This window comes from Callorhinus ursinus, unplaced genomic scaffold (genome assembly GCF_003265705.2).
Source record: "Callorhinus ursinus isolate GAN/ISIS: 27379988/994484 unplaced genomic scaffold, GSC_fseal_2.0 scaffold8, whole genome shotgun sequence".
Taxonomy (NCBI): Eukaryota; Metazoa; Chordata; class Mammalia; order Carnivora; family Otariidae; genus Callorhinus; species Callorhinus ursinus.
Genome location: NW_027397070.1, coordinates 12115876 through 12577795, shown reverse-complemented (window position 1 = coordinate 12577795; position 461920 = coordinate 12115876). Strand labels below are relative to the sequence as shown.

Below are 461920 nucleotides of genomic sequence, written 5' to 3'. Positions count from 1 at the left end.
ACACACACACACACACACACACACACACACACACACACACCAAACTAGGAATAGAAGGACACTACCTCAGTATAATAAAAGCCGAATATGAAAAACCCACAGAGGCCATCATACTCAATGGTAAAAGACTGAAAGCTTTTTCTCTAAGATAGGAACAAGGCAATGATGCCTGCATTTACCACTTCTACGCAACACAGTACCAGAAGCCCTCACCAGAGCAAATAGGAGAAAGAATGAAAGAACATCCAAATCAGAAAGAAAGAAATAAAATTATCTCTATTCACAGATACTGTGATCTTATATGTAGAAAACCTTAAAGATTTCACACAAAAAATTGTTAGAATAAATGAATTCAGCAAAACAGCAGGATACAAAATCAACACACAAAAATCAGTTGACTTTCTACATACTAATATTGAACAAATGGAAAAGGAAATTTTAAAACCAGTTCTACTTATAATAGCATCAAAAAGAGTATAGGGCGCCTGGGTGGCTCAGTTGGTTAAGCGACTGCCTTCAGCTCAGGTCACGATCCCAGGTTCCTGGGATCGAGTCCCGCATGGGGCTCCCTGCTCCTCGGGGAGCCTGCTTCTCCCTCTCCCTCTGCCACTCCCCCTGCTAGTGCTCTCTCTCTCTCTGTGTCTGTGTCAAATAAATAAATAAAATCTTTAAAAAAAAAGAGCATAATACCTAAGAATTAACTTACATGAGGAGGTAAAAGACTTATATAAACTAAAAAACATTGCTGAAAATATTAAAGGTATAAATAAATTGAAACATATCCCATGTTCATGAATTAGAAGACAATATTGTTAAAATGTCCACACAACCCAAAACACAAAACATAAGAACTGTCATCCTAATCTTGTGTAAGTGTGTAGTCCAGTGGTATTAATTATGTTCATATTGTTAAGCAATCATCACCACTGTCCCTCTCCAGAACTCTTTTCATCTTGCAAAACTGAAACTCCATCCCCCTTCCCCCAGCCCCTGGCAACCACTGTTCTGCTCTCTGTCCCTGTGATTTTGACTACTCTAGGTACCTCATATAAATGGAGTCATATAGTAGTAAACTTTCTGTGGCTGGCTTATTTCACTCAGCGTAATGTTCTCAAGATTCATCCATGTGTAGCATATGTCAGAATTTTCTTCTTTTTTAAGGAATACCCCACCACGCCAGATTCTTGTGCATGTTGGTTTTGTGGTCATCCAATTCTTTGATGGATTTTCCCTGCTAATTCGGGTAATGAGTCTCCATGAAGTCACACAAGTGGGGGTTCTCGTCAGTGGCCAGTTTGGGCATTTCCAGGAGTGACCGATTCACGCTTCCCAAGTAAAATGCATCCTCCATTGCGTTCGGTCTCACGGTAAGGTTTCTTGTTTCTTATGTTTTGTGTATTTTACCAAAAAAAAAAAATCACGGCTAATTCAGGCCAAATTCAGTATGCACATATGTAGACTTTAGTCTTTATGTCTTTAGGTTTCTACGTAGCTAGTAAATTAAGCAACTAATTTGATTTGCCCTCCCTCTATTACCTCTCACATGCCAGGGGCATGTAATTTACAGGTCAATCTTCCCTAGGAATTCAACAAGTGAGAGTAAAGTTCACTTTATTTAGGCAAGCTGTCTTAAGCATGAGTGTCGAATAAAGGTATTGTCATACCTGCAAATTCCTCCAAAAATTTACATCCCAAGCATTCTTAGGAGACTATTCTATGGCAGCAGTCAGTCCCTAAGTGCTGGTATAAGGTAGCCTGGGTTTTCTCTAATCTCTCCACAGCACTGATTATAAACTCCCAGAGGGAGGGACCATGTTTTATACTTCTATTCCCTGGAGGATTTTGAGGCCTTTTTCATATCATAGTAGAGATTCAATAAGTGTTATCTATTCTAGAGGTGTTACCAATAGTAAGTGAAGCTTCCGTTAGCAGAATGAGGGGAGAAAAGAAGTTACCTGGCACACAGGGATTGTGAGGGCTCATTTCTCCAGCCAGTCACTCAGCAGCAGTCCATTATCTGGTCCCACAGAGTCCATTCAACTTCACCTCTAGTTCGTGCCAACATACACCCTCCCAACTGGAATCTTCTTGGTCTCTTCTTCCAGAAGTGATCATTACTCATATTCTCCATTGTCAAGAAACTTCTTGGGTTGGGCAAAGAGAAAAGCTGTGCCCCACTTCCAAAGAAAGACGGTCTCTGCAGTTCCATTAAGTATCAGTAGGTGGCGGTAGCACTACAAACCAGTTCCAGTTTGAGCTCCGTTTATTGAAAGAATCCATCTCCTTTTGCCATTGAGGTTACAATATTTATTTTTAGTGTGATTTGATGGGCCTTGTCTGTAATTTAACAATATTGGAATCAAATTCTGATACCTAATCACATGGATGTAAGCTCTATTAGATTTCAATTAACATTTCCTCTGATTTGATTATCAAGCTTTAGCCATTCAAATGGCTAATAGAGAAACATTTAGATAATTGCAGCTGTCTGGGGTTATTACATTTGCTATCATTTTCACAGAGTGATTCATGTAAAGACTGGGTCATAAAATTTGTTTTTGTTGGTGGAGACAAGAAACTATGGCTTTTTGGGGTGTGGGGTTTTTTTCATTAGGAGAGAAAGACGAGTATATGGGTGCTTGCCATTTAGTTATTTTCCAAAAAGATGTTGTTGATTCTCCATCCACAATATTGTTTTATTTGGCGAAAGAAAAGAGGCATTAGTCAAGTTTCCTTTTCCTCTCTTTTAATTGAACTGAATTACATTTGAACTGAACAGATCAACCACATCAAAATTTATCTCCTACACAAAGGCCTTCCTGAGTAAATGAAATTGGGGTCTCGCTTCCCACCTAATGCTATTCCTAAATACAAACACTAGAGGTGTTTTACCAAAGTTGCTAGACCACTTGGTGGGGATACTGAGGCATGCTTTAAACATAAATGGAGTCGTTGGCTAAATAACATTAAAGGGCACTTCAGCCCCCACCATCGAAGATTCTAGGATCAACAAAATCATTGTCCTGCCCCAAAGAGCCCTCAGACCCTAGAAGCAGGCCCAGTTGCCTAGGGTCTTGGAGCGGCCCACATGTGGGGCCTGCTCCAGAGAGGTGGGGAACCTCACCTAGAGAAAGTCGCCCCTCTACTCTGTGTGGGCCACTAAGAGCCAATTCAAATCTGGAAAGAAAAAAGCCATTGATGAAAACTCACGTGTTTTTAAAATCCAATACTTCATAATTTTTTACCCACAGATAATTTGATAATGCATAAATATGGCTTCCAAACTATCTTCTGTTCTAGGAAACAAATGGGGTCTCTGAAGATTCAAAACCAAATTGTGAGGGAAGCTTAGAATTCGCTTTTGTTCTGCTGGAAAATACTTCTCATGTACCGACATGAAATCATGAATCCTCATAAACACCCCATCCATTCTCAGAGGCCCAGGACATACCTCTTCAAGGCCAGGCCTGCATCTTTCCAGTCCCATGTATTTGGGCAGGACCCAGCTCCAGGCTCTGCAGACAAAAGCCAGGCACGTCACTGTGCCTCAGATCCAATTCTATCCCAGGTCACATTGTTGTTGTGAGAACATTAAAAAAAATGCAAAACTTTCTTATAACAATGATCCTGCCAGCCTAATAGTTTGCCTTTGATGGTGGCAACTGTTATTTTTAAGATTTCTCTCTTTAAGTTCAGTAATCTGCTAGAAAGACAAACATGCTAGCCTGCCCTTTAATGTGTTAAGGAATCATTTTCTTCCCCAGTACAGGTGGTTGTGGGGTGGGCCAGCCCCAAAAGGCTTCACCCCAAAAAGAGTGCAGGCTGACAAACTAAAGGCCTGAGCCACTGCCCAGGACTCATAGGGGTGGGGTCAGTTTTTCCCAGAAGTGCACACAATGTAACATGTAATCCAGAAAAAATGCAGAAGACATTGCCAGGGCAATTCTCTTGGAATTTAGTGAAGAGATAGGGGGTGGGAGGGTGGATTAGGGAGGGAGAGAATGGCGTAGTGCCCAGATACACATAAAAGGTAACCAAAGAAACATATTTCCTTCTACACTGGTCTTCCCAGACTGGTCCGTATTCAGTTGTTTTGGTAAAACAAGCAGCTGAGCAAACTCAGTAGCCACTAATGAGATCTCAGTACTGGGAGAGCCATAGGTCAAGTTTGGGACCTAGTGTTCCCTCAAAAGTAAATAGTACATTTTAGTACAAGAGAACCAGAGTGATATCTTACGGAAGAATTTCCTAAATGTTAAAAATCAGTACCTAAGATCCCACCATTGATCCGGCACTCTATTATCTCTGACTTCATTTCCTATTACTCTTCCCCTGACTCACGTTACGTCACTCTCACTGAGTTCCTGCTGCTCCTCAAAGGGTGTCCCCACCTCAGCGCCCTTGCCCTCACCGAATACTGCGCAGACCGTTCTTCCCCTCCATACCCACACAACCCACTTTTCCCCTTCCTTCAGAGCTTTCTGTCAATGTTGCCCTTTCACCTTCCCAGCCACCCTCCGTGAAATTTTAACAAGTCCTCTTTTTTTTCTTCTTTATTTTTCTTAGTAATCTCTACACCCAACATGGGCTCGAACCTACAGCCCCAAGATCAAGAGTCACATGCTCTTCAGACTGAGCCAGCCAGGCGCGCCAAAATTTTAACATGTCCTTTTGCCCTGACATTTCTACTTTTTCCCCTGATTTATTTTTCTCTTCATCACTCTCACTAGCATATTATATATTTCACTCATTCATCTAGTATATTTGTGTCTCCTGCACAAGGGACTCTCCCTGAGGGCAGAGTTCTGACCGTATCTCCAATGCCTACAAGAGTGTCTAGAACAGTGTGAGCGCTCAAAACAGTTTTGAATAAAGTTCCATTCCATATTCATACTTTCCACAAAGATACTCTGATTTGCATAAAGAAAATATTCTTTCTAAGCAAATTAATATTATAAGGACAGTTACTTAAAGAATGATTAAGCCAACCCAGGAGACTTAACTGCTTTCTAGACTCCTCAAGCACTTGTTTTTGTTTTTTTTTTTAAGTCTTCATTTACTCATTTGAGAGAGAGAGCGTGAGTGGGGAGGAGAGGGAGAAGATGCTCCCCCGTGAGCAGGGAGCCCCTTGTGGGGCTTGATCCCACGACCCGGGATCATGACCTGAGCCACCCAGGAGCCCCTCCTCAAGCACTTGTAACTATTAGAGATAAAGAAGCATATAGCACAGTGGTTCTCAAAGTGGTCCCAGGCCAGAAGCAATAGAGAACCTGGAACTTATAAGAAGTGCATTCTCAAGCCCCATCCCAGACCTCCTGGATTAAAATCTTGGGGGAAGCAAACCATAAAACAGACTCTTAACTACAGAGAGCAAACTGAGGGTGGCTGGAGGGGAGGCGGGTGGGGGGTGGGCTAAATGGGCGATGGGCATTAAGGAGGGCATTTGCTGTGATGAGCACTGGATGTTGTACGTAACTGATGAATCACTAAATTCTACTCCTGAAACTAATATTACACTATATGTTAACTAACTAGAATTTAAATTAAAACTTCAAACATAAATAAATAAAAATCCTTATTTCATGACACAATCCATGTTTTAAAAGCCCCCCAGGTGACTCGAACGCAAGCTGACATTTGAGAGCCCATCACTGATCTAGAGGAAACCGCTGTGGGCTAAATATCTAGAGATCTGGATTCAAGTCCTGATCTATCTAATTGGGTGCCTCTGGTTCATCCCTTAACCTCATCTACTTCCATCCATTTACTTACAAACTGAAAGAGATGCCACATTTTTATTATAGGCTTTTAATGTACTAATGGTAAATCTTTAACTCACAGCCCTGAAGGACCCCTTAGTTAGCCTTGTCGTTGTATATTTGTAAGTAAGTAAACACCATACCTCAAGTAAAACTTTCTTTTCGTTCAGCCTGGCCTTTTTCTTCTCAGAGTAGCCTGAATTTGTGAGCAATTCACAAAGACACACTTCACACTCTTTACAAGGACAATCTCCTTGTACCCCTCACCTTTCCCAGCTTTTGGGACAAACCTCTCCCCTGGTTTCCCTCTCATTTCTCTGGATGTTCTTTCTCGATTTCCTCTGCTGGCTTCTTAGTCTCAGCTCACTCCTTATATGCTGGTGTTCTCCTGTCTTGGCTCTTGGACCTCTACACACAATTCCTGGCTGGCTTTGTCTTCACCCCGACTTTATTTTTTGAATAAGCTGATGACTTTTAGATATTTCATTCTCTTAGAACTCCCCACATTAAATCACCTGTTTTATATCCAGCAGTCCCTCAAATCAGCACGTCCAAGACAGAACTCACCCTTTCCCCCAATGCACTCCTCCGTCTCTCCACTAGGCAGCCCAGGTCAGCAACTGGGAGCTCCTAGATGCTTCCTCTCTCCTTCCCTCATATCCAGTCAGTCAGCACGACCAGCAGATCCTTGTTCATGGGTCTCTCTTTAGCCAGCTCTCTTCTTCACTTCCCAGTCACTGCCTTTAACTGGTCACCAACTTCATAGCTCACGCACTCCAGCCTGTCTGCCACACTGTCTTCTGAAACACACACTGCTGATAGCCATCACATAAACTCCCGCAGTGGCTTCCAGGGTGCGGTTCCAGCTTCTGCGCTCGGTCACATGGCCACGTGCCATCTCTTTTCTCCCTAACCCTCCCATTTTCCTTTACCACACGCCAAGCTCCACACACGACACCAAGGTGTTTTACACCTCCATGCTTTTGCCACAGACTCAACCCTCTCTTGCATGCCCTCGTAGCCCTCTCTGACTGTTACTTGTCCCTCAAAAGCCATCCTTGACCAACCCTCCCCCCCCCCACTCTGCTGTGGCTTTCCCCGTTCCACACTCCCAGAGCACTTTGTTCTTACCACAAGCATAGCCCTTACCACTCTTTACTAGAACCACTCATTTACCTGTTTCTCTACCAGCCTATAAGCACCTTGAGAACAGGAGCCCTATTTTAATTCCTTTGTACCTCCAGAGCCCAGCACAGTGCCTGGCACAAAATAAGTCCCTACGAAATGCTTGACACATTCATGTTCATATATAGTAGGTTGGGTTTTGGGTTTTTTTGTTTGCTCTTTATTTTTTATTTTTTATTATTATGTTCAATTAGCCAACATATAGTACATCATTAGTTTTTGATGAATGGATAAAGATGTGGTTCATACAATGGAATATTATTTTATTTTTTAAAGATTTTATTTATTTATTTGAGAGAGAGAGTAAACAAGAGAGAGAGAACACAAGCAGGGGGAGGGGTAGAGGCAAAGGGAGAAGCAGACTCCCCGCTGAGCAGGGAGCCCGATACGGGGCTCGATCCCAGGATCAGGACCCTGGGATCATGACCTGAGCCGAAGGCAGATGCTTAACCAATGGAGCCACCCAGGCGCCCCAACACTTTCTTTTCTTTGGAGATTTCTTTCCTCATATTAGCCATTTGTGTCAGTGTTTCACATTACCTTAACCAATCCTTTGACTAAACATAGCTCCAGGCAGTTAGAGACAGACATCTGTGCTTCATCCTGGAGCAGGAACTAAGAAAGTAAATTTACACAGAGGGAAAGTCTCTGATCTGAGGTCTAGGCACCCCTAGATTAAGAGCCCATCTGTAGGAGCTGTGACATTTTGAAAGCACCAAATTCACTGTCACATTGAGCCTTTTCTGTGGGGCAAAAGGGGTGACGGGGGGGGCTGGGTTTTGTCCTCTCTTGTGGGCAGATTTCTTTTGTGAGCTTTTCTTTTGTGGTGCCTGTGGCCACGAAGGAGGCTACCCCAGGAACCTCCACTTATTTTTAGCCTCAGTTCAACACCCTACAGACAGCAACACTCTCACACACCACTGTCAACTTTCAATCTTGCTCTTGCCAGTATGAATCACCCAGGTTGGCCTGACAAACTGAGAGAATTAAAAAAAAAAAAAAAGTGAGAATAAGAAGACTTGCAGTGAAAAAGTCTTGGACAGTGGAAAGTCACAAAGATGCCCTGACATCTAATATGTCTAGCAGGCCCCTCCCCCCATGCTACTTTTATCAAATAATTTCATGTATGTTCATATGTAATGTAATTTGAATGAAATTCTCTGTGATCAGTCTGAGATGTGGAGCCTGCACTGGAAAACCTAAACTCCTCCCCTAGGATCCTCTTTAAGGAAAATATATCTGAGAAATGAATGGTTCTAGATGTTACCTGAGTCAGATAGACTACACTGGGCTATTTCCTGGTCAGGTTAGTGGCTATATGCTTTGTTATGCCAGCTCAAGCTCTCAAGGTATGATATTTGCTGTTGGAAAAGTTGCTGCTTCTGAAAGCCATCGGAAGTCACCCTGAAAGGGCAGCTGCTGGGTCTTCCCAGCGACACCCCCATTGGGTCCAGCCAGCCACGCATCCATGGACCTTCAGCTTTGCAGTCCACTGATGGGAATTCTGAGGATGCATCATCCCACCTGGCAACCTTTCAGTCACCCAGACTGATTCCCATTCAGCCCCCTTCCCTTCATTCTAGGTCCACAAAGGATTTTTGACACAGGGGATACTGTAGGCAAGTGTTCCATTATTCCTCTAAACTAGAGCTGCTGCCCCAGTTTCCTTTTCGATCTCTCGTCCTGGGGAGCCGGACTCAGTAGTAAGCAAGACTCCAGGACCTCACCTATTTCCATACTAAAGGTTTTGAGGAGGACTCTTCCTCCTTACTCTGGGGCCCACTAGAGGTTACTCTCAGGCAGCAAAAAAGGGGAAAAAGAGAAGGGGGAGTCCTATCTAGGTCTATTTATAATTTCCTCACTCCTCTTACAAATGCACTAATCCCCAGACGGGCTGTGTTCTACCGTGGCTCTGGTTTGACTTGCTGTCCTCCTAAGAGCCTTTACTCCACAGTGCTTTCTCCCTTTATAAAGTGGGAATAACACCTTGCTCCCGCCAAGGCAGAAGGGGGACCGGAGGAGTCCTTGAGATGATTTCCAGATAAAGAAGAAAAGTTGATTGGATGAAGAGTAAGGTATTCACAGAGAAGGAGAGTCAAAGAACAGTTACGATAGGGCTGAAGAAAAGAGGCTCCTCATGCCTGGGGCGCCTGGGTGGCTCAGGGTCCTGGGATCAAGCCCCGCATCGGGCTCCCTGCTCAGTGGGAAGCCTGCTTCGCCCTTTGCCCTTCCCCCTGCCCGTGTTCCCTCTCTCGCTGTCTCTCTGTCAAATAAATAAAATCTTAAAAAAAAAAAAAAAAAAAAAGAGGATCCTCATGCCTGAAACAATGGACTGAACAAGGGAGACACAGAAGAAATGAGTGTCTTCCTCCCCGCCCAGCCATGCCCATTCCGTCCCGTGTTCTTAAGTGTCTAACTGGAGTCAAAAGAGGACAGGAGCAGTAGTTAAGCGGTGTGACCACATGTGACCACAAGCCCAACGTGTAAGACAGACGATGAGAATCAGAAGGGTTCAGAAGAGAAGAGAGTTCTCCAGGGAGAGGAGGACATGGAAGGACTCTTGGAAAGGGCAGGCCCTGGCAAGGAAGCAGAAAGACGTTGCTCCTTGGACAGAGTGGGGGAGCAGAGGACGCAACCCAGGGAGACCCAGAGCAGCTGGAGCAGAGGGCTGGTGCTGGGGAGAAATGGGGCATAGGAGCAGCCGAGCTGGGCAGAGTCGGACCCTGGAGGGGTTTCAATGCGGCCTGAGGAATCCCAACTCCATGCTGCCGGGGAGGGTAGGTTTCTAGAGGCTCTGCTACAGGAAATAATGGGATGAAAATGTGTGTTAGAAATAGTAGTGAAAGGGGATGGAATTGTAGAATTACAGAATTGTAACCCTTTTATAGCACTTGAGTTTTTAACCATGTGCACATGCTACGTTTCAACTTAAAAACTAATTTTAATACCCTAGAAAACACAAGGTATAATTTGTGTTGATACCTTTGCAGATGTTTAAAATAGAAACAGTCCAGGGGCACCTGGGTGGCTCAGTCGGTTAAGCGTCTGCCTTCAGCTCGGGTCATGGTCCCAGGGTCCTGGGATCGAGCCCCGCATCGGGCTCCCTGCTCAGTGGGGAGTCTGCTTTGCCCTCTTCCACTGCCCCTGCTCGTGTCCCTTCTCCTGCTTTGTCTCTCTCTGACAAATAAATAAATACAATCTAAAAAATAATAAAATAGAAAGAGCCAAGGAACACTGTAGAGTATGGGGAGCAACAGTCGGAGGGACAGCATGGGGTGAGAGGTTTGCACGCTGACTTCGGCCTTCTGAGTGAGTGGCTGAACCCTTCTGAGCCTCAAATTCCTTTAAAACAGAAATAATACCCACCTACAGACGGGTTGTGAAGATTAAATAGGATAAAGTAGAGCAAGTGCCGAGGCTGGCAAGCTTTCCGTGAATGCATACACAAACTGAGAAGCTCCTGCGCTAACACAGGGCCTTCACGAATGAGCAGGACGGCGAGAACGGAAAGGGGGTGGGCTGGAGTCACTGCGAAAGCAGGATGAACGGAACTGACCAGCCACAGGGCTCTCGGGAGAAGGAACACTCGCAGCTTGCCCTCGGGACCGTAAGAAATGATGCACCATAGTCGCACCTAAATAGCCAGTCTGGGCGGCCGTCTTTAACCCAACTTTTCCTAAAGTCCCCTCAAGAAAAGGTGATTCCTCGGAGAACAGTTGTTCCACAGATGGCCTGAAGATGTCGCTGGAGACAGTACCATCCACATGGGCTTCTCATCTGGGCGTCTGGATTCTGGTGTTAAGGCAAAATTCCACAGGGACTCTCTACCTAACTCCCCTCCCTCCACGCTCCTGACCTCCGTGTGGCCGCCTCTTTCTCTCGTGAATCCTTGTCCTTCCCAGTACCTCCCTGTCCTGATGCCCTGGCCACGTGGGGGTGGATCTGAGTCCTTCAAGGCAGCAGAGCCGAAGTTGTGACTGGGTTATACGTATGCTTCCCTGTTCTCTCTCCATTGTCATGTTCATACAGATTATTTACCAAGACCTATAGCCATGCTGTCCCCCCCCCACACACACACACAGTCCCCTTGCCTCCTGAGTTTCAATCAGTGAATGTCAGGGCACCCCTGTTCCCTGTCCCCCATGCTCTCTAACTTCTCTTCTAAATTGGCCCAATTTTCAAATATTAACAGTTAAACATTTGGTGATGCATTAACCCACCTTGCTTTCTGAAAACAGTAGAGTTCTTGGTAAAAATAATCCCTAAACTTTAGCCTACAAACAGCCCTAGCATATAGGAAATGATGAGCATTCATGAGCCAAGCTGAGGGAATAGGTCACAGTCATGAGACTAGACTCTGACAGCAGAGATCTGGAATAAAGGAAAAACATTCCAGGCCAGTTTTCCCCTTTCTCCCTGATCACAGCTTCTGGCTTGTGACCCTTCTTATTCTGTCTCTCATTTGCTTTCAGTATTTAAAAACCAGCCTAAAAATAACTTTCAGAATCAATGTTTTTATAGGTATCCCCCATGAACAGCCTCAGAGATAAGCCTCTGAGACTCATCTCAATTTCTAATACTTAGCCACGTAATCTGGGGCTCTCCTCCAGAGGGGAGAGGCTCTGGAGGTTTGGGAAAGACATTAACTTATAATTACAAGAAAGGGCTGAGGATCAAGGTTCCTAAATCTTTACTTATAATCTGAAGCACATCTTTTAGCAGCTATGATTCTGTTTACCTCTGTCCTAAACCATTCTCAAGACCTTAGACCACAGAAGGTAAAAACAATGTGCACATATAGTTTCTGGCAGTAGATTTAACTCTGATGCTTAGAGGAATCATGAGCCCCACACCTGATTATGGTGCCCAAGAACAGGGACCTCCTATCATTCATGCCTCGTAGCCTGCGAAGTAACATGTTCTTCTGTGGCACCGCCCTAGCACTGAGCGTCTTCACACCCTGACTAAACTCAGAATGAATTAACGCCCCAGATGAAATAGCAAATAGACTGGCATGCAAAGGAGGCAACGTGCTATGAAGCCTCCGCCCCCCTCCCGCTCCAACTACTCCTCCCTGAACGCAAGAGAACATGAACAACCCTACACACCTATGGATAGTCCTTGGTTACCACCAACAAACAATGGAAAAGGAGAGCCAGGAATTCTGGCCAGAGTGACAAGTGCAGGCCTCCCCCTTCTCTGACGGCAGGTTACCAAACAGGCAGCCTGGGCACGTGGTTGGGGCACCAGCAGAACAGGAATACCTGAACGAGGTGTTTATTGAAAGGAGTTTAAAACAAAACTAACTAACTAACTAACCTAAACAGTCTTTGTGAGAAAAATCAGAACTTCGTCGAATTGGTTATACTTGTTTTACAGTGAAATATTTAAAAGTTCTTTGGGGAGAAAGAACTCTCCTTTCAGGGCTTAGAGCCTCTGCTTGCAATCTTGCCTGCCAGGAGCAAGCCAAACTCCCTGGACAGACACACTTCAGTCCCAGCCTCTAGTTCCACGGAGGAACAGAGACCCTGTAATACCAGGGGTGGGAGTGGGGGGCCAATGATGGGGCCTTCCCCCAAAGCACCAAAAAAACACATCATACCTCAGCTGAAAGAGAGGTCATAAACTCAAAACCTGTGGGCTGTTTGGCCAGAAGATGCAGAAATGCATTTTGTTTGGTTCCCATGTTTTAAAATTTTTACATCAAAGTCCATTTTCTGATTTTTTTTTCAACAGTGGAATAGCAGTATTGAATCTGAAATGCTGCTTGGCAAAAATTGTCTGAGCTGAGTGTGGGACATGCTTTCCAGGTCTAGTCTGTTAGAGATGACACGACTCTCCTTGGACCCAGTCCCATGGCCAGCCTCCCTCAGGTATGAAACCCTCCTGGCCCCTATGGGTAGGTACTTGGGTTTGGGACCCTTTAAAGCTTTGAGCCCCCATTAAAATGCAGAATTTGTAGCAAAAGAAACACATGAAGGCTTTGACAGTGTTATTTGCAGGTCACCACAAATGAAGGTCCTGATGGTCTTTCCTCAGGAAAGATCCAGAGAGAGCTTGGGAGCTGCAGGTTCTGAGAGGGGTGGACGGAAGCAGTTGCTAACTATCATAGGAGGAAAAAAGACCACGCCTGGGATTGAAAGCAGACTATAACAGCAGAATTTCACAGCGGGGCGGTCTGTTAGTGGTGTGTCTGACTTGCTTGCCCTTCAGGACTGTGCCATGGCTCCTTTCTCTTCCGGTCTGGCTACATCAAGCAATGGGTTGCCTTTTTCAGGAGATCGATTTGCTAGGGCTAAGACAATTTGAGTTTAGTCGGCCAGGGCACCTGCCACAGGACACCCTATCGTGATGTTAAGAAAAGCCAAACCTATTGGCCCACGCTCCACGCTGCTAGGCCACTAGGCACTTCCCACACCATGCATTTCCCACCCAGGAGGAGTGTGCAAAGGGCCTGTGATGGTGCTCCTTCCCCCATGGGGGTGCTCCTGCCCAGAGCATCATTGACCATCCTGTCATTCCTTATGGCTATGTCCTGAGCTAAAATAGAAACCCCCTTTGAGGTTAACGTGGTCTTTCGTCTTTTGCATTGAAAAAAGCCAAATGACTTGAGCATCTGCTCACGCTTTCTGACTTCCAAGTATGTTCTTTACCATCCAAGTAGTAACGTTTGTTGATTTAAACCACATAGAGCTCTAGATGAGAAAGAGAACACATGTTGGATCACATTCAAAATGGTCTCCTAGGTTGCAGAAAACCATAAGATACCCCCTTGGGAATTCCCACCACAGGGACAGGTCGTCAAGGCTCAGCATCTCCCCAAATTTCCAAAAGCATGATGACAAATCAGTGAGTGCCTGGGCTTGACTCTTACCACTAGGTGTCACACCACACAACCAGGAATAAAGACTACCAGGTCTTGAAGTCCATCAGGAATGTAAAGGAGGAAAAGGGAGTGCAAGAATGCTATTGAGATACTTTTTATTTATGCACGATTTTCTTCCTTAACGATCATTTTTTTAATTTGCAGCTAAAAATCCTCTTCTAAGCTATATAACTGGGGCATTTAGAGTTCAACATTCTTTCTTTTTTTTTTCAGACATGAATATTCCAGATAGGGGAACATCAACCCTCTATTTTACCTAACGATTGGAGTAGAAAATATTTTGAGTATCCTCTTCAAATTATAGTACATTCAGCCTCATTTCTACAATGAGTATTCAAAAGTGTAAATACTACAACTGCTTTGGCCCCATGATTAATATGTTGGGATAGAAATTAGATAAACTGCCATGGGGTGCCTGGTAAATTTCTCTGCATTTCAGTTTCTTTTTGGAAAGATAGGAATGATACCTATCTTACAAGAGGAGTCCTGACAACGAACAGTGTATTGCAAGAAGTGTGGGAATCCTTCCATGAACCTATAGTGTGATATTTCCAAGAGACATAGTCACCCTTAAGCAGCTATATATGTGTTTGTGGACAAGCAATACAATTTTTAAGCAGCAAAAAAACCTTAAATGACATTAAATCCAATCTTATTATAAAAGCAGGTAGACCTCAGCAAAGTTAACTGATCTCTCCAATTAATACGCAATTAGAGGTGGAGCCCGGAAGTGAGATCTCCTACTTATAGCTGCTATTCTATCCTGCCTCAATAATTGTATACTTTGTACATAATATGCCTACAGAGACAATGGAGTCTATCCTTGGGAAGTTTTCATTGTAACATGTGATCATTACTATCCTGAAGGTTTTATTTCTTGATTTTCGTGCTTTTCCCCCCCTCATATTTTTTATCTTCACTCCCCCCTGACCCAGGTTCCCTCCATTTAGATAGCTGGAGGAGTGGAAGGAGAAGAGATGGCAAACGGTTGGTTGGTTGGTTAGAACATGGCCAGTCAAGGTAAAGATGATTGCAATATAATCACCAGAAATTTCTGCAAAACTATGGAGGCTCCCTGGGGTTCATCCTGAAAAACTCTGACCCAAGTTGCTATATTTTGCCTGGACCAGAAGTAGATGAATTCAATTATATGCTTGCTGGCTAGGAGATGGGGGTGGCGTGGGAACATAAGTTCTATTTCTGCGGGTGAAACCGGAGGATGAGGAGCCTGGGGTGGCTATACACATTGCCTGGAGAGGTCCAACTGCTGCCCTCCCAGGGCGGGAGAGCACGGAGCCAGCAAGGGGGTAATGGTAGGGCTGCTGGGAGCCTCCTTGTAGCATGCTTAGCAACTACTTTCTTAGCCATCCTTAAGGCCCTATCTTGGGTAAGGCACTGCTCAACCTATTCTTCAGCCTCTTCCAAATGCTTCTGCAAAGTCACCCAGCTGGGCACCCAGAAGTAAGCTGAGGATCCATTCTCTGCAGCAGCATGGTGCAAATCAGGGAACATGACCTCAATAATTATTTTGTTCATGCAGGGTAGCTAGCTACAACCTCTACTACAAAGATCAACACCTTGCTTTACTTGAAAAAAAAATGGCCATGTTCAGCATTTTCCCTGAATACAGTCACCAGGACTGTTTATCCCGAGGAAATGATTGAGGGTTCTCCAAGCCTTAGGCTCTTAATGCCAAAGCATTCACAACTTCTCCTGGGCGGGTGGGGGGGGGGGGCGCTACATGTCCCTGCGCGGCAGAGAGCCTGGTATTGGCAGGAAGGCAGAGGCGGCCTGCGACCTTCTAACCGGCCAGTGCGTCCTTCCCCGCAGCAAGAAGTTTGGGGAAGCACATCCCGACGTCCAGCCATCATTTCCACTCCTGTTTTCAAAAGATCAAGAATCGGAAAGGACCGGCCGATCGGCAAACCCCAAGGAGGAACTGCCCAGCAGGTCTGCGTTCACTGGGATCTCAGCAGTCGACGACCCCAAATCGAATCGACCGTGGGAAACCCCAGGGAAAGAAGGCTTCTTGCAGAGGGACGGATTACTGAGTGCAAGCTGCAGGGAAGTACCGGGGGAGGGGACCTTAGTCGGGAGGACTTTCCAGCCACTCAGCGTTCATCAAAAAGTTCCCTGTACATGACCCCAGTGGCTCATCGCAGGGAGTTTCTCTGATGAACCCGGCTCAGGGTTTAGGCTTCTCCCCCACCCCCCCCCCAACCCCCTCCCTCCCGAGCAGAGGACGAGGCCAGTTCTCTTTTCTGGTCTGACTGGCTTGGAAATTCCCCGCGCCTGACCCCGCCCCGGAGAAATCCCCTGCCAGCGTTTATAGGGCGCCGCGGCGGCGCTGGCGAGCCCACAAGAGTCGCAGCCAGCGGTCCTCCCCTCCGTGACACTGCGAGGCAGCGAGCGCGCAGCCCGCGGCCGAGCGCACCTGGGCAGCAGCGCCAGAGCTTTCACCGCGCCATGTTTCAGCCCGCCGAGCACGCCCAGGACTGGGCCATGGACGGTCCCCGGGACGCGCTCAAGAAGGAGCGGCTGCTGGACGACCGCCACGACAGCGGCCTGGACTCCATGAAGGACGAGGACTACGAGCAGTTGGTGAAGGAGCTGCGGGAGATCCGCCTGGAGCCGCAGGAGGCGCCGCGCGGCGCCGAGCCCTGGAAGCAGCAGCTCACCGAGGACGGAGACTCGTAAGTGTCGCGGGGCCGGGTGGCGGGGGCCGGGTGGGGACGCCGGGCCTCCAGCGCGAGGCCCGCGAGGCGGCCGCAGTCCGGGGTTTATGCACCGCCGCCCCCTTCCCTCCCCGGAGACCGTGCAAAAAGCGGAGGGCTGAGCGTGGGGTCGGGGGGATGAGGGTCGGACCCCGGGGCGGCGGTGCAGCAGCTCCGCCTTGCAGCCGCGCACGCCTTCTCCCCCTCCCCCCGCCCCCGGCAGGCCGGGTCCGGGTTCTCTCGGCGGGGGCGGGGCGGCGGTGGGGACGCGAAGTCCCGGCTTTGCAAAGAGGGGCGGGGGGAGCGGGAGTTTCTGCCCCGCTGGCGGGCGCCGCGCGGCCGGGAGGGGAAGTACAGGGCGTTCCGGCCCGGCGGGAGGGCGGGGCGGTCTGACCGGCGCCCGCCGAGGAAGCGGGGGGGGGGGGGGGGCCGGAAAGTCCCTGGGCGCCTGCCAGGAACACTCAGCTCATAATAACCTCGCGGAAAACACCGCGGCCTCGGCCTCCAGAAACCCCGGCCTTGCGCAATCCCCCGCAGCCCGCGCCGCCCTGGGCCCCACGCAATACGCTCACCAAGCCCTCGGGGTTTTTCCCTCTCTTCCCCTTAGGTTCCTGCACTTGGCCATCATCCATGAAGAGAAGGCACTGACCATGGAAGTGATCCGCCAAGTGAAGGGCGACCTGGCCTTCCTCAACTTCCAGAACAACCTGCAGCAGGTGCGCCGGCCTGCCCAGCCCCGTGCCTCTGACCCAGTGATGAAGTTGCATCTAGCACGGTTGCTCCCAATCCTTTGTAAATTAATAATCACTAGTCCTTATCTACCCTGACCTTTTACGTTGGAATCAGCCAACGTCCTAGAGAGGAAAGAAAATTCCATTGATTCGGTGAGGCCTTTCTGAAAGCCCACCTGGGGCCTCCGGGATTTGTCTTGCCCCTTATACCTGTTTCGGAGGAGCAGCACCCATGACTAGGAGATCTCTGGGGTTCACAGGGAGACGGACTCTGAGTTTGGGCCATGGCTTACCCTCTTTCCGTTCCCTCTTCTGTTTGCAGACTCCACTCCACTTGGCTGTGATCACCAACCAACCAGAAATTGCTGAGGCACTTCTGGAAGCTGGCTGTGATCCTGAGCTCCGAGACTTTCGAGGAAATACCCCCCTACACCTTGCCTGTGAGCAAGGCTGCCTGGCTAGTGTGGGAGTCCTGACTCAGACCTGCAGGACCCAGCACCTCTACTCCATCCTCCAGGCCACCAACTACAATGGTACGTCTGCCTGCCCTACCCTGCCCATCAGAAGGCAGGTGACATGGAGAAGGGAGAGGTGGGCCAACTTTAGGAGTCCAGGCAAGGGTGGAAACTCTCAACACTTGGAAGAATGAGAAAATATACATGCAAAAGGCCTATTTGATGCCTTAATAAAGTTCACTCAGAGCCCAGATTGTGGGTTCTCCAAATTCAGAAGCATTTGTTTCCTAAAGAATAGGTGGAAAGTTCTGCGTGAGATCTGAGGGTTGAAACAAGTGGTTATACTTTCTTCATTGTTCTTGTAGGTCACACGTGTCTACACTTAGCCTCTATCCATGGCTACTTGGGCATCGTGGAGCTTTTGGTGTCTTTGGGTGCTGATGTCAACGCTCAGGTGAGTGCTTCATGTCTCCAGATGGAATGCATCAAGGCTGCAAGGCCCTTCTCAATAAGACTTCACGTGCTCTTGTTACAAGCAGAAATTCCAAACTCAGCCATAAACATCTCAAATTCCTTTTGGTTTCAGGAGCCCTGTAATGGCCGAACCGCCCTCCATCTTGCAGTGGACTTGCAGAATTCTGATCTCGTGTCACTCTTGTTGAAGTGTGGGGCTGATGTCAACAGAGTGACCTACCAGGGCTACTCCCCATACCAGCTCACCTGGGGCCGCCCAAGCACGCGGATACAGCAGCAGCTGGGCCAGCTGACCCTCGAAAACCTTCAGCTGCTGCCAGAGAGCGAGGATGAGGAGAGCTACGACACGGAGTCAGAGTTCACAGAGGACGAGGTGAGCCTCAACTTCGTCACTCTGCACAGAGCAATACCCTCCCAGGCCCCTAGAGCCACTCTTTATCCAAAGAGCTCAACATAGTGAAGTTCTCACACTTTAGTGTGCGTGACCAGTAGTACCCCAAAAGTGTGTCTTCATTTTTTGCCCTTTTTAAAGGAGAGGAGAACTAAACAAAAACTCCCTCAGCCCCTGAAGTTAATTTGTATTCGGATTATGGAGAATGGAATGCAAGAATACTTGAGTTATTTCCAGGGACAGCCCTCACCATTATCCCAGCACCTTTGGCAAAGCTCTGGAAGTTTAACATGCCTTTTCTTTTTCTTGTTTTTAGCTGCCCTATGATGACTGTGTGCTTGGAGGCCAGCGCCTGACGTTATGAGCGTCGAAAAGTATCTAAAAGAACATGGACTTGTATATTTGTACAAAAAGAGAGTTTTATTTTTCTAAAAAAAAGAAAAAAAAAAGAAAAAATCAAAAGGGGTTACTTAAGACCACACTTCACACTCCCTGGCCTGAAACATTTACTATGGTGCATCAGCCCTCATTTTGTTATCTTTGTGAACTTTGGAAGGGGGACAAGAAAGATCATTGGAATTCAAAGAAAACCTTTTTCAAACCTCGTCTTTGTGGGGTTTTTGGCAAAGGGACAACATTTTATTGTGCTTTTTGACTGAATCACCATAGATTCCATGGCTGAGTCTAGTGGGCGATGTGTAACGACCAGGTGTGTTACTAAACCTTTCAGGCAGGGATGTGGGGTTAAAAGTCACTACCTGTCAAGGTTTGTGTTACCCTCCTGTAAATGGTGTACATTGTGTATTTTGTTGGTAATTATTTTGGTACTTCTAAGATGTGTATTTATTAAACAGATTTTTACAAACAGAATTCTCCTGATCATTCTCTTTGGGCTGCTGAGGGGCTCCCAATCTGAATCTCCAGGGGAGGTGGAGAGCTGTGTGGGTGCACTTACCACAGCCAGCCACAAAACCCTCTCAGAGAGCAGCTTCTCACACTGTGGACACCAGACTCCCTGCCAGGCTTTGCAGGCAGCCCCAGGGCCCTGTGTGTGGGAGGGGAGGCTGTTGCAAGATGATAGGAAATACCATTCTTAGGCCTGGGGTGGGGGTGGCAGTGAGCTGCTTAGCCTACAGCTGGAAGCCTCCATTGCCATTTGCTTTCATCTCGGTTTAAGCTATACCGGGACCCTTCCAATTTAGGAATCATTTTGGTCAAGAGAAATCTGCTGAAGTCATATTTTGTATTACTGGGAAAGTTCTTTTTTTTAAGATTTTATTTATTTATTTGAGAGAGAGAGAGAGAATGAGAGATAGAGAGCACGAGAGGGAAGAGGGTCAGAGGGAGAAGCAGACTCCCCGGTGAGCAGGGAGCCCGAGGCGGGACTCAATCCCAGGACTCCAGGATCATGACCTGAGCCGAAGGCAGTCGCTTAACCAACTGAGCCACCCAGGCGCCCACTGGGAAAGTTCTTAACTGTAATACTGCATGGGTTAAGGCATGGGCTCAGGACTGGGACTGCATGCACTAACATTTATTAGCAGGTACCCACCTCTGAGCTTTTCTTCATTTATAAACTGGGCTGTTAAGATTGCACAAGACAACGCACGTCTAAAGCATAGCAGAGTGCCAGGCACATGGTGCTAAAAAGAAATGCAAGCTATTGCACAACATCCTGTATTTCATAGGGGAAGAAACAAGTCCAGAAAGAATGTCCTGTCCGGGGTCACCTTGCAGGAGAGGCAGGTAGTTAAATTCCAACCCATTTGCCAGAGTTGGTTAACGTCTTTTAACTGCTTTCCACCTCTAAATCAATCTATTGTTAAGAAGTAGTGTGAATGATAGTAAAAGCTTGAAAAGTCTTTTTCCCAGCTCAATCAGTGTGCTAATTCTACTGAATAATTCTACAAGAAGTCAAGAACTTGTGAAATTGAAGTGCTCTGTATGGATGTTTTCATCCCTAAAATACATTTCTTGCCAAGGTAGAAAGAGGAGTAAAGTTCATGGCATTCTATAAAATACAGAATGGCATATAAATGCAATCCCTGTACTTTGGCTTACACCTAAGAAAATCTTGCCATTACATTATCCCTTTCCGGATCCATAAATGCGGTCAAAGTCAAGTAAATATGATGATCACCTTCCTCTCAAACCAAAAAAGGAGCCAATACTTAGGGGGTCTTTTAATATATGAAGTGTATTACTGTCGACTGGACTAACCTGTCCGCCCTCCTGCAGCCTCAGTCATCTAGAGCTGAGCACAGTGGTGGCCCCTCCACCAGCCTTCTCTTCCCTCAGAGAGCTCCAGGTCCATCACAGAAACTCCTTGTGCATCCCAGAGCACGTCAACACAGGCGCTACGGGATCGCACACAGCAATGTCGACTAGGTTCAGCTCTGTCTGCTGCTGAGTAGAAGAGGTAGGTAACAGGGGTGGTGGGGAATATTCACCCCATATCCAAAAGAACACAGGTTGGAAACTTGGCTTCCAAGTTTGGAATGATGCCCTTAGTATTTCTCAGTCACACGTGCCTCCTCCCCCCCCCCCCCCCCGTAATGGTACTGAATTTGTGCCAAGTTGCTCATCGCCTTTACTCCAGCTCTGTGAGAAGGTTGGAGAAATGGGACAAAGGGATGTAGCCCACTCTTCCTCAGCCTCCTTCATGACTGACTTTTGTGTAGAGTGACACCCTCCATGGTCATGGCAGGGAGGGGCCTCTTCTGACCCATTTGGGCCTAGCCTCCCACATTTCTAGGGTCAGGGTGGATTCCATTGTCTGCATAAATCTCAAGGTTACTGGGCCCAGCTTCTTACTCTCAGGTCCTTCTTCCTGTTCCTCCACCTCCTTTCTTTCTCTTCTTTTTATTTGAAACCTACTTTCTAGCCTTTATGCCATTGGTTGGGTGGCTGGAGCCTGGAGTTCCCTAAAAGAAAAGTTTTAGAACAGAAACATTCTAATCTACAGAGTCTTCGGCAAATTTCTAAGCAAACAAGAACAAAAGTTTTCAAAGAAAACAGTGCAGCAGCCTGAGAGCCTTTGAGGCACGCTGATTCTCTCCAAGAAGCCAAACGTCCTGTCAGGACAGGTAGAAGTAAGGGAGCCTTGGGAAAGAGGGAAGTGACAGGAGGAGGGAAATAAAGAGTCCCATCAGCAACTTCCTTGAATTTAGTTCCTTGATTCCTTCTGCCTGCCTCATCCTCAGGACAAATTTCCTTTATAGGTCACATGTACCCAGTCCCTCCCAGAAAGAAGGGTTTTTCTTTAAAGAGGGAATAAATTCCAGTGTGAGCAACTGGAAAGCCTTCATGTGGGGCCTGGAAATGTGTGAGGCTAGGTGCGGGGCTGGGGGGGGGGCGGGTATTTGCATTGAAACTTCAATAGCTACTGGAAGTGATGAAGTGCTGGACCGTGAGAACTGAGTCAGTGCAATGGGTTCTTCCTTCGCCCCCCTTCCTCCCTATTTTCATCAGCTTGCCCTAGGTGCAGTTGAAGTTTCATTTGGCAAGAAAGGTAAGAGCGGAACTCCAGTCAGAAACATGCCCAAGAAGCATTCCCAACCCTGGTACTTGGACAAGAAGATCCCAGGCTGGTTCCCCATTTTAAGGGACCATTACAGAAACTAAAACCAGATACCCTGTGTGTTTCCATCCTAGAGAAGTGGAACTCTCAGACTCATTCATTCATTCACATTATGAAGCACTATGATTCCTCAGGGCCTGTGCCAGGGACCAGAACCCCCAGGAGGAACCAGCCCAGCCTCTGCCTCAAAGAACTCCTTGCTTAGGTCAGAAAGGGAACCGAACAAGCACACGTAAGACTGGAGGGTAAGATGAAGCAGAGTGTGATGGGAGCTCCGATCAGGGGCCCCCAACACTGAGTGCAGTGAGATGAGATGAGTCTCAACTTTGTCACTCTGCACAAAGCAGTACCCTCCCAGGTCCCTAGAGCTACCCCCCCCTTTTTTTAGAGAGCGAGTGAGCAAGAGAGAGAGAGAGCATGAATGGGGGGAGGGGGCAGAGGGAGAGGGAAAAGCAGACTCCCCGATGAGCAAGGAGCCCAATGCAGGACTCTATCCCAGGACCCTGGGATCATGACCCGAGCTGAAGGCAGATGCTCAACTGACGGAGCCACCCAGGCACCCCTAGAGCTACTCTTTATGAGATTACACCCTTGTTGGCTATTTGCTCCCCCAGACCAGCACTATCTATTCTTACTCCATTTCCCAAGTGACTCATGGTAGCCTTTTGACAAGTGGCAGGGAGCAAAGCTGGACTCGGAACTTATGAGCTGGGATAGGCTATTCATTTTTGCATCTCTCTGTGATCCTGGATTCCAGAGCTGAGCCTAGAATTTACTACCAGCCTTCAGATTGATGGCAGATGATGTGCATGACTGAGGCCAGAGCTTCTCCAACCCAGTGTGTACTCCAACAGCCCGGAGATGGTGCAGAAATGCAGGTTCTGATTCAGTTGGTCCATAGCTGACCTGACACTGCATTTCTAACAAGTTCCTAGACAAGGCTTGTGTTGCTGGTCCAGGGACCACACTCTGCAGAGCATTTTGAAGAAAATGCTATTTATTTAAGGTCAACACTTGCTGGCACCTGCACACACACACACACACACACACACACACACACAAACACACTCCCGCAAACTGGGACAAGCACTTCTGCAGCCACATATGAGGATGATCCAGCATGATCCAGCATGAGTCTTCTGGAAAGTAGGGCAGGATCCAGAGTGCTGTTGGCCAAGGCCAACAAATCTGCCATCAAAACAGGTAAGTGTAATTAGGAAGGAGGCTGACACAATACAAGGCCAAAGGTGTCATCAGCTGAGGTCGAAGAAAGGAACAAAAATTCATGAAGGAAATGCATTTGAAGGATGATTTGCTAATTAAGAAGTTGACAAGTTGGTTTTTTAAATGAGCTTTTTGTACCTTTGCATGGGGTTGGCATGGCATGTGGGAGGGGCCCTGACCAGGCCTCAACCGAGAAGGCCGGGACAGAGAGCTGCTTCCCTATGACAATGCCCCCACTATCCTTATCAGAATATGAGAAGCCTTCACCAGCAGTTGACTAAGCTATATCAGGGAAAACCTTAAGCAAAGAATAACTTCCCTTAAGTGCTGCCATCGTTTCATATTTCCTAATTTTAAAAATTTATTGAATCTATACAAAGCTGTAGTCATCAAAACAGTGTGATACTGGCACAAAAAACAGACACAGAGATCAACAGAACAGAATAGAGAACCCAGAAATAAACCCACAATTATATGGTCAATTAATCTTCAACAAAGGAGGCAAGAATATGCGATGGGAAAAAGACAGTCTCTTCAACTAATGGTGTTGGGAAAACTGGACAGCCACATGCAAAAGAATGAAACTGGACCACTTTCTTACACCATACACAAAAAGAAATTCAAAATGGATTGAAGACCTAAATGTGAGACCTGAAACCATCAAAATCCTAGAAGAGAGCACAGGCAGTAATTTCTCTGACACCGACCATAACAACATCTTTCTAGATACGTCTCCTGAGGCAAGGGAAGCAAAAGCAAAAATCAACTATTGGGACTACATCAAGATAAGAAACTTCTGCACAGCGAAGGAAACAAACAAAACTAAAAGATAGCCTACTGAATGGGAGAAGATATTTGCAAATGACATATCCGATAAAGAGTTAATATCCAAAATATACAAAAAACTTCTACAACTCAAAACCAAAAACCCCCAAATAATCCACTTTATTTTTTTTAAAGATTTTATTTATTTATTTATTTATTTATTTATTTATTTATTTGAGAGAGACATAGAGAGAGGGAGAGCACAAGTAGGGTAGAGGGGCAGAGGGAGAGGGAGAAGCAGGCTCTCCACTGATCAGGGAGCCCAATGCAGGGCTCCATCCCAGGACCTCAGGATCATGACCTGAGCCAAAGGCAGACACTTAACCAACCGAGCCACCCAGGTGCCCCTAAATAATCCACTTTAAAAAAAAAAAAGAGCAGAAGAGGGTCACCTGGGCGGTTCAATCAGTTAAGCCTCTGACTCTTGATTTCGGCTCAGGTCATGATCTCGGGTTCGTTAGCGCAAGCCCCGTATCGGGCTCTGCACTAAGTGTGGAGCCTGCTTAAGATTCTCTCTCTCCCTCTTCCTCTGCCCGCCCCCCTGCAACTTGTGCTCACACTCTCTCTTTAAAAAAAAAAAAATGGGCAGAAGACATGAACAGACATTTCTCCAAAGAAGACATAGAAATGGCCGACAGACACATGAAAAGACACTCAACATCACTCATCATCAGGGAAATGCAAATCAAAACCACAAGAAGATATAAACTCACACCTGTCAGAATGGCTAAAATCAAAAACACAAGAAAGAAATGTTGGTGAGGATGTAGAGAAAAAGGAACTCATGCGCTGTTGGTGGGGATGAAAACTGGCGCAGCCACTGTGGAAGACAGTATGGAGGTTTCTCAAAAAAAATCAAAATAGAATGACCCTATGATCCAGTAATCATACTACTGGGTATTTACCCAAAAAATACAAAAACACTAATTCAAAGGGATACATGCACCCCTCCCTATGTTTATTGCAGCTTTATTTATAATAGACAAATTCTGGAAGCAGCCCAAGTGTCCATCCATAGATGAATGAATAAAGAAGTGGTATATATACACAATGGAATATTATTCAGCCACAAAAAAGAATGAAGTCTTGCCATTTGCAACAACACGGATGGATCTAGAGAGTATAAATGAAATAAGCCAGAGAAAGACAAATACCATATGATTTCACTCATGTGTAGAATTTAAGAAACAAAACAAATGAACAAAGGGAAAAGAGAGAGACAAACCAAAAAACTGACTCTTAACTATCGAGAACAAACTGATGGTTACCAGAGGGGAGGTGGGTAGGGGGATGGGTGAAAAAAGTGAAGGGGATTAAGAGTACACTTATCTTTTTCTTTTTTCTTTTTTTAAAGAATTTATTTTTAAGCAATGTCTATACCCAACATGGGGCTTAAACATTCAACCCCGAGATCAAGAGTTGCGTGCTCCACAGACTGAGCCAGCCAGGTGCCCTGTGAGTCTACTTACCTTGGTGAGCACTGAGTAATATATGGAGTTGTTGACTATTGTACACCTGAAACTAATATAATACTGTATGTTAATTACACTGGCATTAAAGTTTAAAAAATTTATTGAATATAGTCTATATGAAAAACATGCAGCTATTTATTTATTTATTTATGGTGGGGGAGGGTAGGGGCAGAGGGAGGGGGGAAGAGAGAATCTTAAGCAGGCTCCACACCCAGAGCAGAGCCTCATTTGGGGCTCAAACTCATGACCCTGAGATCATGACCTGAGCAGAAATCAAGAATCAGACACTTAACCAACTGAGCCATCCAGGCACCTGGGAAACATTCAACTATTTAAAGGTAAGTTTTTAAGGTCTTTTAAATTGCCAGATCTTCAGTTTGTACAATATTTTTTTCAAAATATTACCTAACTGATCTGATAATATATATCATGGGATAAAATCATAAATTTACTTTTTATTTATTAAATATGTATATAGTGCTTCCTATGTCCCAGACACTACTCTTAAGTGGTTTGCAAACACGAATTCTTATAATCCTCAAGCCACCGTATGAGGTAGGTACTATTATTATTTTCATATTTTTTATAAGGAAACTGAAGCACAGTCAATTACAGAAACTCAGCCCAGGTCACAGGCAGCGGATGGCAATGCCAGGCTTGGGTGGGCTCCATATCCACATTCCCAACCTGTTAGTATAAAGCAGCTTCAAAGTACGCATGGGATTCCTGCTAACTGAAATGACTGCAGCTCATCCATTCTGAATCTGGTTCTTACACAATCATTACTGATATCCTACCAAAATTGGATAAATATTACTAAGGATGGTTTGAATTTCTGACGTGTCTTGTTAAATGAAGAGTGTCTCCTAGAAACTACGTAATAATGCAGAGACTGCAAGACGTAAGATCTTAGGGAACCTCAGTAAACTGAACACTAGTGTGGGACCTGGATTCAGCTCATCTGAATGCTTAGGGTCAAGTTTCAAGTGGTGCTAAATAAAAGGAAGTGAGGCATGTCTCTCCTTCCAGGAGTTTCCAGTCATGTGGTCTATGTTCACTTCTGATTGAGGCTAGGTGTACCCGAAGCCACCACATTAAACATTTTGGTCAGACGTTTTAAAAACTTTGCAGTATTTTAATATTCATCTCCAGGGAAGCCCGAAACAAACAAGCACGTGCAAGTTTTAAGGACTCGTGAATGAGCTTCTTTCAGGTGAAATGTTCTAGTGTTGATTCAGTTTTGAGTTGGGTTTTAAAGTTCTCCTTCCAAACCTTCACACCCCCCATCACTGGGAGGCAACTTGCCAGGGCAGGACCTTGCCACCTGGCCCACAGTGTGTGACCTGCAGGGGTGAGAGGGGATGGGGGTGAGGGGGATGGGCTCCAAAAACTTTTCTGTGTATTTGCACTTAACTCAGTTGTTCTCCACAAAACACGGAGTAAACCTCTGGTTTGAAGGAGAGGCCTAAACCATTGATATGTAAATATCATATAACCTATAAGTTAAATGGAGTAGAAAGCTTTCACCTTTTTGAGGCTAGAACTGGGAATAACTATACCGCCAGCAGATTCACCACAGAAGAGTCTGTCTGGGGTGTATGTGGTAGCTCCCAGGTCTGAAATCCATACGACAGCGATGGGCAAGAGGGGCTGTATGCACAGAGGCCTCCACCCGTGGTCCCCAAAGCATCCCAGTGTGGTAGGGGGCAAGGTCAAATCTCAATGAGAATTTCCAGTTTGGTTTAAGTGGGTCTTTCCTTTTTTTTTTTTTTAAAGATTTCATTTATTTATTTGACAGAGAGAGAGAGCACAAGCAGGCAGACAGAGGGAGAAGCAGACTCCCCGCTAAGCAGGGAACCTGAGCAGGGCAGTCTGATCCCAGGACCCAGGGATCATGACCTGAGCAGAAGGAAGAGGCTTAAAGACTGAGCCACCCAGGCGCCCTTCAGTGGGTCTTTAAATGCAGGGGCTTTATTGCGATTGGCGAAATTTCGTGATAGAGCAGTTTGGAATTGGAAAGAGCAAGGTGAGGTTTTTAAGGAAAGGGGTTTGAAGCATCTGAAGCATGAACTGTCTGTTGATACTTCCTCTAAAGAATTGATGGGTCTTTCAGGAAATTCCTGTAATGAACAATCAAGTTATTTGCCTAGGCAAGAGCAGCTTGGAATAGTAAAGTGACTATAATAAAGATGAAGAATAGTCACATTAATGTAGACACAAAACAAGGGGCAGGAGGGGGTAGATTCATCCCCAGTCTGATTAGTCATTAAGCCTAGAGTAAGGGCCTGAGAAATATGAGGACACATGACAGGCACATTTTGATAAATTATAATGATTAAAAATTCAGGACATAAACCCATGAGCAATGGGGGGTGGTGGGGGTAGGTTAGCAGGGAGTTTGCAGAGGAAACTCTACAAAGGGAGCACGGAGGAAGTGAGGCGCGGATCAAAAAAGCAGTTTACGTGTTCTATGATTTCACCTGTAATTGACAAGCCTTAGCTACAATTTCTGTCCTTAAAAGCATTAATTCACATCACAAATTCACACCGCCAAGGACCGAGGTGAATAATAACAGTAGGCATCCTTTCTCAGACAGTGGCTAGATGCCAGCCATTTTCCATCTGTGATCGCTACAGGGCAGAAGTGGCCTTATGATCCCCATTTTATGGAGATTCAGGGAGGTTTAGCAACTTGTCTGAGGTGACGCAGCCGGGGAAAGTGGCAGCGCTGGGACTGAAACCCTGCCCCTCGGGCCCCCAAGGCCCTTTGTCTCTCTTTCTGGCCCGGGTGAGGCTCCTCCTCTGCTGAAGATGTTTGAAGCTGCTAACCACTGCCATTTTCCACTACGGCTGTCCTTAACCTCGAGTCGCTCTGGCTGCCACACAAACCCGTTTTACTCTGAGACGCCATTTGCTACTGTTTCTATTTTATAAAATTTCCTCATTGGAAAAGTACCTCCCAGGAGTGTTTGAAGGGTAACTGATACAGGGGTGCCTGCATGGCTCAGTCAGAAGAGCAATCGGCTCTTGATCTTGGGAGTCGGGCATCTGAGCCTCACGTTGGGTATGGAGATCACACACGTACATACATTTTACAAACTTGAAAAAAAAAAAAAAAGAAAGGTAACTGATGGAGTTGCTACAAGCGCCCAGGAAACTCAGTTTCCTATAAACTCACTGCACAGCTGTGGGGGCAGTCCTGGCCCCCGGGGCTTCGGTGAGAGGACTCGGCCACAGGCAGAGAGGCTCCAGAATCTCTGGTCCCAGGTCAATGCTCAGAGCAACTGGTAGGAACCCACCTGCAAACGAGAGAGAGAACTCCACCTCCTCTGGGCCTGCTGGGAAACCTGCCCAACGTCATTTGTGATTAAATTTAGATCACATTCAGCTGATTCTCTGAGGGGGCAATGATACGGTGAGCAAGTGCCCATGGGGACTGGGGGAGGCTGCTCCAAGGGACACCCCTGGTGACCATCATGACAGAGGCAGCCTCCAGAGGGACTGCTCAGTTAATAGCATGTGGGGGGTGTCTTTTTATAGGTATAAAGACCTCTTTCCTCCTTCATTTTTTCAAACACTATTAATGCTGCTACAGGAATGAGGGCGCTCTCTTTCCCTGCCTTTCCCACAAGCGGGCCGGTAGAAGGAAAGGGAGGGTCTCCATAATACAAGTTCACTTTCCTCATAATGAGGCAGGCCTACGGGTACGCCAGCCTGGGTCCCACTTTGGGCCCCAATCTGTACCACCGTGTGACGCTGGGCTTCTCAGTTTCTCGTCTGTAAAGGGGTCTGGTACAGCTCTCCTGCAGTTGCCATGATGCTTAACCTTACTGGTAGCGTCTGAGGCTCTGGCAAAGTGCCCCACACATAGCAGAAGCTCCGCAGATCATAGCTCCTGCTATTAGGATTATTCACATTAGTAAGGTTGAGGCATGCAACACCCTCCCTTTGGCATGCCATTCCCGCCAAGTAGCACTCCTTCCTCTGCCTCTCAGGGAAGCCCAGGGCCTGTGGAACCAGATTCTCCAAGGACAAACTGGGGCAAGGAGCTTACCTACAGCCTCCTTGACCTTGTGGCCTCCACCCTCCCCAAGCCCATTTTGGCCTCCAGATGTGGTTCCCTGGTGGGAGGCGCCTATTCAGCCTATACCTGACTCATAGGTTGCCATGGGGCTGGACTAGGAGACTGAAGGTTGTTGTGGGCCCTGGCCCCGGGGGCAAGCCTGCAGGTGAGTAACCTCAGACAGCCCTGGAAAGGCCTGGAAGGTGAAACCTCTGCTCCTGCCATCAGCAGCGGGCCAGGCTGCAGGCTGCTCAGGGGATGAGTCTCAAGAAGCGCAACCTGCTTAGGGAGTGTGACGCACACCCCTCTCCGGGGCCTTGCCAGGAGCCCACAGTTAGGGGAAAGCTGGTCAGGCACACCCTCGGGCCATCCAGGGTCCCCCACCCTGCCTCATTATGAGGAAAGTGAACTTGTATTATGGAGACCCTTCCTTTCCTTCTACCGGCCCGCTTGTAGGAAAGGCAGGGAGAGAGAGCGCCCTCATTCCTGTAGCAGCATTAACTATGTTTGAGAGGCTGAAGGAGGGAGAAGGTCTGTTTACCTACAAAGACGCCTTCCTCCTATTAAGTGAAAGAAAAAAAAGCACCTCACAGAGTAGTTTGTATAATATAATCTTGTCAGTAAGCAAAAAATTATACTAAAATGTTCTGCCCACCAGGATTTTTAGTTTGAGCCAAAGAAACTAATTCTGGATAATTTAGGCAGAAAAGATTTGTGGGAAGGATTTTGGGAGCCCTCAGAATCTCCAGGAGGAGAAGAGCTAGTGAGCTCACCACTGCAGTCTAGGCTGACCCACTGTGGCCCTAATGGTTGACCCAACGTGCTCTCTCATCATTAGCCTCTGATTCAAGGTATGGGCAGAGGGTGTGATTGCTGGAGCCTTCCATCAAGTGCCTGAGAAGGGAGGCTGGGAACGTGAGTGGCTGGCGTTTTTGTTTTAAGTTAGGGCATCTCCCCCAAACAAAGTAAGTGGGTTTGGGTGACAAATTTGAGTGGACAAATGTCCCAAGATGTTAACGGTGGTTATTTCTGGGTTGTTGGATCAAAGGGTGAGGTGTTGTTTTTGTTTTTGTGTAACTTATTATGGAGAATTTCAAACATATACAAATGCAGAAAGAATATTAAAAGGAACTGGCATCTCTGGCTTCAGTTATCAGCTCATGGGCAATTTTGTTTCAGGTATACTTCTATCCACCTCCTTTCCCTATCTTCTTTCGAAGTAATAACACTAGTCATCACATATAACTTCATATAAGGTCATATAAGTTCACTCTTAAATATCTTAGTACTTGGGCGCCTGGGTGGCTCAGCTGGTTGAGCGACTGCCTTCGGCTCAGGTCATGATCCTGGAGTCCCGGGATCGAGTCCCGCCTTGGGCTCCCTGCTCAGCAGGGAGTCTGCTTCTCCCTCTGACCCTCTTCCCTCTCATGCTCTCTATCTCTCATTCTCTCTCTCTCAAATAAATAAATAAAATCTTTAAAAAAAATATCTTAGTACTTATCCCTAAAAGATACCAGGGGCACCTGGGTAGCTTAGTCGGTTAAGTGTCCAACTCTCGGTTTCAGCCCTGGTGGTGATCTCAGGGTCGTGGTATTGATCCGTGTGTCCGGCTCCATGCTCAATGAGGAGTCTGCCTAAGACTCTCTCCCTCTCCCTCTGGCACACTGCCCCCCCATCCCATGCGCACCCTCTCTCTCTCAAATAAATAAATAAACAAATAATAAAAATAAAAGATATGAACTGTATTTTGTCTTTTAATATTTTTTTAAGATAGATTTATTTATTTATTTATTTGACAGAGAGAGACAGTGAGAGAGGGAACACAAGCAGGGGCAGTGGGAGAGGGAGAAGCAGGCTTCCCGCGGAGCAGGGAGCCCCATGCGGGGCTCGATCCCAGGACCCTGGGATCATGACCTGAGCAGAAGGCAGACGCTTAACGACTGAGCCACCCAAGCACCCCTATTTTATTTTAAGATTTTATTTTTAAGTAATCTCTACACCCAGCGTGGGGCTAGAACCAACAATCCTGAGATCAAGAGTTGCATGTTCCACCAACTGAGACAGCCAGGTGCCCCAGATAAGAACTATATATTATTTCATTCATTCATTCATTCATTCATTCATTCATTTGTTCATTTTAAGTAGGCTCCTTGCCCAGTGTGGAGCCCAACATGGGGCTCAAACCCATAACCCTGAGATCAAGACCTGAGCTGAGATCAAGAGTCAGACACTTAACCAAATGAGCCACCCAGGTGCCCTAGAACTATATTTTAAATGTGTAACTTTAATGCCATTATCACACCTAAAAAAAAATTAACAATAATTCAGAGAGATTTTTAAAATTATCTTCTCTGTGTATTTCTCTATTACTTTATCAGGAAAATAATGAAGTTTTCTCATATTTAATTTGTTCTAAAACACATTAACTACAGTTGAGCATTCCTCACAAACCCTGTCTGAGGAGAAAGGCCAGTCAGGGGACCCAGAAGCATAACTCAGGGTGACAGTGGGCATGGTTTGGGCCACAAGTAGCAAAGCCCCCAGAACGAGGACTCTGGAGGCTCACTGAAGTGGTGAGGCCATCAGAAGTCACCCGGCCTCCACCTGAGCTCCTCTCCCTGTGTGTCCTGTCACATGGCAGGATGTTACGTGACAGGATGTCACATGGCAGGAGGGCCTGGCTGTGGTCGCCAAGCTCACAGGTGATAGGCTCCCAGTGGAGACAGGCCAACCCCTCAGTGAATCTTGCTCTTTTCTTATATGCACATTTACATACATCCACACTCTTAGCCCATACATTCATACTTACACACACACCCACACACATATATCCTCCCCCTTGCCCCACATACGCTCCCAGGGAGACAACTCAGACTAGTCTAATTATATCTCAAAAGTGGGGCATGTTTACACCTGTCAAACCCTGAGAGCCTGCACTGAATCTCTGGATGAGTCTAGGCAGGTCGATGACCAGAAGGAGGGCCACTGTGAGCTGGAGGGCAAGCCTCCAGCTGGGTGCCCACCTCACAGGAGGTCTGTGCTGACAGAAAGTTTTGACTTCTTGGTTGGGAGAAGTCGCAGTGCCGACAGCAGTTAGAAGGCCATATGCAGCAGCACCGGACGCAGGGGCGGGTGGAGGCCTGGGCCCCAGCACCCACAGGAGGGAGTCTCGTAGACTACAGCATGACCAAATCCAGCACTCTGCACACCCTACAGGCTCTGGTCCATGTGACTGGGCCCAACAGTGAGCTCTGTGCCTTTGTGGACCTGGGATCAATGTCTGTCTCCTTTTTTCTGGAGTACAAGGCCAACTGCACCCACCCAGCTCATGGGACTGTAATGATGAAGGAAGGAGTCAGAGAAAGGGAGGTCTTTGGGTGGTCCCTCCATGACCTCGGCCAGGGCTGGGGCCTCAGGAAGGACAGGGGTGAACCACAGTGTGGGGAAGGCGGGTTTGCATAGTACTGGTTCAGCTGGAAACTGTAAAGAACCATCAGTGACCACCTGACCCATCCCAGGCCTTTTATAGAGGAAAGCAACAGCCCCCAGGGAGGTTCAGTAACTGCCCCAACCCAAGACAAATTCCTAGGAACACCGAACCAGATCGAGAGAGCCAAATTCTTGCCAGAGTTTGGACCGACAAGAAGGGACAGACTTTCCAGCAGGGGAAGTGCCAAGGTGAGTGTCCACTTGGAGCCCCTCAAGGAGTTCACAGGGCCTCTCTGGTCAGATGGCAGGGGCGGGACCAGATTAAAGGAGGGTATGGATGCCTGGACTTGACCTACAGGCAATAGGGAGTCACAACAAGTTTTTGAGCAAGGCAGTCGCAGGATAAAGGGCTCCAGTAACACTTAGCATCGCTTAGAATGCAGAGTGAGCTGTAAGGGAGACCAGCTGGGAAGCAGCTGCAGTTGCCCAGGAGTGAGAAAACACAGATCTGGATGGAGGTCATGGGGGATGAATTAGGAACAAGATATATTGTGAAGAGAAGAGTGTGGGATACTCTGGCTGACTCCCCATTGCCAACCGTCAGATGAGGGCCTGTCTCAGACTGATGCTTGTGTCCACGAGCCGTAAACCAGCCGCAGCTAATTTTAAGCCAAGGGGAAGTTGATGGAAGCCCCCAAAGAGTGGAGAGCTCACAAAATAGACAAGAGATTGGGAAGACCAGGCTGGGGAAAGTCAGGAATTGAGGGCTCTAGAGAGCCAGAAGAAGGTCATGGCCAGTGCAGCAAGACTGCCGCACCGTGGGTGCACCTGCTTTTGTAAAGGACCTCGAACTACTCACTGTCCTCAGCTCACTTGTTCAGGATCTGAAACCCGAGGCAAGAACATCCACTGGCCAGGTGGAGCCCACATTCCTGTCCTGACTGGGCAGGGAAGGGGTGGAGTGGACAGGATTTGGCTCTCTTTCAAGCTCTTTTGTTGAGGGAGGTAGGGGTGAGGCAATCTCCTCAAAGGAGGTTAGAATGCTCTTAATGGGTGCCGGACACCCCAGAAATGACAACTAGCTTCCACCTGGCCCTTGCTTCCACCTCAGATTCCCCAGGTTGCTGAGATCTCTGACTGCAACTCTTCCTCTCCTGAAGCTACTACCACCCTTGTAAGGGCTGCTCAAATGTCCTGCGTTCCTTAACTTTTGTGCTACATTTGATGTTCCTGCAATGACGAATAGTGCCTGCCCATGGGCAGGTGGGTGAGTGGTGGGTTGACCACTGGGTTTCCAGGACACTACAGGATGGTCCCTGCCTCCTAAGGTAACTTCCTCCCCCAGTTCACCTTCACACAGCCCCAAAGCTAGCCTTCCAGTGCCCCCGAGATGAAGCTAATGTCCTTTGGGGGCTCTTGAGGCCCCCCAGGAGCTTGTCCTGTCTGTGTGGCCTCCCTATCAGCCAAACACACTTGCCACAATCTGTAGGTCCTCGCTTCTGCTGGTCCCTCTGCTGAAAGACCTCCTGTACCCCACCCACCAGCCCCAGGTCTGGCTGGGACTAGCTGACTCCTCTTCAGCCTGCAGAACCCCTTCCCCAATTTCCCTAGCATTCCTAAACCCTCCTCCTTTCATCCTCCCACACTGGTACATATCTCAACCAAAGCATTTCTCCCCCACCCCCTCGAATTATCACATTGTGTGATATTTACTTGCAATAGTTTTCTCCTGTCAGTACGAAAGGGGATTTGACATATAACTTTTAAAAAGTCCTTTTTAACTATCACCCTGTCCTTACTCTCATCTCTGCAGAGGTAGCACTCTCCTGAATTTGCTGCGTAGCCTCCAGATTCATTTTGTTTACTTTCATACACTTATATTTATCCACGACCAGCGCTTAGTACCGGTCTCCGGCAGTGTTGATTTTGCGCTCATTTACGTCCGTGTTGTCACGCTCCAGGCGTCGTTCCGCGCCTTCGTTTCTCCTGCTCAGCGTCATCATGGCGACCGGCACAGTGTGCCAGACCTGTTTCTCTCTCACTGCTTGTGTCGCCCTTGGAAGGCAGGGCCTGTATCTTTGCCACTCTATGTTTCCAGTTAGGTGCTCAGTAAATATTTTTGAATAAATATATGAATATGAAGATGGCTCAAGAGTTACTTTCAGCACTTCTACTGAGGATGTAACGTTAGAGCAGCCGCTTCCTTTCCCATCTTGCCTGTCACCCTCAAATTCTAATTTCTCTTAGGTCTAAATTTTGCTACTGTCTCAGCTCCATGTGGCTTAAAATGTTTTAAATCAAATCTCTCAATCTTTTCTTGTATGATTATTTCTCTTTCAAAGATTTATTTATTTGAGAGCAGGGGGGAGGGGCAGAAGGAGAGGGAGAGAGAGAATCTCAAGCAAACACCACACTGAGCACGGAGCCCGATGCGGGGCTCAATCTCATGACCCTGAGATCATGACCTGAGCCAAAACCAAGGGTCAGACCCTCAGCTGACTGCACCACCGAGGCGCCCCTAATTATTTATCCTTTAAACTTAGAAAGGCCTTTCATCTCCAATGATTATATTATTTATTTTGTTTTGTTTTCCTTTAGATTTTAGGGGAGTTTTTTTGTTCATTTATTTTTTTTAATATCTAACTTCAATCCATCTGGAATTTATTTTGGTGGGGTAGATCTAGGAACAGTTTGGAAATAGGCAAGAAAAGCTATATTTATGCTCTCTGACCCACTTTAGAGGTATACCTCCAAGGAAATAATTCAAAATAAAAGATTTGCAAAGACGTTCATAGCAGCACTATTTATAATAGCAACAGTGTAGAAAGCCCAGATACCTACTTGCAGAAGAGAAGTTAAGCAAACCCTGACATGGAATAGGAGAAAGAAAGGTATGTATGATGAATTTTAAAAAGAATACAAAATGTACCTACTGTATGCTTACACTTACATATAATCGTGCAAGAATAAGACCACAGCCGGGGAAAAAGACACAAGTGGTAGGGTGTGAGTGAATTACTGATTGTGGCTGGGCTAGGGGCGACCCCTGGCTGTTTGTTCCTTTTTTGAAGGTATTCAGAAAGTGGATCTGAAGATGGGAGGGGTGCCCCTGGGTGAATTATTTTCCCTTTGTATTTGTAATATCAGCAACAAAAGATTTATTACATTAACACAGTAGTGCTGACATTTGGAATGGATATGTTTCAAGAACTTTGCTAATCTGCAAATATGTACATAAAGCAACATCCACCTCCTCACCTGCTGAATCATATCTTCACAGAGAGTCCCTGTGTCCTTTGCTTATTTTTGCGTCCTTTGCTTATTTTTGCATCACTAGTTTTATCTTTCCTGCGATGTCCTCCCCACCCCCACAAAGAAAAAGGGTTGAATCCCCCTGCCCCCACCCCACACTTGACAGGAACTACCCAGTAGCCAAGATGAATGGAGGCCATCGAAGCCTGGACAGCTCAGGTGCTGGGTAGACAGCCAGGCTCACTCACCAGTAAGTGATTCTCACTTCAGCCCTGACCTGGAGACACAATTCTAATGCTGTCCTTGCAAAATCACAATCCTAATATCAGGTTTGCTTTAAAAAAATTGAGCCTAAAAATGTCAAATCCGTAACTCTTACTAGTCTTCTGGAAAAGAAGGACGTTGTGGCGAACTGTTACATTGCGGTAGACGGTACCCTCCCAGGAAGCAAGCGTCCTGGAATCCACGTCCTTGTGTAGTCCCTCCCACCCCGCCCTCCCGGCCTTAACCACGTGTCTGGCTTTGGCCAATGGGACTTTAAGGAGGCACGATCCAAGCACAGTCTTGATAAGTGCCTGTGTTTTAAGTCTGTCCTCTTGTTATACTCCCTCTTAGAACCCAGCTGCCATGCTTTAAGGAAGTCCTGGCTAGCCAGTGGGAGTGTGGCGATGCCTGCGAGATGCGACAGCTCGTGGAGAAGGGCAGGGGTGCCCAGTTGAGCACCCTGCTGAATGCAGCCACGGGAGTACACCATGGGTAGAAGAAGCTCCCAGACAACCCACAGGATCGTGAAAAATAATAAATCAAGGGAGTTTTAAGCCACCAAATTTCAGGGTAGTTTGTTAAATGGTAACAGATAACTGAAATACATGGAAATATATATATATACAATAGATCCTGTAGGATGTTAAGTCAGAGTAAAATACAAAAGAAGACACACAGTGATCAAGTCTATGTAAACATGCATGCCTATACTAAAACCAGTCCTAAAAGCCACTTTAAAATTACAGAAAGTATTTGCTGCTCATTAGGCTCATTTTTTTTGAGTTTTGATTTAAATTCCAGTTAGTTAACCTACAGTGTAACATTAGCTTCAGGAGTACAATACAGAGATTCAACACTTCCATACAACACCTGGTGCTCCTCACACGCACGCCTTAATCCCCATCACCTACTTCACCCATCCCTCCACCCACCTCCATTCTGGTAGCCATCAGTTTGTTCTCTGTTTCGTGGTCTGCTTCTCTCTCTCTCCTTTTTTCCCTTTGCTCATTTGTTTTGTTTCTTAAATTCCACATATGTGTGAAATCAATCATATGGTATTTGTGTTTCTTTGACTTATTTTGCTTAACATAATACTGTCTAGCTCTATCCAATGGTAAGATTTCATTCTTTTTAATGGCTGAGTAATAGTCCATTGTGTATATGTATATATATACACATATATACCATTGTTATACACACACGCACACACACACACGTCTTCTTTATCCTTTCATTTTAATGCAATTGCTATCAAAATGCCAGGGGCATTTTTCACAGAGCTAGAACAAACAATCCTAAAATTTGTATGGAACCATAAAAGACCCCAAAGAGCCAAAGCAACCTTGAAAAAGAAAAGCAAAGTTGGAGACATCACAATCCTGGACTTCGACTTATATTACCAAGCTGTAGGGATCAGGACAGTATGGTGCTGGCACAAAAACAGACACATAGATCAATGGAACAGAATAGAAAACCCAGATGTGAACTCATGACTATATGATCAATTAATCTTCAACAAAGCAGGAAAGAATATCCAATGGAAAAAAGACAGTTTCTTCAACAAATGATGTTGGGAAAACTGGACAGCATCATGCAAAAGAATGAAACTAGGCCACTTTCTTACACCATACACAAAAATAAGTTCAAAATGGGGTGCCTGGCTGACTCAGTTGGTGGAACATGAAACTCTTGACCTCAGGGTTGTGAATTTGAGCCCCATGTTGGGTGTAGAGATTACTAAAAAATGTAAACTTAAAAAAAATTAAAAATGGACTATAGATCTAAACGTGAGACCTGAAACCATAACAATCCTAGAAAAGAACACAGGCAGGAACTTCTTTGACATTGGCCATAGCAACTTCTTTCTCGATATGTCTCCTGAGGCAAGGGAAATAAAAGTAAAAATAAACTATTGGGACTACCTTAAAATAAAAAGCTTCTGCACAGCAAAGGAAACAGTCAACAAAACTAAAAGGCAACCTACAGAACAGGAGAAGATATTTGCAAATGACATATCTGATAAAGGATTGGTATCCAAAATATATAGAGAACTTACAAAACTCAACACCCAAAGAACAAATAATCCAATCAAGAAATGGGCAGAAGACATGAACGGACAGTTTTCCAAAGAAGATATCCAGATGGCCAACAGACACATGAAAAGATGCTCAATATCACTCATCATCAGGGATATACAAATCAAAACTACAATGAGATATCACCTCACACCTGTCAGAATGGCTAAACTCAACAACACAAGAAACAACAGGTGTTGGCGAGGATATGGAGAAAGGGCAGCCCTCTTGCACTATTGGAGGGAATGCAAACTGGGGCAGCCACTCTGGAAAACAGTCTGGAGTCTCCTAAAAAAGCTAAAAAAAGAACTACCCTATAATCCAGCAATTGTATTATTAGATATTTACCCAAGGAATACAGAAATACTAATTCAAATACACGCACCTTGGTGTTTACAGCAACATTATCTACAATAGCCAAATTATGGAAATAGCCCAAGTGCTCATTAGGTTATTTTTTAAGTATATGTCTCTTTGAAAGTGCTATAAGGAATTTCAAAAAGTCTATCATGGCTCCTGTTCTCAAGAACTTCCAGTCCTTGAGACAAGTAGTGTCAGGCAGCTCTTGGGAACAACACTTGTGACTCCCAGCCCAGAGAGGGACTGGCTGAATGGAAGAAGCTCTGGGGTCTGCAGAAGGCCAGTATGGCTTCCAGGAGAAGCAACTGACATCCTCTTTTTATGGAAAGGTGGCCCTGAATAAGGAAGAAGTTCCGCTACCAAAGCATTGTGCATGTGTGCATGTGAACGTGTGTGTGCACGTGCACGCAAGCAAAAAGTAATCTGGCCTCAGAACCTCCCCTGACCCTGCCCAGTCCTGAGCTTCTGTGGTCTCAGCAGTCCTGGGCTCTGTCCCCAGGTTCAGGGACCTGTCTGGGTCTCACTGACAAGTCTTGAACTCTCTCAACTCTTCCAGTCAGCTTCAGACCAGACCATGCTGTGGTTGCCATCAGCAAGTGGATGCCATGATGTGAGATGTCAGCTGGGCTGTTCTAAAGTTGACTGAATTCTTGTTGGCTAAAATACACCACATGCGAGGCTTGTGCAAAATTAGGAAAATTATAGCATAGGAAAGGAGGGCATGACATCTGGAAAAGTACTTTGTAAAAATAAACAACTGAAGTAACTTTGTAAAGCAAGTAACCAACAAAACAAAATTTGACCTCCATCCTTCCAATTCCTGGACTAATTAAAGTAAAAGTCCATATACATTTACAAAAAGTCCAAATACATTTATAAGAGCAAATGGATATTAATGAAAAAAATCAGAAACCATTGATCACGCTGTGAAGGAAAGCTTTTTCGGTCATCTGCTTTTGAGGACGATTTCATGTCTTAATTATGGGCAAAAAATCTGTTGGCACTGTTGTTTCTGGTTCGCGAGATGGATTCGTAATTTGACATTTCTCAGTGTTCCAGGAGGACACCCTGGCTACCAGGGCTGAACCAGTCTTTGATGCTCTGCAGAAGCTCATCAGCTCCCTCAGCCATTTCAGACTCAACCATTTCTGAAAAGGTGAGAGTGCTCTTCCTGCCAACCGCAAATCTTGTAACTGAGCCCAGGGCCTTCAGCAAAAAGTTTAGGAATCAGGAAATCCTGGTTCAACCTACTTAGTTAAAAGGAACAAAACTGTTCTTGCGAAACTCCTGGTTCCCTTTGTGAAATGAAGTACTGAGTCACCTGAGATATTCCTGCAATGAGCTTCCTAGATTTCCCAAGATTTTTTACTTCATTTTTCCTTGATTAAGAAATGAGTACAATGAATAGCCTAGTAAGTGTCACAGAAGGTAGAAAGACGCTGGTGGTGACAGCTAGGACTGCTTCAGGATCAGGAAATGGGAAGCCGGACGTGCCTTTCTGTTTGTCGAAGTCTCCATTCACAGAGGCAGGAAGGATTGCGGGGCCCCTGTCCTGGGAAAGGAGTGGACTGGCTATGCGGCGCTGATTTTCCTCCCAAACTGTCTCTTTCAATAACAGCTCCGCATTCTAATTGGAACCTTTTGTTCCAGCCACTCCGTGGACCAAGCCTCTGTGATCTTGATAAGGGGAGGCACCTTTCCTATTTTTTCTGGCTCCTTAGCTCAGCATCTTGGCTTGGTTTCCAGCCTTATTGTTTCAGTCTGTTTGAATAACCAAGCTCTCCGGTGAGGGTTCCATGACCCACCCTCCAGCAGGCAGCATCAGAGGTGGGGCCAGGCTCAGGCTGGACCCATTCCTCATGGGGTCCTTTCCATGCCCACTCGTTGCGTCAGAGGCCTACTGGGCACCCAAGGGTGGGGGCTGGGCAAGGACGTCTCACAGCTCAGAGGTCACGGAACTATTGCAGTCCTTGTGGTGACCTAACGAAGAATAAGCTCCTTGGTCTTGGAACCCACCTTGCCTGAGCAGCCTTGTGACTGCCTGCTCAGAAGACCCCTCAGTGCCCCATCAAGGGCAGGGAGGCCACCACAGAATCACTTGGGGGAAGAGGGGGGCAGCAGACCATAGTGGTTAATGGTGGTCTCCCGGCCTCACCACTTGTCAGCCATGAGGTTAGGAGAACATCATTTAGCCTTTCCGTGCTTCAGTTTTCTCAACTTTCATTTAGGGGTTTTGGTAGTTCCTATCCATAGGGTTGAAAGGAGCAATCCAAATGCCCTGGTAAGTTCTCAAGAATACAACCATTAATATCAGCTGTAAGGTAGTGGGGAGAATAGGAAATCTCTTTATCTGCTCTGCTCCAGATAATAATCCCAGTTAGTTCCTGTCAATCTGGCCCAACCCTCATCCCCACCCCTGCTGGGGCTGTAGAAGGCCTTGTCCCAGCTGGAATGGCCCAGGCATCAACTGTCAGACCTTCTTCAATCTCAGTCCTTGGATTTCTGTGGCTTCTGTCCTCTGATGACTGTTCGCCCAAATTCAACACACACTGCTCCAGTTGGGCATGAAGGGGAAGGTGGACAAGGGTCCAGGAATCTGTGTACTGTGCAGGAGGAAAGAGCACTGACAGTACATGGAAAATGTGGATTGATATAGAAAATGTTCATGTTTACAGTCCACTTTGGGAGATCCTGAGAAACAGCATTTCAGGGAAGGGAACAGTCACTCCAATAGGGGTCATCAGGAAAGGCTTCAGGAGGCAGCATTTACTTTGCTTAATTTGCCAGGATCATCCCTCCTCAACTTCTGCACAACCAGGTTTCAACGAAGCATCTTTGACCCGAGCCTCTGGGGCTGTGGCAACGGGTTTAATAAAACTGCTCAGAAGACAGCTTAGTGCCAGAGGAGAGCAGGGTCGGCCGGAAGGGTGCTGTTCGAGGCTGGGATTCCTGGGTTCTAGCCCAGCTCTGCAAGCCAGGCCGCTTCCTTGTCTGTGCAATTAGGGTGATGAGGAAGTTGGCCAGAAGCTCCCCAACCTCTCTGCTGGCTTGCCAAGTCCAGGGTCCTTTGCACTCCAGTCCCTGCCCCCACCCGAGCCACAGATCTGTGCACCTGGGGAAGAAACCCCAGCTGGATTCAGCTGACTCATGTCACCGTAACAGGATGCCTTTCATATTGCTCTCTAGACCTGGAAAAAACCGAGAGTGCCAAGGGTGGCCCACTATGTGAGCGTTTCCTGTTTCTCCGAAGGCTCACAGGCCATCAGCATCCCGGGAGCAACGCAGGCCAAAAAAGACAGCACCTCCTGAAGTGCGCGTCCCTCCAGGCCTCCCGGGTTCCCAAGGGCTCCGGGCGTGGCTGCGGCGGGAGCGCGGAGCCGTCGACCCTGCCCCCGCCTCGGTGCGGACGGCGACGCGGAAGGAGGGCTGGGTTCGCAGCCTGCAAGCTCCGCTAGGGTCCTACGCGCCGTGCCAAGCGCCGCCCAGGCAGGCGCCCAGGAGGTCTGAGTCAGATCCCTAGATGGTCCGGCTGATCCCTGGCGCAACCAGAGGCTTCGCGTCTGAAGGAATGGGCTCGGCACCTCCGTCTGTCGTTTCCCGGCGGGCCCGGCGGGCCCTCTCCCCCACTGCCCCCTCCCCCCCCCCGGATGTATTCATCCTTCCAGACACCAAGCCCCGTCCGTTCCTTCAAATACACCAAGCTAGGGTCTGCCGGGCTCTGGGTGTCCCCAGCAGAGGGTGGCATTCACGGAGCTCATTTTGACTGGATACGGTAGGAAGAGGACTGGATAAGAGGAGAGGGTCTCAAGTATCCGTTGTGCGCATCCCCGGTGTAACCGCGCCCGCACAGCAAGTAGTTTGTCACCACACCGAGTTGAGTAAAGCGACTGTGGAGAAAGGCGAGAGGCAGGGTGGGTGCCATGGGGGGCGCAGGAGGCTTAGTGCAAGGGTGGGGGGGGCGCAGAAGCCGCCACGACCCCAAAGGGCTGGCTGTGGGGGGAGGGAGAGGGTGGTGAGGCTGAGCCCTGAGAGCCTGCAGAGAGGCCAGGGGATGGGCCCGGCCTCCTCTCCCTCCTAGCCTCCTCTGCGTCCTGCCGCTGCCCGGGGCTGAGCCCAGCCTGCACCGCTGCCTGGACTTGCCACTGTCCCCGCGGGGCAGAGAAGGGGGCGGGCAAGCCAGAGGGACAAGTGTCTGGCACTGCTAGCTAATGTTTAAGTGGCTTTGTTTTGTCTTTGAAGTTTAGAGATAACCCTATAAAATTAGCTGCAACCAGATGTCTCGAGAGTCAAACAGAGTCACCCCCAAAGGACCCGTTTCAGGCTGGATTTGTGTCCTGGGGCCATTCAAGGAGGACAGACTTCCTCTGGTGACCTCTCTTGCAGCACTGCCCAGGCACGTGCTCTACAGCCCAGCAGTCACTGTCACCAGCAAGCTCAGGTCCCCTGTCCAGAAAAGCCCCGGCATCACATGTTCCACCCTAGAGACCACTTAGAAATTCCAGCTGATCAGTCACTGTCCCCTCTCTGGGCCACCCTCTTGCAGAATCCCAGCTGAAGGAAAGCACCAGTGACTGCAAATTACTTAAAAATGAAACTTACGCTTCTTAACCCAACAACGTAAAACAGTAAGAGGAGTTTTATTTTTACAAAATCCAATAAACCACCCACAACTCTACCCAGCAAGCAAAAGCATACCTTTGTTGGTAAGCCGAGGAATGACGAAGCAGACTGGGGACACTTGATCTCGTGTCCAGGGCACAACTTTAGCTGCCAGTCCTGTTTTCTAACAATCTAAAAAGAGTTGATGAAAAGTGACATTTATTGGATACTTCCCAGCTGTGTAAACGTGGACAAGTTTCTTAACCCCTCTGTGCCCCCATCTTTTTATCTGTAAAATGGAAATACTCTTGTCCTCTCTTGGAGTTTTGTGAGGATTAAACGAGTCCATCTCTGTAACGTACATGGATGGGGTCTGGTGCACAGAAAAACGGGAGTTAAGTGTTATCTCGATATCAGCTGTTGTCCCGTGCCAGCCTGGAGCGGCGACACAGTTTCTGTTTGTTTGTTTTTTTTAACACTGCAGGATTCTTATTTTTTTAATATCATTTATCTTGCTGGGACAGCAAGTCGAGTTTATAAAGAAGATGCATTTAGGAGACTAAAGCTTCAGGGCTTCCTCAACACCCAGGACCAGCCAGCCATTAAGTGGAGCCATGGGTCTCCTGATCTTCCTTCCCTGGAGAGAGATGTCTCCAGAACTCTCTCTCAAGGCCCTGCCTTCCCTAGGCTGAATGCCAGGCCGCTGGACCTGCCTCTGTGGCTCTTGGTGGTGGAAAGTGTCCCTGAGTTAGAATTCAGAAGATAGTGTATCAGCTGAGTGACCTTCATCTCTGGGCCTCAGGGCTCCTCTTCCTCAATTAGAGAGAATAATTGCCCTCCCCACCAGGGTGTTTTTTTTTTTTTAAGATTTTATTTATTTATTAGACAGAGAGAGAACAAGCAGGGGGAGCGGCAGGCAGAGGGAGAAGCAGGCTTCCCGCTGAGCAGGGAGCCCAATGCGGGCTCGATCCCAGGACTGATCCCAGGACCCTGGGATCATGATCTGAGCCGAAGGCAGACACTTAACCACTGAGCCACCCAGGCGCCCCCGCAGGGTAGTTTTACAAATGCAGAATAACTATAAATTCTTCCTAAATGTAACATCTTGAGTCTCCACGGGGCTTCCAATCCCAAACTGCACTCTCTAAAGCTCAGCTGGGGGGCGGGGGGTGGTGGTGGGCGGGAGCATTAAAATAAACCAACCTCAATAGGTATACAGAAGCCTCAGGGGAGTTCCTTAGCCACAGACAGTCTTGGTCTACCCTCACACCAGGCTGCTACCGAGAGGAGGCCATTAGCCCACTGAGCCCTTGAAATGCTGGGGGCAGTCGTTCCAGCCCAGGTGGTTCCCACGTGCCAGGAGGAAGTAGGGATCTTGTCCCTGACCAGCCCAGGCTGGAGTCTGGGGGATGCAGGGTGGTCTTCTGGAAAAGGTGGCCCAGGCCTTGGGGCCAGCAGGGCTCAGAGGGAGGGCAGTGGGGGAGGGGAAGTGACTGGGTGTGAAGCAAACCTAAGCAAACCCTTTGCAAACCTAAAGCTCTCAACTGCAGCTGAGGTTAAGGGAAAGTGCCTCGGAAGGTAAGGGGCCCTGTGGACAGAGCATCCTCCAATGGGGGAAATAAAAAATAGAGATAGGGCTCTCCCCATTCCCACCCCAGCTGAGGAATGTCTGCATAAAAAGCCACCCTGAGATTAACATAACAATAAAAAATTTAAAAAAATACAAGTGGTCAACAAGGGAGAAAAGATGCTGGAAAAAAGAAAAAAAACAAAAGCCACCCTGAACTTACACAGAAGCAACCACATAAAATTACAGTGATGGAAGGAGACAGCACGCGTGCAGGGCCGAGCTCCGGCCTGGCGCTTCATAGGGGCACCAGAAATGGGTTCCCCTTGTACGCATGCGCATATGTGCACCACTCCATTTGGCCTCACCACCAGACTTTCTGCAAATGCAAAGTACCTACTATGCCACTATGTACACATGCATACTATGTACAAACTACCTACTATGTGCCAGTTCACGGGACCAGGCTCAAGTGCTGGCCTTGACCTCTGGGAGCTGCCAGTTTGGTGGTTGAGACAGACTTGAGCCCCGGAGACAATTGGGGCCCTAATAGGAGCCCCGGGGGTGGTGCTCCAGGAGACCCGGACCTCCAGGCTGAGGAGACAGCAGGCCCAGCAGGACGGGGCAGGAGCATGGGTTAGGCCGAGGGAAGCCTCTGGGATTTTGTTACATACCTACTTGATTTATTTGGTGCTTCCTGGAGAGGCAGGACCTTGGCCGCCCACTGTGCAGGCCTCTGCACAACGGGGACACAGGAAGCCCAGCGTGGGAGCCCTGTCACGGAAGGAGGTGGCAGTGCAGCCCTTGCCCCAGTGATAGCCCAGGGGGGACTGGAAGAATTGACAACAGAGTCCTATCTTCTGGGTTCCTTGAGAATCCCAACCAGTTACAGTCCTCATGGGGCTGAAGGTCTTCCCAGAGGTAGCGCCTACGACTAACTCCAGGGGCAAGGCCCGAGTGCCATCCATCCCTTCTTCCCTCCCGCCCACCCCCAACTTTAGAAGCAGTCCCCTCCACATCAGGCTTCCTGTAGGGTGGTCCTGGGGTGTCAGATCCGGAGTAGGGAAGGGGAGGGTGGAAAACAGTCCTCTTCAATGGCCTGCCCCTTGGGGGTGGTGTCTCGAGCTAGGCCAACCTTTCACATGGCTCGGAGAAATCAACTCCTCAATTACGGTGATGGGGCTTGTCTCCTCCAGCCGCACATTTGCATGAACGTTGGGGACTGGATGTGGGGGTCGGAGAGGGATAACTCTGAGAGATGAGCCCTGGGGGTTGGAGCCAATTTGAGTTGGGCCTCGAAGCAGGTTTAGAACAAGGAACGCGTATAGAGCACCTACCAAGGGCCAGGCCCTTTGCATGTATTTTCACGTCAATCTCACCACAACTTTGTGAGGTAGGTGTTCCAGACACATGTTATAGATGGGGAAACTGAGATAGAGCAAGTTGAATGTAGTTGCCCAGACTCACACAGCTGTCTGAGGGGATCGGCATCTGGTTCGACTGGGAGCACTGTCTTTTCTGACTGACAGCCCCTCGGCAAGCTTCCGGGGCCAGGGTAGATTCTGGGTGAATGGCTGGGGCTCAAGTAGATGCTGCACCTGAGGAACAGCGTGTGGAAGGCTGGCTCCATGAGCATCGCAGCTCGGTCACAGATGGGCCAGGGATGTGGGTGCCCTGCCAGCCAACGGGGAATGGTGCAAGGGGTTTGCACAGGCCACCCTATTCCTGCAGTGATCAGGACGAACCTGAAGTTAGCGGGGGTCCCCAGGTCTCAGGTTCCAGCGTGGGTGAAGGCTGCTTCCCAGTTGATGCACTTGGAAAAGCCCCTGCCTCTACCATGGGCCACAGAGTGCTGTGTAATTTCCTCTGTGGGTCAGTCCTCCACCAAGGGCTGTGACAGGGCCATGAGTCAGGCCTCAGCCTGTCACGGATAAACCATCACTGCCTGGCTTCCACCCTGCTTGGCGGACACCCGGATGGCTGCCCCTTGCCTCCTCCTATCTCGGCTCTGTCCTGCGGAGGAGAGGTGGGGTTGCTCCAGGGAGGGTCAGGCAGAATAGGGGTGGGTCCCTGCATGTCCAGGGTCAGGAACCGAGGTGCCTGCACCAGCAAGCTGTTTCAACTGGGCCTGATCACACCACTCAACTCCCAAGTAAGAACATTCTCCACCTTCCCCTCAAGCTCAGGAGACCCGCAGGGGAACCTGCTCTTCTCAGAAAAAGGCGCTTAGCTTAGGTAATTTAAAAAAAAAAAAAAAAAAAATCAGTGGTTACTTCAACTGCCTTCAAGGAATTCACCGTGTTCAGACAGGCTTTGAAACTCAACAGCTGGCTTTTAGAAAACAAGAAGGATTATCTTTGGATCGCTTGCTCTGAGCTGCCAGTGGCTCATCCAGAACCCCTGGGTGGGGGGAGGGGGGAGGCACAGGCTGGAGTGCCAGTCATACTTCTGGGCGATTTAAAGCCACGTGCTCTGTGTCACCAAGACTGTGACTCAGCCATGTGCTTGCCAAAGCTCATTCACGGAGGGACAAAACTGCTTGGTAGGCACTTTTCAAAGTGAGGGCCCTTCACCTCCTGGAGGGAACAACATGGGGATACACGGGAAGGGAGCCTTTCTAGCAGCCCAGCGGAGTGGCCCTCGGAGCCAGAGCCGGTGGGTGTTCACTTCTGTTCCCTCAGCCCCCGGCTTTCCATCCACGTCTGTTAGATGACCGAATGCACAACAGAAGAAATGACGTGAAGCTGGCACAAAACCCTAAAGTGCATACTTTGCTGCGCATGTCTTCCCCGTTGTCTTGCTGCTCAGCAGAGAGGAGTGATGCTTGTGTGGTCCCCACAAGGGAGCCTGAAGCTCCACAGAGTGAGCAGACGCCCGGCTGGGAGCAAAGAGGTCCATGCACCCCAAGGACTCACCCTTTCTCTGGGTTCCTCCGAGAAGGTAGGAGTTGGCCCTGAACACCTAGAGGGGATAAGGCCCCTCATATCTGGGCTATTTCAGGAATTATAAAGAGTGTGTGTTGGCTGAGACCATCAGAAGAGTTTTTTATTATTTCGTTCCTTAAAAACAAAAACAAAGCCCTAGTGGGCGCCTGGGGGGCTCAGTTGGTTGAGCGACTGCCTTCGGCTCAGGTCGTGATCCTGGAGTCCCGGGATCGAGTCCCGCATCGGGCTCCCTGCTCGGCGGGGAGTCTGCTTCTCCCTCTGACCCTCTTCCCTCTCATACTCTCTCGCTCTCTCATTCTATCAAATAAATAAATAAAATCTTAAAAAAAAAAAAAAAAGCCCTGGTGACAGGTGCTGAGAGTCCAGGCCAGACCAGCATGGCCAGGCTGGGAGGAGTGGGCAGCCCCCTGTGGGCCTGGTCAAGCTGCCCTGCCGGAGTGGGCAGACAGGCCCTGACCCTGCAGGCGCCATCAGCCATGGCATCTCCTCATGCGTTGAAATCTCCACCTTCAGCTGCACCTGCGAGAGCCGTGTGTCAGGCCGCTGCCAGCTCGCTAGTCCCCACGGCAGAGAGCGACCCGGGCATCTTGGCTGGGGTCGGCTGGGGCCGGCGGGGGGGGTGGGGGGTGGTTGTCTTGCCTTTTCTATCCTTTTCTCTTCCTTTTGCTTTCTTTGCCATCTCCTGACTGATTCTAACTGTCAGCCGGGCTGCTGGAGACCAGAGGCCGGAGAGGATGCCGCGCTAGACAGAGATTCCCGGTGGCGGCGAGGGCCCAGCGGCAAGGACGGGGTGACTAGCGGCGTCTCGGCCCTCCCACGGACCAGCAGGTCCTGCTTGTCTCCCTGGAGACTTGGTTCTCGGGGCCCGCCCAGGAGACACCTGTCAGGGCAAGAGAGGACAGGGGCGGGGGAGAGGCACCAAGATTCGGGTCTCTCAGAGAGAGGACAGCAAGGGCAGGGACAGGTTTATTAGGTCAAGCGCCTTCACGGCCAGAACACCAGAGCTGAGTGGATCAGGAACACAGCCGGCACCGGGGGCTGGACCATGCGAGTTGGCTCTGTGCTTCCTCTGGAAGGATTTGTCACCTGCCGGGGCCTTCCACAGAAGGGCTTCTTCCCGTTCTCTGCACCAATGAAAACTCTCCTGACAAGTAGTCTTCAACAACTGTCGTCTCTAAAAGGAAATTGGGACTGCATTTTCCCACAAGAACTTCAAGGAATTATGATTACTCAGAGCTCCCTCTCGACATTCTTGTGAACATTTGAGAAAGTCCCAGTGTCTCCAGTTGCCCTAAGTGCGGGAAGCCAGAGATGTGCCAACTCACCCACAGCCCAGGGAGCCCTTTCAGGCTCATAGCAACTGCAGAAACCGTCGCATAACTGGAACTGGACTGTTTCTACTGCTGCTGCTGCTGCTGCTTTTTTTTTTTTTTTTTAACTTTGACAATGAAAGGAAATGCAAATAAAAAAGTAATGACTTCCGGTAAAATTATGCTTAGAAGGCGACACCCTATTCCCTGTCCCTCCCAACCCCACAAAAGTCCTCCTCTCCAGAGCTCTCCTCCAGGAGCTAATTTCCCACCACAGTTTTCCAGGATCGCAAAGGGACATGGGACAGTCTAGAAAAGTAATTCTGTGAGACCTCTTACTTCGGGACCAAAGTTTCACTCAGGCCCAGAGATGGATGCAGGGACTCTCCAGGCTAGAGGAGCCTCTGGCCACCAGCCAACTTCCAATGCAAAGTGCACCTCCAATCATGAAAAAGACATGAAGAGTCTTGCCAAACACTAAAGACTGCCAGGAAAGACTGAAGGGCCTGCATTACCCTGCCCCTCTCACTCCACGGAGAGACAGCTTACCTTTGTTACTGACAACCATGGATGATGGGTGTGTAGGGGCTGGATATGTCCAGGGGAGTCTAACCACAGGGCTGCCAGAAAACCCAAAGAAGGCAGCTGATCACATGCATGCTGCAACACTCAGGAGTTTTTCCTCTCGAGGGCCACTGGACAAAGGGGAATTCTGGAAAAAAAAGGTTTCCTAGAATTAGATGTCTGGAGAATGCTGTAGGCGGGTAGACATATGTCTTGTTTCTAAAGAATGATTTGTTTTTCTAAGAAAGAAAAAAAACAAAGAAACAAACCAAGAAACAAAGAAACAAAAAAAAAAGGAAAAGAAAAGAAAGAAGAGAGGGAGGGAAAAAAGAAAGGAAGAAAGAAGTGGGAGGAAGGAAGGAGGGAAGAAGGGAGGGGCAGGGGAAGAAAAGGGAATAGAAATGGAAAGAAGATTTAAAAAAATGTTCTAGAGCTATGCTGTTCAGTATGGTAGTTTCTGTTTGAAATATGGCTGATCAGAATTGAGATGTGCTGTAAGTATAAAATAGACACTGGATTTTAGACTTAGTATGAAGAAAGGCATGTCAAATAGATAACAATTAATAATTGTTATTGGTCGCCTGGGTGGCTCAGTCGCTTAAGCGACTGGCTTCGGCCCAGGTCATGATCCCAGGGTCCTGGGATCGAGTCCTGCACCGGGCTCCTTGCTCCGCGGGGAGTATGCTTCCCCCTCTTCCCTTCCCCCTGCTCGTGCTCTCTCTCATGAATAAATTTTTTTAAAAAACTTTAAAGAAATAATAAGGTCCTTTAAAAAATAATAATTGTCATCAATTACATGTTGAAATGATCACATTCTGGAGATTTGGGATTAAACTAAATATATTAAAATGAATGTCACCTATTTTTTACCCTTTTTTAAGTGTGGCCCCTAGGCCATTTACAGTTACATCTGGGGTGCACTCTATTTCTTTGGCAGCCCTGCTCTGGAGGAGAGTTGCCCTCAGTGGCTCAGGGCAACCCCCCAGTCCTAGCCCCATTTCTAGTTCGCACCAAACTGTAGAGGTCCTCCGCTCCGCCCCTTTCCCTGCCCTGAAAGTCAAGCAGCCCAGATGTGAGATGTCTTGATTCTTCGATTCTCCAGACAAGATCCAAGCAGAGTTTCAAGCAGTCATTTTTGACCTTTTAAAATCCTCTGCTTTGAAGGAAGGGCACACAGGGCCTTTCTTGCACTCGTTTGAGAGAGCCGGAAGGTGGCTCTGTGATAGCCACGGAAACTTTGAATAGGATGGGTGAGCTGTGGGAGATTTGGATTAGGCCTTAGTGGGGACTAAGGCATTGAAAGACACTGTTCAAGTTTGAATCCAGGTTCACCGGTAAATGTTTAGAATGTTTCAAAGTGGCACCCCAGAATATCGCAGCACGGCAACATTAACAAAACATTTCTTCCAAATACATTATATGTTAATTCACTGAATTTAAATTAAATAAATAAACATTTCTTCCAAAAATATGCATTGAGCACCCTCTCTGTGCCCTAAGTACACAAGGCCATGGGGTGGGTGTGGGATGTGGGAGGGAAAGTGTTCAGGTGCCCACAGTCCAGGGGCTCAGTTTCCCAGGTCTCCAGCCCCTGCCTGAGAACTTTTATCAAGTCGTAATTATAGCATACTTGCACGTCTTACTTTATACTTCTTTCTCATAAATGCTCGTAAGCATTTTCCATGTTCCTATGTATTCCTCATAGCCTCTTTTTTTTAGTAATTAACTAAATTCCCTCCTCCAAGGGACTGTATCAATTGTAACCTTCTGTGGGACATTCAGTTTCCAGCTTTGTTCATTTAAATAAGATAGTAGCAGAAGCGCAATTTGCTTTCCTTGCTGTCTTTCCTTTTGGATTTAAATTTCCTTGTAATTAATTCCCAGGAAGGAAAAAAATACCTTGTTTAGGGGTTTGAATTCTTTTCTAGTTCTTGATACATATTGCCAAGGTGCGGTCCAAAAGGCATGTGCGGACTTACATTGCTCACAGCAATGGGGTGCGAGTACTAAGCTTCTGGCAACTTTGCCAGGATTGAGGTGTTACAGCATATACATGTATATATGTGTGCATGTACTTTTACAGCATTTAAATTTGCTAATGTAGATATGTATGTATGTACATAAATATACATATGTATAAATTGGCCAATTGTATTGCAGATTTTTTGAAGCTTGAGATTTTTAAAGCTTTTATGAGCAAAATATTTATAGACAGGTAACACAAGTATATACACATTTTTTCCCCCTGAAAAATACCAAGACACTGTCTTGATCATTTCTGGACTTTGAATGCATTTCTGTTTTTAAATCATTTTGTACAGAAGATTTGTCTCTTTTTCTCCGTTTATTAATTTATTTAATCATTTCTTTATATCAATATGGACTCATTTTATATTTTGGGTTATATTCCAATTAACTGTATTGTTTAAAATCTTCCAGCTCAGGCCACTGGGAACTCTTTCATCTGGCTCCTACAGCCCTTTGACATGTCCCTATCAATGGATTTGTAAGTACCTCCTTACTTTCTAGCACTCCCAGGTACTCCAGGCTCCTCCTCCTCAGTCCTAAAGTCAGACTGTTCTCCAACGAGCTCTGTGATTACATAATGGTTCTAGAAACCAAGATTTGGCTACTCAGTGTGCTTATTGCTATGGGGGTGTCATTCCTCAGGCTCTCACGTGACACAGAAAAGACATATGTGTGTTTACTAGCCTGCATCGGGGCTGGATTCCCATAAGTGAGATTTCTGGATCAGAGTGACTCCACATTAAACACGTTGTTACTGCCTAATCGTCCTCCAAAAAGATTGAAGTGATTTTCACTCTCCCCAGCGGTTCTTAAAAGCACCTGTTTTCCCACAAAATCACCAATATTGAAGAGTAGCAATCCTTAACATCTTTACTAATCTGATGAGTGGAAAATGGAATCTCCCGGTTTGAACTTTTTTTTGAATTGATGTTTCTAGTTTTCTCATTGTTCATCTGTTACTAGACTTTGAATTTCTTATTTTATCTTGTACAGGCATTTGCATCCCTCCTAATAATCATCTAAAATGACTCTTTACAACTCTTTGCTGATCTCACCTTTGAGCTTAGGTCAATTTTGCTGAGAAATCGGAGCTCTTTTGGCAGAGTGACTGCAGCCCAGCTGGGGACAAGAAGACTCATGTTCCATCTCTCCTTGCGGACACCTCCTTATTCATCCTTCCCAGTCCCCCTGAGAGCCCTTCCCGTGCTCCTTCCTCAAGGATGAACTGTTCTAGAACATGTCAGCAATGTCTGCCTGTTGTGGAATTTTGTCACAATTTCCAGGGTGGCTGTGACTCAGCCTGGGTCCCTGAAGTCTGAGGCTGTCCACATGGAGAGCACTCATTCCCTGGCACAAACCCGCCCCACTCAGCCTGAGGCCGGCAGAAGTTCTGGATGCGCCTTCCCCCTGCTGCTCCTCTCTCCTGGTCACCCCTTTAACTCATGATGCTATTATACAAACGGAACATCCACAGACACGAACCATTCAAACTACAAAGTTATCCTGTGAAAATATATGGATATTTGTTTAACCTCTGCACCTCTTTAGAAATATCCACACATAAACATGCATATATTTGCATATAGGTTCTTTTTTTTTTTAATGCAACTGGCAGGCAACTATACACAGTGTTCTTGACCTTGCTTTAATTTTTAATTAACAACGTATTTCCAAGATCTTTCCATATCACCATGGACAGATCTGTTTCATTTTAAATGACATATAGTATTCCATTGATGTGTTATTATTTATCTATCTAGTCCCATATCAATAGACATTTGGGTTGTTTCCTTTTTTTTTTTTTTTTTGCCACTACCAACAATGCTACTGCAAACATCCTTGAACAAACAGCCTTGTGGATCTGTGGGGATATGCTACAGAAAATTCCAAAAATTGGAATTGCTGGTCAAAGAAAATGTGTACTTTAACTCTGATAGATATTGCCACCTTGCTCTCTGAAGGGGCTGTGCCAATTTACCCTCCCAGCAGCAGTCACCGAAAGAGGGTATCCCCTGTCCTCTCTCACCAACATCCAGCTCTGTTACACGCGTAAATCTCCTCCCGTCTGGTCTGATAGGTGAAAATGGCATCTCATTGTAATCTCAATTTGCATTTCTCTCATTACGGCTGAGGGATGCATTTCAAAGGTTAAGAAGTCATCTGTGTTTTTCTATGAACTACTTATATCCTTTATGAACTATCCTATTGGTTGCCAGTCTTTATCTTACTGATTTATAAGAGTTCTTCATATAGGAAGGAAATGAGTACTTTTGTTAGGTATGGTATAGTAATTTCCCCCAGTTTATTGTGTCGTTTGTTTGTAGGATTTTCTTATAGACATATTGCCCTCATAGATTCTGCCTTACAGCAGGTTAGAAATTCAATACACATATTTGGGTGTGCCAGAATTGATTTCTTTAGTATCACATCCTCATTTCTGCATTTCAGTCCCCATTCCTCTAAGGTGGCAGACACTTCGTCTCATCAATTCAGAGATCAGCTGGTCCTTTTTTCAACCTCCCCCCAGAGTTCCTGGGGTGGTCCTGGGTTCAGGTTGGCTTACTCAGTACATGAGGGGACGCTGGAGGCCCTTTGGATCCTCCAGCCCAGCTGTCCATGGGGCGTCTACTGGAATTCCCTGTCTGGTCACTTTGGGCTGTCACTTCGGGCTGTCACTTCTTGTCCACAAGGTCCCTCCATGGCTGTTTTCTCCTCCACACCCTGCACTACCAAGTACACAGGACGCTTTGTGCCACGCACAGTGAAGCAGAGGCCCGTCTCCCTGACACACCACAGCTATTTCTAACCTAGACCTTTGCCACTTCCTCTGGGTTCATCCTGGGAAACTCAGGCAGGGCTCCTTTCTCAGGACCCCGCCAACATCCACATACATTTTTTTTAAAAGATTTTATTTATTTATTTATTTGAGAGAGAGAGAGAGCATGAGAGGGGTCAGGGTCCGAGGGAGAAGCAGACTCCCCGCTGAGCAGGGTGCGGGACTCTATCCCAAGACTCCGGGATCATGACCTGAGCCGAAGGCAGTCGCTCAACCAATTGAGCCACCCAGGCGCCCCACATACATTTCAAGACACCCTCACCTCTGCCCTCTTCCCAAGCCCAGGGACTCTAACTGGTTGGAGAAACTACAAGCCTCGCTAGGCCTTGTCAAAGAGCTCCCATGTCGACTCCTATGTCTTCCATTCCTCTAAAGAGTTGTAACTGTGGAGCTCAGAGGTCAGCAAGACTTTCTTCCTATACTTTTTCTTCTCTTTCTGTTGTCACATCCCTTCCCTGAGACAGTGCACACCGAATGGCCAGAAATGTGTGTGTATGTGTGTGTTTGTGTGTGTGTGGTTCCTGGGGAAGGAGAGGCCAAAGCTTCTCAGGAACCCCAGGAGGAAAGCAGCCAGCCATTAAACCCTGTGAACTTCCCAAGCCTTTCCCAGCAAGTCTCAGCCACCCGCCGCACTGCTGGGGGCCTGTCCTCGCTTAGGCCCCCTCTGATACCGTCTGAGGCTGCGTGCCCCCTTTGCAGGTGGGCGCTGGCCCATCTTGCTATCCTCTGTGGCAGCTAGCCCCACGGGCCCTGCACATCTGGGCACTTAAGATGTATGGCATTGACGCATCTGCTGGTTTTAACAAGCCAGGCTGTCCCTGTCCTTGGTGCTCTCCAAGAAAGTCAGGAAGGTGGGGCATCAATGAAGGGGGTTCTTAGGGTGTCCCCCAAATGGCCTCCTCGGCTTCTGCTTTCTCCTGAAAGCTTTCCTCAGCTGACCCCAAGAAGCCAGGGGAAAAAAAAGATTTCCTCCAGAGAGCACGGCCCGCAGATGAGGCCTCCCCACCCAAGTTTGTCTCCCCTCGCCTCTGTCCCCGCTTTGCTGGCGTTCCTTCAGGCCAGGGGGCTGGAGAGCGTGAAATGACCTCAGCCCCCGGGTCCTCAGGAAGGGATGCTGGAGGCAGGAGTTGGAGAGGAGGTGCCAGTCACCAGTCTTCAACTGAACACAACAGAATTCATCCCTCATGGAGTTTTCATCCTCTCCCTACTGCACCCCTGGTTCCGTCTTTATTTTGCCTCTCGCTAAATAAGAACTCCGCCTCTAAGCCTTCTGTTGGTGAGGACAAGGCGCTTTCTGGGAGGTGCCACATTTCCTAGAAGTGGACACGGCAATATCAGCCAGTGACCTGCACGCTGAGAGCACCGTCCTTGCTCAGGACGCCCTCGCCCTGCTCCTCCTCCTCTCTTTCCCCAAGCAGGGCCGGCTCTCAGGACAGGGCAAACACGCTCTCAGCTAGGCTCCAGTCTTCCAGCCATTTCTAATTGTCCCCTCCAACATCCTCCAGCGACCCAGCCTGCAATCTGACCGAGTTTTGCTGACCCTGTTACTCCACATCTCCCCCCATTACCGCCGGGGCCCACTGGTTCTTTCATGTGAATTCATCTTTCCCTCAGTAGCATCTCTGAGCAGCACCACTCACCGGCAAGCTTATCTCGGGACCAAAGGCCGAGCTCTGGGAAGTGCACTCAGTGATGGAGATTTGGGGTCTGGAGGAGGGCCCGGCCCCCGCTCTGGCATTCACTTCCCTGAGCCTCTTTCTTCATCAGTAAAATGGTGGGGGAAACCAAACAAACAAGCAACAGCACCTACCTCACAGTGTGGCGAGGGCTCCACACGCGTCATGTGCATATTTCTAAAACATGAGCTCTTTGGGGCGCTGGGTTGGCTCAGTCGTTAAGCGTCTGCCATCAGCTCGGGTCATGATCCCAGGGTCCTGCTTCTCCTCCCACTCCCCCTATTTGTGTTCCCTCTCTCTCTGTCAAATATAAATAAATAAATAATAAAAACAAAAACATGTGCTCTTAGTAGTAGTGTAACATGAAAAGCACTTCTCGTAATTGACCCAGCCCCATTTAGCATCCAATAGGCTAGCAGCAGCCAGTCCTCCTAGAGTAGCCGCCTGCACATTCAGCTGGGATTGAATCAAGTCTGGAAACCTGGGGCTGAGCTCCCCACCTCTCCAGATGTCAGTCAGGCCCCCCCGCCACCACCGCCTTGCAGGTGCCATGTGGGTGCTCCCCATGAGCCCATGTTAGGAAGGCAAACCCACCCATGGATGCCACGGGGCCACCGACGTTCTCTTTCTTTACTTTGTGTCATTATGCTTTGTCACATCTGAAACATAGGCTGCCAGGGAGGGTGCTGGGCCCCTAGGCACAGGCTGGGGTCACTGCAGAGCCAGAGGGGAAGGAACAGGTAGTCCCCGGAGAAGGGAAAGCAAGTCAGGAACCCAGAGGCCCGGAAGGCCCTGAAGTCACAGTGCTGGTTGGTCTCCCTTGTAGGGACACGGAGGGGGAGGTGCAGGATAATGGGCCAGGAAAGGAGACAGGAGGTTAGAAGCAAACCATGGCTATCTGTCCAGTAAGAGAGTGAACACACCCTCAGTTTCCATCAATGTGGGAAGGCCCAATTATATAGGGAATATCCATACAAGGGAAGGCTGAACAGAAGGATGAGAACTGCATTATTCACTGATGTGAAACGATATCCAAGATCTATTATTAAGTGAAAAAAGCAAGATGCAAAGTGTACAAAATAAGCTGCCATTCGTGTTTTTATTTATACGTGTTTGCTTGAAGACGTGTACAATGTCTCTGGAGAAATTCACCAAAAAACCATTTCAAGGAGTTCATGTTTAATGGGTCCAGGGTTTCAGTTGGGATAGAGGAGAAAGTTCTGGAGATGGATGGTGGTGATGGTTGCACAACAACGTGAATATATTTAAGGCCACAAAACTGTGGCCTTAAATATGTGACTAAAATGATAAGCCTTATATTATGAATATTTAACCACAATAAAAACACCCCCAAATATTTCAGTGGTTGCCTGTGGGGAGAGCAGGGTGTTCGAGAAAGAGACAGAGAGACAGAGAGAGCGAGAGAGAGGAAGGAGGACTTTTGTACCCATTTAAATCTTTTCAAAAAAATAAGAAAAATTAAAAATAAAAGCAGCAGACTAATAAGGCCCAAAGACAAGCTGAGCCGGGCTGAGGCGGTCCAGGGCTGTGGCTGGTTCATTTACAAAAGGAACTATTTACACAGATGGAAAGGGGGGGGAAGGAGAGGGTAGGGCCGGTGTGGGGTGCAAGCGCTCGGGAGCACACAACAGCACTCACCCTACTTCCTGGAACCCAGAAGGAGAGAATCAGTGGAAGAGGCTGCCTGACCTGGAAGGAAGGTCACAGCCAGCCTGGGGGACCCTGCAGGGAGCGTGTCAGGGAGTTAACCTGACTCTCATCTTTTCCCTCGCTTTCATCTCGCCTGGGCTCCCGGGCAGTCGGAGGGCAAGGGCGCCTGTCAGTGCAGGGCCAGTCACAGGGGTCAGCCTCCTCCGACACCGTGCAGGGGGGCAAAGGGCGCAGAGAGGGTCTGGTGAGACAAAGGGACCATCTCTGAGACCGCTTGCAAGCTGGGGAGCCAGGCTGCTTGGACGCGAGAGTCCAGCTCCACCCCTTCCTACCTGGGTGTGCTTGGGTACCCTGATCCACAAAACAGGTACCAGGGGTACCTCTCCTAGAGGCTGCTAGAATTGCATTTGTTCACATCCTTGTCATGTGCTCAGAAGAGTGCCGTGCACGTGGGAACCCCTGTAGCCCTGTGGCCCTGGGTTGGACGCAAGGGAGCAGGCCGGTCCTGAGAGGCAGGAGGGGAAAGCAGCCGGGAGCGTCCCGCTGAGGCCGGCCCCTGCGAGTCACAGACACCTACTAATCCAGCACCTCTCCCCGCTGTCAGCCCTCTGCTGGGCCGCCGTGTCCACCCTCACGAACCCCTTCGCACACAGGGCGGCTGGGTGGATCTTCTCGCCTTACAGCTGAGGGAAGACTGCAGCCCAGAAAGGGAAGCCCCAGCCCAGGGCCACACAGCTAAGGAGAGTGACTCTCAGCCGGCCTTCACCATGACAGGCTTCCCAGTGGCTAAGCCTTCCTTGAGAAATTCAGAGCCCAAGAAAAGATTCACACACTGCAGTATAAAAGAAAAAAAAAAAAATCAGAATTAAAAATAGCCTTTATTTACAGAAATTCTCTGAGCTTCTCAGCATATATAGAGAGGGCAAATTCTCATTTAAAAATATTATGGGCGGTAGAGAAGAGTCCATTGAAAGTGTCAAAAATGTCAAATTTATTAACTTTAAAATGCAACTTTAAAGAGGATTGCAGGTAATTTTATGAAAAATTAAAAATAATAAGCCCGGGTTGAAAGTAATGCATTTTTTTTCAGAAAAATATCAATGGTATGGTATTTAGAGACAGATTCAGTTAAGAAAGTGATTGAAGCACAAAAGCAAGAGCAATATTAAAGTGATTATAGCACCAAGAATGTTTTTCTTTTGTTGCTTTTAAATATCAGGATAATCAATATAAGTAAGTTTTGTATTTGCTCTAATGTACATGTTATCTTTTAAAATAATTTTATTTTTGAAAAGTTTTTAAATGTATTTTGTAAGTGCTCCAATATAATAAAATCAATTTGTTAGTCAAATGATACTTAAAAAAAATTTTAAAGTCCAAGGCCATGCCACATGTCAGCATCTGGCAATGGACATATGGGTCATCTCCTTGCTCCCTGTCCCTGTACCTTCACAAAATGAAAGACGATTTTCATCCCTATCAGTCTCCATTCATGGTAAATATAAATGCATGAATGAGTGGATGGACAAACGGTAGATCTGAAGGACAAATAGACCAATGAAAACAAGCACTGGTGAGGAGCTTGAGAAGCCAGTTTGGGCTACGCAGGAAAGGCTGTGACACGAGGCTGAAGAGAGGATTTTACCCAAGAGGTGGTACCGTGCCACTGGGGCTTAGGACAGGAAAGTGATGTGACTCGGGCTTTAAGGAGATGTATCTCACCGAGGGGAGCTTAGAGAAGCAACTTGTGTCAGGGTCACCATTTGGGGGCTCAAGGTGACAGCGTCTTTGGGAGGGCCTGGAAAGAAAGGGAAGGAAGCCTGAGAGGTGGTAGAGAGAACTGGCAGTATCTGGTGGGTGCCCGAGCTGGGTGCCCAGGGGAGGGAGGGGTTGGAGAGAAGCTGGCCCCTTCGGCAGCACCTGGGAAGTCAGGCAGCGGGGAGGAAGGCTTTTCTCTCAGTGTTACAGTTACACCACCTGCCTCCCAAGAGCGGGGGTGGTATTGAGACTCATTCTTAAGTCTGAGGCTCGACATCTCCCTCGTGCCTAGAATGGAGGACACCAAGGCCACTATACCACACCTGCTCTGATTCTGCCGCTGTTTCTTTCTGGAAAAAAAAAAAAAGATTTATTTGAGAGAGAGAGAGAGTACACGCACACTTGTCGGGGGGGATGGGCAGAGGGAGAGGGTGAGGAAGAATCTCAAGCAGACTCCACACTGAGCTCAGGGCCCCATGTGGGGCTCCACTTCACGATCCTGAGATCACGACCTGAGCTGAAACCAAGAGTCAGACGCTCAAGCGACTGAGCCACCCAGGCGCCCCTGGCCCTGTTTCTGAGGTGAGGTTCTGACCTCTACTTGAGTGGCTGATGGGAGGCACTGGGTCCTTCATTATAGTCCCCGAGACTTCTCCCAAGCAGGCAGACCCTGGCCAGAACATCCATCCAGACATGCTTGCATATCCCTCAGTGTATTTCCAGGATACCCAGTGGATAATTCTCAACCACCTGAGACCATCTGTCTGTGCTGAATCCTGAGGGGCTGAGACGACACAAGAACAGAAGATTCTAGACGATCTCTCTCTTGCTCTCTCTCTCCAGTCCTGCCTTGAATGTCAAAGTTCAAACTGAACTGGACATAAGGGAGAAGACCAACCATAAGGGAAGTGGCGGCCCCTCCCATTCATGTGCGCAGAAAGGCCTGCTAGTAAGGAGGCCAAAGTGCCACAGACCGGAAGTTTCTGATTCTTGTCTGCAAAGGCCAGTGCTGGGCAGATGGGATCTTTATCAATAAGAATGTAGATCAAGGAGTCAGCGGCCTCTTACAGCGTCACAGGGATGACTTATGATGCCTATGATCCCCAGGCTGCTCCTCACACCTGGGTAAGAGAAGGGGCAGGGGTCGAGTCCCTTGCCCGAAACGGCCTCGGTGGTAAGAAGACCCTCTCTGGAATCAAATGGCCATTCTCAAATCTTCAAATGAAGCTCCCGAGTGATCCCTGCCTGTTCCTGGAGGAGAGGACAGGGCTAGGCAGAGGCTCAGAGACACGTTGGCTCCTCTGGCATTTCCTTCATTCAACACATATTTATGGAGCATCCCCTGGCTCTGCCTGCCTTCCAGAGTTCCAGCAGAGCCTGGAATCACTCCAGGGGCGAGGCTGATGCATTCTCAAATGTCTGCCCGGCCCTCCTTGGCCATAGGAGCCCAGGACCAGCAGCAAGAAGCTGGAAGCCAGGCAGGTTGTGGGGAATGGGGCTGTGGACAGTGGAGGCCTTGGGACATGCACGGGGCAGGGGAGGCCCTTGAAGTCCTGGGCAGCAGGTTCCTCAAAAGCAAAACCACTGGAAACACATCATGTGGGACAGCTGAGGCCCCCGTGGCCAGCCCCCAACAGCCCAGGAGGTTTCTGTTGTCGAAAGCCCCAGCCGGCAGGGGTGGCTGCTGACTGGAGATGCCCAGAGATGCATCTCCTGCCACACCCCTGCACAGTACCCAGGATGGCCGAGGGCAAGGGGCTTAGGGACCAAGGAGGACAAGGAGGCGACTCTGGGGACACAGCCACTCCAAGAGCTCCCCTGCGTTCCAGGACCCAGCCCTGAGCTCAAGCCTCCCCATCTTGGCTCTGTTCCCCTCTTCTGTCCCGGGCTCTGGCCTTTCCGCCAGTGAGGGCAGGCTGGGAGGCTCGACTCCCTGAAGAGCTGCCAACAAGCTACAGAAGGCAGGGCCTTGGCAGGCACAGTGTCGCCTCTGTGGGAGCAGCAGGGCTAATTATATTCAGCTGGCGGCAGCCGTGGCCGGGAGTTTCCCAGCTTGCTTGCCTCGCCCCCTTCTGTGTGGTAAACACTGCGGGGAGGTGGGGGACAAAGGGTGGGGAGGTGTGGGCAGGAGCCCAAGGCAGGCCTTGAAGGGGAGCCAGGTGGGGCAGCCCAGCCAGTGCTGGCTCCAGCCAGGACCTTGACTCAGAATCCCTGGATGCGGAGCTGGCTCACTGCCCCCCACCCCAGGGTCCAGGGGCCTATTTGAGGGGGTCTAAGTTTCACCCAGCTGGAATACGGTCGAACCCACACGGCATGGAATGCTTGGGAAAGGCCCAGAGAAGGAGCCTGGTGGAGAATGTACTGTTGTCCGCCTTTCCTTTTCCTACAAATCTTGGGGACTTTCCTGGGGTCGAGACTGCTGTGTACAACCGTGCAGGTGTGGGCTGAGGCATGAGTGGGGACTAACCCAGATGGTGTTAGGTTGTGTCCATCTGGACAATGGGTCACCTTTTTCCACCTCACACAAAGGCCCCGTGCTGTTCATCAGAGATGAGCCCTGTACACTGGGGTGGCGGCTGGCCTTGGGGCTCTTCCCCAGAGGATGGGGTGCCACTGTCCGGACTGCGAATCTGACCTGGCGCATCAGGTCGTCAGGCAGCCCAGGAGGGGACCTGCATGCAGGTCTGGGGGGGCAGCCTGAGGATCCTCCGGCTGAGAAAGCCCCTTTCCTCCTCCCCACACTGTTTGCTTCCACATCCTTCCCTGCCCGTGTTTGAACTTTTGCCACCATGGCAGAGTCACCTCTAAACCAATCAAGTGTCATCAGCAGTGGTTCACCAGTGAGCCCATGGAAGCGGAGGCCAGGGGCCAGCGTGGCACCTGCACTTGATCTGAAAAACAGAGACCAGGAGACCAAATTACCTGTCAAGGGAGTACATGGGGTCAGGATCAATGATTTAATTTCATATCTATTACATAATTCAGGAGAATGTTCAGATTTACAAAAAGTAATCTCAAAGCCCTATGTACACGGTCAGCAAAACGTTAATTGAACACCTCCTGGTTCTCACTCAGCGCTGTTTCTGAAGACTCAGTAAGGAAGCAAATGCACTACATTGCCACTCATGTTCTAGTAGGTGAGACTGACCAAAACAGCAAGAAAATGCCAAACAAAATAATTGCAAATTGCAATAAGCACTAGGGAGCAAACAGCACGCTCAAGTGGAGAGTGTGAACGTCGATGGTGTGACTGAGCTGGTCTCACCTCACTTCTGAAATAAGATCATAGAACACCCACCCAAATCATTGTCAGGGTAGAACAAGCCCTGCATGACCTCCAGACCACAGAGCTAAATCGAGAACACCCGACCTGCCTGCACATGAGCCCCAAGCTGCCGCTGCTCCCAGAGGAGAGGCCTGCAGGGAGACTTTGCCTGCCGACAGGAGGGCTCACAGATGTGTGGGACGGGACCACAGACATGAGAGCCGTGCCACCTCGCGGGCACCACGGGAGAGGGAGAGATCGGGTCTCTGTCACGGCAGCAGGAAGGATTCACAGAGAAGGTGAGGGAGGTGAGGTTGGTTTTGAAAGATGAATTCGAATTTGCCAGTCTGCAAGGGAAGTGCAGAGGAGGGAACGGGAGGAGGTGGGTGTGCTGGAGTGATGTGCAGTGGGCACCCTGGGGAGAGACGCCTAAAACCTCTCCTGGGGTGGGGTCAGACAGCACCCAAGGAAAGGCCCCATTCCCCACCCCTGGGGTACCTCCCCCTCCCGCCGCCTCTGCGGCTCCCACGGGGCTTTCCCAGGCTGTCGGCCTGGCCAGAGTCCCATGGGGCAAGGTCCAGGCAGGGTTACAGGGCGGGGAACTCTAGGGAGGAACCCCCGGCAGGACAGGCTGCTTCTCCGCAGGCCAAGCACCCATTCCTCTGCAGAGAGCACCAGGATATGGAGAAATGCTGCTTGTCCTGAGTATCGGGCCAGTAACACAGAAATTCGGGGACGGAGGGGCTGCTTGGGAAGAGGAAACAGGCTTTGGATAGAGGTGCCCCTGGTCTGGGTCCGGCCTGAGTATGCGGGGCAATGGTTCTCAAACTTGAGGGTACAAAGGTCGCCTGGGGGGCAGAGGGTCCTATTAGGATGAAGACTCCATGTCCACACTAGAAGCTCAAGGGCCCCCCTCCCCCGTATTTTCAATAACGTTTTTTTCCACCAGAAAAACAGGCTGAACAAAGCAAACATGAGGATTTGGGGTGGCCTCGGTCTGGGACTCCAAACCTGAGATGCATTTTACCTTCCCATAAAGTCCTTGGCCCCCCCCAGTACTCACAGCTGGTGGCGATGTTGTCAGTGGACAAAGATGAATATTCCACAAGAAAGGCTTGAGACCACCAAGCAACAAAGAGAGCTCACGGCGGCTGAGAACCTGGAGGCATCAAGGCATTACTTCTCTGCCCACCCCCACAGCTGTTAGGTAACAAACGCTGCAGGCAGGGGTGAGCATCCTGGTTGGTGGGAAGGTCAGAAGGGGATGGAGAGGCCCAAGGAGGACCTCAGGCAGGGTAAGAGTGCTGCCCTCAACTGGCCACCCTTCTCCAGGGTCAGAGGCTGACGGAGCAGAGGCACGTGGTGCTTGCCTGGGAGCAGATGGGCCTCATTGCACAAACTTTAGGGCCTCAATTAAGATTCTTACTCACCTGCAACCCACTGTGTCCTAAATCCTGAACTGCAGCCCTGCGGTGAGGGGGCAGGGGGGAGGGCGGCGGTTGCCCTTAAGGCCCTTGCTGGGAGGCTAGGCAAAAGGAGGCCTATGTTAGGACTTATAAAATTGTACCAGTATTTCAGGATCCTTTGTGGGAGGCAGAGCTTTTGCCCTGATAATTCTCTCCCCTTCCCAGCCCCAATCCTAGCTCTGGCCTGTGGCTTTTCATCCCATGAGAGCTGCCAAGTGGGGGGTTAAGAGAGGCTGTCCTGCCCGAATAGGAGACAGGCCCCAGAGCCCCAAACTCCTCCCTGGCTTCTGCCTGGTGAGATCCACATCGCTGACCACAATGAATACAGTTAGCAGCCTATACCATCCCACATGAGCAAATTCCACTTTGAAATCATAAGGCGAGGTTATTTTGACTTGTTTCTTATTAGGCCTTATACCTCATTTGGTCTACATCCTAATTTGGAGGGCTCAGTGTGAAAATGGGAAAGTTTTGCCTGCCTTCTTTTTTTTTTTTAAGGTGAATTCTGCATTTTATTTTTTAAATTTTATTGATTTATTTGAGAGAGAGAGAGCATAAGCGGGGAGTGGGAGAAGCTGACCCCTGCTGAGCAGGGAGCCCGATGTGGGGCTCGATCCCAGGACTCTGAGATCACGACCTGAGCTGAAGACAGACACTTAACCAACTGAGCCACCCAGGCGCTCCTGCCTTATTATTCTTAACTGCATGCCATTGTCTGCTCCCTCCCACCTGTCAGTTCCAGGCCATTCCAGAACGCTGAGCCCATTCATACCTATGTCTTCTACGGGCCTCGAGAGAGGCTCTGGGCTCCCTTTTGTAGGTGCCCGATGCTGTGAGACTTGAAGCTGGGAGCTGGGGGAGAACAGGATGAACCATGCTGGCTTTCACAAGACAAGGCTGCCTTGTAACCAGGGAAGACTCCATGGCCTTGGAGTTCCAAACAGACCTGTCTTTGAATCATCATCTACTACCTGTGTGACCTTGAGCAAGTCACTAATCATTCTGAGCCTCAGAATCCCATCTGTCAAAGAGGCATGACAACATCTACCTCTAGGATTGCTCCTGAGATAGTCGGCGGAGGTAGTGTTTACTTTAAGCACCCATCTGAGGGCCTGGTACACAGTAGGTAGTCAGTGGGTATTCCTGCCACCTTGCCTTAATAGGAGCAGGCGCCCCTAGGATTCCATTCCTCTCCTGAGCCATCATGACCAGATCAGGAGAGACAGCAGCAGTAGGAGGAGGGTTGGCTGCTATGACAGGGTCGGGCCCGCAGACAGCCATACAGCCGGCCCTCCTGTGTGTCCCTGCATTAGCCACTAGCCAGGCCTGTGGGACTGACAGGTGTCTGGCCACAGGTCGTCACTTTCTGCTCTGGACAGGGTAACGAGCTTAAATGAAACAGAGATAAAGGCTCACCGTGAACACAAACTTTATACAAACCATTTTTATGTATTAAACAGACAAAAAGGACCTCAGAGCATCTGAGGGTTTTGTGTGGCCTTTCTCTGGCTTGGGCTCTGTTCGCTTAGCAAAGCCAACGTGGCCCTGCTGAGAGTTGCTGACCCCGTGGGGGTGGCCACAGAGGGCACCGAGGGGCGCACGCCTGCCTCATCCTCCTTTCCCAGGTCTCTTGGAGACAGACACTGCAGTTGCCTGAGCAGTCCCAGGAGCACATTTGCATTATTTTGTGGCAACAAGCAAATTTCCTGGAGGGGGTTTTTGGAAAAGCTGGGAGCCTTCCAGAGAGAAAGCTGAAGGAAACAGGAGAGCAGGAGGCCAGAAAGAAACAGGCCTGGGCAGAGGCCGAGGCCGCAGGCAGCCAGGGGGGAATGCAGCTTGGCCTGAGCGCGGGCCTGAGGGATCTCTGGGGTTCTGCACCCCTCCTCCACCCTTCTGAGCCACAGAGGGAGAAGCCAGGTCCTGAGCAGGCCCAGGCACTGCCTCTACCACCCGTGCTGACCTACGGGAAAGCTTGCCCAACGCAGGCCTGTGTCAGTGGCAGGGTGATGATCTAAGGAGGCGCCAACCAGGCTGTAAGATGGAAAATCCCCACAGTGCTCCCGCACGTGAGGCAGCAGGTGGGGATGGGGGCTCGGCGCTCGCGCCCTCACTGTGAGACGGAGGAGGAGCCCAACTGCTGGGGTTGGCAATGGCAGCTGGACAACTTCAAGGAGAAGGGGATGGAGACCCGGCCTTCGACCTTCCCCTTTGTTCTTGCGGCCTGGGAACCGGCCTGACTCTGGGCTTTGTGTTCGTGTGCGCTGGGTGGGACGGGCAGTCCATTAGGACATGAGGAAAGCCAGACCTGTTTTCTGAATATAAAGAAGGTCCGACCATGGTCCAAAATAGGCTGGGAATCTGGGGGGAAAAAAAAAAAGCAGGCCATATCGGTTTAAAGAAATCAAGCAGCATTCTGCAAGCATATCAATCACTATTGAAGGTCAGATGCAGACACTCTGAGGTTCAACAAATCCTGATGGCAATCAGGTGTTGCTCGGCCTTGGGCCTTGAGGAAAAACCCCCATAGGACCCCTGCCGTGTGGTGGCACATTCACAGAGTCAATCATTCAGTCCTTGGTTGGTAAGGCCCCATAAGCAGGAGGAGATGCATGATGCCATAGAGGGCAACATCAAAACGCTCCTGACCAGTGTGCTCTCTCAGTTTCCCCCAAGAAGCCAGGCTAGGGCAGGCTGTTCCAAGGCCCCGGGGGTGCCGGTATTTTCCGTCCAGTCAGTCTCCAGAGCGGGAGCCTCAGGTTCCCTCGAATCCAGGAAGATGAGATGGATCTGTCAGGGGGTGTGTTTCCACTGTTGAGAGGCTGCAGGAGGCCCAGCCGAGGGAAGAAGGAAGGAAGCCATGCAAGCTAGGACTTCCCCACCTCAAGGCCTGCAATCTGGCTCCAGTCACCTGATAATCAAGTTGCTTTGTTAGCTAACCTATAGTTTTCTATAGGTGATAAAGCCATGAGGAGGTTGCAAAACCCTCCCACACGAGCAGGCTTAAGAGGCCATGCTCCTTCCACAAGGATATGAAGAGAAGGTGGAAGAGCCCTGCACGTTCTGTAGGGGCTGGCTCGCTTCAGGACCCCCGAGCGTGGCCCGTGGCCCAAAGCTACAGGGAGGAACTCGGAAGCACAGGAGGATTTCCCGTCCCTCCTCCCCCCCTCTTCTGGCCTCCCAGGGCCCCTCCAGCTCTGCCTCTCCCTCCCTAACTGGCCTTGACTCACACACTCCCTGGGTGAGGCACCTGCCATCTGGCCTCCCTCCATCTGTTTTGCTGTCATCTTCAGGCTGCCCGGGTGAGGATCCCCTGGAAAGGCAGGCTCTGGGTAGACGCCACGAGCCTGGCAGCTCTAATGCTGGGGGCCAGCTAACCCAGGGCCATCAGGGCTCTTGAGGACTGCAGGCCCAAGGGGTGGAGGTGGGAGGAGATCCGAGCCCGGGTTCCCCTCAGAGCTCCAGGAGACTGCTTGGACTCATGCAAACGTCAGAAGCTGCTTGCTTCCTAATGCCATCTTGTGTGTTCTTCTAGTACAAGAAGGCTCTAGCCAGGACAGGACTGGCCCCAAAGGCCAGGGACCCCCATGGGGAAAAGTTACAGCCTGGAGATGGCATGAGCAAGTGAGCAATGGGGTTCCCGGGAAGGAACCTCTTCACCCGGAAAGAAGTGGGAGGTTGGCTCCCAGGCTGAACCATGAGCCCTTGTGCAAGTGACATAGGCCATACCTGCTCAGCTCTGGCTGTGGAGAGAGGCTGTTTAACGGCAAGCTGGCTCCTGCCCTGCCCACCCCACGACTCGGGTGAAAACGTTCTCAGGAAATCATATTTTGGAAGGTCAGGATGCCTTAGAAACTTGAAAGCATTTAAGAGCCATTCTGGAAGAGCTACACTATATCCTGTTGGTAGATAGCACCTACTGTTCTTTTCAGCACTTTAAATGCATGATGTCGTTTATCCTCATGGCATCCGGTCTGAGATGGATCCCATGATTATATCATTTTACAGAAGAGAAAACTGAGGCTGTAAATCACTCAGCTGTGGGTCAAGAATTCAATGAGGCTCTCTGTTGGAGAGTTGAAGTCCCTGGCACTTGAATCTAACAGAGAGAAGTCCCCTTCCCCCACCTCTCTAATCTGCCTCTGTCACCAGGGTCTCCTTGGGGCCCGGTCTGAAATGGAGCAAATGCAGAGCTGAGACTTCGGTGCTGGGTGTGTAGCCATCAGGCGCTGTTGGCCATGTTTTCAGCGGGATCCTCTCCATGCCCAGTTTTGCTCTGTTGTCTGGGGTCGGGTTCCTGTGACCCCCTCCATGGAAAGCACCCCCCTCTAAGGGCATCAGCTCCCCCCCTCACTTTGTGTAAGGGAGGCCTGCTACTGGGGTTTTTCAGAAATGTGAAATCAGCCATGAGCACCTGCAGCTCTTCCTGCTTTAGAAGAAACTGCACAATGCTCTGTTTTACAATGATGTTTTGTTTTTTAAGAACACAGAGAAAAAGAAAAGAAAAAAATCCCAAAAGGGATCTCCACGTAGTTTGTGGTAGGAAAGGAGCGCATTAAGCTCATGACAAATGAGAGTTTCTTAGACGCACCTTCTCACCAATCATGGGCAGGTTGCTGCTGGTCCCAGGGGGGGGTACCCCAACAAAGCCCATCTGGAAGGAGGCCCAGAGGCTGGCTCGGCACAAATGCCTTCATGCCCGATCTGCTTCTGTGAAGGGGCAAGCCCCTACCCTGCTGCATGGAGACAGGATGCGAAGCTGCCACAAATATCTCAGCGATAGCTCGCTTGCAGGAGCTGCACAGCAAGAGAGAAGCGAGGGCCCAAAATCTGAGCCCCTGCAGAGAGTTAGTCCATGTTGCCTTGTTCCTCACTGTGTCCCCAGGCCCGAAGGCTGGCTCTGGCTAGTAGATCGGGCCAAAAATAGTTGCTGATAAATAAGAAGAACGAAGAGAGCTTTCCCTACATTGACAGGAGATGGCGCAATGTCCTGACCCCTGGGCCCCTCTGAAGCATGGTTCTCAGGGGGCTGCTGGGCACAGAGGCACAGAGAAGCTGGTAGGCCTCTCCGAGGCACTCCCATAAGTCTCTGCAGCCATTCTGGTAGGATCGATGAGCTACTTTTTTGGAGGGGGTGTTCCTGTCCCGTTGCGTCCATCCAAGACTTAGAGCTTGACCACTGTCACTTAAGAAATGTCAGCATGGCCAACCTCACAGAAGCTTGTTTGCCTTCCCTCTTGGTGAGAACTCCTATAAAGCTCCCCGAAACATGGGCCCACCAGGCCCCTGGAGGCAGCCCAAGCAGGATGGTGCCAGGTATACTGACCCAGGCAAAGCGAGCCCCGATGGTGGTTATCAGCTCGAGAGCTTGGAGCCGTGGATAACCCAGGTTCTGCCTCTATCCCTGGAAAACCCCTGCTCAACCCGGCACTCTGCGGCTGTTAGCTGGGGCTCCCCCTGATTCATCCCTACTCTGCCCAGGGAAACCAGGTCTTTCCTGTTCTTCTTCTGCTTCTCCTTTTCATCTTCATTCCAGCCCCAAGTGGAGGCTTAATCACTGTAGCTCTGCGTAAAACCATCGTGACAGGGTTCACTCTGAGGTTTGCAGGTCACACTCGTGCAGTAAGGCCAGATGGTGATTTCTGAGCAAGAGCTGTCTAACGCCGACAGGCTTCTTGTGGTGACTTCTCCGAAGGGGCACCAAGACCATCGCCAGAGCTTCTGCAGCCCCAGTTGCCTTCCGGGACGAGGCCACATTCCCTTCTCCCACATGCGTCTTTCCCTGTATTCCCTTCATGTCCCTGTGGCTCTTGAGCCCTGGCCAGGGGAGCCCCAAGATGAGGCGGCTGCAAGCTGGACTGCTGAGGCGGGTTAATTATTGTTAGACATTTGCATTTTTTGTCCCCTTGACTGGCTTCAGGACCCGAGGATGAGGTCCGCAAAGGCACAAAGGACACGAGCCTAAGGCACAGGGTCCCTTCCTGGACACCCCCTTGACTCCCCAGCACACTCGTAGGCTGCCTACTGACCACAGAAGGAGTCAAGAGGAGACGGGCCCCAAATACACTGGCCCATGATCATGCCACCTGCAATATATAAATGTACCACATGAGCGTGACAGCCCGCAGCTGCTTCCTGAGCCGTGGCAGACACCGGGCCTACTGGGGAGCACCTCCAAATACACACGTCCAGAGCAGCATCCCAGGAACCTTTGATTTGAATGACCAAGTTTGGTGGCCAGGCTTGCGTTCTTCAAAAAATTTCCCTGGTGCTTCTGATGTGGAAACCCTGGCTAAGAATGGCTAATTCAGACATTTCAGTTTAACAAAGTTCACTGCTCCCCTTCATGAGATGTGGGCATAGAAAAGTGGTAATACAGAGAATTTGAAACCACACTGAGCTCTTGGTAGAGAGGTCAGTGGGCAAATTGTGCTTTTTGTTAACCCAGGTGGCTCTTGAGTCAGAAGCATGCGCCAGCCCCCGATGCTTCATCCCAAGGCTAAGGCGAGGCAAGTTCCTAGGGCTAGAGGTGAGGTCCGACAGGTAACAGGCGAGCGGGGTGAGATTGGGCACCAGGGAGCTTTGTAGGTTGCTTTCCCCTACGTGTGCTGTGTGTAGCCGAGATGACTTTGCCCAGGAAATGTGAACACACTTCATGCATGCTCAGAGTTTGGGCCATCCGGGGTAGGGCTTGTCTGTGGCCCCGAACTGAGGAAAGCAAGTGCCCCACATAGAGTTTGAACAAGGGGTCTTAACCTGCACATGACTAGCTGAGCAAGGCCCCTCTCTAGGTAATGTTATGTAGGCTGTGTAAACACTTCAAAAAGGGGTAAGACTAGCCAAACCTTCACTTTGGATATTTTATTGGAGAAATTTGGGCCTACTTGTTCATTAAAAAACTGAAAACATTAATCAGGTTTTAAAAATCCATGCTTTCCAGGATAGCTGTTTAGAATTCAGAACTTAATTTTTGCCTGGTTCTATAAATAATACATAATCCATTTTAAAAATGTGGAAAATACCTTGAAGTATAAGAAATGAGAAAAATTATTCATAACCGGTATGGACATTTTGGATTTTTTTCTTGAAATTTTCCCCATGCATTTAAAAAATTAATAGACTTTATTTTTTAGAACAGTTTTAGATTTATAGAAAGATTCAGTGATTGTACTGAGAGTTCCCATATAACCCCCTCTCCAACCACACACATCCTGGTTTTCCCTATTACAAATATCTTGCGTGGTACATTTATTACAATTAATGAACTAATATCAATACATTATTATGAATTGGTCCATGGTTTATATAAAGATTCACCCTCTGTGTTGTACATGTCTACGGGTTTTGACAAAGGCATAATGTCATGTATCTGCCATTACCGTATCAAACAATAGTTGGACCACCCTAAACCTGTCATTGATTGCTACCCTCCTCCACTTTTCCTCACCCCCATTCCAAATTCCCAGTACCATTGATCTTTTTACTGTCTCGATAGTTTTGCCTTTTCCAGAATGTCTTATAGTTGGAATCATACAGTATGTAGTGTTTCCAAATTGGCTTCTTTGAGTTGTGTTTTGGGGGGGGTCAGAGGGGCATGGAGCCCATTGTGGGTGGGGCTTGATCTCACAACCCTGAGATCATGACCTGAGCCGAAACCAAGAGTCGGAGACTTAACCGACTGAGCCACCCAGGTGCCCCTCTTATTGTTGAGTTTTAAGACTTCTTTATGTATTTTGGATCCTAGTTCTTTACCATATGTGAGTGTGCAAATTTTTTCTCCCAGTCTATGGCTTTTCATTCTCTTAAGTGTCTTCACAGAGCAGAAATTTTCAATTGTAGTGATGTTTAGTTTATCAGTTTTTTCTTTCATGAATTATGCTTTTGGTGTTGTATTCAAAAGCTCATTGCCAAACCCAGGGTCTTCTAGGTTTTCTCTTACGTTGTTGTCTAAAAGTTTTATAGTTTGGTGTTTTACATCAAGTCTATGATCCATTTGGAGTTACTTTTTGTGATAGGTGAAGATCTGTGTCTAGATTCATGTTTTGCATGTGAATATCCAGTTGTTACAGCACCATTTATCAAAAAGACTCTTTTTTCTCCATTGAATTGCTGTTATTCCTTTCTTCAAAGATCAATTGATTATATGTATGGGGTTCTATTTCTGGGATTTCCATTCTGTTCTATTAATTGATTTATCTGTTCTTTTACCAATAGCATACTGTCTTGACTACTGTAGGTAGTAAGTCTTGAAGTCAGATAGTATCAGTCTTTGACTCTGTTCTTCTTTGGTATTGTTGGCTATTTTGGGTCTTTTCGCTTCTCCATATAAGCTTTAGAATTAGTTTGTCAATATCCACAAAATTAACTTGCTGGGATTTTTATTGGGATTGTGTGGAATCTATAAGTTGGGAAGAATTGATATCTTGACAATATTGACTCTTCCATTTCCATTTATTTAAATCTTTCCTCAGAATTTTATAGTTATGGATCTAGTACACATTTTGTTAGATTTATGTCTAAGTATTTCATTTTTGGGGATGATAGTGTAAGTGGTAGTGTTGTGGTGTTGTTTTTTGTTTTTGTTTCTTACGGAGGCTCCATGCCCAGTGTGGAGCCCAACAAGAGGCTTGAACTCAAACCCTGAGTTGGAGACCTGAGCTGAAATCAAGAGTTGGACACTTAACCAACTGAGCCTCCCAGGCACCCCTTGTGTTGTGTTTTTAATTTCAAATTCCAATTGTTCATTGCTGGTGTATAGGAAAGCAACTGACTTTTTTTTTTTTGAGAGAGAAAAAATGAGAGAGAGAGAGAGCATGAGAGGAGGGAGGCACAGAGGGAGAAGCAGACTCCCCGCTGAGCAGGAAGCCCGATGCAGGACTCGATCCGGGAACTCCAGGATCATGACCTGAGCCGGAAGGCAGCCGCGTAACCAAGTGAGCCACCCAGGCGCCCAGCAACTGACTTTTGTATGTTAATCCATATCTGCAACCTTCCTATAAACACTTAGTAATTCCAGGAGTTTTTCCTCCCTTCATTGTTTATACTGTTGAGGTCATGGACTTTGTAAACAATCTTATACCCTGTTTTTTTCTCAATTATGTCGTAAGCATTTTTCAATGCCGTTTAAAATTTTTTAAACACTTTTAATGGCAGCAAAATATTTTATGAGGTATGATTAGTTAACACGTTAGTTAACAGATCCATCTTTAACTTCTTCATGTATATTCCTTATTAAAAATACAGAAGAGAGTATAAAGAAAAAAATGAAATGTGCTCATAATTCTACCATAAATAACCAAATTAATTTCCACCAGAAATAACCACAGTTCACATTCTTATTGTTTTCCTTCTACTGTTTTTTTCTGCCAGGAGTTCTCCTTTCTTGGGAAATAGCCTTCTTTGAATATCCGATGAAAGCTATGGGTCTCTCCCAGGAAATTAAGACATGTACCAAATTTTGCCTAGTTCCAGAACTCTAGAGGCCTCTATGGCCCATCCCAAAAATGCCCCACAAGAGGCTGGGACAGGGCTACGCTTAGGGCTACCCTAGGGGATGAGGTATTGGATGGTTACCTGTACCAAGTGCGCAATCCCTTCTTGTACCCTACCCCTACCTGTTTGCCTGCCTCCCAGTGGCACCAGTGTGAGGGCTATCCTTCTCTTCCTCCTACTCATTCTTCTCTGCTGGGGTGGCCTCCTCATCTCTCCTGGGCTATAGGCATTTGACAGCTACCAGCAGATGCAGCTCATGGCTCTCCTGTTGCAGGTGAGCTGGGCCCTCGTCCCCCCCCACTCCGGCCCTGCAACTAACAACAACAACAAAAAGGCTGGGGCCTTTATCAACCTGCTTCAGTTGGCATTGTTTACACCACACTTCCAGGCTGTGTTAGGCCTGCATAGACTGAGCAGGCTTTCCTGACTTTGCAGAAGGCCTGAGGCTTCAGAGAAGCCCCTGAGACAGAGAGAGAAGCAGCGAGGGGGGATATTGTTGGCAGGAGCTGTAACACTTTTTGGGTATAAGAAGTGTCTGCTGTAGGGATCACACTGGATATTTTGTGTCCTATTTCTTACATAATATTTCATTGTAAATGTTTTCCATATCATTAAATATTTGTCAAAACAGGGATTTTTAATGGCTGCACAATATTCCACAATATTGGATGCAATGTCATTTATTGTTGTACGTAAAAATAACTGTAACATAATTCTGCACCTCTAAAAAATGCCCCAGGATAAGTTCTTACAAATAGAATATTTTTGTTGTTGTTCTTTTTTTAAGATTTTATTTATTTATTTATTTGAGAGAGAGAGAGAATCAGAGATAGAGAGCATGAAAGGGAAGAGGGTCCGAGGGAGAAGCAGACTCCCTGCTGAGCAGGGAGCCCGATGCGGGACTCGATCCCAGGACTCCAGGATCCTGACCTGAGCCGAAGGCAGTCGCTTAACCAACTGAACCACCCAGGAGCCCTTTGTTGTTGTTCTTGATGCATATTCCCAAGTTGCTCTCCAGAAAGACTGAATGTTTATCCTTCCATCAGCAGAATGAGTAACTAACTTTTAATATACTATTATCATTCCTTTATGCAACAAAAAATATTTGTGTACTTGAAATGTACCAAGTATATTATGTATTATAGTTTTAATGTAAACATTTTACTAATTTGATAGAAAATATAGTATCTTGTAATTTGCATTTTAAAATTGAGATTTACCATTTTTTCAAGTCTATTGACTAGAACAGTTTCATGACCTGTGCTGTTACTACACTTTTATATCTTGTTGAAATTTTCTTACTATTTGAACTTTGTTTATGGTGGATGTTTTGTTGTTAGTAGAACTTTAAATTTGTATTAGCAAAATATATAGATTTTTTTCCCTTCATGATTTTTAACTATTATTTCTGCTTAGAAAATACTTCACCATCTGGAGATCCTTTTTAACCTAAACTTTGCCCCCCTTTTTCCTTTTTTTCTCTCTTTAAAAGAGTTTTAAAAATGATCTCTAGACACCTGGCTGGTTCAGTCATAGAGTATGTGACTCTTGATCTTGGGGTCATGAGTTCATGCTCCATGTTGAGTGTAGTTTGCTTTAAAAGTGTGTGTGTGTGTGTGTGTGTGTGTGTGTGTGTGTGTGTGTTGTGTGATTTATCTAAGCCACCTGGATTTTATTCTGATGTAAGATGAGGAACATTTTTTTCCAATATAGTCATTCCGTATCCTCACACCCCCAGTTTTCTCATCAACTTGTGGTGCTAATTTTATCATATATTAAATTTTCATATATGTCAAAGTCTGTTTCTGGGCAAGTTTCAAAAAACTTTCCTCTAGCATTTTGACTCAAATTACTTAAAACCTATACATTACTTTGGAAAAAGAATTGACTTTACAATACTCAGTACTCCCATTCAGGAGCAGGATGTCTCTCAGCCAAGTTTTTTAGTTCCATCATATAGGTTATTTCCAGTTAGAATTATTCCTAGGGACTTTAATTTTTTTGTTGCTGATGTGACTACAACTATGTCTGAGAAAGTTACAGTCACACCAGCAGCCAACGACAACAAAATATATTTAGAGAGAATCCTCCCTCTGTTGACCTGGATATATTCTATTATATATATCATATAATTACTTTATAGAGAGGATATATTCTATTTTTGAAGCAGTTATTCTTGGTATACAGTAGTAGTATTTTTTTAGAATTTTGAATCTAGCTACTTTCCTGATGGTGGGGAGGGGAGAACTTGACAAAAGTGACTGTAGGTTTCATCTAATGCCCAGACAAAAGATGTCTTGGGGTCAGAGTTGTGGGTCTGTCATCACTACTTGTGTGATCCTGGACAAATTAATTTATTGAGCTCAGTTTTTTCACTTGCAGTAGGCGACTATTGAGAGTATAGGTCTATGATCCTTTATCGAGACGCCTTAGTGCATTCAATTTGGAATTTGCTGTTTCGGATTTTAGGAAAGTAATATGGTAATATATTACATAACTCTTCCACTGGAGTCTAGTAGCACCCTATAATTAAACATTAACATTTCTGCAGAGATAAAGTAATATAAACAAAGAGTGTAAATGGCCTCACAATAGTTCAGGCCACATTTTGAGGCTAAATGTTTTTTGGGTTTTTTTTTTCCAAGTACCAGTCATATTTTATTGGATATTAATTCTCAATTAGAATATGAAAGGATTCAAGGGTACCAGGCAAAGGTCATGGTCAGGCTAAATGAGTTTTAACAGCTTCCTAAATTTGTGGGCACATGATTAGGGGCCTGAACTCACTTTAACTTTAAACTTAGAACAGTTTAAAGGATATTGTAAGGAAGATAGGGCCTGCCTCAATACAGGCAAATACTTCATTAGGCCATTCTCTTGCCTTCTTTATAGGTGAACAGTCTAAACAGCAAATTATAATTCTCCTTTCTGATAAATCATTTATTGTTTTAGCTGGATTTTCTGAAATGTAAGTAAAATAAACGGAAAAAAACAGTCATTCTGGGATCACATTTGATTTCAGTGGAAGTGCCTAACATGAATTCACCATATTAGCTGTTAAGATTTTCTTCTATTTTGGAAATGCAGTAGAGGGTCAGAACATATTTAACTGTAGCATTTTTTAAGGGAGATACTGAATATTCTTAATGTGATAATTTGGTTGTGGCATAAATCTTGAATCTTAGATTTGGGATCTAATGAAGGAGTCAAGTACCTGGTTTGTTCCCTTATAGCCTAAATGGTTCAAAGCTGTTTCTTCATTGAAGATAGGTACCAAGAGAAGCTGGATGTCTATCCAAATAGCTTCACATTCATGAGTGTCTCAACATATCCCTTTAAATGTCAAATATTCATTTGTATTCGGGTGCCTGGCTGGCTCAGTAACACCATGTGACTCTTGATTTCGGGGTTGTGAGTTCGAGCCCCATGTTGGGTGTAGAGATTACTTAAAAATAAAATCTTTTTTAAAAACCCTAATTCATCTAGATCTTGCATCATGTAGAAACTTATTTTTCTAACAAATGAGGTAATTTTCATTTTCTATCACTAGAAGGTATTTTCCTGCAGAAAAACCAAGTTATTTGCTAATCTCTCATCCATGACTCCAGAATGGTGAAGTCGGTTAAGGCTCCAAGGGTACAGTTGTCTATTCAGGGGAGTAGGCCTGGAGTCTTACAGACCCCACTTTCAAAATGGCAGTAACTTTACAGAGCCTAGTGGATATGGATGGGTAATCCGACCAGCAGCCCCTGAACTGGAAGAACCTTGCTTCCCCTTTAGGACACTTCACAACTAATGACTCAGCTCTGAAGAGGATGTGGTTGAAGTTTCCTGCTTTTAGTGGTCACAAGTTCACATGGCCTTCCCTTTTGTTGGTCTGGTGGCTATAGAAACAGGAGCAATTGACTCCAGGGATTTGTATTAGACCAGCAGCCATATTCACCTGTGTGAGGTGTCCTGGGTCTCACCCAGGACAAATGAGGACATGTAATGTATCAACCTTAGAAATTCCAAGATTTTTGGATCATCTATAACAATTAGTGGTTCAGTCACCAGGGAGTCACTATGGGGATTAAAAAAAGCCTTAATTCAGGGGGTGCCTGGGTGGCTCAGTCAGTTAAGCATCTAACTCTTGGTTTTGGCTCAGGTCATGATCTCATGGGTCTTGAGATCACGCCCACATCAGGCTCTGTGCTCAGAGGGGCTCTGCTTTAACATTCTCTCCCTCTGCACCTCCCCCCACCACATTCTCTAAAATAAATAACTAAATCTTTAAAAACCTTAATTCTATTCATTAATAATTATTCTGAATATACTTTGCCCTTTAACATTGTTTATAGTGGCATCTCTACTATAGGCCAATTCCTTAAAGTCTGCTTTAAATAATTTTAAGGCAGCGTAGAAAATACATATTCTACTTTTCAAGCCCTATTGTTTCTCACTGCAATTTTGCTCTTAAAAATACTGGATCTTACGGAGTACAGATTAAATGTGTATCTCCAAACCTCTGAATAATAATAATGCCAATCTTTTCACTGTAGTTAAAACCTCCAACAGCACTTGGAGTCTAGGTTCAGAAATATCCCATTCGAATGAATGAAGAATTGAAAATAAAGGCCTTGCCTTACATGCCAGCTTACAGTGTGAGCAAGTTTTGAAACCAGAGTTTTTAGTTTGCCATTTATTAGTTAGGCTGTATAACCATAGTTTAAACTTCTGCCTGTTAAGTTCCTGAAGCCAAAGAATCTTGGATCTCCTTCAACAAAATGAGTAAAGCTATAATGTGGAGATGGTGAACATTTAACAGTCTGCATGCACCAAGAGGCTTACTACTTAAAACTAGAGGTGAAATTAAGACAGGATGCGATTATTTTCCAAAAGCACTGTTTTTATTTATACAGAGTCCTAACCACTTCAGCGGCAGGGCAGGAGTGGGAGAGGTTCCTTTTTCAATCCAGGGGCCTCCATAATGTTGGTCTGTTGCTACCAAACACACAGGCAAGTGGCGTCATGGATTTGGTAAACTAACTACAATGTTTAGTCTCTCTCTGCTAGAGCAACAAGGTGAGCATCAATCTCTGCTTCTGAAAGAATCCTAGAAGGCAAGGGGGAAAAACCCACAACCATTTTACTTTTTTGAAAACTTTTTATTATGTAAAATTGCAAACACACATGAAAGAATAGATAGTAATGAATTCCTGTGTACCTAACACCCAACTTCAACAATTATCAATAATTTATAGCTACTATCTTAAAAATCTGTATACCCACCACCCTTCAGATTATTTGGAAAGAATTCCCAAATATTTTATCAACTTCATCTATATACAAAAACATTTACTTCTTTGACATCAGATCAAAAATTAGGTCTTCTAAAAATAAGACCTTTTAGTTGCAGCTATGATAGAAAATAATTATACTAAATATAAAGCTAACTATACATAATGTATTAATGTATTCTATTTTAGCTCCTATGTCAAAATGCCTTTACACTTCGTGTAACTCAAGTTTCTGTCAGCTGAGAGACAAGAAGGCACTTCATGATGACACATGATATTTCCTCCAAAGAAATCAAACGCTCAGCAACCTTTAATGTGACCTATTACTGCTGGACTTGTAGACAGTGAAATTCGTCAAAGTAACATTTTTTAGTGCAGACTGGGGCAATATAAGTAATTTATATAGTAGTTGTTGATGCTTACATTATATATTGTAGCTATTATTTAAGCATACTTACTACCACCAAATTTATAAAGTTCTTCAGAACTTTCTGAAGATACAGGTTCTTTGGTTTCTTACCTATTTAACTAATAGATGGAAGTAAAAATGTTAAAAGCTATCAGAGGGTCTTAGAAAAGAAAAAAGAACTTGCAGGTCCTTTAAGCAGATTTATAAATTGCTCCTGCTAGAATAGTACTGCTAAAATAAAACAAAACATACAACTATTTTCTACAGGAAAAAAAAAAGAGGATTCACAATTTTTTTAATTCTATGAATTTTTCTTATATTGTTCATGTTTAAATCACTTACCTGCAGGCAACAAAGAGTAAATTGGGGAGGGGGGAAGCATAGTAACAAAAAACTCTTCAAGCCCCAGTTAAGCTTAGTTTACCACCTTTTCCCCCACCCCTAACCATGACCAAGTGTCCATGTAACTGTGACCTAAGAGTAGATACAAATAATAGCTAACATGCCTTCCAGCACTTCCTTGCATCTATGGATTTAACTGAAATATTTTTCATAAGCACATCCAGGTTCCTGGTAAGTAAACCACCTCGCAGGGTTCTGGGAGGATTAAGTGAGATGGTATATGTTAAGCACCCAGTACAGATTTGACTCATGGAAGCTATAAGGTTGATTTTCAGGAGTTAGTCACTTAGTAAGAACAGACAAGCATCCAGCATCTGCAATTCAATTAGCTGTATTCAAAATTTGGGGTTTCCAAAGATCTCCAGATAGGGTCTAATGTAGATCAGTATTTCACACTGCTCTTCAAAGCTCCACTTAACTAACCACTAAATAATCAAAGCTCCACCTCAAAAAACTAAATACTACTACTCTGGGAGATGCATTTCTATCGGCCTTAGGCTAAAAAAAGGAAAACACTTATGCCTTACTCCTAACATAGAGAAGGTTATTTTACGTTGCCTCTGATAACAGATATAAAACCACTCTGAAATGAGAAAAGCAGTTATGTCTGTCTTAAAGGGACTTCCAATAAATTTTAAAACAGCTCTCTCAAATATTAAAGGAAAAAACTGTAAATCTAGGTCAAAAAATGCTTTCCCCCCAAGTTGTAGGATAAATGGACCCATACACCTCTACCTTTCTAGGCTGTAATTTACCTCTTGGCAAACTTCTCTAAGCACTTGGCTGAAAATATAACTCACCTGAATTTAGGGTTTTCAACTGTAACTACTCCAACTTCTATTTCTGAAGGTTTGAAATCAATTGATAGAACAGTAGATAGGCATGTAATTGCAGTCTGAAAAAAGTACCAAGATTAAAATTGTATTTTTGAGAGATTCCAAGATTTTCTCATTCCAAGCTTATTCAAAACATGAGTTAACCACCAGCTATTCATTTTTGCTTCATGTTCCAGTGATGCATTTCTATAGCCACGTGTTACTAGCATACTGCTTAATTCTAATATGTTGCCTGCCAATGAGAAGAACTTGCTTATATGAATTCAAGATAAATGAAAGGGGTCCATCAACTGAAACAGGATGATTTACACACAACAGTCTGTTTGCTTGATGACTACTACATGCTGGGGACTATGCTAAGCACTTGGGGTGAGAAGGGGGAGAGGATCAAAATAAACGATACAGTCTTCCTTCAAGGAAAACTTACAGTAAAAAATTTAAGAATGTATTTAAGTGGCTTTGTATCTGATGTAATTAATTACTTATGTAATTATGAACTGCAAGTAAAAAAGACCTTTTAGAAACATTTAAACAGGGCATAGTACCTCCCAGATGAGAACTAGCTTTATATCTCCTGTTAGTATAAATGAGATAATACTGCCAACCAAACATAAAAGTATCAGATAGCATTTTTTTTGTCATTTATCAGAATCATGTTGTTAGTCTTTAGAATGGCTGCATCTCAGCTCCTCCTTCCCAAAATCCACTAAAATTTTTGTTTTTAACCTCTTGGCAGTAAATAAGAGGCTTCCTTAGTCTAAGGTTACTAAATATTTGTATGAGAATTTTAGCTTGTTGTGTCTATTTAAAATGTCCCAATCGTAATGAATAATCCCCTTAAGATCCCTGCATTAAGTGAGCTCTACTTTTGCATCCCAGATAGAATTTCTCTGCCAAGTTATCCTAGGAGCATATATTCTTTTACCCAGATGTTTGTTTCCCTGAGAATTTGGTATGTGGCTGTTTTTCCTTTAGGGCCGTAAGAGTAACTTCACTAAATTTTTTCACTTTTGCTACCAGGAAGGTTAAGCCTAATTTGAGTCACAACCATGCAGGTCTTAGGCCCTAGTTTTGATTCTTATTTTTACTTACATCTTCCCATTTTATACGTGTTTTGTTGAAAGCAGTCTCAAATACATTATGAAATGAGATAGGGAATTAAGTCAATAAAAGCAGTCCTCATTGTTCCCATGTCGGCTGAATGACACCAATTCTACTATGAAGCTGACAAACCTGGTGCATGTGATAAACCCAGGAATAGCCTTTATAAATTGTCAATGATTTTCACTATTCTATATAGCATTAAAAAAAAAAGTCAGCTCCTTTTGGCTAACTTACTTCCACTGTCTGTTCAAATGTCCAATCAAATTTCTTCTTCACTTTTTTTTCAAGGAAGCTGGTTGACTCCGTCTGTTTAACTCCTGCTGCAGTGGCTTTAAACCCACAGTAGTAACCTGCAGGATCACACTTGTACACCTGAGGGCCTTGTTCTTCATCTATACCAATTAAAATCATACCTAAAAAGAAAGACCCTCATTAAATAGCTTATACTTTTGTACAACACAATTTCTTCTCTCTTAGTATTGTCATAAAGCTGTTGTTGGTCATTATTCTGGACATCTATTTTAGGATAGGTATTTTGCTTTAAAAAACTGATGAAATACAGGTTATTACTATGGATAAATTAGGTAACCAAGAAACTTCCATTTCACCAAAGGTTTATCACAGATGTTTTTAAAATTTGAATTATCACAAGTGTAATTTATGATTTTCTAATCCTTGCTACTACCCAAAGCATGTTCCTTTGATCCCTTGAAATATTACCAAATAAATTTGGGAAGCATATTTTTCATATACTTTCTTTTAGAGAATATAATATATAATAGTATGTTAAATATTCTACGTAGGTTGACTTACCTTAGAACTTCAGTAGTTCTTTAATTTATCTGACCATGGAAGATTTTTTCTTTTTTTTAACTTAAGAGCTTAAGGTTCTTAAGAATTTCGGGTTCCAGGGAACTAAAAGTGTATGGAATATGCCTTGGGAATGCCGGCACCAAGTGAAATACAGAGGCTACTTCCTTATCGTCACACTGCCCAACTTTGATACTACTGGTATACACTCCCCAGTAGTCACGAGAAACCAAATTCTAAATTATGTACATATAGCAACTTTATTAAAAATCTAACCATATTGTTATAATGAAATATAATTAAAATAAATACCGCCCCCAAACTTCTTTCTACTCAGCAAAGCAGGTAATAAAGTATTTAAGGAATGACTTAACTCCTGCTTTCTTCTATTTCTAGATCTGAACCTCTTTTATATAAAGGCATGCCTCGTTTTATAGTGTGTTGTGCTTCGCGGATACCTTTTTTTTTTTTTAACAAAGGTCTGTAACCATCCTGTGTTGAGCAAGTCTATTTTTCCAATAGGATTTGCTCACTTTGTGCCTGTGTCACATTTTGGTAATTCCTGGAATATTTCAGACTTTTTCATTATTACTATACGTGTTATGGTGATCTATGATTAGTGATTATGACTTGCTGAAAGCTTAGATATTAGCATCTTTAGCAATAAAGTATTTTATAATTAAGGTATGGTACCTTTTTAAATATAATGCTATTGTGTACTTAATAGATTATACCGTAAACATAATTTTTATATGCACTGGGAAACCAAAAAATTCATCTGACTCACTATATTGTGATATTAGTTTTATTGCAGTGGTCTGTATTGAACCTGCAATATCTCCAAGCTATGCTTGGAGTGTCCTCTCTTTTAAGATTCGGTATTAACCAATTACTTTATTCACTTTTATAGATGTTTTATAGATTCTACTAATGAGGAATTTTCAACTTTATTTGATAAACACTATGACAGTGATCAGGTATCTGTGTTTTATTCAAAGGTTATGTCACCCTGTAATTTTCTTTACATGTTATATTTGATATACACAAAGTACACGGCAACACAAAAGAGGTACCCACTTACTGCTCTGGGGGAACAAACACTTCTCTACTTTGGGTCTTGCAAGATGAACAGGGTTTCATAGGTGATAAGGACATGAAAAGCAATCAAGGCACAAGGAACAACACGTACAAAAGCATTAAGACATGTAAGGTAATGGCGGTGACAAAAGACCCATTATACTACTGGCATGTCAGGTGAGAAAGGAAAGCAGGACGTGCAAGAGGCTGCCTGGGATAAACTATCAGGGGTCTTGCACATCATATTAAGGAGTTTGGAATTTACACTATATCCAATGAGGAATCAGTTTTTCTAGGGAGCAACAATCAAAATTTGATTTAAAAATGATAATTATGTAGCAACATGGAAGAGAGATGAGGAAAGAGTGGGAAGGGAGAGAAGAGACAAATAAATTAGGTGGCAAAGGTAAGAGATGATGAAGAAGGAACAGATATTCTGGTAAGGCTCAATGACTAACCAGATGACCAGGTAAGGTGGAGTGAGCATAGCAAAGAGAAATTGAGGATGAAAGTAGGAAAACAGCAATAATTTCAAGTCTGAAGTACCTGAGGGACATGGAGGAAGGGACTGGGCTAATGCTAATGTGGCAGTGATTGGCTGTATACAGGTAGTAAATGAAAGCATGAACTCGAGGGTGATCTCTGGGTGACCTCACCCAGACAGAACCAAGAGGGAGAGAATGACCACAGAGAAAACCTGGAGAGCAAAAACATTTAAAGGAAAAGCAGAAGAGGATGAGAGTGAGGAAGAGTATCACTGAAGAAACTGAGGGAGCATTCTTATATGAGAGTTCAAAAACAGGGTCAGATATTGAAGAAAAATCATTACATTGATAATTCTCATAAATGACACAACATAGAAACAAATGTGATTTTTGTGTAGTACAGGCTACTGTACTACATTAAATCTAAAATCAGTAAATCTCATCTCTCTCCCAAGAGAATTTTACTTATTTTTTAAAAATGTAATGTAGTCTAAAAATATGAATCACAGGAATATGTGTGTGAGCCTGATTCTTTAGGGTGGTCAAAAAAAAAAAAAAGATCTACATTGTTAAGATGCCTAATATAGGCATTTCCATTGAAAGCGTAATCTGGAATTGCAGTAAAACCCCCAGAACAACAGCCCAATATGACAGTGACTCGGATCTTTCAAATCAGACACCCTTAAAAGAAATATTTTGGTAGAAAGTCTAATAGCATCTAAAGCTTAAAAGATAATGCCTAAAATAACTATTGTGAAACCTACCCTTCATTGCTGATTTATTATAAAGAGTTCCTCATCTTATATAATTTCCAAAAACCACATGTTCAGAACCCAAGTGTTACTGCAATAACTTTATTCATATTCTCTAAAAACACCATGTAATTCATCAATTCTTTGGGAGCCTTCTTAGCATACTTACAACAACCAAGAGGCCTCATTTCAGCATTCTGTGTGTAGACCTGAGAAATATCAGCAATTCTTTTGCACAGCATGTCCACAGGAATCTCATAGCCATACTTGTATTTCCAATTAGCTGCCTCATAGCGTGCCCTCTGTACCTGGGATCTGCTGTCAGCTTAGAGTAATAAACACAAGTTTATTACTTTAGAGGAAAGAGTGAACCTCAAAATCAGACAATTTTCAATTTTCCATATATATATATATATATATTTATATACATATATAAAATCTCCACTATGACTTAAGAAAAGCAGAAGTGGTTCACTATGGCTTTTTCTATCACTAATGAATAGTCAATGACTCAGCAACAAGTACATGACAAAAAAGGAAAACATTTTTAAAAGATGGAGTTCCACACACAGCACTGGACTTTCATCTTGAGCCCTTCATCAGCTGTCAAAACAGTTCCTGCAGGTACCTAATATTCCCAAAAGAACAAGTTTTAAGGAGAGAGAAAAATGTTTCTCTTGATCTTTTCTGTAGGCTTGAATTTTCCCTTGATTTTAGAAAATAGAAACCCAAAGTAATTTTTATAATTCTCATTTACTTCTAACAGTGTCATTATTACCAGGTTTGAAATATACTTGCATCTCCTTAAGCTATTAAATATATATGAAATCAATGTCCATGAGAGGGGTTTCAGCCCAGTTTCCCTGACAGCAGTAGCAACAGAGATCTAATTCTATTATACTTTCAATTTCAAAAACCTCGTAGTACTCTGAATATACTGGTATTAGTCTTGGAAGACTGCAAATCTACTCCTATTATCTGCCAATGAGGCACTAAAGGGAGACTTTTAAAAATTAATACAAAACTCAAAAATAATTTGAAGAAAATAACAAATCTAAGTAGACACCGAGCCAATTACCTGTCATTCCTGTCATCACACAGCCAATGTTTTCAGTTATCTTGAATAAGTGAGTCACTGTGCTGGAATCCAATAATTTGTCCTAATGAACAAAATAAATCAAGATAACTTTTTAAAAACCAGAGGTCTCTGTGCAGGGATAAAAAATACTGTAAAATTATAGCGATAAACTATGCAATAAATGTTTTGTTCATTTTATAGATAAAACCAGTTTTTTAAAAAGGCAGGGAGGAGACTCTGTCTTCCTTTTTTAGATAACAGGTTTCCTGTGGGCAAGAACTATAGCTCACCAAAGCCTGTTTCAAGGTCCCTGAAGACAAAAGACCTAGAATTCCCACTGTGCTTATAATCATAACACAAATCTAAATATATTAACTCTGTCTACTCAGCTAAACCATCCATAGCTACTCAGTAAATACTTGCTGAATGAAACAGGAAAGTAGAAGCAAAGCAAGAATAATGTGAATGTATAGAGGTAGTCATATACCTTTGTACGAACTTGTAAACAATCCTTGCATTATATTCTGTAACAATTGGCTATCTGGGCAGTATTACTTACAGGTACTTTCTTCTGTGTGACAATTACTGCACAGTCTTTCCCTCTGACAGCTACCGATGTAAGGCCACCCTGGTTAATAGCCTTAAAAGCATATTCTGGAAAATAGTGTTTTGAGAAGGTGGAATAAATTATTAGATTCATGCAATGGCATAAAAGCAGTCATTAAAAAGAATGAGCTAGAGCTCTATGAACGAACATGGAATGTTGTCCAAGACATGCAAAGTCAAAATAATAATAATGATAATAATAAATCATAGTTAAACCAACTCCATTTCTTTCCATTTTAGTTTACTGTAATCATTTTCATCAGGATCAAGTACCAAATTTCCAATAAAGACTTAATTTACCATATCAAATCTTCATCAATTACATCTTATCATTTTAAAAGTCTGTTTTGTGGCCATTATTTCTACCAAATCTGGTTTTCCTCGGTCAAATTCAGTCGCTCTAAATTTTCTTCAGATTTACTAGTTCTGTTAATTTTGACCAGTAACTAGTTTGACTATATGCAATTTTAATTACTGTTAGATTATTCTGCATTGTTTTTTTTTCTCCCTACCACGTTGAAATTTTCTGGATTATGGTTTTTCCAATCTTCATGATACCTAAAACAAGGATCCTTGAGTTTGTCTATGACAAACTTCAGCTTGTGCACTTCCAGCTGCTGTCAGACCATTTCCTAGATTAAAAGAGATGAATCAAAGCGGTAGAATGCAAACAAACTACTTTGGCATCATGCAGTATAGCTGATAGTGACTGCCTCTGGAAAGCAGAATTACAGATGAGACTACTCCTTTCTATGCTAAGTATTTCTATAATATTTAAATCTAATTTAAACATATATTTTATAATTATAAAAACAGCAGAAATACATGCTCACTGTAGAAAATATGGGGAATATAGAAGATACTATAAAAGAAAAAAATTACTCGTAACTCCAATCATTATCTACATTTTGACAAACGTTTTAAAAATTCTGTCAAGTATTACTGTGGGCATTGGTCTGAAGCGTGGCCTCATCACCTCTTCAAAAGCCAACTGGTAATGAGGACCAGCTGAAAAAAGATACTACCTATGCCAAAGAATTTCCTTTAATAGGAGGTACAATAAAAACCCCTTATCAAATATTTCTAAATGGCTATATTTTGAAGACAGAAAAGTAGAGTAAAACAACTCTACCCTCTACCGTAAGGGAAATCCTCAAATTTAGCTTAGGTTTAATTAGATTACAATTGCTTATTTTTACCATCCCATTACACCACAAATAACTTCTAAAATACAATGTTTCAAAATGCTTCTCAGTTCTGTTTCTCATATGGCCAAAAAGCTTCTACGAGATCAAAACTCCACAGCTAAAAACTGTAAACTCTAAACAAAACAACTACCTGAAGGCACCAGAAAGTGGCCAAAGGTGGGCAGATTCTGGAGGCGAAGACAATGCTTGGAAGAAGGAAATGGGATGAAGTGAGTTTCCCATTTTCATGGCTTATAGACTGAGTGCAGGCCCTGGTCAGGGCTAAACAGCCATAGTAAATTCAGTCTCTTTGGCATGAAGAACTAGAAAACAGTTTGGGGGTAACTACAGCTGCAGGAAAATAAGGGAAAGAAAGGAGAGAGCCAGAGAGGGAGAGTCCCAACCTATATATGTTACCCAAATCTCTGGGTGATTCCATAACCACACATGCACAAGACAGACTCCAGGCAGCTTAGCTAAGGATAAAAGAAAATGAGATTTGAGTTGCCACCCAAATTAACTGCCTGCTAGAACAAATCAACATTCTTTGGAGGAATAGAGCAGAATCCAAGTCAACAACTTCATTAAATATTAATGGACAAAAGACTCCAATTAAAAGCAGAAACTGGGGGCGCCTGGGTGGCTCAGTCGTTAAGCGTCTGCCTTTGGCTCAGGTCATGATCCCAGGGTCCTGGGATCAAGCCCCTCATCGGGCTCCCTGCTCAGCGGGAAGTCTGTTTCTCCCTCTCCCACTCCCCCTGCTTGTGTTCCTGCTGTCGCTCTCTCTCTCTCTAATAAATAAAAGAATCTTTTAAAAAAAATAAATAAAAATAAAAGCAGAAACTGTCAGAATGGATACAAAGGCAAGACTCAAACATGGTATCTATCACAAACACAGTTTAATAAATGGATGGGAAAAAGAGTACCATATCAACAGTAAGCATCAGGAAGTTGAAGGGACTATATTAATATCAGACAAAGTATAGACTTCAAGGCAATATACCAGATAAACAAGGACATTTCAAAAGTAGAAAAATCCATAAGGAAGATATAACAATCACAAATGCATATGCACCTTATAAGAGTACTTCAAAATACATAAAAGGAAAATGGACAAAATTAAAAAGAGAAATGGCCAAACCCATCCAGTTAAACATTTTAACACCACCACACAAGTGAAATAGACATAGATAGACACACACAAAATAGACAAAAACTATATGGACCACACAATCAAGCGCCTCGACCTCATTGCTATCTGTAGACTACTACTGATGACAACTGAAGAATATACATGCACATGGTATAATACAAATGCACATGGTACCTTTACTAAGACAGAGCATATATTAGAGGCCATAAAACAAGTCTCAATAAATTTTAAAGTACTGAAATCCCTAAATATTTGAAAATTTTAAAACACCTTTCTAAGTAATCCATGAATCAAAGAAATAATTGTAAGAGAAATTTAAAAGTATTTTGAACTGACTGGTAATAATATATCAAAATTTGTGGGATGCAGCTGAAAGAAGGAATTTTATGGCTATGGTAGACAGACCTTGAAGTGGCCTGCTCTCTACAATCCCTGCCTCCTGGTGTTCACACCTTTGTGTAATCCCCTCATTTTAAGTGTGGACAGAACCCATAACTCCTCGCTTCTGACAGTCAAAGTGAATATGGCAAAGGTGATGGGATGTCATTAACCTGATTACATTAGAGAAGACTGCTTTAAAAACAAAAGCAGTAGGTTATCTTCCATAGCATGATAAAATTCCTCCTACCATCATCTTTTTCTAACACAGTTTTGTCTTACAAAGGTAAATGTCTGCCCCAAATATGAGAAATATACAAAAATTTAAAAATAAAAATGTTTAACTAATACAGTTTAATGCTTTTGAGCAAACCCAAACTAATTCCTTCATAAATATAAGTGAAATGTAGGCAGATAGCGCTGGATCTAAAATATTATCAGAGGTAACAATTGTGGCAGTTATAGATATTAAGTGAACTTACAAATTGATTTACCTGTGAAATGAGTCTAATTTCAGTCCTTAACTGTACCTGTATGTGCCTCATTTATCAATAAAACTACATATATATAAAAAAGACTGTCTTGCTGGCAGACTAACTCTAGAGATTCCTCTTACTGGCTTGCTAAGTGGCTGTATGGCAAAGAACCATGGGTATCTTCCAGTGAACAGGCAGCAAGCAGCTGGGGCCCTCAGTTCTATACTGAAAGGAAATGAATTCTGCCAAAATCCTCAGTGAGCTTGAAAGCAGTGTCTTCTCCACTTGAGCCTCCACATAGGAACACAACCTGGACAACAGTATGATTACAGTCTTGTGATATTCTAGGCAGACTACTCCTGACCCACAGAAATTGTTGGAATTAATAAGTGTGTTATTTTTAGCTGCTGTTTGTAGTAATTTCTACCATAGAAAACTAATATGCTAGCCTTGTTTATATTAGAAAAGGTATAAAATCAAGGATCGAAGTTTCTACTTTAAGAAGTTTAGTGAGGGCGCCTGGGTGGCTCAGTTGGTTAAGCGACTGCCTTTGGCTCAGGTCATGATCATGGAGTTCCGGGATCGAGTCCCGCATCGGGCTCCCTGCTCAGCAGGGAGTCTGCTTCTCCCTCTGACCCTGCCCCCTCTCATGTGCTCTCTCTCTCTCATTCTCTCTCTCAAATAAAATAAATAAAATCTTTAAAAAAAAAAGAAGTTTAGTGAAAGGTAAAATAAACCCAGATTTGAAAAAAGTCAACAACAAAGATCAGAAATCAGTAAAATAAACAAAAAAAGGAAGTCAGGAAAGTAAAAATTTGATTCTTTGAACAAAAACAACAAACTTGAAATGGGAAGATTATCCCAGTGGGCCCCAAATGCAATCATATGTATCCTTATACAAGAGATGGAGAGGGAGATTTTACACAGAGAAGGTGCTGTGAAGAGGGAGCAGAGATTTGAAGATGCTGGTCTTGATGAGTAGAGCAATGCAGTCCCAACCCAAGGAATGCTGGTAGCCTCCAGAAGTGGAAGAGGCAAGGAATGTATTCTCCTAAGGTCCTGCCTGACATCTTGATTTTGGTCCAGGGAAACTGATTTTAGACTCCTGGTCCCCAGAACTGTGAGAAAATAAATTTCTTTTTTAAGCCACCAAATCTGGTAATTTGTTACAACAGCCACAGGAAACTAATAAACCCCCCAGCCAGACTAATCAAGAAAATAAGAGAATCCAAAAAAAAAAAAAAAGAGAGAGAGAGAATACAAATTGCTCATACTGGGAATAAGAAAGGGGCTATCATTATAGACATTACAGAAATAAGGCAATATTAAGAACAGCCATTTATATACAGATGATTCTTTTATCTGGGTCACTATCCTTGACCTTGCCTAATTTCAGCACCACATTTCCAAACGCCTGCTGTCTGTTATTACCCAATTGCTCAGAACATGATTTTGGCCTAAGAAATAAGCCATCTATGGCTGTAGAGGGATATCAGTTTGCAACATTTACCAACTCTCCTCTTACGTTATATTTTTCGTTTACAAACCTGATCTTTCCTGTATCTTTGCTTCTTCATGTCCTGCCTCAAGTGCCCTTTCACTCTTAACTCCGCTTAGCCAGCGCTTGTCCTTCCTCCCCAAGCCTCTTCCAGCTCCCATGGATACTTTCTGATTATCCCAGATGGGATCCTTCAACCCCTTCTCTGAATTTCTATAGCACTTCTTATTTCACCGCTAGTTTTAGCATTTAGTAGTGTGTATTTTGCCCCTCCACATTCAGATTGGAGAGTGAAATAAAGTAGGAACCAAGGAAATTTAAAATTACATTTGCAACCAATATATACTAAATTGAAGGTTGGCCATGGGCCCAATCCAGCTTACTCAAAGTTGGTTTAAAATGCAGGGTTTTCTAGGAAGGTTTTACAAGTCAGATAAAATAAAATCAGAACTTAGTTTTTCTCAGGAAAAAAAAACTGGTGTAACACTTGACCCTCATTTTTTAAGATTTATTTATTTGAGAGAGAAAAAGCACACATGCGTGCAGGTACGCACAAGCTGGGAGGAAGGGGCAGAGGCGGGGGGGGGGGAGCAGCAGACTCCCTGATTAGTGCTCATCTCATGACCCTGAGATCTCTGAAGACCTGAGCCAAAACCAAGTCAGACACTCAACCTACTGTGCCACTCAGGCGCCCCAACCCTCATCACCTAGGGCTGACACATGTTTTGCGTTTTTCACAGTTTCCACCACTCCTTGCCATGTATCACCCAGCCTCTTTCATTCATTTACACTACTTATCTGACCTGCTTAAATAATGTAAAAAGATTAAAAAAATAATGCATTAGATAAAAGTCATAAAAGATAGAGCTACCCCCATCACTACATAAATAAAATTTTGTCCCACAAAATAAAAAATATTTTACATATAAAAAATGCTTCTCACTAGAGAATACAACTGTGAATTTGCCAGGATTCATTAAAGGAGTCCTCTACCTCCCTCTCTATGTAGATTAGTGTTGTCAAATAAAATAGTCATCAACCACATGTAGCTAATGAGCGTGTGAAATGTGGCTAATGCAACCGAGGAACTGATTTTTAATTTAAAGTTCTTAGGTAAGAATACCTTTTCATCTCCTACTTCTCTGAACTTCCCTTCTCAGTCTCTTTCACTGCATTTACCTCCTCAGCCAGGTCCTTAAATACTGGTATTCCCCAGGATACTATCATTTCTCCCTATCCCGGGATGATTTTATCCTATATAATCACTACTAACTGTGTCATCTTTAGCTCTGAACCCACACTTGCAAATGACTTTCTCCCACAGGCATTTCTGAAAATTATTCTTCTCTGTATACCTGCTTCTTTACAGTCTTTATCTCAACAGTTTTACTAACCACTCGAGCTACAAACCCAGGTACCATCCTTGACTTCCTCTTCTCTCTCAACAGAGAAATGTTCATTCGTATCTAGGATTTGCTTTAAAATACTCTAACAGAGAGGGGGCAAGCGTATGGGAAAGGGAATAAAGAGAAAACAAGACTGACAAAATGTTCACAACTGATGAAGCTGGGTGATGGGTATAAAAGGGTCATCATACTATTCTATGTACTTTTGTTTTGAATTTTCCATAACCAAAATTTTAAAAATAAAACTCAAGAGTCTCCTCTTCTCCACCCTTTCTCAGTACCTTAGTTCACTCATTAGGGCTTACATGGATTATGGAACAAGTCTCTCCTAATTGGCCTTCCTGTCATCAGTCCCTTTCTACTCTAATTCTACTCAACTCTCCCGCTACCTTACTTAATAGTCTTGTCATTTTTCTTCCAGCTACGTCCAAAACTCAAGCAGCAAAGTCCAAACCCTACCACGGCACCCAGATCTCTTCACAACTTGCTACCATCTGCTCTTCCAGTTGGCTGTTTATGCTCTGCCTATCCTGACTGACCTAGGCACTGATTCCCCCAATTTCTTTAATCAATTCACCTTCTCTGTCGAATCTTTCCTGGCTGTGTCACTTCTTTTTTCTTTCTTTCCTTCTTCTTTTTTTTTTTTTTTTTGAGTAATCTTTATACCCAACATGGAGCTCAAACCCATATCCCCAAGATCAAGAGCCACACGCTCCCCTGACTGATCCAGCCAGGCGCCCCAGGTGTCACTTTCAATAGTAACCTTCCTGTACTGTTATTTTAGTACTCACCATGCTGCACTGTATTTTTCAATAAAATTTTGTATAAATCCCCATAACATTACCACCATAAAATATTTTGTAATAATTTCCAGAAAAATGGAAGCTGCTGGAGTAAAGAATCTCGAGAAAGCATAATAACGAGAGTATCCTCTAAAGAAATACTGATAGGGTAAAAATATGATAGTTTACAGCATAAGTGAGGATGAAGGCCAATTAAGAAAAAAACAGAACAGCATAAGGGGAGCATTTAAAAGCTGTATTTGTTTTTTTAAAGCCAGAATTAAAATGTCAGAAATATTAATTAAACACTACTTCCATCACTAAAGACTGGGGTTTTGGGGTTTTTGGATAAAATTTCAGAAACTTACAAACAAACACTATTACATTAATCTCCATAATCTGTTCTTGAATGTCCAAAATTATGCAAGACAATGATAACTGATAGCCCATTTCCCATTTTAAATGGAATAAGTTATAATGAATTACACTCAATTCCAAGCCTCCAATTTCTTAAATTGTAACTTAAATACACAGTAAAATCCCTATTTTAGGTATATTATATATATATATATATATATTAGGTTGAACCATGAGACAGCCATTTTTATAGGTAAAAAAAAGTCAAACATCAGCAGTTTCATATGGTTCAACCTAACAATAAATCATTAGGTTTGAATGTACATTGCCTCCTTGACCACAAACAAAATGGTAAATAAATCACTGTTTTGTACAGAGACTTCTCTTTCCCAGTAATCTCTTATTCACTTTGTTTCTTTCCTTATACTTTTCCCCAACACTTTCCCAACTTTCCTGGGAGTCATTTGTATAATACTAGGAAAAAATGGGGGCTCAATATAAAAGATACCGAGGCAAAAGTGTTGAGGACAAGCACAATGCGAGACAATGGCTCATAGTATGACCTCCTCAGTGTGACGTTAGCAACAACAGAGATGCACATCCCCTTACGGACACTGGCTTTGCAAGGCCTCTATAGGTAATTCTGAGGTTCTGCCAATTATAAGACTATAACTCAAGATTTTTCCCGCCCATAATTTTGTTTGAAATGCTGTACTAAGTTTTGAAAGATAATGTTTTCCCCCCACATAAACTTAGGCTGGAAAAATAAAAATGAATTGAGAGATCTATACATTCTGTGAAGTTTAGTTATTAAAAAGAACCGGTTGTTCTACTGCGGCAAGGCAGGTATTCTACAGAATATGTCTCTATTTAATTTCAAAGCTGCGTGCTAGAAACTTTTTGTTAAGATTTTTGGAAGCTGTTCATTCTTTGGTCTTCCCCAACCTTGTAACCTAAATGGAAAGTGCATCTAGTTTCATAGTGCCACCTAATATTACCCTCTTTAATACCATGATCTTGGGGCGCCTGGGTGGCTCAGTTGGTTAAGTGTCCGACTCTGGGTTTTGGCTCAGGTCATGATCTCAGGGTTGTAAGATCGAGCCCCACAACAGGCCCTGTGCTCAGCGCAGAGTCTGCTTGAGATTCTCCATCTCTGCCCCGCCCCCTGCTCAGGTGCTCTCTCTCACTCTCAAATAAATAAAATTCTTAAAAAACAAAACAAAAACACCCTGATCTTTAAGCAGGTGGGGTCATTAGAAATTTTGGCACTGGCATGGGAATGGGGGGATGAATATGAGGTTTGAAAACATAGCAGTGCTTGATCTCATTACTTTTTTGTGTAGTTATAATACATATATATTTATGTATAGACACATATTTCATTTCAAATCTAACTCAAAGAGGGCATGAGAAGTCTGGGTTCAGAAATACTACTTTAAAATGAGTATTTTTTTTTTAAAGATTTTTATTTATTTATTTGAGAGAGAGAGAGAATGAGAGGCAGAGAGCACGAGAGGGAAGAGGGTCAGAGGGAGAAGCAGACTCCCTGCTGAGCAGGGAGCCCGATGTGGGACTCGATCCTGGGACTCCAGGATCATGACCTGAGCCGAAGGCAATTGCTTAACCAACTGAGCCACCCAGGCGCCCCAAAATGAGTATTTTTTTTTATAGCAAACGATGCAAACAATAAGTACTCAGTCCATTATCAGCCACTGAGCACTTACTATGTGACAGATACTGTTCTATGTACATTACATCCATTAAGTCATTAAATCCTTAGAGCCCTGTAAGCCCTATTATTTTCATGAAGAAAAGTTCTCATAGTTGGTATGGAGCAGGACTTGAACCTAGGAATCCTAGCTTCGATACCAATGCCAGATTGGTATTTCTAGATTAGAAAACTGTCCTCTCCAGTCTATTTCTACTAGTCCATTTCTTTCCTATTCCTTATCAATATGCTCCCTTAGATGCAAAGAGTTAATGCTCATATCCACCTGGCAGGCAAATTCAAGTGCCATTCCTCTCCCCTCCCGTGCCAGATCTATCCAGCAAAGAATCAGCAAGCAGAAGAGAAAAGCCTGAGAGTAATCAGGTTTACTTTGTCCCACCTGGACCTTAGTTTCCCCACTGATACCCTGGGTAATTTCTGAAGTTAGATTTCAAAGCTAGGGGCTCTGTGTATAGCTCTACAGTTTTTCTACACACACCCACACCCACACACCCTTGAATACATTCATTAAAAGAAATTTTTCCATAGTTACTGAAGAGTACAAATGCACAAATGACAATAAAAAATCTTTCTCTTACTCCCTGGGAGCAAACACTGTCAACAGTTTGTTTATAATTATGGTTAGCATTGTAACTTTAAATTTATACCTTTATTTTTTGATTTATCAATTTTAGATTACATTTATCTTTTGAGTACCAACTATGGAAGATGAGGAGCATACACTCACCTTTCCATTAATCCTTCCTTCCCTGTTATTTCCCCATTTTTGCTATATTATTTTCCCATTATCAAGGTTAACAATTTGCACTCGTAGTTCTTATATGCTTTGTCTCTGGTAGATTCTAAAGTTTATAAACTCAAACAGCATTTACAGTATTATCATAATGTACAATTATTTCACTAGAGAACGAAGCATGGATGGACCATAAAAAAGGAAATATTCCATGTCTACAAAGCTACTAATCTAACAGACCAAAACAAGAGCCAAACAATCAAACAGGCATCTAATAACCTTTACTGATCACTTAATACTGTGCTAAGTACTCTACATATATCTCATTTAGTCCTCAAAACAACCACACAAGAAGGAATTATTAATCCAACTTTGCGAACAGAAACTAAGGCTAACGTTATATATCACTTGCCCAAATTGGCTAGTATGGAGCACGCAGGGATCTTAATCCAGGTATGGCTCCAGTGCCTCAACGCTTCACCAATATACTGCTTGCTCATACTAACTATTCTTTCACTTTCCTTTTCCTAGCAATGTCTAATTAGTGCCCTGATAGCAGAGACAATGTGTTACTCAACAAGGCAGACCTGAAAAGTCATCCTGTCTATATATTAAGTTTGTTTTGGACCACATGTTTTATTCCAAATTTAAAAAAATTATTTAACTGACACTCTATCCAGCCTTTCTACTCACCAAATCTGGGATGCATTAAAAACTATGCTTTATGGCTGGATTTCACAATATGGTATAGAAAAGCAAAGTGTAGATCTGACTTTTCTTGTTTCACATATTAAAAACCACAAAATAGAACATTCAAAGCAGTGACCCAAAAGAGAAAAATTCTTTAAGACTCGGGAAAGAAACTAAAAATGAAATTTTCTTGAGGATACAGTTATCATCTCTCTTGTTTGATCCTATTTTTCAATTGGGGATGAGTTAAAAGGGTTACCGAATTACCCTTGTTTCTTGCTACATTATATATAGTATGTAGCCATATACAGGATAAGTTTCATTCCAAGTTATCTTTAAATCTAATTCTAAAATTTACAGGTGAAGAGAACCTCATTTATATGCCAACTCTCTCCTTATGATTTCCAAGCACAGATGATATTACTGTCCTCCCCAAAGCACTGAGGTGCTAAACTCGGTCAAAAAATCAAAGGACTACGGGGCCAGATATAAATCAGATTCGCCAGATGCTAAATTCTCTATGGCAAGAGGTTAAGGATCCGGGTTATAATTATAATCTAAACGCTGACAGCACTTCCAACAAAATATATTGTTATGTTGAATGAATGATAACTACTTTAGGGTTTATTTCCACTAAAGTTGTTCTTCAGGAAACAGCTAGTTCACAGTACCTCACCTACAATTCAGAACCAGCTTTTAAACTATTTAGAAACATTCAGATGTGGGAAAAGGGGATGCTAGTTTCTCCAGAACTGACAACCACTCACTCAATCTGCCAGTTTTCCAAAGATGTCCTGCACCCTGTAGGTACTTTTAATCTGACCTTTTTATTTTTCTTTTTATTCGTTTGTTTACGTATCTGTCACTCCCTTTCAGCTGTGACCGTAGTACAGGAGAGAGTGTGACATCTCTGCATCCCCTAGGACCAGCACAGCGTCTGGCACATAAAGGTTCTAAATGCCCGTGTGGAACTGACTACGATAAGGAAATGCATGTTGCAAACAAAGGAAAACGGACAGAAGCGTTTCAATGGCAAGGTTAAGGAGCCAATTATCCTTTAGAGAAGTAGAGACGTTGGGCCCACCCAGGCCAAAATATAACACGTGAAGAGGCGTCAGGAAGCGAGAGTCAGGAATTGCAGTCCTACCTTCCTTAACTCTTTATTGTGTCCAGGCGGTGGGGCCGCTCACCCCAAAGAGCCCGAGGCCTTCAGCCATCGGGCTCCCGATCCCTGCCTCCACGCAGGGGTGGGAACACCATGGGACTGTACCCTGCCTCCGCCTTTCTCCCGTCCCAGCTCCGGCCATGCCTCAGCCGCGGACTACACTCCGGCCGCGTCTGGCTGCTCCAGGCCATACCATGACAGAGCAATTCGAGTGGACCAAAAGTAGACTCGGTTCACTCACCTACTTGGTAGAGCCGGCCCTCGGGTGAAAAAATGGTAATGTGGCGGTCAAAACCAGCGCTGGAACCACGGGACATGTCGGCGAACCCACTACTTCAAGCACTGTCTCTGAGCCCCGTAGCTCCCGCACCAGGCGTACAAATCCCCCCGGAAGTTGCAACGACTGCTTCCGGGGCACCGGCCGGCCTCATCCGCTCTTGCGCGCCGAACTCACGACTCTAGCGTCCGTTCAGGCGCGGAGAGAGCTCCGAGGCCCCACCCCTGCTTGGGGTGGAGAAAGCAGAGGGAGGTCTTCGGTGTGCGCTTGCGCCAGCCCCACGTCCGAGCGCTGTGCAGATACCAGGTGAAACTCGGGTTGTGGCGTTCTGCAGCTTTCCTCTGGAATGTGAATTGACCATAGCAAGGATGAAAAGGATTTCTGGGGGCCCAGAGTAGTGATCTGCCTACCCGTGGGACCTAAATGGATGGTGTATTTAAGTCCCTTGTTAGTTTTGGGACGTGTATATCCAGCTTGTGTCTAGATTGCTGGCGTTGTTCCTAATCTATACCCACCCACTTTCCTTCCTACTACAGGGGAAAAATGGGTTGCAGCCGCTGCGGCAGTAACCGTTAATTTTAGGTACAGAAGGGAGCGGGTTCTGGTAGGCACTGGAAAGAGCAGAATTTTCTGTCCAGGCAAGATCCTTTTGGCCACCAACCCCGACAGTTTGTCTTAGAGGTGGAACAGGAAATATAGGAGTAGTGGAGGAATCATGAAGTTAAGTTGCCTTGATTGATTATGAAGAACAAAAAGGAGAGGGCGTATAGCAGGCTGTTGTTTAAACTGATGGGAGTAATTCCAAGCGAACTGGGTAGCTCAGGGAAAACAGCAGGTGGCCTTTCAAATCGTAAAATTGTGCCTATTTTGACTTTTCCCGCAGGCACACTCCTATTTAGCCAATATAAAATGCAAAACATGACGTTAGGCTAGTGTCGCCCCCCCCCCCCATATAGTTTGTGCACTAGGAAAGCCAGTTATTGCCAAGGTTTCTAGCTCTTTAGTGCCTGCTGTAAGTAATACTAAAGTAGGGATTCTTACCTCCTTAATGTATTTTCTCCTAAACTCACTTTGCATTTAAAGGAAAAAGATGTATAAGAACCTCTTAAGGAGTTTCTTAAGCTCCAATTCTCAAGAATGTTTTTTAAAAATAAACTATTTTATTAACCTGAAAAAAAATCCAAAACTGAAACCTGATTTAGAAAATACTAAATGCAGGGGTGCCTGGGTGGCTCAGTCGTTAAGCGTATGCCTTCGGCTCAGGTCATGATCCCAGGGTCCTGGGATCGAGCCCCGCATCGGGCTCCCTGTTCAGTGGGAAGCCTGCTTCCCCCTCTCCCACTCCCCCTGCTAGTGTTCCCTCTCTCGCTGTGTCTCTCTCCGTCAAATAAATAAAATATTAAAAAAAAAACACTAAATGCAAACAGCGTCTCTGGCACACAGGGTACTTTCCAGCTCTGGCTAATTTCCAAGTGTACTGATAAAAGTTGTCCCTTGCTTCTGGTTCAGGTCTCTACCCTCAGGACCAACTCCTCCTGACCTTTTCAGTGCTTTTTCCCCCCCTCACACTCTGAGCAACCTTAGTGTACTGTAATTCCCAAACTGCCTGAATAGTCATAAAGAGTTCTCTGTTAGGCTGCTAAGGAGGGTCAACTCATTTCGTCCCACAGCCCCTCTATATTGATGTCTCCCAAACCTAGGTCTCTAACTGGGCCCTTCTCTGCAGCGAAGTCTCTCTCTCTCTCTCTCTCTCCTTTTCAGATTTATTTGTTTATATGAGACAGAGAGAGAGAATGGGGGGGCAGGGGGAGAGCAGGAATCCCAAGCACACTCCCTGCTGAGGGCAGAGCGGGACTCGGGGCTCCATCCCAGGACCCCGGAAACCCCAGGGATCATGACCTAAGCCAAAATCAAAAGTTGGATGCTCAACCGACTGAGCCACCGAAGCGCCCCATGGAGCACGGTCTTACCTAATTGGCTGTGGGATGTTTTTTACATTGAGACACATGGTACCTTAAAATCCAGTGTGTTAAAACAGCTCATCATCTCTTCTCCCACCAAGCCAGTTCCTGCCCCATGTACCACACTTTACAAGTCCTCAGAGCCAAAACCTTGATGCAGTCTTCAATTCCCCAAAACTTCTTACTCTGTCCCTATATAATCCTGATCATTCTTTATTCTGCTTTTTTTTCTGTTCTGTAATTCGTAATTTTGTTCACTATTTATTGTGCCCCCCACCCCCCACTAAGCTCCATGAGGGCAAAAATCTTTGTGTTGTTCATAGTATAGCTCAGGCAACTTGAATAATGTTGAGCATAAATATTAGTCGAATGAATGAATCCCTTACAGCATAAGGGTTAGAAGTGCATCCTTTTCTATTTAAACCTGAATTTAAATGCCATCTGTGACAGTTACTAGATATGTGACCTTATGCAAACTCCCTAAGTCTGGATTCCCTTATCTATTAAAATTGGGTAAGATTCACTTTATGGAGGCTGCTGTGAGGATTAAATAAGAGAAGGCAAGTGAAGTACTAACAAAGTAACAAAGTACTAACTAGCGCATAACAAGTGCTCATGAGGGGCGCCTGGGTGGCTCAGTCGTTAAGCGTCTGCGTTTGGCTCAGGTCCTGATCCCAGGATCCTGGGATCAGCCCCACATCAAGCTCCCTGCTCAGTGGGAAGCCTGCTTCTCCCTCTCCCACTCCCCCTGCTTGTGTTCCCTCTCTCGCTGTCTCTGTCAAAAAAAAAAAAAAAAAAAGATTGTGAAAGTTCTTTATAAGGAAAGTCACCATTTCAGAGCACTTAGGCATTTGTCATTAAAAAAAAAAGTGCTCATGAAACAGTTGCCCTTATTGTTGCTTTCCTGTCTGTTCAGTTACCAAATCCTGTTGACTATTCCTATGGGATAGGATAGATCTGCTTTTCATTCCCACTGCTACTCTCTGAATTTAGACCTTTTTCCCAGTTTGTCTGATCTGGCACATAGTCTCTTCTTGTTGATCCACACTCTTTGAAAAAATCATCTTTTTCTGGAGCAAGATCTCAATTGGGTTGCTTCTCTGCCTAGATTTCTTTACGCTACTGAATAAAATAGTCTTTTGCTTAGAGTTCAGAGTCTTCTACAAAATGACCTGTACCTGTGTTTTCGGCCTTCTGTTTCTACTTCATCCACTTATTTCTATCTATTATGTTAGAATTTGAGATGTTTCCACCGAGGCAAGTGAATTCCTCTGGGAAATCTTTCAGAAAGCCAAAACCCTTGCCGATTCCACTGCTGAGAGAAATCCCCTGGAAGCAGACTGAATATGTGCCACTGGGTACCAAGCAGCAGCTAACCTACTCACCCAGGTGGACTTCCCCCCCAGGGTGGAGAAGCTTTCGCCAAAGTCGTCAATGCCCTTGCAGCTTTAATACAGGCCTATGGGGGCAGACTTGCTGTGTCTGTGTGGAAAGTTTGATCTTCCTCTCTGTGGGGCCACCAAGTTAGACTTTTTGAAATGACTTTCTGGTTTTTTGAAAAATTTTAGAGATGACTTGACATCTTGTGAGTCTTGGAAAATCTCCTGGGGGGGGCCTCCATTTGGCAAGGCCCACATTCTCCCCTGGGGGTGGAGGTAGGTGGAAGGTTGGGGTTACCCACAAGGCAAAGGTAAAAAGTGGCAGCGTGGATTCCCAGTGACCGACTGCAGACATGCTGAATCACATGGTGTTTAAAAGCAAGATAAGAATTTCGCCCTGAGCTTAAGTTGCTCTGCTGGCAGTTCAGTGAGCCAGGTAATACAAAAATGAAGCTAATCTCTGTTTCCATGCGATATTGGCAGATGCTGAAACACAATGCCCTGTGAGTTAGCCATAAGCACTGGTAATAGGGTACTTTAGGAGAGTCAGGATTTCTTGATGTTAAGGGACCCCAAAGATCAACAGCAGCCAGGACAGAAGTAACAATGTAGCAGCTTGGGTGAACGGCAGGAGGGAGGCAGACCTCTACCCACCTCTCTGGCCACACTTACCAATCAGGTGCTCCTGGGGGTACTGAGGGCAAGAACCTGGCTGTAATTGTAGCTTTACCTATTTGTATCTTCCTCACAACAGTCTCAGTCTTGCAGCTCTTCCTGCACCCCAGTAGCTATGGGTGGCTGCCTGAGAGTTGTCATTCTGGCTGAGTCTCTGAGGAGGAGAAAAATGATTTCTCTATACTTCAGTTCTACAACTTATGGGCAACAGAGGGCAAATGAAGCACCAAATGTGGGGTGGAGTGTGCTTCTGTGACTTACGTGAGGCCCTTGTGAAAGTTCTTCAAATCCTTTACCTGACCAGATTCCAGAAAAGCAACACTCCCCTGCCCCCTTGCCCATAACATTTGGTGTGGTTCTCATCCTCCAATAGCAACAGTGGGGACAAGATGATGTCTATCAACAGAGCAGTCACACAACTGTCATTTCCTTTCTGCTCCAGCCTTTCCTTACCAGTCAATATCGTTCTGTGCCTGGATTCTCTTAGTCATCACCAATAATGAGAATGCTGTCCTTTGATCTGAAAGGGAATTAACCTGCATCAGCCTAACCCAAAGGACATTTAACTAAAATTACCCAGGAACCCTCCCCCCTCCTATAGAGCAAAACCTTTTTTTTTTTTTTAGAGCCAAAACCTTTAGTTTTCAGTTCACCCTTGATTTTTAGCTATAACAACTTCAGTAGTATCCTCTTACAACTTTTGATGTTTCTTTCATTTTCCCACACTCCCCTTAAATGAAGACCAAATGGCTCAACTGATGTCTTGTTTCTGGAAGCCAAAGATCGTGAGAAAAACTGAGCATTCTCACAGGTCTCCCCAGATACTGGAAGCAGCAATGGAAGACCCCAGCTGGCTTGGGCTTAACCGTTGGTGGTTTTTAACATACAACTTCCCCTTAGGCATGATAACACAGGAAGCCCTTCATAGCTTGAGAGAACAGCAAATGTTCCAGTGAAAAATCAGAAGGGGAAGGGAGGGGCCAGAGTCTCAAACATGGTCAGGCTCTGCTCTGAGTGTCAGAAGCACTGAATTACAATCTGAGCCTTGCCACAGACTACCTGATGACCATGAACCTCGGTTTCCCCTCTCAAACAGGTAAGCATGCTGTACCCACCTTAAAGGCATAGAGAAAAAAAAAATTAACCACTGCAGTGAAAATAAGCCACCTAATAGACTTGAACTCAGCTTAGAGCTCTCTTTGTGAAGGGCGGGGGGGGGGGGCACTGGTGAATAAGGACCGGACTGTTGGCTATTGCTTTGATCTCTCCCTAGTACAGAAGGAAACCAAGTACCGCGCCAAACTGCACTGCACTCTGCTATTGTTCAGAAGTGAAAGTCTATTTTCCTAGCTTAGAAAGCAGCCAGTTCTTACCCACCCTGTCCCACACACATGCAGCTTCACCCACGGCTGTGGACGAGGATGGGAACTGTAAGCATCAATCAGTTCATTGATAAGATTTTCATGCCCATCCTCTTGGGGTCTTTATGAATGTTATTTAACTTTATTCACTCTGCTCACCACTCTCACCCTTACCCTCATTCCAGCCCCCTGGTCAGGTGGGGAAAGGTAGGTACAGAAGTTGGCCAGGCACCAAGAGAGTGAGTTAAGAACAGAGAGGAAATAAGACTCAACAGCCTTCCCTTTAGCCTAAAGACACTTCCTCTTCCTTGAGGTTTCCTAATTGACTTCCTCTAATTCCTATTTTCTTACCACAAAATTAAGTCATCTCTGACTTAAGAGAGCCAGGCTCTCTTGGGGTAATGGGGGAGAGAACAAATGAGTGAGATTTCTGATCATTCTAACCAATATCTTCAGTCATTAATTTAGGAACTAGTTCTTAAGAAGCTAATTATTGGTGGGAAAGCAAGAGAGTGCTCCAATCTTATTTTCTCCTTGCTTTGAAATGACATGATGAACCTCAGCTGAGGTCCCCAGACTTCACCCAGAGTGCATTTCGTCCACAGTGGTGAAACAAAGGAAACTTTCAAAAATCAACCAGACAACAGATCTAAAACATTTCCGAGATAGAAAATTCTGGAATGATGTCTTACAGGTGTAGAGAAAATTTCATTCCAGTTATCACAGTGCCATATACATAGTAGATGCCTAATAAATACTGAATTCATTTAAGACATTGGGGGTTTAAATGGTAATGAATACAGAGTGTGGCATTGAGAAATTATTTCCTGAAGATCAGCCAAAGCGTCACACACCAGAGACTATATTCTTGAGTTAGCCAGTTCACACACAAATTACCATGGAGCAAGAGGGGAATTCACTCAAAAGAGAAGTGGGAACTGGACGTGAAAATCAGGAAGACATTTTCAGACAACTTCCCCAAAGTCATTCAGCAAACATGTATTGAGCCCCTTCTATGGGTAAGAAGCTGGGCGGGCTGCTCTGGGAGACACACAGATGAACCAGATGGGGGCCACACCAGAGTTCAGTGGGGAAGATGAAACAAATGAAAGCAACACTACCTACCATGAGGCAGATCATGATACATAAGGTCAAGTCTAACAGAGCACTGTAAATGGGAAATCACCTTGGGCCATAGGGAATGTAAGTCGCCTGCTGGAAGAAGTAGATCTGAGCTCAGCTTAGGAGGACAAGAACTCTGACAGTTGTGTTAGTGGTTAGGAGCAGTGGGAGTGGCACCACGATGCAACATGGAGTGGCATGAAAACAGAAGCAGCAGAAGAAAAAAGAGCCTGTGTTTAGGACATGGCAATGGCCTACCTTGACTAGGACTCACAAATGTTCTAGATTAGGATACAAATGCATGGAGGAGGCCTTGATTGCCTAAGCTAAGGAACTTAGAGGCTCTGGTTGGAAAGCAATGGGGAGACATTGAATGCTTTTGAGTTAGGGAAGCAGCATGATTAGAATTGTGCTCTGGGACTATAAACGTGGTGGCAGTGTTTATGATCAACTATACATGGGGATATCAATCAGGAGGCTATTGCTAATAGTCCAAGTGAAAGTTTCTGAAGTCCCGAACTGGGGTAGCAGTCATGAGAACGGAAGGGAAAGAATATTTGCAAGAGAGTTTTCAATTTCTCTCCACCCATTGTGAAAAGTAATATACTCTTCAAAGCAGTGCTATTTGTAATAGGCAAAAACTGGGAGCTTTTTAAATGCCCATCAGCAGCACAATCAATAATTTGTGGTGCATTCACATTACAAAATATATTTTTTAAAGATTTTATTTATTTATATGATGGAGAGAGACACAGTGAGACGGGGAACACAAGCAGGGGGAGTGGGAGAGGGAGAAGCAGGCTTCCCGCTGAGGAGGGAGCCCAATGTGGGGCTCGATCCCAGGACCCTGGGATCATAACCTGAGCCGAAGGCAGACGCTTAACGACTGAGCCACCCAGGCGCCCCACACTACAAAATATTGTAGAATAACAAAAATGAATGAAATACAATTACATGCAACACTATGGATGGACCTAACCTACGACTGAAAGGAAGAAGCCAGCCACAGAAGAGCACATCCTGAATGATTCCATTTATATAAAGTACAAAATCATGCAAAATGAATCTATACTGTTACAGGATTAGATAGTGGTTAATTTTGTGGGGGCAAGGCAAGAAATGATGGAAGCAGGCATTTGGGTTCTAGTAACAGGCATGATGAACAGACTGTGATAAAACTACAATGTGATTCTTCTTTTCCCACTCTTTCTTGCCTCTACTTGAAAACTGGCAGGTCCCATTACTTCTCTGTTCCTTAGATAATATGCAATGCTATGGTCACTTTAAATAACAAAGGCAGTCTCAATCCAGAAACAGTTCCAGAACAATAAAAATTCCAAACAGCACTGCATCATTTCTAATCTGTCTAGACTCTAATTAAGTCTAATAATTTAATCTGGTTTCAGATTAAAGCCTCCAGTGGAAAGAGGTTGGGAGCATGGTTGGCTTTTCCTCCCTAATCACTCCTGGCTCAAAATTGTCCCTAGCCAAGGTGGAGGATGGCCAGTGGAGGGCTAGGATGGGGAGGGTAGGTCAGAATGGGTGGCTTAATACTTTCTAGGCCTAGCAGATGTTTAAAGCTGGTGTTTCTGGTGAGCCTGGCAGATGGTTACAGCTGATGCTCTTCTCTTGGCCACTCTTCTAGGCCCTTCAGTGGTTCTCTGCTGGGCCCATATATCTTTATATTTTGGCGGCCACTTGCAGCTCCTTCTTCAAGCCCCTGGGCATCCAGAAGTTCCCCTCCAGCCCAAGACAACCCTCTCCCCCTCCCATATCTGGCCCCCATCACACCTTTCAAGGCAGAGCCCTCTCTGGTTCCCTTTCCGATGCCCCTTGTCAGCCCTTCTGTCATCTTCTATATTTGCAGGCAGACTCGGGCCCCATCCACAGAAGCTTCAGTGTTCTCAGACACCAGCACTGCAGGTGCTGGTCACCCATACTGCAGGAGGATCTCCAAGTCCTCCTACTGAGGCATCTTTCTTGGGGTCCTGGGATCAGAGGACACTCAAGGAACTCAGACTGGCAATGGCTCTCTCCAAAGAAACTTCTTTATCTTTTTCCTTCCTCAGACTCTTTTACATCTTTGGCCTGCCTAAGGGGCCAGAGGTTGTGAGGCAGATTCTCCTTTATTCTTTTTGTAAAATCTGCCTGTGGGGTATGTGCCTCACACGCACCTGGGAATCTTAGTATCTACTATATTTGTGCCTCAGTGGAATATGGCACATACATTTAACACTTTCAGACTACGCGGACAAAAGAAGAAAGTAAAAATCATCCACAATTGTAACACCCAGAGATACCTATTAACATTTTAGAATCAAAAAAATGTTATTTCTTTTTTTTAAAGATTTTATTTATTTATTTGAGAGAGAGAGAGAATGAGAGAGAGCACAAGAGGGAAGAGGGTCAGAGGGAGAAGCAGACTCCCCGCTGAGCGGGGACCCCGATGTGGGACTCGATCCCGGGACTCCAGGATCAAGACCTGAGCTGAAGGCAGTTGCTTAACTAATTGAGCCACCCAGGCACCCCAAAAAATGTTATTTCTTTAAGATACTTTTCTCCAAGTGTCTCCTTCCTTCCTTCCTTCCTTCCTTCCTTTCTTCCTTCTTCCCTCCCTTCTTTTCTTCCTTCCTCCCTCCCTATTTAAAAAATGGGATCATATTAGACATACCATTTTGTAGATGCTTTTTGATTTAACCCATGCCAACACACAAAGAATCATTTTAATCACTGTAACATTTAAAATTATACCTACTTCTTCATTCCCTTGTTTTGAGCATTTAGTTATTTACAATGCTATTATTATTATCAATAACATTATTATGGATATCTTCATGTACAAAGCTTTTTTAAAAAAGAACTTTTTCTTTTGGAAACGTAGTTAAGAGTTGACAAGCCCACAACAGATATTTTGAAGGTAGACATCAACACGGTTTCCTAATTGAATAAGTATGCAAGTAAGGGGGAAGGAACAAGAAAAAAATAACAAAGTAAGGCAGGAAGTTGCTCTGTTGGGGTGAAGATGAGTGATTTACAAAGTGGTTGAGTTTGAGAGTCTGTAGGCTACCCAGGTAGAAATGCCTAACTGGGAAGAAACCAGAGGTAGAGATGGCACCTTCCTTTGAGACACTTGTCTATTAAACTAACCCCAGCAAGGCATGGTTTTGTCGGGCTACAAGCCTAACGCTGTTTGCAGTTAATGGGAAAAGAGCCAGTGGAAAGGGATTGACTGAATAGAACAAGGTCTCAAGTCACCAAGAAGGGACAGAATAGGGGCAAATAGAAAAAGTAACCTAGAAAAGAAAAGGGAGAAAGGCTCAGGATAGGAAAGTTATTGGAAAAGGCAAAAATTGCTGAAGAGGCTCATAACAGATGGCTTGTAGATCCTGGTTAAGTCATCTGCTGACAATGAGAATGGTGAGGTGATGACTCAGGACTTAGACTCAGAAGTGTTGCTGTATTATTATTTTAAAGCTAGAGCTCATTTGCTGCTACTTAAAATACTATTCAAAATATGGTCTACAGCATTGCATCACTAGGTACACCAGACCCAAATCAGAATCTGCATTTTAAACAAGATCCCAGATGATCTATGCCCATTAAAGTTTGAGAAGTACTGCTGTAGCCCATCTTCCCCACTTAACAGAAAAGGAAACAGAAGTTCCAGGAGATAAGCTATTTTTCAAGTCAACTTTGCAAAGGTTGAGAGAGCTCCTTCAGGAAATTAATGGGAACTCAATGAAAGATGAAAACAAGAATCTTTAAATGGGAGTGAAGTTCCAGCTATATAGATTTCATGACTTTTTTAGCAATACTGGTGTGTAGGAATGAAGAGGAATGGTTTGGGGCTATGCAAATATGAGGCATATAAGGCACTGCAGGAGATGAAAGGAATGAAAGAATCTGCAGTGTTACTGGCTTTTTCCGTCTGGGCTGCCAACATGCCATCCAGACTGAGGAAGACCTGGAAACTTTGGGGCCACGTGAGCCACGGCCACGGCCATATCGGCAAGCACCGGCAAGCACCGGAAGCACCCAGGAGGCCGGGGTAATGCTGGTGGCATGCATTACCACAGGATCAACTTTGACAAATATCACCCAGGTTACTTTGGAAAAATTGGTATGAGACATTATCACTTAAAGAGGAACCAGAGCTTCTGTCCAACTGTCAACCTTGATAAACTGTGGACCTTGGTCAGTGAGCAGACACGGGTAAATGCTGCCAAAAACAAGACTGGAGCTGCTCCTATCATTGATGTGGTGCGATCGGGCTACTACAAAGTTTTGGGAAAGGGAAAACTCCCAAAACAACCTGTCATCGTGAAGGCCAAATTCTTCAGTAGAAGAGCAGAGGAGAAGATTAACGCAGTCCGGGGCGCCTGAGTTCTAGTAGCTTGAAGCCACGTTGGGGCAGGGGGGTTCATTAGACGCTAACAAGTGCTTTTCAAAAAAAAACAAACAACAACAACAACAACAACAAAACAAAAGTGGGATGGGGAAGAAGGAAAGCAAACCTAAATGGGGACTGACAATTGAGGCCTTTAAAGTAAGGAAGGGATGGGCCTCAGAACACACCAATGAGCTGGTTGTTGGGATGAAGGAGTAGGGCGACTAAAGAGTTGTGGTCAAAATGACAAACTTGAGAGTTTGAAATTCTGAAGCTGGAACACTTTTAAGTAATTTAAAAGGTCCAGGTTGGCCATCTCACAGGGGGCCAATATGACCCAAATTTAAGAGATTAAGAAACGAGACCAAAATATGGGTGGTGTTGGAATCTCTGGGGATAATGGCAGTGGGTGGTAATAAAAAATCTACTGACACTTATAAAGACAAACTGTTCGACACTGATTTCCTCACGTAAACTTCCCTTGGTGTGTCAATGGACAAAAAGAGCCATGTGATTTGCCTTAAAAGATAAAAAGCTCTTTATCTGTGTAAAGCAGCAATCCTTCCTGAGCCTCTCTTCAAAAACTTGGTCTGACTAGAGTTTATTTCTTTAGTAGTTGGGCATTAGAGGGCCTAACCTGGAAAAGACCCATTTCTTCAAAGATTTAACCACGCCTGCCAGAACAAGACTAAATGCCAAAGGACATGACCCTTCATTTGAGCCAATAGATATTATCAGATTGACAGCTTCCTGGAACACAAATTTCCTTCTGAACACAAGGAAGCCTTGAGGAGTTTATGAGTACACAGCACTGCAAGTAGTATTTTATGGTATACAACAACGCCCTAGCTTAAATTGGCTGCCCCTCTTTAGGAATACACATTATTATGATTAGAGTAAACGAAGAAGAAGTGGCAGAAATACAAACAAACTTGTTTTCATTTTCTCTCAGGTGAAAAAAAAATTACAAGAGGTTATAGAGAATGATCCTTTAAAAAATTATATATATGTAACAGGCATATAAATATGTGTGCCTTAATAGCAATAGACAGCTCGGCTTTGGGGCAGAGGATAGAAAAAAAATGCAGCTTTGGATTCTATGATAAGGTCACTGAAAAGACTTAAAAACTATAAGAATAATTTATTTTTTTTAAAGATTTTATTTATTCATTTGAGACAGAGAGATACAGAGAGAGAGAGAGAGCATGAGCAGGGGAGAGGCAGAGGGCGAGGGAGAAGCAGGCTCCCTGCCAAGCCAGGAGCCAGACACGGGGCTCGATCCCAGGACCCTGGGATCATGACCTGAGCCAAAGGCAGATGCTTAACAATCTGAGCCACCCAGGTGCCCCAAGAATAATTTATTTTTAAAGACTTAGTAATAGGGACGCCTGGCTGGCTCAGTTGGTGGAGCATGCATCTTGATCTCAGGGTTAAAAAAAAAAAAAAAAGACTTAGTAATACAGTACATCTTAAGCAACAAGTCTGGGCAGGGGACTTACCTTTGGGAAGACCTGCCATAACCACTTCCAAAGGAACCTATTTCCTGAAGGTGTGGAGGCCCATTCTCTTCTCCCAGGCTGGGTCACCGCTGTGCCTGAGACAGCCAAATGAACAGCAGAATTGTCAGGGAATTCCATTGGCACCTGTTAGGACACTGACATTCTCTGTTCTAATGTAGTCATAGAAAGCAAAAGAAATCTGTTTTAAGAATCGATTTTAAGGGCACCTCGGTGGCTCAGTCGTTAAGCATCTGCCTTTGGCTCAGGTCATGATCCCGGGGTCCTGGGATCGAGTCCCACATCAGGCTCCCTGCTCAGCGGGAAGCCTGCTTCTCCCTCTCCCACTCTCCCTGCTTGTGTTCCCTCTCTCACTGTCTCTCTCTCTCTCTCTGTTAAAAAATAAATGAAATCTTAAAAAAAAAAAAGAATCGATTTTAAGTATTTTGACGTGAACTCAACTTGATAGCAAGTAATGTTCTAGTCCAGCTGAGAGTGACAGGGCAATCTGACCTGGTTTCTTCAAAAATGAATTTATGTCTCTACCATATTAGAAATCAAAGTCCCTAGCAGTGATTTCTCAAGTATTTGCTTTTTGGGGCTGGATTTTAACTAACACCAAAGAGAAGACAGGGGTAATTATTTTTATTTTTTTAAAAGATTTTATTCATTTATTTGACAGATACACAGCCAAGAGAGGAAACACAAGCACGTGGAGTGGGAGAGGGAGAAGCAGGCTTCCTGCTGAGCAGGGAGCCTGATGCGGGGCTCGATCCCAGGATCCTGGGATCATGACCTGAGCCGAAGGCAGACGCTTAACCCATGGAGCCACCTAGGCGCTCCAGGGGTAATTATTTTAATGTGGTTGAAATTTATGTCACATTTCTTTCAGAACCTTCCAAAAACCCTTCATATGACACTACAATTCACAACAAATTATGGTTACCTTAATAACTTAATCCATTTGATAAGAATGTCCTGAGAGTACTCTAGTAGCAACACAAACTATTTTTAGCTGCCATCAGTGAGTAGATAATTGTCTTCCTGTTTATTTCAATTCCCAGTTGAACGCAAGTGGTGTATGTGGGGTCTCTGGAAGCACCCATCAGATCGAATATTGCCAACAAAGAACAAACCTCGGGAGAAAGAGCTTGAGGGAATTTTGAAACACCATGAAATAGACATGATAAGAGAAATTAAAGATTATTTCTCAAGATTTATTGCATTTACTCATTGGTATTCTCTTATGTTTTTTCATCTCACTGTTTTCTATGGCTTTCTCTAAATCTCTAAATGGAAGTCTCTTTGCTTATAGAGTATACATTCAAGCAGACTATTTATCGCTGGCTGGGACAAAGCAGGGAAAAGCTGGTCTTCTTGCCTTTCCTTTCCCACCCAGGTGCCTTTTACTCACCTCTTTGTTCCCCTCCTGTAGGACTGCTGGGCCATTTCGATGCTTCATTCCCCACTACCGCTCACCCTCTCACTTAAGTCTCACCGAGGGTTGTCAGATGTAGCAAATAAAAATACAGGGTGCCCTGTTAAATGTGAATTTCAGATAGACAATATTTTTAGTATAAGTCTGTCCATGCAATACTTGAGACATATTTACACTAAAAGAATGTTATTTATCTGAAATTCAAATTTAACTCATAGTCCTGTACTTTACCTGGGAACCCTTCTCTCACCCTGTGGACTACAGGTGGTTCTAACAGCTGCCTGTCCCTCTTACTGAGAGCTCTATCTGCTCAAGTCCTAGCCTAGAAGAATACCTAAATCTAAACATCACCATTTCATCACACTGCTGTACTTTCCTCATTCCCACAGGGGCACCCTTAGATGTCTTTCACTCTAGGAATTCCAAATTACCGAAGGACAGCTGAAATACCAGATCTGAACTCCATTTAGTTTTGCCCTCAATTACTCTGGTAATAATAATTTTTAGCCAATGAATGTAAGACTCACCATGATGGACCAGAATTCAGGTGCCCATATAACACACTCTTCCTTTCCATTCCTGCTTTACAATGAAACTATTAGGGGAAAAAAAGAAATCTAACGTGAACATACATGATGCATTTTATGGTGCATTAGGACAATTTTTTTAAAAAGTGACAAACCTGTTAAAGGACCAAAGAGCAAGTCATTCCATTGAAGTGCAAACCTGAAGACAAAAATTAATTTAACATGAAGAACAAGGCACCAGAGGTGAGGTAGTGCCAATGTCCTGAGAGAATCGTTAACTCAGCCTTCCCCTTTGAGATCTTCTCGTTCTGGGGTCTAGAGAACAGCAGTAAGGAAAAGAGAGTATAAATCCAGGAGCATGTCAGAGGGAAGCACAAAGCACTTCAGAAGTATTTTTCAGTGGCAAGAGTCAATGCCCTCTCAAAGCCTTCCTTTGTTTCTAGCTGACTTAAAAGATACTGTCAATCCAGAGCACAACTTTCTTTTTTTTGTTTTCTTCAGAGCACAGCTTTTAAAAGAATTCCTCTTCCTGTTGTCTCGTACCTTGCTTGACAGGTAGCTATTTCTTTTCCACTCAGGTTATCAGAACACAAAAGGCAACCTAAGTGTTTGGTACCAGCTGCCTTCCTTCCTTCAGATCTCTGCATTTGTGAGGGTCCTGTGTCAGTGTGATTTACCCTAAACAGTCCTAGAATCCCCCTACTCCTGGACAAAGAACAGATGTACCTCAATTCCTGTCAAGCAGAAATTAGGATTTTTTAAAAAATTTTTATTCTTTAGTTATCTCTACACCTAATGTGGGGCTTGAATTTACCACCCTGAGATCAATTGTCACATCTTCTTCCGACTGAGCCAGCCAGGAGCCCAAGGGTTGGTTTGTTTGATTGATTTAAGATTTATGTATTTGAGAGAGAGCGCAAGTGAGAGGGGCAGGGGAAGAGGGAGAGAGAATCTCAAGCAGACCCCTCGCTGAGCGTGGAGCCCTACGCAGGGCTTCATCTCAGGATCTCAGGATCATGACCTGAGCTGAAACCAAGTCAGAGGCTTAAACAACTGTGCCACCCAGGCGCCCCCCCCCGGGTTTTATTTTTGAATAGTATTAAAGAGTTCAAAAATAAGGTAATTTCCCTACCCAATTTTCTACACTGATAAGCCATTTTGCAAATGTGGGCCCTTTAGAGAGGTACTCCCTTGTTTCTTTGTTCTCATTCTACTCCCTTTCTTTTACGTGGCTAACAAAGTTCCTAAATCTAAATACTGGATGCTCTACCATTCAGTCTGAATTTTTATGAACTACTCTAGCCTAAATCAGTGTACAGAAGAAAGAATATTTGGCTGGGAATCAGAGGTGGGTTACAGTTGAAATGTCTTCCCTAATTAGCTGTGGGATCCACAAAAGCCTTTACATCTTTCTGGGTCTGTCCCTCCTTTATAAAATGCTACTGTTGGACTTTATGTTCTTCAAGGTTCACTCTTACTTTGAAGTTCTAGGATTCCTTTTGTATCCTCCCCCAATTTCCACATGCTCCTTGTGAGGTATTTGCATTAGGTTTTTAGATAAGCTTATTTAACAAATGCTTTTTTCTTTTTAAAAATTTTCTGAAAACTAGGGTAGTTCCTCTAGAAAAAGTTTAATTCACTGAAAGCACAGTTTTCTAAGTATGTGGTTTATGAAATTTAGAAAATAAGCAGATTGGATTTATGAGAACTTTCTGAGCCTCAGCATCTTCAGTATTATCAATTTATTAAACCCCTTCCTGGAGAGCTATTTTGTCTAGGCATGCAGCAGTGTAGGATTCAGTAAATGGATAAGGAGATGAAACATCCCCTCCTGTGTTTTTCCTGGATAGTTTCTCTCTGCATACTACACATCCTACTCATATTTGTGTAGATGGTCTTATGTAAATGAGGTAATTTACTTGTTTATTTCATGTAAATAATTTTTTTTAAAAAGATTTATCTATTTCTGAGAGCTCTAGAGAGCATATGTGCAAGTGAGTGGGGTGGGGGCAGAATCTTCAAGCAGACTCCCTGCTGAGTGAGGAGCCAGACACAGGGCTCAATCCCATGACCCATGCATCATGAGACCCATGATCATGATATCATGACCTGAGCCAAAACCAAGAGCCGGAAGCTTGACTCACTGAGCCACCCGGGCACCCCTAGATGATTATCTTTTTAATGTTAATATTTTTTGATATGTTGTTGTAAATACATCAGTTTCGAGTATTTAGTGTGATAAATTTTGACTAATATACACATACACCTAAGTTAGCATCATCCAGATCAATATATAGAACTTTCTATCACCCTCCAGAAAGTTCTCTTGTGCCCTTGCCTCAGGCAACTACTATTGTGATTTTTATTGCCATAGATTGATTTGGCCTATTCTTTTTTTTTTTTTTTAAAGATTTTATTTATTTATTTGACAGAGAGAGACACAGTGAGAGAGGGAACACAAGCAGGGGGAGCTGGACAGGGAGCCTGATGCAGGGCTCGATCCCAGGACCCTGGGATCATGACCCGAGCCAAAGTCAGCCGCTTAACGACTGAGCCACCCAGGAGCCTCTGGCCTATTCTTGAATATTAAACCATACAGTATGTATGTATGACTAAGTAAAGAACATCAAGTATTGGGACATGGATATTTCCAGCTAAAATCAAGGTCCAGTGAGGTGTATGCTGGCTGGCAAGCAGGTAAAACAGAGGCAAATATGAAAAGTTATGACTTGTTAAACTAAGTCAAACTTGATTAAATGAAAAAAAAATCTGTATCCTTTAAAAAGCTCTCATATACTGAGTGATGGAATTAATAGTGTTCACAAAATACTGAACCAACTTGAAAAAGGCATTGTAGAATGAAGAACAAATGACCACAGCCTAAAGAGAACGAACTGCTCCTTTTCTTCCAACCCAAATCATTGGGTGGTAAGTAAAAGTTGCTAATAAGCTTCTGATATTTTGGCCAGTTTATCACAGAGGACATTAAGTGATTCAGTGTGAGCAGGAGATAATCTGTACAGGATGAGATGATCCTGGAAATGGAGAAGGGGTTTAAAAACAACATGAGCAGCCTAAGCCTAGATGCAGTGATTCTGCTACTGGGGGACCTGGAAGGTGAGGTCAGGAGTAGCAAAATGGATATCAGAAGCGCTTGTTGCCCAAGTAAGTGGAGTAGCCGGCCCGCCAGGAGAAACGTAGGCTTCACTCTGCCTTGAGTTCCCCAAGTCTGGCCAAGTCTCCAAAAACAAATGCAACTGGTTATGAAAAGATTTTATATTTTATTTCATTAAAAAAAGTCAATCTGTTGACATGCAAACCAACCGGACCAAAGAGACAAGAGTGGATCACACAGGAGCACTGCTAAACAAGCATCGACTGAAGTGCTCTGATGCCAACCAGAAGGGCACCCAAACACAAGTTTAGCATGGGGGAGAGTCTTCATGTCTTTCGCTGAAGGCAAAGCCATTTGGTTGGCACTTCATAGGAGTATCTTTCCACTGTGTTTTCATCATATGGTATGTGCCACGAGTCTCCAGTTGTTTGCACCACTGTGTCATAACATGGGATATGCTGTTGAATTAAAAAGGGAACCAAACATTGAGAACAACACTAAGGGGTTGCCTGGCCATTTCCCTTTCTTTTCTGACGACTTCTCAGTTTGCTTCAATATTCTCTCTTACTTAACAATGGATTTTCAGAGAGCAGGTAGCTCTGTGAAGATGAACCCTAGAATTAGGGGTCCCTTTTTGGGGGGTGGGTTCATTTTTAAGGTTAAAGATTCTCTGTATTATTACGTTTATAGGCGATAGAATCTCTTTACTTGCCTTTATCAGCTTTGTATGTGAGAGAAAAATTTCATATATTCAAAAGTAGAGAAATGGTATAATGAACTCCCAGGTACCACCCAGCTTCAACCATTACCAACACATGGCTAATTTTATTTCATCCACACCACTCCCCATGATTATTGTGAAGCAAATCTCAGATATTATATCACTTCTTCTGTAATATTCAATATGTACCTTTAAAAGATAAGATCTATTTTATAAATAAAAGTTCAATACTATTATTACACTTAAGAGTTAATAATTCCTTATCATCAGATATCCACTATTCACATTTCCCCAATTATTACATGTGCATACATGTATTTTACAGTTGATTTCTTTGAACAGGAGTTGAAATTAGGTTATGACACCGTGACTGAATTATCTCTAATTTTATTTTTTTAATTTTATTTTATTATGTTATGTTAATAACCACACATTACATCATTAGTTTTTGATGTAGTGTTCCATGATTCATTGTTTGCTTATAACACCCAGTGCTCCATTCAGTACGTGCCCTCTTTAATACCCATCACCAGGCTAACCCATCTCTTAATTTTAAATAGTGCTTTACTTTTCATCTCTATTCTCGTAATCTTTTGTTGTTGAGAAAACCAAGCCAGTTGTCCTATATCGTTTCCCACAGTCTTGATTTTTTGTATAGATCTGTTGTTTTGTATGTTTTTTGACCATTGGACCATATTTACCATTAACTAGTGTATTTTTCCATAATAACTTGCCTTTGGATTCTCTCCCTTTGCTTTCACACAAGAGACACTCCTTGTATTTGCAGGAATCTAAACTAGAGTCAAAGGAGAACTCAGTGGAGAGCATGCTGCAGAAGTGGATTAACAGGAAAAAGGAGTTGCTTAGCAGAAATACTATGAACCATAAAGGATAAGGAATTTTCAGCTATTGCAAATAAATAGGAAAATAAAAAACATGTATGAAAATAAAAAACAAGTTATAATCCGTGACATAACTGAAGTCACAATTGATGACATCTCAGATGTTTTCACTATGAAAACTTTTGCCCTGGCCGACTTTCTGTTTCCAGGAACTGGTTAATTCCAAATACCAACCTACAGCTGAGAAAAATAAAGCATTTAAAACCTCCAGCTAGTAGCAAAATTCTTTGTGCCACACTCTGTTGACATTATGTAGAGAACAAATAACATACCTGAAAGGTTATTTTTGATCCTGCAACCCTATTAACAATTGCTAGCTGATGTCCCTGCTGCCACTTAAAGAAGAGGCGCTGGGTCTTGGCATCACGTAGACAGGCCTTGTGGTCCCGCATCAGATCTTTTGTGATAAATTTGCAGTGGTTCCCCGAGTGCAGTGTGGCATACAGAAGGAACGGATCATCCTCTGAGCTGAGCCAGGCAGAAGAAAGAATACAATCACACACAGCCCCAAGGAGGCAGAAGATAGCAGTCTTTACCATGCTTTTTACTTCTTATTCCACTTTCCTCAGAGGTGCTCTGCATTCTTTCTTTTTTTTTTTTAAGATCTTATTTATTGAGAAACAGAGAGAGAGAGAACACAAGCTGGGGGAGGGGCAAAGGGAGAGGGACAAGCAGACTCCCCGCTGAGCAGGGCGCCCCACGCAGGAGTCGATCCCAGGACCCTGGGATCATGATCTGAGCTGAACGCAGATGCCTAACCGACTGAGCCACCCTGACGCCCCAGTGCTTTCATTCTTAAGTGACATGATCCCGGTGATACTTATAAACCAACCACCTCCAAGTCTTTTGGTAGTAGACAGCACTATCTAGAATACAAATGGAAAGCTAAGAGGAAGGGAATGCAAATGGTCAACTTGGCTCTGTTGGGTTCTTCCACTAAAATGGAAAATTCTAACAATAATTCCCTCTTCACATTCAAAAGCTGGTTCTCTGTGTGCCCCGGGTGTTGTTCCTGTTGGCCTATCCACCACAGAGCACACCCTTCCCCCCACTCAAACTCGAAAAATGTTCATAATATTAATAGGACAGGATGACACTTCCTTGCAAGCTACCAAAAATAATGGGCTGCCTCAAAGCTAAAATTGGTATCTCAAAGCAGCTTCTGGGAAGTCACCCAGATCTGCAACAGAAGGCATCACCTGCTTTGAGAAGAGCCAGTGACTCAGAGTCTCCAATGGACCCTCAGCTTCAACACTCAGCACTGGAGGAGGTATGCTGTAAGAACAGCAGGGGCCGCCTTGGCTCAGGAGACTCAGACCGCAGCATGGGATAGGTCTTATGCCTTATCCAAATGACCCAAAGTGGGACCATTTGATGTTTATTTTATACTAAACTATTTCAAATGAAATGATAAATGACTGGAATACATCTGCCTTAAAAATCTTCAGGAAAAAGAGAGAGGAAAAGAAAAAAAAAGTAGGGGGCTATATGGAACAAGATGAGAAAAATGATGGTAATCGTTGGAGCTGGGTGACAGTTACATGGGGATTCACTATACTGTTCTCTGCAGTATATGTTTGAAAAGATTTCTTTGGCAAATTAGTGGAACATAGAATTAATGTTAAAAACTTAAACATTCAAATCCAAAGCCTCAGAAGGTCACTTTAAAGTCCCAAACCAAGCATGAGAGCAATTTCCATCAGGCTTTTTGGTTTTACCATCGCATTTCTCCAATTCCTCCACCTAAGGAAAAGAATAGTAATGATGACAGCACTACATACATGCTTTGCATGTACTTGGTGCCCTGCCACAGTTTTATATGTATTATTTACAGGTATTCTCTAATTTAATCTTCACAATACCCCGCTGGGGGTTACATATGAAGACGACACAGAGAAGGGAAACACCTTCCTGGATAGGAGGTGGCAGGCCCACGTTCTGAATCTGGGTAGACTAATGAAAGACTGTGCTCCTCTTGTCTACCCACTGTTGCCTAAAGTGAGTGTGTGCCGAGCGTTATTGTTGTCTTCTACTCTTAGAGACAGAGAAGTAACCCTTCCCGTGAATACATAGAAGGAGTTAGCTAAAGAAAAAAGGGATTGGTTTGGGATCTGAATGAGGGGTTAGGGCCTCCTGCTCCATGCATTGAGAGCCATTTTACCTTTTTAGGAATAGATAATTTGGGGAAAACTGACAAATCCTGAAGCTATCACATTCAACACAACGAAACCTAGACCTGGGGCTGAGGGTACACACATTATCCATGCAAAGTTGGAAATAAACTTTTGTCAGCATAAATCATATGTAAAACTAAGTGTATTTTAAAACTTTACGTGTACTGTTGAGGATCTGTGCCCCTCTGGAGTAGATGCTTTCTTCTTTATGGACACCGTACCATTTTGTCACTGACCTTGTTTTCCATGTTCCTTTGGCTTCCTGAGAAGTTGTCGCTCATAGCAACATTCCCTTTACAGTTTGAATAAAATCCAGGTTCCTCACTTGCCTACCAGAGCCCACAAGGTCTTCTTTACTGTGGTCCCTGCCTTCTCTCTGACCTCAGAACCCAGCACTTTTCTTCTTGCTGCACAGCTCATCAGCACTGGTTTGCTTGCTTTCTTCAAACATGCCAAACACATTCCTGCTTCATAGCTTTTTGAACATTTGCTGTTCCCTCTGCTTGAGATGTTCTTCCATCCACCCTCACATTTTCTCAAATGACTCCTTCCCCTTGTATCTGCCCTCTCCCAGCGGCTATTCCTGACCACCCCACCCGCTACCCTCTGACCTACCCCCTACCTAATCCTTTTTCACCTATTCACTCTGCTTTATTGTTTAGCATTGATCCCTGCCTGGGCTTACATTACCTTTTTATTTGTTTAGCTGTTTATTTTAAGTCCCAAGAAGGTAGGGACTTGGTGAACAATTGTGGTTTCCCAAGAACACAGAAGGTGCTCATATATATGTAATATTTGTTAAATGATCTACGTAGGACCTTATGCATGCATTCTGGGTACTCATCTCACTTCTGACTTTAGCTTCCTCCTATTTCTCCTTTACCCTGATTTCCTCATCTATTTAAATTTACCCTGCTGTAGGAAGTAGATTTTTGTCAGCTGCCTCAAATCTTTTTTTGGGATTCATACGCATGCACTTTAAAAATGGCGAAAATAGGTAACTAGCAAGCAGATGACTTGGGCCGAGTGTAATTCACCTAGTACCTTCAGTACTTACATGTTGTCAGCAAAGAAGCACCTGGCTTGCTTTTGCACCTTTTTCATCTCATCCTTTCTCCACCTCGAGTGCTGTGTTAGCATGTGCTTTCGGCCCAGGACCAGCAGCTGCACATTCTGCTTGGCTAGTTGAGAGACCACATCCAAGAGCTAGAAAACACAAAGCCAGTCCCCAAGAGGGCCAAGGGAAGAATCTCAAGTAAATGGAGTGGTTCTTCCAACTGGTAGTCTCAATGGTAAAACACTCTTTTCTGGTAATGGGTGAAAAAACATTCCTTAAAATAATTTTCCATCTTTGTAAACCTGAAGAAAATGTTTTCTTATTACAAATAAATGTCTACCACCTGCCTACTGGTTAGGCGACATTTCACTGGGTCCGAGGGCGGAGAGAGTTCTAAGCATAGACAAGATGAGTGGTTTTTATTTTTTTTTTTAAGATTTTATTTATTTATTTGACAGAGAGAGAGATTGCGAGAGAGGGAACACAAGCAGGGGGAGTGGGAGAGGGAGAAGCAGGCTCCCCACTGAGCAGGGAGCCCAATGCAGGGCTCGATCCCAGGACCCTGGGATCATGACCCAAGCCCAAGGCAGATGCCTAACGACTGAGCCACCCAGGTGCCCCAAGGAGTTGTTATTAAAGTGTGTTCCACAGAGTCCACTGGGATAGAGAGAGGGAGGTTCAACGAGGATGGGTTTTAGTCCCCACCCTGTTTTAACCCAAACTGCTCAGCTTTTGTATATTTATATATTGGTATTTTGCATATGTTTCCATTTGAATAAAGGGTTCTACTTTTTTTTTTTTTACAGTTTGTATACGACTGGATTAGATAGCATCTTTTCAGCCAACTTTTCCATGTCATGATTCTGCTGAGACTGCTACCTTTCACTGAAATCCTTTTTTCCACTCAAAGATCTGTCAATTTCTATTCTCTAGTCTCCTTTTCAGTGAATTTACTCCCATTTTCTCTACTTCCCACCCATCTTGTGTGCACATGACTGCCTCTCAAAAGTCTGGATTTTTAGCAAATCTAGTACGTTGGTAAGCTTGCCTACATTCAACCTTTCATAAGGAGAAGTCTATAGATTACTTTTATTGACAACTTACTAAACTAAGCTATAAATGGATATTACTAAGTAAAAGTTAATGAAAAATTATATTATATAATACTGTATCAGAAATATAAAAGTTCTTTATAACAGTTGTTGAGCCTATGAAAATCAGGAGTTGAAAGTCACTGAATAAATCATTAATTTTCTTGAGTCTTGGTTGGAAAGGCACTGATTTTATTATTTTTACTTATTTATTTTAAAATATTTTACTTATTTATGTGACAGAGAGAGAGAGTACAGGCAGGGGTAGCAGCAGAGGGAGAGGGAGAAGCAAGCTCCCCACTGAGCAGGGACCCAATATGGGGCTCAATCCCAGGACTCCGGGACCATGACCTGAGCTGAAGGCAGATGCTTAACAGACTTGAGCCACCCAGGCACCCCTAAAAAGGCACTGATTTTAATCTAGCTTCCCTTTACTCATAATTTCTTCCCATGTAGATTTTTAGGATATTTAAAATTCTTTAATCAATAAAACTTCATTTATTTGGTCAGTTGTCAAATATTGCTATGGCACCTGTTATGTATAATATCTGTGTAGACTTTCTAACAGTCTAAGAATGATTTTAGTAAGGGCCAAATTTTTAATATTACTGCTTAATGCTTTGGATTTATATCATCCATCCTACTCTATTACTAATTTTGTTATTTTAGGGAACTGCAGTTGGTTTTATTATCCCTAATTAGTAGTTCTAGAATTAAGACAGAATGGACAAAACTTGCCCACTGAATGTGTGCTAATACATAAGCAGAAAAGTATACCAAGACCACTGTAAGGCCCCTAAACCCAAAGCCTTACAATCAGTAAAATATAATTCTTTCCTTCAAAGCTAGGAATAAAGGCTTCTGTGTTCATTCAACAGTTATTTCCCAGGTCTCACTATGTATAAGGCACATGGTAGGTATCTCAGCCTACAAAATTTTAAAAGACATGGCCCCTGGGGCGCCTGGGTGGCTTAGTCGGTTGAGCATCTGCCTTTGGCTCAGGTCATGATCTCAGGGTCCAGGGATCAAGCCCCATATCAGTTCCCTGCTCAGCAGGAAGTCTGCTTCTCCCTCTCCCTCTGTCTCCGCACCCCCCCTCGCCCTTGCGTGTGCATGCACACTCTCTCTCGCATAAATAAATAAAATCTCCAAAAAAAGGACATGGTCCCTGTCTTTAGTGAGGGAGTGACTATCAACCTAGGAAAATATATATGCTGGCTCTACATTTGTTAGGTGGTTAATAAATATTTTCTGATTAGCTGAAGAATATACTCAATCAAAAAAGTTGCTCATTATTGAAAACTTAAAAAATATAGACCAGAAGAAAGACAAAGAAGAAACCACTCATACCTTGCCACCCAAAGACTGTTAACATGTATTTACCAGTAGTTTTATTCCATACATTTTTATATAATCTTTTAAGCCATCATTTTAAAAGTTAGGCTAGTAATCAAAAGCAAAAATCTACACTGTAAGAAAGTTTGGCTCATCAATTCAAATACCTCAAAAGACATTGAGAGGTGCATCTCCTTCAGAATGCACTTATAACATTCTTTTCTTTTTAAGATTTTATTTATTTATTTGAGAGAGGGAAAGCATGAGCAGGGGGAGGGGGAGGGACATGGGGAGAGATGGAAAAGGACAAGCAGACTCCCGCAGAGCACAGAGCCCAATGCAGGGCTCCACGCAGGGCTGGATCCCAGGACCCTGAGATCATGACCCGAGAGGAAGTCAGACGCTTAACTGTTTAGCCAACTGAGCCACCCAGGCACCCCTATAACATTCCTTTCCTAAAGCTATGCTGAGATTACAGATTATTTTCAGTGAACCCAATTACAAATGTCAACTCAATTCATTAAGAGGAATAACAATTACTTTTAAATTTTCCATATGAGCTGCCAACAAGTTAAAGATACAAAAAAAAAATTCAAACAAAAACACTTTTTGATACTGATGGCTTAAATTTTCATGCAACTGGGAAGACATGACTTAAAGAAAAACACAATTGGGTCTTCAGAGCTATATGCTGGTTTAGATAAACGGCCTTGAGTTTCCTAATATTAAGTTAAAAATGGGGCCCCAGAGAAGAACAGGAAAAGATTAGCTTGAACTGCTCTGGGGCGCCATCTTGTGGCTCAGAGGACTCTAGTAGCAGCAGCTCTCTCTCTGAAACAATGCAAACAAAGGAGAGTAAGTGAAAGACACAGGAAAGAAAGATGTGTATACAGAATAAAGGCACTGGCCTGAAACTCTGTAACAGTCTAGCTATGAGCCAACTTCCTCTGGGGTAAATTCCAGGGCTGGATCCAGTGGGCTGGGTCAGAGTCAGAGGTATACTCAGAACAGTAAAGAAAAAGAAAATTTACCTTAACTCTACGTTAGATCAAAAATAAAACTGGGAGGGATTTCCACTTCTAGGAAGATGGGAGTAGATCTACTTTTTCCTATCTCTGCCACTAAGTACAACTAAAACCCCTAGACGTTACATAAGACAAACACAGAAAGACTTTGAAAGTCTGATGTTTCCAAAAATCAAAATGTTTTCAAACACATTTAAGATATAAAATAATAGCATACGGGTGCCTAGCTGGCTCAGTCGTTGGAGTATGCAACTCTTGATCTTGGGGTTGTAAATTTGAGCTCCATGTTGGGTGTGGAGATTGCTTAAAAATAAAATTAAAAAAAAAGCATAAAATGAGATTTATGCCTATTTTCCACATAAAGCAAAAAAAAAAAAATTCAGAAAATAAAAAAAAAAAAAGAAGACTGTGAAAGGTAGAGAGAAAAAAGCCTGGCTAGGGACCTGGGGGCATGAAGAATAACATGGCAGTGAGTTCTTTTTGCCTCATATATCCTAGACTTGGAGCTAAAGAAGCCGGAAACCCAGAAATGCCAATGGGTACAGACAAAAAGAGCCCAACAAAGGCCTGTTTTCTCTAGCCAAAGGACTACAAAGAGGCCATCTGGCAAGACAGAAAACTTGTTACAATGATGACAGCAGCAGACAGTGATATTGTGTGTGTGTGTGTGTACACACATATATATATATATGTATATGCTATACAAAGAGGTACACTAAAAAACACTATAGATTAAAAAATAAAATAAAAAACCCACCATAGGTACATAAAAGTGGAATTCTATAAAAAGTTCAAGTAGCCCATAGGAAGGCAAGAAAAATAAAACAAACACAAAAATAGAGATGATAGAAAACAAAAAATAAAATGGCAGGCATAATCTTAACATTTCTTTCTTTTTTTTTTTAAGATTTTATTTATTTGACACTGAGAGAGACAGCGAGAGAGGGAACACAAGCAGGGGAAGTGGGAGAGGGAGAAGCAGGCCTCCCGCCGAGCAGGGAGCCCGATGCAGGGCTCGATCCCAGGACCCTGGGACCATAACCTGAGCCGAAGGCAGACGCTTAATGACTGAGCCACTCAGGTGCCCCTAATCTTAACATTTCAATAATAACATGAAACATAAAGGTCTGGGTTTTTTTTAAGATTTTATTTATTTATTTGAGAGAGAGAGAGAGAGCACAAGCAAGGGGAGAGGCAGAGAGAGAGGGAGAAGCAGACTCCCCACTGAGCAGAGAGCCCCGATGTGGGACTCAATCCCAGGACCAGGAGATCATGACCTGAGCTGAAGGCAGACGCCCAACCATCCGAGCCACCCAGGTCCCCCAAAATACAAAGGGCTTTAATACACCAATTAAAAGAGGCTGGCAGATGGGGCACCTGGGTGGCTCAGTTGGTTAAACGTCTGCCTTTGGCTCAGGTCATGATCCCAGAATCCTGGGATCAAGTCCCACATCGGGCTCTCTGTTCAGTAGAGAGCCTGCTCCTCCCTCTTCCTCTTGCTCTGCCTACTTGTGCTTTCTCTCTCTGTCAAATAAACAAATAAATAAAATATTAAAAAAAATAAAAGAGGCTGGTAGAGTGGATTAAAAAACATAACCCAACTATACACTATCTAAAAGAAACTCATTTCAAATATACAAATATAGGCTAGTGGAAAGTTAAAGGATGGAATAAGTTAAATCACACAAACTATTCATCAAAGGAAAGCCAGAGTGGCTACATTAATATTAAATGAAGTAGGGTTCAGAGCAAAGAAAATGACCAGATATGCAGAGAGACATTATGTGATAAAAGGATCAATCCACCAAGAAGACACAGCAATCCTAAATGTGTGTACACCAAACAACAGAGCTGCAAAATGTGTGAAGCAAAAATTGTGAAATAGACAAATCCACAATTACAGTTGGAGACTTCAATCCTCCTCTCTCAACAACTGGGAGAAGACCTAGACAGAAAATCAGCAAGCATATGGAAGAACTCAACAACACCATCCATGTTCATGGATTGGAAGCCTCAAGACAGTAAAAATGTCAATTCTTGAGGCGCTTGGGTGGCTCAATTGTTAAGCATCTGCCTTCGGCTTGGGTCATGGTCCCAGGGTCCTGGGATCGAGCCCCGCATCGGGCTTCCTGTTCAGTGGGAAGCCTTCTTCTCCTTCTCCCATTCCCCCTGCTTGTGTTCCCTCTTCGCTGTGTCTCTCTCTCTGTCAAATAAATAAATAAAATCTTAAAAAAAAAATGTCAATTCTCTCCCAAATTGATATGTGGGTTTTTAATGCAATTCCTACCAAAATCCCAGCAAGATTTTTTGGTAGATATATACAGGATTATAATAAACTTATATGGTAAGGCAAAGGAAGAACAGCTAAAACAATTTTGAAAAAAAATAAATTGGGAAGAATCAGTCTACCTCATCTTAAGCCCTATTATAGAGCTAAAGTAATCTAAATTCTGTGATATTGATAGAGGAATAGGCATATAGATCAACAGAACAGAACAGGTGACCCAGAAATAGACCCACACAAATATGCCAAGGAAAGATAACCTTTTAAACAAATGGTGCTGAAGCAATTGGACATCCATAAGTAAAAAATAAATCTCTATTTAAATCTCATACCTTATATAAAAAATTCAATCAAAATAGACCATGGAATTAAATATTAAACATAAGCTATAAAGCTTTAGGAAAAAACCTAGGAGAAAAATCTTCATGATAGAGCTACACAGAGTTCTTAGACTTGACATCTAAGACATTGTCTATAAAAGAAAAAATTGATAAATTTTTGAAACAAATACTTAGACTTGACATCTAAGACACTGTCTATAAAAAGAAAAATTGATACATTTTTGAAACAAGGAAAAATTGATAAATTTTGAAATTTTTGAAACTTTATGAAAGACCTCTTAAAAAGATGAAAAAGACAAGTTACAGACTAGGAAAAAATACTTGCAAATCACATATTCAACAAAGAAGTGGTTTCTAGAACACATAAAGAATCTCAAAACTCAACAGCTAAAAAAAAGCAAACTATCCAAATAAAACATGAACAAAGTCCTTTTGGGGCACCTGGCTGGCTCAGTTGGTACAGCATGTGACTCTTGATCTTGGGATCATGAGTTCCAGCCCCACCTTGCACCAAAGAAGACATACATGATATACAAGCATATGAAAAGATACCCAACATTACTAGCCATCAGGGAAATGCAAATTATAATCCAATGAGTATCAGAATGGCTAAAATGAAAAATAGTAATAACATCAAATGCTGGTGAGGATATGGAGAAACTGAATCACTCATATATTGCTGGTGGGAATTTAAAATGGTACAGCCACTCTAGGAAACAGTTGGACAGGTTCTTGTAAAACTAAATATGCAACTACCACATGATCAAGTTATTGTATTTCTGTGCATTTATCCGAGAGAAATGAAGACTTATGTTCACATAAAAACTTGTACACACGTTTAATTACTTATGTTTATTCGTAATAGCCAAAATCTGGAAACAATCCAGATGTCCTTCAATAGATGAATAGTTAAACAAACTGGTACATCTAGATCATGGAATACTAAACAACAATAAAAAGGAACAAACTATTGATATTGCAACAAGCTGGATTGATCTCCATAGAATTATGTCTTGTGAAAAAAGCCAGACATAAAGGGTTATGTACTGTGTGATTCCACTTACGTAACATTTCTGAAATGAGAAAATTCTAAAAACTGAGAACAGATTAATGGCACCTGGGGGCTAAGGAGGAGGTGAGGTCAGGCGGGAAGTAGGTATGGCTATAACAGGGCAACAGGAGGGATCCTTGTGGTGATGGAAATTTCTCTATCTTGACTGTATCAAGCTCAATATCCTGGTTGTGATAATATAGATGGGTAAGATGCTACCATTGGAGGAAAGTGGGTAAAAGATACATGGAATCTCTGTGCACTATTTCTTACATCTGCATATGAATCTACGATTATCTCAAAATAAAAAGTAAACAAAAAAGCCAAACCGAAACAAAAAACAAAACCTCTAAAACCAAAACTGGGGCTTCTAAGGACAAAGGGGTGTGACAAATAGCCAATATGTATTGGATGGTCAATACAAGATATAAAAGGCAATCCTCTCCTGAGACTATAAGCAGGAAATAAGTTTAGATGAGAAAGGAAGAATTTTCTTGAGCTCAGGGTAGTCCTGGCCAGGGAAGCTACAATCCACTCTAGACTGCTCTAACCTGGGAAACCATGAGATGGGAAGGACAGTTCTGGGCTTGTCTAAGGAGTCTAGAATCTGAGCCACATAGTAGAACAAACTAAACAGTATGGCTCCTTCTAGAGAATATCTAAAATTCCACACTGATTCCAGAACTTCTCTGGGAACCTCAAGGTTAACCTGAAATTAGATCTCACATACTCCTCACAGTCCCATTGCTCCTTAAGATGTCTAAAGGATAATTTTCCAAAAACCAGAAGAGTAAGGACAAATTTCAGACTAATATTTGATGCAAACATTTTCTGGTTTAGGCGTTCATTCGAACTTGGTTTCTCTCCTGCAGGAACAGATAAAAGGTTTCTTTTTACTTGTAAGTGATACACTTATTTTTGGTATAAAATTGCTGAAAGGTAGTTCCTGAGCTTAGGGTAAAAATACATTTGGCAGGGCTACATGTGTTAGAAATAACTGTGTAGGGATCCTCAAGAAGTAGAAAAGCTACCTGAGAGTGGTAGAGGCCAATGAGGGCAAGAGCTTTTCTGAGTAATCCTAGACAACAAGGGTAACTTCCTTTCCCCATTCTTAACTTTTTACCCCACCGCCTGCAGTCTCTTGCACTTCCTGGCTTGTATGGACCGTAGATCTTAAAAAACTCTTAAGCCTTTGGGATCTGACGTCTACAGAAATTAGTTTTTATGCCAGTTCCTCAGCAAGATAACTACAATCAGTATACCTTATATTAAGAATCCTCATTATCAGACACCTTCTGGAAAAAGTTTTGGAAACAACACAAATGTCCAACAGACAGATAAACAAAATGTGTAAATGCATACAACAGAGTATTATTCAGCCTTAACAAGGAATAAAATTCCGATACATGCTACAACATGGATAAACCTAGAAGACCTTATGCTAACATTGTGAAGACATTAAGCCAGACACGGAAGAATAGATATTATATGATTCCACTTACATGATGTACCTAGAGTAGTCCAATTCATAGAGACAGAAAATATAATGGTTGCAAGGGGTAGGGTTGGGGGATGAGATATTGTTTAATGAGTACAGAGTTTCAGTTTGGGAAAGTGAGAAAGTTCTAGAGATGAATGGTAATGATGGTTGCATGACAATGTGAAGTACTTAATGCTATTGAACTGCATACTTAAAAATGGTTAACACAGTGTCTTATATGTAAGTGATGAATCACTAACTTCTACTCCTGAAACTAATATTACACTGAATGTTAACTAACTGGAACTTAAACGAAAACTAAAAACTATAAAAAAAAATGGTTAACATAAATTTTGCACTATGTATATTTTGCCACAATAAAAGTTTTATGATTGAAATCTAAAAGTATAAACAAACGTAGGTAAAATAGCATAATGAACTGCTGGGTAGCTGTCACCAGCTTCGGTAATTATCAGCCTCTGGCCAATCCAATTTCATCTGTCTCCCAACCCAGATTATTCTCCCTCTCAGATTATTTTGAAACAAATCCCAGACATCATATCATTTCATCTGTAAATATGTCAGAACGTACGTCTAAACATAAGGACCCTTTAAAAAAATAAGCACAATGCCATTATCATATCTAAAAAATTAACAATAATTCCTTAATATCAAATATACAGTGTTCATCTGAGTCATAATTTTTTTTACAGTTTCAAAAAAAAAATCAAGATCTAAAAAAGCTCCATATATTGCAATTGCTTGATTGCAGTTAAAGAAATGTGGCTGTTTGTCTTAGAATTTCCCGCACTTAGATTTCGCTGACTGCATCCCTATGATATCATGTAACGTATTCTCCAGGCCTCTGTTTTTCTTACAAATCGGTAGTTGGATCTAGAGACTCGATCAGAGTCAAGGATTTTTTGGGAGTGCACTTACGTATGTGTGTGCGTGCGCATGTGTGTGCTTAAAATGGCGGCCTGATACAGTGAAAACTCCAGTTCATTCATCAACCATTAATAAGCACTTCTCTTGTCAGCCAATAAGCAGGGAGTACTGGAGATACAGATAGAAAGACACAGTTATCTCTAACCTCCAGGAGTTTGCGGTCAAATGACTATAATATAATTTAATAAGTGCTAAGAGGGAGGACAAAGGATGGGCACTTAAATCACACTGGGGGTGGGGAGAGTGGTCAAGGAGGTCTCCACAGAGGAAGCAACAGCTGAGGTTTCAGATGAATTATCCCGGCAAGGAATGGGAGTTTCCAAGGACAAGGAGTAGATGAGGTATCACAGGAAGGATACAGACTTAGAGGGGAATAAATCTGAGGATGAAACATGAGGAATACTATTTTTTGAAGGGTAGAGTGATGAGAAAATTCTTTAATGTAAACTGAGGAATAGCAAGAGAGATGAAAGAAAAACCAGGAGACGAAAGTCTTTCAGAAAGACTATAAAGAGCATTTCAGGAAGAAAGGAGAGGCTAAGTATCAGTGCTTACAGAGACACCAAAGTGCAGCCTGCAGTTTGGAGGAGTCATTTTGATGACACCACGGGGGCAGGACTGAGATTTCAGTTGGGTTCCTAAACTACATACGGTTACAGTTTGCTTTGTCCAGAGAGACTCTGTCTTACAAGCCTGGTTCTATTTTGCTTACCAAAAATAACAATCAATTCTGCTTTTTCATTTCAGAAACTGTGTCGTGTGTCCTCTTCAAAATTTCCAGCTTCCAGAAGCTTCAATGTGAAGGGAGGAGGTGTTTGATTTTTTTTTTTTAAAGATGGAAGAGACTTGACAACCTTTATATTCTGAGAAAAAGTGAGCAGCAAAGTAGAGGCTGAAGATATGGGCGTAGAGGGGATGATTGTTGGAACCAGTTTTCTGAGAAAGCAGGCAGAGAATCTAGAGAACAGGTGAGAGAGAGAACACCTCTAGCACAGAGATGGATTTGAACAGAGATAAACTGGTTTGACTGTGGTGTGTGGGGGGGGTGTGTGTGTGGTGTATGTGGAAACCCGAGCTCGCTCCTCCCGACAGCTTCTATTTTCTGTGTGCAGCAGGAGGTGAGTCATTGGCTGAGGGACGGCGGTGGTGGGGAGCGGGAGGCCTGAGGGCAGAGGCACCCAGACGATACAACTGGTGTGAGGCAGCAAGTGGGAGCCAGCTGCAGACGCCCGGGGCAAGCCAGTCAGCGCAAGAACCTAGAAAAGGGTGGAAGCCAGGGGTGCCTACAGGCAGCAGCAGTGGGCACAGAGGGGGGATTTTCAGCACTCAGCATCCTGGCTGAGAGGCCGTCGTGAGTAATGATCATCCCTTATCCCACATTCACGTTTGGTCAAAAGGCACTTTCAGGTGGAACCATAATCTAGACCAGCACTCATCTAATACCAGTTTCCGTATTTACTGCTGGAGGTACCATTCCAAATTTACATCAGCAAAGGATCTGTGGTTTGGAGGTCCAGACCTGAGACAGGAATTCCAAGTTCCTATTTTATTTATTTGCTCCGATTGCTTTATTTTTAAAACGTGATATCAGGTACCCTCCCACCCTTCCACTCCCCCGCTATCCTTAACAGTATTATGAACATTTATCTATCAAGTCATCATCAACAAAAATGTAAAATGCCATCACAGCCACATACAATTTCTATATGAAAAGCTCATTGGAGAAAGGATCTCAAAACCATGTGGCTTTCAGGGCACACTCTCTCTGGCAACGTCTACCCCTTCTAATGACTTTTGGAAACAACCAGGTGCCAATTCGATAAGGTGGCCCCGGGAGGCCGCATGTTAATGCTGAAGTATGTTTCCTTCCTCAACCTACCTCTCCACCTTCAGCCCAATCTCTCCCCTTTTAATGTGGAGGAGTGGTGGGGCAATGATGAGGAGAAGCTGTATTTACTGCTCTTAGCCTGACTGAAGGGCAACCCCTCCCCCAATTCTATTCAGCTAGTTAGAGCTCGGTACCCAGTGGATAAGGCACCCAGTGTCATTCCCTGGCATCTTCTGATGCCGGTATTCGATGTGTGAACTGGGAAGTTCAAAGGTTCCTGCACTCAGCTGTGGACAGTTTTCTTTAAAAGATCTGATGTAGAAGGGGGAATTTGATTAAGTAGAAATTGTTCTCATTGAAAATGGTCAGCAGCTGTTACAGGTGCAAACTGTGACCAGATGGGGTGTTTGAGGTGCAAGGCACTGTGCACTTTAAGCTTTTGGAGGCCTCATTTTTCTCAGATAAAACCATGTAAGTGCTCACATCGAGGAAGATGTAAAGTGATTTTGTCTTTGACCTATCTCCTCTTTATGCATGCACACAGCTATAGTTGAGCACCTGAGGTGTGCAAGGAAGCAGATTAATTTTAAATAGAATGTTGAGGGTGCCTGGGTGGCCCAGTTGGTTAATCATCTGCCTTTGGGTCAGGTCATGATGTCAGGGTCCCGGGATCGAGCCCTGCGTCAGGCTCTCTGCTCAATGGGGAGTCTGCCTCTCCCTCTGCCCCTCCCCTGCACTCATGCACGTGTGCGCACTCTCTCTCTAATAAATAAAATCTTTAAAAAAATAAAATATTGATGCTAAAGAGATTATTTTCCATTATTTGTAAGTGGAGAGACTTAAAATTTCATAAAAAAGAAAAGAAATTCTTAAAATAACCACAAACAGCCGGCATATAGTTTTTTTGGACACTAAAGTCAGGAAATACACATTCACTTTTTATGTTATAGTGGAGGGTTCCTATTTGACTCTGGCTGGGTTTTAGGATATGATGGGTTTAAGTCAAAAGCAGACAAGAGAGGGCGCCTGGGTGGCTCAGATGGCTAAGCATCTGCCTTCGGCTCGGGTCATGATCCCGGGGTCCTGGGATCGAGTCCCACATCGGGCTCCCTGCTCCTTGGGAGCCTGCTTCTCCCTCTGCTTCTCTCTCTCTCTCTCTCTCTCTCTCTCTCTCCCCCCTCTGTCTCTCATGAATGGATAAATAAAATCTTGAAAAAATATATTTAAAAAAAAAGCAGACAAGAGAAAGCAAGAAAAGTAAACAAAGATTCTTTGGATCCTTCCCTTTTATGTGCATTAATTAATTTTGACAATTATTCCCCACAAACTACGAGACCAGGAAATCACTTTAGAGACACAATGATCGATGCACTCCATAGAGGCAATGTTCTCACAGACTCAGAAGACTACAAACACAGTATTTATAAATTGACACACTGTGCTCTCCACAAAGTTTGCAGCAGAAAAAACAAGGCATGGCAAGTCATAACTTACACTAGAACAATGGAGTTTTCTACTTGTTTCTGGGTTCCTACCATCTGCAGGTAAGCACATACCCAGTTTCATTCTCTTCTTTGTCTTTGTAACTCTCACTGTTCTCTTGAGCTAAGTTTTGGGAAGAGAATTCCTGCCCTAGAGATAGTCCTCAGGTGACTGCTATTTTTGACATTTTTTTGTGTACCTCTGAAAATGCCACCAAGGAGGAGTGCAGGAAACCCACCAAAGTTGTGGCTCAAGGCTTCTCGTCATATTTTCATTTGCCAACTACTTACTGGTGCTGTCTCAGACTCAATTCTACCTATGAAGCAGTTGCTGCTTACACACACACACACACACACACACACAGAGAGAGAGAGAGAGAAAGAGAGAGATCATTCTTTACTTAAGGAAGATTAATGATGTTTCGTTGCTGGAACTGTTCAAGAGCTATATGCCATGTGAGATATAGATTAACACTTGATGAAAATGGGTGAATTGGAAGAAGATGAAAAAAGGAAATGTTTTAGAGAAGCAGCAGAAGCTGGGGTGAGGAGGGGGAGGGAAACTTCACTGGGTGGTATTCAAGAGCCTGGTGGTGTCCAGAGAGGCGAGGCCGGGACTGAACCAGAGTCCTGCTTCCATCTCTGGGACCATGAACTCTGAACACAGATTTAAAACTCTGATGACTGATTGACTATAAAGTTCTTTAAACCTCTTGGAAGGAAGTATATAGACAAAATACTATCACTTTATTATGATGTCATAAATGATCCCACTACATTACATTAGACTCACCATCTCCTATATCCTGCTTTCGTCAGTCTCTGGTATTTTGGGGAGATTTCAATGATCTCATGTTGTCTTTAGTCAATGAAACAATTCTACTGAGGAAGAGAAATGCCCTTCCTGACTTGGGAACATCCTGTCAAGTGTGGGATGTGTTTCCTCCATACCATGTCTCTCCGATGCCATTAGCACCCACACAGTTGTCCGGCCTTTTAGAGAATGATTAAATTGGCCAAGATGGATTTCCCCATCTAGCTGAGAGTCAGCACTGTCTAGAAGACAGAAGATTTCACTCCTGACTCATAGAATGACTTTTCTCCAAACATTTACATGCATCCTTTGGTCTTTTTAGTTTCTCTGTTAAGATATTTGTGTTTCTTTTATCACGGTGAGGCAGAAAAGGACAGTATTTTGAAGACTGAAAACTAATTTCAGGAAGATTAAATTAAATTACTCTGATGAATTTTCATTTCCACTTTCAAAAATTTACTTAAAATTTCTGCCAGGGTTCTAGACCCAGTTCATGTACAGGGCGTAATCTGCTCACACTGGGAAAGTATGTAAATGCTTTCAGGCTCACAGATACCATTTAATAACTAGAAGAGAAAGAATAAGATGAGGGGACTGTGGAGGCTTGAAAATTTGTGTAGCCTTTCCATGGCTGCACTGATTCACATAGCTTCTGTTTTAGCACAGAGCCACATACAACTGTACACTGTGACTACTGATTTTGTTTTCTGGAACAATCTTGTCAGTTCAAAATAGACAAAAGACCCAGGAACAGAAAAAGACACCTTGGATATCTCCAGTTAATGTTTCAGGGCATCTATACAGCTCTGCAGTGGAAGGGCTTATATAGTAAATGAAACTGAATAGAGACATAAAAGAGACTTTTCCAATTTATACCTAGTATTTGATAGTATAGTAATTAAGAGCAACGAGCTTTGAAGTCAGGCTGCCTGGGTTCAAATTCTGGTTCCACTATGTCAGAACTGTGTGACCTTGGGAAATTTACATTTCCTCTTTGGGCCTCTGTTTCATCACTGGTAGAATGGAGATACAAATTGGGTTATTATGAGGATCAGTGTAGATGCATTTAGCTACAAAGCCCATGGAAAAATACTCAATAAGTACTAGCTATTATTAGACAGTACAGCCTGGATTAGGACATTTAGACCTCCCAAACCTCACTGTATCCACTCCCCCCAAAAAACAAAACAAAACAAAACAAAACAAAACAAAACAAAAAGGAAAGAGAATCAAAACAGAAGAAAAAGAAAGGAAAGAGGTTCTTTTGGTATTGTCACAGACTTGGGTGATTTTTGTGTTAATCTCTCTGTCAACACTTGTTAATAACGAGTAAAATGTAAGCTTTCAGGTTAAGAAGACAAAAGGAACACATGCATCTAATATTAATCCCACATGAGATCCCAGTAAAACTATAATACAGAGCCTTCTAAAATGACAAACCCACAAGAACTTGGAGAACAAGAAGGGAGATAATAGCAATAAAATCTGGAAGCTTTTGGAAAGGAGACGGAGAGGTGGTAACTAACATTGCATATCCAACAAAGTTAGATTTGAAGAGGGGTAAGCTAAGAACCAACTTGATTTCTCAAAATACTCCAGAACTGAAAGCAAAGGAGGCACACTAAATGGAAGTCTATGTCCTACCTCAGGAGAACTGGGTAAAAGCTGTTAAAGAAGCATCAGATTCCTAAATTTGCCCTCCCACCCCACATCCATATTGCTTCTGCTGGGGTCGGGGCAGGAAGTCTGAAGGTTCATTACTGGGATGTGGTAAATCAAAGGATCTCTAGACTGGAGTACCAAGCACATTTGACAGTGTGCGTACTATACTGAAAATAGGGATTACGTGAATATATGCATACTGAAATTAGAATGTAGAGAAACTTAGACCCGTTTCCTTCCTTGGCTCTCAGAAACACTAGCAGTAGTTAAGTCCTTTACCCTGCAGGCAAGATACTGGAAACTCTCCTTTGGGGAATCTGACCAGGCAAAGAAAAAATCCCTAGATATACTGATTGGGAATTCCCCAACAAATGGCCCACCCAGATCACCCTACTGTGAAGTCGACAGCCAATAATCCCACCTACACACTCAGAGCTTCTAATCAGCTCTTTAGATTATGTTTAATCCTAAATAGATAGCAAAGAATTATCACAGGGTGGAGAGCCTGTGAAATGGAAGAGTATAAAACAAGGAAAACTAACAAACAAAAGAGTATAAAGGGAGAAGGCAAAAACCCTACAAAAACCTATCATTAAAATCCTATGAGATAATGGGGTGCCTGAGTGGCTCAGCTGGTTGAACCTGACTCTTGATCTCAGGGTCATGAGATAGAGCCCCCTGTGAGGCGCCCCGTTAAGCAGGGAGTCTGAAATTCTTTCCCTCTGCCTCTCCCCTACATGCGTGTGTGTACGTGCTCTCTCTAAAAATAAATAAATCTTAAAAAAAAATCCCATGAGACCATGCATTCATTATGCTTTTATTTTTTTAAAGGAAGAAAATAAAGAAGGGCTCTTAGGAATTAAAACATGGCTGCTACCATGAGTAAAAAAAAAAAAAAAATCAACAGAAGGGTAGGAAGAGAACACTGAAAAGGCTTCCCAGAAAAGGAGCAAAGAGATAAAAAAATAAATTTAGAGGACCAGCCTGGAAGATCTAACATGTGAATAAGAGAGAGAGAGAGAGAGGTAGAGAGGAAGGAAGGGAGGGAGGGAACGAACAGGGAAAACAGAGAGGAGTCATCAATGAAATAATCAAAGAACATTTCCTAAAACAGAAAGATAGTGAGTTTTTAAATTGTTTTTAGATACTCAGTTTTTCACACCTAGTCCATGGGGCGCCTGGGTGGCTCAGTTGGTTAAGTGTCCACCTTTGGCTCGGGTCATGATCCCAGAGTCCGGGGATGGAGCCCCGTATCACTGGGCTCCCTGCTCAGTGGGGAGCCTGCTTCTCCCTCTCCTCTGCCCCTCCCCCCTGCTTGTGCACGCTCTCTCTCTCTCTCTCTCAAATAAAATCTTTTTTTTTTTAAAGAATGAAATAGTCCATTGCATACCCAACTCAATGAATGGCAAACAGACCATATCAAGCCACACTACTATAAAAGCTTATAACACTGGAGACAAAAAGACAATTCCAAAGACTTCCAGAAAGAAAAAAGCAGATCATATAGAAAAGATCAGGCGACACAATGTCTTCAGATTTCTGCTTTTCCCATAAGCAGCCTGAGGCGATCTCTGAAAATGGTTACTTGACCCAGAAAACCCTACAAAATCATACAAATCAAGAGGTTCAAATCTTCGTGTTCACTTTAAGAACACACATGAAACTGCCCAGGCTATCAAGGGTATGCAGATCTGAAAAGCCACCAAGTATCTGAAGGATGTCACTTTGCAGAAGCCATGTGTGCCATTCCGTCGCAACAATGGTGGAGTTGGTAGGTGTGCCCAGACCAAAGAGTGGGGCTGGATGCAGGGTCGGTGGCCCAAAGAGTGCTGAATTTTTACTGAGAGAGTCATGCTGAACTTGAGGGTTTAGACGTAGATTCTCTGGTCACTGAGCACATCCAGGTAAACAAAGCCCCCAAGATGCGGCATAGAACTTACCCGGTTCATGGTCAGGTTAACCCATACATGAGCTCTCCCTGCCACACTGAGATGCTCCTTCCTGAAAAAGAGCAGAGTGTCCCTAAGCCAGAAGAGGAGGTTGCACAGAAGACAAAGATAGCCCAGAAGAAACCAAAACTTATGTCTCAGGAGTAAATTCTGCATAAAATAAATGCAAATAAAATTTTTTAAAAATGTTTTCAGATTTCCAACACTGGAAACAAAGCACTGTCTTCAAAATTCTGAAGGAATATTATTTCTAACCTAGAAATCTATTTTCAGCCACTCTTTCATATACAAGAATAATACAAAGACACTTTCAGACATGGATGTGTTCCAAAATTTTACTTCCCACGCACCTTTCCTTATGAAGCTCCTGGAGAATGTTTTCCGCCAGACACCAACCCAAGAAAGAGGAAGGCAGGAAATAGGAGAGAGGCAATGGGAAGCGCAGGAGGATGGTGAAGAGAGATTCCAGGATAAGGGCTGTGTATAAGATTCAGAGGGCAATCAATCCAGATTGGAAAGTGACTTGAGAGATGGCCACACTGGGGACAGTCATCACCACGATCCCCACTGCCATGACATCGGCATTTTCATTTGCGCACAGAGTTATACTTGGCTGTCTTACCACAGTCTGGAGTTACTATACTCCCACTTCATGCCCTGCTGCTGATCAGTGAAGACTGCATTTTACTGAAAAGGCAAGAAAATTTTACTTTGATCTACTTCTAAACGCTGGAGGAGATCCACATGAGTTTAGAGGCAGTAAAAACACAGCCTGCTGTGTTTGACCGTATTTCTGTCAAATGTTGTACAACTGATTCATAACTACAACTCTGCCAGATGCCCTCACTGTTGTAAAAACCTCTGTTTCCTAAGACTCGTGCATAACCCTGAACCCTTACTTTCCCAGAAGGGGCTCTTAGAAGCTCTCAGAAAAGCCATGAACCAAAGATTCTGTTCACATTCTCTGGGGAATTGTCATCTAATAGCGACAATACTGCTCTTTCCTCACACACCTAGGGCTGAGCTTGCTACTCAGTTTTTCACACCTAAACAAAGAAAAGCAAGGAAATTATTTACACCATACTCAGGCTGTGGGCATGGGGGAAGAAGAGGTTAGCAGGAGGAAGAAAAATAGGGCACACAGAAAGCCTCTTAATCTGACTGGCAGGTACAGGAGAGTCAGTTTTATTATTACTCTGCACGCTATACATTTAAAGTGTTCTTAATGACATGTTACATACACACCGGAGGCTTTGTAATATGAATCATATGAAGGTCCCAATAGTCTACCATTTTTGAGGTACAAAGAGCAACCTCATATGTTTAAATCTAACAGTTCAGGGGGTGCCTGGGTGGCTTAGTCGGTTAAGCATCTCTTGGTTTCAGCGGGTCATGATCTTGCGGTCCCGGGATCAAGCCCCACGTCAGGCTCCAGCTCAGTGTGGAGTCTGCTTCAGATTCCTTCTCCCTTCCCCTTTGCCCCACCCTGCTCACAAGTGCACGCACTCTCTCTCAAATAAATAAATAAATAAATACACTTGATCTTAGCCAAAGGCCAAGAAGTGATCTCTCAAATAAATAAATAAATAAATAAATAAATAAATAAATAAATAAAATCTTAACAAAACAACAGTTCAGGCTCAGCAATGTACCTGTGCCCTTGATGCAAGTCAAGAGCCTAAGTTTCCCCATTTGCAAAATGCAGAGTGAAAAAATAAAACAGAGAATTTCTTTGATGTAATGAACTCTCATAACTGCAAAACTCTCATATTATGTATGCCCAGCACAATAATTCTTGTCCTCTAAAAAGTTAAAATGTAACACTAATGGGGAAATTCCTTTGTGTTTCCCAGAGAAAAGATCCAGCAAATATTATATTCATATAACTATAGTTTAATGTAACGTAACAACGAGAACTTAGGAACAGTTTTTAGAAATCCCCAAACCCTCACATTTCCCTCACTTTTGCTTTTCTTAGCAGAAATAGGGGCACAGAAACTGGAAATGACAGGAAGCAATAATGGGGATGTGATTTGAAGGAGAGGTGTAAGAGGAGGAATTACATATAAAATGAGACAAGTGCGCTCACTATTCTCTTATCAAGGCGGAGATATGGGTGGACTGAGTTGGTTCTTGATAGAAGAGCTATTATGAGGCTCTTTTTCCAAGTACATAGATTAAAAATTCATGTAAACTAAAAAGAAGAATCTTCTACTTTTCTCCCTTTAGCTATAATTCACTAGGCAATTCTGATGTGTCAGAAGCACTTTAAATGTCTTTATATACATCATCATTTCATCCTCATAGATGTCCTATGATTTTGGTACCATTATTACCACCCTGCTCCTAATGCCCTTTTACAAATGAGGTAACAGAGGCTCAGTAAGGTGAAGGAAATAGCTCATGGTCACAGGTCAGTAAACAGCAGAGCCAGGTTTCAAACCTACGTTAATTCTAACCTCAAACCCATTCTCTGAATCAGTAACCCTCATATTAAATACCTCTTCATTCTAACTCCTTTCTTTTCAAAATGTTCCCTTTGTAATCCTGCCCTTTATTCTATAGCTAACTGTGATTATAATTTTTCCAGTAGCATCTACTGCTCCCTCCTGAGTGAGTTGTGGGAAATCCCTAGGTACTTTTGTTTGAAGACCTAACACTGTATTTCTCATACTAGGGTATACACAAGCAGGATTTGGCAATATATTGGGGGTACCCGGAAGCCCAGAGGACTAACAAGCACATCCTCCTGGACTGACAATTTTACTTCAGGTTTTTTTTTGTTTTGTTTTTTGGTTTTTTTCCTCCTTGTTTTTTATTTGAAAACAAGAGATGCTATGATACCTGCAAATGCAAGATCTACATTGTTTTTTTTTTTAAGATTTTTTTTTTTATTGGTTTATTTGAGAGAGAGAGCATGAGAATGAGAAGGGGGAAGGGCAGACGGGGAGAAGCAGAAGCAGACTCCCTGCTGAGCAGGGAGCCTGATGCAGGCCTCAATCCCAGGACCCTGGGATCATGACCTGAGCCGAAGGCAGTCGCGTAACCAACTGAGCCACCCAGGCGCCCTTAAACAACAGAAACTTATTTCTCACAGTTCTGGAGGTCGGGAAGTCTGAGATCGGGGTGCCAGCATACTCAGGTTCTGGTAACAGCTTTCTTCCTGGCTTGCAGATAGCTGCCTTTTCACTGTGCCCTTGGCATGGCAGAGAGAGAACTCTGTCTCTTTCTCTTCTCATAAACACACTAATCCCATCATGAGGACCCCCCATGATTTCATCTAAACCTAAACATTGGTGGTTAGGGCTTCACATGTGAATCTGGCAGGGGTACACACGAATCGGATCTTCTGTTCTTGTTTTTCATCCACTCAAGGCCTGATCTAACCAACTCATAACACGCTGCCAAGCTGGCATTCAAATGCTGAAAATGTGATCATTCGCTTTGAAAAAATATTGTTTGTTTTCAGGGAAGCAGAACATCTCTGAAAGAAGCACAGGATGTGGATTGAGTGTAGTACTAGAGAGCTGTTAACCTCTGGGCAAGTCACTTAGCCTCTGAGCCAGTTTCCACATATGTGACAAAAACAGGGCGCCTGGGTGGCTCAGTCATTAAGCGTCTGCCTTCGGCTCAGGTCCTGATCCCAGGGTCCTGGGATTGAGCCCCGCATCAGGCTCCCTGCTCAGCGGGAAGGCTCCTTCTCCCTCTCCCACTCCCCCTGCTTGTGTTCCCGCTCTCGCTGTGTCTCTGTCAAATAAATAAATAAATAAAATCTTAAAAAAAAAAGTAAAACAACAAAAATACAATTACTTACTCCAAAAAAATATGTGAGGATAAAATCAGATAATATCTATGAAAGGACTCAGGAAGCTTTAAAAGACTACATATTGTTATTGTTAGGCTGTGAAAGCACAAAAAGGTGGTACATTGATACACAGCTTTGACAGACCCTAAAAGATTAAGATGTTAAGAGAATTAAGTTTTCAGGAAAATAGACTGGACGTATATTTTCAAAGATCCTTTACTTTAATTCCTTGATTTAAGCACATCTATTTCTTCTTAGTTCCACTGTCGTCAGTTCAGTTCAAGATGCCATTAGGTCTCCTGATTGGTCCTTTTTTTAAGACTTTATTTGACAGAGAAAGAGAAAGAGCGAGCACAAGCAGGGGGAGCGGCAGGCAGCGGGAGAAGCAGGCTCCCTGCTGAGCATGGAGCCCAATGTGGGGCTTATCCCAGGACCCTGAAATCATGACCTGAGCCGAAGGCAGACACTTAACTGACTGAGCCACCCAGGCGCCCCGTTTCCTGGTTGGTCTTGCAACCAGGTTTCTAATGGACCACTGCCAGGTTACTTTTCCTGCAACATTGCTTTCTTCTTGTCGTTTTCCTATGCATCCCACTTTCTGGGATTCATCCCAATTTCTGGGATTGGTAGACTATCCTAACCTGGAGGTATGAACAAATCCAGAACTACCTGGTGAGGGGAGGGCTAGATATGCAGGTGTGGAAATTGCAACACAGAACAACATACACAACACAAAAGTGTAGCATTACACTTTTGGGGGAAGATGAGATCACGGACTTTGGAGTCAGATTGGCATTTGAATTCTGGATCTGTTATTTGTATCTATTTATTCTAGGAAATGGTTTAATTGCACCTCAATTTATAAAATGGAAATTTAATTGCTTACTTCATAGGGTTACTTTAGCATAATGTCTAACTTCACGTATGTCTTCGTTTCTGTCCCTTCATATAAAACAGATAGAAAAATAAGATGTTAATAAGAAAAAAATGATTATGTGCTTGTATATTTAGAGTTTTGTTTGTTACACTTAATAAGCAGGTATTATATCTAAAGTTCAAGAAGATAAAAAGGCTACATTGGAAAGGGGAACAACTTAATAACACAGTTCACATCTGTTCCGCAAATACATCTTTTGACATATTCAGCTATCTCCCTGGTTAAAACATCAAATGTAAATCTACGGTTAAGCTGTAAATTAAGCTTGAGACTTACATGGTCATTTCTGCCTGTAGACTAGGATGGATTTGAAAGAAACAAAGCTGGAGATGAGAAAGCAGTCAGGAGGATATGGTAGATATTTAAGCAGATGCTAATAAGGATCTGAAGAGAAGGCTATGGAACAGAGGGAAGGAAGAGAACTGATTTGAGAAATAATTAGAAAGTAAAGTTGCCAAGACTTGGGGAATGACTGGATTTGAGGGTTACGGAGAGGGAGGAGTCACAGATCACTCCCAGGTTTCTATGTTGGCTGGCTGGAAGAACAGTGGTCATCATCTGCAGGAGAAGAGGTTCAGTTGTGGACACACTTAGTTCAAAGTACTTGGCTAGGGTCAAGATGTAGATTTGGAACTTGACAGCACACAAAGTAGATGAGATCAACCAAGGTGGAGCCTGAGACAGAACTTCAGGGAAGATAACATTTCAGGGGGAAAGAGGAGCTGAAAAATAAGAGATGAGAAGGAATGGTCGGAGTGCAAGGAGAAAGATAAGAGGATGGACTCACAGAACTCACAGTTTCAAGACGAAAAAAATAAAGTACCAAATATAAGAGAAAAGGTCAGAATGTTTACATCTCCCCGCAAAATTCGCATGTTGAAATCTAACCCCTCATGTGATATGATCTGGAGGTAGGGGTCTTTGGGAGGTGATGAGGTTCTGGGGGCAGATCCCTCCTGAATGGGATTAGTACCCTTATAAAAGAGGCCAGGGAGATCTCTCTCGCCCTTCTGCCACATGAGGACACAGAGAAGAGATGGCTATCTATGAACACAGAGTCAGGCCCTCCTCAGACACTAAATCTGCAGTGATATGAACTTGATTTCCCAGCATCCAGAACTGTGAGAAATAAATGCTTGCTATTTATAAGTTACCCAGTTTACGGTGTTTTTGTTATAGCAGCTCAAACAGACTAATACAAGGACTAAAATATGTTCACTGGAGTCGACAATTAGGAAATGACTGATGGCCTCAGCAGCATCAGTTTCAATGCAATGATGGGGGCTAAGCCATCCCTTAGGGGTTAGGGAGTAAATGGCTCAGTCTTTTGAGAAGTTTAGATGAGGAAGAGAAGCTAGAGCAAGCTAGCTGTCTATGAGTTACTGATTAAAGCAAAGGAGATCCAGGGGCGCCTGGGTGGTTCAGTTGGTTAAGCGTCTACCTTTGGCCCAGGTTATGATCTCAGGGTTCTGGGATCAAGTCCCTAGTCAGCCTCTGTGCTCAGTGGAGAGTCTGCTTGAGGATTTTTTCTCCCACTCCTTCTGCCCCTCCCTCTGCTTGTGTTTTCTCTCTTTCTCTCTCTCTCTCTCTCTCTCTCTCTCTCTCTCTCTCTCTCAAATAAATAAATAAATAAATCTTAAAAAAAAAAAAGGAGATCTAAAGAATCAAAAAAGCATGACACAAAGAGCCCAGAGTAGTATTTCAAGAAAGACAGAATAAATACATCTGTTACAGAAGAAAGAACATGGAGTTTGGAAGGAAGTGTGTCTAATCCTGTGATTTTACCACCTAGGAGCTATGAGACAAGTTACTTAACCCTTTCTGACCCAGAGTTTCCTCATCCTTAAGAAAGAAATACCACTATCTGTGGAATTGTTGTGAAAATTAAATGAAATCCTGCATATAAAAGTGCCTTACATGGGCACCTTCTGCTTGCTCCACAGAACATACTCAACAAATAGCAGCTCCCATTTCCCCACAGAAGTCACTGGTAACATTGAAGAGCATCATTTCAATTAAGCAGTGAAGATGATGGTAAGTTGCCCCAGGTTAAGGCATTCAGTTATGAAAGACTAAAAATAGGGAACAAGAATTGAAAGAGGAAAAGGATTTGAGAGAGTTAACCTTGTCTGAAGTCCAAAAAGGATGAAGCAAATAAAGTGCCAAGAGGGAAGTGAGGCCAGGGGAGCCCTCGCATCTTAGTAGAATTAGCATATGACCCCAAAATATTTGAGATAGAGATCTCTCATTGGTCTTTGAAAAATGCAATTTGCACCAGAGATGGAACCTGTAGGAGGCTGGACATGGAAAAGATCACAGGGCAAATGAGCCACCTCATGAAGGAGTTTTGATGGAGCTGATACCTGATGCTGTTGATCATTTCAGCAAAGATCTAGGAAACAAAATATTTAGGAAAATTAATTTCCAAAGATTCCAAAGATTTGAATTCAAGCATCCTTGGGCCTGTTAATGAATGTGAAGCACACAGCTAGGGAATTTGTGGGTAGAAAACATTCCTTAATTGCACAATCTCTAAACCTTTCCATCTGATTCTAACTATAATAGATGTGCAAACAAACATACTTCTCAATTTTTCCAACCCTTCAAAGACATATTTCATTCTAATAATGAGTCTTGACATGATAGCTTTCTTAGATAAATTCAAAGTTATTTCATGGGGCACCTGGGTGGCTCAGGCAGTGAAGCAGCTGCCTGCAGCTCAGCTCATGATCTCAGAGTCCTGAGATCGAGCCTCCATCGGGCTCCCTGCTCAGCAGGGAGTCTGCTTCTCCCTCTCTGTCTGCCTGCCGTTCTGCCTGCTTGTGCTCTCTCTCTCTGTGTGTGTCAAATAAATAAATAAAATCTTAAAAAAAATAAGTTCAAAGTTATTTCAGGTGGGGGGGTATGTGTATAAAGTTATCAATATGTCTGATTACAATATCAGTTATCAATATACTGATTACAAGGAAAACCTAAGCTTTAAAGAATTTAGAACTGTGCAGTCACAAGGCAAGATAATGGTATAATGGAATCCAATGCTATTCTTTTTCCAAATCTCTCTTCCTAATAAATATAAGAAATGCAACTTTGTCTTCAAAATACAGGGCACGGACTTCTTACCACCTGCACATTTACTGACCACAAATCAAGGTGGAAGAATCACTGCGTAGAAAAAAAGAAAGAAAAGATTCTGTGATGATTTAAAGGGAAAAGAAAACTAGGAAAAACTTGCCATGTTTCGCTGTACAGAAAGAGAGAGAGGGAGGAAGGGAGGGAGAAAGGAGGAAAGAGAAGGAAGGAAGGAAGGGAGGAAGGAAAGAAGGAAGGAAATAGAGAACTCTTTAAAGGCAAAGAAAAAATCCTCCAATTACTACTGAAGGTGAAGAAAGAAGCTGTAAGTGAATTTTAGAGCAGCTTAACACAGCTAATCTGAGAAAGACAAAGATTGGGTTTCTCCACAAAAATCTTCCACCCCATGGAGATGACTGCAAGCTTTCCTTAAAGGAAAGGGTTGCTCTCTGGCAATGATGGAACATGGCAACTGACTTTATTATAGGAAATTAATTTTGACAAACATCCGAATTAAGCTTAGTAGACAAGGCCACTGTCTGGAGTTGAGCCGGCTGTGCACTGCACAACTCTAGGGCAACATTCACAGGCGAAAATGTGAGAGACACCCTGTGGAGTTATGCACAGCAACAGCCCTGATGATGGGTATGTATTAAAAACAATTTGAGCTCCAAGAGGGCAGGGAGTTTTTTCTGTTCCATTCACAGTATCCCTGGCACAAAGAATGGGGCCTGGTGCTTCAGATGATCAATTAAAATGTGCTGCATGAATGAATACACTAATGAATGAAAGAAAAAGAGAAAACGGAAGTTTGAGAGCAGAGGGGAAGTATATGTTAGAGCAGGATTCCTTACATTTCTTGGAATGTAATTCCCACCTGTTACAAAGGAGGAGAAAGAAGGGAGGACAGAACCAGTTTTGAACTGTCTTGCCAAGTTTTATTTTGCTCTGGCATGGACTATTAAGGGTCAAGCAAAAGTTATATAATAAAGAAGGGTGGAAAGACCATGTTAACATAGATAGGAGATTTTCTTCTTAGTTAACAGGCTAAGTATGTCAAGAAAAGTTCACTCAATTGCTTTCTTTCTATCAAAAGTATCTGCATGTCCATACCCATACAGGGAGGTGGAAGTCGGCAGAAAAGAGAGGACTTTCACTATAATATGAACCCCCCCAAATAAATTCTTGAACACATAAGCAAGTAATAGGAAACACTGCAGAAGTGATCTCTAAATTGTTATATGCTACCATAGCGTTAGCTGTTTTTCTTACCCAAGTAATAGAAACAGAGTTCATAAAGATTAACCAATTAATGTCTACTGACCATACTCTGAACTTCAGCATATACAAAATATGTAACATATTATTCCTTGTGTATACTTGATTTTCATTCTGTTCTATTTATTAGGTTTCAACTAGACCTAAAGTTCTGTGTCCTTAAAACCCTCGACATCATCTTTACATGATCCCATAAATATATATAGAATTTCTAAGGACATGGGCTATAGCTGTTTCTGTGGCATTTCTTTTTTTTTTTAAGATTTATTTATTTATTTTTAGAGAGCATGCGTGTGCATGGGGGAGGGGCAGAGGGAAAGGGAGAGAGAGAGAGTCTTGAGCAGACTCCCCACTGAGCATGGAGCCTGATGTGTGACTTGATCTCATGGCCCTGAGATCATGACCTGAGTGGAAACCAAGAGTCAGATGCTCAACCGACTGAGGCACCCAGGTGCCCCGCTGTGGAGTTGCTTTACACAGTCAGAGCATTTTTTAAAAATTTCAGCTACAAAAGTTGTTTTTTTTTTAAGATTTTATTTATTTATTTGACAGAGAGAGAGAGAGAGCACAAGCAGGCAGAACGGCAGGCAGACAGAGAGGGAGAAGCAGCCTCCCCGCTGAGCAGGGAGCCCGATGTGCGGCTCGATCCCAGGGCCCTGGGATCATGACCTGAGCCGAAGGCAGACGCTTCACTGACTGAGCCACCCAGGCGCCCCCAAAAATTTATTTCAAGAGAGCTGATGCCTCTCTATGTCCTATTATGATTCCTCTGATGACATATCACAAACAGTTCTCACCGAGGAAATCTGTTAAAGTTGCTCTAAATTCTGAGCATTACAAAGGTACTTACTGACCCATATTTTTTCTGTTCACAATTTGTTTTCTGCCATGGTTTTGGCACACACCATCTGTAACTTCCATTAAAACAGAAACCAAACAAAACAAGAACACATAGCTCTTCGCTGTACAAAAAAATCTATAGTTGGCTTCTCTGGGAGGAACCACTCCTACTCACAGCCACCTGATGTTTATCAGGATATACCAGTTGAGAGCTGAGAAAAATAAAGAGTGGGAAGTTCCCTGTAACCAAAACAAAAAATGTTACAGATACTTATGTGATCCTTAGCAACACCTGTCTCTTATCTACTGTCTGTTTAGGAGTTCAGTAAGTTGTAGAACCCACCAGATAAAGGACAACTGGTATATATTCTCTTCATGTGGTAACGTGATATACCAAGTCAATAAAGCTTTATTTTTGTATGGGTAATAAGTCCACATGGTTCAAAATCCAAAAGAAACCAATGGGTATTCACTGAAAAGTGTCCTTCCCACCCTAACCTCTAGCCACCTAGCTCCTCCCCCCAGGGGCAATGAATACTATCTGCCTCTTGGGTAGGCTTCTCAAAAGACATGAACGAGCAAATGTGTGTGCATTTTCTTTCCCCTTTTTTGCACAATTGGTGGCATAACATATACCACTTCTAGGTAGACTCTTAAGCATTTCTCCCACGATGCCCACTATCCCACAGGGATAGGGATTAGGCTTCTTCTGGCATGTTGTGGTTGTTTTGATAGAACAAGAGCAGCTTCCTCAAGTGCTGTGTTGTGAAGGAGTTTGAGGCCAGCAGGCTTAGAAAGTATGTTGTGAATGTTTTTTAATATCTGCGACAGCCATCTATTCCTGTCCTGTGCCTTACTTTATCTGCTACATGCTGCTATTGTAAGAATTACCACACTTTATTATGCTTGGGAAGGGGTGTCTGAAGGTAGGTACCATGCTCTTTTATGTATATAATGCAAGATGCCTACCCAGCCCAGGGCCTAGCAAGTAATAGCATTTAATTATTTATTTAGTAAATTATTAGTACATCATTAGTAAATATTAGTAAAATATTAGTATGTTATTAGTAAATATTTATTATTGAGTGAATCCCACAGCAAAATTCCCAATGTGTGGGGACAATAAGAAAGCTTTTCATATTCCTGAATGAGCTACTTCCCTCCACACAAAGATAGACTTACCAACCTTGGAATTGTAGATGTAGCATGATGGTGTCTTTGAAACATACATGACAGTGTTTTCCCTGTCCCTATCAGAATTTACAGCAAGGCCATCTGGCACTCAACCTGCTTGAGAAAAAATACTTCTACAGAACGTTACATAGGATCCCATGTGCATAATCATCTGGTTTCCAATCACTGCCATCTAAAGAGAAAATGGTTGTATAACATGATTTCTGAAACAAAGGTAAGGTGGGGAAGGAGGTCAGGTGATGGTGAAATAAAACTGAACGGAAACATCATGAGTGAAAAAGAAAGTTTATGATTATTTTTTAAAAATCCAGTGAATGAGAAAAATTAACTAAGAACATTTCAACTGAACCTCACTCATTTAAGACTCTATCTGCTAATCATTCTCAAACTTCCATTTTCCATATAAGTATTGTTATATACAGTACATGTAGGAATCATGGTATTTTTTTTAGGGGGGAAATAACTGAAATGAAAAGCCTGACACACACTACAGGCTAATGTCTTCATGCCCTTTAAATACACGCATTTATCAAAGTTACATGGTACGTTTTCTCTTTATCACATATTTTGAAAGGCAATAATATTTAATGGGCTGGTTGTTATCTTTTAAAAAATAATATTGTAAAGCTAGATCTTATGATTTTAATTCTTTAAATTATATATTATGTAACATTAATAATGAATAAAAAGAATTTATAATTTTGAACTAGAATTTTAAGAAATATTTTTAATATGCCCAAATTCTTATTTATTTCATTTTGCTGTAAGATACAAATTGGGACTTTCCAAGGAGAAGTAAATAGAGTCCCTTTTTTTGAAGTGAAAAGAATCTCTTATTTTTGGCGGGATTCCTCTTTGCTGACCTGTGGGTTAACCTAGAGACAGACAGGATGGAAAAGGAGGAAGAACATCAAAAATGAACAGACTGACTCAGATTTATAGGTGCAAGCTGGAAAAGCCTAAATGAAGTTATCCTAAACCACAGATGATCTTCCTGCTCCCAAGAGAATACTATACCAATATGTTGTATTGTCACAACATAGCTTTTAAGGTAAATAAGTGGAATCCATTAAAACGGTATTTTAGAATTAAAAAGAAGACATTTGATTTTGGAGATAATTGAAGATAACCAATAATATTAAGACAATGAGAATTTTTCTAGGTTGTTTAACCAACAATTGTCAACTGGGTGTTAAATTTCATCTTTCTTCTCAAATCTCATCCTATGAAGGATACGACGTGGGTTTTTTTTTTTTTTATTCTTAAAGATTCTTAAGATTTATTTATTTTAGAGAGAGAGCAAGTGAGAGAGAGTGCACACCCATGTAAGTGGGGGGAGGGGCAGAGGGAGAGAATCTTGAGGCAGACTCCCTGCTGAGGGTGAGCTAGATGTAGGGCTCCATCTCAGGACCCATGAGAGCACGACCTGAGCTGAAACCAGGAGTTGGACACTTAACTGACTGAGCCACCCAGGCACCCTGTGATGTGTTTGATAATAGGAGAAAAAGATGATATTTAGTACTTTTTACCCACCTTTTACCCTCAAGCTCCGAAGTACTACTTTGCTACCTGGTGCTATTTGAACAATGTTGTCTGGATAATAGAATCAGCCCTTCTTCTTTCCCACCTCCCCTCAACTGTAGTTATCAAAACCTAGCCTAAAAATAAAGAATCAATTAAATGCTGATGTCTATCTAAAAGTATTCTCGGATTCCTCCTTAGGTAGGAGTAGTTTTCCTTAGCCTATGAATTTTTTTTAGCTTTTTTCTTAAATACTTCTTAGGGCCCTTATAAATATTCTACATATTAACAATTTGAGTATTTGCAAGATCATAAACTCCTTGACAAGGAGAGAACTGCATCTTGTTCATCTCTGCATCTTCTACAATACCTAGCACTGTGCCTGGCACTGGAAAGGAAGTCAATAAAGATTTAATGAATAATGTATGTTTACATTTGAAAGTGGCTCACAGTAAACCAAATAATTATTTTGAGAAATATCATGGCACAAAGATCAACAACAGAAGGGTCTTTGTTAAATATTTCTTGGTATGGGGTGCCTGGGTGACTCAGTTGGTTAAGCATCTGCCTTCAACTCAGGTCATGATCTCAGGGTCCTGGGATCGAGCCCCATGTGGAGCCCCATGTTGCATCGGCTCCCTGCTTCTCCCACTCCTTCTGCATCCCCCCACTTGTGCTCCTTACCCCCCCAAATAAATAAAATCTTTAAAAAAATATTTCCTGGACAAGGAAAGCTAGAATCTATGGCAACTACAATAAAATATACATACTTAAGCTCATGGTTTTTATAAGAGTAATAATTAGTGTCATTAAGTCACCAGCTGTCTAGTGACAACTTAATGTTATAACTTGTCAGAGCTTTGATTAGGCTACGGGCATGTAATTTTACAAGGAGCAAAAACTTCTAAAGCTCTTTTCTAATAATTAATTTATAGATTAGACAGACTGTACTATTGCCAGGGAGATGCCACAACTACCAAAAAGGAAAGCATAACAAATTTTAACATATACCAAATGGGAAGAAAGGCAGGCATTAGAATCCTTAGCCTTATGTTTACTGATTTAGTTTCTTGGGGCTCCCTTCACTACAGTAGAAAAATGCCCTACCAAGGTATTCAAGTATTCAAGCCCTCCATAGATTTATTCAGAGTTCCTAGTAAGTTTATATATGTGGTAGGTTATACCATATGAAATTAACTACAACAGAGTTTCTTTTAAAACAATTAAGAGCAATATATTCAAAAAAGAACACAGAATCCATGCAGACACATGGAAAGAATTAATTTCTGATACTAGCAAAACCAATATGAAAGATTAGATGTGAACATGGACAGGCAGAAATAATTATCAGGCAAAATTATAATTAAGCTAAAAGAGAAACAGATGAAAGGACATCACTAGTCTAACCCTGGACACAATCAATCAACTTCCCACAATTCCACAACATATCACAACCAACCAAAAAGGAGCTGTGGTCAAAGATAGACAAACAAGAGCTGGATACTAACCATGTAATTTGAAAAGTGGGAAATGAGGAGAGAACCAAGGAGACAATAATTAACAGAGAGGGAACATTATTATAATTAGGCAGCTTTTGGAAAAGTTGTAACTATGAAGGTCAAGGTACTACACATCTGATAAAGTTCTTTTTTTTAAAGATTTTATCCATCCATTTGACAAAGAGAGACACAGTGAGAGAGGGAACACAAGCAGGGGGAGTGGGAGAGGGAGAAGCAGGCCTCCTGTGGAGCAGGGAGCCTGACTCGGGGCTTGATCCCAGGACTCTGGGATCACAGCCTGAGCCAAAGGCAGACGCTCAATGACTGAGCCACCCAGGCGCCCCTGTAATAAAGTTCTTAATTAGTTGTTGTTTTTGTTGTATTAATAATGTTTCATGCTCATTAGGTATTTTCTAAAATAGGTTGTAACATTTTTCTCCATTGGAATTTAGAAAGAAAATAAACTGAAGAGACTGAAATTATGTATGTAGTGTTTCGAGCACTCGTGATTACTCGCTCAAGCCAGATTTCTTGAATTCAAATTCTAGCTCTCGCTTACTAATTCTGCGACCTTAGGGATGTCACCTGACCTCTCTAAGCTTCAGTTTCCTCATCTGAAAAATGGGAACTAATATTAGTTCCTACCTGGTAAGAGGATTTATTTGTTATGAGGATTAAATGATTAGTAGATTAATTTATTGTTTATAAACCACTTTGGAACTGTATCCCAGAGTAAGTGCTATATGAATGTTTGCTAAATAAAATCTGTCCTCAATATTTCAGTTGTTCAGCTGACATAAAAAGTTTGGCCCCCATGACTGAGAAGGTCTCCAGATGTACATATTATGATGACACTAGGTATAACCTAAAGAAAGATTTTCTATTTTTTAAGAAGCCCTGCTTTGACTTTATTGTCTGTTCTTCATCTTCTCCCCTATGATTTCTAACTCTGTTTCTATAATTTTAGTTAAAAGATTATTATCCAGGAAACAGTATACCTCTTGCTCAGGGTTCTTAAGTGTACTGCCTTCAAATCTGCTATGCCTCTAAAGAAATTAAAGGGGACACACACACACACACACACACACACACACACACACACACACACACGTGGGTGGGAGGGATTTATAGAGAGAGGATATAAGAAGATACGTATCACTTCCCTTGCTAGATATATGACAGTACACATTAAAGCTGATGATAGGGTGGGGCCTGAAGTCTCATTAAGGGCCTGAAGTCTCATGTAAAATCAAGACGAGTTCCCACACAGAGGTGCTGGTGTGATAACTAAGGAATAATCTAGTAGAGCCATCCAATAATTCATCAGTGAAAAATCAAGTAGAGGGAGAGCAAAGCTAATGGTCTTATTCCTAATAACAATCTCTAGAACATGGGTAATAAGAAAAGGAAAACTTAGAAGATTAACACAGGAGGCAAGTGTCACTGAGACTCATGACAGTGGAAAGGTATGTTCTATTCTAATGATGCTCTTGTGGTCGACGAACAGTGATGCTTTCCTAATACAGATTACAAAATAGATAGAGACACGATATACAGTAGGAACGGGAAATGTCACCTCTCCCAGCATGGTTTCATTCTGGTAAAAGTAGAGCACCTGATAAGTTGATATCATATTGACAATTTCATTTCTCAGAAAGTAGAGGAAACAACAAAGAGAACTGCTATTCAGGACAAGGAGGAGGAAACTGTAGATGATGTAGGAGTGACAAGAGCTTTAAAAGAAGTGACAGTCCTCACTAGTTTGGACTCTGTAAAAGCAAAGGAAGGAAACCTTCCGCATGGGAGGACCCTAGACCCTAAGAGAGTAAATTTCAAAGTGTTCAGACATAGGGTGGGGTAATTCCAATTAAGAGTTTAGAAACTCTAAAAGGGAATGTAACTTAAGACAAGTGGAAGGTAAGGCTTTAAAAGCAAAACTGTAATATCATTGACTCCAATGAGGAAAAAAGGAGAGAAGCAACTAAAGAAAAGAACAACAACAGGTAGAGATGCATTTATGAAAGGACGAATACAAAAGTGGTGCAGACTCACCACAATAATATCAGGAAAGTTAATGCCCAGGAGGAGGTAAATATTTCTTTTCCTAACCACACGACCTTTTTGTTTCCTCCCCCCTTCTCTTGCAGGTCAGAACTGCTGGTTACATTCTACCTAGGAGTAAGGAGACCAAAGAATTAGAACCTCAGCCTGGGAAAAGAACTTGAGAGTCTAAAATGGGGAAAAGACAGTACCTGCTAGGGACTTGGCAGTATCCAAAATAAGCTATTTTATGGCCAACAGAGTGGTCTGTGGGGACCTTAAAATGGGAACATGCTAGCTTGGACTGAGAGTGGCAGATGATCTACAGAAATTAGGGAGACAGGGTTACCTCCATCAGTGGATCTGGGTGGTGTGCCCATACTTCTCATATTTCTTGTGACTTCTCCCTCAGGTAATTGTTACTTTGAATTTTTTGTTGCTTTTACTGAATATGCCCTTTGTTTTTTGAGTTCTGCTCTGAAGTTCCTCCAAATCTGTAGTACCGTTATATATATGCCCATTTTTAAGGCCATTCTTTCCAAAGACTGGAGTTTGGGCCTAATGAATACTGAATAATGTCTCTAAATATTCCAGCTGTTTCTTGGTGAACATCATTTGTTTCCCTCCATGAATGCCTCTGGTGCTTGTCTTTGGTGAGATTCCCTGATTCTGGCATCCTTTAATCTCTGTTGTTCATATATTCTGGTCTAGTGTCTATTATAATTTGTAAGTTACGGACAAGAAAAAATACATGTTCAAAGTTATATTCAAGTTGGAAATGCTGGACAAAGGACTGAATGAGAAAAGAAGTACAAGACAAGGGAAGTGACTGAAAGAAATAATTACTCCAAATGAGTTTGTTTTTCTAGGCCTGGATGAATTTCATCCCAAGATCCCAAGGAAATTTACACATATAATCATGCAACCATTACTGATTATCTCTAGAGAAGGAAGAATAGAAGTCTGGAAATAAACAAACGTGACTGATTTTCAAAAAGGAAGGAAATATGAATTTTGAATACCAAAACATCAGCTCAGAAAAGGAGCAAGACCCAGGAAGGCCAGAATAGTAACATGACCCAGGTTATGCCACAGAAGTGGTTAATTGGACACTGCCTCTGGGGCCTGCCACTGGACCCTCAGGTGAGCATGCTTGCATGTGCGTGCAGAAAGCACACCACAATCACAGTAGGGTAGGATTCTGACTTCGACTGCTGTTGTTGTGAAATGTCTCAAACCACACCTTTGTCTTTACATCCTCCAGGGTCAAAGTCCCAAGAGGGAAAGTCCACCTGGCTAAGTAAGCATGGATCTCGTGTGTCTGTTTTAGTTATAGGGCTGGGACCAGAATGAGGTGACTAAGACCCTTACGTTGGGCACAAAATTTAAGGGGGCACCAAAAAACTCACTGGACAGGATAAACAGTATTTTAATGCAGTATTTTATAAAATCAAAATTAGTGCACAAAAATCCATAATGAACAAAATATCAAAATTTAAAGAAAGACAGTTCAAAAGTAGTGCCATGCCAAGCCATACTGGTGCCTGAGACAAAAGGGAAAATCAGTAACAGTGATCCTGTTTTTCTTTAAAATTTTGGTATTTTGTTCATCATGAAGTTTTTTTTAAAGCTTATTTATTTAGGGGCGCCTGGGTGGCTCAGTCGTTAAGCATCTGCCTTTGGCTCAGGTCATGATCCCAAGGTCCTGGGATCGAGCCCCGCATCGGGCTCCTTGCTCCGTGGGAAGACTGCTTCTCCCTCTCTCACTCCCCCTGCCTGTGTTCGCTCTCTCGCTGTGTCTTTCTCTGTCAAATAAATAATAAAATAAAAATCTTTTTAAAAAAATAAATAAAGTTTATTTATTTATTTAAGTAATCTCTACACCCAATGTGGGGCTTGAACTCACAACCCTGAGATCAAGAGTTGCATGCTCTTCTGACTGAGCTAGCCAGGCACTGCTGTCGTGGATTTTTTACATTAATTGTGATTTTTAAAATATTGTATTAAAATATTTATCCTTATTAATTACTGAATTTTTTGGGCATCCCCTTAAATGTTGCAGCTGAGGTGAATGCTCATTCTTAGCCCTTGGTGCCAGGGAGCAACAAGAGGTACTGTCTGCAGCCATCTTTGATTTCCTCTATGGGAAGCACGGCTCTAAAACAGGAAGTGAGTATGGATGCTCCTTCTGCCTGGAATGCAAATCTCCCCTGCCTCTCTCCCCTCATCTCTATCACCAGGTCTCAGTTTAGATACCACTTCACTACTGATTTAGGTATTCCTCTGTGCTTCCTTAGCATCTTATACTTAAGCTTACCAAATGCTTACCACACTATTTTGCAATTTATTTGTTACATCCTCCCCCAAACTACAGTCTTAGGTGACACAGATTCTGCAATATTCATCCTTGCATCACTCTAATATGTAACAGAGTGCTGACACATATTAGGCCCTCAATAAATATTTTCTGAATGAATGCATGGAAGTATATCATAGGGGAATAAATGAAAATTAAAAGTGTTGATTCCAGAAAAGAAGACTCAGGGAAATATACGTAGTTGTCCTCATCTATCTGAATGGCTGCCATGAGGAAGAAGGTTGAGACTGTTGTTTCTCAATCTTTTGTCCATTCCCCACCCTCCTGGAGGAAGTTCATTACATTTTCATCACAACTGGCTCACAATGATTATTAAATATTCATTAATCTGGGGGTTTTTTTTTTTTTTTTTTTGAGGGTGGCGGTAGTAGTACAAATGCTGGAAAGGATCTCATACCCCCAGAAGACTGTATCAGAATGATGGGGAAGCAGTACATGTGTTATTCTCCCTCAGCCTGATAATCATGGGACAAGTTTTACTTATCCCATATAGCTTCGTAGGAGAACCCACTGCCAAATATTATCCCAGGAAAGGTTTTGGCTTAACAGAAAGAAGAATTTCTAACCTTTAGAACTGTTCATAAACAAGATGGGTGGAGATGAGAAATGATGAATGTGCCATGACCATGAATCCTGCAGCTCCTTATCAAGGTGTTGCAAAGTGAACCTGGCAGGAAGTAGAGGGAGACTGAGGTGTGATATTGAATAGTGAACCTCAAAAAGATATATCCATGTCCTAATGTCTGGAAGCTGTGAATGTGAACTTGTTTGAGAAAAGGTTCTTTTAAAATGCAATCAAGTTAAGGATCTCCAAAGATGAGATCATCCTGGATTATCCAGCTGAGTTCTATTATCTGATGACTTTATAAGAGACAGAAGGAGAGAGGCCAGGAAACACAGAGAAAGCAGCATGAATATGGAGGTGGGGAATTTAGACAAGTAGATTTGTGAGAACTTCTAAATTGCAGAATCCGTATTTCTAATTATTTCCTACTTAGTGGGAAGAAAAAAAAACAACAGAAAAACAGAGTCCATGTGGAAAGCTAGCACTTAGGAAAGCTTTTCTGCAATGTTTCCAGAAACTATTTACAGAAACTGACACCTCTACTCTTCTGGCAATGAAGAAGAGGACATGTATTTTGATATAATCAAGTTGGCATACAGAAATTACAAATAAATTAACTGGTGATGTTGAAAAGTTCACAATACCAACCCATCTCTAACAAATGCATGAATCTATGTCTAACATGTAGGATGCCATGAGATGGACTCCATTCAAATGTCATGCATGGTCACTTAGGGAATGGTAGCTAATTCAAATTATGCAGGTAAGGGGCACGGCCACTCTTCTGAGTGGCTACCAAACATTTTTCAAGTACTCAGTGTCTAAACAATGTCACATGTAGCCCACTAGCTTTCATAAATGCTGTATGTCCCTTTGTCTCCATAGGCTCACTCACTCTACCCATAACTTGCTATTAATTTACAAAATGGGCTTAAAAAAATCTGTGAGTACTTCATAAGCTTTTAAAGAAATGCAAATACCCACAAAGAATGACATTCCAATTTCACACTTTTTGGATTATTAATTAAAAAGGGGGCTAATACAACTAAGACAAAAGAATAAATCTTAACTATATGTCACCCGTGTTTTTCTTTTACACTTCTAAATTGTTTTCAGAAGACCAAATATTTTAAATAAAAAGGAATATTTTTCTACTTCTAATACAAGTTTTATTTGCTAATCATAAAACCATTTTAATAAACAGCCTAGTGTATGATGCAGTTGGGTTACACACAGATAATTATTAAGTAGCAGATCCAAACCCAGATACCTTTGCTCCTGAGCTCTTACCCAGTCATAGTGTCTCCCACGTTATTATTCTATTAGTGTTAATAGGCTACCCTGAGTTTGTCCACCAGTTTCTAAATTTATTTAGTAGTTCAAAATACTTAATGAAAGTGTACTATGTGAGAATGTGTTGAACTGCTAGGTGAAAAATACAGAGAACTGCAAGGATTCAAGTGACAAGCAGGGAAGAAAAGACAGGTACTATAACATAATATAAACCATTACATGAAGAGTGGCAAGTGCTACAAGACAAACAGAGACAAAATACTATAGGAATTCTAAGGAGAAAGAGATGATTTTTAGCTTGAACTAAGAGTAGAGTGGTGGAATCTGGGAAAATTTTTGAGATATGCCTGTATGACATCTCAGAGTCAGCTCACTAGAGGAGGTAAGCAATGGAATGGTGATGATGATGATATAACATCACCTATTAACAGAGCATTTACAACGTAGTCAACATTTAAAATGCATTTTTAAATTTAATTCTCACTAAAATCCAATGGGTAGGTATTTGTCCTCCTTCTATAGATGAAGTAACCAGAGAGATATAAGGTCACTCAATTAATAAATGATGGCTCTTAAGTAGAGCACGTAATGCCAAAATGTATGCTATGAATAATATGACGGATGCTTCTCGAAAAAGGTAGTAAAGAAAACATGGTTGGGATAGGAATTTACATCTTGGAAGGAGGATAGTTGTCTTTGACAAAGTTTGTCTTTGTCAATTCCAGGATTCTTAACTGGGAGATGATTTTGCCCCCATGACATCTAGCAATGTCTAGAGACATTTTTGGTTTTCACAACTGGGGAAGAGGGTAGGGAGTGCTACAGGTATCTACATGGGTGGAAGCCTGGGACCTGCTAAACACGAACAACAATAACAATGAACAACATAACCCCAAAACAAAGAATTATCTGGCCTAAAATGTCACTAGCGCCACAGTTAAGAAGCCCTGGGCTATGCTATCTGGTCTCAACACTCCTGGTTAAGATAGAACCAGGAATGTTATACTTCAGAGAGTAAGTCAGAAAGAAGGAGATGAAAGGGGCATGAAGTGAGATGAAGAAACTCTGTAGCTTGAAGCTAATTAGAATGAGAAACATTAAAAAAGAAGAGAAAAAAAAGAGGGGGGTACCTGGGTGGCTCAGTCGGTTAAGCGTCAAACTCTCGGTTTGGGCTCAGGTCACTGCCTCAGAGTAGTGGGATGGAGCCCCACCAGGGGATCCAGGCTCAGTGGGGACTCTGCTTGAAGACTCTCTCCCTCTGCCCCACCCCTCACTGGTGTGAATGCTCTCTGTCTCTAAAATAAATAAATACATCTTAAAAAAAAAAAAAGAAAGAAAATGAAATGAAAAAAGAATAGCCACTCACACAGTTTCTGACACGGAAAGAACAAAGAACAGAGAACACAGGAAAGGCAAAGTAAATGAAAGTTTTTCTCAGAATTAAAAGAAGAACACAGGGGAATCCTGAAGGAGGCTACATGGAAGAACTTGAAGTTACACCATTCTACTGAAAACACAGTGACATGCACGTGCACAGAAAGGCCATTTTAACACTCAGTAAATCTAGCAAATTATACCAAGGTATTTTGGTGAGGTTTGTGTGCGTGTCGGGGGGGGACCCAAAACAAAACTAAGGGATGAGGATAGACTGAGAATACCTCTAATATAATTACTATAAGGTCTTTAAAATTTTGTTGTTTTAGGACTAATGAAACAGTTCTGTTTAGGGGCGCCTGGGTGGCTCAGTCGTTAGGCGTCTGCCTTCGGCTCAGGTCATGATCTCGGGGTCCTGGGATCAAGCCCCGCATCAGGCTCCCTGCTCCACGAGAAGCCTGCTTCTCCCTCTCCCATTCCTCCTGCTTGTGTTCCCTCTCTCCCTTTCTCTCTGTCAAATAAATAAATAAAATCTTTAAAAAAAAACAGTTCTGTTTATATATATACATATTTTTAATTTATTTATTTATTAGAGAGAGAGATGCAAGAAAGAGAGAGAGCACAAGAGCAGGGGAGGGGCAAAAGGAAAGGGAGAGTGAGAGAATCTCAAGCAGACTCCTGCTGAGTGTGGAGCCCAATGGGGACCTCGATCTCACAACCGTGAGATCATGATCTGAGCTGAAATCAAGAGTCAGACACCCAACTGACTGAGCCACTCAGGTGCCCCTTGTTCTTTTTATATATTTTTAAAAATGAGTTTTAAAAAATGTAGTAATCTGGGGCGCCTAGGTGGTTCAGTCGGTTAAGTGGCTAACTCTTGGTTTCAGCTCAGGTCATGATCTCAGAGTCCGGGGATTGAGCGCCCCCCCACCCCCACTCCCCCACCCTGGGTCAGGCTCCCAGCTCATGCACTTTCTCTCTTTCTTTCTCTCTAGAATAAATAAACAAATGTTTTAAAAAAAAATGTAGTAATCTACCTCTAAATTAAATTCACCAACCTGGCTTTTTGGACCAAGGTGGCCAAGGTTCATCTGATTTCCTAAGAATGAATTTAGGAAGGAGCAAATTTTCCAAAGAAAGCAAAGAAAAAAAAAAGTAGATTAGGCCACTTAAAAACTCAAAGGTTGGGAAAATATTTGCAACAAATATAAGACGGTCCAATATACTTACTTTATAAAGAATGCATACAAACAAAATAAATATTAAGCCTAACAGAAAAAAAGCATAAACATATAAACTTATAGAAATGACATGAATTAACAAAAGAAATCAAAACTGTTAACAAACATATGAAAACTGTCAGCCTCATTATTTTAAAAAATACAAGTGAAAACAAGATACTCTAGATTCAGTGCAATCCTATATCAAAATCTCAGCTAGCTTTTATGTAGAAATTGACAAGCTGGTCCTAAAATTCCCACGGAAATTCAAGGGACTTACAATAGCCAAAACAATAAAAAAAGAAGTTGGAAGATTCACTTTTTCCAATTTCAAAACTTACAACAAAGCACAGTAATCAAGACTGCGTGGTACTGACATAGGGACAAACCTAGAGATCAGTGGAATAGAATTGAGGGTCCAGAAATAAATTTTCATATTTATGGTCAAGTGATTTATTTAATAAGGGTGCCAAGACAATTCAAGTGTGGAAAGAACAGTCTTTTCAACAAATTGTACCAATCGGATATTTACATGCTCATGAATAAAGTTAAATCATACCTTATACCATAAATAAAAATCAACTGAAATAGATCAAAGATCTAAATATATATATATAGAGAGAACTAAGATATATATATATATATATATATATATATGCACACACACCCCCACACACAAATCAGGAAAAAACTGAATGAGACAAAAAAAGGATAGAAAATACACCAAAATGTTAATACTGAGTGGTGAGATTATGTATATTTAAAAATTTTTTTGAAACATTACTTGCCAGATTTTCTAAAATCAACATTAAAGAAAAGCTTTTAAAAGTATCAATAACATCAAGAATTGGTTTATATTACCTCACCTATATAAATTTAAGGAATTAGATGTTATTTCTCAAAGGCTGGGAGTCTGAAGACAAAAGTAAGCTGAGATTCTCTGTCCAGTTCCTTTCAAGAAAATGCTAAAGCACTCAGAAATACCACAGCACCCTCTTTTGGAAGAAATGTATTATTTTTCACAGGAAGCCTGCTGGAATCATTAAGTTTTTAGACCTGAAATTCTCTCGGATTATTAAGCCTGGTCTCCTCATTTTACAAATAGGAATTTGGGGTTCAAAAAGAAGAGACCACCCAAAATCATAAAGGGAGGTAGCAGCAGAGCTGGGACTTGAGCCCCATATCAGATCCTAACTAGAACTTTTTTTTCTGGTCTTTGCATTCTTTATTAAACACATTTTTTTTTAAGATTTTATTTATTTATTTGACAGAGAGATAGAAAGAGAGCACAAGTAGGCAGAGTGGCAGGCAGAGGGAGAGGGAAAGCAGGATCCCCACTGAGCAGGGAGCCCGATGCGGGGCTCGATCCCAGGAGCCTGGGATCATGACCTGAGACGAAGGCAGATGCTTAATTGACTGAGCCACCCAGGCGCCCCTATTAAACACATTTTTAAGGATTAAAAAAAATAATGATGCTCTTCCAATCTTTGGTAAGTATGAAGGCCTATACTCAAAAAAGCACTCTAGGCACCCAGTTATTTATTTATTTATTTTTTATTTATTTATTTATTTATTTTTATTTGACAGAGAGAGATACAGTGAGAGAGGGAACACAAGCAGGGGGAGTGGGAGAGGGAGAAGCAGGCCTCCCACAGAGCGGAGGGCCCAATGCGGGACTCGATCCCAGGACCCTGGGATCATGACCTGAGCCGAAGGCAGACGCTTAACAACTGAGCCACCCAGGCGCCCCTAGGCACGCAGCTATTTAAAAGTATTATTTTAGAAATTCTTGCCTGTTGCTTGAGACAGATCAGAATAAGAATTTATAAAACCTCACAACCTCTGCATTTGTCTACTAATAATATATCCTTCTAAAAAGAAGCAGCAGTAGATGAGAGAGTAAAATCATTCCATTTAATCCTAAAAAACAAAATCTTAATGAGATAGATTCGATACTAGTTTGGGGCTTCTGAAAAAATCTACTATCATATAACTGACCTAATGTACAGGGATATTATTCTGGAGTAAAGTCCTACAATTTCACTACTTAGGCTGGTTTATGAATGCTTATTCATAAAGGGAAAGAAACAGTATAGAACTCTATTCCAAAAATATAAATAATATAGGGACTGCCATTTCAGCTTTTATCATTCTACTTGTAGATCTGAGCAGTACATCTACTTCCTTGACAGATAGTATTCTTTGAAAGAATACCCTGTGTTTTCCTCTTATTTGAAGGATGACTGACAAAAAGAAACAAATGGACATTTTGACAAGCGACGAATAAAAGAATAATGTATGGCTTTTATCATCAGCAGCATTTTAATAGCCTTTTAAGTATATTGAAGCAGTTGCACTGGGGATATGATACTTATTCTTGGCTGATAGTTATTTGTCTATTGATGAATCTGTAAAGTAAGCATTATTAATTCTTTTGACAAATATTTACTGAGCAGCTCCTGCCTGTAAGGCATAGTTTTAGGTGCTAGGAATATGGCGGTGAATAAAAGAGGCAAGGTCCCTGATCTCATGGAATGTACACCCTTGGGAAGTGGGAAACTGTTAGTAAACAAACAAAAACAAATAAATGAACAAGGTGATTGTAAAATGTGAAGACAATAAAATGGGTACCTAAGGAAAACCTTAAAATTAAGCTTTACAGTGTTGAACACCCACCAAAAATTATTCATCACTTCCACTGTGGCAACCGACCCAATCCTATATAGATTGTCCATTATAACGCAATGTGATGTGGACATGGAGCCCACAGTGACTTGCTCTACTGAAGAAAACTGGAGGAGGTGAACTGCTCTGCTCTTTTTTTCCCCCCCCAGAAGTTTAGTGGGCATATCTCAGTATTCCAGATATTTAAATTAGTTTATTTATCCAGTATCTAAATTAGGCAATGTTTCAGCTATTTCTAGCTAGTCACATGGGTTGATTTTTGAGATAACTCACTTAACAACATGAGCCTCTCGTGAAATTCAGCCACTGGCAGAATACTAGCTCCTCTCGTCCCTTCTGCTGGCTTCCCAGTCTAAGTCTTCTCCATCGCTTAGTCAAGACTCAGAACTAAGAGCTAAATGTTAAAAATAAAAACTACAGATATATCTGAAATCAGATATGCTTTACATAACCTTTGATTTTTCCTCACCCATTTTCTGGATGAAATACACCAACTGAAAGCAAAGAATGAGATGAGCATCTTCATTACCCAAAATTAAATATTTTGTAAGTGAAAAATGAAAGAATATAGATGTCTTCTGACAAATAATTAATGGAAACTCAATTTATACTTTATAAATAGGAACATTGTTCTAGTTATTCAGCCAAAAGCCTTTCTTCTGGTTAAAACTCCCTAACACCTAATCAACTTCTTTTTTTCCATTTGTGAGTGTGAGTGTGTGTGTGTGTGTGTGTGTGTGTGGATGCACTCATGCACATATGTAGTTTTATGAGTTTTAATCAATACCACAATTAGGATACAGAACAATGTCACCATTACTTAATTTTTAATTTTTATAATTCTATGCTGTGAATATTTTAACTCTAACATGTATTTTTTACTTTTATAATTGAAATGTAAAGATCTTATCTGTTTTAGAAAGATTGCTCTAGCAAAAATGGAAGAAGATAAACTGGTACAGTATGAAACTAGAGGGAGGGTGGCAGAAAAGTAATAAAATAAACTAAATATTGCCATAGGGAATGTAATTCAACTCTTAAGTATTGATGCCAAGAAATCAAGAGGAATCAGTAACAGGGTAATGGGGAAACTAAAAAGTTTCTGACAAGGGAACTAAGAATAAAAATGACCTCAACATAAAAAGGTATAATTAGGGCTTCCTATGAAAAATACTACTATTTTTTTAAGAGTTTATTCATTTATTTGAGAGAGTGAGAGAAAGAGCTGGGGGGGGAGCGGAAGGGGGAAGAAAGAGAAGCAGACTCCCATCGAGCAGGGAGTCCGATGTGGGGCTTGATCCCAGAACCCTGGGGTAACGACTGAGCTCAAGGCAGACGCTTAATTAACTGACTGAGCTGCCCAGCCATCCCTAAATGCCACTACTTCTTTTGCATTCATTAGGCAATTGACTGCTAAGTCATTATATTCAGACATTAGACATTTATGAGAAGAAATGTACTCCTGATGTTTGAAAGTCTAGAACTATTCTGTCCAATATGGTAGCCATTAGCTACATATTACTATTGAGCACCTGAAATATAACTAATGAGAATTGAGATGTACTGGATTTCTGTGAAAATTACTCTTTACATAGAATATAAACTATTTCATCAATAATTCAAAAAATATTAATTACATGTTGAGATGATAACATTTTGGACATGCTGGGTTAAATAAGATTTAAAGTTATTGCACCTGTTTCTTTTAATTTTTTTTATGTGGCTACTAGAAGATTTAATCTAACATTATATTTCTGTTGGACAATGCTGATCTAGAAAATTACTCTAGAATGTCACTGGTCTATTCTGTGAAGACCACGCTGTATAGGCTGATAGCACGGTACTGATAAGGCTGGTGATACGGGTTAAGAACTACATGAGTACTCAGAAGTGGTCATGCCTGTGCACGTGAGTCTAACCAGTTTTGGCAGAAATAGAAACACTGATCAAAAGAGAACAGGTATAGATATCTACAATCTACTCTGAAATACATTTAAAAAATCCACATGAATTAAAAGAATAGGTAGAAAAAGAGCTTATAAAACAAGTACGTACGGTAAAATGTTAATGGTAGAATCAGGGAGATGGGTGTGCAGGTGTTCACTGTAAATTCTTTAAACTTTCATGTATTTTAAAAATGTTTCAAAATAAAATGTTGGGGGACCAAAAAAAGGGAAACGGGAAGGTTGTATCAGCCTGGAATAGTATAAGGGTTAAACCGGAGGCTAGGAGGCCTGCTCCAGATACCGCTGGTGTTAAAATGTATACTTTGCAGTTTTTTTGTTGGTGAACAGAACAATGAGCAATTAATGTATTCATAGTAATACTGAAGAAGATAACTTTTTTTTGACTACTGCAGTTCTTGATTTTTGTTATCTGATTTCTGCCTTCAGGAAGTGGGGCTTTTAATAAAGAATTATAAGGTCTCTTATTTTACACTCAAAAACTTTCTTTTGAGAGTAGAGAGTTAAAGGGCCTTGGCAAAAACACTCCAGCATTTATCACATGTGCTGATATAAAGGTATGCACATGCCCACAGGCTCTGGTGTCCGTAGGTAAATGGCTTGACAGTATTCATTTATTCAGCAGTATTATGCTGTTACCCTTAAAGAAAAAAATAGAAAAGAAACACCACCACCTTAGGAAGAGAAACTCAAAAAGAGAAGACTCCACGTGAAAATAATCAACTATCAGGAAACTTTCAGAGTTAAAAATCAACACACTGAATGCAATAAATTCATGTGTTAGAATTTCAACACTGTTGAATGGCAAATGGCAAATGTATAATTGCTACAGAGAAGAAAACTTCTAATCAACCTTCTCAGTGGGCAGCACTAGAATACTGCTAAATAAATAACACAGATTATGCAACCTAAAATAGAAATGGAATGGACCTTGAGAGATAATCTAAGTTAGTTCTTTGGTCTCATAAATGTAAAAACTTAGGGCTTTCACTTTAGAAAGGAGATGAATGAGGCCCAGGGCAGCTCTTTGTCTAACCTAAGGTCATCTAGTCAAAAAACACTGGTGATGGGGATGGTGTACAGTTTTCCTGCCATCTGATATATGACAATGTTGCTAGTCTACAGACTTGTGATAGAGAATAAGACATTGGTTTCAGGTTAGGGGTGAACACTTAGGAATGATCCATCACCTTGACTTACAAAGTTTAAACCTGATGCCAGTTGGTGGGAATATAAAGTTGTATAAAATAGGTATGGGCCTGAACAATGTAGACCCGGCCAATTATTAAATCAGAGGTCCTAACCAGTAAACAGTAAGCTAATGATAGACTCTGAGGTTTCATGTGAGTGCCACTGTCTTCCCCCTAACTCTACAGCTTGGCCTCCTTCTCACTGGGGAGGGAAGGAAGCGAAACACCACTGCCCTCTGTCCTACTCAGGGAATCCACTAACAGTATTCCCTCACTCCTCCCTCTCCCCTCTGATGACCTGAAGGCTTCAGGGATATGAAAAACACTCCTTATTCACCAGAAAGATTGGAGAACCAAACAAAAGGGACACTGTCTGTCCTAAGCACCACTATCACAGCCACCAAACATTCCACAAGTCTAAAAATACACTGTGGGTCAAACATTCACTCAACCTTTTTCATATAGTTGCCACATGCCAGACACTGCATTGGATGTCGAAATTTCTAAAAAGAACAGTCCCTGCTTATCAAGGAGCTTAGATAATTGCAATCATGTGACTGGTTCTATGGCCAGAGATGAGAGCAGGGTGCTCAGAGAGCACACATAAGGGGCCAAGAGCCCAGACACAAGAGGACCACTGGGAGAAGGTAGGGAATGTGGGGAAGGGGTTAGAGAAGACTTCCTGGGGAGGATTTCCAAGCTGAGCCCTGAAGGGCAAGAAGAAATTAGCCAGATTAAAGAAGCTTCATGTACAAAGGCACAAAACTATGGTGATACTACTCAACTGTTTGGTAGACTGTGAACATTTTCTATTTCAAGATCATATCAATACCTAATTAAAATAAACGAATACCATTGATGGCTTTCCTTTCACTGCTGAAGCTGCTTTTCTCTGTTAATAGAGCAGATGTATGGGAAGCTGGCAAGATCCACAGAGAGAGAATATAATACAGTGTCACTAAGCTAAGACTCTGGTGTCGAGAGCCTAGGTTTGAATCTCAATTCTGACATTTACTAGCTGTAAATTTTTCACGGGGAAGTTTCTTGACTTCTCTAACCCTTTGTTTCTACATCTGTAAAATGAAAATACCTTATAAGACTGTCATGAAGGACTAAATGAGATAATGCATGTAAAGTACTCAGAACAGTTCCTGGCACATGTGAAATTCTTCATTTTCTCATTTCTTTCACAAATCTTCTCCCAACATGACTTTCCAGTAACACAACCATGTGACATGAGTATCACCTTTGACAAATGTTAAAGTGGAAGAAAAAAAATTTAAAAGGAGAAAGGTAAGTAAACAGAGTATTACCTAAAAATATAAGCTCTTTCTCTGCAGGAAGTTTTTGTGGTTGCAGATTAAAGGAGATAACAGGTACCATTTGTGAAATACAAAGCTCAAGATAACTATATAAGGTATACATACTTAGTAGTTCAGAATTTAATTAACTAATTCAATAGAAAAACCTTTGGATGTTCTTGCTTGATTTTCAAATTTCTTTCTTTCTTCTTTCTTTCTTTCTTTCTCTTTTTTTGCTTCAACACAGTAACAAAATGATCAATTCTATCAAAAGAACACCCTTATGCTAAAATGTAGACATTATTAGTGGCAAGGTCAAGCAAAATTAGGCTTAAATCTACATTAATATACAATTTCTTTGCTTTTACAGACTAATCTTAAGAAAGTATAAAGAACATTTCACTATCTAAAATTACTTTTAATTTATTCTAAAAGGAATCCAGGATTAAAAAGCAGTAAAAACACTAATTTTGAATATCTGTTACAGCTTCTCATATAACAAGTGAATAGTACTTGATGACTTAGAAAGTTCGGAAGACAGTTATGTTTTAAGGCAAAATTTCCCCAAGCATATTTTGAAGAGTATGTCCTTCAAAATGCTCTGTGAAAAAAGTTGGATAGTCAAACAGTATTTTCCTCTGTTGGAAAACAGCTGAATCTCCTTCCCTCCACACTTGCTGTTTTGGCTTATTCCTCCCTCCACGTTTTGGACCCTGTCATTTTCTTTGTTCTTGAATACACTATCATCCACTCCTTTTCCTTTACACAGTCAGCTTCAACCCCTATCTGGATCTTCTCTCACTTGTCCACTCACCTATTCCCCTTCAGATACTGCCCAGTTCTATCCTCCCTGCTTCCTGTCTCAATCTCCTTTATTCCTTGTGAAATAATGGAAAGAATACATATTGGTCTCTGCCCCTAGTTCCTGGCATGGAGCTCCTAAAAACTCTTGGCATTTCCTGGGTGACAGGAGTATCTCTTGTCCTAATGAGGTGACTCCTGGTGGGCTCCTGGATAGCTTCAGCAGGGGGCTGGTCACCAGAAAGACCAAGCCATGATTAGAAGCATGGAACTTTCAGCCCCAGCACCCCCATCCTCCAGGAAAGGAAGAGGGGCTGGGAATTGAGTTAACGATTGTGCCTACATGATGAAGCCTCCATACAAATCCTAAAGTATGGGATTTGGAGAGCTTCTAGGTTGCTCAATACATCTACATGCCGGGAGGGTGGCACAGCCCAACTCCTCCTGTATGGAAGCTCCTGTCCTAGGGACCTTTCTAGACCTTGCCTTATGTATCTCTTCATCTGGCTGTTCTTCTGTATTCTTTATCATATCCTTTATTATATAATAAAATCAGTAATCACAAGTGTTTCCCTGAGTTCCGAGAGCCATTCTAGCAAATGATGAAACTCAAGGAGGGGTCATGGGAACCTCCAAATTACAGCTGATCAGTCAGAAGTACAGGTGACAACCTGGGACTTGCAACTGGTGTCTGGGGGGGATGCGAAGTCCTGTGGGGCTGAGCCCTTAACCTATGGAGTCTGCACTGACTCCAGTTAGTGTCAAAAAATTTAATTCAATTGTAGGACCAGCTGATATAACAGATAATTGCTTGATGCGTGAAAAACCCACCCATCTGGTGTCAGAAGTTAAGTGTGGAATGCTCTATATGAGTGATAAAAGACACACAGAGTGTGTATTCCTATACAACCCTCAAGCCACTCCATTTGGTTTCTTGTCCCTTCTCTCCACTTCCATAGCTCACTCTACAATCAACCAATCATCTCCTTATCACTATATTTAATGACACTTCCTGATCCTCATTCCCCATGATAGTTGTATAACATTTGACAATATTAATCTCTGCCTGCCTTTTGAGACATTCTCTTCCGTTGGCTGCCATAACATACTTACTCTTCTAGTTTACCCCCAGTCTCTGCAGGCACTCTTCCGCATCCTTTGGCAAGCTTATCCTCTTCTACACAAAGTTATGTATTAACGTGCCTTAAAGCTCGGTCTTAGAACTTCTCCTTCCATAGGATTTCAATTATCACCCACAGGCATTTGAGTTAAAAATGTCTGTCTCCTGCCCAGACCCCTCTTCTGAACTCTAGGGACCAAATATCTATTAGGTATCTCCCTTTGGATACCCCAGAGGCATCAAATTCAACACATTCATGATTTGCCCTCCAAACCTCTTCCAATCTCTCAGTAAAGGGTATCACCTTCCAACCAGTTAAACAAATCCATACCCTGGCATCGTCCTTGATAGCTTTCTCCAATTCACACACCCCCCATCCAGTTCATTACCAACTTCTCTGTTTTATTTCCTAAATATTTGAAGATTCCTCCATTTCTAACTAGCCTCTCTCTCTCTGAATCTATCTTTCTGTGCTTCATTCTGGGTGAGCTTCTCAGTACCAACTTCCAGTTAATAAACTCTTTCATTGCGGCCAGTCTAGAGTTTAACATGTCTACTGAATTATTTCAATGACTATTTTTCATTCAAGAGTTCTAACTGATTCTTTTAAACATCCATCTGGCTCTTGTTTCATTTCTGTCCGTTTTTGTTTCATATTTTCTTGCTTCCCTTAAATGGAATATATTCATTTGAATCTGAGAATGTAAAACATACTTTATTTTTATTTTTTTGAGAGAGAGGGAGAGAGCTCAAGAGAACGAGAGCCCAGGGAGGGGAGGGGCAGATGGAGAGAGAGAGAGAGAGAGAGAACCTTAAGCAGGCTCCACACTTAGCATGGAGCCTGATGCTGGGCTCGATCTTATGACCCAAGATCATGACCTGAGACAAAATCAAGAGTCTGACGCTTAACTGACTGAGCCACCCAGGTGCCCCTAAACATACTTTAAAATATTTGAAACTTCATAGAATTAGTTTGATCTGTAAATGTATGTTTTGTTGGTTTTCTTTCTTAGCATTAAATTTCTTCGCACTTTGGACTTGCAGTTTGTAGATTCATTTTCATTTTAAGTTAAGAGTTTTTGTTTATTCTTTCTCTCTTCTACATTCCCTCGGTTCTTAACTTCTATTATACTGATCCTATCCCTGCCTAAAAGTTTTGGGATTACTAGTCTCCCTAATTCCTGAGTTCTTTGTTGATGGGAATATCACAGATCCTGTCACTGGTGGGTTGTGAGACTATTTCTTTTCTTTTAGATTTTATTTGTTTATTTGACAGAGAGAGAGAGAGAGCACAAGTAGGCAGAGAGGCAGGCAGAGGGAGAGGGAGAAGCAGGCTCTCCGCTGAGCAGGGAACCCTATGTGGGGCTAGATCCCAGGACCCCGGGATCAGGAAGTGAGCCGAAGGCAGCCACTTAACCAACTGAGCCACCCAGGTACCCCGAGACTATTTCTTATGTCTTCATTCCTGGGGCTTGCAACTTGTTATGGGCCATTAACTTTAAATGGTAATTAAAAGGTTTGTTTTGGTTTTTTTTCCCCCTTACCTCAGATTCCTTTGCCATTTTGAGAAGCCTCCCTCTTGCTCCAGCTTTAAACAATAAATCTGACTTTGCCCCATCTCACCTGGCACACTTTTAGTCTTTACTACCCCAAAGGAGTTGAAATCCATGCCTCCCTGTCTATTCTAGGACTCAGAGCTAAGCAGGCCTGTGGTTTCAGCTCTACTCAAGAGTTTATTTATGCTTTGTTTTGTTTTTGAGCTTGGCAGTACCTTTTTGGTTTGCGGTTTCTATAGTTCATCTATCATTGATATGTATTTGGTGCGGACGTGGTACATTGAAGTGTGAATTTACGGAACCACCTTGACTGGAAATCACTGATTCACTTTCCACACTATAGCCAGAATTATAATTATATATAATTATAATTAATATAATTTATATATAAATAAAATTATAATTTTAAAATGAAAACTGGATTATGTCATTTCCCTGCTTTCTATCACTCTTAGGATAAAGACCCAACTCCCTGAAGTCTACAAGGTCTGGACCCTTTCCGCTCCTACCATTCTGACCTCAGTCAGTCTCTCATACTTGCCATTTTTCTGTTACCCAGCCCCCCTAAGGGCCTTTGCACATGCTATTCTCTCTACGCAAAATATTCTTTCCTCCTTCTTTGTTATTTTTCTTTGCATAGTTAACTCCTATTCATCCCTCTGATCTCACTCATTTGCCATGTCTTCAAGGAAACCTTTCCTGATCTCCTTGTCTAGCTCAAGTTCTTTTTCTTCAATGTCTTCCTAGCACCATGTACCTTTTGTTTGTTTGTTTGTTTGTCTATTTGGTACCACTTATCACAACTGCAATTTTACATGTATTTCTAGGATTATTATAACATCAGGCTATAAACTCCATGGAGGCAACGATCATGCCTGTTTTTATTTACCACTGTATCTTCAATCTAGCTGCTGAATGACTGGAAGAAAATTCACAGTATATTTAAGGTGCTCCAAACCAGGGCCACAACCAACATTTTCGACCTCGTCTCCCACTACTACCAAACAAGTAAGCTATGCTCCAGCTACTAGTGGTTGGTCTACTCACTATTCTTCAAGTATGCCTTTATTTTATGCCTCTAAACACTCATGACTCAAACCATTGCGTCTGCTTAGAATACCCTCCCCACTAACTCTGCCTGATGAAGTTTATTTCAAATGCCACCTTGTCCATGAAATCTTTCCTTAACCTCCTTATCTACAACTCATGGAGTTAACATGCCTGTCCCTCCCCCATCTGTATATGCCCTATCACTTCTAGGTTGTGAGTTTTCTCAGGGCAAGCCATATGGCCATTTCCAGAACCACATAACAGTCACTTAATATTTATTAAACTGAATCTGAGCACAGATAGGTAAAATTATCTTTGTTGATTTGTAGAAGATTTTATGAGAAAGTGACTATGCTGTATTTAAACTCCATCAAACAAAATATAGTAAAACAAAACCTTTTTGGCTTTGAGTTATAGAAAACAAATGCTTGGTTATTTTATGTTGTACTGAAATGAAAATCAGAACACATGGAGATGACAAGATGACATATTTTATGGCTCCTAAAGTAGCACAAAGAAATGTAAATAAAACTCTATCAAAGTTCTTTTACTCCTTCTGCTATTAAATCTGAGAATATCCTAATTTCCAAATGGGAGAGCTAGACTGAGAGTTTAAATACTTAGGGGCTCTTGGTGGGGGGCAGGGGTGGAGTGTGGCAGTAAGGCAATAAAGAGAGGGGAGCTGCTCCCTACTAGAGCTAGAAAACATACAGATTACTAGCTGCAGTGACACTCTCATTTTGAGACCATGCCATATCCCAGGGAAAATGCAGAGAGGGCTTTCCTTGAGTTGGCAGGGTCCAGTTAACCAAGGTGGGTTAAAAGAGAGGAAAGAACCCAGATAAGTAATCTTGGGGTGTAAGGGTCAGCAAGCGTAGAACAGAAAACCCAGTGGATATAAAGAAAGAAAGAAATCAAATCTCAGGATAACAGGAAAAGCAGCAGAACAAAGAAACAGTGGGAAAGATTCCCACCTATTCCTTCTATAGCCATACACCAAAACAACTGTATGTCTTTTTGTAAGACATCATGAAGACATCTCTACTTACAATATATTTGTAACTTGGTTAAACAGAAATCTTACACACTAGAAACAACTGTCAGAGAATCCCAAATAATCTTCAAATGCTAAAGGAGACCTTGCAATTACATAAACCAACTGGACAGATGTGCCAATTTCGCTAGCACAGGTACAGGTAAAGAATATTAATGCAAAATAACCAAAAGTTTTGAGTACATCAGGTGTGGGGGAAAAGTCCTTAAGTTCCAAAGCATTTCAAACCACGGATAGGGTAAGTTTTTTTCTTTGCATTTCCACTGACTCTAAAAATAAACCTTTATTATTTTCCACATTATGAAAGAAATGTAAGTTCGTTTTTTAAAAAAATTCTAACACTACACAAATACGTAATATAGAACACCAACGTTCTATATAACCTTTCCCTTTGGAGGTAACTAGTGTTTTATAAGTTGGGTAACAGCCACTTTTTTTTTTTTTGATTACTTGAGACATAGTAATAGGAGAGCTGCTCTGAATAAGTTTATACTGATTATTCCAATTTCTCCTTTGAGCTGTACCTTTCCTACTCCACTGCTAAAGAAACAAAAAAGGAAAAAGAAAAATCCAAAATACACGCTGATCCTCCAAAACAGACAACCCATAAACAAGACTATCCCCTGAAGAAAAATCAAAGGTGACTGGGCAAAACTGCTACACTAAGTAGCAGAACCAAATATTACTTGATACTGAAAATGGAGGAAAAGTCAAAAAAAATACTAACCTTTCTTTTTTATTGTTCTCGATAATCAAAAACGGGGTCAGTATCTTTTCCTTCAAAGGAGACTGAAGCAGCCTACCTAATCATTGATGTTCTTTAGCTTTTAAAAAAGAACGGTGTACAAATGAGGTATACTGTAGTGCCAGAAGGTAAGGAAGTGCTCAAAAAACAGCACAATGATGGGGGTATGCCAAAGAGAAGGGGGCTAACAAAAAGTTTGAAAATGCCAAAGATAGAATAATTTGAACAAAATAAATATTAGATTATAACACAAAGTATAAAATAAAATATCCATGAGTCCATACTGCTATAAGTAAGGATTAAATAAATAAGTAAATAGGGGAGAATACACAAATTTCCCATGTAGAAGAATTTAAAATAATTTATATAAATATCCTGCCTCCAAGGAGGTAGAGCATAACTCGCCCCCTCTTTATGCATGGCTGCACAATGACTTCCTTCCAAAGATTACAGCATGAAAAGCGGGGGGAAAAAAGTAACTTCATGTTGGAGAAACCTGACAAACCCTTCCTCAGCCAGGTGACCAAAGTTAGTATCAATAGGGATAAGTCATGTTGATACTATGTACTTTTTCTATGATGTTATGGGGCTGGTACTTCACCTCTATGGTCTTCCTCCCCAAAACCCATAACCCCAGGCTAATCATGAGAAAAACATCATACCAATCCCAATTGAGGGATATTCTACATAATACCTGCCCAGCAGTCCTCAAAACTGTCAAGGTCTTCAAAATAAAGTCTGAGAAACTCACAGGGAAGAGGAGTCTAATGAGACATGATGACTAAATGTAAGGTGGTATTCTGGGTGAGAGTCTATGACAGATATGATATTTATATGTCATTTTTTTCTCTCTGATCACTCTGTCAGAGTGATAATCAGGTAATGGACATTGAAATGGAATTAAAACAAAATACTGGCAAGTAATTAAGAATTTGGTATACTTAGGATGTTTTTACACCCATGGAACTATGTGGCTTTGCAATTTTCACTTTCAAGTTCTTATTTTGGTAAAAGACTGATATTGATAAAACACTTTATGAATATTTTGCAGGGTTATTTTTGATCCATTTGAAGAGGAAGTGCTGTTTCCACTTATCTTCTAGGCTTAAACCCAGTAAGATTGCCTGCTATCTCTTTCCTAAACTGATGAGAAAATTTTCAAGGTTTTCCTGCCATTCATATCAGAGTACATGTAGATCTTTTTCTGGAGAGGGACATCTATAATAATTGGAATGCTTCAATTTAGACTAATTCTATAACTTTATATACACAAGCACTTTCTAGGCATTTATGATTGACACAAAACTAAGTGAGAAAATGCTCTACTGATTAAATTAAATGTTGAGTTTGCAAGCTTCTTTTTTCACATTAAAGAAATGGTGTTTGCCATAATTACTTAACAAAAACCAAAGGCAATTCTGATACTCCAACCCACCTGAATATCTCTTTAAATCTTAAGAGTGCTTACTACATGGGAAGCATATTAGGGATATATACTTCCTGACCAGATTTTTTAAAAACTGCAATAAATTTATAAATTTTTAAAACAAGGTCTAGTACTGCTATGGATTACTGTGAATCCGAAGGGAAAAATCAGCTTACCCATTTTCTGAAGAGGTCAGTAAGCAAGAGTCCTGCTACCAAGCCTCGGACCAACCTGAGAGAGCATCAGTGATACTGAGTTATTGAGGCCTGTTCTCTCAAGCTCATATACGCTTCATCTACTGTTCCTTTACTGCTGATGCTCACACAATCTATTTGCCTGGTCCTAACAAGGATGTTGTAAAGAGCACTCACAGTGCCCACATGGCCCTGTACTAAAAGGGCCTACAACAGAAATCTCTTTGGTTTAAATATTAGGAATAATGGTACTTTCTCTAAACAATTTGTTTCCATTTGATCTTATGAATTATGTGAATCCCCCATATCAATGACTCTTACAGTGGAAATAACTTCCTTAAAAGGTGCACCAGAATGATGTGTCTTCAAACTTCTCCACTTTCTGATGTATCTTAACTCTCCCCAAACCCATCCCGGCCCCTTTGAGAATCCCTTTAGGTAAAGAGAGTGTTTATAAATGGCAGTGTGGAGTGCTTATGAATGATGTGCAGGAAGATGAAAGGACGAACCCCTGCTCTTTGGCAATCATGTTTCATCTTCAAGTTTGTTGATGGACTTTATAGCCACATTACCACAGCACTTCATCAGTATGAATTTTGTGGACCAAACTCAATCCTCTTATTTTTCCTAAGCTTATAAGCTTATTTGCCCTTTGTGCTCTTACTGTAACTTATTTTAAGTTTATTTTATTTTTTGCAATGCATACATCAGTATAACCATCTTTTATCTATAGAACCAAGCAGGACAGAAACAATCTACAAATGAAGAGAATCTACTTTGGAGTAGGGGGATGAACACTTGAAGGAACTATTATGGGGGCGCCTGGGTGGCTCAATCATTAAGCGTCTGCCTTCGGCTCAGGTCATGATCCCAGGGTCCTGGGATCGAGCCCCACATCGGGTTCCCTGCTCAGCGGGAAGCCTGCTTCTCCCTCTCCCACTCCTCCTGCTTGTGTTCCTGCTCTCGCTTTCTCTCTCTCTGTCAAATAAATAAATAAAATCTTAAAAAAAAACAAAAGGAACTATTATATATTCTTCCTAATAATATCTAGAAAAAAATGTCTAAATGAAATACTGCAGTAAAATTTGAGCTCTGAATTGATCTTAATTGTATTTGAGAGAAAAATCAGCCTTTCAATAGTTAAAAGTCTGAAATAGCAACTATTTGAAAAGGAAAAAGACCTGTTATTTTTAAATAAATATTTTAATACATTAATGACTAATAAAGTATTACCACTGTAATAATCATTAGGGATGAGTAATTTATACAACTTCAAAAACATGTTCAAGTCAATTTACTACTCCTTCTGGAATTGCTGTTTACCTTACAGATTTAGCAGTATATACTTTAAAATTTTGGTTAAAGTGGGTATTATATTTTCATAGGTAGCTCTACTTAGCACACTCCTGAGAAGTATGTTTTAAAATACTGTCATAGAAGCAAGGTATACACAATAATGATTCACAAAGACAATCTCACCACACCTCAGTTATCACACAAACATCAGTGGCACATCGAGAGAAGAATTAACTTGCCATTAAGATTTTGTCAGAGAGAAAACAGATATGGGAGCCTGGCAACGCTGTATTCCTAACAATGCTGTATTAAAACACACAGTCATTTGACTGACTAATGCAATCGGGGAGATTTTGTTTCGAACACTATACAAAGTATACCCTTTTGGGGATATCTGGGAAGAAAGAGATATGAGGCCAAATTCATTATAGCAATTTGCCTGGCTTCATTCATCTTTCTACTTATTCCCTTGATTACTTCACCCAAAACCCACTTATGTGACAGTTGATCATACACTCCATTAGCAGTCAGTCCATGTAAGAATAATTCTGAGTATAGACTATTTCAGCAGTCACATGACAAAACAGAATTCTTACAACATGTCAAGCAGGCAGAGCGGACGGAATTGCACATGGATGAGGGAAGTACCCAGTCAGTCTGGCATTATTTGATCTAGGGTAATGTGACTTCACTGAGTTACCATGTCATGAAAGATGAAGAGTAAGAAAAAAAATTTTGTGTGTGTTTTCAGTAAATTCTGGATTGGCAGTCACTAACACCTCTTTATTTCCCCAAGTCACTTACATCACCTTTGACTAGCCAGATGCAATTATTTTTAAAAATAAGGAGTCAAGATTGGATGTACTTTTTCCTCCCATTTATAGATTAGAGAACTCATATCAGCCCTTCCTAAATCCTAATGAAATCGAACTTAAATGCTGCTACCAGGTTAGCTGCCTTAAGATTCACAGTCCAAGTTTATAGTTTCCACAGCTTTTCTTTTTCTTTTTCTTTTTAAATTTAGGTTTACAAATACATACTAACAATGACTTATTCGGATGATTATTTCAGATGCCCTAGAGAGAAACAAGCAATTCCACTGGTTTGATATTCCATATAATTACTTTTAGTCTCAGGCTTTCCTCAATTAGCACACTCTCTTTGGTTACTTAACATATTTTTTAAATTTTTTTTAAAGATTTTATTTTATTTATTTGAGACAGAGAGAGAGAGAGAGAGCACAAGAAGGGGTAGGGTGAGAGGGAGAAGCAGACTCCCTGCCAAGCAGGGAGCCTGATGCGGGACTCAATCCCAGGACTCTGGGATCATGACCTGAGCTGAAGGCAGTCGCTTAACCGACTGAGCCACCCAGGTGCCCTTAAAATATTTTTTTAAAAGTCATACTCTAGGTACCTAAAAATCGTCAAAATGCTAATATAACTACTTGATAATATAATACTTGTAATATTATAATTACTAAGTATATATAACATATAAATATTATATATAAGTATTATATGTAATACTTATATAATGTAATATAACTACTTGATATATACTACTACTTGGTTATGGAAATATGACAAACTTCTATTCTGAAAGTGGAAGAAGTATATTATTCTTAGGACCAAGTTTCAGTACCTTATTTAGAGTTTCATATAGTCAGTTAAAAAAACAGATTCCCAATCTAAGAATCATTAAGACTTCTAATCATTTTGAGCGTTTGACTGTTAAAAGCTGCTTATTTTTGTTAAGCAGTATGAACACACTTCTGAGAAACTGTTTTTATATAATAGTGGTTCTCAAAATGTGGTCCCCCACAAACCAGCAGCAGCAACATTACCTAAGAACTTTTTAGAAATGTAAATTCTCAGCCCCACCCCAAACCTTCTGAATCAGGAACTCTGGGTGTAGGGCCAGCATCCTGTTTAACAAGCCCTCAAGGTGATTCTGAGGCACACTAAAGTCTGAGAATCAATATTCTAAAATATAGCAGAATCCTTAGTGGTTCAGTTTGTAATACTACATATTTATTTTAAAGTTGCTTATCTTTAAGAACATGTTAGTATTTTCTAAAGAAATATAATGAGTACTTGTAGAAATATATAATTTGGATAAAGTAAAAAGTGCTTTCCTGGATTAAAGTTTTAAGCTAGAAATAACTGGATTAATAACTGTACCTATAACTCCTACCCTTAAAAACACTGAAAGAACCACTTTTTAAATTTATTTATTTTAAAGAGAGAGAGGGAGAACAAGCATAAGAGGGAGGGGCAGAGGGAGGAGGAGAGAGAATCTCAAGCAGACTCCATGCTGAGCATGAAGCCTGACACAGGGCTCAGCTGGATCTCACGACCCTGAGATCGTAATGTGAGCCGAAACCAAGAGTCAGTTGCTTAATTGACTGCGCCACCCAGGCGCCCCAAGAACCACTTTTTAAATTCCACTGGAAGGAAACTATTGTTAACCAGTTGACTAAAATTAAGAAAATATTTAGAAATAATCTTCAATCACTTATTTCCAATCATTAGTAATCAACAAAACTTATGAAAGTAAATGGGAAAAATGACGTTTTCGATTCTAGATTTCAATATAGAAAAAATTACTCAAACACCTTCTCAGAGCAAACATGGGGGTAGTATATGTTCTCTGAAGGCAAGTGGCAGCATGACATCCTAGTTTTGAGACCCAAGGAACAAGACCATTTACCTCTAAAGCCAGCCCTTAAGAGCTAGTCTTTAAGCAGGAGGAACAATTATGTGGACAAAAGTATTTAAAAGTTAAGGAGGTTTAATAAAAATATGTCAATACTTAATCTAACATTTGCCATTGTAAACACAGTAAGGTATTTAAGAGTTTCTTTGCTACTTTAACATTATTAAAACATAATTTCAAGCACAGTTGGTGTTAAATTCCACAATATTTCTATAGTTTGGGCAAAAAAATATGCACACACACAGACACACACACACACACACAAACACCGAGCACAGTTTATTGTATCTTAGGTTCTTTATGGTACTGAAACATCTGTGAGAGGTTATGTAAATCAACAGAAAGAAATAAAATAACTTGGGTCGCAGGAAAAAAAAGAGAACTCACTGCCAAGTAAATGCTACTGCCAAATGACCTTTAATGGCTAATACCCACATTTCCATTTTCCTCTCACTGTAGTAAAACCAACTAAGAGATGGCAATCAAAACAAATTCTGCAGTGTTTCCACCAAACTACTTTCTATTCAACGTCCCAAGCATGCTGTAAGAATGAAAGCATTCAGTGCTGATCTCTGGCCATAATTCTTTAAAATTACATTATAAATTTTCTTTCTGCAGAAGCTATTTTAACCAATTCTCAGTTATCTACAAAAATTGGCAGTAGAGTTTTGAACAGCTAGCAAGATTATCTAAAATGATGTACCTTTTTCCTATACACCTTCTACTAACGGAGCTTATGAACAACTGAAAATCCAAAACGCAAGCTGTAAAAGAAGCGAGGAACAAAGACACTAGGACTGAATTATGGGCAGGAGTGTGGGGGACAGGGAGGCGAGACAATGAGAAAACTCAACATAAGAAGCTTTCCACTTTATAACCTTTTGTTTTTTAGATGAAAGGTTATTAGTATGGTGTCCCTGTCCCCTCAAGGCAATCTCAAATTGTCAATTATTAATGATGAAATGGTGACTCAAAAGAAAAACCCATCTTAAAAATGAAAGTTGTGAAAGTATGTGTAAAGTATGAGTCACTGAGATTTTAGAATTTCTACCTGATCACTTTAGAAAAAATGATCAACCAATGCATCAGTTCTTTCCACATAAAACCATGGTGAAGGAAATTGATATTGGAAAAAAAGAACATAGGCAAAGACAGTTTGCATGGTCATGTTGGTGAAACTTACTTCTAGCCCCTGGGCTAGACTTGACCATTACAACAAGCAAGACATCACCAATCTCTGTGTGGCAGTCACTAGAGCTCTTAAAAAATACTAATTCTCTTTCTCCTTCTGGGCACATGTGGTAGGACTGCCTCCCCTATCTTGCTGAACTCAGGTGTAGCTGCATAGCTTGCATTAGTTGCTAATTATGAGCACAAGTGATATGGTATCATATCTGAGTAGAAGCTTTATGAGTCAATGTGTGCTCTACCACCTTCCCCTTTCCTTCTGTCACAGTGACTGGCACTATTTCAGAAAGGTATTCTGAGTCCCAGAACGAGGATGATGACGATGCAGATGATCCACAATAAACATGTAGCATGAACAAGAAATAATTTGTTTTAAGCCTCTGAAGTTGGGGTTTATTACTGCAGCATAAGCTATTCTGACTAATACTAATACAGTCTTTTATTTTCTCTATATGGTTAATATATTTCCTATTTAATTATTTTACAGAAAAGTTAGCCATTAATTTGGAGACTCAAGTTTAGATTCTAGGCATCCGTTTAAAAAAACGAAGACCCCCAAACTGAAAAAACTAAAAGAGGAAACTGTCAGTTATATTTAAATTAGGAAACTAAATACATCATAAAAAACTACCATGCTGTTGTTCCTACAAAGTTAAGGCCATGGACAACTAAATGCAATCACAAGGTGGTTGGGGTTTTTTTGTTTTGGTTTGGTTTTTTTCTGTTTAAATTTATTGGACTATGTGCCAGGGTACTGCAATAAGTGCTTTTCAAGGATTAGCTCATTTAGTCTTTACATAAGGCATGAAGAAGTTAAATGACTGAGCCCAGATCACAAAGCTAGCAAGTGAACTAGGGTGCAGAAGAGTGAAACGGGCACCTGGGTGGCTCAGTCGTCAAGCGTCTGCCTTCGGCTCAGGTCATGATCCCAGGGTCCTGGGATCAAGCCCCGCATCGGGCTCCCTGCTCAGCGGGAAGCCTGCTTCTCCCTCTCCCACTCCCCTGCTTGTGTCCCCTCTCTCTCACTGTGTCTCTCTCTGTCAAATAAATAAAAATCTTTAAAAAAAAAAAAAAAGGACAGCAGAAACTGTAAAGATAAAACACAGATTAAATATTTACTTAGTAATAACTTTTCATCAAAAAAGTTGTTTTTCAGTAAACAAAAAAATCATTTATTAACCTATACTTTTCCATACCATATTTTTTTTTCAGAATCACAAGTAATATTTAAATATAAACCTTCACATCTAAGTTAAAAGCTCTTCTGAATCATTTCTGGCCATAATAGCTCTGTATATCCTCATGGTGATAGATTACATACCATTCTCCTTAAAACCTGTGTTCTTCATCTTTACTTCTTATATCACTTTTAGGACCAACAGCAAAGACAGATTAAAGAATACTGAGGTATTACCTGTATTTCACATTGATTACTGCTTTTTCTTTCAATGAATTTTGCCATTCTGCCTTTGTCACATGTTGTAAACAATTTTTTCTTATTTACCAAGTAAGTTAACTGACTTGAATGTCTATGGGAAGGTTTTGGCAGACAGAAGTTTGCAACCTGAGTGACAGCTTTTCAAAATGCAAAAATCAGTTATAACAACCTCTCCTTGCTTAAAAATTCTGTACCTCACTATGAAAAATGTGTCAATTACCACTACCTTTTACTGCATTGTTAGAAAACCGTCAGCAAATATTTAAAGTTCAGATTAAGGTTAATATTAAACTGTGTAGAGCTGCCAATACAACTAACTCAACTGAGGTGACAAGTGGATGGATAGACATATGTTATGTACGTATGACTAAATTTGCACATACCCAAGCAATGACAACCACCAATAAGTCTCAACTCCACATGGTGACTGGCCAGTTTCTGCTGACATCATATATAAGACATAAATAATCTGGCTTCAAAAAATTAAAATACAAAACAATGTACATGAAAATTGAGAAAATAAATTCACAAAAGCTTATTTTTAGCTCCTTGACCTCTGTCACTCCTAAACTGTAGTCTCTGAGACCACGATATACAATCGTGGTGCTACTTTCTAAATAATGAAGGTAAAAATGGTCTTTTCTTATCTATGAGCTGACTTACAGAGAATACTGTTAGATAGGTAATAATTAGCCATTAGTGGAAAAAGACCAAGAATTTGTAATGTATTATACAGAGAGTTCATAAATGATCTGTGCATTATTCCATAAAAAAAAAATCCAGAAAATTCTTCACACAAAGATGAAAAGATTAAGGCACACAGAAATAGGATTCCTAATATTTCCTTTATTCATGCTTATAGGTGACTGTAGTAAGAGACAGAAATAAAGAGGACATATCAAGAATATCTTGACAAGTCAAGAATATTACCTTTCTGGACTATTTAATTTTAACAAATGTTTTAAATCTAAAAAATGGCGGTGGGGTGGGGGGAACCTGTCCTGCTCTTTTCACATAACAGATTCACAGCACAAATGTAGCTGAATAGTTGCAGCAATCATGTAATAAGCAACCTTGAAGAAACTTCTATTTGGAGGCTTTGTAGGAGTATAAATTGCACAGTCATTTTGGAAAGTAATTCGGCAATATGTACTGAGACCTTAAAATATCCACACTCTTTGACTTCCATTTCTGAGAATCTATTTTAAAGAAATCATCTGAAAGCTGCACAGAGATCTCCCAAGCATTATTTACCATAGTGAAAAACGGGAAACAATTTAATATGCCCATCAACAGGAAAATGATTAAAGAGTTGTGGTATATCCATAAGATACAAAGTATTATATAGTTATTTTAGAATATTTACCAAGAATGCCTCTTCACTTTTTTCTTTTCCTGATGGTGGTTTGCTTTTTATTTTAAAGTAATACATACTCGTGAAAGAAAATTCGAAAAAAACAAATGAAAAACTAAAATCTTCTCATTCTCTTATACTCTATATCCACCTCCAAAAGTTTATTATTGTTAAGATTTTATGGGTAGTTTCTAGAAAATTTCTGGGTATATACAAACTTATCTAACAAACATTTATATGGATAATCCTTTATTTTGTTTTAACACAAGTCGGGGCACCTGGGTGGCTCAGATGGTTAAGCGTCTGCCTTCGGCTCAGGTCATGATCCCGGGGTCCTGGAATCGAGCCCCGCATCGGGCTCCCTGCTTGGCGGGAAGCCTGCTTCTCCCTCTGCCTCTGCCTCTCTCTCTCTCTGACTCTCATGAATAAATAAATAAAGAATTTAAAAAAAAAAAAACACAAGTGGGGCCATATAAGCTTATTATTCTTCAAATTGCTTCTTGTACTTATTTGGCTATTATTCTATATCAGCACATATAAATCTACCTCATGGGCGCCTGGGTGGCTCAGTTGGTTAAGCGACTGCCTTCGGCTCAGGTCATGATCCCGGAGTCCCAGGATCGAGTCCCGCATCGGGCTCCCTGCTCAGCAGGGAGTCTGCTTCTCCCTCTGACCCTCTTCCCTCTCGTGCTGTCTGGCTCTCATTCTCTCTAATAAATAAATAAAATCTTTTAAAAAAATAAATAAATCTACCTCATTCATTTAAAATAAATGTTTCAAGACTCTTAACTAGGGCGCCTGGGTGGCTCAGTTGGTTAAGCGACTGCCTTCGGCTCAGGTCATGGTCCTGGAGTCCTGGGATCAAGTCCCACATCGGACTCCCTGCTCAGCGGGGAATCTGCTTCTCCCTCTGACCCTCTTCCCTCTCGTGCTCTCTATCTCTCATTCTCTGTCTCTCAAATAAATAAATAAAATCTTTAAATAAATAAAAAAAAAAAGACTCTTAACTATAGAGAACAAACTAATGGTTACCAGAGGGGAGGTGGGTGGGGGGATGGGTGAACGAGGTGAAGGGGACTAAGAGCACACTTACCCTAATGAGCACTGAGTAATGTATAGAATTGTGAATCACTACATTGTACACTTAAAACTAATTTAACACTGTATGTTAACTATACTGGAATTAAAATTAAAAAATAAATAAAATGGATGTTTCAGTACATATCAGGACCTAGCCTGATAAATATTTAGGTGACTAGACTTTTCTGCTTACAAACAATGCTTAACTAACATATTTGGAAATATAACTTCATGTGTTTGTGTCAATGTATCAGTTTTAACATTTTAGGTATTCAAAGTTGTCAAATCACCCACCAAAAATATTGTACTGATACCCTTCTCCCTACCTCTCCAAACCATTCAAAATATTGGATACTACCAACTTTTTAAAATCTGCCAATCCAGAAGAAAATATTTTTATTTGCATATCTATAATCACAAATCACTTTTCTACTGGATGATTCTTTTTCTTATAGGCTTATAAGACACTATGGTAGTGTCAGAAAATTAGCCCTTTGTCACGTGTTGTAAACAATTTTTTCTCTTTGTTACCTTTTTTTTATTTTTTTTAAAAATTTATTTGAGAGAGCGAGAATGAGAGAGAGAGTACATGAGAGGGGGGAGGGCCAGAGGGAGAAGCAGGCTCCTCGCCGAGCAGGGAGCCCGATGCGGGACTCGATCCCGGGACGCCGGGATCATGACCTGAGCCGAAGGCAGTTGCTTAACCAACTGAGCCACCCAGGCGCCCTCTTTGTTGTTATCTTTTAACAATGTTTACAGTAAATTTCTATGTTCTTCCCATTAGGGCTCCTAGGTTTTATATACGTTTTTAAGGTGCTTCCATCTGAAATATTTTAAAAAGTACATGTTTTCTTCTACTCCTTTTATAATTTCATTTTTATTGAGAGCTTTCAACAACTGTAAATTAAAATGTAGATATACAATTATTTACAAAGTTGAAGCTCAACTAGGTAAGAAAATGGAAAAACACTGCAAGGAAATAAAACACTGACAGTGGTTATTGCTGAATGATATGGTTATATATGATATTCTTTATTGTAATTTCCAAATTTTCTATGTACATTACTTTTATAATCAGAAGAAAATAAAATTTCTTAAAATCATCATATTTAAAATTTTTCTTAAGTTTTTGATGATACTAGCTTCATTTCTCAATTATTATTTGAGTACCTTACCCAGATTGAGTCTAATACTGGGGTACAGCTTTGTATTTTCTTTTAACTCTATTGACACAGATGACCTGACAGGAAAAAACTACCAAATAAGGGTCTACTGAAAGCAAGAATTACAGTTCCAGTTAGGAAATTAATCTGAATAGTAATCCCAATAATAGTTACTCCTATTAGGTATTTACAACGTGCCAAACGCTTACATTTATTAACTCATTTATTCTTTTCAACATCTTTGTGAGGTAAGTACTGTTGTTCTCTCCATTTTACACACTGGGAAACTAAGGCACAGAGAGGTTAAATAATTTGCTCAAACCATGAAAGCTCTTAAAAGTAGAGGAGCCAGGACTGGAATTCAAAAAGTCTGGCTCTAGAATCCTTATTCTTTTTATTTATTTTTTTTTCTTTTGAGAGAGAGAGCAAGCAAGCGAGCATGGGGGTGGGTGTGTGGGAGTGGAGAGGCAAAGGGAGAGAGAATCCTAAGCAGTGGGCCCCACAAACAGCGCAGAGCCGGCGCGGGGCTGGATCTCACAACCCTGAGATCATGACCTGAATGGGAATGAAGAGTTGGATGCTCAGGGCCCCTGGGTGGCTCAGTTGGTTAGGCATCTACCTTTGGCTCAGGTCATGATCTCAGGGTCCTGGGATTGAGCCCCGTGTTGGGCTCTCTGCTCGGTGCATGTCTGCTTCTCTCTCTTTCCCTCTGTGATCCCTCTCACTCTCTCAAATAAATAAATACAAAATCTTAAAAAAAAAAAAAGTTGGACGCTTAACTAACTGAACCACCCAGGTACCACTGGAATCCTTATTCTTAACTTCTAAACTAAAATCCTATCTAAAAGATTAACAGAAAAACTGGGAAGCTAGTTCTGACAACTTAGAAAGTGTAGAAGAATAAAACTAAGCCACAAAAGGGCCTGACAATAGATTTATTTAAAAAAAAGAAAAAAGAGAGAGAGAGGTCTATGAGAAATATATCTTTATTTTTTACAAACCCCTAGCTTCAGAGATTTGAGAAAAAACTTGACAAGGAAATTTTTTCCTTCTTTATTCAGATGGTGTCTCTAAGTTGAGCCTCTGAGCTGTGGTTTCCCAAACATAATGTCAGTGCACCGTCACAAGATAATGGTGCTTTTAAGAGCTGAGTAATAACAATTACCTATCACATAAAGCATTGCTAACATTAAATTATTTTAAGAGTAAAAACTAAAAGCAGTGGCAGGTGCCTATGACTTCACTGGTCAATCATTTGTTCTTTGTCTCTTAGTTTGCCAGACTGCTTGGATCTTTCCAAATGTGCAAATTTTTCTCACATAATGCAAGGGGATATACCCACGACATCATTTTCAATGTGTTACTTTCCCCAAAAACGTTCATCCAATTTAGGCCATATATTTCTGGCAAGTCAATTTTTAGTGCTTTGTGTGAAGCTGAAAGTCAAATAAAAGGTAAACAAATACAAAACTTTACTTCTCACAGATTAGAGGTGGAATTTTTAGAATGAGCCCTTCTGATTCTGAGCTCCACTATGCATTAGAGATAGTCATTTTATGCTTCATTTTCTGACTTTGCCCTTGTCAATATTACTGCCTCAAAAATCCCTTCAAGTACCTAAAAGACAAAATATTTTCAACTTGCTTTTTTGCTTTTTAAAAATAAAGGATTGAAAACTAATACCCGACCGCAAAAATGTAGGCACAAACATAAAGGAAAGGCATATAAAGAAATTTCTGTCAATCAACCTTGTGCTTTGTGTACTTGTAAGCTTTTCTGAGTAAAAATGGTCAAATTGGACTAGTAGCATCTCTGAGAAACAGCTTTTAAGTTGGTAGCAATTTTTAGAAATAACACAGATTAACTACAGATGAATGGCCAAAAATTGCCAGCGATAAGAACCATAAACTTGGGGGTGTCTGGGTGGCTCAGTTAAGCATCCCAATCTTGATTTTAGCTCAGGTCATGATCTCAGGGTTGTGGGATTGAGCCCCACGTCGGGCTCTGTGCTCAGTGGGGAGTCTGCTGGAGACTCTCTCCCTCTGCCCCTCCCCCTGCTCTCTCTGTCTCAAATAAATAAATAAATGTCAAAAAAAAAAGGACCATAAGCTTGAAACCCAGGAGCTCTCTACAGTTGAATTTTGATGTTACGACTGTTTTCTAAGGATTTGCTCTATAAAATTCACTTCACTTTTCTAATATTCTAATCTATAAAAAGGGGATTAAAATAATTGCTCACTACTGCTATGAAAATTCATGATATTCCTATTAGAAACTACTAGACATTTATAAACTGATAGAACAAATGATTACCTTATAAAAAAAAGAACTGCTTAGATTCATTTATGAGCATACTATGTTTGGAAAAAACAATATATTAACATCTCTTGAGAGTTTATGTTGATAAATTTCAAGCAGAGGAATGTGACTCACAGGGAAATGTCAGAGTACCCAAAGAAAGAGTTAGAGATATAGAAGAAGGTTACCTAAAAATTATATAAGAAAAAGGCCTGAAATGGCCCTTTATTACGTGGACTTTTTTTTTTAAGAAGGCTCCACACTGGGCACCTGGGTGGCTCAAGTTGGTTAAGCGACTGCCTTCGGCTCAGGTCATGATCCTGGAGTCCCGGGATTGACTCCCGCTTCAGGCTCCCTGCTCAGCGGGGAGTCTGCTTCTCCCTCTGACCCTCTTCCCTCTCGTGCTCTCTCTCACTCTCTCTCTCTCAAATAAAAAAATAAAATCTTTAAAAAAAAAACAACACAGAACTTGAACTCATGACCCTGAGATCAAGACCTGAACTGAAATAGTCAGACGCTTAACCAACTGAGCCATCCAGGCGCCCCTATTACATGGACTTTTTTATCACTCTTGGCCAGCCTAGAAGAGCCACTTACTTGCCAGAGAAGAAAACAGTAACTCTTAGATAAGTAGTTAGTTACTATGACACCTTTAGGAGCTTATTTTTAGAGGAAGGAAAAATGGGGAATTAGAGACCCAAGAAAGATCACAAATAAATTTTACAATAAATATTTCTAGAGATTTAGAATAACAATATAAAACTTGTACTTACAACTTGAGATTCACGAGCTTTAGGAAATGTTTTGGCAACATTGAGCCCATCGATGACAATATCAAAAGGAGGACAGCATTTTACAAAGTTCTGAAATCTCTCGAGTTCCTAAAAATGAAAAGCCAGATAAAATATTAATAAGAACTTCACAAGGGCTTTATTATAAACACATTATGACTTTTATTATTGTTCTGGTAGGGAAAAATATTTATCGCTTAAAAATATACAAACTCAAAAACACTTTCGAAATGAAATCTGAAAAGACCAGACTAAGAGATGCAACTGCATGGAATTATCTGAAATGCTTTATAATCTCATAGCACTTTATGCTTCATAGAGTGCTTCCACATGCTAATTGCATTTGATCCGTAACCAGCTCTCACCTGCTAACTTGACTCACATGGCAGTCATGATGAAAATGAAATGTCAGAATCTCTAACCTGCTCTTAAGCCAAGGAGATTTAAACCTCAGATATGCTAGTCTACCAGTACAACAGTGTTGAAAGAACAAGGCTCTATAATAGTCCCTCTTTGATCATCAAGATGATTTTGTTTACTTCTAGCTATTTTGAAGAGTTGAAATATTCAACAAATATTTGTGGGGCATTTACTATTGTTTCCAGCAGTTACCAAAGAGACAAAACTCTAATGGAGCCTGCATTTTGGTAGGAGACACAAAATAAACCAAATAAATAAGTTAATAAATTATATTAAATGCCAAATGTGATGAGTGCTATGGAGGAAAGAAAAGGAGCGGGAGTTCCATTACTGGTAATGATGGAGTAGTCTGTACTGGACTATCAGATAACATAAATTCTATATGAAAAACAACTATTTGAAGGTACTACATAATGAACAAAAGCAGACAGAAATTCAACGGAATGCAAAATTTGAAAGACCGTATGGCTACCCGACAGTCGAACTGTGTCCCCTCCAACAGCCAGCATCAACATCAGCCCCATGAGAATGAGGAAGACTTCAAGATGACCTCAGCCCCCTTTTAATTACAATGGTAGAATACCCAAGCAAGAGCCACACAGCTGAGTCTAGTCAAACTCAAGAACCATGAGAGATAATAATAAAAATAATAAGTGTTTCTGTTTAAAGCCACTACATCTGGGTGGTTTGTTATCTACCTATGGATAACCAAAAAAGAAAGGAACTGCACCAGGTGAAATGTGCCCATATATGGCTTTTTCCCAAAGGGCACTGTCCAGTTAGTGTGCTTGGCAGACAGAGGTGGCTGGAAATCAAGCAGAAAACTGTAGACTTACTGGTTTGAGAAATCAGAAGACAGCATTTAGGTATGTCAGAGAGCCTGGAAAGTGAGAAAGTAGGTGCTATAAAGGAGGGAACCACAAAAGTCTGCATAATTTTGCCCAAATCCTTGGCTAACTCTTATTTGTGCGTGCATGGAGAAGACTCTGTGGGCCCAGCAAAAAAGCAACAGATGAAAGACTTAAAAGACCTGAGCCGAGATTTCAGTTACTATCCACTACAAAGATGACAGAGTCTGTAGTCAGAGTCTAACCAACTTTAACAGCCTGGCAAAGCAAAAAAATCAATAACCTCTGGAAAAAGATAACAGAATCTTTTGCCTTTGCATTGTGTTCCCCAAAATATCCAATATACAATTAAAAGATTTATAAACAGGGGCACCTGGGTGGCTCAGATAGTTAAGTGTCTGCCTTCAGCTCAAGTCATAATCTCCAAGACCTAGGATCGAGCCTCACAGAGGGCTCCCTGCTTAGCAGGGAGTCTGCTCCTCCCTCTCCCTCTCCCTCTACCCCCCACCCCTGTTCATGTGCTTGAGCTCTCTCTCTCTCAAATGAATAAATAAAATTTAAAAAAAGGATTAATAAACATTAGAAGAAACAGGAAAATATGACCCATGGTCAAGAGAAAAGAAAGTGGACAGAAATCAATCAAGGTCTAGATGCTAGTCAGCAGGCAAGAACTTTAAAGTAGCTCTTCTAAATATATTCAAGAATTTAAAGGAAAATACAATTATAATGAAATCAAAGAAGGGAAAACAGAAAAATGTAAACTATAAAAATGAACATTCTAGAACCCAAAGCACATATGTGAAATAAAATATTCACAAGATGGACATTAACAGCAGATTAGGGATGGCAGAAGTAAGAATCAATGAACATGAATCACAGAGAAATAGAAATTATACAATCTGAAGAAAAAAAGAGAAAAAAAGATAAAGCCTTAGTAACCTACCTGTGCAATAATGTCAAACAGACTAACATATGGGTAATTACAGTCTATAAGAAGAGGATAGTAAAGACAGGGTAGAAAAAAAAACACTTGAATAAAGGCCAAAATTTCCCCCAAATTTGTTGAAAAATGTAACTTACAGACCCAAGAAGCAGAGCAAACACAAAACAGGGTGAACACAAAGAAACACAAAGCAGGATAAATCATAGGTAAATGAAACATGCAGATGTGGTATGTGTAACAACAACAGCACAAATGACAGTAAGTGGTAAATGGAATTCTACTGCTGCTAGGTACCTACATTTTTTTTTTTTTGCTAGGTACCTATATTTTATGTAAAATGGTACAATCTAAACTCTAAGTCAACTAGATTAAGGGTTCATATTGTAACCCCAAGTCACACATTAAAAAATAATGCAGAAAAGGTATAGATAAAAAGTGAACAGAAGAATAAAATGAAACAGTAAAAAAAATTTGTTTTGATTAGCCCAAAAGAACATGAAAGGAAGAACAAGGGGACAAAAAAATTTGGGGGTAAAAAGAAAATAAATTACAAAATAAAATATTTAAATTCAACCCTATCAAAAATGTTGCTTATAACAGATATACCATAAATATGAAGATACGGATAAACTCAAAATAAAAAGTAGGGGGAAAATATCATGTATCAGTGAGCTTAAGAAAGTTGCAGTGACAGGGGCCCCTGGGTGACTCAGTGGGTTAAGCATCTGCCTTTGGCTCAGGTCATGATCCCAGGGTCATGGTCCCGGGATCGAGCCCCACATCAGGCTCTCTGCTCAGTGGGAATTCTGCTTCTCCCTCTCCCTCTGATCCTCCTCCCCGCTTGTGCCCTCGCTCTCTGTGTCTCAAATAAATAAATAAAATCTTTAAAATAAATAAAATTAAAAAGAAAGTTGCAGTGACAACATTAGTGTTAGATAAAATGGATTTCAAGAAAAGGAATATTACAAAAAATAAAAAGGGAGACTTCATAATGACAACAGCAATATAGGAAGTCATATTCATAAATAAGAACAAAGCTTCAAAATATATGAAGCAAAACTTGACTGAAGTTGAAACAGGAACAGTTAAGTCTACATTTATAGATGGTAATTTCAACATTCCCCTCTTCATAACTGATAGAACAAGTAGAAAAAAAATCAGTGAGGATAGAGAAGACATAAACTATACTATTAACCACTTGGACTTGATTGATATCTAAAGAACACTACACCCAACAACAGCAAAATATTTTTTCTTTTCATGTACACATAGAACACAAAATATTGAAATCTGAAAGGTATGTTTGCTGATCACTCACACATACATACACACAACCAGAAGCCAACAGCAGTGGATATCTATAAAAGTCCCAATATTTCTTTTTTTTTAAAGATTTTTATTTTTTAAGTAATCTCTACATCCAATGTGGCACCTAACTCACAACTGTGAGATCAAGAGTTGCATGCTCTTCTGACTGAGCCAGCCAGGCACCCTAAAAGTCCCAATAGTTCTAATAGCCCAGGAGTCAAAAAAGAAATTACACAGGAAATTAGAAAATATTTTCAACAAAGTGATAGTAAATATTAAATATCAAAATTTGTGGGCTGCATTAAGAGCAATAGAGGAAAATATATAGCTTTAAGCCCTTAAATGAAAAAAAAAAGGTCTAAATCATTGATCTAAGTTTTTACCTTAAGCTAGAAAAAGAAAAGCAAATTAAATTTCAAAGAAAATAGAATAATAAAGAGCAGAATCAAAAAAATAGAAAACAGAAAAACCAGAAAGTTAACAAGGGGAAGAGTTGGGGGAAAAAAACCTCAATCCCTATCTCACAACACATTCAAAAATTATTTTGAAATAAATCATAAATCTAAACCTAAACACAAAACTTTGAAAATTCTAGAAGAAAAGAAAATTCTTCACAAGATCAGGATAGGCAGAAATTTCTTGGGCAACATATAAAGTCACCACCAATATTTACACAGCGTGCTTCTTAATATGATGCCTCTGATAAAGATATAACAGCATTTTTGTGATATTCTTCCCCCAAATGCATAGCCTGAATCCAATCACAAAGAAGTATCAGATAAACCGAAACTAAGAGGCATTCTATAAAATAATAGGCTTATAGTTTTTGTGGGTGTTTAAGTCAAAGTCCATAAAGACAGAGAAAACTGAGATTTTTGTTGCAGATTAAAAGAAACCAAAGAGAGTGCCTGGGTGGCTCAGTTGGTTGAGCGACTGCCTTCGGCTCAGGTCATGATCCTGGAGTCCCGAGATCGAGACCCGCATTGGGCTCCCTGCTCAGCAGGGAGTCTGCTTCTCGCTCTGACCTTCTTCCCTCTCATGCTCTCTCTCTACCATTCTCTCCCTCTCAATAAATAAATAAAAATCTTAAAAGAAACCAAAGAAGCATGACAACTAAACAGCAATGTGTGATCCTGAATTGGATATGGGGCAAGGAAAAGTTTATAAAGGACATTTTCGGCACAACTGAAAAACCTGAGTATCAGCTGTAAATTAGATGGTATTATTATATCAGTATTACAAAGATGAACTCCCTATAGGCCAATAAGCACATGAAAAGATACTCAAAATCATTAGTCATTAGGGAAATAAAAATTTATAGCCACTGTGAGGATATCATTATACACCACTAGAATGGTTAAAGACTGACCATTAAAGTATGTGGAGCAACTGGAACTTTCAAACATTGCTGGTAGGAATGTAAAATGGTACAACCTCTCCGGAAAACAACTGGGCAGTTTCTTACAAAGTTAAGCATACATTTATTCTATAACTCAACAATATCCACCTCTAGGTATTCAAAGAGGATAAATGAAAATATATATCCACCCAAAGACTTATATATGAATATTAATAATGGCTTTATTCCTAATTGCCCCAAAGTGGAAACAATTCAACTGTCTATTTACTAGTGAAAGAATGGGGAAAAATGTGGTATATCCAGAAAATGGAATACTATTTATCAAGGAAAAGAAACTGCTGATAGGGGTGCCTGCGTGGCTCAGTTGGTTAAGCGTCCAACTCTTGATTTCAGTTCAGGTCATGATCTCAGGGTCCTGAGATCAAGCCCAACATCAGGCTCTGTGCCGAGCATGGAGCCTGCTTAAGATTCTCTCTCTTCCTCTCCCTCTGCCCCTCCCCCTGCTCACACTCTGTCTCTCAAAAAAGAAAAAAACTGCAAATACACACAAAAATATAGATGAATCTCAAGTATTATGCGAAGTGAAAAAAGGAAGACATAAAGAGTTACTTACCGTATGATTCCATTTATATGAAATTTAGTGCAGAACTATACCAACAGAAAGCAGATAAATGGTTCCAGGGAATGAAGAGAGGGAATTGACTACAATGAAGACAAGGGAACTTTTTGGGGACGATGTCAATGTCTCAAATCTTGATTATGGAGGTTATTACACAACTCTATGTATTTATCAAGACTTACTGAATTGTACACTGGCAAATTTTATTATGTAAGTTATACCTTTATAAAGCTGATTGAAAAACCAAAGAAAGAAAATCCTAATACTAATATATATTTTGTCTTTAAAATAACCATTGATCAAAACATATAATGAACTCATATAACTCAACACCAAAATAACAATCCAATTTAAAAATGGGCAGAGAACCTGAATAAATATTTTTCCAAAGAAGACATCCAGATTGCCAACAGACACATAAAAAGATGCTCAATGTCACTAGTTATCAAGGAATTGCAAATCAAAACCAGTGAGGTATCACCTCACACCTGTCAGAATGGCTGTTATCAAAAAAACAAGAAATAACAAATGCTGGCAAAGATGTGAATAAAAGGGACCACTCATGTTATGTTGGTAGGAATGTAAATTGGTGCAGCCATATGGAAAGGAGTATGAAGGTTCCTCAAAAAATTAAAAATAGAAATATCATGTGATCTAGTAATTCCACTTCTGGGTATTTACCAAAAGAAAACAAACACATGAATTCCAAAAAGATATATGCACCCCTGTTTACTGCAGCATTATTTGCAATAGCCAAGATACGGAAACAACCTAAGTGTCCATCAGTAGATAAACAGATAAGGAAGATGTGGAATGTATTACAATAGAATATTACTCAGCCATTAAAAAAATTAAATCCTGCCATTTGCAACAACACAAATGGACCTAGAGAGTATCATGCTAGATGAAGTAAGTCAGACAGAGAAAGACAAAGACTGTATGATTTCACTTATATGTGGAATCTAAAAAATAAAACAAGTGAGCAAAACAAAACAGAAACAGACTCATACATACAGGGAACAAATTGGTAGTTGCAAATAGGGAGGATAGGAAGATGGATTAAGGTAAAGGATTTTAAGGGGTACAAACTTACAGTTATTTTTTCAAAGATTTTATTTATTTATTTGAGAGAGAGAATGAAAGAGAGAGAGCACAAGAGGGGGGAGGGTCAGAGGGAGAAGCAGACTCCCTGCTGAGCAGGGAGCCTGATGTGGGGCTCGATCCCGGGACTCCAGGATCATGACCTGAGCCGAAGGCAGTCGCTTAATCAACTGAGCCACCCAGGCGCCCCAAACTTACAGTTTTAAAATGACTCACAGGGTTTACATGTAAAGTACAACATAGGGAATATAGTCAATAATATTGTAATAATAATTTTTTTAAAGATTTTATTTATTTATTTGAGAGAGAGAGAGAATGAGAGATAGAGAGCACGAGAGGGAAGAGGGTCAGAGAGAGAAGCAGACTCCCTGCTGAGCAAGGAGCCCGACGTGGGACTCGATCCCGGGACTCCAGGATCATGACCTGAGCCGAAGGCAGTCACTCAACCAACTGAGCCACCCAGGTGCCATGTAATAATAATTTTTATGGTGACAGATGGTAACTACTTATCTCAGGGAGCATTTCATAATGTATAAATGTCGAATCACTATGTTATCCACCTGAAACTACTATAATATTGTATGTCAACTATACTTCAACTAAAAAAAAATAATAAGAAGGGGCCCCTGGGTGGCTCAGTCAGTTAAGCGACTGCCTTCGGCTCAGGTCATGATCCCAGGGTCCTGGGATCGAGCCCCGCATCGGGCTCCCTGCTCAGCGGGAAGCCTGCTTCTCCCTCTGCCTGCCGCTCCCCCTGCTTGTGCTCTCTCTCTCTCTCTGACAAATAAATAAATAAATAAATAAAATATTTTAAATAAATAAATATAAAAATAAAATGAAATAAGCATTGATCCATACGCATGTTTTCATTCTCACTTGACTGCATTAACTTTTCTATCCTTGCCGACTCCAGTTGTACAGGACCATCCTCTTTCCTTTCTACTCAGTAAAACATTTTTTAAAAAATTTCTCTGTTCACAAATATCTCTGAAGAAATGTTTGGAAAGTTCCAATTAAGATCAAAACTAACTAAATATTAGCTGCAATAGGAATACTATTTTTTATACATGGAAATAAAACTATGAAGGAGAATTAAAACAGTTTGTATACAATATGACCATTTCTTGTTTCAGTCTGAATGAACCAAGGGGAAACAAAACAAGCGCATTCAATTTCTAAAATTCAGATTCCACTACTTAACATGGAAAAGATTTCCTACTATTCTTCCAATGTATCAGTCTGGTGTTGCTCTTAGTACTACATTATATTCACCTCAGGAGTATGACAAACTAAGGTGGTTCACTATGATTGGCAAAATGGACATCTGTAAAAGTCAAGAGTTAAACTAGATAACTAATAAAGTCCTCTCCCAGTTCTGATATTCTATGTTATAAGACTTGGAAATCCCTTAAAATCATAGAATGGAAAAGGGTATACTTGTGATGGTTTGTTTGAAAGATGAGTCTCAGGAGCCTCTGTGAAATCATATGATGTGTATTAAAATCCCATCCAAAGATTATCCTCCTGATCCATGTCTAATACACAGAAAAATTCAAGATGTCAGGTTGGATTTTTTCCCCGTTACTAAAGCTCCATTTACTAAATGTTATTAGTTGAGGAGTAATACTTTATTACTTTGTAATACTTCCCATGTGTCCCCAAGATGCCTCACTTTTCTAAACTAAACAAGTTTATGGCATTGCACTTAAAAGCCACTGAGTAGGGGCACCTGGGTGGCTCAGCTGGTTAAGTGTCTGACTATTGATTTCAGCTCAGGTCATGATCTCACTATCATGGGATGGAGCCCAGTGTTGGGCTCTGCACTCAGCAGACTGCTTGTCCCTCTCCCTCCCCACCCACCCTGCACCTGCACACGCTCACCCGGGCACACTCTCTCTCCCTCTCTTTCTCTCTCCCAAATAAATAAATAAATAAATAAATAAATAAATAAATAATAAAATATTTATTTAAGAAGCCACTTAGTAGACCATGCTGATAAAGCATGACAGAAAGAGCTGACCTACTGAGATAGCATACTAACTATGGCATAGGGCAATACAAATCTGCAAGCTTAATTGTTTTAATGGAGGGTAAATTTAAATAATTATTTCTTTCTAGCATTGCTGCTAGATTGTATTTGATTACAGATTGGCTACTGATCTGGGGTATGAAAATCCACCAATCTTTTGATTAACAAAAGAAGTCCTTTTGAAAAAACATTTATTGATATATAATTCACATACCATACAAGTCACTCATTTGAAGTATACAATTCACAGGATATGCAACATTACCACAATCAATAATTTTAGAATATTCTGGCTTTCCTACTAGATACTCCATACTCATTAGCAGTCAATCACCATTTCTCTACCCTACCACATAGCAACCACTAAATTATCTTCTGTTTCTATCAATTCACTTATTCTGGACATTTCATATAAACCAAATTATACAAATATTTGGTCTTTTGTGATTGACTTCTTTCACTCATCATAATGTTTTCAAGGTTTGTTAACACTGTAGCATAAATGAGTATTCCTTTTTATTGCTGAATAATATTCCATTGTATGGATAGACCACATTTTATTGATCCATTCATTAGTTGATGGACACTTGGCTTATTTCCAATTTTAGGCTATTATGACTAATGCTATGAACATATGTGTACAAGTTTTCATGGGAAACTGTCATGTAGTAATAATAACTCTATGTTTAACTTTTCGAGGAACTGCCAGACTATTTTCCAAAGTAGCTGCACCGTTTTACATTTCCAACTGCAATGTTTGAGGCTTCCAATTTCTCCACAGCCTCACCAATACTTGTTATTGTATGTGTTTTTTATTAAAGTCATGCTTGTAGGTGTGAAATGGTACCTCATTGTGGTTTTGATGTACATTTCCCAAATGACTAATGATGTGGAGCTTTTTTCATGTGTTCATTGGCCTAAAGGGAGTTCGTTTTTGTAACATAGAGTTTTATAAATTCAATGTACAGCTCCTTCAATAACAGTCACAACTTCTATCATCTTTACCCATTTTATACTTTTAAATTTAAATCTGAAAAGTGTTACTGCACAGGAATTATAAATACCATGACTTGGTAACTCAAATGCCTACAGGGATCAGGCAGGTGACATAAATAAGTAGAATGGGCCAAGTCTAAGAAAACATAACAGAGCAGGCAAAATGATAAATAGCAAATGGTGTAAGTCTCATTGTCCAAGATTCTACAGAAAGAGATCTTAAAGACTAACAAACTACAGAATGTAGGTCTCTTATAAAGGGAGTAGCCCGGTGCTCAGTCCAGCTAATTGTTGCCCCACAAAATACCCAGGTTTAGGAGTTAAAATTTTTCAAGGAAAATAAAAAATCTAGCATTTTGAAATATTATCAAATAACTTTTAAAAAGAGTAAAATACAAAGATGGATGCTCAAACAAAAAATATATATGGACTCGATTCCACCCGTAGACCACAAGTTTGTAACACATTCACTGGGTCAAGCAATAGATTTTCATTAAGCACCTATTCTGTGCCAGATAATGTTCCCATTCCTAGGAACAGAACTGTGAACAAGTTCATTGAGCTCAAGAAATTTACATATTAGGGGCGCCTGGGTGGCTCAGTTGGTTAAACGTCTGCCTTCAGCTCAGGTCGTGGTCCCGGGGTCCTGGGATCAAGTCCTGCATCGGGCTCCCTGCTCAGCGGGGAGCCTGCTTCTCCCTCTCCCTCTGCTGCTCTGCCTACTTGTGCTCTCTCTCTGATAAATAAATAAATAAACAAACAAACAAATAAATAAATGAAATCTTAAGAAAAAAAGAAAATGTACATATTAGGAGAGTAAACAAGCAATACCAAGATAACAAATAGATATTTAATTTTCGGTACAGAAAAGTGCCTTGATGAAAAATTAATTAGGTTAGGGTGCTAGCATGACTCTTCCTAGCCCCTCTCTAAGATATGGTGAGGAAAAGGTCTTTCTAATGAGGTGACATTCAAACAAAGACTTGAATGAAGTGAAGGAATCGACCATGCTTCCAAGGAAGAGCCTTTTAGGCAGAGGAAAAAACTGCCAAGGCCCTTAGTTAAACATCAAAGAGCTTTGCACGTTTGAGGATTAACAACTGGGCAATCTGAAAGCTCAAAGAATAAGTATAAAGTCTTTATGTATTATGTTTTAAGTTTAAATTTTAAAAAGTCAATTCTTGTTTATTATTACAAAATGGGAAAGAGTAAATAAATTTAAAACAATTCTAAAACAACTAATCAAAAGTCTTAAATTGTCTACCTTATTCAACTTATTAGGAACAAAGAAGCAGAACTGATATTTATTGCTTTGTAGTTGTTACCTAATCACAAATGAGTAGCAAAACGATCCAAATATGTGCAACAAAAGAGAAATAAAAGAATGGAACGGCTTATGCTGTACACATGACACATGAATTCTAGAGGTGACTCCAGCACCTGCCATCAAAGAGCTGACTTCATAATTATAAGTGACTCTCAAAACATACATGGCAGTAAAAATTGACTCTTCTATTTATTACTCCTCCTACATTATGGATGAGAAGGCAAAGAGGTTAAGCAACTGATTTTTCTCAACAGGTGACATTCAAGGAGATGCTAAAACTTCTTTTTCACCTTGCCACTTAGAGTAGATTAAAACTCTTCAATTTTTTGGAATGATGGTCCATGTTTAAGGTGGTTTACTTCTGAGACTTTGATACAAATCTCACCAGGAAATTCAAAACACATCTCTCTCATTGATTTTACTGAGTTAATATCCTACTCTAGAATGGCAGCTAAGGGGAAACAAGACGACAACAATGTATACTCAAAACTTTATATCATAAAAGAAACAGTGAACTTAACATGTTTATTATATCCAATGTACTACAACAATCAGATTATATTTTCCAAAGATCAGAAGAAAGGGAGTATTAAAAAAACTGGCTTTAGTCATAGCGGATATGGAAAAACAGGGGAATACCAGCTATTTTGGTGGCAAGCACTGCTCTTAACATGGGAACCACCATAAACAATCCATCTCTGCATCGAATGGCCAAATTTCTTGTGTGCCTTCTTTATACCATGAGATACAAATAAATCCTAAATAAAAAGAACACTAAAATGACTGTCTTACTGTAGCCAGAGAAAAATGAAATCCATGTGTCTGGAAAACGTCACTGCAATCTAACAACTAGTAGTCTTAGAAAGCTTATACTCATTTAATAGCAAGTTATGTTTTAGAAGATATTTTTCATTTAGTAAATACAGCTATAATTACCATAGTATACTATCTTATTTTTAAATACTTATAATCTTATCTGAATTTTCTGATTCCAGTAAGATGAAAACAAAAACAAAACAAACTTTCCTGCTGTAAGTATCTAAAAAGCTGTATAAAATACAACAAAAATACTTATGCATGGTTGAACTTGTGATAAAGAAAGAAACCTCCGGGTGCCAGAGATGAGGTCAAATCTGAAAATCAGAATGGTAAGGATAAATGTTGATGCTAATGTTGTCTAGGAGAGAAGAAAAGAAATGGGACGGGTATTAGCAAACAGGGGCTTGACTTTTGATACCTCCATGGGAACTGGAGATATAGCAAACCTCCCAAATGAAGGGAGAAATTGCAAGTGAACTCCTGAATAAAAGAGGAACCTTTACAAATAGGAACACTGATATCAAAACACAGTACACCACCTTCTCTATCTCTACCAGGGATCTAAGTAGGGAAAAACAAATCCCTGAACAAAAAACTCCAGGCTTGTGTTTTAAATGGGTTGGAGTACAAATTTAGATGCAAAATTCATAATGCTCCATCAAAAAAGCACACAAAAACTGGTTGTGAACCAGGTGCGCCTGGCTGGCTCAGCTGGTAGAACATGCAACTCTTGACCTTGGGGTCATGAGTTCAAGTCCCACGTTGGGTGTAGAAAAAAAAATAAATAAAAACAAAAAACTGGTTCTGATCCAGTAATATCCCTTGGACACTTGGCAGAAGCTAACAGAAAACCTCTCTGGAGAGATATTATCAACAATCCAGACAATAAAGGAATTCTCACAGAAAGAACAAGTTCCTCTAAAACTGAACTCACCAATTTAAAATCATAAAACACAAGAGTAAACAATCTATCATGTGTGAGTCCTCTGACACAAAAGAAGGATTAAATCCCAAAGAATTCAGGATAAAGGATAATAGAGAAATCTAAGAGGCAATATAAACTAAGTATAAAAAATAAACATAAAAAAAATCAAAACTGTAAGAAAAGAAATAGGCCATGAAAGGATGAAGAAAATAATCTGAAAGAGAAGTTCTAAAATTAAAATTTTAGAATAATGGAAACTAAACAGATGGGAGAAAATCCAAATGTCTGTCAGGTGGTGAATAAACAAACTGTGAGGTATTAATACACTGGAATACACTCAGTAATGAAAAGGAACTACTGATTCATATAAGATAAACTCAAAAATATATTTAAAACTTTATCTAAAAACAAATATACATTATGTTAAGTGAAAGACAAAAAAAATCACAGATTATATGATTCTATTTATATGAAAATTTTAGTAAAGGCAAAACTACAGAGACAGCAACTCAGTGGTTGCTGGGGTTAGGAGCAGGAGCAGGGATTGCTCCCCAAAGGGCATGATGAAAGTTTGTGGGGTGAAAAAAGTATTCTAAAATTGAATCATGGTGATAGCCACACAAGTATATAAATTTACTCAGAATCACTGAACTGTACACTTCAAATGGTGAATTTTGTGGTCTATAAATTATTGAAACAATGGGGAAAAAAACTTGTAAACAAATGGGTAGAGAGAACGGACACATCCGAGGTAAGTAGTGAATTAGAAAACAGATCTAAAAATGTTACCCAGAATGCAATTCAGAGCTACAACAAGATGAAATATATGAAAGAGTAAGAAACATGGAGGAGAGTGAAAGGGTCCCATAAAAGTCTAATAAGAATTTCAGGAGAAGCAATACTTGGAAGATACAAGGGCTGAGAATTATTCAGAAGTGATTCAAGATATGAAACTTCAGATTCAGGAAGCTCAGTGAATCCCAAGCAGGAAAAATAAATACATTCATACATACACATCATAATGAAACAACAGAAGTGAAAAAAATTTTGTGGCAACGACAAGGATAGAGATGATATATGGAACAAAAGTTGAACAGATGGGGCGCCTGGCTAGCTCAACTGGAGGAGCGTGGGACTCTTGAACTCAGGGTCATGAGTTCAAGCCCCACAGTGGGTACAGAGGTTACTTAAATAAATAAAAAAATTTTTAAAAATTGGATGGAAAGCAAATGTCTCAAAATAGAGACCAGAAGATATTGTGATACTATCTTCAAAGTGTTGAGAGAAAATATTAAATTCTATGTAATTAAACTATCATTCAAATAGACATTTACAGACAAAGAATAAAACAGTTTACCACTTTTATCTTGTCACTGAAAGAATGTTATTCAGGAAGATGCCCAACAGGAAGTTCAGGGTTCAGTGAGAATGTTAGGGCTGGAGGTATATATATCTGTGGGTCATTGGTGCACAGGTGCTAGAGAAAACCAGAGTGGGTGAAATGGCCAGAGACAATGGGTAGTGTAGCAAAAGAAGAGGGAGGAAGCCCTCAGAAACAACAAAAACTCAAGGGATGGAGGACATATTTTATTATTGTTTATTTATTATTGAGGACAAACTCAGTTGCATATATGAAGAAAGAGCAATAAGCTTTAAGGAGAGAACTGCAAGAAATACAAAGGGATCTGGCAAAAATAAAATAGAAATGCAAGAAAAAACAAAATCAACAGTAGAATTTAAATCCCCAAAACAGTAAAGATTAGAAGTAATTTACGAGAATCTGGATCTGGTGAAATACAGCACCAACATTGAGAAATTCTACCAGAATGCAGAGGAAAAGAAATAAGAGAGAAACAGAGAAAACAAATTATAGATACGAAGGACAGAGAATAGCCTCATAACCGTGAGGAATAAACCAGAATAAAAAGATGAGAACTAATCATTAAAAAAAAAAAAACTTTCCTAATATTAAAAAAAATCTATGTCTTTAAGGATTCATGAGATTCAAGGAAAACTTAATGAAAAAATTCACCTAGTCCTCACAAAATTTTTAATTGTGACATTAAAGAAAGAAATCCTGTATACATTAAGCCAAATAATAACAGAAAGACTTTTATCCAAGTGCTTTTCATCTATTAACTTTCTCATTCCTAAAAATGGTTAGGAACTTAACAGATTAGGAAACTAAAGCAGAGAGAAGTTAAGCAGGTCACCGAACTAGGAAGCGGTGGATCTGGGATTCAAAACCTAGAAATTCATGCCCTCATGTGCACCACAATAGCTCCGAGCAACAAAAATCAAGCTGGGAACCACAAAAGCCAGAAGACAACAAAACAACTATGTTTGAAGATGGTGGGCCTGAACCCCCGGCCACCTGCCTTGTAACAGTTTTTCCTTCTTTCTGGACAGTACATACTAATCAATTATGGTCTATGCTCTTTTTTTCCAGTTTTACTGAGAAATAACTGCTATCCATGCCTTTATACTTTTAGATGTACAGTATGATGGTTCGATTTACATACATTGTGAAATGATTGCCACACTAGGTTTAATTAACATCATGTCATATAGGTACAATAAAAGGAAAAAAAGTTTTCTCCTTGTGATGAGAACTCTAAAGATCTACTCTCTTAACAACCTTCCCATATATCCTACAGCGGTGTTAGCTACAGTCATCATGCTATACATTACGTACTTAGTACTTATTTATCTTACAACAGGAAGTTTGTATCTTTTGACCATCTTCCTCCAATATCCCCTTCTCACCACCTTCTGCCTCTGGTAACCACAAGTCTTATCTCTTTTTCTTTGAGTTTGGTGGGGTTTTTTTCTTTTCTTTTTTTTTTTTTAAGATTTTATTTATTTATTTGAGAGAGAAAGTGAGAGAGGAAGAGCACAAGAGGGGGTCGGGTCAGAAGGAGAAGCAGACTCCCCGCCAAGCAGGGAGCCCAATGCGAGACTCAATCCCAGAACTCTGGGATCATGACCTGAGCTGAAGGCAGTCGCTTAACCAACTGAGCCACCCAGGCACCCTGGTGGGTTTTCTTTACTTAGATTCCACATATAAGTGAGATCATACAGTATTTGTATTTGTCAGACTTATTTCATTTAGCATAATGCCTTCAAGGTCCATCCATGTTGTCATAAATGGCAAAATGTCCTTTTTTTATGATTGAATATTCCCATTGTATATATATGCCACAACTTCTTTATCCATTTATTCATCAATGGACACTTAGGCTGTTTCCCTGTGTTGGCTACTTGTAAATAAAGCTATGAACATGGGGGTGTAGATATTTTTTGAGTTAGTGTTTTCATTTCCTTTGCATGTAGTCCCAGAACTGGAATTGCTGGATCATATGGTAGTTCTATTTTTAATTTTTTGAGGAACCTCCATATTCCATACTGTTTCCCATAGTGGCTGTGCCAATTTAAAATCCCAACAGTGCACAAGGGTTTCCTTTTCTCCATATCCACTCTAGCGTTTGTTATCTCTTATCTTTTTGACAATGGCCATTCTAACAGGTATGAGGTGATATCTCATTGTGGTTTTAATTTGTATTTCCCTAATGACTAGGGATGCGGAGGATCGTCTCATGTACCTCTTGGCCATTCACATATTTTCTTTGGAAAAATGTCTATTCAGGTCCTTTGTCCACTTTTCATACAATGATAAAAGAAATCTAAGAGAATACAAATAAATGGAAAGGTATCCTGTGTTGATGAATTGGACGAATTAGTATTGTTAAAATGTCAATACTACCAAAAAGCCATCTGTAGATCCAATGCTATGTCTATCAAGTTTCTAAGCATATTTTTAAAATAGAAATAGAAAAAACACTCCTAAAATTTATATGGAACCACAAAGACTCCAAATAACCAAAGAAATCCTGAAAAAGAAGAACAAAGAACAAGGCATTATACTTCCTGGTTTCAAGCTCTAGTAAAAAGCTATAGTAAGGGCGCCTGGGTGGCTCAGTTGGTTAAGTGACTGCCTTCAGCTCAGGTCATGATCCTGGGGTCCTGGGATCGAGTCCCGCATCGGGCTCCCTGCTCAGCGGGGAGTCTGCTTCTCCCTCTGACCCTCTTCCCTCTCGTGCTTTCTCTCTCTCATTCTCTCTCTCTCAAATAAATAAATAAAATCTTAAAAAAAAAAGCTATAGTAATTAAAACCATATGGTGTTGGCATAAAAACAAATAGACCAAAGAAACAGAAGGGGAAGCCCAGAAATAAACCTAAGCATAAACAGTCAACTAATATTTAACAAGGGAGCTAAGAATACTCAATGGAGAAAAGATAGTCTCTTCAATAAATGGTGCTGGGAGGGGTTCATTGGTGGTGGAGTTGGTTAAGCATCAACATTTGGTTTCAGCTAGGTCATGATCTCAGGGTGGTGAGATCACGCCCCTTGTCAGGCTCCATGCTCAGCATGGAGTCTGCTTAAGACTCTCTCTCCCTCTCCCTCTGCCCCTCTTCCCTGCTCACTCTCTAAAATAAATAAATCCTTAAAAAATAAATAAATAAATCATGCTGGGAAAACTGGATATTCACATGTAAAAAAAATGAAACTTGACCCTTATCTTACACCACTCATAAAAATTAACTCAAACTGGATTAAAGGCTTAGATAGAAATCCTAAAACCATGGGGTGCCTGGGTGGCTCAGATGGTTAAGCCTCTGCCTTCGGCTCAGGTCATGATCCCAGGGTCCTGGGATCGAGCCCCACATCTGGCTCCCTACTCAGTGGAGAGCCTGCTTTTCCCTCTCCCTCTGCACCTCCCCCTGCTCATGCTCTCTCTATCTCTCTGTCTCAAATGAATAAATTAAAAAAAAAATCTTAAAATCCTAAAACCATGAAACTCCTAGAAGAAAATAGGAAAAAACTCCTTGACATGGGTATTAATAATAATTTTTTGGAAATCATACTTAAAGCAACAAAATGAAAAACAAGTAGGACTACATCAAACTAAAAAGCTTCTGCACAGCAAAGGAAATCATCGAGAAACTGAAAAGACAACCTATGGAATAGGAAAAAATATTTGCAACCCATATATCTGAAATGGAGTTAATATGCAAAATATATAAGGAATTCATATAACTCAATAGCAAAGCCCCAAATAAGCCAATTTAAAAAGTGGCTTATTTTCTTTTTTCAAAAATTTTAACCACTCAGTGTTCGTTATGACAAGCACAGCCCCCATCCCCCATTTCACCCATCCCCTCCACCTATCTCCCTTCTGGTAACCATCAGTTTCTCTATAGTTAAAAGTCTGTTTCTTGGTTTGTTCCTCTCTTTTGTCCCCCCTTTCCTCATTTGTTTTGTTTCCTAAATTCCACATATGAGTGAAATCATATGGTATTTGTCTTTCTCTGACTTATTTTGCTTAGCATTATACTCTCTAGCTCCATCCATGTCATTGCAAACAGCAAGATTTCATTCCTTTTTATGGATGAATAATATTTCATTGTATTTATATACCACATCTTCTTTATCCATTCATCAATCGGGCTACTTCCATATCTTGGCTATTGTAAATAATGCTGCAATAAGAGGGCATGTATGCCTCTGAATTAGTGTTTTTCTATTCTTCGGGTAAATACCCAGTAGTGTGATAGCTGGATCATAGGGTAGTTTCATTTTTAACTTTTTGAGGAACCTCCATCCTGTTGTCCACAGTGGCTGCACCAGTTTGCATTCAAAAGTGGCCTATGCTGGGGCACCTGGGTGGCTCAGTCATCAAGCATCTGCCTTTGGCTCAGGTCATGATCCTGGGGACCTGGGATCGAGCCCCGCATCGGGCTCCCTGCTCCACGGGAAGCCTGCTTCTCCCTCTCCCACTCCTCCTGCTTGTGTTCCCTCTCTCGCTGTGTCTCTGTCAAATAAATAAAATCTTAAAAAAAAAAAAGTGGCCTATGCTCTTACACAAGGCATGCCAATCAACACTATCGACTACTACAGACAAATGAGATTTTACCTGCACAGAAGTCTAATGAGGTATTTTTCAACTGCAGGTCACAACCCAGTACTGGGTCATAAAATCAATTTAATAGGTGGCAACCAGCATTTTGGGGGGAAAGTAAACAATTAAAATAAAACACAACACATGCAAACAGATTTACAAGTAGATTTTTCTAAAAGACAGAAGCAAGCAGTTTTCAGAAAAAAAAGTACAAGTGGTTTTTAAACCTATGAAAAGACGCTTGACTTACTCATTAAGAAAAATGTAAATTAATTCTATACTGAGATTCCATTTTTCACTTCAGATAGGCAAAAATCAAAATGTTTGATGACACACTGCAACACAAAACTGTGGAGAAACAAGAATTCTCATACCTTGCTGATCAGTGTGTATGTATACCGATAAATTTCCATAGAGGCCAATCAAAACTGATACATTTCCACTGCCCTAACAATACAAACCGATTTGCAGGAATCTATGTTACAGCTGTCTTGGAAGTATGTGAGAAATTACAAATATGTAAGGAGATTCACTGTGGCATTTTTGCAATAGTAAGACTTAATTTAGACAACTGAAATATCCTTTAATAGAAAACTGAATAAGTAAATTATGGTCATTCTGTTAGCTCGGATACAAAGGGAAGTTACTCAAATCTAAGAGGGCTGAAAGCTATCAAAGAGAAGGGAGAGGGAGAAGGGATAAGAGTAGGGAAGGAATGTGTTTTGTTTTGCAGAATCAACAGTTCCAGCCAAGGAGACACTAATTAAGTGTTCTACCTGATAGCCCCTTTCTGTGTCTCACCTGATAGCGCCTTACACATGAGCCAGTTTGAGATGGACTGGAGTAGAGAACCCATGCAGGGGCTCCTGGGAGCTGACCTGAAGTTACCTTTAGCTTATTAGAATACTAAGATCTCCTCCTATGGGCAGAGTTTTCCACCAGTTTTTGAACATACGACGTATAAACTAGCATACTGACATGCTAGGCATGTGCAACTGAACTACAGATTGTCTGTAAACTCCCTGCCCCACCCCCTAATACACTGAATAAAAGCTTCCTGTACTAACCCCACAGGGAGGCAGTGCTTTTAGAGCTATCTCCCTGTCTCCTCACTTGTAACAAGTAATAAAAAGTTCTTCGCAGTCCACATTTACCTTGGGTTGCGTTCAAGGCATGTTCTCTAGCAGCTAAGTATATTTACAAGTAGATTTGTCTACTAAATATCCCAGACAGAATGGTATTTACTCACAAGTTTAAAAGTTGTTTCTTAAATCCTGCATGGGCTTTGAGGAAACAGATCTTATTCTGTTCAAAATAGTTTCGAAATTAAATTTCTAGGCAGAACAAAAAGCTATATTCTTTTTAATCCCACTCTCCTTCCTGTTCCTATCCTATTCTCACCGACTTACAAAGAAGGGCTAAAAGAAAGGCAAAAAGGCAATACATTTTTTTTTAAGGCAATACATTTCTAAATGCAGAGTCTTGCTCCCAAATTAGAAAGGAACAAATCAGGCAAGGAAAGGCGATAAACATGGCTCCCAGAAATGCTGTTAACCACTTTTTTTTTTTTTTTTTTTAAATTCTGCTTTCAGTTAAAGGAGTTCATCCACGCTTACACATTCTGGAAATCCCCTCTGCTTTACAACCAACCAGGAAACAACTCTATAGCACCAATACTGTGCCAAACTTCCCTCCTCCCTTGGAAGCAAATCCACAGAAAATTTAAGTCCTTGCACTAGATGATCCCAAAACAAAACAAAATAAAAATATGCAGAGCTGAAACTCAGTGGAAAAACTTCCCCCAAAAAATCAGAAAGTAAACACTTTTCAAATAAAAGAGAGAAAAGCCTTGAAGAAAAATTTAGCACGATACAGAACTTGAAGCCCTCAAAAAGAATTCCCAGAGAAAAGCAATTATATAGGGTTGTCCAAGGTTCCTTTTAAGAACCTTTATAGATTTTTCATTGTCCACCCTAAAAAAATGATCAAACTCAAAATGTTTCCTTTAACAGTAACTCTGAATACCATATTATTATTATTCTTCTCAGGTACAAGCACAAACCCTCAGAGGAGCTGTGAAGGTACTAAAGGAGCGTGGACTAGCTCTAAGTGTCTGAATTTGCATCTTCTCTGCAGGCCACCTATTACCTTATAAGACTTTGGTCAAGTCAGTTCACTTTTTTGAGCCTCAAGGTTCCTCTGGTATAAAGTGGGTCCACCCACCTACTTCAAAGGGCTATAGTAAGGACTCCATAAAATTAAATGATTTGACTACAAAAAGTCAATACTACAAAAGCATCTAACATGTGCATTAGATGGAGTAATAGTACAAGTTTTAGCAATAGCTTGTCACTATAAAAAAAAAAGGGAGGGATATCAGGAAAATAACTTTCCCCACTCCTGTCTTCACATGGTGGGAGGGTAGATGGATCCCTGTAAGTACCAATAACCTCCTCCATATGTGTAAGAAAAGCATGTCTACACTTCATTTTTTCCCAGGTGTTCTGGTTCAGGGGCCAAACAAACCATTCAGCTCATCCCCTTCAGAAGGGCTCTGGACTGAGACCAGATCCATTACCCTTGCAGGATACATGTACAGAGGATTCATAAATCAAGTGTTCTCCACTAGGACTGCCTGTCGTGCATCCCTGAAAACTACTTTATGCTTTACAATGTGCATATATCTTCTGATTCTGCCCTCCAAACAACGCTGTGAGAAAGAGGAGAGTGTCGACACAAGAGATACACAGGGAAACCAAGTTAATCAATTACATAAAAAACACAGAACCTCTATTTCTGGCTCCTACTTACTTCACTACTTTACTGAGCTGAATAAGCTATTTCTTTGGTTTATAAAGCAGAAACAACACTGTTTCTGCAAAAGCCATCAAAGTTTAAGATTTTTGCACTAGCACTGAGGCAGAATTTGCTATCACCTATACTCATTTTTATTGCTATTTACAAAAGAACATTGGATTGTCTTTCTGTCCTCTTTTAATAAAAAAAATCAAGAATAGAAAAGGGAGAATAGAGAAGGGAAAAATTTCAATTCCTGGAATTCTATTGTCTGAGTAACAATATGAATCTGACTACAGTAAAATAAGCATACAGTAAAGCCTTGTGCATCACAGTAATAAAAAGTAGCCTCCTGAAGCTGCCTACATGGAAGGCAGAAAGGAACTGGGAAGTGGCTTGATTCTGAAAGAAATCCAAAAGGTGAAAGAGTCAAAAGTAAATTGGAGAGGCAAGAATACACAGGCAGACATCTTGGGGATAACCCGGGAACACTCATAAGCTCAAATGACGTGTCTTGTATATCTCATCAGCGGTTTTCCCTTTCATCTCCAACTTATACAAATACTGAATAACTTAAAACAACGTACAACTGGAAGATGAGTCACTCCACCAGTAAGCGACGAGATTAAGGGGAAATTCTATTTTCCCGTGAACTCTGACCGAGTTTGCTTTGCACAGTTTGCATCTGTTTGCATTATCCCTGTTAGCAATGACTGCTAATCCATGTTTGCACACTTTTTCTGCTACCATGAATTAAGCAAGTAATAGCAAGGTAGGTGTTAACCACTCTCCCAGCCTCAAAAAAACATACATCAAACTAATGAGCAGAATTACTAGTAAGTGTAAATGGCATGGGTAATCGAATCCAAAGATCTGAGTGTGAATCCTGACTTCAACAGTGTGGCTGTGGCAAGTTAGTGAACTTCTCTGAGCCTGTTTCCTCATCTGTAGAGTGTATAAAATACTCCTTCCTTCAAAATTATTGTAAAGATTAAGCAATATAATTAAGTACATGGTAGCTCTTCCTAAGAAATATAAGCACTGAAAAAAAAGAAATATAAACACTGGATGATAATGTATAAATAACAATATTTACTGCATGCCTCCTGGATGCCAAGCATCGTGGAGAATACAAAGAAGGGTACCCTGTCCTTCAAAGAGCTTATAATGTGGTTGAAGAGACAGATACCAATGTGAAAACCTAAGCACTAAATGAGAACAGACAGTATAGGGTTAATAGCCAAGGGTGTGCCAGGGTTCTGAAATGCTACAAGTTCCAGAGAAGAAAAGATAAATGCAGACTAGAGAGGCCTTCATGACAGAAAAGGGACTTGAGACAAGCCTTGAAGAAAAAAAAGATTTGGGGACAAGTGTACATTTTAGAGGAGGAGAAAAAGCAGAGGAAGGAAAGGGCAAAGCAAGCCAGAACCAGTGAGCAGTCAGCTCTGGCTGCAGCAGGTGCTCGTAGAGGAGAATGATAAGAGAGATGAGGCTTGAAAAGTGGGTTATGGCCAAAGAAGGAGTTACTTTTAGGGTAGGAATGGGAAACGGCACAAGGTTTTTGGGCAAGGGAATAATGTAATCAAATCAGTGTCCTGAGAAAAAACTGATCTGGCAATAGTGTGAATGAACAATGGGAGGAGAGTGTCGACACAAGACAACCAGTTAGGAGGTTAACATGGAAGCTGAGGTTGAGGAAGGATCTGGTGGAGGGTTGGAAGCAGTGGGAATGGAACAGCAGAGGCCAATAAGAGAAATCCTGCCCAAGAGGATCCGTGACTGATTAGACACAAAGGTTAAGGATCAGAGAGGAGTCAAAAGCAGTTTTATTCTCTTCAGTTTGGGTGGCAAAGAGGAAAGTCACAAAAAGAAACTCAATGGTGTGTGATCAGAAGCTAGAAGGGAAGGAGCGTTTGTGAAGAATTTGATTTGTGACACAGTGAATTTCAGTTCATAATGTCATAATCACATATAAATGTCACATAGGTGATTACACTGATCTAGCATTCGAAAGAACAGTCAGGATTAAAGAAGACAATTTGGGAATCACTGGGACAAAAGAGTACTAAATCTGGGGGGGGGGGTGGAATCCCATCCAGGACTCCATAAAGGCTCTGGGTCTTTTTCCAGGACAAAAATGTATTCCACTGCAGGGAAATGGGTTTTCTCCTCCAGTGAGGAGAAGACATGGAGTCCAGGAGACCCCAATATTCATAAAAGTCCTCTTAAAGAAGGCATCCAGATTGTGGTGTAAGTCTCTGTAAACAGCGGTGTCAGCCGACATATAAAAGATCTGTGATACAATGTGACATAAGATAGGGAGATCCTACCTTGAATGGCCATTGTCAGGGGCTGTTCAACCCCATTAGGGACTCCAGTGACCTAGGCAAAGTCTGTTGAAATACACTGCACCTGTTTTTTCTGTATTTGGCCATTTTAAGATAAATGTTGGTGTCCTGAGCTATAGGAAATTTAATCTAAGTTAACCTAATTTTGCCCTGGATATATGTGTGGTGTCTACCTACAAGTCCAAAACCCATCTGAAACACCGCACACATATTCACACAAAATTTTACTGAAGTTTCTGGGGGCTCAGAAACCCATGGAACAGGGAGCAAGATGGCGGAGGAGTAGGAGACCTGGATTTCGTCTGGTCTCAGGAATTCAGCTGGATAGGGATCAAACCATTCTCAACACTTACGAACTCAACAGGAGACCGAAGAGAAGAATAGCAACAACTCTCTGAACAGAAAAGCGACCATTTACTGGAAGGCAGGACGTGCGGAGAAGTGAATCCGAGGCGATATTCGGGAGGATAGACAGCGGGGGAAGGGGCCCCCATCGACCGCTTCAGGCAAGTGATAGAGCCGCGGAGCACAAATCGGAATTAGAAGTTGGCTCCACTGACGGACGTCGCTCCAGTGGCTAAGCGGGGGGTGGAACACTAGCTGGGACAGTGTGGTCCCAGGACCCTCGGGGTCACAGAAAGACCGGGGGTGCCTGAGTGCGGCAGAGCTCCCAGGTATCGGAGCGGGGAAGCCGGCTGCAGAGACGGAGCCAAGGAGCAACCTCTCAGCTCAGGGTTGCCATAAACTGATCAGCGAAACAGTTGGGCCACTGCTCCTCCAGCAGGGACCCAACAAGCGGCAGATCCGGGGAGACTCCCCTTCCTTCCCCGGGAGGAGCGGCGCAGGAGCGCACCGCAGGGATCTGCTGGGTTTGGAGACTCCACACGGGGTTGGGTGCCAGAGATAGAAACGCTCGGTCACAGGCCGGGTGGACACGGAGTGCAGCCAGAGACCGGGGAGACAGGAGTGACTGACTACTTTTCTCTGGGGGCGCACTGAGGAGTGGGGCCCCGAGTTCTCGGCTCCTCCAGGGCGGAGATTGGGAGGCTGCCATTTTCACTCCTGTCCTCCAAAGCTGTACCTAAAACTTGCAGGGAACAAAAGCTCCCCAGAGCAAACCCGAGCAGATTGCTTAGCCCCGACGGACAAGGGCGGGGCAATTCCGCCTCCAGCAAAGACATTTGGAAACCACGGCAACAGGCCCCTCCCTCAGAAGATCAGCAAGAGCAGCCAGCCAAGACCAAGTTTACCGATCAAGGAAAATGGGAGAACTCCAGCGCTAGGAGAATACGGCACATAGAATTCATGGCTTTTTTACCATGATTCATTAGTCTTTCAAAGGTAATTTTTTTAATTTTTTTTTTTTGCAATTTTTCTTTTCCCTTTTTCAACCAACATCTTATCAATCCCTTTTTTAAAAAAAATTTTATTTTTCATTTTTAGAGTCATATTCTATCCCTTCATAGTAGTTACCCTTATTTTTGGCATATATATATAAGTTGTTCTCTCTTTAAAAATTTTGAGATACAGTTTCTTCTAACATATCAAAATATGCCCTAAATCTCTAGTGTATGGCTTTGTTCTAGTCTCCTGCCTGATCACATTCTCTCCCCCTTTTTTTTCTTTCTTTTTTTTTTAATCCTCTTCTTTCTTTTTTCAAGCACCTTATCAATTCCTTTTTAAAAATTTTTTATAATTTTCATTTTTACAGTCATATTCCATCCCTTCATTGTATCAACTCTTATTTTGTACATATATAGGTCTTTCTTTCTTTAAAATTTTAGGAGGCACTTTCTTCTAACAGACCAAAATACACCCAAAATCTAGTGTGTGGCACTGATCTATGCACCAGCCTGATCATATTTGATCATATTCTATTTTTTTTTCTTTTGTTCTGTTTTTGTTGGTTTTTATCTTTTTCTTTTTTTCTCTCTCTTTCTTTTTTCTTTCTTTCCCTTTCTTTTCCCCTGGTTTCAGGTCTCTTCTGATTTGTTTAGAGTATGTTTTCTGGGGACGTTGTTAATCTGTTAGCATTTTGTTCTCTCATTCATCTGTTCTCCTCTGGACAAAATGACAAGATGAAAAAAAATCACCTCAACAAAAAGAACAAGAGGTAGTACCATCTGCCAGGGACCTACTCAATACGGACATTAGTACGATGTCGGACCTAGAGTTCAGATTCATGATTTTAAAGATACTAGCTGGGCTTGAAAAAAAGCATGTAAGTTATTAGAGAAACCCTTCATGGAGAAATAAAAGAACTAAAATCTAACCAAGTCGACATCACAAAGGCTATTAATGAGATGCAATCAAAAATGGGGGCACTAACTGCTAGGATAAATGAGGCAGAAGAGAGAATTAGCGCTATAGAAGACCAAATGATGGAAAATAAGGAAGCTGAGAAAAAGAGAGATAAACAACTACTGGATCACGAGGGCAGCATTCGAGAGAGAAGCAATACGATAAGACGAAACAACATTAGAATAACTGGGATCGCAGAAGAAGAAAGAGAGAGAGGGGCAGAAGGTATATTGGAGCAAATTATAGCAGAGAACTTCCCTAATGTGGGGAAGGAAACAGGCATCAAAATCCAGGAGGCACAGAGAACCCCCCTCAAAAATCAATAAAAATAGGTCAACACCCCAACATCTAATAGTAAAACTTACGAGTCTCAGAGACAAAGAGAAAATCTTAAAAGCAGCTTGGGAGAAGAGATATGTAACCTATAATGGTAGAAACATTAGATTGGCAACAGAGCTATCCACAAAGTCCTGGCAGGCCAGAAAGGACTGGCATGATATCTTCAGAGCACTAAACGAGAAAAATATGCAGCCAAGAATACTACTGTATCCAGCTAGGCTGTCATTGAAAATTGAAGGAGAGATAAAAAGCTTCCAGGACAAACAAAAACTAAAGGAATTTGCAAACACAAAACCAGCCCTCCAAGAAATATTGAAAGGGGTCCTCTAAGCAAAGAGAGAGCCTAAAAGCAGCACAGACCAGAAAGGAACACAGACAATATACAGTAACAGTCACCTTACAGGCAATACAATGGCACTAAATTCGTATCTTTCAATAGTTACCCTGAATGTAAATGGGCTAAATGCCCCAATCAAAAGACACAGGCTATCAGATTGGATTAAAAAACAAGACCCATCAATATGCTGTCTGCAAGAGACTCATTTTAGACCCAAAGACACCCCCACATTGAAAGTGAGGGGGTGGAAAACCATTTACCATGCTAATGGACACCAAAAGAAAGCTGGGTGGCAATCCTTATATCAGACAAATTAGATTTTAAAACAAAGACTGTAATAAGAGATGAGGAAGGACACTATCCTACTTAAAGGGTCTATCCAACAAGAAGATCTAACAATTGTAAATATCTATGCCCCAAACATGGGAGCAGCCAATTATATAAGGCAATTAATAACAAAAGCAAAGAAACACATCGACAACAATACAATAATAGTGGGGGACTTTAACACCCCCTTGACTGAAACGGACAGATCATCTAAGCAAAAGATCAACAAGGAAATAAAGACTTTAAATGACACACTGGACCAAATGGACTTCACAGACATATTCAGAACATTCCATCCCAAAGCAACGGAATACACATTCTTCTCTAGCGCCCATGGAACATTCTCCAGAATAGATCACATCCTAGGTCACAGATCAGGTCTCAACTGGTACCAAAAGATTGGGATTATTCCCTGCATATTTTCAGACCACAATGCTTTGAAACTAGACCTCAATCACAAGAGGAAAGTCGGAAAGCACTCAAATACATGGAGGCTAAAGAGCATCCTACTAAAGAATGAATGGGTCAACCAGGAAATTAAAGAAGAATTAAAAAAATTCATGGAAACCAATGAAAATGCTAACACAACTGTTCAAAGTCTTTGGGATGCAGCAAAGGCAGTCCTAAGAGGAAAGTACATAGCAATACAAGCCTTTCTCAAGAAACAAGAAAGGTCTCAAAAACACAACCTAACCCTACACCTAAAGGAGCTAGAGAAAAAACAGCAAATAAAGCCTAAACCCAGCAGGAGAAGAGAAATAATAAAGATCAGAGCAGAGATCAATGAAATAAAACACCTAAAGAACAGTAGAACAGATCAACAAAACTAGGAGCGGGTTCTTTGAAAGAATTAACAAGATTGATAAACCCCTGGCCAGACTTATCAAAAAGAAAAGAGAAATGACCTAAATCAACAAAATCATGAATGAAAGAGGAGAGATCACAACCAACACCAAAGAAATACAAACAATTATAATAATATATTATGAGCAACTCTATGCCAGCAAATTAGATAACCTGGAAGAAATGGGTGCATTCCTAGAGATGTATCAACTACCAAAACTGAACCAGGAAGAAATAGAAAACCTGAACAGACCTATAACCACTAAGGAAATTGAAGCAGTCATCAAAAATCTCCCAACAAACAAAAGCCCAGGGCCAGATGGCTTCCCAGGGGAATTCTACCAAACATTTAAAGAAGAATTAATACCTATTCTTCTGAAACTGTTCCAAAAAATAGAAATGGAAGGAAAACTTCCAAACTCATTTTATGAGGCCACCATTACCTTGATCCCAAAACCAGACAAAGACCCCATGAAAAAGGAGAATTACAGACCAACATCCTTGATGAACATGGATGCAAAAATTCTCACCAAAATACTAGCCAATAAGGATCCAACAGTACATTAAAAGGATTATTCACCACGACCAAGTGGGATTTATCCCTGGGCTGCAAGGTTGGTTCAACATCTGCAAATCAATCTACATGATACAATATATTAACAAAAGGAAGAACAAGAGTCATATGATCCTCTCAATAGATGCAGAAAAAGCATTTGACAAAGTACAGCATCCTTTCTTTATCAAAACTCTTCAGAGTATAGGGATAGAGGATACATACCTCAATATCATAAAAGCCATCTATGAAAAACCTACAGTGAATATCATTCTCAATGGGGAAAAGCTGAGAGTTTTCCCCCTAAGGTCAGGAATGCAGCAGGGATGTCCACCATCACCACTGCTATTCAACATGGTATTAGAAGTCCTAGCCACAGCAATCAGACAACAAAAAGAAATCAAAGGCATCCAAATCGGCAAAGAGGAAGTCAAACTCTCACTCTTTGCAGATGATATGATCCTTTATGTGGAAAACCCAAAAGACTCCACCCCAAAACTGCTAGAACTCATACAGGAATTGAGGAAAGTGGCAGGATATAAAATCAATGCACAGAAATCAGTGGCATTCCTATACACCAACAACAAGACAGAAGAGAGACAAATTGAGTCGATCCCATTTACAATTGCACCCAAAACCATAAGATACCTAGGAATAAATCTAACCAAAGAGGCAAAGGATCTGTACTCAGAAAACTATAAAATACTCATGAAAGAAATTGAGGAAGACACAAAGAAATGGAAAAACGTTCCATGCTCATGGATTGGAAGAACAAACATTGTGAAGATGTCAATGCTGCCTAGAGCAATCTACACATTCAATGCAATCCCCATCAAAATACCATCCACTTTTTTCAAAGAAATGGAATAATCCTAAAATTTGTATGGAACCAGAAGAGACCCCAAATAGCCAGAGGAATGTTGAAAAAGAAAAGCAAAGCTGGCGGCATCACAATTCCAGACTTCCAGCTCTATTACAAAGCTGTCATCAAGACAGTATGGTACTGGCACAAAAACAGACACATAGATCAATGGAACAGAATAGAGAGCCCAGAAATGGACCCTCAACTTTATGGTCAACTCATCTTTGACAAAGCAGGAAAGAATGTCCAATGGAAAAAAGACAGTCTCTTCAACAAATGGTGTTGGGAAAACTGGACAGCCACATGCAGAAGAATGAAACTGGACTATTTCCTTACACCACACACAAAAATAGACTCCAAATGGTTGAAAGACCTAAACGTGAGACAGGAGTCCATCAAAATCCTAAAGGAGAACACAGGCAGCAACCTCTTCGACCTCAGCCGCAGCAACTTCTTCCTAGAAACATTGCCAAAGGCAAGGGAAGGAAGGGCAAAAATGAACTATTAGGATTTCATCAAGATAAAATGCTTTTGCACAGCAAAAGAAACAGTCAACAAAACCAAAAGACAACCGACAGAATGGGAGAAAATATTTGCAAATGACATATCAGATAAAGGCCTAGTATCCAAAATCTATAAAGAACTTATCAAACTCAACACCCAAAGAACAAATAATCCAATCAAGAAATGGGCAGAAGACATGAACAGACATTTTTCCAAAGAAGACATCCAAATGGCCAACAGACACATGAAAAAGTGCTCAACATCACTCGGCATCAGGGAAATCCAAATCAAAACCTCAATGAGATACCACCTCACACCAGTCAGAATGGCTAAAATTAACAAGTCAGGAAACGACAGATGTTGGCGGGGATGCAGAGAAAGGGGAACCCTCCTACACTGTTGGTGGGAATGCAAGCTGGTGCAGCCACTCTGGAAAACAGTATGGAGGTTCCTCAAACAGTTGAAAATAGAGCTACCATACGATCCAGCAATTGCACTACTGGGTATTTACCCCAAAGATACAAATGTAGGGACCCGAAGGGGTACATGCACCCCGATGTTTATAGCAGCAACGTCCACAATAGCCAAACTGTGGAAAGAGCCAAGATGTCCATCGACAGAGGAATGGATAAAGAAGATGTGGTATATATACACAATGGAATATTATGCAGCCATCAAAAGGAATGAGATCTTGCCATTTGCAATGACGTGGATGGAACTGGAGGGTGTTATGCTGAGTGAAATAAGCCAATCAGAGAAAGACATGTATCATATGACCTCACTGATATGAGGAATTCTTAATCTCAGGAAACAAACTGAGGGTTGCTGGAGTGGTGGGGGGGGTCGGAGGGATGGGGCAGCTGGGTGATAGACATTGGGGAGGGTATGTGCTATGGTGAGCGCTGTGAATTGTGCAAGACTGTTGAATCACAGATCTGTACCTCTGAAACAAATAATGCAATATATGTTAAGAAAAAAAAAGAAGAAGAAAATAGCAGGAGGGGAAGAATGAAGGGGAGTAAGTGGGAGGGGGAGAGGAACCATGAGAGACGATGGACTCTGAAAAACAAACTGAGGGTTCTAGTGGGGAGGGGGTGGGGGGATGGGTTAGCCTGGTGATGGGTATTAAAGAGGGCACGTTCTGCGTGGAGCACTGGGTATTATGCACAAACAATGAATCATGGAACACTACATCAAAAACTAATGATGTAATGTATGGTGATTAACATAACAGTAAAAAATTTAAAGAAAAAAAAAAAGAAACCCATGGAACAGAACCCCAAAACCACCAGAGGTAATTACAAAACAAGGAGAGGAAGAGTTATGATCCCTTCTACTCCCCCCCAAAACTTACCATCATTCCTTTACTTTATAAGGGTATTCTACTTTAAAAGTTTTATTCTCTGGAGTCCCGGGATCGAGTCCCACATCGGGCTCCCTGCTCAGCAGGGAGTCTCCTTCTGCCTCTGACCCTCCTCCCTCTCATGCTCTCTGTCTCTCATTCTCTCTCTCTCAAATAAATAAAATCTTTAAAAAAATAAAAGTTAAAAAAAATTCTAACACAATAATGCTAAATTAAAAGTAAACACTTTTGGATTTCAATATTAGTTTAGCTTCACTGATAACATAGCTGACAGTCAGGAACAATGAATGCTGTGCTTTGGATTTGATCATTCAGCTCTGCTAGTTCTGGAAGTGATCTGTCAGGTTATTTTGGTACTTTATATAACAATCATTTCCTTACATATATCACAACACTATGTTATACCCCTTAAAATGATACAATGTTATATGTCACGGATCTCAATAAAGTTGGAAAAGTAAAATAAACATTTTAAAGTAATAATCAGTTATTTTCTAATCATCTGGTGTTTCTCTGATTGCACAGAAGCCTGATAGTATAGTATCAGTGAGCAACTTGGGAAGTGGTCACTTCAAAAAGTTCTCCATCCAAAGGTTTGGCCCGTGTTTATTTGCAGTACAGGCCCCCAAATATATTTTGAAAAAAATGAATCACAGTTATTAGGTCATGGGATATTGCCTGCAGAAAAGGTACTAATTTATGATAATGTCTTTCACCTTTCACTTAATGTTTAATAGCTCCTGAGCATTCACTCTACTAATAAGTTCTTTTCACTTCTCAGGGACATTGCACCCAGGCACAGTACCTGATATGGCCTTATCCTATTTTCCTGAAAAATACCCCCTCTCACTTTTCTCATTTTGGGGAATTTGTAGGTTAAATAATCAGTTCAACCCCAAGACAGGCATTTATACTGTATTAATCTGCAAAGGAGATAGAGTATTTTTATTAACATGGCAGAATGCAATTTTTCTCTTTATGGTTTTTCAGTTAGTTTGCAAAGAAGCATACAGTTAATTAAAGCAGTGGTCCATCAAGATGAATGCCCGCCTCTGAGACTACAGAGTCATCTGCTATTTCAAATCATCTGAGCAAATCTACCACTGGCACAAATGCAGTGAATTTATAAACAAAACAAAACAAGTGTTTACATCAGCTGTGTAGGTAGCTCAATCCATAAATATTCCACATTTCCCATTATAAATCTCCAAAAGTACAACCAGCATTCCTAAGTGCAGGAAATCACATTTTACTACCCTGCAGCTGCTCATAGCTCAGGAAAATGCAAAAACAAAGAGGAAATACGCCTGGAGATCTTATTAAGAGTGGAAATCCCCTTACTCCACATCTTCCAATTAGTGCTGCTGAGAACATAAGCTCTCAGGTTCAAATTTCCCTTCATGGAAGGCCCAACCACACCGGAATTAATCTGCAGTTGCCACCTGCACTAAAGACAGGGATAGATGCACACTGGAGCATTCCAGATTGCCACTTTAGCTATAGTTTTCACTACAGAATGGATTAACATGTAACGGATTTTTTTTTAAACTCCAGAACAGACATTAATCTTTCTGCAAAGGAAAGCAGTGTGGTTCATCAGAAATCTCTCTCCTGCTCTTGATCTAAATTTCATCTTTCATGCATTTCCCAAAGGCAAAAAAGAACATTTATCATGTGCAAAAGACATGAAAATTTTCAGTATTTTTAAATATTTGATTAAAGAAGGGTGTTTTCACTTTCTATAGTGACATTTCTAAACTATTTTCACATTTTACAATGAATATTTGGGGGAAAATATAGAAAGATGTTGTTTCTGCATGTAATTCACTAATGATACATTGTTTTATTAATCTCCCTCTTCCTAATTTCTATCCTGAAAGCATCCATGCTTTCATGGCATTCATGCCATTTGTTTATGGCAACTGTTTTAAAAAAATTATTTTTACAATAGAAATGTCAAACATATACAAAGTAGAATAGCATAATAAATTCCAATGAACCCATAAACTAACTTTATCAACTCAGGGCCAATCTTGTTTCCTATGTAACCCTACCCACTCCATCCTCCATTTCCCAGTTATTTTTTTAAGATTTTATTTATTTGAGAGAGAGAGACAGAGATAGCAAGAGAAAGCACAAGCTGGGAGGAAAGGGAGAAGCAGGCTCCCTGCTGAGTAGGGAGCCCCACTCGGGAGTCGATCCCAGGATCCTGAGATCATGACCTGAACTGAAGCAGACGCTTAACCGACTGAGTCACACAGGCACCCCTCCCAGTTATTTTTGAAGCATATCTCAGACATCACATCATTTCATCCTTGAAATTCAGTACATAGCTCTAAAATACAAAGTTTTAAAACATAACTCACTAGCATTATTACACCTAAAAAATAATAAACAATAATTTCCTAATATTTCCAACAAGTGGTGTTCAGATTTCTCTGATTGTTCACATCAGGAATTAAAAGCCTACACAGTCTATACAAATGATTTGATACAGTACATACAAATGATTGATACAGTACAAATTGCTTTTGATTTACAGGTCTCTTTCTGTCTCCTTGCAATTGATTTACTGGAAGATACTGGGTTGTCTCACAGAGTTTCCTATGGACTGGATTTGGTATTGTAGTCTTCAGGTATAACATATCCCCTATATTTCCTATAAATTAGTAGTTGGCTCTAGATGCTTGATCAGATTCAAGTTTGATACTTTCACATACCACATTCTTAACTCTTTTATCTCCTATTTCTTGAAACCTACTGGGAGAAGAACAACTGGCTAAATTTCAACCCAATGCTAAAAAGTAGTACTGAATAATAAGGAGTGTCATGTGCTCTGCTCAAGACTTAACTTTGAATTTCTACCTTTGAAAGGCAGAGAGGTAAAGAGCTTCACCCCGCTGAAAGCTCAACAATGATTTGATGCTCCCTTTCTTCCTTCCCAGACTGACACTGTGCCAGATACAGATTCCGCATTTTTCTTCATCTAAATCACAGCTTCCTCTTCTACTGTGTACTGTTTTCAGGGCTCCACCCTCAGCTCTGCTCCCACTAGGAAAGGAAACGGAGAACAAGAATACAGGAGTCCCCCTTATCTGCGGAGGATTTATTCCAAGACCCCCAGTGAATGCTTGAAACCATGAATAGCACCGAACCCAAATACATTATGTTTTTTCTATACATACATACCTATGATAAAATTTAATATGCAAATTAGGCATAATAAGAGATTAATGACAATAACTAATAACAAAATAGGACAATTATAACAACATACTATATAAAAGTTATGTGAATGTGGTCTCTCTCTCTCAAAATACCTTTCTTGGACCGTACTCACCCTTCTTGTGATAATGTGAGGTGATAAGATGCCGATGTGATGAGATAAAGTGAGGTAAATGACACACATTGTGACGCAATGGTAGGCTACTACTGACCTTCTGACAATACATCAAAAGGAGGATCATCTGCTTCTGAAACATGGCTGACTACAGGTAACTGAAAACGTGGAAAGTGAAACTGAGGATAAGCAGACACTACTGCAATTAACTTTCCAATGGTCACTATAAAGATGATGTTAGGGGCGCCTGGGTGGTGCCGTTGGTTAAGGAGCTGACTCTTGGATTTCGGCTCAAGACATGACCTCTTGATATCAAGCCCTGAATCTGGCTCTGTGCTCAGCCTGGAGTCTGCTTGGGATTCTCTCTCCCTTTCCCTCTGCCCCTCCCGCTGGTGCTCTCTCTCTCTCTAAAATAAATAATTCTAAAAAAAAGATGGTGGTGGCTCAGTTGGTTAAGTGGCTGCCTTCAGCTCAGGCCAGGGTCCTGCTCAGCAGGGAGCCTCTTCTCCCTCTGCCTGCCATTCCCACTGCTTGTGCGCTCTCTCTCTCTCTCTCTCTCTCTCTCTCTGTCAAATAAATAAATAAAATCTTTAAAAAAAAAGATGAGGTTAAATGAGTTAATAATTATAAAGTACACACAATAGTGACTAACATATAATAAGCCTTATATAAATGTATGCTTTCTTTTTTTTCTTTTTTTTTAATATTTTATTTATTTATTCATGAGAGACAGAGGGAGAGAGGGGAGGGGAGAGAGAGAGAGAGAAGCAGAGGGAGAAGCAGGCTCCCAAGGAGCAGGGAGCCCGATGCAGGACTCGATCCCAGGACCCTGGGATCATGACCTGAGCCGAAGGCAGACGCTTAACCATCTGAGCCACCCACGCGTCCAAATGTATGCTTTATTTTTAAAAAAGCATAGTTAAAACTAATTAATAAGCAGACTTTTTTTAAGATTTTATTTATTTATTTGACAGAGAGAGAGCGAGAGCAGGAACACAAGCAGGGAGAGTGGGAGAGGGAGAAGCAGGCTTCCCGCCGAGCAGGGAGCCCGATGTGGGGCTCGATCCCAGGACCCTGGGATCATGACCTGAGCTGAAGGCAGATGCTTAACAACTGAGCCACCCAGGCGCCCCAAGTAAATGTTCCAGATAACTGAGGCATGCTCCATGCTCCTTTAAATACCCAACTTTATTCCATTTTAATTTTTTAAAGTCAAGATAACCCTAGACAGAAATTGTTGTTAGAAATATGTTACATACTTTCCTTTATCAAATGAAGAATACCAAACAATCTTATTAAATTTCTCAGTGACCCGGTATTTCATTATGAACATAGCTAAGTTTAATGAATAGAACTCAGGGGGTGATTCAGTTGGCTGGGCGACTGCCTTTGGCTCAGGTCATGATCCTGGAGTCCAGGGAAAGAGTCCCGCATTGGGCTCCCTGCTCAGCGGAGAGTCTGCTTCTCTCTCTGACCCTCTCCCCTCTCTTGTGCTCTCTCTCTCATTCTCTCTCTCAAAAAGATAAATCTTAAAGAAAAAAAAATGAATATGACTCCTGGGTGGCTCAGTTGGTTAAGCATCTGCCTTCAGCTCACATCATGATCTCAGGGTCCTGGGATCGAGCCCCACATCGGGCTCCCTGCTCAGCGGGAAGCCTGCTTCTCCCTCTCCCTCTGCTGCTCCCCCTGCTTGTGCTCTCTGTCAAATAAGTAAATAAAATATTAAAAAAAAAAAAAAAAAAAGACTGAGTTTCAGCCAGAGTGACATGAAAAGCTCTTGGAGAGTTTTAAGCAGAGAAGTGACATGCTCCGGCAGGGATTTAAAAGGATCACTGGCTGAAGACAAACTTGGGCATTGGGAAACAGGGAAACCAGTTAGGAGGCTACTGCGGTTGCTAGGTCTAGAGATGATGGAGCCTTGGATCAAAATCCTGGTAGTAGTGAAGGTGATGAGAAATGGACAGGAAATGGACAGGATTTTCTGGTAGACCGGAGGTAGGGTATGAAAGAAAGAAAGACGGGAGGCAAGAATGAGTGACATTATTGATATCTGATTAACTAGAAGGAGAAAGTTCTACTTACCGAGAGAAGAAGGTGGTAAGAGGGGCATCTTTACAAAGATCAGAAGTTTAGAGCTATGGAAAATGAAGGAGACCTTTGCCCTTACTCTCAACGTTTCTGCTGCTGCCATTTCACATTGACAGTTTTCTCTTCCCTCAGAAGTAAACAGTCTTCAGTACCAGTGTGTTATTGTTTCTAATCTATCTTAGTCCCCATTCTATTCTCTAGGGAGACATAAATGAAAAGGCAATAAAAACTGATACATTTATTCAACAGTGAAAGAAAAACTGAATCAGAAATCTGAGGCAGCATTTTCTATGGAAAAGAAAACTAAAAGTGGGGTCACTCTGGGTAGTGCATCACTTCCCACACATTATTTCTAAAAATTCATTTATAAAGTGGTTATTTAGAACTCATAATATTTTTCCTGTAAGTACAAATTTATTAGAAATGACTTGGTTTCCATGCCAAACTACATAATGGGGCTACATTATAACAATAGCAGTACCAGCCTGAATTCAAGGGAGAAAATATCACAGGGTGTAAGAGAGACCAGACTTTCTTGCCCTTGGCCTAAGAAAAAGTAAGTTTCTCCTTTGCATACCCCCAACTTGTTCAAATCTCCCACACTAAAGGTGCCTTTATCCTCTGCCTCTAGCACTGTAATCTTCATGAAACCTCCCATTCTACCATTCTCTTCAAGTCTATCAGAAAAAATGTTCTCCATGTTTAAAAATTGGCCACCCAACTCTAAAACAGTGGCAACCAAACACCGACAACCACACACAATTCTCATTCCCTTGTAAAACAAAACTCAGCAAGGCATCAGAAGGAAATGCACTGCTTAAAGATAATTCTAATAAAAACAACATAGCCTGGGTGGCTCAGTTGGTTAAGCGACTGCCTTCGGCTCAGGTCATGATCCTGGAGTCCCGGGATCGAGTCCCACATCGGGCTCCCTGCTCAGCAGGGAGTCTGCTTCTCCCTCTGACCCTCTTTCCTCTCGTGCTCTCTCTCATTCTCTCTCTCAAATAAATAAACAAAATCTTTAAAAAAAAAATAACATGATCCCAGTTGGAAGAATTTCAGCAAGTACTATATAAGAGAAAATGAAAAAGAATACAGAAATAATGGAAATATTTGATATTGAGAAGGCCACTGCAAAGAATCCGCCTACTTTGTATGTTTTCACTCTTCCTGTACTTCTAAACTCATTGATTTTTCTGTAAGTTTCACCATAATTCTTGCACCAACACCCTGGATGATCTAGAGATTCCACGCTTATTTTCCAGTTTTCAATTGTGGAGCTGAAGAAGAGGGAATAGGGAATAACATTAATGATTAATTAAGTATGCATTAGGTAAAATGTTCCTAAGTTAAGGACTATATTCATTAATGGAGTTTTATGAAGACTTCAGAATATACGGATTTAAAACTATACTTAGCATGTAATTACATTCCTTTCTCAGGTTTTTTCTTAAACTACCAAACCCCTCAAGTTTGCCATTCAACACTTTTTTTAAATCTTGGCAGAGGAGGGGGGACACCTCATAGTTCATCTTAGAGATAACCAGAGCTTCAAACCCAGAAAAGATGAGCATGCAGAGTTCTGAAGACTTTAACAAAGGGCTCAGTCAACTCACATCTTTCACGTTTGCAGCTGCCCTTCAAACCAGAATGAGTAACAACACCACCACCAACAGACACCTATGTTAGATCAGTTCTTATACTGACATTCATTTGGGTCACATGTGCTGTCTTAAGTCTGTAGTTAGAGAAACACCAGAAGGTCTCCCTTCTGTCAATTAACTCAAGAGATATCAACAAGCAGAACAAATGGTCTGATTTAAACTTAACCCTAAAAACTCAATTAAATGTACTACAGGTGATTTGCCTTCCTCCAATTTCTTTTTCAGAAAACAGAATCCCAAGTCATTACAGTTTTATTTAAGAAATTCTAAATCACAGGATTATGGGGGACGGCTATTGGGATTAAAGTTTCATTAAGAGTTAAAAAAAGAGTTTCATTAAAAGTTCAAAATGAGAGGACCATGGTAGGCTATTATTTCCCTCTTTAGAACTATCTATTTTGACTGAAATTTTTTATAATTAATAAATATCATTTTTGTGATTAGAACAAAAACACTTCCATTTTGGAAAGTGACAGATGGATGGGGCATCTGGGTGGCTCAGTTGGTTGGGAATCTGCCTTTGGCTCAGGTCATGATCCCAGGGTCCTGGGATCGAGCCCCACATTGGCTCCTTGCTCAGTGGGGAGCCTGCTTCTCCCTCTCCCTCTGCCTGCCACTCTTCCTGCTTGCGCACTCCCTCACTCTCTCTGTCAAATAGATAAATAAAATCTTAAAAAAAAAAAAGGAAAGTGACAGGTGGGGATGAAATAAGTCTCAATAAGAACTAAAAGGGTGGCTAGGTGGTGCAGTTGGTCAAGCATCCGACTCTTTTTTTTTTTAAAGATTTTATTTATTTATTTGAGAGAGAAAGAATGAGAGATAGAGAGCACGAGAGGGAAGAGGGTCAGAGGGAGAAGCAGACTCCCCGCTGAGGGACTCGATCCCGGGCCTCCAGGATCATGACCTGAGCCGAAGGCAGTCGCTTAACCAACTGAGCCACCCAGGCGCCCCCATCTGACTCTTGATTTCAGCTCAGGTCATGATCTGAGAGTCATGGGATGGAGGCCCGTGTGAGGCTCTGCAGTCAGTGGGGGGAGTCTGCCTAAGACCCTCTCCTCCTCTCCCTCTGCCCATCCCACTTGTGCTCTCTTTCTCTAAAATAATTAATTAATTTAAAAAAAAGAACTAAAATAGAAGACAAAAAATAGAAAATATGCTGGACACAAAAAGCTGAGTAGTGGGACTGTTCTCTTTGTTTTAACTTGTTTTGTTAATGTTTGTATAATAAAATTGAGAGAAATAAGTTTTACTTAAACTTTCAAAGAGAGAGAAAAAGGAAACTACATCTATAGCACAGTATTTCTAAAGCAGTGGTTCTCACGCTGTGGTTCAGGAAATCTGTACAGTTATAACCTATTTTTATAATAATAACATGTTATCTCCTTTTTTCACTCTCATTTGCTCACAAGTGTGCAGTGGAGTTTTGATATAATATCAAAGAATAACCACAATTATCTGAAAATGTGAATAAAATCATCTCACCTTTTCTAACTGTGTTTACATCTCTGAGCTTCCATTTTTTCGTATGCTTCAGCCAAAATCACACACAACAGATTGAGTACAGAAACAGTTATAAAATTCAGTTGTCTTCTATTAAGCCATGTAATTAAAGATATTTACAAACATGTAACAATGTCTCTCTTTTTACAGATTGTTTTTGTTTTGGACAACAGTTATTACTGAGGAAATGTTATTTATATTAACATGTAATAGTTTTTATATTGTTATTTCAAAGAAATTAATACATATTTTTAAAGGTTCTTGGTTTTAATTTCTAATCCAGTAATTATCAATAGAAATAATCCCACATAAACAAAAGCTCTTAGGAGTCCTTAATTTTTAAGAATGTAAAAGGGTCTTGGGGCGCCTGGGTGGCTCAGTTGGTTAAGCGTCTGACTTCAGCTCAGGTCATGATCCCAGGATCCTGGGATCGAACCCTGCATTGGGTTCCCTGCTCAGTGGGGAGTCTGCTTCTCCTTCTCTCTCTCTCTCTCTGTCAAATAAATAAATAAAGTCTTAAAAAAAAAAAAAAGAATGTAAAAGGGTCTTGGGGCACCTGGCTGGCTCAGTCAGCGGAGTGTGTGACTCTTCGTATTGGGGTTGTAAGTTCAAGACCCACACTGGGTGTAGAGATTTTTGCTGTTCTGAAGTATTTGTTAGGCTTTAAGAAAAATCACTCTACAAAGGAGTATTTTTTAAGGTACGAGAAACAAGTGAAGTGAATTTATAATTTACAGGACAAATGATTAAGATCAGATTTGCTTCACAATAATCTGAGGGGCAAGGGAAGAACAGGTGGAGGTATAAATGAAGTAAGAATGGCTATGAGTTAATAATCATTGAGCTGGGAGTTTGTTATACTAGTCTCTCCTTTAACATATGTTTGAAATTTTCCCTAATAAAAAGATTAAAGAAAGAATTGAACTCATACCTTAACAGTTGAATTAAAAAAAAAAATCTGACTGTAATGTAATTTATTGCTAAGAACGAAGAAAAATAAGGGGGGAAAATCTTGCTAATATTAAACTAACAGTATCCACATAGCTAAAACGCACTTTTTGATCTTCACTGATGTTCTCTCGATTAGTTTCATATAGTTAAATCAGTAGGACATGCATGCTATTTGGAGTTCTGCTTTGTTCACTTAAAATTCACATATACAGCTCCCCTCTTTATCTGCTATCACTAACCAGACTTCAAAACGGCATAGATATCTTTCAGTTTAGTAGTAAAAGAAGCTTGCCAAATCCTTTAACCTGATTGATCAGGCTATAAAAACCTAGAATAATTTTTACATGTTGTACTATTGCCATCTGCTGGCTGTGATGTCTAAGTACAGTAAACAAAGGTTTAAACCAGAAAAACTAAAATGACTGTGAGGTTTTCTCCCAAAATTATCCTGTAGAAAAGATGCTGCCATACATACATTAGGGCTCCTCAAAACCTCACATTAGACAAGATGGGGTGCGTTCAGGGTGGTATGGTCATAAACCAAAACCTCACATTAAAAGCAGTGGTTCTCGACCCTGGGCTGCATTATAAAATCACCTGGGAGCTTTTGAAAATCCTGATTGTCTGGGCCCCAAAACCAGAGGAATTAAATCAGAATCTCTATTTTATAAAAATGAAAGGCAAGCCACAGACTGAGAGAAGATATTTGCCAAAGACATATCTGACATAGGAGTTTAGCTAGAATACATAAACTGTTACAACTAAATAATAAGAAAGCAACACATTTTTTTTAAGATTTTATTTTTTAAGTAATCTCTACACCCAACAGGGGGCTCAAACCCACAACTCCAAGATCAAGAGTTGCATGCCCCACCGACTGGGCCAGCCAGGCACCCCGAAAGCAACCCAATTTTAACAATGGGCAAAAGATCTAAACAGGCATCTCACCAAAGAAGATACATAGATGGCAATTAAGCACATAAAAAGATGCTCAACATTATCAGACATTAGGAAAATGTAAATTAAGACCATGATGGGATACTACTTCAAACCCATTAGAGTGGCTAAAGGTAAAGAGACTGACCATAGTAAGTGCTGACCAGGATATGGAGCAACTGTAATATTCATATACTGCTGGTAGAAATGTAAAATGGGACATCACTTTGGAAAATGGTTTGGCAGTTTCTTAAAAAGCTACACACACACCCACCATAAGACCCAATCATTTTACTGCTAGATACGTACCCAAGAGAAAGAAAAGTTGTAGTGGGTTAGTATCCCTTCTGAAATTCATGTCCACCCAGAATGTGGCCTTATCTGGATGCAGATGTAATTAGTTAAGATGAGATCGTACTGGAATAAGGTGGGCCTTAAATCTAATGACTGATGTGCTCATGGGAAGAGATGGCATACAGAGAAGAGGCAGAGAGTGAAGAAATATGGCTAACAGCCCAGAAAAACCAAGGATACCAAAAGTTTGGAGCTTGTGAAGCTTTAGGAAAAAAGAAGTAAGGATTCTTTCCTAGAGCCTTCAGAAGGAGCATGGCCATGTCAATACCCTGATTTTGGACTTCTAGCCTCCAAAACTATGAGAAAATAGATGTCTGTTGTTTAAGCCACCAGTTTATAGCAATTTGTTACAGCATCCCTAGTAAATAAACACAGAAGCACAAAGTACAAAGACTTCTATAAGAATGTTCTTATTAACTATATTTTTAATAGCCCCAAACTGGAAATAACCCAAATGTCCATCCATAGGTGAATAAATTTACAAGTTGTGGTATAGCCACCCAATGGAATGTTATTTGGGACTAAAAATGACTGAGACACAAAATATGGATGAAATCTCAAAATTATTGTACTGAATATAAAAAAAAGACAAAAACCACTATATACGGTATAATTCTATGGTGTTTACCTGGGGGTTGGGGGGGTGGAGCAAGAGCGAGGTACAGGAGTCATTACAAAGTGGCATGAAGAAACTTGTGGAGGTGATAGATATATTCATCATATTGACTGTGGTGACAGCTCCACAGGGGTATATATGTGTCAAAACTCATCAAGTTGAAGGGAAGATGGTGGAGATGGAAACTCCAAGAATCTATCTCTCCCACCTAGACAACAATTACACTGACAGAAACTGATGTAACTATTTTGGGACTCTGGAGTCTGTTGAAGGCTTGCAACTTGCAGGGGAGGACTTGGATAAGAAACTGTCCTTAATTTTGTTCAGTTTTACCTCCTAGTGCAGCAACAGCTACCTATGCCTCACCCCACGCCACATGGCAGGCAACCGCCATGATCCTAGAGCAGCTTGCATACCTGTTTGGGAGCCAGACAAAAAGGATCCGTCCTCCAAATAGTGGGGATCTATGCTCTGCTGATTGCTGCTTTCGATCAGAGGTTCAGACAACAAAGCATACTCACAAAGAAAAAGAAAATCTGAATACACCTATATGTCGTAAGGAGATAGAATCAGTAAAAGAAATCTCCCAACAACAACAAAAGCTCTGGACCTGATGGTTCACTGGTGAATTCTACCAAACATTTAAAGAATTAATACCAATCATTCTCAAACTTTTCCAAAAAATTGAAGAGACTACTTCCCAACTCATTCTTTGAGGCCAGTGTTACACTGATACTGAAGCCAGGGAGACACTACAACTACAGACCAAGATGCTCCATGAACATTGATGAAAAAATCCTCAACAAAATTCCAGCAAGCAAAATTCAGCAGTATATTAAAAGGATCACACACCGCATGACTAAGTGGGATCTATTTCTGGAATGCATGGATGGTTCCACATATGAAAATCAATCAGTGCAATAGGTCACATCAACAGAATGAAGGGGAAAAAAAACACATGATCATCTCAATTGAATGCAGAAAAGCATTTGATAAAACCCCCCTTTCATGATTAAAAAAACCGAAAACTAGAAATAGAGGGAAACTATCTCAGTGTAAAAGCCATATATGAAAAACCTACAGCAAACATCATATTCAATGGTGAATGAATGCTTTTCCTCTAAGATTAGGACCAATCTTGCTTTCACCACTTCTATTTTTTTTTAAGATTTTATTTATTTATTTGACAGAGAGAGAGCGAAAGCAGGAACACAAGCAGGGGGAGAGGGAGAGGGAGAAGCAGGCTTCCCTCGGAGCACAGAGCCTGATGTGGGGCTCGATCCCAGGACCCTGGGATCATGACCTGAGCCGAAGGCAGACACTCAATGACTGAGCCACCCACGCGCCCCTCACCACTTCTATTTAAACATATACTGGAAGTTCTAGCCAGAGCAATTTAAGCAAGTAAAAGAAATAAAAAGCACCCAAATTGGAAAGAAAGATAAAATTATCTTTGTTTGCAGATGATTTGATCATATATCCAGAAAATCCTAAAGATTCCACACCAAAAAAAAAAAAAAAGCTGCTAGAATAAATCAATTTAGCAAAGTAGCAAGTTACAAAGTCCACATACAAAATTTGGTTACACTTCTATTAACAATGAACAATCTAAAAAATAAATGACAAAAACAATTCTATTTACAATAGTATCAAAAAGAATGAAATACTTAGGAAGTAACTTAACCAAGGAGGTAAAAAACATTACAAATTACAAAAGATTGCTGAAAGAAATTAAAGATAAATAAATGGAAACACATCCCATATTCATGGATTGGAAGACTTAATATTGTTAAAACATCAATACTACACAAAGCAATCTACAAGTTCAATGCAATCCCTATCAAAATCCAAATGATATGTTTTGCAGAAATAGAAGAACTCATCCTAAATTGATGGAATCTCAAGGGACCCTGAATAACCAAAACAATCTTAAAAAAGAACAAAACTCACACTTCCTGATTTTAAAACTTACAACAAAGCTACAGTAATCAAAACAGTGTAGTACCAGGGGCACCTGGGTGGCTCAATCAGTTAGGGGTCCAACTCTTGATTTTGGCTTGGGTTATGACTCAAGGTCTTGAGAACCAGCCCCGTATCAGACTCCACAGCATGAAGTCTGTTTGTCCCTCTCCCTCTGCTCTTCCCCCTGCTTGAGCTCCCTCTCTCTCTCTCTAGCTCTCTCTCTGTCTCATAAATAAAATCCAACCGCCCCCAAAAAAGTGTAGTACTGGCAGAAAAACAGACATATAGACCAACAGAATAGACACAAACCCAAAACATCTCATGTATGGTCAAATGATTTCTGACAAGGGTGCCAAGACCATTCAATGGGGAAAGGACAGTCTTTTCAACAAATGGTGCTGGGAAAACTAGATACTGACATGCAAAAGAATGAAGTTGGACCCTTACCTAACACCATATACAAACATGAACTCAAATGAATCAAATCAAATATAAGACCTAAAAGAGTAAAACTCTTAGAAGAAAACAGAACAAAAGCTGCATGACATTGAATTTGACAACACTTTTCTTGGATATGACACCAGAGACACATGGTAATAAAAATAAACAAACTGGACTTCCCAATATTTAAAAAGGTTCACACATCAAAAGACACTATCAACAGAGTAAAGAGACAACCCACAGAATGGGAAAAAATATTTGTAAATCGTATTACCTAGTAAGAGACTGATATCCAAAATATATAGAGACCACCTAAAATTCAACAACAAAAAACAAAAACCCAGTTCAAAAATGGGCAAAGGAATGGAATAGACATTTCTCCAAAGATACACAAATGGCCAATAAGCACATGAAAAGATGCTTAACATCACTAACCATTAGGGAAATACAAATCAAAACTATAATGAGATGTTACCTCACACCCATTAGAATAGATACTATTAAAAAAAAACAACAACAGAAAACAGTACGTGTTGGTTAAGGATGTGGAGATATTGGAACCCTTGTGCACTGTTGGTGTGAATGTAAAACAGTGCAGCCACTGTGGAACACAGTTCCTCAAAAAATTAAAGATAGATTTAGCACATGATGCAGCAATAACCCTATATACCCAAAAGAATTGCAAGCAAGGTCTCAAAGAGATATCTGTAGTCCAGGCTCATAAACAGCATTTCACAATAGCTAAAATGTCAAATCAACCCAAGTGTCCACTGACACTTGGATAAATAAAATATGGTATATACATACAATGGCATATTATTCAGCCTTAAAAAGGAAGGAAATTCTGCAAAATGCTATGTGGATAAACCTTGTGAACATTATGGTAAGTGAAATAACCCAGTTAAAAAGGCAAATATGTCCATTTATATAAGATACTTGCAGTAGTCAAAATCATAAAGATAGGAAGTATTGTGGTGGTTGCCAGCAGCTGGGAGGAAGGAGAGAATGGGGATTTACTGTTTAATAGGTATAGTTTCAGTTTTATAAGATGAAAAGAGTTATGGGGATGGATGATGGTGATGGTTACACAACAATGTGAATGTACTTAATATCACTGAACTGTACACTTAAAACCAAAATCTCGAGGGGGTGGAGTGCAGGTATCATTAATTTTTAGGCATCTCCTGTACTATCCTAACCAGCAGCCAAGGTTGAAATCCACTTCATCAGAGTGTGCCATCTCATTTACTTCGTTTTGAACAAAAGAGTTCTATTTGATTAAAACATATAAGCCTGAAATAATTTTTGTAAAGATTTTATTTATTTATTTGAGAGAGACAGAGAGAGAGCATGGGGGGGTGGAGCAGAGGGAGAAGAGGGAGAGAAGCAGACTCTCTGCTGGGCAGGGAGCCTGATGCAGAGCTCATTCCCAGGACCCTGAGATCATGACCTGGGCCAAAGGCAGACATTTAACTTACTGAGCCACCCAAGTGGCCCTAAGCCTGAAATAATTTTGATAATTCTCATTTTAGGTGCTTAGGGAAGTCAGCTCACATCATACTTTTTTTAAAGTAGACAAAGATGTGATATTTACTCCTTGATTTATACCTCACATTCCTAAATTATAAGCAAGATTTAGAAAGCAGTATTGAAGTCCATTCCAGCTACTTGCTCCCAGCACAAAATAATTTAAAATGCTGAACACGATATAGTTTTAATATATAATGCAATGAATGGTGTCATAGACTGAACTTTGACCACCTCAGAATTCATATGTTGAAGTCCTAGCCCCAAGCACTGCAGAATGTGACTGCATTTGGAGATAAAGCCCTTAAAGAAGTGATTAAGGTAAAATGAGGTCATAAGGACGGGCCTTAATCCAATTTGACTGGTGTGCCGGACAGAGATACCTGGGATGCTCAAGCACAGAGGAAGTCCATATGAGGATAAAACAAGAAGGGGGTGATCTGCAAGTCAAAAGAGAAGCCTCAAGAGAAACCAAACCTGCCAACACCTTGATCTGGGACATCTAGCTTCCAGAACTGTGCAAAAATAAATTTCTGTTGTTTAAACCATCCAGTTTGTGATATTCTATTATAGCAGCCCCAACAGATTAATACAAACGGTGAGCAAAAACAAAATAAGAGATGAAAAATCTTTGGGAAATGATACTCTGGAGCTAAACTTTACCCTGGGGTGCATGCCAAACCCTGACAGTTGGACACTGGTTCTGGCCAGGGCCTGGAATGGCTCTTCCTGTCAAATCTTAGCCTCAAAGATTTCACCTGCTCTCTAACCTCAGCCTTCTAGTATTCTTTCCTTTGCTCCCACTAAATCTTTTCTTCTACCCCACACTGAGACTGCTGGTCCCTTGAACTCTCCTAGACAGTGCTCTCTGGCCTTCCCTCCTTCCCCATATAATCTGAGCGCCATAGCAATCATGTTAACCACTCTGTCAGAACGAACGAGTTTCCCTTGCTCCTCATCATACTGTCACACCTCACCAACAAACCCAAAATCTGAGCCAATGCTACATTTTGTCTTCACTACTACTACCATTCCAGGTGAGCCAAGCCCTGTCAGAAAAATATTAAATCATACATTCATGTAAAGTCAAGTCTACAAATTACTGATTCAAATCTCAGCACCCACCCCCTGTCACAATCCTGCCTGGAGTTAGCATCTCCCCAATTCTTTCTTAACAACCATCCCAAACTTTCTTCCCTGTCTCTAGTGTTGAACAGACTCCCATCTGGTGTCAACTAGACTTTCTACTTGACTCCAACCTCTCACCTTGTACCCATTTAACACAGATGTCATTTCCTTCAAACTTCTCTCCCTCCACCGATATATTTATATCTACACCCATCTTCACTTTCTTTTCTACAGTCTCAAATGAGGCCTCTCCTTTCTAACTTCCCACATTTGCGCTCTTTTTGGCAGCCCCTCCTACTTCTGAACCTTGCTCATTCATCATCCATTCTCTCCCCTACCTGTCCTGCTTATTTGACATGTTTACCTTTACTGACACCCTTTCTTCATCACCTAAACATGCACAAGTCTCTCCCACATCCCTACATCCTCCCTTGATTTCTACCATCCTCCAGCCACAACTATCCCATTGCTTCTTATTTTCATCTAAACTTCTCAGAAGTATAGTTTACGCTCAATGTGTGTTCACCGAGTTGCTCTAACTTGGCTGGCTTTGGCCCCCAGTGTACGGCTGAAACTGCTCTTCCTAAAGTTATCAATAACTTCCTAGTTACTTAGTTCTTAAGTAATGCATTCTCTCAAAGCATGCTACAGGACTGAGGACAAAGAGGCCCTCTTCTAGTACCCACTGCTTCTTCAAAGTCACTATGTCTCGGGTGCCTGGGTGGCTCAGTCGGCTAAGCGTCTGCCTTCGGCTCAGGTCATGATCCCGGGGTCCTGGGATCGAGTCCCGCATCGGGCTCCCTGCTCTGTGGGGAGCCTGCTTCTTCCTCTCCTCCCCACTTGTGCTCTCTCACTATCTCTGTCTCTCTCTCGCAAATAAATAAAATCGAAAAAAAAAATTTTTCAAAGTCACTATGTCTCCACTCCTCACCTCATACCAGGGGTCAGCAACTGTTTCTGGAAAGGGCCAGACAGTAAACAGTTTAGGTTTTATGAGCCACGTGGTCTCTTGTATATGTACCCAATTGTGCAAGGGAAAAGCAGCCACCAACAATACATAAATGAATGAGTTTGGCTGTGTTCCAATAAAACTTTATTTATAAAAACACGTAGTGGGCTGGATTTGCTCTGCAGGCCATAGTTTGCTGACTCCTCCTCTTTGCTAGCACCTTGTGTCACCCCAGGCACTTCTACATTTCTCAAGAATTTGCCACCTGACTCAGTTCTTCATCACCAGCCTAAGTAACAAGGCACATTACCTGGCACCTGGGAAGCAATCTGTAAACATGGCTACAATTATTATTTTTAAAAAATTATCATACAGACACTTTCAATAAATTTGTGGACAACCAACTAGCACTTTCGGCTCTGTTTCTTCATCTACTTAACTCTCACACTCTGGACTTTGTCATCACTGCAGAGCACTCTACCTCTGAAATCTAACCTCTAATATACACTGATCAAAATCTCCTGCTTGTCATTCTCACTCCTCTCATGCTCGCTCTTCAACTTCCACGAGCCTCCAATCCACTTTTATCTCTACTGTCTCCTAATCCACGAGCTCCTACCCATCTTTACTTCCTATCAAGCTTGGTCTCACGGTCCCTTCATTGCACTATCCTCTCACCTATACCCTCAACTCCTGTTCTCCAACTGTACCAGACTAGCAAAGTCCTGTACCATCCCATCTATCTGCCCTCTCCATTCCTATACGTGGATGGCCCAGGACTGCTGAAACTGTCTCACAGCTCAATGCCATTACAAACTTATGCTCTGGCCCCAGCTGGGCCTTCAGCATCACCCAGCAATACTTTCCCCAGTCCTCTCACAAATAATCCAAACTTGCAAAGCTTAAAACTCTCCTCAAGGTCCCTTAGGCTTAGGCTAGCATATTCTCTCTCACCTTCAAATGACCGATTTACCTCAGGCTCTTCAGAGAAATTAAGAGATGTGAATATATGTTTTCAAGTCTTTGCTGCACCGACACACTTAACTTGTCCACTATCCTAATTCCTTTCCTCTAGTCCCAGAAAAAGAGTTGCTTCTACTCCAATCCACCAGCAGTGTTCTGGGTCCATCCTTGCCCCTTCTACCTCACTGATACCACAAAAACCAAACCCTGAACAAGCCAACCACATCTATGACTTTCTTTGCTGCTCTTTACCCATGGATACACTGCTTATCCTGAGCTTCCCCATATTCAAAATGGTGATATCTTTGCAAGGTTGTTTTGAGTGTAACAGATCTATAAGTGCCTGACATACGGCAATCATTTCACAAATGGCAGCAATTATTATTATTATGTTAAGTTAATAGCCTGAAGGTGAAAGGCGTGACAAGACATGCAATACAGGATTGGAGACCTTCAGTGGGGAGAAAGGGAAGCATACCTGGAAAGAGAAAATAATTTCCCTTGACCTAAAATGTTCCAGTCTTTCTGTGAATATATCCAGTTGCTCTGTGAATTACAGTAATTAGATATATGACTACTCTTTGCTATTCTCACCATAGTCTGGAGCCTGCAACTCCTCTTAACAGTGTAACACTCTTAAGTCTTTGCCAACAGAGAAAACTAACAAATTTTACCTCCATTAAATGAGAATTAAAGTGATATACATTAAAAAGGAATTATAGCAATGTTTAACCATTGAGAGGTATCAAACAAAAGTATTCAATTTATGATTCCATCGTTGGGACAGAAGCACTTCAAGGTGAGAACCTGGAATATCCTGTGCCAGAAATAAGAGAAGTGCAAAAACTGGGGATAATGGGCGCCTGGGTGGCTCAGTCCATTAAGCATCTGCCTTTGGCTCAGGTTGTGATTACATGGTCCTGTGATCGAGTCCTATATCAGGTTCCCTGCTCAGTGGGGAGCCTGCTTCTCCCTCTGCTTCTCCCTTTGCCTCTCTCTCTCTCATGAATAAATAAATAAAATTTATAAAAAAAAACAAACAACTGATAGGGTAGTGGAGGAAATGTCAAAAAGACACAGGAGCTGGCTTGAAGGGGCTCCCAAAGGATAAATCCGGGATAATTTGAGCATCAAAAAGAATGATGATGGTAATGGACGGATTCTAACACAATTAATCAAAAAAAGAAAAAAAAAGTCCTTATGTCTAGAAAACGTAATTAAAAAAATAAAAAGCAGGAGCTCCAAAAAAAAGAGAGAGAGAGAGAAATCTTTTATAGAATACCAGTTAATAAATGTCGAAGGAATGAAATAACTAGAAAATCAACGCTTTACAACCTCCCAAAGTAGAAACCATCTCCATGATGCGAAAAACACTGGGTGAAGAGTTAACAGGATATCTGCAAGAATGACAGGACATCTGCACTGGCCTCACGTATTACTCCACAGGTTACTTTATTTTTAATTACAAAGATTACCAAGGGAAAATGTACCTTTACAATGGAGATATCTGGCGGTTGCCCTCGTAATCAAGTGATGGAACTTAGCATCAATAGTGAGAATAACCTGACATTATGTGGCTGCTCTGCGGCAATAAGCACACAGCATCACCCACGCAGTGTATACCCAAGAGCTGTTATACTGAATTAATGGAGGAGAAAACAATCAATTAGTGCACAGTCTTACTGCTCAAAATGTCATCTAAAGACCGGAACCACATCATTTGGGAGCTTGTTCAAAATAGACTCTCAGGACCCCCCTCCAGACAACTGAATCATAATTTACATTTTAACCAGATCTTTAAGTGATTCATAGGTACAAAGTTTGAGAAGCCCTGTACAAGACAAAACACCTAGACTTTTCAAAAAAATCAGTCATAAAAATTTAAAAAGGCAGTGTGGGGAGGAGCTGTTCTCAATTTAGAGAGACATAACCGCCAAAAGCGATGAGTACATCTTGATTGAATCCTGGGTCAGAGGGGGAAAAGGTTACAAAATACATTTCAGGGGGACAACTGGGAAAATTTGAATATGTGCCTTTTATTAAATGACACTGAATTAATGTTAAGGTTCTGAAATGTGATAATGGTATTCAATTATAGAATTTTCTTATTCTTAGAAGATATAAGCTGAAATATTTAAGGTCATATGTCTACAACCTACCTTTAAATAGTTCACAAAAACATACAGAGAGAAAGCATAAGTGGCGTACTAACAACTGGTTACTCAAAATGAAGAGTATGTAAGTGTCCATTGTGCTATTCTTTCATTTTTTTCTTTTTATTAAATAAAAAGTTGAAAGGTGGGAAGACTTTTTAGTCCACAACAGAAATGTTTAAGTCTTTGGTAACAAACAGCATGAGCTGTACACAACCTTGCATCTATCTTAACATCTACTTCAGAAAATACACATAAGTGTCCAATAGATGTTTGATGAGAGAAAGGAAATTTATCTGTTCAAATCATATTTCAGCTGGCAGAAATTCCTAAAGCATTAAGAGCTGCTACAACCAGCTGGCTGTCAGGTATATATGGAACTATGGATTGCCACTGGAACTTTTCAAACAGTGAAAGGCACTAGAGTGTGACAGCAAAGGTTTTGGGGTCAGTCAGACCTAGATTTTATAGTGTGGTGTCCTTGGGCAGATTTAATCTCCCAAAGTCTCAATCATTCTATCTGTAAAAGAGAAATAAAATAGTACCATATAGGGTGGTTATAAGGATTAAATAAGATATAAGATAATGAATGTAAAGTACTTAGCATCACTTAATAAGTCTCAACTCTAATTTTATCAATAAAATCAGCTAAAAGTTATTCCATAAAATGAAGCTAATGTTTTTATGGACCATATTTTGACTTTATTTTGAAGATTAAAGGTCTTCATATGATCTAAGGGCATTCTGTGAAAATTTTCAGTCAAGGTAAGAAGGCAGAACAATGTTCACTTCTTGTTTTTATTTGGTACCTTGAAGAAAAAGCATTTACTAAGATAATAAGCGACCTTTCCCCAAGGTAAAAGCATTTTAGTTCTTCAACGTAATCTTAATAAACCAGTATAAAGTACTAAAGATTAGCAAAATGAAGCTATTAAAGATGACTTACAGAATCAAATTCAATACTAAGAAAATCTGGAAAAAAATTTGTTAAGCTACCTTAAACTCTTTTCATCAGAGAAGTTGTAGGTTTTGTTGCTACTGATCAAAATTTTTTAAGAATACATTAGAGATAGGATATTACAAAAGATAGGAATTACAAAACATGAAACCATGTTTTCATGGGAGTTACTGAACACAGTTTTTTGGAAGTACTTAGAGAAAAAAATGAGCACCTATCTCTTTGGCTTAAGTGGACCTATGCCTAGATAAAACAGGACTGACTCCAATAGATGGATGATAGTCTACCCCAATTATTCTGCTAAATTCTAAAGCAGTCTCCTAAAGGTTGGCAACTGTAGCCAGCAGGCCAAATCCAGCACACAGTGTATTTTCATAAATATAGTTTAATGGAACACAGCCATGCTCATTCACTTATGTACTGTATTTTGAGTAGAAAAGTTGCAGCAGAGACCATATGGCCCACAAAGCCTAAAATATTCGTTATTCGGTCTTTTACAGAAAAAAATTGCCAATTCCTATTCTAGACAAGCAATCCACAAAAGGAATAAAACCTGTTCAGGACTCACCTGAGGTGTTGTCTTTTTGTACTGATCACCTCCATCTATCACATCCCTCATGATTTTGCCCTTAAGAAATTCATACTCTTCTGGACTCAGGTGAATAGACTCCATGGTTTTTGCACAGCCCAAACACTGACCGCTGTAATTACAATAGTTTGTGTTAAATGTTTTCCTGGAAAAAAACTTTTTCTAAAATGAATAATCCTAGGACAAGAGGAAATTGAAGAGTAATGAAAAAAAAGAACATTATAATCTTTGTGATCATCACATGCATCCAATTTTTTATAAACCTAACAATAACACACATTAAGTGTGCCAGAAAACCCAAAAAAGTAGATGGTTGGGCACCCAGATAGAGTTTTTAAATTCATTCTCAAAACACAACTGGATCCCAAATCTGTAGAGGAAAATATCTCCGAGGCTTCACACAAGGCTCACACCACTTTATGGGAAAAACATTTCGAGCACTGAAAATTCTCCATATGCAAAACATGGATTTTTTTCTTGGGTACTCTCTTAATTATCCTATCTCTAATGTATTCTTTAAAAATTTTTGATCAATAGCAACAAAACGTACTAAACCCACATCAAGCAAGTTAAAAATTAAATACTGGCCTTTACCTTTCCCCGACTGTTGTGAACTGTCCTTTCCATTGTTCTCCGGGAACACTACAAAAAAAAGATTGCAAAACCAGATCATCAGGAGGTCAGATTCCTACAGAACTGAAAGATAGGCATTTTATTTAGAAACTCAGCAGGCAAGAGCTCTGAAAAGTTCAGGATACTTCCCTAGAATGGTTTAATTAGAAGAGTGGGTGATATACTGTGACAGGGCTAAGGAGATAATGGTACCCTACTGTGGACCTCCTTCTTCCCTTCACTTCTCCTTTGGTCATCCAACCTTCATCTTCACATCTAAATCTGCCTACAGGGGACCCAGTAGCTGACATTAATAGTGTAACCTATAAATCAAATGCAACTCTAACCTTCTCCATAGAGCTACCAGAGATTGTTTCTCCCCAAAGTAATTTCTTCCCTTATACTATCTTCTTATGCACTACTATAAACTGTCAAGTATTATATTCCCAATTAGGTTGTGAATGCCATCATAATAGATCTTATATCACCAAACACCCACAGTGCCTAGCCAAATGGAGGCATTCAAAACTACTTGATTTATTTGCTCAATCAACTTATCCTTTCTTTCCTCTTACATAGACTACTATCAGCTTCTATTGATTCAATTGCCTTCTCTCCTTCCCTAGTTCTTAACTCAAGATCTCATCATCTCTCATTCAAACCTACAATTGCCTCCAAATAGATCTTATTTCCAATCTTAATCCCTCTCCAACCTTTGTGTGTGTGTGTGTTGGCAGTTACCTTTCTAAAACTCTACTCCAAGGTAACAGAGTAAAATCCAAAATCCCTGGCATTCAAGGTTTTCACAACTTAGCCCCTCCAGTAACATTCAATAAATTTGTTAAATAAGATAATTAAGCATGGTTGCTACTTCAAAGATCTGTAAAGAGAATATATAATTGAAATGAGAAAAACAGAAAAGGAGTTAAGTTTTTAGGAAAAGAGCCTGAAACAAATTAGTGGTGAAGAAATAAGTGAATAAAATACTGAAGCAATAGGGGCACCTGGGTGGCTCAGTCGTTAAGAGTCTGCCTTCAGCTCGGGTCATGATCCCAGGGTCCTGGGATCAAGCCCCGCATCGCATCGGGCTCCCTGCTCGGTGGGGAGCCTGCTTCTCCCTCTCCAACTTCCCCTGCTTGTATTCCCTCTCTTGCTATCTGTCTGTCTGTTAAATAAATAAATAAAATCTTAAAAAAAAAAAAAGACTGAAACAATAAATAGGCACAGAGCCACTAACATGAATAAAAGCAAAGAGAAAGCAGAGAGCCTTGGAGAGAGCAGCTGGATGAAGGAAAGATCCAAAATGAACTGGAACAATGAGATTTTCCATTCTTAACACCTGCATATCATGTCTGATCAGGGTCCCCCATCTCCTCTAACAATCCAAGTTAATGAAATGCATAGATTAAACAGACACCAGTCACTAGGCTTCAGAAGAACTTCTTAAATACTAATATGACCCAAAGACAGCTCCAGTTTTCTTGCTATGAACTCCAGCCACAAGTGCTATTTGTAAGTACATGGCGAACACCTCAGAAAAAAACAGATGATCCTTCCACAAAGAAAAAAAAATACATGAAAACATACAAGTGCTTGATAATTTCCCTTTAATGTGATGGAGAATAGAACTTGTTTATGCTACTACTTTTTTTAAAGAGAAAGAAAATTTTGTCTTTTTTTTTAATTTTTAAAAAAAATTTTAAGGATTTTATTTGCCAGAGAGAGAGTGAGAGAGCACAAGCAAGGGAAGTGGAAAGCAGAGGGAGAAGCAGGCTCCCCATTGAGCAAGGAGCCGGATGTGGGACTCAATCCCAGGATCCTGGGATCATGACCTGAGCTGAAGGCAGATGCTTAAAATGAGCCACCCAGGCGTCCCAAAATGTTGTCTTTAAAGGGAAACAAATCTGAGAGAAGGAAAGAAGTATAATCTGAATAGAGTAATTCTCAGCAACAACAAAAAAAGGAGGTGGCTGCTTTTAGGTAGACGTATTAAAATAAAAACGTACATATAAAGAAAGATCAAAATTACCTCTCAAACCATGTTTTTATACTCTGTGCAAATGATTCCTCAGGATACAGTTGATTATTTCTTAGATACAAAAGAATGTCAAGTAGCTTGTTTGAATACTGATCATCTTTTATATTTTTTCCAAAATCAAAAAATGCCTTTAAGGTTTTCATCATAGGAATAAGATCATGACCTAACAATTCCTGATACAAATTCCAAGCTAGGTTTACATCTTGATGAAGGAGGGCTCCCTCTATACAGTCATTGTAGTTCTTTCTTGAAGCGATCATGACTTTTTTGACATCCTCTAACAGCAGCAAGGCCTCTTTCCATCTGTCTGAGTGGACTAATCCCTGGATGAGGAGAGTATACCCTTCAGATTCTAATCTCTTGTATCTGGCTTTCATGATCTCATAGACATCAATAACTTCCGATGTCTGCTTATGAAAGACGCAGAGATACAAATACCTGACCAGCAAATCATAGCCTACAATACCATTGTTTTTTGCAGCTACCCAGGCTAACAGAGATTTGGCCACATCTACAGAGCTATGGGAGTGGGCCATTTGAGAAATGATCCAACTTTCAAATTTAGCCTTTCCTTTGAAATCTTCCTTGAGTTTATCCCACTCTTCTGAATTCAAAGGTTTTGTTGGGAGTTGAATACTGTTCCTCACAGGTGGCAAGGCATGATCTTCCTTATGAGGATTCATCTCTGATCTCTTCTTAGCCGCTCCAGCTGCAAAAAGGTGGGACTCAGAAGAAACTTGCATATTACTGCCTTCACCTCCTTTCCTGAGATATCTGGCCTTGGCAGTCAGCAGATTCACTGCTTTAGTATTTTGTGCAGACACTGTTTTAACAGAAAACCACTTCTGTTGGTTCCGGATGCCATAACAGTCTTTGAGAAAGAGAGAGAGATAAGAGTGTCCTGGGCTTAGGCCAAGGTATGGGTTGCTCTTCCAAAGCTTAGGAAAGCTTCGAACACCAGTGAAACAGAAAGCCATCATCATGCAGTGAGATCAATACCAGATAGACGTTAAAAAAGCCCCTACTTCTGCAACATAATTAAGGAATTGGGAGTGTGGGCGGAGAATCGAAGCACAACTTCTTAAAAGATGATTTTGTTTCTCACAGACAAATCAAGGATCTGCTTTTGAGGCTAATTAATACAACGAAGCCTGCTGAGTTCTCTCCATTAACAACCATCCCGGGACATCCGACCTCGGTCGCAAGTCCCAGAACCCCGGGACAGGGCAGGAATCCTCCGGTGCCTGATATATTCCAATCTGTGAACCTGAGGAAAAAGCACAAGAAGGTCCGTCCAGTTTGCTTCGCGTGGATCACAAATGCCCTTGAAAAAGAGTTAGAATCCCATGGGAGCCTTGCTGAAGGAGAGGCGCAAAGTCGAAAACGGCTACCAAGTGTCCCCAACCCCAGACCTAGGAGCAGCATGGGCAACGACGAAAAGCCAAAATCTGGGAGCCCTGGGCCGGCATAACAATCCTCTCAGGCCGCTAAACGCGTCAGGTGATGATATGAGGGCGGGAGAGGTGGGGAGAGAGCCGAACTGACAATTCAGGTAAGGAAAGAAGGTCCACGAAGGGCAGTGCCGGCCGTGTACCGACCGATCAGAAACGAAGTTCACTCCATTCAACAACTCACCTCAGCACTCACGCTTAAGGCAACCATAAGCACTGCCGAACTACCGCGCCCACAATGCACCGCGAGGGCCCCGGCTACGGGGCGTGGCTGAACCTCGCGGAGGCGTTCCGCCGGGCCTGACGGCGATAAAAAGACAATTTTGAAGCTGTTTGTGGCAAAAGGGGCTGTTGAAAACGTCTGCTATGTTCAGGGAAACTTTAGGGCCTTTAGATATCCGCAGTGAGCAATGAAAAGAAATTGTGAAGCAAAAAAAAAAAAAAAAAATCTCTTCCTCGGGCCGGAAACGCCATAGGTCTCCTGAATCACGTGGTACACACGCGCCAAAGTCCCAAGTTAAAGAAATAAAAACGGGGTCTTCCTTGTCCTGTACCTTTAAGATTGGACTTGGTGAAGTTGGGCGCTGCCTTACAGAGAATCATTTTTCCATCTGTTTCAAGTCGGCTTTCCCCTCTATTAACATGATCGTTGTATTCTCCGCAGTAGCTGTAATGTGTTTTTGCCTGGTTAGCCGACTTCCGCCCAAGTCCAAGATGGCGGTTGAGCGTTCCTGACATTTACGGGGCTGGGCGGTGATTGCAGTCTGAGCTAGTAGGGGGTGGAGCGGTTAGTAAACAGCAAATGCAGAAGCTGCTGCGCGGGAGTCAGCCATGGACTGGAAAGAAATTCTTCGCCGGCGGTTAGCGACGCCCAACACAGGTACCAACAGTGAGTTTGGGAGGGACTGCTCGCGGAGATAGTTCGGCCCTAAACTCCTGGAGGTAGGGGGAGATCGGGAACGAGCAGCTACTGGGAGCCGCACTTTCCGCTTCTATAAAAGCTCTCTTGACAAAGGCGGGGGGACGTGATTTAGGGATACTGAGAGGTTTGACCCACACTTCCCGGGAAAAGGATTGCGGGAATGAAGAGCTTACTTTAGCACTCACTTACGTGGCCTTGACCAAGGCTTTTGAGGGATGATTGAGAACCCCGGTTCCAACAACTCTTCGATCCTACTACAACCTTCGATCCTCCTACAACGCCGTTTTACTAACACACTTTTGACTTCCCTCCTTATCCGTTTTAGATTTAATCATCTATTTTTCCTTATTCTTTTCCTACTCCTTCACACTTGCTTGTTAACCAGCCTGGTTAAAACTCTCTTATTCCACACGTGCCCTCAGGGCAGCCAAAAGTGGCTGGAGAAAAACGGAACCGTGGTAAATGGTCTCACTTTGAATTCATGTCCACTAACCTAAAGTGTTTCAGTTTTTCATTTACACGTATTCCGCGTTTCCCTAGATATTCACTGTCCTGCACTCTAAGGCAATTCTCATCTTCCAGACCTCCAGTTCTCCAGTATGTGCTACCTGTTCCTTATCTTCAGTTAATAAACTTATGTATGTATTTGAGAAAGTCGAAGCAAAGAAAAACCTCGCCTGTTCCCACTTACCATTTCTGTTAGCCCTTTCCCCATCATAGATGCCCATAAACTCTGCCTTTACCATTCAAAATGAACTGTCCATGCTCCTATTTGAGACAGTTCCTCCAGTCCAACAGCAGATCCTGTTCCCTTTCTTTTATTCACTGATTTCACTCTGTTCTTATCTTCTGTCTCATATATCATCAAATTTTTCTTCTCTACTGGATCATTTCCATCAGCTCTGACAAACATGCTGTAATATACTCCATGTAAGAAAAATCATTTCATCTCACATCTCCCTCCAGCTTTTGCTGCATTTTTCTGCACTTCTTGTAGGAAAACTTATCAAAAAAGTCACCTGTACTTGTACTTTCTCCTCTTCTTCACTCCTTTTTTTTTTGCCGTCAAAAAAAGTATTTCTGTTGAAGTAAATTTGCTTTATTTTTTTAAATATTTTTATTTAAATTCATTAATTAACATGTAACGTATTATTGGTTTCAGAGGTGCAGATATGTGATTCATCGGTCTTATAAAATACCCCATGCTCATTACATCACATGCCCTTCTTAATGTCCATCACCCAGTTACCCCATCCCTCCACCCTCCCTCCCCTCAAGCAACCCTCAGTTTGTTTCCTATGATTAAGGGTCTCTTATGGTTTGTCTCCCTCTCTGGTTTCATCTTATTTTATTTTTCCTCTCTTTCCCTATGATCTCCTGTTTTGTTTCTTAAATTCTGCATATGAGTGAGATAAAATTGTCTTTCTCTGATTGACTTATTTCGCTTAGCATAATGCCCTCTCATTCCATCCACGTCATTGCAAATGGCAAGATTTCATTTTTTGATGGCTGTGTAATATTCCATTGTATATATATATACACCATATCTTCTTTATCCATTCATCTGTCAGTGGACATCTGGGCGCTTTCCATAGTTTGGCTATTGTGAACATGGCTGCTATAAACACTGGGGTGCAGGTGCCCCTTCAGATCACTACATTTGTATCTTTGGGGTAAATACCCACTCCATTGCATGCCTATTATGTGTCAGGCACTGTTCTAGGCTATAGCAGTAAACAAAAGAGACAAAAATCTTTGTCCTTGTGGAATTTAAGCTTTAGTGTTGGGAGAGATGATAAATAATAAATAAATCGTTTTGGTTGTACAACTTGTATTTAAGGCTGTTTTCTTCACTGGTGTGCTAGATCCCATGTTTGCTACTCACAGATGTATTCCTGCAGTTGTCCCCTCTCTCCTGCATCAGTTTTTCTTTCTCAGGCATCCCTATCAGTGTATGAACATGGTGATATTTCTCTCACCCTAGAGAACACCTTCCAACATACCTAAAATAATTGTCTTTATGAGTAATTTCCATCAGCTCTGACAAACATGCTGTAATATACTCCATGTAAGAAAAATCATTTCATCTCACATCTCCCTCCAGCTTTTGCTGCATTTTTCTGCACTTCTTGTAGGAAAACTTATCAAAAAAGTCACCTGTACTTGTACTTTCTCCTCTTCTTCACTCCTTTTTTTTTTTGCTGTCAAAAAAAGTATTCTGTTGAAGTAAATTTGCTTTATAAAACTTTGTCTTGGGTGCCTGGGTGGCTCAGTTGGTTGGGCGACTGCCTTCGGCTCGGGTCGTGATCCTGGAGTCCCGGGATCGAGTCCCGCATCGGGCTTCCTGCTCAGCGGGGAGTCGGCCTCTCCCTCTGACCCTCTTCCCTCTCGTGCTTTCTATCTCTCATTCTCTCTCTCTCTCAAATAAATAAATAAAATCTTTAAAAAAAAAAAAAAACTTTGTCTTAACTTCTACCTCTAGCTATGCCTCATTACTCCCTTTACAGCAATGCTTGTTAAAAGAATTGTTGATTAAATCTGTGCTGTCATTACTACTTGTCAAGATCATCAGTGATCTCCATTGTTGTTCCAGTGGTCAGTTTTTAGTCCTCATTTTCCTTGACCTGCTGGCAGTCCCTGCCAGGGATATGATAGTTCACTCTCCCCCTAAACATACTTTCCTCTCTTGGTTTCTGGGAGTTATACTCCCTTAGTTTTCTTCCCACCCCACGAGTCCTCCATTCTCAGTGTTTGTTTTCTTCTCTCCAACAACTTAGCATTGGAGTGCGCAAAGCTAAGTAAGTCCTTGCTCAGCTTCTGTTCTCTTATCTACACTACCCTTCATGGTGAAATTAGCCATTCGTACGGCTTTAAATACTGTGTATTTCCTTTTGTCTCCTAAATCCAAATGCCAGATTCATATATCTAATTGCCTACTTGACATGGCCACTTGGTTCTAATAGGTATTTTAATCTTAACTTGTCCAAAACCAAACTCCTGGTATCCTTTCTAACTTGCTCACTTGTAACTTTCCCCATCTGCTCAGGTCAAAACCTTTGGAGATATCTTCAACTGCTCTTTTTCTCCGATACCCACATGCAGCGTGTCTGCAAATCCTGAGACTAAGAAAATATATCCAGAATATTTGCAGCCACCATGATCCAGGCCACTGCATTAGCCTCCTACTTACTGCTGGTGGCTCTCTCCCTCACCAGAATAAAAGCCAGGGTCTTTCTAATAACCTAATGGCCTTGACTCCCGTTATCTGCCTTCCCTCATCTACTCTTTTCCTCTGGCTCACTCTGCTGCAGGCGCACTGGCTGCCTCTGTCTTCCCGGGTGTCGGCACACTCCTATCTTCAGGCCTTGGTGCTGGCTGTGTCTTTGCCTGGTATGCACTTCCCCGTTTATCTGCATAACCTGCTTCCTTGCCTTCTTCAGTTTGTTTGCTCAGTTTCATCTCAGTGAGGCTTTCCCTGACACTGTTGAAAGCCGTATGTAGGTACGGACACAACACATGTGCACACGTCCACCCATACAGATAATTGTGTGTCCCTAGAATAGTTGAATGAAAAAGAATGAGTGAAATCATCAAAATGACTCCTGGGATTTGGGCTTGGGTGACTGGATGAATACCATTAATTGGGATAGAAATATGGAATTAGAAGAATAGTAAGGTGAGGGATGGGAAGATTATTTTAGGTATGTTGGAGGGTGAGGATGAAAATATTTTGTTTTGAATGTATGAGTTTAGAGTTCAAAAGCATTGTCTGGGTTAGCGACATTTGGGACTCAGAAGTCAAACTACGAAAATTGAAATGCGGAAGAAAGATTAACAAAAAAGAAATGGCCAGAAAATAAGAGAATCAACAGTGTGCCCTAAGGTTAAAAATTAACATGGCACATGTGGCAGAAATGCAGGCATAAGAGAGGTTTAGGGGAACAGCTATAGGGCACGTTGGAAGGAAGTGAGACCAGGATGAGGAAAATAAATCACAGATTTGAAGATTTCAGTGAGGGCTGAAGTGTAGGTATTATGGCAGGTTTTGAATAACCAGAAGGAGAAAAATTTTTTGAGAGTATATTTAAGTTTAGTATATTTAGGAGCAGATAAGATCTGTGGTCTTGCCCTGGAACCGAGTGACAGAGGTGACCCCTCTTCAGAGTTGAGGGGTCACGGTTACTCATAAACATTTATCCTTCCTAGACAATTGCAGGACCTTGAGCGAAGAACACTGTGCGCCAGTTGCTGTGGTCAATAAACAGTGTGGGGGACTGACTGAATGAGACAGCTGTAGGCCAGCGTAGGCGGGCTGGAGGGTAAAAGCAGCCTGAGAGGGAAGGGGTTTCCATTAGGTAGAGGTACAGGGATTGCAAAGCTGAAACTTCATGAGGTCAAGGGCTGCGTCTGTTTTCTCACCACACTAGCTCGAGTCTAGCAGTGTTCTATACATAGTAGGTGCTCAGTAAGTACTTTCGGTGGAATGAATCAAGAGCATGCCCGAAGTCCGTAAGAGAGACAGTGACTTGAGGAAGAGACAAGTATAGTGATAAAAAGGAGTAGAGGGAGCAACTAAGATGTCGTTGAAGATGCAGGGGAGGCTCTTTTGATTCTTGGTGTTTCAAGAAAATTAATATAGATGTTCAGTGTATAAGCACAATTTTGAATGTCTTTTTTGCACTGTAAATACCCCATATAAAAAAATACTGATTTTAAGGGGTGCCTGAGTGGCTCAGTCAGTTTGAGTGTCCAACTCCTGATTTCGGTTCAGGTCATGATCTCAGGGTCGTGAGACTGAGCCCCATGTTGGGTTCCGCACTGGGTGTGGAGCCTGCTTAAGATTCTCTCTCTCTCTCTCTCGCCCCTTTCACCTCTTCTCTCTCACTAAAAAAACAAGTAAAAATATTGATTTTGAAAGTGCTTTTCCCCTTTTAATCTATTTTGTTACCAGAAAAAAAAAGTGAACAAGAATTAAAAGATGAAGAAATGGATTTGTTTACCAAATACTACTCAGAATGGAAAGGGGATAGAAAAAACACAAAGGAATTCTATAAGACCATACCCCGCTTTTATTACAGGGTAAGTGGTATCTAAGCAAATGTCTCAGGGAGTTTATAAATGAAATGTTAACTTTTAAAATGGGATCACAATCTTTTATATAAATGAATAGAGGTTATATTTTAAATTTTATATATTCTTTCATTGTAGTTGATCTCATTGTTTTGGAATTGATAAAATCTCAAGTTTTGATATAAATTGGTATAAGAACACAAAGTTGTTACTTGGCCCCCTTTGAGTTATAGGCTTTTCCTTCCTATTTTTTCTTAAGGATATTAGTAGTGGGTATTCTGTTGGATCGTGTGTCAGGCTTTTTATAAAACTTAGGTTTACTTGGCTGATCACCATTTTTAACTTTGTCTTTTACCCATGTTCTAAGGTGTAATACATTTTGCTCAAGGTTAAACTGAAAAATAGATTAAAATTGAAAACTTGAAGAGTTATACTTATTTTTCCTTGTGCTGAAACCATAAAGAAGTCTTTGAAAGATTATAGAAGACAGGAAGACCTTAAGAAAGCTACTTACAGCTGAAATTGAAGGCTACTGAAAAGAATAAGACCTATTTAGTATTATGTAAAATGTGACCACTATAGAAAAGTTAACTGTGAAATTTTAGCTGAACGTCTGGTAAACTTGCTACCTTCTAAACTCAATTATAACATTATTTACAAAGAAAGTAAACATTGTTTTACTTCCATTTAGGAGCAATGTATTAATATAAGTGAATTATCTAGATAGTTGTAACATTTCTTCAAGTACAAACGTTTTCCAAGTGAACCATTTTTATTGGAAACTTTTCTGTAATACTGTTTCCCAGTCTTTTGAGAATTATATGACTAGGGCCGCCTAGCTGCCCCAGGGTCATTAGAGCGTGTGACTCTTAATCTTGGGGTTGTGAGTTCAAGCCCCATGTTGGGTGTAGAGGTTACCTAAAAATAAAATCTTAAAAAAAAAAAAAGAATTCTATGACTAATCCTTGTTTGTCATGGAAAAGAGAATAAACAGCTGATATTTTCCCATAATATTGCACAGAGATGTAAATATTTCTACATGAATCCTTCTCCATACTTTTGTGTACACGTATGTTTAATACAATGGGATCATTTCATACGTACTTCTCCTGCTTTATGTGTTTCACACTTTCTGAGAGTCCACTACACAACTGAAAATTTTTGATACTCTGGGGGAACAGGAAGGGAATTGATGTTTATTGAGTGCTGATGTACTTCAGAGCACTTTATATTCATGATCTCATTTAATCAGGATTATGAAATAGTATCTTACCCAAAAGCAGCCCTTAGATGTTGACATGACCCCATTTCTGAACCAAGGACCCAACTTTCCTGTACTTCCAGTACCAACCTTTTGCTCTCCCCTGTGGTTCCTGAGGGAATTCTCGTTTCCCCATTTCTGTCTCTTCCTTCTCTCTGTGACCTCTTCTAGATCCCACATGGTTTCCTGTCTGCAGATGTGGATTTGTGGGATGTTCTATTTCTTCTCTCTCTGTCTTCCCACTGCTTTGGAGAAACCACCTACCATCTTTGGTTACCACTTCTCTCCTTGGCTGATTAGCTGGTTGACTAGCCACTGGAGCAGGATCACAGTCTCAGCCCCAGCCTTACCTCCTATGCTTCCTCCTTTTCCATTCCTTTTGATGGGAGGGATGGCATCTTAGTTCTTGGAAATGAAAGAACTAATTTGGACTGTGGTTACTTAGCTACATTTAATGGGGCAGAGATATAGACGACCAAGAAGAAATCCTCGAAGCAAATTGTTTGAGGTTGAGCTGGAATGAGTCATTTTAAAGCCCTGTTTATGGAAATCACCCCAGCAGGCAGACCCTCTGCCTAGGAGGTGGACATAATAGACCCTGGCTTGACAATCTCCAAGAAGTAAGGTCATTCAAGCTCAAAAGGCATACTTTGCTAAGACCATGTATCTTCAGTTAGTCTTATTTAATTCTATGTCAGTCTGAGGTTATAGTGGAAAGAGTACTCTAAGAATATAAAATGAAACTTGGGCTAGACCATTAGTTCTTTGTAGGCAGGGATCTGGCCTTGCTGAACATTGAATTCTCTGTGGATCTCTTTGTTAAATGAACTTTTTAAATGAATGATAACTTGAAGTTAAGCAAAACTGAGATACAAAAAGTAATTTGAAGTAATGCAATAATGTAGAAATTTTATGAGGCCAAATATATTTTACATAATCCAATAATAGTCTAGAATTTAAGTGTAGAAATTAACTCTAGTGTATTTTTAGCTGCCAGCTGAAGATGAAGTCTTACTACAAAAATTAAGAGAGGAATCCAGAGCTGTCTTTCTCCAGAGGAAAAGCAGAGAACTGTTAGATAATGAAGAATTACAGGTAAGAATAGGATTAAAGGTTGCTTTGGATGTTAGCCATTTCTTTATTTGTACTAAAGTCCTACAGGATCTCAGGGTGTCTTAATGGAGCCACTGCTGCAGAGTGGGTGAATGCACAGTCCCTGGAGCAATGATTCCTGCCAAAATAAGCTACAGAACTTGCCTGGGCACCGTCTCCCCAAGATCTTGGTGTCTTTTTTGTTTTGTTTTTAAGTCCCTAGGTGATTCTAATGTGAGGCCAAAGTTGAGAACTACTACTATAGGGTCAAATTTTGGGGGTTCACATCCTAGCCATGCTCTGTGACCTTGGGCAATGGACTTAACATTTCTGTGCTTCAATTCTCATGTTATGTACGTATAACAGTATCTATCTGCATCACATAGTTATATGAATTAAAGAGGTACCATGGGGGGAAGGGTGGGGTAACCGGCTGATGGGTATTAAGGAGGACACGTGATGAGCACTGGGTGTTATATGCAACTAATAAATCGTTGAACACTACGTGAGAAACTAATGATGTACTATATGTTGACTAATTGTACACAATAATTAAAAAAAACCTTAAAAAAATAAAGAAGTACCATATATTGAAAACTTTAAACTTGGGCATTCAATAAACACCAGCTATTTGTACTATGTTATTAGTAATCAAAAGGATAATAGGGAATGAGATTCATCTTAATATTAAATCTCTGCTATCGGACTATCATTTTAATGGAAATAACACATTTAGCTGATGTTAAATTTTGTTTTGTTAACTAACATCTTCATTTCTATACTTCTCCTAAGAACTTATGGTTTTTGCTGGATAAGCACCAGACACCACCTATGATTGGAGAGGAAGCAATGATTAATTATGAAAATTTTTTGAAGGTTGGTGAAAAAGCTGGACCAAAGTGCAAGTAAGTTTAAGTATAATTAACAAAGGAGTATGTTATGTTAAGCATTTTAAATGCCTGAAATAAATGTCAATGAAAATATAAGTCAGTCGTGTGACAGTTTGAATCCATTTCAGTTATTAATGAAATTTTAAAATTGTTTAGTCAAGAAAATTATTGGTATGAAGTTATTAAAAGAAATAATAGTTTATAATAGCGTATTTATATACTATACAACTATATATATAGTACATTTATATACAACAGTATGGGCTTTCATTTTTTTTTTTTTTAAGATTTTTATTTATTTGACAGAGCAAGTGAGAGCAGGAACACAAGCAGGGGGAGTGGGAGAGGGAGAAGCAGGCTTCCCGTGGAGCAGGGAGCCTGATGCGGGGCTCAATCCCAGGACCCTGGGATCATGACCTGAGCCGAAGGCAGACGCTTAACCCATGGAGCCACCCAGGCACCCCTAGGCTTTCATTCTTTTTGGGGTTTTTTAGCCTCTCATTCTTAAGGCAATAAAATTCAAAGATGTATGACTTAATATTTTAAGTTTTAAACTATGGTTCTCACTTTGATTTTTTTCATTTTGATTTTTAATTGTTTGAATTCATGCTGTTTGCTAATTCAGTATGTTTGCTATGTTGGCAGATGATTTTAATCTTTATTTCCTTTCCTTAGGCAGTTTTTCACAGCGAAAGTCTTTGCTAAACTCCTTCATACAGACTCTTATGGAAGAATTTCTATCATGCAGTTCTTCAATTATGTCATGAGAAAAGGTGATTTCATTTTCATTGTGTTTAAACTCCTCTATCGCATCGAGCCCCGCATCAGGCTCCCTGCTCAGTGGGGAGTCTGCTTCTCCCTCTGACCCTCCTCCCTCTCATGCTCTCTGTCTCTCATTCTCTCTCTCTCTCTCAGATAAATAAATAAAAACTTAAAAAAATAATAAAAAATAAATAAATAAAATTCTTAAACTCCTCTATCTGGGAATCAAGGAGGTTTTGGTACATGCTTTTATAGTATTCCATGTGAAACAACTCTCTTAGTAAGTTTGAATAAATAGCATTTCTTTCTTTTCCTTTTTTTTTGTAAAAGGGAGAGCATGCACGAGTCAGGGTTGGGAGGTGGGGGTTGAGACAGAGGGAGAGGGGGAAACCCAAGCAGGCTCCATGCCCAGCAGGGAGCCCAACACACAGCTGGATATCAGGACCCTGAGATCATGACCTGAGCCAGAATCAAGAGTCGATGCTTAACTGACTGAGCCACCCAGGTACCCCTGAATAGCAGAATTTCTTACCTTTTGACCCAGATTTATTTTTTATTATTCCAGTTCTTTCCTGGAGGAATTTACTGGAGCTGAGATTTTCTACCATAAATATGGGTTTATTATTATAAACAAAACAAAACAAAAACATGTATCCTAAAGATACTAGCTAAGAGCTATATATCAGAAGCTGAACCAAGAGTTTTAATGTATAATGATTTAAATTATTTTAAATTCACTGGTAATTCTATTTTACCAATATACAGTTGACCCTTGAAGAACACAGGGGTTGGGGAACTAACCTCCCATGCAGTCAAAAATCTTGAGTATAAGTTTTGACTCCCCAAAAACTGAACTGTTAAAGAGCCCATTGTTCCATAATGATCTGTGAAGTCCTATGTGTACCATCTTTAATATTTAGTCACAGTAATTAACCTCAGTAGAATAAGAATAAATGCACCTTCACTGAAGGCATAACATTACACCCACTGTCCCTTTTTGGTGGAACACCAAGTTTAGTGGGTAAAGAATATTTTCAAGAGCATCAACTTTGTTGCTTTAGGCAGGGTAAGAATTGCTGATACTTGCCATTAATGCTATGGTATATTTTGATACAATTTTGGGGTTACTGAATAAGTAATATGTGTGTGAAGAAGTAGGTTTGTAGAGTTATTAGTTTGTCCCTCTAACCTAGCTGTTTATCTCCTTTTATCCATATATATGCTAAAGGACAGATCTTAAAATTACATTTCATCTTCTTATTTATTGTCAGTTTGGCTTCATCAGACAAGAATAGGACTCAGTTTATATGATGTTGCTGGACAAGGGTACCTTCGGGAATCTGTAAGTATTAACCCACTTCAGTAACTACTGTAGACACCAAAATGTTAATAGTAGTTATCACTGTGTGTTGGGATTACAGGTGATTATTTTGTTTTTGTTTCTCTGCTTTTGTTTGTTTTTACAAATAATGTATTACTAAAAGTCTTTTAAAATGTATATTGACCACAAAAAAATATATATTGGCCACAAAAATTCCTTTTTAGATTCTTTTTTTCCAGCTTTTAAAAATAGCTTTCCAAAGGAGAAAATGAAATTGTAGTGCTTTAACCGGATTAAAAATCATTGAAGAAACAGGAAAACTTTTGGTTATTCATGAGTGTTATAAATGTTAGGGCCAGAAATTTTTCAGGCTGACAAAGATCATTAAGTTTGATAATGTTTTTAATAAGGGAATATAAAATAGGCCATGATTTCCCAAACTCTCAATTCACACCGCCCTTAGTATCTCAGTAATTTTTGCATAGTGCCTCTAAGTCAAAAGAAATCTCTACCAGTTCCATTTATTAGTTAGTTCTAAACAATTTATGAAAGTATTCACTAAGATTATTATTACATTAGCCATTTGAAAAAAATACACATAAGTTGAAAGTAAGTAATATTTTTGCTTCATTCTTAAATTACAAATACTAATGGAATCTGTGCCCATGGAGCACACTGTATGGCCAGTCAAACCTGGCAGTTAGATTGGACAGTCATCCTCACTTCCTGTTCCACACTAACTTTCATGTGATACTTCATCACAGCAACCATCAAGAACCTAGCTTTGCAAAGATTGATGTCATCAAAAAGCATGTATCTCCGTCAGTGTTGAAAATGTGAACTACCTTGAGCTCATAGCTCTAGCTCATAGCTACATCTATTGTGTACTCTCTGGCAGATGTCACTGTCTCCCTGAAATTTTTTTAATATGCTGCTGCACCCCTGTGAGTTAACTGAAGCATTCCGGGGGCACAATTTGGGAGCTGTTGGTTTAGCCTTCACATTGCTGGTGGGAGTATAAAATGGAGTGGGGGTAGGTGGGAAGTTTTCTCCTCCCCACTTGTGCTCTTTCTTGCTATCTCTGTCTCTCTCAAATAAATAAAATCTTTAAAAAAATTAAAAAATAAAAAGATTTTATTTATTTGAGAGAGAGCATGAGCATGAGAGAGCACAAGCAGGGGGAAGGGCAGAGGGAGAAGCAGGCTCCCCGCTGAGCAGGGAGCCCAACACAAGGCTCAATCCCAGGACCCTGAGATCACCACCTGAGTCACTCAGGCACCCCCTTTTTGGTTCCTTTTGAATTTGGAATTATGCAGAATATATTGCTTATTCACAAATGTTAAAATTGAAATAAAAAGCAAAACAATAGAAGTTTTACCACTAACATAGTTATGATTTTATTTTATCATTAATATACTATTAATGCTGAATAATTTTTAGGACTGAAATTCAACATGCCAGTATCTAACAAAGAAACAAGATCAAGACAGTTAACACTTTAACGTTTTGATTTGTTTTGTTCTTTCAGGATTTAGAAAACTACATATTGGAACTTATCCCTACTTTGCCACAATTAGATGGGCTGGAAAAGTCTTTTTACTCCTTCTATGTTTGTACAGCAGTTAGGAAGTTCTTCTTCTTTTTAGACCCTCTAAGAACAGGTAAAAGAAAATCTTAGATATTATAAGGATATTATTCTAAATCTCAATAACTAAAGTCTTGAAAACGTCATTTATTTTTCTACTATGCCATTGCCTTTAATATATAAAGATCTTTTATGATTTATTCGCACCAACTAGAACCAGCTGTGTGACAGTGGACATGTCACCTAACCTCTTAGTTTCTTCATCTCTAAAGTGGTGTATAAACTGGATAACTAATGGCTCCTTCTGGTCCTAAGAAGCCAGTTATTCTGATATGATTTGCTATCCCTGATATGGAATATACTGGGGAGTTGTTCTTGATGAAAGATACAAAGCTTTAAAATATCAATTGTGTGATTACTCTTCTAAAATAATATCTTTATAAAATTGAGTTCCTCTTTTCTTAAAAATGAAATTGTGTTTGTTCTTTAAAGGGAAGATTAAAATTCAAGATATTTTAGCATGCAGCTTCCTAGATGATTTATTGGAGGTAAATATGTTTTTTTAAATACTTAATTATACCACTTGACAGTTACTATTTTCTAATTATATCTCTGTGTTTATTTAGTTAAGGGATGAGGAACTGTCCAAGGAGAGTCAAGAAACTAATTGGTTTTCTGCACCTTCTGCCCTAAGGGTATATGGTATGGTTCCTATCATAATGCTAAAATTTGAATGATCCATTCCTCAGTTAATTAACATTCAAAGGACAGTTTTATACATAGGCTAATTTACCTTAGGAAGAAAGTATTCTAATTACTTTAAGAGCTAGTATTCTAGATTACTAAAATTTACTTGTCATTTTCTTACTCTTTAATAGAACACACAGAATGTAATTTGATCCTTTCTTGTTGACTCAGGAGCATCATTATGGACATCAGTTATTATCTTGCATTGGGATAAAATGCCACTGCTATCAGCGTCCACAGTGGCAAGTGTTCTAGGGACTGTTTGCTTTTTCCTTTAATTTCATTAGTCTGCCACATTATTCTCTTGGGTGGTCTTCTGACTCATTTTGGCATCCTTGTTCTCTGCTTTTCAAGAGCGCTTTTTATTGACCCCATCTCTCTCTAATTTTGAAACCTAGGAAAGTTCTAAAAGGTTGCAAACTGAAAACAAATAATGATGGAAATAGCCCAAACACCATGGCTTTATGCAAAGCTTAAGGGCTGTTGTGATAGAGAGTACAGGGATAGCTGATCTTAAGGCACTACCCTATTATAGTTAGAAAATCCAACTATTAACCAATAAAAAGAATTTTTTGTGTTTATTCTTTTGTCCTCTAATCAGAATTTTATTTTGGTCATAAATGTCTTTTTATCATTTTTCTTCCCAAGGCCAGTATTTGAATCTTGATAAGGATCACAATGGTATGCTCAGTAAAGAAGAACTGTCCCGCTATGGAACAGCAACCATGACCAATGTCTTCTTAGATCGTGTTTTCCAGGAGTGTCTCACATATGATGGAGAAATGGTAGTAGTTTAAATTTCTGATAAGTTTTAAAAATTTAGGCTCCCACAGTTTCCACAAACCCTTTTCTTGATGTGATACAGCATTATTTTTATATCAGTATCTTTAAAAGCCTGAACTAATCAAATTGTGAATTTGGGGGGCTTTAATCTTAAGGTAAATTTGCTTAAAAATATCATGGACTGCGGGCGCCTGGGTGGCTCAGTCGTTAAGCGTCTGCCTTCGGCTCAGGTCATGATCCCAGGGTCCTGGGATGGAGCCTCCCTGCTCTGCAGGAAGCCTGCTTCTCCCTCTCCTGCTCCCCTGTTTGTGTTCCCTCCCTTGCTGTGTCTCTCTCCTGTCAGATAAATAAATAAAATCTTTAAAAAAAAAAAAAATAGGGGCGCCTGGATGGCTCAGTCCTTAAGCATCTGCCTTCGACTCAGGTCATGATCCCAGGGCACTGGGCTCCCTGCTCCGCAGGAAGCCTGCTTCTCCCTCCCCCCACTCCCCCTACTTGGGTTCCCTCTCTCGCTCTCTCTCTGTCAAAAAATAAATTAAAAAAATCTTTAAAAAAAAATAAAAAATCTATTAAAAAATATGGACTCAGGACCAATATAAAATTTTAATATTTTGTTCATTTCATTATCAGTGTATCTTTTTATTGTTTCAAGTTCTATTTAAATTCTGGTTAGTTAACATACAGTATAATATTAAGAATTTAGTGATTCATCACTTTCTACAGTACCCGGTGCTCATCCCAACAAGTGCCTTCCTTAATACCCATCACCCATTTAGCCCATCCCCCCTGCCCACCTCCCCTAAGGAGTATGGATTAGTGGGGGGGGGGGAATCTGAAAAATTGGCAAATCCTATTGATTGTTTCCATATAGATGGTTCGTTCATTAAATTTCCAGATCAGATAGTGTACCACAAATGCCGTGATTTAAATCTTAAGAATCAGGTTGTGTTACTTTCTGTAAGTGGCTATATTAGTAGCTAATGATTAACATGCACCTGTCCTTTTATCACAACAATGCAAAATACTTAAGGAAATTCTAACATTTTAAAAATCACCATCCTTGCTATTAAAAACATGTGTTAAGGATGTGATAAATACCAAACCAATGACGCTTAAGAAATGATCGTATTGTCAGAAGAGAATTGGGGTTTTAGGTTTTATCACTTAGCTTGAATAGCAGTTTTCTAAATAACACCATTTTTAGCCAGCAGTATAGGAAAAGGGGGGAAGGGGGAGAAACTCTGCTTTGTGACTTCTACAGCTGTCTACAGGCGACAGTGAGGGGCTTGTAGTGTACTAATGACTTCTGGTGAAACAGGCTACAACTATGGAGTTAGACCGTGACAAGGCTGCATCTCTTTAGCTCTTTATACTACAGTTTATACAAAGAAGAATTCTTAGGGGCGCCTGGGTGGCTCAGTTGTTAAGCATCTGCTTAACAACTTAACTTCAGCTCCAGTCATGATCCCAGGGTCCTGGGATCGAGCCTCACATCGGGCTCCCTGCTCCGCGGAGAGCCTGCTTCTCCCTCTCCCACTCCCCCTGCTTGTGTTCCCTCTCTCGGTGTGTCTCTCTTTGTCAAATAAATAAAATCTTTAAAAAAAAAAAAAAGAATTCTTCATCTTAGCTTAAAGAAGCTTTCCAAGAATATAAAATTTTTTCTAAGTGGAATCTCCAAAGTGTTTTTACCATGCAAAAAAAGTAATGAGTATCCCTTTTCTGTAGAGAAAGCTTTGTTTTCTTCATGTCTTTCTAGCTTTTATTTGTGCTTTTTTGCCTTTTTTTAGATGCAACAGTTTCAGTTCACTGTATAATTAACCGGTATTAAGATGACTTCTTATTGGAAATCATCTGATTTTAAAATGTTTAAATATTTCAAAATAACTATTTAAATATACTATTCAAATATACTATCTATTCATTCCAGATAAACCTTTTTTTTTCCAAACTGACCACGCTGAAATGAAGATACTAATTTAGCAGCACTGTACAATAGCTTAGTCACTGTCCTGTCCATTTCAGAGGCATAATAAAAGAAAATTACTCCTTAAGACAGCAACTCTCTCATAAGAAAATGATCCATGTCCCCAAAACTGTCCTATACAGATTAACTGCTATGTAGAATTTCTAGAAACCAATATTAAGTATACAAATGGATATCTCATTTCATATTAAAAAATTGCCATTTTTATGAGAGACTCTTGACTCAGAAACAAACGGAGACTTGCGGAAGGGGAGGTGGGTGGGGGGATGGGGTAACTGGGTGATGGGCATTAAGGAGGGCACGTGATGTGATGGGCACTGGGTGTTATATGCAACTGATGAATCATTGAACACTACATCTGAAACTAATGATGTGTACTATATGTTGGCTAATTGAGGGGCACCTGGGTGGCTTAGTTGGTTAAGCATCTGCCTTCAGTCCGGGTCGTGATCCCAGAGTCCTGGGATCAAGACCCACATTGGATTCCTTGCTCAGCGGGGAGCCTGCTTCCTCTGTCCCTCCCCCTGCTCAAGATCTCTCTCTCTCTCTCACTCTGTCTCTCAAATAAATAAAATCTTTAAAAAATACATGTTGGCTAATTGAATTTAAATTAAAAAAATTGCCATCTTTGTAAAATAGCTTCAAATCATTAGATATTCACTTGAAAAGTTAATTCCCAACAAGGCTTCTAATGTCATTTTCTTCTCTCTAGGACTATAAGACCTACCTGGACTTTGTTCTTGCGTTAGAAAATCGAAAAGAACCTGCTGCTCTGCAGTATATTTTCAAATTACTTGATATTGAGAACAAAGGATATCTGAATGTCTTTTCACTTAATTACTTCTTTAGGGTAAGTCTCATTTGTGTAAATGAGTCATTGTTCCTTAAGATACACTATTTGATTTAAATTACCTACTTAGTAACAATTTTATCTAATTGGTGATGTTTAAATATAACAAAAAGGTTTACTAAAAGATTTTATTAATAATATTTTTTTAAGTAGCTCCATGCCTAACATGGAGCCCAACATGGGGCTTGAACTCACAACCCTGAGATTGAAACCTGACCCGAAATCAAGAGCCGGACATTTAATTAACCGACTGAGCCACCCAGACACCCCAATTTACTAACAGATTTTAGAAGAAATCAAGTCTCCTTTTAGTTTTGTTTTTTTCTTTTAAAAAAATATAGACTAAATCAGAGCTGATTTGATTAGTTGTAGGACATCAAAGTGTATAAATATGTGTGAGGGGCTATACTGGCCATTGGAGATACAGACATACATGAGAAATTCTGTGCTTTGGTGATCATAAACTAGTGTGTAAAATCCTTCAGAAGCTTCAGTTAAACAGTTCAGAAAAGGTAGAAGTTTTGTAGGCTTTGCTAGTAGTAGATTCTTTTAAATGCTGTGCTGTAAAAAATAAAAATTATTTTAACAATTTTAAAATTATTGTATGCTGCATTTCAGCATGAAAACAGATTTGCTGAAATGCTTATTTTGTGCCTTAAGTGGTCTCAGAGAATAACATGATGAGTTCTAAGGGAAATTTGATTGTATCTTATCTGATAAGCATTCAGATGCACAAGGTGTAAAAATAGGAATGTCTGCCCTTTTAAGACAAATCATTCCTAAATTTGTTTGAGAGAGAGAGAATGAGAGAAAGCACGAGAAGGAAGAGGGTCAGAGGGAGAAGCGGACTCCCTGCCGAGCAGGGAGCCGGATGTGGGACTCGATCCCGATCCCGGGGCTTCAGGATCATGACCTGAGCCAAAGGCAGTCGCTTAACCAACTGAGCCACCCAGGTGCTCTCATTCCTAAATTTGAATGGTGACTTTTCTATTTGGTGGAATAGTTTTGTACAGTAGTACTTCTGTTACTTTATTTCTATAGCTAGTTTTTAGAAGATTGTGTGATTTTTATATGGTTAAGACAACAGTAAGAAGAAATGGCTTTTTATAAACAATAAAAATGAAATTTTCACCTTTGTCGTAAAACATTTTTCCCCAGAGGCTTTTCCTTTTCCATTTAAAATTCTGTGATACTTTAAAAATAACTATTTGGTTTCTGAGTTTCATAGTATGTAAAATTCAGTTTCAATGTTAAATTCCCTAAAACTTCCATAATGATTTCCTAGGTAGTAATGACTACAAATATTAGGATAAATTACAATCGCAGTATTAGGATACATTTTCCAAAAATTGAATCCGTGGCTAATCTGAGAATATGATACCAACCCATCATAGGGATGCCCCACTTTAGGCAGACCTATTAAATGAAAATTCAGTTTTAGGAAGAGTAAGTATTTTTGGAAATTAAACACACAACCCTTTTTCATAAAGACTTCTTTACAGTACCTTCTCTTAGAATATGAAATTTTGTTTTTAAAATATTTTATACATGCATTTTATCAAAGTACTTAGGCTTGGTTGTATGGGTTAAGGTAAATACTTACTGGTGCTGAGTCCTACAATCCTAAGCTGTTCGTAGAGTCTTTGTACATCAGTATCCCAGTGATAAAGGTCGGCCTAGAGGGTGCACTCTAGATTGTATCTCCAGGTCTACTACTCTAGTGGCTGTGAGTACGCTGATTCTCACCTACTTCAAAGAGATTACCTATGCACACACTGACATCCGTGGCACCACATACAGAGTAGGCACCTGCAACATATTTTTTTTTAATATTTTATTTATTTATTTATTTGAGAGCGAGAATGAAATAGAACATGAGAGGGGGGAGGGTCAGAGGGAGAAGCAGACTCCCTGCTCAGCAGGGAGCCCAATGCAGGACTCGATCCCGGGACTCCAGGATCATGACCTGAGCCGAAGGCAGTCGCTTAACCAACTGAACCACCCAGGCACCCCACCTGCAACATATTTATTTGACTGTTTACCACGAATTTTAAGCTTCACATTTGCTAGTGAATGACTCTTGCCTACAATACTTATTAATCCAACTGGATCACAGTAGTTTCTTCCATTAGTGTTTTTGTTTTATTTTTTTGTTAAAGGTTATAAAAGAGAATTTGAGGGAGGCTTACCTCCATTTTTTTTTTCTGTCAAGTACAAGGCAAAGTATAGGGGGGAGGCAGAGGTGGCAGATTGGGTGTCTTAAAGAATGGTGAAGGTATGAACAGCATTCCTGGAAAATGCAAGGATCAGGCATAGCAGAATAATTGCTAGGTCATGTAAAGGCCCATCTGAGGCTGGAGACCATTCCTGTATAGTAGCAATAATCTGTGGCCTTGTATACTTTTTTTTGGAATTCTCAATAGCAAGGTATAGATCTAGAAAGGTTGATGGTTACACCAATCATTAAGTTTTGCTGACTGGATGTGAAGCAAGGTCAAGGAAGTTGAGAATATTGACAAGAGTGGTTGAAATGATAAACCTTGTGGTCTGATAGGAAAGGCCATGGGACTAGAAAGGGGCCATGGGACAGGAAGGGGGGCTGTGGTATATTTTTTATTTACAGACTTATTCCTACCCCTACAGGCCATACAGGAACTAATGAAAATCCATGGACAAGATCCTGTTTCATTTCAAGATGTCAAGGTTACCTTTTCTTTTCTTTTCTTTAAGTAAGCTCTATGCCCAATGTGGGGCTTTTGAACTCTTGTGACCCTGAGATCAGGAGCCACGTGTTCTGCCAACTCAGCCAGCCAGGCGCCCCTTACCTTTTCTTTTAATATACATGATACCAGTTGGGACGCCTGGGTGGCTCAGTTGGTTAAGAGTTTGACTCTTGGTTTTGGCTCAGGTCATGATATCAGGGTCCTGCGATCGAGCCCACATCGGGCTCTGTGCGGAGTCTGCTTCCCCTCCCTCTCTCCCTCTGCCCCTTCCCCTGCTCATGCACACACACTCTTAAGATAAATCTTTAAAAAAATAATATACATAATACCAGATAATCATCTATATTAAGTGAAATTTTGTATGAAAGAAACATGACTATGAAGTACTGAACCGAATCAAGTATTTGCTGTTATTTATTCTGAACCAATTGAGACCACACTTGGACTAATAATTTATATAGTTTATGATTTTAGCATTGTCAGATTGTATTTTCATTGGAAGCATTCATTCACTTTGATTGAAAATAAAGAGAATCAATATAGCCTGCAGTCCTTTGGCAGCCATTCCACTGTAAAATGATTTTTTAATCTTGGTAACTACAGTTGACCCTTGAACAACACAGGAGTTAGGGGCAATGCCCCTCCCCCATGCAATTGAAAATCTATGTAGAACTTTTGACTCCCCCAAAAACTTAACTACTCATAGCCTACTGTTGACTGGAAGCCTCAATATAAACAGTAACATAGCTAACATATTTTATGTATGTTTTACATACTATATTCTTAAAAATGGAGCTTGAGAAAGTCATCAGAAAAGGAAATGCATTTACAGTATACTGTATTTATCAAAAATATCCATGTCTAAGTGGACTCATTCATTTCAGACCTGTGTTGTTCAAGGGTCAACTGTATTTAGGTTTGGGCATTTTTTAAATCTACTCCTTCAAAGGTCTTACTTGCTTTTGTATTATTAAGGAGCCATCAATCATACAATATGAAAACTAGCACTATTTGAAACACATGCTAATGCTTCATTTTGCAGTCACCAGCTGTGAAAAACCTATAGTACCTAGTACAGATTCAGGTTCAGTTTAAGTAATGTAATGAAAGAACCCGTCCAATTTTAATTAAGTGTAAGATAAAGGGCTATTTTGGTTTAATATAAATGAGACAAATCTGAAACTATTCAACAGGCAACCTAAGAACTAGTAATTTTAAGTTGCCACTAACCTAGAAAAGGAAGTTTCATAAACATACAAGATTAAAAGCTCATACATTTCATTTACCTGAATTGTTTTAATCTTTTTTTTAAAGATTTTATTTATTTATTATTTGACAGAGAGAGATTGAGAGAACGAGTGGGAGGAGGGGCAGAGGGAAAAGCAGACTCCCTGTGGAGCAGGGAGCCCGACGCGGGACTCGATCCCAGGGCCCTGGGATCATGACCTGAGCTGAAGGCAGACAGACGCTTAACCAACTGAGCCACCCAGGCACCCTTAAAGATTTTATTTATTTATCAAGAGAGCATGCATACACAAGCAGGGGGAGGGAGAGGGACAAGCAGACTGCACCAAGCACAGAGCTCGAGCTCACAACCCTGAGATCATGACCTGAGCTGAAATCAAATCGGATGCCCAACCAATTGAGCCTCTCAGGCACCCTGAATTGTTCTAATCTTTTTAAAATGTAATTTGCCTCCTTAAATGCCACTGGATCCTCTGAGTAACTTTACTACAAAAAGATTAGAAAACATGTATCTAATTCCTTGTAAATACTCATACGGTATACCTCATAATATAGAAGTATTTCCATCTATTCTAGTAAATTTTAGCACAATTTCATTGTCATTCTGGATGACTAATTCTTTAAAACTGAACCTCTCCCACCTACCACCCATCTTAGATCCAGAATATAAAAGGTTGACATCTATATTGGAAATGAAGCTTTGTCATTATCTTGGCTTTGGAAGCATGTATGTTTTTACTTGGAGCTGAGTTTGCACTTAAAGCAAGACCTTACATTACCACCAATTAGAAGACAATAGAAAAGTTTAAGATACTTAACACGTATTCAAAGAATACTGCATTAGTTTTGCCACTAACCAGCTATGTAGTTTGGATTAAACTCTGCCACTAACCAGCTATGTAGTTTGGATTAAGCTCAGAGTTTATCCCTCATCTTTTAAGATGAGGGAGAGTGGGGCACCTGGGTGGCTCAGTCACTTAGGCATCTGCCTTCGGCCCAGGTCACATGATCCCAGGATCCTAGGATCAAGTTCCGTGTCCGGCTTCCTGCTCCTGCTCCATAGGGAGTCTGCTTCTCCCGCTCCCTCTGCCTGCTGCTCCCCCTGCTTGTGCTCTCCTCCCCACCCCCGCTCTGTCAAAATAATAAATAAAATCTTAAAAAAAAAAAAGAGGGATAGCTATCACATACCTAAGGAATCTTCCAGTAAAATTCTATGATTGTACATAGACAAAAGGAGGTTGCCTGTGTGTGAACTGGAAAAGAAAAAACTAGAACAAAAATTTTACATAAGCTCAAGTGCCAGCCTTGAATTTCACAGCACTGTATAATAGAAATTTAGTGGATCAGATCCCAGATTTCATTGTGTTTTTCTCTCTCTCGCAGGATGAAATCTTTGACATGGTTAAACCAAAGGATCCTTTGAAAATCTCTCTTCAGGATTTAATCAACAGTAATCAAGGAGACACAGTCACCACCATTCTCATCGATCTGAATGGCTTCTGGACTTATGAGAACAGAGAAGCTCTTGTTGCAAATGACAATGAAAACTCTGCAGACCTTGACGACACATGATCTCTCAAAGACTAGACTGTGTTCATTAAGATAAGCTTGAATGCTGCACGCAAAACCTTTCAAGCACAATCCTTGGAAACAGCCTAAATAAAACACTTTATATGCCTATAGAATACAGCAAATGTTCTGATTATTGGAATCTTGGTTGCAGTAGTTTGGAAGCAGTAGGACCAAATGTTGTTTGAGGAGATACTAAATTCTTGTTCCACTTAGCTCAAATATGGGAAGTGTGATTTGGTAAAGGTAGGAGTCCACTTTAAATCTGTATAATCTTTAGAAATGAAGTTTTCATGGGATATTTTTGACATTAGACATTAAGAATTTAAATATTTGAGGGATAGTTTATATGTGGTCATTTAACCTTGAGTCTTCTAAAGTATTATCTATCATAGATTATAAAATTCCCATTCATTAGAATAGAGCCATTTCATTTCTGGGTTAGAAGTGTTTGGAGATGATGTTTCTTTTTATAGGATGTTTCAGTAAAAAATATTCAAGTTACTATTTCACTTTAATTAAATTTACTGGTATAAAAAAATCTATCTAGCTTTTATTAACTGGTACCAGGGTCACATTTTATAAAATTCCAACTCCACTTTGTTAAGGATTTTTGTTAGAGGTTAATTCAGTGTAAATGTTCTCAATTATACTGTTCTGTTTCGGTTTTTTATGAAAAGAAAGATTAGAAGAGGGTAAAGTATCATGAACTATGATCCAGGGGGAATAGTAATTATAAAAAGGGTCGAAAAGGAAGGAAAGTAAAAGAGGCTTAAAAATAAGACAAAACCATTTAATTCATTTCTGGGAAATTTTATAGTTTGCATAAATAAAGTATAAAGATTTAAGGCACAGTGAATAACTATATAAACATTACAAACTGGCCACTGTTGGACAATTAGAGAAAGTAAAATTTAAGAAACAAAACTTTCATAATCTTCCTTCTACAATCAGAAAAGTTACTAGGTAAGCTTTCAGATCTAGTGCCTCTAGGGAGAAAAGATTCAGATCATCATTAGATATGCATGCCTTCCCTGGAAAACCCAATAAATATCTGAGTTGGAGGTCCTATCTCAATGAAGTTAAAAACAAATTAGAGGGAAGAGGTCGGGCTAGCATGTTTTAGAGCTACTGGTAAACTATAATTTACTGTGACATTAATTACATGATCTGAAGATTAATCCTTTAAGTACTAAATTAAAAGAGTTTACAACCATGACCAAAAATTACCATCACATACCATGCATAACTACCATACCACAAATCCATGTAACTGAAGATTCCAAGTGAAAAATTATCTTTTCCAAATCCTTCAAATTTCATTTGAAGAATTTAGTGGCCAGATGTTCATACTGACAACAGATTTCCATAATAGCTCCACTGTACCTATGAGTTTCTTTGAAGCCATATTTTATATAAAAATATTTAAGATTGACAGTTTAATGCTGTTTAGAACAACGATTAATCTGTGAAAGCTCTTAAGTCTGTGAATAGGCTTTTAAGAGCAGCATTTCTGAAATACTCCATACATTCTTCCTTACCCACATTTAGTTATAAATCAAAATCACACAGATCTCTCATAAGATTATGAGCACATATTTATGAAAATTTTCAAAATTAGTTTCATATTATCCTTCGGTAAGTGTTGCCAATAGCACAGTGGGCTCTAGAGAGCTGACCAAACCCGGGTTAAGTAAACTGTCCACTTTACTGTTGTTAACTTCAAAGAAGAGAATGACTGGTGACTTCACTATGCTACTGTGGCACCTTGTATAATATTCAAAAGTAAGCCTCTGAAGGGTCAAGTCTTCATCTGTCCCTCACCCCACCCTCCTCCCTCCAATTACTTGGCCCACAGGAAACACTCAGGGTCTACTGAGTGACAAAACCAGGATGCCATGTGGATAATCACTAGATGTTACCACTTGAATACAAATACCTTAATAAATACATCCCATAACTAGTGTTTTTAACGTTATGTTCAAAGCTAGTTATTTGAGTAACTGCTGAAAAAGAATGTAAGATTAAGTAACCTGCATTAAAAAATGGAAACCCGTCTTAGACTTGGTGTTATAAACTTAATCAGCTTTTCATAAAATATTCTAAAGGAAAAAAAAATCAAAGTGCTTTTGTCTTGCTCCTTTTATTACACACTCAGTGAACCATCCTTAGTATGAAATTAATGTAATGGTTAGATATATAAATGTAAGACAACATGAGAAGATCTAATAGGGGGAAATTCTCATTTTAATCTGAGATTAGGAAGATCAGCTCCAATTAGTCTTAGTAATTTAACTATTTTTTTCTTACAAACACCAATAACAGACAAGCTTGATAATTTAACGCTTAATTGGCGATTAGGGCTCTAGAATGTCCTTAATTTCTTTAAAGAACATTTTAAAACCAAAGCACTAATGTGACACACAGTAAAAGCATAGTACAAATATCAAATTTCAGATCTGGCTTTTGCTAGCTAGAGCCTAAGAATGAAGAAACATTTTTCCCTTTCCAGATAATAATTTAAAATATAAATAATTGTATTAAGTCCCACTGAATAAAGAATGTGAAAGTTCCTGGTATTATAAAAACCCTAGAGTTTGAAGTTTGATAGTCATTCTATGGTGGGACAGAGACTGGATTTTGTTTGCTTTCCATAATTACTTCACAGTCTCCCTCCATTTCAAAATTGAGATTCACAAATGAACTGGATACCACTGTTTCTGGTTGATCCCTCTGGACAATGGAATCAGCCTGCAGTTTATTCTGCTGGTATTGTCTTTCTGCTTCTTCAGGCATCCTGTTTTCTTCTTCTTCTTCTTCTTCCTAAAAAGAGGAAATAATCAAGAATGATATATATATATATCAAGATGAAATATAAATGCCCAAAAGGAATAGTATTTGTTTCCCACTTTCAACTGCTTGTGCCTCTTTTTTTTTTTTTTTGAACTAAAACATTAGTGTCATGTCTAATTCAGTTTGGTCTAATTAAGACAAGACATACCTCCTTGTCCCCTGTTCCCAAACTAAAATGGAAACTATCATATGACATTTTAAAGAAAGGGAAGTTATTTTTAAAGCATGGTACAGCACTGCTTAGATGAGCCCTGAATTAACTTTGACAAAGGCTGTATCTTTTCAGATCAATTCTAATCTAAATAAAAAATAGCTAAATACTGTATCACTTCAATTATAGGGTGTCAGCCTATTCAGCTAAATGGGGTGTCTATTCACTAAATGGTATAACATGGTTATTGTTCCCCTAAGCAGCTAGTATACAGATAATTTCTAGTGCCAGAACTACTAAATTCATGGAGGAAGTGGCAATTGTACTGGTTCAATGCAGTATGGGTAGTTTGTAGTACAGACTTACAGTACAGGTTACAATAAGTAACCTGTCAAGAAGATTAATTTAGAGCTTGCTTGAGAGAAAACAAGAGAGACACTGAGGAGTCGTTTACAATGGTCCAGATTAGGTAATGAGGCTCTAAACATGGCTGGAAGTGTTAAAAACACTCATCTGTTCAAAAACCGTTTTTGAAACCATGTAACAAATATAAAGTCAGCTGCTTTTTCCAGATTCATGTCCAGCCACTCTCCCGTTGCACTCTGCTCCAGTGACAAAGCACCATTCCTGCCACTGTTCCAAATACACAACTTAGCCTCACGCCTCTACATTCTAGCTTTAGCTGAATTCCCCCTCCATTTGCTTGAAGAATAATAGAAGATTTTAATATTTATTTCATGCTCACCAATATACACTGGGTGCTGTTTTAAGCATTTTATATATCAACTCATTTAATCCTCAGAGCAACCCTGAACATAGATGCCACACTTTTCCTCATTATAAAGATGAAGAAACTGAGGCTTACAAAGGTTAAGTACCTTGCCCAAGGGTTGCAAAGTTAGAAGTGGCAGAGTCAGAATTTGAATTCGGACCCTTTGGTTCTTCAGCCTATGCTCTTAAGAGCTAAACTTTTCTCATTCCTTGAGGCTAATTTCACCCCGACCCTAAGACCTCACTACATTTGCAGACAAAATTGCCTCACCTCTTTGTGCCTTAACACCTGGCACTTACACATTTCTAGTACTTGTAATTTTCTGTGCTTCACTTCTCCTACTACAGTCTACAGGTTCTAAGTACAGAGACTGTCTTATTTCCTCATCTGAAAACTGGAATAATAATCCAAGGAGAGATGTATGAAGATTAAATAAGATAACATCTATAAGGCACCTCACATAACACCCAGCACAATGAAATCTAGCTTAGTCTCACATAAAGATCTTAGGGAAATTTCAATGTTAAAAAATAAGTATATAAATTAAAAGTATCTAAGTTGATTAATTAGTAACTCTAGAATGAAATGCCTACCGTAAGGGAGCTCTCTTTTGGGTGGCTAGAGAGGATATATATGCTCATGACACAACCCATGAAGTCCACAGTAAACCAAACTGAATCAAAAAAATGTAAAAAGGAGACACACCTCCTTTTTCATCCGGTAATACTCATCAATGGCATATTGGTATTTTGGGGTGCTGATGCCCAAAACAGAGGCAATCTTCTCTCCAAGAAAGTCACACACTAAAGATACAAAAGTTAAATGGCAAAAAACAAACAAAAACACACGAAAGTTAAATGGCTTATATAATTCCATAAATATTTCTTGAGCACCTTCTATGTGCAAAGCAATGTAAGAATACAAAAGATTATGAACACTCAATACCTCTCTTCTGTGTATCTTCCTTGATTTCCTCAAGAGGCACTAGTGGCTCCTTCTGGGTTCCCAACAACACTCTGCTCATACCTCCAATTATACATGTATCATCATGTATTATAATTATCTATTACATGTCTACTTTTCAAGAAAAACAGATACTCTTAGAAGGTTGGGCCATCATTAGGCTATGGGGGAGTAATGGCTTGCACTATAACATTCCCTGAGTGCCTGCCTCATGCCAGGCACTGTGAAAGGTTAGACTCAGAGAGGCTGATGAAGGATCCAAAATGTAATCCAGGTCTGAAAGTAAAGCTTCTCCTTACACCACACTGTCTAGTAATATTGAGTGCTCAGTAAATGTTTCTTGAATGAATTACTATTCAAGATTACCTCTAATAAAAAGCAAAAAATGATAGAAGCTATCAGGGAGTTAAAATTGGAAACAGAGGAAAGCTTTATAATTTAAAACCTATATTTAAAGTCAGCATGATTAAGTCCTAAGCTGATAATTCATTTCCTTCAAATCTGACTTCGTTATAGCTCAACTTAAGATACGAAATATTAATGAAATTAAAAATAAATTAATTATATAATACAGGCTCTAGAATAGTCAGAGTAAGAACAGTATCAGTAGGAAACCTTATAACAAAATAGCAAAATAGTTGCTAACAGAGAAGGTTCAAAAACATAAAAATTAATATAAAATAAATTAATAAAGCCATTTTTCAGTTCTTTAAAAAAAACCCACAATTTGAAACTGAAGAATGTTTTAAAGTGAAGTACAAGTTAGATTAATACCTTCCAATGCTAGCTAGCTGCTGAGAACAGAGTGATTAACTCCCTACTCTTTCTCCTTCACTTTGGAAACACCCCATTTGGTAAAGTTCTTGTTCTTGGAGCATATTATAGTAGTTATACAATACTCAAACAGAAAAAGTAATACCTGAAAGGGTTGATGTGGCAGCTCGAAGCATGTAAAACCATAAGTAGGGGCCCCAGGTGAGTTTTGTCTGCAACAAGAAGTCAGGTTAGCAATCTTCATACCTAAACCCATTCTGTATATTTAGGCCAGAATGAAGTAATCAAATATTTGGTTGGCACATAAAATATTGTATAGACAAGTACTACAGACTACAATCCAATTAAACATTTAAAAGCTTTACAGACAGAATTCTACAAAGACATTTTATATTACCCATATAACTACCACCACCCTAAGCCCGTGGAATAACCGAAGAAAGTAGCAGCCACTAAAATGGAGTTGGTAAGTCATAGTCTTATTTTTGAATTGACAATCTAGAGCCTCTGCTCCTGTCCTGCTGCTTTTTTTGTCTTCATTGTTCATAGGCACAACATCAGAGATAGAAAGCAGTAAATACAAAGGGACCTTAAGAAATCATACAGTACAACACACGTACAGTACAGTAAGGAAATTAACATTCAGAGAAAGTAAACAGGATAAGTAAGAGCACATCAAATGAACTTTCAATGACGGGAAAATAAGTGACCAGTAAGTGGCAATGTGAGCTCTTTTGTTTCTTTAAGGATTAAGAAGGGCCTAGGGGCACCTGTGTGACTCAGTCGGTTAAGTGTCTGCCTTCGGCTCAGGTCATGATCCCGGGGTCCTGGGATCAAGTCCCGCATCGGGCTCCCTGCTCGGCGGGGAGCCTGCTTCTCCCTCTCCATCTGCGGGGCTGCGTCTGCCTACTTGTGCTTGCTCTCTCTCTCTCTCTGACAAATAAATAAAATCTTAAAAAAAAAGGATTAAGAAGGACGTAGACCATACAACCCAAGACAAGCTCAGCGTACATTGAGTAAAGAAGGACCAATGGCAGAAGGCAATCTACACTGCACAATTCCATTGTTAATCTTGGTGCTGTCATTCCCATAGAACACTTCTGTGAAGCTTGCCAACACAGACAACAGTTTGCTTCTGTGGATGAAATCAGTAATATAAGCCTGCTTCATTGTACTAATATTTCTGTTTACCAAAAGAAAGTATAGTATAGAACAATCACTCAAATAACAATAATTATTATTGATATTATTTTAATACTGTTCCCAGGAAGGAGAAAAACAATGAAATTATACATAATCTTCTTAGCTAGGATATATATTCATGATTATAAGGTATTAAAACAGCAAACACAAGAATATCTGTAAGTCTAGGTAGATGGGCTAAAGAGAAAAGGGGGAAACACACAACGGTCTTCTCATGAAAAGCAGGTATGCAGATTTCTGTGATAATATTCTTGAAAAGACACAGAAGTGAGTTAGCTCTTTTATCTCTATTTACACAAGAATGAGTGTCCAAGCAAACAAATACATTCAACTAAAAAAATACTGTATATTTATGACTCAATCAAATCTACTGTATCTTCTATATTCAGAGCTGGAAGCATTTCTCTTATGTGGGGGTAAGGGTTATTTTAGGGACTCTGTTTAAGATGCTCTCATCTTAGTGTTCACCTTACAGTTTTTATAGTAAATGGGACAGTGCAGTAGTATAGGGAATGGAACCAGTCTCTATAACACATGATAACGACAGGGCCAAGAAACTACTAAGAAAAGGATTAAGCAGGTTTTTGAAGGAAAGCATATATTTCCCAGTGGACCAATTCTCCTGGGGTTGTTTCTAGAGGGAACAATTGCTAATATCCATGCAGTGACTGACTACCAAAGAGTCAAACCTGCTCCAGGGTTGAGGAATTAGATAAGGATCCCTGAAAAACGTCTATCACTATCACACACAATTACACAGAATGAATGTATGGGGCTCTTGTTTAGACACTGATCTTACTGAATCAAAAGGACAAATGACTCAAGAGCCTACACTGGAACCTTGCCACCACTGCCAGGATCACTACCACCACCACCACCCCAGGAATAAGAAAAATGGGCCAGATCTTGGTCTTCAAGACTTCCAGTTTATGGTGCAAACTCAAGCTGATTCATTTTTTTCTCCAAAAATTTAAGTATCCATCTCTTCCTGAATAATTGAGTATCCACCTCTTCCTTAATAAGAACTATTCAGATTTGCTATCTTTTTTTGTTTTTAAACATTTTTTAAAAGATTTTATTTATTTATTTGACAGAGAGAGACACACCGAGAGAGGGAACACAAGCAGAGGGGGTGGGAGAGGGAGAAGCAGGCTTCCCGCTGAGCAGGGAGCCCGATGCGGGGCTCGATCCCAGGACCCTGGGATCATGACCTGAGCCGAAGGCAGACGCTTAATGACTGAGCCACCCAGACCCCCCAAACATCTTATTTTAGATTACAAAAGTAATGCTTATTTTTTATAGAACACTTAGAAAATGGAGCAAAGTATAAAGAAAATCTAAGTCACCCATTTTTCCACCACCTGTAGATAATTATCACTAATATTTTAGTATATTTTCCCAGTCTTTTCCTGAGCACATATGTTTGGGGTTTTTTTAATATTTTATTTATTTATTCATGAGAGACAGAGAGAGAGACAGGCGGAGGCAGAGGGAGAGGCAGGCTCCCCACTGAGCAGGGAGCCCGATATGGGACTCAGTCCCAGGACCCCAGGATCACGACCCGAGCCAAAGGCAGAGGCCCAACCATCTGAGCCACCCAGGCGCCCTGAGCACGTATGTTTTTACAACATTGTTGTGCTTTCTCTATCCTGCTGTTTTCCCCATTTACAATACTGGTATTTAACAAAAAGGACTGAAATCAGGACCTCAGAGAGATATTTCCACTCCCATCTTCACTGTAGCATTCTTCCTAATAGCCAAGAAGTAGAAACAGCCTAAATGTCCACTGATGAATGAATGGATAAAGAAAATGTGATAATATATATAATGGAAAATCAGCCTTAAAAAAAGGGAATCCTACCATATACAACAACATAGATGAACCTTGAAGACATTATGCTAGTAAAATAAGCCAGTCACAGAAAAACAAATACTGCATGACAGAACATCAATCAGCATTTCTGATCTTGCCCACAAGCCACCTATTCCTGAGCCTAAGTTTCAGGTGAGTGCAGCTGACAGGTGGGAGCTCCCTTCTTCTGTCAGCCCGTTTATGGAATGGAGGCTTTACCATGGGCACAGTGCCACTGAGAATCCCGGGGCACTGACAGCCTCTGTTCATGAGGCAGTGAAAAAAGCCAAAAAGATCTAAGGGTTCCCCACCTTCACCGAGCACTCAGCTCCTAAAGTAGGGCTGTCACTCAGGAATGCAACACTTTCCCTAGCCCCAACTTCAGAGCTCTGGCTAAGAGGTTTTGCCCAGAAAGAAAAGTAGGCCATAAAACAGATAGCTCCTAATCTCTTCCCAAATGAACTGACTTCATTTGCAACAGAGCTGGAAACGTCCAAGCCCAAAGGGTGCTCTTAAAATCCGTGGAGACTGTGGTGAGAGGTAATTGAGAGGAAGTTCTTAGATTCTATGAAGATGCAGGCTAAACTAAAGGCTGAGGTGGGGGCAGGGAGGGAGAAGGCAAGGGCAGTACCCAGAGTTGTTGCAATATATTGTCTAAAATGTACAAAAAATTAAGAGACATACAAAGAAACAGAAATATGCTCTATTCACAGGGAGAAAAGCAGGAAATAGAATCTACCCATGAGTGACTAGATGTTGGATTTAACAGAAAAAAAGTCAAAGTAACTTTTATAAGTATGTTCAAAGAACGAAGGAAACCATAATTAAAGAAATGAAGGTATAACAATGTTGCATTGAATAAAGAATATCAATAAAGAGATAAAAAATATTAACAAGAGGGGCACCTGGGTGGCTCAGTTGATTAAGCATCCAACTTGATTCGGCTCAGGTTCATGAGACAGAGCCCCACGTTGTAGGGCTTCGCAGTCAGCGGGGAGTCTGTTTCTCTCACTCTCTCTCCCTCTACCCCTACCTCCATGCTCTCCCTCTCTCCCTAAAATAAATAAATCTTAAAAAAAAAAATTAACAACAAGAACCAGATGGAAATTCTGGAGTTGAAAAGCACAATAACTGAAATGCAAAATTCAGTAGAAGGGGCTCAAAAGAACAAAAACCAACAGAAATGAAGGGAATAGACAACTCAACAGTAACAGTTGGAGACTTTGATACCCCTTTGTCAATAACGAATAGGACAACTAGGCAGATCAACAAGGAAATAGAAGACTTGAAAAACACTATGAACCAACCAGACCTAACAGACATATACTGAACACAGGACCTAACAACAACAGAATCTACATTCTCCTCAAGTACAAAGAGAACATTCTCAAAGACAGACCACATGCTAGGCCATAAAACAAACTTCAATAGATTTAAAAGGAGAGAAATAATACAAGGATATTCTCCAACCACATGGGGTGAAATTAGAAATCAAGAACAGGAGAATCTGGGTGGCTCAGTCAGTTAAATGTCCAACTCAGCTCAGGTCTTGATCTCAGGGTTGAGTTCAAGCCCCACATTGGGCTCCAAGCTGGGTATGCAGCCTACTTAAAGAAAAGAAAAGAAAAAGAAATCAAGAACATAAAATAAAATATGAAAACTTAACAAATATATGGGAAGTAAATAACATACTCTCAAATAACCAAGAGGTCAAAGAGAAAATACTTTGAGATGAATGAAAATGAAGGTGTAACATACAAATCTTAGGAGATGTAACTAAAACAGTTCTTAAAGGAAAATTCATAGCTAATTAATAAAGAAGAAAGGTAACCTAACTTTCCAACTCAAGACACTGGAAAAAACTGAGCAAACTAGACATAAAGCAAGCAAAAGGAAGGAAATAATAAAGACTAGTGTGAAAAGTAATGAAATGGAGAAAAACACAAGAGAGAAAATCACTGAAACCAAAAGCTGGTTCTTGGAAAAGATCAACAAAATTGATAAAACTTTTGCTAAACTAAACTGATCAAGAAAAAAGAAGGAAGACCCAAATAACTAGAATCAGAAATGAAAAAATAAAAAGGACTATAAAGGAATACTATGAACTGCATGACAACAGATTTGATAACTTATATGAAATAAACAAAACTACCAAAATGGACTTAAAAATAAGACAATTTAGGAATTAAAAAGCTATACACAACGAAAAGCCTAGGCAGCTTCACAGGTGAGATCTACCAAACATTTAAATAAGAATTAATACCAATTCTTCACAAACTCTTCCCAAAAAGTCAACCAACAAAAAATCCAAGAAGAAGGAACAGTTCCTAACTCATTTTATGAGGCCAGTAGTACTCTGGAACCAAAACCAGACAAAGACATCATAAGAAAATTATAGACCTGTATTTTTTATGAATATGGGTGCAAATATTCCCAATAATTACTAGCAAACTAAATCCATCAACATATAAAAAGAATTATATGCCATGATCAAGTGGGTTTTATCCTAGGAACGTAAGGCTAGCTTCACGGCCAAAAATCAATCAATGTCACCATTATCAACAGAATAAAGAACAAGGCAATTTCTCAAATGATTAAATATAGTTAGCATATGACCCGGCAATTCCACTCATAGGTACGTAACCAAGAGAAATTAAAACCTGTATCCAAACGTTCACAGCAGTATTCATAGTAGCCAAAAGGTGGAAATAACCCCAATGTCCATGTACTGACAAATGTGGTATATCAAAAAAAGGAATGAAATTCTGACACATGCTATAACATGAACCTTGAAAACATGCTAAATGAAAGAAACCAGTTACAAAAGATCACCTGTTATATGATTTCATTCTATGAAATGTACATAATAGGGAAATCTATAGACAGAAAGTAGATTTTGATTATCAGGAGCTGGGGAGATGAAGGATAAGGAACGATAACTAAAGGGTACTGAGTTTCTTTCTGAGGTGATGCAAATGTACTAAAACTGACTGTGGTAATGGTTGTGCACATCTATGAATATACTAAAAGCCACATCACTGTAACTTTAAGTCAGTGAATTGTATGCTATGTGAACTGTATCTCAATAAAGCTTGTTAAAAAAGTGTAAATTTTTAGGCAAGTAGTAAGGATGCATTTTTTTCTACACAATGCTTTTACTTTTGAAAGATTTTATTTATTATTTATTTGAGAGAGAGAGAGAAAGTATGTGAGCAGGGGAGGAACAGAGAGAGAGGGACAAGCAGACTGCACACTGAGCGTGGAGCCCAATGCAGGGCTCAATCCCACAACCCAGAGATCATGACCTAAGCCCAAATCAAGAGTCAGTTGACTGAACCATCCAGGCGCCGTATTATGCAATGCTTTTTTTTATCACTTTCTATGTAATAGAGAGCAACTATTGAGACCATGACTTTTAAAAACATACAGAGAGATACAAATGTATACAGACAAATAAGAATTAACCCCTTCAAAGTAATTTAAAAGAAAAATACTTATTCCAACAATTCTCCCAGTACATGAAACACCTCTATATAATATTCTGCATGCATTTAGAAATGCCATCAGAGTATACTGCAAGGTCCTTTGAATATATTCCATAGTAGAGACTCAGGATCTAATATTTTTTTAATAACCAAAATCTATCAAAAGCCAAATCCAGAGGCGCTTGGGTGGCTCAGTCGTTAAGCGTCTGCCTTCGGCTCAGGTCATGATCCCAGGGTCCTGGGATCAAGCCCCACATCGGGATCCCCCCTCGGTGGGAAGCCTGCTTCTCCCTCTCCCACTCCCCCTGCTTGTGTTCCCTCTCTTACTGTGTCTCTCTCTGTCAAATACATAAATAAAATCTTAAAAAAAAAAAAAAACCAAATCTGATGAAATACTAGTAATAACATTTTTTAAATCAAATACACAATAATAATTCTCTATCCTGCTACCCTTCTTCATAGCACTTTACAGTCTGATAATTATAGTATGTGTTTATTCCCTGTCTGCCCACTAGCATACAAGAGCAAAAATTTATGTTGCCCATGGCTGTATCACCAGTGCCTAAAACAGTACCTACTAAGAAAGTCAGTAAATATGGATCAACAAAACTCTCCAAAGACTACTTAGAAGGACAACACTACTTTTTAAGAATGTACAGCTTGTCCTATAATTTTATAGTTACATCATGTATAATTTAGAAATTCTTAAATTTAGCTGATGAGGCACATAAAGTTAAGAACTGTGCACTCCTATCTTCCAATCGAAACTCAGGGCATTGATGTGGAAAAGAACTGACAAAGCCTAAATTTTAGGTGGAAACTACTATGTCAGCATAGTCCTTAGTTCAAAGGGACTGGGATTCAAGCACTCTATGTAGTAAGATAAATCTTAAAGAAACCTACCACACTGACAAAGAACTCTGACACTCAAACTATTTCAGACTACCGAAATGCAGAAATATTTCCATCCATATTTGTAAAAATACTATTTTCTACCAAAATCATACTGCATATTTTTATAATCAAAATATAGTTGATTTAAACCTCAAAAGACCCCTTCCATTTGCTGTTTAAGAGGAAACAAATCAATTTAGAAAACTAGTGACAGTGCCTTCTTAGAGCAGTAGGCAGCGTGTGAGTCTCATAAAAAACTACTGACAAAAGCGTCAGACCTACCGGATCAACAGTAGGCAAAACATCTTTCTTCTCCGGGCCGTCGACTTCATCTTCATCTGTGCTGTATTCTTCCATTGTTTCACCACTTACAAAGTGGATGACTCTCCTCGGGACTTTCTTCTTCTTTCCTATGACTCCCAGTTCTACATTTTCAAAGCCTCTTTCACTATTCATCTAATGATAATAATAAGATAATGAGTTTCAAGGGAGATTAATTTTCTTTCATATGGCAAATTATTGGTTGCTTTATTTTAGGGAAAAAAGAAACATAAACCAATCCTTAATTTTTTTTAAATTAAGACATCATACACACACAAGAGTATAAATAACATAAATGTAGAGTTTAATGAATAATAAAGCAAACATCTACATACTCTCTGCTGAGGGTAAAAAATAGAATTTAACCAAATAAACTTTTTTGAAGTCAGCAGCTAAGAAATCAAGCACCACACTTCAAAACATAGCAATTCCAATGCTATATAATACGCAAAGACAGTCTGGACATCAATTGTTTTAAAGAATAATGTTATTTACAGATTAATGTGTAATATCAAAGGAAAATCAGATAGATGGACCCTATACATATATTAGAGACATAAAATAAAATAACAGTTCTTGGCAGGGAACTCTCCTAAATCCTTGGATGTAGGCTTAGCTACATGTGGACAAAGCAAAACCCATTCAACTTAACTCTGCTTCTCACCTTTTCTCAAAACAGGAGTTCCAAATTAAAATGCCTTTTAAGGCCAAGCAGCACCGAAAGTGAGCAAAACTATATAGGGAAAGGTAGACCCTGTGGAGAAAGCATCCCCAACGAAGACATTTAAACTGAAAAAATGTTTTAAAGCACTGTGCAATCCAAATAAAACTCATTTGTAGATCAAATCTGGAAAACAAGCCATAAGTGTTCTATTGCTGAGCTTTCAGATTTCTTAGTCAATAATGCATAGGTGACAACAGAGTTTTCCTGACAGTAAAAGGATTTTACAAATTTTAGTACAATAGTCTATGGAATTCTAATTACATCCAAATTTCATTCCTAGGGAAATACTAATTTTACCTCAAATATTTACCCATGTTCCCAACTGAGAGTAAATGCATATTATGGGAGAGGACAAAGAGCTTCTCACTGTTATCTTGCCTCAAGTTTTAACTCCTAAGAAAACCTTTATTTCATCTCCTTACTAGAATACTTCAAAAAAGCACAGTACAATTGTGAAGAAAAACCCAGCAGTGGTTACTCCTAGGGATAGGTACTGAGACAGGGGAGGAGGTACAGGTAAGGGAGTAGTCATGGGGGCCTGTTACTCTTTTTTGTATTTTGTTGTTTGGTTTGTTTTGTGGTGAGAATATGTTCATGTATTACGTATATAATTTTAAAACTAAACCAAACAAAATGATACAGGACTACAGGACTGCCACGATTAAAGTCCACATTGGTGGGCTTCTCTAGGATGGTCCAGAGTTCAAAAATTTTGTCCTCTATAAGGATTCTTAACACTTGTGGATATGACCACACAATTTAAACCCATGAATGTTGTTCAACCAGTAAGAAAGAAAGTTCTCTGAACTGCAGTTGCAGAGATGGGATTCTACTGATAAAAATAGTGGACTAGGATTGCCCAGTTATGCAAATATAAGTAACTTCATTTTTGTCGTATTTCCTCTGAATCCTCTAAGTTCCTTCTTAGAAAATATATATGACTCTCTATTCTTCACTTCCCAAAGGTAAGTTTAGTCATTAGCCAGGATGTGAATCCAGGTATATCCAACCTAAAAAACACATGCATTGCTCCACGACACATGAAGACATCACTGACAGCAACTATAACTGCTGTATAGCAAACTGAGATCATGAAAACCTTGACAGCATGGGCTATCTATGTATTAACCTGAAAAAACAAAAGCCACAATTCTCCCTAGCCTGTCTTGAGAGTTCAAACAAATCCCAGCCCTTAACAATGGAAGACCAGCCCATTTATAATGTCCATAAACAAAATGAACAACGAACGGTCCACCACGGGGACACCTGGGTGGCTCAGTCGGTTAAGCGTCTGCCTTTGGCTCAGGTCATGATCCTGGGGTCCTGGGATCGAGCCCCACGTCGGGCTCCCTGCTCAGTGGGGAGCCTGCTTCTCCCTCTGCCTGCCCACTCCCCTTGCTTGTGCTCCCCACCCCATCGCTCTGACAAATAAATAAAATCTTTAAAATTAAAAAGAAAAAAATGACCCATCAAGTTCACCTCGTCCCTAGACATGGTGAGCCATTCCTGCTCTACCTCATTTTTCCCCTTAAAATAAGATTTGGTTTATGGTTGTTCTGACATCAACATTACCTTCTGAACCATTACTCAGGTCTGTGGATCCCTTTACAAGCAAGGGAAAGTCAGAGAAGTTGGGTTAGATCTCCAGTCGTCACACTACCTGAATGGATCTAATGCCAAAGCAACGGGTTCCAGTCAGTGAATAGAGCTGAGACCTTTCAGGGTGCATCACCATGACCTGTTCCACCACCATTAGAGCAGAAGCAGCTTCTCACTGGCTCAATTTTTCCTTCCTTAGACAAAAGCAAAGGAGAAGGGCTATCTCTCATTGGCTCAACTACTTTACCTTCCCTAGACAACTTTAATAAGTCAAAACATTCCAGCTGGATCATAACAGTTAGTATAAACTTAGCTACTATCTCCATTAACTCTCACTCTTGGGTATATTCTTTCCAAAAGATTTTTTTTTAAACCTACAAAGGTGAAGGCTGAAATATGATTATTTTTATCTTTTTTTTAAAAGATTTTCTTTATTTGTCAGAGAGAGAGAGAGAGAGAGAGCACAAGCAGAAGCAGGAGAGGGAGAAGCAGACTCTCTGAGCAGGGAGCCCAGTGTGGGACTCAGTCCCAGAACCCTGGCATCACAACCTAAGCGGAAGGCAGATGCTTAACTGACTGAACCACCCAGGCATCCCTTGATTCATATTTTTCATTCCAATACCAAAGTTAGTTAAGTTTAAACAAAACTTTGAGTAATATTCTCTATACATAATATATAATTAAAAATGGATTTTCTTTGCTCTAATAACATTTCATATAAAGATTTTTACTAAGGAGACTTTTATTTAAGGGCTTTCATTAAAAATTTTAATATTAATTTTTGATATAGTAAAACCCAAGTTTTAGGTTTATCTTCTTAAATGGGAGTAAGCAAACTTTTTCTTAAAAACAAAGGCCAGATGGTAAATAAGTCTAGACTTTGCAGGCTATCCAGCTTCTATCACAACTACTGAACTCTGTGAAAGCAGCCATGGACAACACATAATAATCAGGTATAGCTGTGTTCAAATAAAACTTTATATAAACAGGTGGCTGGTGGGATCTGGCCCATAGGCTATACTTCTGTCAACATCTCATCTTAAGGAACCAAACTGGCAAGTAAAAAAATCTGTGAGAGACAATCGATGGCATGTGATTCTGACCTCTAGGGAATAAAAGAGGGGAAACAGAGAAGGGAGGTATTGATGGATAAAAACCAACCAGAAAATTAATTTGCTGAAAAATTTCCAACAATTATAAATGAAAGTTATTCTCTAAATTTTACAAATGTTTCTTTTTTACAGATAAACAATAAACCTCTTAGTAAGAAAAATTTCACTGTCAATATTACAAATTCCATTTTAACAAATTCCAAAGATCTGAAAAAAAGAGGTTCCTAACACCAGAAAATTAATAGATGCATTGTCAATTCATTTTTTATCAAATTTTATGATTAACCATCAGACTGTAAATCTGTTTTATCTGGTTTCCTGGGGCCTGATTTTAATGGCAATCTTTTTATACACTTTCATAGCACCTAGAACTTCTTTAAAACATGTACTACACATCATGGATTTTATTCTGTATCACCTTTCCCAGCTAGTTAGCTAGCAACATAGAGGAGTAGGCACTCCACAGTGTGTATCCTTCACTGCTATATCCTGTAATCTATAGTTCCTAGTACATCATAAGTTCTTGGTAGCAGAAGTGCTACATAAATGAATGAGTAGTACTGAAATTTTAACTTCTTTAATAATACTGAGGCTCAGATTTTGGTTAAGAGTTTAGTCAGAGAACTTGCCTGATAAAATGTCACAACAGGTACTGTATGGCCTGGTTTAAGGTGAAATTCTAAACACAGAGCCAAGCTCCTATTTCTTACTCCTTTCCCTACACTGCACTTGGAATTTCTCGGTTCTGACAAACTGATGAAGGACAGCAGGCTCTCCTTCCATCCAAGTCCCCGCCTCACTGGCCTCTTTTCTCTTACTATACTCAAAAGCATAGATCTGGGGTTCCCAGAGATGTTTCTGCTTCAGGAATGTGAATGAGAGCAAAAAGGGAAAGTTAGAAAATAGTTTGTATAGTATGAATCCATTTGTGTTTAACACCAAAGAAGAGATTATATATGCACAGGAAATACCAGAATGATTACAACACAAACTTACTTTTGGTGAATGTGAGATACTGGCCATGGGAGTATTCCTATAACTTTCTACTTTCTGCTCAACAGCCTCCCTTACTATTTAGATATCTATTATTTTTTCAACCAAGAATATGAAAATAACATGACTATCACTAAACCAAAAGGAAAAACCTCTCTTCAAACAATACTTAGCTGGTAAATCAATACAGGTATGTTTACTTTGCTATTAGAGCGATTCCAAGCTTGATGCAGTTGTGAAAACAATTACAGTAATAGAAGGAAAAATTAAATGGAAAATACACCCAGGACCGTGGACTTAAAGGTCCAGTTCATCTGTACCTGTCAGCAACAGGTCTCAACTGAAAATGAATCTAATCAATCAGTGTTGCCCCTGAATTCCACTGAATTCCTTCTTGCTGGTTACTTTCCTCCTTAAGTAGGAGAAAAACAAGAAATTCCATATAAACACTAGTATGTGGAAAAGTTTTTGTGCATGCAAACTACATCTTATACTACAAAAGCTATACTCACATTCAGGCACTATTTAGTTCCTTAGGAATCTGTCGTTTCGGAGAATGTCTTACTAACATTTTAGTAGTTAGTCTCAAAAATGAAGCTACTAAAAAGGCTTCATTTTCACTCAAGGTGGGAAGATTTCTACAGAGGAGCAACTCAGGTTTTTTATGGCCCAAACTGTATACTCCTGAGCTAGTTTCAGTTAAAGCAATTTCTTCATTAGTTTTACTTGGCCAAAGATTCTAAACTATTACTTTAGACTACCAAATCCAAAACAAAACAAGCCTCCAAACCTTACCTAACTCTCTAAACTTACCCTATCCAACACAGCAACCACTAGCCACATGTGGCTAATTGCTCCCATAAAATGAGAATAGTTCAAACCGAGATGTGCAGTAGGTGTAACACACACACAGGATTTCTAAGACTCGTACCAAAAAGAGAAATGTAAAATACACTGATTAACTAAAATACATGATTAACTTTCACATTAAGTTCTGAAGTTTTTTGTTAAATTAGATTCAATAAGATATTAATAACATACAATAAAACATGAAAATTTATTTTTATTTTTTTTAATATGGCTACTAGAAAACGTACAATTTACAATGTGGCTCCCATTAGGTTTCTGTTGGGCAGCTCCGAGCCTTGGTTACCACGCGGGTGAAATGGGGATAACGCCCACATCATGCAGAAGTTATTAGGATTAAGTGAAATAAAGCCTGTAAACGCTCAGCACATAGTTGCTATTAGCCTACCAAAGGGCACAAGCCAAGTCAGGCGCTCACATACCGAGAGGCTGAAAAGTGTCTGAAGCCGCCGTCACCTGGCTTCCAATTACTCTAAGGACAGCCTTGCGGGGACACGCCTTCCTTCTCTCGCTCGCAGACCCGAAGCTGGAGCAGCACCCCCGCAAGCCCCACGGTCTGCGGCGCGGCCAGCGGAGGGGCTGCTGAGGGCCGCCCGGCTGTGGGGAGGCGTCCGCCCCTTCCCCCAAGCCGGTGTCTTTGGGCAGAGGTGGGGCTACCGTGAGAAAGAGCCCCGAAACTCATCTCCAGCTGGCGGCCTGCTCGGGGGAAGGCCGGGCAGGCCGAAAGGGCAGCCGGCGGACGAGACAGACACGAGACGGGGCTCTCCTGGCCCCCGCCTCCGCGCCGCCGCCTCCCTCGGCGGCCGCACTTACCTGTCGAGCCGATTCCCTGAACGTCGCGGCGGCCGCAGCTCCCGAGGCTGCAACTGCTTCTCCTCCTTCCGCACGGCTCGCAGGCTCTGGGTCCATCGTCGTCGCCGCCACAGGGCTGCTGGCGCTAGCAAGATAGAACGTAATGGCCGATCAGCCCATTTCCCTCCTCCGCCTCCCCACCCAGGCGCCGACCGAGCCGGGCGTCACCAAGCGGGACTCACCGGCAGCGCCCACCTTGCGCCGCGCCCGGCCACGCCACGGCAGGAGGAGCGGGGCTGCCCTGATGGGTGGGACCGGCCTGAGGGGCGGGGCCCGCTGGCGCCTCGCCCCCCAACTCCGGCTCCTCTGACCGCTGCCTGGGAGGCGCAAAGACTGGCTCGCGTGGGGCGGAGCGAGGCGAGCCTCCTGCGGCACCGCTTCCGGCCCAGCCCACGTCCGCAGCTCTCGGAGCCGCCGCCTGGCACCGCCGGTGACGTCATGCCTCGTACCTGCACCTGGCGGTTGGCTTCGGGTTTTGGGCGCAGCCAGCTACCAGCTGCGTTTTGGGCAGTCACTCTCCCAGACCTTGGTTTCTGCACTTACAAAATGAAACAGCCTCGTAGTGTGCTTCAAAGTCTTGTGAAAATATATTTTAAAAGATGTAAGGCTCTGCTCCATATTCCATTACTAACATGGATGACAGTCTAGCCAAAAATACCCTTGAAATAGCCTCAAAAGTAAATTTTGTTTACACTTCTGAAATGCTTAAGTATAACTGTAGAAAAAAGTTAAATGACATCTGAAGGAGAGTAAAGGGTAGCAGCAGCAATAATCCATTTTGACCAATATGAGGAATATTTTATCTATGTTTTCGGGGCGTGTGTGTGTGTGTGTGTGTGTGTGTGTGTGTGTGTCAGGGGTCATGCCAGACTTTTCCCAGTGTTCACCCAAATTAAAGTCATGATTGCAGGGATTACAGCATTACTCACACTCATTGGACATTTCCAGGTACATGTTCTTTTATTGTAGTTTTAGTATGAAAGTTTTCACACAAGTTATTGTGAATTGTAGAGGTGAAAAATACACTATTTTGGCCACAGGGAGCTTTTTATGAAACTTTAAATTCCATTTGTATGCCAGTCAAAATTCAGAAATACTCCCGAAAGTTATGGCCTGGTACATGTTATTCTACATGGCACCAACAGGTCCAACATTCCTGCAACCTTAAGTATTCCTTTCTCTCTTGTACAGAAATTATTTTTATTCTCTGCTTAATATTTTTGTACACTTTCTATCCTGCATATAACTATAACCTAAAAAACAAACCAAAAACCTTAAAGACAAAGTTGATTATTTGAAAACCATCGACATTTTAATAATTGGTTGGAAATCATAATCCATATTCTGGTAATAAAATCAAGTTAACTTGTTGCTAATGTAAACAAGTTTTAGTAATATGATCTGATGCTGCCTGGTGGTCCAAAACAGTAAAAACAAACTGCAATAAATTGAAAAGGAAAATAAAGAGCCAATTGTTAAAGACCTTATGATTTGGCTTTCATAAACAAGAACAGTTCTACATTACTTGTATTCAAAATCCCTTTCCTCTTTATTGACATTAACAATATTATTAAAAATTTGTGGAGTGTTTATAAATGCATGATTTTATTTTGCAAATTGACAAACATCAAATTACAATTTTCACTGCTGAAGCAGAACTTGTTTTCAAAGTTTACAAGTATATTTGTTAGTTAACTGAAAATTCAAAATGCAAGTCATATCCCAACATGAACTGTAAGTATTTCCCAAGAAGAGTTACTTTTAACACAAATAGTTGAAGAGCAATCTATTACAAATGAAGGACTGGTAGTGACAGAAAAGCATAGAAATTCTAATGGTTTTATTTTGAGCATTTATATTTTTGTCATTATCTCCAGACTGTCATGCCTCAACTAAAAGTGGGCAAAGCAATATGTCAAATCTGTCCTTCATTCACCTTGTAGTATAAGTTGTATTATATCACCATGACAAAAATACATCCAGGTATTAATATAATTTATCCACTTGAAAACATAATTGTTGTCTAAATTTATCACTTAATGGTACATATATCTACCTATTTCTCTGAAAGGCTGGGAAAACAAAGGTGACTAAAATTCGATAACCAGGAACGTCCATCAAATAAAAAAACAAGATTTTCTTACGGTTTTCACAAAGCTACATATCTATTTTATCTTTTTTTTTCTTAAGCAACATATTTTAATAAAAAATGTTTTTAAGGTTACCCATCCCTCAAATAAGGGATCACTGTCAATGATACATAAGAAAAAAATAAGATGGTAAAACTAAAAATGCACTTTAGGTTGATTTTAAGCATAAATTGTTAAATAACAATGGCTCCACTTTTGGAGCCCAATATGACAGGTACTGTGCTAAGGACTTTCCTTGTATTAACTCTGCCTCACAACAGCTCTATAATAGAGGTGCTTTTATAGTTACCAACATTCTACAGATGAGGGGACAAAGGCTCAGAGAGATTAAGAAATTTGCTCATGGACACAGCTGGTAAGCAGCAGAGCAAGGATTCAAACCCAGGCAGTCTGATTCCAGAGCCTATACTCTTAGACACTCTGCTCCTCTGGGAATGAAAATGTCAGACAATGGGCTATTAGGGGCAGAAAATTCCTACACCAAAGGTGAATGTGATATTTGAAAAGATTTGGATACAAATTATCAAAGTGTGTATATTTTTGGAAGTCTATTATGAGATGGCCATTTGTAAGCTTTAAAGCCCTATATTTAAGAAACAAATGAAAATACCAAATGAACATGTTTCATTTGATGCCATGTAAGTACATTTCTTTTAATTGGAATTTGGTCAGATTTTCTTGTCATGGGAATGGACTATTGATATTCAACTAGCAGAATTTTTTATATGGCATTAGTCATAAAATATTACTTTCTTTGTACACTATGCCTAAACACAGCAATCTCAATGTTGAAAGCTAAACATACTAATCTGAAGTCTGTAGAACCGTAGGAGTCTTCTGACAATAATTTTAAAAACTATAATAAAATAAGTATATAAATATTTATAATTGTATAATTTATAATATATAATTTATATTTTTATATTTATTTTTATAAATTTATAATATATAATGTATTATTTAAAATAAATGCCTATTTTATTTTTATAAAAATAAAATTCTTATTTTATAAAAATAAAATACAAAGCTATAATAAGGATTGCCACAATTAAGGATGCCTTTCCATGTAATGTACACAATGACTAACACTGATATACGATATATAGAAAACTTAAGGGAGTAAATCCTAAGTTCTCATCACAAAGAGAAATTTTTTTTCCTTTTTCCTTTTCTTCTTTATATTGTTTCTACATGAGAAGATGGGTGTTAGCTGAACCTATTATGGTAATCATTTCACAATATATGTAAATCAAGCCATCATGCTGTAATCTTAAACTTATGCAGTGATGTATGTCAATTATTTTCAAGAAAACTGGAAAAAAAAGATGTCATTTATGTCAGGGCAAGATCATCCATTATTTAACACAGTAAGAAGGAAACTGCAGAAAATCAAGAGACACACATCAACGGAAGGATTTCGCACTTCCTGTATTTCCTATGAAATGGAGTGTCAAGAAGCTTGACAGATATTTCTTGAACCACTTCTGCCAGAAATGAAATTCTGACCCCCTTAATTGATTTCCCAAAGACAAAAATTATGGGCCCATGAATATATCCAGTAACAACTCTTACTTCTTTTGGGTCACTGAAGAAGAAATTTCTCTTATTCAATAATTAAAATCATAAAAAGCAAGCAAGCATGGTTCCTAACCTGTGCAGATAGGCAGACATTAAATGTTCTCCCTACTTGATGCAGACAGGCAACCGTTCTCTGGAAAGAGGCTCACAAAACTTGACCATGTGTTGCTAAAAACTATACCACAGTCACGGGATATTACTCCCTACTGCTTTCCATAAAAAGGTAAAGCCTTTGTGCCCCAGCGTCAGGGGAGTCTCAGGTCTCAGGTAGGAGATTTTCTTAGCATCAGGCTCATCGGAATTATCCCCGTTACAGGCAGGTACTGCTGTGTAATCAGGGGTATTGGGTATTTGGGTATTATAATCAGGGTAAATTGGGTATTTTGCCATTTAGATCCTACCACTACCAAGAAATGCATTGTTTTGAGGATGCCTGGGTGGCTCAGCTGGTTAAGTGTCTGCCTTTGGCTCAGGTCATGATCTCAGGGTCCTGGAATCAAGTCCTACATCGGGCTCCTTGCTCAGCGGGGAGCCTGCTTCTCCCTCTGTCTGCTCTGCCTGTCGCTCCCCCTGCTTGTGGTCTCTCTCTCTCTGACATGACAAATAAAAAAAATCTTAAAAAAAAAAAGCATTGTTTTAGGCTGAGAGAACCCTGCAAGCCAAGTGAAGCTAAAAAATAAATGCTTTCAAAATGGTAATTTCAAATGGAGAGAGAAGAGTAATGAGAAAACTGTGAACAGTAGCATAGACATTCCAAACTCAAAAGAAGCACAGCACCAGGGGCGCCTGGGTGGCTCAGTCATTAAGCGTCTGCCTTCGGCTCAGGTCATGATCCCAGGGTCCTGGGATCGAGCCCCGCGTCGGGCTCCCTGCTCAGCGGGAAGCCTGCTTCTCCCTCTCCCACTCCCCCTGCTTGTGTTCCCTCTCTCATTGTGTCTCTCTCTGTCAAATAAATAAATAAAATCTTAAAAAAAAAAAAGTATGGCACCAAATTAATATGATCAAAGGAAATGTGCCATAATTACCAGCTTACAAAGTGTATTTTCACTTTTAAAGTATCTGAAAATTACCTCATACTCAATATACCCATATCGCAGTAAGAGGTCAGTAAAGACAGGGCCTAGATTCTTGGGTTAGCAACTACTCAACACTGAGTACAAATACTTACCTACCCCTAAATGCAAAGTGTGGGAAAATAACTATCATAGAAAATTTCACATCACATCAATAACTACTTAACAACAACCCACAGACTATACATCTAGAAACTAAATTTAAAATTAAACCCCCCACATAACAAGATATAAATTTATCATTCCTGTAATTTGTGACTCAAAAGCAAAGAAGATATTAGGTTTGACTTTAATGCAATAGCTTAATGTTGAGAATATGGTAATTGGACTTTAGAACAAAATTTTGAAGATGACAACTACATTTCAAATCCAGTGAATGCAAGCAATGAACATCATCTAGATTTGAGCTGTGATGATGGATTTCTAGTTTTGGATATAACTTATTTGGTTTTATTAATAATTATTTCTAGATTTTAAAGAAGATCAAAACTTATATACATTTTTTTGTTATTTAGCCATAATTCTCACTGACAGTTTTTATTAGAGCTTATCCAAATTCCTTGGTTACTTGTCTCATACAAACTGTAAAATATTTGATTTATTCACATATATAAGCATCAAGTTAAAATTCCTTTGCATTTATTTTAAATGTTTTGTTCCATTTTTTACTCAAATATTTGTATGTATTAAAGCTATATGTAAAAGAAATTCAATGTTATTTTTATATTATGGCTTACTTCTTTTTTTAAAGATTTTATTTCTTTATTTGAGAGAGAGAATGAGATAGAGAGAAAGCATGAGAAGGGGGAGTCAGAGGGAGAAGCAGACTCCCTGCTGAGCAGGGAGCCCGATGCGGGACTCGATCCCGGGACTCCAGGATCATGACCTGAGCCGAAGGCAGTTGCTTAACCAACTGAGCCACCCAAGCTCCCTATGGCTTACTTTTTAAATCCTCTACATTCACTGAAATAAGGTATTGATATTATATTAATTTTACCAAATATGCATGATCACTTTAGTTCTAGTAAATTTCCTGCTTTTGTTGCCTTCTGTATATAAGTATTGACAATATCACATTTCTTTTTAGCTATGGGGCACTATACTTCTCAAGATTAGTACATTACTGCATATCAGACCTAGGAACTCTTCTCATTAAAATATACTGTATTTATTTGAACAAAATAATGATTATGCAACACACTTTAAAATACTTTTACTACATATAAAAAGTATTTAATTTTTTCCAAAAAATTACTCCATAAAATTGCAATGCATTGTGTATACTTACCTTATCTTATATGCCAGCAAATATACTTCCAGAAGAATATCGATATCCATCACATTAAATTGCCCATTAATTTGCCCTTTGTTGGTACTATGTTTGTTGAAATTAATTTCTGAGGTTTTGTTGTATAATTATATAAGCATTGAAAGCTTAGGAATTATACCTAATTTTATGTTGATACATATTTAATTAACATTATAATAAAATTCAGGAAGAATCCAATGTTACACAATACTAGATCTAGCTAGTGGTCTAAGCTGGGACTATAACAGGTATCAAAAAACTTAGCAACCAATTTTAACAATAGTGAAAAATAAAAGGAAATTTGGTCAAATTATTTGATTTTGGTGTATGGTACTTTTGCTGTTAAAACATCAGTACTTTGGGGGCACCTGGGTGGCTCAGTCATTAAGCGTCTGCCTTTGGCACAGGTCATGATCCCAGGGTCCTGGGATCGAGCCCCGCATGGGGGCTCCCCGCTCCGCAAGAAGCCTGCTTCTCCCTCTCCCACTCCCCCTGCTTGTGTTCCCTCTCTCACTGTGTCTCTTTCTGTCAAATAAATAAATAAAATCTTAAAAAAATAAAAAACATCAGTACTTTGACAAAAACTGTGAGGATGGAAGGATAGCTTTTGTAACTAAAGATGTCAGATTGAGGAATTAATGTGGTCAGAATTTTAGACAGCATCTCCGATTCCCTCATCTTACAGAAGAGAAAAAAAAGATATGGAAGCTGAACTAGGAGTTCTGGTGTCCTTTGCCACTGTAATTTTTGGTTCTGAAAAACACAATTTGCACCAGACACAAAAATACTTATAAAACAATGAGCATCAAGTTTGGCTAAGTGTCTCATTTTCTTCTTTGGTCAAAGTGAAAAGTGGTACTCCAAGGATAGAAATCACAAAAATGTTTGCCCAGTAAAGGTGGTATGCATCAATTTAATTAGAAACTAATTTGGAAAACAATATTTTCTCATTAGCAAATTTCTATAGGTGGACCTTATGATGACATTTCTGCAGAACACAAGATACATCATTTATATAGGGTATATGTTCTATAGGGATATGCTAATTTTTAGCTGGTAAAAATAATTTAGAGGGATATAAAATCTTTGCCCAAGTAAACAAGAAAATCTGTGGCATTCCTTATGTCATTACTTTTTAAAGATACTTCAGCCTATAAGACCTTTTTAAAACACCTAAGTTATAAAAATTAATACTATAAAAACTAGCTATTTATTTCACTCTTCTACTATTACAAATCAATCCTTTGCTAAAGATTAATCCATTACAGCTCAAAATACACTACTACACCATATGTATAGTCTTCATGATGTCATTAATCAATAAGTATAATAATTATTCTAGTATTTTTAAATTAATTCCATAATTTATTTAAAAGCCACTTTTCTAAATGAACTGTGTTCATTTTGCTACATTCTAAATGGAATGTGTAGCAATCCAAAGTAACCAACAACCAAATCAACCTCGTCATTGTCTCATTATTTTTAACATGTAATCATGACAGCCTAATATACGCAATTATTTTCTCATTAGGAAGGTCTATATGTTAACTATCACCAAAGTACATCAGTTCCGTCAAGCAGGTTTTTTTGGTGTGTGAGAAACAACAAAATTGGCTTTTCAAAAAAACCCAAATATTGCCATTAAGGCTTCAAATATATGAGGTAAAAAAAAAATGGAAGCTATATACAAAACATCATATTATAAACTAACTAAATTCGCAATTTCCATTTAAATGGTAGGCAAGAGATTTTCTATGGCAAAATTACCGTAATTATTCTAAGTTAAACAAAAATTCCTAATACTAATGGTTAAGTTATTCTACCACATTTCTGCTTAAAGGTATACTTGTAGGGCTAGTTTTGTTCTGTTTTCAAGTAGGCTCCACGCCCAGCATGGAGCCCAACATGGGGCTTGAACTCATGATCCTGAGGATCAAGACCTGAGATCAACAGTCAGATGCTTAACCAACTGAGCCATCCAGGCGCCCTATAGGACTAGTTTTAAGTGACACAGAGCCATTGGTTTTTCTGTCTGCCTTTTAATGTGATCCACTGATAGATTTAAATCATAAAGGAAGTTAACAACCCCTTAATTTATAATGAGTTTCAAGTTTATTTTACAGCACTTTTATTGAGACATCATGTAACTACTGACCAGGACTGTTTACAAATGTAATGCTTGGCCTTTGAGACAATTAAAAACTTTTAAGTACTAAATTTTACATCATGATTTGTTTAACTTAAGAAGTATTATGATGGTGAAAACTAACAGAAGAAAATCTGAAGCAAAAATAAAATGATTTCCACAAAAACTATATATTCCTCCCTTGTATCAAAGGGAGGGAGGGAAGTAGAAAGGAAAAAAGAAGAAAAGGAGAAGGGGGGAAAAGAGAAGAGGAAGAAAAATGGCAAGACAGGCAAGAAAAATACTTCTTTTTTTTTTCCTGTTTGCAAAAAGGAGGGAAACTCTGAGGTCTCAGCAAATAATGTAATCAACAGAGTCAGTTTATATTAAGGCATCTTCTTTACATATTATTGAATCCCATCATGCCTTTCATATTGCCAGCAGCACCCTGTTGAAACTGCCTCATCATTGACTGAAGTCCTGCCATTCCACCTAGAGTAAAAATAAAGTAAAATCAGATCATTATTAAGTGGAACTTGAAACATATATTACTCTTGCCAAATAAATACTTTAACTTCTAAAAAATTTACTGGGATCTGACTACAATTTGGTCATCAGCCTTAAAGAACATACCAATTAAAACTCTGTATTATCACCAGTATCCTGTATAAAACAGAAAAAAAATAACCTACCTCATCAAGTTAGAAGGAATAAATAAGGTAATATATGAAAAGATCTTAGAACAGTACCTGTCACACAGCAGGGAGTCAATAAATCTAAACAAAAGAATTTTTTCTGGTAAGTCCAAGAGAGTCTTGTTGTAAATAGTAACCAATTCTGGGGAGTGGAGGAGTTGTTTCATAGGACTTACGGGAAGAAAAGAATTCACCATTTATTAAACATCTATATGCCCAGAGCTGATAAATGCTTTCATATATATTAGCTCACTTAATTGTCACAATATCCTGATGAGATATTATCTGTGATTTTCAGCTAATTTAAGGAACTCTTCATAGGTCACATAGCAAAAGTATAACTGGGTTTCAAAATCCTTATATAATTTCAAGTCTCATCATTGAAAATACGCAGATTCCAAACTAGGGCAAAAGATCACTGGAACAAACATTAACAGAAGATGAAGTATCTTGTTCAAAAATTACACAGATGGCAGCAGAAAAGGGAATAAAATCTCAATTATATAGCACTATTACAACCATTCAACAGAATTCAGATGGCCATTTCCCTCAAATCATACATCTTTTGAACAGATGTTCATAATATTACAACAGAAGGCTTACTTTTTTTTTTTTTAAGATTTTATCCAGTCACTTGACAGAGAGAGACACAGTAAGAGAGGGAACACAAGCAGGGGGAGTGGGAGAGGGAGAAGCAGGCCTCCCACTGAGCAGGGAGCCCGATGTGGGGCTCGATCCCAGGACCCTGGGACCATAACCCGAGCCGAAGGCAGACGCCCAATGACTGAGCCACCCAGGCGCCCCACAACAGAAGGCTTATTAAAACTCAACCTTTATAAATTAAACTGTGTATTATAAACTGGCAACAACTTTGTATTTACCCATGTGATGAAGAACTCTTGGATCCATCATTTTGGCCATTTGTTGATTCAGTTTTGCCATCTGCGACTGACTCACATTCTTAGACATGTCACCACCTGAAAAAAAAAAGGTTTTGAGTCAATGTAGAATGCAATATAATCAGGGTATCATAGAAAGTTTAATGAATTGAGTAAAATTTTTAAAAATCACCCATAACCTTACCACCCTAACACATTATTCCTATTTGTACATATTCCCTTCTAATCTTTATCTCAATTACATACATATTTTTGAGAAAGTGAAATTCTATATTAAGGGGCATTTAAGGGATTTTTTAAGGGCTATGATTTTTGTTAATACAAAACTGTAACCAGTGATTATTAATAGTAAGCTGTAACAACAATTGTTTTAAAAGTCATACAGGAAAATGCTGAACAAAAACCTGACTTTATAGATAAGGATTCATAGGGAAAGAGCCTGGGCTGCTGGTAAATTAATATGAAAGAATAAGACTGAGAGAACATGAAGATTTGCATATATCTAAGAAGCTGTTAAAAATAATAAAAAGCTTCAGAGAATGGAAAGACAAATAATGCAATTCCATTTACCAATGAATTTCCACACACTTAACTGAAACTCCAAGGTAAAAAAGGAAGCCAATAAAAGTGATGCATTCTGAGGCAGACCAGATAAGAGCACCCTTTAGAGAAAAGCTGCTGTGGAAGCAGAACAGATCATCAATGCAACAACAATAAGTAAGTAGAGTTGCTTCAGACAAAATTATTTCAAAGGAACATTAATTCTGGTACTTCTCAAAAGCATTATGAAAATGCTGGCTAATCTGAATAAAAAATATGCATTAAGAAATATGAATAAAAGATATGTTTTTAGAAACAGGATAAAATCTGTGAAAAATTTTTCATGATAAATACATCTGTGTAAGATGTGAATTCTGTCTGTTGGTAAAGTGTCACAAGTATTGTTTCTGAGGACTTAAAACTCCTAAAAAATATTGAGTTTGGTGTGACAAGAATGTGTGCCACATCCACTGCCCATTTCATCTTGATTGTACCTTTACTGAGCAATCAATCAATGCTTAGATAAATGGATCTACAGTAGTTCTATCAAGAATAGTCAGCTCTCTCTAAAATAAATAAATAAATCTTAAAAAAAAAAAAAAAAAAGGCCTTAAAAAAGTGGCACCAGGGTGGCACAACTGGTTATGCATCCAACTTGGTTTCAGCTCAGGTCATGATCTCAAGGCCATGAGACTGAGCCCCATTTGGGTTCCCCCCGCCCCGCCCCCGCTCAGCTCAGCGTCGAGTCGGCTTGAGATTCTCTCTTCCTTTCCCTCTGCCCCTCCCACTTGTGCTCTCTTCCTCTCTCTCTTTTTTAAATATTTTATTTATTTGAGAGAGAGCAAGAGAGAGGGAGAGAGAGAGAAAGCATGAGCAGGGGGAGAGGTGGATGGAGAGGGAGAAGCAGACTCCCTGCTGAGCAGGGAGCGGATGTGGGGCTTGATCCCAGGGTCCTGGGACCATGACCTGAGCCAAAGGCAGACACTTAACCAAATGAGCCACCCAGGTGCCCCTCTCTTTCTCTCTCTAAAATAAATAAATAAATTACAAAAAAAAAATAGGGTTATTCGGGAAAGATGTTAAACTGACATGTGTTTAATAATCACTATCTGAAATAGCATGTGATGTGAAGAATTATAACCAATCTTAAACATGTTTGTCTAACTTTTCTCCCTGTCACAAAAAAGAAAATAGCATAGGGTCGCCTGGGTGGCTCAACTGGTTAAGCCACAGACTCTTGATTTCAGCTCAGGTCGATTTCAGGGTCATGAGATTGAGCCCCACATCAGGCAGTCACTTGAGATTGTCTCTTTCCCTCTGCTCCTCCCCCCACTCACATGCTCGCATGCTCCCGCGTTCTCGCAAATAAAGAAATAAATAAATAATAAAATCTTAAGAAAAAGAAAATAGCATATAACAAGCAAAGAAAATACGAAAAATGTCAAAGACAAAAGGGATAAAAATTATATCAATACTTATCCTTTTTAGAAAGCTATTCAGTAGTATTGCTTCATCTTTGGAGATTATCTAATCAGTGTATTTTGAAATAATAAATTCACTTTAACAGTGTGTATAATACAGAAAAAAATTTAAGAGAGGGTTAAGACAACTGTGAAAAGTAAACTTATCTTTTTACCTTACACAATACACAGCAAAATAAGTTTCGGATGGGATAAAAAGTTAAAAACCTAAAAAATAAAACCAAAACAAGTAGAAAATGTAGGTGGGTACTGTGGAATCAGCATGGGGAAGGCTTTTCTGAGCATAATAGAAATCAAGAAAATGATAATTAGGCGTGGCTACATTAAAAATGAAAGCTTCCATTCACTAAAAAATACAACTAAAAATAAAAGGTAAATGAAAACTGGGTAAAATATTTGCACACATAAACCAAGGATTTTAAAGTGTTACTACAAAGCAACAGGGGTAGAAAATGAGACAAATAAACAAGGAACCTAAGGGGTGACTCACAAAGGAAATCCAAACTAAAAATGTATGAAGAGATGTTAAACTTGAGTAGTAATCTAAAAAACAGCTACTGAAAGAAACATTTGATAATTAAATTGGAAATCTTTTATTTTTTATTTATTTATTTATTTTTAGATTTTATTTATTTATTTGACAGAGAGAGAGAGATGGAGCGAGAGCAGGAACACAAGCAGGGTGAGTGGGAGAGGGAGAAGCAGGCTTCCTGCCAAGCAGAGAGCCCAATGAGTGGGGCTCAATCCCAGGACCCTGGGATCATGACCTGAGCCAAAGGCAGATGCTTAACGACTGAGCCACCCAGGCGCCCCAGAAATCTTAAATTATTACAAAATTTATTCAGCGAGTACTATGTATCTGATCAAAGCAGACAAAATCCCTGGCTTCCCAGAAGACTGCACAGGAACTGATGTAAGAACTGATACTGATACAGAAGCAGATGAATCAGCCTAAATATCCATTGCACAAAACAAAGATGCAAGCATAACTGGAAGAGTATTCAGTGCTTAAAAGCTGTATTTTGAAGAATATTTGGCAACATAGAAAAATAGTCATGATGTTTCAGAAGAAAGCACTAGTTATAGTCCTATTTGCAGTAGGACCCATAGGATTCTCTGGGGAGAAATGGTAATGGGTGTTTTAAGTTTTTTCCATATACTTTCTTATTCCAAATTTTCTTTAATATGCATTACATCTTCATAAAAATAAAGTCATTATGTTTGTTTTTAATTAGTGTTCATTACCCTGAATCTGAAAACAGAGAAATCACAGATCACATTCAAGAAGTACTTACAACAGAACATGAAATTCAGCAATAAGTTTCCCAATACTGGCAGTACTCCCTGGCTTTAATTTCAGTTTTTCAACTTCTTTCTTTACTTTCACTATGTTAACTAATGAGGAGTCTGTTGCTTTTCTTACCTTTGAAAAGTCCTTTGATACCTCCCATCTTTTTTACCATCTGTGCAAATTTGGTATATTGTGTCAAAAGTTCTTGAACATCTCTTGTTGACACACCTGATCCTCTTGCTACTCTTTGGATTCGTCCAGGTTGCTTACTAAAAACCTTGGCACCATCAGTACTGTCAAGTTCTGTAGACAAGGATTAATTACTTTCATTTACATACAACTAACATTATCAAAACAGTTATATACAAATACCATACACACACACAAATAAAATGGTGAAACCACCACCTGATTTATCAAATGTTATCACCTTCCATGTTTGCATCTGATTTTTAAACATTAAACATGAAATATATTCAAAAGAACATCTATAATATTTGTAAGCTATAAAAACAATAAAAAAATACACATGTACTCACCCCACAGTTTAAGTAAAATAGAACATTCTGAAAACCTTTAAAACCCATGTCCACCTTTTCCATATCTCATATCCAACTGCTCCTCAGAGCATGTACTAAAAGTATAAGGTATATTTCAAAAAAGAAAAGTGCTCACTTTAGCTCTAAATAACTATTAACATTTAAATCATAAATTTAGGCATCTAAGCAACAGAAGTAGGTAGGTTCTATCTATCATCAACGGAATAATGGTAATATTTTCCATATAATTACTACTAGTATTTTAATCCTTTCTGTGACAAAAAGAGTGAGTTAATTTCCTCCAGTGTCTTTATAACTCTTAGAATATGAGGTGCATTTCTTCTGGCTTTCGCTGCATACAATCTCAGGAATGCAATGGACTTTAGTCAAAATTTCTATTACGACGAACCATGAGAGATGATGGACTCTGAAAAACAAACTGAGGGTGCTAGAGGGGAGGAGGGTGGGGGGATGGGTTAGCCTGGTGATGGGTATTAAAGAGGGCACGTTCTGCATGGAACACTGGGTGTTATGCACAAACAATGAATCATGGAACACTACATCAAAAACTAATGATGTAATGTATGGTGATTAACATAAAAATTAAAAAAAATTTTTTTTAATTTCTATTACAACTGTATTCTCTCTACAACATCCCCCAATGAATGGTCATCTAGCCTGTCTTTAAGTCAGTCACTTAAAATAGTTTAAATGTATATGCATATTGTAATACCACACAGTTCAATATGTATGCATACTGTAATACCTAAAGCAACCATTAAGAAAATTATTTTTAAAATACACTCAGAAAAATTATAGGTACTAAATAACCTATAAATAATAATTAATCTATAATAATTATAGAATACTAAATAACATTCAAGTAGCTCACAGGAAAGTTGAAAAGAAAAATCAGAACAAAAATCGCAGGGAACAAATAGAACAAAAAATAAAATGGCAGAACTAAATCCTAATATATCAATAATATATCCGCTAAAAGAGAGTATATGAGAATGTGTTAAGAGAAAAAAAAATAACCCAATTACATGCTGTTGACATAAAACTCACTTTAAATATAACGATATAGGCAGGTTAAAAGTAAAAAGATAGAAAAAGATAAACAAGGCAAACAACGGATTAAAAGAAAGCTACATTAATATTAGACAAAACAGACCAGGGACAAAGGAGGACATTACATACATAATGACAAAAAGGTCAATTCACCAAGAAGACCTAACAATCCTAAATGCGTACTGTACCCAACAAAAGAGCTTACCTGACATAAAACTTACAGAACTAAGAGGAGAAAAGTTAGGCATTTTCAATACCTTCATCTCCATAATCAAAAGAACCACTAGACAGAAAATCAGCAAGGATATAAATCTAGGTTGACCCCAGTTTCTAGCTTGGGTGACTGAGTAGATAGATTATCTATCAGATAGATGGAAGTGTCACTCATCAAGGGAGAAAACTACATTTTGGATCCGTGACTCAGAAAACTTTCAAACCTGTAAATAGAGATGTCTGCCCACCATTTAGTGAGCATCTAGAAAAGAGGTGGTCCAGCTCTTGAGCCAGAAAGCCTGAGTTTGACGCCCAGTCTCTCCATTCTGTAGCTAGCATCCTTGGGCAAATTACTCAACTTTCCTGTATCTCGGTTTCCTAATCTGCAAAAGCCAGATAATAATGGATTTTAACCCCAGAACTGTCCCTTGAGAGTTACTATGATGATTAGATGGGTTAATATATATAAAGTACTCAGGACAGAGTAAATACGCTAGATATGGCTGCAATTATTAATTCCACATACAAAACTTTTTGTGGTGTTGAAGATACAGAGATGAGAAAGACACAATCTTATTTGGGTTACTATGAAAGCCTAGAGCTCAGGAAAGAGGTAGAGATTACAAAAAATAATCGGTCAAGCAGTAGAGAAAGCACAGAAGTGGATGAATTACTCAAAGAAAATGAGCAGAATGAGAGGAAACATTGGCTGAGGACAGAACCTGTAGTATATAGTCACTTTAGGGGCAGGGTGAAAAAGTGACTGAGTTAACAAGAAAGACAAGGGTAAAATTGGGGAGATGGTATAACAGAAGCCAAGAAAAAAGGTGATTAACAACAGCCAATGTTGTAAAGGTAAAGAAAAAGACTAAAAAAAATCCACTAGAACAGCCCAGTACATTACTGGAAATCTTTGTATGATCTATTTCCACGTAGTGGTGGGGACAGAAGTCAGATTTCAGTAGTTTGAGAAAAATACAAACTGTTCTTTCAAGAAGTTTGACTGAAAAGAGAAAAAGAGAGTAAAAAAGCATGAGGGAGAAGTACAGCCCAGAAAATGTGAAATTAAGAGTGTTTATATGCTGATGGGGAAAAAAAGTCAGTAGGTAAGAAGAGACTGGAGATACAGGAAAGTATTTTATTGAGGGTATATTTTCCCTCTTCTTCTGCTTACCCCTCCCCCACTTGTGCACACACACTCTCTCTCCCCCCACCAAAAAAAGACTGAAACCTTGAGAGTTTCAGTGCAAAATCAGTTTGTAAACATTGCTTAAAACTATCTCTCTTACAGATTTCCAATTCATGTTAGCATATGAGAGTTCTGAGGAAACTTACAATAAATAAACTTAATAGTTTTTTTAACCCAGAATTCCCCCAAATTTATTTGACTACAGAACTCTCAAGTGATTTCTATCATCATCATGAAAAACAAGTATTCTTTGGAGAACACTGGAGAGTGTTTGGAGAAACACTGTACTAGACATTTCTATGATGAAATCAATCCAGTAGTCATAACCCTTTGAGTAAGAGCTTTCAAACAGCTACAAATCTACCTAACAATAATCTTCCATTCTAAATTTTTTGCCCATCTTGTCCACAAGAACACAGTGAAACTATCCACTTGCAAATATTCAGAACATTGTCCTCTAGATCAAGTAATCTCCCATCTTACCTTGGTCATTCATACTATCCATTATCGTCATTAATTTCTTTAGCCTTGCCATTGACTCCTGTTCATTTCCTTTGCTCATAAAGTCTGTTCCAAAACCAGGGATCATCCCCTAAAACAAATATATTTAAACATAAAATCAATAATAGCTTGAGATTAAATTGTTCAGAATGTTCACATTTAACTACTGGCTTTAATTTTGACACAAAGGTTTTAAAATTTTTTTTTGCCCAAACAGCAAAAATAATGAAAGCAAATGCATCTATTCTTAAAAATTTTAATGAAAAACAGAAGAAGATAGAAAAAAAACTTTTCAGGATAACTAACCAAGATCTGACTGAAGGGGCCCATTTTCATGATATTTTGAAATTGTTCATACATGTCTCGCAACGTAAACTGACCTGAAATACAATATAAATGGTTCAGATACATTAGAGAACGTACATCTCCATTCAGTAAAATTAATCTTTTCCTTAGTCATGGGTTCATCTTGAAGCACACTCACAAAACATCTAATCAATAAACATTCCTAAGTAGTTACTATGGCAAGATCATAGGATGAATGCGGTGGAGAATATAGAGATACACAGACAGATTCTACCCTAGAGAAGCTTACATTCTCTCAGAGAAGATGGACAAAAACAAATAGACAAAAAACTTGAAAACAAGGCAGACAAACTCTACCCACTAGGATGACTAAAAAAGCCTGACAACACTGAGAGTTAAAGATGTGGAGTAAGCAGAACTCTCATATATTGCCGGTGAGAATGAAAAATGGCAAAAACACTTTAGAAGGTTATTTGGCGTTTCCTAAACAACTTGGCTGTCCATGGACATGAAAACAATAGACTATGGATGAAATACTACTCAGCAATAAAAGAACAAGCTACAGGTACATGCAACTAGATGGATGAATGTCAAAAATTTATGCTGAATCAAAGAAAGTAGGTAGGGGGGAGGACATAACTCTAGGATTTCTACAATATGATGTACTTACTGGTAAGGAGAATGAGCAAACTTTCTAGTTAATGGGAATGTTGTTTCCTGATGGATATGGGTTATTGTGCATTTGTCAAAATTGATGGAATTATATCCTTAGGAACCAAGCATCTCCTCATATGTAAGTTAACTTCAATTAACAACAACAATAACCCAGAGTATTTTCTATTTATGTCCTAAATATATAACTGGAAAAGGTATTTGGGTTTAGTCATTCTGAATTTAAGTGGCAGAGTACAATATTTTATTTATTTATTTTTTAAGATTTTATTTATTTATTTGACAGAGACACAGTAAGAGAGGGGGAGCAGGGGGAGTGGGAGAGGGAGAAGCAGGCTTCCCGCCAAGCAGGGAGCCAGACACAGGGCTCATGACCTGAGTCGAAGGCAGACGCTTAACGACTGAGCCACCCAGGCGCCCCTTAAGTGGCAGTACAATATTTTAAAGGAAATGTTAGAGCAGGTAGCTAGAAATGCAAAATTAAACAGTGGTAGAAAAAGTTAAGGCTGAAATACATATTTGGCCATTATACAGAAGTGACCACTGAAGCCATGATAGTATAAGAAATCCACTGTCATGGAACCCAAGTCAAGAGTTTGAAAACAAAAGAAAGGTAACACATACCAGGAACCAAGGAAAAGAAGAAAGGTTACACTTTTGCCCTTGGTGACCTCAGAAATGAGTAGAATGCTAAGAGCAGAAGCAAAATTCAGACATAAAGAGAGACCGAAGAGTCAAAAAGTAGACCTACTAGGGATACAGTTTAGTGTGGTGGTGAAAGCAGTGGTAGGGCTGTTCAGTGTAGAGGAAGGTGGGGAAAAGAACCCGGCAATGAGGGACAGAATCATTCATTCAACAAATATTTATTAAAGATCTACTAAGTGCCACAAATTGTGCTAGGTACTGTAAACGTAAAAGGTGAGGAACACAGCTATGAAACTTACCGACACCTTCAGCAGGGAAGACAGATATCGAATAACTGTGATGAGTAATACAGAAAGTACAGGGTGCAGTGGAAACATAAAGCACAGAGTTCTAACTCAGTCCAGGGATCAGGTAAAATGTCCCTGAAGTAGGAGAGACTGAAGTATGAGTAGGAGTTAGCCAGTATGGCTGGGGAGAGGAGGGTGGAAGTAGGAAGGAGAGAGGACACCTGGGAGAGGAGGGAGGAAGTAGGAAGGAGAGAGGACACCTGTCTAACAGGCAAAGGCACATTGGTGACAGACAGCAATGTACCTTTGAGAAGCTGAGTGAAATTCAGCATGACTGGCACATGGAACGTTAAGAACAGCATCAAAAATGATATGGAAGACATGGGCCAGATGGTAGTCATTTTTTTTTTTTTTAAGACTTTAATCTCTACACCCAACATGGGCCCTGAACTCACAACTCTGAGATCAAGAGTCGAATGCTCCTCCGACTGAGCCAGCCAGGTGCCCCAATGATAGAGTCTTTTAAAAACATTGTAAGGGCAACGGGAAGCCACTGAAAGATTTTAAGAAAGGCAGTAATTGGATCAGACTTGCATTTTTCAAAGATCATTTGGCTACAGTATAAAAAATAGATCCAAGGGGAAGAGTCCAAGAAACAGGAAGATTGTTAAAATTAGAATAAACAATCTAGGCAAGAGATAAACTTGCATAATTGCAGGAGCTGAAGAAAAGGGAATGGAATGAAGATATTTAGGAGGCAGAATTACTAGGACAAGCTGACTGATGGGAAAAGGAAAGGGCAGAGCGAGGAAGAAATAAGAGAGTCCATGACAACACCCAAGTTTCTGCCTCTGGCAATAAGACTAATTAGCATTCATCGATGATAACAATAGGGTGAGACATTAGGATGGGAAGATACGAATATGCTGAATTTGAAGTATTGATGGACCATCCAAGAATGGTCTAGTAAGCCTATCGGTCTGAAGCTCCAAAGAAAATGGGGCCTAGCATTGATCCCTGAAGAACATCAACATTTAAGAGAGGGATAAAGGCATTGGTAACTGACAAGGTAAGTGAGAAAAAGCAAAGAGGCAGGATAGTACGTGACCATGGAAACTGACAGTAAGATCACTTGGAGAAAACTGGAAATGGTCAATAATAATATACGTTGAAAGCTTCTGATTTTATACACGTATCAGCTGATTTAATCTGCACAACTCTACAAAGAAGAGATTTAGTATTACCTATTTTTTACAGATAAGGAAATTAAGGTTAATTAATTTGAAAAAGTTACACAGCTAAAACCAGATCAGATATAAATTCAGATATGATAGATTTAAGAACCTGAGCTCTTACTCACAATCTATATTCTCTACAGGAGTGATCTTTAATGTGGTATGAAAAAATGTGTGCTTAATCTCATTCTTCTAAATTTCTTTATATTTTATTATATATATAATATATACACACACACATAATTTATAAGTAAACAGATTACAGTGTTCCAACTTACATTTAACCTGTTCTACTTCAAGAAACCCAATGAAAACCTCAATTTTAACCTTAAGGCAATTTGATTACAAGGAAGAAAACAAAAACACTCAATTCTACAACTGTTCACATATCTGAGATTTAAAATGATTTGCGCATAAATCGTGTAGGAAATAAACATTTGACGAATTGAACTTTAATGACAGATTTATCATTTCAAACAAATTAACAGTAACTTTATCAAAAAGAAACCATGGGAAGACATCTGAAAGCAAATGCTTTTGCTTCTCATATACCATGTTTCAACTTCTCTATAAGTGCTTCATTGTCATCCAACTTCAACTCATTGACTTTATCTATCAGTCCTTCAATGTCGCCCATGCCTACAAGACCCCCCCAAAAAAAAAAGAAAAATTAACAATAGTATATGCTGCTTTACATTATACAAAATACATGCACAGAGATAATACTCCTGTGGGATCACAGGTAAGATATTCCATTCCTACCATACTTTTCAGGTGAGAAAACCGAAACTCGAGATGTTAAGTGACAAAGCAGGGACTCCAGCCCAGGGTTTTATTCCCAATTCCATGCTCTCTAACTCTATTACCTGGTACAAAAAGTTTTACTGCCATTCCCCCTGCTATTACCACAACTACATATTTTTGTATTGTGCTCTAAAACTTTTCCAAAGAACTTTCCATCTAATAGCTCATTCTAGCACTCTAACCACAAGAAGCAGAAAAACCATCATCCTTATTTTTTACAGGTGAGGAAGATAAATCATAAAAGGTAATGATTTTCCTGAACTAGTCAATGAGAGGGCGAGATTAAAGTCCTAATCTGTTTTAAATATCCCTGCTGTTTTCTTGGAGATTTTTCTATATCCCCACCACTGCACATACCAAGAAGCTTGCTGATGAAAGGCTGTGTTTTGAAAGGTTCAAAGTCATCTATGTGTTCCCCTGTACCAATGAAAATAATTGGACTTTTTGTGGCAGCAACTCTGCAAAGAAAAAGATAACATGAAATAATCTCAAAAAGGCAAACAAATTTCAAAGCAGATTTCAAAGTAATTAGACAAAGGTACATAGTTCCAAGTTTCTTTTCACTTGTTAAAACAGAACTATTATCAGAAAGATTCCAAAATTCTGTTTCTATTTAAACTTCTTTTATAGACCATATTAGGTCCAATACTGGAATTTATCTTTTCTTTTTAAATTGGAGTATATATTGGAATATATTTTCAATGGTCAATAAGAAAGCCATAAATACACAGACACACACACACACACACACACAAACACATCATATAAGCCCAAGACGTAGGACAATAGCATCAATGACACTTACGCACTGAGCGCACCACCTCCTTTTGCGTGGCCATCAAGTTTTGTCACTATGACGGAGGCTACATCTACTTTATCCTTAAAAGCCTTTGCCTGGGCTTCACAAGCCTGCCCAATGGAGGCATCCATCACATAAACAATGTTATCGGGTTGCTAGAAAATTTAAATAAGAAAGATACATATTTTTACTGCTCTTAAGCAAATTTCATCATTAGAAGCTATAGAAAAATATTTATTATAAGTAATTATTCATAAAATCAATAAATATTTATTGAGGGAGTACTATGAATTAGGCACCATTTAGGTCCTGAGACAAGGAGATAAACAAGAAAATCCTTGTCCTTGTGAGACTTATATTCTAGTCAGAAGAGACAGATAATAAATGGGCAAGTAAACATTTCAGATGTACAATTAAAATGGGATAGAGAATATCAGTTTTGAGGTGTGGGAGACTTCTTTAGGTAGGGCGACCACATGAGGTCTTTCCAGAGATAACATTTGAGATGAGTTCTGAATAAAGAGGAAAAAAGTTATCCAAAGATCTGGGGAATCACATTCCAGGCAAAGGGAATACTAAAAGTAAGTCAGAGGAAAAAAGTTGAAAATTGTGCACTAAAACCAAAATGAGTAAAACAGTTGAGGTTTTTCCCTTAGTTCTGCTCAACTAGGTCAAAATAATGTCATGGCTAAAAAGAAACTTACTAGCATTAACCATTAGCTAAAGAATTACTGCCAACTCCTCAATGGCAAAACATGGGCTCATGGGCAAAATACATTCTACAGATTATCTAGAAACTGCTTCTCTTCTCTAAATCATTTCCATCACAATTTTAAAGAGACTAAATGATCATTAATATTTTTAAATGCTTCATTTTGAAAATCCTTCAAAATTCGTCTAAATTAAATGTCCCAATTTAATGTAAATAATTTACAGAAAGAAAATTCAGTAGAGGGGCACCTGGGTGGCTCAGTCGGTTAAGCGTCTACCTTCAGCTCAGGTCGTGTTCCCAGGGTCCTGGGACTGGGCCCGAGTCAGGCTCCTTGCTCAGCTGGGAGTCTGCTTCTCCCTCTCCTTCTGCCCCTCCCCCTGCTCCTTCTCTCTCTCTCTCTCTCATTTCCTCTCTCTCTCAAATAAATTAAAAAAAAAAAATCTTAAAAAAAAAAAGAGACCGTCCTAGTAACAGAGGCTGAATAAAGCATTTTTTAAAGAAATCAATAGATATTAAAAGTTAATTCTAAATTTTTATTTCTTGTTTTTTCTTATATATACAATAAGATGATTGAGAAAGGAAAATTTTTTTGATACTTACTCATGAAAATTTCATATCTAGTGTAGAGAAGATTAAGTCCTTACCATACAAGATATACATACCGAAAATAGAAATAAATTACTTGGAATCTACCATACAGACAAAAAATGATTTATATGGATCTTAAACTCAATCAGGGGTTGTAATTAAATTAACCAAAATCCTTACAATGTTGTTAAATTGAAAGTTACTTACTATAGCATTAGCAACTTGAAGCATTTCTTCAAACAAAGAGTCTTCCTGTTTATGGCGGCCACTTGTATCAACAATAATAATTTCAAAATTTTCATTTTTGAATTTCTCCACTCCTTCAGAGGCAATGATAACAGGATCCATTTCTGTATAGCTATTTAACAAGGAACAAATGATTTAATAACAACTGCAGAACAAAACTTTCAAATACTAATTTGCAAATGTTAGTGTACCTTTATTCAGAAAAAGTCATAATGATCACAATTTCAATTTAGAAGAAAAAATCTAATAAATATTAAAAACAGCAAACAAAATGATAAAAATTAAAAATAAAGATAGCAAACCACTTCCAGAGCAGCATAAAGCAATATCCAGTTTTCCAATTACAAAATTTTATGTGATTCCGCTGCATGTCTTATCTTGAATGAGTTGTATTTCCCTCAAATACTTTTTATATTTTCTTTACTAAATGAATGTTTCACACATGCTTTCCCATTTAACACCCTTTTGTAAGCATTTTATAAAACCATTTAGTATTTATCTTGCAAAACATGACTTTTAGGCTGTATAACATTCCATCATATGGTTATACTATCATTTATTAAAGAAATGCCCTACTGTTGGTCATTTGAAGTATTTCTAATTTCTTAGTATTAAAAATACAGTCAAAATAAAGAGTCCATAATGTTGTTTCTTTGAATTGTTATGACATACTCCTACAGCTTGAAATGATCTGATAATTTAGGCTTTTGGTTTCTTTTTTGTTGATTTTGATGGGAGTTCCCTGGGCCTCCAAGATTTGGATGTCTGTTTCCTTCCCCAGATTAGGAAAGTTTTCAGCTATTATTACCTCAAATAAATTTTCTGCCCCCCTTTTCTCTCTCTTCTTCTGGGACTCCTACAATATGAATGTTATTACATTTAATGGGTAAGCTTTTGGTTTCTAAAAGGAAAATGTCTTCCATAAAAGTTTAATTTCATTCCTAATATAACCACATTTTCACAATCCTCAAAAATCTTTTCAACTTGAAAATCAAGAAGTGAAATCGCATTTTAATCTGCACTGTTTTCAGAAGTGGCAACTTTTTTTTTTTAAGATTTTATTTATTTATTTGAAAGAGACACAGCGAGAGGGAACACAAGCAGGGGGAGTGGGAGAGGGAGAAGCAGGCTTCCTGCGGAGCAAGGAGCCCAAAGCGGGGCTCGATCCCAGGACCCTGGGATCATGACCTGAGCCAAAGGCAGATGCTTAACGACTGAGCCACCCAGGCGCCCCAGAAGTGGCAACTTTTTATACAGATCAATGCTGTCAAATGAAAAGACGTATGTTAAAATAAGTTTTCCCCCTAAATGAACAATAATAATCAGATAGGAAGGCATTTAATAAGAAAATGTGTGAGATTTAAATGAAGAAAATTACTATAGTTAAGGACATAAATTTTTAAAGCAAAAATGACATAGAAAGTTCTCAAACTGAACAATACAAATATAGTAAAGGTGTCAGTTCTCCACTGAGTTAATTGGTTTCAATGTAGTTCTAACCAAAATTTAAGGAGATTTTGGAACTTAATAAGGAATTTTAAAATTTAATCTAGGAAAATAAGCAGGTGAGACTAGGCAAGAGAACGTTGGTAAAAAAGAGATTAGCATTACCAGATATTTTTAAATATGCTAAAAAACAATTAAAATTTATAAATGTACAAAGAAATATGATCATATACAAGTATACAATGGAATTGCAATGATGTCATAAAAAAGAATTACCTTAAACAGTATATGGTCTATTCCAGAATCATTAAGATCCCATTTTTTTATAAATGTGTTGCTGAAGTACATTTATATAGAAAAGTTGCACAAATTGTAAACTCAGTGGATTTTCACAAAGTAAACACACCCAGATCAAGAAACAACATAACCAGCACCACACTCCCTCCCAGGAGTAACCACAATCTTGTCATAAGATCCCATTTGTAATCAACTCTATAGTGGTCTACTGATATACAGTAAGATGCACTATTTTAAGTGTTCATTTTGATGAGTTTTGACAAATTTACATATAACCATTATCACAACATTATCACAACAATGTAGACTCCATTTCAATTTAAAATTACCTATCTATATCTGTGTTTTCGTTTGTAGTGACACTGAAAAAAGCACAGGTGGATGTGCTAAAAACTGGGAAGTGAAACCGTTTAGTGCTTTCACTTCTTTAAAAATTTTAAGCAATTTAAAAAAAAAAAAAGAACAAATGATAATATAACAAACGGTCCTGTATATACCACCCCCTAAAACAGATGCCAATATGTAAATTTAACAGCAGAGATACAGTTCAAATTCTTCCTCAGTCCCACTCCCTTCAGTCTTCCCAGAGGAAACAATGATCACTAATACTTTACTCCATACATGTATTATGTTTCTTAAATTTACATGAGCAAGGAGAAATTATTTAATAAATGGTATTGAGAATACTGTTTTAAGAGGCTCTGGCTTCGGCCAATAGTTCATTATCAGCTAAATTATTTACAAATTTTGAAGCCTAAGGATACAACTGTTTATTATCACTTGATATTTTCTTATCCCTTGATTTTTAAATCTGTATTAGAAACAGTTCGTATCCTAAAAATAAAATTCCTAACATTATTCTTTAATCTACCTATTAGAAATCATAAAAAAACTAAAAGAAAAAAATTTTAAATAAAGAATATAGGGTAAGCCAAAGTTCATTAGCATTTCTGGCCAGCCAAAAAGTAGAAGGCAATGACTAACAAAACGATATCATTCATTAAATTACCTCAAATTTTAGCTTCTTTTAACTTCCTTTCTAAGAAACCAATTATATTAACAATGTTAAGAAAAATGCTATCACCTGAAAAAGTCCTAAATTCAATCTAGACTTGATTCTTTTCATTAATCATTCTAACATGTATAAACTCCTAATTGAACTACTATATCAAATGAAAGACCACAATGATGAGAATCTCTGTCTGAGATAATTATAAATTATATACTACTTTAGGATGATCAAACACAAACTTTTTAAAATTATGTATTAAAGAAATAGGTAGTATGGAATTCACCAGTGTGTTTAATCAAGGAATGCTTCAGATAGGTCTTAAAAGAAATAATAGGAATAGGGAAGTAAGTGAGAAAACATACAAGGCAGGATGATAAGTACAGGCAGATTATAAACTAAACAATGTCTACTCTGATCTATCAGGCTGGATCAGAAGAGTCATGTTATAATAATAAAAGATAGCAATTTATTAATTATACCCCCCACTTTGTTCCGGGAAGATTTAAACTTCTAAGTAAATATTAAAACGTGACCAGGTAGCATAAAATAAAAACTCAGACAAGATGAGACACACGAGGGAGTTATCGAAATAAAAACCAGAAACCTACCTTCCATAGAATGGAATTCTTGCTTTGGTAGCATTCTGTTTTAGTTGGTCAAAAGCTCCTGTAAGATAAAGAGTTAACGAGTCCTCAAACTTGAAAATAAAAATTACAGAGAACAGTTTTCAAATTTCAACACATTACCTGCTCTGAATGTGTCTGCACATATCAAACAGGTCTTCCAACCTTTCCTCTGGTAATAATATGCTAACTGGGAAAAGAACGTTTAAAAAATACAATATCAATAACTACAAATTATTATACACATAATTTTTTTTGTTTACCCTTGTTATTTAAAGATTAAAGTAAAACTGCCCATATTCTCCTGAAAGTAGTATTATTACATTATTTTAAGTTTTTGTTTGAATTCCAGTTAGTTAACAAATAGTATTACACTAGTTCCAGGGGTACAATATAGTGATTCAACACTTCCATGCATCACCTGGTGCTCATCACAGCAAGTGCCCTTCTTAATCCCTATTTAACCCCTCCCCTACCCACCTCCCCTCTGGTAACCATCAGAGTTTGTTCTCTATAATTAAGAGTCTGTTTCTTGGTTTGTGTCTCTCTCCATCCCCCCCTTTGCTCATTTTGTTTCTTAAATTCCACATATGAGTGAAATCATATGGTGTTTGTCTTCCTCTGACTTATTTCACTTAGCATAATATTCCATCCATGTCGTAGCAAATGGCAAGATTTCATTCTTTTTATGGCTGAATAATATTCCATTGTGTGTCTTTGGTGTCACACACAGGCAGAGCCTGACACGGGGCTCAATCTCATGACCCTGAGATCATGCCCTGAGTGGAAATCCAGAGTCGGACACTCAACTGATTGAGTCACCCAGGTGCCCCTATTATTACATCTTGAATACAGCAAATCTGCTAAAGAGTTTAAATTCTAACTGCCATCCAGTAACATTCAAAGGATATAAAATGATCAAGCAATACATGACCATAGTGAAAAATGTTACTACTATTAATGTTAATTAAGCAAAAACAGTAACATAGCCCTCTAAGAAATAATCTTTTTCTCTTTTTTTTCTAGACTATAACATAATTGAGGCTTGTGAAACAAAATCTGGTAACAAACTTGAGGCACCCAATTCTGGAGAAAGCAATGAATTAAAAATTAGTAGAAGGATATGTAAAATGAAGATCTAGGTTATGTTGGGTGGGACACTATTAAAAGGGAGCCTTGAACCATCGGAGATAAGGTAAACTTTCCATGTTCTCTTCTCCAAAAATCATATCCTCACTTCCTTAAAGTATCGATAGGACAGTCTCTTTGGTAAAAGAAATAGCATAGTTATATAAAAGTCTACCATTCTGACAAAAATCAACCACAAGGGAGACTCTGGGATTCTTTCTTATCGTACAAAAAGCTATTACAAAAACATAATAGATATATTGAGTAACACAAAATTGTAAAGCAACAATACTAGCCTGGCTTTAACATAAAACTTGATTTATACAAACATATCTTCTCCAGGGCTTTTTTTTTAAGACTAAGTATAATTTACCTTTTTTTAATTTTGTTTTATTTATTTATTTGAGAGAGAGAGAGCATGAGAGGGGGAAGGGTCAGAGGGAGAAGCAGACGCCCCACTGAGCGGGGAGCCCTATGCGGGACTCGATCCCGGGACTCCAGGATCATGACCTGAGCTGAAGGCAGTCGCTTAACCAACTGAGCCACCCAGGCGCCCCATGTATAATTTACCTTTGAACATGTTGTTGTTTTACCACTCCCTTGCAATCCAACAAACATGATCACATTCTGTTTTCCTTTAGTGGGTGTCCATGCTTTAACTCCAGGGTCTACAAGCTAGGTACCAAAAATAAAGATAAAATCAGGTTAACATATGCTTACACCCAAAACCCCTCTCTCCACAACTTCTAAATTGTAAAAATAATTTAAAGACATTTTAGTATAAAAGGCAACAATAATCCTACCATTCTAATACAAATTTACTATTTCCCTGAGTACACACATAGTGAAATTTAAGAATATAAAATAATGCATTGCAAAGTCATAAGCAAGCCTATACTCCCAAACCAATGCAGAGAAAGGCTCTCAAGACATTTTTTTTAGAATAAGCAGGAGTGTGAACAGTGAGATCAAGTTTGAGCCAAAGGAGCAATCTACATCAGCACTGCAGAAATATAAAAATATATGTGCAGGCCGCATATGAACTTTTAAATTGCTAGTAGTGACATTAAAGAAAGTGAAAATAAGTGATATTAATTTCAATACTTTATTTAACCCAATATATTAAAATGCTATCATTTCAACATGTAATCTATATTTAAAAATTAATGAGATATTTTATATTCCCTTTTCTCATATGAGGTCTTCAAATTTGGCATCTTTTTCAAACTCAGAGCACATCTCAATGTGGACTAACTACATTACAAGTGCTCAATTACTACATGGGGCTAGTAGCTGCCATATTGGGACAACACTTATCTTCATGTTGAGTTTAAATAAATGCTTATGTATGAGCAAAATTACAAATCATATGTGAAAGATTTTCCAGGTCAGTCAGATGTCAAATCCTCCAATGCCAAACACCTACTGTTCTATGAAGCTTTTATATTTAGAGGGCTAGTAAAAAATAATCACCAATTTCATGAGTCAGTGGGAAATTAAGGTTCATATATGGATAGCCCCCAAACTGATAAGCATGAGGACTTTTTAAAGTTCATTTTAAAAAACAATTCCTTTGCAAGTCAGTTGTTTACAGCTGGAAGCATGTATCTCCATAATTACAGTTAATGCCCTAGATCGGAGACCAGCAAACTCTGTGTGAATAAAGTTTTTATGGAACATCACCAAGCCCATTCATTTACTGTTTTGTGCTACAACAGCAGAGCAGGGTAGCTGTGACAGAAATCATATGGCCCACAGGCCTAAACTATCTAGTCCTTAGGAGAAAGTTTGCAAAGCCCATGTGAGACAATACCATAAAGATCACATAGTCCGTATTATACCTGAATTTCAAGGAAAGCCATGTGGTAACAAAGGAAGGAAAAGAGAACACATTTTGTTATCTCTTTTCCAGGCACAGGCCTAGCCTTAAGGAAACTTCTGAAATAGTCACAATCTATCTTAAACGTAAATCCACTCTCCCTCCTCCTAGATCTTTTCAGACACTCATACTACCCTATATTCACCTCCGGTCTCCATATCTCACAGCAGAAGCACTCAGCTCTCTATGAACCTAAATTTGGAACATATGCATTTTAGTGACTATTTTATAAATCTAACTTCTATTCCTCCTGCGCCCTAGAACAGCAGTACTTTTCAGTGTCAGGACTCCTTTATAATTATAGTAGTTTTTAAGATGAGTTGCAATGTAGAATCTGAAACCATATAAACTTCATACTCCATTACATTAAAATCTGTTATTCTACCTTGCACTTTGAATGTATCTTATGCTGGTGCATGATTTTATAACGTCATATATTAGTCACTGACACATTTCACTACACAACATCAAAAAAAATTATTATATCATTACTGATCTCATCAGAAATGTACTGGGATCCTGTCAAACTCATGGTGGAGATACAAGTTTTTAGTTTTCACTGGAAAGCTCAATTTTACCACTGGCCACAATATTGTTACTTATTCGCCTTATAGTGACAGGCTCACTTTACTTGAAAATCTTAATTCAAGTCTGAATTACCACAGATTATCTGTCTGTTGTTAGTTGACATAAAAATGGTGTTTTATGAAAGCAGCTAGTTCAGCTTGCAATCAAATAATCACACATGTACCTTCCTCAAGCCAACCATCAAATTTCAGTATGCAGCAAAAGAGCTTTCTGTATACTTCCCATTTCATCCCACAAAATCGTACAAAGATGTATATACTCAGGAGTTAAGATTTAATACAACTAATAACTTCTACTGCTCCATCAAGGGCATTCTTAAATAAAAAAGGCTTTTTCCACCCCCTGCAAGTGTGTAGTAGTAAAGAGTACAATGACTACTAGTATAGTTTGGTACTACTGCCTTGATTCATGTTAGGGAATTTTACCCACCATTGCTTTTGCACTACTGCTGCAAATATCAAACAATAAAAAAGGCAAATAATGTCTTAGTATTATTATGAAAAGTTTTGACCTTGCTTTGTATATCACTGCTCCAGACAATAAACTTCTGAGTATAGGGACCAGTCTAAATTATCTCTATCAGCAGCATCTGACCTATTGCCTAGAATAAATTAGGTACTCAATAAATACTTCTTAACAAAGCAGTTAATGCACCAGAATTGCCTACAGATGCCAAACCCTAAAAACAGAAATTTTCACTCACCCTGCACTGACCCCAGGAGACAGATGAAAAGCAAACTGGAAATAACGTGAGGAGTCCTACAAGGAGTTTGGAGATCAGACCTGTGTCTGCCACTAACTAGCTGTCTCATTTTTCTCAACTGCAAACTGAGAAGTAGGACTGGAAAATTCTCTGACCTCTTTTAGGTCTGAATTTCTTTTTTTTATTAATTAGTCTACAAGACTACATGGAATGCTATAACCATCTGAGATACTAGACTTTTGCAAAGTACCAATCCAGCTCTGCTGAAACCAAAGGAGTAAATGAAACTATTCACACAATAAATGGAAAAATACTAGAAGACCACTAGCAGACATCTGTTCCTCTAAAAAAATTTTTTTTAGTTCCTTCCTTTTTTCCCCCTACCATTGGACCCATACATATTTTTTAAAGCTCTAAGATTTTCACCATAATTTTCATGACCATAGCAGCAATATCAGTTCTAAGGCGATACAAGGCAATAGGCTATATTTACTACTTGCAAAATAAAATCTAGGCAAGAGTCAGGATATTTGGTCTTTTCAAAGGGAATTCTGGACACAATGAACAGTTCAGAAAAGAACACTTCTCAAGAGTGACTTTCCATACAAAAGTAGGACCTTCAATAGGCAAAACCTGATATTAAAGAGGATAAACTCAAGAGAGGCCCTTCCATCAATTAATCTGTAGGGAAGTTTTACTTTTTGTAACCTGGCTTTGGGAATTTTTGCAGGAACAGTACTAGCCTTTCATATCTATACTCAGAACTTTGTATTCAGAAAAGTCTATAATAAAAATAGGCCCCTTTAGAAAAGTTAATAATCCTTCAATTAATATTTTTAATAGAGATGAATATTCTATAAAAACGTTAAAAAGTATTCTGAAATAGTATTCCTGTTTGCAGTGCTAATGTATTTTTATCCACTGGACTCTATGGAGAACCACAGCACAGTCCTGATATACTTTTACCTTCACAAGTTCTTTAAATACAGCGTGCTGAATCATTTTTCTTTTGTTAAGACCAGATGCCATCTCTTCAAGATCAATAGCAGACCTTCATGATGATGGTTTTTGTGGGTAGGAGAGAGAAAAGTCAGTTAAGACACTCTGAAAAAAAGTTTCTGCTCCAAAAACATGTAAAAATATTCAATCATTCACATTAATAGTCTTCTGATTAGTATGTATATAATTACTATAGACTCATAAGTCTATATCATAAAGAATTTACCATGAAATATTAGATACAAGACCGTGGTTAGTTTTTCAAGGCTTTCTTTTGAATTCATATCACTGCAAAGTATTAATTTTATTTATTTTAATGTTTTAAAGATTTTATTTATTTATTTGAGAGAGAGAGAATGAGAGATAGAGAGCACGAGAGGTAAGAGGGTCAGAGGGAGAAGCAGACTCCCTGCCGAGCAGGGAGGCCAATGCAGGACTCGAACCCGGGACTCCAGGATCATGACCTGAGCCGAAGGCAGTCGCTTAACCAGGCGCCCAATTTTATTTATTTTTACAGCGTGCATATTTTATACATTTTTACATAGAGCAGAAAATAGGACTGCTTTCTCTAGTTCTAAATGTTTAAATGCCGGTTCTACATTTACTGCCCAGTTTAACAATATGAAAAGGAGAAATGGCCTGAACATGACAAGGGCTAGGATTCAAACAGTTAATTGAGGTGCCTGTATTATTCTATGTGCCCTGCCCCAGTCAGTGCCTCTCCCAAAGAACACAATAACTGAGACAACACACATTACTCCTTCATTCAAATATGGACAGAAAAACCAAAAGGAGAACAAGAACGAATCCAATTCTCCAATAATGAAGGAGGCTGATTAATGTCATCTTAAGCCTGAAGAGGATAAAATGGCACCACTTTTCTATGAAGAACTGTTAAAAGGCTTTTATATTAAAATACTATACTGTGCATGATTGAATCCATCCAAATAAAGGAGTAGTAAAATGGGAAGAAATCCATAATTAAATGAAAGCCACATGTAGTTTATTCTTTGAAACATCATTATGGAAACACACTATCAATGCAATCTTGCAACATATGAGTTCTACTCTTTTCAAATGCTGTATAGCAGAAATGTTTCATGATATAGCAGACTTTTCGAGTTAGTTCTTCATCTCGGTAAACTCAATTTAGTTTGCCTGTTTTTTACCTGATTAATTTAACTTACTTAACATTTTCTCTTAGTTGCTTCACTAGTTTAATATTAACATCTGCTTCCAATAATGCTGTACATACTTCTTTTAGCATAGCATTTAATACCTGCAAATAAATAATACATAAAAATTGAACACTCCCAGTGTGTCATTTCAATCGTATAAAAACAATGGCTGATCAATCATCATATACTACCATAGCTTAATAAAAACAATACTACACTGTAAGAGAAAAAAAAAAGTTTTTCAATTAGCCTCAGAGAGGTAATCTTAGCAAATGTCTAATCATTTTATCAAAATAAGATACTCCATTTAGTTGAAATCTTGCCATTGGCAACGATGTGGATTGAACTAGAGGGTATTATGCTAAGCGAAATAAGTCAATCAGAGAAAGGCAATTATATGATCTCACTGATACGCAGAAGAGACAAAGCAGAAGATCATCAGGGAAGAGGAAAAAATGAAACACGACGAAACCAGAGAGGGAGACAAACCATAAGAGACTCTTAATCTCAGGAAACAAACTGAGGGTTGCTGGAGTGGAGGGGGGTGGGAGGGATGGGGTGGCTGGGTGATGGACACTGGGGAGAGTATGTGTTGTGGTGAGCGGTGGGTGTTGTGTAAGACTGATGAATCACAGACCTTTACCCCTGAAACAAATAATACATTATATGTTAATTAAAAAAAAAAAGAAAGATGGTCAAAAGGTACAAGCTTCCAGTTACAAAAATAAGTCATGGGGATGTAATATATATGCGGTAACTACAGTTTATAATACTCTATTATTTATTTTTGAAGTTTCTGAGAGTAAATCTTAAAAGTTCTCATCAGAAGAAAAAAATTTCTGTAACTATGCATGGTGATGGATGTTAACTAGACTTACTGTGATCATTTACAATATATACAAATATCAAATCATTATGTTGTATACCTGAAACTAATATAATGTTATATATATGTCAATTAAACTTCAGTAAGAAAAGAAAAAGTAAATCATTCGGCACATGGAAAAAAAATTCTATGTAAGTGTAATTAATGTTAATTACTGGTAAGTAAAATGCTGTAATAATTAAAAAAAAAAGATATTCTATTTAGTTTTATTCAACCAAGTAGTAATTATCACAATTTTATTCCTATATTAAAGTAACCATAGTAAAGACAATATGCAAGCCAAAGAAAGTTACTACACAATTGATGTTGCCATTGAACACCTTCTGTTGCTGATACACAACACTTTATATTCACAATATCTGCTTAACTGGACTACCAGGAAGAAAATGCAACAAAAGAAAATGACCTGGTCTGACCTAGCAGTCTTACTATTTCCACTCACAGCAGAGGAAGAAAGTTGAAAAGAAAACTATCCTCCATTAATAACTCACTATCATCACGTATTTGCTGAGTTACAAGGTACTGTGGTTAAAAGGTCATAAACTACAAAGTCTTAAAAAAAAGATGAGGCTTTTGTTGCTCAGGTAAGTAAGTGTTTACACACTAAACTGTAAGCTCCATGAGGGCGGGGATTTTAGTCTGTTTTGTCACTGCTATATCCCTGGTGCCAGCAAAAAGCCTGCAAAAATGTAGGCCCTGGGGCACCTGGCTGGCTCAGTCAGTTACAGCATATGACTCCTGATCTCCGGGTTATAAGTTCAAGCCCCACACTGGGTGTAGAGATTACTCAAAAATAAAATCTTTTTTTTTTTTTTAAGATTTTATTTAGTTGAGAAAAAGAGAGAGAGAGAGCACAAGCCGGGGGAGGGGCAGAGGAGGGAGAAGCAGGCTTCCCACTGAGTAGCGAGCCCGACGACATGGGGCTCGATCCCAGGACCCTGGGATCATGACCTGAGCCAAAGGCAGACACTTAACCAGCTGAGCCACCCAGGCACCCCAAAAATAAAATCTTAAAAAAAAAAATGGGCCATGGAATATTTCTTGAATAATTCCCATCTTCAACTCACTTCATACATCCTACAGAGGCTTATCAGATCTACCTCTCATTAAAGGAGTCTGATAAAAATGGAACTGATCTTTCATTAGAGGGATTTCTTCTTGTTAATTCCCTAGCAACATAGTACTAAGAGCAGAGAAGTTGCCAATTCAAGCAACAGCTGTTACTCTACTTCCCACCAAGCTCTTCTCCCTGGCTTCTTTTTTCTCTACTATAAACATAAACTGCGTAAGGGTTACACAAAGGGGAAAACTGTTTGAACGGCTATTGTTTTATTTATTCTGAATTCCAAAGACTACACAATGATTTAAGTTATGATTTATCATTTAATAATAATTATTAGAAAAAGCCCTGGATGAGGAATTAGAAAAAAGATACTAATCCTGGCTTTTTGGATAAATATGTGGAACTGACTTTCTGTTGCTGTTAACTGAGAGCCTGCACTAGCTAAACTCAAAGATGGCCCCAAAATTATTTAATTCCATTAGCTAATTAAAGTATTGATAGCAAATTCTGCATTAGATTTTTTTTTTCAGTGAGCACTGAGTAGCGTACAGAACTGGTGAATCACTGTATTGTACACCTGAAACTAATAAAGCACTTATATTAACTATTAACTACACTGGATAAATTTTTTTTAAGTTCAAAAAAAAATTTTCTTTTCAAACCTCCAAGTTAGAAAGTACTTTTTTTTTTCTTAGAAAGAGAAGGAGAGAGAGGAGTGGGGAGGGGCAGAGGGAGAGAGAGAATCCCAAGCAGGCCCCATGCCCAGCATAGACCCTAACTTGGGGTTCGATCTCACAAACCCAACATCATGACCTGAGCGGAAATCAAGAGTCACATGCTTAACTGACTGAGCCACCCAGGTGCCCCTAGAAAGTACTTTTTATCTATTATTTCATTTGATCCTTAAAACCATCTTGTAAGGTAAATATTGTTTTCTCATTTTATACATTAAGGAATCTGAAGTTGACTTGCCCAAATTTCTATCACAAGCTACTAAGTAGGTTGCTAAACAAGGTCTTCTAAAACCAAATTCAGTACTCTCCCAATGGTACCACAAAATATAAAGTATACTTGTGGGCTCTCATCTTCTTCAATTGATAAATCATTAAGATACAAGTTTTGGGGGGGAGAAATGACAGAATTTTTTTTTTTTTGGTGGGCAGCAAAGGTTTATTGAGTGATAGCAAAGTGACAGTATAAAGCTCCCGAGGAGGGAGGGGACCTGGGAGGGCTGCCTGAGAAAGAAATATTTTTAACTTAAAACAAGAAAGCCAGGAGAAAGAGTATTTCAGATACCATATAAAGAGTCAGCTTACAAAATCTAAAAAACAAAAACTGAGTGAGGATTTCAGAGAAAATCAAAGTAGACAACATGAAAATACTAGCCTTTTACGAGAACGCTAAATCAAAGTGGAGAGAAAGGTGAGATGCACACGTGCCTCCCCAGGAAGAAAGAAGCAGGACACTGAAGTTTTGGGCCTATGTCTTCAGATCTGAGCCATTTTCAAAACAAACAAATGTCATTTTTACATGTTCGTTAAGATTTGGGGTTTTTTTGTTTCCTTTTTTATAATTCTTTACAGAAAGTTAAATAGTAAGAGGGTCAACTCAATAGAAAACACCATCTAGTATATCCAGTTTTAAATTTTTATCTACAGTTATTAAATCTACAACAAAACAAATATAAACATAGAGATTAGTAATAATTCATCTCCCTGATGCTAGTAATGATGTGCAATCATATATATTTCACACATTATACATACCTCTTCATTGATAATGGTGGCATTGCTCAATGAGCGTAATGCTGATGTTATTTTTCTTCCAAGGTCTGCTAGTACCATCTTGAAGGCTTTAAGATGTGATTACAAGAAAATCTAAGAAGGAAAAACATTAAATAAAAACATTTGAAAAATAATACCAGTTCCCCTAATTGAGGACTTCTAAAGAAGAGTATTTAGTTCAAATTAAAGTAGTGTTTAGATTCTACAACTTCAACTTCCATAGCCTCAACCTGCAGCCTCAATATAGGTATGCCCAAAAGCTAAAGCTACCCCTTGATTATGATGCCTTATGTTTGAATACCTAATTGGAATAGTCTATACAAATCGGCAAATTTAACATATCAGGTAATATGCTTTGAGGAAATGATGATATAATCTCAAATCTGGACACACATGTGAATACGGACATTTTGGACATACATGTGAATATAATAAGAGAAGGAAAAATGTGAAATCTCCACTCAGAACTACTGTTCAATTTACCACATTAAAGGACTCTGTAAACTATCTTGATTCATGCTCTAAGTCAAAGGGAAAAAAAAGGTTTAATTAATAAGACACTTCACTTTTCACACACATTACGTTAGCTCGTCTTATTCTTCTAACACCCAAGGAAAGGGGTATATTACTAACTTTCCTATTTTAAAGCTGTTCTTGATTCCCCAACTCTATAACAAAATAAGCTCAAAGGCCCTTTCCGCAATAAAATGTTACGATTTTATAAAGTATGTAGATGCACCTACTACACCTAAGTCGTTAGACCATGCAAGGACTCATGGGTGGTAAGCAAGCAATAGGACAGGTAGTCCCTGGCCTCAAGTTGCTTATCCACTAACTGGCAAGACAAGACACATGAATGTGCAGCAAAATAAATATTAGGAGAATTCCTTTTGCCTGACTCCCTTCAAACTGGGACATCGGCTTTTTCCTACCTTCAGGCTCAAATGAAACATCAGCTCTTCCTGGGTCGCAAGCCTGCCAGCCTTTGAAATGGAACTACACCACTCACTCAGCAGTCCTGGGTCTCCAACTTGCCAAGCTGGAGGATCTTGGGACTTGTCAGCCTCCGTGATGACATGAGCCAATTCCTTATAATAAAGTTCTTTTTATATATGTGTGTATATATACATACACACACATCCTATTGTTCTGTTTCTGTGGAGACCCTTGACTAATACCAGTAAAGAACTAGTTCAAAGCTAGCAATAAAACTTTATGATCAACTGTCAATGATTATTTCCGTAAAAATTCAAAGGAAGAAAAAACAGGCTCAAGTAGATAGAACAAGCTTTACAGAGAAGCTGGAATATGAATTTGATCCTGAATATAAGTAGAACGTGGACAGGCAGAGAAGAAGACAAAAAGGAACTGGAAGAAGATGATAGGCATGAGCAGAAATGGAGACCTAGAAAAGCTTGGGACATACTATACATTACATATGCATTATGTGTGGACTTAGAGATTATTAAGTATGCATTATTTGGGAGACAGTAAATAAAATATTCTAGTCAGAACAGCGGTTGTAAAGAGCTCTGAAATAGAGGTTGTAAAGAGCTCTGAAACCAAGTTAAGAAGTATCAATTGTCTGGTAGAAGGAAAATCGGCAGAAAAGCTCAGTGTTCCAACTATTTTAGTTAACTCTTCGGAGTTAATCTAATCTAATTTAGCAACCGAGATAATCTAGACTAGATTCCTATAAAGAGAGTATAAGGAGATTAAAAATAAGAGAAACAGAAGGACAAAATTGCTGACTCATTCAACATAGAGAACGAAGAGATGAGGGGAGTCAAAAGAAGCAGGAAAGGAAATGCACTCAAGGACCTATCACTGGCAAAGAGATATTCCAGGTTGAGCTCTAAATTAAACACTACACTTCCACTCAGGTAAAACTAGGTAATTTAGAACCTAAAAAATTACTACCAACACTTGATGGAATTGAAAAAAATGTGCTTACCGTAAACTATTTACATGGTTACTTCACCTGAAAGACCAACTACTTCACAGACAAGATCCAGCACTTTTTATTTATGTTTCTTATCCCATACTCATTATATTAAATTATTATTGCTTAAGTAAATATTCCTGAGGTAAAAAATAAGAGTCAGATGTTTCAGTTCATCTATTTTACCACTGTGTTACCAAGAGTGATACAATCCTAATTATGACACCACAATTTACTTTTTTAGAGATCATGTCATAAACACATCATCCTCCATTTTATTTTTTTTATTTTGTTTAAAGATTTTATTTATTTGACAGAGAGATAGAGAACACAAGTAGGCAGAGAAGCAGGCAGAGGGAGAGGGAGAAGCAGGCTCCCCACAGAGCAGGGAGCCCGATGTGGGACTCGATCCCAGGACCCTGGAATCATGACCTGAGCCGAAGGCAGACGCTTAACCGACTGAGCCACCTAGGTGCCCCTCATCCTCCATTTTAAAAAGCTATATTAGTTAAATCTTAAAAATAAACCTATCTTCCCATGTAGACCGTCTTTTTCTTCCTTTTTTTTTAAGATTTTATTTATTCATTTGAGACAGAGATAGAGAGACAGAGAGCATGAGCAGGGGAAGAGGCAGAGGGAGAGGGAGAAGCAGGCTCCCCACTGAGCAGGGAGCCCAATGTGGGGCTCGATCCCAGGACCCTGGGATCATGACCTGAGCCAAAGGCAGACGCTTAACCATCTGAGCCACCCAGGCTCCCTGTAGACAGATCTTTTAAACTAAAAAAGCTTCTGTGAAGTTTTCTAATACATTTTTCCTCATGTAAGTATTTATTGGCAGCACATTTTTTAATTATTTGCCTGATTATAAAAACTTACATTTCAGTGGAGGAATAATGATATCTAATAATACCTTTTATTTATAAAGTATTATCTGCGCAATTTCTAAGGATGTGTTCTTGAAAACTCTGGTATTAGAATTCTCCTCAAAACCTCAATGACTTCCTATTTCATGCAGAGGTAGTCCTCAAAATGCAAAATGGACTGTAAGACACTCCCAAATACACACACTCCATTTTAATCACATTGACCTCCTTACTGTTGATGCTGCATATTTCTACCTCAGGGCCTTTGTACTGGCTGGCATGATCTCCCCCTGGCTGACAAGGGGAAGACAGCTCCCTGCCTCATCTCCTTCAGATTGATGTCTAGATGCAGTTTCTCAATAAGGCCTTCCCTAATCACTTGTTTAAAATCAGAATTCCCCTTTCCTCTATTTTTTCTCATTGTCCCATTACCAAATAAAATGATTTACTTATATTGTTTGTGGTCTATAATATCCCCCAACTGAAATGTAAGCTGCATGCAGGCAGGGACTTTTGCCTCTTTTGCTCTCTCCTATGAACTCACTGCTTTATGTACCCTCAGAGTTATATATTGAACCCTTATTAAAAATGAACTTTATGAATGAATGTATTAAAGACTTTAGGAATAAAGCAAGACTAGGGAAACCAAAGTCATGAAAGACCTTATAAATATCTCTTTTAAGACCACTAATATACAGCCACTTTGGAAAACAGTGTGGAGGTTCCTCAGAAAGTTGAAAACAGAGCTACTCTATGACCCAGCAATTGCACTACTAGGTATTTACCCCAAAGATACAAATGTAGTGATCCGAAGGGGTCCCTGCACCCCAATGCTTATAGCAGCAATGTCCACAATAGCCAAACTATGGAAAGAGCCCAGATATCCATCGACAGATGAATGGATAAAGAAGATGTGGTATATATATTCAATGGAATATTACGTAGCCATCAAAAAAATGAAATCTTGCCATTTGCAATGATGTGGATGGAACTAGAGGGACTATGCTAAGGGATATAAGTCAATCAGAGAAATACAATTATCATATGATCTCACTGATATGCAGAATTTAAGAAACAAGGCAGAGGATCATGGGGGAAGAGAGGAAAAAATGAAAAAAGACAAAACCAGAGAGGGAGACAAACCATAAGAGACTCTTAACTATAGGAAACAAACTGAGGGTTGCTGGAGGGGAGGGGATTGGGGGAATTGGGTGGCTAGGTGATGGACATTGGGGAGGTTATGTGTTGTGGTGAGTGCTGTGTGTTGTGTGTAAGACTGATGAATCACAGACCTGTACCCCTGAAACAAATAATACATTATACGTTAATAAAAAAATTTGGAAGAGTTAAAAAAAAAAGAAAGACCTCTAATATAAACCAATGAAATCAAAAAAAGTCAATGACCTAAGAAATTGATATTGTACAATTAATATCCATTTGCCATTACTTATGACAACTTTTTAGAATTTCCAACAAGATTCTTTTTTTTAGGATTTTATTTATTTATTTGACAGAGACAGAGAGAGAGCACAAGTAGACACAGCAGCAGGCAGAGGGAGAGGGAGAAGCAGACTCCCCGCTGAGCAGGGAGCCCGATGTGGGGCTCGAACCCAGGACCCTAGGATCATGACCTGAGCCGAAGGCAGCCGGTTAACAGACTGAGCCACCCAAGCACCCCATCCAATAAGATTCTTAAAAATTAACTTCACCTTGATCTAATATGCATACTAAAATACAGAACATCTTTTTTTAATGTTACTAGCTAACCCTGTATCTCAAATTGGAGTAATTTACAATTCAAGCACACTCACTCAAAATTCTCTTGTTCAACTAAAAAGGTTTACAGAAGTAAATCAGTATATACTAGAATTTCATAAAAGAGGAATCTCTACTTAGATGGGGCTGTTGGAAAAGTTTAAGAGTAAATTACTGTATAGTACTTCATAGAGTTTAACATCTATTATCTCATTCCACCCTCACAACAATTTTATGATATAAGCAGGTTAGGGAATGGTGTTCCCTACAAAAAAAAAAAAAAAAAAAAGCAAAATGACTTTCCACAGTCTCAGGTCCTATAGTATGAATGATGCTTTAAAAAACAGGGTTGAATATCCCTGCTGAAAAACTCCAGGACAAATTTTGTTGCTATATTACAAGAGAGGAAATCATATTTTGTTTTTGTTTTTTTTTAATATTTTATTTATTTATTTATTTGAGAGCGAGAATGAGATAGAGACAGCATGAGGGGGGGAGGGTCAGAGGGCGAAGCGGACTCCCTGCTCAGCAGGGAGCCCGATGCGGGACTCGATCCCGGGACTCCAGGATCATGACCTGAGCCGAAGGCAGTAGCTTAACCAACTGAGCCACCCAGGCCGAGGAAATCATATTTTGAAAGCAAAAATGCACACTCCTCTTCATGGAAGAATCATTGCAATGTCCAGAAAAAAACTGATAAAGACCACTGCAATCCGGATGTATAAGGACTGAGCTTTGTCCGAGTCACATGTTCTAACAGGAATCTAAGAGGAGTTGGATAGTGAGGTGATGGAAATAGGCCCAAGTCTAGGGTTCCCTGATAAGGCAAGCACAAGGCCAAGTATTATATTTACCCGCTGCAGTGTGAAGTACTGGAAAGAGCATAGGCTTTGGAGTCTGACAGACTTGGATTCAAATCCCAGCTCTGTTACATACTGGCTGTGTTACTTTGGGTAAATTACTTAATCTCTCTAAGCCTCACTTTCCTCACCTGCAAAATGGAGATAATACCATTATCAAGGTAGTGACCCTGAAGGGATGTTGTGAGGGTTAAATTAGACAGTAAGTATAAAACTGTCTGCAAGCGCCTAGTATATTAACTTCCTTGCTTTCTTGAATGATACCAACTGGCTCTCCCTATAGTGCTATCTGAAGTGTAACTGGAAGTTTTCTTAAACCCTACTTAAGTTCCTGTCCCATTACCTAGGAACAACCCCAGGAATCTTTAGTGCCAGTTACACGTACCTGTAGTTCTACTGTTCAACAGGAGCTGGAGTGTTCAAACAGCCACTTTCCTCTACATAAACAATTATAAATATTCCTGCCAGAACCTTACCTGGTCTGAGATTATATAAATAGATCCTAATGACTGGAGATTTCAAATCCTTTTACAATGAAAATCCCTGTAAAAAAGTTCTTCTAAGCCCTAGTCAGTAACTAATTTATTGGATCAATATTAGACTAAAAAACTAAATTATTTTACATTAGTAGTAGTAAATACCTTTAGAAAATTCAATTCTATATTATATACCTTTCCAGAAGCTATTCAAATAGCCCAAACTAATACTTGCTTTCCTCACTATAATACTAAATATATCTATATATATTTAAATTCTGTATATGTATTCATATTCTAGGGTAACAGATAACCAAGTGGCCTATACGCATCTTATTTGCTAAAATTATTCTATTTGAATAACAATATGTTAATTATGACTTTTAAATTTATGAATACTTTTTCATTCTGAATCTTAGTCCTTCAAAGAAATAATTCATAATAACTTTTTGTGATTACAGGAAGATACACGTTCATTGTAAAAATTCAAACACTACAGAAATACTAAAGGTAGAAAATATAATTCCCCTAATCTTACAGCCTCTTGTCGCCTGGATAACCACCAATAACAATTTGGTATACGTTCCTATAGATTTTCTTTTCTTTGCATATAATTTAGGCAAGTTTTCACAAGGATTACGGTTTGGGGGAGTGAAAAAGGAAGCAGTATGAGGGAAATTATTTTGTAAACACTCTTGCTAATGCTAAAAACATGCTTAAATGCAAAGGCAGAATACATAGCTGCATATATTGTATAATCCAGTTTTGTCTATAAACAAATATCAAAAAATAACATTAGCCTCCAGGGAAATACAGAGCAAAGGCACAACCAGATACTACTTCTCACACACTAGAATGGCTATAGTCAAAAAGACACAACTAGTGTTGTTAAGAATGTGGAGAAATCAGAACCCTCACACACTGCTGGTAAGAATATAAATGGTATAGCCCTTTGGAAATAATTTGGCAATTCCTCAAAATGTTAAACATAGAGTTACTGTATATGACCCATCAATTCCATTCCGAGGTACCTCCAAGAGAAAGTAAGACGCACACATCCACAAATATCCATAAAATGGAATATTTGATAATAAAAAGGAATGAAGCACTGATACATGCTACAACATGGATGAATACTGAAAACATTGTTACATGAAAGAAACCAGTGACAAAAGAGCCACATACTCTGTGATTCCATTTATATGAAATGTCCAGAAGTAAATCTATAGAGACAGAAAGTGGATTAATAGTTGCTTAGGGCTCAGAAGTTGGGGGAAAATGAGGAGTGACTATTAATGAGCACGGAGTTTTTTCATGGAGTGATAAAAATGTTCTAAAATTGATTGTGGTGATGCTTGCACAACTCTGTAAATACACTAAAAACTACTGAATTGTACATTTTAGGTGAACTGTGTGACGTGTGAATATTATTTCAGTAAAACTGTTAGAAAATAATAACATTTGTCATTTCTGGATGATGAACAACTAGTCATCTTTATTTTTTTAATTTACATCTTTTTGTAATTTCCAAATTTTTGGTAATGACTAAGACTATTATTTTTTAAATCAAAGGGAAAATTATTTTTCAAAGTGCTCCTTGTGAGAAATACAGTGATATTATACTGGGGATTGAGATGGAATTGCCACTTGAATTCATTTAGTTATTCATTCATTCAATATCTACCATGTGTTCCAGGAGTCATCCCAGCATGAGAAAAGTGCTAACTCCAAATCAATAAATTACATCAATTTAACACAGACAAGACTCCTCTGTTGACTTCAAAAGATCAATTATACATCATACCACCACTGACTTAACTGCTTTAATTCTGCACCAAAGGTTTTATTTAACTATGCAAGAAGTATCAGGAAATTCTCTCTTCATTAAAATAATCTGTTTCCAAATTTTAAAACTCCTTTTAATATTAAAAAAACAATGCAACATTTCATAGTTTGATAGCAGAAAAGGTATACCAACAATTCAATTAGCAACAAGGGGTAATAACTCAAAAACAATGAGAATCATTTAAGATGCTTTATTGGCTATCAGGTCGATCATAACAAGAATCTTAATGTAAACTGTTACCAAGATTAAAACAAAGTCAAAAGAATTCCTCAGCAATAGTCTGTCCTGAAGTTGAAAAGACCATAGGATGAAAGCATAGACGAGGAGGAATAAGAAGTATATACTATTTTTGTTATTTCAGCTACCTGTACCTATCACCTATCCACTGAAAATTAAATACTCAATCAGAATCTGCAAGGATCGTACCATGAAAAGGTTTTGGGGGAAGTGGCTGGCCTCATCTAACTTCTTGATTAGGAGAGTGAAACAAGGCATCTATATTTTGAAAAACTTCACTGGCTATACTGAAGTGCAACCAGGCTTAAAAATCACTATATGAAACAATACTCCTCAAAGGAAACAAGGGAAAGAAAAATCAGTTCCATGATTTAAAAATTAGAGTCAATGTAGCAAATACACTGAAGGGTGAAAAACTTGAGAGCAAGGAGACAACAGTACTAATCATAGTAATCATACTCCAAAAGTCTGGTGGAGGCATGTTGGCTTGCCCCAGGGAAGCAGAAAGCAGAATGGATCAAGTCAAGCCCAAGCAGAAGCTACAGGACCTAATCACCAAATAGCTGTGGGAAATGAAGGAGAAACAAAAGGCAAAAGTGACTCCACGGTCTCAAACAGTAACCAGATGGCCAGGGATACCATTAACCAATGAAGGGAAGACAAAAAAGAGATGCTGGTTTGAAAGCTAAAGAGTAACCAGAGAAAAGGTTCAAGAGGCTTTAAGGTTTTGTAATGTTGTATTTGTCATGTTCTACTAAAGTGGGATTTTGAGTACATCCACTATAATACTTTGTAATGTCCTACTAAAGTTGGATACTGAGTACATAGGGGTTTGTTTTATTATTGTTTTTAAAATTGAGCATACAAATATCACAAAATTCAGGTAGAAACAAGGAGTCAAAACTCCTATGCATGATATACATAATAATGAAAAAAGTGGAAAAAAGGGAAGCGTAGGTAGTAAATTTGGTTTGGGACCTATTGAAACTAAAGAACTCTATCATTCATGAGACAGAAGTTACAGGGGAAAAAAGAGAAATTAGAGAAGTTTGGAAATGGTTAGCGTACAAAGATAATGCCATGGAAGCCAAGGATGTAGATGAGAATTCTCAAGGACAGCCTGTGAAAGACCATGGGATGGCGAAGAGCCAACAAAAGGAGTCAACTAAAACAGAATAATTAAAATGGATAAAAGCCCTTACCAATTCCTTTCCCTCTCCAAAGGCATACAGAAGAAAATAAATTAAAAAAAAAAAAAAAGCTACCATTTATCTCACTAAATTCCAGTGGCGGGTCCAGAATTTCCAGTTAGGTGGAGTTAGAGGAATAAACTGTTTGAAAGAGGGCCTGAAGACGCTTTTATCAAATTAGAAAATATTAACTGACCACATGAAAACACTAAGAGAAAGAGTTTTGAGGGAAATAATTCCTCTCCCCTTTGGCACCAACACTGCTATATTCTAGGCATTGCATGAAACAGGTCATCTAATCTTTCATCCCCATAATAAGCTTATTAGATAGATGAGAAAACTGAGGCTGGACTGGAATAGCAACTTGCTCAGGGTTACAGATCTTCCAAGGAGTTCTCTCATCTGCATTCCCAGAGCTCTCATAGCTCTTTATACCTTCCTAGAGTTTCTCATTATGCATCTTGCTTTAACGTGCACTTATGTGCCTCTCTCTCACTGTACTGTTAGCTCCCCAATGACAGGGTTTGTGTCATTCACTTCTGTATCCCTACAGATAGGAATAAGTAAATATTCTGTTGAATTAAGCATATGAAAGAACTTGGTGAGAATAGCATCAAGGAAGCCAACAGGGGAAAGAGTTTTTAGAAATGGTCAACAGTGGCAAATGTACAGAGAGAGCCATCAGTATATCCGAATTCATCATTGGCATTGAACTGATATCTCTTATTCATTTATTGAACGCCTACTATACGCAGGACAATGTGTTAAGCACAACGAACACGGAAAAGTAAAATCTGGTACAGACCAAAGGGTTTTCGGAGAAGTAGACACATCTAAATTCTTGATCGGGAGACCAAAGCAGAGTTGGGCCTGTAATTGCCTACACCTTATTTGGCTAGGGTAAATCTGAAAACAACTTAAAAGGGTCACAGTGCATCTTTTAATAAAACTTCTGATGGGGCACACGAGATGAAAAAGGGCCAGTGCACCTCAGTCTCGGTGACGAGAAGCCGGTGGCCAGGGAAGCCGACTCCCTTCGGAGTCTCTGGCCCCCAAGCAGAGCTGAGGCTGCCCCTAGCTGCCAGTCCGTGGTCGGGGGCGGGAAAAAGCAAGATACTTACCGCAAAAAGCACCGCTACCGCTGTGGCCCGAAGGGGCCGGGGATTCTTTCGCGAGGCCCCCGCGCCGTGGGAGGAAACCAAGGAAAGCAGGGATCAGACAGACAGGTGCGACCCCACAGCCCGACTTCCCAAACTATACAAACTAGGGCTCCAGCGCCCAGCACCGCGACGCCAACTCCCACCAGCTGGAAGACCGACAATTGCCACCGAACCTTCCGCCCAATGAGGAAACGTCACCACTCAGCGAAGTCCAGCCTTTCATGAAAAGGATACACTTCCGCTTCCGGGGTACCTGCCGCATTCTTTCAGTGCTTTAACTGCAAAGGTTTATTAAGATGTTCCTTTGCTTCGACTGGCTTTTTGACATTCCGTTTTCTATCTCTCGATCACTGCGACAGCCAAGTGGCAAGATAGGACGCCCTCTAGGGATGTGATCTCAGGAAAGAATTCCGGCCTCGATAAGTTACTTTAAGAAAAAGTGGCTAGTCTGTGCACTGCCAGCTAAGAGGGTAGTGGTGAGAGATGGAGGTGCGATTAGAGAGTAGGGATTCCTCCCCAGGCGCGCGTTGAGAACTCCCAAAAGGGGCGGGGCTTAGGGATTTCGCAGCCCGGGGAGGTGGGTTCCTCGGTGTCGGATCTGGCGTGGAGACCCGTCTCTGCCTGCGCGTGCGCAATGCGAACCTTCCCTTGTGCTGTTTTCTTTCAGCATGGAATTCCGCTCAGCGCGGCGAGCAATCCTACAGCTGCTGCGTACGGTGACTCCCGCGGACCTCCCAGCGCTGCTCGAGTGGATGCGAACAACCCGTAAGCGACCAGAGCCAGACGCAAGTGGTTGGGGCAAGGATATGCTATGGGCGCTGACCTTTGGGACTTAAGACAGGGTGAGGCTGAAAGCCTCCTAGGGGTCGCTGTGCTGGTCCCCGCTCGAGTATAGGACAGATTGGCGGGGGCACACCTCAAACTTCAGCAGCTTGAGTCCAGTTTGAGATTGGGTGCAGGAAGACCTGGCTCTCGGTTGTTTGTGATTGCGCTGCAGACTTCACACAAGCCACTAGAGGCTCCTTGTGCCTAACCCTTTTCAGAAGGACAAGAAAGGGAGGGGGATTTTGCCCCTCTTCTCTCCCCCCATTACTCCCACAAACTTGTGACTACCAGTTAAGATACTACCTGAAAAAGCACTTCGCAAAAGAGTTTCAGGCAGTGGAGCAGGAAGCTTTTACCCTGCAAGCAAAATCACCTGTAGCTAGTGCATTTATTTTCTCAGTTGTAAAGTGGACCATCAATTTGATAGCAGTTTTTCCGGGGTGAGGGAAAGGAGAGAAGGGTGTGGGGATAGGGAAAAGACTCTGATTTTAAACTGTTAATAAAATTAATAATTAAAAGCACAAGTTAGAATCGAGGAAATATGTTGATTAGGTAGACTTGGTGAAGAATGGTTAGATCTGTTTTGGCAAAGTGAGGCCTGGTGAAGCACAAGAAAATAGGATATTCCTTGTTTGGGAGCTTTGCCAAACGAGGCTATGCCTCTGTACCTCTCAACATTGAATCTTATGTTTATTTTCATCCAGACTCATGACTTGAAATATTCCTGTGTGCTAATGATTTCCAAACTTGACTTCTTCCTAGAACTCTCTTTCTTTGTGATATTAGAGTCAATCAGTAGGTTGGGGTATTAGTATTATTACACATTTGGGGAGATCATTTTAGATAAGATGCCAAACTGAAATTAACTTGGACTACTAATAGTGAAATTTAGCCTGGAAAAGTAGAGAAAACCAGACAGGTTAACTTCATACTTATCCACACATAACAAGATTCAGGATAGGAATTGCTGAGTCTCCTGTCTCTTCATTTAAACCTTGTATTGCCAGTTTTATCGATCATATCCCAATTGATTATAAAACGTGCTAATTTCCAGGTTTTTTTCTGCATTCCTCAGCACAACATCTTTTATTCCAAAAACCCTGAGTGCCTACAAAAATGCCACCTACTGCCTGGTTCTGGCAATTGCACAATTACTAAAATACCCTTTCCTTCAAGATTTCAGTTTTGTGGAACCATTTGTAATCTAAATCTCCAGTTTTAGAGGCATCATTTGAGAACTCCATTTTTCAAAATCAGGAAAACTTGCAAGCGTGTTTTGGATGATAATTTTGTAAACAAGAAGACCCACTATCACTGGCTAGAGTACCTTTTTACTCTTTTAAAAAGCTCTTTCTGCTCCTTTCTCCAGCATACGCTGTAGTCAGAGAAGCTCATGCATTTTGTTAAATGATTTAGAAAACAACCTGAGTTTCTGAGAATGTTTATTAACGTGAGTATTTTAAGAAATGAGGGTGTCACTTTGCTTAAAGTGGAGTGTTTTAACATAAATCTTAAAAAGCAACTTATTAGTATACCGTCTGGGGGGTAAAATACCGATAACATAAAATTTACCATTTTAAGTTATTTTTAAGTGTACAGTTCAGTGGCTTTACATACATTTATTTGCATTGTGCAACCATCACCACCATCTATCTCCAGAACTTTCTCATCTTCTCAAGCTGAAACTTAGTATACCTTTTTATGAAGTGGCTCTAAATAGAGAACAAAAGATTCTTCCAATTACTTTCCTAATTAATGTCCTTCTAGGGAAAAAAATTATCTTTTATCTCTAGCATTAAGTCACTTGCATAATATCTTACTTGTCTGATGTTTTCTTAGACCTTTAGTAATTATAAATTCTCCTTGAATTTTTCTGCCATTTAATGGAATAGCAAGGGACAATATTAGGCACTGAGTATGACTTTGGTTTTGAGTTTTGTAGTTTATTAAAACTAAAAAACATTGCAGGTAAAATCACAATAATTTTAGATCTACAAAAGGAAGAATAATATTCTTGATCTCTGAAGGAATAGTGGGATTATGTCGCCAAGACCTGGGGTCATATAGGATCAGGCTGGTGGAACCAGAAGCTTGGACCAGGGCAGAGCCAAGCACATGTCAATGCCTGATAAACTGAAGATGTAGAAGAAATAAAGATTAGGAGCCGAGATTTTTCCTTGGTACAGCATAGGCCAAAGATCTAGGAAACAAAGAACACTAATATAGGAAGGATGAACCAAGTCTGAGGGGCAAAGCACACAAAGATACCCACCCCTCCCCCCAAAAAAATTAAAAGGAGTAAAATACAGCAGGACCTCAGCTGATTGATTCTGATCTTGTAGCAGAGCATCTGTTCTATTTCCTGTATGTAAGTAAAGTGGGCTCTTGATCTAGATTTCAAAGTGTAGGAGAGTGACTGCAACCCATTAAGTGAAGGGAGCTAAGAACCAGAACTACAAGTGGAATCCCCAGTCAGCATATAAAAAAATACATTGGGGGATGCCTGGGTGGCTCAGTTGGTTAAGCCACTGACTCTTGATCTCAGCTTAGGTCTTGATCTCAGGGTCATGGGTTTATGCCCTGCATTGGGCTCCACCCTCGGTGTGGAGCCTACTTAAAAATTAAAAAAAAAAAAAAAAAAATACATTGGAACAGCTCTCTGTTAACAAATGCTTTTCTGAAGCCTCTGAATTTTTCTTGGATATGCAAATACAAATGAGGAAGTCAAACCCATAGCCCATAATAGTTTCTATTAAGAATCAAGTTGCAAAGGAAAGAAAATTAGGGTTTGCTTTAAGAAAATTAACAAAATCATCAAAAATTATTTAATGCTTAAAGAAGGTAGCAGTAGGTGACTAGAAGCTTTTAGAAGCTTCACTGTATTCTGTATTTTAAGTATATCTTCACTGACCAGAATTGGATATGTTTGTGAGATGCGGCTGCAGAGCTGTTAGAAGTTCTTTGAAATTCCTGCAAATCTAAAAAGCCAAGCCCGGTTTCTAGTTACATTTGTTAGACAGCATACTGCCCCAGTTCCATATTGCATTACTACTGAGGAAGTATCAATATAACAAAGATATTCCAGTCTTTATTGAAATCATATGAATCTATGAAAGTTATCAATTACATGTGGTAACAGAAATAGATTGTTTCTTCAAAAACTAAAAAGGTGTACTAAGCAAATTGGTACCTCTTTTCTTTTTAATTGGTATCTCTTAAAATTTTTCTGTTAAAAAGAATTAATACTTTTCTTTAAAGCACTTTTGTACTTTAATATATTGTTGTATATTAAAAATGGGCATGATAAACGAAAAGAATAATATATCATAAACAAGTGAGTTTATCCCAAGAATGTATTGTTGAACATTATAAAATCAATGTAATTCACCATGTTAAGTAAAAAGAAAAACTATGTTATTATCTAAATAGACCAGAAGAAGCTTTTGACAACATCCAACCTCTCTTCCTGATAATAACTCTCGTCAGACTAGAAGGGAACACTCTCAACCTGATAAAGGGCATCTGTGAAAAATCTACAGCTAACCTCAACAGTGAAAGACTGGGTTCTTTTCCCTAAGATCAGAAACAGCAAGGATGTGCACTCATCGCTACTACCCAGCATCATGATATAGCTTCTGGCCTGTACGATATGGCAAGAGAAAGAGGAAGAGGGAGGCATTTCAATTAGGAACAGATGAATAGATAAATAAATTGTGACTTATTTTTATAATGGAATACTACTTGGCAAATAAATGGAAAGAAGTATTTGCACAACAGCATGTATAAATTATACTAAGTGAAAGAAACCATATTTAAAAAGACTGTATATTATATAATTTCACCTATCTAAAAACAGAAAATGCAGACTAACTTGTAGTGACAGAAAATAGGTCTCTGGCAGCTGAGTGAGTAGAGGGGTTAGGGAGGAGGAGGATTACAAATGGGCAGGAGGAAACATCTAGGGGCGACAGATATGTCTACCATCTTGATTGTAAGTGGCAGTTTCATGTCTGTATACGTCATATTTATGTAATTATATACTTTAAATACGTACAGTTTATTGTGTATGAATTCTATTTCTATAAAGCTGTTTTTTGAAAAATGGCCACAAGTTCTTTGACCCTCATTCCATGAGAGGTCTGATCTGTATTGTCTGCCTTTGAGTCTGGGTGGGCTGACAGCTTTGACCAATAGAATATGACAGAAGTGACACCATGTCCGTTTCAGATCCAGGACTTAAGAAACTACTTTCTGTCTCTTGGCATGCTTGGTCTGGGAGAAGCTAACCATCATGTATGCAGTCTGACTACCTTGAGATTATCAAACTGTCAGGAACTCCCAGCTATCCTATGGAGAGCAAGATGCCCAACCAGGCTATAACTGTTATTGCCATCCTAGTCCAGGCACTAGACATGTGAGTGAAGTAGACATCTGAAATGCCTAGTCCAGTCAAGCCTTTCTTACAAATGACATTGCTTGAGCATTCATGTACAGATTTTTGTGTTAACCTAAGTTCTCATTTCTTTGTGATAATATTCACAAATTGCTGGGTCATATGGTAAGTGCATTTTTAGTTTTATGGAAATGCCAAACTGTTTTCCAGAGTGTCTGTAGCATTTTGCATTTATACAAACAATATAAGAGGTAATCCAATTTCTTTGCATCCTCACTTGCATTTGGTATTATCACTATTTTTATTTTAGCCATTCTGTTAATTGTGTAGTGATATATCATTGGGTTTTAATTTCCATTTCCCTCATGATGTTGAACGATTATTGTTTATGTGTTTATTTGCCATTTAAATATTATCTTTTGATGAAATGTCTGTTCATGTCTCTTGCCCATTTTTAATTGTATTTTTTGTATACTGTCATTTTGAGTGTTTTTTATGTATTTTAGATATAAGCCTTTTGTCGTATATGTGGTTTGCAAATATTTTCTCCCAGTCTGTAATTTGTTCATCCTCTTAACAGAGTTTTTAAAAGGAAAAGTTTTTAATATTGATGAGGTCCAAGGTATCCACTTTTCCTTTTTTGATGTCAACTTTAAGAACTTTGTTTAGCTCTAGCTCCCAAAGATTTTTTTATTTTTTCTCTTTAAAAATTTACGACACTATATTAGTGTCAAGTTCTGTGTTGTCTTTTTTTCTAAAAGAACTGTGGTTTTGTCTTTTGCATTTAATTCTTTGGTCCAGGTTAATTTTTGTGTAAGGTGTGAAGTTTAGGTTGAAGTTCATTTTTTCCCCTATAGATGTCCATTTCCTCCAGCACCATTTGTTGAAAAGGCTATTAAAATCAGTTGGGCATTTTTATGTGGATCCATTTCTGAGCCCTCTATTTTATTCTGTTGATTTATGTCTCTCTCCCTGACCAATACCACACTGTCTTGATTACTGTAACTATTATTATTTAAAAGTACTTTCTTTAACTTCCAAGTGTTTGGAGACTTCCAATTTAATTCCATTATGGTCAGAAAAGATATTCTGCATGAATTCAATTCATTTAAAATTTTTAGTATTTGTTTTATGACCCAGGATATGGTTTATCCTGGTGAATGTTCGATGGGTACTTGGAAAAAAAACTGTGTATTCTACTTTGTTTAGTGGAGTGTTTTGTAAATATCTGTTAGAACTTGTTGGTCGATTATATTTTTCAGTTCTATATCTTTGCTGATTTTCTGCCTAGTAGTCTTATCAGTTGCTAAGAGTGGGGCAGTGAAGTCCCCAGTTATAATTGTGGATTTGCCTCTTTCTCCCTTCAGATCTATCAGTTTTTGTTTCATGTATTTTGAAGCTCTTGTTTAATGTATGCACATTTAGGATAACTATATCTTTTTGGTGGATTGATCCTTTAATAATTAAGTAGTGTTCCTTTTTGTCCCTAATAATTTTCTTTGCTTTAAAGTCTAGTTCTCTTATATTAATATAGCCACTCCCATTTTTTAACTAATGTTGGCACAATATATTTTTTCCATCCTTTTACAAAAATTCATTCTTCCTATATCATTGTGTTTGAAGTGAGTTTCTATTGACAACATATAGTTGGGTTGTGTTTTTAAATCTACTTTGCCAATCTCTGTCTTTTAACTGATGTATTTAGTGCATTTACATTGAAAGTAATTATTGCTATATTAGAACTTAAGTCTGGCATCTTATTGTTTGTTTTCTGCTTGTTCCTTCTGTTTCTTAACCTGTTTATCTCTGCTTGCCTTCCTATAGATTACTAGGACAGTTTTAGAATTCTGTTTTTCTGAGTATATCTCTGTATATTTTTGATTGTTCTTTTCTTTGTAGTTACATACATATGCAACTCATCACCATCTACTGGTACAAGGGTTTTATTATCCCTTGAGTGAAGTATTGAAATCTTACTTCCATTTAGATCCCTTTACCCTCCCCCACTTTTTAAATACAATTGTTTTATATCAGATGATTTCATAAATTTTGATTAAACCATCAAATATGTTTTAAGAAACTAATGACAAGAAAGATAGTCTCTCATACTTACTCTGTTTTTACCCACCCTGTTCTTTCCTTTCTGAAGTTCCAAACCTTCTGCTGTTTCTTTTCTGTTGGAGAACTTCTATAGCCATTCTTTAAGGGTAGATCTGCTGGCAACAAATTCTCTTAGTTTTTCCTCATCTGAGGATATCTTTATTTCCCCTTCATTTCTGAAGGACAATTTTATAAGATATAAAATCCACAGCTGGGGCACCTGGGTGGCTCAGTCGTTAAGCGCCTGCCTTCAGCTCGGGTCACGACCCCAGGGTCCTGGGATCGAGCCCCACATCAGGCTCCCTGCTCCGCGGGAAGCCTGCTTCTCCCTCTCCCACTCCCGCTGCTTGTGTTCCCTCTCGCTGTCTCTCTCTGCCAAATAAATAAATAAAATCTTAAAAAATAAAATAAAATAAAATCCATAGCTTACAGTCCTTTTTTTTTCCCCAGAACTTGAAAAATGTACCTCCTTCTGGCTCCCATGGGTCAGATGAATAATTCACTGTTGTTCAAATGGGTATTTGCCTACAGAGAATTAATCTTTTCTCTGATTTTAAGATTTGTTCTTTGTCTTTTATTTTCAGGAGTTTAATTATGACATGTCCTTGTGTGGATTTCTTTGGGTCTATTCTATTTGGAGTTTCTCAGCTTCTTAAAAGCCAAATTTGGGGGGGTTAGCTATATTTCTTTAAATGCTTTTCAGACCCACACTCTTTTTCCCACTTCTGCAACTGTGATACTAATATTAGATCTTTTGTTGTCAACCCATAGATCTCTGAGGCTCTCTTCTTTTATTCAGTCTATTTTCTCTCTGTTGTTCAGATGGAGTAAATTTTATGTCTGTCCTCAAGTTCGGTGGTTCTGTCTTGTCATCTCTACTATTAAGCCCACCCAGCAAGTTTTTTTTATTTTGATTATTGTGTTTTTCAGTTTTGTAATTTGTATTTAATTCTTTATTTATAACTTCCATTTCTTTGCTGAGATTTTTCTATTTTTTTCACTTGTTGAAAGAAAATTCATAATTGCTTATTGAAGCATTTTTGTGATGGCTGCTTAAAATCCTTCTCTGATAATCCAAATTCTGATTCATTTGGATATTGGATATATAATCCAGAGATTGTCAGATTCAAATTATGAATCAAACGATTATTTTCCTGTTCTTTGTATGATAATCGATTTTTCCATTGTATCCTGGATATTTTTGGATATTATGCTAGGATAATTTTGATTGTATCCCAGGTATTTTGGATATTATGCTAAGACTCTTGTTACTATTCAAATTTTCTATCTTAATAGGCAATTGCCATGCTTAGTTTTAACCTATTGGTTCTTTTTTTTTTATTTTTTTATTGTTATGTTAATCACCATATATTACATCATTAGTTTTTGGTGCAGTGTTCCATGATTCATTGTTTGTTCATAACACCCAGTGCTCCATGCAGAACGTGCCCTCCTCAATACCCATCACCAGGCTAACCCATCCCCCTACCCCCTCCCCTCTAGAACCCTCAGTTTGTTTTTCAGAGTCCATCATCTCTCATGGTTCGTCTCCCCCTCTGACATACTCCCCTTTTCTTCCTCTCCTGTTATCTTCTTCTTTTCCTTTTTTCTTAAAATATGTTGCGTTATTTGTTTCAGAAGTACAGATCTGTGATTCAACAGTCTTGCACAATTCACAGCGCTCACCGTAGCACATACCCTCCCCAATGTCTATCACCCAGCCACCACATCCCTCCCACCCCCAACCACTCCAGTAACACTCAGTTTGTTTCCTGAGATTAAGAATTCCTCATATCAGTGAGGTCATGTGATACATGTCTTTCTCTGATTGACTTATTTCACTAAGCATAACACCCTCCAGTTCCATCCACGTCGTTGCAAATGGCAAGATCTCATTCCTTTTGATGGCTGCATAATATTCCATTGTGTATATATACCACATCTTCTTTATCCATTCATCTGTCGATGGGCATCTTGGCTCTTTCCACAGTTTGGCTATTGTGGACATTGCTGCTATAAACATTGGGGTACACGTACCCCTTTGGGTCCCTACATTTGTATCTTTGTGGTAAATACCCAGTAGTGCAATTGCTGGATCGAACGGTAGCTCTAATTTCAACTGTTTGAGGAACCTCCATACTGTTTTCCAGAGTGGTTGCACCAGTTCTTGGCCTAATAACAATTTAGTTTTCAGTGTCCTTGAAGTGCTGTTAACTCTGCTTTGTTCTTTGCCCTTGCTGCAGTTCTTGTTGAATCTATGCTGGTGTCACCTGCATGGGGAAAGACTCTGGGCTACCCAGTCTTGCTGAGCTGCCTTCCACTAGTAGGGGTAGGAGAACAAGCAACTTGGGTCTGTTTTGTTCTCCTCCACTGGGCAGATGGCTAGGAGATGCCAGACCTGGATCTATTTATGCCCTTGGGTAGAGGGCCCGGAGACTGGATAGTCTGCTACCACCCCAGGTGTGGAGGGGGGCTTAGGTTTCCTCAGTAGGTCTCCCATTGTTCTTCCCCCTTTACCATTCTTTGGCAAGAGACAGCAAGCTTTTCTTAATTCTTTTTTTTTCCCCCTGTGCCTGTTAGTGGTTCTGGGATGCAGGTCTCTCTGGTGCCCAGTCTAAGCTACATGGAAGATAAAAAGAAAACCCAGGGAACTCAATGCTGTGACCTTTCTTAAGTCCTAAGACTCCTAGACAGTTTACCTTTTCTTTCTAGCTTTCAGAGTCTTCATAATTGCCTGTTGAATTACTTCCCAGGGTATTTAGTTGTAGTCAGAGGGGAGGAACAGGGGAAAGTGAGGAAAGTTGCCATCTTGTCTGGGACCAGAAGTCCCCTCAATAAATTTTTAAAATTTGAATAGGGACTTGATATGAATGAATAATAGGTAATATATAACCCTGTGTTTAATTATGCACTATAAGTCATTAGAGGTAAGGATATGGGTGAGTTAAAGCTAGAGGTCGAGCCTAAGACCTCATGGAGACAAAATCATTTGGACAGGCCCTTAAAGCAAAAGGCAAGATCATGCAGTTGAAGGGAACAGTATGAACAGGAAGGACTATGGAAAACAACTGGGAAGATTTGCCTGTCTTGAGGAGAAATTATGTCAGGAGGTAATGAGAATAGAAAATAGGATGGGTAGGCACTGCTGATATAGAGGGCCTTAAATATCTAAAGTGAGATTTGCTAGATTGAAAAGTAGAAAAATATCCAAAACTTGTAAGGGAAACAAGTGACATGAAAGTGAGGTTTGGGGCACCTGGCTGGTGCAGTTGGTGGAGCATGTGACTCTTGATCTCGGGGTTGTAAGTTCGAGCCCCATGTTGGTGTGGAGATTACTTGAAAATAAAATCCTAAAAAAAAAAAAAAAAAAGATTTAAGTGAGATTAGTTTGAAATAGATGTACAAGGTATTTTATAGTGGAGGAAAACCAGTATCAAGGAGCTAGTTGTGAGTTTGTCATGGTATCCAAGTGTGAGATCCTGACTGTGGCTATGAGGTGGTTGAAGTGGGAATAAAGAGGAAGTAGGATTTACAAGCGAAAGGGGTAGGACTTGATACCTGACTGGATATAAAAAAGTGAGGTTTGATTCATAGGCCGTCAGGTTTGGTAATTTCTGTTTCCTCACTATTTCTTTAAAAATAACCAGGAAATTTGGAAAGAATTAATTTTGCCCTTTAGAGAAGCTTTTCTTCCTCCATACCCTTCCCACCTACATGTGTAATTTTGAGAAGAACTTTACTGTCAGGCAACTGATTAACACCTTTCTTTAATCTTTTTCCAAGCCTAATACTGTTACCACACATTCTGAAATAGCTATTTCACATGTTAAAAGATGTCAGCCTCACCAGTAATTAAAGAAATGCAAATTAAAACAACAAAGTTTGATTTTATGGTAATATTTAATGCTGCAAGAGTTTAATGAGATCCATATTCTTTTCTCTTAAAGTAAATGTGTATAATCTTTGAGGAAAGAAGTTTGACAATATGTAGCAAGAGTCTTTAAAATGTTTAAGTACTTCTACTTTTAAGCATTAATGATAAGGAAATAATCAGAAATGCAAAGAGACGATGGATGCCAAAATGTCAGTTGCAGTATCCTTAATTTTTCACAATTATAAGTATATCTAAATGTGTATTAGGAGGGGGCACCTGGGTGGCTCAGTCAGTCGTTAAGCATCTGCCTTCGGCTCAGGTCATGATCCCAGGGTCCTGGGATTGAGCCCCGCCTGCTTCTCCCTCTCCCACTCCGCCTGCTTGTGTTCCCTCTCTCGCTGTGTCTCTCTCTGTCAAATAAATAAAATCTTTAAAAAAAAAAAAATGTATTAGGAGAAGCAAATGGTTAAATAAATGCACAATGGTAGAATATTGCACAGCCTTTGGAAATAGTGTTTTAAGGAATTTAACTTTAATATCAGAGTAAATATAATGTTAAGTGAATTCCAGTTTTACATACTTCATTAATATCATATCATATCATGCTTTTTTGACCTGTACAGCCATTATTAGGGTAAAAATGTTTTGCTGCTCTTTTCAGAAGTTATTTGCCAACCACTACAGATAATAAAGCTAATTTTAGCCTTCTTGCACTAAAAATTTCCACAGTGCTTTACATATAGTGCTCAGTGATATTAGCTATAATTATTGAAGATCTCTTAAGAACTTTCTTCCTAGAAAAGCATACATATTTATGTATACAACCAAGCATACAACTTTAGGCCCTTTATGGACCACATAAATCCCATATGCAGAGGATCCTCTGCCTAGAGCCATGGTGAAGAATCGTTGCTATAACTGAAGAAATCTCCTTTTACCCTTGCATGTGGGTGGTTGAATCAGAGTTTGTTGTCCAGGGTTAAGAGGTGCCAATTCTCATTTTCACCTGACATCCTTGGTATTGAGGTAAAATAAATGCAGTCTTCATTTAATACTACCTTTTCTGAATGACTGAATTTAACATACAATTTCTTAGTGTCTCTCATCTTGATGGTGATGCTCACATTAATTGGGATATTGACTCTCAAATAAAACTATTTCGGACAGCTGGAAATCTATTGTGATGGTTCAGAATTTGCAGCCATTCCTATCTGTCATTGTCCCAGCTTCCTCAATCTTTACAAGGCACTCAAGGCCTCCACTGCTACCCTCCCCCCTTCCAAATCTATTAATCACCCAGAGCAGTGGTGCTCAGGGCCCTAGATGCTACAAAGTGATAGGAGAAGAGAATAAAATTAAGGTAGTCATGGATTAGAGAACTTGATTGCTAGTGTTGCTTATGGAGCCACATTTAAAGGGTTCTGTTGAACAAGTCCAGAAGACAGCAAGCAGATGGCAAGGGATACAGCTGTGGCATCCTATGGAGGAGAATTGTGGTCAGAGGTGGGGAGAAGAGAAAACTTCAGTAGTGACAGGAGGACTGTTACTAGCCAGCTACCTACTTTGCCACTTTGGAGAGGCTGTATGGTGTGGTAATTAAGAGTTCAGACTAAGGGGGCGCCTGGCTGGCTCAGTCGGAGGAGCATGCATGCGACTCCTGCTCTCGAGGTTATGAGTTCAAGCCCCACATGGGGTCTTACTTAAAAATAAAACCTTTAAAAAAAAAAAAAAGTTCAGACTAAGGCCTGAATTCAAACCCTGCTCTACCATTTTCTGGCCAATATGACCCGAGGCAAGTAACTTAACCTCCGACCTCAGATTTTTTGTTGCTGTTGTTACAATGGAGAAATGATCATAGTACCACCTATAGGAGTTTTAGGATTAAATGTCCTGTGAAAAGCACTGCACCAAGTCTACCATGCCTGAAGGGTTCATTCAGTAAATGTTGTATAGCATTAAATGTGATGATTCCTCTCGGGCTGAAACTGGAAAAATGAGTTAATGTTATGGAGGGGCAGATTCTGGCTCTGCATGAGGAAGAAAGGCTGGCCTGAATGTGTTCGAGCAAAGACTAAACTATCATATATATATGTATCAGAGATGAGTAGATGGAGGGGCCATTTGGTAATCAGTCATACTCTAAGTTCCCTTCTCACTGGAAGACGTTTTATAAGGCAGACCTACATGAAAACTGTGTTTTATTAACGTGGCTATTTATGTTACAGAATTAAGTCCAAAGAAGTTGGGATAGGAAATATCTTACTTTAACATAATGAGATTTTTATTGGCTTCTCTAGTTATACCATTTACAAATTGAAAAACCTGCTAAGGATCACTCGTGGGAGTGATATTATTAGAATTAAATGTGAGTCATAGAGGCTCCCAGACAGTGTTCTATCTATCTATGGAGGGAAGGAAAGCTAAGTACATGTTAGGTATTAATTAGCACCTTGAGGGGCGCCTGGCTGGCTCAGTTGGAGGAGCATGCATCTCTTGATCTCGGGGTCGTGAGTTTGAGCCCCATGTTGGGTGTAGAGATTATTTAATAAATGTTTAATTAGCACCTTGAGAAAATTCAATTAGATTTTACAAATACAATTAAAAAGGCCAATTTTTTGAAAAACGTATTCACAGATGCTATTTAAGTTCTACCTAAAACAATTTGGAATGAATTTTAATAGTATTTTTGTTTCTCTATAATTTATATTCTACCTCCTTCTAGAAATAATTTGAAGCAACAACTTAGAACATTATGCTAAATCGGGGCGCCTAGGTGTCTCAGTCGTTAAGCGTCTGCCTTCGGCTCAGGTCATGATCCCAGGGTCCTGCATCGGGCTCCCTGCTCAGCGGGAAGCCTGCTTCTCCCTGTCCAGCTCCCCCTGCTTGTGTTCCCTCTCTCGCTGTGTCTCTCTCTGTCAAATAAATAAATCTTAAAAAAAAAAATTATGCTAAATAGGCAAGGGAAAAAAAAGGCCTCAAAGGCCTTCTCACATGAGTTCAGAGAGCCAGATCTTTGTATTCACTACTATTGCTCAATGAGAAGCTATGCAGAGGAAGATCCTTTGGATATAGGGCACAGAGTGGTATAGCTGAAAAGAAGAGTACCTTTATGTAGAAGCAGAAGACCTCCGTTTATTTCCTTGTGCTGCTGTCGGCCTGCTTTGTAACTTTTAATTGTTATTAGTGACATGAAAATAGCATTCTACACCAACGCAAGAATTATTTTTCATTTAAGAGTGAAATCGTGAGGGGCGCCTGGGTGGCTCAGTTGGTTAAGCGACTGCCTTCAGCTCAGGTCATGTTCCTGGAGTCCTGGGATCGAGTTCCGCATCGGGCTCCCTGCTTAGCGAGGAGTCTGTTTCTCCCTCTGACCCTCCCCCCTCTCATGTGCTCTCTCTCTCATTCTCTCTCTCAAATAAATAAATAAAATCTTTAAAAAATAATAAAAAAATAAAAAAGAATGAAATCGTGAGCTTACTTAAAAACTACCACCAAAGATTTGGGGGCAGGGGATATGGAGACAGATGACATTTCCTTCAGGATCTCCTTGTTTTCCTTCTACAGTTATTTTAAAACAGAGTAAGAAACAATACCCTTGGGATGCTGTTATTCTAGCAAAAATTCAATATAAGAAAGTCTTTTAAGAGAAAGGTAAAATATTTTCATTAGTAGCGCTTTCTATTCTACATTTGGCATCCCAGACAGTAGCTAACTTTAGGAATATTTTACTTCCAGATAAGTCACATTCTATTTAAAATTACATATGAGCTGCTTAGAAATAATACTGTTTTAGAACCAAAAAAACTAAACACAGAAAAGTAGAAACAACAACAATGAACACCACTTTTATACTCTCGCCTAGATTCAACAGTTGTCAATCCCTTAACCAAACTTTCTCCATCTTTATTGCTGTACACACTCTCTCCCTGCCATTCCCCCCAACCCTTTTTGCCAGATCATCCAAAAGTACACCACAGCCATCAGAAATAGGCTTTTTTTTTTTTTTAAGTAATCTCTACGCCAACATGAGGCTGGAACTCATGACCCCGAGATCAAGAGTCACAGGCTCCACTGATCAAGCCAACCAGGCACCCCCAAAAATACGCTATTTTAATGATCATTTATTTGCTGCTCAAATGCAGCAGAGCAACATATTTATTGTAAAGTTTATTATATAGTTGGTATCAGCTGTTTGTGCTTATTACCTGAAGGCTTAGGTATATTTTATTGGAGGTAGGGGAACTCAGATTAAAGTTATCTTCTTAGTAATCTCTGCCATGCTTCCTACACTTCTCAGATCTGCATAGTCAAAGAAGGAATATTTAACTACTTGTAAGTTTAAGACCCTGCAAACTAATGGCAGTATTATTCTTGAGTAAAAATTGTTAAAATACTATATATTTTTTAAATGCTTTTGTTTTTCTCAAACAGGCTGAAATAATCAAGTTTTGTATTTTCAAGCAGTTTAGGAAAAGGAAAAACTCAATATTTGAAATGGAACATTTGTTAGAATTTGGATATTTCATTGGTTAAAAGGTTTATTTACGGCTATAAATTGATGCTGACAGAAAATATGGCCGTTGTGTTCACTGAGCCTAGGTATAACCAAAACCATAAAAGATATTTCTTTCCTTTTTTTTTTCCAGGGGATTTTGATGAATTCACTCAAGATAATAACGACATTCTGTTGAAAAACATAGCAGAGGACCTTCGGAATTGCTTACCTCTAGAAACCATGCTTTCCTCAGAACATGTAGCCCTCCAAAAAGTAAATACATTACATTAATTTACTCTTAGTGCTACTTGAGGATTCTCCTGTTCTTCCCTAATCCCACAGCCTCTCTCATCTAATTCGTCCTGAATTCTACTTCAAACCTTTTCTCATTTGGTACTTCAGTGATGCCCCCAGTTCTGTTGAGTCCGTAATCCTCTGGCTCCCTAGTCATTCAACAGGTATTTTTTGAGGGCATCCTGTTTGCCAAACACTCAAACCCCTGCACCTCCCCCCACCCCGTTCCATGTCCCCCACCCCCAAAAACACAAGGCCCCACAGTAATCTGGCCCTGCCTGTATACATCATGGTCCTGGTTTTCTCTTTCCTGTTCAGTATCCCCCACTGTTATCGAAGGTGAAATTCATCTCTTTGTCTTCTCCTGCTTTTGTGCTGTACAGTTTTTGCTTATTCTGTTCCTTCATTCCTAAAGTAAGTTCTCATTTTTCTTCCCTGGACAACCCCCTCATTCAAGCCCCTTCAAATCTCAGCTCTTCTGGGGTACCTATGCAAGGAATATTGTTTCCTGAAACAAAGCTAATAATAATCTTCTCTTCTCCCACTAATCTGAAAACAGCAACCCTCTGTGGTTTTTCACCGTGTAGATTCCGAAGCAGAGGAACCAAACCTTGTACATTTTCAGTAGTGCTGTGCACATTGTGAGCACTTAGCAAATTTTAGTAAACCTGCAGTCCCAAAGGTGGAAAATAGTGGATAGTATAAAAACTGAGAGCAATATTTGTAATATAGTTTGGATGTTATTAATAAGGCAGTCGTATCAATAGCATGATATACCAAAATATATGAAACGAGGAAAAAGTAGTCATTGCATGTAACAGTCTACCCATAATCCCTTCTCCTAACAAACTATTTTTATCTTCTGTTATTTCCTTCTGGTCCTTGTGTATGTCCATACATTTTACACGCTTATAATATAGATGTGTGTAGGTGTAGATACAATTTTGTAGGTCTCCAAGTAGATAGGTTGATTCTTTATTATAGTTAGGGTAAAAGGAATCAGACATTTTTTCTTGGTAGCCGCTTGCTATTATATCACGTATCACCAGTATTAATAAAGGCCTGTTCGTTGTAAGCATGCAATGTTACTAACGTTTTTATTATTTGAAAACTCTGCCTCTGCACAGAGATGACTTGCTAAGTGTTTTCATGGGTCGGTCACTGACACGCAGGACTCAGGAGACCCGGTATTAGTTTAATTCTTTCCCCTCTACATGGTCATTTCTTTGGAGAAATCTCTGAGTAGGAGTTTCTTTATTTGTAAAATATACAGCCCAAGGGGGCGCCTGGGTGGCTCAGTCGTTAAGTGTCTGCCTTCGGCTCAGGTCATGATCCCAGGGCCCTGGGATCAGCCCCACATCAAGCTCCCTGCTCAGTGGGAAGCCTGCTTCTCCCTCTCCCACTTCCCCTGCTTGTGTTCCCTCTCTCGCTGTGTCTCTCTCTGTCAAATAAATAAAATCTTTAAAAAAAAAAAAATATATATATATACACACAACCCAGGATGGACAAGATGGTCACGAAGTACTCCTTTAATACAAATTTTTTCTATTTCTCCTAGCCACGTTTTGTATCGTTACAGGTCAAATTAAAAGTTGCTAGTGTCTCACCAAGTGTCTCACACACACACACACACACACACACACACACACACAAAACCACAAAAGAGCAGGATGGCTCTTCGATAAGTGAAACTTGTCTTTCTCTGCCTTGTTGTTGCTCTCAGAATTTTAGCATTTGAACCACTGATGTTTTGCCTTATTTAGCAATAAAAAGAGACTCCTTTGTACTTCATTTCTTTTGAAGTTCTTCTCCTTTCCCCCAGATACAGCAGCAGCCAGAACCCACAGTTCACGTTGATGCATTCCTTTATGATGAAGACTTTATTGATTCATTATGTGAGGAAGGAAAAATGAGCAGAAATTACTGTATGGTGTGTGGCTCACACCAGACGGCACCTTTAGGTAGGCACTCAAGTATGCAAACCTGACGACTTTGTGTATACTTTTCTCTCCATGTCCTGAGAACACAGATTCTTGACCAAGTCATTCAGTGTTTTTTGAAAGGAAAATGCCAACCGTTCAGCGTAACCATTACCAGTTATTGAGGTTAGGGAGACCAAAGAGCAACATTGTCCAGGGAAGCCGGGCCACATAATGTCTCCAAGGAGAGTATCTCTGCTTTTCACAGAAACTGTTGAATCAGAGGTGACTTTTCAGGTCCAGAAACTAATCACAAGTGACTGAGTACAGGGAAACCAACTTATACTTTCCATACTTCAAAGAGATTCATAGATAAACCATACCATAATGCTGGTTCACTTACAATGATAAATATAACTGCAAGGGGGCTGAAATGTCCCAATAAAAGCATCTACTTGAGAAGTCAGATAGTAATCAGATATTGTTGGATGGGCATGGATTTAGAGGACAGAGATAATCTTGAGAAAGAGCTTATTCAAGCCTTGATTGACCTAGTAGAACATCTCCAGTCCATAACAGGGAACAACTCTAGTGACAAAATGTCTCCTGCATCTCCGCCCCTCAGAGGCAGCACCTGTGTCCCAAATGGGAAGCTAGACTGACTCCATGCCGCTAATATGTTAACTCTTCTGTTAATGTATTCTTTGTTAAGCGGCTCCTGGGTGGCTCAGTTGTTTGAGTGTCAGATCTTTTTTTTTTTTTAAGATTTTTATGTATTTATTTGAGAGAGAGAGCATGAGAGGGGGGAGGGTCAGAGGGAGAAGCAGTCTCCCCGCTGAGCAGAGAGCCCGACGCAGGACTCGATCCCAGGATTCCAGGATCATGACCTGAGCTGAAGGCAGTGGCTTAACCAACTGAGCCATCCAGGCACCCCATGAGTGTCAGGGTCTTGATTTCATCTCAGGTATGGTCCCAGGGTCATGGGATCGAGCCCCACATTAGGCTCCACACTCAGCAGGGAGTCTGCTTGAGATTCTCTCTCCCTCTCCCTCTGGCCCTCCCCCCCACTCATGCACATGCATGTTCTCTCTCTCAAATAAATAAATAAGTCTTTAATTTTATATGTGCGTGTATATATATTTTTTCTTTGTTCAAATTGGATATGATCATCTAGGCTATTCCTTTAGACACGCTATTTCAGGATTCCTGGTCACTTAGATATAGAGTTATTGCTTATAGTGGCCTACCTCTCCAGGTGAGTAATCTTGTGTTCATATTACTGATCTTAGATAATATCATTGTCAAAAGTTAACTACCAAATTTGTAATATGCTGCTAATACAAATATATTGTATCTATATTATAATTGGGAATTAAACTCTCCTGATTAACTTAAGATTCTGTTTTTAGGTAGTACTTACAGTTTCCATTTGAGGTGGTTGAAATTTACAGAATAGAAAGTGACTTAGACAAGAAGGATAGAAGGAAAACTAAAAAGTGAATTGCAACTATAATACCATATCAGATCTGATTTACAGAAGTTTTTTAAGATTTATTTATTTTAGAAAGAGAGAGCGGGGGTGGGGAGGGGCAGAGGGAGAGGGAGAGAGACAGTCTCCAGCAGACTCCCCCCTGAGTGAGGAGCCTGATGTGGGCCTCAGTCCCACGACCCTGAGATCCGGACCCAAGCCAAAATCAAGAGTTGGACACTCAACCAACTGAGCCACCCAGGTGCCCCTGATTTACAGAAATTTAAAGAAGAGATATGTTTGACAAATAAAAATTTAAAGATTAGGAAGCATTTTCCCATCCAAATCAGGTTGTAAATAGTGACTGGGTATGCAGGCCAGCCCACATAACCACAGTGAATCTGAAAAAGCTATCATCTGTGGAACTCTCCTTCCTTCTGTGACAAGGGACTTGTCTAGCTGTAAGACACTAATGACGACTCTGTAACCCAGGGCAGAAGCACTAATGTGACAGAGTAGTGAGGATGAGGATTCTAGGCAGGTAAGGCTCTGGTGGTCAAAGTCCACCCCCACCCCAAGTCACACCCTTTATTTTCTTCCAAAGGATTAACCTGCCTGCTTCCATTTTCTTTGCCACCATCTCTTAGTTATGGCCAAAGTTTCTCCCCTTCCTGACCATTATATTATGTGGGACATAATATAGTAAGTCTTTAAAAAAAATACACTCAGACTCTCCCAGATATTTGATTACAGAAACAATGGAGGGAGAAGATGGGCTAGGAAGCTTGTAGCAGTTAAAAAAAATTGTAGCGGTTAAATTAAGGGAAATAAGAATAATTAATGGGCATATCTTCACTTCCTTTCATACCACCCTTCTCCTGCACTCCAGAACACGTTTTAGGTTGGTCAGGGCTGCCACATTGCTCAACTCCGGAGATGGTCATTCATTTGGTAGTCTATTGAAGTAGTACTACAGTCTAATCCAAGGACCGTCTAAGCAATAGCAGGAAGGAAGTGAGGGGCATAAAGATAGGGACAGGTTGCGGGGTAGCTATTCCCTAGAGGCCTTTTTAAATGTCAGAGACTTGGGGGCACCAAGGTGGCACAGTTGGTCAGGTGTCCAACTCTTGGTTTCAGGTTCCAGCCCAGGTCATGATCTCAGGGTCGTGGGATCGACCCCTGCATCGGGCTCTGTGCTCAGCGTGTTGTCTGCTTGGGCTTTTTTCTCTCCCTCTCCCTCTGCCCCTCCCGCTTATGCTCTCTCTCTCTCTCTCTCTCTCTCTGAAATAAATAAATCTTTAAAAATAAAAATAATTGCCGGAGACTTCATAGTTATTCTTCTCTAATATAGCTCAGAGCGAATGAGTGCAAAATTATCACATTATTTTTTTCTAAATAGTCTCTGAATAGCTTTCATTGATTTAGAAGAGAAAAACGTGGAGTATACTTTATAAATAGGGATAAAAGAATTAGAAAAACAGAATAGAATGTTTAATACCCAAGCACAATTTAATGTTTATTCTGTTCTAATTCCCCAGGATTCATTTCTCATTCCTTCTCCCTCATGGAATTGAAGTTCATTTATCATCATGTGCTCCCTGATCTGTCGGGAAAGGTCTTGGTTGATGTTGGCTCCAGGCTTGGCACAGTCCTCTATGGGGTAAAGTCCAGCTTGTGGACATATTCAACATTTGGAAAATACTTTCTCCTCCTGCTAGCAACAGTTTTGCCTGCCACCATCCAAGGTGACAGCTTGGCTTTATTTATTAGAGTAACAGAATAATAAGGTTAAAATATTATCTTGAATTTGGAATTTAAAAGCCAGCTCTCTGATTTCCTTTACTGGTTTGTCTCTGTAACACAAATGAAGGCATATCAACAAAGCAGAAGCAGGTGACCTCATAACATTTTGCTATTTTGTCAGTCATTGTTGACCTTCGAACTCTGTTTTCTTTGTGCTGTATTAAATAGTGTACTGAACTTTGATAAGAACTTTTATAAAAACTTTTATAAAATTTACTTCACCTAGGAAGTTGCATATGGCCATAACAAAGTCGCTTAACACTCCTGGCTTCACGTTCCTCACCTGTAAATAAGCTACTAAATGATATCCAAGGACATACCTTGCTCCAATTTTCTGTGATTCAAGTTTGAATGTAGACATTTGTGTCTGAAATATCACTTCAATGTGGCTTTTTTTAAAAAATTCAGATCATGAGTATTTGTAACGTTCCTAAGTGGTTTTATCAAAAAACTCTAAATGTGGTTTCTGGTTGTCATTAGCAGACTTGTTAAAACATGTGGCCAACAGCAGTAGAGGCTCATGCCAGAAACTCTCAGTTCCCAGCATCCATTGCCTGCTCTAAACAGAAACACTTAACTCTTTAGTGCTTAGTTTATTTGTCAGTGTTAAGACTTTTATTCTATAATTAGGAAAGATATCCATAATAGAAAATACAGTTTGTCAGATGGTTTTTTGAGGGAGAACATGGGTAAATATGATTATTTACCATATTTGCTCCACTCTTGTCCGTTTTTTGATTTGTTAGCAAAGTATATATATATATACATATATATATATATATAGCTGAAAGAAATGAGGCTATGCAAGTATGTGACAGTGTTAACAAATTTAAACATATCCTCATTTTTCTTCATATTAAAATGGTTACTGATTCAGTCAACAAAAAATTTTTGAATACCTACTTATGCTCTGTTGAACATATTCTAAAAATCTATCATGAGCTATAAATATAAATTTGGTTCACATGTGGGTGTTACTTGATGTAAAGTATGTAACTTGATGTAAAGTCAGAATATGTTTTGACCTTTCCTTCCTTGTTAGTTTTTTGTTTTTACAATCAAAAGTGCATACATAATAATATCTAGTCAGTTCTTGATTTTCCTTGTTAACTAATTGGTCGGTTATCTTTGGCAGATCGCAGACACCAGACTGACTTCCCTAAGCCAAACAGGACACATCTCCAGCCACCTGCCTCTAGTGTCAGACTGTGCATGATTTTCCATTATATTCCCCACGGGTTAACTCCTTTCTTGCTTTCTGCTGCTGTAACTTCCCAAGAAATTACAGAAACAGGGTATTAAACAGAGAATCTGTATGCGATCACTTTTCTCATTTCCAACTTTATTGTATGCACAGTTTCGTCAGGAAAAGTAAGAAGTCAATCTTTCAAAATATAATTGCTTTTAAATAATGAAATTAATAAACTACAGTCAAGATCTTGATCAGTAAGAGTTTGAGTTCTCGAAGTTACAAGTTTTACATACATGTTATTTATCTTTCATTTTATTTTTACTTTATTGAATTCTATTTTTTTAAAGTGTGATTTTTTTTCTTAATTTTGTGTAGAAATGAACTCACAGTTCATTTACTTGCATCATAACATGCCTTTATTTTTTCAGGGTTATCTTTACAGTTCAGCACTGCAACTATATGGAGTAGAATTGAATGGAGACTTTTGCCAGTTGCAGGAAATGGTCATAAAAAAATACCAGTTCACTGACAGAATAAAGGTAATGAAGTGCAGTTGAGAGACAACGTTGCATGAGTTTCAGGTGCACGGCATGGTGACTTGATAAGTCTGTATGTTATGCAGTGCTCATCACGAGCGTAGCTACCATCTGTCACCCTATAGCGTTATCATAATATCATTGACTATGTTCCCTATGCTGCACTAAAGGTACCCTTTTAAATATATATTCCGTTATCTATTTTATAGCATAATTTAGCCAGATTTCTTCTGGATTGGAGTTGGAAAATCTTTTTGAATCTATTCTTGGTGGCTGTCGTGTAGAAACAGATTGAGTTGACTTAGTACTTTTAAACAATAAAGGTGAATTTAATTATAATTACCTTCCACTCCTATTTCTCTTCCTCCCCAATTTTATTAGAAAGTAGAATTTTTCTTAATTTCTTTCATCTCTTCTGTAGTATAGTTTTGGTAGCAACATTCAAATTCGAATCTCTAGATGTAGGTCAGAAGTGTACTTAATGAAACTCTTATGTTGAAAGTAAGCAAAAAAGTTAAGTAATGCTCTCAGTTCTTTACCTTCTTTTTCTAAGCTTCCAGGAGTTGTGTGTGGATGCCACAGAACGGCAGTTCAGGAGAATGATGCCCTGCATTTGGCTATAACAGAACTTTTCTCTTTTTCTGTATGCAAGGGGAAAAATAACCAGAAAAGGGAAAGGAAGTGTTTTGGTTAATGCAGTAATTCTTGTCCTTTCACTGACGATCCTACACTTCAATGGCAATGCAGAGAGATACTGAGCAACTAAGGCTCTCTGGTGTTAAAGTGTTGAAAGATATCTCGGTATGATTAAGGATCTAGTCCTCCCCTTTTTTTATTGAAGGAAATGTTTTTTCCTCCTTCCAAACTTCCTTTTTTCTCTCTCTTTGTCTCTCTCTCATCTTAGAGAAACAAATGATTAAAGCAAATTTATCGTCTAGTAATAAATTCATGGATTTTTCTCACTATCCCATATTTAGTGAACAGAAACACATTGTTCTTATATAATAATCACATAACAGGAATGTTGATTTAATTGAAAGTTAAGATTTAAAAATTGACCTTTTAAGAATCCTAGTTTATAAATGGGTGCTAGGGTGGCTTAGTCAGTTGAGCATCCGACTCTTAATTTCGGCTCAGGTCACAGTCTCAGGGTGGTGGGATCGCTCTGCGCAGGGCTCAGTGCTCAGCAGGGAGTCTGCCTGGGATTCTCTCTCTCCCTCTCACTCTGCTGCTCCCCCCCCCCACGCATGTTCTCTCTCTCTAAAATAAATAAATCTTTTAATAAATAAATGGAGATCCAAGTACCTTGTTATTTTTTTAAAGAAGACGATAAAGGTATGTAAAACACATTTATTTACATGTTAAAAGGTCTTCACCCCTTGCTTTTCAACAGAGCATATGTGGATGAATGCCCACCCCACATACTTCTGCGGCTTCAGTGGCTATTTGTAACCCAGTGACAGAAAGCTGTTTTTATACCATTTTATTGGCAACCTTAACAGTTTCCTTCCTCAATGGTAAAGACAATTGTTGTATTTGAGAGGCCCTAAGATCAACAGAAAGGAATTCTAGGGTTATTTTTTATAGTATCTTGAAATCTATGTAGCCTTTAAGTCTCAGGCTCTGCTTTTTGTTTTGTTTTTGTTCTTGTTTGGGCTTTTTTAACAGGACTTTCTTAAGAAGTCTAGGAATCCTTGGTTGTCCATTCAGACTTAAAAGAGTGAGAAACAAGCTGGTTGAAGTGGGGGATTCTGAGCACTGTGGGCTTCAGTGTCGAGTGATCTTGTTTGGCTGGTTAATTAGTTGGGGAATATCTGATAAAGTATCTTAAGATCTTTCCTCTTGGGCTGGTCTGATTGCCCAGAGAAAACTTTTCCAGTCTCCTTACTGAGTGGCAAACAACATCCTGGGGACTGAGTGGTAGAGGAAAAGAAGTGAAGCATAAGGGATTCACAGCATCCTGTCTGCCTTACTTCCCTTGTTTTCAGTACATTAGCCTTTCTTTCAACTAGTCCTGGTGCCCCCTGACCCAGACACCTTTTGTTTTCCCCTTTCCAGAGAATAAACCTCTATTCTTCTGCTGGGGTATGAGAAAGTTGTATAGGGGTCTGGGTACTTCTAAAACTGACTTTCAACCCAATTACTTTATTTTTAGCATTTCTCCCTTCTTCACCCAGAAATACCTGGTGCCATCAATTGTGAGCCTTTTTTGAGATTCTGTAGTATAAACCAAGTGTGGGTCTTTGCTTTCTATCTATCCAGCTTAGAAATCAGATTTTTCTAGTCTCCTAAATTCCTTGTTAGTTCCTTTTTTTCCCTAGCTTACAAAATGTTATCTCTGTTATTTCCTTTCCCATTCCCCCCATCCTCCTGGGTATACTAAAAACCCTATACTGTTACTATAATGGGGTTTCAGGATGCCATGTGTCTTATGCACTATCTTTACATGAAAGACCCATTGACTTAAATTCTTTCTACCCTCTCCGCTAGACTAAAGGGGAAGTTTTCTTTATTCATATCTTGCTTATTCCTTTGATGGCACTTAGCGTTACCAGCATAGCTGTTTCATCCCATTACTAGAATATAACATACTTGAGTGTAGATATTGTATCTCATTCATCATGGTGTATGTATCTCCCAGCACAGTATCTCGTATATAGAAGGTGCCCATTAAAAATTGGTTAAATTATTTTGGGTTGCCATGTGGCCTTTGCATTGTTAGTATTCCAGTTTGTCCAGAGCCATTTTGGGGAGTTTCCCTGGGACTTCTGTTGGTTGCCATAATTAATTGATCCACCACATTCTTTTTTTACCCTATCTGTGGGGTGGGGTGTGGGAGAGTGAACAGAGATGGGAAAGAAAAAGAGGAAACTGTGGTATATCAGTAGGTTAATTTGCATGCCTATTTCATATCTCAGCAACATGTTTAGAAAGTTTAAAGTGATTATTTTCTGTGTGTTCAGGAATATGTCAAAGGTGTGTTTCAGAGACTAGAGGCCCACCTAATTTAAATTATCTTAGTATTTTTACTGTTTAAAAAGGGGGATAAAATATGTTAAGAATCAGACCCCACAACATTCTGAATACTATTTATTTGTAAGCCCAAAGAAATCCTTTAATACAAAAGAGTTAAACTTTTTTTCTTCTTTTTAAAATAAAAGTGCTTTGTTTTGCACTTGAGAAAATAGATGTTTTCTCTTGTTATCTTGCCTGTGGCAAGACTTGTTGATTGTGGTCAAGTTAATTTTTTGAGGTATATAGTTTTTATTTTTTATTATTAAGTTTTTTATTGTAATTGCTCTGTAGTTGACATACAGTGTTATATTAGTTTCAGGTGTACAGTATAGTGATTCAGCCATTCTGTACATTGCTCAGTGCTCATCGTAAATGCACTCTTTAATCCCCATCATCTGTTTCACCCATCCCCCCGCTTCCACCTCCCCCTGGTAACCATCAGTTTGTTCTCTATAGTTAAGATCTATTTCTTGGTTTGTCTCTCTCTACTTTTTTTTGTTTCTCTCCTTTGCTTGTTTATTTTGTTTCTTAAATTCCACATATGAGTGAAATCATACCGTATTTGTCTTTCTCTGATTGGTTTATTTCACTTAGCATTATACTCTCTGGCTCCATCCATGTCATTGCAAATGGCAAGATTTCATTCTTTTTTATGGCTGAATAATATCCTATGTATATATACATACACACACACACATATATGATCATATATGTGTATAGTCATACCATTTGTATGTGTGTGTGTGTTTGTATATATGTATGGCTGAATAATATCCCATATAGATAGATATAGATACCACATCTTTATCCATTCATCTATTGATGGACACTTGGGCTGCTTCCATAATTTGGCTGTTGTAAATAATGCTTCAGTAAACACAAGGGTGCGTGTATCCCTTTGAATTAGTGTTTTTGTATTTTGGGGATAAATACCCAGTAGTGCAATTGCCAGATCATAGGGTCATTCTATTTTTAGCTTTTTGAGGAACCTCTGTATTGTTTTCCACAGTGGCTGCACCAGTTTGCATTCCCACCAACAGTGCAAGAGAGTTCCTTTTTCTCTACATCCTCACCAACACTTGTTTCCTGTGTTTTTGTTTTTAGCCATTCTCACAGGTGTGAAATGATATCTCATTGTAGTCTTGATTTGCATTTCCCTGATGATGAGTGATGTTGATCATCTTCTCATGTGTCTGTTGGCCATCTGGATGTCTTCTTTGGAAAAATGTCTGTTCATGTCTTCTACCCATTTTTTAAATTGGATTTTTTGGTTTTTTGGTGTTGAGTTGTGCAAGTTCTTTATATATTTTGGATACCAACCCTTTATCAGATACATCATTTGCAAATATCATCTCCCATTCAGGAGGTTGTCTTTTAGTTTGGTTGATTGTTACCTTTAATAGATAGTCCCAATAGTTTACTTTTGCTTTTGTTTCCCTTACTTCGGGGGACCTATCTAGAAAGATGTTGCTGTGGCCAGTGTGAGAGAAATTATTATCTGTGCTCTCTTCTAGGATTTTAATGGTTTCAGGTCTTATATTTAGGTCTTTACTCCATCTTGAGTTTATTTCTGTGTATGGTGTAAGAAAGTGGTCCAGTTTCATTCTTTTGCATGTAGCTGTCCAGTTTTCCCAACACCATTTGTTGAAGAGACTTTTTCCTGTTGCATATTCTTGCCTCTTTTGTCAAAGATTAACTGACCATAAAATTGTGGGTTTATTTCTTAGTTTGCTCTTCTCTTCTATTCATCTATGTGTCTATTTTTGTGCCAGTACCATACTGCTTTGATGACTACAGCTTTGTAATATAACTTGAAGCCTGGAATTGTGATGCCTCCAGTTCTGTTTTTCTTTTTCAAGATGACTTTGTCTATTTGGAGTCTTTTGTCAAATGTTTCCCTACACATTTTAGGATAGTTTGTTCTAGTTTTGTGAAAAATGCTGTTGGTGTTTTGATAGGAATTGCATTATATATCTACATTGCTTTGGGTAGTGTAGACATTTTTACATCCATGAGCATGGAATGTCTTTCCCTTTCTTTGTGTCATCTTCAGTTTCTTTCATCAATGTTTTATACTTTTGTTGTTTTTTTTAAAGATTTTATTTATTTATTTGACAGAGAGATAAGAGAGCTCAAGTAGGCAGAGCGGCAGGCAGAGGGAGAGGGAGAAGCAGACTCCCCACTGAGCAGGGAGCCCGATGCGGGACTCGATCCCAGGACTCTGGGATCATGACCTGAGCCGAAGGCAGACGCTTAACCGACTGAGCCAGCCAGGCGCCCCAGTGTTTTATACTTTTGAAAGTACAGGTCTTTCACCTCTTTGGTTAAGTTTATTCCTAGGTGTTTTATTGTTTTGGGTGTGAGGCATGTATTTTTAAATACATTGTTTTGTTTGCTTTTTTGGATAATCAAGTAAATTTTAGATGAAAAGTCAGACGAAGCCGATAAACATACTGTATTAACATTTTATTTTTTTGTATTAACATTTTACAATACATAAATAACTTTTATAGTTTTTATATGATCCCATTTGATTCTGTGAATCAGGACAGATATTATTCCTTTTTATTTATGAAGACACCAACTGCCTAGTGTACAAACTCAGTTGATGATGGAACCAGAGTTTGAACCTAAGGCCTTTGACTCTTACAATTAATGATAATAGTCATAGTGGGAAAAGTTCTGAACTGGGGATTGAAAGACTGTAATTATATGACTATGTAAACAAATCTGTCTAAAACAAATATTCACAAGTTTATGGTTTTTAATTAGATACTAAATATCTCCCATAGATGATACTATTAAATATACTGCTCTTTCTCACATTTTAATTAAGGTTGACTTCTCATATCGCCTCATATCGTTGAACCAATAGATATTTCTTCTGTGGTTATCTTTCTTTTCCTAAATGAACTCATTCTTCTTAAGGTGCTTCATGCAGACATCTGTACCCAGGGTTCACTGCTGCAAAATGCTGATGTCATTATCATGAATAATGTCTTCGAATATTTTCTTGATGAGGCAGAACAGGCCAGGTATGTTACTTATTCAAGCAAGAAATTTGTTAAAATATATTCAGCAAACTATGAAAAGGGATTAGTGGGGTGCCTGGCTGGCTCAGTCAGTAGAGCATGTGACTCTTGATCTTGGAGAATATAAGACCCACATTGAGTGTAGAGATTACTTAAATAAATATCTTTTTTTTAAAAAGGGATTGGTAAAGTAGAAGTATTTTCATATTAAACTTTTTTTATTTGTTAAAGATTTTATTTATTTGAGAGAGAGAGAATGAGAGATAGAGAACACGAGAGCAAAGAGGGTGAGAGGGAGAAGCAGACTCCCTGCTGAGCAGGGAGCCCAATGCGGGACTCGATCCCGGGACTCAAGGATCATGACCTGAGCCGAAGGCAGTCGCTTAATCGACTGAGCCACCCAGGCGCCCTAAACTGTTTTTTAAAACAACCTCAACAAGATTATATTAGTAAGGAAATGTAGTATGGATAAAACAAAAAGTAAACTTTGATTGTCTAAGTTTGTAAAATATTACATCTAATGGGGGGGTATATATTAAATGATATCATGACCCAAGCATTTGCTTAGCAATCAGGAATGCAATAACAATTCCCGATGGGCGTTTATACTTACTCTTTTCTGTCTCCGTTTTATTTTCTTTGAAAAAAACATGATGGGAATTAATTTCTATAAGTGATATAAGATATAAGAATATTAACCAAAATAGTGATTAGTTATCAAACTTTTAAAATATTTTTAAGGTGGTAATAGTAGGTTCCTAAAACTATTCCACTATTCACTCAGTGGGAAAATTAGCATATCTGTGATCACTTTTTTGACTTCTCTGCCACAGTTTGATGCTTTGTGACCCCATCAGGACCAGTAGCTTCCTCTAATTAGAAAATTCCTGTGGTCCATAGTCTGAGACATTTATTTTCTAGCTAGCTAGGATTCATGACTTTTTTTTTTTTATCATAATGGCATATGTGTACTCTAAATGCAGGAAAACTCCTTTCCATATGTACAAAATGGAATTACACAGATGTTTGGATTAGTGCATCAATAAGGTTTATACTGCAGAGAAATAAAAAGACATATAGACCAAAAAAAAAAAAAAAAAAGACATATAGACCATAAACAGTTAATACGGAGTGGAATCCTGAATGGCTAAAGCTCTTTATCCTGCTACCCTTTTACCTCCTGTGTTCTCCCCTGCCCCCAGCTTTCTGTCTCTCTCTCTCACACACACACACACACACACACACACACACTGCTAGTAGGTTAAGGTCATTGTGAAATTAACAGCTTAAATATTTTTAAAAGAAACTAGTTCAAAAGAAAGCTAATCATATAATCAAAGCTCAGCCAGAACGGGTGACAGTTTTTGGTCACAGGTTGAAGACCAGAAACACAACATGAGCAAAGTTATCTTAATCATAGCCCTCTTTAAGCTTAATTTCCAGTGGACAAAGTATGACTAGCTTTTCACCTTTTTAAGTTAATGACCAGTAGCAAAAGCATTCCATAAATGTTGGAGAATGAAATAGTACCAGGTTTATGTTGTATAAGAAGTTAAAAGAGAAAAACACTTTAAAATCTTTGGAGATTCATTACAGGAAGATTTTGACTGCTGAAGAGTGATGAAAGCCACTGGTGAACTTGACACTGGAAATACTGAATATTTGGGTTGTTTTAAAAAGCTTTCTTGGTACATTCATTCACACGCTCTACGTTGTTCAGTGAATAGGTATCGACCACGTGTGCTAGTTCAGTCATTTCTCCTAAATCAGTCTAGTACAATGAATTTGAAATATAGATTATAGCCATGGATGACAGTATACAGGAGAATGTTTAGAAGACACAGTAAAGCATTCTGACATTGGAATCGTTCTGACAAAACTGATCATTTACCTATGTTAATTCTGTATTATACTGAGTGAAAAAGAAAGATGACGCCACATATAGCCTCCAAGGACTTGTCTTAATTAGAATCTGAGACAAGTGGAATGATACTGCTATAGGAGTTAGTATATACGAGAAAACAAATATATCGTAATAGTAGAAAATGTGTACTCAGCAAAGACTCGGGCTTCAGAATAAGTCCGATCTCATTACAGAGTAACACCCCAGATTTGTAGAGTAATTGTAAGTTTAAAAGGTGCCTCAATGTATTTTTTGAGTAGGTGAAACAGACACAGCACCCAGAATGATAGCTTACCAGAAACAGCAAGTGCTATTCTGAGAGGCACAGCCAGCCATGCCAATTTAGTCAGCTTCTTCATTCTTATTAAATAAACTTATAAAATATGTCATTTTTAAGGAACCGCATCAAAACAATAGCTCTAGCCCAAGCACAGTGACAATTATCAAGCACTGCTACATGATTTTAGATCTAGCCTGAGGAAAAAGAACATTTGTATCATTTTGCCTAATAAACTCCAGAATACTAAACCTAATAACCATTGCTGTAACTGAGAGAAATGCAAATGACACCACTGCCCACCTGCCCGTTGCAAGGGATGCGCATCTCTGCCTTGCTTGGCCATTGCTCCCTGCTAGTGGGGTGTACGGTCAACACTCATGCACAGTATAGAAAGCCAGTTCATGTCTGCACTGAATTAGTCAGAACTGGGCAGGTACTGCCTTGTGGCACATATACACGCACATGGCATTTCATCATGCTTTCAATCTGGCTGGCCCCACTCAACTTCGCAGGCACCATGTTGCCCAAAAGTCTTCCCATTAAATATTTTTGACAACCAGATAAAGTATGATTTCACTCTTGATGTTATTTTAAAAGATGTAATCTACATATCATGCTTAATTGTTAGTCTTTGCTTGGCTTCTGGCATCTATGGCCTTTCTCCACTACTCTTCCCCACCTCTACCTCTTAGCCCTTCTCCATTCCACAGAACCAGTTTTGACACACTTCATCAAGAGTTTAAGGAGCGCTTGGGTGGCTCAGTCAGTTAAGCTTCTGACTCTTGGTTTCAGCTCAGGTCATGATCTCAGGGTCATGGGATCAAGCTCTGTGTCAGCTCTGTGCTGGGCTTGGAGCCCGCTTGGGATTCTCTCCCCTGCCCCTCTCTCTCTCTCTCTCTCTCTCTCTCTCTCTCTCTCTCTCTCTCCCCCCACCCCCTTCCTCTCCCTCTCCCCTTCTTCCTCCCTCTCCCCCTCCCCTCAAAAAAAATCAAAAGAGTTTAAGGGGCTTTAACTACTGATCCAGCTTTGACTTGTGTATTGGTTCTGAAAACTGAGTTTTGGCCTTAACAGTACCTCGTAGTAACACAAATCCCCATCGTGTTGAATCTCTTCAATGTTGTAACATCATAATTTTGCCAACACCCCCTTCAGAAACTGAAGAATTTACCAATTTCTAATATTTTGCTGCAATCCTATTTCCTGCAGGCAAACATTTTGCCCATCTGGATTTCTAGGTATTGCCTGTGCTGCATTTTCTTTTGTCATCTTCATTTTTTAAAAAGTGTTCAGTATCTGGTAAAACCTAAAATATAAGTTTTTAATATGTTGCAGAGCCTGGGAATATATCAGTCAAAATGTAAGGAAACAAGGATCGTTATTATTAACAGTACCAAGTCTTGAAGATTCTCTCTCAGGCCTTCAGGTATGTAAGCCTCTTTCCCAGCATTTCTTTTTAAGATTTTATTTATTTATTAGAGCGCATGCATGAGAAAAAGAGAGAGAGGGCAGGGGCAGGGGGAAAGGGAGAAGCAGACCCCGCTGAGCAGGGAGCCTGATGCGGGACCTGATCCCAGGACTCTGGGATCATGACCGGAGCCGAAGGCAGATGCTTAACCAACTGAACCACCCAGGCGCCCCTTTCCCAGCATTTTTATTGTCAAAACTTTTCTCCAGTTTTTTTTCTGATAGCTATTAACAATATTCTAGAGATGTTCTATCTGAATATAGTGACAGATGATAGAAAGAATAGCAGTAACTTATGGCCCAAGAACTGGTTTGTGGTTTGTTTATTGGCCTCAAGAGCTCTGAAATTGCAATTCTTATCTTGATATAGATTCCTTTACTTCTCCAACCAGTTTTTCCAACTTGGGGGTTATAGTTTTAGGTTAACAAATGCTACTAAATGTTTGTAAGAGGCTTAGAACACCCACATCATAACTTCCCCCTTAGAACAAAAGGAACAGAGATACCTGGGTGGCTTAGTCAGTTAAGCACCTGCCTTCGGCTCCATGATCTCGGGGTCCTGGGATCAAGTTCCGCATCAGGCTCCTTGCTCAGCAGGGAGCCTACTTCTCCCTCTGCCTGATGCTCCCCCTGCTTGTGCTCTCTCTCTTCCTCTCTCTCTCTGACAAATAAATAAAATCTTAAGAAAAAAAAAGAACAAAAGGAACAGAGTTGTTCAAGGCTTCTAGAATCGGATGTGTAGACTGGAGGCCCATATACTCTGCACAGTTTGGAATCTTGTACAAAGCACTTCTTTGTTCCTTAGATTCTCCATATAAAGTAAGGCCCCTATTTACTAAGTTTCAGCCCAATAAGTTGACCCTATATAAAGGTTAATTAGTATTTATAAAGTTCTTAGAGACCCCTAGATGAAAGAAATAAAATATAAATGGAGTATTATTATAGTTTTCTTCAGTAGCGCTTTCCTTTCCTATAAGCACTGCCAAATGTAAGCATCTATTTCTTCCTTTAAAAACAAACTAAGCCATCATCAATAATACTTCCTTAAGAAATTTTTGTCAGTCATCTAAATTATAAAAGTAGGGGCGCCTGGGTGGCTCAGTCGTTAAGCGTCTGCCTTCGGCTCAGGTCATGGTCCCAGGGTCCTGGGATCGAGCCCCGCATCGGGCTCCCTGCTCTGCGGGAAGCCTGCTTCTCCCTCTCCCACTCCCCCTGCTTGTGTTCCCTCTCTCACTGTGTCTCTCTCTGTCAAATAAATAAATAAAATCTTAAATGAATGAATAAATAAATAAATTATAAAAGTAATTCATGTTTATAATAACAAGGGAAATAATCCTGAGATATATAAAGAAAAGATGTTAATCTCCCCATCCCCTCCACTTGATTCTTTTCCAGGAGAGACCCATCTCATGTGTGGTATAACCCACCATACTTTTCCATGCTTATAAAATATGTGTTTAGGGACGCCTGGGTGGCTCAGTCGGTTAAGCATCTGCCTTTGACTCAAGTCATGATCCCAGGGTCCTGGGATCGAGTGCCGCATCGGGCTCCCTGCTCAGTGGGGACCTGCTTCTCCCTCTATCTGCCACTCCCCCTGCTTGTGCTCTCTCTCTCTTTCTAATAAATAAATAAAATAAAAATTTTAAAAAAATAAGTCTTTTAAAATATATGGTCTCCAAGGGGCGCCTGGGTGGCTCAGTCAGTTAAGGATCCAACTCTTGATCTCAACTGAAGTCTTGATCTTAGTGGTCTTGAGTTTGAGTCCTGCATTGGGCTCCCGCTAGGTGTGGAGCCTGCCAAAAAAAAAAAATAGATATATGTAAACTTAAAAATATATATATATGTTTATGTGACCATATATATATATGGTCTCCAATTTATAATTTCTTTATAGATTGAAATAATTTGGTGATTTTTCACTTAACAAAATAATGGTTTCACACTAAATATATAAATCTGTCTAGATAATCACTGGAAATTATTATTTATGAAAGAGTCCTTATGCATGAATTTTTGAATAACTATTGCTTTCTTATTTAATGAAACTTCTTTATTTTTTTTTAAGATTTTATTAATTTATTTGTCAGAGAGAGAGAGAGCACAAAGCAGGGGGAGTGGCAGGCAGAGGGAGAAGCAGACTCCCCTCTGAGCAGAGAGCCCGATGTGGGGCTTGATCCAGGACCCCGGGCTCATGACCTGAGCCAAAGGCAGACGCTTAACTGACTGAGCCACCCAGGCGTCCCTAATGCAACTTCTTTAACCAGATATATTCATTGGCGGCTCTAGAATTTCTGTGTCATAGGGACTCAAGTTTACAGTGTAAAGGGAAGGACCGATGAGGGTTACGGAGGGAGATTAGTGCCTCTCATGCAACCCCTTAGCACCATCACTTGTGTATGTATGAACAGTTTTCTCTGTTCTCTGTATTCTCATTGTTGTTTTAGTCTTTTATTGTTTAAACCTAATGATAATTATTAACCTAGTTACGTTAAAACAATTACTCTATTCTGTATTTTCTTTATTCTTTCAAATTCCAAAATCAAAGTAAATTAAATCCTGAACCCACAGACCTACCATGTAGTACAACAAAGAATTGTTCATGTGACACCATGTAAACTTAGTCCCGCTTGTTGTAAAAAAAAAAAAATCTGTTGTCTTCAGTCACTTAGTTCATCATGATTTCTTGAAGTTCCAGAGAACAGGATCGTTCTGCAATTTTCATGTTTGTTTGTAATCCTTTTTTCTTCTAGATAAATATACAGTTATCTTCCTGGGTTGAAGAGGTACCACTGAACTATGATGTATACCCAGAAAAGCATATTGACAGAGAAGCTCTTGAACAAATTCATTTGTATAAGATTCTCTAACATTAAAATAGTCCTACGTCAGTGTAATGGTTTGTTGAGTATATTACAAATTAATAAAAAAGAAACATCACCCCAATACCCTAACACATATTTCTGTATATTCCTTTCTAGACTTTGTATGTATGTTTACATATTTGTAAATAGTCTTATGGGTATATATGCACATATATAGTTGTGTATAGACACATAATTGTGTCCATATAACCTTTGATTTCTGTGATAATTTAATTAAAATACTTATCTGAATATTTTTGGTTTTCTCCCGTTTCTTTTATCTTATTAAAAACATAAATATGTCTTTCTTTAGTCACTAATTCTGTATACCAATTCCAGATATGAGAAAAAAGAATAGAAGGTGATTCTATCATGAGAGAAGGGTAGAGGGGAAGGTAGGTTACATTGTATCCCATTTATTAGGTTTCTGTTCTGTAAGATTCCTTGTACACAGCTTTATGTGAAGAGGCTAGCACAAGAACCAAAATAAAAAAATAATTGCAGTTGCTAGGAAAAAGCAAAACTAGAAAGATAGCCTCCAAAATATAAATAGAGATTTTATCTAGCTGGAGGAATTACTGCTGATTTTTTTTCTTTTCCGTATTTTTCTGTATTTTCCATTTTTTTCTATAATGAATGTATTTTGAGATCAGGAAAAGCAAAACTTTTTTTTAAAGAAAACAATGGAACATCAAAAGAACACCTAACTAGTTCTAGTAATCTCATATTTAATATTATATTTAAATGACTTTTTTAAACGAAACTAACCTACATTTTGGAATTGCGGAACTTTCTGGAAATCTATGTTTTGGGTTTTTTTAAAGATTTTATTTATTTATTAGCAGGGGGGAGGGGCAGAGGGAGAGAGAATCTTAAGCAGCCCCCTTACCCAGCGTGGAGCTGACTCAGGGCTCAATCTCAAAACCCCAAGATCATGACTTGAGTTGAAATCAAGAGTTGGACACTTAACCAACTGAGCCACCCAGGCATCCATTTCTTTTTTATTTTGTTTTGTTTTGTTTTCAAGAGGTTATTGGTCAATAGCTAAATAAAATGCTAAAAATAAAAAGGTTGAAACTTGGGTCGCCTGGATGGTTCAGTCAGTTAAGCCTCTGCCTTCAGCTCAGGTCATGATCCCAGGGTCCTGGGATCCAGTCCAGCATTGGGCTCCTTGCTCAGTGGGGAGCCTTCTTCTCTCTCTGCCTGCCTCTCTCCCTGCTTGTGTGCTCTCTTTCTCTCTCTTTCTGACAAGTGAATAAATAAAATCTTTTAAAAAAAATTTTTTTTAAAGTTTAGAACTTTTACTGTTATTAATAAGCTTCATATTTAGTATCTGGTATAATACTGAATATCAGGATAAATGCTGGAATTCCAATAATTTCTTATTCATACAGGCATTACTTATTCCTGCTAATACATTAAACATTTTTACCATGCTAGTTACCCAAGAAGCTAAAGCAGAGTTAGGAAGTTACTATCAACTCTGGCATCTCAGTAACAGTTGGATGTTTCCAGGAGGCTGTGCAGATTTTCTGAAATTTTGAAGAGATTTCTAGAAATGGAGAAAAATTAATCGAAAGTATTTGAAAATATTTCATACTTAAAATACTTGCAGCTGTTATTCATATGATTGTTTTATACATAATTAAATATATTGGTTTATTGCAATAATATTTTGGCACTTAAATTTCAAACACAACAAACACTACTAACTAGCAAATACGTAAGATACCAATAGTAATCATCTGTGAAAAAATAAGTTTATTAATAATATGGCACATACAAACAACATTTATTGAATTTCACTTGATGGTGCACCTATTCTTGAGAAACTATATTTCATAAACTCTGGTTCCCGATCGCCCTAGTTTATTTGACTGTTACTCAGAAGCGTGAACCTCTAAAGCACAATCGGCTTCTATGGCCCTGGGTGAATGCCAGAACTCCCATTCTAGAATGCTCTGGACAGGACAGAAGGAGAGAAAACACTAGCAATACTCTGGACCAGGAAGGGACAAGTCTGTCTGTAAACCTAGTTTCATATCATTCAGCCCCTAATTTGTAAAACAAAAATAAGTACGTATTCAGCTATCAATAGTGGAATATACTCAAGACCACAGATTATCAGTGGTTTCCATAGATATGTGCATAAAGTTACAGAAAAAATTGACATTTATTTTTTTGTAATCTCTACACCCAACATGGGGCTTGAACTCATGACCCCAAGATCAAGAGTCCCATGTTCTACCGACTGAGCCAGCCAAGTGTCCTGACAATTGTTTAAATACTATTGTCATTGCTATGATTTTAGACATGTTAAAATAAACTATGGGTCTTTAGTTGATGGAGTGGAAAAAAGGTATAAAATATAAAATATTGGAAATTATTCTGTGTAATATTTATACACTTAACAGTTTTTAATAAATGCCTGAGGCAAATATTAGAACTCTAGAATATTGAGGAGATCTTCTTCTACCAGTATTAATATTCTATATGTGGAATTCTTTAACTTAACTTTTTAAATGTCTATATATTTGTCTAGAGACAATTATTGTCATTAAAAAGGCTAGTTTCTTACTTGGGGAAAATTTTGCGTATATGGAGTTTACGCTGCTCGCAGTTTGTCACTCCTTAGCCTCAGCCTCCCTCTTTCCCCTCCATTGTCTGTGCGGTGTGTCTCACAAGGCTCAGGGGAGGAAGAGTAGTGAAGTTAAGATATTTTTGTATTTCAGCAGCCAAATGAAAAAATACACAAAACAAAGTATTTTTCCGTATAGCATTACTTGGGCTCAGACAACTAAAAACATTAAGATTACAGTAAATGTCCAAATTATTTAGCTCTTTAGCTGATAAAATACATGACAAATTGGATGAAAGAGTTAAATTGATGGAAAACAGAAAATAAAATTGTTTTTTAGAACTTTTTTCTGCCTATGTTCCTTTAAAATTACTGAACTTAATAGAGCTTCTCCAAGTTTGATCACCGTGTTCCTTCACCCAACCTCCAGTTCCCTCTACTAAATGCAGATACCCTTGAGGTCCCAACCAGGTCCTATTTTGGGATGCCAGAGCTGAAACACTCCAGAATTTCATGAAAACTTTGTTATTAGTAGTCATTATAAGGTATTTTCTATTGATGGTGAATCCCACAGCCATGCAACTATTAATTACATGAACTAATCCCACAAACATGTATTAAAGCTCACACTGTGTATCTAGCACTCTACCCACCTCTAGTTACAAAAATAGAACACTTGGCTCCACCATGAAAGAACTCACACTCTAAGGAGGGAGAGGGATGACACATTAGTTTAGATAAAGGATAAGGAAAGACGTTCCTGGTAAAGGGAACAGCATGTGCGGAGGCAGAGGATAGTATTTTAGTATGACTAGAGCCCAGCTTAGGAAGGATTACATGAGGATCATGAAGTGGACAGATGCCAGATCAGGAAGGGCATGGTATCCCAAGCAAAGGAGATCACATTTTATTGAGTCAGGGTGAACCATCACAAGATTTTAAGCAGCATATTGATATGGTCAGAATAAAATTATAGAAGCCATATGGTAGTCCAGCAACTCTAGGGATGTAGGGAAAAGAAAGGAGTCAAGAGGTATCTAGGAGTGCTCAGCACTTTATTAGGGAGTAAATCAATCCAACATTAAAGAGGGTTTAAAAATTACATTTATGAAGATACATAAGAAAATCCATGTGGCATTACAGCAAATAATTATTAAGTCAAAAGATAATAGCAAGGAATCTACTGAATGCAGTCTTATACTGCCAGCATAAAAAATGGTTAGATACTAAGTATATGGCCAGAAAAGAATGCTAGGAGGCAAACACTAAGACAATAACTTGAAAAGGGAACTGCCAAGGGTGAAACACACATGTGTGCATACACACACACAGACACACACACGCAAACACACAGTAAACAAGAAAATTAGCATTGAAGAGAAGGATTTGGGTGGGGCATAAAGTTCCAAACATTCCTCATGTAAATAAAAATCTAGCTGGGAGAAAACAAAAACAAAAAACTTACGGGTTTCACTGGGGTCACGCTAGCACAGGAAAAGATTTCTCCTTTTCAGAGGAACTCAATTCTGGGACACCATATTAATTGAACAGGCCTTGTTTGGCAGCTGTCAACTTCCCTAGACTTGTCCAGATGCCTAAAGCAAACCAACCACTTTAGGCTGTAGTTTACCCACTAGTAAATTAAGTTAATTAATGTTTTTGGACCATGAGTTTCACAGGAGTATTATGTACAGTAATTGAATGGTAAATACCTTGAGATATACACAGGGAAAAGCACATAAATAGAATAGAAATTGAAATTGATTTTATTTTTCTTAAAGATTCTATTTATTTATTTGACAGAGAGAGAGAGTGCGCAAGCAAGCAGGGGGAGCAGGAGGCAGAGGGAGAAGCAGGCTCCCCACTGAGAAAGGACTTGGGGGGGGCTCAATCCCAGGACCCTGGGATCATGACCTGAGCCAAAAGTAGACGCTTAACTGACTGAGCCACCCAGGCGCCCCTTAAAATTGGTTTTAGAGTCTCTCTCTAAAGATGTGTCCCAAGAAAATTGATAGATATGCTAAGCATAATTGTATCAAGGATCCTCATTTCAAGTTAGTTTTTGCCAACAATAATGATCATCCGTTGTTTAAATTCTCCAAAACTTCTTGTTTTCTCAAATTTCTACTTTCTTTGAAGGAGATGAGGAAAAGAAAAATATGCCCAAGATAATCTAGGAATAAATTGAATATGCATTAATGAAAACGTAATCCTATAGACTAAGAAGAAAAAAATGTATGAAAAATCTGAAACTAAGGGCTGGAAAAGATCACAAGCTATGAAATGGGTTCTTAAGTAGCTCTGTTAAAATACTTCCATGCTGACCTAAATCAAAGACAGACTTCTAGACCAGGAAGGTAATATATATTTAAATCCTGAGCACTCAAGGAAGATTTTCTGATTAAAACACACACACACACAAAACCCCAAATTCATTGACACGGATTTTGTACTTGATGTGTTAGGTACGGAGCCTGACAACAACCCAATGAAGTAGGAGCTATTAATCCTATTTAACAGATGAGTAAACTGCAGGGGTTTTTTTTTTATTTTTTTTAAAGATTTTTATTTATTTATTTCACAGCAAGAGAGGGAACACAAGCAGGAGGAATGGGAGAGGGAGAAGCAGGCTTCCCGCGGAGCAGGGAGCCCAATGCAGGGCTCGAACCCAGGACCCTGGGATCATGACCTGAGCCAAAGGCAGATGCTTAACGAATGAGCCACCCAGGTGCCCCCTGAGTTTTAGTGAAGGTAAGAAACTTTCCAAAAGTTCTACGGCTGGTAAATGGCACAGGGAAGATTCAATTCTTTTTCCTATCTCAACTCCAAAGCCTATGCTCTTTTGTTATACTGCCTCTGTATTTTAAATTTCATAGTCTAATATTAACCACAAAATCAACAGATTATAATGGAGGGTAGCCTCTTTATTTTGCCTTTAGATTCCTCATCAACGTGAGAATTGCTTGAGTAATTGTCTAGCGTGTGAGTTACAGCTGTGATTTTTTTAAAGTTTTGATTTAAATTCCAGTTTAAGTTAACATACAGTGTAACATTAGTTTCAGGTGTACAATATAGTGAGTCCACACATTCATACAATACCCAGTGCTCATCACAACAAACGCACTCCTTAATCCCCCTCAACTATTTTACCCAGCCCCCCCACCCAGTTACAGCTCTGATTTATAAATCTGTTGGATCCTTAAACCAAGAGTAAAAGTGACAAGGTCATAGTTCAAAATTTGTGGCTTCTGAATGAAAGAGAGGTACAACATGGCTTTAATATTATAATTGATATTGATTAATACTATGATTAGTAGTAGTATGTACTCAGGTATGTATCCTAGATACATACCCAAGAAAAAGGAAAGCATAATGTCTAAAATAAAAACTTGTACAAAAATGTTCATAGTACATTATATACATAGTAGTAGTAGTATCCTAGATGAAAATTATTAATGTGAATATATTTTTACATTGAAAGTTACCTATAAGGCGCCTGGGTGGCTTAGTCAATTAAGCGTCCGCCTTCTGCTCAGGTCATGATCCCAGGATCCTGGGACTGAGTCCCTCATTGGGCTCCCTGCTCAGAGGAGAACCTGCTTCTCCCTCTCCCTCAACCCCTCCCACCTGCTCGTGCTCTCTCTCTCTCTCTCTCTCTCAAATCAATAAATAAAATCTTTTTTTAAAAAGTCACCTATATAGAAAGTAGGTTCAATCTCTCCCTTTTTTCCCCATTTTTTAAATTATTCATACATTATAAAATAATACCTGAACTTTTCAAAAGCAACTGAAGACATAGAAAACATGCCAAGATTATGGCTTACAGGCAGGGAGGGTAACTAGTTTAGACTATAGATGATTTACTTAAAACAATGACTCAGTTTTTGGATTCCAGCTTTGTTTATTTTTCCTTGCCAAACAGACATTATTATTTAGGTCAAACTGCAAGGTGCAAATAAGAAGAGCCATTCTTTCTGTTGGAAGATGAAGAATTCAGAGAAGCACAGATTTTTAGTTAGAAGATAACAGGATATACCAGTTCAAATCCATTTTCTTAGAGAAAGAAAATTATATTTGAAGCATCTTTGCAAAGTGGGAAAAAAGCAGCTTCCTTAAAATAGATCTGCATTCTGATAACATGGGACCAACAATTTATGGGATAAAATGAAGCTTGGAAAGTACATCAGGGGGGCGCCTGGATGACTCAGTCGGTTAAGCATCTGCCTTCGGCTCAGATCATCATCCCGGGGTCCTGGGATCAAGCCCCACGTCAGGCTCCCTGCTCAGCGGGGAGCCTGCTTCTCTCTCTCTCTCTCTCTCTCTCTCTCTCTCTCTCTCCCCCTCTGACCCTCCCCCCTCCTTGTGTTCTCTCTCTCTCTCAAATAAAAAAATAAAATCTTTTTTTAAAAAAGTACTTTAAGTTGACATTGAGAAATTGAAATCTTCCTACATTGCTGGTAGGAATATACAATGGTACAGATACTTTGTGGAAAACAATTTGGTAGTTCCTCAAAATATTAGCCATAGAGTTACCATATGACCTAGCAATTCCACTCCTAGATACATACCCAAGAAAAAGAAAAACATACGTCCAACATAAAAACTTGTACATAAATGTTCATAGTACATTATTTATAATATCCAAAAGGCAGGGTAGGGGAAACAAGTATCCATCAACTAATGAATGGATACATAAATAATAGTGGATAAATAATTCCATACCATGGCATTTTATTCAGAATAAAAATAAAGTACTGATACATGCTAGGACATGGATGAATCTTGAAAAACTGCTAAGTGAAGAAACCAGTCACAAAAGATAACATGTTGTATGATTCTATTTTTATGAAATGCCCAGAATAGGCAAATCTGTAGAGACAGAAAGTACATTAGTGGTTGCTTTGAGCTGGGAGGGGAGTAGGGGGAGGATAGGAAGTGACTATTAATAGATATGGGGTTTCTTTTTGGGGTGATAAAAATAGTTTAAAATTAGATTGTGGTGATAATTGCACAACTCTGTGAATATCCAAAGAACCATTGAACTACACACTTTAAATGGTTGAGATTGTCTACTGTATGTGAAGACATCTTAATAAAATTGTTTAAAAAAATAAAATGAGGTACCAAAATTACTTTAGGTTGTAAGCAATATCTGAGGCTTTATCCTTGAAAGAGTTGGGTAACTATTTAGCACAGCAGTGTTTGTACTAGCAAATCATAAAGTAAGAAGACTCATATACTTAGTTTAACAAGTACATGCTTGATTTTCAGAAAACAAACAATTATATTAAAAATTATGCTAATCTCAGCAGGTTCATTAGAAGCAATGAGGTCCTTGTAGTCCTATCGCCTACGATTTTAGGTATATGTGGACATAAGGTTATCCGACAAGAGTATAAACCAGTGGTCTTTTAGTCCTCCTCTTACGCAAGTCCACTGGACAGATGTCTAGCATTTTCATCGCCTTCATACATTTTTTAGCACTGAAAATAACTTTTACACTTATGACTACAGACAGGAAACAAGATCTGGGACATGTCCCACTGACAAAGATCTAAAAGCAAGCTGCCCCAAAACCAAGGAGGCAGCAGCCCTAAAAGCAATTGTGTCTGCTGTCCTTTTTTCTCTGTATTTACTAAGAGTTCCTGAACTAGGTACTGGGGTTGATAGAGGCGTATCGTACATGCTCAAAACTGTCAGAAGTCTCTTGGGTAGGAAAGGAGGGCATGGATAAAAGAGATTTTGATCACTGCAAAAGAACTACAATTTTTACAGGTAAAACAATTTGCAGGGCTTTATTATACCCATTTAGAATTCTGACTAGTTCTTCTGAGCACTACATGTAATATTAGTATTGGTACCAAAGCACACAGTTTTATTGAAGTATGATCAACATACAATAAGCTGCAATAAGTGTAATAAGTATATTGTGACATATGTACATACCTTTGAAACCATCATCACAATCAAGATGATAACCATTTCCATCCCTTCTAGGCTTTCCTCCCATCTCTTTGTCATCTATCCCTCCCTTGACCCCTACCCTAGGCAATCACAGATCTGATTTCTGTTGTGATAGATTAGTTTGCTTTACATAAATGGAAACAGGCTGTATACGCTTTCTTTGTCAAGCTTTTCTCGTTTGGCATAAGGATTTTAATGTCCATCCACGTTGTTGCATGTATCAACAGTTTGTTCCTTTTTATTGATGAAGAGTGTTCAATGGTATGGATTTACCACCATTTTCTATAAATCTTGATAGAAAGCATTGTAGATCTTCCAACTTCGTTTTTCTTTCAAAAATTTTTTGGCTAGGGCGCCTGGGTGGCTCAGTTGGTTAAGCGACTGCCTTCGGCTCAGGTCATGATTCTGGAGTCCCGGGATCGAGTCCCACACCGGGCTCCCTGCGCAGCAGGGAGACTGCTTCTCCCTCTGACCCTCCTCCCTCTCGTGCTCTCTATCTCTCATTCTCTCTCTCTCAAATAAATAAATAAAATCTTTAAAAAAAATTTTTTTGGCTACTGTAGGTCCTTTGTGTTTCCACACAAATTTCCACATCCCCTTGTAAATTTCCACAGAAAATCCTGACGGGATTTTCATTGGGATTACATTGACTCCATAGATCAGTTTGGAGAGGAGTGACATCTTACAATATTGAGTTTTCTGGGCTCAGTCGGTGCAGCACACAACTCTTGATCTCAGAGTTGTAGGTTCGAGCCCCACGTTGAGTGTAGAGATTACTTAAAAATAAAATCTTTAAAAAACCAACAAAACAATATTGAGTTTTCTGACCCAAGAACAAGGTATACCTTTCCATTTGCTTAGGTCTTTAATTTTTTGCAGCCATTTTTTATAGCTTTTAATGTTCAGGTCTTGTGCATTTTTTGTTAAATTTATTCCTAAGCATTATATTTTTAATGTTTTTAATTAATGATTTCTTTTTATTTTTTAATTTCGATTGTTGCTAGTTATATAAAAATAACGATTGATATTTATGTACTAACCTGTCTTCTATAATCTTGCTAAATTCACTTATAAGTTCTAGTGGGTTTCTTGGTGATTCCTTCAGAAAAAGTTTTACTTCTTCCCTTCCAGTTTATTTACTTTTATTTCTTTACTTGCCTTATTGCAGTAGCTCTGACTTCCAGTAAAATGTTTGACAGAAGTGGTAAAAACAAACCTTATCTTATTTTCAATCTGCTGGGAGGAAAGCACTTAGTCTTTCACCTGTGAGTATGATATTAGCTACAGGTTTCAAGCACATGCCCTTTATTAGTTATGAAGTTCCCTCTTCTTGGTTGACTGACATTTGTAGTGTAAGTGTATATTAATTTTGTCAAATTATTTAGCCACGCTTACTGAGATGATCACATGATTTTTCTTTTTAAGTCTGTAAAAATTGCGAACTACACTGTTTGATTTTCAAATGTTAAACCAACTTTGCATCCCTGGGATAAACCCTGCTTGGTCATGACATATTACCATTTTTGTCAATTGTTGGATTTGATTTCGTAGAATTTTAAATCCATGTCAACAAGGAATTTTGATGTGTAGATTATAGTTGTTCTTGTTGTTTCATTGAAATATCATTGTCTGGTTTTGGTGTTAGGTTAATGCTTGCCTCTTACAATTTCTGCCTTTATTTATTTTTTTTAAGATTTTATTTATTTGAGAGAGAGAGCGAGCAAGCATGGGTTGGGGGCAAAGGCAGAGGTAGAGGCAGACTCCCCGTTAAGCAGGGAGCCCGTCGCAGGACCCCGAGATCATGATCTGAGCCGAAGGCAGATGCTTAACAGACTGAGCCACACAGGTGCCCCCAATTTCTGCCTTTAAATTGTGTGTTTAGATGATTACATTTACTGTGATTATTGATATAATTAAGTTTAAATTTACCATTTTTCTTTTTGTTTTCTATTTGTCTCATCTGTTCTTTTTTTTTAAGCTTTTATTTTTATTTTAGTTGAGAGAAAACAAGTGAGAGAGAGAGAGGGCACAAGTAGGGGAGGGGCAAAGGGAGGGAGAAGCAGGCTGCCCCATGAGCAGGGAGCCTGATGCGGGGCTCGATCCCAGGACCCTGAGATCATGACCTGAGCCGAAGGCAGACACTTAACCAACTGAACCACCCGGTCACCCCCGTCTCATCTGTTCTTTGTTTGCTTTTTTTTCCCCCTTGTCCTATCTTCTTTTGTATTAATTAGAACAGTTTTGATGATTTGATTTTATCTTCTTTATCTGCTTATTAGCAATACATCTTGTTTTTTTAACTGACTGCACTAGAGTTCACAGAATACATCTTTAAGTCATCACCGTCTACCTTACATAATATTATACTAATTCATACATAGTGTAAAGACCTTATAACCATATACTTCCTTTTGTCCCCACCCAGCCTTTGTGCCATTGTTGTCATACAGATTTACTTCCACATATATTATAGACCCCACAATACATTGCTATTGTTTTTTGCTTTCAACAGATCATTATTTTAAAGATATTTTTAAAGTAAGGGAAAAGTCTTTTATATTTACCCCCACATTTACCATTTCTAGTGCTCCTCATTTCTTTGTGCAGATCCATATTTCCAATTGGTTACCATTTACTTTGTGCCCGAAGAACTTCCTTTTTGCATTTTTAGAACTGGTCTGCTGACGATGATTCTCTCAGCTTTTATATGTCTAAAAATGTCTATATTTTGACTTCATTTCTGAAAGACTTTTGCGGGGTCTAGGATTCTAGGTTGATGGTTTTGTCTTTCCATATTTTAAGACGTTCTCTGCGCATTTTGGCGCTGCTTCTGTCATCCTTACCTTTGTTTCTGTATTTGTATCTTGTTTCTCTGGCTGCTTTTAATATTTTCTTTTTGTTACTGGTCCTCAACAATTGCATTTTGATATGAATGGCTGCGTTTTATTTCATTCTTTCTCTTGCTTGGGATTTATTGTGCTTCTTGGATCTGTGAGTTTATCCTTTTCATCACATTTAGAAAATTTGGAGTTATTATTTCTTCATATATGCATTCCATCCCTCCATCTTTCTCCTCCCCTTCTGAGACTCTAAGGACACATATGTTAGGCTGCATGATGTCCTGCAGTTCAGTAATGCTTTGTTCTTTTTTAACTCAGTCTTCTTTCTGTTTCTTTCTCTTTTTTTTTAAGATTTTATTTATTCATTTGAGATAAAGAGCAAGAGCAGAGGCAGAGGGAGAAGCAGGCTCCCCGCCGAGCAGGGAGCCTGATGCAGGGCTCGATCCCAGGACTCCGGGATCATGACCCGAGCCGAAGGCAGGGGCCTAACTGACTGAGCCACCCAGGCGCCCCGTCTTTCTGTGCTTCATTTTGAATAACTTCTGTTGCTGTGTCTCCAAGTTTACTAACCTTTTTTTTTTAAGTAATCTCTAACACCTAACATGGGGCTCGAACTCACGACCCCAAGATAAAGAGTGGCATGCTCTACTGACTGAGCCAGCCAGGCATCCTAAATTTACTAATCTTTTATTCAGCAGTGTCCAATCTGCTGTTAATCCCATTCAGAGTTCATTTGAGACATTGCTTCTTTTTTCCAGTCTAGAAGTTTGATTTAGGTCCTTTTTATATCTTACGTACCTCTTCTTATGCTCACACTTCACCTTTTTGAAGATATGGAGTAGTATTATAATAGCTGTTTTAATATTCCTAATTATTTTAATCCTGTCATCTCTGCCATTTCTGGGACTGTTTCAGTTGATTAAGTTTTCCTCATTATGGGTTGTATTTTCCTGCTTGTTTGAATGCCTTCTAATTTTTTATTGCATGCCATTGTGCTGGATTTTCTTTGTATTCCTTTAACCATTTGGGGGATTTGTTCTGGGATGCAGTTATGTTAATTGGAAACAGTTTGATCCTTTCAAGCCTCACTTTTAAGCTTTGTTAGGCAGGTCCAGAACAGCCTTTAATTTGGGGCTTATTGGCCCAACTACTGAGGTGATACCCTTCTAAAGACTCTACTCCATGCCCTACATGTTAAGAGATCTTTCCACTCTATCTGGTAGGAACACAAATGATTCCTGGCCCTGTGGGACTCCAAGTGTGTTGTTTAGCTTATTCTTTTCCAGTGATCTTTTTTCTCCAGCCTTGGCAGTTTTCTCACATGCCTGTGCTGATCAGTACTCAGTTAAAGACTCAGGAGGAACTCTTCCAAGCTCTTCTTTTGGGCAGCTCTCTCCTCTGGTTTTCACCCTGAAATTCTGATGCCTTCACCTCCCAGATCTCCCAACTCTGTTTCCTCTGCTCAGAGGTGCCCGAGCTTTGCTTCTGGCTGCAGTGTGAAAAATCTGCAGCCAGAAGAATTATAGGGCTCACCTTGTTTGTTCCTTTCTCTGAAAAATCGCTGCCTGCTGTTTGATCCCTGAAAACTATGACTTCATACATTTTGTCCACTTTCTAAGTTATTTTTGGGGAGAGATTAATTCTGGTCTCTGGCAGTAGTAGAGATCACACCACATTTTTTTTTATTTCCTAATATTTTCTTAGTTAAATAAACAATCCAAATTTAAGTGTTTTATATAATTTCATAAGATGGAGGAAGCTAAAAAAAAGTGGGAAAGGCAAAAAAAAAAAAGCCTGAAATGAACAATTGAGAAATGCAAAAAAATAAACCAAAAACCAAAAAACAATCATGATACTTTGCCAAAATGTAGCACTAGCTAATTTTTTGCCCAACATGGGGTTTGAACTCACGACTGTGAGATCCAGACCTGAGCTGGTATCAAGAGTTGAACGCTTAACCAACTGAGCCACCCAGGCGCCCCACTATAGTACTATCTAATAATTGAATATCCCAAAGCCTTTGAGAAAACATATCAAAAATTCTCTGAATCATCTATTATATCTCGATTTTATAGCTTCAAGTATTAAACAGACTCTAGCACTGGCAGCTTTTTGAAAACCTACCCTTCCACTGCAATTGTGCTTATAAGTAAAATTTGAAAAATTTTTCTTTAAGTCATGGAAGATATTGAGCGTAAAACTTAATTTTCGAGTGGCCAAAAATGACTGTGGTCATTTTCCAGCACAAGTTACAGAATGAAAGAAGAAATTACCTTTAAATGAAAATTTACAAAGTGAAATAATAAATATATTTTCCCCAGTATTTTTTTTAAAGATTTTATTTATTTATTTATTTGACAGACACAGCGAGAGAGGGAACACAAGCAGGGGGAGTGGGAGAGGGAGAAGCAGGCTTCCCGTGGAGCAGGGTGCCCAATGCGGGGCTCGATCCCAAGACCTGGGATCATGACCTGAGCCGAAGACACATGCTTAACGACTGAGCCACCCAAGCACCAACCCCCCGCAGTGAGTATTAAAAAAAAAATTACCTCAGATGAGTGTCTCACTTTTTCCAAACAAAAAATAATCACCTTTGGGCTGACCAAAGGCATAGCAAGCTTCAAACACACATAAAGGGTGGTACAACTGAAAAGGGCTTGTAATTCAGCAATCTCTCCAGCAGGCTTCTGGAACCCTAATCACCTAAAAGCTGTATTGTCAGCATTCCTGTCAAATGGATGAAAGGAGCCCAGAAGGCTACTTCTGATAAAAAGGAAGGTACAGTAGAAATGTTACTATGTAAGGGTGCCGAAGGGCAGGAGATGTGGTGATTATCCTCCACTAATCACCTAAAAATACAACATCTTCTGCTTCTTTTTGAGGCTCCCAATGATCTCCATCTGCTGGCTTTCACATCCTTCTTTAGTTTCCTCCCATTGTGTGTGGACTGGACCCGGTGACTTGTTTCCAATGAACAGAATATGGCAAAAGTGATGGAAAGTCGTGCCTGAGATTAGACTACAAAAGGCTATGACTTCCATCTTCCTCTCTCTCTCTCTCTTGCTCTCTCACTTGCTCACTGTGATGAAGGAGACTGCCATGTTGTGAACTGTTCAGTGGATAGGTCTAGGTGGCAAAGAGCAGAGGACAGACTCCAGTCAACAGCCAGTGAAGAACTGAGGCTCTTAGTACAACATGCTGAGAGAAACTAAATCCTACCAACATCCTCCTGAGTGAGATAGAAGTGGATCCACCTCTAGTCAAGCATTAAGAAGACTGCAGCAACAGTCAACAACACCTTGACTGCAGCCTTGTGAGAGACCCAGAGTTGGAAAACCCAACTAAGCCATGTCCAGCTTCTTTACCCATAGACTCTATAGGATAGTCAACATCTATTGCCTTAATCCACTAAATGGTAACTTGTCGTACAACAATAGAAAACTAATACAGATTCCATTTGATAAATAGTAACTCAAATTTCACTCAAGAAGAAATTGATAAGCATCTGAGAAGATTTATTCTTTACCCAGTCAAGGTAGTTATTTTGCCCAGAAAAAGCTTTGATACTTGCTAAGTGATTGTGTCATAATCTCACTTCTGAGTTTAGAAATTAATCTTAAAGAATTGTAGTTTCCAGTCATACTTTTCCATTAAAAAACTATGAGGTTCTATTTTCACAAGCCATAAGTACTTAATTTTCCACTATTCTGAAAAATAATATACTCCTAGCTCTGTAGTAACTATGGTCAATTCCGGAAATAAGTATTCTGTGGTGGAAATTATAAGAGCTGTGGATTTGAGTAGACCTATCTATTTAAATAAACACTCACCATTTTGTGAAAGGTCAGTGGGAGAAAAATCAAGCTGACAGTTCTCATAAATAGTTAAGTTATTCTCAAGCTGGTGGGTACACTGATGTTTCTCTAGTTCTTTAAAATCTATGTTTTATATGCTCTTTGTTATGTATGATACATTTTATAATAAAAACAAAGTTAAAAAATCAAACAAGGTTTCTGCCTTCTGATATTTGACTTCAGTGAAAAGTCAGGTTTTATTATTTTTTTTTAAAGATTTTATTTATTTGACAGAGAGAGACACAGTGAGAGAGGGAACACAAGTAGGGGGAGTAGGAGAGGAAGAAGCAGCCTTCCCGCAGAGCAGGGAGACCGATGTGGGACTCCATGCCAGGACCCTGGGATCATGACCTGAGCCGAAGGCAGGTGCTTAACGACTGAGCCACCCAGGTGCCCGAAAAGTCAGGTTTTAAAGGGTGCTTACAGTAGTCATCTGAAAAGAGATGTGCTTTCTAAGCTTCCATTAAGTTTAACACACTTCAATTCTCCTAAAATTTTTTTAGTTACCTATTTACCAAAGATCAGATCCTCCAAAGTCAATTAATCCTTTTGTTTTGGAAGATAAAGGGTGGGGGGAAAAACAGAAATTAAAGAGAAGCCACAAAATCAGAAACCTCCAATTTCACCCTCCGTAGGCTTAACCACCTGCCTACATGAATTGATCTCTTCCCTTTCTCAAATATTCAGTCAAAGGGCTACCTTTGACACTGGTATTATGGACCCCACTATGCCTCTATTACTCACTCTGAACTTTAAATATTAATATTAATATCTAATTACATCATTCATTGAACCAGTAATGCATGTTACCCCTTTAAAGTTTGGAATTAGGGTGGCTCAATCGGTTAAGCATCTGCCTTTGGCTTAGCTCAGGTCATGATCCCTGGGATCCAGCCTGGGTCCTGGGATGGAGCCCCGTGTAGGCCTCCCTGCTCTGCAGGGAGCCTGTTCCTCCCTCCCACTTGTGCTCTCTCTCACTCTCTCTCAAATAAATAAGTAAAATCTTAAAAAAAAATAAAAATAAAGTTTGGAATTAGATTAAACTTGCAACTCTGTTGGCAAATCTGGTTTGTTTTAGAACTGGATGCCTCTAGAACATTTGTTTATAGTATTTTATAAATTCAATGCTGTTTTTTTACTCTTTTTTTAAAATATGGCTCTATTTTGGGGCACCTGGGGGGCTCAGTCATTAAGCGTCTGCCTTCGGCTCAGGTCATGATCCCAGGATCCTGGGATCGAGCCCCGCATCGGGCTCCCTGCTCGGCGGGAAGCCTGCTTCTCCCTCTCCCGCTCCCCCTGCTTGTGTTCCCTCTCTCTCTGTGTCTCTCTCTGTCAAATAAATAAATAAAATCTTTAAAATAAATAAATAAATAAATAATAAAATATGGCTCTATTTTTCATTCATTCAGCAAGTATTTATAGACCTTTTACTACATATCTGGAACTGTTTAAGACAGGTATGCAGTAGTGGACAAGATAGACAAGGTCACAGTCTTTATGGGGTGTATATCTCAACTGCGGGAGGGGTGGAGATGGAGAATGCTAGGCAAGGAAAGTAAATTACCAACTGAAATTTTGCATGACAGAATATTTTTCAATAATCTATGACCTGTTGTTATTCAAGGATTACTATATATACACCACATATAGTATCGTAAAGTTATATATCTATATAGTATAGTACATATACCTATATATTACTATATATATGTGTGTGTGTGTGTATATATCCTAATGCAATTTGTAATAAAGTGACAGAATATACTCAGGTTCCCTTCTCTGAGTGTGCCTTAACAGGTTAAACCACACACCTATGACATCTATACATTATATAATCAACATCTTAAATAACAGCTTTGAAACCTCTCAATGATAGGTTGCACTGCACTAAAAAATCAAGATAGATACACTTAATGCCATATTCATTAAAACAGGGAGGAACTCTCATCATGCATATACTCAAATCAAAGTTAATGTCACTTGGTTTTCTTTTTCTTTCAGTAAAAATTACAGAGTTTACCATTAAATACACACAGAAAATATCTTTGAGCAGACCTGATCTTTCAGGTCATGAGTATTTAATGAAAATAAGAAAATTAGTTAACGGCTTTGAAGGGAAGAACATTCAGGTGAGAAAGCCCTATACTGTCCACCCGCTGTGGACGGCTTAATATTACAGGGAAGGCATTTAGCAAGAGCCCACTGGAGATAAGAAATGCCCGGAGCTTTCTCCTCTTTGATCTACATATTGTGCCTCACATGCCAAGGGTGTGACACCACCTTAAACACAAACTTACCCTTCCCCACTCAAACTGGCAGGGTAGAATAGAGAGAACACCATGTCTCTTTCCTGCTAAGGCATGCCAGGGATGAAAATCTCTGTTATATAACTTACTGTATCTTCAAAACAAATCAAGCTTCGAACAAGAAATATTGGCACCCCTAGAAAAGTTCTACCCATCAGAATATGAGACCCTCAGATGTTGCAGATAGGAGTGTCATAAAAGCCTTAAAATGTTTAAATACCTTGACTAAGCAGTTTCATCTCTAGGAACTTAAGAAAATAATCTGATATTTACAAGAATATTTATGTATGATAGTTCAACACAGTATTGTTTATAATGGTTAAACACTGGAAACAGGGATGCCTGGGTGGCTCTGACATTGGCTAAGTCTCTACCTTCGGCTCAGGTCATGATCCCAGGATCCTGGGATCAAGCCCCACATGAGGCTCGCTGCTCAGCAGGGAACCTGCTTCTTCCTCTCCCTCTGCATTCCCCCTGCTTCTACTCTCTCACGCTCTCTCTCTGTCATATAAATATATAAAATCTTAAAAAAAAATACTGGAAACAAACTAAACGTCTAATAAAGATTAAGTACAGAGCAACCATATTCTGAAATGACAATCAAGTATAGAAGAATATTTCAGGTGGTGAGTAAATATTCACAATATATTGTTAGGTTAAAAAATGCGTTTACAAAATATAGAAAAATATTTAATTGAAAATCAAATGTTAATAAATGTCACAGAATTCACATAGCAGTAAGCCAGTCACTCTTTTTTTTTTAATAAGATTTTATTTATTTATTTGACAGAGAGACAGAAGAGCACAAGCAGAGGGAATGGCAGAGGGAGAGGGAGAAGCAGGCTCTGCACTGAGCAGGGAGCCCGATGCGGGACCCGACCCCAGGACCCCGGGATCATAACCTGAGCCGAAGGCAAACGCCTATCCATCTGAGCCACCCAGGCGCCCAAGCCAGTCACTCTTTACAGATATTACTCTAAATCAGAATACTTACTATAAGGAATAATCCAAAGTTAAACTCTTAGATAATGTATATGTTATTATGCTTCAAAAGATTAAGGGGATAAATTTTTGGACAGTATTAATTAATTTCAATGTATGCTTTTTTTACATTGACCCTACTTGAGATTTGTGACTAGCAAATATTAATGTATTTCTACTCTCAAGTCTCTTCATGAAATTTGTTTATTCCTTGTGGGTATGTGAAATCATGTGGTTGATTGTTTCTGAATGAACTATACGAAATGCCCTTCTTCATTAGGTGGGATTCATACATATCTAATTTTCCATGGAAGATTAATGACAACATAATACACAATATATGAATAAAATCTAAATGGAGATGCTGTTCATTGTTGACTTATGACATTGATATTGTTACCTTGAAATCGGTGTTTAGGGCATCATTCTTCTGCATTTTGTATGACTAAGGATCATTTTGAATTTTATAAGTAAATGTTCTACCAATTGATCTTTAAAGAAAAAGTGTTGCCAATCCATTAAAATACTGATGTATCTTCATAATAGCCAAAGATAGAAGTAGAGAATATGAGTTAATGTGGTTGAAATGAAGAATCTTTCACAGATATCAGTAGTGAAAAGCTAGCTAATTCTTTCCTAAAAGGGCATATAATTGTATATCAACATTTCTTAATAATTACCTCAGGTCTGAAAATTATTGAAATCATTACTCCTGGGTCATTATATCAGAACAAGAATGCTTCTTGAATGCTTTTAATCTGTATTTTGAACAAAGATTATGCAGTGGATTTGAAATGCAGAAAAAAAATTAGGTTACAGAGTGTTATATAGAATAAGATCCCAATTACATATATGCATGTGTATATGTGTAAATGTACATATAAATTAAAATGTTAGGTATATGCCCAGATGTAAACCGTGATTATCTCAAGGGTGGCTTTTTTCTTTCTTTCTGCTTTTCTGTGTATTTTTTTTTTTTTTAAGATTTGTTTATTTGAGAGACAGAGCATGCAAGTACTCACCCACTGGGTGGAGAAGCAGAGGGAGAGAATCCCTAGCAGACTCCACACTGAGTGCAGAGATGGACAGGGGCCTTGATCCCATGACCCATGAGATCATGATCCCAGTCAAAACCAAGAGTCAGATGCTCAACCAACCGAGTCCCCCCCATGCTTTTCTATGTATTTCAAACTTTTAAGAATGAAAAGCCGGTATCCCTTTTGTCATCAAAGAAAAAAATAATAACTTTTTTTTTTAAGTTCTACTTTTCGGAGCACCTGGGTGGCTCAGTCGGTTAAGCGTCTGCCTTCAGCTCAGGTCATGATCTCGGGATCCTGGGATCAAGCCCTGAGTGGGGCTCCCTGCTCAGTGGGGAGTCTGCTTCTCCCTCTCCCTCTGCTTCTCCCCCACCCTGACTTGTGTTCAATCTCGCTCTCTCTCTCTGAAATAAATAAACTTTAAATAAAAGTTCTACTTTTCTAAAATCCCATTATTCTCATTTGTCATCGCTCTTCCTGTCATCACTTTCCGAGTGTCTATAGATTGTCTGTACCTTCATGATATCAACTGTCAATGTCTGATGTTTATCAGAGTTTCACAGTTATAGGATTATGAGCTTCCAACTTAGTTTGAGGTACCTCTCCATTTAACGAGGATTTGCGAAATTAAATTACATACATTTATCCTTCTGTTAGCCTAGCCTCTGTGATAGAGCTGCAAGGTGATGGGGACTTCCACAGGGGGAGGGGATAAATTAACCTTATGCCAAATATTAATACCAAAGTCACAGGCATGATACATTTCTTTGCAAAACAATATTGGGAAGATGCAATGCTCTAGGCCAGGAAGAAATAGAAAATGTTCCAGAGAGGATTGGGAACATTGGGAAGACAACTAAATATCAAAGTGTTGGGACCCCTCCCCCAAGAAAAAATCTTAAGGATTGGGAAGGCTTTCTTTCCTTTTTGCTCCTTCCTTCCTTCCCTTTTCTGTAGCAGTTATTATTTTTAGTTATTTATCTACTCTTTAGCCACTATATAGTGAGAAAAGTTTTTTCTTTCCCCCGGCTCAAAGGTTTTGAAGTATCAAGCATGTGAATGAGTGGGTGCCTTCTGTCCAGGAGAGTACAGCAGCAGGCAATGAAGACCAAGGACCTGGAGCCGCCATCTTTGGGGGTGGTCATTAGAGAGTCACAGATTCTGCACCTACTGAGAAAGACGGAAGCCACACCAGCATGCCAAGCCAAAAGAGATCCAAAGACTACGAATGGCACTTGGTCCCCTGTGGCGTTAGGAGTGAGATCCCAAAGAAACAGCATGCAGCATCATTCATTGACTGACCAGTTATTGGATTTAGGAGTTGGCAGCAAAAACAAAACAAAACAAAACAAAACAAAACATGCACCTGGGGCGGTGACAGATTTGGGATTGCTACTTCTGGTAAGTCAGCATTAAAGGGATCCTCTACCAAAGGAATTACTAAAAAAAATAATAATAAATAAAAAATAAAAGACACTGCAGGTTTAGGGGAGAACAAGAGCAGTGAGAGTTACATGTGTACATAAGGGAGGGCTGTGTCATCGCCCACAGCCCCCCCAGCACAGAGAGTTGGGGTACAGCCAACAGTGGGAGACAACTTTCATCAAAAAGTAGACTGCTACAACTTTAAGCATCCAGTGTGGTAAGAGCAGCTACTTCCATGAAGGGAACATAAAACTGAAAGCTGCAAATGACAATTTGTCTGTTCTGTGCTTTGCTTTCCAGCAAGTCACGTGTTTATCAATGTCTCTTTACTTAAAACTGGGTGATAACTTCTTTCTCACCTTGCAGGTTCCTCCCAAAATACAGTCCACATGATGCTGTGCTTTGGCTGCTTGTGTTTTTTAAGAATAAACCCAAATCAGCATTTTTAATCACCCACATTGGACCAGATTGAGAGAGAAAGACTAATGTGTTCCAGTTGCCTTGTTCCTCTTTATGACCAAGCAGGAAGTTTCAGAGCAAACCTCCACTTCTCAGGAAGTTTACGTCAAAATGAGTATTGACATCCTGTTTAATAGAGTCTTACATTTTTTCCCCTCAATTCCAGACAGTCACTTTTTGAATTAAAATGTTTGAATAATCTGTCCTGAAATTATGTTTCTTTTGACGCTCAGAAGACTATGTATATCTGTTCTAAGTGACAAATGGAATATCTCTATGACTAATAATGATAAAAGTTAAATTTTTTTAGTAGTGCCTGTAATTATAACTCTATTTATATCCATATTCCCTATCCCTTATTCATTTGATCTTTCAAGTAGGTCCTTGTTAATCATATTCTGAATCATTAGTTGTACAGCTAATACACTGAAAACAAGCAAATAAAACCCTCAGTGGAACATTCTGGTGCTTCCCGTCCAGGACATACTATGTAATATTGAAGTGAGGGAGGTGACACGGTGGTGGTTCTGGATCCTCTAAAAACTGGTTGTATAACTTTGGCTAAGCCCCTTAATCTTTCTGGCTTCAGTTTTCTCACCTAAAAATGAGATGGGTAGTTAAATGATCTTTAGTACATCCTGTGTAATTGTACTATGGAGAAGTGGAAATCTTTATTTCAGATATGGTAGAGTCATACCTCTTAAATTAAAAAAAAAAAAAAACTGTAGGGGTGCCTGGGTGGCTCAGATGGTTAAGCATCTGCCTTCCGTTCAGTTCATAGTCCCAGGGTCCTAGGATCCAGCCCCGTGTCAGGCTCTCTGCTCAGCGGGAGCCTGCCTCTCCTTCTCCCTCTGCCTGCCACTCTCCCTGCTTGTGCTCTCTCTCTGTCAAATAAATAAATAAATAAATAAATAAATAAATAAATAAATAAATAAATAAATAAAATCTTTACAGAAAATAAAATAAAAATACTCCTCACATTGCCTCTTCCTAGTTGTATCGGTTAGGATTCTTTACAGTTGCAAGTAATCGAAATCCAAATGGATCTTATTTAGATAACAAGGTAAATTTATTATACAGTATAGAAACATCTCCCAGAACTCAAGGACAGAAATTCAACTGCACATAAAGAACCAGGAAGGCAAATGTCCAAGGCACTCGCCTTCTCCTGCCTCTCCCTCTCTTTGTGCATCTGTTTCATTCCACCTTCTCTCTGTAGACCAGGTTCCTCTGCTTCCCCTGACCATATCGCGGAAAAGAGGACAGCCTGGAAGCTCTTGAATTTAAAAGTTATAGTCCAGACATAAAAAGAGAGATGGCTCTCTTAGTCCAAATGCCATATTCCAGGAAAAGGCTCTAATTGGTCCACAATAGGACAGATGCCCACCCTTGGGCTAATCAACTGTCATCTAGACTTGGGACAACATAACAGCTTTCACCACAATCCTGAGAGAGAGGAGGGAAATTTCTAGAAATGGGAAATAAGCAGAAAATCCTACAGCCATACTTACACTAAAATTCCACACAACACAATAGTGTATTTTCTATTTATTAATTATTAAAAATTAGTACAGAGAGATTCCACCTAGTTTCCCCCAGGGATAGCATCTTACTAACTGTACTATAATATCAAAAGCAGGAAATTGACATCAGTACAACCCATAGAATTTATTCCAATTTCACCACCTTTACATGCACTCATTTGTATGTTTGTATGAAAATCTGTTCGATTTTATCACATCTTTATAGATTTGTGTAACCACCACCATCATCAAGATATAGAACAGTTCCACTGGGTGTTATGAACAAACAATGAATCATGGAACACTGCATCAAAAACTAATGATGTAATATATGGTGATTAACATAACAATAAAAAAATTTTAAAAAAAGATATAGAACAGTTCCATCAGCACAAAGATCCTGTGCACAAAGGCACAATTCAGTAAATTTTCATAAAGTAAATGCACCCAAGTAATTCAGTTCAAGAAACAAAATCACCACCATTTCAGAAGACCTCCTTATACCTCTTTTCAGTCATTAGTCTCCCTTAAGAGTGAATCACATATTACGTACCCTTTTGTATCTGACTTCTTTTGCACAACATTATGTTTGTGGTATTCACTTATAATTGTTTTATATAACTATAGTTCATTCATTCTTTAATGAACTTTTTTCTATTTTATTGAGGTTATATGATGTAAAATAAACTGCACATTTTTAAAGTGTACAATTTGATGAGCTTTGACATATGTATATGCCTGTAGCAATACCACAATCAAGATAATGAACATATCTATTTCCTCAAAATATTGCATGAATTTTGAAAACTGAGAATGGGACTTAAGAAAAGTGAAACTCTTAGAGCTACATTGGCTTTCGGATCTTTTGCAGAAGGTTGAGATAATATTTACTTTTCTCTACTGTTAGGATGTTAATGAGAAAAGTACTTATATATGTTCTACCAAAAAAAATCTAGCTCTACAAGATCATAAATCTAAATAATTATTCTCAACTGTCACCTAAAGTGGTTCTGTGAAGCAATATTATCTGTGACTGCTGGAGACAAATGGGAAATCCTGACATAAGAGCAAAAACACAATAACACACACTAACATGCACACATGCAATAGGACTAACAGGACCAAATTCTTGATTAACTAACAGGTACAAACCCCAAACTGTAAGTACAGTAATGGTGTTTAGAGGGACACAGACCAAAGGACATTTACTAATTTTATATACATATAAGATTTACATAGTACTATTCTTTTCTTAAATGTGCACATATGTAGCTGTTAAAATAAACAGTTCTAGGGGCGCCTGGGTGGCTCAGTCGGTTGGGCAACCGATTCTTGATTTTGGCTCAGGTCATGATCTTGGGGTCATGAGATGGAGCCCTGTTTCGGGCCCCACGCTCAGCGTGGAACCTGTTTGTCCCTCTCCCTCTGCTCCTCCTCCTGTTTGCATGCTCTCTCTCCCTCTCTCTCTCAAATAAAATCTTTTAAATATGAAATGAAATGAACTGTTCTTCACATTCATTCATTCACATACCCTCAAAACTCAGTAACTTCACTTAACTGACTTGGCCTATGTTTTGTGAGGGGATATAAAGAACTCTAAATTATAAACAGCAAACCAAATGCATGAAACTGGAATTTAGTTCATTTCTCTTCATTTCATTGCTGAGGCCATGAAGAACTCCCTTGACTACTTTTTTCTCCAGAGACTATAAACACCACAGATGTGTAAAAAAGTGGTTGTACTAAATGAAGTGAGTAAAAATCCTAATATATACTATTTTGCTCTGTTCTTTTCATATAGATGATCTACAAAGGGAATTTTTTCTTCTAAAACTATGTTGAGAACTCCCTTTGCCCCAAGTACTGGGGACACAAAGACAAATAGCACAAGGTTTCTGTGTGTTAGGGAGTTTATGTTCATTTTTTTTCCCAAGTTTTTATTGAGATTTCAGTTAGTTAGCATACAGCATAATATTAGTTTTGGGTGTACAATATAGTGATTCAGCCCTTCCATACAACACCCACTGCTCATCACAAGTGCCCTCCTTAATGCCCATAACCCATCTAGCCCATCCCCCCACCCACCTCCTTCCATCGACCCTCAGTTTGTTCTCTATAGTTAAGAGTCTGTTTTATGGTTTGCCTCCCTCTCCTCTTTTTTCTTTCCCCTTTGTTCATCTGTTTTGTTTCCTAAATTCCACATATGAGTGAAATCATATGGTATTTGTCTTTCTCTGACTGACTTATTTCACTTAGCATTATACACTCTAGTTCCATCCACGTCGTTGCAAATGGCAAGATTTCCTTCTTTTTGATGGCTCACTAATAATCCACTGTATATATGTACCCCCTCTTCTTTATGCATCCATCAGTCAATGGATATTTGGGCTCTTGCCATAATTTGGCTATTGTTGATAATGCTGCTATAAACATCAGGGTGCCTGTATCCCTTCAAGTAGGTATTTTTGTATCCTTTGGGTATACCTAGTAGTGCAATTGCTGGATTGTAGGGTAGTTCTGTTTTTAATCTTTTTGAAGAACCTCCGTACTGTTTTCCAGAGTTAAGGAGTTTATGTTCCTTTTTTTTTTTTTTTAAGATTTATTTATTTATTTTAGAGTGTTAGACAGTGAGCAAGCATGAGCAGGGGGAGGGACAGAGGGAGAGGGAGAGAATCTCAAGGAGACTCCCCACTAGCATGGAGCCTAACACAGGGCTCCATGCCACAACCCTGAGATCATGACCCAGGCCAAAACCAAAAGCTGGACACTCAACTGACTGAGCCACCCGAGCACCCGCATACCTCTGATTCTTGATTGAAAATAATTTTTTACTTTTCTTTCTGTTTTTTATAATTTTAATCATGGAAAATTTAAACATATACACAAGTGGAGGCAATAACATAATGACCACCCCTTGTATACCCATCACCCAGCTTCTACAATTATCAACTATGATGAATCTCATTTCATCTATAACCCCACTTCTCTATTTGTCACTCACTGAATTATTATGAAATTAATTTTTTAAGATTTTATTTATTTATTTGACAGAGAGAGAGCACAAGCAGGCAGAGCAGCAGGCAGAGGGAGAGGGAGAAGCAGGCTTCCCGCTGAGCAGGGAGCCCAACGTGGGGCTCAATCCCAGGACCCTGGGATCATGACATGACCTGAGCCTAACTGACTGAGCCACCCAGGCGCCCCATGAAATAAATATTTTTTGAAGTAAGTCTCTGAATCTTGCTTTTGACAATTCTAAAGAAAGTTGGAGTGAATTAATTCTAGGGTTCCTTCTCCCCAAAATATGATAAAAATTTCATCTTTGACCCTTTCCAGGCTTATATATTTAATTCAACAAAAATTTACTTCATACCCCGCCCTCCCACCGCCGAGCGCCCTCGCTCGCTCGCGCTCCCCGCCCGCCGCCCGCCGTTCTTCGTCGGTCCTCCCGTTAGTCTGCTGCCGTCTCCTCAGCCACTCGCCCGTCTCCGAGCTTGCGACTCATGGACAGGCGTCCTCGGCGCAGAGAGGCCGGACTGCGAGTCGTCGCCTGAGTGCCCTTCATCTGAGAAGTTCAAGGCACTTGTAGAACTTCTGCCACACAGGCCGTGGGTCTTGCAGCACATTTGTAAGCATGGCTGCCATCCGGAAGACACTGGTGATTGTTGGTGATGGAGCCTGTGGCAAGACTTGTTTGCTCATCGTCTTTAGCAAGGACCAGTTCCCGGAAGTGTATGTACCCACAGTGTTTGAGAACTATGTGGCAGATATTAAAGTTGATGGAAAGCAGCCCGGATAGTTTAGAAAACATCCCAAAAATATGGACCCCGGAAGTCAAGCACTTCTGTCCCAACGTGCCCATCATCCTGGTTGGGAACAAGAAGGATCTTCGGAATGATGAGCACACAAGGCGGGAGCTAGCCAGGATGAAGCAGGAGCCGGTGAACCGGGGAGAGGGCAGAGATATGGCAAACAAGATTGGCGCTTTCGGTTACACGGAGTGTTCAACAAAGACCAAAGATGGAGTGAGAGAGGTTTTTGAAATGGCCACAAGAGCTGCTCTGCAAGCCAGACGTGGGAAGAAAAAATCTGGGTGCCTTGTCTTGTGAAACCCTGCTGCAAGCACAGCGCTCATGCAGTTAATTTTGAAGTGCTGTTTATTAATCTTAGTGTATGATTACTGGCCTTTTTTCATTTATCTGTAATTTACATAAGATTACAAATCAGAAGTCATCTTGCTACCAGTATTTAGAAGCCAACCGTGATTATTAATGATGTCCAACCTACCCGACCACCGGGGTCCTTCTGACACCGCTCTAACAGCCCTCCTCTGCACTCCCACCTGGCACACCAGGCGCTAATTCAAGGGATTTCTTAACTTCCTTGCTTCTTTCTAGAAAGAGAAACAGTTGGTAACTTTTGTGAATTTGGCTGTAACTACTTTATAACTAACATGTCCTGCCTGCCCTCTGTCAGCTGCAAGGTACTCTGGTGAGTCCCTACTTCAGAGCTTTACTCTCTAACAGATTTTATTGGCATAGCTCTGTGATGGGCATCCAGTTTTTTGAAAATGCTCATCCAGAAAGGCCCAAGTCCATGCAGCTGTGGCAGTTACAGTTCTGTGGTTTCATGTTAGTTACCTTATAGTTACTGTGTAATTAGTGCCACTTAATGTATGTTACCAAAAAATAAATATATCTACCCCAGACTAGATGTAGTATTTTTTGTATAATTGGATTTCCTAATACTGATATTTGTCATCCCTGCAGAAAGTGTATTGGTTTTTTAAAAAAGAAAGTGTATTTGAAAATAAAGTCAGATGGAAAAATTTAAAAAAAAAATCTTACTTCATATTCACTATAACATCTTTCTTCAGGCTTTGTCAATTGATCTCCTTCTCTGAGTCAGTACAACCCATATAGTCTGTACCAATAATTAAGAAGTATAATTATACTTCTTTGTATTTATATTTTTTGTATATTAGTTTTATTTCCCAGTTAGACATTTAAGGCTCATATCTTAAATTTCTGTTGAACAGTATACTGAAAAAAAACACAAAAGTAATTAATTGCTGTTTATAATAATTATTAACTAATTAATGGGTTTTAATCTTTTTACTTTTTCTTTCTTATTTATTTATTATTTAAATTCAATTAATTAACATATAATGTATTATCAGTTTCAGAGGTAGAGGTCAGTGATTCATCAGTCTTATATAATACCCAGTGCTGGGAGTTTATGTTCTAACGAACACATCTCCCTAGCATTAAAAGGGAATAAATAGTCATTGCATTTTTTTATTGAAGTATAGCTGACATTCAATATTACGTTTGTTTCAGGTGTACGGTATAGTGATTCAACCACTCTATACGTTACTCAGTGCTCACCACATTAGTCACCATCCCTGTCACTGTACAATGTTACAACAATGATCGACTATATTCCCTATGCTGTACTTTTCATCCCAGTGACTTATGTATTTTAAAACTGGACGTTTGTGCCTCTTTCTCCTCCTCACCTATTTCTCCCATCCCCCCATTTCCCTTCTGCTCTGGCAACCACCAGTTTATTCTCTGTATTTCTGAGTCTATTGCTGTTTTGGTTTTGGTTTTTAGATTCCACATATAAGCGAAATCAAATGGTATTTGTCTTTTTCTATCTGACTTATTTCACTTGGCATAATAAATTCAAGATCCATCCATGTTGTTGTGAATGGCAAGATATTCTTTTTCTAGGGCTTAGTAATATTCCATTGTATATACTTATCACATCTTCTTTGTCTATTTAATCTATCAATGGATATTTAGGTTGCTTCCCTATCTTGGCTATTATAAATAACACTGCAATAAACATGGGGGTGCATATATCTTTTTGAATTAATGTTTTTGTTTTCTTTACATAAATACCCAGAAGTGGAATTACTAGGTTAAATAGAATTTCTATTTAAAATTTTTTAAAGACTTTATTTATTTATTTTTGAGAGAGATAGAGTCGGGGGAAGGGCAGAGGGAGAGCGAGAGAGAGAATCCCAACCAGACTCTGCTCAGAGCACAGAGCCCAGGGCAGAGCCCAACACAGAGCTCGATCCCAGGACGCTGAGATCATGACCTGAGCTGAAACCAAGAGTCAGATGTTTAACCGACTGAACCACCCAGGTGCCCCTGTATTTTAAAATTTTTAAGGAACTTCCGTACTGTTTTCCACAGTGGCTGTACCAGTTAACATTCCCACCAACAGTGCATGAGGGTTCCCTTTTCTCTACATCCTCACTAACACTTGTTATGTGAACAAGTGTTCCTACTGCTGTGAGGTGGTATCTCATTGTGGTTTGATTTGCATTTCCCTGTGATGAGTGTTGTTGAGCATCTTTTCATGTGTCTGTTGGCCATCTGCATATCTTCTTCAGGGAAATATCCATTCATGTCCTCTGCCCACTTTTAATCAGATTATTTGGGGTTTTATGGCATTGAGTTGTATGAGTTCTTTATATATTTTGGATATTAACCCCTTAAAGGATTTATAATTTGTAAACATTTTCTCCCATTCAGAGGATGTCTTATCATTTTGTTGATGGTTTCCTTCACTATGCAAAAACCTCTTAGCTTGATGTGGTCCCACTTGTTTATTTTTGCTTTTTTGTTTTTGTTTCCTTTTCCTGAGAAACATCCAGAAAAATATTGCTAAGGCTGAGGTCCAAGAGATTACTGCTTATGTTTTCTTTTAGGAGTTTTATGGTTTCAGGTCTTACATTTAGGTCTTTAATCCATTTTGAGTTTACATTTGGATTTGGCATAAGAGAGTGGTCTAGTTTCATTCCTTTGCATGCAGTTGTCCAATTTCCCAGCACCATTTATTGAAGAGATTAACTTTTCCCCATTTTATATTCTTGACTCCTTTGTCATAGATTAATTGACTGTATAAGCATGGGTTTATTTCTGCCTCTCTATTCTGGTCCATTGATCTATATGTCTATTTTTGTGTGAGTACCATATTGTTTTGAGTATTATAGCTTTGCGTTTTAATATAAAACATGATGCTGTAAGTGCCAGTGGTGTTTAAATTTTTTCTTTTGAAATATGAAATATGTTATAAAACCAAGAAAAACAAGTTGAAAATGCAGAGACATCTAGATACCTGAAGAATGGATTTTTTTCTGTATTTTTGTATTTTTCATAAATAGTATAATTATTAGAAATGTCTATGGCATCTCATCACACTGAGTGTCTATCTCTGTGTGCTTGTTATTAACTCTTGTTACTAGGATTACAGGTGCTAGAAGACAGTTTGCTAATATAGACAAATTAAAATTAAACCAATAATTTGGAAGGTATTATTACAATTATTATCCTATCAAGTTCTTAATTGTTCAATATCAATTGGAAGTCTACCATGGGCAAGTTTTCCCAAGAGAAGAATAACCATTTCCAGAAATCATTCTCATTATTGACATTAAAAGTTATTTTTTAAGTTAATCTGTGTTCAATATCTATATATTTCTTTTTCCCCCTGTATATTCCTATATTGTGGAAACAGACTAAATATATACCCTCCAAAAAGTTCAAGGGCACCAGTACAAAACCAGGTGTGTACCTAATTGTAATTATCACACTAAAATCTTTTACCATGTTATTTGTTAAAGATCATCAAATTTGTAGATTTTGCTTCTGTTGACATAGCTTCTTAATCAATAGCTTAAGTAAAAACTATTAACATATAAAAATAAGTGTTTTTTTGTCTGGTAAAGTGATAAACTGTGATAAAAACCTATTCACTTTATGCAGCCATCAAAAAAATGAAATCTTGCCATTTGCAAACATGGATGGGACTAGAAGGTATTATGCTAAGTGAAATAAGTCAATCAGAGAAAGACAATCATCATATGGTCTCACTGATATGTGGAATTTGAGAAACAAGACAGAGGATCATAGGAGAAGGGAGGCAAAAATTGAACAAGATGAAACCAGAGAGGGAGACAAACCATAAGAGACTCTTAATCTCAGGAAACAAACTGGGGGTTGCTGGAGTGGAGGGGGGTGGGAGGGATGGGGTGGCTGGGTGACAGACACTGGGGAGGGTATGTGCTATGGTGAGCGCTGTGAATTGTGTAAGACTGATGAATCGCAGACCTGTACCCCTGAAACAAATAACACATTATATGTTAACTTAAAAAATAATTTAAAAAAACCCTATTCACTGTTGGTTGGGTTGGTTGGACATATTTCACTTTGTATACTGATGTCTGTTGCCAATATGTAGTCAATTAAAGCTCTGTGCTTTAGCCCAGAAGTCTCCTATTGCTCCTCTAGTCACCTTTCCGCTTCTTTGTAGACTGGTCAGGAAGCTCTTACGTAAATAAACACTTACATTGAAAACCATGACGTGTATTTTGTATTACCTGATACAGCTTCCACATAGTCCTCCTGCTCCATTTCTTTCACAGGCTGAACCTGCTCTTTGCAACCCTTACTATCAGTCTCTGAGGAGTTGAACCTGCCACACAAACCAGCCGCAACCAGGAGAATCTCCAGATGAGGCCATCTCCTGCTGTAAGTCACCACAGTGATTGAGAGTGGAAGGAGTGTAAGGAAGAAGAGAGGTCGAAAGACGGGAAAGTCAGAACAACATGCTTTTCAACAAGGGAAGAAAGATAGATTCTGCATACTGTATTTTGGCAAACTTAACATTTAAAAAGTTAAGAAAAAGGAAAAAGATGAGGATGGATTTTCTTCAATGATCTGAGCGCAAAGGACACTGATCACTTGGAGCCGACATGAGTTTACTGAAAACCGGGTAAGCCACACTAACTTTATTTCATTTTCAGGTAATATTGGGAGATTGGTCGTAAAGGGAGATGCTATGTGAAGGGTGTAAAACATTGAACTCCTTGTGGACAAGATGAAAAACTATGAATCAGATTATAATGCAGTTAGATCTTGCTTGAATGACTTTGGCCCCCAGAAAAGCAGATAAATGTTCTCTTGGACAAGTCCTTCATTTATGCTGCAAGGGGTTGGACTGTCATGGACTCTACTGCACTTCACATTTTTATTAATGGCTTGATAGAAATGCACACATAATTACATTTGTAGATCACATGTAGTTAAGGATTACTAACATTGACACTAAAGATTTATTTGATAAACTGTTGTAAATGCCAGTATTTCAGTTAAAAATCAACTCTACAAGTATAGTTCAGGTAAACATGTCCTCAAGGAGAAGAATTTTAATAGACTACAATCTTGGGCTTCATTAATTCAAATTCAATGTGTAGAACCAGAGGGACATTGGCCCTATCTATTCTTGCTTGATTAAACAACATCATAGTTTCAAAAAAGCATTGATAAACCAAAAGTATCACAAGAGGCCAACAAGGATAACAGGAATTTGAACCTATGTTTTATGAAACTGCTGAAGAAATGGCATATTTTCAGATACCTGAAGGAGAGTTATGTGGCAGATATTAAACTTAGTATCTGTGACTTCAGAGAACAAAACCAGGATCAATATATAGAAACTACATGTAGACAAAGCTTAGCTCAATAGAAGAGCTTTCTAGCATTAGGGTTGTGGGCTATTTTGAAGGTGTGGTAGACGTACTAATGATGTCTATATCTTAATCCGCGCAACCCCTGCATATGGTGCTGTACATGGCAAAAAGAACTTTGTAGATGTGATTAATTTAAGAATCTTAATTTAGGGAGATTACCTGATGAGCCCAATGTAATGCCAGTGGTCTTTAAAAGATGGAAGAGGGAAGCAGAAGAATCAGAGAAGGAGAAGTGTTGATGGAAACAGACGGCCAGAGAGAAAGGGAGATATGAAAATGTTATATTGCTGGCTTTGACGTTGGAGGAAGGGGCCATAAGCCAAGGAATGCAAGCAGACTCTAGAACCTGGAAAGACAAGGAAAGAGAGTCTACCTTCTAGTCTCTGGAGGGAATTCAGTCCTATAAACACCTTGAATTTGGCCTAGTGAAACTCATTTTGGACGTTTGACCTCCAGGACTGTAAGATTATATTTTTGTGTTATTTAAGCCACTAAATTTGTGGTAATTTGCTACGGTGATAAGGGGAAACTCATGTAGGGGGTTAATGAGTTTCCATTATCACAGGTCTGGTAGTAAACTGGGATCATTTTATTCTAGGGAGTTGAGATTTGTGTAAAGGCTTGGACTAGAATGATCTACGAAAAGTCTTTTCTACCTGAACTGAGCCCTCTTTTTTCATTTTTTTAATATTTTCCTTGGAGATCTTAATTATCTCCCATAACTTCAACTGTAACCTCTTTATTATTAACACCCAAATTCGTATTTCTAGTCCCAATTTCTCTTGAGTTCTAATTACATGTATTAGCTGACATATTCATCTGGACATATTAAAATCCCTTTAAATTCAGTATGCCCCCAGAGAGGAAAAAATGCAGGGATTGAAAGTTCAGGATGCAAAGAGATAAATGTGGCCTTTCCTTGAAGGAGGGAGGAAAAATAAGGCCAACTTCTCTTCTATAAATGAACAAATCCAAAATTGAGAAAAATCAGCCATGAAGACTTCTGATGACAAAATGTCAAGAGCTTTTGTGCAGCAAACTAGAGGTTTTTAACCTCATAGGGGATAAAGATGTTTTTCCTTAAGTTGTACTTCTTTAAGTTTTTTTCTTAAATGTTATGTTCTTACCAAGAAAAATTAGACTAAATAATATCTGGACCTGATATGCCTATCTTCAGCCATCTCTCTCAGGACCAGTCTGAGCCCAGTGAAAGGAAAAAATGATAAACATGAGTTCAAATGGCAAAGAGCCATGTACTATAATGGTTTGGAGTGCAGGCTCTGGAGTTAGGCTGCCTAGAATGGAGTCACAGCTCTACTCAACATTGGATGAGTAACCTTGGACAAGCTGGTTAACCTTCTTTGCCTCAGTTTCTTCTTCTATAAAATGCGTACAATCAATTACCTACTCCATAAAGTTGTTATAAAAATTAAAAGAGACAAGACAAGCAAAGTGCTTAGAACAGTGATGGCACATAGCAAATGCTCAATAAATATCAGATTTTTAAAAAGAAGATAACTATGGGAAGTTCTTGACCATCAACCCAAAGGGGGATTCTGATTTCCAAGAGGGATGTGTTTGCATACAAACTTCAATCCAAGGATACACTGGCTTTTCCCCATGGCAGCCTGACTCAGTTTAGTCTCTAATTTCTGCCCTGGTGAGACATCTTCTTTGGTTTCCTAATTCCTGGATCATTCTGGTCTTGACTTAATGTCAATATTCTCCCTGTCATCCCAGTGACTAATCCGGAGCACACCACAACTCCCTTCTAGTCCCTACCCTACCTGCTCTACATTGGCAACTTGACCCACCTGTTCTTCAGGAATGCACTGCTCCAGCAGCCCTCTGCTGTCTTCACCTTTCACCCATCCTAATAGGTGTAGCATTCCAGCTCTGACATTAGCTCCAAAAGAACCTTTGGTGATTTTGGCAAGGTGTTGTTAAAGAGTTGAAATTGACTGAGGGAGGGGTTTTGTATATGAGTGCTATGGCTTCTCTGAATCTTATTGAACATGATGCTCAACATATGTCATTAGTAAGTAGAGAAGTCGTAATTGAAGACTATTATTCTTTTTTTATTTATTATGTTTTTAAATTTTTAATTCCAGTATAGTTAACCTACAGTGTTGTATTAGCTTCAGGTGTACAATACAGTGACTCAACAATTCTGTTGTACTCTTGATCCCCTGCCTCTATTTCCCCCATCCCCCACCCACCTCCCCTCTGGAAGCATCAGTCAGTTTGTTCTCTGTAGTTAAGAGTCTGTTTCTTGGTTTGTCTCTCTCCCTCTCTTCTTTTTTTTCCCCCTTTGCTCATTTGTTTTGTTTCTTAAATTCCACATGAGTGAAATCATATGGTATTTGTCTTTCTCTTCTTTTGCTTAGCATTATACCCTCTAGCTCCATCTATGTTGTTGCAAATGGCAAGATTTCATTCCTTTTTATGGCTGAGTAATATTCCATTATATATATATATATATATATATATATATATATATATGCCTCACCTTTACCCATTCTTCTGTTGATGGACACTTAGACTGCTTCCATAGTTCCATAGTTTGGCTATTGTAAATAATGCTGCTGTAAACATAGGAATGCATGTATCCCTTTGAATTAGTGTTCTTGTATTTTAGGGGTGAATACCCAGTAGTGTGATTGCTGGATCATAGGGTAGCTCTGTTTTAACTTTTTGAGGAACCTCCATACTGTCTTCCACAGTAGCTGCACCAGTTTGCATTCCCACCAACAGTGCACGAGGGCTCCTTTTTCTCCACATCCTTGCTAACACTTGTTGTTTCTTATATTTTTTATTTTAGCCATTCTGATGTGAGGTGTAAAGTGATATCTCATTGTAGTTTTGATTTGCATCTCCCTGATGATGAGTGATGTTGAGCATTTCTTCATGTGTCTGTTGGCCATCTGTATGTCTTCTTTGGAGAAATGTCTGTTCGTGTTAAGACTATTATTCTTAGTAAATAGATATGATGGAAAAAATTAGCTGGGTTATAGACTAATCTATGTTCTCTTACCCAAATCAGAGAATAAACTAAACAGTAAGCCCATGCAACCATAAAGCAGGCACCACCATCCACTTGGTGGCATCTGAGTTATAAATATAATGGCTCACAGAAAATAATACATTTTCATAAGGTTGGCCTTACCAAAATTAAATCTATAACATGACAACAAATAGCCATTTTAAAGTGGTGTCCAGTGACCTATATAATGATGTAAAGAAAAGGAAAAATGTCAATATCGACCATAAAGATCAAAAATAGAAATAATTGGCCATAGAAGGGATGACCTTTTATACAAGTTGTTTACAAAACACAAATTTTTTGAAAGATTAACATTCGTATAACACTTCAAAATACACTTTTCATACACTCTACCTCATTTATTTCTTGTAACACAATTACAACACTGAGGCTATTATTATTCCTATTTTTAAAGATGAGGAAATTAAGACTGGGAAAGGTTATGCAACTCGCCCTAGGTTAGGTTCACACATTTAAAAAGAAGCAGACAGGAGCCTGGGTGGCTCAGTCAGTTAAGCGTCTGACTCTTGATCTCAGCCGAGGTCTTGATCTCAGGGCTGTGAGTCCAAGCCCCACACTCCCAGTGTGGAGCCTACTTAAAGAAAGAAAAAAAAGAAAGAAAGAAAAAGAAAGGAAGGAAGGGAGGAAGGAAAGAAGGAAGGAAGGAAAGAAGGAAGGAAGGAAGGAAGGAAGGAAGGAAGGAAGGAAGGAAGGAAGGAAGGAAGGAAGGAAGGAAGGAAGGAAAGAAAGAAAAGAAAAGAATAAAAGAAAAAAGAGGCAGAACCCTAATTCCAAGTTTTGGACTTTTCCCGTTATATCCTGCTGCCTCACTAGTACAGGGGCTCCATTTAAATGTAAGTAAGAACTATCTAAATAGGCTTTTAGAATCTCCATCTCTAGGAATCTTCAAGAAGATAATCCATTTTAAATACTTTTAGCCAGTCTGTAAGCAGATTTTTAGGCATAATCATCTTGAGGTGATTTTCCACTTTTCTAAATTTTCAATTACTATCAGCCCACTTCTCATTGACGTTTACAACTCGTATCTACCCCACATGTGACGAACGGATTTACTGAGGTAGCCAGAGCGTCTGCTTTGGAAAGGTACCGTTCAATCCAAGTCAGTGGTGTGTAGGTGACCAGGTAGGTAATTGTCTCTCTCCGACACGACCATCTGACCGGAGCTCCATTCATAACCTCACTAGAGGCTGGGTTTGTAAACGTTTCAGGTCCCTTCTGCTTCCCTCTCAGCCCCACCCCTGCAGGGACCCAGCCACCCCTTCCTCCCCCAGCAACTTGCCCCCTTCTGAAGCTCTGCTGATGGGAAAGGCGAACTTAGGCCTCTGTCTTGCTTTTGGTGAGAGCCATTCAAAATGTTTCCCGCAGAAATTCTGTCCTGACACATACGCAGTGATCTCAAGCGATCTGAAGTTGTGTTCAGGCTGGCAGCCATCCTTCCGGGCAGGGGCACAACCCCCGCGGGCTTGCCCTAGGCGAGCTGGGTGGCTCTGAGTGAAGGGGAGTGAGATGAGCAGGTGGCCAGCAGGGAGAATGCGAGAATGAGAGAATGCATGCGTGGTCCCAGGCCAGAGCCACGGTGACTCAAGGGGTGAGCCCAGCCCGGTGGGAGGGTGGTCACCTACCCTGGATGAGTAGTCAGGGTCCGAAGGTTAACACTGGGCAGAAAACAAAAATAATCTGTTGTGAAATGTCTTTATTCCACAGAGCTTTAGAAGACCCTTCTAGACTCAGTTTCTAATGATAAAAGTCCCTAATGGTATAACCCAGGGCAGGGGTCTTGACACCAGTTGTCCCCCAAACCCATTGCTGAAGCAGAGCGCTCATCTTTAGAGCTGGCTCCTTTTGGTAACATCCTCTTTTTTGAAATTCAGACCCCAGTCCAGTTCTCTTTCCCACACTGATGTCTTTCTTTATAGGCCCCTAAAATGCTGTGGTGTAGAGTATACTCAGCCTATGAAATACAATCAACCAAAAAAAAAAAAAGGCATTTTATTGAATTAAATCTACTTTTTAAATTGTCCACAGTGTATTATTTTATTAATAACATAATATATATAATAATTTTTAAAGACAAATATAGGATGTAGCTACTACAATCTTGAGTTTATAAATGAGAAAAATAAATATAACCAAAAGGCATAGGAAAATCCACATGCAAAAGAATGAAGTTGGGTTTTTAACTTACATCATATATAAAAATCAACTCAAAATGGATCAAAGCCCTACATATAAGAACTAAAAGTATAAAACTCTCAGAAGACAATATAGAGAGAAATCTTTATGACATTAAATTTGAAGAGGTTGTCTTAATATGACACCAAAAGCACAAGCAACAAAGGAAAAAGATAAATTGTACTTTATAAAAATTAAAGCCTTTTGCACATCAAAGGATACTATCAAGAGAGTGAAAAGACAACCCATTGACAGAAAGAAAATATTTGCAAATCATATATTTGAAAGGGATTAATACCCAGAATATATAATGAACTCCTACAACTCAATAACAAATAAAACTCCTAATTTTAAAAATGGGCAAAGGACTTAGACATTTCTCCAAAGAAGATATACTATGGCCAATAGCACATGAAAAGATGTTCAACATCACTAGTCATTTAGAGAAATGCAAACCAAAACCACTCTGAGATACTAATTCACACTCATGAGGATGGCTATTATAAAAAATAAAAAAGGTAATAAGTGTTGGTGAGGATATGGAGAAATTGGAACCCTCCAATATAAAATGGTGCATACCATGGGGAATATAAAATGGTGCATATTGGAAAACAATGGGGCAGTTCCTCGAAAAAGAAAGAAAAAGAAGGAAGGAAGGGAAGGAAGGGAAGGAAGGGAAAAAGGAAAGGAAGGAAGGAAGGAAGGGAAGAAGGGAGGGAGGGAGGGAGGAAGGGAACTGCCATATGATATAGCAATTCCCCCTCTGGATATATACCTAAAAAAAAATTTGAAAACAGGAACACAAACAAATACTTGTATACCAATTTTCATAGTAGAATTATTCACAACAGCCAAAAGGTAGAAACAATCCAAGTGTCCATCAGCAGATGAATAAACAAAATGTAGTATATATATGCAATGAAATATTATTCAGTCTCAAAAAGGAATAAAATTCTGATACATGGTACAACATGGATGAACCTTGAAAGAAAGCATCATGCAAAGTACAATAAACAAGACACAAAAGGACAAATATTATATGAGCCCACTGATATGAGCTATCTAGAATAGGCAATAACATAGAGACAGAAAAAAAAAAAAAAAATTTAACCGGAAAGGGGGGGGGGGGGCGGTGAGGAAGGAATGGGGAGTTATTGTTTAATGGGTACAGGGTTTTTATTTGGCGGTGATGGAAAGGTTCTGGAATGCATAGTGGTGATAGTTGCACAACATTATGAGTGTACTTACTACCACTGAATTGTACACTTAAAAATGGTTAAAATGGTAAATTTTATATTATGTGTATCTTATCACAATTAAAAAATCTATTTTTAAGCACAGGAAACATGAGTCCTTAGCTTTATTACTGAAGCCTTTGGGACCTCCATGTTTTTGCTATAGAGTGAATGGATAAGCCACCACACCATGAGAACACCAGAAACAAATGTGAATTTAGTTAAGAAACTGTATGTGTAGACAATAGGTGTTTTGTCTACATTAGATATGATTCTCCTTTTAATTGACTTGTCAGAAGTGTCACAGCCTCTTTGCTTCAGTATATTTTGCTTCAGTTTTTACAGGGAGAGATGGAAAAGAAATTGTTAGTGATGCTGCAATGAACTTACTTCACTCTAACCTTGAGATGGGTTGAAGGAAGAAGAAATGTGACAGAGGCTCTCCTGGCCATGCTTCTCAGCCATTTAATTCCTCCCAGGGTCAGAGGTGCCCCACGACCACACTGTTTATTGATACTCTAACCATCATTTCCCCCTCAAGGTTTAGCTTTCAATGTTTGAAGACTCAGCAAACTGGATTATTTGTTCTGGGTGAGTTTTGGCATATACTGACGTTTATTGTAGACTGTTGACCTTGAATAATAATTCTACACAAAGCTTTCATCATGCTTGGCAAAAGGAAATTTGTTTAGTAAGCTCTGAATAAAGTGATACAGACATATATTAAAACTAGTGCCCCTTATGTGATTAAAATATATCATTTCGATCACTGTTTTTGGGAAGTTGGAGAGTATTAGTCATTTATAAATTGTGGTGATGTTTATCATAAAGATTGTTTTAAAGAAACAAACCACAGTGAAGAGGGAGATAAAAGATAGATAGATAGATGATAGATAGATAGATAGATAGATAGATAGATAGATAGATAGATAGATAGATAGACAGACAAGCCTAACACAAGATGGAGGTATGAAAATAAAATAACCAAGGAATTTTAATTACAAGAACAGTTTCCTGTGGCTTAGTCCTACTGAGACATTAGTGGAAAATAGCTGACACCTGTAGCTTAACCCACAGTGTCACTAAACTAATGAGAAACTACTAGCTATCTTTTTAGGATCCTGGGCTGCTCCAGGGGTTTAGAGTAAGATTAGAATAGGTGTGAGGGACCTAAAACAAGGGAGTGGAAGTGGAGGTACCATATGCCCAAAAGGTCAGAAGCACTATAGAGTCTCCAGGGAGTTCTGATCAGTTTCAGAAAGTGTGTGCTACCTGGGGATTCCGGTTAGCATAAGCATAATCAGGCATTGGACCAAACTGGGTTGTTTGGGGTCACTAGAATTATTCTGTCTGGGGATTTTTCTGGAATTTAAGGACAACCCCAATGATACATTAGAGAGGCAATTGACCAGATCAAGTGTCCTAAACCTCCTAAATCATCAGGGACTAGAGACTGAATTTCTGGGTTTGCCAACAGTATGTGTGCTTATGACAGATTTCTGGTACTAGTATCAGATCCAGATACAGACTTTTTTTTCTATCTTACATGTTTTGTACTTAGTTAATGGTAAACATTTACATTTGAGGAAATTAAGGTTCATATAGGTTACATAGACCTGGGATTTAAACCCAGGCTCTGTGGTTCTAGTGTCCCTCCTCTTAATCCGTGTCCTCTGCTGTTCATGCCACTATGATCATTTTATCAAATACAGATGTTTAAATTAAATCTTACATGGTTCTAAGACTAGGAGAAAATTATGTGCTCTTTCTAAATAAGTTTGTTAGATTCAGGGCATGCATATCCACATACAATTAGTCAACAAATAATTTTGTATGTTTTTAGGAAAATGTATATGACAGCTGCAAAAGTATTGCAGATTATAGATTTTTCTTTTTATAAAACACTAAAACAAGAATGAGAATGCAGATGTGTGACTCAGATAGATTAAAAGGTAAAAAGTAGAAGGGTGCCTGGGTGGCTCAGTTGGTTGTGTGTCCAACTCTTGATTTTGGCTCAGGTCGTGATCTCTGGTCCTAGGATCCAGCCCTGAGATGGTTCTACACTTAGCAAGGAGTCTGCTCATCCCTCTCCCTCCCCCTCAGCCCCTCCCTCTGCTTGCTCAGCTATTGCCCTTCTTAGCCTTCACCTAACCTTGAAAGAGTTGCATATACTTTACTAACTAGACTTCATTTCCCACTCATTCTTTGGTCCACTGCAATCTGTCTTTGGCCATCAACCTTTGTAAAACTACTCTTGCAAAGGACATCAGGGATATCCTAGTCTCAAAAATCCAATAAATGCTTTTTAAAAGAGATATAATTAAGATACCAGAAAAATCACACGTTTAAAGTATACAACCCAGTGATTTTTAGTATGGTCACACACACCAGGTTGTGTGACCATTACCCCTGTCTAATTCCAGAATATTTTTATTATCCCCAAAGAAAAACCCTATAGCCATTAGTAGTCACTTTCCATTCCCTCTTCCCTGCCGGCCCTAGCAACCACTTGTCTACTTTCTGTCTCTATGGATTTGCCCATTCTGGACGTTTATTATGAATGGAATCGCACAATATGTAACCTTTTGTGACTGGCTTCTTTCATTTTTCATCATGTTTTCCAGGCTCATCCATGCTGGAGCATGGATCAGTTCTTCCTACCTTTTTATTGATGAATAATATTGTGTAGTATGCCACAGAATAGAGCTATCATTTTCTTTATCAGTTCATCAGTTAATGGACATTTGTGGTGTTTCCACTTTTGGCTATTATGAATAATGTTTCTATCAACCTTTGTGTACAAGTTTTGGTGTGATTATATGTGTCAGTTCTCTTGAGTAAATATGTGAGTGGAATTACTGGGTCCTACGAAAACTATTTAACCTTTTGAGGAACTGCCAAACTGTTTTCCAAAGCAGCTGCTCCGTTTCACATTCCCAGCAGCAATAGATGAGGGCTCCAATTTCATCAACTCTTGTTATGATTTGATTTTTTTGATTCTAGCCTTCCTAGTGGGTGTGAAGTGATATCTCATTGGAGTTTTGATTTGCATTTCCCTAGTGACTAAACATATTGAGCATCTTTTTATGTGCTTATTGGCCATGTGTGTATCTTTAGAGAAATCTCTATTCAAATCTTTTGCTCATTTTTAAATTGGCTTATCTTTTTATTATTGAGTTGTGAGAGTTCTTGATATATTCTAAATATTAGACCATTATCAGATACATGATCTGCAAATTTTTTCTCTCTTTCTGTGGGCTGTTTTTTCACTTTCTTGATAGTGTCCTCTGACAAACAAAAGCTTTTTTTTATTTTTTTACTTGAAAGAGAGAAAGAGAACATGTGAGCAGGGGGTGGGGGGAGCAGAGGGAGAGAGATAGAGAATCTTAAGCAGGCTCCATGCCCAGCGAGGAGTCTGATGCGGGGCTCCGTCTCACAACCCTGAGATCATGACCTGAGCTGATATCAAGAGTCAGACACTTAACTGACTGAGCCACCCAGGGACCGCAACACACAAAAACTTTTAATTGTGATAAAGTCCCATTTATTGATTTGTCCTTTGGTTGCTTGTGTTTTGGTGCCATATCTAGAAACCAGGGTTTCTAACCCAGGGCCATGAAGATTTATACATCTTGTTTATTCTAAGACTTTATAGTCTTAGCTCTTACATTGAGGTCTTTGATCCATTTTAGTAAATTTTTATATGTAGTGTGATGTAGGGGTCCAAATTCATTATTTTGCATGTGGATATTCAACTATTGCAGCACCATTTCTTGAAAAGACTATTCTTTCCCCATTGAATTTTCTTGGCACCCTTGTTGAAATCAATTGACCATAGATGTATGGATCCAATGGGCACTTTTCATACTTGACCTCTCATCAGCATTTGATTCTTACTGATGATCACTCCCTCCTTTTGAAAATGCTCTTTTTCTATGACTGCTCAATTAGCAGGCATCATGAGAATTTGCCTGCTTTAGAGATAATATAAAGCATATCTGTAGATAACTAGTTGGGTATCAGTATGTCTTAGTTGAATAAGCACACTGGTAGAGGAATCATGAGATGTATTTGTAACATTTTCTGTGAATAGCTTGGTCATATACTTTGTTCATCTTTCTTGGGGGTTGTGGGTTTTTATTATTATTCTTTTGTAGGAACTCTTTGATATTAGAAAAATTAATTATTTGTCTATGCTATGAGTGACAAATGTTTTTTCTCAGCTTGTTCTTAGTCTTTTGAATTTCCTTTGAAGGTTTTTACCATGCATTTTTTTTCTGGTTAATTCATCAGTTTTTTTTTATGGCTTTTAGCTTTATATCATATTAAGAAAGGCTTTCCCATTCAGACATTAGCAGCAAAAAAAAAAAAAAATACTTCCATGGTTTTGTCTCATAGGTTCAAGGGTTTTTGTTTTTGTTTTTGTTTTACATTTAAATCCTTGATTTATGTGAAACTGGTCCTAGGGTTAGGTGTGAAATATGGATCTTAATTTTTTTTTTCTGCATGGCTGTTTTTTTTTCTTTTGTTTCATTTTGATTACATGTAATTGAATAATCCTCTCCCAATTTAAATACCACTTTTATCATATTCCAATTCTCCTGTTTTAAGATGCATTTCTCTTCTTACTATTCATAAGCTATTTCCACACTGTGAAATTAGCATTGCTTTCTAACGCATTTTAATATCTTCTCCTTTTTTTCAGAATTAGCTTAGATTACAGACTTTTTTTTTAGATGACAGACTTTAAATGGTCCCTGTTAAGGAATAAATTTCATCTTGTTTATTTCAGCTGGTAAAAATATTTTAAAATCTTAATTCTGAGGTAAACTGTTTGCTCTCTCTCTCTCTCTAATTATCATATTTAATAATCATGCCTATAGCTCTTAATCCAATATAAAATTTTCAACAGAAGAGGTTAGAAATAGATGCCTGTAGCATTGTCCTAGAGCCTCTTTACTCTAAGTATGGTCTATGAATCAATCCCACCAATACTACTTGGGAGCTGGTTATAAATTTTGAATCTGAGGCCCCAACCCAGACTTACTAATTAAAAATCTGCATTTTTAACAAGATCCCCAAGTGATTTGTACGCATGTTAAAAGTTCGAGAGCAATATACAATAGAGATTTCCCTCTAGGATAGTAATCCACAACCTTCCCTGCACATTAAATTCATCTGGGGGAGCTTTTAAAAAATACTGAGGACTGGGCTACACCCTTAGAGATTGATTTAATTGGTCTGGCATTGGGACCCTTGGCATTGTATTTTTAAAAACCCGTAATTGCAGCCAGGATTGAGAAACAGTGCTCTAGAATTACAGCTTGCCATTGTTAGGGTCCTGGTTACTCAAAAACCATGAAGGATGCCTTTATCATCTGGTGGGGTGTCATTAGAAAACAACCATGATCCATAAGCATTATCTGTGCAACCTGCATCCCCAGAATTTCTTAGCTGTTGCACCAGCTGGGCTTGACTTTTTCTCCCACTGTTTCTTTGGTTTCCTTGATAAATTACTCTTGCTTCCTGATAACTTAACCACCTCTTCTTCATCTTTCTGTTGTGATGCCCAGTGAAAGTTTCTGACTTGTCTGCTTACTCTAATAAGAAGCCATAAGTGGGTTCCAGCCAGTGTTTCTGTGCTACCTTAAATATTCTAGTTCATGAGCCTGCTTTAATTTCATCCCTGCCTGCTAGCTCCAGTGTTCGCTTAAGAGATTTTAGGTTTTGTGTACCATTTGAATCCTATACTCATAAATAGGTTTCACAGTGGCCAGTTCATCTTACTGTGGAGCCATGGTGATTAGCAAAAACAAGCTATAGAATTCCCCTGATACACCATCCCGGTAACTTTAGCAAAAGAGGGAAAGGGATTACTTTTGAAGGGCATTCTGAGAGAACATGTGCTGGCTTGTAATGATCACTATGTACTTCCATTAACGGTCATAAGCCAATGTTTAATAAACCACTACAGAATGTTGCAGGCTACCAGAATCAAGGTTTCCACTGTGTAATTATTAGAATATACATTATTGAAATTTTGTAAAGTTATCAGTCTACAGTTTCTAGAAACCTGCTCCACCAACCCCTTCTCTTATATTATTTCTCAGAGATTACTAACACTGACTCTGAAATCAATGGGCCAATTCTTTCAGCATCTAAGTGTATGATTCTCAGGAGTCCTGGAGTCTTGAACTCTGTGTAGAAGTAAGAATATAAGAATAGTCATTATTGGGGCACGTGGGTGGCTCAGTCGGTTGGGTGGCTGCCTTTGGCTTGGGTCATGATCTCAGGTCCTGATATCGAGCCCCATATTGGGCTCTCCGCTCAGTAGGGAGTCTGCTTCTCCCTCTCCCTCTGCTGCTCCCCCTGCTTGTGCTCTCTCGCTTGTGCTCTCTCTTAAATGAATAAAATCTTTAAAAAAAGAATAGTCATTATTTCTTCACATATTGTAGGCTTCTTCTCGTCTAGTTTCATCTACCTTTACTATCTAACATACATGAATGAGCACCATGATGTGCTAAACTTGGACAAAGTTGAATAAGCAGGTTTACTCTCCATTTGTAAAAGGTAATATGTATGTTTTCAACCAACAAACCCTTGTGTGCCTGAAGTGGATTGGATGGGGTAGATGAAATTCTGTATGTGAAAGTAGCTGGTCTTAAAGTTCTGAATTTTGAATACTGATATTATGGATTTGCAGATTTTAAAGCTTGTCCCAGGCGTGTGGATTATGTGAACAGTTTTATCTTGGAGGGACTGGAGACCAGTATCCAAGTAGTATTTTGATTTTTCTTTCCAGCTTGAAAATATTTCTTTTTGTGTAGAAGATGGGATCTATGAAATAATCAAGTAACCCAACTCTCTCTCTCTCTCTCTCTTTTTTCAGCTGTTACAATCATACCGTTTCTCTCAAGCAGTGGGCCTATTTTTTGTTTTGAAGTATTTCCTCCCACAGACTTCTAAAGAAAATCTACAGGTGAAAGATTTTCTTTAATTATATCAAGATAAAGATTTAAAATGTTTGGTATTTTGGGCATACAGAGTGTTAAAGCAGATTTGGCTCAACAAATAATTTAGCAACAAGTCACTCATAACATATTTTATGATCTCCCTCAAAAATCTGTCCTTTCCAACTTCAGAACAGTGGTAGAGAAGAGAGTTAATAATGATGACTATTGAGCTCATTTATGCCAGGCACCTATTTTATTTGATCTTCACAACAAGCCTCTGATGTAGGCACTATTATTAACTCCACTTACAGATCAGGAAATAGGCACAGGATCAGGAAACAGACACTTATACATTGTTTAGTAGCAGCTCTTAAGTGCCCATGGTAGGGTTCAAACCCAAGCCCGCCTGATGCCAAGTCTTAACTGAGGAGCCACCATACAAAGTGCTCTCTTGTTTGTTGCTGTTCTCTCTACACTATTGGGTGGAGCTTGCCTCTCCACCTTCCTTCAGGCTGTCAGTGGGATGGCAAAGCCTCGGACTTGAGATGGTTCTTGGAAGCCACTGACTAAGCAATTTCATCTCTTAATGCCAACCATACTGGGTGTCTGTGGAGATGGGTGGTTTTTTAGTTTGCTGTTGCTTTTTTTAAAGATTTTGTTCATTATTTATTTGAGAGAGAGAGTGAGAGAGCACACAAGGTGGGGGGGTGGGAGGGACAGAGGGAGAGGGAGAAGCAGGCTCTCTGCCGAGCAGGGAGCCTGATGTGGGACTTGATCCCCGGGCCCTGGGATCATGACCTGAGCTGAAGGCAGATGCTTAACCAGATCTGAGCCACCCAGGCACCCCACTGCATTTGTTTTTTAATAAAACATTCTGCTTTCCTTCAGTGACATATGAAAAAAAAAAAATAAAAACAACAAAAAAATGGGAATGGTCCTTTTCTGGCTCCTCTGGCCTACTTCTGTTCATGCTCCCAGTGGTGCCCAGAGGGCCCATTTGAATATTTGCTTTTCTGTCTTTAACACCCTTGCACATACCTGAAACAGCCAGAAACATGGACACACACGCTTCCCCAAATACTTTACCTTATATTACATTTGCGGATTTTGAGCTCAACACCTGATCACAGCCCATCTATTAGAATTGCGCACAGAGAATAAGAAAGGATAAAAATATGGGTTTTTTCAATAATTTAAATGTTCTGTAATCTCCTATTTCCAATAGAAGAGATTAAAAACACGCACATGTATCTTTACTTCACTATAAATGACAATAAATGACCTTACCACTTCAGTATTGGCCCAGCTCCTGATTACGGTCAACTTTCATGGAATGTTGGGATTATACTACCGTTTTCCTGTAGGTTACTGGTTTTTAACGGCTAGGAGGAGAAAACCAGTAGAATAAATAGAATACATTCACAGCAATATGAAATTCAGCCTATAACTTTTCGACACCAAAAAAAAGGTAATTATTTAGGAATTTCTTAGTCATTTAGAACTTTTGTTATCTTTATTTAGTATTTGAAATCTGACTATTTTGTTTGAATCCTGCTTGGGATCAACTGTATAAATAACATACTTTTGATTATTTGAAAAACTGTGAAATGTGTGAAGTTTCCTCCATGAGTGCTTTGTCCCCTTTCCTGTGGCATCTTTCCGCCTCCTCCATTCTTCCAGGACTGGTGTCCTGCCGCTGCTCCCCAGACTGCCTACAGGCTCCACCACAGACATACTAGCCAGACAGTTGTCCTTTCTTTTTCTTTCTGCACTGAGCTCCTGTTTCCTACAAGTCTTGCACAGGTTGGTAACTGATAAACTCATTCAAACTAACATATTAATGGCTGACAGCCGTCTTGGGAATTTGGGGAAGAGGTTTGAGAAAGGCCTCTCCCTGTGGCTTTCAAATCCCACCTGGGCAACAGATTTATTAGCTTATCTACAAGTGTGGTCTTTTTCCTAAACAAATTAATCGACAAGTCCTGAGGTACATTTGGAAACAATATATTGTTTAAATATAAAGTAGTTCTGTGCTCGCTTCGGTAACACATATACTAAACACAAAATTGTTCTTTATTTAGGGGGCTACTGCTTAATTGTGTCTGAGAATGTGGGAATTTTATTTTTTTTAACATCTAGAGTTAAAGTAAGAATTAGGAGACTAATTCCAAAATCACATATCAGAAACTCATCTTTTTCCTAGCTTTGTTGCTACCACATATCTTATATGCATTCCTATACGAATAATTTATAAATAGGAATGAAATGTCACATTCTATAGGAATGTCACAGAACTCAATGATTATTTACTACATTGTAAGTATAAAAAAGTAAATAATAATTATTTTATTTAAAGTCACAATCTTGTGGTTTTCTACAATATTACCATTTATAAAATCATACAGGTATAAATATAGCATTATAAATTTATAATTTAAAAAGTGTGTGAAGGGCACCTGGGTGGCTCAGTCGGTTAAGCGTCTGCCTTCAGCTCAGGTCATGATCCCAGGGTCCTGGGATCGAGCCCTGCATCGGGCTCCCTGCTCTGTGAGGACTCTGCTTCCCCCTCTGCCTCTGCCCCTCTCCCTGCTCATGTACTCTCTCTCTCTCTGTCAAATAAATAAATAAAATCTTTAAAAAAATAAAAAATAATAAATAAAAAGTGTGTGAAATGTTAATTCATATAAACGTTAAATCAAGATGGATAGAGCTTTTGGAAGTGTTAAACATTCCGAATGGATAAGCTATAGAATTTAATTTTTGTGTGTGAAATTTGTCCCTAATGAGCAAGTCAGAATAAAATAAGAAAACTACTGGCACTTTACATCATTGCTGATTATAGGTTCTAAACCAATACTGCTGATTAATATAAACTGAGTTATAATTTTTAATTTATACGGTGTATAAACCACATACTCTTTCAGTTGCAGATCTCATGGATTCTATTTTTAAACCATACTACTTAATTTGGATTTCTCCCTGAGGTTTTAGAATTGGGAAAAAGAATTGGCATAGCTTTAAAAGCAGAATTGTTTTTAGTAACTATGTTGAAAGGTCCTTGTATATGTTTACCATCATCCAAATAGCTCAATTAATTTTCAATACTTTTGTGGACAATCTGAATCATATGTATTTCTTTTAATTAAAAAATTCTTTATATTTTCACATGAATGTAATTAAATATTATGCATCATTTTAACAAACATTTTATTTGCTCATTTATTTTGTTTGTATGAGTGGTGAATCATAACTTTTTGACTAATCTGTAACTATAGACTTAAATGTACAGACAGTGATGTTGCTTTCTCATTATTGCATCAAATTGCAAAAATTAAATAGGACCTATATCTTTCGAATTTAATAAGAGATAAAACTCAGAGATAATTTGTGACAGCTGCTTATTCTTTCTGATCTGTTTTAAAGAGATATTTCTGTTTACCTGTGAATTCTTTGTGTATTTGCTATATAATAATCATTCAGTTATTTAACATAGATATGTTAGGTATCTTTAATAACCTTAGTACTCAGCTAAATGATACTTGAATATAATGATCCTATTTTCTAAGCTAAAAAAATAGGACACATGCTCTGACAAACATCTCTTTGGAGATAGTGTTTTTAAATTATAGAGAGTGCTAGCCTGAACAATCTAAAACACAATGTTGCCAACTACAAGGTACTTGAAACAAATAAACATCATATAAAACAACAATAGACAGTGATTTATTGAATAGGTACTGTGTGTCAGGTACTTTATCTATAGTATACCTAATTTTTACAGCGACCGTGCAAGATAGGTGCTATTATTTCCATTTTATACTTACAGAATTCTGCTGAGGTTTAGGGTGGAAGTGAGGTGGTTATGTAACTTGTCTAAGATCAAATGGCTGGTGTGTGCTAGAGCTGGGTCTCAAACTCAGAGCTGGTCTAACATCAAAGCCTATGATGATCTAGTATCTCTTAGCATACAGATATTCGTGGTTAAGAAAGGATGAAGAGGGAAATCAGGAGTCAGATCTGGCTTGACTATTGGCTGTATTGTCTCTACCACTTAGTAGTTGTATGACTTTAAGTAAGTTCAGCTTAACTTCTCTAAGCCTTAATTTTCTCATGAGTAAAATAGGTTTAATAATGCCTATCTCAAGGGTTTGTGAGGATTGAGTGAGATAATGCATGTATAGTACTTAACATGGTGCCTACTACATGGTAAGCACTCAATAAATGCCATCTGTTATTTTTATTATTATTTCACAGTGACTCTCTCTCAAAAGAGAGAGTGACATTGATATGTACTAGTAAAAATGTTATTGTTGGTGAAAATTTTTATGGCATGTATCTTCCAATGTCATGTACGTCTCCATTATCAGATTTAATAACTTAACAAATAAAAATAATTTCTGAATAGTGATTTCAGTTTTTACGATTCTACTTTTTAAATTCCCTCTTTTAAACCTTTAGTATTTTAGTGCCTGTGGTAAATCTGAACAAAGCCTTAATAGAACAGAATTAACATGTATTTATTGAGCATCTAGGTGCCAGGCACTCTTCTAAGAGCAGGGGATCTAATAGTGAGCAAAAACAGCCTGTGTCCTCATGGAAGAAGCAAAATAATCAAATAATTACACAAATAAATGTAAAGCTGTGCTTGTGGTAAGGGCTATGAGAGAGATGCACATAGTGCTGTGAGAGATTAGAGCAAATAGGTATTTAACTGAGTCAAGGAATTCTCACTAGGCTTCCCAGAGGACAGCAGGGATGATCTCTGAAGTAACTAGCCAAAAACAGTGGGAAGAATATCCCTGGCAGAGAAAACAGCTCCAGGAGACAGGAGGAATACCAGGGATTGAAAGAAGGGAGTGTGGCTGGAGAAGGCCAGAAGATGGCATTGCAATCAGAACCTGAAGAATAGATGAGAGATGAGAACGTCCAGGGTTTTGAAGGCTGTGTTAAGGAGTTTGGACTTTACGAACAATGGGAAGACATTGAAGGTTTTCAAGTTGAAAATGGCATGACTAGATCATATTAAACAACAACAACAAACCATAGAGTTTTGTACAGTGATTGTGGTCATAGTAGGAAAATTAAACTGATTTGAGTGATTTTCTAAAGGGATTTTTATTAATTAGATAATGGAAATTAAGAAAGAATTAAGTGGTTTTACCATGAAATATGGTCATGTTTTGGGATAAAGTAATTTGAGAGCTAGATTAACAACCACCACCACAACAAAACAAAACAAAGACCCTCCTAAAATATAGTTGAAGATTAAGTTCTATTAACAAAGATGAAGGGGCACCTGGGTGGCTCAGGTGGTTAAGTGTCTGCCTTCCACTCAGGTCATGATCCTGGGTTCCTGGGACATGATCCTGGGGTCCTGGAATCGAGTTCCACATCAAGATCCCCGCTCAGCGGGGAGTCTGCTTCTCCCTCTCCCTCTACCCCTACCCCCCTGCTCATGCTCTCTCTCTCTGTTTCTGTCTCAAATAAATTAATAAAATCTTAAAAAAAAACAAAGATGAAACATTTTAGCTAGAAATAATGGACTAAAATAAGCACTAATAAAAATCTAAATTATTTCTGATTGTCTTTGTAGCATGATATGGCACATTTGCAAGTCCTTACAGAATTTGAAATGGTATTTTAGATGTACTTTCAAATTTGTGTGCGTAGATTGTGGTGGCACTGATGATGATGCATTACTCTTGAACGTCTTTCATCCCAACATGGTAAAAGCCTTTACAGACATTAAAATTCACAACACTTCTGACAGTTTGTAGGTAATTAAATTCTGTGATCTGCCCACTTGATATATGAATCAGTTCCTCGTTACTATGCTCTTACATATTTAAAATGAAATTTAAAACTTTAAATAACAATAATGGCACAAACCACAGAGAAATACAAATGAATTTAAAATAACTATGAAGTGTTACACGCAAACAATGAATCACGGAACACTACATCAAAAACTAATAATGTATGGTGATTAACATAATAAACTAAAATTTTAAAAAAAGAAGATAAAAATAAAAATAAAATAACCATGAAGACTCCTAAATTTAAGAATATGTGAAATTTTATGCTTGAAATAGTTCAAGGTGGACCTAAAATATTAAAATTTAATTCATTCTTCAAAAAATATCTTTGGAGGGGGCGCCTGGATGGCTCAGTTGGTTAAGCGACTGCCTTCAGCTCAGGTCATGATCCCGGAGTCCTGGGATCGAGTCCCACATCAGGCTCCCTGCTCGGCAGGGAGTCTGCTTCTCCCTCTCACCCTACCCCCTCTTGTGCTCTCTCTCTCTGTTTCAAATAAATAAAATAAAATCTTAAAACATATATATCTTTGGAGGTCTACTGTGCATTAAACAGGTACTGGAAGTGGTTTATCCAATGATACATAAATACATCAACACTGACACCTGGCCTTGAGGAGCTCTCTAATGAGAAACCATAAAGGAGGCAAATAATTATGATACAGAGTGACAAGTGCTATAACAGAGGCCTTTACCAAAGTGCTATTCTGCTAAAGCATGAAAACAATGGTATGTAAAAAGGCAAAAGATCTTACATTAATAACAATCATTCCCAAAACTGTGTTAATAATACCAATTTTTCTAAAGACAAAGATACATTTCTGTGCTATGGAATAATGAAAGGCCTCACAAAATCTATAAATCAGCTGGTTCTAGGCATGCCTGGGTGGCTCAGTTGGTTAAGGATCATGAAATCAAGCCAGGGCTGGGCTTTGCACTGGGCAAGAAATCTGCTGGAGAGTCTCTCTCCCTCTGCCCCCACCCCAGCCCCCGCTTCTCTGTCTCTCTTCCCCCTCTCTCTTTGTTTAAAAAGGGGGGGCAATAAAAAGCTGGTTCTGTGGCAAGCGTCTGATTTAAACCTCTTTATTTTATAGATATGTCAACCCCACCACTAAGAAAACTGGGTCCCCTTCACCCCCCACCAGAAGTTTAATGAATGATGGTAGAAACTAAACCTCCTGCTATTGGGGTTCTTTCTATCTTACTTCTTTTTTTCCATTCCACTTTTAACATGATTTTATTTCAACCTTATTCAAGATTCAAAAAAGGAGAAACTCTATTTCACATCTCTTTAAGTTCATACAATGGAGTTGAAAAAAACACAATCCAGGAGCACGTGGGTAGCTCAGTCAGTTAAGCATCATGGTCCTGCTCTCTGCTCACCAGGGCTCTCTGCTCAGCAAGGAGTCTGCTTCTCCCTCTGCCCCTCCGCTCTGCTCATGCTTGCACTCTTTGTCTCTCTCTTCCTCTGAAATAAATAAATAAATAAAACCTAAAAAAAAAATACAATCCAGATTCTTCCTAACGTCCATTCTATTGATTCATTCATTCATTTAGTATATATTAAATAAGGGACTAAAGTGTGTCATGTATTGTTTTAGAGGAGGAAGGGGTTGTCCCTGCCCTCCTCCATACCAGGATTATTAACATATAAACAAATGGGTACAATGTGTTATAAGAGCTCTGTAGGGAAATAAGGGAACCAAGAAAGAAGTGTTCAGTGTTTGGTGTTTGGGTGGGGGTGGGGAGGATACAGGAAGTGCTTCCTTGAGAAGATATGTGCTTAGTTTAATATGTTTTAAGATTACTAGTCTTGATCTTGCAAAACAATGGCTTGGTCTACATAATTCTATCTGACTTGTACAAAAATAGAAGTTTTTATTCTGGCCAATTAAGGTTACATAAGACCTTTTGGACCCCTTAAGTTTTTCCCGGGTCCTGCTTATTTTGGAAGTTTTAGCACTACTTGTTGCAATTTGCTTTCTCTGACTGTTGAGACACACTGATGAGCTTTTGTTCTTGAACAGACTGGTTGCAACAGCCTTGAAATGTGTTTGCAAAGTCAAAAGACAAACAAAAACACAAAATGTTACAGTTCAGAATTTGCTTTTTATTAGATCTGCTACTTTGCTTCAAACTTTAAACTGTACACAGATGATACAAGAAACAGATAAGTGCAAGTTGCAGAAAACTTCCTGTGTTGATTGTCTCTTGGGAATCTTAACATTTGAATATACTTCCCAAGGTCCAATCATGCGACAGGGTGGACTCCAGAAGGTACAGGGGTCGACCGAGTTGTGTATCCCCATTATTATGAAGAATGAAAAAATTACAGCATAATTAAATTTTAGGCTATCTTTGAGAACATGCCTAGAAAGTTAGGTGTTACTAACAGACAATTTGTAAGCCTGAAGCCATTCAAAACCCAGAGAAGCGACATTCAGACTGAAACAAAACTTGCTATTTTGTTAGAACAGAGAGACTATACTTTTTGCTGGGAAGCTAAATCCTGGGAGGGACAGAGACTAAACACTCCATAGATAGCAAGTCCCGAAGAGCCTTCCTTTCAAAGTGAGTGGGATCGAGCCACCCTATGACCCAGGGACCTTTCCAGAAAAGCTGAGTGTTGCCCCATACAGGCATCAGAGGGGGTTTTTTCAGTGAGTTTGGTCAGAAGTCCTACATGAGCTCTGGGGAAGAACATAAACAACATAGAAATAGAGGTGAATGTGTGGATGGGGCTGTGACTTTGAGGCGAGGCCTCCAGGACCATTTTATAGAGAGAGATGGGCCCAGATCACTGGGTGCCCACCCAGCATTTTTAAAAAGGCAAAATCAAGTTAAAATGAACATCAAAACAAAAGTGGTCCTCAGTTTACACAGATAAGGCAAGGATCAATCCCATTTTTGGTGGGAGGGTGAGTGACAACATTGACCATATTGATTTTCCTGCTGTTTAGAAAGACTCTTGTTATAAATACAAATATTGCTTAAGGAGCATAGAGAACAATACTAAATGCCTGTGTGCTTACTACTTTCTCTGAAAGGTAACAATTAACTATCTCAGTATAAACAAGCAATCAGAAGACTGAAAAATTATCAATCTGTAGGGTCATCTGACCTTTGCTAGCCAGTAGACTTAATGATCAAATTAATTTACTAGAGCAATAATTTTTCAAAATCCATTTTCCTTGTGTTTTTGTGTATGAAATTGCCAATATTATCAACAGAGAGAATTGGAAAGGAGAAAGATAAGTGATATTGGGTTGTGTTCTACTGCCTAAAAGAGCAGTGTGGAGGCAGGGGCAATCAAGCAAAGTTTAGGGACTGGGATGATGTTGCTTGGGGGGCGTCCATACTTGCATTTTGCATTCTTCATATGTAATCATATTGTCAAAAAAAAATATTTCATTGTGTATTGTAAACACTTTTTCACAGACCCATCATAAAGTTTTCGTGCTGTATTGTCTTCTGGTTGTCATAAATATTACTGAGTTGCAGTGCTTCAAGACAAACAAAACCCAGCTATCCTTACTTTTTATTCTTTTTTTTTTTAATCTTATTTATTTATTAGAGAGAGAGCACGCACCCACACGTATGAGTGAGAGGAGGGGCAGAGGGAGAAGCAGACTCTCCTCTGAGGGCAGAGCCAGGGCGGGGTCTCTATCCCAGGACCTTGAGATCATGACCTGAGCTGAGGTCAGACACTCAACCCACTGAGCCACCCAGGCACCACCCCTTAGTTTTTATTCTTATTGTAAAAACAATATATGCCAATTGCAGAAAAGTCAAAACAGCAAAGAAAATATTTGAAATAAAAATTAAAAACACCATTTAACCCATCAATCCAGAAATAAACGCTGGCCAGTGTTAAAATTTTGATACATCTTTAAGACCTATGATACATACTATTTTGAACCATTAAAAATTCACTTGAACCATACATTAAAAATATCTTTCCATGGGAATAAAACACACTTCTACAATGTCATGTCTAATGGCAGGAGTACAGTAGTTGTCTGGATATATCATAATTTATTTAATCCCTTTCTGCTAACTATTTGAATTGTCTTCTGTTTGTTTTATTTTTTCTTTCTTTGCTACTATAAATAGAACTTTGATGGACAATCTTATATATAAATCTTTGCCTACAGTACCCAAAATTTCTGGGGAATACAATTCTAGTGAAAAAAAAAGTGAGTGAAATTTAACCCTTGAAGATTCATAAATGAAAATTGGTGTCCACATCTCTAATGTCTAATGAGACAACATCTTTCCCAAACAGTTGGCCATTTGTATTTCTTCTTTTATAAGGGGCTTCATGTGCTTTCCCCATTTTTCCTTTTCTTTGTAAGGAAATGACATTAGTATAATCCATAGAGTTTATTCAGATTTTATATGCACTCATGTGTGTGTGTGTGTGTGCGCGTGTATATGTATAAAGTTCTATGCAATTTTGTCATATGTAGATTAATGTAATCACAGCCACAATCAAAATATAGAACTGTCCCATCTCCACAAAGCTCACACCTCTGTCACCCCCACTTCTAACTCCCGGCAACCACTAAACTAGTCTCCATCTCTATAATTTTGTTATTTCAAGATGGCTACATAAATAGAATCACATAGTATGTAACCTTGTGAGATTTTTTTTTTTTGCTCAACATAATTCCCTTGAGATCCATCCAAGTAGTTATACCAATGGCTTGTTCCTCTTTATTGTTGAGTAATATTTAGTGGTATGGATATGCCACAGTTTGTTTATCCATTCACCCGTTGAAGGACATCTAGGTTGTTTCCAGTTTGGGCCTATTACAAATAAAGCTGTTATAGGTTTTTGTGTAAATTTAAGTTTTCATTTATCTGGGATAAATGCCCAAGAATGCAGTTGCCAGAATGCATTTTTAGTTTTATAAGAAACTGCCAAAGTATTTTCCGGAGTGACTGTACCATTTTACATTCCCACCAGCAATGTACGAGTGATTTGATTTTCCCACTTCTTTGCCAGCATTTCATCTTATCATTTTTCATTATTTTAGCCATTCTGATAGATGGGAAGCAATATCTCATTATGGTTTTAATTCACATTTCCCTGATGGCAAATGATATTGAACATCTTTTCATGTGTTAATCTGCCTTCTGTCTATCCTCTTTAGTGAAATGTCTGTTCCTGTCTTTTGCCCAGTTTTTTAACTGTTGAAGTTTGAGAGTTCTTCATATATTTTATAGATATATATATAAAAGTATACATATATACATGTACATATATACATAAAATTAAAAAACTTCTGTAAAGCAAAGAAAATCATCAACAAAATGAAAAGGCAACCATTCTGAATGGGAGAAAATATTTGCCAATCATATATCTGACAAGGGGTTACTGTCCAAAATATTTAAAGAACTCATACAACTCAATAACAAAAAAACAGTCTGATTGAAAAATGGCAGAGGATCTGAAAATTTTCTTTTTTTTCTAAAAGTTTTATAGTTTTTATGTTTTAAATTTAAGTCCATGACCCATTTTGAGTTAATTTTTATATAAGGTGTAAGTTTTAGGTTGAGGAAGGTTTTTGTTTTATAGCCTATAGCTGTCCACAATCATTCCATCACCATCTATTAAAAAAGTTCTCCTTCCTACATTGACTTGCTTTTGCACCTTTGTCAAAAATCTGTCGGGCACGTTGTTGGGATTATTTGTAGCTCTATTCTATCGGTCTGTGTGTCTACTTGCCCTTTTTATTCTTTTTTATTTTTAGAGATTTATAATACGTTTTGCTTCTGGTAAAGTAAGGAAGGCCATCTTCATGGCTCTTCTTTTTCAAAAATGTACTTGCTCTGGTGAATCAGTATAGCCTAGTGGTAAAGAGCTTAGTCTCCAAAACCAGTAGCTTAACCACTCAAGTAGCTATGGGGTCTTGGGCAAGCAAACTGAAATGGAAATGGAGCTGAGGGAAACTAAACATTTAATGCCTACAGAGTGCCATAATGTTTGACAAACAATAAATGTATTAGTCTGGTTGTCTAATGTTGTAATAAAAAACCCAAAGACATCTTACTTGAAAGAAAGAAACTTACTTCCTGCTCATGCAACAAACCAAAGTGGGTGTTCCTGATAAGGTGACTTCCTTGAGCAATTCTCTTCTAAACCGTGACTTGTGGACAAAGCCTCCTTAATTCTTACTTCCTTCTTGTGGCTCTACCATCTCTGGGTCTTTGGAGTATTCTCATTTTGTTAGTGGGAAGAGAGAACAGGGAGCAGAGAAGTGGTTGAGAGGTTTGTGTCCCACCCCGCTTCAGAAGTGGCACTTTCTCCCATAGGACATTGGCCAGAATTCAGTCACATGGACCCAACTCACTACAAGGAAGGCTGGGAAATGTTTTCTGTGTACCCAGGAGAAAAAGTAAACACAGGCAAACACACATAGCAGCCGTCTCTGCCTCTGGAAATGATTAAGAGTGTTAGGGCCTAGAATGGGGAGAAGTCTTTTATAAAGAACAGGAAATTGAGAAGAGAAAGGAATGATGAGAGAGTGGCAGACACACAGAGGTTGGAGGCGAAATATTTCAAGCAGAAGTTACCAAGGCAAAGGCCTCAATCTGGGCTCTTTTGAATGGGATCTTTCTTATATTTTCCAAACGGCTACTGCCACTGTAGAGGAAAGTTGTCTTTTAACCAAACATCTTTCTGAACCTCTCTTATTAGTGGTAATAGCTTTTGTAGTTGACTCTTGGTTTTTCCAGACAATTAGACCATCCACACATAATGATAAATTTCTCTTATTTTAAAGTAGCTATGTCTTGTTCCTTTGTCTTGTCTCATTTATTAGCTAGCTTCCTGAACAGATATAAATAATAGCAACAATAGCAGGGATTTTTTTTATTGTTCCTCATTTTGATGAAAGCGTAACTGAAGTTTTAACGTTAGGTTTGAAATTTGCTGTTTATGTTTTATTGTGGTTTTGTTTATACTTTTTTTTTTTACAAACCAGGAACAGACATTGAATTTTCCCAAGTTCTCTTTTGTTCTCTCTCAAAGCAATCTTGGATTTTTACTCTTTTGATGCATTTCTGTAGTGAAATTTATTTATTGATCTCTTAATGTCGAACCATCTATACATTCTCAAAATAAACCCTTCTCAGTTAGGGTGTGTTATTCTAAATAATATACTACTGGATTTGACTGCTGATATTTTATTTAAGATTTTTTTTGCATCAGTTTTCCTAAGTGATATTAGTCAGTGGTTTTCTTTTTTTGTGTACTATGTGTCTCAGATTTTGTTCTCAGGGTTATGCTAACTTTGTAAAATGAATAATAAAGCTTTCTGTAGCATCCTATTTTCTAGAGTGGATTAGATACTATGGATTATGTATGCCTTAAAGTTATGAGCCTGGAATCTAGCTCCATTCTTTATAGATGAGGAAACTTTTTGTTTCTCAAGGCTTTATAGGCCAAACAGAAATTTAAAACCCCAGTCATACACATTCTGCGTGGAGCACTGGGTGTTATGCACAAACAATGAATCATGGAACACTACATCAAGAACAAATGATGTAATGTATGGTGATTAACATAACAATAAAAAAATTAAAGAAAAAACCCAGTCATAAAAGACATTTGCTTTCTGCAACAGCCTATTGTTTCTCCAGCATGATTTATTATCCCTAACTATTGTAGAGATGTCTTGCAAATAAGGGATTCTTGTCATTTGATAGAACAGAATTTACAAAAAGTCTCAATAATCTGACATGAAGGGGAAATGAAACTCGTCTATATTTGTGAATTTCCCATATATGATCAACCAGCGGTTAGCTAGCCCTCCCATTTCAGCCCCCACTGTAGCTTCACTTTTAGACTGGGGGAAGGCTTCCAATGTTAGGCTTGCAATCTCTCAAAAATATTCTTTCTGGTTATGAGACTCTCTGCTGCTATCAAAACCCACTAGACACCCTAGAAACTGATGGATTCCATTCTTTGGACTAATGCCTTCTGGATCCCGAGGCTTAAAAGGAAATGTGATAGAGCGGGGTCCCTATGGTTTTAGCCTCCCTGCTCCTTTAGACTTCACAAAACTTGCACATTATATTTTGAAAGATAAGTTTCTCCAAAACCTATTGAGAAAATAATATTCTCTCTCTATTTGCTGGCCTCAAGCTCACTCCATAGAAATAATAACTCTCCATTGCTGTACAACAGCTTCTGGTCTTTTCTTGCCTTGCTCAGAGAGCCCAAGAGCAAAATTAAAGAACTTTAGGGGCGCCTGGGTGGCTCAGTTGTTAAGCATCTGCCTTCGGCTCAGGTCATGATCCCAGGGTCCTAGGATTGAGCCCCACATCGGGCTCCCTGCTCCACGGGAAGCCTGCTTCTCCCTCTCCCACTCCTCCTGCTTGTGTTCCCTCTCTCGCTGTGTCTCTCTGTCAAATAAATAAATAAAATCTTTTAAAAAAAATTTAAAGAACTTTAGTAGCTGTTCTTTGTCCCTTTTCCACTTAACAAAATTCATCCTGTTTATTTTAACCACTTAATATCAAAATCCTTTAAAATGTAAAGGGGAGGGGTGCCTGGGTGGCTCAGTTTGTTAAGTGTCTGCTTTCAGCTCAGGTCATGATCTCCAGGTCCTGGGATCGAACCCTGTGTTGGGCTCCCTGCTCAGCAGGGAATCTGCTTCTCCTTCTCCCTCTGCCTCTCCCCCTGCTTGTGCTCTCTCTGTCTCTCTCCCTCTCTCTAAATTGAATAAATAAAATCTTTAAAAAAATAATAAAATAAAATGTAAAGAGGATATTCACAAAGAAAAAATCTAAATGGCCAATAAACATATAAAAGTATAATTAACCTCATTAGCAATCAGGAAAATGCAAATTTAAGCCACAATGAGATAGTACTACATAGCCACCAGAATGGCTACAAAGAAAGGCAATACTAAGTATTAATGAGGATTTACAGTTACTGGAACTTATATAATGTTGTTGATGGGAGTGCCAATTTGTGTGACCGCTTTGGAAGAGGGTTTGACTATCTATTAAAGCTAAAAATATGTATATCCTATGACCCAATAATTCTGTTGCTATCTATACACTCACATGTCCAAGACGCATGTACAAGAATATTCATAGACAAAACTGCAAACAACCTAATTTTAATTAACAGAAAAATGGATAAGTTATGGTGAATGTATAGAATACCACGTTGCAACAAAAATGAATAAACTACAGCTATGTGTAACAACATGGATGAATCTCATAAATATTAGGGTATGCACTGTGTTCTCTTTTTTTACCTAGGCAGTGTTTTCTGTGATAATTCCTTAGGCTAGGCTGTGTACTTCTTTTGTGTACTGTTCTACGTATTTTGCAATGGAAAGGGTAAAAATGTGTGTGCGTATGTATACACATATGCATATATAAAAAATACACTGTATGCATTCTCAGACTCCTTAATAGTATATTGAACGTAATTTTATCTTTTCTTAATAATTTAGAGGCACTATAATAAACACTTATTGGGGCTATAATACAATTGATTTATGGGGGACTTTTTGTCCTAACATTAAATGACTTCAAATCCAGGCTTTTAAAATTCTTATATCTGCTTCTGAGTGTGTCTTGAGTAGGAAGTAGTTCTGAGTCATCTTCTGAGTGGTAGAAATTGTCTTTTATGTCAGTTGGAGTTATCTGTGCTTTCCACTGAAATACATGAATATAAATATGTATCATCTTGTATTAGAAAGATCTTAGGGGCGCCTGGGTGGCTCAGTCCCTTGAGTAGTTGAGCATCTGACTCTTGGTTTTGGCTCAGGTCATGATCTCAGGGTTGTGAGATTGAGCCCCATGTCAGGCTCTGGCGTGTGGAGCCTGCTTAAGATGCTCTCTCTCCCTCTACCCTTCTCCCCCAACTCATGTGCGTGCTCTCTCTTTCTAGAAAAATAAAAAGTTAAAAAAAAAAGTTTGAAAAGAATAATCTTAAAAACGTGAAAAAAAGATACCTGGGTGGCTCCATCGGTTAAGCATCTGCCTTTGGCTCAGGTCATGATCCCAGAGTCTGGGGGTCGAGCCCTGCAACGGGCTCCCTGCTCAGCAGAGAGTCTGCTTCTCCCTCTGCCCCTCACCCCACTTGTGCTCTCTCTCTCTGTCAAATAAGTAAATAAAATCTTTTAAAAAAAATGAAAAGAAAAAATTCCTCTAGATGATTTCAAGAAAAAATTAGCCGATTTTCTGACTTATTCAATGTATCACTGTGATGACATTATTCACAGGACAAGATGTTATTTCTTCTTAAAGATAATTTTATGGATGTAGAAACACCATTCATTCAAAGCCAGCATAAGGTGACTTCTCAGCAATCAAGGAAGGAGTTTCTAGGAGTGGCCAGCCTCATTAAATGTCATGGACAAATCGAGAGACATGAGGACTGCAAACAACCTGTGGAAGGAAAACCAGGTAGCAGAGGGTTAGAGAGCATGAGTGCTGTGGAATACGGAGGATGGTGTGGAGCAAGAAAAAAGAATGGAAGTAAGGACAAGTAGAGGCATTTTTCAAGATGAGGCCTGTATATAGTTAATGTAGTTGAACGGATCCAGTGGAAGAGGCAATAACTGATTAAGCCAGGCTTCAAAGGAGGTTTACGATAAAGATGAAAAAATCAACAACCTAGGTAGAAGGGTTAATCTTGGGAAAGTACGTGTGTGTGTGTGTGTGTGTGTGTGTAGGTGGGTGGATGTGTGTGGGGGGGTGGCAGGCAGGAGAGAAGACAGAGGAGTTGTCAGCTAATGAGTATAAACACCAAGAGTGCAGGGATCTTCTGTTTTCTCCCCTAATGTAGCCCATGTCTCTAGAATAGTGGCTGGCATATAGAAAGCACTTAGAAATATTTGCTGGATGAATAGACTTTGACATCTAATCAATCTCGATTCACATCCCAGCTCTACCACTGACAGACTGTGGGAACTTGAACAATTTCTTTACTCTGATAAACTTCAGCTTTATTATCTATAAATTGAGAATAACAATATAAAATGTATTTCTAGACATGTTTGTAACACAGACCTTTAAGCTGAGCCGTTATGACTTTCTTATATTATATTTAAATATTAAGCTCAGTGCTTGGCAAAGTGCTTTATAACAAGTAGTTGCTTTCTAAATGATTTTTTTTAAGATTTTATTTATTTATTTGAGAGAGAGAGAATGAGAGAGAGAGAGAGAGAGCACATGAGAGGGGGGAGGGTCAGAGGGAGAAGCAGACTCCCTGCCGAGCAGGGAGCCTGATGTGGGGCTCGATCCAGGGACTCCAGGATCATGACCTGAGCTGAAGGCAGTCGCTTAACCAACTGAGCCACCCAGGTGCCCTCTAAATGATTTTTTAAAAAGATTGATTGATTGATTGATTTTAGAGCGAGAGAGTGTGGGGGAGGGGGAGCAGAGGGGGAGAGAGTTCCAAGCAGACTTCAAGCTGAGCGTGGAGCCAGACATGGGGCTTGATCCCACGACTCTGAGATCACCACCAAAGCCAAAACGAAAAGTCAGACACTCAACCCACTGCGACACCCAGGCGCCCCTCTCTAAATGATTTTTAATTGAATTTTTATACTTAACTGTGAGGAATAAACTTGCTTTACCTGCAAATCTCAATCTTTAAATTTTTTTGGAAGTTTTCTAGTTGTGGGGCCTTAGTTTTGTTAGGATGACATAAAAGACATATTTTATTTTTGTGAAATTATAAAAATAACTTTTTCTAGAAGTTGGTTATAAAAATTAATTTAAGTTTTTAAAATATTTTGTTCTTTAGCTCTTAGAGCCAACTCATAGCATCACATTCTGACATTTTCTCTAATTTCATCAATTAAGAAGGCAGCTATAGTGGATCAGGGCTGAAAGGTAGATTTTTAGAATAGAAGGAGAAATGTAGGTGTATGTATGTATAGAGTATAGAGGGGAAAGCACTGTCAACTTCCCTGTTGGAAAGCTCTATAACACAAATAACTTTACTGAAGATTGATTATATCTAAATTAATAATGGAAAAAAATAGTGTTCTCATGGTGCCTTCTAAGTTTAAAACTTGACTGCCTGTTTCCCATGTGAACATCTACATTCATTGCCATAGGGATTGCCCAAGACTCTTACTTATGGGCTTAAATGAATGTAATTGCTCTTGTTATAGATATCAGAAAAATCCTGACTTATGACTAAGAGATATCCATTATGTGAAACTCTATGTGCATTTAGAATTTTAAATCCTTGGAAACAGCTAATGGCAAAGTAGTATTATATTATTTATTGTTTCTCAGAAGTCAGCATCCCAAATCTCACAACTATTTCTTGATTAGTCATAGCTGAAAACATTTTATGATTAATTTACTATATGCCTTTTGCCCTACAGAAACGCACATTTTCGAGACTCTGACATAAACATATAGGACAAACTAACACAAATAGCTCTAGCAAGAATTCAAGCCACTATCAAGACTACATCTAGTTGTAAAGTTTATATTACTTAGTAGCACACACAAAAAAAGAGTAATAAGGTCATAGGAAGCTCTGAGGAAATCAAAGCGAAGGAAAAAAGTTTTTAAAGATAAGGTGGGCTTGAATATGTTAGCAGCCCAAAATAAAGGAGCAAATGAGGTAGGAGATGATAAAGTTTAATTCATAAATTAGACACAGTAAGAGATTAACTGCAATAAGTCATAATAAAATAAAAAATTATAATAATATACTATAGGGGCGCCTGGGTGGCTCAGTCATTGAGCATCTGCCTTCGGCTCAGGTCATGATCCCAGGGTCCTGGGATCGAGTCCCGCATCGGGCTCCCTGCTCGGCGGGGAGCCTGCTTCTCCCTCTGCCTCTGCCTCTCTCTCTCTCTCTCTCTGACTCTCATGAATAAATAAATAAAACATTTAAAAAAATAATATACTATAATAAAAGTTATGTGTATATGGTCTCTCTCCCTCAAAATATCTTATTATACTGTGTTCACCCATCTTGTGATGATGCGAGATGATAAAATGCTACTTGATGAGGTGAGGTGAGGTGAAAGAGTTTGGTTGGCATTAGGCGACTGTTGAACTTCCAATGATTCATCAGGAAGAGGATCATCTGCTTTTGGGCCGCAGTTGACTGTGGGTAACTGAAACTGTGGAAAGCAGAATTGTGGATTGAGGGGGGCGCCTCCATCAACTTTAGCAGCTTTTGTTATCCTGTTTCTGGAAACTGTTCCTTGATTCTTTTGATTACAGAGCCCAGTCTTCCCTCTATGGGGCATCTCAGCTTTCATGTTCCATATCTAAAATTAAATGCTTCAGCTTCCTCCCAAACCTATTTCTATACCTGGTTACTCCATTTCTGTTAATGATGTTGTTACCTTTATAGTCTCCCAGACCTGAAATTTCTGAGTCATCTCTGACTTTTCCTCTCCTTCCTTAATGTGTCATCAAGTACTGACCTTAAATACTTCCACTGAAATATTTCTCCTGGCTTTTTTTCCTTTCCATCCATTGCCAGGGCAATAATTCAGGCTGTTTTCATTCCGTACTGGTACTTCTATGCCTTCTCAGCTGGTTTCCCTGCCTCCAGGCCTACTCAATCCAGCCAGTCCTACATACCCCACCCAGATTAATCTTTATAAAAGGTCAATTTGGTGAGTCATTCCTCATCTCAAAAACCCTCAAGGCGCTGTGGTAGAGTCCCTAAGGAAACAAGAGGACCCTAGAGAACATCATATTCCAATGAGAATGGGGCAGTTTATGTAGTCAGGAGATGTTGAGTTAGAGGAGGCTTCCCTGAGGAGTGATGAGAGAGGAGAATGGATGCAAGAAAGATGAGATACATCAGGTTTAGGAAATAAGTTGAGGAGGAAGAGGTGATGCCAAGGAAACTCAGGAAAGTTAGAAGGGTTGGAGGAGAACCGGGGGAGAGTGTGTCACAGAGACCAAGGTAGGAGAGGATGTCAAGGAACAGAGTGAATAAGGTGGACTCTTCCCGGGCGAGAGTCCATTGGATTTGGCAATTAGGGTGTCAGAATCAAGAGCAGTTTTAGGGGAGTAGAGGGAGACTATGGACAGTTAAGAAATAAAGAAATAGAAATGAGGGGCATAGGTTTCCTTTTTTAAATGTTGGTTAAGAAAAGATGAGAAACAATGCTGAAGATAAAGAGAGGTGAACTTAAAAATTTCCCCCCAAGGGAAGAGACTTGCACTAGATTATAGCCTAAGGGTAGAGATCTCAGTAGTGGAGAGCTTGATATTAGATAGAGGGAAGATGATTGACTGAGCAAGACCCCCAGGGAGATCGGGGAAGATCAAATCTAATGAAGAGAAAAAAGTCTTTGTCCACTTATAATCATCCTCTTGCTATATACATGATAACTCTTGACTCTATGTATGTCATGGCTGTGTATGGTTAAGGTAATGAGGCATTATGAAATGACTACATGAATTTTTGCAACTTGAAGGGGTAGAACTGGATGAATCATTTCAGAAAACTTAAGGAATTGCTAATAACCTCAGCTTGAAAGAGCTAAATCATTCATTAAAGTTCAAAGGTGTCAGTCACTATTGCCTTGAAAATCAGCTGAGGATTAAGATTATTTTCAGACTGAGAAGTGGATGTATTTTTCTATTGCTGCTCTAACAAATTACCAGAAACTTAGTGATAGGTCAGAAGTCCAACACAGGTCTCACTGGGCAAAAACAGGTGTTGGTGGGCTAGGTTCCTTTCTGGAAGCCTCTAGGGGAGAATCTTCCCTTCCCTCTTCCAGCTTCTAGAGACTACAGAGTTCCTTGGCTTGTGGCCTCTTTTTTTCTATTCCAAACCAGCAACATCTCTCTAGCCTTTCTTCACTTATGTCACCTGTCTCTGACCACACTCACGAAAACTTCACTTTTAAGGACTCAAGTGATTTGATTGGACCCACCTAGATAAGCCAGGAATACCTCCCCATCAAGGTCCTTAACCTTAATCACATCTTTGAATTTCTTTTGCCTTGTAAGATAACACATTCACAGTTTCCAAGGAATAGGCTGTGGGCTTCTTTGGGGCTATTATTCTGCCTACAACACTGGAACTGAGAGTGTGGTCTTTCTTTTAAGAGGGAAATTTGAAATGGGAAAAAGAAAGATGTTTAGTATTTGTATTTTATTCTTGAAATAGGCAAAATGCTTGCTCTGGTAGATAAAATGGTTTCTAGATGTCAGGTACGTAGTGTCTAGATGCTAAGAAGTTATTGAGAAACAGTTTGCTTGTAGCTTAGAGTGAAATTTCAGTTATGCTAAGGAAATAAGAGATCGGTGTTTTGACCTAAACATTTAGACTAGAGAAAATAAGGTAGTAACCTGTCTCCTGGGTCCGAGGTATAATGATGGCAACAGAAATAAAAGGGAGAAAACCCTAAATATGTTCGCTTATAGGACCTGTAGCATTAGAACATGCTTCAGCAGGAATTCTTAGATTAGAATTTAGCGATCTATTCAAAACTGGTGTCTGAATTTTAAGTCTTAATCCTCTTTCTTCAACCATAATTGCCAGGTAGTCTATACATACATAAAATATGGGGTTAGTTAATTGGTGTCAAACTTGCAGTATTTATAATACCATGCTTCAATCACATAAGATAATTGGTTAAAAAAAGATACGGTCCTAAAAAAATTGATATGGTCCTAATTATAAATATTACAAATTGACTATTATAAATATTACTTAAATATTATAAGAAATAGTAATACAAAAGTGAAAGATCATAATACTTTTCTATATTATTTATCCTATTACTATTATACTATTATATTTTGAGGGCCTGCTGTGTTCCAGGCATTGTAGTATATATATATTTTTTTAAGTTCTTTTTTTTTTTAAAGATTTTATTTATTTATTTGAGAGAGAGAGAATGAGAGATAGAGAGCACGAGAGGGAAGAGGGTCAGAGGGAGAAGCAGACTCCCCGCTGAGCAGGGAGCCCGATGCGGGACTCGATCCCGGGACTCCAGGATCATGACCTGAGCCGAAGGCAGTCGCTCAACCAACTGAGCCACCCAGGCGCCCAGTAGTATATATTTTTTAAAAGATTTAAAAAAAGATTTTTTAAATTGTATGGTAATACTTAAAATGATATCTGAGAGTAGGTTATAGCCTGAGCAATAAAGGAAAGGTGAAAGAGAAACAAAATATATTCCAGTATTTTATACTCCAGTATTCACAGAAATTAGTCAGTAAATGAGATGATAAATACTAGTGCAACTTTTATCTGATGGCTAGTTTACAGATAACTAGTTTTAGTTTACAGATAAACTAAAACTTAAAAATTAGTTTTGCAGTTGGTAAAAATAAGAAAAAGAACCCTCCATTTCACATTTTAAAACCTTCTACTTGTTCTTTATATGTCTTTTTAAAAACACTAATAAACTATTTGACTGAACATAGTATGATCTGTAAATTGGTATATAACTAATTATTAACATAAACATTCTAGAGAGACTTTTTTTGGTAACATATAATCTAAATTCTATCTCCACATTAAGATGAAAGCAGTCATCCATCCAACTCTATTTCTTTCACTGTAATCAAATTAAATTTGTATTTTATATATCCATCTAACCATTATTCATCCAACAAAAGTGTGTTGAACTCCTGTCATGGGAAAGGCACTATGCTAGTCCCTGTAAAATATTTAACATAGATATTTGTACTTTTTATTTGCAGTTCTAAACTTATTTCCAATTGTGAGTGAGAGACTTTATTATATTACATCAGCTATCTGTCCCAACCTGCCTCCTTACCATCTAATCTCTGTATCTTACACATTTTTATTCATATTTCTACTGTGAGAAGTCTCTCTTCTATTCCTGTCCCCTGGCAAATCTTCTCCCAGAGGGAACCAGTATGTTATTTTTCTACATATCCTTCCAGATGCATCTTATGCATCAAGAAAATGCATATACATATTAAACTCCCCATACATATATTTCTGTACCTTATCTTTTTTTTTTCAACTCCCTCACTCTTTCTTACATCTGCATACTATTCCATTGTATGGACGCATCGTTTACTTAATTATGGGTATTTCCATTAATTTCAAAATATTTAATTTAATTTTAATATTAGTCTATTCCTAACAAAGCCAAATAGTCTTATATTCAAATATATTTGTGGATATCTTCCTAGAGATGGAACTTGTAAGGTACGTACAAGTATTTACTTGTAATACATTCCTAGAGATGTATTTGTAATTTTGAATAAATATTGTCAATTTGCCCTTCATAGAGGTTGTGCCAGTTTCCCCACAGACTTACCAACAAATGATGGTGATCTTTGCAAATCCGAAGGATGAAAAATGTCATCTCGGTGTAGTTTTAATTTGCATTTATCTTATGATGAGTGAGGTTGAGAATCTTTTTATATATTTTAAAGCCATTTGTATTTCCTTTTCTGTTTCTCTTGGGTTGTTATACAATAAGGCAACAGGAAATTATTTACGTATTAGGGAAATTAGCCCTTTGCAAGTGAGTTGCAAATATGTAATTTTTTCCCAGTTTGATAATTGTCTTACAACTTTGTGGTAGCTTTTGTCATGCAAAAATTTTTAATTTTTATTTTATAGAATTATTTTTATAGATGGGCTTTGTGTTATACTCAGGCTTTCCCCACTCTGAGACAATTTTTAAAATTCTCCATGGAGGGGCGCCTGGGTGGCTCAGTCGTTAATCGTCTGCCTTCGGCTCAGGTCATGATCCCAGGGTCCTGGGTTCAAGCCCCACATCGGGCTCCCTGCTCCGCGGGAAGCCTGCTTCTCCCTCTCCCACTCCCCCTGCTTGTGTTCCCTCTCTGGCCATCTCTCTCTCTGTGTCAAATAAATAAATAAAATCTTTAAAAAAAATAAAAAAAATAAAATTCTCCATGGATTCCTCTAGTACTTTTCTTTTCCTCTAGTACTTTTATGATTAACATACATTCTTAATCATTACAAGTTCTAAATTGTTTAGTGCATAAGATCAAGTTCCCTGTTTCAATTTATATCTGAGCTAGATTACCAAATCAGTCCCATGAAATATAGTAGTCAGGAGCGTGGACTTCAGAGTTGATAATTTGGGTTTTTCTGCTTCTGGGCTGTATGATATTGAGTATGCTACTTAATTAACCTCTCTGAGCCTCAACAGCTTCATCTGTAAAATGGAAATGATAAATAATACTTAGTTTTTTGTGAGAATCACGAGATGATTCATTTAAAGCCCTTAGGTAGGACAATGCTTCACAAGCTACAATCATTCATTAAATGTAAACTATTGTGATAATGATGATGGCCATAGACTATTCTTTCAACTGCTATTACCATCCCATAATTCATGACTTTAATCACAAAGGGTTGAATAAAAAAATGCATCCCAAATTTGCCAACATTACCATGTTAGTATCCAATCGCCTCTAAGCATAGTTCTCAACTTTGGTAGGATATTAGAATCACCTGAGTAGATTTTTCAACTCCCAATGCCTGGGTCCCTACCCCAGGTATTGTTTTAACTGACCTGATGTATGGCTCAGGCATCAGTGTTTTTCAAAAACCCCTCTGGTGATTTCAATGGGCAGCTAAGGTTTAGAACCATTATCCTAACATGAGGCCAGTGGTTTCAGATATTAAGGAAAACATGTTCATTGCTTCTAAAGAACAATACATGGAAATTTTTTGTAAGTCAAATGCCATGAATTAGTGAGGAAGACATTAAGAGAACATAAAGAGTTGAGACTGATGTCAGATACAGATATTGAGGAAAAGAGTAACAAAGTTGAAAATATTCCTTGTATATACTTCTAAGACCTCTTTCTCAGAAGAGCTCAGGGCAACTATACTTAAGTACTTTTAATAACTGCTCCTTAGAGGTAAGGGATATAAAGTGTTTATACTTGTTAGGTGTGTTAACTGAAACAGGGAGATAGGACTGGTCAGCTCTTCAAAGTTAGGATTCTCATTATCCCCATTCTCAAAGATAAATTCTTGGATAATTCTCAAAAATAAATTATTATCTCTGATCATGAGTAATATAGCTTATCCCCTTACACATTTTAACAGTTTGGGAAGGATTTGGAATGGTATTTTAGCTCACTTATAGATACAGTGTGAGATGGGTATACAAGAAAATTAGATATTATCAAATCCAAGGGGAAAAGCAGTGTGGTCTAAACAGACTGGACAGAGTCAAGAGGCCTAGATTTTATTTCCTGAGCTTGAGTTTCCTCAGCTGCAAAATGAGAGAATTAAGAGTTCCCAAACAATTCTTTCAGCTCTAAGTAATTACTGTGTCACCAAGCCACCTAAGTACAGCCTTTCTTAATCAGTCAATAGATGACAGGAAAAGTATTCTAGCTCAAGCTTTTAAAATAGATATTTCGTAGATTTGTCTTGTTTTTACTTACATAAGGCAGTATGCTTTCTCAAATATTAAACTATGTCTTGATGATATTAGGCTAATATATGTCCTGCCTAATTTGCATATTTACATTTTACATTTAAGCAGGGGCAATTGGTGTCTTCACCCAGAGGGATGACTAATAGAGGGTGGGGGGCTGCATCCTGAGACCTGTGAGGAAATGCTGGAACGTGAGCTTTCTGTTGTCTTTCAAATCTTGCGCCGTATAAGATGACTTGATTTGAGACAGATCCTGGGTCCTCCTTCTATACTTTCTTCTAATCTTTTCTACTTCTCTTTTTGCATTATATTACTCATGATCGTTAGTACTCACACGATTCTTGTTTTTGTCTTTCCTGTAAGATGTACATTTTTTAAAAATATTTGATTTATTTGAGAGAGAGTGAGAGAGCGTGAGCAGTGGGAGGGACAAAGGGAGAGGGAGAAGTAGAGAATCCCAAGCAGACTCCATGCTGAGCCCAGAGCCCCGATGCAGGCTCAATCCCACAATCTGGAGATCATAACCTGAGCCGAAACTAAGAGTCTGACGCTTAACCAACTGAGCCATCCAGGCGCCCCAGACTGTACGATTTTTAAGGCCAGGATATATTTATAGTGTATCCCAGGAGCTAGTAGTGTCTTAGCACATAAGAAAAGCCTGATAAATGTTTAATTAAACTGTTAAAAAATTAAATGATTTTAATTTCATTGTTTTCTTTTTTATGTGATACTTTAATTTTCAGTTTACAATATTTCCAATTTTTTGTTACACAAAGTCTTATTTCATGACAGTATCCTTAACTACCTCCTGAAATAGCAATGAGCTTTTCATTCTCTAAAGCCTAGAAGTAGTAATAAAGAAGTAATCATGATACTAAAATATGAAATAAATACTTTAGGTAAGCTTTCAGTAATAAATGTGTAGGATAACTTTAAAAGAAGTATTATTTTGAGGTAACTTAGAAAGGCTATCAATTTGATCAAGTAGTATAAATACACCAAAACTAAACTAATGTTAATTAAAATTTACTAAACTTACATTATTTTGAATTAACAATTAACAACTATATAACATTATTAAATATCACAAATCATTAAGATAAATCCTATGTATGTAACTCAGAGAATTGAGTTATGATGGTATGACTATTGAAATCTGCATATGGTAGTAGGGAAATAGTATTATGATCAAGTAGAATAAAATTTCAATTTTAAATTAGTACTAAAAAGAATCCAATTGTTTAAAAATTTGTATTTAATAAAAATAAAATCAACATTTTTGATCATGATTTTAACAAAATTTTAACACCTTATCAAATAGTGAGCTCAAAGACTCCGGGTGAGGTATGGAAGTGTTGAATCATGATATTGTACACCTGAAATATTACACTGTATGTTAACTAGAATTTAAATTAAAACTAAAAAAAATAGTGAGCTTTAAAAAATACAAATATTATATATTCAGAGAAAATTTCCTCTGTTTTTAGCTTACCAGTTAAGTTGGGATTTTGAATTGTGAGAGTAATGCTTCATTAGCACTTATAAATTTATCCATCCTCCATGATCCTCTTTTGAGATTACCTTTCTGGGTTCTAAATTTTCACCTGGAAAATTAAATACTTTCTAGGTAGGGAATTCTAAATTGTCACTCAAGTACAAGGCCAGTTTAAATGAGTGCATAATTTTTTGGAGAGTTTATCCAGACTAAAGAATATAGTTAGTACTGAGAACATTTCCAAGCCTCTGCAATTTCTATATCCGTACAGTAAGGTGCATTAATTTTACTAATGATTTTTAAAACACTCAAAGTATATTGTGTCTTCCACAAATTTTATTTTGCTAGCTGTCATAAAAGTATCTTGAAAGAAATTAAAAAATTGTAACTTGCAATTTGAATAGATCCCTTACATTTTCTGCTCCAATGTACACATGTACTTAATTTGAAGATGTAAAGATGATCCCACATTGTTTCTATAACTGTGATTTCAGTATTGGTACTTCTGTCCTTCGTTGAACGACCGTTCTTCAAACCTACCGTCTTAATAGATTCATTCTTACATGTTAATCCACAAATAAGCAAATGTCAAGGGCAGTAGCAAAAAAGACCACTTAAAACAAAGCTGGCAAACATTTGGAATTATTTGTAGTTTCAAAAATTCCTTTTAATTCAAAAGTCACATGTACTATGTGCATTAAAATTAGTTTCACAAATGGAAATTGTGGATATGGGAAAGTTGCTTTAGGGGAAATTTCACTAGTAAATCCATAACCTTTAAAATTCTGTATGATTGAATTGAATATTGATACTTTGCAAAATATTTCCAGCGGCGTATTACAAAATTACTTTTTTTTCAAATATTACTTTTTAAAGGTGTGTTTTTTCAGTTTTAAATGTGTGGGGGTCCTACAGGCATGATGACATTTTCTAACATACTTTTTTGGTCTTTTCCTCTGCTAATCTTTGAGTTGCCCTCTTTAAATGTTAACGAGAACTGCTGTCAAGAAAGGTATTTTCTTTTCAAGGAGGATGTTTACACAAGCAAAATATTTTTTTAGACATGAAAATTCTAATTTGGAGTTAAATATCAAAATACTATTTTATTCCTCATTTCTCTTCCCATCTTTAAAATAAAAGTTAAATCTTAATTGGAATCCTTTCCCCACCGTGAAACCAAGCGATGGTGCCAGACTTGAAGATGAAGGCTTTACTTTGTTAGCCATGTGTTTATGAAACCCCAGCGCCTTCCCTAGATCTCTTGGCTGATAATCTCAAACATGGAGGATGCTTCTGATTCTACACAAGGGGTTGCTCCATTAATTAATAATGTAGCTCTCCCAGGCTCTCCGCCGTCTCTTCCTGTATCAGTGACAGGCTGTAAAAGTCATCGAGTAGCCAATAAAAAGGTAGAAGCGAGAAGTGAAAAGCTCCTCCCAACAGCTCTTCCTCCTTCTGAGCCGAAAGTAGATCAGAAACTTCCCAGGAGCTCCGAGAGGCGGGGAAGTGGCGGTGGGACGCGATCCCCCGCGCGGAGCCAGGCCGTGGCAGCGGGAGAAGCGGCGGCTGGCGGCGCGGCGGGGCCGGCGAGAAGCGACCCCCCGGGAGGACAGAGACTCCCCTCGCCGCCTTTGTAGGTGAAAAGGTGGAGAAGTGGCAGTCGGCGTGCTCGCAGGTGAGGGGCTCCGTGTGGTCGTTCGGGAGCCGGCCGGCGCCGGCAGGGAAGTGTAGGCGAGCGGGGGAACAAAGCGGAGCGGCGCCGGGGTCCGCCCGCAGCGAGCTCCTCGCGGCGTCGGGCCGGCCGGCTGCGCGCCAAGCACGTTGCGAGCCCGAGGCGGCGGCGGCGGCGGCGGCGGGCTGGGAGCCGGCGCTGGGGGAGGGGGCCGTCGCCGTTCCCGCACCGCCCGCCCGCGGCGGGGCGTGCGGCCCCATTGTGAGCCGGCAGCCGGGCGTGCGGAGGTGGGGCGCGCTGGGAGGGCAAAGGCGGCGGCTCGGCTGGCTCAATACCCCAGTAGCGGCAGGAGCGACCTCGGCTTCGGTGGCAGCCGCGGGCGCGTCAGTCACACAAAAGGCAGTCGAGCTTCCCCCGGCGCGCGGACTGGCCCACGCCGCCGCCGAGCGCTCCCCACCTTACCGGCTTTCCTTTCCCTCCAATTTTGATAGGGAAGCGGGGCCGACGCGGGCGGCCAAGGGTCCGGGTGAGCCCGCGGGCGGACAGGAGATGCCGCTGCTACACCGAAAGCCGTTTGTGAGACAGAAGCCGCCCGCGGACCTGCGGCCGGACGAGGAAGTTTTCTACTGTAAAGTCACCAACGAGATCTTCCGCCACTACGAGTAAGGGCCGGGCCGGGCGCGGGGGGTGCGAGGGAGTGTGGGGACTCCCTCCCCAGCGTCCTTTTGTCTCTCTCCTTTTCCTCGCCTTGGGCTTCTGGCGGGGCGACTTGAAAGTGACGGCTGACCGCGGGCCCGCGTTTCTCTGTGCCCCGAGCCCGACCCGGTGACTGCGCGGGGTCCCCGGGCGGCGCGACCGGCCGTGGCGCGCGTGGGGAGTGCGGGCCGGGGCCGAGAAAGCTGGGGTCCTCGGCCGGCCGTGGGGACCGCTTCTAGCCGCGGCTGCCGCCCGGCCGCCAAACAGCGGAAACTCCCCGCCTCGCCCCTCCCCGCCTCGGCCACACGCGCACTCCGGGGCCAGTTCCGGGATCCCCGCCCGGCGGCCGAGGGGATCCCCGCTCGGGTCAGTGGCACGGGGCCCCCGTCCCCCGGCCGGGAGAGGGAATCCCCGCCCCCGGGGGCAGGAAACGGCCGGGCTGGGCTCGTCTCCTCGGTCGACAGTGGAGCCTGACGTTGGAGCTGCCTAAGGGAGGGGAGGGGAGGGAGGGAGGGAGGAAGGGAGGGAGCGGAGTTGAGACTCGGGGAAGGAGGGGGCTCCCTGGCGGGCCAGGGGCAGTGGGGCCCGGGACACGAGAGCCTCCACTGGCGGCCTCTCCGTCCGGTGCGGCTAGGCCTCGGAGTGTGCGACGCGAGCTGAGTGCTCTGTCACCACCTCTTCTTGGTGACTAACTCCCTGCCCCGGAGAACTCAGCGTCTCCGCCTCCGGGAGACCTTGGTGAGGAAGAAGTCGGGTTCGGGCGGGGGTGGGGGGGGTGTGGAGAGAAGGGGGAGAGAGCGGGGCACCGGGCGCCCGTAGTTATCACTTTCGCGTAGTACCAAGGGCGGCGGTGGCGGTTGGGGGAGGGGGTTAAGACAAGTTCAACTCCAGCCTCAGCCAGTCTCCTCTTTTTATCCCCCTGCGCATGTGGGCTGCCTGACATGTGCCACTCGCTATTGTTTTGATAAGAATCCGGGAGCTGCTGCCTGTGTAGTTTCAACTACTAAATCCTCAGCACCTCGCCTGGTTTATCCCGAGAGATCCCCTTGTCCTGTGACACCAAATACTGGGGTGTTTTAGAGATGTGTGTTTAAACAGGATCTCCAAGTGAGATCCTGAATTGGTCGATCAATAAAACAGCCTGATCTTCCCTTTTCTTGTGCTTTTTATCCTCTCCGCTCAGAAGGAATCCCTTTGTGGCTTAGAAACCAAATGTTATAGCGACGAAATAAATTGTGTGTAGGAGACACCTTTTCTGAGAGGGGGGCTTGATCGAGGGAGGGCTTTAGGCAAAGGCTGCACCTGTCCGAGAAATGAGCAGTGAGGTTAGAAAAGTCAGTTCCTTTGAGCTTTTAAAGTAAGGCTGCTTTTTCTTCAGCTCCACAGAAAGAGTTACACATAAACTTGTTATATCTGGAGAAGTTTTTCAGCCGACTGTACTTTTAAATAGGAGTGCACATCTTAACTCTGCTCCTGTACAGACTTGTTTTGTTACTCAAATAGAGTTCACTCTTGTAACTACTTAAGTGAATTTGGATTAGGTAACTTGACAAGGATGATGTCTTTTTTTAAGTTTAAATTAAAATCCTCGGTAATAATTCCCAATTTATATTTAAGAATGCCAACAAAATAGAAAACAGGCTTAAGTTTCAAACTTTGTCCCTTCGAATTAAGCAGTCTTATCTGTTTAAGAGACTTTTCTCACGCTAGAAGGGTACATGAATATGGGCTGTATCCTTTTTGAATTAAACTTTTTGTATACTTTGGTTCTTGATGACTTACTATAATCTCCACTAGGATGTGGAGAAATCTGAAAAATTTGAAATACCAAAATAAAGGAAGAGATTTTTGGTATTCCAAACCTACTGCCTTCCACTGATATTAAGGAACTGTGTCCTTTGTAGTCTTATAACACTAATGAATTTTTCTAAATAGTTGGTTTTTTTGTTTTTGTTGTTCTCTCTGTGATGAAGTATGTGGGTTTTTGGAATTTCACAGTTCTGGAAAGGCAGTTGGTTTGGGAGCAAAGATATTTAATCATTTACCCTGAACAAAACAGAGCTACTAGTGTTCGTAGGTATCAATTTTTGTGACTTTGAATTGGCAAAAAAGGAAGAAGACTGACATTTAATTATGTTAAATTTTGGATTACTTTCTCTCTCTTAGATGATTACAGAGAGAGCTTTCGAAAATTGCATTCATGGTGTATGGTATACGGTGATCCTTAGTATTATGGTAATCTGACCCTTGGCACAAGTCTGGGAGAAGGAAACCTCTGTTTTCACTCATTCATTAAATCACCAATTGGTTTATGTGAATTTGTTTGAAGATTACCCTTTAAGTGCATTATATGAATATTTGTCTTTTGTAGGAGTGTGAAGACCCCTATGCTCATCTATTTGCTCAGGTTTTGATTTCTCCAATATAACCTTTTTAACCTTAATCAATCTCAAAGAGATTTTCTACACCTCCCTGCCTTGTTCCCTTTGCAACACAATGCAAAGTAAATTTTCCCTTTGATTCTGGATCTTAGAAGTTGCCAGTGACCTTTTAATTGTTAGTTTTCTGTTTTTATCTATGTGATATAATAGCCTAACACTTTCTCCTTTGTCCTAGGCAGAAATGATCATCTCTCCATTTTGTCTAGTGTAAGATGGTAGTTATTGCATGGTAATGCAATACATTTGTTGCCTCAAATTTTCTCTTTTCCTAGACGCTGAATTTTTTGAGAAAGGGACTGTGACCAGGATGGATCCTTAGCGATTATACAGTACAAACTCCTTTTTCTGTTTGTTTGAACTACATGCTCTTTAACTAATTGCTAACTCTTGTTCGACCTGCTTTCCATAAGTAAAGAAGACTCGTTAAAAATAGCACATTAACTGTAGGCAAATGCGTAAGCTAAAGCATAAAAGAATAAACTGGACCAGTTTTTTGTGTTACACACAAAAATAAACTCAAAATGAATTAAAGACTTTAACGTAAGTTTTGAAACCATAAAACTCCTAAGCGGTAAGCTCCTTGACATAGTTCTTGGCGATGATTTTTTTAATCTAACACTGAAAGCAAAAGCAACAAGAGCAAATATAAACAAGTGGGACCATATGAAACTAAAAAGTTTCTGCAGAGAAAAGGAAAACATCAAAACAAAAAGGTGACCTACTGACTTGGGAGAAAATATTTGCAAATTATGTATCCAATTGGGGCTACTATTCAAATTATAAAGAACTCATACAACTCAATAGCAAAATAAAAAAAACAACTAAAACATGGGCAGAAGATCTGAATAGCTATTTTTCTAAAGGAGACATATAGATGGCTAACAGGAACATGAGAAGACGCTATACATCCTTAATCATCAGGGAAATGCAAATCAGAACCCCAGTGAGATCCCGCCCCACACCTGTTAGAATGGCTGTTATCAAAAAGACTAGCATAAGAGTTGCTGCCTAGGATGTGAAGAAAAGTGAACTCTTCTGCACTGTTGATGGAAACATAAATTGGTGCAGCCACCCTGGAAGACAGTATGGAAGTGCCTCAAGAACTTAAAAAAATAGAACTACCAAATGATCCAACAACTCTGTTTCTGGGTGTTTATCCAAATTTTAAAAACCACTAATTTGAAATTATATATGCACTCCCGTGTTCATTGCAGCATTGCGTACAATAGCCAAAATATGGAAACACCCTAAGTGTTTATCAGTGGATGAATGGATAAAGAAATTGTGGTGGATATACAAAGGAATATTACTCAGCCATTAAAAAAAAATGAAATCTTGCCATTTGGGACAAAATGGATTGACCTTGAAGTCATTATCCTAAATAAAGTAAGTCAGACAGAAAGGGAAAATACCAACAATCTCTCTTATATGTGGAATCTAGGGGAAAAAAATGTTAAGAAAAATACTAAGCTCACAAAAAAAACCCTCAATTCTATAGGCAGTGATGTTGTAATACCAGTGTTACGGGATAGATGGTAGCTACACATGTAGTGAATATAGCATAATGTTTAAGCTTGTCAAATCACTAAGTTGTACACCTGAAACTAATGTAACATTGTATGTCAGCTGTACTTTATTTTTTTTTTAGATTTTATTTATTTATTTGAGAGAGAGAATGAGCTAGAGAGAGAGCACATGAGAGGGGGGAGGGTCGGAGAAGCAGACTCCCTGCTGAGCAGGGAGCCGGATGTGGGACTCGATCCCAGGACTCCAGGATCATGACCTGAGCCAAAGGCAGTTGCTTAACCAACTGAGCCACCCAGGCACCCCTGTCAGCTATACTTTAAAAAAGATTTTATTCCCCCACCCCCCTCCAAAACCACACACACACACACACACACACACACACAAACTAAGCTCATAGGCAAAGAGAGCAGAATAAAGCATGTGCTTTAATCTCTTAGATAAGATAAAAATTTATTCTGTAATTTGGTTAGCTGACAGTTTTTTATTTATTTATTTATTTAGGACTGTGGATTGTTAAAAAATGGAGCAGTCAGGTCTGAATACTAGGAATTCTAGAGTGGGGGGATAAGGAAGGTGGTTTGTTGTATTACTGAATGACTTCATTTCCCAAATAAAATAACTTATTTTTTTAGCCACTTAGACCCCTGGAATTGGAATGTTTTTACCATCTTCGAGTGAGTTATACTTTTCATACAAAATGTAGGAACCTCTTCATTACTTATAGGCCGGCTTATGTTTCAGCCAGGCTTTCTAGTGAAAGGTGTTTAATCTGATTTTCATAGTTAATCAGCTCCTCATTTGTTAATTCAAGCCTTTCAATAGCCCTCTTTTACAGATAAGGAAACCGGATTTGGTGTAAAGAGAGTAAGTCTGAGATCAGTGTCGAAAACCACCTATCTAGCAGTTGGTGACCCTGGACTTTTCACTCACATACCTAAGACTCTAGAGTTAATGTTCTTATTTACTATGCACATGGTACATATTATGGAGAATTTTTCCTAATATTTGTTGAAGCTTGCAGAAACATGCACCAAGAACATAGGGCACTGCTTTGAATCAAGCTCACTTCCTAGATCTTTGGGTAGGCACCACTCTGTTGTCTGCCCAGACATTTGACTTCTTTACTATGTCCCCAATGATTAAGCTCTAGATATTAAATACACAAACTAGAATGCCATTGGTTTACAGTCAGGAAAAATGTCTTTCATACAGACCAGTTCTCATACTGATAATTAGGTATGTGTGAAATCTAATTATTATCTGAAGGCCATTTGATGAGCATGGAATTTTTAAGGAAAATCAGATAATCTTCATAGCTAGTGTCTTCAAATTAGGTTTTCAGCTCCTCTTTAGGAATAAGTCTGCTACATGATCCCAATGTTTGGGCCTATGAGTCTTTTTTTCTTAGATGGTGTAGCAGAGATTCCTAAATGCCTTTCCTTTAATTTTTATCCACTTAGTAGGCTACCATGTTTTGTGTTAATACACTCTTTCTTCAGACAGAATATGTCTTAACAGTTATTGTGTAACGAGCCATCCTAAAACTTACTGGTTCAAAATAATCATCCATTTTATTTGCTCACTGTTCTGTGGATTGCCAATGTGGTTTCTCCTGGCCTGTGTGCTCACTCATTTAGCTATAGTTAGCTAGAGGCTAGGCTGAGGCTGGATAGAGTAAGAGGTAGCCTCAGTCATATGTCAGGGACCTCAGCTGGGATGGCTTTTCTTTCTTTCATGTGTATGTGTTACCTTTTTTTCCGTAGCTTTATTGAAGTATAACATAACAATAGATTTGTAAGGTATTTAAAGTGTACAATGTGAGGGGCGCCTGGGTAGCTCAGTGGTTAAGCGTCTGCCTTCAGCTCGAGTCATGATCCCCCGCATTGGGCTCCCTGCTCTGCGGGAAGCCTGCTTCTCCCTCTTCCACTCCCCCTGCTTGTGTTCCCTCTCTCACTGTCTCTCTCTCTGTCAAATAAATAAATAAATAAAATCTTTTAAAAAATAAAGTGTATAATGTGATATATTAATACTGAGATGGCTTTTCTTAATCATGTGGTTTTTCATCCTCAGAAGACTAACATGGGCTGCTTTAGGTGCTGGTCTCAGGGTTCCAAGAGGGTGAGAGCAGAAGTCTGTCAATGTCATTTCTGTATTATGTTGGTCAAAGCCAATCTCAAGGCTAGCCCTATTAAAGAGGTGGTAAAATAAACTATCTTCTTGTGAGAAACAAGTATCAATTATGTTGCTAAGGAGCCTCCATACCTTCAGCTCTCTTTGGAGAAGGTCTACCACTGAGCAACTGGTAAGATTTTATGCCTGGTCTTCCTGATTGGATTTTGGGAGTCCATTGGTAATCTCTCTGCAGTTAATCCCTCTTGGCTACCCTTCTTCCCAATGCCAAACTTTTTTTTCCAAAAATGCTCAAGTCTTTCATGAGTTCCTCTGACAATGTTCCTCTATCACACTGGTTATTCTATGTATTTTTCTAGGATCTCTTTGCAAATATGGTACCTGAACAGTTAGAATTGATGCTATTTATTGAGTGTACATATACTGGGCATACAATATTATTATCTTACTTAATTTTCATATTAACTATTCATGGAAGATATCCCCATTTTATAGAGGGGAACCAGGTTCAATGAAGTTGTGTAATTTACCCAAAGACACATTCTACAAGTGGTAAACTGAGATTCAGACACTTTTCTTTCCTTCACATTCATATGTATACTTTCTCTGTTTAGATACACATAAAAATAAATGTGGGCTGCCGATGAAGAGTATGTTTGTTCATTACTCTTGACAATATGCTTTGGAGAGTCTGGAGATACTGAGATAATTTGTCCCTCTAGTGAGGAATGAATGTATAACACAATGGCATAAATCACGTGTGCTATGGAGCCTGTGTAATGGGACCATAGATAATGGAGCTGATAACTGCTGGGGAGTTGAGGAAGCGCTGGAATAAGGAGAGAACATCTGAGTTGGGTCCTGAAAGATGGAGCTATCAAGATACCGAATGGAGGGGCACCTGGGTAGCTCAGTCGTTAAGCGTCTGCCTCAGCTCAGGTCATGGTCCCAGGGTCCTGGGATTGAGCCCCACGTCAGGCTCCCTGCTCAGCAAGGAGCCTGCTTCTCCCTCTCCCACTACCCCTACTTGTGTTCCCTCTCACTTTGTCTCTCTCTGTCAAATAAATAAATAAAATATTAAAAAAAAAACCAGAATGGAGAAAAAGGGCATTCTAACCAGAGGATGCTCTAAAGAATACTTTTTAAGCTGAGGAAACTATAGAAAGGCATAGAAGTATGAATTTGCAGTTTCCCTTAAAATTTGCCTTTTTTACATTCATTGTTAAGCTAAGACTTTTGTTAAGCTACTATAATGTTTTACTTTTGTTGATTTCTATTTAGGGTTTTTTAGTCTCTAGATTTAAAAAATCTTCATTGCTATCCCCCACCTTAGGGTCATCTGCAGATTTTAGGAACCTGCCTTATATGTCATTATCTAAGTCTGAGGCAGCACTAAGTAAAGTGCAAAGTAATACGTCTTTAATGGTTTTTAAAATTAATATATTTTTAATTAATGTAACTTTCCTTCTGACCATTTATGAATAAATGTAATAAATGTAATTTTCATCTAGCTGATTTTTCTCTAAATAACATTAGGCATGTTAAGTCAGCCATGCCCAAGATCTCCTAACCTGCTCTATAGAGTTTAGTGATTCATCACTTCAATACAACACCCAGTGCTCAGCACAAGTGCCCTCCTTTTTTTTTTTTTTTTAAGATTTTATTTATTTATTTGACAGAGAGAGACACAGCGAGAGAGGGAACACAAGCAGGGGGGTGGGAGAGGGAGAAGCAGGCTTCCCGCTGAGCAGGGAGCCCGCTGCAGGGCTCCATCCCAGGAACCTGGGATCATGACCTGAGCCGAAAGCAGACGCTTAACGACTGAGCGACCCAGGCTCCCCCACAAGTGCCCTCCTTAATACCCATCACCCATATAACCCAGCCTCCTGCCCGCCTCCCTTCCAGCAACCTCTCAGTTTGTTCTCTGTAGTTAAGAGTTAAAACTGGTTTGCTTGTCTCTTTTTTCCCCCCATGTTCATTTGTTTTGTTTCTTAAATTCCACATAGGAGTGGAATCATGGTATTTGTCTTTCTCTGACTTATTTTGCTTAGCATACTATAGTTCCATCCACGTTGTTGCAAATGGCAAGATTTCATTCCTTTTTACGGATGAGTAATATTCCAGTGTATGTGTGTATACCACATCTTCTTTATCCATTCATCAGTTCATGGACATTTGGGTTCTTTCCATGATTTGGCTATTATTGATAAGTCTGCTATAAACATCAGTCATGTATCCCTTCAAATCAATATTTTTGTATCCCTTGGGTAAATACCTAGTAGTGCAATTGCTGGGTCATGGGGTAGTTTTTTAGGAACCTCCATACTGTTCTCCAGAGTGGCTGCCTCAGTTTGCATTCCCACCAACAGTGCAAGAAGGTTCCCCTTTCTCCACATGCCTGCCAACATCTGTTGTTTACGGTGTTTTTAATTTTAGCCATTCTGTATGTCATGTCATTCTTAATCTTATTCTAGTAGATTTTTAGTTTTCCAAATAACCCTGTAAGTTAACAGTATGTTGCCCTTTGATCCTTAGTTTGTTCCCCAGAGTGTTGGTTGACTTTATGTTAATTAAAGGTGTGTTCTTGCTGGCAGTCGAGCTGGTAACTCAGAAGCAATTTTTTTCTTAAGAAATAATGATAAAGAGCAGGTCATCAAACTTTTTCTTAAAGGGCCAAATAAAATCAAATTTTAGACTTTGTAGGCAGTGGTGTCTCCTGTACATACTGAACTCCATAGGACATAGTGAGAGAGCAATACATAGACAATACCTAAAGGTATGGGTGTGGTTGTGTTCCAGTAAAACTACAAAAACAGGTGGAAGGCTAGATTTGGCCTCCAGGCCAGTAGTATACTCATCTCTGGTAAAGAAGATAGTTGAAGGAATATAGTAATAAATTGGACACATAATCTATATTAGCCTAAACATATTCATATAAAACAGTATTTTGTTTTTTAAAAATTTTGTTCACAATAGTAAAATGTACTTCTTGTAAAATTTTCATGATCTTATATTCTTATAGAAATTGAGGAGGCACTGTTACCTACCCCCTAGAGTTCACTATTGTTAACAAAATCCTACATATTTGAATGTGTATGGCAAATGGATGAAGAGCAGAATTACAGAAGTGTGAGAAAGTGAAGGTATAAAATGTTAGAGATAGTGCCATGCTGGTAGGAGATAATGAATCAGGAGAAATATATTCCTTCGGCCTTTTTGCTTGCTTGTTTTTTTTGTTTTTGTTTTTCTTTTCTTTTTTTTTTTTTTTTGCTTGCTTGCTTGCTTTAAAATGGCCATGTCCTTGTCTCCCTCCTCCTGAGGGTAGATCTTTGTACACAGCAGGGCTATAATGTAACAACTTTGCAGGGTAGATAGACACAAGGGAAACAAACAGTACAAACATGTTGCAAGAGGAGGTGGAAACCTGGGTATAGAAGAAGAGCCATATGTACAACAATGGTTACTGACTATCTTATTTTTCTGCGTTGTAACACATGTTTAATGGAGGTTTGTGGCACTTGTGCCATTGCTCTTTGGTATTTTGAACAATGTCAACACATCTAAATAGTGCATCTATCTACTTATTGCATCTAAGTATAAAGTCTGTCTCCCTGACATGGCATGAAATACCCTAGGCTATCAAATACCAAATCACTATGGTTAGAGCCGTGCTGTCCAACACCAGAGCCATTACTTGGCCCCAGGGGTTATTAAGAACTCGAAATGTGACTAATCAAAATTAAGATGGGCAATAAAGGTAAAATACATACTGGAATCTGAATACTTAGTACCCCCCCCAAATTTAAAATGTTTATTAAAGAATTTAAAATTGATCACATACTGAAATAAAGCATGTGGGGATGTACTGGGTTAAATTTAAATAAAATATGTAAAAGTAGTTAATATATAAAATTAGTGTTTCTCTTTAAACTTTATTTATTTATTTTTTTAATATTTTATTTCTTTATTTGAGAGAGCATGAGAGGGGGGAGGGTCAGAGGGAAAAGTAGACTCCCTGCTGAGCAGGGAGCCCAATGTGGGACTCGATCCTGGGACTCCAGGATCATGACCTGAGCCAAAGGCAGTCGCTTACCCAGGCGCCCTCTTCGAAATTTTTTTAATATGGCTACTAGAAAATTTAAAATTACATGTGTGGCTAGTATTTTATTTCTGTTAGCACTGGTTTAGAGACTAGTTAATGTAAATTTGAAATATATTTTTCTTAAACAGCATTAAATATAGTTTAAACTATCAGAAATATACCTCACATACACCATGCGCTGATTCTGTGTTGGCTTGTTAACCTAAGTATTACAGATACGTTTGTCCCAATAATAAAAAGTCTTAAAACTTTTACAAAGCTTTCTAGTGAACTGCAGTTTTAGGCAGTAAAACTTAAGACCTCTTTCAAGATCCATCCATTCTTTCATTTTACTCTGCACCATTGATGACCACTTACTGGGTATATCTGTTGTCAGTCTCTTAGCTAATAAATTGTCTATCTGGTATAGATTTTCTTGTTTATGAGAACCATATTACATTCATCATTTCTCTTTCTGGTATTTCTCCCTACAACCCTACTTTTCCTTTATTACCTAACTCTTAATACCACTTCCTCCAAAAAACTGTTCTAGTATTTCTTGATCATTTTTGCCTGTCTCTCCTTCCCTTCTTCTCAACTCCCAAAGGATATCTACCTATCTTTTAATCACTTTGTAATTTTAATTTTAATGATATACATCCATTATCTCCTCTACTGAAAGGTACTACTCAAAGGATCTTTGTACTGAATTAGGCTTATGTAGCTTGGCATGTGCATCTACCTCTGTAGATCTCATTTATGTTAGGATATGATTAATTTCTCTATTTCCATAGATTTCATTTTTGTTTTTGTTGTTCTACAGATGAATATACAAATGAAACTATGTTAAAGTACACCAAAGTATAGAGGAAGGAAAGACATTTACCCCATATCTTACCACTTAGTGGCAACCATTATTACCCTTTTTGTGTACGTCTAACATTTTCTAAAATTTGTTGATTATAAAAATAATACAAGTACATGCTCATTATACAAATTCAAGCAATATAGACATATTCAGAATAACAGATTTTCCTTTTCCTTCCTTTGCAGTCCTTCCCTTTCTCTATAGGGAACATCTGTTTATAGTATTTGTATAAGTACACATTTTTGTTATTCTAATTAATGAACATGGGATTGTGTTATTCAGTGATTTGAGTTTTTTCTATTTAATGTACCTTAGAAATCTTTCCATATTATGGATCTCTTGCATTTTAAAAGTGACTGGATAGAATTTTTGAAAAGAAATAAATGCTCATATTAAGAAATTCCAACAGTGCAGAAAAGCACTCAGTATAATGGTCCCCCAGGCCCATCCCTACTCTGTAGCTATTGCCTTGTTTTTTGTATAACATTCTAGAAATCTTTTATGCTTCTTAGGCTATCTTTCTTTTCCTGCCTTCCTTTCTTTTTCTCTCTTTAAAGTGGGACCATATTATATATATTGTTTTGGTAAGGTTTTACTTTCAAAAATATAGGAGGAAATCAAACTGGAAAGTGGTTTTTTTTTTTCCTGTGAGCATGTTAAGAACTCTCATACTTTTTAATGCCTATGATTTTTCATTATATGAAGTACTGTAATTTACCTAAACTTTGTCATCATTAGATGCTTAGATTTGCCAGTTTTTCACTATTATGTTAGAGCTTTTTATTTATTTATTTTTTTTTTTAAAGATTTTATTTATTTATTTGAGAGAGAGAATGAGAGATAGAGAGCACGAGAGGGAAGAGGGTCAGAGGGAGAAGCAGACTCCCTGCTGAGCAGGGAGCCTGATGTGGGACTCGATCCCGGGACTCCAGGATCATGACCTGAGCCGAAGGCAGTCGCTTAACCAACTGAGCCACCCAGGCGCCCTATGTTAGAGCTTTTTAAAGTTCATACTTAAGGGGCGCCTGGGTGGCTCAGTAGTTGGGCATCTGCCTTCGGCTCAGGTCATGATCCCAGGGTCCTGGGATCAAGCCCCTCATCGGGCTCCCTGCTCCACAGAAAGCCTGCTTCTCTCTCTCCCACTCCCCCTGCTTGTGTTCCCTCTCTCGCTGTGTCTCTCTCTGTCAAATAAATAAATAAAATCTTAAATAAATAAATAAAGTTCATACCTAAGTGCTTAAATTGTCCCTAGTGTTTTGGCTGCTTTGGAACAAAATTTTGAAGATTAGAAGAAAAAAGAAAGGTTGAGTTTATTTTCAATTTCACTCCCAATTTCAGAAGTGATGGAAATTAAAATCCAATTTTAGCTGAATGTACCTTAAAATTGCAAAATATAAATGTCTAGTTTAAATATACTTTTTCTTAGGTTTGTATTAGTGTGTAAGTTGACCAGTTAATAAATCCTTCCTTGTTCTATGATTCTATATAAAATTTTGCAATGAGGACACAATCCTTTATCAGCTTTTAATGTAAAATTTGTGAAATGATAGGTAATGAATGGATTTTTGTTTTTGTTTTTTAATCAGTGACTTTTTTGAACGAACCATTCTGTGCAACAGTCTTGTGTGGAGTTGTGCTGTGACGGGTAGACCTGGACTGACCTATCAGGAAGCACTTGAGTCAGAAAAAAAAGCAAGACAGAATCTTCAGAGTTTTCCAGAACCACTAATTATTCCAGTTTTATACTTGACCAACCTTACCCATCGTTCACGCTTACATGAAATTTGTGATGATATTTTTGCATATGTCAAGGATCGCTATTTTGTTGAAGAAACCGTGGAAGTCATTAGGAACAATGGTGCAAGGTAAAGTACTTTTTAATTTTTTCTTTCGTTACGCATACATTCACATTACTTAAAATTCAAAGTACACAAAAAGGTAAACTGAGGAAAGCTTCCCTTCTCTCCTCCCACTACTCTCTCACTCTCCCCACAGACAGCCCTAATGTTAGTATATTTTTCCCAAGTTTATATCTATACAGACCACCAAAGACAAATACCTATGCATAGGTATTTGTACACATGTGTGCATGTGCACACACAGTCTCCCATCCCTTTTAATGCCAAAGGTAACATACTTGATACCTTTTTCATTTAAAATATCTTGAAGATCAGTCCATTGCTTTATGAACCGCCTTTCTTCTCTTTTTTGTTTATTGTATAGTAAGTTCCATTGTATGGAAATTGCATCTTTATTTCCAAGTTAAAAAAAAAAAACCTTAAAGATACCTATTTTGTCCTCATTATGTTACCTGATAGTTTAAATATGCGTGTATTTCTTGCTGGGTTTTAGTAGTTCCTCTGATAATATGAGGACTGAATTTTATATTCTCCACTGAGTTCTCTCTTACCCAGCTCTTCAAGAAAAAAATGAATTTTTCATATGCAAAAATTTTAAATGGCATTAAGTTAAAAATTATTACTGCTTTCCTAAAGTCTTAAGTATTTGTAATTGGCTAGTCACTAATATTTATCATAATAATCTTTATTTGCATTAAAACTTTTTATAGCCTCTTGGAATTATATGTAGTATCCTGTGTTCTTTCACTTACTGTATTGTTTTCAAAGTTTATCCACATTGTAGCATGTATCAGTACTTTATTTTTATTGATAAATTCTACTTTATGGATCTATCACATTCTGTGACAGACATTTAGGTTGTTCCCACGTTTTGGCTATTATAAATAATTTTGTTACAGGCATGCATGTACAAGTTTTTGTGTGAACGTATGTTTTTAGTTATCTTGGGTATATACCTAGAGGTAGAATTGCTAAGTCATATGGTAACACTATATTTAGCGTTTGAAGAACCTCCAAACTTCCAGAGCAACTGCATCATTTTACATTCCCACTGGCAGTGTATGAGAGTTGCAGTTTCTCCACATCCTCACCAAGACATATCTATGGACAGTTTGTTGTTGTCCATCTTTTTTATTTTGCCATCCTTGTGGGTGTGGAATGGTATCTTTTGGTAATTTTCATTTACATTTCCCTAATGACCGTCAAGCATCCTTTCATGTGCTTACTGATCATTTATATATCTTCTTTGGAGAAATGTTTGTTCTGGTCCTTTGCCCATTTTTAAATTGGGTTATTTATCTTTTCTTTACTGAGTTGTAAGAGTTCTTTGTGTTTTTGGATACAATCCCTTATATGATTTGCAAATATTTGCTTCCATTTATGAGTTGTCTTTTCACTTTCTGGATGGTACCATTTCTAGTACCATCTCCCTTTGCTTTTAATTTTTGTTCCTACTTATTAATAGCATATACCTTTTGTTTCAATCTCTGGTAGTACCTACCAATGGTCCTAAAGACTGCTTCATCCACCAGAATTAGATTTACTGGAAAGAGCATGCTGAATTACAGAGAAATGCAATAGAGGCCATTCTTAAGTTGAATTAGTCAGTATAGGTACTCTGGATCTTCTCACCCCAGTGTTCTTTTCTTATTGTCTCATTTACCTTTAGGTTTTCCTTCCCTCTTCCTTGTTGCGTTTTACAAATATAGGTTAGGTGCTTCCCTCCTTACCAAGACTTTCTGTTTTGGAAATAAGCAGTCAGCTAACAGATTCTTCTAGAGATCCTTTGTCACTGGTATGGTAGAATAGCAAAGAGAACACCAGACTACTTGACTGAGGCAACAGTTGAGCTCTTTACCCTCCCAGTCCTTATTACCACCCAGCTTGCCTGCCGGTTGTGTAGACATTTGTTCTCTACTACTTCCTTAGAGCCTACAGAAGTGAGAGAATCAGTGGTCTTATGTAAAGAACACTAAACTAGGATATTATATTATATTATATTATATTATATTATATTATATTATATTAT

General features: G+C 39.8%; 7 protein-coding genes, 2 long non-coding RNA genes and 2 pseudogenes across 27 annotated transcripts in view; 8 read left to right on the top strand and 3 right to left on the bottom strand.

Moving 5' to 3' along the window:
- Positions 1–16168: 16168 nt before the first annotated feature.
- On the top strand, positions 16169–19465 carry NFKBIA (NFKB inhibitor alpha). Of its 2 annotated transcripts, XM_025870164.2 has the most exons (6): positions 16172–16523; positions 17152–17260; positions 17598–17808; positions 18096–18184; positions 18317–18577; positions 18912–19465. In XM_025870164.2, the coding sequence occupies exons 1-6, from the start codon at positions 16297–16299 to the stop codon at positions 18957–18959; spliced, it is 945 nt and encodes a 314-aa protein (XP_025725949.1). In that variant the 5' UTR covers positions 16172–16296; the 3' UTR covers positions 18960–19465. The 2 variants fall into 2 exon arrangements, with proteins under 2 accessions (XP_073751170.1, XP_025725949.1); XM_073895069.1 differs by having other exon boundaries at positions 16169–16523; positions 18096–18577.
- A 59715-nt stretch (positions 19466–79180) lies between these two features.
- PSMA6 (proteasome 20S subunit alpha 6) lies at positions 79181–111467 on the bottom strand. 4 transcript variants are annotated; one of them, XM_025870166.2, is made up of 7 exons: positions 111367–111467; positions 87105–87199; positions 86546–86627; positions 85637–85792; positions 82578–82756; positions 81204–81298; positions 79181–79408 (listed from the first exon to the last, which is right to left on the bottom strand). In XM_025870166.2, exons 1-7 carry the CDS (start codon positions 111383–111385, stop codon positions 79351–79353), a joined length of 684 nt encoding a protein of 227 aa, XP_025725951.1. In that variant the 5' UTR covers positions 111386–111467; the 3' UTR covers positions 79181–79350. The 4 variants fall into 4 exon arrangements, with proteins under 4 accessions (XP_025725951.1, XP_025725950.1, XP_073751196.1 ...); XM_025870165.2 differs by lacking the exon at positions 111367–111467 and adding an exon at positions 98947–99126; XM_073895095.1 differs by lacking the exons at positions 81204–81298; positions 111367–111467 and adding an exon at positions 98947–99132.
- Positions 103939–112629, top strand: LOC141373237 (uncharacterized). The gene is made up of 3 exons (XR_012378965.1): positions 103939–104093; positions 112046–112210; positions 112428–112629. It is a non-coding gene; the product is annotated as an uncharacterized lncRNA (long non-coding RNA).
- On the top strand, positions 109422–109878 carry LOC112822473 (large ribosomal subunit protein uL15-like; annotated as a pseudogene).
- A 3914-nt stretch (positions 112630–116543) lies between the features above and the next one.
- On the bottom strand, positions 116544–248140 carry PRORP (protein only RNase P catalytic subunit). Of its 3 annotated transcripts, none has more exons than XM_025870168.2 (8): positions 248011–248140; positions 245997–247272; positions 243950–243997; positions 243335–243467; positions 189990–190097; positions 121298–121446; positions 118339–118534; positions 116544–116901 (listed from the first exon to the last, which is right to left on the bottom strand). In XM_025870168.2, the coding sequence occupies exons 2-8, from the start codon at positions 246986–246988 to the stop codon at positions 116770–116772; spliced, it is 1758 nt and encodes a 585-aa protein (XP_025725953.1). In that variant the 5' UTR covers positions 246989–247272; positions 248011–248140; the 3' UTR covers positions 116544–116769. The 3 variants fall into 3 exon arrangements, with proteins under 3 accessions (XP_025725953.1, XP_025725952.1, XP_073751183.1); XM_025870167.2 differs by lacking the exon at positions 248011–248140 and adding an exon at positions 247641–247991; XM_073895082.1 differs by lacking the exon at positions 248011–248140 and having other exon boundaries at positions 245997–247991.
- On the top strand, positions 248138–270376 carry PPP2R3C (protein phosphatase 2 regulatory subunit B''gamma). Of its 2 annotated transcripts, XM_025870170.2 has the most exons (13): positions 248138–248336; positions 253330–253457; positions 255700–255804; positions 256594–256706; positions 257367–257464; positions 258725–258795; positions 260303–260435; positions 260852–260907; positions 260986–261061; positions 261755–261891; positions 264586–264723; positions 267367–267426; positions 270075–270376. In XM_025870170.2, exons 1-13 carry the CDS (start codon positions 248288–248290, stop codon positions 270261–270263), a joined length of 1353 nt encoding a protein of 450 aa, XP_025725955.1. In that variant the 5' UTR covers positions 248138–248287; the 3' UTR covers positions 270264–270376. The 2 variants fall into 2 exon arrangements, with proteins under 2 accessions (XP_025725955.1, XP_025725956.1); XM_025870171.2 differs by lacking the exon at positions 267367–267426.
- A 663-nt stretch (positions 270377–271039) lies between these two features.
- Positions 271040–336751, bottom strand: LOC112822475 (signal recognition particle subunit SRP54). Of its 5 annotated transcripts, XM_073895085.1 has the most exons (17): positions 336500–336751; positions 326192–326302; positions 322486–322577; positions 321266–321350; positions 317700–317804; positions 316125–316191; positions 315987–316044; positions 312585–312735; positions 311084–311232; positions 310636–310736; positions 310027–310113; positions 306636–306709; positions 306312–306420; positions 302949–303119; positions 299487–299582; positions 274742–274839; positions 271040–273083 (listed from the first exon to the last, which is right to left on the bottom strand). In XM_073895085.1, the coding sequence occupies exons 2-17, from the start codon at positions 326267–326269 to the stop codon at positions 272877–272879; spliced, it is 1728 nt and encodes a 575-aa protein (XP_073751186.1). In that variant the 5' UTR covers positions 326270–326302; positions 336500–336751; the 3' UTR covers positions 271040–272876. The 5 variants fall into 5 exon arrangements, with proteins under 5 accessions (XP_073751186.1, XP_025725960.1, XP_025725962.1 ...); XM_025870169.2 differs by lacking the exons at positions 271040–273083; positions 274742–274839 and adding an exon at positions 297879–298402 and having other exon boundaries at positions 336500–336749; XM_073895083.1 differs by lacking the exons at positions 271040–273083; positions 274742–274839; positions 336500–336751 and adding exons at positions 297879–298402; positions 328164–328293.
- Positions 336752–336797: 46 nt separating this feature from the next.
- Positions 336798–372244, top strand: LOC112822477 (uncharacterized). 6 transcript variants are annotated; one of them, XM_025870173.2, is made up of 9 exons: positions 336798–336824; positions 337206–337303; positions 352377–352498; positions 354342–354480; positions 357445–357566; positions 359330–359440; positions 365381–365487; positions 369000–369090; positions 371882–372244. In XM_025870173.2, exons 2-9 carry the CDS (start codon positions 337207–337209, stop codon positions 371996–371998), a joined length of 906 nt encoding a protein of 301 aa, XP_025725958.1. In that variant the 5' UTR covers positions 336798–336824; position 337206; the 3' UTR covers positions 371999–372244. The 6 variants fall into 6 exon arrangements, 4 of the variants coding, with proteins under 4 accessions (XP_025725958.1, XP_025725957.1, XP_073751193.1 ...); XM_025870172.2 differs by having other exon boundaries at positions 336806–336980; XM_073895092.1 differs by having other exon boundaries at positions 336806–337027.
- Positions 372245–392580: 20336 nt separating this feature from the next.
- On the top strand, positions 392581–393637 carry LOC141373158 (uncharacterized). The gene is made up of 2 exons (XR_012378859.1): positions 392581–392953; positions 393344–393637. It is a non-coding gene; the product is annotated as an uncharacterized lncRNA (long non-coding RNA).
- Positions 393638–398334: 4697 nt separating this feature from the next.
- LOC112822480 (transforming protein RhoA pseudogene) lies at positions 398335–399797 on the top strand (annotated as a pseudogene).
- Positions 399798–446818: 47021 nt separating this feature from the next.
- The window catches only part of BAZ1A (bromodomain adjacent to zinc finger domain 1A), a 95603-nt gene continuing 80501 nt past the window's right edge, over positions 446819–461920 (top strand). For 2 of the 3 annotated variants that reach the window (XM_025870181.2, XM_073895071.1), the window contains exons 1-2: positions 446819–446951; positions 459619–459897. In XM_025870181.2, the coding sequence (XP_025725966.1) occupies positions 446839–446951; positions 459619–459897 (392 nt within the window). In that variant the 5' untranslated portion in view covers positions 446819–446838. The remainder of the gene's footprint in view (positions 446952–459618; positions 459898–461920) is intronic. The other variant, XM_025870178.2, reaches the window with a different exon arrangement.

What these genes read in the sequence shown, in the direction of transcription:
- NFKBIA (XM_073895069.1), top strand. Translation starts at nt 16,297, where the DNA reads ATGTTTCAGCCCGCCGAGCACGCCCAGGACTGGGCCATGGACGGTCCC. An exon ending in TCCAGAACAACCTGCAGCAG is followed by an intron (nt 17,261 to 17,597) that starts GTGCGCCGGCCT and finishes TTCTGTTTGCAG; the next exon opens with ACTCCACTCCACTTGGCTGT. An exon ending in CAGAGTTCACAGAGGACGAG is followed by an intron (nt 18,578 to 18,911) that starts GTGAGCCTCAAC and finishes TCTTGTTTTTAG; the next exon opens with CTGCCCTATGATGACTGTGT.
- PSMA6 (XM_025870165.2), bottom strand. Translation starts at nt 99,022, where the DNA reads ATGTCCCGTGGTTCCAGCGCTGGTTTTGACCGCCACATTACCATTTTT. An exon ending in TGTGATGACAGGAATGACAG is followed by an intron (nt 85,793 to 86,545) that starts GTAATTGGCTCG and finishes TATTACTCTAAG; the next exon opens with CTGACAGCAGATCCCAGGTA. An exon ending in CATTTGAACAGACAGTGGAA is followed by an intron (nt 81,299 to 82,577) that starts GTAAGTTAGCCA and finishes TACTTTTTTCAG; the next exon opens with ACTGCAATTACATGCCTATC.
- PRORP (XM_025870168.2), bottom strand. Translation starts at nt 246,988, where the DNA reads ATGATGATGGCTTTCTGTTTCACTGGTGTTCGAAGCTTTCCTAAGCTT. An exon ending in TTCACAACAGTCGGGGAAAG is followed by an intron (nt 243,468 to 243,949) that starts GTAAAGGCCAGT and finishes TTGTAATTACAG; the next exon opens with CGGTCAGTGTTTGGGCTGTG. An exon ending in TGCTTCTTTGCTGACAACAT is followed by an intron (nt 118,535 to 121,297) that starts GTAAGTACTGAA and finishes TGCCTGGCTCAG; the next exon opens with CTCAGAGGATGATCCGTTCC.
- PPP2R3C (XM_025870170.2), top strand. Translation starts at nt 248,288, where the DNA reads ATGGACTGGAAAGAAATTCTTCGCCGGCGGTTAGCGACGCCCAACACA. An exon ending in AAAGCTGGACCAAAGTGCAA is followed by an intron (nt 256,707 to 257,366) that starts GTAAGTTTAAGT and finishes TCCTTTCCTTAG; the next exon opens with GCAGTTTTTCACAGCGAAAG. An exon ending in CAATTATGTCATGAGAAAAG is followed by an intron (nt 257,465 to 258,724) that starts GTGATTTCATTT and finishes ATTTATTGTCAG; the next exon opens with TTTGGCTTCATCAGACAAGA.
- LOC112822475 (XM_073895085.1), bottom strand. Translation starts at nt 326,269, where the DNA reads ATGGTACTAGCAGACCTTGGAAGAAAAATAACATCAGCATTACGCTCA. An exon ending in CCACCATTATCAATGAAGAG is followed by an intron (nt 322,578 to 326,191) that starts GTATGTATAATG and finishes ATTTATTTGCAG; the next exon opens with GTATTAAATGCTATGCTAAA. An exon ending in TATCAAAGGACTTTTCAAAG is followed by an intron (nt 299,583 to 302,948) that starts GTAAGAAAAGCA and finishes TTTTTTTTTCAG; the next exon opens with GTGGTGACATGTCTAAGAAT.
- LOC112822477 (XM_025870173.2), top strand. Translation starts at nt 337,207, where the DNA reads ATGGAATTCCGCTCAGCGCGGCGAGCAATCCTACAGCTGCTGCGTACG. An exon ending in ACACCAGACGGCACCTTTAG is followed by an intron (nt 354,481 to 357,444) that starts GTAGGCACTCAA and finishes CTAATTCCCCAG; the next exon opens with GATTCATTTCTCATTCCTTC. An exon ending in TTGGCACAGTCCTCTATGGG is followed by an intron (nt 357,567 to 359,329) that starts GTAAAGTCCAGC and finishes TTATTTTTTCAG; the next exon opens with GGTTATCTTTACAGTTCAGC.